The sequence below is a fragment of the Manis pentadactyla genome, chromosome 9 (assembly GCF_030020395.1).
Source record: "Manis pentadactyla isolate mManPen7 chromosome 9, mManPen7.hap1, whole genome shotgun sequence".
Taxonomy (NCBI): Eukaryota; Metazoa; Chordata; class Mammalia; order Pholidota; family Manidae; genus Manis; species Manis pentadactyla.
In genome coordinates this window covers 105,001,805-105,492,537 of record NC_080027.1, presented here as the reverse complement: position 1 = coordinate 105,492,537, position 490,733 = coordinate 105,001,805, and the positions used below count along the sequence as shown (strand labels likewise).

The window sequence follows — 490,733 nt, the reverse complement described above, 5'->3', positions numbered from 1 at the left end:
GGTAGCTGATTTAATTTTGCATTTGGTTAGTAATTAATTGGTCTACTTCCTTTACTGTGATTTTATTTTCTCTGATGACAGCTACTTAGCCTCAGGACCACTTCTATCTAGAGCAGTCCCTTTGAAATACACTGTAGAGACAGTTTGTGGGAGGTAAATTCTTTAAACTTTTGCTTATCTGCAAATTCTTTAATCCGTCCTTCAAATTTAAATGACAGTCTTGCCAGGTAGAGTATTATTGGTTCAAGGCCCTTCTGTTTCTTTGCATTGAATATATAATGCCACTCCCTTCTGGCCTGTAAGGTTTCTGCTGAGAAGTCTGATGATAGCCTGATGGGTTCTCCTTTGTAGGTGATCTTTTATCTCTCTCTGGCTGCTTTTAATACTCTGTCCTTGTCCTTGATCTTTGTCATTTAATTATTATATGTCCTGGTGTTGTCTTCCTTGGGTTCCTTGTGTTGGGAGATATCTGTACTTCCATGACCTGAGGGACTATTTCCTTCCCCATATTGGGGAAGTTTTCAGCAACTATTTCTTCAAAAACACTTTCTATCCCTTTCTCTCTCTTTTTCTGGTACCCCTATAATATGAATATTGTTCCATTTGCATTGGTCACACAGTTCTCTTAATATTCTTTCATTCATAGAGATCCTTTTTTCTCTCTCTGCCTCAGCTTCTTTGTATTCTTGTTCTCTAATTTCTATTTTTCCATTTATTGCCTCCTCACCTCATCTAATCTGCTTTTAAATCCCTTCATTATATGTTTCATTTCAGCTACTATATTTTTTAGGTGTCTGTCTCCTCCCTCCTGAATTCATCCCTTACCTCTTGAATATTTTTCTGTAGCTCCATTAGCATGCTTATAACTTTTATTTTAAATTCTTTTTCAGGAAGATTGGTGATTTTAGTCTCACTGGGCCCTCTTTCTGGTGTTTGAGGGATTTGGCATTGAACAAGGTTCTTTGCCTTTTCATAATACTGGAGCGATGGCAGTGGTCGCAAATGAGTAGTGCCAGTGCCTACCCTAAAGAGTGAGCCCTTTCCTGCTTCCCAGCTGCAGTGCCTGCCTCCACTGTCAGAACCAGTGAGCTGTGCATAGGGAGTAAACTTTGGGTTAATCCCCTAAACTGCCATCAATGGGGCTGCCCTCTGGCTTGCTTGGAGCAGTGGCAGGGGTTGTAGGTGATTGGCGCCAGAGTCTGCCAGGAGGACAAAGCCCTTTCCTGCTTCCTGGCTGCAGTGCCTGCCTCTGCTGTCAGGGCCAGTGAGCCACGTGCAGGGGGCAGCCTCTGTATTAAGTAGTGTAGTTGCTATAAGTGGGGCTGCCCTCCAGCTGGTCTGGAGCAATGGTGGGGGCAGCAGGTTTGCACACAGGTTCTGGCATGGAGGAAGAAGCAGGAGGCTGATTATCACAGTGGGGGGCTTCTGGGCTGTGTTGTCAGCCAGGGAGATGGAGTGACTGAAGCTCCTGGAAGTTTCCCACCCACTGGGCTGGGTGTGCCAGGATGATTTTGTCTACCTCTTCCTACTCCTGAATCCTTGCCCCTTTAGCATCTCTCTCACTGTTGGGAAATCTTTCAAAGTGCCTAACTTTATTTTGTCCCAGGGCAGCCAGTTGTGGGACTTGTTCACAGTCTTAGTCTGTGACTTCAGTTTTGGGCCCCACTAATATCCAGAGCACTATGCAATGTGAGTTTGTGCTTCTGGAGTAGATTTCTAGGGCTGGTGAGCCAGGGTGGGGGTAGTGCTCAGGTCCCACCAGGTCAGTTTTATTATTTTACACTTTTCCGTGAGATGTTCTCTTTTTGTAGATGTAGACTGGCTGGTGCAATCTTGTTTCTGGTCACTCTTTTAGGAATAGTTGTATTTGCTGTATTTTCATTTTAGATGTGGTTTTAGGAGGAGATTTCTGCCTCACTTCTCACACTGCCATCGTTTTTTCCTCCCTAAAAAGGGTTCTTGTTTTTTTATCCATTCTGTAACTCTATGTATTTTGATTAGTGCATTCACTCCATTTACATTTAGGCTGATTATCAATAGATATGTACTTATTGCCATTGAAGGCTTTAGATTCGTGTTTACCAAAGGTTCAAGGGCAGTTTCTTTACTATCTAACAGTCTGACTTAACTCGCTTATTACACTATTTCAAACACAGTCTAATGGTTCTTTTTTGTCTTTTCTCCCTTCTTCTTCTTTCTTCTCACTCTTTTTATATTAGGTGTCCTGTATTCTTTGGTATCTCTTGATTGCCTTTGTGGGTAGTTGATTTAATTTTGCATTTGCTTAGTAATTAATTGGTGTACTTCCTTTACTGTGGTTTTATTTTCTCTAGTGACAGCTGTTTAATCTTAGGAGCACTTCCATCTATAGCAGTCCCTTTGAAGTACACTATAGAGACAGTTAGTGGAGGTAATTTCCTCAATTTTTCCTATGTGGTAATTGTTTAATCCCTGCCTCAACTTTAAATGATAATTTTTCCAGGTAGAGTATCCTTGGTTCAAGGCCCTTCTGTTTCATTGCATTAAATGTATCATGCCACTCCCTTCTGGCCTGTAAGGTTTCTGCTGAGAAGTCTGATGATAGATTGTTGAACTTTCCTTTGTAGGTGATCTTTTTTCTCTCTCTGGCTGCTTTTAATACTCTGTCCTTGTCCTTGATCTCTGCCATTTAATTATTATATGTCTTGGTGTTATCTTCCTTGGGTTCCTTGTGTTGGGAGATCTCTGCACTTCTATGACCTGAGAGACTATTTCCTTCCCCATATTGGGGAATTTTTCAGCAATTATTTTCTCAAGGAGATTTTCTATCCTGTTTTCTCTCTCTTGCTCTTGTGGTACCCCATAATACAAATATTCCATTTGGATTGGTTGTACAGCTCTATTATTATTCTTCCTTTCCTAGAGATCCTTTTTTCTCTGTGCCTCAGCTTCTTGGTTTTCCTAATTTCTATTTTTCCATTTATTGTCTCCTCTACTTCAGCTAATCTGCTTTTAAATCCCTCCATTGTTCATTTCATTTTATATACTGTATTTTTCAAAGTTTCTTTCACTTTCTTGAAGTTGTCCCTGAGATCTTGAATATTTTTCTGTAGCTCTGTGAGCATGTTTATGATTTTTATTTTGAAATCTTTATTAAGAACAGTTTTTTCAGTTTCATTTAGCCCACTTTCTGGTGTTTGTGGGATTTTTGTTTGTACAGAATTCTTTTGCTGTTTCATATTTCTAAATATTACTATGGAATAATAACTTTGTGTAGGTGGCACCCTCTAGTGTCCAGAAGCTCTATTCTCTGGAGCTGCCCAGCACCTGGAGCAATGGCATGGTTCATAGGTGCACAGCATGCATGCCTGCAGAGAAGAAGGTTGTCTTTCCTGCTTCCCGGCTGCAGTGTCTGCCCCCACTGCCAGGTCCAGTGGGCTGAGCATTCAGGGAGGAACCTCTGCATTATGCCCTTGTAGCTGCTGTAGGCAGAGCCACCCTACCCTGGCCTGGTGCAATGGCGGGGGCAGCAGGTGTGCGGACCAGTTCCTGCTGACAGGAAGGAGCAGCAGGCCTTGGCACTGCATTGCCAGGCAGGGAAATGGAGTGTCTGAAGCTCCTGAAAGTTCCCAACCTGCTGGGCTGAATGTGCCGGGATGATTTTGTCCACCTGTCCTTTCTCCTGAGCAGCAAGCTCTGTGTATTCCTTGCCCCATTAGCAACCCTCTCGCTGTTGGGAAGTCTTTCAAAGTGCCCGCCTTTCTTTCATCCCAGAGTGGCCCCATTGTGGATGCCTGTTCTCTGCAAGTGGCTGGAATCTCAGTCTCTTCGAGTATTCTGCCTGTCTTTGCTTTCCAACCCCACATCTCCAGAGCACCATGTGATGTGGGTTCATGCTCCTGGATCAGATCTCTGGGGGATGGGGAGGCGGTATTTAGCAGACATGGGCTTCTGTTCCCTCCCCACTCTGTTTCTCTTCCTTCCACCTGTGAGCTGGGATCGGGGGAGGGCTTGGGTCCTGCCAGATTGCAGCTTTGCTACTTTACCCTTTTCTGTGAGGTCTCCTCTTTTCTCGAGATGTAGGCAGTCTGTTGCAGTCTTTGGGTTGCTCTTTCAGGATTAGGTGTATTTGTGTATTTTTGTGTTATATGTGGTTTTGGAAGGAGGTTCCTGCCTCACTTCTCATGCCACCATCTTTTTCACCCTCAGCCCTATATAACCATTTTTAAACAGGCAACTTCTTTCAGATAGCAGCTAATGGAGAGGAAAGGCAAAATGATGCAACATGATTGGTAGTCATTAAAATCAACACTCTCCCTTTATTATTATAATTTTCTGCATTTGAATAAATGACTTTTATGTGGACAAACATGAAAAAAGAAAGCTTGCCTATATTAAATTATCGTTAGAAGAAAATTTGATTCAAAAAGCATTAGCTGTTTGTAGTTACTTTGGACTTTTAGTGCTTTGAAATGTTTTTGTTATACTGATTTGGAATGTTAACTAGATTTGACTTGCAGATTCTTTTAAGAATGTATTCTGTCATTGTCACACCAATTCTTACTAACACTTGGCAGTGTAACCTGAAGATCTAGTGGCAAGATCAAGGAAGAATAAGGGGAGGGGCTTGTCAGCTAGGAGCTGAATGTAAGCAGCAGTTACCACACACTTCATAGTGCATTGACCACCAGTCTAAATTCTGATTGGAAAACTGGAAAATAGACATTCAAGCCCAGGTAGGCTCAGACTATGGCAGACTTAAAAATAACTATTCTCTAAAATAGTCTTATATTTTTCCAGAGTCCAACACTTGGTACATGCAGTAGGTTTGATGGGTGTGAACCATTATGAAATATATGATTCTCACCACAACCCTCTTTGGAGCAAACCACAGGGCAACCTGGAATGTTAGGGGTCCAGCATCAGTAGTCTTCCTGTGGTGACATAAAAGGATATGACCCAAAGCGAGCTCCAGAGATGCCCTGGAGTTATTTATAAATGGTGAACCTTTCTCTCCATCCTGAGCCCCTCATCTAGTTTGCCTGAATCTAAGTAGTGAGTCTCCCAGCTGATGTGTGACTCATCATGTCATTTACATTTGTCAGTCAATGGAAACCAGAGCCCCAATGTCTCTCTCTCCAGGACTCTCCCTGGGGAAACTATTAGGGAGAAGGCAGCTTTGCCAGCTATGTCAGAGCAGCTGGTCTAACTGGCATGAGCTGGGGTGTCTGCTTATACTCAGGGCCTGGCATGAAGAGAGGGCCCTGGAGAGGTGCTCAAGGTTTGCTCAGTGTTCCTACAATTGGCTACTAAGAAAGCCGCAAGTAAACCAGTGAACACGTTGAAACACAAACAGGTGAAAAGACATGGAACTTTCCCATTTTAATTGGGTCTGGGTTCACCCTTAGCCCATTGGGCTCAACATCATGTAGGGCAAAGCTCATCACATTTAGGGGCAGAAAACTTGGACTCCTATCTCAACCTGATCTGAATTACATAAACTTCAAATTTTCAATACTGTCTCCGACACTATATTTCTTCATCTGTAAAATGGAAACCAACCCATGGGTTCTTGCTTTGCCCAACCCATGGGCAGCAGAAGGCACTTTGTAGACAACAAAGAAAACATCAGGTAATATTCTTTTTACTCTCAAATGTTTGTTTCTAGTCACAGACCTCTTTCCCAAGTTCCAAGCTCACGTGTCCAATTGTCGAGTCCATAGGTTTTACCAAATGGCTCACAGGTGTAGTGTGATAACCACTCAGTCCTCTGGGCAGCCAGGTGGTGCCTGGCATGGCCAGAGATATTGACTAGCTGCACCCAGCAGCAGAAGCCGCCTACAGTGTGCTAAACACTACTTTATATGAAAGTTCCAACTAATTATCTACCTGGCCCTCAAACTGATTTTATCAAGGAGTACTAGATGTTCTTTCTTCAAAAGCTGGTTCCTCCTGGCATCCCTTTTCTGTCAGTGATGATATGGGTATGTAAGCTTAATGCACAGGCACCATCTTACACATTTCTCTTCACCTCTCCCCTTCCCCATTAAACATCCTCTTAACCACCATTGTTCTTTTCCTTTTTGCATCTTGACATCTCATAGAACCAGACTTCAACCTAAGACCACTTATGGGACCTCAAAGAACTTTCTTCACTAGCTTGATGCTTGGTGTCCTATTAAATGAGAATATGGAAGTGGTAGGTCAGTTGTGAGGATTAACTAAGATGGTGTTTGCCAAATGCATGGCACATGCTGAGTTCTACCTTCTAGCTAATCTGGATGCCTCAGTGATGTCTAATACTTCCTAACCTTTTCCCAATCCTACATTTACATTTTCAACTCTGTTCTCCCCTTTGTCTGACTCTCCTCTCCCTCCTTCCCCTACCTGCCTGTCTAGCTCATATGCCTCCTTCACAGACCATCCTTCACATGCTACTTGGCTTTGGCATTCAGGAGTTAGGACTACTTTCTTTGAACTGTAAATGATGCTTGCACTTTTTTTCTACAACCCATGAGGCTTTTCTTTGCAACTACTTTTTATTGCAATTACTGTGCACAATTTTTTCTGCTTATTTCTTCTCATGTACTTCCATGTTTATCTTCCTTACACATACCATTTAATTAATAAAAAGTTTTTAATTAACTGAAAGGAATGACCAATCAAGCAATTAATCAACGACCATGCCTGGACCTGTCAGAAGCCAATGCAAAGTGATTTGGAAGTGATGGAACAATTTAAACAAATGAGACACCAAAGACACTTCACATTTTGTGTGCTGATTTTTTAATGAACATCTTATAACCTTACAAAATAACTGGCTGTAGCTGTTTTACGTTACAATACAGTAGATCAACTCCTTTCACTGTGTTCCTAAGCAAGCCATCCCCTTGGGGCGCTGACTGACGCACTCAATAGTGATCTCACATGATAGAGGGGGGTGAGTGCCAAGCCTATGCCTCGTAACGGATGGAATGGAAGGAGAGAATCAAGAACAGCTTTCTGCTTTCACGTACAACTTCGCCTACTGTCCATGTTCCTCGATCTGTTCTCGTACCTCTTTGGTTGGGGGCTGTCACACTAATCAGATTCAGCTCACCCCGGGCAATTTGAGCACCAGCGCCCCTAGTTACTAGGAAAACAGGAAACAGAGAAGTTATTTTGAACAGACAGACAGAGGGGCCTTTAGGAGAGGCCCTCTGTAACCCCATGTGTAGGTAAGAGCAGCAAAATGCACGTAGAATGAGGGTGAGTTGGTTCCACTGGGGATCCGTGACCATGGTGTCTCAGGCCTTCAGCTTTAATAGTGATCTAGGAGCTTAAGACATTAGGCTCCAGGGGCAAGGGCTGGAAAACCTGCAATCTGGGAATGCTCGGAGCTGACTGCCGCTTGGCAGCCTTCAGCCTGAGGGGCTTTCTACCTGCCACAGGAACTGGTCCCCTTGCCTTCCCAGGGCAGTGGTGGATTACACATGTTGCCAATGGAGAATACAATATTTTTAAATGAAGTTTGGAAAGAGAAATGTTCTGTTACTCCCGTGGAGGAGGTCCCACTGGCCTGAACCACAGCCTGCACATGCTTAACGTGGGGAGCTGTGGTCTTCCTGAGCTGGACGATGCCCAGGATAACTATTCCATTGCCTCAGCCTCAGAAAGTGCAGGAATGCCCTACACAGAACTGACATGCTTCCAAGAATTTGGACACTCTCCCCACAAAATAATTTACAATTTTCTTCAAAAAATGGACAATCTGAATGGTTTCACTATCCCTTCCATATTGAGACCTATCAGAATCCCAGGTAGACATACTCATTCATTTCTTGGGGCCACTCCATGTGAATCCAGACAATGCACAGTATGGCTAGGAATAGAGAGGACAAGTGTTTTGTGGATGAGCAAATTCTCTTTCCTTTCCCCAATGACTTTGCCACCCTCATTTCATATCCCCACAGATTAGCATGTCTGTATCCCCTTCTTTTCATTCTATTCCAGAATATTGTTCTTTCCTACATGAAGTCTGTTTCACAATAATGGTGGGTAGTACTTCCTCTTCCTATTTGCAGAGCCATTGTCTCTGTGTTGATGGGAAGAGTAGAAAACTTGTGGTCAGGGCCAAAGAACACATGACCCAGAGAGACCAAGGCTGCACTCTAACGCCTGCCTGTTTTTTGTTTCCAATGGAGAAGAAGCTTTGAGGTAGGCCAGCCTCCCAGCCCTTCCTGAGATGATCAACCAGGGTGTTGAGCAAGAAATTAGCCACTTTCTCTCTTTCCTCAAGGCCCAATTTTTTAACCAACAAACAGCTGTCATAGACCACGTGCAAAAAGAGCAAGCCTGGGATGTAACGACAGGCAGGTTAATGTGGTCATTTCACACACAGTCCATTTATTGAACAAGAAAGGAAGACAACAAGATGTACTCTAAATTGTTGAAATTCTTCTCTCTCCCCACAGAGTGTCACCCTTGCTCCATGTGTTTCCATAGCTCGCACAAATGGAAATCTCTGGGTCACAGATTTTATACATGACACTCAAATAGAATTTGCTATAGATTCTGCATTGATTCGAAGATGATCCCCTCTGGCCGGCTTGGAACAAGGCTGTCTCCTTGACTCCCTTCATCCTCATCCTTTTGCCCTGGGCTCTGATCGAGCCCTGACCTCTCCCAGCTCTACGTTCTCCCTTGGTCCCTCCATCCCTGCATGTTCTTCCATCTCCTCCCACCTTTCCCCTATGCCATTTTCCTTAACATTTTCCCCCCAGAAAAATCAACAGTTGGTCACATGTCTGTGAATGATGGCCAGGCTATAGAGCTCAGAATGAGTGAGACCACACAGGCCAAGTATGAGGCATGTGTGAGTTCCTACAATCCTGATGATCCGAGAAAGGGCCCTCATACAAACTTGTTGACAGGCTGGTGAGAGCCACACTTGGAAAGGCATATATGGAGGTATGGAAAATCCTGGGTCTCACCAACTCAGCTAAGAGTTCTGACAATTGAAAATGAGTGAATGTATTTTATATATATTTTTGGATGGATACTCAAGAGCCATAGTCTAGAACTCCTGGACCCATCACCAATGGTTCCTTCCACCCAACTTTCCATGCTCCTCATCTCCTTTGCCTGGGTCCAGCTCCCGGCTCATAAAAACACGATTAGCTGACATGTTAGCATCAAGAACTCCATTTAATCTCTCTCTCCTCCGCTTCCCTCCCAACCTGCCGATCCCCATCATTAGAAAGATGGCAGAGCCTATATTTCTGTCCTCAAACTCTCAGCATTCATTTTGGATGTGAACTTCACAGCAGCATGTGTGGAACAATGTATAATTTTTAGCTTAGTAGACAGCAAAAAATATAATATATATAATATATTTATATAATTATGTTTAAATACTTATAAAGAATTAATAACTAACCTCATTATTACGAAGGGAGACTACACAAAAGAGAGGGAAAGAGCCAGTTTGGAGTAGGCGAGCCCTGAAAAATGGCAATCCATTAAAAATGGGTATTAACAAAGTGTCCCTGGCAGCTTCTGCTCTAATATTTTGGTATTGGTTTACAAGTCGGGTGGGGCTGAACGATTGGCAGGATGAAGAGTGGGGAGGCAAGAGTTGAGAATGGGGTTGGACAGGATATAAATGGGGTGAGGGTCCTGGTACAGCTGTCAGATTTCTCCTTCCACTTTTCGTCAACTGCCTCTGAAGAAACTTTTGCCTATGATTCTTCCCTATTTGGGCTGCTTGATGCAATAGTTGGCACCTACAAGATTCTTTGTATTCTTCTTCCTTCCTTCATTATAGGACCTTCCTTCTTCATTCACCTTCTGCTTTTGTGGAGGCTTTTCTTTCTTACTGCCTCCATGGCAGTGGAAGGAGGGGCTTGAACCCACAGTTACTGATTTTCTTCAGCCTTGGGGTCTAGACAGGTGCATTCATCCAGGTCACAGTCAGCAGCAAATGGAATGACCTAGGGGGGAAATAAAAAAGAAGTTGAAATAAACCATTTTTGTGCCAAGGTTCCTATTTTTCAACCAGCTTTTGCTTTTCTCATTTGGTCCCAGAGGAAGTGGGGAATTAAATGTTAATATGGCAGAATTGAAATTAACACTCAGTTCTTTTACTTAAACACCATGTCTCCTTAGACATGGTAATCCTTCCTTGTTTCACTTTCTTTATATATCAAGTGGGAGGACCACAGTAACCACCACAGAGGGTGTTCTGTGGTTTAAATAAGAGAATGGATATAAAACACATTTCCTGGCACCTATAACACCTGTACTACTGCTTCTGATAGTATCACTAATTTCTAAATCTACTGCTAGTAATGTTTCTGTTGCTATTATCATCTTCACAAAATCCCTGTAAAGTAGGTAAGATGAATGTTAGCATTTTCTTCTTACAGGGAAGGCCAGGAGAGATTGGGTGACTTAACTCACGGTCATGACACTGTCTGGGAAACCAAGGATCTAAACCTACCTCTATCATTCCTACTTCTTGGTGTTGGAGCCATAGGAGTATCTTGACATTTTCATAAGCAGGAGGATTTTGGCTTTCTTGAACCCAGGATATACTTTGGTGAAACAGTGTATCCCTCTACTCATTGTCTGTGGCTAGATTGCCTTCCTGCTATGTAATTACCCCTCCTCCATGTCACAATGGTCCCGTAAAAGTTGTTCTTTTCCTGCTCACACTGCTAGCAATGGATGAACATACTTTTTGAGTGTTCATAATCAGCTTCAGAGAGAACTGGACATTTGGGAGACATGATGTAAAAGTGGCAAAGATTCTACCCTTTGGGTATGGACAATCAAGTAAGATAAACATATGTAGGTAGATCATTTAATCGTCCAGGTACACTGAAGGGATGGGCTTGGTGGTTGAGCAAGTGGTCTGTAGAATGGGCAGTGTTTGGCAAAATTTCCCAGCATATTTTCACACATGAAGTAAAATGTGATTTGGGGGGCAACAGGCAAAAAGGTGCCTTTTCAATCCTGATTCTTGTGCATGCTGGCCATGGGTTCTGAACTTCATGAAAGAAAAACCCCAGATTTCTTAAGTGTGAGATGGAGATCGGAGAGAATTGCTTGTTTCCTTCTGAAGTGGTTATACCTTCCTGTGTACAGATAGGATCCTTGATCAGTTACTTTCTGCAGGTGAGAACAGGAAGTAGTTGGCATGGTTTCTGATCTATAATCCCAGCTCTTGATACATTTCTCTTGGATTGGAATTCATTAGTTTTTAGAGCGAGAGAGGGCCAAATTGAACAGTGATCCAAGGAGCCCCTGAGCACTCTGCATTACAAGCGTTAATTCACACAAGTGGTAAGAACAGTGCCTGGAGCGCAGTAAGTGATCAGTAAATATTAGTCGTTAGGAGATGTATTCGTATCTGTGTAGAGATGATCACATAAGTGTGACTTTATTGTACAGACACACACAAGGAAAGAAATACTATCTCTTGCATATTTCTGATCATCAGTTTGGCCCACTAGCACCAAATACCTTTGGTGCGCTTGGTTTTTTATCCGTATTATTGCAAAATTTCAGCTTATTCAATTTTACAGGCTGAGTTTCAGCATATCTGAACATATTTAATAGAGCCTAGAGCAATAGGAATAAAAGACACTGAGCAAAGGACTACCGCTTAGGGTATATGGTCCAGGGGTGATTCAGGTAACTTGTGGTGGCCACTGAATGTACACCTGCAATATGCTTCAATACACTGTACAAGATTATTAATTTAACTATGAAGATTAGTAATCACTGGATATCACCTTATTGTTCATCTTGCCTCCCCAAGGAGTGGAGGCCAGAATTTCCTGCCTACAGAAACGTTTCCTGGTCAGCGACACGCAGGTGTGAATTTCTGAGTAGCAAAAGCCATGGCTTCTCTGAAAGAGTTCCAGGTCTGACTATTAGAGAGCTAGTGTTTTCCTAAGAATCCATCCTAAAATTACTACCCTTAATCTTGGCAGTGCAGAAGCACGTTTGTGCATTATAATTCCCTCTTCTTGACTGTAGAATAAAAGCCAGTTATGATACACATGAAGGAGAGTCAGGCAAAGCACCTGCCTTGATTCCTGGAGCCGCTCCCCGCCAGCTGCTCCCGGGTGCCCCACTTACCTTCTTGGAGGACAGTGTGGAAGAGCAGCAGTCACCCCCATCGTAATGGCAGTAGGCCCGGTTGTTGATAGTATCACACCAACCATCTGCTTGGAAAGGCTGGTAAAGAGTAGGGGGTCAGTGTCCACGTACAGGTTCCCTAGGCTTCAGCCTGATCCCCCCACCCCCAGCATAACCCATGGAATTCAGCAGATATTATGGGGAGTTCCCAGGGACTGGACACAAAACTGACCTAACTCAAGTTAAATGTCTCAAGATAAGACCATCAGACCTAAGAAATCGTCAGATTTCACCCATACCACCTGCTAGTGGCCTTCTCTAGGCTCCAGAATGGTTCATTTAAACTCCTTAATCAACTATTTTGCTTTCTTATAATAATAGGTCTTTATGTCATATAGGTTACAAAAAATTTTCACACATTTACCTCTGATGATCATCAGAAAAAGCCTGTGCATCAGGCAAGAATGGTTTTAAAAGTCCTGTTTTACCAGTGGGGCAATGGAGATGCATGGAGATGACAAAAATTGCCCTGGGTCACACAGCAAAGGTCAAGCAGAACTCGGGATTGGAAGTCATATATCTTGACATTCTGTTGTTTCTCAGATATTAAGGATCGTGAGCTCCACCCCTTCTCCTCATACTTAGAGATGCTTGTAGTCCTGAGGCGCTATGAAGACTGACATAATGTCTGTCCAGAGTGCAGTGGTCCTAGGGTTTGAGACACCAGTGCTGAAACAGAAATAGGCCCACACATATGGCTACTTCATGCCCAGCTGCTAGACACAGGGTTAGAGCAGAGAAAGCCAAACTGTTTCCATTCACTCCTGTTACTTTGCAAGTAATAAGAACCAAAATGGGAAAGGGGCCCAGGCCAAACCAGAGTTAATGGAGTGTTTCACCCCATAAGAGAATGTATGATAAGAACAGCAACAAGCGGTTTAAAAACAGCTCAGCCCAATGAACTGTTCCTTCAGAACTGCTCTGGGAAGGAAACGGTGCTCCACAGCATCCTGGCGGGCACGCCAGCCAGCCCGCCTACTCAGTCGCACTGGCTGCTCCCGGTTCCTATAACTGCAAAGCCTCAGCAACAGTCTTAGGGCCACAAGACAGTAGACTCCTGAGTTTGGAGGCCACCTTCCAGTTTACATGTTCAAATCTCTTTCTCTCTCCACCCACCCTCTTTAAATGTCAAATAGAAGGACTGTTCCCTATTTCATGGTGCTTTGATGAGATAGATCCCTAAACTAAAAAATGGCCATTAAGTCATTTTTAGCAATTAAGTTACATCAGAACGAGCTCATCCAAGTTATTACTTCAATGTTTTGATTTATTCTATGGGGTCCTGAGGTCATTTGAACATCATTCCAGATGTATACCAGTTTGCCAATCACTGAAAAGCTACTACTTGTGGGGTGGAACTCAACAGCTGTTGCACAGCTGCACAGCGATGTCAGTTGAGAGCAGGAAGTGAAAATGAATTGTTTTCAACACGGCCTCACTAGGGTAAAAGACAAAGATTCCGAGATGAGCGTTTGTCTTTAATACTGGAGCCAGTTACTCTGGCTCTGGAAAACTTGGAATAACTATATAATCAGGACTTGGGTCCAACATTGCAGCCCAGCAATAGGAATCAAACTATAACTAGCTGTATCCTAACACCTGTAGATGCTCTTGGGTTCTTCTGGGAGGATTGATACATTTACTGAGATTCCCCGGGAATTTTGTTTCCTATTTGAGTGTTTGAAGTATATTTTCATCATCTAACACCACATCTGCTACTTTTCCTCCAACCCTGACTGACTCATTGGCAAAACTTAATGTGTTCCTTCTTTCTTTTTGATATAACTATCTGTAAAAATTCAAAGAGCACCCAAAATACTTTCCCTACATTTAAAAGTATGGTCTTCAGTATGGAGGATTAAAGGGAGATCTAAATAACTTCCTTTTCATAAGAACAACTTATCCATTTGAATGGATTAATAAGGGATCCTGGGGAACCTTTCTTTTAAAAGTCTTCCCCAAGGATGTCCTCTCATCTCAAGAACATTAGGGAAGAAATGTTGAAAAGAACAGAAATGGCCTAGGTGACCTTCTCTAGGATAGGTCCCATTGGGCTTCTATGACAATAACCCAGACATGATTTCTAGAAGCTGCTTCTTTTCTGTTCTTAAAGGGTCATCTAGGAAGAAAAGAGAACTTATAAAAAAGAAGCAGAAATACAGAGAAAAGGTTGGTTGGAAAGACCCAAGTATTTAATTTACTATATACCTATTAGAATTAATTGCTCCTCCCCCAACCTGCCAAAAACAACTGCTCCACCCTAAACAAACAGAGTCTCCTATGGCAACATGTGCCTGGGAAGCTTGACAGCTTGAGTCCAAAGCTACAATGGAAAAAAAGGAAGGGAAAAATGACTAATTGTCCAAAATTTTTAAAGCATCTAAAGACTGGATGTAGAGTAGAAAATCTAAATCTCAAACATGGAAAGGTGTCAGACTTGGGACATCGCTCCTGCCTGCCAGGAACTCTCCCAAGGGGGGGCGCAAGACTTGGTTTCTCTGCATGACATGTCCGTGGGCGAGCTTTCCACTACCCCTCCGTACACTTCATTTATCCTGTAACATCAGAAAACAAAGTGTTTCACGTAAGTGGATTTCTCAAATACTTCAAGCTTATCTCCTTAAGGACCATTTTCTTCATTTTCATTTTAACCATTTTGACAAAAGAAAAAACTTTAACAAAATTCTTGTTTCTCTGCCACTTAATAACTTTCCTAGAATACAAACTCATCAACGTGAACACTTTTCTTTTCATTTTTGCCTGCAGGGAAGCTCTCTGCATTGGCCTGTTTACCCCTTTGCTAAATGAGCCTCCTACACACACACACACACACACACACACACATGAGCCTGGCTTCTTAGAAATATACCTAAAGAGATTAGGTGAGAGAGAGAGTCTGAGTTGTTCTTTTGATGATGTATGACCTTGATAACACCTGCTTTAGTTACTGTAGGAAGGCTTTTGTTGCTAGCCAGCTGTATTCTAGGCAGATGAGGTGCCCAAATAAATGGCTGGGTGTAAGTGATGAAATACAAAGAGGAAGGGCCATCAGCCTATCCTACATATAAGTCTTGGGGAACTTCTCAAAAGATAGTTTTGAAGATAAATTCTTCAAGATAATTGTAGATAATTTCTTCTTTACATTATATTATGTACATAATTTCTTCTATACATCATATTTTCTGTTCAAGGTTGCTCTGGGGAGTTAAGCATGAGGATGGTGGCTCTTTGTGTTGTCTATTCATTCAACGACCCAACACTCTTCATTCCACATCTGTACCACCAGGTACGGCTATAGGGATGCAGAGATAAATAAAACATGGTTCCAGCCCTCGAGAGAATCCACCATGAGCAATTGTAGGACGAGGACTAGCGCAGAGAGGCGGAAGATCTGCATAGCTTTCAAGGACTGGCTCTGCTACATCTGCCCCTGTGGAAGAGTTGAGGACTGGCTGATGCAGAGGGGGAGAAGAGCCTGAGAAAAGTGCGTAAGGGGAAGAAGAGCGTGAAAATAGACAGGAGGGCTGCCCCAGACTGCCTATCGCAGGGCCCACCCTCAGGGCGAATTCCATAAACTTTGATAGCCTCCTAACACCTCTCTTACTAGAATTAGATGAAGAACAGTTTTCTTCTACAGCTGGCAGCAGAACTCAGGACCACACTTGATGTTTTTGAAAGGTTAGCTGGACTTCAGACCTTCTTCTCTGCTAATCTACAGGTTGGGGTCTCAGCCAAAAGTGACTATATCCCTATTGGTGAGGCATGCGGCAAAATCCTGATTTATGATCTTGAAGAGTGTTTTAAACCAGGAAAAGATACTAATCCCACTTCTGCCTAATGCCTAAATCTGTTTTCTTTCTCCTATCCTATTTCTCATCAAAACCTTCTAGTTATGTGAATGACAAATCAGACCCGCATCTGTTTCTTCATATCTTTTAGGCTGTATCAGGCCTCAGGGCAGCTGCCGCACCATGCCCAGCGGTGTCCTTGTGGCAACGGAAGCTCTGTGTGATGGATACATGTATGTATGTTAATTTTCTCTGGCTCTCCAATGAATGGTGATCTCCAGCCTGTTTCTCATTCTCCTTTCACCCCATGGGCTTCACTGCAAGTGTCTCAGAATCTCAGGGACAAAGCTGGGGAGGCCTTTGAGGCCTCTCAGGGACTCTAGATGATCAGAATGCTACTTGCCTTAAAAAAAAAAAGGATCATAAGTTCGTGAAATTCTAAGGCTGGATGGAGACTTGAAGACAATTTAGTATAAAACTCTCATTTTACAAATGATGAAATGGAGCCTTTACACAGGTGAAATGTTTAGTCCACAAAGCTAGTTAGTGGCAGTCCTGTTAACAGAGCTCACATCTCTTTATTCGAGATCTGATGTTCTTTCTATTACAGCATCTACCACTACTTAATGATTGAATTAATTATTTAATTTACTGGGCAGGCAGACTAACTTCAGTTCCCTTGACACTTCAGTAAAATGGTGCAGGGACATTAAGGATGCAGTGAACCCAGTGGTCCTGTACAGAAAGAGTAAAAGGGTTGTATATACAATCTCAATTCCCCTGAACCCTGACAACCTCACTTTGGTTTTTCTCAGTTGCGGGTGAATGTTTATCCCAAATTAGCTGCTGGCTCTATAGATCCTTCTGGTCTTGGGGTTTGGTTGGCCCACATTTTTCTAGAAGGCTGATCTCCCAAGAGGAAGCAGCACTATGCTTTCAACCCATTGGCAGATGCCTGCAACCCAGAAATACTGATTTCTGGGTCCCTGAACACTCACTGCAGTCATCCAGGGAAAGTAGGAACTGGAGCTGTTCCGCAGCTCCAGTGTTCACCCCTCGAGGTGGGAGGGAGCCAACAATCTCACATTTGTGGGTTGGCAATAATCTTGGAAATGTAAAATTAAAATAGACAGATACCTTGAGATGGACTGTGCAGGAAGAGTTTCTTAGATACAACCTGGAAATGTCATCTGGCTTTCTGGCTCAGGATTCTCCCTGGCTCTGAGTAACTATGGCATATTTTATCATATATGCATTCTAGGACTTAATGCCCTGAAGGAACCTTCAAGAGCTCAGAGTCTAATCATCTTTGTAGTCCCGGCCAAGTTCAGTGCGTGATGCACAGTAGGTTCTCAAGAAATAAATAAATAGATATGATGGTGGCTAACTATTTCCTTAGCACCCTTGGGGATCACCTCATTCTTTTTCATTATCCCTCTCCCATTAGGTGCAGACCACTGGTATACATTTATTGCTGAGTGGGAAGAGATAATAGAATATAGCATCTGAGAATTCTCCTTCTTTAAACAATCTAAGCATGCTGGACAACATTTAATGATATCCTCTCAACTTCATAGCTGGGAGAATAAGACAAGAAGGGAAATTGCCAGGGGGCCAAAAACAAAAAGAAGCTGAGAGTGAGAGCTGAAGGGCAGTGAAACCATGGCTGTCCTAGGAATGTTTACAAACATGTGTAATCAAGTGGCTGAGTTTTAACAGCTGATCAGGAATAAGGGCTTCGGTCAGAGCCTTTGCAAGGTGGGGAACTTTGAAGTGACCGTTTGTATTTTAGTAGGACTATGTGGTGGGGACCGATATAGAATGACATAGCCTGGAGATGCTGCTCAGTAGCCTGGCTCACTTGAAACTACGAGATTTGTTTCTGTCTACCAGCCCTGAAGTCTACATAATTCAAATCTAGGCCTTGGCAAAGTCACTAACCACTAAGATATTAAGGGCCTACTGGGTTATGAGCTAACAACTGAAACTGGGAAGAGGATTTCCTTGAAGGCCAAGGGTCTACCCTGCAAGCAATAGATAAGCCAGATGTGATTGGAAGAAAGGCAATGGATACACATTCTGTTGGAAGGGCAGAGGGAAGCAGCTCCATTTGGCAGCCTTGAACGAGGGATCAGGACATGGGGTCTGGTCTTGTAGTCTGTTGGCTTTCACTGCTCTGTGTCAGGCTGTATAGCTTCTGGGTAGGGCTTCAAGCCTCTGTCTTGCAATATACCAGATCCTCAAAAAAGGCAAAGCAAATATGCATGTTTCTAGGGTCTGAAAAGGAAGCCCCATTGTAACCAGCTCACCTATATCTGACTCTGAAACTAAACCACAGTCTTAGACTAGAAAGAATCAAGTAGTGCAAAAACCCAGTCTCTTCTGAGAGAAAGAGTTGGGATGAATTGACATGGAAAAAGAAAAGCAAATGAGACAAGGTTGAATGAATTATTTCACCTGTAATATATTTTTATCTGCTTCTAGGTCCCCAGGGCTCGATAGCTCCTGCCCAGGAAAATGCTCAAGGCTGTGCAGTAGGGTGATTAGGAGTGTGGACGTGGGGTTTTGTAAAGCTAAGCCCAGGTCCCAGCTCTGCTCCCTACCAACTATTAGAATCTATGCAAGTTACTGGACTTCTTTAAGCTGTAGTATCCTCATTTGAGAACAAGAGCAATGCCCACCTCATAGGGTGATTGTCAGGAATAAATGAGCAAATGGGGGTAAAATATTGGCACAGTACCTGGCCCATAGCTATGAATCTTAGTTTTACGAAGGCAGCAGGAACACTACTGTAGCTTTTCCGCCTGAGGGCTGCTGTCTGAGTTCCCTCCACAGAGACTGGTCAGGAAAACTTCATGATTCTGCCACCCAGAGTTTAGAGCCAAAGCCATAGGTGCTGCCATCCCTGAGAGCCTCCTGCCCCTTCACTTCCACCGCAAGTGCACCGTCTGAGTCGTAGAGTCAGTGACAAGGAAAAGGGTGTAGAACTTAGGAAAACAGAGTATCTGACTTCTGGAAACTAGGATCTCCTCAGAACCAAAGTGGTGACTGGGGTGTCTTAGCCTCAGAAAATCCCCAAACCGTCACAGACGTGTATCACAGGAAAACAGGAAGGTGAGAAGACTCTCTGTGACTTCCTCTGCAGCCAAAAATAACCTCCTTGCAAACCCTGTTCGTTTAGAGGCAAATACAGAGGTGGCGCTGCAGGCTCTCCACCGCCTCACAGATATACGCAGGTGGCTTCCCCACTGGCTCCTCCTCTGGGCCCAACGTGGTGGGGCGCTTCTCACCCACCCCAAGGCAGGGATGGGGGCAGCTGGAGCCCTGAGTGGTGAAGGCAGGGCAGGGGCACATTCGAGTGGAATCTGCGTTTAGAGCCAGAAAACCATGGATGGAGACAGGAGAGAATGTCCCTCTATAGGGCCTCGTCAGCTATCTTAGGCAGCTTAACCATAAAACCCGGCCCCCCACAAGTTCAAGGTCTGCCTCTTTGTTGAGAAATGCCCGTGCAGTAAGTCACTGCCACTGACGGGATGTCGCACCCCTCCTGTGACTCACCTGTGCCCTTGGTCCTCACCTCCCTCCACCTTTCGCCAAACTGCAGGAGGCCATGGTCCACCAGCGCTCCACTCCTGGCCACTTCCTCACACCTGCAGTCACTGGCCCCCGGCAGTGACCACTGACTCTGCGTCCTAAACAAACCCACCAGCCTTTTTTCTCCTCCCCGGTGAGCCCCATCCTGTCCTCCATGCTTTTTCTTTCTTCTGGAACACCTGATCCTGCGCCGTCGGCTCCTCCAGATTTTCTGCCAGCGATTCCCAGTCCTCTGCTGTCAAACTCTGATTTCCTGGCAGTGGCAGTCCCCCCCTTCACATGCCATACAGCCCCGCTTCCCCAGATGCTGTCTGGTGATCACAGCAGCAGCCCTCCGGGTGCCCTGATGGGTGGGCTGGAGTACTGATATTTATGATGTATAAAGTCTGTATTTGGTTCCCGGCAGGAATTAATCAGGACACCCCATCAGGCCTCATTCGCCTCTGCACTGTGAGGCTGGGGGGCCTATTAATTCTCAGGATTTTGGTTTCTTGTTTGCAGGCTGGGAGCAGCTCTCCTGACAGTCATGCTGCATGGCATTTGGCTTCTTTTGAAAGAGAAATGAATTAACAAGTGTTTGTTCAGGGAATTTCCTGCCTCCTCTGCCTCTAATTGGAGCCAGCCTACTTACTGTATTGCAAGGTCAGAGACAGAAACACAAGAGGTTTGAACCCTGCAGGGGCCATGGGGGCAGGGACATGTCCGTTTTGTTCCCTTTTCCATTTCTGTTTCCTTCGATCAGCAATAAGGCTCCCCCATGCCACAGTAGGTACATAAAGAGTGTTTGCGAGTCAGACTCATGGATCCCCTCCACAACTGACTTTATAAATAACAAGGCAGAATATGTTTTGCCTTCCACTCCTCTTGCCTGTCCTCCAAGATAAGGTACCTTTTTCTCTGTCTTGTTCCCTAGCCTCTGTAAGATATCTGTTCTCACTATAAAAATTACTCACTCTATAACATCACCTGGAAGTCACTTAGCATGACCTTCTGGCTATAGGTTCATGAACAGGAGACACTTACAGAACCAGACTTAAGATTCAGAAAAATGACACTGAGAGCAGAATTTCAGGCCACTGCCAGCGCCTTTCTAAGCAGGTGGGACCTTCTACCTGGTCCCCAGTCACATCTGCAGGCGGCCACTCACTTGTCTCCTCTTCTCTGGGCCCTCTGCCCGCTGTTGAGCCAGGACCACACCCCACTTGATTGGCACAGTAAGCCTGCATGCTCTGGTCAAGAGCGCACATAGCACGGGAAGGCGAAGGAGGTGGAAGGATGAGGAAGTGGGTGGAAGTCAGAGGCGGGTAACCTGCAGCTGGGAGAAAGGGATGGAAAAGTGCATGAATCCTAGAAGGCCCAGGGCAGGTTGTCGGAGCCTTGCTCTGACTCTGAGCCTTTACTCCCTCTGTCCCTGTGTCCTAGATCCTTGGCCATCCTGCAGTTCATGGGAGGTTGAAACAGGCCTGTGCAGGCAATGGGAATGTTCCCCCCCATCCCCTACACTGTGTGCTCTCCCCCTGGTGCCCTCACCACACCACATGCAGAATCATGCCAGGCGGCTCGGCATTTCTTGGCCCCCAATCCTGCTCATGGAAGATGACTGGGAATGCAGACTGTGGGAGGAAACGACAATATTCATTGTTTGGATTAAATATTTTTCTTGGCCCTCCTGCTATTTGGTGACTGTCTTATTATTTTCCTCCTTTCCCATTCTCTCCCATTCCTTACCCCCTCTCTCCATCTCTCCCTCCTCCTCTCTTTCTCACCCTTCCTCAGCAATCAAGCACACAGAGAAATTTTGAAGAGAAAGAGAATCCTAGAATGGGAAGCTCTGCTCAAGGAAATTAAAGTAGTTGATGAAGCCTGATACCACACCCAGATCTTCACAAAGATGATTCCCTTTGGGGTAGGTCTAAATCTACATTGCCTTGAATTTTCATAAGTGTTCCTGGGATATAACTCAAGCACTTGTTTCTCTCTCATTCTCTTTCTTTCATATATATGTAATGTGTGTGTGCATAGATATGTATGCAATACATACATGTTATATACATATACACACAAATATGGTACCTATGTGATATACATATATACTTTTTATATATAAGATATATGTATATAATAATCGATGATATATAATATTTATACTATATATAAATATATAACATTAAAACATGTTTTTATTTTACACACACATGTACCTATATAATTTCTCTGGAGCTCCAGGCAAAGGAATGACCCTAAAGGTAAAAATAATTTTACAAAATGTAAACCATCATACAGAGGCAAGATACTATTTTTTTAATATATGTCATTTGCTGTGTGTAAGGCACTGTGCTACATGATCTTATTGAACCTTCACAATAACCCACGAGTTACATACTTATTATTATTAATAGCCTGTTTTGTAGATGAACAAAACAAGGATTAAAGCTGATAAAGAACCTGTCTAAGAAAAGACATAGCATCAGTCTGAAGCCCAGGCCTGTGCTATAACCAGCTTGACGTGTCCATGCTGCCTCCAGCATTATTTCATATCATAAGGATATGCCCTACTTAGTACTTAACACTTGGTCTAATCTCTCACCAATATGGGCATGAAGTGGCTGCTGTCTGTCTGAGGAAAAGTCAGTGCCACAGGAATCCATGAGAAATGTAGCAGCTATACTATTTAACTTCAGAATACATCCCATGAGCCAGGCATTGGGATGACTGCCAGAGTCCTGGGACAGTGAATCAGTATGTAGCACCTCTATGATGCATATATCACCACAGCAGGTCCTATGAATGATATAGTCTTTCCCCTAAAGACACTTTGGTGGCTTCAGCACAGAATAGGGCAGAATCAGAACAGCATCTGAGACAATGGGACAAAATCACAGACCGATGGAGTATTAATTCCCAAACTAATTAATGGCACTGATAAGAGCTCCAGAAGTTCAGAATAAGAAGGGACTGGCATGCGTCAGAAAGGCTTTATGAAGTATATAGGACTAGGCTTAATCTTCGAGAATATATAGGATTTGGGCAGAGAAATGGGGAGAAAGATCCAACAGGAGGACAAATATAAGCCAAGATTTCAGATGGAAAAAGAAAAGACATATCTGTGGTTTTCTATCTCAAGTATTCATGACTCAATATGGAACTAGGTCAGAATATCCATCCAGAGGAACCTTGTTCTTATCCTGAAGACAATGGGAGCAATAGAATGGTGTGGGGGGGTGCGCACGCGCGCAAGCATGTGCATGTGTGCAGAAGAACACAAAAACTACTTCAAATGTTGGATCTGGGGACAGTGTGGGAAATATTCAAGAGCAAGAAGGGCTGCAGAGCAGGCAGAAGCTGATCTCAGGCAGAAGTGAACTGTGAAGGACAGAACTGGCTGGTCATAATATGAAATAGCAAAAGCAACAGGAGGGTGTTGTGAAAGAGACTCATCAGGACTTTGGTGAACGGTCCCATTTAGGTAGAAGTCCCATGGAGATGCAGGTTTGTATATGACATTTTGACAATTCAGATCATGCAAAACTTTTCTCAAAATACTTTCTCATGAAAAAAACAGCCAGAAAGAATTCTTACTAAATCTAAGAACTCAGGATATAGAACTGGATCAGTCAGCAACCCCACTATGCTATCTCATAGTGAGAAGCTCTACTTATTTTCTTTGTCCATGTAAACACCGGCCTAGAGGGTTCCCAGCACATTTTCTCTCCTGCCAGGCTTTTCCCACAATGTAGATATGGCTATTATCACCCCCAGTAATATCCAGGTCCAGCTGACTTGAGGAATGGCAGGAGGGAGGTATCATGTTTATTCTAGAATATTTTCTTGCCAATAGTCTTGTTTCTTTGAGCCCCAGTCTAATTTTTAGTTCCTGGGTCTATGAGCAGCTCAATTTGTGTGGCTGATTATTGTGGTTCTCATCCTCAACCTGTCACGCCATCCTGGGTTGTCAGCCCGGCTGTTCTGTTCTCCGCTAATTGGTCGATCCATCCAGTCTCAGTGTCTTGTTTACATTCCCTTTATCTATGGGATGCTTGTCTGTGTATCTTACTCACTCATCCACTGATCGGCTGCATCTGTTTCACAACATGTTCCCTGGTCTCATTTCCTTGGTCTCTGATCCTTGCTAAGCAGCGTTCATTGGCACACCTCTTCTTCATCCTCTTCCTCTGGCTTAAAGCTTGAAAAGCTCAGGGAGGTGTCCTAACAGGTGGCCAGCACCCTGTGTTCATTTCTTAGTTGGATTTTCTAAAAGCCCTGCATTCCTATTTTATGTGTTGTTTATCTGTTCATTTGTTTTTAATCTTCCTACCAGTCTAAGAACAGGGGCTCTGGAATCAGACTGCCTCGGTTCATCTGCTTGTCCCACAGTGGCAAGCTCTGGGACTTTGGAAAGGTAATTGAATTCTCAGGCCCTCAGTTTCTTCCTCAGTAAAACAGGGATGATAATAATGGTAATAATTCTGCAGAGTATGCACCTGGTATCCAAAAACAATAATGTTCTTAAGTATACATGCAATCAGCTGTTTGTCTGTTTGTTTCCTGAGTGTGGTGGGCCTGGCTCCCCTGACCGGCTGGATCTCTGTCTGTGAAGCTGGAGAGTAGCCATCCAGGGGCGGCTACTGGATGACCTGGGTCATTCTTCCTGTATTCACTATGCCCACTATTCCAGGGAATGTTACCATTTTCCTTGCCCAACTGTAGGGACAGAATGATTATGCATAACAGGCCCTTAAAGAAGGCAAATACATAAGCAAAGTTATCTAAAATACTAATCATCTCCTTTACATTGTATTGTTGATCATTGACTTATAGCAGCCATGTTGCATCCAAGTTTGTGTTTAGTCCCCTTGTCTCCTTTTTATTCCCATCATCCCCACCTGCATGCTGGACTCTGCACCCTCTGACAGCTCATATAACTACTGTTTCCATACCATGGTGCCTGCATATTCTCCACCCTTCAGGAAAGCAGCTGGCATACTAAAGGATCAATGGTGAATATATATCTGCAACTAAATGAAAGATAAAACATTAAGGCAAAAAATGACTTTGTGGAAAGTTTGGGACTTTCCCAAGACAAGTATTTGGGAGAGAAACAGGAGCATGCATAACACCCCCCAAATTGTATAGCGGAGGAAGCCGCTCATTAAGCAAAATTGGGAAACCCAGTGCTATGTGTCAGGATAATTTCCTGCCTAGGTGAGGTGAGCATTATCAAACACTCACTGGTATGGGTCCCCCCAAATGCACATGTTGGAGCCCCAACTCCCAATGTGATGCTATTTAGAGGTGGGACCTGTGGGATGTGATTAAGTTTAGCTGATCTCTCATGAGGGTGGGGGCTTCATGGTGGGATTAGTGCCCTTATAAGAAGATCACTCTTTCCCTGCAATGTGAAGACACAGCAAGGAAGCCATCTTCACACCAGGAAGAGTCCTCACCAGGCACTGTATCAGCCAACACCGTGATCTGGGACGTCCCAGCCTCCAGAACTGTGAGAAATAAATGTCACCCAGTCTGTAGTATTTTGTCACAGCAGCCCGAGCACACTACCACACATGCCTTATTGAGTGAATTTATTAAGTCAGTTATTTTTACTTATTTTTCAAATAAAGAATTCCCAGAAATCCTATGTAGAAAGAGAGAGCATGAAAAAAGAGGTAAGAGAAGGATAGGCAGGAAGCAGCTCTTAGAGCCCAAAGGAGTAAGAAGCAATTAGTAGGCGATTCTGGAAGGGACTGGCCCTCAGGCTGGGCTTGCGGGGCCTGAAACCAGGCCAGGTGAGTGTGGCCACCAAGCTGGGCAGGCTGTAGGCACAACCAACTCAGCTACAGAGCCATCGGGTCAGAGTGGCCCCAAGGCCAGGGACCACGCCCACAAACCCCACAGTGCTGCAGATACACATCATCAGGTTTAGATTTTCTCACATTAAAAAGACTTCAGTTGAATCTAATCTCAGTTTTAATTAGTCTTCACATTGCCTGGTGATGCCATATCCCACTGATGGGGAAAATGAGACAAAGGGCCATGCCCCAAGGTCGCTTGGGAATGAGCAATGGAGGGGAAAATTAAACTTAAGCATTTTAAACTTCCAAACCAGCACACAAGGGAGCAGACGCCGGGGAGTAGATTTTGTCACCATTTGTTCAGGGTCTTTCATATCTAGATAATGCATATTCAATTTACTACTTGGTTTCTCCAATTAAAAAATAAGTTAAGTACTAACTGCAGTTCTGAACCCCAATATTCCATATTCAAGGCATAGAGAATTTGGCAAATAATACATGCCAAGAGTAGCCAAAGAAGAGAATAACATGTGCATCATTTAGTCAAAAGTGAATATTTCTTGATTATGGAATATTTAATATTAAACTAGACTGTAGGGGGTGGGCACAAACACAGAATTAAACATGCTCCCCTCCCCCACCCTCTAGAAGCCAGTCTAACTGGACATTCAAAATAAATACACTACCAAATACCCTTACGAATAGTACACACCTCCAACTGCATAGGCAGGAACCAGGTCTTGCCTTCTTAGTGTATGTTAAAAGCATTATGTGTTGATAACTTGTTGGCTGAACTTATCTCAGAGCAAATTGAGAAAATACTGAGAGGGGCGTCATCATCCACCCTCACTTCCCACCCAGTTAACTTGATCTTCGATTCCTGTCTTGTCCTTACACCCAACATCCTAATGTTCACAGGTTTACTGGAGAAACAGTTTTCTTTTCAGCCTCTCTTCTCTCCTCTCTTTCCACTTCCTCTGTTCAGCGAGGTGGCTGTTACATTAGTTCAGGTAAGAGAAGTCAAGTTTCTGACTTCCATGGTCCAAATCCGGCACCATGATTTTCTTCCTAAAATATACATCCCACCATCGTTTCTCTGTGACAGGGATATTTAATACGCACTTGACATCTGTCTGTTGCCCTGTGTTTCTCTGACCCACTTGCAGTGGGTGTGAGGCCATGTGACCATGTTGTGGTAAACGGAAATGCAAGCAGAAAGGAGGCATTCCTTCTGGTCCAAGGGACTCAAGAGTTACCGGTCTCTGTTTCTATTTCTTCTCTTCCTCTTTAGAGGCAACCATGGAGACCACATTTTGAGAGGACAGAGAAATAGATGGATTCTATGGGTGGGTATTTCAGAGTCATACCAGACTTTATGTGAATAAGAAATAAATCCTTTGTCGGTGTTAAATTGTTGAGATTTCAGGCTTAGCTTGTGGCCACAGCCTTTCCTGATTAATTCATATTCTATTTGCAAGCCTCCAATGGATCAACTGTGGCTACAGAATAAAGTCTAAACTCTTTAGCTTGGCACACAGGAGTCTGATGTATACCTTAGCTCAGCTCTTTAACTTCAAATCATGCTACATTTCACCACATTCCCCAAATCAGCTTCACTGAGCAGACTAATATTTTCTGTGATATGGCCCTGGCATGTTGAGCTTGCTTGTGGTAATATTTGAATAATACACAGATTGATATCAGGATGGGGATGTTGCCATACCAAAATTGTAAAATGCATGTCATTGGTTCTAGAATGGTTCATCAGGAAACAAAGGGACTATTTTAGGAAGCTGGAGAAATGAATTACTTCCATATGTTGTGGCAAGATAACTGATTAAATGTTTCTTATAGTTGTGAGGGTTATAACTTACAGGTGAGAACATTTCCTTAACAGACTATTGGCTTTGAGTGAAGAGGATTTAGAGAAGAACATTACTAGGGTTAGTTAGTGGTTCCTCTCTTCATTTGATAAGGTACTGCAAGAAGAGATGGGCTTAGAAGAGGTGGCTGCTTTGCCTGCAGAACTGATAGGACATAGAGCACTAAAAATTCCAGGACTTTTACTGAAAAACAAGGCTGTTTCTCACCTCCAACCATCAAAAGATAAAAATGAGTGATACTTTGTGATATAAAGGCAGGGGCTATAGAACTGAAGTTAAGACTTAATCTCAGGCAGAGGTCAAATCAAGGGGTGGACCATTACATAGCCTGTTAAACCTTTTAATTGGATTAAAGTGGCACCTAGGAGATCCTTGAAACTCAACAAAATGACTCATAGAGCTAAGAACTTTGTCCCAGAGAAGTGCCATAAGCTTAGAATACCTATAATGAACTCTAGAGAGAGGCATTTCCTGAAAAGATTTGTGAGGATAGTACTTGGAATACAGATTTGGCTGAAATAAAATATATACAAAACCAATAGTTTGTGAGAGTTCAATTGCCAAAAGGACCATCAGCTTGAATTAAGAGATTTATGGTCAAGAGAACATAAAGAGATTTTTGGGTCCCCTATATTCTTCCAGGAAAAATGAGGCTGAGAAAGCTACTTAGTTTCCCATAGGGGGATGTTCTCCAAAGCTTGCTTTCTGTGACCCAAGAGAACAATGAAAGAAAGCAGAGTCAAGATCCACAAAGAACACTGGACTTTGGACCTGTACCCAGGGAGTAATCAAAGCCTCTGAAATAGAAGCACTCCCTATTCTTAGAGGAGGGGTTGCTGCAACTTTTCTCAGAGGGATTTCAGAATTGTTGTGGACCAGTGATTATTATGTGCCTCTCATTATCTTCCTTGAAGGGGGATATTTACTACAGTTGTCTTGTTTCTGCTTCACTTCGTCCATTGGGTGTGTGGAAGCTGGAGAACCTATGATTTTAGAACATAAGATTCCAGATTAAGAGAAGCTACTTTGTAACGTGATGTAAATTATGCTATTCTAGATTTCAAGCCTGATACTGTGACTGGATAAGATTTGTGGAGTGTCTTAGGGTATATGGAGTGAATTTGAATATAATAAATGTTTGTGACTAAAAAGGCTGACTGGCAGGTATTATTATATATCCACAGCTCCTTTACTTCTCTTCCTTTGCCACAACCTCACTTTTGGTAAAATATTATTCCCCCTTTCTATTAATTTGGGACCTACCCACGTGGTTTGCCTTGACCAGTGGAACGTGAGTGTGTATAACAGACACTGCATTTGACCAGAGGATTTGGATGTACTGACGTGCCTCTTGTCGGCCCTTCCATATCCCTGCCATTCACCACAAGAACACAGCCGACACAGCTGCTGATCCCGGATCCCTGAAGCCTGGGTCTTTGAGTGAGCAGTGTGGGGAGTGTACCTGAGCCCAACCGACAACCTAAAGCACAACCACTCTAGTCACCGTGCAGTTAGTTACACGAGTGAGAAAGCATTGTTACTGAAAGACATCAATGTTTGGGGATTATGCAGCATTAGGACAGAAAACCTGATGGCTGCATCACGCCATGTCCTTTTCCATCTTTGCCTTTCAATATGTTCCAATTTATCCTTCAACTTCCACTTCGGATGGTTACCCCTCTGTAAGATCTCTGTGTGATTGGGGAAAGTTATTTCCTTTATTCTCAGCTCCTGTGTGACTTGGTTCATACCTTTGTTTTGTTACTCATTGGGTAGCACTTTGATCTTTTACCTCAAATTTTCCCCAACATTGCATATGCTGTGTTGGGAATGTCTTATTTTTTGTAATCATTTTTGTCATTTTGACACCTAGTAGGCACTCAGAAAATATTACTTCAAGTGAAGAAATAAATAAATGGGCCTGCAGCAGCAGTTATGGGGGTAGTTGGGAAAGGAGGCTGTGGCTCTTCGGGAAATCCTAGCCATCGTGGGGAGCAGCAAGCTTTTAGATTGAGAAATGGTATAAAGCACATACAAAACACCTGGGTGAATTTTGTTTTTTCATGTGTTGGAATTTGGAGCCCTAGATTCTGTAGCTAAGCTTGGAGAGGTGGGAAGATGCTTTCCATGCATGAAGAATTGTACATTCCTGGGTTAGAACATGTTTTCTTTGGGGGTTGCTGTAATTACTTTCTTTTTCTCTTTTCTTTCCTTTTCTTTTTTTCTTCCAGTTTTGGAAGCATCTAACGTTTGCAATAACAATAACAGCAACAAAAATATGAGGCTGGCCCAGTATGAATCAGGAGAGAATTTGTACATGCAGTGGGTGGAAGGGATGGGAAGAGAGGGTAGGAGACAGAGGGAGGGAGAAGAAAGGAAAAACAGAGTTGCCAGGAGCTTAACAGATGAAAATGCCATGCATGACACGTGGCTGGCATAGTGGGCAGTAACATCTGTTCTGGGTGAAGAGCCCCGGTGTGCTGTGTGTGTGCACGTGTGTGTACACGTGCGTGTGCAAGGAAACACCCAGGCTCTGTGCTTCAGGAAGCCTTCTTGTGGCTCCAGCCTCACTACTCTGAAACGCTGCCCTCAGTGGCGGCCTCTTACCATGGGTTAGATCTGCAGCCAACTTATTCTTGCGAAGTATGTTGCAGGCTAGAATGGGCTGTGGGAAACAAGCCCGGGAAAAGCCACAAGGGCCTCCTGACCCATTTGAATCTTTCTCCTGCCAAGTTCTCATTACTGATCTTAAATAGGAAGGAAAACAATGTATAAGGCTGAGGAGGCTATGGAGAATTTGCTGGGATAGGGGAAGGCTTATTTAGGATTACTGGGCTAGGGATTTTGAGACAAGGAAGAGATAATAAGTCTGTTTTCAAATAAATGCGTGGTCTTTTTTTTTTTTGGTTAAGTATTGAAAGGCCCATTTTCTTTCTTTTTCTTGTTGCTCTGCTCAGTGAAATAGAGGAAAAGTAAGGTGGAGGGTTTGTGTCCTCTAAGGACCCTCTTAAGGGGGAGCTTCTCCGGAATGTTGCCCTAGGCAGTCTGGCTGGAGCTGCGATACTGCTGGCAAGCCTCCAGTCTGAGTTGTTAGCCCCTGAAGCAAGGCTCCGATGCCCGCTTTGGGTGCCTACACTTGGACAGGAGGATCCGAGAGTCCCACAGACTAGCTCTGAACTGCAGGCCCCAGGGGAATCAGACTGGGTTGAAAGGAGATAAACAGAGGCTCCTTATGCTCTTTTTGCTCACACCTCCCCGTCTGGGACCCCCAGAGGGCCACAGGAAGGACGTGTCATGAAGGAAGTGCCTCAGCCTGGCCTTGCTCTGGAAGCCTTCTCGCACAGGGATGACGATAATGACGCTATAATCCTGCAAACATGTGCAGCATTTTAGTGTCGACAAACTGCTTTCACAAACATTATCTTGCTTGAGAGCCAGAAGAACTTTATAAGTCAACCAAGGAAGATATTATTTTCCCATAGGAGTTGAATGCCTTCGACTGAGGTCACACAACCAAAGAGAAGAAAGGCAAGATGTGGAACCAAGCTTTCTATCTCCAGCACACAAATAGCCTTCAAAGAGCTGAAGGGCCCTGGGAATCCAAATTTCCTCTATCCCTAAAGTCCCAGGATAGGACCTTGCTAACTGCAGACAACGAGGAAAAAAAAAGTATGCAGGAGAAAAGACTCTTCGAGGAGTCATAAAACTCAGGGTCTCCTGGCAATCTCTTTACTCTTCACAAGTTAGTAAAATTTTCCTTTTCCCCAAAGAAATCAGACAGCTTCTAAAGATCATTACCCTGCTGCCAATCCTCTCTCAAATCTGTGGGAGATTAGCTTCCTGAACGTCCTACCTCATTCTTCACTCGAAAAAATATTTATTGAGCATGTACCAGGTGCCAGTCGCTGCACCACCATACTAAGAAGGAACAGTGAATAAAATAAATAAAGACCTGCCCTGGGGAGCTTGTATCCCAGTGGGGAAAACAGATACTAAATATAACAAATACGTAATTACTTAGTGAATTAGGAAGGAATAGTCCTATAAAAATATAGAGCAGAGTAAGGGAATCAGGAGTGTTATGTGTCAGGGATAGGAAGAAAATGAGGGAGTAAGAATAGCTGTAAATTTCAATCAAATGGTCAGACAGGGAATGTTTGGAGCTGTGTAAGCCCCTGGAAGACTCTGGCTTTTCCTCTGATTGAAATGAGGAACCATTGTAGGGCCTTTGCAGAGCAGTGCTTGGCTTCATTCACATTTTACCAGAACCCTTTGGCTGCTGGGGGGAGGCGGAGCAGCAGTGAGGCCAGGCAGGAGGCCACTGGAGCAATTGGGGTGGCCACCCTTGAGATGTGGAAAAGTGGCTGGATTGTGGGCATATTTTAAGGGTAGCGCTGGAGGATGACCTGATGAATTGTATGTGGAGGGTGAGAGAAAGAGAGGAGTTAAGACGATACCAAGGATTTAGTCCTTAACAACTGGAAGAATGAAGCTGCCATCAAGTGAGATAGATGGGAGAGTAGGCACAGCAAAATGGGAAACCACTGCCTGTGATATCCTTGAATTCTCGAATTCCACCTGCTGCTCTACCAGTTTCGCCTTTAGTCCATTGTTACTTCCTTCCCACCTGACTCAGAGCTACGGTGTGACATCGTCCTCTCCTTACCTTGGGTCTCCAGTCTCCCGAACTGATCATTACCCACAGCCCATCAATATATCCAAGTCTCATCCATATCAAGTCTTTCCATGGACCCTGTGTTCCACTTGTGTATTGCCTATCCATCTCCTTCAACTGGACAACTTTTGAAAATAATATTTTTTGTGTGCTGTATCCACTTTCTCATCTCTTTCTCCACCTATTCATTGCCTTCCTTTCCATTCCCTTGTTACCACCACACCAGGGATTTAAGGGTTTAAATCATAAACCTAACTGTCCTTGTCAATATTCAACCTGTCTCCCCAGTAGCATTTGACACTGCTCCCCATCTGCGTCCCCACACGCCTCCTTTCCGTTTCCCTAAGACCACCCTCTCCTTTATTTCCTTCTACCTTTCTCATCACTCTTTCTCTATTGCCTTGACTAGCTTCACTTCCTCCTGGCCTCCCTCGTGTGACCGCCCCCCTCCCAGGTCTTCTCCCTTCTTCTCTGTCCATCCGCCTCCCCTGCATGATCGCTCCCGCTGGCCTACTGTCAATTCTCATTTGTACGCTCCCCATCTCGCAGCCTAGGTTGCCAACTGAGACTGCGTTCCTGAACTCCAGACCTTTCGTTTCCGATTCCACAATGACATTCACTATTCATCCAAGCACCAGGGAGTTGGATTCAGAGCCTCACCTTCCCCACTGGATGTGATTCTAGAATGAATTTTATACCTTAAAAGAAAAGCCCTCAATGGCTACCTCTTCCTGCCCCTTCGTGCTGGGGCCAAGGCCAGGCTCCTCCCCCCTCTCTCTAACCATTCTACGTATCGCTTGTCTCTCCTCCATGGGTGTCTCCTCTAACAATGATTCACATCTGATCTTGTTGCTTCTGGTAAAAAAAAAACATGGGTGAGGCTCATCAGTGCCTCCAGAATAAAGTTTATTTCCCAAGCACAGCAGCATTTAAGCTTCTTCCTAAGCTAGCAGGAGCCTCTCTAGTCTCACTGTAGCCTCCACATGCCCATACTCTCTGGTTCTCCAAATATCTTATATGTTTTCAAACCCCTGTGCCTGGTGCTCATACTATCCTTCCTGCCCGTAGGCCTTCCACTTCATCTTCGATGAGTGTTCTTATACCCTTCAAGGCTCCACATGAGTGCCACTTTGCTATGAAATCTTCCCCCAATTTGTTGTTCCCTACCTGTCTCCTACACGGCTCCATAAGCAAACACAATCACTTTCTTTTCTCTGCCCCACAGTACTTTGAACATGCCTCTCCCCCAAGCCACAGTAGGCATTCCCAGGAGACTGGAGTCTTGTCTGGCTTCCCTTCACATCCTTACACTCTCATACTATGCATGAACAATGCATATGTATCCTGTGAGTGAGTGCTTCTTTATCTGAAACTTACACTTTCTGGAGTCAACCACCTTGAAGCGATGTCTGCTTGGCTCTAGGCTGAAATAAGTTCAAAGAGACAATAGAGAGAAAAAGTGCCCAAATGGGGAACATGGTTTCTGTGGAATGACTCTTTTTTCCCATGTAGGTATAAGCTCTACTGAAGGAAGTAGTACTACACTGTACAGATCACTGAGCAGCTACTATATCCCAGGCTCACCGCTGGTGAAATGTCAACTGAATTGATTTTCATGTCTTCTGCCTCTAGAAACCCCACTAAAATGATAGGAAAGGAATACAAAAGGTGTGAAATCATGAGAAAAGAAAATTGGACAGACAATGATAGTCAATAGAGAATTCAACAACATTTAGGAAAATAGAAAATGGATAGATGAATAGTAGCTGACACAGCAGATTCAAGAAAACAGAAACTTAATTGCTGGAAATGCCACAGAACACCAGAGAATCTCAGGAATTTAAAATGTTGGTACCTCTAAAGGCAGCAGTACAGGTGCATGTGTGTGAGGGTGTGAGTGCTGGTGTCAGAGGCTAAAACCCCATCTTCTATATTAGCAAGCCAGCAAATACTGTCTTAACAAAAAAATCGAGATTAGCAATAGAAGCATTATTAATTAGATATGTGTGGATACAGATATGCACAGATGTAACTTCCAGAAGAAATAAAAGAAGTGAAATAGCAGGAGCAAAAAAAGACTTAAATGGGTTACCTCTGCCCAGAGAGGCTGAGGTCAGATAACAGAGGGGCAGGCACTTCTGGTTTGGGGAAAGGGTTGCTAACTGGCTTTTAGAACTAGGAACATGTACTACTTCCATAAAATTAAAATTAAGCTAAAAAATATTACACAAAAATAGAGTTAATAAGGGGGGAGCTGAGAATTAGACCCATTAGTCAGGGGGTTGCAATGTGCATCCTTTGTCTTGCACATGCTATTTGCTGCAGTTTCCAAATAAATGTAGTCGCTTTGGGAATGTCATTCTTTTCTTTGTCATTACTTCACTGTTGGGTCAATCTGAGGAAGATACACAAACATGCACACCCACATATACATGTGTATACAGTTACACATATATACTTTGTAGACTAAAAACAAATAAGGTGCAAAAGACTTAATAGAATGCTAGCACCCAGTCACTCTAATAAACAAGTATTTAATGAAATAATTCCACTACAAGGAGTATCTGTTTTAGTAGAATGAATTAGAAATGACTCAAATGACAAGAGAACTTTCTGGAAGAGCTTGTCTGTATAATAATTTTAAAAAGGCATTATGCATTACCATGACGGTGAATTAACCAATGCTTTATAGAATTCATGAAGTGTCTCGGTGAATGTATTTAACTTGTGCTTAAAGCGTATTTAAAACACGTTTTAGAAGTACAGTTAGGAGTCTCAGTGGGGCAAAGTTCCCATGAGAAGGTGAAACAGGTAGAGTTATTTACAAATATAACTGATTGGATTTGCTTCCTGCTAATTCTTATAACCTCAATATAATCATTGGGAAGCATCCGGAAGGTCCGCCAGGTTGAAGAAAAGAAGGTAGCATTTCTGTGATGCCAATTGTGCAGGCAAGTAATATTTAAATTGTCTGCAAGCTTGGGCTAGAAATGAAAAAGAAAAATGAACAGAAAAACAAGGAAAGGCAAAGAGGAAACAGAGAAAGGATGCAGTGGGAGGAGCAAAAAGGACAACCCTTGCCCTACAGGGAATTAACAGAGTGAGAAAGGGGCCACCCAGAAGGCTGAGGACAACAGAAGCAAAATGCAGCCAGTTAGGAAGCCCACCGGGGGGTTATAGCACGGCTCCATGAGTTTCAGACCAGCACACATTCTTAGGAATGCTGGTAATCCAGATGAGGTTTTACAATTTGCATGGTTGTGCTTTTAACATTTCACTTTTTTTAAAAAGCAGGGGAAAAGAAAACAATGGTTTTAGCTTTCAAAATGAAAACTTAGTCCTAATTAGCATTTGGAGTCTGATTTTCAGAGATTCCAGCTGGAGGATCTAAAGTAGAGCCCTGAACCGAATGGGCCTCTGGACAAGCCAAAGACATGCCCGGATTTTCAGCCTGGTGCAGAGACTGCGCAAAACTGGCAGCGAAATTCACAAACAAATCTCCAGGGTATTGGAATTTGGCAGCCAGAGGATCTGGAAGACAGCGCCAACTTAAGCTAATTTTCCATTTTTCTCTGGATTTTAACACATCTAACACATATTCAGATTTAGATTTGCAAGGACCTGAACTATCCCTTCTAGACGTAGGACAGCTGTCTCCATTGTCAGCTTCTAGACCATTATTATTCCCTCCAGAATTAGCATTTTCATAATGCCTTTCCACCCCTAGATCCTAAAGCACTTGGCAAGAACATAAAAGAGAACTAAGCCCCTCAGATCTGTCCTCTCAGAAGCAGGAAAGGAGTGATGATATCTGACTTGCAAACGGCTAAAATGTGGCAAAGAGAAGTTAAATTGTTGGCTGTTATTTAAATGAGAAAATATAAATAAAAAGGAAATGAGATGTTCACGTCACAATCACCTGTGCCCAAGTGATAAAGTTGAACAGACCATAGAAAAGAGAACATTTTTTTCTCTTTTTAATAAGGAATTTATGAAGATATACTCAGGTGAGAGTGTTTTTTGAAAAGGCAGTAGCAGTTCCATCTAGCCTAGATCTTGGGCATTTATTGAAAGTAATTTGTGATGATCTATGATGGAAAAGCTACCATGGAAGCATGGTGAAAGCAGTAAACCTCACAGACAGACATGCAAAGGAATGGCTGCTGAGGTTTCACTATGAAGCAGAGGGAAGAGAAAGGAGAGGCTTGGAATCAGAGGAATCTTCACTCTGGTGTCTTCTTCAGTCACTCACAGTTGTCACTATTCTGCTATTTTCCTCCAACTCTAGACCAACAGGCCTCCCACCTGACAGAACACCAGAAACCTCCAGATGGCCTGGTACAATTGATAGCCAGGTCCCAGCCCCAGAGCTTGAGACTCCGAGAGTGGGATGTGAGATTCTGCATTTGTAGCAAGGGTCACCCAGGTGCATTCCTTCTGGTGCTTGGCTGGCCCAGGTTTCTCTGCTCTCTCTTGACTTGTGAGTCTCAGAGAGCTCTCGGGGTGAAATACAAAACTGTCTGACTCACTTAGGTCTTGAGATATTCCATCTTGGGGGAAAATGCTCCTTCCTGCTTTCCCAAAGGAGGTCGTGCATCCAGTTTAGCTGCCACTGGGAATGTGGGATTTGTGCACTGGAGTCTCCCAGGCACATACATTTCATTTCACATTTTAGAAGAAGGAGCCCTCAACTTGATTATCAGGCTGATGATAGCTTTTGCCATGCTACAGTGGAGCTTCACATGGTCGGTATGAAGAACTCCAATACAGTTACTCAGTTATTATGTATAAAACTTGCCAGCCCTACCCACACCCTCATTCAGATCTGTATGCAGGCATTCTGCACCCCAGAATAAGCACACTCCTTAGAATGGGAATTTTTAGTCTGATTCTAGCTCCTCTAGACCTTTTCTTGGCTCAAACTCTGAGCAAAAAAAAAAAAAGTATAATAAAAACTCTATTTTCATGCCATCATTTCCACCTCATGAATTACATATGAGCCCCTGCATCCCATAGAGGTATGCCAGTAAACCCAGGCAGTGCCCATGAGTGATCAAGAAGCACCTGTCCTAGACCCAGCTAACTAGGCTACCATCTGGAATATAAACAATAGAAGGGAGGAGAGAGAGGTCCAAGACAACATAGAAGAAAGAATCTGAGGAATAGTGCAGCAGATGGAGTGAATTCGTGATGGAAGATTGTTGGTATCAACTATGTAATGTGAAAAAACGATACAACTGCCCACCTACATTTAAGTTGCTTTAAGAGAACACAAATATATTTACATTTAAATTCATGGCATGTTAGATTTACAGGGGAAGAGAATGCCAATGCTCTGTGTTTGAGATGGCAGAAAATGTTTAACCATTTCAAGCAGGATAATCTATATCCCTTTAAAAGGCTCCAAAGACCAACATACCTCCTAAACCCTTCTCTTTATAACCTGTATAAAATCTAACACTTTCAGGTATTTTCCCACAGATTTACTTTAAGTAGTTCATTCAGTCTCTTAAGCCCATTATTTCCTGTTCTGTTCTTATTGGGGGATGATGACTGTTAACTCTTCTCTATGTAAAATATTTACTACACTAACCATTGTCCTTCTCTTAGGCTTAAAAACCCCAGTTCCTTTGATTCTTCCCCAAAGGTATTATTATCAAGCTTTTGATATTATTCTTGTCACCTTCAACATGCTCTGTATTTTCTAGTGGCTATGGAAGCTAGACCTAAAGTAAAAATAGGATCAGATCAATGGTGAGAATAATGACATAATGGAATACTCAAATTTTCTGTTGGTGCCAAGTATACTTATTGTCATTAGCTTGTTTTAAGATCACAGTTATGTTGCCAGGTTGCTGTTTACCCATGATGAGCCATAATTATTTTTGAAATTTAACTACATAATTTTAAAACAATCCAGTCTTTTCTGACTTAGAAGAATTTCAGTTTTACCATGGTATGCTAGATGTTTTTATCTATCTTTGACCTATTTGAACTTTCTTCTATTTCAGGCGATTTCTTCATTTATTCAAGAACTATTGGAAGATGGATCCTTTCCTCCCAACGCGTGAGCGGGATGCTGCTGTATACAATTATGTGTGAGTGTATTAATTCATCCCCGTGCAGTGTTTTTCAAAGTTCAGTTGAGGACCACCTGCATTAGAAGCACCTGGGGTATTTAAAAAAAAATCATATTCTTGGACTTCACACCAGACTTGATATGTAAGAACTGGGAGGGAAGGTCAGAACCTAGGAATCTGCATATTTAAAATAAACACCCCAGGTCATTCCTAAGCACAGAAAGCTACCAGCCGAGGGCTTTGCCTGCATGAAATGAACAAAGATGAGGGGTAGTCAGAACAGGCCGTAAGCGGGCCACTGAATGGGCCACCTCCGTTCAACACGATCTACGGTGAGCTCCATCACGTGGCCAACTCCTTAGCCGCCTTCTTAAGTCAGAAGTATATCATTTGGACCAGAATGACAGCTGCTTAATTTAAGAAGTGATTTCTCCTTTATCTTTTTGACCAACCAATCTGTCACAAAACACGGCAAAGGAAAGCATGTTCCCTATAAATATAGGACTTGAACTTAGAGAAATTTACCCTAGAACTCTTTCTAGTAGAAAAACCAAACTTGCAGGTATGTAACCTTTATTGTTCAAACCCCCTTTCTTTTAAAATGGTATACACCCCATGGTTTTCTTCCGGTCTTCTGATGGCTACTCATTCTTTGAAGAACATCAGTATGATTAGATTGGGGCTCCAAAGAGTCTTAGCAAGCAACCCTTTGCCCAATCTTCCTCCAGATAAGCTTGACCTCTCTCTCAACATATACACACTTGCATATGCATTGCCTGTCATGGTCTTATGAGGATAAATAGTGGGAAAAAGCATTACTTTTGCTTTGAGTAACAGAAATCACTCAGATTTACTGATAAATGAAAATCAGTTAATGTTGATCACACCGTCAGGGAGCATTCATACAAGAGGCACTTGTACATCCTTTACATGTTCTGACTCTTGTATCTAGCCCCTTGTAGTCTGAGTTTTCTCTTGCCAGCTCATAACAGGATGGCAATAGCAAAACCAAAAGCAGGACTGGCCCTGGACTGATGCCAAGAAAGGACAGTGACAACAGATTTGCAAAATGCACCCCATCCAGGTAATAAGAAATCAAAGCTAACCAGGAAGGCCACAAATCTCGACAATGGGCCTCTGAAGAGAAGGACCCATGCGTAGCGTCAAGATCAGGATCTATGTAAAAGGCAAAAGTCCCCAGAAACAAGGGAGGTTGGCAGTTATTCTAGAAAAATGAGCATGATCCACCCTTCATTGGGGTGTGGCCTCTCCAAAGCTCTCAAACAACAGCTCCAGATGTGTGTCTCCATACTTTTCGAACCTGGTATCTGACCAACAAGTTTAAGAGAGAAATTTTATCCATCTCATTTTAAAGCCAAGGAAACTTAAATTCAGAGGAAATGTGTAACAGGGAGGGGACTGAGGTGAGCTTGCCTCCAGACCCCAGACAGCCTCCTCTGCCACTCCACGCTGCCCCCACTGTGTCTGTTGCAAGACCTTCTGATTCTACGTATCACAGGGTTTTTATTCTCCACTAATCCATCTGGTCCTTCACCTTACATCTGCTGCGCCGCTTCTCAGAAGACTGATCCATTCTTTCCAATTTAAGACTCCCTTCATGAAAGTTCTGTCTTCAACTCTCTATCCCTTCCTGCTTTTGCGAGTAGATGCAGGTATAACTAAAGAATTAGACCTGAGCTTTTTAAAAGGAATACAAAGTGGATGAAATGCACATCCTACCACTCTGGAGCTTACAGACTGTTGGAGGCATGAACCTATCAGATGATCTTGAAATACCTTGGTAAGTGGAACAGTAAGCATTTACTAGGGTATGTGTAAGACTTGATGGGAGAAATGGTCACTGATGCCCAGAAAGACTTACTTGAAATTCCAAAAAAGTCTTAAAGACCCTTTTAAGTTTATTAGAAGCCTCAAGACCACAGCGACCTGCAGCATACAATACTTACAAGGAAAAAATCTAGTGTACATGGATTGCTTTTTTGTTCTTAATATATTGTTCATAAGACCTATCCCCACATAGTAATGTGTATCACTTCTTAGGCAATATCACTATGAATATTTATGTATTTGACAAATTATACACCTTAACATCAGTTGTTTCACTTGATCATAAGATCTCGAGAGAAAGCCAGGCAGATACCACACATAGCTAACCAGTGTAGAGTCAGAATTAGAACCTAGGTCTTCATCCTGCCTCTGCCCTCCTTTGCAGCTGCCTCTTTTGAAAAGATAGGGCACAACTCTGCAAGAACCAGCAAAGGGTTGAAGTGAGAATATCAGAAGAAATCTGGGAAGCAAACGATGAACTTCTAAGACATACATGCTTGCAGAAAAATCAGAGGCAAAACAGAGGTCAGTGAGCACTCCATTTTAATCATCCTGAAGGAAGGAAATTAATCATTTTTATCTAAAAGGACTCAGTTAGTGTAGTCTTTTTTTCCCAGCTGCATACCCCAGTGAACAAGATGTTCTTAGTCTGAGTTGAACCTAAGACAGTGGACTTTGGCAGAATTGGTGAATATGCATTTATGGAAGAGGAAGGAAGGAAGGAAGGAAAAAAAGAGAAGAAAATATTCATATGATCTGAGAGTATCATAGTGCTCATAGATGGAGTGAACACTTAACTTCATTTATTACCCCATAAAATGAGGAAAACACACACCCCTTCCCTCTCTCCCTTTCTCTCTCCATGCTGGGAAAAGAGTATACTTTATTGGGCAAGCATTTGGCAGAATAACTATTTGTTTTCTACACAGTTATCATAGACTAACTGCATGCTTTTCTGTAATTTTAATGGGCACAGGTCTGAGTAGGCAGAGCAATTAGAAAACCAGTGCAACAGCCCAGGTGAAAAATGCAGCCCCAAGTGGGGGTGCCGCAGTAGGAAGGAGTAGAGCTCATGTGATGGTCTGGTGACGGACTGACCCGGTGGCCAAGTGCATACAGCAGCTGTCTCCAAGTGACCTGTGAATTATGGATCTCAGTGGGTCTCCACGGGAACAGCCTGTTCTCCTTTCTTCTCTTGCTCTTTCCCTTTTCCCATCCTCAAAGTTCGCACCTAATCATGCTGAGGCTGCTCCAGCAGCTCCCTCTCCTCATTCTGCTTCACGCATTCAGAAAGCATTCACAGAGTGGCTACTGGTTCACAACAGATGCTGCCGCTTCATAAGCATCTGTCAGGGGTCTCTGGCCTGGCCTGAGGCTTAAGCACATTATGTACATGATCACATTAGTCCCTCATCACAACTCATTAAAGAGCTTTGTTGCCCCCACTTCCCAATACAGATTAAGTCACTAAGGTTCATGACACTCAGCTCATCCAGGGTTTGAATCTACACTTGTTTGACTCCAACACCTTCCCACCAACCACGTAGCCATTCCTTGCCCATTTGCAACTTACTAAAAAAAAAAAAATGAAAAATACCAGAAGTGCTCAGGTCAAGAAGACCAAATGCAAGACACAACTAGCAAAATAGAATGTAAGGTGTGAACAAGTGTCGACTGCAGCTATGCAGCATGTGTGTGTTCTTGCTGAGACAAGGGAACATAAATAACAATGAAAAGATGGTACCATTTACACAAGATTTTTCAGAGAAAACATTATAATTGCCTCTTAACATGAGAGGCATAGAAGAGTGCAGAATTGAGGGCTAGATCTCTGTGGCAAAGGGGATATGGCACAAACAGAGGTGCAGAAGGGACATGAATGAACCATGGGCTAGAATCATGAGCTGATGGACTCACTGCCTTGGGCTGAGCAGCAGAAATTGAGAATGAGGACTCCCCTCTGCCAAGGCTGAATGCCTGAAGGAGACATCTTAGAATTATATTCACTGTGGGAAAGCAAAAAGAGAAAATCCTTTTTAGATACTGGGGAACTAAGTGATGAATTTGAAAGTGGTGGTGAATCTGAAGTCAGATTTCTGTGCTGCAGTTTTTAAAAATTTTCCCTCACCCACCTAAGCATTCTTTGGTTTATCTTGCCTTCTTGGTCTGTTTTCCTGCTGTCTGCCTTGGACACCCTTCAGTTCACCCTAATGCATCCAACTGACTCCAGTAGAGAATTGACTGTCTACCACACTGCCCCGAGAACATGTGGGTTCAGCCTTGCCTGCCCTTTCTTTCTCGTCCTCACCCTGCCTGTCTGCATTTCTTATTCTTCATCTCTTTGGAACTCCTCCTCCTCCTCCTCCACATCCAATTCCCTGTCCTTTCCTATGGGCATTGATTCCCCATTTTTCTTTGTCTCTTCCTTCCACTCCCCTAAGTGGTTGTTTTTCTGCTCCTAGCCTCTGTAAGCAGAGCAGAAGCAAAATCTCATCCTTTCAAATACGTCCTACCCAGAGAGTCTCAGGAAGTAGAACAATCAGCATGGAAATAATGCTGGCTACAATTATTCCTGGACAAAGAAATCTTCAAATTAGGGTTCCACAGGCTAGGAACCTTCTTGTCTGCTCCCATAGTGGCCAGGGCAGGGAATCTCAGACTTCAGGGGTCTTCAGATTCCCCCAGAGGCCTTGTTAAAGCACAGATTGTTGGACTCCACACCCAGAGTCCGTGATTCGCAAGATCTGGGATGGGGCCTGAGTATGTGTATTTCTAATAGGGTCCCAGGTGATGCCAATTTTACTGGTCCAGGGGCCACACTTCGAGAACCACTGAAGTGGGGGTACCCACAGCCACCAGGTGGTCAAGGCTAAGCTGTGCATGGCAGAAGGTGGGCAGTGGAGTCATGAGAGAGAATAAGGTTTTGCTCTTTGTCATATCACCAAGGGGATTGATGAAGTCCGGGAAGCTCTGGATAAGGGATCCAGAGGCTGTGCTGGGAACAGTGAGGAGGATAGGATGCTGGAGAAAGCTCTGTGCTGTAAGCTTCTGGGAAACACCAGAGCCAGCTCCAAGCCCCGTCATCCACCCTCCCTCGGGTGATCATGCATAGAGGCAGCAGAAGGGAATTCTCAGGGTCCCTTTGATCTCTTCCCAGTTCCCCAGTCTTCTGTCTGTTTATCTCCCTCCTTCCCTGGCCTCCTCTTCCCCTTTCTTTGCCCCCTGACCGGTGGATGAGTCACTCCTCCCCCCACCACCACTGCCATCTGTTTTTCTAATGATGGCAGAGGGTGAGCTGTTTAGTTGGCCCACGCGTAACAAAGCACACTCCATGCTAGCATTTTCCCGATGCACTCTCAGAAAGCTATTTTATGGTATTGTTTCCCCACCCAGTTTTCCCTGTGTCTCACACCCCACCCATTCCCCCTCTTTGGCCTCACGTGGATCTCAATTTCCCAGAATTAGATCAAGAGAAACAGAGACAGGGAGAATCGAGGGACTAACATGCACGTGGGTTGGGTGTGGGGCGTAGGCGGGCTATTGGGGGAGGGGACGGAGCTCTGTCTCCAGCACACAAGGAGCAGCAGCCAGAATTACCCAAGTACTGCTGCTGAGTGGCCTAATTACTTCTAGTGAGAGAATTGGACGACAAGCGCTACAGTGACTGAGACCAGAGTATTTGCATTTGTCACCGGCTATTCCCAGGGTGAGAGGACTTAAATGGTGTGTGTGTGTGAAGCATCTCCCGCCCCCATGTCAGGATTCCTGGGTGATCTTCCCTCACCATGGCTCTGCCTCATTCTTGACTCTTCCTTACATTAATGCCTGGGAAGCCAGCTAAGGGATTCACAGCACCCTGAGTGCCTCTCTGGTGGGGATATCCTCTCATGAAGAAGTAGGCAGGATTCCTGGAAGCTAGTGAAGGTCTAGTTTGGATTAATCAACAGTGGAATCTACAGGTCTACCTCAGAAGTGGAAAACATAGGCCGCTGTGACCCAGGCAGTTAATGGAGATGAGGGAAGCGTGCTCAGTAAGAAGCCACAGGAGATGCAGGACCAAGATGCCCTTCGGCAGGTGTAGCTGCTACTCAGATCCAGCTTATTGTTACAGCGGATGCCAGAGAGTCCTGTTTTTCAAAAGCAAATTCCTTGCACAAAATTTTTTATATTTAGTTTCATTTGGAGTATGTGTGTCCGTGTGTGTGTGTGCCTGCGGGTGTAATGTTATATATACACCTAAGGATTTTATGTGAAAATCCCAATTTTTGAATATTGGCAACCCAAACGAAATTGTTTTTAGATGCTGTGCTGGCCAGATAAATCTGTCTGGCCACCAGTCTGCAAACCCTGATCTAACTAAGGTCACATAAGGCCCAGTCAGAGAATCCCAAAACCATAAATAATTCTGGTTTGCTTTTCATTTATTTTTCATTATGTCACTTAAAACGGAACCCTGGAGATTTTGCTAACAACAACAAAAAAAGCCAAAATCAGAAATCCTGGTATCTGTAATTTTGGGATTGTGAAGCTGTATTGAAGCGATGAAGCATACGGCGTGGGAGTGGGAATGGGAGTGGGAAAGGGGCAGATCCTGAGTTAGAAGGACGCAGGTCCCTGAGAGTGGAGCGGACCAGAGAGCTCAGGTCTAGGTTGGGGGAAGGACAGGCAGCTTACCTCGCACGACTGGATGCAGTGGACCAGGAAGGGTTCGGGGTTCCAATGACGCCGCCCAGTGCACACGATGCTCTAGAGGGAAGAGGAAAGAACAGAAACAAAAGCAAAGAAGCCTGTCAGTGAGAGAAGGAGTGAATCGTGAGCCTACCCGGCCAGCCCAAGCCCATTCCCTGGGAGTGAGCCCCCGACTCTGCGCCTGGGAGGGCCCCAGCCGGCTGGTCTTTCCTGGGAAGCCAATCCTGCTGGATGGTGTCAAGGTAGAAATTCCCAGTGGAGGAGCTTTTACCTCCTCTTTGTCCTCTTTCACCCTCCTGAAGGTGTCAGATTTTCTAAAATGGTGTAGGCATAGGTGTAGGTGTCAAAAAGTATCATCAATACTATAATGCATTACATTTGGTTCTAGGCATGCTACTGGTCACATTTGTTTTGAAATTTTAAACAACGTTACAAGAAATTGTGAGAGGCTGTGTTGATCAGGAAGCCCTGTGGGTTGCTAAAGGTTGAGAAATATGGCTTTGTAAGAAGAGTTTTGAACTAAAAATGACCTCAGGAATCCTATGTGACCCAGTATGAGTGCCCAAGCAAGGACTGGAGGCTCAATTGCACTCCGTGCAGCTCTTGTGGGTCCCATTTCTCCTTTCCTTGTGGGAAATAAAAGAGGCTCTATGCACTGGACAGACAGGGTGAACGTGAAACCATCAGGGCTCAAAATGGCACTAACAATAAGCAGGTGAGGGCGAAGTCACATCGGTGCTAAAACGTGATCATTGTGTATTTCTAACGGCAGTTTCCAGCTGCGCATTTAAAGAAATAGTCATCTACTCTCTGTTGAATAACTCATTTTCACTGGGCTTTTTCCTTTTAATTTTTGTAATAGGAGGTTTCAAGAAGAAAACAAGAGTCTCTCCATAGCCTAATACCAACCCACCCATTTGCAGACTTTCATATTCACATTTCAATTCAGGGCAATTGGAGGAAAAATAATACTTTGTGAGATACAAGCTTTATACAAGATAGCTTCCCCAGTAATCAGAAAGTATACATTCTAGAATACTAAAACTGTGCAATAAGATTGGATACATTTCCATGTATTAATATGTAGGTAGGTATATTATATGAACATATACATCATAGTCAACTATGAGAATGGGAATCTGCAATATTTTCCTGGAGTTATACTCCTATAAACTAAAATTCGTCCTTCACAACTTCCCTAAGGGGAAAATACGTACCATAAATTCTAATACCTTTTGATGTTCAAAATTCTACTTTGTAATAATGTAGAAGGCGACTTAAATTATCATTGCACTAAAAAAATAAGATTATCACATCTATGTAGGGTTAAGCAAATATGAAAGGTAAACACAATAGGGGTGTTCAGCTCACTGAGAAAGTGAGCATTTTAAAGCCACTTAGCAGATCATTTGCATATGAACAGTGGCTCTGCTACATCAAAACGATTCTTATTTGTTTTAAAGCAAGTGCCAGTGGAACTCTATTTAGCAATGGTCATGACCTCCATGGAAAATATCAATGAGATATTATATTTAGTTGCTGCTACCAGGTAATGGTAATGAGAAAACACAATAGCTTGTACCCTTGAAATGGAAATACACCACAGCTTTATTCCTTTTCAGAGCACTAACCCCACCAATGGCCTTCAGTCCCCACCCAATCAGTTCAGACCAACCTTCTATATACTTCACTCACCATGAGCCAGAGTCCCCAGTGAGCAAGAGGGATCTGAACTTCCTGCCCTCAAAAGGCTCAAGATCTTGAGAGGGAGGTGATTGGAAGAATGTCAATTCCTCTACATAAAGGGATGCTTAGCTTTGGCACCCGCCTATGATGGGCCTGGCAGAACTCTGCAGGACACCCTGAACTGATAGTATCAGCTTCTCTAATGCCCTCTAAGCCTTCTTTTATTTTTTTAATTTTTTTATTTTGGTATCATTAATGTACAATCATAATGATCAACATTATGGTTACTAGACTCCCTCCATTATCAAGTCCCCACCACATACCCCATTACAATCACTATCCATCAGTGTAGTAAGATGCTATAGAATCACTACTTGTCTTCTCTGTGTTGTACTGCCTTCCCCATGCACCCCTCTACATTATGTGTGCTAAACTTAATGCCCCTTTTTCCCTCTTATCCCTCCTTTCCCACCCATCCTCCCCCGTCCCTTTCCCTTTGGTAACTGTTAGTCCATTCTTGGGTTCTGTGAGTCTGCTGCTGTTGTGCCCTTCAGTTTTTGCTTTGTTCTTACACTCCACAGATGAGTGAAATCATTTGATACTTGTCTTTCTCTGCCTGGTTTATTTCATTGAGCATAAAACCCTCTAGCTCCATCCAAGTTGTTGCAAAGGGTAGGATTTGTTTTCTTATGGCTGAATAATATTCCATTGTGTATATGTACCACATCTTCTTTATCCGTTCATCTACTGATGGACACTTAGGTTGCTTCCATATCTTGGCTATTGTAAATAGTGCTGTGATAAACATAGGGGTGCATATGTCTTTTTCAACCTGGGCTCCTGCATCCTTAGGGTAAATTTCTAGGAGTGGAATTCCTGGGTAAAATGGTACTTCTATTTTTATTTTTTGAGGAACCTCCATACTGCTTTCCACAATGGTTGAACCTATTTACATTCCCACCAGCAGTGTAGGAGGGCTCCCCTTTCTCCACAACCTTGCTAATATTTGTTGTCTGTCTTTTGGATGGTGGCTATCCTAACTGGTGTGAGGTGATACCTCATTGTGGTTTTAATTTTCATTTCTCTGATGATTAGCAATGTGGAGCATCATTTCATGTGCCTGTTGGCCATCTGAATTTCTTCTTTGGAGAAGTGTCTGTTCAGATCCTGTGCCCATTTTTTAATTGGATTATTTGCTTTTTGTTTGTTGAGGTGCGTGAGCTCTTTATATATTTTGGATATCAACCCTTTATTGGATCTGTCATTTATGAATATATTCTCCCATACTGTAGGATGCCTTTCTGTTCTATTGATGGTGTGCTTTGCTGTACAGAAGCTTTTTAGCTTGATATAGTCCCACTTGTTCATTTTTGCTTTTGTTTCCCTTGCCCAGGGAGATATGTTCATGAAGAAGTTGCTCAAGTTTATGTCCAAGAGATTTTTGCCTATGTTTTTTTCTAAGAGTTTTATGGTTTCATGACTTACATTCAGGTCTTTGATCCATTTTGAATTTACTTTTGTGTATGGGGTTAGACAATGATCCAGTTTCATTCTCTTACCTGTAGCTGTGCAGTTTTGCCAACACCAGCTGTTGAAGAGGCTGTCATATCCCCATTGTATATCCATGGTTCCTTTATAGTATATTAATTGACCATATATGTTTGGGTTAACATCTGGGCTCTCTATTCTGTTCCACTGGTCTGTGGGTCTGTTCTTGTGCCAGTACCAAATTGTCTTGATTACTGTGGCTTTGTAGTAGAGCTTGAAGTTGGTAAGCAAGATTCCCCCTGCTTTATTCTTCCTTCTCAGGATTGCTTTGGCTATTTGGGGTCTTTTGTGGTTCCATATGAATTTTAGAACTATTTGTTCCAGTTCATTGAAGAATGCTGTAGGTATTTGGATAGGGATTACACTGAATCTGTAGATTGCTTTAGGCAGGATGGCCATTTTGACAGTATTAATTCTTCCTACCCAAGAGTATGGGATGAATTTCCATTTGTTAGTGTCCTCTTTAATTTCTCTTAAGAGTGACTTGTAGTTTTCAGGGTATAGGTCTTTCACTTCCTTGGTTAGGTTTATTCCTAGGTATTTTATTCTTTTTGATGCAATTGTAAATGAAATTATTTTCCTGATTTCTCTTTCTGCTAGTTCATTGTTAGTGTATAAGAATGCAACAGATTTCTGTGTATTAATTTTGTATGCTGCAAGTTTGCTCAATTCAGATATTAGTTCTAGTAATTTTGGAGTGGAGTGTGTATGGTTTTTTATGTACTATATCATGTCATCTGCAAACAGTGACAGTTTGACTTCTTCCTTACCAAACTGGATGCCTTTTATTTCTTTGTTTTGTCTGATTGCCGTGGCTAGGACCTCCAGTACTGTGTTGAATAAAATAGGGAAGAGTGGGCATCTGTCTTGTTCCCAATCTTATGTGCAAAGTTTTCGGCTTCTTGCTGTTAAGTATAATGTTGGCTGTAGGTTTGTCATATATGGCCTTTATTATGTTAAGGTACTTACTCTCTATTACCCATTTTGTTGAGAGATTTTGTCATGAATGGATGTTGAATTTTGTCGAATGCTTTTTCAGCATCTACAGAGATGATCATGTGGTTTTTGTCCTTCTTTTTGTTGCTGTGTTGGATGACATTGATGGATTTTTGAATGTTGTACCATCCTGGCATTCCTGAGATGAATCCCACTTGATCATGGTGTATGATCCTCTTGACGTATTTTTGAATTTGGTTTGCTAATATTTTGTTGAGTATCTTTGCATCTATGTTGATCAGGGATATTGATCTTTAATTTTCTTTTTTTGTGGTGTCTTTGCCTGGTTTTGGTATTAGAGTGATGCTGGCTTCATAGAATGAGTTTGGAAGTATTCCCTCCTCTTCTATTTTTTGGAAAACTTTAAGGAGAATTGATATTATGTCTTCTCTAAATGTCTGATAAAATTCAGCGGTGAACCCATCTGGACTGGGAATTTTGTTCTTGGGTATTTTTTTGATGACCCATTCAATTTCATTGCTGGTACTTGGTCTATTTAGATTTTCTGTTTCTTCCTTGTTCAGTCTTTGAAGGTTGTATTTTTCTAGAAGGTTGTCCATTTCTTCTAAGTTATCCAGTTTGTTAGCATATAGATTTTCATAGTATTTTTCTAATAATTCTTTGTATTTCTGTGGTGTCCATCATGATTTTTCCTTTCTCATTTCTGATTCTGTTTATGTGTATAGATTCTCTTTTTCTGTTAATAAATCTGGATAGGGGTTTATCTATTTTGTTTATTTTCTCAAAGAACAAGTCTTGTTTCATTGAATTTTTCTATTGTTTTACTCTTCTCCATTTTATTTATTTCTTCTCTGATCTTTATTATGTCCTTTCTTCTGCTGACTTTGGGCCTCATTTGTTCTTCTTTTACCAGTTTCAATAATTGTGACTTTAGACTATTCATTTTGTATCGTTCTTCCTTCTTTAAATATGCCTGGATTGCTATATACTTTCCTCTTAGAACTGCCTTCACTGTGTCCCACAGAAGTTGAGGTGTTGTGCTACTGTTTTCATTTGTTTCCATATATCGCTTGATCTCTGTTTCAATTTGGTCATTGATCCATTGATTATTTAGAAGCATGTTGTTAAGCCTCCATGTGTTTGTGAGCCTCTTTGTTTTCTTTGTACAATTTATTTCCGGTTTTATACCTTTGTGATCTGGAAAGTTGGTTGGTAGAATTTTAATCTTTTTGAATTTACTGAGGCTCTTTTTGTGGCCTAGTATGTGGTCTATTCTGGAAAATATTCCATGTACACTTGAGAAGAATGTGTATCCTGCTGCTTTTGGGTGTAGGATTCTGTAGATGTCTGTTAGGCTCATCTGTTCTAGTGTATTGTTTAGTGCCTCTGTGTCCTTACTTATTTCCTGTCTGGTTGATCTGTCCTTTGGAGTGAGTGGTGTGCTGAAGTCTCCTGAAATGAATGCATTGCATTCTATTTCCTCCTTTAATTCTGTTAGTATTTGTTTCACATATGTTGGTGCTCCTGTGTTGGGTGCATAGATATTTATAATGGTTACATCCTCTTGTTGGACTGCCCCTTTATCATTTTGTAATGTCCTTCTTTATCTCTTTACTTTCTTTGTCTGATACAAGTATTGCAACACCTGCTTTTTTCTCCCTATTGTTTGCATGAAATATCTTTTTCCATCCCTTCACTTTTAGTCTCTGTATGTCTTTGGGTTTGAGATGAGTCTCTTGTAAGCAGCATATAGCTAGATCTTGCTTTTTTTATGCATTCCATTACTCTGTGTCTTTTGATTGGTGCATTCACTTTATTTACATTTAGCGTGATTATTGATAGATATGTACTTATTGCCATTGCAGGCTTTGGATTCATGTTTACCAAAGGTTCAAGGGTAGCTCCTTCACTATCTAACCATCTAACTTTAACTCACTTATTATGCTATTATAAACACAGTCTGATTCTTTATTTCTCTCCCTTCTTATTCTTCCTCCTCCACTCTTTATGTGTTAGGTGTTTTATTCTGTACTCTTTTGTGTTTCCTTTGACTGCTTTTGTGGATAACTGATTTTATTTATTGCCTTTAATTAGTATCTGTTTGGCCTGCTTTCTTTGCTGTGATTTTATTTTCTCGGGTGACATCTATTTACCCTTAGGAGTACTTCCATCTTGAGCAGTCCCTTCAAAATATCTTGTAGAGGTGGTTTGTGGGAGGTAAATTCCCTCAAATTTTGCTTATCTGGAAATTGTTTAATCTGTCCTTCAAATTTAAATGATAATCTTGCTGGATACAGTATTCTTGGTTCAAGGCCCTTCTGTTTCACTGCATGAAATATATCATGCCTTCTCTTCTGGGCTGTAAGTTTTCTGTTGAGAAAGTCTGATGATAGCCTGATGGGTTTTTCTTTGTAGGTGATCTTTTCTCTCTCTCTGGCTGCCTTTAATACGCTGTCCTTGTCTTTGATCTTTGCCATTTTAATTATTATATGTCTTGGTGTTGTCCTCCTTGGGTCCCTTGTTTTGGGAGATCTGTGGGAATCCATGTTCTGAGAGATCATTTCCTTCCCCAGCTTGAGGAAGTTTTAAGCAATCATTTTTTCAAAGACACTTTCTATCCCTTTTTCTGTCTCTTCTTCTTCTGGTACCCCTATTATGTGAATACTGTTCCATTTGGATTAGTCACACAGTTCTCTTAATATTCTTTCATTCCTAGAGATCCTTTTATCTGTCTCTGCCTCAGCTTCTCTGATTTCTATTCCATTAACTGTCTCTTGCACCTCATCCAGTCTGCTCTTAAGTCATTCCATTTTTTGTTTCATTGCTGTTATCTCTCTCTGTATTTCATCCCTTAGCTCTTGCGTATTTCTCTGCAGGACCATCAGCACGGTTATGACTTTTATTTTGAATTCTTTTTCAGAAAGATTGGTTATATCGATCTCACCAGGCTCTCTGGTGTTTGAGTGATTTTGGACTCAACCAGGTTCTTTCTGCCTTTTCATAGCTATAGAAGTGATTGCCAGTGAGTGGTGTGTGTGTCAGCTGGGAGAACAAAGTCCCTTCCTGCTTGCTGGTTGCTTAGCCCTTCTCCACTGCCTGTGCCGGTTAACTGCACACAGGGAGAAGTCTCTGGGTTAATCCTGAGCTGCTGTGGGTGGGGCGGCCCTTGGGATAGCCTAGGGCACTGGCAGAGGTCGCAGACGAGCGGCATGTGTTCTCCTGTAGAACAGTGTCCCTTTCTGCCTTCCTGACTTTGCGCTGGCTTCCTGTGCCTGTGCTGGGCAGCTTCTCACAGGGGGAAGCCTCTGGGTCTGCCCCAGTTAGCTGCACACTGGGAGAAGACTCTGTGTCATTGCTGTGGGTGGGGCTGCTCCCCGGCTGGTCGGCAGCAATGGCAGGTCAGTCCGTTTGCTTGCAGTGCTGGTCGGGAAGAGTGAACAGCAGGTTGCTTATTGCTGTGAGGGGCTTCGGATCACCTGAAGTTCCTTAAAATTCCCAGCCTACTGGGCTGAGTGTGCCAGGATGACTTTGTCCACCTGTTAAACCCTTGTCCCTTTAAGACTTTTAAAAAGTGCCCACTTTTCTTTTGTCCGGGGGGTGCCAGTTTTGGGGACCTGTTCAGTCTCAGTCTCGGATTTTACTTTTCCGTTTCTCTAATATCCAGTACACCATGTGATGTGTATCTGTGCTCCTAGTGCAGATTACTAGGGCTGGTTATTTAGCAGTCCTGGGCTTCCACTCCCTCCCTGCTCCGACTCCTCTCCTCCCCCTGGTGAGCTGGGGTGGGGAGAGTGCTTGGGTCCCGCTGGGTCATAGCTTTGTATCTTACACTTTTCGTGGGATGCTGAGATCTCGCAGATGTTGATGTAGCCTGGCTGTTGTACTGTATCTTCTGGTCTCTCTTTTAGGAATAGTTGTATTTGCTGTATTTTCAAAATTTATATGGTTTTGGGAGGAGATTTCCACCACCCTACTCACATTGCCATCTTGAGAAAATCCCCTTCTAAGCCTTATACCCCACTCACCCCGTTTATAAACGCAGGAGTGTTGGTTAGTTAACATGTTAGCAATTCTAAAAATACACCACAAGGGGGGAAAAAAAGAAAGGGGAAAAGAATCTATCTTTACCAATTCTTTTTCTCCATTACTCTTCTATTATTTCCAGTTTATGTTTTGCATCTGCGTATTTTATGTAATTTTATTATCACATTATATCTTCACAGAATAAAATATAAAAGGTATACAAGGGCACACAAACTCCTTCCTACTCCTATTCTCCCTCTACCCAGTTGCCTCCACTCTATTTTTAGGTCTGTTCTGTACCATTTCAGAGATATTCTATGGATAGCCATACATATATGCAAAATATTCTCTATTTCCTCATGCGAATTACAGAATACTATAATTTTATTTTTTACCTCGAGTTACTATTGTTGTTCGTTTGCTTGTCTCACTTTATTTCACTTTACAATGTGTCTTGGGGTTCTGTTCACTTTATGGTACCTGGGACATTGCATTCTACTGATTGCATGGTATTTCATTGCATGGATGACCCTATTTACTTAACCACACCCATATTGATGGATATTTAGGTTATTGACAATATTTTGCTCTAATAGACAAAGCTTATGCATTTAAATCATTTCACACATGGGCAGCTCTATCTGTCGAATGAATTCATGATAGTGGAATTGAGAATACCTATCACAATAATTTCTTAATGTTCTGTAATTCAATCTTGAGACGAATTCAAACTTCATACCTCCTTAATCTCTATAGAAATCACAAAAGTTTGTGGCACCTGTGGCATATGATTTCCTAGATTGCGAAATCCTGAGAATAGGGACTGTCTCCCACTCACATATCTTACCTCTGTGACTTAGAGATGATATTTTACAAGTATTTGTCAACCACTAAGTATGTTGTTGGACCTCTAGTATTCTACTTTATCTTCTGGCCTATGAAAGTCACTCATCCCATAAGAAAATACATGAATATGCCATTAATTGAACAGCTATTTATTGGTCAAAATTAGAGGAAAACTTTAACTAAATGTTTTTCAGGTCCTAAATTGTACGGGCTCATGTGTAGTGAGAGGAAAGAGGGAATTGAAATAGGAAGAAAACTAGAGAGGAGGAGGCAGAGAGGGGCTAGTTCCTGGTAAGATGTATTAAATTAAACACACAAGGAGGCCATTAAACTGAGGGGGCTCTAATAGTGAGGCAGCCTATGTAAACACTCCAAAATCTAAGCCTGTAAATGCCCCCAGGTTATAAAATTGAAAACCTAAGGACAGTCAGAAACAGTCAACCAGTGTTTAAGCTAGAGCCAATCAATAATTTCTTTGTTTGGCTTCTGCTTTTCTCTATAATAAAAGACTCTCCCAAGCGCCTTGGGACACTAATTATTTTCCTGTTTGGTGCTACCCAACTGGAATAGAGATTTTTGCTCAGATAAACTCTTAAATTGTTTAATATGTCTCAGTCTATCTTTTAAAAGTTCAGTATGATCTTATTTTTGGGGATACATTTTACAGATTATAATCGAACAACATTATATCCTGCACCCTACTTTACCAAATCTTCACATTTTGCTGTATCTGCTTCCAGAGTTTAAGATATAGAGATTCAATTACTGTGTGTCTCTTGAACATCATTTTCCTTCCTTCCTCCCGATTAGTAACAACTATTCTACATTTTTAAATGATTATTTCTATATATTTGTATGTGATTACAGCTATTGTCATCACACTGTTAGCAAATCACTTCTCAGATGAAATGACTATGAGCTACTAAATGCCAAGTTTGCTCTGAAGTTTCCAAGAGCAAAAATATTAAGGAGAAAATCACTTTAGAGACTTTTCTCTTGGTTGGGCCACTTTAAAATTTTTAAAAAGCAAAGGAAAAAAGGGAAGAAAGGAAGAACAAAGGAAGGGTAGAAGGGAGAGATAAGAGAGAGGCGGGGAGGCCAGGGAAGAAAGACCAGTGCAGGGTTATTAGGAGGGTCATAGGCTGTACGAAGGCTTTTGCCTGGTTAAATGTCTCGTTAAAGGTCACAAGACACGTGGTTAGCCAATATTAAGATCTAATATAAAATTGCTCAACTATTATTTTATCAGGAATGATTGACAGACTGGGCTGCAAATCACAGCAGATCACAAAGTTTTGCTGCTGCCAGGTTTGTGACAATTTCCTTATTATTATTATATATGCATGCAACCCTAAATAAAATACAGCATGTTTATCTGGACCATAACCCATGACCCTGCAATTTGCATTTTTTTCCTCTTCTCCCATCCTCCAAGACCCTCTTATTCACTCTCCTTTCACAGTGATTGACTTGATGCCTTGAGGCTGATTCACATGTAGAACAAACAATTCCATTCTTAAAACTCATGAAAAAGAAGAGCTTTGCATGACTCATGTCCAAGGGATTTGTTCTCCCGCTGATGCATGGCGAGTGTCACTGGAGCTGTTAACACAGACTTGCACCCATCAAGAGGACACCCCAGGAGGCAAGGGTGAGGATAGAAGCCAGGGAGATGGACAGGAGGGTGAGACCAGTTGGTTGGAAACTTTGGCTTCTGGAAGGCACTATCTCCTGTTTTCCTTCCTGCTTCTCTCTCCCTCTTAAGACATTTTGTTTTTATTTAAGGAATTATTAATCCTTAGGGAACCATTTTGGGAAAACAAAGTCAGAAATTAGAAGATTTGTTTTGATTGAGCAATTCTGTTGAAGAGCTGGCTAGTTGAGAAAGGGATCCCATGCAGGGTTGAGAATCTTTGCAAACCTAATGTGTGTGGGCACAAGAAAATCTCATTGATGTGGACCTCACTCATTCCTAATCATGATATACTAAAACAAGAAAAGAAAAGCATTGTTCCAGCTGTGAAAAATGAATTTACGAAACAAACTAATAGGGGAAACACTTTAGTACTTCAGAAGGAAACATTTTCAAATACAATTTAGAAACACTCATTTCCATGTAAACAATTGCTACGTTATGCATAAAAAAGTAATCTACATGAAGTAAGGTTCCTGAAGGACCACTTCTTCACAACATAAGTCATGCATTAATTTTCCTATTTTAAATAAGAAATTCATGACGTATAATAACATATTCTCTCAACACAATGGTTAAGGATAAGCACAAAATTCGACCTTATGTAGGCTTTTGGGAAAACTTAAAAGGTTTGCCTTGAGAAATGGCTCTGGGGACATGGGAACCATTCTCTTCTCTGGGATTTTTGGCTTCATACAGTGATCTTGGTCTGAGCAGTGGGTGCAAGGACTCATGCACTGAGGAGATTTGCGGATGACAAGTAATTCATTATTCCTACTCTCAAGAATCTTATAGTTCAGTGGTAGAGTGACAGAAAAGAAGAAGAAGAAGAAGAAAAAAAAGAACAAAGGAAGAAAAAGCAAGGATAAGAAGAGCACGTAGTACTTCCAGCAAAGTCTAAGGAGAGGTCCCCCTACACCCTCAGTGCAGGCTCCCTAAATCATCAAGCATCCAGGCACTGTCTGAGGGTGCAGAAGGCAGTCAGCAGAAGGCCCTTGTTTCTGCACAAGAGCAATGGAACTGGCTGGGCATTCGGCTGTCTCCTGCCTGTCCCAACTTCCTGATTGCACTGCTCAGTCACTGGTCATGTTGAATGGCAGGGGTTTATTTGACTGCCAAGAAGCCTTTTTGTTTGATGCCCTCTCTAGAAAGAGAATGGTCCATAGTCCTGTATGTAGCATGGAGGAAGATACCATTACAGCAACAAAGGCCCAGAAAGTCCATTTGGGAATTTCACATTCTTATAGCCAGCATGACCTTGAAACATTAAGAAATAACAGTATATTTTCATCCTTACTCTCTTCTCAATATCACAATCAAAACTATTAAAAATGGCTTCTCTGTCAGAGGTGTTCTAGTGGGAAACACTGAATGGCCGTAAATTCTCTTCCCAGCCCTATTTGTAAATGGGACAAAGAATTGACACATCTCTGTCTACACACCTACACACACACACACACACATACACACACACCAGCAAAGTATAGAAATTTTAGAATGATATTTCTCTTCCTCATAGGGATAGCTGATGATATCATTTCACAGGTGAAGGAAATTTCCAAAGATAAGATCTGCACTAAGTGAGCTGAGATTCCATCTTGACTTAATTGAGAACTATGTGCTAGAAACGATGAAAGACATTTTAAAAGTGTTATTTTGAATTTTTCTAACAACCCTGCAAGATCTATTGCATTATCCTCACCCTTGCTGCAAAGTAGACAGAGGCTCCAAGGGGTGAGTCCCATACAACTCGAACCCAGGAGAGCCTTACTCTTCTTTTATGCCAGTTGCTACTTTAGTTTTTCATCAAAACTCCAGGCTCCCTAAGCCTTCAGAAATTCTTCCTTTAATGAAAAGTATATTGTTCTCAGAGTCAGGTATCATTTGCAGGAATAAAACCCAGTAGAACCTCCAGAGAAAGGCAAATAAACTTTGGAAAACATACTTGCTTGTTCCTTAAAAACGAACTCTTTCAAAACACGGAAAAGCAGTATTATCAGGGAGTATCTCTCAAAATCATTTTTGTTAGACTTCAAGGGGAGCAAGGGAAAGTGTGGGAAGGAGGCGATTCTCATGGTTGAGAGGCATGACTTCTTTACCATTTGATAAACAAACCCAACCATATATTAGGAAGAAAAAAAGACTTCAGGAAACAAGGTGATTCAGGAAAAATCACACTGAACTTGAAGGCAGAAAAGTTGTTTGCACTTTTTTCTCCGTGTCCTATTAACAGGGCAACCTTGGACAGGCTACCTAAGAGCATCCAATTTATTGGATTAAAAAAAAAGGGTAATAAAATCTTCCTTCTCTTGTTTATTGGTTTGTAATCAGATTCAAATAAACTTATAAATACATAAAATGTGTGTGTGTGTGTGTGTGTATCATCCAAATGTAAGATATCATTTTTATTACAAAGAATGAAGTCATTGGCAGCAGACTAGAGAAAATGATGCAATTTAACCCATTTGCTCAGTAGTCTTGCCAGATACAAAGGTATTTGAAGTATGGGAGATAGCAGAAATCTGCATGAAAATAGGTCACACATTACTAAACCTGTTTTGGAGCCAGGCTCCAAATAGGTGTGCTTGCACTTAAAATGTTTACATGGCCAGCATTTTGTTTTGTGGTGACAGTGTTTCTCAACGCATGACAGTGAGATTGTTAAAGATGCACAGCCAAGGCACACCAGCCTGTCTGAAGGGTGGGGCCTGTGTCTGTTCCTCTCACAAGCTGCCCAAGGGATTGTCAAAGACATCAAATTTTAAGATTGAGCGTAATGTGGAACAACCACCCTAAGATAAAACAACATCAACTGTTAAGGATGTTACTTGGTGAAGAGTTTCATTTAATACAACTGCTTTTGTTTATATGGCATCTCTTCTTATTGATGAAGACACTCCCCATTCCCTACTTGTGAATCATATTTGGAGTATTTTTTCTTGATATTCTTGCTTTGACACAAATCCCTGCTGATAATACAACACATTTAGCCTGTTAGGAAAAAGGAGCAAACTGAGAATGATCTTTAAGTGAAACGTGGCACCTATGTAGAGTCTATCTCTTGGTGACTCTATAGGAATAGACTACCAAGGATTGTACCTGCTGGACAGTCTAATAAAGAAACCAAGCTCCCAGGCTTTCTGATATCCCCGCTGTCCCCATTCTAAGAGATAACTAGCCACAAGATCATCTCCAAAGAGACACTAAATAAGGTGAAGAAGCAAAATATATAATATGCCTGGTAATGGTAAGTCCTAAGGAGAAAAAATAAAGCGAGGAAGGGAAACAGGAAGTTTCAGGGGAGTTGAAGTCTTAGATAGAGTGGTCAAACTTGAGCAGTATTGTGAGGGAGCAAAGGAACAAGGCATGTGGACAGCAGGGAGAAGAGCACCGGAGGCAGAGCTGACCAGAGGGCAAGGGCGCGGAGGCGGGAGGGCGCTGGCACACGCCAGAGTCGGCCAAGAGGCCGCTGTGGCCAGATCTGGGTGAGCAAGGAGGGTGGATGGGAGCTGAAGCCATAAAGGTGAAGACCGTCCCTGGAGAAGAGGAGGCCAGGGAACTGAGAGCCCGAGTTTGGGAAGGTTCCAGGATGTGGGTGCTGAGACCAGTGGGTCAGACCAGAGGCTTAGCTGAAGAGACTGCGACCCGGGAGCTGACGTGTGCATGGAAGAAGGGGAGGGGGCTCCCGAGTGAGGTCAGAAGATGGCAGCAGCAATGGTGGTTTATTCTGTTGGCATTATATTCTAATGTGGGGCCTTTAGGGAGGAAGCAGGGAGAAGGGTTGGCAGGGGGACAAGAGGACATCAGGCCCCTCCCAGGCCAGGGTAGGGCGGGGGTGGCAGGAAGCAGAGACCAGGGCACCCTGCAGGGAGACGAAATTCTCAGGGTTTCAAATGAGAATGAAAACAAACCGGAAGCCTAGAGAAGAGGTTGTGGGTGTAGAGGATCTGACTTTAAATACCAGAGACACTGGGAGGAGTTTCAGGGTTCAGAAAGTGGGTGTGTGGGGGGCGTGCAGACAGGATTCTTCCCACTCAGTTCCTCTCATTATTCTCTCCCTGGTGTCAGCTTTACCTTCATCTTTTCTAATTTATCTTTCCCTTCCCATCCTTCTTTCATCTTTATTCATTTATTTGGCTTATCCTACATTTTCCTGTCCTATATTTCATTTGTAGTAACTCTCTCTTTCAATTTCCTTCTTGTATCATTGTTCTTTATGCCTCTGAGTCCTCCTCTATGTTGTCTTTTAAACTTCCCTTTGATGTGGGCCATCTCTTTTCTCAAGTGTTCCTCTTTCTTTGTCTTGACTTTTAATCCTTCTCTCTAGGAATGATCCCTGTGGTTGTTTGCTTTAAGGATGTTTTGCAAACCTCTAAAATCACTCCAGGGAATATGCTGTCAGTTATGAATTGCTCTTCAGTCTTACATCTTTGGCCCAGAAAATCATCCCTTTCCTCACCTGGACTTTGATTGGTTCCATCCAGTGCTCCAAAGCGTCAGTAGTGATGTTCTCAGGCAGAATAACGGGATCACTGGGGGGGATTATACACGATGGGGAGCACACTGCACCTGAAGGAACAGAAATTTACAGCAAAAACTTGACCTTTCCAGATCTCAGTCTTTTTCATCCTGGAATCAATGGCCTTTATTTTTTCAGGAGCCATTGCTTTCTACCTTATGGATCACTGCGTTATCATGGTTATAGGCTGGGCTGATGTTCATCTACTGTGCCCCTGCAGGGTTGTTTCTACAGGAACTGGGAAAGCCCCAGTGCCCCAAGTTAACTAACTCCCCTTATTCAAGCGTCCCCTCCTCTTTCTGGTCCAGTATAGCCCCTTCCCTGGAATCCCTGAATCTCTGCATGATCCAGCAATGAAAAGTGTGTCTCCTGGTCCAACAGACTTTCAGGATTTCACTCCAGGTCAACCAAAGTCTATCCTGATTAGCTGGTGCCTTTTAAGTACATTTAATATCATTCCTCCTTACATGGTCACCTGGAAGCTTATAATTATAGCATCTATTACCTAAGAACTTTACTAGCTGGGGAAAAATGGCCCAGAAATTATAAAGGCAGATTTATAGTATCTGTTATGCCCTGAAGATCATTACACTGGCAACCAAGAAACTTGTCTCATTTAAAGAGGAAGCAACAGAAAATCAGAAGCAAAGATTTTGGTCTCGTGTTGGCCTTTTCAAGGACAATCTTGCTCTATTCCCTTGTATGTGGAGTCCAAGCGTTTTCTAAAATTCTCTTCAAAGAAGGCACCCTCAGGATTCTCTATTTCCTCAGCTACAGATTTGATGATCTCCAAGTTTCTTTTCTCATTGCCTCTATTTCTGTGTTTTTTTGCTAACTTGTATAAAAACTCAAAGAGCTACATGACTCTTAAGGATTCTATACATGTAGTGTGTGATATTTTCACACAGAAATATGAAGGTGAGTAGATGAAAATTGGCTCTGAAATACCACTCAGGAGGCATAGTCTAAACGTGCTGCAATGCCTGCCTTACTACAAGAGATCTCAGTGCAAAGAGCAACTGGAAGATGGTAAAGAACCATCTCAGAAACTAACAAGACTTTCTCTCATGAACTCAAATTACACCCGTTGGTATTGCACAAGTTAAAATGACATAAAATTCCTCCTTGTTTGTGCAGTTCAGAACTTGGGGTTCATCTTACAAAGGTTTTCCCACAGGCAGCATCTCTTTTCTATGATGCTTAGATCCAGCCAGGACAAAGTTGAATCACTATCACTACAAAACAGCTCTGGCCACAGAGACATTAATTGCAATTACTTGATGAAGAAGCTGCCCACAGGCTCTGGAGCCTGGTCCCCTGCAACAAATGGATAAAGAGCAAGGCAAGCAAATGCAGTCTCAAATTGTCCCTTTCTGGAACTCTCTGCTCCAGTAACCACCTCAGAGAGAATGGCAGAGGACCCAGCCTAGGTATGGTGGGTGGCTGCATATTCCCACCTTTCCTCTTAGAACGACAACTCCTGCCACAAAACAACTCACAACTTTCGGCAAAGTGGGTGCCATGACCAGACGCTATGCAAATGGCCCAGCAGCCGCACCAACATTATACACACGTGGAAGAGTAAAAAGAAGTTTGTCATAAATACTAATTTTCTTGAAGCAGCTAAAAGTCAGCTTGCATTTCCATCCACTCTTCAAACAATGGATCTGATGCAAGATCCAGCAAGGCTTGATGAAAGGACTGCTTGGGAGCAGAATTCAGCTTCCCTTCCCAAACTTACCAATCCCGTATCCCTGTTCACACTTGTACTCCACAAAATTCAGCTCCGAGGGGGGTGGTGGGCATTCGCCTTGGAGGTTCTCACACAACTTAAACTCCTCAGTCCACAGCCCCTCCTTAGTGCAAAGGATGGGACGCTAGAATATCAAAGTAAAGAACATTTCCATTTTGTTGACTTGATTAGAATGGGGAAAAACATGGTCTGATTGAATAGTGTTCTCCAATTTTTAGAATGTAGAATAAGAGATGCTATTGAAATAAATAATAAACAAATGCTATTACAGACAAAAAAAAGTCAAGACAATTTTTGTTGTTTTGTTGTGAAGGTGTCATGAACAATTCTGTCCCGAGTGAAATGCATTAACAATATGTTTTCCTTTGGATGCAAGGATGCCATGAGCTACCAACTGTAGCCCATGTGTTCTGAGATATTTTTGGAATTTCTTTTCCACAGATGGTGGTGTTTTGCATTGATTCACCCATCCTATCACACAAATGCTGCTTGGGGCAAGTGTCAGATTTTTTTTCAAGATGAGTTTGATCCAGTGAAACCAATTTATCATTTTTCTGTGGGTGTTTTTAGCCTCTCAGCTTAAACAGACACATCAGAGTTGCTTTTTTTTTTTTTGAATGGAATAAAGTGGATGTGGTAACATACTTGCATTTGATCTGGCCAAAGTTTTGTTCCCTTTTTCCACATTTGTGCTGGTTTGTGTAACTCTTGGCTTCCCACCCCCAATAATATCACTTAGTGTACTGTACGGAGAACACAGGAACGAGCACTCTCTCACAAAACCCCAGAAAGTAAGATTTTTAGAATTAGTGATAACTCGCCCTTCACGTGACCAAGTCCTTGAGACCTTCACCAGTGCACACAGACATGTTTGTTTTCTCAGGGGTCTCATTTCATGGCATATTCCTTTCATGTCTGTCGTGTTGTGCTTACCCTGGATCTCTGGACCCTGAGTTAAAGTCATGTGCCAGGACAGGCCTCGAGGTCATTGATCTTTGCCTAGAAAATCTGCTTAATTTCCCATCTCATGGATGTGTGAGGTTCTTGAAAAGATTCTAAAATAAAACTGATTTTAGTCACATAACCACGATAAGCCTGTGGTTTTTATTTCAGACCTCCTATGCCAACATTCTAGGAAGAATAATAGTCAAACAGAACTTCAAGCTTTGCTGTGCTGAGGAATTCATGTTTCTGTTCAGGACTCTGTTCTATTGAAAAGTACAGGACCAGCATTTCTAGCCAAGTTAGGTCAGTGGCCATAACTTTGAAATCACATCACCAAATCAGAGTCCCAACATTTTTTTAAAAAATGTACCCAGGTATTTTTCAACTCATTTAAGTTTTCTTCTTATTCAAGAGGAAGTTCTGAGCTCAAAAGAGAATATTCCAAATGCATGGCCTCTTCTGACTTCCCTATCAAATAATATCAATACCTCTGGTTAGAATCCCAACTTAGTAAGGCCTGCCAATTGGGATTTATTTAGACCATTTCTACTCAACATTTTGGGATTGGTCATCAAGATTCTAGCACAGCTTGATCCAAAACAAAGTTCAAATCTTCCTTACCCTTTCAGTTTCCTGGTTACATTTGAGCACACACTGGCTGTCGAGCTCAAAGCCATTGGTACATTCATACATGCCTTCAAAGACCGGAGAAGGGGGCTTACACACCACTGGAGCACAGTTGCCTGGCTCCCAGGCTCCACTTTCCAGGCACTGTATCTTCAGGAACTTACTGAGAAGACATAAAACAAGATAGCCTATCAGAGTCACACTTAAGTGCACTGGGAGATGCCAGGTAGGACGAAGGACAGAAAACGTTATCCCACACTCAGGTGGCTACCCAGAAGTTTTTAGTTCACTGTAGTCCCATCTGCTTATTTGTGCTTCTGTTGTCTTTCCTTTTGGAGTCAGATCCAAAAATTCAATGCCAAGACCAATACCAAGGAGCTTACTGCCTGTGTTTTCTTCTATGCATTTTATGGTTTCGGGTCTTATGTTCAAGTCTTTAACCCATTTTGAGTTAATTTTTGTGTATGGTATAAGATGACAGTCTAGTTTCATTCATTTGTGTGTGGCTGGCCAGTTTTCCCATTAATATTTATTGAAGAGGAGGTCCATTCCCCATTGTATATTCTTGGCACCTTTGTCATAAGTTAAGTGACCACTGGCCACAATATGTATGGACTTACTGCTGGGCTTTCTATTCTGTTCCACTGATCTTTGTGTCTATTTTGTGCCAATACCATATTTTTTTTTATTACTGTAGTTTTGTGGTACAGTTAAAAATCGCTAGCTCTTCTTTCTCATGAGTGCTTTGGCTATTTGGGGTCTTTTGTGGTTCCATACAAATTTTAGAATTTTTTGGTTGGAATTTTGATAGAGATTGCATTGAACCTGTAGATTGTTTTGGGTAGTATGGATATTTTAATAATATTAATTCTTCTAATCCATGATCTTGGAATATCCATTTATTTGTTTCTTTTTTAATATCTTTCATCAATGTCTTATAGTTTTCAGTGTACAGGTATTAAAATATAGTTTTCAGTGTAAAGGTAATGAAATTCCTAGGTATTTTATTCTTTTGGATGTAATTGTAAATGGGATTGTTTTCTTCATTTCTCTTTATGATAGTTCATTATGGATGTACAGAAATGCAACAGTTTCTGTATATTGATTTTGTGCTTGCAACATTACAGAATCCATTTATTATTTCTAAAGTTTTTTATGGATTCCTAAGTTTACTTCTTCCTTTGCAATTTGGATGCCTTTTATTTCTTTTTCTTGCCTAATGGCTGTGGCAAGGACTGTCAGTACTATGTTGAATAAAAGTAGTAAGAATGAAGATCCTTGTGTTATTACCAATTTTAGAGGAAAAGCTTTCAACTTTTCACCATAGAGTATGTTAAAGTTATTAAAAGTCATACCTTTGTTTTCAAAAATACTTTAAGGTATAAATCTGATTTATGTCCAGAATTTTTCAGCATCATTGTTTATGAGGACATATATCTACTATCTGTTAGTAATAAATACTATTTTTGAGCCGTATTTTAGGTGTTTGGTGAGACATCTACATTCATTATTTCACTGAATCCCTCCAACTGCAGTTAAAGTAAATATTAGTATCCACATTTCAGAGAAGGAAACGGAACCTGAGAGAGATGTAAAGATAGCTCAAAGAGCTACAGTAGAGGCTGCAGACAGGACTTGGACCTAGGTTAGCCTGCTGCCAGAGCTTTGGTCCCCCACTCCTATGTTCTACCATCTATGTTGAAAATTAATAGTATCTCCATCCTACTGGACATCTGAGACACCCTTTATCCTGATACCACATTTATAATAAGTGGAAAAAAAAAGAAAATTCATTTTAAATTTTGTATTGAGTAAAAAAAAAAATGCATACAAAATCACACAAATCTTAGTTTATAGTTCAGGAAACTTTACATGCAAACACACCTGAGTAATCATCACTCAGATCAAGATACAGAGCATTTTAAGCCCCCATCAATCTCTCTGGTGTTTGTTCCTAGTTAAACCTCCCCACACACCTGCAAACCAACTTTCCAACTTCTATCAGCATAGATTAGTTTTGCCTGTTCTTGAACTTTATAGAAAAGGAATACATTCCTTTTTAAAAAATTTTTATTAAGGTATTATTGATATACACTCTTATAAACAATGTGGTTACTACATTTGCCCATATTATCAAGTCCCACCCATACCCCAATGCAGTCACTGTTCATCAGTATAGAAAGATGCAACAGATTCACTGTTTGCCTTCTCTGTGCTACACTTTTTTCCCAGTGACTCCCCACACCATGTGTACTAAACATAATACCCTTCAATACCCTTCTCCCTCCCTCCCCACCCTCCCTCCTACACTCCTCTCCTTTGGTAACCCCTAGTCACTTCTTGGAGTCTGTGAGTCTGTTGCTGTTTTGTTCCTTCAGTTTTGCTTCATTGTTTTACTCCACAAATGAGGGAAATGATTTGGCACTGTCTTTCTCTGCCTGGCTTATTTCACTGAGCATAATATCCTCCAGCTCCATCTATGTTGTTGCAAATGGTAGGATTTGTTTCTTTCTTATGGCTGAATAGTATTCCATTGTGTATATGTACTACATCTTCTTTATCTGTCCATCTACTGATGGACACTTAGGTTGCTTCCGTATCTTCACTACTGTAAAGAGTGCTGCAGTAAACATAGGAGTGCATATGTCTTCTTGAATCTGAGAAGTTGTATTCTTTGGGTAAATTCCAAGGAGTGGGATTCCCAGGTCAAATGGTATTTCTATTTTTAGTTTTTTGAGGAACTTCCATATTGCTTTCCACAATGGTTGAACTAGCTTACATTCCCACCAGCAGTGTAGGAGGGTTCCCCTCTCTCTGCATCCTCACCAGCATGTGTTGTTCTTAGTCTTTTCGATGCTGGCCATCCTTACTGGTGTGAGGTGATATCTCATTGTGGTTTTAATTTGCATTTCTCTGATGATTAGTGATGTGGAGCATCTTTTCATGTGTCTGTTGGCCATCTGAAATTCTTCTTTGGAGAATTGTTTCTTCATATCCTCTGCCCATTTTGTAATTAGGTTATTTGCTTTTTTGGGTGTTGAGGCATGTAAGTTCTTTATATATTTTGGATGTTAACCCTTGTTGGATGTGTCATTTACAAATATATTCTCCCATACTGTAGGATGCCTTTTTGTTCTGTTGATGGTGTCCTTTGCCATACAGAAGCTTTTTAGTTTGATGTAGTCCCATGTGTTCATTTTTGCTTTTGTTTCCCTTGCTCGAGGAGACACGTTCAGGCAGAAGTTGCTCATGTTTATATTCAGGATATTTTTGCTTATGTTGTTGTCTTCTAAGAATTTTATGGTTTCATGACTTACATTAAGGTCTTTGATCCATTTCAAGTTTACTTTTGTGTATGGGGTTAAACAATAATACAGTTTCATTCTTTTGCATATAGCTGTCCAGTTTTGCCAACACCAGTTGTTGAAGAGGCTGTAAATTCCCCATTGTATGTCCATGGCTCCTTTATCATATAGTTGATTAATTGACTATATATGGTTGGGTTTATATCAGGGCTCTCTAGTCTGTTCCTTTGGTCTATGGGTCTGTTCTTGTGCCAGTACCAAATTGTCTTGATTACTGTGGCTTTGTAGTACAGCTTGAAGTTGAGGAGCATAATTCCCCCAGCTTTATTTTTCCTTCTCAGGATTGCTTTGGCTATTCAGAGTCTTTTGTGGTTCCATATGAATTTTAGAACGATTTGCTCTAGTTCATTGAAGAATGCTGTTGGTATTTTGATGGGAATTGCATTGAATCTATAGATTGCTTTAGGCAGGATGGCCATTTTGACAATATTAATTCTTCCTATCCATGAGCATGGAATTTGTTTCCATTTATTGGTATCTCCTTTAATTTCTCTCATGAGTGTCTTGTAGTTTTCAGGGTATAGGTCTTTCACTTCCTTGATTAGATTTATTCCTAGGTATTTTATTCTTTCTGAAGTAACTGTGAGTGGAATTGTTTTCCTGATTTCTCTTTCTGCTAGTTCATCATTAGTGTATAGGAATGTAACAGATTTCTGTGTGTTAGTTTGGTATCCCACAACTTTGCTGAATTCAGGTATCAGATCTAGTAGTTTTGGAGTGGATTCTTGAGGGTTTTTTATGTACAATATCATGTCATCTGCAAACAGGGACAGTTTAACTTCTTCCTTGCCAAGCTGGATGCCTTTTATTTCTTTGTTTTGTCTGATTGCTGTGGCTAAGACCTCCAGTACTATGTTGAATAGAAGTGGGAAGAGTGGGCATCCTTGTCTTCTTTCCGATCTTAAAGGAAAAGCTTTAATCTTCTTGCTGTTAAGTATAATGTTGGCTGTGGGTTTGTCATATATGGCCTTTATTATGTTGAGATACTTGCACTCTGTACCGATTTTGTTGAGAATTTTTATTATGAAAGGATGTTGAATTTTGTCAAATGCTTTATCAGCATCTATGGAGATGATCATGTGGTTTTTGTCCTTCTTTTTGTTGATGTGGTGGATGATGTTGATGAATTTTTGAATGTCGTACCATCCCTGCATCCCTGGAATAAATCATACTTGATCATCATGGATGATCTTTTTGATGTATTTTTCAATTCAGTTTGCTAATATTTTGTTGAGTCTTTCTGGATCTGTTCGTCAGGGATATTGGCCTTTAATTTTCTTTTTTTGTTGTGTCTTTGCCTGGTTTTGGTATTAGAGTGATGCTGGCCTCATAGAATGATTTTGGAAGTATTTCCTCTTCTTCTACTCTTTGGAAAACTTTAAGGAGGATGGGTCTTAGGTCTTCACTAAATGTTTGATAAAGTTCAGTGGTGAAGCCATCTGGTCCAGGGCTCTTGTTCTTAGGTAGTTTTTTTTTTACTACCAATTCAATTTCATTGCTGGGGACTGGTCTGTTCAGATTTTCTGTTTCTTTCTGGGTCAGCCTTGGAAAGTTGTATTTTTCTAGAAAGTTGTCCATTTCTTCTAGGTTATCCAGTTTGTTAGCATATAATTTTGCATAATATTCTCTAATAATTCTTTGTATTTCTGTGGTGTCCATAGTGATTTTTCCTTTCTGATTTCTGATTCTGTTTATGTGTGTGGATTCTCTTTTTTTCTTGATAAGTCTGGCTAGGGGTTTATCTATTTTGTTCATTTACTCAAAGAACTAGCTCTTGCTTTCATCGATTCTTTTTATTGTTTTATTTTTCTCGATTTTATTGATTTCTGCTCTAATCTTTATTATGTCCCTCATTCTACTGACTTTGGGCCTCATTTTTTCTTCTTTTTCTAGTTTCGTTAATTGTGAGTTTAGACTGTTCATATGGGATTGTTCTTATTTCCTGAGGTAGGCCTGTATTGCAATATACTTTCCTCTTAGCATGGCCTTCGCTGCGTCCCACAGATTTTGCAGTGTTGAATTATTGTTGTCATTTGTCTCCATATATTGCTTGATCTCTGTTTTTATTTGGTCATTGATCCACGCTTACTTAGAAGCATATTGTGAAGCCTCCATGTGTTTGTGGGATTTTTAATTTTCTTTGTGTAATTTATTTCTAGTTTCATACCTTTGTGGTCTGAGAAACTGGTTGGTACAATTTCAATCATTTTTAATTTACAGAGGCTCTTTTTATGGCCTAGTATATGATCTATTCTTGAAAATGTTCCATGTGCTCCTGAGAAGAATGTGTATTCTGCTGCGTTTGCATGTAGAGTTCTGTAGATGCCTGTTAGGTCCATCTGTTCTAATGTGTTGTTCAGTGCCTCTGTCTCCTTACTTATTTTCTGTCTGGTTGATGTGTCCTTCAGAGTGAGTGGACTGTTGAAGTTTCCTGGAATGAATGCATTGCATTCTATTTCCCCTTTTAATTCTGTTAGTATTTGTTTCACATATGTAGGTGCTCCTGTGTTGGGCACATAGATATTTATAATGGTTATATCTTCTTGTTGGATTGACCCCTTAATCATTATGTAATGTCCTTATTTGTCTCTTGTGACTTTCTTTGTTTTGAAGTCCATTTTGTCTGACACAAGTACTGCAACTCCTGCTCTTTTCTCCCTATTAGTTGCATAAAATACCTTTTTCCATCCCTTCACTTCTAGTCTGTGTATATCTTTGGGTCTAAAGTGAGTCTCCTTTAGGCAGCATATAGATGGGTCCATTTTTTTTATCCATTCAATGACTCTCTATCTTTTGATTGGTGCATTCAGTCCATTTACATTTAGGGTGATCATTGATAGGTATGTACTTATTGCCATTGCAGGCTTTAGATTTGTGGTTACCAAAGATTCAAGGTTAATTTCCTCACTTTCTAACAGTCTAACTTAACTCACTTAATATGCTATTAAAAACAGAATATAAAGTTTCTTTTTTTCTCCTCATTTTTCATCCTCTTCCTTTCTTTATATATTAGGTATCATATTCTGTACTCTTTGTCTATCCTTTGATTGACTTTGGGGATAGCTGATTTAATTTTGCATTTGCTTAATAATTAATGGTTCTACTTTCTTTATTGTGGTTTTATTACCTCTAGTGACAGCTATTAAACCTAAGAACACTTCCATCTATAGCAGTCCCTCCAAAATACATTGTAGAGATGGTTTGTGGAGGAAAAATTCTCTCTGCTTTTGCTTATATGGAAATTGTTTAATCCCTCCTTTAAATTTAAATCATAATGTTGCCAGATAAAGTATTCTTGGCTTGAGGCCCTTCTGCTTCATTGCATTAAATACATCATGCCACTCCCTTCTGGACAGTAAGATTTCTGCTGAGAAGTCTGATGATAGCCTGATGGGCTTTCCTTTGTACGTGATCTTATTTCTCTCCTTATCCTTGAGCTTTGCCATTTTAATTATTATATGTCTTGGTGTTGTCTTTCTTGAGTCCCTTGTGTTGGGAGATCTGTGCATCTCCATGGCTTCAGAGACTATCCCCTTCCCCATATTGGGGAAGTTTTCAGCAATTACCTTCTCAAAGACACTTTCTATCCCTTTTTCTCTCTCTTCTTCTTCTGGTACCCCTTTAGTGAAAATTTTGTTCTGTTTGGATTGGTCACACAATTCAATCAATATTCTTTCATTCTTAGAGATCCTTTTTTTCTTTCTTTGCTGCAGCTTCTTTGTATTCCTCTTCTTTAATTTCTATTTCATTTATCGTCTCCCCCACCATATCTAATCTGCTTTTAATACACTCCATTGTGCTCTTCAATGATTGGATCTCTGAACAGAATTCATTCCTGAGTTCTTGAATATTTTCCTGTACCTCCATGGGCATGTTAATGATTTTTATTTTGAAATCCCTTTCAGGAAGATTCACGAGGTTGATGTCATTTGAATCGTTCTCAGGTGTTGTATTCATAATTTTAGTTTGAACCAGGGTTTTTTGGTGTTTCATATTTGTATATGGTGCCCTCTAGTGCCCAGAACCTCTACTCTTTGGAGCTGCTCAGCCCCTGAAGGAATGTTGGGGGTTGCAGAGGAGTGGGATTGCTGCCTGGGGGGAGGAAAGAGCTGTTTCCTGCTTCCCGGCTGCTATGCCTGCCTCCACTGCCAGAACGAGTGGGCTGAACACACAGGTATAAGCCTCTATGCTTTGTGTTTGTAGCTGCTGTAGATGGAGCTTCTTTCTGGCTGGCCTAATGGCAGGGCAGGGTTTGCTAGCCAGGTGGGGCTTGCCGGGAGAAAGGCACTGTAGGCTGCGTATCACGGAGTGTGTCCTTCGAGCTGTATAGCCAGCCAGGGACCTCTAGCACCTGAAGATCGAGAAAGTTCCCAACCTGCTGGGCAGCATGCACCCAGACAATTTTGTCTACCTGTCCTTTCTCCTGAGCAGTAAGCTCTGGGCAATCCTTGCCCATTTAGCAGCCCTCTTGCTGTTAGGAAGTCTCAGACTGCCTGCCTTTCTTTTGTCCCAGAGCAGCCAGATATGGATCCCTGCTTTCTACCAGTAGCTGGAATCTCAGTGTCCCCAGATTTTCTGCCTGTCTTAGCTTTCCAATCCCCTTATCATGAGAGTACCATGAAAGCACCATGAAATGTAGGTTTGTGCTCCCAGAGCAGATCTCAGGAGTTAGGTATTCAGCAGTCCCAGTCCTCTACTCCCTGCCCACTCTGTTTCTCCTCTTCCCGCTGGTGAGCTGGGTTGGGGGTAGGTCTTGGGTCCTGCTGGGTCACGGCTTTGGTACATTACCCTGTTCTATGAGGTTTATTCTTTTCTCTAGGTGTATGCAGTTTGGCACAGCCCTCTTTCCTGTTGCTCTTTCAGGATTAGTCATATTATTTATATTTTCATATTATATGTGGTTTTAGGAGGAAACTTCTATCTCACCTCTCACACTGCCATCTTTAACCCAATCACTGGAATACATTCTTTAGTATATATTCTTTAGTATATGGCTTTCTTCCCTAAAATACGATACCATTTAAAAATGTCTCCCCAAATCTGTTTTCAGTAAAGGGTTTGCAGCTCTTTTTACTATAATGAAGCACATTTTTATCCCTCTTCTACACTGGATATTTCACTTTTATTTTGCACTACAGAGTTTGTATCCTCCCAGGGACTCTCTTCTTTCTCCCTCCCCACACAGATGAAATCCTTCCCCTACCTCTGCTGAACTGACAGCCTCTAGCTGGATAGGGCATGCAATACCACTGACACCAGGGGAGGAGCAAGGCTGTAAAACCTTGCATGTCAGCATGGTTATAAAGGAAAACCCTTGCTTGGCCAAGATGATAATATTTTGACTTCATGTGGTATTTTTCTCTGAATTGGTTGGAACTCTTCAAGCATGGAAATAGTCCTCTCTTTCCTTGCCCAGCATGAAGAGCCATTCAAGAATGCCGATTTCATAGATTTTCTTGCCAGCTTCATAACCCCAGAGATGAGGGTAGACAGATGAAACTTGCACAGGGAAGAGGAGTTGGGGGTTGTGGGTGGTACGTAGATAACATGACAGGCCCTGCTCTGCAAACCATTAGTAATATCACTAAAATGTCAGGAGGGACAATGCTGGAAGGTAGGAGTGGAAGAGCTTTCTGGTTCAGAGTGGTACCCCCAGACTTCACAGGAACACTGCAGGCCAAAGTGAGGAGATGTTGGGAAAAAATCCCCTAGGAAATCCAGTTTCCTTTTGACAGGAGTTCTTATGCCCCCCTGATCCTCATGGATTCTCCTCCTCATATTTTCTTCTCCCTCAAATGGGATGGTCTCTATATCCACGTTCCTGTATGTGTATCACAACTTCAGCACATCACTCCACCAAACGACACACTTCAAGTCCCACCCTTAGATTTTCACAAAGCATTTAATTGGTCAGTTCCCCAAGGCTCAAGAGCAAAGGCTCTCTCACTGGCTCCATGTTGATGCCTGGCCATTGCTATCTGTGACATTCATCTTGAGATCCCAAGGTATGGAGCTTGGCACGTGAGTACCATGGGCTGGTTCCATCTATTCTTCTCCAAAAGGAACTGTGATTGTGGCAGGAATTCAGTCCTCCCAGCTCCAGGAAATTTAGTTTCCATGTGGGGCCCTTGAAGGGGATGGAAGTCTATAGCAATGGCAAGACTCTGATCTCCAATGGTACCATAGCTCCTCCTTCTGCTTTCATGATGCTGAGGAGTGACCTCTGACTCTTTTAAAATCATGCATAAAAAATTGTTTATTCACAATGGTCCAACTCATTCATATAAAGTATATGAATCAAGAACCAAGGGACCCTTGGAAGTCCTGGAGTGAATAAGTTTGTGTTTCAAAGAATAATGACCCTGGATACTAGACCAATGCACAATGGCAGGCTAGAGATTCCAAGACTTCTCTGATAGTCCAGTCCAAGTGCCTTTCACATGAAACATTCCACGAACTGACTATCAGCTTCCTATATTTTCTTTATCCAGTTGAGTAAGGGAAGCTAAACAATCTCATTTTACAGGCAGGAAACTGCACATTCATAGCCATGGACTTCACAGGAAGTCCAATCCCCCAATGCTTCAGAACAAGTAACTCACTGGCCAAAGCAAAAATAGAATTTAGTTTTTAAGTCATAATGTAACATCCCAAGCATTAAAGCAATGGTTTCCAAATGACATTTGTAGACCAATCATGTAGAAGTCATTTAAAAAACCTAGATTGGCAGGCTTACAAAATCAAATCTTCTGGGACTGGCCTAGTATGTCCTATTTTTTAACTTACCAGCAGGTTTTATGTGCAAACAACTACAATCTATGCCACTTTCCTACACTAGTACACAAAAACCACAGGTGTAGAAATCAGAGAGTAAAATCACCTATCTAACAACCCTGGCCAAAAAGGCTAGATTCTTAACAAAGACCAAACAGGGCAGCGATAGCCAGACAACTTACCCTGTAAATGGTTTCATGAGTGATTGGGGGTAGGGGAAGATTTGTATTTATTTTCCTTCTAACTACTCCAGACAAATCACCACAATTTCCAAGTTAAAAGATGCTTTTTCCAATTTCCAGAACTTGTGGTATCCACCTAGTGCTGAAAATCCAGCTGTCCTCTTTCTGCTTCTTACATCATTGCCAGAAATAAAGATCTTGTAATCAAAACTTGGCTGAAAGTTTGATTGATGTTGCTTGAGGCACTCATAAGTCTACCCCATTCTTCTATCACCATTGCAGGGTTTTCAAGAGTAGTATTTATTTTCCACTGGAGCAAATAAAAGTATGATGGTTGAGTCCAAGAGAATTATCATGTCTTTACCGGTCAAGGGCATCTGGTGTCTCCAATGGGTAGTCCCTCATGAATAATAACAATAACAGAAAAACAATAAACTACCAAGCACTAAAGGGCTAGACATTGCACAGAAGAATATATCTACATCATTTAACCTCAGACCCACCCTGTGGGACACAGACTATTGTTATATGAGTTCTTGATTCCCTTATCTCCACAACTGCTCTATCGTCAATCATCCCAGCTCAGTAAATGAGTCCACCTTCCATCGTGCCACTCAAACTTGAAACTTAGGAGACATCCTTGACTCTCTCAATCTTTCCTTTTTTCCCCAGCCCCCACCTGATTTTATCCAATCCAGCAGCAAGTCCTCTCAGTTTTACCTTCCAAGTATTTCTGGAATTTGTCCCCATGCCTCTTGCATCTCTACTGCCACGGACTCTAGCCCACATGCTCACCTCTCACGTCCTAATTGGACACCCCACTTCTCTTCTGGATCCCATCCTACCTAGTCAGCAAACACCAGTCAGAGGAATATTTTACAAAAAACAAATACATAAATTAGATTATGTCATTTTCCTGCTTAGGACATTTCAACGCCTCCTGTTGCACGAAAAGTAAAATCCAAACTTCTCACTGACAAAGTCCTGCATGATCTGGCCCTACTTTCTCTGATCTCATCCTGAGCTCCATTCACCTTCTTTAACACATTTCATCCACACTGGCTTTAGAACCCCCAGGACAACCAAGCTCTTTCCCACCAAAGGATAGTGCTATTCTCTCTGCTTGTCATGTTCTTCTCTTGACTGGCTCTTCTTGCTATCTAAGAATGCTCACCACCACCCCAGAGCATCCTCATTTTACATTTCTAAAATAGTTTTGGTTTTTAATTACAGCACCTTTATATCTTTTATAGAATGCATACTCTGTAAATAATTCATGGTTTGGTTTTAGTCATTTATTGCCTGTCTCCCCAATGGAATGGAAGGTTGTTGAGGGCAAAACCTTATTTACTATTGTATCTTCAGTGCTCAGGACAAAGATGCCCATAAACATTGGTTCTGTGAATGTATAAATAATTATTTTGTAAATGAGGTAAGTTTTAGAGAAGCAAAATAACTTGCCTGGGGTTATCTAACTGGTTAGCAGAGCAGAGACTGGTTTAATGAGCAGTCTGATGCCAATGCTTAGGGCAATATATGGGAACACTAATATTTCTAGAAATGGAGCTGCAGATAAATTACCTCTCTTGACTTAATGCCTTTGCACTGAGTATCGCAAAGCCCTACTACACTGAATATCCCTAGAAAAGATGTAAGGTGAGGAGTAACTGCATTATTCCCATTATATAGATGAGAACACTGAAGCACTAATTGTTTAAGCATTTTGTGTGACACATGGTCAGTGTTTGAATTGAAATTAGAAATCTTTTTCCTTGGAATATAGTTTATCCCTGTCACTGCTTACAGCGTGGTTCCCCTGCGCAGAAGCACTGGAATCACCGGGGATGGGAATCTGTTAGAAATGCGGAATCTCAGACGCCACCCCAGATGGAATGTGCAGGGTCACAAGATCCCCGAGTGATTCCTATACACAGCGAAGCTTGAGAAGTACTGATCTAGACCGTTTCAAAGACGCAGTCCTCTACTACACCCCAGGCAGGGCCATCAGCACTTCCAAACTCCACACCAGTTTTCCTCTTAACAAATTGTAGACCTCGTTTCTCAAGCCAACATCTTAAATGGAGAGCAGGCGGACTTCAGGCCTGGCTAGCCTGATCCTAGTTGTTCTGCACTTTCTACAGCAGGCCTCTTGATGGCCAGCTCCTGTCCACTGTACTGGGCAAGAAAGAGTACCAGCAGGCCCATCCTACCAGACGCACTGCCTTTGGCTTCTCATTCTTCCCTGACAAAAAAAGATGCCCCCTCATGAAGCTCTTCTTCCAGGCACAGTAGAGCCTCCCTGTCATAATGAGCAACCTATGAACTCCTAAAAGTGTGCCAACAGTTCTGTTTCAAAGCCCCGCCCCTCACTTCTATCTTTGGACTTTCTGCTGCTAAATCATAGGTCTCCAAACTGACAGATGCAATAATGGCCTGTCCTTAGGTATGAATACCTAACTCAACTTTGGGCCTCTTCTCCATATCTCACTGCCCCTGCACACCCCTCAGCCTCTCTTACTTCAAGTTCAACGGTCCCCACTTAATCGCTTTACCAAGTCCCTTGGCCCGTCTCAAACATTTTTCATAAAGCTGGCAGGGTTATCTTCCTACTAAATCTGCTCAGGTTACCCACAGGTCTAGAAACATCCTGAGGGTTCTCCAATGTATGCAATTTAAACTCAGACCTACACAATAGCTGCTACCATTCTTTCTTCTACAGAATTCTAATATTAATTCCCTCCAGTGTGGGTTTGAGGACCTCGTGATTACACTGATAGGCAGGGGTAAAGTGGGTCCAAAACATGGAACCATTAAATAGGAATCTCTTGCCTTTGCCATCTTTCATTTATTATAGTAAATACATTCAAAGTTTATCACTGTTTATTCACTGAGCACTGAATATGTGCCCATGCATTATATTAGGTCCTACAGCTGTAGAAATGAATACTAATATTATAATAATTCCAGAATACTAACCTATGGTGCCCAAAGAGGAAGACACAAACACTGCCTGCAGACATGAAAGAAGCGTATGAGGAAAGGAACACACTGAGATGGGTTCTTTAGGTAAAGAAGTAGGGGAAGGGCCTGCCAGGCAGAAGGAACTCAGAGGTGTGAAAGGCATATGTGTTTGAAGCCTTGGCCAAAAGTGCAAATGGAGGAAAGCATGCATGTACATGTGTAAACTGATTTGCATTTGCCCACCCCAGTTTTGAAGTATGTCCAGCTCTATCTTGCCCTACCTTGTGATGGAGAAGAGATGGGGCAGAAGAGCTGGGGGAGAGTCAGGTGGGACGGAGTCTCACCGAAAAGGGCCACAAATTGCATGGATTCAGTTTTAGAGGGTGGGTTCTCTCATCTAGAAATTCTTTAGCCATCTTCACAAAGTTTTCAGTTTAATAATTCTTCCAGGTATTCTTATATTGTTATATTGCTGTTCCTGGTCAGCCCCACTCACAATCAGAAGTGAGAGAAAGTGTCTACACTATACACACATACTGACACCTTTGCCTAACCAGTCACTGCAGGTCATTGTCCCTTTCCCAGAAAGCAAAGCTCTTTACATGGCTTCTTGTCCTGAAGCCACAGCAATGATAAAACCTGAACCCACTAACAAGTTACCAGAACTTCTGGAAAGTTGTAAATCCCTAAGGACTTTGGAATGTACACAGGGGAATCCTACATTTGCAGTCTCCTTGATAGCTCAATGCCTTGATTAGGCTAAAATGAAAAGGTGATTACTATTCCCCTTGCCAAATGCCCCTGACTGAAAATGAAGAGTCGGAGGTCACAGTAGCCTTCAGGAGGCTTTTAGTGGCTCTGTTGGGTGATTCCCCTCAGGAAGACGGTGCAGCAGAATGGTAACAAGTAGATGATTTGAAATTAGGAAGCAAATACTCAAACTCCAGCTGTGGCTCTTAATAAATCTCCAACTTTTAATGAATTACTTAACCTAGATTCTTCTCTCAGTTTTCCTATCTGAAAAAAGGGTATAATAATAGCTTCCTTACAAAGTCATTATAAGATTATATGTTATTGTATACAAAGCATGTAGTACAATGGTTGACATATACAATGCTAGAAAAGCAGCTGATTATTACCTGTTATGACCAAATGATCTGCCCAATCACATTCCATTTTCATTCCCCTCCCCTCTGTGTGTGTGTGTGTGTCATTTGACTGTGGAGTGTTAACATTTTAGTCGGTCTTCCCACCCTATGCCTAATTCTTCAGATTTTTGTCTCACCCAGAATCCTTCAGGAGATAGTTCAAAAATCAGTTTGGCCTGACTTGACCCCTTCACCAGAGAGCAACAGCAAGGTCACCATCCAAAGGTTCACCTACAAGGCAATGAAGGGGTTAGCAGGAGCCTGAGAGAGAAAATGGGGTCGGAAAAAGGAAGCGAAGAAAGGGCATCAAGGAGAGGAGTTAGGGGTTGAAGAAGTCCTACGGGCTTGTATATAACAATCCAGGGCTTATTCATGTGAGATTTTTAAGAATTATATTTTCCAGTTTGTAGAGAAATCAGCCGTCAATATACTAATAAAGGAGGGACAATTTTACAGTAAGATGCTCCCTAGTTTAGCAGGGAAACAGATGAATTCAACAAATGTTGTGTTTGAAGTGAAGGCTTGCGTGCCGTCTCTGCAGCCCTGAGAAGACTTCTGCAGTCGGCTGGCCTGCACCCAGGTGTGTGTTTGAGGGGCCAAGCCTTGGAGCAGAAGTTCAGTTGCTTTGATTTCAAAAGAAGCTGTAACAAATTAGCCTAAAGCTCACATTTTCCTACCATGGCAAGAGAATTGAAAATGCCAAGGATAAACTTTGAATGTATCTACTATAAGTACCAAGTATAGAGTCAATGTCTTACTAGAAAGAAAACAAATTTCTATTTCTCACAGATGCATGAATGTATATAGAGAGTACACTGTGTCTCTTAATCAACAAATTATACACAGTACATGTGTCTCTTCCTCTCTATGTATAGGTTTAGCATTAGTTCATATGTGTGTGTACAATATTAAGACACAGAGCTTAACAGATTATTTTACTGCTTTTTAAAAAAATTACAAATCTAGGATATTTAAGGAGTTTTAGCATTAGCCTTAACTGCACATTTCCATTTCATTAGTGAAGTATTTCTTTCCTTTCCTATGCTGGGATAAAATCAGTTGAACCTTAGAGATTCAAGCTATGGTTCAAAACCATCAAAAGAGCCTAAAAATCTAAGTACTGTCTCCAGGACAGGCCCCGCCCTTCTCCTCCCAGACCAGCCTGACCTTACTTGCTCACCCTGATTTTGAAGTATGTCCAGCTCTTTCTTGCTCTTTCATTCCCATTTCTTTCTCCCCACATCCCTCTTTCTCCTTTTCATGGTCTACTTGAAGCCACTGTAGTGTTTGGACAGCTCACTGAGATGACAGCTGCATGAGATGAAGCATTCAGAGAGATTGGATTGGAACAGGAAAGTGCTTTTTTATTTTTTATTTTAATGTACTTCTTATTTTGATGTGTGCGTGTGTGGGTGTTATAGGCAGGGGAACATATACCCCACTGCCTCTGGTAATCAAAGATCTGCACCTTCCACTTGGAATGGCTACTTTGATCTTCCTGATCTCTGTGTTGTTTTTCTGGAGCATAAGAACCAATCAGGGGTGGGAGACAATAGTCAATGATAAAGATGTAGCTGAGTGGATTCCTCATTAAAGAAGATTACCTGTTAAACATACCAAAAGCAACAGCCATTTTGCAGTGGGTGGGGTATTAACCTGCTGGAAATGATGGTGATGAAGATGATTAAAAAAAAAAAAAAGGAGCTACTGCTGACCTAAAGCTTAATATGACTAAAAACTGTGCTCAGTTCGCCACGTCTATTATCTCATTTAATCCTTGCAAAAACCTGTAACTACTTCTATTTCCATACAGATTAGTAGTTTGCGCAAGGTCATAGAGCTAGTAAATAGCACAGCTAGTAAATTCAGACTTAGATTTCACTAACCACACAACCTATGTAACAACTATGCCAAGACATAAATCTTGGAATAAGGAAAGCCTTCCTAGCAGTTTGACAAAATTGTCTTCTTTAGAAGTTTTAGGGAAGTGCTTAATCTTTAAGCTCAATTCTAGAAATCTTAAAAATGCACCCAATATTCTGTCTTCAAGAAAGACCTAGATCCAGTCCTCTTGGGTGTGAATGTAGAACAATGCACCAAAACTTAGTGAGTGAAAGAAAATAAAATGCTGGCTGATCATTCAGACCAGAGGTTCTCCAAGAATTCCTCACTAAGATTGGATAGTATTTGCATTTGAAGTATGTTGCAGCTTCTCTTTTTTGTCTGGTGTAATAAGTTGCTATATATCACTTCTCTCAGTGGTGCAATGTGTTAGCTTTTCTAATTGATTCTGTTGAGAGAGAAAATAAAATATAGACTTGTAGAGCTGGAAGTCACTCGAGATTTCCCTTATTTTACAGATGTGGGAAAAGAGGCCTAGAGAAATGCAGTAATTTGCTCGAGACTGAAAGTCTTGTTAGCCAAGAGTGCAGATTTCAGCGTTGGAATGGTTTTAATAGGATGTATTAGCTGAGTGATTATGAGGATTCTAATAATACTCTAGTAATAATACTTCTGAGTCTCAGTTTCCTCATATGTAGTAGGGAATAATAATGCACTGAAATATGTAATTATTATAATTATATTGTATCAAGTTACATATCACTATATCATAATATACTGTTACCACATAAAAACATTTATTAGTGTCATAAGAAATAGTGTAACGCATGTAAAATGCTTAGCACACATAGCCCATAGTGATGAGTCATCATCATCACCATCATTGTCATCAACATTAACCCAAAGGAACAGCCTTATGCGTTTTAACTCCCTGCCACACCAAATGATCTTTCCATGTGTGTAGCGATGGGTCAGCTACACATGACCAGCTCCAGGGCCAGCCCAGCCCACCCCCAAGTCAGATCAGACAAACTCCATGGAAGAGGTCTCCCAACCAAACATTTGTTAAACAGTAAAGACTCATAATGTGAGACCTGCTTATTGCAGTCTGGACCTACATTTGTGTTTGTAGAACTTAGATTTATGTTCTTTGGAAAAGCTGATACAATGGGTGACCCTCAGAAAGGATGGGTATTTACAATTACTCTTAAGAAGATCTGACTACTAAAGCACCTTTCACATGGCATTTTGATGAATAACTCGTAGAGGGCGAGGCTGTTTAAGTAAAGTTAGTTGGGATAATTTAGAAGCTAAATTGATTATGGGCCCTAATGAGGTTGACCTAACCTTCACACATAAAGATAACACCCAATGAGAAAAGTTAACCATGGGAGTTGAAGATAAGGGAGAATATAATATGGTCTTTTTGATAAAATGCAAGTCAAACACATTTATTTTAGCTTCCTAGGAAGTCAGGTTAATGAAACAATGAAGGAGTGATTAATGATAATGTGTATGTAGAAGCAAATTGCATGGGAAAAAAAGAAAACGGCTTAAAGGAGAGAGTGTGTATATTATAAAATGTGAATAAGAAGAACTTCTGAAACTACTTAAGTTTTACAGTTTCTTTGGAATAAAAATTGTTTGTATTTTCTCTATTAACTCCAAAAAGAAACATAAGCCTCAAAGAGAATGTAAAATCTGGCATTCAAAAATGTTGTTTTACTAATTTTGAATAAGGAAACATTACTCTGAATATTTTTAGGAAAGGCAAAATCCCATGGCTGGTATTGTTCTTATAGGAACAAAGGTTCCACTAGATTTATGCTTCTGGATTTTGGCTGTGAGTTGGGATGACCTGCGGAGCTTTGGAAATAGTAATGCCAGGTACCACTTTCAGAGATTCTGATATAATTGGACTGGGGCATGAACTGGACATTCAGGTTTTTTAAATCTTCCCAGGTAATGCTAATGTGCAGCCAGGTATGAGAACAATTGTTCTGGTAAGTTTGGTTGAGCGGTCTGATCCTTTTTCTGTTACCTATAACTCGTACAGAGTCATGCTAATCAAGCAAACATCTCTATTGAATAAGAGAAACTAAACTGTCTTTGGAGAAGACCATTCCTTCTATGTTGCTGAGACAACTGCTAGAAAAAAAAATACATGTATATTTTTAAAGTTTTCCTCCACTCTAAAGCACTTGAAATAGAAATCTCCATCCTCTCCTATGGAAAACCCCTTTTCAGTTTTTTTTTTAGCACTCAGCTTTATCGTCAAAATCCAATCATGAGTTTTCTAGAAAATGTAATCTTTACATCCATTTGGATGGTATTTATTGAGTACCTACCAATAAATGTAGAGGCCATTGGGCACATGATGCTAAATATTCATGGTCTATCGGACAATAGAGACAGGTAACCAGACCATTTCTGCTCAGTGAGATAAATGATACTGTCAGAAAGTTCTGTAGGCAGTGGGAACCCATGGAGGGTACAATCTACAGACTAGGGAGATCTGGTGGGCTTCCTAGATAAAATCACACCTATGCTAAAAATAGGAGAGTAGGAGTTAGCCAAGCAAGAGGCTACTGTCAAGAAGAGCTCTGACCAGAAGCAGTAGCATGCTTGAAGGTCCAGAGGCATACGAGATGTGGTGGATATGAAGTAAAAGAAATCCAGTGGCATTAGAACCTAATGCTAAAGAAGGTGTTGTGTGAAAGTGAGGGGAAATGGTCTCCCAAGGACGATAGTGGGTGATGAGGCTGGAGAAGTAAGCAAGACCTCAAAACTATATTGAGTTTAAGTAGTATTATTTTCCTAAATGAAATGGCAGAAAAGCTGACCATTCAGTTTTATGTAGGAGAATCCTATCATTGGATTTGAGCTTTTTGAAGATCATTTTTGCTGCAAAGGGGTCAATGATTGAAGGCAGAAAGACTGAAGTCAGAAAGATCGGTTTGCAAGTGAATGAGGACAGTGACCTGTTACAGAGAAGTGGATAAAGATAGAGTGGAAGGGGATCTGGGATCAAGAAAAGGCTGCAATCAAAGCGAAGTAACCAAGTGAGAGGAAGAAAAGGAGATCTTCAGATATAGGAGAGGAAGGTAAATGGACTGAGAGACATTCCTAAGAAGGAAGATGGGATCCAGAAATGGGGTCCAATATATATGAAATGGATGGCATCCAGTATATATAAAAATATACTTTAAATATGGAAAATACAGATTATGTCATTGATAACACTTTCCTGCTTTAGCCACTAAACATTGTATTGTGAATGTTTCCCCATGTCCTTAATATTCTTCCAAACATGTTTAATGTGGCCAGATATTTCATGATACGGCTGTACCATTGTATGGCTGTACTATACAATGGGCATTTATTTTTGCTCTATTGATTTTTGCCCCCCTACCCCAACATCCATTTACCCTCCTTCTCAATCCCCCCTGAGGAATTCATAGGATTTGGGTGGTGCTGATTCCAGCCTTGACTTTGAGGTCAGATTCCTCCAGCCAGCCCTAAATTGTTGCATTTCCCTGTCCTCAGGGACTAGAGAGAGTGAAATCCCAGGACGAAGGGGAAAGGCATCTAGGGCCCAGGAGAAAGTGCATACCTGTAGTCCATGTCCCCTTCAATGCTACGTGTCACGGAGAGATAATGCCCGTGAAAGAAAGACATAGAGCCTGGGTGCTCCTGGAAGCCAGAGCCGAGCCCTTATTCATGCATGTTTCCTCATTTCTGACTGGAGGCTGGCACAGAGCGTGCCCCTGAGGGGTGTGCCAGCTGCAGCTGTGCCATCATCCCTGTCACCCCCAGGTTGAATGGGACAAAGCTTAAATAGGTTGGATCAAAGAGAAAAGTCAGATCTAGTACTTATCTTTCTTTTCTCTTGAAACAATGTTCAATCAACTTGAGAAAAGCAGGAAGAGAATGTACTTGGCTGTTATTTTGGTGGTTGTCTCCTTTTAAAAAGAAATGAACAAAAGAAATATCTAGCACATGTATCAAACTTCATAATTTAGAAAATGCTTTCAATACAGTACCTACTTTCAGCTTCAAAACAAGAAGACTGTTGGATAGAGATAACTGCCACCCTTCACATTATGGATGCAAAAATTGAGACACCTGGATACTGAATACATTTTTCAGGTTCATACAAACAACAAATTCTGAATCCAACCATTGAGTGGTTTTTTCCACTACTCACAGAAGTGCATAAAATTAGCATGTGCCCACTCTCTCTTCATTGATCTCACTGCCTGCTTTTCTCAGTTTCTTCGTCTCTGCTGGCACGTCCTAGAAAGAACTTTAGGGCCCCATTTGTACACCTCTGGGCTTTTTCCACCAAGCGAGGAACAAGGCTGACATAGTTTGTTGGGTAAACACAGGCAGCAAGGGACTGTGATTTACGCCCGACTTGCAAACGTCTGATTACCAATCGGCTGCCTGCAATGTAAACTAAGATTTAAATCAGTTTACACAGTGTGGTAAATAATTTAATCTCTCCTCAGCATGGTGTTTGTGAATGCAAATGCTTAAGCCTAAACCGATGCCGATGTTGTGATGCAAGCTTCCAGTTTCTCAACCAGAAAACATGTGCCAACAAACGGCCCTTGTGTGTCCCTGCCCGCGGTGGAGAAGCCAGCAGCATCAGAGATGCAGGGTAAGGCAGAAAGTCCGTAGTTCTGGGGAGAAGCCTCATTCCCTAGACAAAGCTCAGCCACAGCTGAAGGAGCTGGAAATAATCCCTGTCTTTAATTCCTCTGGGTCCTGAGACTTTTCTCTTTCTTTCCGTTATTCGTCAGTGTGCTGCTCTGCAGACATGGGTTGGCTACAGGTGTGTGAAATGGGAGGCAAGCAAAGAGAGGGGAATGAGCAAGGAAACAGCAGTCCGCAGGCTAGTTGTAGGACCATTCTCACTGGAAGATGAGCTGGGCGCTCACTACCTGTCTCTGCATGCCTATGCCAATGCCCTAGATGCTGAGAAAATCACATGCAAATGTGTTTCCCATTGTCAAAAACCACTGACTATCCCTGCTAGTGTCCACTGAACCAGAGTGATTCAGAAATTCTTAGGAATTTCTCATCAGCATTGTTCATGTTTTAATCAGCCTGGTTCTTGCCTGGGGCTGAGAAAGTGAGGAGGGGGCTCTCTTCTCCTCCTCCCACGTGTGAGCCTGAGCTTCCTCTGGAGGAGAGGACCCTGGGCAAAGCTAGACTGGGTCTGCCCCAGATTAAGATGACTAGGTGTGTCGACTAGAGTAGGGTCAATGCAAGCCAGAGAGTAAGTTTCTTGATTTTCTTCTGCCCCCTTAGAGAATGCTACCTTACCAGCAAAGTGTGTGTCTCCTAGCATCATGGGCAAAATCATGGCAGGGATTTTGTGAGTTCAGAAAAAAACAAAGAAAAACAAAAACAAAAATCTTCAAAAGGAAGACCTGCTATGGTCAGACTTAATTAATCAAGTCCTTGTTAAGACATGAATTTGATTTTCTCCTACAATGACACAATTTATGGTAGGGAAGGTTAGCTACTATTTCCTAAGTATAAGGAGTTTCTTTTTCTGAAAGATTTTTATTTTGTCTGCTCAGAAAAGATTCCTTTTTCTGAGACCATTTATTGAGTATTTGGTACAACATGAGCACTGGGTTAGATATACGGTATCTTCATCCCCAGCTCAACACTCTAATGTGGGCATTGTCCTTCATTTACAAAGGAGACCAAGACCCAGAAAGTTAAGAAACTTGGCAGAGGTTACTCAGCTGATCTGGGATTTGAACCCCAAAATGACTCTTCAAAGCCCTTCTGCTTAAATTGTGCTGCACAGCCTTTGTTCTTCCTGACAGGCCACACCTTCAGAGGAAATGGCAGCCCCGGCTTCTGGGTGTAGGATTATGTTCCCAGGAAGTCCAGGAAGGAGAAAGCAGAGAGACTATAATCATATTACTAGCTACTATGTATTGGGCTTTATATTTTAAAAATAAATTTATGAATCTTATGTTTCATACATATTAATTTATTTAGTCCCCACATCAGCCTTATCAGGTAGCTATTATTATTATTATTATGCTCATTGTACAGGTGAGAAAGACTGGGGCAGACAAGGAAACCTTCCCCATGTCACACAGCTATTAAGTGTCGGAACTGGGGACCAGCCCAAGCAGTTTCTCCCAGAGCCATGATCATAAGCCCCCAACTGTCCCGAGGAGGATGTTCCTATACACAGTTGGATGTGGGTGGTGTGCACAACACTTGGGAGTCTCTTAACACTTCCTTTCAAGGAAAACATTAATCAGGGCAGAGATTCTTTTAAAACGCACTGAGGTGAAACTGTGGGCTCTCCTATGGGAAAGAATATCTTGACAGAAAGCACACCTGGTCAACCTACTTGTCGTGACCGGGAATACACCTGTGCAGGTGAAGAGAGATTATATAGAAAAACAAAGATACAACAGGCAATGGACAACCCAGATTTTAGTATTATTTCCAAAACAGTGGTCTGGGATTTAAATGAGGGACTAGAAGCAAGGTCTCAGGGTAGAGAGAACTGTGAAGATCCAACTTACTTCCTGACTTTAGTCTCTGCGCTTTCCACGGCGTAGTAGCCAGGTTTGCATTCATATCTGCAGACGGAGCCCACATCATGGTTACCCTGGAGACAGCGAGGCAGAAGCAAGTCGGCATTTGGGATCACAGGGGGAACATCACACTCCAACTTGCAGTAGGCTTCGGGCAGAGACCAGAGCCCATCTTCCAGACAGGTCAGCCACCGGCTCAGTCCTGACTCAAAGAAGGAAGCACAGCATGCTCAGAAGAGAGAGTCCAGAAAGAAAATACTAGCAGCTAGAATGAAAACCTGTCAACATACTGGCATTCTTAGAAAGTCACATTATTCTTTGTTGAGTAGCTAGCTCTAAAACCTCAGGTCTAATGTTTATTCTATATCTTTTTACCCACAGAGCATCTACCTGTATGACCTCATACAGGATAGGTCAGGCAACTATTTCTTGACCTGAATGAGGAAGGACTGCCAACCAAATCATTACCTAATTTGCTAACTCCTAATAATAAAAATAGAGTAGTGACAGTATCATGGAAATCATTATAAAAATAACAGATGGCACTTTTATAGTGTGTATTATATACTAGGTACTGTTCTAAGCATTTTATGTGCATTCACATGTGTAAAACCCAAAACTCAAACAATCCTATGAAATCCCCTCTTTTGCAGATGAGGAAATTGGGTTTAGGAACTTGCCCGAGATAGTAAGGAATAGAGGCAGGGTCTGAATTCCGGCACTTTTGATGCAGAGTTCTGTACTTAAACACCAGCCCCCATGCCTTGGTATAATTCATGCTTTCTCCAGGTGCCATCCATGGACTTCCCACAGTTGCACCACCAATCCACCTCAGACCTACTCAGTCAGTACCTTTCAGTGTGAAGCTCAGGGAGTTGCATTTGTAACAAGCCTCCTGGGTCATTTTTAGGTGCACCAAAGTCTGAGAAGAGGGGAACAGCAAGGTGTGGGGTCAGAGCAGGTTCCACCCTATCTTCATCTCTTACTCAACCAGGGACAACTCATGTAACTCTGTTCTCATCTATAAAATAAAATTAAAAGCACCTACTTCGCAGGATAGTTGTAAATACTAAATTAAAAAACCGTGCATGATAAAGTGTATCTTGACTCTTAATATTATCAGGAAATGGTTAGTTGACATGACTCCAGAGGATGTAATATCAAATAAAAACAGAGGAACGATTAAGTTTCCTAGACCCTGAGCTTGGGCATCCTTCTAAGTCATCAGGGTAAAGAACAGTTGGTGTTACCCTTTGGGGCTTTGCTGGTGTTACTGGAAGAGGCTGATATGGCAGAGCACATGGGAAGGGTATCTGGATGACAGAAAAAGACCCCCAAAGTGCCCCAAAGAGAGAGACTGTAAAGAGAACTTGCATGCCTTTCCTTGCTGGCCAGACAATACCTTGAAGCTTGGCTGGCGCGACACAGGAGATGAAGCAGCGTTTTAGGAAGTCCGTTCCCTCTGAGCAGGAGAAGGTTGCGTAGCTCACCAAAGACCCATCAGGAATGCCACAGTCAAGGGGCATGCAGCTCACAGCCCGGTCCCAGTGCCCCGAGGAACATGTGAGCACAGTTTCCTTCTAGAAACAGAGAATTTTCCTTTGTTAAGGTCATGCTTATCAAAATAGCCTTCAGGCTTTGGAAGAGTCCTAGTGATTATTTGTGCAAATATTTAGATATATTTATATACATGTGTATACATATATATATAATGAATTTGCCCTTCTCCCTCTTTGTACCTTACTGTCTTACTATGCGGTCTCACAAAACCAGGCGTTTGCTTGGGTTCAGCATCCAAGACGCACTGGGAGGAGACTGGAGAGGAAGAGAAGGAAGGGAGGTCGAGGCTAACTCCCTCGCCAATCTCCTGCTAATGTTGCTGCAGGGGCTTCCCCCCTTTGGCAGCCCTCTCCACGAAGCCCCTCTGCTCTCCTCCTGTGGGTTCTGCTAACTGCTCCCTACAGCCAACTCTTCAGGCTTCGTGGTGGTATCGCCCCTTCACTGTGGGATTCTGCACTGTCTCCCTGAAATTTCCCTATATCCTGCCCCCACCTCTATAAGTAGTCCCTCTATTAAATTCTCGCAAATTGCCCACTTTTGAGCACATCATCTGTTTCCTGCTGGGACCTTTTCTGATAATGCTACTGAAAGCAATTACCTCTACCGAGAATACTAGTACATGGTATCTACGAACAGCTGAGAGTGAATGCATACGAGCACTTTGCAAACCTGTGGCTGAATCTGACACATCCCTGCCACTCTGTGGGCCTGTCGTTTCTGTAGAGTAGTTCCAGAGCCCATGCTCCCTAAAGGGGAGGCATTTACTCAGCCCCTGGAAGTCACAGGTTCCTGCTGGGTCTGGATAAGCAAAACCCTCAAGGTGCTACTAATCTACCAGCAGAGAAAATGACAGGTTGAAACAGCAGCTCAGAAAACATCTGGAGGGGGAGGAATTGGAAGAAGGATAAAGAGAGAGAAGAAAGAAGAAAGGAAATAAAGAAGGAAAATACAAAAGACTTTTTTTTTTTTATGTACCCTGCCACCTTCTACAGTGATTTGAGAGAAAACAGTACAAAGACTATGCAAATGGTAAGACAAAAAAAAAGGACAATTCGAGGTCAAAAGGAAAGAAGCTACAGCTATGTAAGAAATACGGCAGGATCATATACGTGTGCTTGTGCGGTGGCAGGACACGCTCTGGGGCTCGGAGGAGTGACTGCCCATCCTTGGGCAGGAGGGACAGTGTTTGGGGGGAGGTTCACAGAGTAGGTGACACAGAACCTGGCCTGTGAAAGACAAGCAGGACTTCCCACCAGCAGGGAAAGGGGGAGAAGTCGGTGGTCAGAGCGAGGGGAACAGAAGGAGCAGTGACTGAATGGCCTGGATGCTGAAGGCTTCTCGGGGAGAAAGCACAGCCTTCCTTCCAGCCAATGGGTGACCAAAGGTCGAAGAGACAGAGGGTGATCCTGTGGCTCAGCTGGCCGTCCACCAGGGGAGCCCAGGGGCACCAAAGCCAAAGGTGAAATGGTTGTGAAAGCACCTGTCCCCCAACACAAGTGCTGGCAAGCCGCTCCTCCTGCTCCCAGTGTTTCCCTGCTGCCTGCCAGAAGGGCCCAGTTCAAAGCCAGACACATTTTTCTGTTTAGTTTCAGTTCTTGTGTAAACAAAAAGCAAATATCCCCACCGTCCTGTGATCATGAGCTGGGGCTGTGTGACTTCCTGAGTGGGACCAGCTTCGGGTGACGGCAGCCGTCAGTCGTCAGCTGGAGAGCTGTGTTTGCTGGCTCCGCTGTATGGCTGGCAAAGGGTGAGCTCCCACCTGCCTCCTCCCAGCCCACACTCTGCCCCTTCCCCTTATCCCAGCCTGGAAGCCTGGCTCACGCCACACTGGTCACTTAAAGGATGTGTCCCAAACTCTGCATAGATTGCCTGATGGCTTTCCCTGGCTTTGTTTTGTCCTTTTGTCTTGAATTTTCTCCTAATTGCAACACATTGCAAACACTGTCTTTTTCTTCTCTCCCTTTCTTTACCTAGCACACAAATATATTCAGTCCCTACATTGTTTTTTCATTCTTTTTCAGTTTTTCAATCTCTTTGCTAGTGTGAGTTAAGCTGGTGTAAGAACAGGTGATAAAGGCGTTGCCTTCTGACCAAACCATCGTATTCCAAGGAGCTGGTGCTTCAACTTTCTCTCTACACAGAACCTGAGCCATCTGCAACCACAGATTGCGTCTTTAAAATCTGACCATCTGTCACAAGTGAAATTCCCCCACAGATGCACAACCTGCTAAGCATTCAAATGGTACAAAACGAAAAAAGTTCCAGTCTTCCAAACCATTGACATCAGTCAATGAATCATTTTTTCTGCTCTTTCCTCATCATACCACATTTTTCTGGTTCCCTTCCATTATCCTTGCCCACTACATCCTTTCTCTATCTCATGTTATGATCAATAGTTGACTTCAAGTCTAAAATTCCCCTGCAGAGTATTGAAAGCTTTCTAAAGGCAAGATGGAAAAACAAAATTCTTAGATAAGAATATATTTTCATGCTCATAATAATGCAACTTACCAGGGTGCTGCGTGCCTATCATTTCATTAAACTATTTTTCCAATCAGTCATCATGATAACTCAAGAATATAAATAGTTCTGTTTTAATTATTTTACAAATGCAGAAACAAACATAAAGGAGTTACTTTCTTTCATTTGTTTTTCCCTAAAATTACACACCTAATAAACAGTAGAGCCAAAATATAATTCTGGGTCTGTCTCCTGAGCCACACTCTTTTAACTAATATATTCTATAAGTTCTAAATCACCTTGAAATCCTGGAAATGGTGCTATAGTAGCTTGTAGAAATTTGGAAAATGCAGTCAAAGATAGAATCACAATATAATCACCACCTCAGTAAAAGAGCAAAAAAAATCACAGTTTCTCTCCCGCCTTTGTAAGGCGGATCTGGGGAGTCAGATAATGAACCATAGACAAACAGATTGCAACCATCTTGCCTGCAAGATGTGGACGCGTCTCAACTGTGGCATTCTCATCTTGAAGGCAAAAGTGGGGACCATAATTTCTGACATGAAAACAAAAACAAGGAAGAAAATTGGAATAAGCATTCCTATCTACTGCTCGCCTGGAGAGAAACTGACACCCTAGTTAATGGGAACTGCATATACTCTGATACACTTTGCACGTCTATGGAGCCAGGCATTTCCATGCTTATTAGAGTCCTCATTTTTCCTTTCAAGTCATTGAGAAGCACCTGTCCTTCCCTGATCCAGCCAGGGTGACGAAGATAAGTGCCTCCCCTCCCCAGGAGCTTGGTCCTAATGACTACAGTTTCCAACTCACCTGCAAGGGCCTGAGGTACTGCCCACTGCTGGCCTGCAGGGCAAAGCCCCTTTGGCAGGTGACAGCACACTTCATGTGACCCGAGCCACCAGAGGTACAGTTCATCTTATCTGCATGGTCCAGCAGCAACGGCGCACAGCTGCCCTGCTCCCCACAGGGCGGGTGGACGCAGCTGGGAATGACACAAACAGAAGCATCTCAGACAGACTCAGAACCAACAGGCAGCAGCAAAGACTTCGCAGCTCTCTCTGGGAAGTGCCTCTAAACCAGAGAACAATTTCTCTCTAAAACCTATATTAAACACATCACCTCCTTCTATATGACCTGGAATATTGAATACAAGATAAACAAGAACAGTATCAGCTAACAAGTAAGGATTAACTGGCTTGCTGATTCTTGCAGGAGTCAAAACACTGATGGGACAAGGTGGGGAGCATGTCCCTGGAGCTCCGGATGGCACCAGAAATGAATAGATGGGAGGACAATCCTTGAAATATGTAATATCTCATGCTGCTGGGTCCCAAACAGTCAGAACAAACTCAAGACAAAGGTCAGAAGTGAATTCTGGGGGTCCCTAATTGTGTCAGACATTAATTGTTCAGTTGTTTGATCACAGATCATTCCCAGGGTGCCCTGAATAAGGATTATCTGTGATGGAAGAAAAGGCAAAACTTACTGGCTGATTAGTATGGAGATATCCTTGACAATTGGCATAGCCATATGCACCCCACTGAATATCAGCACTGGCTAATCAGAAATTGAGCTCATGACAGGAAGAAGAAATTCACACACACTAAGTCCATGCCACATGCCTGACGTTGTGCTAGGTACTTCCAGGACATGGGCTCAGCAGAGGAGGGCTGCTGCCTGGATCCCTAGGGCCAATCACCCAGCAACAGGAGAGAGAGTTAAACTCCCCAAGGTTCAGGGAGACTCAGCCCAGACCATAACAGCAGCATGGATGACAAAGTGAAAAAAGCATCACCCTCTTACCAAGGCAGAACTGCAGAGATGAAAAATTCAGGTGCTGGCCCCACGCTGCCTGAGTCTGAATCCTACTCCAGCATTTACCACCTGTATGATTTGGTCGAGTTATTCGATACCCAGTGTTTCAGCTCCTTCTCCCCTAGGATGGGGATTTAATGGTACATATTCTACAGGGATGTTCTTGTTTCTGGGTTAATTCCCTCTACTGCTCCACTGCAAATGGCCCAAGTCCCACACCTGGGGTCTATTTTCTGCTAGCCACCCATACCTTTTGGTTTTCCCACTTCTGTACCTTTGCTCAGTTTGCTGAGATTTCCAAAAGGCATTCCTTTTCTAAGATACTTTCCTGTCTTGACCCTCCCATGGAAATTGAAAAAAATAACTCCCTTTTAACACTTCTTTTACTTATCTTGTGTTATAGTCATGTACGCATTCACTTGTTCTTCAGTTCATCAATTTCTTCATCCTTCGAACCACATGTTCATTAGGATCTGAGTGTCTCCTAAATGTTGAACTTCTTGAAGACAAATACTGAGTCTTACCCACTTTTACATTCACCATACACTTTGCTGGAGTAGCTATAGAGAAAGTTTGCTGAAAGAAGTTTGTTCATATTATAGACAGCAAAGTAATGGCTATCAGGATGGAAATATGCTTAATTTTATAGTGACTAATAGGGATCTGAAATACAAAAATATCATCATCAAGCCACCTTGCCCTACTCATGCATTCATTAATAAACATTTTCTGAGCACTTACTCTTGGCAAGATATTGGTCTGAGTGCTGAGACATAACAAGCATCATGCCATTAAGGAGCTCATAGTCTAGGGGACATCAACACGATATTGTCTTATGTTTTCTTGCTGATGATGTTGTCAATGGTGCTTAATATTAGCCAGAATGACTACTGTGAATCTCATCAATATTAATTTGCCTATTTGCCCTTGAATTGTGTTAGTGATCAACGACTTTATAAAAAAACTGGGCAACAGTGTAAGCAAGTGGAAAATAAAATGTGATTGACTATGTACATACTGCCTTGAGATAATTGAAAACTGATTTAAAAAGCACTAGCTCAAAAGAGATGGAGTTGATCTGATGATGCTAAGGTTGCCACATCTGATCTTGTACCCATGGGATTTAAATCATATGCCAGTGACATTCTCATTTCTTTCACCTCTGCTTATTAGGTATAGGATGGAGGGATTGGAGTGAATGGTACACAGGGAACTATTTTACTTTTTTAAACTCTGATTATTCCCTGCCATGGTATATCCCCTCTTATTCACTCCATGGAGCCTGGTGGAAAGGGGAATAGATGAGCTGGGCAGGGAGGGATTGTTACTTGTCAACACAAATGCCCCAAATTCAAGGCTGATAACTGAGTATGTAGTACAGGAAATAAATCTTTGCCTCTGAGTCTTTATTCAACCTCTCTGGATAAAATATCTGAAACCTGACCATCCCACATGGGAATGAGATAGGAACACCTCATTAGCAATGCTAAAGAACTCCAAATTCCATTGATGTTACATGCCCTTGATGTCCACAAAATGTAATATTTCTTCTGTGTATTAAGCAGAGGGTTCTGGAAAACAGAGAGTCATTAACAGTTCTGGGTCATGTCAGCCTATTGCCAAGAAGTTAATGTGAAATAGCACAATGATGTTTTCCAGTGACTCCATACAGTTAACCATGTCATCATTGAGGACAAATACATACTGAGATAAAACACAAAGGAAATGCTCAGAAGGAGCCTCCTTCCATCAAGATGGGGTTCCACTAACACTGTTGCTATGACCTCTGGTGTGAGAAGTTGTGGCAGTAGGTAGAGTGAGACAGTGGAGGGGAAAAGAGGGGAAGAGTGGCATGAAATGAAAGCAAGACCAAAAAAAAAAAAGGCACCAAGCCCAGACCTGTTTATGAAGTGAGAAATGGTTTTAGGACAGCTGCTACAAATTCTTTCACTAGCTTATATTTCCACGTGCTTCCTTTTTAAAGAATTTGTTTTACGAGGACGGTGTTTGTCAGGTCGTTAGCTTCTGATGGCATCTGGTACCAATTGTAGACCTCTCTCCCTTGCACCTCAACCCCCCACCCACCCCGGCGTTTCTCTTCCACTGCAAACACTGCTTTTCTGAGGGAAGTTGCGTTCTCCATGTCCCCACCCTCCTGATGCATTCTCGTGTGTGACCTACGGGTGACCTAAGCTCCCATATCAGAATGATAAGGTAATAGAAAAATAATTAGTCTTAAAACTTCTCAAAAATCTTTCCTCTTATGGTCTTTGGACAAATGTTAATGAAAGAGGCAGGAGTGAAGCCTCCTGGTGCCCCAGAGAAGTGGGAAGTTAGGTATTTATCTTGGTTTGACATACAAGGAAACTAAAGCTGTTTGGAGACTGGCTGGAGGCCACACAGCGAGTCAGAGGAAAATCCTCGGGCTGGAGCGCTCGCTTTGGGGGCCAGCCTAGGCCAGGGGGCCATCTCCCTGGGGATGAGGTCGCCCTCTTCTTGCTTTCTTCTCGGTTCAGGAGCTGGCAGCCTAGGTCAGGACAAACCGACAAGCTCACCCAACAAGGTGGTGAAGGGGAAATACAGAATATTTCATCGGCCGTCCTAGTTTCAAGCAGTTTTCTTTTAAATGATCACACATCAAGTTGGCAATATTTATCCAGCTGCCACTGTCTGCAAAATGCCCTGCTAACTGTGTTTCCTCCTTTGGCAAGACCTGTCACTCTTCCACCTTTCTCCACACCCCATCAAAATGTGTTCTCATGTGAGCATATGATGAACCCAGGCAGAAGCAATTCACAGGTGCTCCCATTTTAACAGGAGACGATGTTTCAAGCCAAATGAAGGAGTTTTTCATGATGGAATTTTAAGTCAAATAGGCCCTTAGAAATCACACTCTGTGGATGGCCACCTACTCATAGTTTCAGCTTTGTCCTTTGTCTCCCCACTTCTTGCATAATCCCCTACTGTCTCTCTTCTGGCCCTCACTCCCCGGAGTCATGATGTCTGAGGGTTTTAAAAAATGCTTTCAACTGAGGAATCCCTGTTCGAAGTGTATGTTAACTGAGGGTACCCTTCCCTTGTACCTAGCATGCTCACGGACACCCAGGCACTGTCCTAGCCGTGTCCTGCCATAATGACATGTGCGTTTCCTTTGCTGGGTGGGTCTGTGAGTGATGCCTGTCCTTGGGAACCCTCTGTGGACACAGTTCCATGAAAGAGTGGCCCTCGGATGCTATGAAGCAGGCTTTGTTAACCAGAGTTACGCATTAGGCTCACTTAGGCAGCTTTAAAAATCTATAAATACCTAGGATTTGTCCCTTGGAGATTTAGATTCTATAGGCTTAGGGTGGGATCCTAGCATCAGTGATTTTTTTTTTTAAGTTTCAACATTTTTGATGACCATGAAGAGTGAAACCCATCTCCATACAGATCTGGCTATGTTGTAACCTGAAAGAAATGTCAATAAACACCACAGGCCAAAGCTATAAAATAACAAGGCTGACTCCACAGGGAGACGCTGGTCCCACTGCTTCATTATTATGCTTTAAAGTATTAAGCACAAATTATTACATAGAAGCCATAGGATAGATCAAAAATATAAAACATGTCCCCTGTTTTGAAGAAGGTTTCAATATAGCTGAAGAGAGAAAATAATTATGTGTTACTAATTACAAATTCATGGCTGCTTTAGAGAAACCTTTATCACTGGATATGATTGGACCCCAGGGAATGACCCCTAGGAAAGGCAAAAGAGATATCCTGACTCTTTTAAAGAGATTTAAGACTAAAAATAGAGCTTCAAGATAATTCAACACAAATCCTCCATTTTAGAGGTGAGGAAACTGAGTCCAAAAGAAATGATGGGGTGTTCTGGAACTTCCTGTCACACTGAGGACAATATACTAACAAAGAAACATTTAATTAAGCTTTGGTTCAGACTCAAAGTCAGGTTGACATCACCTTGGGGACTTATTTGGTCAACGTCCCACCCTGCCTCAGGCCGCCAGAAAAAGCTGACCACAGTTTGATGTCTGGATTCTAGGTTAGTTTAGGAGAAATTGTCTGGCATCTGTACCACACTTTATGAGAAAGAGCATGCATGGTGTGATGGAGAAAGAAGTAGGTCAAGGGCAATGTGACCTGGGCTCAGGTCTTGGCTTGACCCTGCTTACCTCTATGACTTCGGGTAAATCTCTTAACCACTCTGGCCTTCTTTCTGAGAATCTGTAAAATAATGGGGTTGAACTAGGTTCTCTCAAAGGTCCCTGCCAGCTGTAACAGGGTATTTAATTTCCTAGATGAGGTGATGGTGGTATCGGGTGGGAGTACAAAAAACCCATGGAGGGCAGGATGTGGGAAAGAGCCTAAGAGAGAATTTCTCACACTCTTTCTTGCTCCGTGTAAGTTTTTGCTTAATGCCCCAACTTTTCAGTTGTTTAATTAAACAAAATATTGTAATTCATTTATCCAAGAAGTACCACCATTGACCACATAGCAACCTGAGTGGTTTCTGCAGAAACAGCTTTTCTAAGGTTAAATAGTAAAAGAGGATCAGATTTCTCCCATTCCCCCACTGTGTTTTATTGATTCCTATTGAAATAAGAGGGTCTGGGCTGAAAAGGAATGTATGCTCTGGATTTGGCAGCAGATGGAAGTAGGATGTACAGATTGTAGAGTGGACCAGAAGAGATGGCGTTCTCATTAATCTTCCCACCACCAACAGCAAAACCAAATAATAATAATAGCGTCCATCCTTAGAGAGCTTTGCTGTTTCTCCAAACCAATATAAAAAAGCCATGGTTCTCCACTGTGGCTCCCAGTTCTTCCTCCTCCTCACTTCTGGCTCCATCTTTGCTTTGCAGGACAGGAACCAGATTAAATGTCAAGTACATTTCCATCAGCCTTCTTAAACAGAACAATGCTGGTACTTGGAGGAGTTTTACTGAAGAAATCACACCAACTGGGAAGGGAAAATTAATTCAAGTTCTTCTCTGAAGAGTTTCATCTGACAGCAATAAAGGAATCTCGTAGTAATTCTGATTCTCCCCCCATGACAGGGAAATGATGAGGAATTCACTAGGCAGAATTCTCTTTCCATTCCTGCATCCTGAGAAAGTGGAGGCTCCTCCTGTCCCTCTGTTGAAGACTTTTCTCTGAAGTTGGCCCCTCAAAATGTTCCTGTTGGGAGATGTCTGTCTCTTCCTAGAATGTGACCTGTTTGTAAGTTCGGGGTCGGACACTGGTGGTCCCAGTAATGGGTGATTCGCTTCACTGATTTCTAGTTCTGGGCATGGATTTCCCACACCTGCCTATAACACTGGAAGTCCCATCCAAGTGTCCCCTGTCCTTCTAAAGAGAAACAGATTCACATCACACAGCCAAAAGGTCTCCCTTCAATAGCCCTGTCTCACCAAGTTTCAGGATCCATGACTTTAATGTAGATTATAAAATAATGGAACTACCAAAGGAAGAGTCAAAACAATTGATGGCTAACCAGTGAAGATGTGCTTCCTCACACTGTGCCAGCGAAGTAGAGTCACCCATCAGAAACAGCAACAAGAAGTGTGTGTGTGTGTATTTATGACATATATACTAAATATATATATATATTACCATATATATATATTTTTCCAATTTGCAAAGGCAGTAACTATCTCCACATGGGACATTTCCTCATGAGGAGTGATTACTGGAGCCCCCAAATGACTACACTGCTGACACCCCCACTACCTACTATTCACCCCTAGGCACCAATTAAACTATTAATACGGGAGCAATACTTCCCAGCCACATTTGTAGGCCAAGACTGGGGAAATGTGAAACGTGGAATTAAGTGAGGCAACAACAGTCCTCTGAATGGAGTTCAATGGACCTGAGCCCCCATCTGTGTCATTTCCTCTTTCTGCCTCTGCGAGGCAGGAAGCAATAGAATGGCTTCTCTGTGGCTATACAGAAGCTATGGGTATATTGAGATCTTGAGGATTTGAAAGCCAGAACCTTGAATGAGTACCAAATTCATACATTGAAGTTAAATTAGTGTTCTGAGACTGATTCCAATGTGTGCGTCTGGGGCACCGGGGAGAGGTTTCCCCCACATACAACCAAGCAATTCTCAGACAGCAGGGTGCCCAAGAATTCAACTCGATTCAATGTAATTCTGATACTATTTACTGGGAGATGGGATCAAATTCCACAGGTTACTGGTTTAGTCCTACAAGACTTCCTCTCCCCCACCAACTTCGGATGCCAGTTGCAAGTCCAAGATCAGCCAGCTATAGACTGGTGGTTCTGATGAACCAGCTATAAACTGGAGGTTCCTACAACCTCCTCTTTGGACTTCAGACACCAGTCACAAGTCCAGGCTTTTAACTATTATTCTCATCAACTAGCTATAAATCAGAGGTTCCCAGGACCTCCTCCTTTTGACTCATTTGCTAGAGCAGCAATCAGAACTCAGAGAAGCATTTTACTTACTAGATTACCAGTTTATTATAAAAGGATATAATTCAGAAACAGCCAGATGGATGAGATGCACAGGCCAAGACATGGAGAGAGGTGGTGGACTTTCCACGCTCTCTCCAAGCACACCCCTCACCCCAGTTTCCATGTATTCACCAACCTGGAAGATCTCTGTACCTCGTCCTTTTGATTTTTTATGGAGACTTCATTGCATAGGCATGACTGATGGATTCAGCCGCCAGCCCCGTCCCCTCCCCAGAGGTTGGGGGATGGGATCAAAAGTTCCAACGCTCTGATCACAGAGTTGACCCCACTGGCAACCAACCCCATTCTTTAGGTGCTTTCTCAAGGTTACCACACTAACATAACAAGACACCTTTATCACTCTCCACACTTAGGAGATTCCAAGTGTTTGAGGAGCAGTGAGGCAGGGACAGCGGGCTAAGATCAAATGTCAAAATACTGCAGAACATAAAACACGTGCTGGGCCTCCTGGGCTTCTCCCTCCGCTTGACTTCCTTTCCCTGTGAGGTTTCTGGATTACCCAACAGTAGCTTCACATTTTCCCCATGATCCTGTCACCCCAGAATCTGTCAGTCCTCAGTTGACATCCCAAGCCTGGCAGCATCAATGGATCATCTGCTTATGGAGAAATGAAAGCCCAAAGAAGGGAAGAGACTGTCCCAAGATCATCTGGTGAGACGAGATGACTCAGTCAAAAGCAGGAGGCAGGGGTCTGGACATCGGCCTTGCAGCCATTCCAATCACCAGACTTCCTCTGCCTCCACAGTGAGGGCTCCACAGAACCAGACATGGCCTGACAGTCATCCAACCAGAACTTATGAGCAAACCCATCAGCAGTGTCTGTCTACCTGGAAGGCTGGAAAAATGACAGAACCCTGGAAATATTAGGGTTGTATTTTTGGTGCTCTCTCCACCAGTTGCCGTGAAGACAGCCCAGAAAGACAGGGCTAGCCCTAAGCAAAATTGGGAAGCAGGTGACATTTTAAACTCATCTCCGTCTTTTCAGCACCATTTATTCTGCTTCTCATACTGACCCAAACTTCCAGATGCTTATACACTAGGTTGCATTTCATCAGGGACCTGGCCTATCTTTGAATTGCCAAGGTCCGTAAGAGAACCTTTCTGCTATAAAGAGTTGATAACAACTTAAAACATTTCTACTTCTAATAAATAGCTATTTACTACTTTAAAGAGACCTCTGGAAATTTTCAAGACTTCCAATCCCATGTCTTCCTAAACTGTTTGTGGTTCTTCCTGGCTTTTGAATGAAAGCTGCCACCCAGCTATTTTCCAGAATGTATCTCACTAAAAAACATCTCAGACAAGGTAATATTTTAATAAAGTATATTTCTAGAAGAGTCTAGCCATGCTCCAATAAACTCCTAAATGAGACCATGCCATGACCTTTTCATTTTTCCTCTATAACCCCATGAGAGCAAACAGTTGAAAAGACTCAAACAGCTCCTTATGCATCCCAAGGAAGACCTGTTGCCCGCCATGCCATCAACCATCAGCCAGGAGAAACAGAATCTTCTCGATTCTCCTCTTTCCCTCTTATTTTAAGGACAAATCATTCTGGGAAAAGGAAGTTGGGCAAGAAAACTAGGCAACAATTAATGAACTGTAATTCTTTCCTTGCTTAAGAAATAAAACCAGACTCAATGTTAATTTGCTGAACTGCTTTGGGGAAGAAGATATTCAAATGAGTAGAATTGCAATATATATTTCATTACTATAGTGCCTTTCCCAGCAGTAAGAGAGAATACTTCCCATTACCTTAGGGCATTAAAAGGAAACCCTCTACTAAAAATAAAGGATGGGGACTCAAAGAATAAACAAATGCTTTGACCCGTAGTCCCCTAGCAAAAGAAAGCAAGGAGCCCTTCACTTTGTGAAGCTAACAAAAATGAGGTGATCTGAGTGATTTACCTAGAATCGAGCAGGGGAAGGGGAGGCCTGGAAGGATATAGGGATCCAATTAAGGCAGAGGAGGAAGAGGAAGGGTTGGCATTTCAAATCTGAACTCCAAGTACCTGGAGCACAATAAGAACTGGTGAAGCAGCAGCAATGACGGTTCCAGGGAATAATGAGGCATGAAGCCGAGTGACGGATAATAGAGATGGAATGATCTTATTACTGAGCCCGGGCTCACAAACTGATTACAGCAGGGACTGAATACAGCAGGCACTGAGCTGTATGCTGGCTCCATGTTCCTGGGCTGAGGCTCAGAGGCCTCATAATCAAGCCCCAGCTCTCCCCGTCATATACAAAGGAAAAACGTTTTCATACCTGAGTCCCAACGTCTCCCAAATGGAAAATATAGCCACTTCCTCCCAGAAATTCTCTGGGGATTATTAAAGTCATAGAAGCGAAGTTCTGTGGAAAAGGTAGGTGCTTTCCTTTCTACCACATCCTTCCACCCCAGTCAAAGTCCCACGTGCATGGTGAATTCTCCACACACCATGGAGGGTGACCCGGAAATCCTCCATACTTGATGTAGGCTCTGTCTTCTCATTGAGTGCATCTGCCTTTTCAAGAATAGCCTTCTAAGGCTAAAGATATCATTACTGTCACAGCACAGGGGTGTCCCTGCAAGGGGGATCTGAGGATGTAAGGCAGCTGGGGTAAGTCAGCCTGAGAGAGCCTTAACACTGCATGGCACCACAATTCACAAATTGCAAACAGAAAATTAGGAGTTATCTGGTGCTAGTTAATTGTTGATTTTTCTCCCTGTGTTATTTATTTTTGCAGTTCCTGCTTCAGGAAGCAACCTGAAGAGCAGAAGCTACACAGAGACAACAGAAGTGACAGACTCAGTGAACATGCACATGAGCATGCAGGTGTCTGTGCATCCTGAGGCATTCCGGACCTAACTGATGTACAGCATTCTCTGGTGACTCATTTTTTAACTTATCCGATTGACTCCTTTACACAAGCATGGCTAACAAATGACAGGTATGTTAATTATGTACATGAGCATTTTATGTTACTTACATAAGAGTAGAGGCTGAACTCCCACTGATGCCCACATGACAGCCTAGTCGTAAATGTTGTTAATGCCAAAGGTAAATTCTGTTTAAGAGTTATTGCCTAGAATAGAGAATCATACCATAGCACAATGCGTGTGTTCATTACTTTTTCTTTACCCAGACTTTATGTGTTCACACTTAGTTTGCTTTAAGTAAATAGGAAAATGCAGATTTATGCAGGAAAAAAAGGGAAAGAGAGAAAAGGGGAAAATCTGGGGCTGACATTGATCTTTACGAAAATATTTGTTTTACTTAAAAAACAAAATCTGTGCCTTTTGAATGGCACAGTCATTTAAAAAATTGAATCATTTAATGCACATTAACCTTTTCCAAAAGGTTGTCTTGCATAAAGTGAAATACATGCATACACATTAAATATTTATCTACACACACACATATACTAAATGTATCTATAAAATCACATTTTACTAGACCAAAATTGCTAAAACATTAACTCTATTACCCAACCGATTTATAAAAAGAATCAGAACAAAAATCTTTAAACAATAACCACAGGTTTTTATTTTTAGATTTTTATGTAATTTCATGATTTTCTAGGAAACAAACTTATATTACTGATTAAATTTCACTTTAATGAATACTATAATAATTCCCGCTGAATCACAGAGAAAGTGGTTCTGAAGGTGGCTCAGGCTTAGGAATAAGGGCAAATGAACTGGAGAATAAAATGTGGATATGGATCATTCATAAATGGATGTGCTATATCCAGACAACGGAGAGTTAAAAGGACATTTCTCTGGTAGAAAGCTGCTTAGATAACCCATCTACCAACAACTGGAGAATTTCTATGGAAAGACCTCATTCTTGGAATCATTGTTCTCCCGTCAGGCTTTTATCTTGCATGCAAATTCCTTGCACATCCCTGTGGTCCAAGCTGGCCAGTAAGTTGAAACTACATGTATGAGGTGTGTGGCTCTGTTAAGATAAGAGGCATGTGTGGTTAGATACTTATATGTCCAAGATCTATGCACATTCAACTAATAGAGGCTAATGTATCATGATGGACATGATCTCTGCCTCTTAGAATTCACACCCCTGTGTAATTCTCTCAAGTAGAGTGTGGGTGGAACCAGTGATTCACATCTAACCAACCAAATGTGGCAAACATGACAAAAAAATGTCCCCTGCTCATGTACCTAAGATTGAAAATTATTCTCACTGAGAGACTCTTTCTTTGGCTAGCTTTAAAGAAACAATCTGCCATGTGTGAACTGCCCAGTGGAGAGGGCTATGTGGCAAGGAACTGAGGGAAGCTTCTATGCAGAATCCAGCAGGAAACAGACCCTCGGTCTGGTAGCCTTTTGGAACCATGTGAACCTTGTGAACTTGGAAAAGGATCTTTTCCCCACTCAAGCCTTCAGATGAGAACCCATTCCTGGCTGACACCTCATTACAGCTTCACAGAGGAACCCAGTTAATCTTGGCCTAGAATCTTGACCTCAGAAACTGTGAGATTATAGATGTGTATTGGTTTAAGTTGCTAAGTATATAGCAATACTGTTACACAGCAACAGAAAACTAAGGCACATAATAAAGTAGGTTTTCAAAATTGTACCTCTTTCTGGTTTACCTGCACTTCTAACTTCCAAGAAAGTGGAATGTTTTTTCTCAGATTTTCTTTCTATGAGGAGCGAGATTCTTTTTGTTTCTGCTAGGACCTCATAGAAGCTGGAGCAAAACATCCTTTCCTAATGAACCCAAATACCCTGGATTCTACCCATATAATTTCCCTAATATTGTAATCCATTTCCTGAACTTGGCCAAAGTTCAAAGTATCATTGCAATCCCACCCTTTATCACCTACTCCATCAAATATCACCAGATGACCCACATTACTTGGAACCTACATCAATATTTCTTGGTTCCATGGTTTCCCCAAAATAAATATGCCATTTAAATAAACATATCTAAAATATAGGTGCTTTTTAGTTAGTCTAGGGTCAATTAAACTCTTATTACCACAATCCAAATACAGTTTGAAGCGGGTGGCAGAATTTCTCAGACAGTAGTAGGTATGGGTATTTTTCTGAAACAGTTTTCCATTCATGTGATAGAAACTTTCTTTATTAAAAACAAATTACTTGGATTCCAGCATTAGTTTTGCTAATCTTGAATAAGGTGAATTTGTACACTCTGAGTCTTGGTTTCCCCAATTGAAAAATAATTCCTAGCATATTGTTGGCACTTAAATATTATTTGAATGATCAGTAATCTATCTCTTTGTATACACACACACACACACACACACATATATACACACACACACCACACAGTTTTACAAATCAATTAACATTGAACATTAAATTTATCAAAAACCTTTCTTCTACTTGAAGTAAAAATACAGCAATGTACATACAATGTGTACCCTCACATACATGCACACACACATACACACACACTGTATGAGACCTAAATTGTTACATAAATCAACTCTTAATTATCCACAATGACTAAAAGGATCAAATCATGACTATATATAGTTAATGAGAAAGAATGACAGAAAGCAAGATAGAGAAGAAAGACAGCAGGTTTCTACATGGGTATTCATTTAAAAATATTAATATCCCATTCATTTTTAGCTTAACATGCTTTGCTTTATAAACTGTAGTTTAAGGTAAACCTCAGAACTTACTATAATTCTGTATTTCTGAGTATCTATTACTTGTTTTCCATCTCAATCACAATGTATATTTATACTGAATAAGATAATGAGGTATTTATAATTTATGCTTGCCTTGGACTTAAAATAAGTTCAAGACATTAAAAAAAGGAACTGCACATTTCCAAATAGGTCAATCTATGTAGCAGTTATAGAGAAAAGTGGTCTTAGTATTATAACCAGGAATTTAAAGGAAATCTTATCTGAAACATAAAAGGCAAAGAAAGAGAAAAGAGGTTTCTTCATGCTTATTTGACAAGACCTTTTCTGCCAGTTACCAACTTACTGTCTGTCAGTTCTAAATCTGTCCTTCATTGCCCTGCTTTGTGGTAGTAGAGATGGACCGTATAAACATTGCTCTTTGGCCAGTTAGCATGATGTCATGTTTTCCTAGTAAGCGCAATTAAGAGAGACGTCACAGGAGGAAGAGGCATCTCCTTTGAGTCTTACATGCTTTCTTCTCCTTGCTTCTGTGGCGCTTGATGCCCCCACCCTCACCAGAGCTTCATCCAGTGGGGCTCACCTTCTAACAAGTTGCAGTGACACCCTGTACATCCCAGCAAGTTCTACCGGCACCCTGGCTGGCTTCCCAGTGTGTCTCATGGGTACCCCTGTGAATGACTTCCCAGAGAGTCTCATTGGCACCTTATGGGTTGCCTCCCATTAAGTTTCATCAGTGCCCAGCAGCCAACCTCCCAAAAACTTCCAGCAATACCCCAAAGGCAGTGACTCAGCAAGTCTCAAGGGTGCCCCAGGCAGCTTTCTAATGGGATTTTGGGGTCAGCACCCTAGGGGCAGTTTCCTGACGGCCAGCTCCAGCATGTGAAACCTCAGCAAACTTCTCACTACCTAGGGTCCTACCGCCCCACCCTCTCCGATGACATCTGCGATAGCGTCCACCTTAGGTAAGGGGCGTTTTCTGTATTTCTTCCTTCAATAGTCTTCCCTCACTCTTAAAAGTAATGATCACTCCCTTTATCCACTATCTTTCCAGTAGGTTTTTCTTTACCCCTTAGTAACCTTCCATTACCAATTACTAGTTATTTACATTAAACTTTCCCTATTCTAATTACTGTATCCTGACTGGACCCCAAATGATAGAGAATGGAACCGGAAATGGTACAAAGAGACAGATTCACAGATAGGATGTAGGGCTCAGTTTGACTGTGCCTTGGGGCTTGGGTGCAGTGCTGATATCCTTGTCAATAGGGAATGGGATGCCAGTAATCCATGACATGCAGAGAGATCCCAGTTAACAAATCCTTTGGCTGATGGTGATGAACAGCCATTGGAAACAAGTACTGTGGGAATTCAAGTGGTCTCTGTACATGAAGGTGTTCTGCACCTTAGTGCTGAGCATGTCGCAGCAGCTGAAGAGACACCCCTCCTCCTAGCAGTGTCCCTCCAGGGTCCTTTACTGACATAACATAACATTGTATCAGCCAGAAAAAGGATAAATAGCAATAAAATCCTGTTGTGGTATTACAAATCATGGTGATGACAGTGGATTTAGAGCTGAAAAGCAGCAAATTGATTGATCACTGGCATACCTTGTAAAAGAATGGTCAAAAATAAGGACAGGCAATGGGGTGGAAACTTCCATGGGCTGGGGTCCCACCTGGTGCTAGAATGTGCTACACACTCCACATCTATCATTCTGTTATTTTCACAAGAAGACTATGAGGTAATTTCTCCCTGTTTCCCACTCAAATACCAACAATACAGAAAAATAAGAAAACTCTTATGAATACCAAAAACTAAGACTGACAGCCTGTGAGGATTTCCTCCTGATTTCAAAATATATTGGAATTGAACTGAAAAACATCATTGAAAGCCAAAGCATGCATTTTTTCTGTTGTTGTTTAAAAAAAAAATCAGCAAATAAGGAATGGAGCCATACCAAAAGAAGAGAAGGAAACAGGTCATACTTTATTCTCTGGCCCCTGTAAAAACCAGAAAACTGGGCACTACTTTTCAGGGGTCAAAGATTTATTCTCTGTGAATCAGTGTGTATCAGCACTACCCGTTCTTTACTCATTTCAGGCCAGGAAGTATAAGGGTCTTGGTGGAGCCGTGGGGGAGTTGGAGAGAGGCATTGGCAAAGGCCACTGGCTCCTGGAAGATAAGTGTCCCAAAGGTAAAAAGATATGCTGCAGAGTCCTACAGGATACTAGAGGCTTGAGAACCATGAAATAAATTTTCAGAATAAAAGCTTGGAGGAGTTTTACACAGAGAAATCCTACTGTCTTTGTAAACAATGCAGTGAAGCAATGTGCCCTGGGCTCATTGGCAGTGAAGACAGACAAAGGTTAAAAATTAAAGAGAGGCGAATATTTATCAAACAAATACAAACAAAAAGAAAGCAAGGCTGGAGATTTTAATTCCAGACAAAGTAGAATACAAAGTAAAAACATTTAAAGGGGCAAAGGGTTGGCAAGGGTTATGATCCTAATAAAGATAAAACAGCTACAATTATATACTTAATTATGTAACATCAAATTAAAAAATCCAGGGAAAACTGAAAGAAACACAATTGTTTGGAGGGATATAGTGCATTCTCAAACTTTTGTAGAGCAGGTAAATAGAAAATCAAAAGGAGAGAAAGTGCAAATGCTGAAAAAAAATGAGTACTCCGAAGTTCCAACTATTGCCATCAGTCCATGCCCTGAAAAAGATAATGTTCTTCATCTTCAGAAGACCCAATACTGAGGGATCTGATGGATACACCATCAGGTAAGGTCAGAGAAATTAAAATCAATGTTTCCATTGTGTTCATGTGGAAGGACAAAATTCTGTGAAGGAGAAACCACATGTCCATCAGCAATTCTTGCCTATTAATAAATTCTTCTAGACATGACTCTGAATTTCCAAAATTGGTAATAAAGGTCCTGTTATCTGCAAGCCAATCTACTTATATAAGCAAATTAACCTATAGGTACCTGAATTACATCTGGGACACACTCTAAACCCCATTGCATTTATCAAAAAGATGGTTCCCACTTCCCAAACCCATCAGCACAATCTTGGGATGACTGGGTTCTGCGTGATACACTAGCTCATGGGATGCTGTTACACAGGACCTTACTCTAAAGTGGCTACAGCTGGAATAGCAAGAGAGTAAGAATTAATTGAGCTTTTATTGAGCACTGGTAGCCAAAACCAGGAACACCGAGCTGGGTTTTCAAAACCAAAGGATTTATTATTAGTAGATAAACTGGGTATCCATCATAGCAGACTGGAAAAAAGGATGAAGAGAGGGCTTAACGCCAAAGGGCCTTAGGTGGGGGTCATGAACATCATTACAGAGCCAGACTTCGGCTTATTGACCTTCAGCTAAGATCCCATGAGCCAGTCAGGCTGGTTTAAAGATGCAGTATTGTAGGAGGGGGAGGCCATTGGTCATTAATGGTTAAATACAAAAATGGATAACACATCTTCTATGGCCAGGCATCTGTCAGCTCTCCCTTGTCCATTTTCATATTAATGGAATTTAGGTCATAAGGGGTAAGAAGGAGGTAGCCAAGAATCCCTCTCACTATGCCCAGAATTTGAGGGTTTCATATTATGGTCTATCTACATCTACAACAATGATTGAAACAAAGACGCTAAAAGACTTCTGTTCTTTGAGAGTACACAGAGATTCAGATTTTAAGTCTGCTCACAAAGAAAGTATATGAGATAAATAGGTTCTGGATATATCAGAATTTACTATATTGCACTGATTTGCTTGCTGAGAAGGAAAAGCCAATTTGCATGGCTCCTGACAGTCACATGTGGTTTGGAAATGCTTCTGCATTCCAGATACACTCTGTGTAAACTGGAGGATCAGATCTTATTTCTACTGCTTTGCATGCATGCATAGAAAACTTGTTTTTCCCACAGTGCCAAATGAAAAGAAGTGAAGAACCAACAGGGGTGATCACAATGAATAAAATTTTTTGTCAGAACGTCACCGCTGTGATCGTGAGAAGAATTCTTGTCCCTCAGGTCTAGACAGGCTGTGACTTCTCCTTTTTTGGTTTGGTTATTCAGTTCTATTCCATGGAGCATTTAGAGATAAAGTCTGTAACTGTCATTCAACACAGAATTTCTGACACCTACTGTGTGTCAGGTCTTCTGAGAGAAGCTGAGCAGAATTCCCACTGTAGGGAGCTCACAATTTGGTGGGAAAGAAAAGCAAGTAAATAAATAGTTACTACCTAATGTGATAGTTGCTTCTGTCAAGGACGGGTTGTATTCAAGGCCTATGGAAACAGGAAAGGAGTTTGCCAAGCCTTCACAGAAGGTGAATCCTGAAGGTGAAATATGAATTGAAGTAAAAAAGGACTGGAAAGCATTCAAGAAAGTAGGAACATAATGTGCAAAGAAGATCATGAAGAACACATGCTTCGGGGACCTGCAAGAAATTCTCTATGGCTTGAGGCCAGAGGTAGAGCCAGCAGAGAAAATAATGTGAAAGTACACAAGAGGCAATAATTCCAGTAAACAATGTTACTTTAGTGATCTACATTCTTGGGTTAAAATGTGAAGATGTTTGCTCACTGAGAAGACTTAAAAGTTGCAGATGAACTTGCTAAGGTTACAGTGTCATTATCCAGGTTCTCTGCCTTGCTTTGTCTTCCTTCCTAGCACTTACGATACTGGACACACAATTAGTACTCAATTAACATGAACTATTACCACATGTGGTAGATGCCCTCTGAGATGGCACCCAGTGATTCATGCCCTGATGCAATCCTATCTCTGTGAGTATGAGTTGGGTTTACTAACTCATTTCTAATGAATAGAAAATACCAGAAATAATGGGTTATCACTTCCAGCATTGTTATAAAAAGACTACGGCTTCCCCTTTGAGTAGCCTCTCATGTACCCCCCTCTCTGGCTTTCTATCTCTCTTGAACCATTAGCTTCCATGTTAGAAGGATACTCAGGAAGCTCATGGAGAAACCCAAGTGGCAAGGAACTGAGCCACACTTGTGTGAGCATGCCTGCTGCCAGCATCTATGTGAGTGAGCTTGGATGCAGACCTTCCGAGGCCTGCCTGTGGCCACATGAGCGAACCTGGAACTGAACTCTTCTTGAGGTTGCTGTGGCCTTGGCCAATGGCTTGATGGCAACCTCATAAGAGGCTTTAAGCCAGAGGCACCCAGCTGAGTTGGTCCGAGTTCCTCATCCACAGAAACTGTGACAAGCCATTAAATATTGGGCCGATTTGTTACACAGCAAATGATAACTAATACATTCCACTTGTACTGTCTGCTCCTATTCCCTAATCAAGGCTGGGTTTCTAGTATACCTGGCTGGGCGTGATGGTATCAGAGCTCCCCTTCAGTCAAGAAGCACTGTCTGGAACCCCAGTTTTGTGGCGAGGATCCCAGCTGCCTGATACCTCCTCCTGGAGGGAGTGAACCCTGTTATCTACAGTTCTACTTAGTTGGTTAGACCATTCGCAGCACGAGCCCAGCCCCAGGGCAGCACAAATTACTGTGCTTGGCATGCTACCTCCCCACCTGGGGCCAGCCTTGGGCACACGAGCACTGTGGAGCAGTCCTTCTGTAAGCTGCAGCTGAGAGTCCAGGGAACCTCTGTCTGGCTGATGACAATCACAGATGTCTACAGAAAGACATGTGTAACTAATATATTTCTGATTTCCATATGCAACTTCAATTGATTATCTGACGTGCCTTAAAAGCTAATTGTTAAACTTGGTATTACGCTGTCCAGGTGGGAACAAGTAGAAAACAGTACATTGCTTAGGGAACATTGAGTTTTTGGCTGAGAATTTTTGGCAGTTTATATAACAATGTTGATTTGAAGGCAGTGGTTTTATATGTAAAAAAGATTTTAAGACCTTGTAAAGATGTTAAACATTTACATAAAAAATTACGCTCACCTAGGGGAAGAAGAGCAAAATATAAAACCCAAGTATGCCTTCTACAAATTGTTAGCTTGCTTCTTATGTCTTTTTAGAAGTACTTCGACCCCTTTTCAGTCAGTGACTAAGCACCCACTGTATACACAATGCGCACATATGGACATGATAGCAGGACACGGCAGCCTCAAGGAAAATAAAGAAGAAAGTAAGAAAGGGTATTTCTTACCTCTGTCCCTGATGATTTTGCCCCTTGTGCTCTGGGATACAGTTACTGGGAGCCGGAGGACTCATGCACGAAGATGTCCTTAGAGCCACTGCCGAGATGCCCACCAGCGCGGATGAGAAATCCAGCAGCACAGAGGTGGTAGGGCAGGAAAGGACATTCGGGTGATGCGTCACATTGATAACCAGTGGATTATGCTGGCACGACAGTTCGTAGGTCCCTGACGAGAAATAAGGAGAGACGAACAAACCTTTAAGACAGTCATGCAGCTTCCACAGCATGTTTCCCTATCAGTGCTAATTCTATCCTCTCGGTAGCTGTGCAGTGTAGGTGAGGTACCACACATTGTAAGACAGAGACCTCAATAGGCCTTCTGGTCCTGTGGGACTGTTCTCTAGTGGCCTGAGAGGGATAACTGTCAGACTCACCAAGAAAGTGGTTGTTTCCACTGACATCGGTCAGATGCACGGTCACCGTTGGCCGCTGATGCTCCCCAGGTGCCAGACCATCAGACATCAAGAAAATGAAAATTGCCACGGCCATTCCTGGTCTATTGAAACATACCTAGACATAAGCACACATATGTATGAGCCATTGTTCCCACTGGGCTACTAAGGTATGTTACACAATTTTTATACTTCTCAGATGGCTCCCCATTTATAATGGAAGAGCCCCCTTCTCCTTCACCCATGAGAAAAAGGACAGACAAAGCACAGGAAGCTATCTAAAGCCACACCAAAAGTCAAAATTAAATAGAAAGATAACTTTCTGCTACTGGGCTTTTCAACACTTCCTGAGACTTTTATTTAAACGGTTTCTGTTTTACTTACCCCTGCCTTTCTTTAGATCTCTCATAAAGATCAGCCAAACAGACCTTTGCTGGAAAAAATAAACTACTGCCTAACCAGCCAGTCCCTCCTTATCTTCAAAGTGGAAGAAATGAACAAGATCTCCGCCAAACTAACATTTTGCTCTGAACTGGCTAGCTGATTCTCCTTGCCCATCTCCCTGTCCTTCCCCTGAAATGTTTATCAGAACCTCCCACTTAGCATGTGAACTCTGACACGGCAGAGGGGCTACTGCAGAGCCTGTCGCTTCTGAGGTTAGAAGCTGCCAAATGGTTTATTCGTAGGCAGGCCCCCTGGTGCTCCATGCATATGCACCCTGTTTGTGGCTGGAAAATAAGCCAACACTGAGGCACAGGAAAATTTAGTTATTTGTAAGGAATATTCCTAGACGGTTAGGCTGATTAATAATAAAACAGTCTTTCAAAGTAAATATTTGGTCCCTGGAAATCCTTTACTATTAAAGAAAGCATCTAAGGGATTGCGGGGTAACCTGGTGAGCTTATTCACCACACTGAAATTATTTGAAGTAGGAATTCTAGTTTTGTTTTGTTTCCTATGGCTCAACCGTACCCTTTACTTCTGTTGAGAAGAAATCCCAACCTCCCCTGATGTTTCAGGAGTGTTACATTATTAGAGTCTGGTACTAGACCTTATGAAGTTTTGTGTGCATTTCTCTAGCTCTTCATCGGGTTCTGAGATTGAGGAAGGCCCAGGAAAATTGTCCTTAATGTAAAAGCAGGGCACAATGTCTAATGGCAGGGACTTCCTCTAAAACTGGGGAGCAGGAGAATTAAACATATTTTGCATTTTCACAATAATTTTTCCTTGTCTGCAGACTGATTTTTCCTCAGTCTTGGTGGTGTGTTTATGGAACATCCATTTGCACTGCTGACTTAATCAGGGTGATTTTATGATTTGCAGTAGTCGGTGCTGCCCAGCTCCCTTCTGCCTCTCCTCCTTTGAGGGAAATACCAGCCACATACTCTTTTTTCAGTGTCTTTTTTTCAACTTTTTATTTCCCCTCTTTGAAGTAATAAATATTCTTTTACAACTTAAAAACCCTCCAGACCATAGGTTATGGCTTGCAATATGGGGTCCTTTGTTCTTGGGGGGATGAGGGCTAGACATGAAACATACCATACGGCCACGGAGAGCCTAGTGCAAAGCCCTCAACTCCAGCGGCAAACAACATCAAAGTCCCCTGGGAACTCCCACAACCTCTTCCTTTTCCTATACCACAAAAGAGACCTGAGTACTGGAAGAAACTTCTGGGCTGTTCCTGAGCCAGGAACAGACAGAGTCCAAACAAGGACCTGGTGTCTTTATACCAGCAGGCCTCAGAATTGAAGAGTGGGGTGGCTTCAGTGAGGAACAGGAGAGCTCAGTCTCCCCACCTCGTGTTGGGTCCCCAAAAAGACACCGCCCACCTGAAACTCATTCATGGGGGTAGGTCTTAGGGTGTGGATCTCTCTATGGGAAGGACCGGTGCCCACAGCCTGCAACTCGTTTTGCATCTCCCAGCAATGGGCCTTCTTGCTTTCAGGGTCTTTGAATACCAAGCCGCTGTGAAGCCTGCTCCTTGCGGCAGGGTCTCAATTTGTGCCTGGGTTTGTGGGAAGCAGCTATGCCAGGATTTCCAGGCCACAACTTTAGGCAAACCAAGTCTCTTTAGATGAGACTTACAGAAGAGATGCAGGCAAGGGTATGCTGAGATACACAAAGCAAAGGGAGACAAGGGTTCACTCAAGGTACAGAATGTGGAGTCTCAGGCACTTCCTTTTACACTGACAGAACAGAAGTAACTGACACTTCATCTCATCTGAGTACTAAATATGCCCCACAACAGCAGCAAGATGCAAGAAAAGTAGAAACTCTCTCGTACAACCATAGGAGCCTCAGAAGCAGAACACTAGTTTAAATCTGTGTATATGTGCAACATCCATCTGAGACTGGGTAAAAGGAACCAAGTGAATTCACTATTCTGGAGAGAGGGTGGGCCAGGCAGAGCCCTGAGTATGAAGTTTAGTTCCATCTTTACTAATTGGGCAAATCTGAATAATCCATCTTTCCTCTCCAAGCCTAGGGTTCTTCCTCTTCCACATCCGAGAAACAGACATGCTCCTTATCTCATGAGGCTACTCCCAGGTTTAAATGAAATCATGTGAAAGCCCATCAGGCAGCATCTGTAGTCTAGTAAGACTCAACATTCAATCACCTTTATTTCCAAAAAGAATCTTTTTCGTTCTCCTTACACTTCAGGAAGACAAAGGTGAAGAACAAAAATTTCAAATGAAACATACACCTGCATATTTTGCTTTATAGAGAATTGTGCTTTTATGAAATTTATGAGCTAAAAGATTTCATATACACTAAGTTCAACTGGCACTTGTAGAAATGTGAATTGCTACTCCAAGTTCTAACTCCACAGCAACTGGCAGTAATTGAGACTCGGAATAGAATGCACCTCCACTTTATAAATGGCATTTATGAAAAATACAACTCTTTGAATAGACTTTGCAGAAAATTCAGTTCAATATATATTTATAAAAATCCTACCTTTGCTATACATATAGATAGAGAAACTTCTAGAATTGATAGTATAATTGGAATACTCGAGGTATATTCCTTATTCAAGCAAAGATGTTTTAGAAAGTTGCTCTTTCCACAGTTGAATCACAGTTATTTTAATGTACATAAAATAGTCAAGACTTTTACTGTATACAAAATAAATAATGATTTTTATGTTCCTTGATGTGAAAGATAGTGGCTAGAGCAGTCAATTTAGCAATACGAATCTCCACTTATTCTACGCCCAGGCCACCTTTGCCGCTAGGCATGCGACAGGTCTCTCATCACCACCCCAAATGCATGATGTAAACAGCTGCCACTTCAGGACAATGTGTACCTCCTGGGGACTACTCATCTGAAATGAACACCAGGCATTCCCCAAGGGAAGAAAATCTAAGATGCTAAGAGATCAAGAGGATTGTCACCTTTATCTGCAGTGTTTTATTATTTAACAAGGAGATTGTATTCATGTACGACATGGGTAATATAAAAGTAATTTCAACATGGCTTTTATGAAGAAGAAAAAACATAACTAGATATCAGAGAAGAGGCAAGATATTTTAAAAATGCAAATGACTCTCAGGATTGAGGAATGGTCTCTGGTTGAGGGGTTGCCAGTGAAATTAGCTCAGTGAATCCATCGCAAAATATTTTGAAACAGAGAAAACATAGATTGGAGAAATAGATGATGATAGACAGACAGACAGATGGATAGGTGCACTGACTGACATATAGAAGCAAAAGCCAGTCCGACTCACTCAGTTGCATTTCCATCCAAATCCTGCACATTAACTATCAGACCGAACTTCTGGCTACTGGCGAGGGGTAAGAGTAAAAGAATGTTTCTGGAGCGCAGGACTGTTTGGATGTAAGCAAACCCTCTTTAATCGGCCTGCTGGGTACAGACACACTTAATATACTCCCAAGACAAGCATTTCAACTTCCAGGTCATCCTTTGTGGTGGTCACTGGATAGTAGATCCTGAAACCTTACCACAAACTTGACAAGAATCTTCTCTGAGGTTTTAAAATGCTTTTGGTTAGTTACTGGGTTGTTATTTTTTTCTGTGCCTTTCTATTTTCACTCATCTATGGCCCTTCCTGACTCCAGAGAGAAAGGGAAGGCCTTGAAGAGGAGAAACATTCTGTTTCTAGAGCACTTTACAGTTTGCTAAGCATGATATGCACAAGCTTGCTGAAGCCTCTACCAAGCTCACAGGGTTCTTATTACCATTTGAGATTTTTGTACTATAATATCCCTAAACACAAAGATTATATGACAGAAGTGGAAAGTAAGATTCAGAGAGCTTAAAAGACTTCCTCTAGTTAAGTGCTGGAGAAGTAGGAATTTGGGTTTTCCAACTTTAAGTTCTACGTTCTTTTGACTGCCCAGTGGTTCTTAATTTGGGGTGAGCAGGAAATCACGATTTCCTTATAAAATTTTTTGATAGTTATGCCCTATTTTCCCTCACCTGCAAAATAAGGCCACATAAACACTTAGACACAAAGGCTTCATATTATTTCAGGGAGTTAAGAAAACCCTTTAAAAATGATTCATAGTCTGATTAGGGGGTCAACAGAAAACAGGTAAAGAATGCTTATACTATTGGCTGAGCCATTTGCCTTTTTAGTAGGTTAAAAATGATCAAATATTGAGAATTTCATAGAGTTCACCTTAATAATAGTGCTGTCTGTGTAGACTTCAAAATTTGACAAGGGAGAGATGACCTCTCAGAGTTTTAGGGGATCTTACCTGAAGTTCAAATCTAACAGATGAAGGGAGGGTATGAGACAACTAGCCTCTTGCTATGGAGATGTCTTGGTGGTCTCCATACTTGAGGATCTAAGTCAAAATAAGGAAAGAATTTTGAACCTGGCTTGACTTCTTTCCTGTGTCCAAGCCCCTGTGTCTTTGGTGTTGTTCAAAACCTAGCTGATTTCTTGTGTTATTCTTTCATAATACAAGTAAGGCTATAAACACTATGAGCCTATGTGGATCTTTCTTTGAAAGAGTAAGGTCAACTTGTCATTTTGTAAAAATGAAGAGAGAACCACCATGACCCCTACAACCCAAGCGGAGACATTTGAAAACCTATGATTTGAAAAGGCAGTAGAAGGACATGGATCAGAATTAGCTCCCTAGTTCCTTCTGAGAACATTTCCTCATCTGTGATTTTAGACACTAGGGCTAAGTCAACAGAGACTTTACATCAGTAGAGCTTGTGGGATGTAGACAGAAGATCAGAAACAGGCAAAACCAGATCTGTAGTGTGCTACCCAGATTTCCTTGTTCACAACTGAGTACACAGCTCACAGCAAAGTCTCTTTCCGAAAATTGGCTTCAGAGGTAGGACACCTCCACAAAGTTATGCCAATTCCTTGAAGTCAGAGAGAAGGGATAAAACCATGTCCAATGGCCTTTTGATAAGACTAAATGGGACAACTCTGAAGGTCCATCCCAGTGTCCTGTGGGATGCTGACACTTTCATGGGGCTGCCTCACAGTTCTCCTCCCTCTGCCCACTCTTTGTTCTTTCACTGACAGGTGTGGATCCCAAGGAAAATTCTCCATAAACTTTCTGCATAAAAATTTTCATCTCAGAGTCTGAATCCTGGGGAAACTCCACTAAAGACAAAGTCTGGGAATGAGAAAATGTACTATGCAATATAGATGGAGAAGATTCTCTTGGGAACAAGAAAGCATAAATGAAGTGATGAAGGAATGCAATGTAGAACCAGGCAGCTTCCCTCCTGGTTGAAAAAAAAATTTCTGTCCCAGTTACTCTGAAACGTAGTCTGCTAAATTGCCATATCTAGTACTTGCAAAAGCTTCCATGTAAAATCAGTACTAAGGGAGAGGATTAAAGACAGTGGCATGAGAGGTGAGACAGAGGCTTCCTCCTAAAACTGCATATAATATGAAAATATGATTAATACAATTAATCCTGAAAGAGCAACAGGAAAGAGGGCTGCACCAGACTGCATACACCTGGAGAAAAGAATAAACCTCATGGAACAGGATAATGTCCCAAAGCCATGGTCCAGTGGGACCCAAGCCCTTCCCCCAACACAGCGCACTGGCAGGAGGAAGGGAAATGGAGCCCGGGGGGAGTGCAAGCCTGGGACTGCTGAACAACCTAGCTCTGGAGATCTGCTCAGGGAGCACAAACCTACATTTCATGGTGCTCTCATGATTAGGATGGTTGGGAAGCTAAGACAGGTGGAATACCTGGAGAGACTGAGATTCCAGCTGCTTGTGGAAAACAGGAATCCACAGGCTGCTCAGGGACAAAAGAAAGGTGGGTAGCCTGAGAGACTTCCAGTGAGAGGGCTGCTAAAGGGGCAAGGATTGCACAGAACTTACTGCTCAGGAAAAAGAACAGGTAGACAAAATTGTCCAGGTGCACTCTTCCCAGCAGGTAGGGAACTTTCACAATCTTCAGGCACTCTAGCCCCCTGGCTGGCTATGCAGCTCCAAGGCCCCCCTCTGTAATACGCAGCCTGCTGTGGCTTCTTCCCAGCCAGCCCCACCTGGCTCACAAACTGGCAAAACCTATCCTAGTGTTAGGCCAGCCAGATGGAGCCTCGGCTAGAGCAGCTACAAACGCAAAGCATAGAGGCTTATACCTATGTGCTCGGCCTACTGGTTCTGGCAGTAGAGACAGGCATAGCAGCTGGGAAGCGGGAAACAGCTCTTTCCTACTCCCAGGCAACAACACTGCTCTCCTGCGACCCCCCGACATTGGTCCAGGGGCTGAGTAGCTCCAGAAAGTAGAGCTTCTGGGAATTAGAGGGCACCACATAAAATATGAAATGTCAAAGGAACCTAGTTCAAAGCAAAATTATGAATACACAAGAGAAAGATTCAAATGAAATCGACCTCATGAATCTTCCTGAAAGAGATTTCAAAATAAAAATCATTAACATGGTCATGGAGGTACAGAAAAGTATTCAAGAACTCAGGAATGAATCCCAGTTGGAGATCCAATCATTACAGAACACAGTGTCAGAAGTGAAACATACAAAGGAAGGTTTTAAAAGTAGATTAGATACAGTGGAGGAAACGAAAACTAAAATAGAAATTAGAGAAGAGGAATACAAAGAAGCTGAGGTACAGAGAGGAAAAGGATCCCTAAGAAATAAAGAATATTGACAACTGTGTGACCAATCCAAACAGAACAATATTCGCATTACAGGGGTACCAGAAGAAGAAGAAGAGAGAAAAAGAGATAGAAAGTGTCTTTGAGGAGACAATTGCTGAAAACTTCCCCAAGCTGGGGAAGGAGATAGTCTCTTAGGCCATGGAGGTACACAGATATCCCAACACAAGGGACCCAAGGAAGACAACACCAAGACATATAATAATTAAAATGGCAAAGATCAAGGATAAGGACAGACTACTAAAAGCAGCCAGAGAGAGAAATAAGATCACATACAAAGGAAAGCCCATCAGGCTAACATCAGACTTCTCAGCAGAAACCTTACAGGCCAGAAGGGAGTGGCATGATGTATTTAACGCAATGAAGCAGAAGGGCCTCAAACCAAGAATACTCTACCTGGCAAGATTATAATTTAAATTTGAAGGAGGGATTAAGCAATTTCCAGATAAGCAAAAGCTGAGAGAATTTACCTCCCACAAAATGTCTCTACAGTGTATTTTGGAGGGACTGTTATAGACAGAAGTGTCCCTAAAGTTTAATAAATGTCACCAGAGGAAAAAAAACCACAGTGAAGAAAGTAGAACAATTAATTACTAAGCAAATGCAAAATTAAATCAACTACCCCAAGTCAATCAAGGAATAGACAAAGAGTACAGAATATGATACCTAATATATATATAAAGAATGGAGGTTGAAGAAAAAGGAGGAGAAAAAAAAACCCTTTAGATTGTGTTTCTAATAGCATACTAAGTGAGTTAAATTAGACTCTTAGATAGTAAGGAAGTTAACCTGGAACCTTTGGTAACCACAAATCTAAAGCCTGCAATGGCAATAAGTACATACCTATCAATAATCATCCTAAATGTAAATGGTCTGAATGCACCAATCAAAAGACATAGAGGCACTGAATGGATAAAAAAACAAGACCCATCTATATGCTTCCTACAAGAGACTCACTTTAAACCCAAAGACATAAACTGACTAAAAGTGAAGGGATGGAAAAAGATATTTCATACAACTAATAGGGTGAAAAAAGCAGGAGTTGCAGTACTTGTATCAGACAAAATAGACTTCAAAACAAAGAAAGTCGCAAGAGACAAATAAGGACATTACATAATGATAAAGCAGTCAATCCAACAAGAAAATATAACCATTATAAATATCTTTGCACCCAACACAGGAGCACCTACATATGTGAAACAAATACTAACAGAATTAAAAGGGGAACTAGAATGCAATGCATTCATACTAAGAGACTTCAAAACTCCACTCACTTCAAAGGACAGATCACCAGACAGAAAATAAGGACACAGAGGCACTGAGCAACACACTAGAACAGATGGACCTAACAGACATCAATAGAACTCTACAACCAAAAGCAGCAGGATACACATTCTTCTCAAGTGCACATGGAACATTTTCAAGAATAGATCATATACTAGGCCACAAAAAGAGCCTCTGTAAATTCAAAAATATTGAAATTGTACCAGCCAGTTTCTCACACAATAAAGGTATGAAACTAGAAATTACACAAAGAAAATGAAAAATCCCACAAACACATGGAGGCTTCAAAACATGCTCCTAAATAACCTATGGAGAAATGACCAAATAAAAACAGAGATCAAGCAATATATGGAGACAAATGGCAACAATAAATCAACACCACAAAACCTGTGGGACCCAGCCAAGGCCATGCTAACAGGAATGTGTATTGCAATACAGGCCTACCTCAGGAAATAAGAACAATCCCATATGAACAGTCTAAACTCACAATTAATGAAACAAGAAAAAGAAGAGCAAATGAGGCCCAAAATCAGTAGAAGGAGGGACATAATAATGATTAGAGCAGAAATAAATAAAATCGAGAAGAATAAAACAATAGAAAGAATCAATGAAAGTAGGAGCTGGTTCTTCGAGAAAATAAAGAAAATAGATAAACCCCTAGCCAGACTTTTCAAGAAAAAAAGAAAGTCTACACACATAAACAGAATTAGAAATCAGAAAGGAAAAATCACTAAGGACACCACAGAAATACAAAGAATTATTAGAGAATACTATGAAAAATTATATGCCAACAAACTGGATAAACTAAAAGAAATGGAAAACTTTCTAGAAAAATACAACCTTCCAAGGCTGACCCAGAAAGAAACATAAAATCTGAACAGACTAATTACCAACAGTGAAATTGAATTGGTAATCAAAAACTACCAAAGAACAAAACCCATGGACCAGATGGTTTCACTCCTGAATTTTATTAAACATTTAGTGAAGACCTAGTACCCATCCTCCTTAAAGTTTTCCAAAAAGTAGAGGAGGGAATACTCCCAAACTCATTCTATGAGGGCAGCATCACTCTAAGACCAAAACTAGCCAAAAACACCACAAAAAAAGAAAATTACAGACCAATATCCCTGATGAACATAGATGCAAAAATACTCAAAAAATATTAGCAAACTGAATTAAAAAATACATCAAAAAGATCATCCATCATGATCACGTAGGATTTATTCCAGGGATGCAAGGATGGTACAACATTCAAAAATCCATCAACATCATCCACCACATCAACATAAAGATGGACAAAAACCACTTGATCATCCCCATAGATGCTGAAAAAGTATTGACAAAATTCAACATCCATTCATAATAAAAACTTTCAACAAAATGGGTATATAGGGAAAGTACCTCAACCTAATAAAGGCCATATATAACAATCCCACAGCCAACATTATACTAAACATTGAGAAGCTGAAAGCTTTTCCTTTAAGATCAGGAACAAGACAGGGATGCCCACTCTCCCCAGTTATTCAACATAGTTCTGGAGGTCCTAGCCACAGCAATCAGACAACACAAAGAAATAAAAGGCATCCAGATTGGCAAGGAAGAAGTTAAACTATCCCTGTTTGCAGATGACATGATATTGTGCATAAAAAAACAATAAAGAATCCACTCTAAAACTATTAATTTAATACCTGAATCCAGCAAAGTTGTGGGATACAAAATTAATACACAGAAATCTGTTGCATTCCTATACACTAATGATGAACTAGCAGAAAGAGAAATCGGGAAAACAATTCCATTCACAATTGCATCAGAGAATAAAATATCTAGGAATAAACCTAACCAAGAAATGAAAGACCTATACCCTGAAAACTACAAGACTACTCTTAAGAGAAATTAAAGAGGACACTAATTAATGGAAATTCATCCCATGATCTTTGGTAGGAAGAATTAATATTGTCAAAATGGCCATCTGCCTAAAGCAATCTACAGATTCAATGTAATCTCTATCAAAATACCAACAGCATTCTTCAACGAACTGGAACAAATAGTTCTAAAATTCATATGGAACCCCAAAAGACCCCGAATAGCCAAAGCCATCCTGAGAAGGAGGAATAAAGCAGGGGGGATCTTGCTTCCCAACTTTGAGCTCTACTACAAAGCCACAGTAATCAAGACAATTTGGTACTGGCACAAGAACAGACCCATAGACCAGTGGAACAGACTAGAGAGCCCAGATATAAACCCTAGCATATATGGTCAATTAATATATGATAAAGGATACATGGACATACAATGGGGAAATGAGAGCCTCTTCATCAATTGCTGTTGGCAAAACTGGACAGTTACATGCAAGAGAATGAAACTGGATTATTGTCTAACCACATACACAAAAGTAAACTCGAAATGGGTCAAAGACCTAAATGTAAGTCATGAAACCATAAAACTCTTAGAAGACAACATAGGCAAAAATCTCCTGAATATAACATGAGCAACTTCTTCCTGAATGTATCTCCTCGAGCAAGGGAAACAAAAGCAAAAATGAACACATGGGACTATGTCAAACTAAAAAGCTTCTGTATGGCAAAGGAGACCATCAACAGAACAAAAAAGTATCCTACAGTATGGGAGAATATATTTGTGAACAACATATCCGAGAAGAGGTTATCATCTAAAATATGTAAAGAACTCATACACTTCAACACCCAAAAAGCAAATAACCCAATCAAAAAGTGGGCAGAGGATATGAAGAGACACTTCTCCAAAGAAGAAATTCAGATGGCCAATGGACAGATGAAAAGGTGCTCCACATCACTAATTATCAGGGAAATGCAAATTAAAACTACAATGAGATGCCACCTCACCCTGGTAAGGAGGGTCAGCTTCAAAAATACTAAGAACAACAAATGCTGGTGAGTATGCAGAGAAAGAGGAACCCTCCTACACTGCTGGTGGGAATGTAAGCTAGTTCAACTATTGTGGAAAGCAGTATGGAGGTTCCTCAAAAAACTAAACTTAGAAATACCTTTTGACCCGGGAATCCCACTTCTTGGAATTTACCCAAAAAATACAAGTTCTCAGATTCAAAAAGACATATGCACCCCTACGTTTATCACAGCACTTTTTACAGTAGCCAAGATATGGAAGCAACCAAGTGTCCATCAGTAGATGAATGGATAAAGAAGATGTGGTACATATACACAATGGAATACTATTCAGCCATAAGAAAGAAACAAATCCTACTATTTCCAACATCATGGATGGAGCTGGAGGATATTATGCTTAGTGAAATACATCAGCAGAGAAAGACAAGTGCCAAATGATTTCCCTCATTTGTGGAGTATAACAATGAAGCAAAACTGAAGGAACAAAATGGCAGCAGACTCACAGACTCCAAGAAGGGACTAGTGGTTACCAAAGGGGAGGGAGTGGGGAGGGTGGGTCAGGAGAGAGGGAGAAGGGGATTGAAGGGTATTATGTTTAGCACACATGGTGTGAGGGGTCATGGGGAAAACAGTGTAGCACAAAGAAGGCAAATAGGGACTCTGTGGCATCTTACTACACTGATGGACAGTAACTGCAATTGGGTATGGGTGGAGACTTGATAATATGGGTAAATGTAGTAACCACATTGTTTTTTCATGTGAAACCTTCATAAGAGTATATATCAAAAAAAACAATAAAAAATAAAAAAAACAATACTATGTCAGATTAGTAGCAAACAGAAAAGAAAGTGGAAAATGAGTGCTTTACCTTCTGGGATAAATTCTTAGGCCCTGGGAGATAGAGTTCCTCTTTCAGTGCACTGGACTAGTTTTTTATGGAAATGGAAATCATATGTATATAGTCACCTTTCCTTTCCCCAGGGAATTCATTTGCAGGATTCCCAGGGAATGCAGGGATCCATACAGGCTGACTGTCCAAACAGAAGATTTTCCTTTAAAAGGCAAGAACTTTTTAGAAATTTACATCATGTATGCAGAAATAATTCCTATATATATTAGATATTTTTCTGCCCTCTTAAACAGAGGACCCAGCACCTAACTTAACTTTTACTTCGATAAATTGGAGGCATCATTTTGGACATTAATTATTTTACTGAACGCTAAGATAATAATCCTCTGAAGCAGCACTACACAAATTGCAATGTACATGCAAATTGCCTGATGATCTTGTAAAATGCAGATTCTGATTTAATAAAGCTGCAGTTTTGCATCTCTACCTAGCTGTCGGGTGACATTAATGTTTTTGGATGCCAACCATATTTTGAGTAGCAAGACGCCAAAGGTATCAGTAGATATGATTATCTTTGCCCATGGTATCCGATAGCTCAAGATACAATTCTTTGACTAACCACATTTGTTTATTATCTCATTCTTTTTTAAATTCACCATCAAGCTTCATATAAAATGCAGAGCTGGAAGAAATCATCTAGTCCAAACACCTCGTTTTACAGCTAAGAAAACTGATGGTTAAATGATTTAAGCCAAGAAGGTTAAATGATTTATATAAGGCCGTTTGACTAGTTAATGGTAAAAACAGGGCCTTCAATACTGTTCCTCTGAATATATATTTTCTCCCAGTTTCTGAATCCCCTACTAATTGTTGGTCATTTTCTACAACAGATAACTAACTTAGTCAGAATTTTATGCAAAGTAAATAGTCTCTAACAAAGTTCTCCTATAAACAAAGTCAAAGTAGTTCTTGGGCTTGGTGCCTTCCACACATGAGCTTGTTCTTTTTCGGTGAATTATGAACTCTGACAGTTTTCTGGATAGCTGAAGCCATCTCTGAATAGAGGCCTAAGCATCTGTCTGGTTAAATAAAAAAAAGTAGAAGGGTTGTCAGAGTTAGCAAAAACAAAAACAAACAGGATGCCCACTTGAATTTGAATATGAGAGAAACAGCAAAATATTTTTTTAGTGTAAGTGTGTCTCAAATGTAGCATAAGACTTATACTAAAAAATTATGCACTGTTTATCTAAAATAGCTTTTTTTTCCTGCCACCCAAAGTTTGAAAGATGAGAATGCACAATAAGAAAAACAAAAAAACGAAGAACTTAAGGAAAGAACAGAGAACACAAATAAAAATAAAAGAAAATAGGAATGGAGGAAAGGATTTTGTAGATGTGTGTGCATATAAATGAAAAGCATGCTAGATACCTTTTGACCAGCTATTGGAGAGTACACATTTGTAATATGGACTGGTCCTTAATTTCTGAATGAAGAAAGGCTCACTATTTAAGTGTTTGCTAACAAAATATAGGGCCAGAAGGAGGAGAGGAAAGAAAAAGAAAGATGTTTAATAGTGACACAATAAAAAGTTGTTATGGGCTGAAAAGCTAGTGCTAGAAACAAACAAAATGTTATTAAAAATTCGTGATTTTGAAAAGAAATTATGAATTGGCACAAAATACTTAGGGCTGATTGACAATGAAAGCACTATATGCCAACATTGAAGGGCTACAATTAAAGTAGTACTTAGAGGGAAAAATTATGGAACAGTGAAAACAAATTATCCAGACATTCAACACAGGAAGTTAAAAAAGAACATCACTGTAAATCCAGAGAAACAGGAAGAGGGGCAGTAATAAAGATAAGGAGAGGAGCCAGTGGATTAGAGAACCAACTAGAACAAAAAGAAATGAACAAAACAAGAAGTTGTTCTTTGAAAAAATCCTGGATGATCAAGAAGAAGAGGAAAACAGGTTCAAAAACATTCAGAATAAAGTTAGTGATAACTATAACTAAAAAAGAAATGAGACACAATAAAAATACATTATGAACTATCAGCACTAAATTTGAATATGTGGAAGAAATTAATAAATTCTTGGAAATATCCACTAGTCCAAAATTGGAAAAGAAAGATTAAACATATTAATAAATATGAAGAAATTTAAATGACTATCATAAATCTTTCTTCAACAACAAGCCCCAGATCCAACTGGTTTTACAGGTGGATTCTGCCAAATTCTGAAGGAACAGATAATCCTTATTTTATAGAAGTGGTTTCAGAAAATAAAAAAGAGGGGAAACTGCCCAAACAATTTCATAAGCTGAATATTCAAAAAAGGAATATGAATATTCAAAAAAGGAATATACAAACTAATTCCGCATATAAATATAAATTTAGAAGTCCAAACTAATAAACAAACCAATAAAATCCAAGAGTATATTTAAAATGTAATATATAATAAACAGAGATTTATACCACAAAGGTAAAATGACATGATATCTAAAAAAAAAATGTCTATCAATGTGATTCAACATAATATTGGATCAAAGAGAAAAACCACATGGTCATGTCAACTGATACAAATCAAATTTTGGTTAAGTTCAGCTCATATACACCAGTATGTTTTTCAAGAGGCAGAAGGAACAATCTAAGGCTTATCCTAAAACTTAGATGGAAAATAGTATTCATGAACAATGAATAGCTAATTCAGTTTTGAAAAAGATGTGCAAAAAAGTGGAGGGAGGGGACATGCTCTGCCAGATATATTTACACAGTAAAAGTTACGGCAATAAAAAAAGTGTATTGCTGGTGTAAGGAACAGGAAGACAGATGAATGGAATACAATAGAGTGTTAAAAAAACAGACTCATGTATATTCCAGAAACTAATATGTAATCAATGTGGCACCACAAATCATCCAGGCAAGCATGTATATTTTAATGGCTGGGCTAGAGAAACTGGCTCATCATAAAAAAAAGAAAAGTGGAGCCCTACCTTATTCTATATACAAAAACAAATTCCAAATATGTTAGAGACTAAGCTTTAAAAGGCAAAAGTATAAAACTAATATAAGAAAATGAAAAAAATATCTGCATTCTAGAAAATAATATTTTTCCACATTGTGACTAAACAGAAAAATACTAAATGCCTGATCACAATTTTTGTAAAGATATGATCTACCTCATTAATAATCAGGAAAAAAGTGCAAAATGGCGGATCCAAGATGGCGGCCTGACTAGAGCAGCGGAAATCTCCTCCCAAAACCACGTATATCTATGAAAATATAACAAAGACAACTCTTCCTAGAATAAAGACCAGAGGACACAGGACAATATCCAGACCACATCCGCACCTGACAGAACCCAGCGCCTCGCGAAGGGGGTAAGATACAAGCCCCGGCCCCGCGGGAGCCGAGCGCCCCTCCCCCCAGCTCCCGGCGGGAGAAGAGCAGGCAGAGCGGGAGGGAGACAGAGCCCAGGGCTGCCGAACACCCAGCCCCAGCCATCCGGGCCAGAGCGAGACACAGTGCATGTATGGGGTGCTGGATCCTAGGGGAACAGGACAGTAAGACCTGTGAGTGGGTCCCCATAGCCGGTGCCCCGGGGACAAAGAAAAGCGAGTGCTTTTTGAAAGTCTTAAAGGGACAGGGACCCCACAGCTTGATGGAAGCGTCCCAGGACACTTAGCGAAACAGCTGGGAATCCCAGGGATTTCCGGGCGCCCTAACCCCCTGGGTGGCAGCGCAGCTCAGAGGCCCCTCACAGAGATAAACAGCCTCCTGGCCGTTTCTCCTCCAACGCGGTTCTGCCATATTGGAGCAGCAGCCTGAGGTCGGCAACACCCACAGCAACCTTGGGGCTTAACTCCATAGCCTCCGGGAAAGAATCAGAAGCCCCATCTGAGCACAGCTGCCCAGCACAAGCCACTAGAGGTCGCTGTTCTCCCAGGAAAGGAAGGCCACAAACCAGCAAGAAGGGACGTTCTCCCAGCCATCACACATGCCAGTTCCGCAAACTATCTTTATTGCCATGAAAAGGCAAAAGAATTTGATACAGATCAAGATGACAGAGTCAACCCCTGAGAAGGAGATAGACCTAACCAGTCTTCCTGAAAAAGAATTCAAAATAAAGGTCATAACCATGCTGACGGAGCTGCAGAGAAATACACAAGTGCTAAGGGATGACGTCCGGAGGGAGATCACAGATGCCAGAAAGGAGATTACAGAAATGAAACAATCTCTGGAAGGATTTATAAGCAGAATGGATAAGATGCAAGAGGCCATTGATGGAATAGAAACAAGAGAACAGGAACGCATAGAAGCTGACGCAGAGAGAGAGATAAAAGTATCTCAAGGAATGAAACAATATTAAGAGAACTGTGTGACCAATCCAAAAGGAACAATATCCGCATTATAGGGATAGCAGAAGAAGAAGAGAGAGAAAAAGGGATAGAAAGGGTCTTTGAAGAAATAATTCCTGAAAACTTCCCCAAACTGGGGAAGGAAATAATTGATCAGACCACGGAAGTACACAGAACTCCCAAAAGAAGGGAACCAAGGAGGACAACACCAAGACACATAATAATTAAAATGGCAAAGTTCAAGGAAAGGACAGAGTTTTAAAGGCAGCCAGAGAGAGGAAAAAGGTCACCTACAAAGGAAAACCCAACAGGCTATCATCAGACTTCTTAACAGAAACCTTGCAGGCCAGAAGAGAATGGCATGATATATTTAATGCAATGAAACAGAAGGGTCTTGAACCAAGAATACTGTATCCAGCATGATTATCATTTAAATATGAAGGAGGGATTAAACAATTCCCAGACAAGCAAAAGTTGAGGGAATTTGCCTCCCACAAACCACCTCTACAGGGTATTTTAGAGGGACTGTTCTAGATGGGAGCACTCCTAAGACTTAATAGATGTCACCAGAGAAAACAAAATCACAGCAAAGAAAGGAGACCAACCAAATACTAACTAAAGGCAAAAAATAAAATCAACTACCCACAAAAGCAGTTAAAGGAAACACAAAAGAGCACAGAATAAAATAACTAACATATAAAGAATGGAGGAGGAGGAATAAGAAGGGAGAGAAATAAAGAAACACCAGACAGTGTCTATAACAGCTCAATAAGTGAGTTGTTATACAGTAAGATACTAAAGAAGCTAACCTTGAACATTTGGTAAACACATATCTAAAGCCTGCAATGGCAATAAGTACATACCTTTCAATAGTCACCCTAAATGTAAATGGACTGAGTGCACCAATCAAAAGACAGAGTGATAGAATGGATAAAAAAGCAAGACCCATCTATATGCTGCTTACAAGAAATTCACCTCAAACCCAAAGACATGCACAGACTAAAAGTCAAGGGATGGAAAAAGATATTTCAGGCAAACAACAGGGAGAAAAAAGCAGGTGTTGCAATACTAGTATCAGACAAAATAGACTTCAAAACAAAGAAAGTAACAAGAGATAAAGAAGGACATTGCATAATGATAAAGGGGTCAGTCCAACAAGACGATATAACCATTATAAATACATATGCACCCGACACAGGAGCACCAGCATATGTGAAACAAATACTAACAGAACAACAGGAGGAAATAGAATGCAATGCATTCATTATAGGAAACTTCAACACGCCACTCACACCGAAGGACAGATCCACCAGACAGAAAATAAGTAAGGACATGAGGCACTGAACAACACACTAGAACAGGTGGACCTAATAGACATCTATAGAACTCTACATCCAAAAGCAACAGGATACACATTCTTCTCAAGTGGACATGGAACATTCTACAGAATAGACCACATACTAGACCACAAAAAGAGCCTCAGTAAATTCCAAAATATTGAAATTCCAACCAACTTTTCAGACCACAAAGGTATAAAACTAGAAATAAATTGTACAAAAAAAACAAAAAGGCTCACAAACACATGGAGGCTTAACAACATGCTCCTAAATAATCAATGGATCAATGAACAAATTAAAATAGAGATCAAGGAATATATGGAAACAAATGACAACAACAACACAAAGCCCCAACTTTGTGTGGGACGCAGCAAAAGCAGTCTTAAGAGGAAAGTATATAGCAATCCAGGCATATTTAAAGAAGGAAGAACAATCCCAAATGAAGTCTAATATCACAATTATCGAAACTGGAAAAAGAAGAACAAATGAGGCCTAAAGTCAGCAGAAGGAGGGACATAATAAAGATCAGAGAAGAAATAAACAAGATTGAGAAGAATAAAACAATAGAAGAAATCAATGAAACCAAGAGCTGGTTCTTTGAGAAAATAAACAAAATAGATAAGCCTCTAGCCAAACTTATTAAGAGAAAAAGAGAATCAACACACATCAACAGAATCAGAAATGAGAATGGAAAAATCATGACAGACTCCACAGAAATACAAAGAATTATTAAAGACTACTATGAAAACCTATATGCTAACAAGCTGGAAAACCTAGAAGAAATGGACAACTCCCTAGAAAAATACAACCTTCTAAGACTGACCAAGGAAGAAACACAAAAGTTAAACAAACCAATTAAGAGCAAAGAAATTGAAGCAGTAATCAAAAAACTACCCAAGAACAAAACCCCTGGGCCAGACGGATTTACCACAGAATTTTATCAGACATACAGAGAAGACATAATACCCATTCTCCTTAAAGTTTTCCAAAAAATAGAAGAGGAGGGAATACTTCCAAATTCATTCTATGAAGCCAACATCACCCTAATGGCTTCATAGGCAAGGACCCCACCAAAAAAGAAAATTGCAGACAAATATCCCTGATGAATGTAGATGCAAAAATACTCAATAAAATATTAGCAAACTAAATTCAAAAATATATCAAAAGGATCATACACCATGACCAAGTGGGATTCATCCCAGGGATGCAAGGATGGTACAACATTCGAAATCCATCAACATCATCCACCACATCAACAAAAAGAAGGACAAAAACCACATGATCATCTCCATAGATGCTGAAAAAGCATTCAACAAAATTCAACATCCATTCATGATAACAACTCTCAACAAAATGGGTATAGAGGGCAAGTACCTCAACATAATAAAGGCCATATATGATAAACACACAGCCAACATCATACTGAACAGCGAAATGCTGAAAGCTTTTCCTCTGAGATCGGGAACAAGACGGGGATGCCCACTCTCCCCACTGTTATTTAACATAGTACTGGAGGTCCTAGCCATGGCAATTAGACAAAACAAAGAAATACAAGGAATCCAGATTGGTAAAGAAGAAGTTAAGCTGTCATTATTTGCAGATGACATGATATTGTAGATAAAAAGCCCTAAAGACTCCACTCCAAAACTGCTAGAACTGATACTGGAATACAGTAAAGTTGCAGGATACAAAATTAACACACAGAAATCTGTGGCTTTCCTATATACTAACAATGAACTAATATAAAGAGAAATCAGGAAAACAGTTCCATTCACAATTGCATCAAAAAGAATAAAATACCTAGGAATAAACCTAACCAAAGAAGTGAAAGACCTATACCCTGAAAACTATAAGACACTCTTAAGAGAAATTAAAGAGGACACTAACAAATGGAAACTCATCCCATGCTCTTGGCTAGGAAGAATTAATATCATCAAAATGGCCATCCTGCCCAAAGCAATATACAGATTTGATGCAATCCCTATCAAATTACCAGCAACATACTTCAATGAGCTGGAACAAATAGTTCAAAAATTTATATGGAAACCCCAAAGACCCCGAATAACCAAAGCAATCTTGAGAAGGAAGAACAAAGTGGGGGGGATCTCACTCCCCAACTTCAAGCTCTACTACAAAGCCATAGTAATCAAGACAATTTGGTACTGGCACAAGAACAGAGCCATAGACCAGTGGAACAGAATAGAGACTCCAGACATTAACCCAAACATATATGGTCAATTAATATTTGATAAAGGAGCCATGGACATACAATGGGGAAATGACAGTCTCTTCAACAGATGGTGCTGGCAAAACTGGACAGCTACCTGTGAGAGAATGAAACTGGATCACTGTCTAACCCCATACACAAAAATAAATTCGAAATGGATCAAAGACCTCAATGTAAGTCAAGAAACCATAAAATTATTAGAAGAAAACATAGGCAAAAATCTCTTGGACATAAACATTAGCGACTTCTTCATGAACATATCTTCCCGGGCAAGGAAAACAAAAGCAAAAATGAACATGTGGGACTACATCAAGCTGAAAAGCTTCTGTACAGCAAAGGACACCATCAATAGAACAAAAAGGTACCCTACAGTATGGGAGAATATATTCATAAATGACAGATCCGATAAAGGCTTGTTATCCAAAATATATAAAGAGCTCACACACCTCAACAAACAAAAAGCAAATAATCCAATTCAAAAATGGGCAGAGGAGCTGAACAGACAGTTCTCCAAAGAAGAAATTCAGATGGCCAACAGACACATGAAAAGATGCTCCACATCACTAGTCATCAGAGAAATGCAAATTAAAATCACAATGAGATATCACCTCACACCAGTAAGGATTGCCACCATCCAAAAGACAAACAACAAATGTTGGCAAGGTTTTGGAGAAAGGGGAACCCTCCTACACTGCTGGTGGGAATGTAAATTAGTTCAACCATTGTAGAAAGCAGTATGGAGGTTCCTCAAAATGCTCAAAATAGAAATACCATTTGACCCAGGAATTGCACTCCTAGGAATTTACCCTAAGAATGCAGGAGCCCAGTTTGAAAAAGACAGATGCACCCCTATGTTTATCGCAGCACTATTTACAATAGCCAAGAAATGGAAGCAACCTAAGTGTCCATCAGTAGGTGAATGGATAAAGAAGATGTGGTACATATACACAATGGAATATTATTCAGCCATAAGAAGAAAACAAATCCTACCATTTGCAACAACATGGATGGTGCTAGAGGGTATTATGCTCAGTGAAATAAGCCAAGTGCAGAAAGACAAATACCAAATGATTTCACTCATATGTGGAGTATAAGAACCAAGAAAAACTGAAGGAACAAAACAGCAGCAGAATCACAGAACCCAAGAATGGACTAATAGTTACCAAAGGGAAAGGGACTGGGGAGAATGGGAGGGTAAGGAGGGATCAGGGCGGGGAAGAAGAAAGGGGGTATAATGGTTAGCATGTATAATGTGGGGGGTGGGGAAAAGGGGAGGGCTGTGCAACACAGAGAAGACAAGTAGTGATTCTACAACATCTTACTATGCTGATGGACAGTGACTATAATGGGGTGTGTGAGGGGGACTTGGCAAAGGGGAGAGCCTAGTAAATATAATGTTCTTCATGTAATTGTAGATTAATGATAACAAAAAAAAGTGCAATTTTGTTCCATCAGACTGATAATATTAGTTCAAGCATGGATATGTGGAAATGCGCACACCATCCTTATTGTCTTGAATTTATGAAGTTTAAGTTCAAGCCATATGTCGACATGTATGTCTGTATCTTTGGGGATACTTGGACCAAGTTGTTGCATTGAACTGCCTGTTGTTTCACCTTCTAGCTTCCTGATATTTTGTCAGATATTGACACAATACAGAGATTTCTTATGATTAGAGTTTATATGGTATACAATTTCCAACTCTTTTATTTCACTCTGTATGTCTATATTTAAAATGTGTCTTTTATAAACAGTATATAATCAGTTCTTTCCATCTTACATAAACTGACAATCTCTGCCTTTTACATGGCATTTTTAGACAATTTGCACTTAATGTGATAAATAATACAAGTGGTTTAAAGTCTTCCATCTTGGTATCTATTTTTCCTTAATTTTTTGTTTCTTAGTTCCTCTTTTCCTGACTCCTTTTGGGTCTGTCAAATTATTTTATTATTTTGTTAATCTTCTCTTTTGACTTTTTACCTATCACTATTTGTGTATACATGTTTTTTTCTGATTGCTCTAGAGATTATAATATGTATATACAACTTATTACAAGCTACATTCAAGTAATATTACTACCTCAGGAAATACTATATTATTATTATTATCATACCACTTAGCACTTGTTGTTTGTGGTGATGTGTATTATTTCTCCATAAGATGGGTCAGCCAAGCATGTCATTGAGGTTGCTGAGCTGCTGTTTTCACCCAATCATGACTTTTCTCCTTTCTTTCTACAGATTTGATCCTAGGCCAGTCCTTAATAAGCATCTACAGACTAAGTTCTGTCTCAGAATCCAGATTCCTAGAGAATCCAACCTGCCACAACCAAAGAAAATGACCAATCCTCCCCTCTCTTTGAAAAACTTCTGATGTGGTTTCCAATCAAACTTCAGTTCATCTTTCAAAAACTTTTGCAAGAAGAGGTGGTTCGCTTCTGTTTCTGGTCTCTGTCACCTCCCCTTTTCAATCTAGCTCAGCCCCAAGTCCTACTTAGTCACCTCTGTTCTGTCATAAGCAGCATTATCAATATGCTCTCAGCTGCCAAGTAAATGGCCTAACATCCCATCATTTATTCACACTGTCACTAAACATTTCAAATTAAAATACACAGGCTCTGTGCTCAATGCTTGACATAAAACCATCACTACATGGGGCCTCTGTCTGCGGGTCCTTACAGTTTGTAGGATGGAGAGACAGACAGAAACAAGAACAGTGAAAATACAAAGGCACTGAGATAGATGTGTCTATTGAGGAGGCATGTGGGAGGAACTGATCAGTTATTACTAGGTGGGATTTGGGAGAGAAGTGCAGACAAGGCCAGGTCTTATAAAGAAATAAACCTTGAGTTAAATCTTAGAAGATGAATGTATGTTTCTTGGGGAGACAAAATGGAGAAAGGATTTACAGAGAAGGAAAACCATGAGTTCCCTACCTGGAAGGTTAGAGAAATAGCTATGAAAACCTTGGAGATTCCCAGAACTGAAAGCAATCAATCTCTTATGACTGAAATGACTTTAGCCTACAATGTGTGTGTATGTGTGTGTGTGTGTGTGTGTGTGTGTGTGTGTGTGTGTGAGTGTAAGGGGTGTGGAAGACAGGATAAATGGGGGAATTCAATCTGAGAGAAGGCTTATGTCTAGATAGAAATACGTCTAATCAATCACCAGGTCTTTCTGAGTCTGCTTTGCACTGTGCTGTATCTGTAGCATATAACTTAGACATTCTGCTTTCTACAATATTTACGTAAACATGCCAACTGTGGTGTATGTACCTGAAAGATGAAGGCAGCGATTCATTAATCTTTTAATCCCTCTACAGTACAATAGATTGCTCACTTTAGGTAATGTCTACCAAGGAGAATTAAAAGTGGATGTCGTCATGGTGTGGAAATATGCCAAATGTCCCTAAATACCTTTAGCATTAACTGGAAACATGGTATAGAGCAGAGGTCAGCACACTAGAGCCCTTGGGCCAAATCTGACCCCTGGCCTGTTTTATAGTTTGTCAGTGAAGAATGGTTTTTGCATTTTCAAATGTTTGAAAAAAATCAAGAGAAAAATGATGTGAATAATGGGAATATTATGAGAAATTGAAATTTCAGTGTTAGTAAATATAATTTTATTAAAACATAGCTACACTCCTTTACATATTATCAGTGTCTGCTGTCATTCTACAACAGTGTTGAATAGTTGTGATAGAGACTGCATGGCCCACAATCCCTAAAATACTTATTATCTGAATCTTTACGGACATTGTTCCCCAATTCCCGGTATGGAAGAAAGACCATGGGTTTTGGAATATGCTGGATTTGAATTTGAATCCTACATATTTCTTTGCTAGCTATGTTACCTAAAATGCTTAGTGTATCTGAGTTTTCAGGTAGTTATTTTTAGAATGAAAGAAATAATATCTCTGATAGTTTCTGTGAAAATAGAGAGTTTGTGTGAGAATTAATAATAAGATTTTTGGAACACAGTAAATCTCAGTAAATATGGTTCTTTCTCTCCCTGGTGTTAGAGACACTTATTTTGAAATCCAATCAATGAAACATGCAATGCATTTGCTGTTGAAGATTCATATGCAGCGTTTGGCGAGTTGAACCCAATCAAGGGAAGGGAGGAAATGATGGTTAACAGGCTTTAGGCTTTATGTAGCAAAGGTTTCCAGGCAGTGGTCTGTAATTTATAACTGATGTGGAGGACCCTGATATTTAAAATACTACGAGCATGTGGTGGTTTCTGTTAGGATTGCTAACCAGTCCAGCCTGAGTGAGGCTGTTCCAAATTGGAGACATTTTAGAACAAGCCATGAAAATAAACATGAACATATGATCTTGCATATGTGGATAGGCTCCCTGCGAAACCAAACAACAAGTTCTTATTGAATGTCTGCTTCTCAAATTCCTTCCTTTGTTGTCTATATTGCTTAGATCCAAAGCACTTTCTGGGAGCCATCATGCCTCTGTTTCTTTCTCTATCCCCCAGTGGCACCTAGAGTTACAATATGCACTTAATAAAAACTGTGAACGAGATCCATAGATACATCGTCTTGGAAGAATTTAGAAGAAATCCAATGAAACAAGACAGAAAGCCTTTCCTTCCAATTTCACATATGTTTTAATTTGTTTTCTTGTTCATGTCATGTTCTCGTGTTTATCCCAGTGCTTAGTTCTGGGTTTGGCAGAGCACAGGTGCATGATGAATACCGATTGAATAAAGCCACATAGTGTGGAGGAATAAACATGGGATTAGAGTCCAGAGGCATGAGTTTGATCTTCAGGTTTACCATTTGATTCCTGAGTGGTGTAGAGAAAGCTCTTTGAGCCTTTGATTCTTATTTTCTTCATCTGTAAAATAGGGAAAACACCTACTTTGCCAAATTCACAGGACTATCAGAGGGATCAGATTTACAAAATGCATGAGAATGCACTTTCTAAACTATACATGACTTTAAATTGTGCTTATTATTGTAAGTAATAAAAAGTATCTACATTTTATGCTATGTAAGAGAAAATTCTTATGTTTTGGTCTATTGGCTCAAGATTAGGAAAAAACAAGGAGAGACAAGTTTACCTCAGTAAATGTGGACTAAAATGATAGAAATTTTGTTGGGCAAATAGCATTTTACTAAACAAAGGATTTTGGAAAGATATTTTCAAGGCTAATGTTTTCCAGTATAGTTGTTTCTCACTTGTGAAATAAATTTGTCTCTGATCCACTGCATACAAGTCATATTTGTGCATCAAATCAAGATTAAAGTGAACTAATAGGAATAATAAAGAGTCAGAAATCCTGCAGTCCTCAGAAAACTTGGGAAAAAATCCAACCAACTTATTTTTAAAAACCACTTCCTCATTTATTCAGTATTATGTGGATTTATGAAAACTAAATTTTCTTAATAGAGTTTACATGTTAACTTTCAATGGTATTACTGGTTTTTTTTTTTCTTTCACAAAGACTCCTCCTCCTAGATCATTTGCAGTACAACAGGATAGAAACCTAAGATATACATGGCAACTAACTAATTAACATATATGAAAAGAATTCCAGTTGGAGATTTCTTATTAGAGCTGTGATGAAATAGTTTACAGTAGAGCAAACACTTTTGACAAGAATAATTATAAAATATGAATAAAGCTAAAAACATTTTTTTGAAAGCATTTGAGAGCAAACAAAGCAATCAGGGCAGAAGAGACTCAAAGAGAAAGAAATCGCATTGGAGAGAACATGATATTCTGTGACACATTTGACATTTAAGGGGCTTTTCAGATTCTGAGCTCTGCAGAACAGGATTATCAGAGGCTAGGCAAAAATTGCCAGGCAAGAGGCCAAAAAGCTAAGCACACCTTTGGCAAACATATACCACTGAGGAAATACAAACTGTACTTTAGAGACTATCAAGGAGGAGGGCCCAATCCACACTTTCAGCTGAAACTCCGAAGGGCTATGCCTTAGGCAAAGGAGAAAAATTAAATTTATCAGAACTCACTAAGATAGAAATACAAGTTTGAGCCTTCTTAATTACTGACTGGATTAAGGTGCTCTTTCCCAAATCTTTTTACATGTTTAAAAACAGTAAATAAATCATCTTGAAAGGAAGATACATTAGCCAGAGCTCTACAATTTATTTAGTACCTGATATTCAGTTAAAACTTTTTTCAGTATGATAGTAGACAAGCCTAAACGAATGCCTGTAAAGACAAAATAGTCAATAGAAACCAGACCTCAGGTTACCAAGATATTGGTATTATCAGTCACAGACTTTAAAATAATTGTGATTAATATATATTTTAAAATAGACTATAGGAGAGAGAATTTTTTTAATGAGGATTTAATTAGACTATAGGATGGAGAATTTAAAAAATAGATATTCTAGAATTAAAAATGCAATAACTGAAATTAATAATTTAATAAACAGTTTAACAGGCAACTATATGTAGTAAAAGTTGGGTAGTGAAACAGAAGATACGTCAGTATGAAATAACCATACTGTGGCATGGAAAAAAATGGGGATAAAAAACAGAAGAGAGAGAAAAGGGACAAAAGATATACAACAAAAAGATATAATGTATATGTACTTGGTGTCCAAGACAAAGAAAAAGTATAAATGAGCAAGTAAAGACATTAAGCCACAGAAGTATTCTTAGAAATAAAGAGAGACATTTCCTAATGTTAATAGAGATAATCCAACAGGAGGATGCACAAATTCCAAAATTATATACTGACAGTCCTCATTTTACATGGTTCCCATACACACAAATACCAATAACGACAATTTAGTTATATAACATGAGTCCCAACAACATGATTCACATTTCAGTTAGCACAATATATTAATTGTAACTGCAGAAAGCACAAACTTCAAGAGTAGTTCTTCAACCCACAAACCACCATGTAAATCACAAATGCAAATCGTAATCAGTGACCAATTGCATCACTTTTTTCAAAGTATTTTTATCACTGTGTATCTGTTACTCAGTTCATGCAGAGACCAGAAGGTGTGTAGTTGTACTGCCTCCTCATCTCTCAGCGATAAACCCACGTGACATTTGACAAAAATGGATAATCAAAAGAGGGAATTGGCCAAAAAGGATGAAAGTGCAGCAAAGAAACAAAACTGATAATGCTGGAGAAGTTTGAATTAAAGGCAAATAGAGTTGCAGGAGAAATATCTGCCTGTTGGGAATGGATGGTGTTGCTATTTGCAAGACTGTAGCTATGAAGCCAGAGGAGCTTAGTGAAAGTGGAATTATCAACAAAAATGAGAGAAGCGGTTGTGACAGAAAGGATGATGTCTCAGAGGAAGTGAGAGCAAGGAAAAATTCATATTAAAAGAAATCTCAGAGATAGTTCATAACTTTCAAAGTACAAGGGATGGAATGTTAGAAGCTGACCTAAACGAGAAAGGAATAGGACAATTCACAGAGGCATAGGAAAACTGGCTGCTTTGTAAATGTAGGTCATATGATGAAAATAAAAAAGGCAAGCACTGTTCAAACCACTCTTGGCAACTTTTTTACAATGAAATGAAACACCTTAATTCTCTATGTTTCTAAGGTTTTATATTACAGTAAACTAAATAAATATCAGTTTTATTACTTTAAAAGTTTCCCTTCACATGTATTGCTAAAAATGGGTTTTTAATATTGTGACAAAAATTTTAACAGGTCAGGCAAAAATTGTAATTTTTCTCATTGGATATTAAGTTTGCTTTGCACAGGTTCAGTCTGCATGAGCATTTTGTGGTTCTACACTATCATACAAAGTGAGAATTGACAGTGTATTTAATAATATAGCTTCAGAATATATAAATAAAAACTGACAAAAACAAAGAAGAAACAGACAAATACAAGATTATAGGGGGAGAGTCTAACACTTACGCTTGATAACTGATGGAACTATTACACAAAATACTGAGAAAAAAATATGTATATATCCAATGTGTATATATGTTATATGGGAAATTTCAACAATAAGATAGATGAACTTGATCTATCTTAAACATATAGAATGTTCTATCCAACAATTTCAGACTACATATTCCTTTCAGAGTACATGTAACATTTACCAATATTGATCATATGCTGGTCCCTAACTCAAGGTCAGCAAGGATTAAAACCAGACAGAATATACTCTTTGATTACAGAAAACTCTAGCTATGAATTAAAAAACAAAAGGTAATCTAGAAAATCCACAAATATTTGGAAATTAAACAGGACACATATATTAATTAGGGGTCAAAAAAATCAAATGAAAACTTAACAAACATACATTTGAACAAATGATGGTAAAACCAAGACATGTGAAACTTGCAGGATGTTTGCTGAAATCATAGTTACAAGGAAACTTATGGCCTTAGTGCATATATTTTAAGAAAAAAGAGAAGCTAAAAATGGTCTTAGTGTCATCTCAAGTTAATAGAAAAAAGAACAAATAAAATGTAAAATAAAATGTGTGTTCTTATTTTCATTATTTCCTTTCTTTTATATGTGTGTGTGTATATATATAATATTATATACTCCTTATAAATATGTACAAATATATATATATGTACACACACACAAATATATGCACATACATTTTTTGGTTGGTTCTACAGAAAGATTAATAAAATTGTTAAGTCTTTAGCAAGTCAGGGCAAAAAAAGTAAAAGAAAAATAACAATATCAAGAATAAAAAAATTCCTAGAGGTCATGGAAATATTACAAAGAAAATAGAACATTATGAAAAACTTTATCCCAATAAATTCAAAATTTTAAGAAAAAAATGTATAAATTGCTTGAAAACCCAAGTTACCAAAATTGATCTAATAAGAAATAGAAAGCCCAAGTTCTTCTTTGTTTTAAAATTTTAACTCAAAGAAACATTTTTTCTCAAAGAAAACATCAGCCTCAGATAGCTTCACTGATGAATAACCCCCAAATTAGCACAACCTTATACAAAATAATTCTGGAGAACTGGGGGAAAATTAAAAAAAACTTATTTTAGGAGTCAAGTTAACCTTCATCATAAAATATGACAAGAGAGTAAAGAAAAGAAAATTAGGAGTCGAGCTTTTATGAACTTAAATGAGAAAACACTTAAAGTATTCACAAACAGGACCTAAAACTATTGATGAAGGATTATATATCACCTCCAAGACATAATTTTTTTTCAGGTATGTAAGGTTGATTTAACATTTAAATGTTTATTAATGTAAGTTAAGACTGAACAAAGGGGAAAATAATATGATCATGTCAATGGATGCTGAGAAAGTGTTTGATTAAAGTGAACTCCTTTTCTCAGAGAACTATAAAATATTGAGAGAAAAGGAAGATACAAGTATCTGAAAGAATATATTAGAAGACTCAGTGTCTTAAAGAGAAAACTCTCCTAAAATTGTCTTATAGATTCATGGAAATCCCAGTCAAAATTGCATCTGGCTGTTTAGTCATTTGTATTTTCCATGTGTGGAAATGGAAGTTGATTCTAAATTTGTATAGAAATTCAAAGGGCCAAGAATAGCTAAAACAATCTGGAAAGGGAGAAACAGAGTTTTAGGACTTACACTATCTGATTTTAAGACTCACCAAAAATGTACAGTAATTAAGAGCATAATATCAATTCAAGAATATACAGAGCAGTAGAACAAACTCAATAAACAGACCTCCACATAGCTTTGCCAGTTGCTTTTTGACAAAGGTGACAGTGCAACACAGAAGGGAAAAGAACATTTTAGTTTGAAGAGGATGGTTCTAGATCTATTCCATATCCATAGGGGAAAACATTATTGATTCGTACCTCACAGAATATACAAAAACTTCAAATGGACTGTAGTCCTACCTATGAAAGGCAAACAATAGCATTTCTAGAAGATCACAGAGGAAAGTGTATCTTTGTAAGAGGCAAAGGTTTCTTAATACAGTACAGGAAAGGCACTAACCACAAAAGATAAACTGGACTTCAGTAAAATTTAGAGCTTCTGTTCATCTAAAGATACTTTTAAGAGCAAAAAAAAAAATGTAAGCCATGTAGCATTGGAAAATATTAAATAATATAGAACTGAAAAAGGATTATATTCAGAAAAATGTAAAGAAATCATATAAATTAAGAAGAAAATGACAAACAATCCAATATAGAACTGGGCAAAAGACTTGAATATGTCCTTCAGAAAAAAAAAAGAAAAAGCATGTACAAATGGCCAATATATCTATAAAAGACTGCCAATTTCATTAGTTAACATGTAAATGCAAATTGAAACTACAGGGGTGATATCGGTACATAATCAACAGAATATCTAAAATAAAGACTTAAAAACACCAAGTGGAGACAAAAATATAAAGCGACTGGAATACTCATAAGCCTCTGGTGGGAGTACAAATTAGTACAACCACTATGGAAATTTTTTTGGGATTGCCTACTAAAGCTGGTTATCTGCCTGCCTATAATCTAGCAATTCCAAATATACCCAACTGCTTACATACATTCGCCAAAAGAAAGGTACAGAAATGTTTATAGCAGAACTATGTGTAATACCATAATAGAGAAAAAACTGGGAATAATCCAAATTCTCATCAATATGAACATTGGATAAATAAATTGGTATATATTCACATACTGGAATGCCACATAGCAATGAAAATGAGCACTGCTCCTAAGTGAAGTAGTGTGGATGAATCCCACAAATAGGATGCTGAGTAAGAACCAGACATGAAAAGTATATGTTGTAAAGTTTTTCACATAAAATTCAAAAACCTGCAAAACTAATCTATGATGATGAAAGTAAAAATAGTAGATACCTCTGTGGCATCCTAACTGAGAAAGGGAATGAGAGAGGCCTTTGGCGGGGTGATGTCAATGCTCTTTCTTGATCTGTGTGGTAGTTAGAGAGGATGTTCACTTTGTGAAAATTCATTAACCTGTGCATTTCTCAGTTTTGCACTTTTCTGTGTGTTTGTTATACTTTGATAAACTGATTACTTCTAAGAATGTCCAAAATTCAAAAAGAGGTGAAAATAAATGCAAAAATACAAAAACTTTGAGATAACTAAAGGAAGTTTCCTGATAAGCCATTCCAAAGCATCATTTTACACACACAGACACACACACACACACAGACACACACACACACACACACACACACACACACACAGACACACACACACTCACACTTTGTCCATGGCCTTTGAAAAAAAAAAACAGCATCTGGACCACTTACTTTGAGCCAAATCTCATCCTCTCTCTGCAGGCTACCTTCTGGCTGCTCACACCCTTCATCCTGAGGTCTCTTTCCACTGGTGACACAGGGAAACCAGCCAGTAAGAGGATGGTGCTCTGGCAAATCCGGATGGTATGATGTGCAAATCTGAAATGGCAATTTCAACCAACAGCTAAATGTGGAGCAAAGACAATGAAACTCCCCAGCTCAAAACCACGTCTCCTTCTTGCTCAGCGCCTAATGATGGAATTACTGGCATAAAACTTTCCTCACTGTGGAGTGTTTTGGTGCTCTCTGCTAGCCTCAAGATAAAACATACATGACGACTCTCTGTCCACTGTAAACCCAGGGATCTTGCCCGGAGAATAGTCCTGACACATTTCAGGCAACTGTTCTCAGGATTAGCCATGGAAGTCTGTCCAGGGTGATAGTGAGATCCTTACTATGCAGGATTCACTGGTCCCAGGGGTGGGACTAGTGAGTCAGGGAACCACTGAGCGTTCGGCTGGGTAAAGGAGCCAGGGAACAGAAACTCCAGGAAATCTCCAGAAACTTCACTTAGGGAAGACAGACAGGCTAGACCAAAAGCTGTTCATAGAGTTGTCACTAAGAATCTCCCAACTTTCCTGGCTTCCTGTCATTGGGCACCAGGACTTTTGCAAAAGATGCCAGACCCAGCTGAAGGAGTGTGGCAGACATAGCTAGTTGCCTATCCATATCCATTTCCTCTTAATTTTTATTAACAAACTCCAATTTTGCTAAAGGTGACAGTGTGCCCAGTTATAAATGCTCATTTCCTCAGGATCCCTTGTAACTAATGATGATGAAATTACCTGGATCTGACCAGTGAGTTGTTGGTACAAGTCTACAGTGTTGAACTTCCAGAAAAACTGATTTTCCCAATAAAAAAGATAAGACTCAGCTAGCGTCTACCTATTTCCCTTTGACCTTCTCCTTTCCTCCTGCTTCAAATACTGACTTCAGTATAGTTGAAGTCAGAGGGGCAGCAGTTACTTTATGAGCACAAGGAAAACTTCAAGCCAAGGACAGAAAGAGCTGGAATCCAGAAGATATCTAGGTTCTTGAGTTCCTTGAGTTGGAGCACCAACCTTGACTGATTTCTCCACTTCTTGGGGATGTTTCCTCAAGACTAAAATTTAATTATTTCATCCTGTCCTAAAACACCTAGAAAGCAAAATCACACTTGTTTTGAAAAGATTATATTGCTTGTTGTTATGACGAATAGAAGAGTTTATCTGCCAATGGAAGCCTCTGGAATACTATCCAAAAACTGAAGTCCTTAATATTCTTTCTGGTATTCAACTATAATTTGTAGACGTCAGTCCTCAGAGTCCTCCGAGGCTCTCCTATTAACTTAGGTAGATATCACAGAAAATTGTATACCTGAGGATTTGTTTTTAGTACAAACTCTAGATTTTGTTGAATAATAATTCTTTAAGTCAGATTATACTTGGATCTTTAATGTGCATTTTAAACTTCATTTAATCCATGTAATAAACCACTGAGTTAAACACAAAAGGTACTGCTATACCCACTTTACATGTGAGAAAATTGGGGTCCCAGAGATGTTAAGTGACTTGTCAAGCGTCACTTAGTCATAATACTAGTAATACTGGTGGATCCAGTAGTGTAATCCAGGCATTCTGACTCCTCACTGCTGTTCCTTCTTCTTTTAAAATAAATTATCCTGAATGTAAAGCCCAAGTATGATTTCTGATATATGTACTTTGAAGATTCACTCCGAGATGCTGTTGTACACCTTAAAATTAGCTATTGCATAGTCAAAGGCTCCTAGCCAAAGCTAGCGAGAGTAACTTGGATGAAAGTAGGGGACAACATTTGGTTTAGAAATTTTTCATTCAATTTTATCTTACGCTGAGTTCAGTAAGGACTAAATTTGATGTCAAAGTCAGGAGAAAAACATAAGCTTCCATTAAGTATCTTGGGGAGTCACTTCAAAATTTTGCTCACACTTTATTCCCCTGGCTTAACTTACCATGGAATGAGGTTCTCCAGTGACCAAGGAAACAGGACACTTCTTCTGGTCTTCGTGAGAGGAGTATGCTTGGGCAGCCCACTGATCCGTGTACCCTTTGGGAGTGTAGAGGCCACAGTCTACAATGCTGGTTTCCTTCTCAAAAGGCTCACACACCCCATCTCCCTCATAGATGTAGCACAGGCTTGGCTCCCCTGCCAAGAAACATATTGTATGACATTTGAAAAAGTGTTTTTATACATGTCATGAAAAATAATCACTTTTTTTTCTCCAGCCTGCTGAAGAGAATCCTGTAATTGCCGGCCAGTCTCATGCCTACCCAAATGTGCAGACCACACACACACACCCCTAAAGAAGGATTCTTTTCATGGGGACAGTGGTAAAATCCATTTATATGATAAAAAGTATAGAAAAGGGTGGGACTGGGGGGAGAAAGAAGAGGGAGAAAAGAAGCAGCTGCAGGCTGGATGCAGAAAGTTTAAGAAATCATTAAGCAAGATACTTAAGAGAAGCTGGGGATGTAAGAGAAGTAGGTAAATGAAAGGAATTTAAATAAATGGTATGATGCATTATATACTTGGATCTCCTTCATCATTTTTGAAATATTAAAGTATTTGAGGGATTTGTTTTCAATTACTTTTTGCTGATGAATTGCATTTCTTCAGCTAACTGCACCACTGCTCTAAATGGACAATATGGGCTCCAGATTTATAAGGGTTAGATACGTACTATTTCTTTTAGTTGTACACCACACGTGAGGTATGTATTTTTCATTTGTTTCGTAAATAGGAAACCTGAGTCTCAGTGATTTTAAGTGACTTGCCAAAGGTCCCTTGATACATAAGCAATAGAGCTTGGATTTGAGCCAAGCTTACAGAAAGCAGGTTTGGTGGCTGTCATTCCACAGTGCCTCAGGCTGAGACAGAGGGACTGTCTTTAACAGCAAACAAATGAGAAATGAATGTGAAAGAAAAACCTGTTGAAGCTGTAAAGCAAGTTCATGTTCTCTGGACCAGTTCCATACTTGCTCATAGGATAACTCCCACTAAATGAATAATGCTAACTAGAAATATGTAAACTAGCTTTCTTCAAATGTGGAAAGCTGAGATACAGTTACAAAGCCATTTCTAAAGTGCTATAGAATGTTCTTCCAAAATGTCAGGAAAATTAATATAAGTAGTACAATTCTAATATTCCACTTCTACTTAAAATAATAAGACTTGTTTTTACACCATATACAAAAACAAACTCAAAATGGGCTTAAGACCTAAATGTAAGACTGGAAACCATAAAAATCCTAGAAGAGAATATAGGCAGTAAGGTTTTAGACATTGGTGTGAACAATGAATTTTTGGATCTGTCTCCTCAGGCAAGGGGAAAAATTAAAAACAAAAGCAAACATAAGTGGGACCACATCAAAGTAAAAAGCTTTCACATAATGAAGGCAACCATCAACAAAAAGGTAGCCTACTGGGAGAAGGTGTTTGCAAATTATATATCTGGCAAGGGGTTAATATCCAAAATATATGAAGGACTCACACAAGTCAATATTAAAAAACAAACAGTCCAATTAAAAAACAGGCGGAGGATCTGAATAGACATTTCTCCAAAGAAAACATACAAATGGCCAAGAGACACATGAAAAGATGCTCATCACTAATCATCAGGAAAATGCAAATCAAAACAACCATGAGGTATCACCTCACACCAGTCAGAATGGGTATTATCAAAAAGACAAGAAACAACAAGTGTTGGTGACGATATTGAGAAAAGGAAAACCTCATGCGTAATTGGTGGTAATGCAATATAGTGCAGCTACTATGGAGGTTCCACAAAAAATTAAAAATAGAACTCGATGTGAACCAGTGGTTCTGCTTCTGCTTATTTATCTGAAGAAAACTAAATCACTAATTTGAAGAGCTGTACATGCCCCTATGCTCGTTGCAGCATTATTTATAATAGCCAAGATATGGAAGCTACCTAAGTATCCACTGATGGATGAAAGGATAAAGAAGCTGTGGCATATAATATAGATTGAAGTATTACTCAGCCATAGAAAAGAAAGAAATCTTGCCATTTGTGACAGCATGAATGGACTTAGAGGATATTATGCTCAGTGACATAAGTCAGGCAGAGACAGACAAATACTATATGATTTTATTTATATGTGGAGTCTAAAAAACAAAAAAAAAGAAAAAACAAAACAAACAGATTCATAAATACCAAGAATAATCTGGTGGTTGCCAAAGGGCAGAAGGTAGGGGATTGGGTAAAGTAGGGGAAGGGGATTAAAAAGTATAAGCTTCCTTATAAGGGGATAAGGGGATGCAAAAAACAGCTTAAATAGCATAATATTATAACAACTTCTTATGGTGATAGATAGTAGCTAAATTTATGGTGATAATCACTTCATAGTGTACATGAAGTTGAAATACCGTATTGTACACCTGAAACTAATATAATATTGTACAACTACATATCAATAAAAAGTAAAAATAGGGCATGAAAATAAGACCAAGACTTCAAAATAATTTAACACATAGGTACACATCCAATAACATCATTACTAAACCTTACTGTTAGTATACCATTCTTTTTATTTTTAATTCTTCACAGCAATACCACTAGCTGTTGCAGTAAATTTTCAGCTGCTTATCAACATGTAGTTACTAATTATTTTCCTTCATAATTTCTGCAAGTCTAAGACCCTTTTGTGGTAAATCTATCTGTGCTTGCCAGGAATGAGCCACTGTTCTTAGGACTGGGTTCTAATCCATTTTTGGGTTTTAAATGTCTGCATTCTATCAAACCCATGGCCTTCCCAAATCAGCTCCCCCAAGCCAATAGATGTATATTTTGAATGACTCTCCCATGATAATTTCCCTCTTTCTGTCTCTCTCTAATATATATGTATATAAATATACATATGTGTTTACATACATAAATATGTATATTTATATGTATATTATATATATTTTTTATAATATGTATTTTATAATGTGTATATTGTTTGTAACATATAAATGCTTTACTTTTCTATTTATAATCCACTGATTGCTTCCTGCTTCATCTCTATTTTTTTGTTTTACCACAGACTTAAAATTTTTACCTGTTTTTTCAACTCCATCTACAAATAATAAACCACTTTTAAAACACATTTCACAATGGCTCCTTCAAACCCAGTCTTTTGAGAAGTAATGAAATTGAACTATATGCTTAGCATACTATGAATTTATTATTCATTGAAACAGATGTGTAACTGTGGAATAGATCATTTTAACTTTACCCTGTAAATTTAAAATAATTTAGATATAGTCTTACTCAGCTGGAGGCTAAGGAAATATAAGCCAAATGTAATGGGATCAAATGGGATAGAAACAAAGCAAAAGCAAGGTTTGCTTTTGTTAAATAAGACTTGAACTCCACTGGAGAAAGCACCATGTTTGGAGAATATTTGTAAGTGTGTGTGTGTGTGTGTGTGTGTGTGTGTGTGTGTGTGTTTTCAGTATGAACTCACTGTGTGCTACTAAAAAGAAATGATGCAAACAGAGGCGGTATTAACAAATACTTGTGTACAGAAGAGGGAAGGTAATTGGTTCAGTGTATTCTGCATGGCCAGACCACAACTAGGGTATTGAATTCCTTTCTGGGCATTGAACACATAAAGCATGCCAGGTTAGGGTAAATAGGAAAGAGTCTGGAAACCTAATCACATGAGGGGATGTTTGGATTGGAAAGGGGAATAATAGGGAGGCATTTCAAATATCTGAATGGTAGTCAAATAAAACAGAAAAAAATCACCTGTAGTTTCATAGCAAGGAAAAAGCACTTGATTAAGTATTAAGAAAGCTCAGTTCCAGTGCTGGCTTTGCAAAGACCTCATTGTATGCCCATGGATGAGTCAGTAAAATCTTCTGAGCCTCAGTTTCCAACAGAAAAGGGGAGAAGAATTTTATAACAGATGAAGTCATTTTTAAACAGAATGGTCTGTTTCAAGGTGCATTCTTCACTGCTAGAACTGTGTAAGCAGAAGCCAGAGGCCTATCTTTCAAGAACTGGTAGAAGAGATTCCTGTAAGAAAGGAACTTGGATTCTAAGTCACTGCTAGACTATATACATGAATAATAGGGTCCCTAATAGACTCATGGTATACGGTGGGCACTGCATAGATTTTGTTAGATGGATGGATGGATGGTTGGAAGACTACTAAGATTCTGTAATTTTGTGATTCTGCTCTAGAGAGCAGGGGCATTTGTGTGTTCTGTACAGTATATAGCACCTTAATAAATTCTATATAATTATAATCATATTCTATTCTACCTTGAAATTTAGACACAATAAAATAATTTTAAATGCACTGCTTTTTAAAATAACTTTGATGAGTGGTTATGTTCCACAGAATCACTGCAATGTATGCAGATGAGAATGTAGAAACAATTTATATCTAAGAAGCCTATTGATAATGCTTTATTAAGAATTGGGAGAAGTGCCCTGGATGGCCTTTTTGTGTGGCAAGAGGTTAGATTTAAAGCCACCTAGTAATAATTTTTTACCAGTGATTCTCTCCAGGATTAAGAAATATATGACCTTCTGTCATCCTTCATGATCTTATCTGTTAAATATCTTGCACTCCTTTTTGCTTAGAATGTTTCCTTCCCTAATATTTTAAGTAGCATCTGTATGATTGTACTACTTAGCTGACAGTTTTATGTTAGACACGAGGTCCCAAGAGTAATCTGCGGTAACATTGATCGAGGAGGCAGTATAATCTAGTGGTTTAACAACTAGATGCTGGAGGCTTACTTCTTAGCTAAAATCCTGACATCACCATCTCTAGCTGTGTAAGAGAAAAACAAGTTATTTAAGTCCTCTGTGCTTCAGTTCAAATACAAGGATTAGTGCCTGGCACATAATAGACACATCAAATGTTACTGTTATTATTATCACTAAGCTATATGTATACAGGATATCAAAACCTCACAAAAACAAGATGCAGAGACACCTTCAAAAATAGGACATAAGCCTAGTTGGTTGCTCCTAAACTCACCTACACAGTTGAAGCCTTCCTCCAGCTCACATGCCCTTGAGCAGCCATCTCCACTCAAAAGGTCTCCATCATCACACTCTTCTCCCAGGCTCCTAGAAGGTAAAAGTACACATACATACATACGTATATACATACATATGGTTTTTCTTGTTGAGTTACTATCATATAAAATTCTTAACACTCCTTATTATATATTGAAAAATGCAGGCTGTAGAAAAGTAGAAGCTAAGTGAATGTTTTAACAGAAAAAGTAGTTTATGGCTCAGAAACATCTAGAAGGGCCCTGAGGACCCTAGCATTGTTTCTGGTAATGGTTTTATGCTAGAAAAGGCCTACTAGCTCTGTAATGAAGAGTCTTAGAAATAGCTGATTTGGTAAGGAGGAAACTTGCCTGTCTGTGTGTTTTTTTTCTATTCATTTTTATCTGATACTGCTTTATATTGTCACTGTTTTGCTCTATGTAAATGCAGTGGTTGTTAAAGTTAGTATTTTTGTGGCACTGAAATCTCCTGCTTATATACCAAGAGACTCAGCAGCAGATTGCTGCCTTCTCTCAGGCCCAGGGGCAACCTAAAGCTCAGGCAGGTCTTTGTCCTTACTCCCTACTACCACCTGGTGGCAGCTAGCACATATTGCAGGAGAGAAATAAACACTGGGAGAAGAAAAACCCCATTTTTGTTTTGAACATCAAATGCTGATTGATGACAACTTGGATTGAGGTGGAGGAATTACTTTAGAGTGAGGAGTACATGAAGCATATGTTATGGGAACAAAATGAATAAACCTGAGTTGAAGCCCCTTTGAAAGAAATACGATTTGGCTATTATAATATAGATTGGGGGTTACCATTTTTTTTCTCCTTGACTTTTTCACCCACGAGGTAGATAAAGGGTTTGGGAATGCTAAAGTGTTATCAGACCCAGGACATCACTAACAGCTCTAACCATTGTTTAAAGTATACCCCAATACAGGGATAGAGTAAAGATTGAATCATTAGATATAAAAATTGTTTTAAGCAGAATTAAAAGTATGCTATAAATGCAATTATATGATAATTATGTTTTAAATGGTAAGCTGTAATTGGGGAAGGGATAAGAGACATGGAAAACAACCTAATTGAAGAAATTAAGGAAACCACAAATTCATTTTCATTTTGAAGATAATCTACAAAATATAAGCTGATTGTGTGTCATCTCATGCATTGCTACCCAGTAGAAATACAATGAAAGTCTTTCATATAATCTTCAATTTTCTAGTAGAGACCACATTTAAAAAGTAAAAAGAAACAGGTGAATTTAGTTTTAATAATATATTTCATCTAACCCAATACATCCAAAATGTTATAATTTCATTAAGTAATCAGTATTAAAGTTATTAGTGAGGTATGCTACATTTTTTCTTTGCATACTTGGGCTTTGAAATCTTATATGTATATGTTCCACTTACACCACATCTCAATTCAAACACTTGATCTGTACTTAGATTTCATAAACTCAAGGGTGAGAAAGTAGATTCACCTACCCAAGTTGTTCCAAATATACTGAAATGTTTTCTGAGAACTGAATCATTTCAGCTTTTAAGTTAAATTTAAATTACTTAAATAAAATTCCATTTCTTAGTTGCACATTTCAAAGGCTCAACTGTCACATGGGGCTGGTGGCTCCCACACTGAACAGCGAAGATTGAGATGATCGACTTCTAAATGAATACTGCTCCTAACTTCAGGGCCTCCGCTGGGCTTGTGCTGATAGTCGTATTGACAAGTTTTGACCAAAGTGATAACTTCAGCTTTTAATAAAAATGTTAAAACTAGAGTCTGAGGATGACTTCTTGGGGATCTGAGATTCCCTTCGAATGAATTTACACATTACTGAAGTGTTAAACAGTGGATTCGATCATTTATATTCTTGTTTCATGTGTAACAGAGTGCCTTGACCTGAGATGAAACAGCATTTCAGAGATATCTTCCCACTGGATGGTAGAACAAAGTATGACTCTTTACAGAGAGGGAATACAGGCAAAAGTTTAAAGGACCATTTTGATAAGAAACCTCATGAGTCCCAGGAACCCAGCAGGTACTGCCTCAGATGGAGCTGCCTCAAGGCAAAACCAAGTTAGGAGGAGGGTCTGTCACCTCCTTCTGCCCCAGACTCCAGGCAGATGTGGCATCCTGCAACCTCAATGGTGGCTATCATCACAGAACTCCTATAGGAGACGCTCTGGCATTTGTTTTGTTCAAGGAGGGCTCTGCCTGGGTAACGGTAGTAACCAAGCTCCTCGAACATCTCATGTGGTGGGCAGCAGACTTCAAAAGAGGCAGCCAGAACAGGAAACACAATGACAGCAGCCATATTTATTCTGTGCACATGTGAGGCATCCCTGGCGGGTGGGGGGAATCTGAGCTGGAGCAGGGGAGGCAGCAAGCTGAGAATGAGTTAGGCAGGTGGCAGAAAACTAGCAAAACTGGGTAAAGTGACCTCAGGTAGCTCCGTGGAGGTTTGGAGACAAGTGTTTATGCTTCCATGTAAAGGCTCACACTGAAGCTGAAGGATCTGGGAAGGTTGAGAGGATAAGCAATGTTTAGTGACTCCTAAATGATGGGATGGGATCCCAAGAAAGGCTATAGAATTACTTTCTATTAAAGCTTCAAGACACAATATATTTTTACCTGCTCTGGGGAATTAAAGATAGGCTGACTTATTAGGATGCAGAATGTAAGACAAATCACAATGCCTTGTCTTTCAGCCCTGTACTCCTGACAGTTTTATGCATGTGACATGTTAGCTTACAGGAGCTTTGAGGATAGGTTAATATAGGGTGACCACTGAGACACAGGAGTTTTCAATGCTAAATTTGGGGAAGTCCCAGACAAACCAAAATGAATGAGTCCTCTAGGCTGATATCACAAAGGGCAACAGAAAAAATGACACAGCATGTTAGGAAACCAAAGGAGTCTAGTTCCATCTTCACCTAAGTGAAAATTACACTAGAGAATAGCTAAAAATTACACTGTAGTCAAGTCTTCCAGGGGTCAAATGCACAACTAAAGCTCAGATAGCTATACTGACTTTCCTCAGGTCACACAGCTAGTTAGTACAGGCCAGGCCACTGATCCAAAAGAAATGCTGACATCCTCTTGTGGCATCATTTCACAAGTAACCTTTGCCCCATGAATTCCCTCCCTGAATCACAGTCCAGCAGTTGTTCTCTGAAACCTTAAGGAAGTGCCCCACACTCAGCTCTGATATCTGAGTATTCTGGGGCGAGCTCTAAATAAAAGCAGGCCCCTCCTTAACAAAGCAAAGATGTGAGTGACCTCTCAAGATCACTGCTGGTCGTAGAGTTTGTTTCAGTACAAGAATCACACAGTGCCCTGCCCCTTCATTTCCAGAACAGATCAGACTGAAACTCTAGGCTGATGCTCCTGGTCATCAGGGCAAGGTGTCCCTATTTGCACATCCCCAAGCACACACCACTCACCTTGCCACCTTCCCATCTCCACAATAAGGAGCTCCGTGGATGTGGCTCAGAGGAGGCGAAGCTTCTCCCAGTTCTGCTCCAGCTCCAGCTCGAACTTGGTACCGATATATCTGCCCAGGTGTGACCTCCCTGTGGAAATCAATGGACTGTGACCACAACATCCAGAAGGTGAGACACGCCCTGGGGCCTTTGCAGATGATTTGCAGAGTTGAAAACAAATATGAGGATGTCAATCTTAAATATATGCTACGTTATTTGACACCAAGGCATATGGTCTTACCCAGCAGCAGAACGTCTGAAATCGTGTTCATTTCTGTATTTCCAGTACTCTGCATAGGGCATGTGCAATAACTGCTTATTCAATCAACCAACAGTCCTATACACTCTAGAAGGAAGGCATTTTAAGTGTATGTTTACCATATTATAAACAAAACAAAAAAATCCCCAACTATTGGAAAACTAGACTTCTGTATGTCAAAGCAATCAAGGAGAGGAAAGCTTCAGGGTTTGAGCTCAACAACGGTCTATGACTGACAGTTTTCTTGTCTCTCAAGAGAATTCTTGTTCTGAGGAGGCTGAATCCTTGGGATGAGAGGCAACTCCCTCCTCCCTCCCTTCATCACCATTTTGGAGATACAAGAAATTCCACAATTAGAAGTGCATTAGATTACTCCCCACCTCCAAACCTGTCAAAATGCACATATACCAGGAATGGACTTTAATAGTCGACACCAGAGATGAAAGGAGTTTATCACTCTCTCCAGGGCCCCAGCGCACTGATGAGGTAGAGAGCATGAGAGACTGAACATTTGGAAGGGGTAAGGGCCTAAGAGCAGAGCTTCTGATTCCAACACAAATCCTGCCCTCGTACTAATTTTGTCCAGCGTCTGTCCTAATTGGGAAACTACCGCCAAAGCCAATCTAGGACAGGAATGCCCTAGAGGACGGATCTCATGGGATTGTCAAGAGTGACCACCATACACCTTCTACCAAGACCCTCTTCAACTCAACCACAAAGCTCTATTCTCTCACTTGATGTTTCAACTAGCAAACAGGAAATATCGTAGGGTTTCAAAATCAACTTTAAAAACCTCTGAACAGGCTTTCAGTTATTTTAATGGGGAAGATACCTAAATATTAAAGCCTTTAAATTTCCAAATTAGCTCTCTTTAAGGAAGCAATCTTCTCATGAACGTGACAGTTATTTTAAAAGCAAAACAACTTTATATCCTCATCCATTCTGATGGCTTTACAGGGTGGTTTCTGTCAGACTTCTCATCCAGCCATGAATAAGTCTTGCTGTTCTGGGGCTGGGTAAGGATGGGCAGAAAGCATCAAAATATGTTTACATTCTGGGGGGGAAAATTCAGCAGCAGGTAGTCCCAACCTTTAATGGGCTGAATCTGTAAAGGCAGTAAGTCACTACAGGTGACTACAGGAAACTAAAGGTGACTCAGTCAGAAAATTCGATTTTAATCTTGAGTCGACTACCTACTAGCTCTGTTCAACCAAATTAGTCAAACCTTAGTTTTCTCATCTATAAAATGGGTTCTGTGTATAAATGTGTGTGTGTGCATGCACATGCGCATGTGTGTGTGCACATCTAGAGAACAATGTCATTTTGACTACCTAGAGAAGCTTGAAAGTGATTTTTTTTTCTTTCTGAATCCACCCCTTGATCTGTCCTCCTATTTACATTAGCATTTTGACCATTTCCCTGACCATTTCCCTGTCTCTAAGTTCTAATTCACAGAGAAAACATGGGAAGAGGAAATGTAAGAAAGCTCAAGGCACACATTTTTCTCCACTTTTTTGTAGCTGCTGTAGACTGCAAAATGGGCAGAAATCCCTCCCACCCCACTGCACACCCCTTGAGATGCGACTTTGCTATTCTTCTCACCAAAAGAGAGAGAGTCTATTTTGCCACCCCCTAAACCTGGAATTGGCCGTGTGAAGTCACACACTCTGGCCAGTGGAATGTTATCATGAGCAATATGAGCAGAGACTTGGAAAGTGGAAATGTCTGGGGGCTTGCCCTCCTGCTACTGGAAACCCACACCATGAGAACAAGCCCAGGTGAAGCCTGCTAGACAAGGACAGCTCATGTGGGAAGAGGATTTCGTCTTGGAGGCCTCGCCAGCCATCTTGGCTGGGCCTCCACAGTGTGCAGGGGTTGTTCCCAGCTGCAGAGCTCACGCCCAGCCAGTCCAGATGAGAACACCCAGCCAACCCACAGGATCATGAGAAACAGTGTTTGTTGTTTTAAAGCACTGTGTTTTATGATGATGTCTAATACAGCAAAAGCTAACCAACATAGCACCTCTGACAAAACATTCATTTCACCCTGAGTTCTGCCCTCCGGGCAATCTCCAAGGAAAATTATGAGGTGGGGAGAATTTTGCTTTGGAGACACCAACCTTCTACTCTGGACACTGCATATGTTTAAGCCAGTGATTTTATCCTAGTCTGTATCCCCCAGCACTGAGCACACAGTTCCTGGACCACAGCAGAGCTCACTAAATGTAGAAAGAACAGAAGAGAGAGAAAGAGGAGAGTTGAAAGAAAAGGAAAGAAAAAGGGAGAGAGGAGAGAAAGAGACAAAGAGGGAACCATGAAACACACACGAGAATGAGTCACAAAACTAACCACAGTGTCGGCAGGACCCTTGGCTTCTTTGCTTAGCTATGGAAGACTTGATTATAACCTTTAAATGTTATGAGCAGGTTATCCAAAAGTCACAGCAAGGAATCAGAAATTAAATTATGTCACCAGATAGGAGCATCTGACTCTGATCAACTTGTCTGTGACAATTACTTTTGGTCCAACTGAAACACCTTCTATACTAACCCCTTGTATCCATAATCATAATGATGGACCATCAGTCAGAACACCTGCTTGCTCCCTTCTGGGAAATATTTTTCGTCAGCTTAGATATGCCATGTTCAAATAAAATCCCCTCTGAGATTCTGGATATCTCTCCAACTAAGGTCATGTCAGAATGTAAAAAAAAAACGTGGAAGAAAGGAAACAAAACCCACGCCCAAAGCCCCAGAAAGCCCCATGGTGTAGAAAGCCCTACTACCCAACTCACACGTCAGTGAACTTCCTGTGAGGATGTGTCACCACCACTGGCAAGCCACTGGCAAATGGGGGCTCCCGGAGCACCTGGTACTGCACAGGTCTGCAGCCGGAGCACAGAGGGCTGTGGGGCTGAGACGTCAGCAGAGCTGCATCAATCTCCATCCGCTCATCCAAGGTGTAGACTTTCACCCCCAGGACCTTCCCATCCACGTGAAGTTTGATCGTGAGTGGGGTGTCACAGAAAGTGTGCAAGGGGCCCAGGTGCACAGACTCCTGGTGTTCCAACAAGATCTCAGTGTCAAAGAGTGCCTGGGAAGAGTCCATGGAGAGGTAGGTGACCCATAGGGTGAGGGTGTCAGCTTGGACCGGGTGCTGGAAGAACAGCTCCAGGCTGCAGCCTTCCACGGGACAGGGGACTGTCATGTTCATGTGGTACAGATGGAGTTCAGGACTCCAGGCCTGTAAGCTCGGCTCACAGGGCTGATCCACATCTGGAGGCCCTGAGGGAGATGAACAGAAAGAAAGATGCATCAGGAACCAACCATTAAAAGTGTGAAAATGAGTAGCCACATGAACAGCCAAAAAAAAGAATGAAGAAGAACTCTGAATTCTCACAGAAGTGGGTCAGGTCTTAAGTCCTACTGAGGACAAAGGTGTAACAATTCCAAAGTCTTATGTCTTGCTCCTTATCACCTCTACATGATGCCCTTGAACAAGAGAAGCCCATCAGGACATTGGACTGGAGCAACCTGATCGTAGGTGGAAACACAGAACTCATGCAGAGAGGGTAAGTCATGTCCTTAAAGAATCCTTGAGCAGAGGGGAATTATTTGTACTTAGTTTATTCATAATTGATGATAAATTAATGCTTCTGAAGTCCTGTATTATTTATTAATAAGGCCAGTGCATGGTTCAGACTGTCACTATATTCTAACTAGGCTCTTCACAAAACTCTTTCATCCCCTAAGATCATAACTCAGCAGTCCTTCCAATTGAAGGTTAGCCACACTTTAAAACGACAAACTGAAATTTCCATGTCAGTTCAGCTCATGTACCTCATACACATGCGGAGGTATATGTCGTCACTGCATGGAGGACACTGCCAGCAGGAAATAGAAGCACATACGCTTCAGTTGGAAAAAGAATGGAGATTCGGTAGCCAAGTAAAAATATAATGGAGAAAATAAATAGCACATATATCTTAAGGCCAGCTCTGTGGAAATAACCTGTGCAAGGTGATTTTCTTTTGTCTCACATGAGGGGGATTGAAGGAAAAGTGTTAAATGAGGAATTAGCAGAGCTAGGCTCTAATCGGCGCGGGGCTATTCGCTGTGACAGCAGCAGGTCTTTCCAAGCCTCAAATTCCTCATTTATAAAGTAAGTACCATTTAACCCCGGCCCTACTAGGTTAGTGAAGGAGATCTCTATGTTCCACAGAAACATCTGGAAAACTACATTTGCAAAAATTGGATATTTAGCCCTTCAGAATTTGGAAAATAAAAAAAAAATCCAAGCCCACAGGAAAGTAGTTTGAATGGACGTGTGTCTTACATCTTACTGTCCTTCCTGTTTTTTGCCTATGTTGCGAATCCATCTATCCATTCATTCATTCAACAAAAACTTGACTATGTACCTCTTTTATACCTCGCACTAGTCTAGGTATTGGAGACAGAGTAGCACACACGTGATAAGGTTTGGTCCTCATATACCTTACAATAGGGTGATAGGTACAATAGTAAATAGATAATGAGATAGATAAACAAAATTCCAAGTGTTAATGGCATCTTTGAAGAAAACGAAGGCAGATTAGAGGTTAGAGAAGGATGAGATGGGACAGGGGACTATTTAAGATTATGGAGCCAGGGAAATTCTCTCCAGGAAGATGATATTTAAATAAAGGATATATCTGGTTCAATTTTCCTGTTTCCCAGGGCAGTTGGTGGTCAATAAGTGTTCATGAAGTGTCATTAAATACACTGACCAGATCTGTAAGTATGTGTGTCTGTTTATGCTTTACCGGGGACCCAATCCCTTTCATTGTGTGGATTTGAACTCTGACTTTTCAAAGCATAGTTCACATGCTTTGAAATTTAGTTTCCACCTTTTTAAAGTAAGCAGAATTTTCCAGCAGTCATCCCCAAATACTAACATGGCGAAGGACCTTGGAAGGCAGCCTAACAGCAGCAATGCCTGTCAGAAAGTTTTAATTATGATCTCATGTTAAAACATGAAGTGGAGACCCTGGCTTGGTTTTGCCTCAAGACACAATACGAGAATTAGAACCCAGAACTTTCAATTTTCCAAAAATCAAAAAGAAAGCGGTGCAGGGTCAGGGAGTCCAATGGGCATTAAAACACGAGTGCAGGACAAAACATTTTGCCACAGAAATGGCCTTTTATGAAATGCCAATTTCTAAATGAGTCCAAAGCAGTGCCAATAGAAATCTTATAGTTACTTCCCATTTTGCCCTGAACACTTTCATTTGCAAAAAGCCCTATAGAATCAAAAGTAAATTGTCTCTTGCCAGATTTCTCCCTGAGGCTCCTGCCATTTCAGTAACTGGGAGACCAAGGGGACATTTAACAGACACTGCAGACGCTTAGACCAATGTTCTCTTTCTTTTCTTGTCAGAGTCGAGGCTGCAAAATAACTCAAATAGAACCATGTCCAACAAATCCTACCGAGTAGTTTTTGGGATCTTAATAAATGTAAGAGAAAGATGATGATTAAGTAAACATTGAAGATGGTGATGATGGGAGAAGTCAAGCCATTCATCAGAAGGTGCTAAAACTCGTGTCAACAGCATCTTCTGGACCCAGATTGGGGTAAATGCTGTAATCTGTTTTACAGGCACTGATATACTTATGTGAGTGAATCTGTAACTAAGACGAGGGGAGAGGAACAAGAAAAAGGACAATGAAAGCATTTACACCCTCCTAGAGCCTTGCTGAGATCATCTCCAAAGCACAACCAGTACCAGTGATTAACAGACTCATAAAAGAGCAGGGACGAACAGCATCGGTTTGGAACACCTAGTCCACCCCACCCCCGCAGACAGGCTCAGCCAGAGGGGGAGTGTTCCCTGCTGTGTGTTCTCCACCGCTCGCACGGGAGGGAGAGGTCAGCTTACACAGTCATGAGGCGAGGCCACGCCGTGGGCCGGTAGCACATGTCCCACAGGCCTGAGCTGCCTCACCCGGACGCCAGCCCCTGAGTGCAGATGACTTCTCCGTCCCTCTGACCCCTGTGCTGACATATGCTTCACCACAGTCATTGGGCCTCCACACTAAGCACTCATGGAGCATTTGGCACACAGACCCCTGGGAAATCACACACACACACACACACAAAATAAATAAATAAAAATAAAAAAGCTTTTTCTCACCGTGTCCGAGTTCCACCCTTTATCTCCACCCCCATTCTCAGCCACCAAGGTACAAATGAGAAAACATGCTCCTTTACCCACAGCCTCCTCTGGAGTCCAGTAACCTGAGGAGTCACACACGCGCCGGGAGGAAGCTGTGTGCACATACTGACGGAACGTCCCATCTTCAGTGCAGGCGCCGCATACACTGCCGGGGGCCCTGGGGACATGGGGAGAAGCCATCAGTTGAGCTGGGGCAGCCACTCAGGAGACCTTTGGGGATGTGGGAGTGAAGATGGGTAGTGAGGCCCGAGGGGGCAACTGGGAGCACAGCTGTTTCTCCACTCATTTCTTTCTCATGTAGACCTCGTCTTTGCAAATTCACAGTGACATGAGCATCTCAAGGCCATGAAGCAGAAGAATGTAACTAAGACACAAAGGAGCCCTGCGGAGATGAAAGTGGGCAACTCCTATCTTAGCACGTTCAACACAAAATAATCATAATCTGAGTCTTTCAATAATAAACTCCTTCCTACGCTGATTCTCACCAAGTCATCTAAACACCACTTGTATTTCTCCACCTAAAACAGACACGCATCATCAGAGTAAACTGATTAGCTGTGTGTGATCTTACATTTTAAACTCCCTACCTTTAATCACATACATAAAATGAAAGTCATATGAAATGTAATGCCCCCTGGCTCTCCATCACCTAAGGGGATACATCTGCACTCCTCCCTCTGGTCCAGGGTCCTTCACCAGGTGGCTCCAGCCTTACCCACCTCCATTCCTGCACGACATGCATGGTCCCGTTACAGTGAACCAATCGCCACTCCACAAATGCATGACACCCTCCACTCAGCTTCATGAACCATGATGTGTCCTCTTGCCAAACAGCTTTTCCACGCCTCTCCATTAGCGAACTCCTACTCACCCTTCAAGACCTATTCAAATGTAACCTTAGCAGTGGCACTTAGCCTGACTCCTCTGAGTGGCTGGCAAATCTCTCCTCTGTACATCCACTGCACCTTCTGGCTCCTGTCTTAGGGCACTGCTCTGTGGCGTTGGGAATTCCCACTCCCCTTCCTTCTTCTTTGCTTGTGAGCAGGTCCAGACTGAACTCTACTCTTTCTAAGCCCAGCAGTTAGCACGGGGGCTCAGCCATCCCTCTGTGAGAGTTCATTTTATAAGCATACCTGAGACTATACATACTGTCTATGAAGAGTTCTTCAAGCACTGTATCTGGGGTGATTGGAAAGGGTAGATAACAGTGACTAGATATCATGGGGAAATCACTTGACGAGTCTCATCTCAGATATTTAGAATCTTTTTTGAAGTCCAATTGTGAATGGACACATCTGAAAATCAAGGTCTGTCAAAAGACAGAGGGAGAAAAGTAGCATACTAGTAAATACACTAGGAAAATACTAGTATATACTATGTATATATATATATATATACTAGAAAAATAATATTGTTAAATAAGAGTAATAATTATGCTATCAGCTCCGGGTTTTTTTCAGCTCCCATTTATTCAGCATCTTTTACACCTGGCACTGTGCCACTAGGTGCTTTTCATAAATTATTTGTAATCCCTGTAAGAATCCTATGTTTACAAATGTGGACACTAAGGCGCAGAAGGACTAAGTACATATCTGAGGTCACAACAAGTTCCTTAATTCCTTTGAGCACGTTCCCAAATACCATCAAGTGTCCAGTACTTTGGCAACAAAAAGAGGTCATTAACTCCAACCTCCGACTCCAGTCAGTGCTCACTTCTGGTGAGGACACAATTCCAAACCACATTTTCCTGATGCACTTGGCCCTCCCGGGGCTGCCGCATAGTGCGCAGTTGGGCTCCTCTCTGACATAAAGATTCCAAAGACCTACTGAGAAGCAGTAAACATAACTCCAAGTGTGACACAAATCGCTGGGTATGTGACGTGAGTCTCCCCCGGCACACGTGCTGGGAGGCCTCAACATTGTGGCCCACCTCGCTGAGGAAAGGAAGCACATTGCAGCAAACCAGTACTGATGTGTGCTTTATCGTAACGTTTGTACCAGAGAGAGAATCGGAAGATTAAATTGTTTACATGTGTTGCACAAACTGATGTAAAACTCCTATGAGGACTTACTGTTCAGCTGGCCCCACCGAAGCTGTGTAAGGTCACCCTTGCAGGAAGAGGATTCTTACACACAGCACGTGGAGAAGGGTTGACCCACAAATGGAGCCCATGAGAGCTTGGGTGCTGGCAGCAATCGACACTGCTTGATAGGAGTGGGGGTCCAAGGGATGTCATGCGTTAAGCATACATCACGGTATTGAGGACAGGTACCAGGAGGCTGGGAACAACACTTTGAAAAATGACTCACCAGCTTCCTCCCATCCCTGTCCCTCTCTGTCCTCTCTTCAAGGCTTTCTATAAAGCTTGGAGTATGTGGAAACAAGCTCCAAGCTCCAGACACAGCCAGCTCCTTAGCTGGGGCTGGACACCCAGAGGGGAAGGATGTCGCACAGAAGAGGGGCTAGCTACCTGCTAGGTGGGAAAACTCTGAATTCAAAGACATAACCTATGTCATGTTCACCATTTCTGAAATCCCAGTGGATGCCCCCAATTTACCTCTATTTGGTTGCTGGGTCTTGGGCTAGCCATTGTATACTTTCCTATGCCTTGGATTTCTCACTTAGATAGTAGGAATTGGGCTTGATACTAGGACTGAATGAGACAATGTGGGTAAAATATGCAGGACAAAGCTTCACACAGAAGCACCCAACAGACAACAACTACTTTTATTCAGAACAACAGGGCAGGTTTTGGAAGGGGGGAGCCTGCACGTGCAGATGGAGTTCTGGTCTCCCTTAGTTAAACCACCCCCACCCCCTAATCCTCCCACCAAGTGTCAGATGTCATCCTTTTTCTACTTTCTCTCCTTACAAAAAAATCCCCTGGTGTTCATTTATATCAGTATGCAAAGGATGAGTAAAAATTAACTTTAGGTATAATGATTCTCTTCAATAAACATGTATTAGATGTCGATTGTGGTAGGCCCAGAGCCAAAGATACAAAAGTAGCCCTGTCCTGAAGGAGTTGCCAAGTGAATAGGGCAGATAGGAAAATGAGCGGATTATGGCAGTTATATTAGGAGTAGCCACAAGTGGGCTGAGCACGGGTCCAACAGGAGGTAGAGGAGACGTTAGAAATGCCCACATGAGCCAGCTAAGCCTCTGATGCACAGCTGGTGTCAGTGGGTAGCCTGCCACCCACCCAGCCCCAGAACTGCCTGGAGGAACAAACACCTCACCTCCCTTGCTCCCAGCACCACTGGGCAAGCAGCAGGCCTCTGCCCCACCCTTGCACCAAGAAGGCGTGGCTGCCCTGGACGGGAGGCAAATACTGTGTGAGTTTTTTCAGTTCATCTTCACCACATTCATCCACCTCTTCAAGGCTCCTGGAAGCCCACCAGAGAGATATTCCACAGAAAACACATGAAGGGCCCCTTGCCGAGGAGTGACCATGTATCATAAGACATTGGCTCACCCAGTAGCCCCATGTGCTCTGCTTAGGAGGAGAGAACAGAGCAGGGAGCAGCCCTGAGCAGTGGCATATGGTTACAGTTTCAAACTGGGGCTCCCCTAACTTCACTTCCTCCTCCCTGTACATGAAAGGTGCCACTGAGAAAACGCACCAGCTCCCCGTGGCAAGCGCCTCTCACCTGTCATACACAACTCCACTAATTGGAGGCAGCCAGTGGATAGTGAGGGACTTGTGGGTCTGCCCGATGACCATGGGTGGGATGGGAATGGGGGTGGGCTTTCGGCTTTGACTCCATTGCTGATACACCAGGTCCAAATAGCAATGCATCCGGGCCACCTGGTTAGGGGTGAAGCTGTCAGTACAGTCATCATCTGTGGAGACAAAAAAGGGACAGGAGAGATGGGAGTCGTAACCTGCTAAGTCCACCCAGGTAGGAATAAGTCTGCCTTGTTCACACCTGAGTCACCAGCACCTCACACAACCCTTCACCTTTATTAGGCTCCATAAACACTTGTCAAATGAATAAATGTGTTTTATTCCAGAATGTGTCTAAGCTGAAGTAGGAACGAGAAGGCAGAGCATAGTCCTTGTTTACGTCTGACACAGGTATCTTGATGTTGGGCTGGGCCAGGGCAAGACACCTGCCCTGGGGCACAGGGCTGCTCTGAGCTCGTAGTGGGTCATTCAGGAGACCACCCCATGGCAGTGTCTCAGCACATGGCCTTTTTATTCACACACACTTGTGGAGCTCCGGCGCCTGCTTTATGCCAGGGGACTTTGGCCAGGGTTAGTGAGTATTCAGTGGGCATGCTCAAGGGCAGAGAGAGCCAGGATGTCAAGGAGGCAGCAGGGCTGGGAAGGGCGGTCCCCACTGTACTTTTGGAGCTGGCAAAATCTCCCTATTACTGACATTTTCCAATGCATGAGAAAGGAAGTTATCTGAGTTGCAGGGCCTTTTTCAACAAAAGTGCACCAGTCAAACATTCCCCACTGTTTCTTGGCTGTTTCCTCTGCCCAAGGCAAAGGTGGTGCCTAAATAACCAGCTCTGCCCTCTGCACCCCATTGTCTGGTCTCTCCACCCTGGCAAAGGCTACTGTGTCCTTGCTGAGGGGAAACAGGGATATGGGTCCCTGGGAATTTGATGCACCTGAATTATACACCAAAATGAAACTTGGGTAGGAATATATTGGTAGGTCACAGAGCATACCAGCTCACTCCTTCTTCCCTTTGAAGGCATGACTAGGGTTTTGTGGTTTATTCATTTTGGATAGTTCTAGAACTTATCAGCAAATAAGCCCCTGGACTTTAGAGAAAACTTACCTCCTTCCTTCCTCATTGGAATAAGTCACTGAATCAAATCAATCCTTCATTTTAGGGATAAATTTCAGGAGACTATGATAGTATTACTTTTTGCTAGAAACAGGAAGGTGTGAGAGGACCAGGGAGAAGCATAATGCGGGACAAGACCAGATACTATAGCTGTTCCCAAGGCCAGGAAAGTACCACGTTTTAAAATGAGACGGTGTTGGGTTTCTTCCTGTTGTTGTTTTGCTTTGTTTTATTTTGGTACGCAAGCTAAGCATCAGCCCTTGGCTAGTGCTGGAAGAAGAAAACTGATACTTAAAAAAATAACATAAAATTGAAAGGAATCCTGAGCTTAAAATTAACGAGGGCCATCCACTTGACCAACTTCAAAAATAGTACCAAGAGCCACTTGACCCAGAAACCTCTTTCCCCATCATTACTGGACTCTCAGAGTAAATGTCTCAAAAGGTGGGCAGGCACAAGAACTACCAAATTCTAGAGGTCAAGGGATATTGAGAGTGTTTGGCTCTGTCCTCTTTTTTAAGTATCCAAGATAGAAGTATGTTTTTCTTTTCATCAAGACCCCTTAATATCTCAGTATTTCTTTAAGTTCTTTGAAGACATTAAAAAAAGAACATGTCATGGTAAATGTACCTCAACCCTCTGGCATGAATGACTGCTTCATAGTCCTCTCTGCCTCCCACACCTCTATCCTCCCAGCCCCCAAAGGCTGCCATATAATCTTAATAGAAAACAAATGCATCAAGACTATTGTGATACCTGTATAGCTCATGTAGTTGTTGAATGGAGCCCCTGGGAAGTGGGTGAAGCCACAGGTGTCGTTGGTAGGCTCTGGGTCCTGGCACAGTTTACTCTTGGGAGTAGGGGCAGTGTCGGCACAGAGGTCTCCCGTATCCATCGATGGCACCGTCTCCCTGCAGGGGTCATCGCAGGATTCTCTTTCACTGACCCCTTTGAAGACATGGTAGAGTCCCAGGACATGCCCCACTTCATGGATCATGATGTTGGTATGGCCAGGCATGCCATAATAGGCTGGGTTGAGAACAACACCACCTGCAAGGGTAAGTTTGGAAAACATTTCTCAGCAGGTAATGAATAGCAGCCCTCTCTGATTCTTAATTATGTCTTCTGATAAACATTAAATGTTCACTTTTAGCTTCTTGAGGAATACTTTATGATTTCTAGTGGCATTTAGTCCCTACCCTTCCCTCTGGTTACAAATACCCTCAAAACTAATCAGTAAGTATGTCTTTAACCCCTATCATGGCTGAGTGCTTTACTAGATGTCAGGGATAATGATACAGACAAGATGACATGGTGGAGGGCCAGGATTCTCAGCCCCGGCTGCACATTTAAATTACCCAGGGGAGTTGAAAATGCAGATGTCCAAATGCCAAGCCAGATGAAGTTAATCCAAGTATCTGAGGATGGACTACATGCTTCTGTATTTTTTAAAGCTTCCCACATTGAGAGCCCCGGGTCCAGGTGAAAGCACATAGGATCTGGAGCTGAAGAAATCTGAGTCTGACTCCCGGCCCCTCCACATGCCAGCTCTGAGGACTTGAACAGCTACCTGACCTTCTGAAATCTAGTTTTTGCTACCTGTAGAGTGGAGATAATAACACCTACTTCTTGGTGGCTTTTTAAAGCATTCGGCACATTAAGAAAGAGTTTAGTAAATGATGTGTGTGCTGCTTCTCATCTCATGACTCCCATTCTCAAGAGATCTAACAGCCAGTGAGACAAAAGACAAGTTCCACTGAACTCTCATGAAATCCAGCATGTCATGAGCACTTCGCTCCCCAGACATCCCCCTGAGAACTCCAAGGGAGTTGTTTCAGGGAAAAGCTCCTTGCACCCAATCTGGGCTTTGATAAAAGACCTCGTGGTTTCATTGTAACCTTACAAAAGAAAAGGCTGAAGAGCCCTGAGTGTCCAAGTTCTACTGTCTAGTTTCCCCACCCTTGCTCCCCATGGCTGGAACTACTTAACTTCCTTCTCCTCCAAAAATTGTCAGAATTAGACCCATCATTATCTGTGGGACCTGAAACTGGGAATGTCAACAGCTCTGGACCAACCCTCTGGGATCCATAGTCCAGTCCCCCTTAGCTGTGTTTGCTCTCTGTCCCAGATCTGATTCCAGGTCCCAGAACTTGTCTCATTCATCCTATCGCAGCCTCCCACCCCCTATATCGATGGTCTACTGACTATAGCAGGCCCTCCAGAAGAATAGCCCTGTCTTTCTTTTTCCAGATCGTATTGCAGGGATTACGTCTCATTCCTGAATTCTATACAGTGCCCCATAGACAACTACATGCATTGTTTTATGGGCAGGACACAATCACAGGGTGTCTTGTGCCATACCCATCCAATGGTTTCTGTAATGTGCAGCTCAATCTACCCTTTTAGTGACTATCTAAGTGCAAATGGCAGTTTCTAAATCTAAGTTGTAGTTGCTCCCAGTCTACTCAAACATGATGACATCAACCAACCTGAGATATATTGTCTACTTTCACATCTAAAACGGACCTCATCTCCCTTGTTTTTCATTTCTATCACTTTCAGTAAAAATTTTTATTCTCCAACGTTAACCTTTTTTCTCTCTATGAGATTATTTTCTATATATTTCATTCATTTGTGTATTTGTGTATCATTATTATGTCAACATAAAGTAATCTGAAAATAGATTAATTTCAGTAACATCCAGAGTACCCAGTATTTGATTAAACCTGGTGAAATGCAGTATTTGTACTTTTAATTCACCTTACATATCCAATTGCAATAGTAACTACCATCAAAGTTCATATGCCATTATGTCCCTAGATCTCCAACAGTAATATCAACCTTCACAACAATGAAGGTACCCTAAAGGCACACTTTCTGTTCTCTTCCAATTGCCTTTTAAATGCTGTCTTTCTCTTCAGCCTTCTTCCTCCACCACAGTCCTTCCCTCTACATATACTCAATCCCTTTCCCTGCTCTTTCTTTTCCTTCACCCCACCTTTAAGTAACCTTGGGATTAAAAAAAAATCTGCAGCAAATAGGTCTTTGAAAGCCTACAATTCACCTGTTAAGTATCTACACTGAGTGGTTTTCCCAAATTCTTCTAAACACTAGTCCTCAGGGACACTTTGAAAAAAAAAAGGGGGAGGGTGTCTCAGTGGTTAAATATGCTTTAAAAAATGCAGCATTCTATACTCTCTTTCTGAAGATTCACTTTGTACATGAGAACTGTGTACTAAAGGCCCTGAGAAGTCCTACAGCAATTCTTCTAACCCCTTGCCTCCCATACTTATTTGAACACAGAGCCCGTTTATGGTGGAATACCTTTTGACATCTGGACAGTTGCATTCCTTGGAGCACACTTCATAAAACACTACCAGAGACAAAGAAAACTCCCAAATCAATAGTTCTTTTCTATCCATATGTCTTACCTCTGAGCAGACATCAAATTCCCCTCATTCTATTGCCAGTCCAGCCTAAGTCCTCTTGGGTTCTCCTCCAGTGGTACAAGAAGGGACTTACAACTGATCAGAGATAGGATTCCAGGATGAAGGAATGGCAAAAATAGCCTGTGTCAAAGGAGGGGGGATGACTGGAAGTGTGGCCCTGCAGACAATCGAGGAGAATATGAGGGTAATCCATCATAATAGTGGGCATCTCATCAACCTCTATAAGTTTCTGCCCCAACCCAAAATGAGATATTTCCAAATCTAAGAATATTCTTCAACAGATTCATAGTCACCTTTCAATAAGCCAGCTTATTTATAAGTGAAGGAAGAAGCATAAAAATGGAAGTCCTGGACACTCCCAGCAGGTCTCCCCCTCAACAATGACAATGGGCAGGGTTCTCCTCCATGGTACTCTCAATGCACATTAAGGAAAATAAATAGGGAAATATAGATTTAACCAGACATCAATTTCAATTAAAAACACAGGTCTTTTAACACAATTACTGACAGTTTAATTTTTTATTCTGGAGAGATAGGACTTCTGCCCCAAATCATCTCTGTGGAACACAAAGTAATGGGCTTAATAAGTATATGTGTGTTAGATTGCATATCATGTGTTCTAATTTAGGGGGAGGTACTGTGTACACTAGTACATGATAAGGAAAAAGCCCAAGGTCTCAGATCTCTTATTGTCATTCTGCCTGCCAGAGCCTAAGGTTATGGAATCACAATGGACTAGAATTTAAGGAACTTGGAATGTGAACCTGGATCCTAACTAGCTGTATGACCTTAGCTCTGCTCGTTAACCTTTCCCTAGGTCTCCTCATCTGTAAAATGAGGGCGCTAGCCAGGCTTCTCACTAAGATTCCTTCCTATTCTCATCCCATGACTCTACGAGCTAACATGCAGGACTGTGCGAGACAATTGTAAATACCACGTGAAGAAATCTGTGTTATCATGGACTGTCACCACTTTGGTGTAAGTCCGGGGAAAGGAAATCCCAGGGCAAAAACACCTCTAAAACTGAAATCAGTCAATGGGAGAAATAAAGTTTAAAATCTATTTATTGCTTACAAACTGCAGTCAGGGCCTTCTCTCTTTCCTGCTCCAGCAGAAGCAAAACCAGCCCTCCCCCTCACCTTACAGTTTCAGATAAGCCCTTGTTTGCTCAGGTAATTACCCATTGATATGGAGATGAACTTCTCCACCCCTGAGGAACACCTATTGATATGCTGATGCACTAAAGCCATACTTCTCTCCACCCCTGAGGATGCAGATGCACTAAAGCCAGGCGAGATATTCTGTAACTATTACAATTTTACCCACACTCAGACTTGTAATTTGTGTTCCAAGCCTCACATGTCTCATAGCCTGAGGGAAAGGGGAAAAGCTGGAGAAGGAGCAGCTACTGACATTCTACTCTCAGACCTGCTACAGATTGTCATGTGATCCAGGCTCACTGCCTACAAACCCTCACAGCCTGTCCACCACTGTGCACACTCCTTTCTTTCTCCCATAATAGGGGTTCCATGCTGGCCTCTCAGTCACTATTCCAACTAAAACCAAACTTGTTAAATTGTTAGGGGCATGAGTTTAATCACTCACAGACACACACATACACAAATGTCCATATGGGTAAAAGAGGAAAGACGTTGATTTATTGCATGGTTTAGTTTATGAAAGTTCTTTCATGTTTTGATAAAAACTATATACACACCACACACACATACACACACACGTACTCATGTCAAAACCTGAGTGAGGTGTAAAGACTTGCTGCCCAAAAGCGAAAAAGAGAAATGCAAGAAGTTGTTTTTGTTAAGAAGGAATGAGATGTGGTAAAAAGTAAATCAAAACCAAATCCCCAAAATGTCAATGCCTTCCTGCCCTCAACACCACTTGGGTCTGACCAGAGAGGGTCTGAGAAGCTGTGAATTCCCACCTTCTTGTGGAAACATGTAGTCCTTTTCTAGGAATAACTCCATAGGAATAATGAAGAAAGAGTACAAAAGACTACTTCCCAGTACTATTTTACATTAATGTTCAAAGCAAGCAGGGACAGCTTCTGATGGTGATACCTACACCCTGCAGTTCCCTCCCTTTTGATCACTAGCAGCAGGGGCCAGACTCTGAGTGGCGGCAGGTGGGTCCCTACACCGCTGTCCCCCACAGGCTCTTCCGCACAAGGACGGCCTTTAGAGCCAGCAGGCCTCCTTCTTTGGCGGCGGACACTCACTGGAGATATATTGATCCTTATCTCTGGGAAGAGTCTTTAAAAGCTCTCAAGGCTATTTCCTGATCTATTCAGTGGTAATAACACGAGTTTCCCTTTCAAAGAGCTGTTACAAAATTGAAGTAGTAATGTAGATAGATAAGCATGTAGCTTATTTTCTAGAACTAACCAAAAATGTGTGTTAGAGCATTTGTCAATAGTACTGCAATCATACAGTGTAGCCTGGCCGCACACGCTCGCCTGCCTTACCCCTTGATGGCTCCCTCCTAACCAGCTTCATTCACCAAGGCAGTAGAAGCTAGGGTCTGACCACAAACAGGGCAGACCTTCCAGAGTGAAACTAGATATTGCCAGGCAAGGGGGACAAATGCCCTCACACGAGGAGCTCTGACTTGCCCCCGAGGTGCCCACACTTTGTTCCCATGTTGTTCTGATCCTAAGACCCATGGGCGCCCGGCAGACAGCCAGGACTGGGACACAGCTGCAGACAGACAAGTGTTCGTTCTCTTCACAGACAAAATACTGGCATTCAAAAATTATTGTCAGTAGCCTAAAATCAGTAATTGGGGGAGAAAAAGACCAGAACTTATGGGATTGGGACTGTTAGCTTAATTCTTCATAGACCCTGCCGGTAGGTCAGTTTTTGGACTGGTACTTTATTTCCTGCAGTGTCAATCATCTTTTTCTTGCTACTTCTCTAGTTGTAGAGAACATAAGTATCATTTCTTATCCTCAAAGTCACTGTTCATTTTTGTTCCTCTTTACCTTGGAGGATAAAATTAAAACAGATGAGGAATGAAATATGGTGGTAAAATGAAGAGGAGGGATTCCCTCCCCTACAATTGAATCCATTCCTTTGTGCTCTCTGCTCTCACCTACTTCCCTGAAACAGGAAGTAGAAAGATGTTTTCGACCAGACCCTGGCCCCTCCATCTTTACTCTGAGATGCTATCTGAGTCTCTACCTTCACTCAGCTCCCTAACACCTGTCCTGAAAGGCTACACAGGGACTGGTGACAAGCCCAGGACTGTCTTCTGCTCAGAGGAAACTTTGAGACAATAGTGTAAAATGGAGGGGCAGCATTTTGGAAACAAAAACTCTTTATTTTTACCCCTGTGGGTCCTTGCTTCCTTCCCCATTTCCACCAACTCAGGAAGACTCAGACTCTCCTGCATTCTTTCATTGCCTCCCTGGGAGGGATATGGTGGAGTGAAGAGCAAGGACAGAAGTCCTTTGCTGACTGTAGGCTTCCAAACCCTAGGCCATTTGGGTCCAGAGAGGACCCCATGGTTTAGCCCGCATGGTGACAAATAGAGGATGGTGCTCTCACCTCTCGTTACCAACACAACCACTCCATCATAGCCTAAAAAAGTTCCATTAGGGAGGAAGAAGTTCCTCCTCTCTTCTGGAGGAAGAAAAAAGAGATAAAGGGATAATGGGAATGTATAGAGAAAAGATGGTGGTAGGTCCAGATAAAGTGGACTGTACTTTTCAAGACCCCGGTCAAAGGATAAAAATTCAAAATAGGTGCATGTGATCTAACAGTAGGGAGATCTTGCCTCATTCCAGTGACAGATTCCTGAGTGAGTGGCCTTGTTCTTGAGAAGAATGACTGACCAGTGAGGCTGAGAGGAAAGGGTGACAGAGAGCCTCCCAGATACTCCCTGAAAGTGGGACCCTGTGATGGGAACAAGGATCATCACAGGTTACCGGCACCGCCTGATGACTGAGGACAAAATGGGTCCTTCCCCTATGGCCTTGGCATTTACAAGCCACTTTCTAGTCAGGAACAGTCCCAGGCAAAAGAAGCTTGACTGACTAAGTAAATTTCTACTACCCAGCAACACAGGGGCTCAAAATAGAAATGAAATTCAATTATAGAAGAATAAATAAAAGTTACATTTCTTGCATACTGGGACTTAAACTCAATACATTCCAGTACCATTAACTTGTACATGGAACATAATATGAATGGGAATCCCTGGATCCAGCACCTGGTGGCCACGTGTGGCACAGCTGTTGCTCAATGGACTGGCAGTGAGAACACAAATGCCTTCTCAGAAGAATTTTTCAGCCTTGATTAAAAGGGACAAGCTAAAACAATAATACAGGGCTGTTGTGTGGTCTAGGGCATGGTGCAGGGGAAGAAAAGAAAGAGAAATTGCAGATTAAAAGATGGAATCTCGGTAGCAGACAGCCAAACTCCCCAAGTGACACTGTATTCCCAAGTTCCAACTGGCTTTTCCCAGCTTTAGTGCAGGACCGCCAGAGTGGCATGTGGTAAAGAGAGTAATTAATTCCCAAAGCCACTTCTCTTGGAAAAAAAAAAACCCACTAAACTCAGGCATTTTGAGAAAAGGACACAAGCTGAAATGACTTTGAAACAGTTCTGTAAACTTTTAGTGCTGAATGTTATATGCCCATAAAACAAGTAGATTGAGGGCTGACCTGCAGGTGCCTGCGTAATCACTTCCAGCTACCAACACACACTCCCCAACGCACACTCTCCACAATGAAGAGGCACAGCGGTTAGAGTGTGCCTGGGCGGTCCAAGCAGGGAGCAGCTGCAGGGCAGGACAAGGGTACAGGAGGCCAAGGTGGACTGACAGACGAGGGGAGAGGAAGAAATGGACAGGTTTTTTAACAAAAGGTCAAAGGAGCTAGAAAGAGGAGCGAATTTTTAACAGAACCAGCCCAGGAACTATTCACCTCCACATCTCCTATTGGCTTTTCAGTTTTACAGCCTGTGGTCTCATTACGAGGTCCTCATTCTGGGCAAGACAAGAATGTGTAAAGGGTGAAGATTTTGGCGAAGTCTGATGTCACTTTTTTTTTTTTTTTTTTTTGCCTCCTTTTATACCCTTTCAGCCACTCCTCCCTCTAGCTGTCAAGCACTTCAGGCTCTCTAGCCACTCCCACACCATGGGGAGAAAAGTAATCTGATTACTAAAAAGCAGAAGATATTATTACTAAGGCATTGAGATTCCCATGTAATTCTCTCCTTGGTTTTGGAATGAGGGCAGTACTTTAAACACACACACACACACGCACACACACACTCTCTCTCTCTCTCTCTCATGCCAAAATTTTAGGCATCACAAAGTATGAATGGGAAAGATATTTCCTATAAGTAATTTATGTGCATCTATTCTGTGTCAGGCACTGTTCTTGGCACCAAGGATTCAATGATTAGCCGGGCATATTTTAAAAGAGAACATCTCTCAAGTCACACATATGAAAGTGATTATTTATTCCTCCTACTTAACAATGCATGAACCTCTCTTGGGAGCACTCCAGTTTCAGGACACACAGTTCATATCCTACGGAAATGTGTTCAGAATTTTCAAGAGAAAGGTGCTATGTTCAAAACTCCAAGGCACCCAGAATAAAGCCATTTGCTGAATGCCATCTTCTGACTAATAGTCTACAATAGCAGCCAGTGGGTAATTGGCAGGAACAGTCCCCGTCTTGTTCATGTCATGTAGCCTGTCTCATTAATGATTCTATAACTCTTCATACTCACATGGTGCGCTCCGGTACTTGTTGATTCCCTATCTCAAGGGAGAATCATCTGCTCAGGCACAGTAAGAGAACAGTGGATAGGAGACAAATCTGTTTTGCTGTACTCCGACCATCTAGTGGCTATTTACACCAGAGCGCCGCTCTTTCCCTCCTGTAGACTCTCGTACCTATCCCACTGCGGCGTCCGCTCTGCACTCCACAGGGACTATCTGGCTGAGACTACCAGAGGATTCCCACACTCATATCATTAAATACAGACTTCCCATTTGGTTTACTAGTCATCAATTAACATTGAAAATACTGTTTTTATCAATTTTGGACAAGCAGTCATTTCAAAAGAGAACTCAATTGATAAGAAAGTTTTAAAGCTTTGTAACTTATGATCAGTATCAATGTTAATATCCTATTTATTACTGTGTTACCAATTTGCAAAGTGTTACCATTGGAGGAAAATGGGCAAAGGGTATGTGGACTATCTCTGTACTGTTTCTTCCAACAAATTTGAATATACAAGAATATACAATTATCTCAAGAGAAAAAATTTAATAAAAAATTATCAAAGAAGAGTTGTTCTATTCAAAATATGTTTTAGCAAATAGGTTAACAATTAAAGACTGAAAAAAAATATGTATATGTTACATTAGCATAAAGTTCTATAGAAATGGAATGGAAACACAAATTCAAAGAGAATAAAAGAGCAATGAATTATTTCCTAATGTAAAAAAATGTTCATGGCCATGCATTTGAAAATGAATCATGGTGATAATCAAATTGTGCTACTAAGGATACATTTAGAAACGCCCATTTAAAATTTACTTTCAAATGTTAATAATTTAAAATAGGATGCCAGGAATTTTACTCTTTGCTATTATTTAAATTTATGATTAAATTTTTAGATATCACTCTTAGAATGTATGAAAGTGCAAAGTTTTTAAAGTCTTTTAGGAGGCACAAGAGAGCAAAAATAAGTTTGAAGAGCATTGCTCTAGCCATTCCAAGTACATTCCACTTCTAAGTATGTCCAGGTTTTTAACAGTCTGAACCTTGGCATCTACTAGTTCTTTCTGGAATGGCCTCTCACTGCCAAACAAAGTCTTGCTTATCGTTCAACTCTCTTCTCAAGCCTCAGCCCCTCTGGGAACTCTTCTCTGATGCTTCCAGAACAATTGGGAAGTTTTTCTTCATGTTTGACCTGACCTCATGCATGTTACCATCACATAGTATTATAAGGATGTATTTGCATGTCTCCCAATTATGCTGTACAAACGTTTAGGGTAAATTCCTTTTGTTATTCCATCTCTGGTATTGCCACAAAACAGATTGAACAGTTTTTCTTTGAATGAATGAATATGAGTATGGTACTAATAGCTTATAAAAGAGTTTATTATTAATTTATCACTAATTTAAGTCTTCTGGCTTTGAAGATATATTTTCAGTTGAAGTGCTGTATATTAAAGCTAAAGATCTTCAAACCACTGAACATTAGAATTCAGGGGGAACTTCATTCATTCATTTACTTATAAAAAGAATCTTTCTGTGTGATCACAGTATTAAAAGTATGGAATCATACTCAAAGTCAGAAGTGGTGTTGATGGCAAAGCAGGACCTCAAATTACCTTGGTCTTTTTATAAAAAGCTGACAAAATACCCTAGTCTTTTCATATAGTGACTTAAGCCATTGGGAGTCAAAAATTGGATTCAATTTTCAAACTTTCAAGCTAGTGTACTCATTTGCTAGGTCACTCAGCTGACCCTCAACATGCAGGGATCTTGAATGTTGCCACAAACAGATAACCCTGAGTCTCAAAAAGACTGTATTTAGAAAATCCTAAATACCTTCCTTTGTCAGGGAATTCCAGCTGTCTGTACTGTGCTACACCTGATTTAGGTCAATACAGTTCCTTTCTTTGATCACAGTTATGACTGAACATGAAAAAAAAGAGAACATGAATAATTTCATAGAGTTAGATTTTTCAGTTGTTCAGTCTAGTCTTCTGCTTCTGAATAGCACATTAAGGAACATGTTGTAGGAGAACACAGTCATTCCTAAAAGATTTAAGAATAAGATACAAATATCCCTAGCTTCTTTTGCAATTCATTATGACTCAATGACTCATGAGATAATTTAAATGTTCCTTGAAACCATTAAATGCAATACCATCACTCATTTATTTATTGATCCCTACATACAGTGAGCATTCATAGAGAACCTGCTGTATGTGAAGAACACACATACACTGTGTGTGTGTGTGTCATTCCATGTGATTTTATCACCTTTGTGTAACTACCACAGTTAAGATACTGAACTGCTCCATCACCATCAAGATCACTCTCCTGCTATTCTTTATGTCACACCCATACTCTGACACCTCTGTCCTCAACCCACACCTAATTCCTAATGCCTCGCAAACATTAGCTTGTTCTTTAGCTCTATCATTTTCTCATTTTGATAATACTACATAGAATTCTGAGAATACTACACAAATCATACAGCATGTAATTTGCAAAATTGTTGCTCTTTTCTTTTTTTTTTCATTCCATATAATGTCCTTGAGATACACCTAAGTTATTTATTTCATGTAATAATAATACCTTGTTCCTTTTTACTGCTGGGTGGTACCTAATTGTGTGGCTATACCACAGTTTGTTTAAACAGTTAGTACTGAAGGACATTGTTGTCATTTCCAGTTTGGGGCTATTACAAATAAAGCCGCTATGAAAGATTGATGTACACATTTTGAGTAGACATATGTTTTCATTTTTCTGGATAAATGTCCAAGAGTCCAATTGCTGAAATTGAATGGTAAGTACAAGTTTAATTTTATAAGAAACTGACAAAAATGTTCCCCAGAGTGGTTGTGCCACTTTAATTGCCCACCAGCAATGTATGAGAGATCCCATGTCTCTGCATCCTCACCAGCTTCTAGTATGGTCACTACATTAAAAAAAACTTAGCTCTCTTAATAAATGTGTAGCAATGCTTTGTTATGGTTTTAATTTGTATTTCCCTAATGGCTAATAATATTGAAAATCTTTTCATTGGCTTATTTTCCATATGTACCTCCTCTTTGGTAAAATATCTGTTCATGTTTTTGCCCATTTTCTAATAGAAATATTTGTTTGTTTGTGTTACTAATGAGTTTTGAAATTTCTTTATATATTCTACTTGAAAATCCTTTGCAAGCTGGGTGGTTTGCAGATATTTCCTCCAGGTCTGCCATTTCCTTGTTCTTCGTAACAGTGTTTCTCAGAGAAAAAGTTCTTGATTAAGTCCAATGTATCCAGTTTTAGTCCAGTTTTTGTTTTTATGTACTATGCTTTGGGTGTCATATATAAGTACTCCTCACCTTGTCCTGTCTTGAAGATTTTCTCTTGTTTTTTCTTTTAAAAGTTCTACAGTTTTACTTTTAATATTTAAATCTTTCATCTATTTTGAGTTAATGCTTGCATAAGGTACGAGATTCATGTCAAGATTCACTTTCTTTTGCCTACAGATATGCAATTGCTACAACACCATTTGCTGAAAATACTTGCATATTAATGGCTGTAGTATACATAAGAATTTACTACTGTTTTTGCTCATAGTGGTAATATATACTTTCTCTCTCATTTTCATTTTTTCTTGATTAGTCTTTTGGAGGGTTTATCAATCATTTGCCCCTCCCCCAAAAAACTTTTGACTCTGTTGTTTTTTCTAGTTAATGTTATTTTATACTTTATGTATTTCTTCTCTTACTTTTATAACTTCCTTCTGGTCTTCACTCTTTTGGTTCAATATGTTGTCCTTTCCTGACTTCTTGAGATGGATACTTAGCTTGGATTTTCTTCTTTTTTAATGTACAAAGCTGTAGGTTTTCCCTTGCTTAAGGCTTCTTGTGTACACCACACGTTTGTTGATATGCCATAATGCCATAATCATTCCATTTAAAATATGTTCCTATGTCCATTGCAATTCCTCCCTTGAGCCAGAATAATTAGAAGTATATTGCTTAATTTCCACATATTTTGGGATTTCCCAGTTTTTTGTTTTTGTCATTACTCATTTCTAGCTTATTTCCAATGAGATGAGAGAATAAAGTCTCTGTGGTTTCAGTCCTCTGAAGTTTACTTTTGGGTCCAGAACTCTTGGTAAATTTTCCATGGCACATGAGAAGAATGTATATTGCTTGCTCTTTAAGTACACTGTTCTACATTTGTGTAGTCAAGTTTATGAATCATGTTTTTCAAATCTTCTATAGCTCCACTAAATATTTGTCATGCTATTATTTTCTGAGAAAACTGTATTTTTAAAGCACTAACTATGATTGTGGATTGGTCTATTTTAATTTTTGTCAAATTCTGCTTTACTTATAAAATATTCTGATTTATCTCTGGTAATATGTACTACCTTAAAATATACTTTATCTGACATAAGATCAACTGACTTTGGATTAGTATTTGCATTATATGTATATATATTCCCCCCATTCTTACACTTTCAATCATTTTATGTGTTCATATCTAAGATGTTTCTTACAAGCTCCATATAGTTGGGGTTTGTTTTCAGCCTGGCAATTTTTGGCTTTAAATTGGTATGTTTAATCCACCTGCATTTAATGTAATCACTAATACATTAGGTCTGAATCAGTATTTTACTTTTTGTTTCTATTTGTTCTGCTACTTATTCCTATTTCCCCTTCCTTTACTGCCTTCTCTAGATCATTTTCATTTCCTGTTCTATTAGCGTGAGAGTTCATTTGTCTTTTAATGATCGCCCTAAAAATTACGATACCCATTTTAAATTTATTACTATCTAAAATTACTAAAATCAGTACTTTTTCTAGATACAGGTAAAGAAAGAGTCTTAAATTCTTTCATTTCTTTTACTTTCTTCCTGTCTTTTGTACTATTATTGTCATATTTTAACTTTAAATTGTAAGTATATTTTAAATGAAAAAGATGCTATTACTTTTAATATTTTTATCCTTTTTTGCATGTCTCTGCTTCCATCTGGAGTTATTTTCTTTTTGCTTGCATAACATTCTTCAGCATTTATTTTATCACTGGTATTCAATGATCTCAGTTTTTATTTGTCTGAAAATATTTTTAATTTGTCTTCATTTAGAAGATATTTTTGCTGAATGTAATATTCCAAGTTGGCAATTCCTTTCTTTTGGCATTTAAAAAATGATGTCAATCTGTTGTCTTATGACTTCCACAGTTTCTGTTGAAAAGTCAGCATGTAAGTCTTACTATTGTTCCCTTTAAAGTAATGTAACTTTTTTCTCTGGCTACTTTTGAGGTTTTTCTCTTTGTCTTTGGTTTTCAATACTTTTTCTACAATGGACCTAGTTATTGATTTTCTTTCTATTTATCATTCTTGGGGTTTATAAAACATATTGAATCTGTGGCTCGATATCTTTCGTCACTTTGAGAAATTTTCAGGCATTATCTCTGATGTTGTTTCTGCTCTGATATCTTTCTCCTCTTCTTCTAGACCTCCAATTTATATTAGGAAATTTTCATCAGGTCTCAAATGTCTTGTATGTTATTTTCTATACCTTCCTATCATTTTTTTCCCTCTAAACTTCAATATGTATGTTTTCTATAATCTTCTAGTTATTTCTCCTACTCAAAAGCCCATCTATTTCCTACTTTGGTATTGGATTTTTTGCTCTAAAGTTTCCATTTGTTTATTTTTATAGATTCTAGTTCTCTGAAGACACTCTCTTTTTATCAATTTTGAACACATTATTCATAATTACCTTAAAGCCAATATCTAATAACTCCCATATCTAGATAATCTGGGGGTCTGTATTTATAGATCAACTACTTGCTTCTTTGTTAAATTTAGTTTACCATCATTTGGTCCTGTCTCTCGGTGTAACTGGTAATTTTTTACTTATTGCTGAAGATAGTGCATGAAAACTTATAGAGGCTCTTGATAATGTTGTCTTCCTCTAGAGCATATTCAATTTTATTTTGTTAGGCAGTTAAATATAGGCAGATGACCTTCCTCTAAACAGGAACTGAAGAGTGTTTGAGGCTGGATTTTAGGCTTTATATAAACTAGGATATTTCTGTTTGCCTTCATATGCAGGGCATCTCAGAACCCCTCCTCTTCAACAGAGCCCCAACTCCAGTTTTTTCTCCCATCTACTATAAGACTTCTGAAATCACTGTTTAGGTTTTTAATCTCTGGAAGTTATTTTATACTTGTTTTCTTGGTCACTGGCCCTGAGAATGCATGGGTTAGTAATTAGCAAACACTCTTAAAAGAAAATTGTAGCAGAATACCAGACTCATTCTTTTGTGTGTGATTTCTATTTCTCTGAGAGCTTGGTCCTTCAAGTCTTGGATGCCTTGGAAGGCCTGACCTCTAATTTTTATCTCCCCAGTGGTGAGACTGAGAAAGATCTAGGCTGCTGCTGTCTGCTCTGCCCCTATTCCTTTCACTGAGAATTTGGCAATTTCCCTGAAACAAAAAAAGACTGAGTTATATATAGAGCTCATTTCAATGCCTTTTTTTTTCACTGGGTTTGGGCCCTTCAAATCCTTGTTATCTTGGCTGCTGTCTGCTATCTTCAAATAGCTACATTTTTTGGTATTTAATCCATTTTTTCAATAGTTAAATGAATTCTGTAGATGGCCCAGCTCCAATAATGTTAGAAAACATTTAGTGGTCTGCTCCCAGCCCAATGATTCATATCAAGAAGCCAATATTTGTCTTCATAATGATCAGAAAGACTTTTTTTTAAAACCTTTTCTTAAGGTTTTTCAAACAAGTAGGTTCAGTTCCCAGTGGAAGACCTTGGACTCATGGAAACCACTGCTGGGTAAATCTTGCTGTCAAGATCCCCTCACACAGACACCAAAATGTTACTATTGTTAAGTCAGGTGTGCACCCCATCTGGAGGTACCTTCTTACAGTGTTATATGTTCCTCTGCCACTGTTATTTTGATGAGAATAACTCAAGACACTCAAATGCACTGTTGAGTAGATTATTGGAGGATGACCTTCTAGCCCACCCACTGTACCATGAAGGCTCAAATGACCCACACTAGCTTTCATCTGGAAAGCACCATAAACCTCACAAATTTCTGACTTCTCATGTACTGAGAATTGGAAGTACCAAGTTTAGTGATAAAAGGACTACAGAGCCCTAAAACTGTGTCAGATACTAAGGAGCCAAAGAAACCCAGCCTACTAGCAAAGCATTCAGTTTGGCTCACCACATGTTTAATTTCTCATTGTCTCCTCCTCTGCTTGAGATATATACCCCTACTGGATATTAACCTGATTCACTCCAGTAATTTCCATGGTCTGGTTTCCTCTTGAACAGCAACGATATTTTTTTTTCTTTTATTGCTAACTTACTACTTATCTTCCTCCTTCCCTAATCCAGAATGCTAGGTGTCCTTTGGACATGTGCTCATATTTTCTTTGATTATTAATTCAATATGTTCTGGACTCTACTTCATAATGACCCCATCACATGTGGGTTTGACATATACAGCATTATGTGATCAATTTATTCCTCTCTACTTCATATTTGATTACTAAGAAATTGGTTTTGCATAACTAATTTTAAATCATTTATGAAATGGTTTCTGGTCTCTATAATCATCCAACACTTAAGAGTCCTCCCAGTTACGATTATTCAGTTTTAAAATAAGTTCTGGTAGAATCCTACCAGTAATAGATACAAATTATATTGAATAATTATTCCTTATCCATATAAGTTGACTTAATGACTCCTATTGATTGGTCAGTAAGATTTCCTTTATAATAATGATAAGACATTGCAAAAGGAATTACCTTTCTTAAGTGTGCAGTAGTTCCACTCATTATTAAGGTGTCCCCCTTCTCCTGGGTAAACAGGCAAGCCCCAGGATTGCCTGAGGATCCTGAACTTCCCAGGATCACCTCAGGAGCCCAATGCAAGAAGCCCACGAGCCTCCTGGCACAGTGATTATTGCAACTCTGGTTTCACAGTCTAGCCACCTTGTGTAGTTTCCTCCTTGAGGCTCTCCAGGACTAAGCAGATCTCATTCCATGCCAGCAATTGATTTACATGTAGAGTACAAATCTGGTCTAAAAACAGCCTGAGTATTGGCCACTGTTTGCTCTAATATGTCGTACGTGTCTACCTAACGACATTTTGGAAAAGTCTCCCAAAAGCCAAAAGCAGCTACTTCATTGAATAAATTTATTTTTCTCTTTCTTCCTCTTTTCCCCAGATTTATTTTCACAGACTCCCTTTGGACCTCCTTGTTTTTTCTACCACATTTGGCCTTCACCTCACTTACCCAGGTGGCTGGTGGCCTCTTTGTCCCAAGGCCAGGTGGCGGCACCTGCGAGGTCTTCCCGCACGGAGCTGGCGAAGTAGACATTGAGGAAGTGGGTGCTGTTGGGCTGCAGGGCCTCCTTCAGCTCCTTCACGCTCAGGTATGCCCTGGAGAGCACGCAGAGATGTCACACCGAAGGGTGGGCACGCAGAACACAGAGAACTCGCCCTACTCAGAGTCTGACGCTCCCAGCCAGCATCATGCTTTGGAGAGGCAGACAGGCAGAGACCAGGCTGCCGTGGAGGTAACAGTAAAAGGCACTATACACATTTGGGATGTTCACGCCAAGATAAATAATATCCTACCTTTTAGCACTGTAATATTTATATGAATACTCAGCATGTGACATCATAGTCAATTCCCCACTCCTCTTCAAAACAAATCCAATGATACTCCTAATTCTTTGCCCTGAGAATTAACCCCAGGCCATGGTGAGGAAGGCTTTCCAACTATCAGTCCCTGCTTCTTTTCATTACACTGCATGATCACTGTTGTGGTAAGAAGGTCAGTTGAACCTCTATGTCAATAATGCTTGCTTCAGGCATTATTTTTACAAAGGGAGGGAGGAATAGTTGCTAAGGAACTAAGTAAAACAAGAAAAGAAGAGACATGTTATATGTAGCTACTGCAAAGAATGTTAATTGCATATACATATTTCTCTTTCTACTCCCTTAATACACAGAAACTCTACCCCCACTCCAACTTCTTTATGATACTTACCAAATACCTTTATTGGTGGTCTTCAAAGCACTAGGCAAGATTACTTTTGCACTTATGCACAGAATTAAAGGTCTCTTAAAAACACATGCCCCGTGGCCCATAAAAAAAGGCAACAAGCATTTGATCTCTTTGCATGTATAGTCAAAGGCCTTCATCTCTCTGGCATCAGGGAAACTTTAAACTTGACCACGAGCAGACAGAGCCTCAGTGTGCTCACTGAAGAGCAATTTTAAGAGGAAACAACTAAACCTGAGCACAGTGGCCCCCTGGATTCACTGGATGGATGCTCCCCATAGTGGCCAGGGTCTACACTCTAAAGAGGAGAATGTTCCTATCACAGCCCCCTCAACATACGTTGGAAATTTCCTTTATAGATCACGCTTCACTGTTGTTGTTCTAGCAGACAAGCAGCAGACTCTGAAATGTCCCAAACCAGAAGCACAAGCCAGGACAGCAGGGCCCCTCTGCTCTTGCTTGCTCGGCCTCCCAGCCACACTGTTGGTGCCATCTATTTAATCCACGTGTAGGATCCACTGGCAAGGAGAACTCGGGAAACAGAGATCCCAAGAAGATTGTTTTTGTGTCCTTTGGTGTGGAACAAAAAGGGGGAATAAAAGTAAAGAAAGAAAAAGATTTTGCTTCAGAACCAAAGACTCTTGGGAGAAAGGATTTCAAAAATACTCTTTCTTATTGACTTATAAAATCTTGGAAAATTAGTTCTCAGCCCCAAGAAATCATCCAAATTCCATGAGGTGATGTCAGATGTGAACAGAGGGATATTCCTTCTGCTCCTTTCCTGGACACACAATGTTTTTTGGACTGTTGCCTGGTTTTCCCTGGATATTAGTCACATTCCCTTTCCCTTTCTCCTTTATTAAAAGTAATTATAATTTCCTGTATTGAAAAATTGGTGGTTTGGAGCTGTGATGACATCAAGTAACTTTAACATGGAGATATTTCAATAGGCCAGAAGGAAGGAGCAGGAGGGGAGAACGGGAGGAAAGAGAAAAGAGGGAAGGGATGGGCAGGAAAACGGAAGAAGGGCAGAGAGAGCCAGAGACTGAGCCTACACGCAGCTCAGGGCGCCAAAGAAGAAAAGTGGCACCCTTTCTCGGTCCCTAGTCTAGCACTCCCAGTAAGACGAGGAGTCGGTAACTCAACACTTTTCTCTCTTTTCTCCTCCCTCACTTTGCCCAAATCCCCCTGTTCCTGGCATGGTGTACTTGCGCTCTCTGAGTGTTACTGGCTTCTCCGGCTGCCATTTACCAGTCGGGGCTGCCATCCCTCTGCCCTCCCTCCCTCCACAGGTCTGCTCATTTCCCCCGGGCACTCTCCAAGACGCTTCCTCCCCGACCATGAGCCTCATTAGCTGCTTCTGCTCATCTCGCTTTTCTTCCTTGCCCAACCCTCTCTCCAGCCATAAATCACCTTCCAGATGAGAGTGTTTATGTCACGCTGGTGGCACACTGGGTGTGGTGGCTCTGATTCTTGTGCTCCACAGAGATACAGATAGAAGTCAACAAGTATAAGGAGAGAATCTGTATTAAAAAGCTAGAGACAGCTGGAAACAGTCACTAAGTGAATTGATAGAGGAAAACCTTATTTTGTTGGAGATGAAGGTTTTTGTCCAGATTGTTCCCTAAATCAAAAAGGGTAAGAGTGTAGATGTCAGTGTGTCTGCCTTGTATGTCCGTTGCCCTGCCTATGGTAACACACGTACACCATTTCAGAAGTTAATCAGAATTAATGAGGATAAATGTCTCATTAATGTGATGAGAGCCTGGCTCAGACCTAGGGGGAAAAATGGATATGATTCTTAAATTCGAGCTTAATATTGTGCTTTGGAAATGATTTATTAAGAGATAGACTTGCCATCCAAAAGAAGTTAATATTCAAAGAAAAGTAAAATGACATACATAAAAGTTGTAGAAAGCGTAAAGGTCATGAACTGACCAGAACAGGGTATAAAAAGGGAGAGGAACTCCATCAGTCTCCTTTCATTTCCAGCGGGCTCTCCCTTTACTAATACTGGCCACCCTCTATAGTGAGGTACTCAATGCGCGTCTCCCTGAGGACTCGGGTGGACCACAGGGAAGTTGCATCTTGATTTGCATAAACAGTCTCAGAAACAAGCTCTCCTGGAGGCTGACACAGAATGCTCTTCTGCCCACTGTCTGAGCCTCTTCCTTCCGACAGAACTGCTGGAAGAATGCACACCTCTCATCATTTTATGACTGTCACCTACTGGTTTGTGGTTAACCATTGCCTGGTGTCCAGCCCACCGTGCTTCGTCCCCCAGACTTCGTGCATTCACTTTGATTTCCGCTATGCTCCCTGACCACCGATCCCCAGCCACCCTCCAGTCTCTGAGGTACATGCAGGTCCCAACTCTTGCTCAGTTTCTAAGTAAAAGTGAAAGGGTATTTTTAAAAATGCCTCTTTGTGTTGTAGTTTAATAGTCAGTTGCATAACTCCTTTGCACACGGATAGAAATAATTCAAGGATGAAACAGAAAGAAGAAAAAGATCCTGAGGTGTCTGAAGAAAGTTGAGCTAGTATCAAAAATTAGTATGTGGCAAAATAAGACATAAAAGATGCATGCATGACCTGAGACTGACCCACAGCTCTGCTTCCCCCAGTCAGAGCAAGCCCCCTCTAGAGGAAGATCGTGACTGCATCCCACAGTGGGGAATTTGCAGGTGGAAAGGCAACCTCCATGAGAATAAAACCAGGTGCCCACAAGGACCTCCAGCCAACTCTCCTCACAGAAACAACTGTGTCAAAATCGGGATTCTTTGATACAGTTAAATCTAAACCTTCCCATCACTACTGTACACCATGGTTCTCTACCCAAAAATAGAGAAGTATTCCCTCTACCACCCCACCACAACCCACTTGGCCAGCTCACCTTCCTCCTCCTGGTGAATATCACTTTTGCCCTGCTCCCCGAACCCTTCTGCTGTGCCCACACCATGGGACTTTGTCAGTCCCCAGAGGACCAACTTATGTCCTTCCAACTGCCCCAGGCAACTCCAGAAACTTAGTTCTTTTCTCCTTCTGTCAAATTCCTCCAGCTCGTAGGCACAGGGCATTCTACTACATCCCACATACTTGATGCTTCTTTTCATCCTCCCATCCCCTGGCTACTCCACATGCATCAAGGCTTCAGTGCCTGGCTCCAGCCCTCTCCTTCCCCAGCTCCTATCATCACTCGAGGAAATTCCAGCATTTATGTGAAATTCCCCCTGAAAACAGTCTGATTTTTGATATCCTTACCTCCCATCACCTTCACACCTCACCCCCATTGTCACCCTTACTTAGAGCCATTTTTTATTTCTGATCTCATGTAGATCTTTAATTCTACTGATCTATATTTTTACTTGTTTATCATCCTCTCCTGTCCTAAAATTATTTGAAATCTTCACCATTCTTCTCTTTCCACTCCTCCCCCCACCACCTTGATCTCTGAATTCTCTGACTCTTGGTAAATGATCGCGCCCCTGTCTTTGATGATGAAACGGAGGCCATTCATCATGAGCTTTATCACTCCCTCCTACACCCACACCCACACATTTACTTCCTTACCTATTTTTATTCCCTTTCCTCCAGTTTCACAAGATGAGTTTTCTAAGCAACTGTAGTTAAAATCCTCTTTTTTTCCTTCTTTCTTTCCAGTTCAGACTTCTTGAAAGAATAATTTCCCCATCTTCTTTATTTATTTTTTCCATGTACCCCTGAATCCCACTCTAACCTAGTTTCCAATAGCACCATTCTATCAAAACTGCTTTTGTTAAAGTTGTCAGTAAAGTTCTCATTTTTCCTCCCCACAAAATGAAAAAAATCCAGTCACCTTCTTACTGAAATCCTTTGCTGCAGTTCCACATTGTTTTGTTACTTCCTGCTTCTTAAAGTTCTCTGCTCCCTTTGCTTTTACTGCAGTGCTCTTTGCTGGTTCTAGGCTTCCTTCGGAGGCCCCTGAATTGCAGTCTCCATTGTGGGTTCCTCGCTCCGTGATTCTCCAGGGTCCGTTCTTTAGTCATTCTCTTGGTTCGCCATTGGGAGCTCTTCTACTCTTAAACTCTGAGACACCATCAATATTCTGATAATTCTCTATCCCCATGTATAAATATATATATATATAATATACATATGTTATATATGTATATTTAGGGATTAGATTCTTGTTTCTCTCTTGCGACTGGACATCTCTACCTAGATCACCCACATACACCATGAAACCAAGATGTCAAAGTGATGGGTAGTTCTGCGTGAGGGCTAAAGAAAGCAGACGCAGTGCATTTCAATACATCTGAAATAGTGGTCCAACGGATGCATCTGTGGATATATTTTCCATAGACAGATTCACAAGAAGGGTTGAGTTCTGGTTAAACAAAAAGGAAGTATGTGCCTGTGTCCGTGGAAAGATAAAAAGGCAAAAGGCAAGAGAAGGACCACAGGGGCATTTTGTCCCCTACCTAGTTTTGCAGACTGGATTTTTGAGCTCCTCAGGAAGAAACAAAATAAACAATTTCCTAAGAAAACTGGTGCAACTCAGGATACACAAGCAATGCTTTAAGGCCTAATAACAAAATGAAGCACCAACTGAGGACAAGGGACACTCTCTCCATTTCTGGAAAGAATTAAGGAATGTCAGCACCATTCTAGCACTTGAGGGTTTTACAGCTTCGGGTTGCATTAGAAGCCAGCTCTCTCAGGAGTCCAGCTGCTCCCCCAGAGGAACAGTGAGGGCAGAGTGTCAGCTGGAAATGCTGAATGTCAGCAGACAAGGTAAATAGCATTGCCAGTGCTCAAAGGCAAACAGCAGAACGACAGAAACCGGTAGGTCTGACTTTTTAAGGCACACCTTTCTCACACACCTCCCAGAAATACTAGAGAAAGGGGATGTGGCATGAAGATAAGATTTCATAGTTATGCATTGAGCTAATGTAATGTGATTGTTAGTGGTAGTAAGACCTCATTCGTGTCCACAGGCCAGGCATTCAGTTTATCTGACACTGACTTAGTCTTCTTCCCCATGCCTACATCCCTCCAGTGTTCTGCTCTGGATGGGGGCCACCCTATTAGTCTCTCCATGCCACAAGCAGAGAACCCAGGATTAATCCTCCCTCTCGTTCTCCTCCACACCACTCCCCTCAAAACCATCAACCACCTGCCAACGACCCCAGGAAGGAAAGACATTGTGGTCAGGATTGTTTCTCTTGCAAGTGTCACAAAAGAGGCTAGATATCATCATCATTAGGAAATCATCAACTGAGAACATATTTTCCCTTAGATTCAAATATGGAGAACCTGACAAGACTTATTACACCCAAAATATGAACTGACTTTTGCTAATTCATATGAGAATGAGTAATACTACTAGAAGTGAAATGGAAGTATTCCCTAGAACGGATTAAGTGTTGTGAGAATGGAGTCTAAAATAAAAGATGTAACTGGAGATTGAAAGAACTTGAAGTCTAATGTCATAATGTCTTTTGTGGTAGGCAGAATAATGTTCCCAAAGATGTTCAGGTCCTAATTCCTGGAACCTGGGAATATGTTATTTTAGATGGCAAAAGGGACTTTGGAGACGTGAGTAAGAGTACAGACCTTGAGATGGGGAGATTTTCTGGATTATGTGAGTGAGCCTAATCTAATAACATAAGCCTTTATAAACAGAGAACCTTTCCACCTGTGATCAGAAAAAGAGATGCAGTAAAGGAAGCAGAGTCAGGGAGATGCCACAGTGCTGGCTTTGAAGAGGAAGGAGGGGGGGCTGCAAGCCAAAGAATCTGGATGGTGTTTAGAAGTTGGAAAAAGCAAAGAAATGGTTTCTCCTCTAGAGCTTCCAGAAAGATATGCAGCCCTAAGGATGCCTTGATATCATCCCAGTAAGATCCATGTCAAACTGTTGACCTACAGACTGACTGTAAGATAATAAATCAATGTTGTTTTTAGCCACTAAGTTTGTGGTAACATCACAGCAGGAATAGAAAGTGAATACACCTTCTTTTGCTTAAATATGATGTCTTTGGAAGAGAAGAGAGCATACAGGGAGTGAACATCTGGCTTTAAAAGATGGTGTCAAAAGAAAGGATTTGTTTTAAAAGACCTGCCCTATGATACCAGAAATATGGACTTGAGTGAGGGAAAGAGTGTAACCCACCATTCAGTTCTCGGCAGTAATCTCCCTACCTTATCAGGGGAGCCACACCCTGAAATTTATTTGGAAGGGGAACATGAAGATACCCAGATAACTTCTTAGGTCCAGGTAAGAAAAGAGAAAAGAAAGTGGAAGGGGTACCTCTGGTAGAACTTACGAGAAAGTGATCAAAGCAAAAGCCAGTGTTAGCCAGTATGTCAAAGTCTTGAGAAGCACAGACTCTCAAGCCAGAATGATTTGCTCTCAAGGACCACCTCTTCCACTCACTGGCCATGTGGCTTTGCTTCACTACTCCTCAGTTTCCTCATCAGTAAATTGGGACTAATGCAATATCTCCTGCATACAAGTATTGGAAGGAAAAGTGAGAAAACATTTATAACAATACCCATGTTATAATATAATATAATATTATAAGACATTGTAATAAAAAATAATCGTTTTGATAACAATACCTATGTTAAAATACAACAGTGTATTATAATAAAAAAATGAGATACCTTTGGTAACAATACCTAGGGCCTCAGATGCCTACCTAGCCAGCAACATAGTTCAAAAACTATAATACAGGAAAGCTAATGTCTTCTCAGACTTGATGGGGAGCTGATCATGGACTGTGTTTAAGGGGGGGTCCTACCTTGCTTAAAAGAAAAAGAGTAAAATGAAATGGGGATAGTACCACAGTGCAAAAGAAAGCAAGCACAACTTAAATCTGAGACATGCAGTAAACCCACAATGGGAACTTTTTGGTGAAAATAAAATAGCAATGAAACTTTTCTAGGCACAAACTACAGTTGGCCTTGTTAGGCAAGGGATAGTTTCAATACCTCCCAAAAAACAGGTTCCAAAAATGACACAGAATAAAAATATAGTGATGATCCAGAACTGGAGATGGGACTATCTCTGCCAGAAGTCTGATTCTGCCAATAGTAATAGCAGCATTTTTGATAAATACTTTTTCTGACTTCTCGATAATATCTCTCAAAAAGTTCAGGAAACAAAGAGATACGATTGTTTCGTTTTAATTCTTACTAATAAGGAAAAGTGGCTGGTGACATGGAGTGGATAAATCACTTTAATGAAAGAAACTTCATTTTAGTTTTTGCAATAGTCAAGGCTGGTATTAGCAAAGACTTGAGCTTTAGTAAAACAGATTTCCAAAAGGGAGGAATGATTCCATGGCCTAGTATTCTCAAGGGGAAAATAGTCCTTTGGAGGTGGAAGGATATAAATCTTAAAATCAATTTAATTCTAGATTGCCCCAATAAAGGAGATAAAGCATCAAAAAGAAGTAGGTTCTGTAAGGGAAATATCCACTGGGTTACAATTTTGAAAGAACTCATGTAGACTTTGGAAAATGCACAGCATAAAACTGTAAAAACTGGGGTCAAAAAAGATACTGCTCATAACCAGCATAAATATGAAAAGAATACGAAGAATGATTAAAGTTGCATTTTTAAAGTTGCATTTTTCAGAATAGTAAGCGAAATAGAATGAGTATAATAATACAGAAGGGGAAAGAAGCTAAACTCCTCAAAGTCTGTCTTGCTGCCAAGGCAAATGATCACTCAAGGGGAAATCTGTTCAGTAACTCATTAACTTGCAATTACTTATTTGCCCCTAGTATTAATAATGATCACAATAAAATGAGGCCCATCTGCATGCCAGATACTTCATATGTATTTTCTCATGTAAAGCTCACAACAATCCTACAGATAAGAAATTAAAGTTTACAGAAATAAAGTCACTTGTGTGGCTTGTTTTGGAGGGGAGTTTAAAACCTGAGTTAGTCTCACTGCGAAGCTATTCTATTCTCACTTTCTTCCATTCCTAAATCTGTTTCCCTAGTATCTGTGAATCATTGTGTTGGGCCTTGGCAATGAAAAATACCTAAGATATGACTCTTGTTTTAAAGAAGCTCAATCTAGTGAGGAAGACAGCCATGGAAACACACAATTATAATGCAAGGTGACAGACACTATAAAGGATTACAGACAGACACAAGGAGGGAGAACAAAAGTGGGAAATCAGCAAAGAGAACCAGATGTTAATAAGGCATCACAGAAGTTTTCAGTCGATATTGTGAATTGGTTGGATACATCTATTCTACCCTGCTAAATGTGTCTTCCTGTTCTGGAGGGGAGAAACGTTAAATTCTACATGTCTCCAACTCCCTTGTACTAGGGTTCTGGAAGTGACTTAGAATTGACCAATCAGTTAGGCTCTAGTTGGAAAGTGACACAAACGAAAACCTCACGCTGACTGATTGTCTGTCTCTTCCTGCAAGCATGGTTGGGCGATGCTGCTGTCGGGCTCAGTCACCCACAGCAAGGGCGTGGAGAGGCAGGCAGCAGGGCAAACGCCCTATGCTGGTGCTGATCTAGCAGGCACAGGGTGACTTAGTGATGGCAGCAGTATGTCATGCTGATTTTTGGACAGCAGCTACACAGTGTGTTCTTGAAACCAATAGCTCGGGGTGGGAGTGGAGGTGGGAGATGGGGGTCGGGAGACCTCGGGAATCCCCACCTTCCTGTCTGCAGTAGGGGCAGCTGCGCCCCTTGCAGGCCGGTTCTCCAATGTTGTTCTAGGACATATTCCTGAGGGCCAACCTAAATCCTACTACAGCCCTTACAAAAACTACCAGCAACTGAATCCCTGTACTTAATTCTTTTTTGGTTAAAACATCTACAATGCTTTCTGTTTCTTGCAACTAAATCTTGACTCATTCAGAGATGATATTCCCGCTGTGTTTGGATTTTAGTTCTCAAAGTAGAAAAGTCAAGGAAGATACATTCAAGGAAAAAAACCCACAACAACAAAAGAAACCAGAGGTCCTAGTTGATGCAAGAAGTACTTCAAGGATTGTTTTTGAATGAATTAGATGCCAGAATGATAATTACACCTAAAGATCCATAAAAGACCTGTTTGGGTGCTTACATAACAATTCACAATTAGCTTTGTAGAGAATGAGGAGATGCAAGAAGGTTAATAACTGAAGGATATTTCAAGTTTCATTAGAGGACCTCGAGGGTATTATGCTCAGTGAAATAAGCCAGGCAGAGAAAGACAAATACCATATGATTTCACTTAAATGCGAAATCTAAAAACAAAACAAAATGACAAAACAGCAGTAGACTGACTCATAGACACTGAGAAGTGACTGGTGGTTACCAATTGGCAGGGGGAGGTGTTGGGGGTGTGGAATACTTGAAGGGGATAAAGAGGCGCAAAATCTCAATCATAATATAAATTAGTCACAGGGATGAAAATACAGCATAGAGAATAAAGTCAATAGTTTGGTAACATCTTTCTATGTTGACAGATATGTAATTACACTAGTTGGAGTGAGGATTCAATAATGTATTAAATTGAATCACTCTATTGTAGACTTGAAACCAATGTAATATTGTATATCAACTATACTTCAATTTTTAAAAAGTTCCATTAGAGGAAAAAATAGAGATTTGGAAGTTATAGATTAGTGAGCACAATGTCAATTTCCAGAAATACTTTCAATTCACTATTAAATAGACAAATTTCTACTACTTAGATAAGAAAGAAATGATAACAAGAACTACCAGGGGCTCAGTTGGAGGAAAAAAATCACACAAAACTATTTGCATTCCTTTTGTTCTTGCTTTGGGTGTTTTGTTGGACTTACTGGTGTAGGACGATTTCTTGGAGAAAATGCATTTTGATTCAACAGGATATTTGATAAATCTTTCATTAGGTCTTTGTAGGGAGGGTGGAGAGGTGTGTACAGTTAATAGTTCCATAACAATTTGCACCAAAATCCTAGGACTGCCGGAAGGAAGGTTTTTAGTATCTTGGCCCAGATTTCTCTGTATTTGCCCCTATTTCATTGAATTGTTTATCAATGTCTTGCAAGAATTCATACAATATACGTTTTTCAAATTTACAAATGTTATAAAATGCAGAGAGATAATATGTTGGACGGCAGAATAAATATTCAAATAAGCCTCAGAAAGCTGTAATTATGTGGGTAAACTCAGCAGTTAAAATTCAAAAGTTTCAAACATAAAATTCAAATTTAAGCCCCAAAAGTAACACAAATGCTAAAATGCAGAAATAAGGGCTTTGGGTTTAGTACCAATTAATAAGCAAAAACTGCTTATGGATTTCAGTTGCAAACAGTTTTCTGTGACTCCCTGGGGGAAAAATTTCTGGACCCCTAGGACTCCATCCTAGGCACAAAGACATTCACTGCTGTGAACAGACCTGTACTTGGGTCGTCCACCTGCTCTAGGGTCACTGAACCTTAGACATGTCCAGAAAAGAAAGACTAAAAGGGAGGGAGGCCTGGCAACAATGCCTTCTGATTTTTCTTCCTCTACTAACATCCACTTTAGTCTTACTGATACAACAGCAAACCTGGTGTTCCCTGTTCACCCTTGGCTCCCTGTGACCTGCACAATAGTCCTTTAGTTTTCCTTTAAACTGCCACTCAAAGCCCTTTAATCTGACCCCCAGCCTCCCTCCAGGCTTAGCTTAGCACCAATGCGCCATCAATGGAACTAAACTGATTTACTCACAGATGTCAAACATGCCTCTGATTTGTTTTGTTTTGTTTTGTTTTGTTTGTACCTCCCTGCTTTGTTCATGCTGTTCTTCCCTTACATATACAGTTGTCAAAGCTGTAACTGATGTTCAAGATCCCTTTTCTATTTCATTGCTTCCAGGAAGCCCAGTCTGATCATCCCAGCCTGAAATGAGCTCCGAACTATGAATCTACATCATTTAGTCTAATCTATAATATACAATAGCAATTTTAGTATGTCAGCCTGCTCTGGCAATATCTGCAAACAGTAGAAATCTTACCTCTAGATATTTAACTTAAGAAGGCATTGTATGAGTTACACATATGCACCAACAAGAATAGTATAATAGCAAAAATATATGGTATAATAACATATAGCATAATAACATAGTATATTATGCTAATAGAATAGTACAGTAGTGAGAAGAGTATAAGAGCAAAATATAGTTAACGTAAATTTCCATTAACATGGACCTGGCAAGCAAGATATATTGAAAGTATATGATAGTCATACCATGAAGCCATTAACAATGATCTAGATCTGTTCTTATTAAAATGAAAATTGCCCCCAACATATTATTAAATGAAAAAGCAGGCTGTGCAAAGGTTAAATGTAATATAATTCTATAATATAATATTGATAGTATATACATTTTCTTTATAATATATAACATATATTCATATAATATATAAAATAATATGTAATATAATATAATAATACTAATATAATTCTCTAATATAATACAAAACTATATATATTGGTCAAACCAACATATATGACGGTATTAAACAGGTTGTGGGATTGGAAGTAATCTAGTCTTTTGTATTAGTCTTTATATATACATATATATATATATATTAAAAAAGAGAGAATTCCTTATTTCAATATATTATACATACATATATATACATAAAAGAAATGGCTATATAACGTGTATATATAGAAATATTAATATTAGTCTGTATTAGCCTATATATATGTATGTGTATATATATATATAGAGAAAAAATGTTCTTTTAATATTTCATATACAATATACATAAAAGAAATTTCTGTATATACAGGGAGAGAGAGAATTCCTTATTTCAAAATTCTAGAGATTTCCTTATTTCATTAGCTGCACAAAGTTCCCAGAAGTCAAGTACCATGCCTTTCTCAGTATGAGAGCAACTTGATATACATCATCTTGCATGTTATCAAGTGCTCATTTGATAACTGACTGTCAATGGGTTGTAATTGGAATATGAGGCAGGAGCTCCCCCCACCCCAAGGTTGCCAATACCACCCTGCAGCTGAAACCCCTTGCATGACAGGGCTCCAGTTTTACATCTGAAAGAGCCCAGCTTCAAGGAGTAGCACTTAGGACCTGCTGCATCTGTTCCTGAGCAAGGGACAAAAACATACCCAAAGACAAAGCCCAAAGCCCAGGGATAAAAACATGCTCTTTAACGAACGACTCTTCGCTGGTGACTAAAGACAGAGCTGGTTCTTGGCAAAAACACTGGATAACAATCAACTCTCTGGGCCTGGGTAGGAATGGCAATGTAATTCCACAGGCATTTCACTGGGTTTAAAAATAGGAGGCTTTTCCCAGGAGGAGTGGTCCTTGTGGGTAACTGGAGTGGACTCAATGTGTTTGAACTAATGGTAAAAACCCGTGAAGTCATCCAGCATTTTAGGCATTCTTTGTGCCTCTTTTCTTGTTTCCTAAAGCTCTTTCTTCCATTGAATTAGAACATTTTAAAAGCTTTTCTTCAAATCCTGTTTTCAAGCAAAGCATTATTTCTGTAATATGCCACATGCACGCACCCGCACACACGCATACACACACACACCGCAAAAGTCAAATCTCTTCGACGATGCATACGCACCAAACTGAACTCTCAATTTTCTATTCTGTTGGCATGGGGAAGATAATGATTCCTAGAAGAACAGTGGAGGTTAAAAATCCTTTGCACTTGAACTTTAGAAGGCAGGATGACACACTCATTAATTCAAAAAGTATTAACTGAGAACCTACTAAATCTCAGGTCCGGAGCTGAGTAACAGGGATGTATGCTGAATGAGCCCAGGTAGCACACCTACCACGTGGAGTTTGTGGCCTCATGGGCAGATGACAAGGAAATGGGCAGTTGCATTGTAACTCAGGAGCTAGTTTTGTAGAGAAGGTAAAGGGTGTAGTGAGAACCCACGGACAGGAGCATCTGACCAGGATTTGAGGAGCTGGGTAAGTCTTCTCAAAATTGACATCTGTACCAAGATGTGGCAGGTGAAGAGGAGTTACCCCAGAGAGGGGCATGGCATGGCAGAAAGAAGCAGCCATTGGTACAAAGGCCCAGAGGCCTGGGTGGGAGGGAAAACGGTTCATGAGAACTGTCAGGAAGTAGAAATAACAGCAGCCAGATGCTGAAAGTTCTTGCAAGCCATGATAAGAGGCTTAGAGTTCTTCAAAACAAGGAAGGATTTGTGTTTTCACAGGACTGGTCTTGAGAAAGTGTGAAGAATGGATGTGCAAAGCTGGAGGCAGAGAAGCCTGGTAGAAGGCAGTGGCTAGATTTGAAAGACATTTAGGAATAGAACCAATATAAATGGGTGATTAGTTGGGTGAAGTGGGGTGAGGAAGAGGAGGAGTCCAAAATGATTCCTAGGATTTTTAACTGAGGAAATGAGTAGCACAATTCACTGAAGAGAACCAGGGAACAGGAAGAGGAACAGATACAGTGGTATTTCAAGTCATCTGTGATAATCAATTTAGAGAAGTTTATGAGACAGGTGTATATGTGGTTCTTTAGATCTGAAGAGTATAGAAATTCAGAAAGCATTAGCATACAGATCATAATGACAACTGTGGAATGAATGAGGTTTATTTTCAAATTTATATATTTATTATATTATATAAATTATATAAACATATATATATTTCAAGTTTATTTTCAAAAATATATCCAATATTATGCAATCTGAAAATCTAGAGAAAGACAGTATTAATTTTGCTTTATTTAAATATATAAATGTTCATTTTTACATATCATGGGACAGTGAAGTGGTGAACTTCTCTGAGGGTCTCAGTAACCTCAGTATGGCCCCAGAAAAGGTGTATGGAGTGAGAAGAGTAGCCTTAGGTCAAATCCTGAGGAAGAGTAACTTTAAGGAATAGGCAGAGGAAAAGAAATTGGGAAAGAAGTCTGAGAAACAGTGATAAAGAAGTAGGGAGAAATCCAGGAGAACCTGCATCTCTAAAGCCAAGGAAGAAGACAACCCAAATGTTTCTGGCAATTGAAGTAAGTGAAGAACAGAAAAATCTCCATCAGATTCATGAACAAACACTGCCATGCTCACCTTCTGCCAGATCCACTTAGTTATAACTCCTACTTAGAACTGACTAAGGAGATGGAAAAAAAGAGTAACTTCAGTTGTTACCAATGATTTCAAAGTAGATGATTCTTTCCTAGATGTGGAATCTATAAATATTATAAATAAATTCTGTTAATTATAAATTGGACTTGAAGATGTCCTGCTTTCATACTCAATGTTCTCTGTAAAACTCTGTAAAATTATCCAGGAGGTCACCAATAATGTCCTGTTGTTCTATCCAGTGGACATCTTTCTGTCCTTACCTTCTTGACCTTCCTGAGACATTGGACATTTTTGCCCTCTTTCTTCTTGCAATCTCCTCCTAACTTGGCTTCAGGGAGTCAGCACTCTCCTAACTGATGTCCTGTCTGTACGGGCAGTCCTTCACATGCTTCCTCTCTCACGAACCCCTCTTCCTCTCCCCCTCTCTGATCACTGCTTTCCCTGGGCCCATCCTCTGCTTCCTTACTTACCATCCTCTATACTCTTCTAGGATGAACACATTCATGCCTGCAGCTTGGTCTGCAAAGATGACTCCAAAATGTGTATCTCTAGCTTAGATTTATTTCCTGGCCTCCAGGGAAATACATCTGTGTAATGAATATCAGTCCTTAGATGTCTCTCAGAGACCTCCAACTCAACCATCTAAAACTCAAGTCCTCCTCCTTTCAATTTCTACTTCTTGCATTTCCTTATTATGGAGACAAGCCTCACCATTGCTCTATATCTAACTCAGAACCCTAGAAGAGACTTATTTTAAACTCCTCTCTCTTTCTCAATTCTATATCCAATCAATCACCAAGTCTAATACTTAAAGTTCTATATTGAATATTGCAGAAATCTTTCCCTTGCACTGTCTCCTCTGCCATTGCTTTAAGCCAAGATACTTCTTCTCTCATGGTTTATGGAGCAAAATTTTTAGTGGCTGGCCTACCTCCAGTTTTCCCTCATCTTGCATCTTCCTTATAGATTCCCCTTCTTTAAATACTCCAACAATGTCAGTGCATTTGGGACAAAATCCAATGTCTTAACAAATTTTCAAAGCTTTTCATGATCTGGCCCCTTGCTACCTGTTGGCTTCATAACTAGCCATTTCTTCTCTTACAGCACTTTTTTAAATCCCTGAAGTCATCATGGACCTGTACCTGTGTTTTGCTTTCTCTTATTTCCATGAAACTGAACAAATATTTCTTCTGCCTAGAATGCTCTTTTTCTGTGCACTTTTCTGCTATTAGCTACCCATTATCAAAAATCTGTGCATTTGGAACAGAATAGAGAGCCTTATATAAACTCGAACATATATAGCCAATTTATATATGATAAAGGAGCCATGGATATACAATGGGGAAATGACAGCCTCTTCAATAACTGGTGTTGGCAAAACTGGACAGCTACATGTAAGAGAATGAAACTGGATTTCTGTCTAACTTGATACACAAAAGTAAATGCAAAATGGATCAAAGACTTGAATATAAGTCATGAAACCATAAAACTCTTAGAAGAAAACATAGGTGAAAATCTCTTGAATATAAATATGAGCAATTTTTTCCTCAACACCTCTCCTAGGGCAAGGGAAACAAAAGCAAAAATGAACGAATGGGACTACATCAAGCTAAAATGCTTCTGTATAGCGAAGGGCAGCATCAGTAGAAAAGGCATCCTACACTATCAGAGAATATATTTATAAATGACAGATCCAATAAGGGGTTAACATTCAAAATACATAAAGAACTCACATGCCTCAACACCCAAAAAGCAAATAACCTGATTAAAAAAATGGGCAGAGGATCTGAACAGAGACTTTTCCAAAGAAGAAATTCAGATGGCCAACAGGCACATGAAAAGATGCTCCATATCACTAATCATCAGGGAAATGCAAATTAAAAGCACAATGAAGTATCACCTCACACCAACATCCAAAAGACAGACAACAACAAATGCTGGCGAGGATGCAGAGAAAGGGGTACGCTCCTACACTATTGGTGGGAATGTAAATTAGTCCAACCATTATGGAAAGCAATATGGAGGTTCCTCAAAAAACTAAAAATAGAAATACCATTTGACCCGGGAATTCCACTCCTAGGAATTTACCCAATGATAACAAGATCCCAGGTTCAAAAAACATATGCACCCCTATGCTTATCGCAGTACTATTTACCATAGCCAAGATATGGAAGCAACCTGAGTGTCCATCAGTAGATGAATGGATAAAGAAGAGATGGTACATGTACACAATGGAATATAATTCAACCGTAGGAAGAAAACAAATCCTACCATTTGCAACAACGTGGATGGAGCTAGAGGGTATTATGCTCAGTGAAATGAGTGAGGAGGAGAAAGACAGGTACCAAATGATTTCCCTCATCTGTGGAGTATAAGAACAAAGCAAAACTGAAGTAACAAAACAGCAGCAGACTCACAGAGTCCAAGAAGGGCTAGTGGTTACCAAAGGGAAGTGGGTGGGGATGGTGGGTGGGGAGGGAGGGAGAAGGGGATGAAGGGGCCTTATGATTAGCACACATAATGTACGGGGGTCATGGGGAAGGCCGTATAGCACAGAGAAGACCAGTAGTGACTCTATAGCATCTTGCTATGTTTATGGACAGTGACTACAGTGGGATGTGTGGGGGAGTGACTTGATAATATGGGTGAATGTAATGACCACAATGTTGATCATGTGAAACCTTTATAAGATTGTATATAAATGATACCTTAATTTAAAAAATTAATTAAAACTAATCTGTGCATTTATTGCCTCTTCCAGGAATGTTTCCCTGCCATCCATCCCCACATCTCAGTCTGGATTTGCTTCCCAGCTGGTGACTGATGAGAAGCTGAAACTGGAACTTGTGATTCCAGAGTCCTAGTTTTGCCCCTAAACATAGACTATTTCTTAATATTGTGTCCATGAACGAAGGAAAATAAATTCCACTGTCGGATACACACATTGTCATGCAGAAAACATTTCTGTACCCACATTTGACTCCTTTTAATGAAACAACTAAGTGCTAGGACAGCTAGGTAATAAAATAGGCATTGAGAAATTATCCTGTCACTCACAGGTTAAGTCTTATTGGTTGTAAAGAGATACAGGATAGAAGATCCAGACCCTCCAAAGCTTTCTGGGCCAGTCTGTTGGTGCTCACAACTTCCCCAGAAATTGCCTGAAGCTGCAGCCAAGGCTCACTTGTTCTGTCACCACAAGAGACAGAGGGCTCCTAATTGCTCCCAGTAAGTTCTCATAAACCCACAGACTCCAGGTGGATATTCATTACCTCTGCCTCCTGATAAAGAGACTTCTGATGTAGAATTTTTCTTTGCTTTTTGCATTATTATTTGTAGACTTTGATTTCAGAAAGTTGGCAGACTATTCCTTTCCACTGGAAGTTGCAAGTATTGTGCTGTCTAAGAAAAGAGAATTCCAGGTACATTCATAGAGGTACCTCCTCACCTTCCCTTCTCTACTCCCACCTCCTGGCTGGTCCCTCCATCTCTCTTCCTTGAGATTTGAAGCCCAGAAAGGCGTACCTTTCCAGCCACTCTATTGTGCTTCCTTTTCCAGGAAGACTGGCCCAGTGCTATTCTCTCCAGAGAACACATTTCCTCTCCTCAGTCTCTCCCTCTCCCGCCCCTGATATTAATGCTTTGAAGCCATCTGAAGATCATTTGTTGGCTGAATGATCACATTCAGACTATGGCCTAGTGATGACTCATATTCTTGTGGTCTCCATGTTTACCATGGATATTCTATTCCAGCTGGATTTCCCTTTCCCCAGCAACCATAGAGCTGAGCAATTTCTCTGTTTTTCTCCTTCCATCCAGCATTCTCCAAAGTACTACAGATGTCCTCTAAGGTGTGTGTGTCACTGTTTTTCCTGTGAAACCTTCATAAGATTGTATATCAATGATACCTTAATAAAATAAAAAAATAAATAAAATAAAGGTGTGTGTGTGTGTGTGTGTGTGTGTGTGTGTGTGTGTGTGTGTGTAGTTTAACCTCAAATATGCAACCAAGGGATGCAGGCCAAATCCAGTCTGTGCCTAGTTTTTGAATGGCCTGTGAACTAAGGATGGTTTTTACATTTTCAAAGACAAGAAGAGAAGGAGGAGGGGAAGGGACAAGGGAAGGAGAAGGAGGAAGAGGAGCAAGAAAGAAAGATCATATGTGGCCTGAAAGTTTAAAATGTGGACTACCTGGTCATTTACAGAAAAAGTTGGCGAACTCCTATTCTCTACTACAGTAAGTTTCTAAAGCATAAATCTGAATTCAGACAGACATGGGCCTACAGTCCAGCTGTGACACTGCCTAGCTATGTGACCCAGACACATTATTTAACCTCTCTGAGGCTTAGTTTTCTCATTATACCATAAAGTAATAATCAGTACTAATGACTGCTGTGAAAATAAAAGGCATGCTACATGAAGCGGCTACTCGTAAGAAGAGCAGAATAAATAATAGCTATTTTTGGTTGCTGTTAGTTTTGGATTCAGTGAGATCTAACACACTTTTTATGCTTACATAGGAAAAACTGACATGCAAGAAAAGGCAGCACATTTCCAGACCATGAACCAGATCTCTTAATTATCATGTGGTCCCTTCACTCTCAGAAAGAAGGGAGGGTCATAGCCATCGGAGGTGGATAAGACAGATGCCTCCATGTATGGCTCCAGAGTGTCCTCATAGGAGATCTCAGAGCACATTTTCTCTTCCTCTTCACCCTGCACAGAAATCTGAGAGTCATCCTTACTCCTCCATATTCATTTCCACTCCTCACATCCTCAGTCCCTAAGACTAGCCTAACTTACTTTCTAATGAATTTCAACCCCATCCCATTCACTCCAACGTTACAGCCATGGGCCTTCATCATCTCTCACCCAAACCACAGCAGCGGTCGCTGTCTCTCTGCGGACAGTACCACTTACCCCTTATGTTATGCACATTGTGGCTGGAGCCATGTGCAAAGCCAGAAATCTGACCAAACCCTGACCCTGCTTAGAGCTGCCTCATCTCTTGTCACTCTCTGGCCCATGCTTCACATTCCAGCAACACAGAACCCCTTACAGTTCCCCACCCATGCCCAGCTCTGTGGTTTAGCATCTCTAACGTTTTGCTTGTGTTATTCCTTCTATCTAACCCCTTCTGGTTTAATTTTACATGCATGTTATTGATAATGTAGGGCACAAAAAAGAATTAAAAGAAAATTATATAGTATCCAAATTCTAATTCCTCAGAGATAACTACTCTTGATGTGTTGCCATATTTGTTTCTATTGTTTTTCTATGTATACACATGCACAGTACTTTATAGAACTGGGGGCATATTGTCTCTTTGAATCTTGAGCTTCTAGTATTTCACCATTATTTTTTTTTATCTAAGTTTGTTTTTAGAGACAAGTTACAATTTGGTTGCAGTGGCAAGTCTGTGGGAAGTGTGGATATTTGAGCTGACTTTGATGCAAAATTGTATAGGCCAACTTAGACCTCCTTGACTTACTGCAGCACTTACACAAACCCTTGCATTAATCTCAGCAACATGCCATCACCAAGAAGCCTTTAAGACCGGTGTGATGATGAGGCTGACTCAGACTAGACTGAGTTTTATGAGAAACAATAATGGCTTCTTAAATACTTTTCACAAAAAGGATTCAGGGCAAAAAAAAAAAAAAAAGGCAGGGATAGGAATCTATTCCTCTCTGTATTCTGAATGCAGATTATTAAATGTTCTGAGACTTCCTGTACTAAATAAACTAAAATCTGTTTAAATTCTTAGGGAATGGCATAAGTAGTAATAAAGATTGTACCTCTGAATTAAGATGACCCAGATTAATTTGGGCTTTGCCATTTTCTTGTTGTATGACTTAAAGTACTATATAATATCTCTAAGCCTCAGTTCCATGATTTGAAAAATTATTATGATAATCTTAAAAATAAATTTAAAAACAATCTAAAAAGTGAGCTTACCATGAGTACTTACCTCCTAACACTGCTATGCAGGTTAAAAGAAATAACATAAGGAAAGTGCATGGCAAACTGAGGAGTATATAGAAGGAAATCGTTATTTAACTCAGCATTCCCAGATGTATTTGGACAAGGCACACTTTTCTTTTTTTTCAAAATAATGCCTATTTGAAAACCAATGGAACATATTATCACAAACTGATCTAAATTTATCAGGCTTGTTTTCAAAAGTTGTGGAAAGACGGGAAGTAGTAAATAGAAAAATGGAACAAAGATAGAGCCTTTAACTGTATCTTTACTGTTTGAAAATATGTAAGGAGAATGTGTTATTTTAGAGAAGAAACTCAATTTTTAAGGAATAAAAAGGGCAGATTAGACCTTGGTTAGAATAGTCAGCCTATACCATGCAGTCTTCCAAGATTACATAACAAAAGCAGCTTCACCATTAAAAGGCCAGTGTATAGACTAATGCATTCAGCCCTGCAAATGGAGGCAGGTGGGGAAATGCTTCCTGAAGTAAGAACTTTCCCAGGTAGAGTACGGGCTACTCAGTCTCTATTATTCGGACTCTACTGCAGTATTTGAAACCAAAGAGGAGTAACCCACAATAACTAACAGGAAATAGAGACGTAACAGAGAGAACCAAGTGAGTTCACCCTGATTTTATTCACCTGGCATTTCTCCCAAAGGCACTCTTGCCAAGCTGAAAAGAATGATGGATGGTTCATCTGTCTCACCTCATCCTTTATTTAAAAAAGAAAAAAAAGTCAGCCTTTCCAACTCCAGGATCTATTAACAACGACGTTCAACATTCAGCAATCGCCTCCCCTACACAACGCATGCGCGGGCACAGGCACAGACACACATGCGCGCGCACACACACACACACAATTTCTTAAAACCCAAGTTTATTTTTAGGTCAGAGAGATTGGATGTTGTTGATCAGGGCCCTCTGCTCTTGAGCAGACATTCTAAAAAGGCTTCATTGCCAGATATAAAAAGGCCGCTGTATAATTTATTAGAGGAACTTTCACAAAGCTCTGATTACTTTTTAACCAAAAAGTGAAAAAATATCCAAGAATCCTGATCAGATCCAGTACTGCACTTGGCACATGAATATTTGTAGGGCCTAGGAATTCTTAGCAATCCCCAGCTCTCAGGTCTGATCGTCCACAGCACGCCATGAAGGAGGGTTCGGGTTAGCTGGCATTCAGTCTTCTCTCTTCCCTGCAAATGTACAATTCCGTTTCCCTAAATAATATGGGTGATTGGGCCAAAGAAAACTCAAAACAATACATTTGTTTAATGGCTCTAATGGCTCTGCTGAGGCCTGCCAATGAAAAGGCCAGCTCAATTGTTCCAGAGAGCCTTCTACCCAAGCTAAATGAAATCTCTACCCCCTACCCTCTCCTTCCTGCCACTCAGTTATTTTTCTTTCTTTCTTTTCTTTTCTTTTTTTTTCATTTTGTCCTGTTCCAAGAGGGGTATGTAAAATACCCAAAGAATGTTCTCTTTTCAATATGTATTATGTTTGGGGTACAGATTCATGTTTACTTTTCAGGGATATGGTGAACATATTTTCAAACCAAAAATCAACATGTGGTTTTAGAGTAAAAGGGTACTTTATAAAACAATAGAATAGAGTATTTGAAATCAAGATCTCCTTGACTACATTGTCATTTATGTGGCACAGAAAAAAACTACGGGGCCATTTTCCATGGTTTCAGTAACACCTTGATCACAAGTATTTAGACAGGAATCTGTCCCATTGACTCTGTGATTCAGAAAGCAGGAAAGAAGCATCTGAAAAACGCTGCCCTGTACATTGTTACAAAGGAGAGACTTAGAGCAAGCAACGGGGAAGTGCCGACCTGAAGCAATGTAGTGAGGCTTGTAACCCATCCATTCACATCAAGGTTGTCTCTCTTCCACTCCTTCCTGCACCTGCTGCAAATTAATCGTCCAAGGAACAGGTACTATTCATGTCAGTCTGGCTCAAAATCAACTGTGGCTCTTCATTGGCTAATAATTAGTTTCAAAATCCTTAATTTGGGGTTGGAGATCTTTTACTCTCTTCCTCTTTGGCCCTTTCCTTTCCTATCCTTCGGTAACAACCCTGATCTAGTTGAACGGCATTGCTTTCTATTCCCTAATGTATACCTAGAAATTTTCTCCAAATTTTCACTCCTGCTCTCCCCATCACCTGAAATCCCAAACCTCCACCTGCCGAGTTTTATCAATCTATCAATGTTTCAGATGAAGTTTTATCTCCTTTACAAGTAGGACGTAACTCCTAACTCCTCACTCTTATAATATACCTACAATGAAATCCCATACATTATTTTAACATGCAGCCACATATTACCTTGTTTCATGTTAATACTTGTATTAACTCCCACATCACAAGTTCATAGAATACATGTCTTCTTTTGTCTCCCATGGAGAACCTAGATTCTTATGGAACACACACAATTCCATAACATTTTATACATGAATGAACCTAGGTTTTTATGTGCCAACAATGTGTCACTTGTTAGACTGAGAATCTCCAAACTTTCTGGGCAGCACAACACCCTCTGAGACTTATTAAAAAGTATTTTTGACTGACTGTAGTCCAGGTATCAGAATTTTTAAAAAGTTGATGTACAACAAAAGTTTTGAAGCCATACTCAACAAAATTTTATTGATGAGAAACATTTTGAGCCAGTGATCCTAAATATTTAAGTTCCACTTAGAAATTGAAATCTGCCCACAGTTCTACCAACCTTCCCATCTGTAAGCCATGTTCAAATCGGTTTGCCCAATGTTCTCCCTCTGACCTTTGATCCAACTGGTTACTCAAGTGACTACCAGGTCTAGTCAGCCTTTCAGAGAAAGCATTTGTTCAGAGAGATTTGCTAGGTATTTAAATGTAGAGTGAACTCAAGTCTCAATACAGAATTCTATTCCTGGCTGTCTAAGTCCCTAGCTGGCAATCTTCCTTTAAGCCACTTCAGCTCCTCAAGCCTCATTCTCCCTGATCAAAATATGGCAACAAAGTAATAGGCAAAGTCAATACTTCTTAGAATTCTATTATTATCTCTGCAGAATGAGGAAGCTCCAAAGAAGTTCTCCATTGATTTATATGACCGTCACTTTACCATTGTGTCTGTTGACAATGTCCCTTTCACATTCTCAGTAGCAGGGCACATTTTATCGGGTGTCACAGAGAGAGGGAGGAGCATTGAGGCAAAGCTGTTTCATGTTATTTACTCTGATTTCCTGGTTTCAGAACTGATGACAAATTTCATTTGGCATCCCTGGATCTGTGGGCTCTGGGTCTCCAAGATTCATTCCTGGTAATGTCAGGTTAACTCAGGGCATCTGGCAGCACTGCGCGAGGTGCTGTGAGTAACATCAGTTTTGCAACCTCATTTGTCACTTAATTAAATTATTACATAATGAAAACTATGTACCACACAATAAAATGTTCATTCTCCTACTGTGGTACAGTATCCTTAAGCATAAAACAGCCACAAGGGAAGATTGGAAATGACATGGAAAGGTCAGCCTTAAAATTATTTTAATTCATTTAGAAAAAAAAAACAATAAAAAGAAGAACAAACCCAGGAAGAATTAATTTCCAAGCCAAAGGGACCAAGGAAAGTTAAGTGGAAAACAGGAAATTAAGGGAGGAGAAAACAAATACTGCAACAAGGGAACAGAGAATGGGCCTTAGAGAAGGAGCTACCGTCACACTTCCTCCTGGTAAATAACAGAAAGCCATCATTGAGTTATTAATATTTGCTATTATTCTAAGATGACTGGCCAAACTTGAGAAAGCATAGTATCAGCAGGTCAGCAGGGCACCCTGACTGTTTGAGAGTAGCTATAGAGCAATGTGTTCAAATACTGGATTGTGACCCATTATTAAGTTAGGAAATAAATTTAGTGGGTTACCAACCAACATGTATTTAAAGAAAGAAAAAAGAATTATATGTATCACACTGTTGACAGTAAGTATTGTATTTGGAAACTTTGGGTTTACACATATACCAGCATATATACATATTCACATTCTGGGTTGCTTTGAAACACATTTTTCTAACTGGGGGGTGAGGGTTAAAAATGTGAAAGCTTCTGCTATAGGAGTTGATTGTTCTGCTCCCTAAATTATATTCTTTCTTTCTAGGGAGCTCCTCTTTTGCCTCCTGTCTTCTGAAATGTGAGGATCCCCCTGAAATTTAGTCCTCAGTCCATTGCTTTGCTCTTTGTGTACATGCTGCTTCTTGGGAACTGTAACTATACCGATCAATGCTGAGAGGATCTAATGAAACTTCTCTCTCTCAAATGTATCTCTTTCCAGACTACCGATATCTAGTTTCAGTTATCTACCTGATAGTGCCTCACGGTAACTCCCAAAATCAGTGTCTCAAAAAGTAAAAAACACCTGGGTCCAAGTCCTATACAATAATCTATGGATTGTATCACTTTGGGCAAATTATCTAATCTCTGAAAGCTTCAATTTCTTCATCTGTCAAATGTGGGTAATAGAGTTTTCTTATATTTAATACAATAATGTATATTAAGTATAGATGTTTTATAATACCTAATATTTCCCTATATCTCAAACCAAATACCTTATCAGGTTTCCAAACTTTTACAAGATGCAACAGCTCCCCAGGACTTGAATTATTGGAATGACCATTGACTCCTTAACCTCCCTTCACCCTGTGTCACTCAGTAAGTCCTGTTGGTCCTGTTAGGTCCAACTTGTTCCCAAATTTCTACATCCCTTTCTCCTCTCCAGAGCTGGTGCCACTTGCTTCCCAGACTGAGCCCTATGTATAGTTCCCACCCTTGTCCCAAAGCAGGAGAATTTACCAGCAAATCGTGCATCTCAGAGATGAGCATGAAGTTCCTCTCATGAAGTTCCCTGGCCGCTGCTCCCCACACCAGCAGGTACCTCAGCAAGCCGTCTACCTCTCTACGTGTCTGTATCTCATAGGTAGAAACAGAGATGACAGCCTTTCTCAACTCATTTAGTGATTGTGAAGATTAGGGAGAAAGCACTAGATCAGAGCCTGGTAAAAAGTACGGGCTCACTGCCCGTTTCTCCTCCTTGACCTTGTCCTTCCCCCCGTCTTTCTCCTCCTCCCCCCTTTTGCCTCATTCCCATCCTCTTCTTGCTGCTGCTTCTTCTGCTCAGGCTTCACCTTGCTCCTGGTTACTGTTGTTATTGTTAATATTATTATTCCCCAATATCTTGTTTTTACTAATCCACTTCATTAAGTCATGTTCTCAGAGCTGTAGGACCCTGGGAGGCCGCTTGGGAAGCAGTAGCAGAGAGGTGTGCCTCCAGCGCTCTAACAGACACACTCTCCTTGTTCCCTTTACGGTCTGTTTATTAAATTGATTTCATTAAGCAAAATAGTCCCATTGCTAAAATAAGGTTTGAACCACCCTTTACCAGACCACTGGACTATCATCAGCACCCTCTGACTTCACACTCTTACCCATCACCCACCCATCATGTAAATCATGTAAGTCAGTCATTCATCTTGGCATTTGACTGTGATTTTCCTTACAATGCAGAGTCCTGCAAAATTCCAAAGTTCAGTCAATCCCAGCATTTGTTCTCCTGCCCAGGTTCCTGAAAACTGATACAAATAAACAGACATGCAACTACCAGACTGGTATCACTACCAATTCTTGGTCTTCAACATCAGTTGAATGCTCATTGCTGCCTGGCAACCCAATGTCTCTCTGGGTAAACTCACTTGGTAAGCTCCTCCCTCCATTTCCTTCACCAGTGGAAACCCTTACTCCTCCCCTAAACCATCTCCCAAGCCAAATCCCACTTAACCTTCGAAGATATACTTCCTAACTTAATGTCATCGGCAGCACCTCATTTCATCTGCGCCTTTCCCAGCCACAGACACTGCCATCATCACCCATCCTTTCTCCTTTTGCTTGTTCCCCATGCCTGTCCTCAACCTGGGAACCTTTCCACCTATTCAGTGTCCTTTGCTAGTCACCCCTCCTCATCCTGTGTCTTGAGCTGTTCATGTTCTCCTGGTTCTACTCCATTTTTAGAGAAACACTGTTTTAGCCCTAGCATTTAGTGTGCTTTCTCAGTCAAGGTTCTTCAGAGTTCATCATTTTCACTTCCTCTTCACTCTTCAACCATTGCCATCTGTATTTCCCTCCCCTACATCCTAAATCTGCTCAGGATCACTCTACATTTTCCATCCAAGTGAGATTTTTCCGTCTTTATTTCACTAGACCTCTATATACTGCACTTGACAATTTTGCTCCATATTGTTTTTCTTTTAAACAGGTTTATTGAGATAGAATTCATATAATATACAATTCACCAATTTAAAGCAACAATTCAGTGTTTTAGTATATTCACAGATATGTGCAACCATCACCAAAGTCAATTATAGAAAATTCTCATCACCACGAAAAGACCCTGTGTCCTTTAGCTGTCATCTCCCTGTGCCCCCATCCTCCGCAGTTCTAAGCAACCACTAATTTGTTTTCTATCCCTATAGACTTACCCAAAGCCTGTATAGTCTTGAATGGCCCTCATACACCCAATTTCTCTCCACTTTAACCGTCCCTGCCCTCTTTTCATTTGAGATTTGTCATTTCTCCTAAGAATTACCAAAATAACCTCTACAATGTCTCCCTCCAAGCCATCCTCTGTATTTCTACAAAGTGCCAATCTTTTCTCATCATCTATTTAAATAAGCTTCAGTGGTTCCCCAAAGCTGAGCACACAAAGTCCTTCATCATCTGCCCTTTGCCTAATTATCTGGCATCAAAAACCTTTCCCCCAATACATTCTTTGCTCCAGCTTCACACTCCTTGATTGCCATCTCACATCTGTGTGCTTTTGTACAAACTTCTTATTTTGCCTTGAATATATTTGTTTATAAAATAAATATTTTATATAAATATATAAAATATATTTAGTTAGGTAAAGGTAGAAATAAATCTATTAATACTTAATAACCTTTACTTAAATAACCTTTACCTAAACAACTCTTCCTTATCGCTAAAGTTCCCCACTTAGGGATGCTTCCTCTAACCTTCCTGGCTGGTCTAGTTGACTCTCATTGGTACTGAGTAAGCACTGATCACGTTATACTGCAAGTTTTTAAAGGTAGTACCTACCTGCCATTTAACTTTCCATTCTGGGAATGCTTAGCATATTGGCTGGCATATACCTGGTCTTTAATAATCTTTTAAGAAACTTACATCTTACATTTTCCAGAAAGTTCTCTCTTCCTCCCCAGCCTTTTCTGGATGATCCAGCCAGTTACTTCTAGAATATAACTCTGTCATAATACTTTTCACATTGCATGATAATTATTGCATTTGCCTGTGTAACCCAATGTCCTCACCAATACCTGGCACATAGTAGATGTTTAATAAACATTTGCTTAATTAAAGAACATGTTAATAAGAACGAATGTAAGTCTTTATCCTAAAATCTAATATCTGTCATATATCCCAGCACTAATCATTGAATTTGTACCTGTATCATTGTCCCCAGGTTCATTTCTTTATTACTGTGCAGATCCTTAAGCCCACACAGAACTGAACCCCGCCTAACTCATATACAGACCCCTTTCCGGATCTGAAATTCTAAATTCCATCTTGGCATCTGAGGCACTGAGTCTCATTTGATAACAGTTGCCTACCTGCCTACCTGCATGTTTATAGTTCCAAGGACCCATACATATATAGTGAATTTTTTCATTGTCCCTGTGATCACCCTCTTAGATACCCATTATTTAATATTTTGATCTATCATTAAATGGTAAATAAGGTTACATTTCCTTGTAACAGGGGACAAATTCTTAGTTGGTTGAAATTATGAAGGTAGTGTTCTGTTTATAGAATTTCAGGCATCATCAGCCAGTGGGCAGAACAGCTTTCTGATGGACTAAGTTCCTCCTAGAGACTAAATTCAAACCACTTGTGTGTCCATCTATATCCACCTACTCAAAAGGAGGCTGGCTTTGATACTGTGTATAACCTTCTGCTGCTATCAGAGGGAGTTATTGAAGTAAATGTCTCTCTGTGGGAATATACTATAAGCCACAACAGATAGGGGTCAGGTTGTTCTGTTTACACCAGTTTTTGGTTGTGTTTCCATTGCTAGTGAAAACCTTAACTTTTATGGGTAGCATAAATTGCAACTACAGCATAGTATTCCATATTCAGCTCTTAACATGAAAGACCTGTCAAATGTAATAGATCTGTGAAGCACAGAACCAGAAAGAAAAACTGGATTTTATCTGTAAGGAAGCTCTTTAAAAATAGGAGACTGCAAATCTTTATTTGACACTCAGAGTTTCAATTTCAGACGATAAGCCAAATGAAAAAGCATATACAAGATTATCATTTTTAAAGAAACTTTAAAAACCAATCCATACAGGCTCACTGTATCTACTCCACTTGTGTTTATCGACCAGAGATCAATTTGTACTTGTACATGTTCAAGAGATAGCATTCATTCAAAGAAAACGTCCAATTGTAATTACATAATGGCATTATGCAACATACAAATACTCACAAAGGGCTTTTGTTCCCTACTTTTTTATATTTTTTACATCATGTTCTATTTATGAATTAGATTATAATGCCCTTTAGGGTGGAAATCATGACACCTCTCTTTATATATCCCCACAGCACCTAACATAGTGGTGCAAACATATGATTAATAATTATTTCATTAATAGAAAGTCATACATTCAAAAATATGCATTGAGAGTTTACTATGCCCCAGTTCTGAATTTGGCAAATGGGTCTATAGGAGACAAAGATTTCTGAGACACAGACATCATAATTTTTCATTAGATTGCTCTCTTGCATACATTCTCAGCTCCTTTGCCTTGACTTTCTCTTACTTCTTTTACTCTCTTGGCAAAACCCCAAACCTAGTTCAATCAACCTTACAGCAGATGCTGTCTGCATCTATATAGCAAGATGACAAAAGAAAAACACACAATATGCTTCTAGACCCAGTTTAAATGCATGGCCTTTAACCTTGATGAGGCCCTGGTGCTGTCCAAGTCTTAATACAGTTCTCTGGTCTGTCCTATTCACCTGATAACTATTTCATAGATCTTTTCTTTCCTCATACCTCCATATCTGCCTCCATACATCTTCACTGTCAGTCAATTAGCTAAATGCCTGTTTCACAAGAAAATAGAACTGAGAAGAACACTCAGCCAGGCTCCCACCATCACATCCAGCCCACCTTCCCACAGGATCCAGTGCTCTGCTTCTCCTGTCAGGTGAGGGAACGGGGCAGCTCAGACCTCACCCCAGCCCTACTGCGCCCTGAATCCTATCCATCCCGCCTGCTTTGGGATCTCTCTCTCAGCAGTTCTCCCCAAGACAGATTCCACTTTAAAATGGCAGGTCTCACCTTCCAAGAGTATCTTCCTTATAAGCTTTACTTATAAGGAAGGATAAATTACATTATGAAAATGGGTATTTAAAATAATGTAGGTAACACCTACGTTTAGATTCGTTCTAAAAGAATAATATGAAAATAAAATTCAGTTTATACATGTGAACTAAATTAAATCAAAACCTGAGAGAGAGGAACACAGGTCTGCATGTACAGGCCTGAGTTATTAAAGAAACAGGAAGAAATAAAGGAAGCTCCTCAGGTACAAGAGGAAAAACAGATGTGATCTGTAGGCTACCCACACATCCAATCTTCTTGCAACAAAGGAAAGTGTCCCCTTCTCTGAGCACCTGCCCCAGAAATGTAGTGAGATTTCTCATCACCCTCTACTGTCTGAATGTGAAGCTTCCAGTGGGCCCCCAAAAATCCTCACTGTAATACACACTCTCTTGTTTTCTCCATCCTTCAAATTTGACCTACATGTGAAATTAATTCAGGTATAAATTCTCTTGATAGGAATTTCCAAAATATTGTCTAAGTTTTACTTTTTTAATCCAATCACTTTTATTTTTTCATTTATTTTCTTTTCTTAATTGGGGTAAAGTTGATACACAATATGATATGGGTTTCAGATGTACAACGTAGAGACCCAATAGTTATATACATTACTATATGCTTGCCACTGTAAGTATAGTTATCCCATTACCATACCAAGATATTACAATGTCATTAGTTATATTCTCTATGTTGTACTTCCATTCTTATAACTAATTTATTTTACAATTTGCAGTATGTACCTCTTTATCCCTTTCGCCTATCTCACCCAACCCCAACCACCCCCTATGGTAACCAACAGTCTATTGTCTATAGTTGTGAGTCTATTTCTTTTTTTGTTTGTTTCATTTATTAGATTCCACATATAAGTGAAATCATATGATATTTGTCTTTCTCTTCTTGGCTTGTTTCACTTAGCATACTACCCTCTAGCTCCATCTGTGTTGTTGCAAGTGGCAAGATTTCCTTCCTTTTTATGGCTGAGTAATATACCATTGTGTATATGTATCACATCTTTATTCATTCATCTATCAATCAGCACTTGGGTTGCCTCCATATCTTTGTTATTGTAAATAATGCTGCAATGACCATAGGTGTGCATATACCTTTTTGAATTAGTGGTTTTGTTTTTTTGTGTAAATTCCCAGAAAAGGAATTACTGGGTCTCACATTAATTCTATTTTTAGTTTTTTGAGGAACCTGTATATTGTTTTCCACAATGACTGAACCAGTTTATATTCATCCCAACAGTGTAGGAGTATTCCCTTTTCTCCATCCTCACCAAGACTTGTTATTTCTTGTCTTTTGGATAGTGGCCATTCTGACTGGTGTGAGGTAATATCTCATTGTGGTTTTGATTTGCATTTCCTTGATGATTAGAGATACTGAACATCTTTTCATGTGTCCATTGCCCACTTGTTTATCTTTGGAAAAATGTCTATTCAGGTCCTCTGCCCATTTTTTAATTGGACTATTTGTATTTTAGGTGTTGAGTTGTGTGAGTTCTTTATATATTTTGAATATTTGCCTCTTATCAACTTTATCATTTGCAAATACATTCTCTCATACAAAACAAACAAAAAAGGTAGGTTGCCTTTTTGTTTTGTTGATAGTTTCCTTTGCCACGCAGAAGCTTTTTAATTTGATGTAGTCCCATTTGCTTATCTTTGCTTTTGTTTCCCTTGCCCAGGGAGACAGATCCAGAAAGAAATTTCTCATGCTGATGTTCATGAGGAGAAAATGGCTTATGGTTTCATGTCTTATATTTAGGTCTTTAATTCATATTGAGTTTATTTTGGCATATGTTGTAAGACAATGATCTAGTTTCATTCTTTTACATATAGCTGTCCAGTTTTCCCAACACAACTTATTGAAAAGACTGTCTTTCCCCTATTGTATATTCATGGCTCCTTTGTCATGTACTAATTGACCATAAATGCATGGGTTTATTTCTAGGCTCTCTATTCTGTTCTGTTGATCTACAGGTCTGTTCTTGTGCCAGTACCATACTGTTTTAATCACTTTGTAGTATAGCTTGAAGTCAGGGAGCATGATACCCCCAGTTTTGTTCTTCTTTTTCAAAATTGCTTTGACTACTTAGGATCTTTTATGGTTCCATATAAATGTTAGGATTCTTTGCTCTAGTTCATTGGTATTTTGATAGGGATTGCATTGCATCTGTAAACTGCTTTGGGCAAGATGTCCATTTTGACAGTATTAATTCTTTCTATCCATGACCATGGAATAGATTTCCATTTATTTATATCTTATTCAATTTCTTTCATCAATGTCTCTATATGGAAAACCCTAAAATTCCCATCAAGAAAACATTAGAACTAATAAATGGATTCAGCAGGATACAAAATCAATATACAGAAATCTGTTGTGTTCCTATATATTAACAACAAACTAGCAGAAAGAGAAATTAAAAAAACAATCCTATACACAATGGCATCAAAAAGAATAAAATACCTATGAATAAACCTAACCAAGGAGATGAAAGACCTGTACTCTGAAAACTATAAGACACTGATGAAAGAAATCCAATAATATTTTATATGGCCACTATCACAGCAAAGGAAACCATCAACAAAATAATAAGGACCCTACTATATGGAAGAATATATTTGTAAATGAGATATCTGATAAGTGGCTAACAACTAAAAATATATAAAGAACTCATACAACTCAACACCAAAAAAACAATCTGATTAAAAATGGGCAAAGGTCCTGAATAGATATTTTTCCAAAGAAGACATACAGATGGCCAACAGGTTAGTGAAAAGATGCTCAACATCATTAATCATCAGGGAAATGCAAATCAAAACCACAAATGAGATACCACCTCACACAAGTCAGAATGGCCACTAACCAAAAGACAAGAAATAACGAGTGCTGGTGAGGATGTGGAGAAAAGGAAACTATTGTATATTGCCTGTGGGATTCCAAATTGGTGCAGCCATTATGGAAAGCAGTACGAAGGTTTCTCAAGAAACTAAAAATAAAAATACCCTATGACACAGCAATTCCACTTCTGGAGTTTACCAGAAAAAACCAAAATCACTAATCCTAAAAGATATATCAACTCCTATATTTATTGCAACATTATTTGCAATAGCCAAAACAGGGAAACAACCTAAATGTTCAATGACAGATGAATGGATAAAAAAGATCTAGTATATATACAATGGAATATTACTCAACCATAAAAATGAACAAAATCTTGCCATTTGCAACAATATCGATGGAACTAGAAGGTATTATGTTAAGTGAAATAGGTCAGACAGAGAAAGACAATTACCACATGATTTCACTTATATGTGAAATCTAAAAAATAAAACAAATGAACAAAAAAACTGAAATAAATGCATAAACACAGAAAACAGACTGGGGAGGGCTGTAGGGAGATGGGTAAAATAGGTAAAGGGTTAAAAATTAGAATGTTTAATATCTTTATCTGGGTGATATTTGCGTGAGTGTATACACATGCTGTAATTCATCAAGTTGTACTCTAAGATCTGTGCATTTTATAGTAGGTATTTCAATATGCATTTTTTAATTAAAAATTAAATTACCACTATGGTAAATCCTTTTGTAAAATAAATAGCCACCCTTAATATTTGTCAGTTTGGTTTTTCTGAAAGTGGGATATGGGTGCACATTATAGCTCATTCAGACATTTCCACCCAAGGTGTAGAAAGCAGGCATGTTTTCCAGTCATTTCAGCAACAGAAATGTTAAGAAATTCTCAAAGTAAATTAACATAATATTACAATACAATGTTCAGCAGAAAAAACAAGTGACACACACATACATATACAAAGATCCTACTTAAAGTTCAAAAATAGACAAACTAAATATATCTTTTAGGAATACATGCAGAGATGATAAAACTATAAAGAAAAATGAAATTACTATCAGAAAAATAAGAAATGCAAGGAAGGGCGGAGTGAAATCAGGGATGGAAGGGTGAGCACAGGACTTTTCTAAGGCACTACTGATGATAAGTGTTAGATGCTAATTTTGTAATTGTTAAAATCATATATGTATGTTTTATATAGTCACTTTCTCTTTGTATAACATTTTTATAATAAAGAATAAATTAATAAAATTAACAACAACTGAATATTTTGAAACAAACTTGATTTTTTATACTTTTCAGTTTTGGAAAACAGTGGGATAACAAGGGAAGGAGACTCCTACTCAAACAATTATGGGTTGTATCATTAATATATTGGTTTAGAATTCATATACAACTGACAGTAGGTCATGTGTATGAGTGTGAATTTTATACAGGTTGGGGACTTTTCATTTGCCCATCATTTCATTGCCTCAATCAACATTTACTGAAAGCCTATTACATGTAGACACAGTATTAAGCATTAGGGATACAAAGATGAACAAGACATGAGCTCTCTTCTGGAAGAGTACACCATCTAGTACTAGAGGAAGAGAACCTTTCCAATTTGTCAAAAGTGATGGTCCTTCTCTGCCTCCCACGCTCCTCCTAGCTGGAGGTTCCGTGCTCTCCTGCTGTTTCCTCACTCTTCTTTCCAAAACAACTATCTGGACAGGAGATCTATCAGCAGACTTAGAACCCATCACTTAGTGCACTACGGAATTCCTTGAGATGTCAGACTCAGTGTCCATCAGGGTTGAGTGAGCCCCGGGCTTTCTTTTTAAGAACAAAAGTGAAGGAAGTAGCACAAGAGAATCTCAGCAAACTATTAGTGAATATATTTAAATTGAATCAAACAAAAACCTGATCCTTTAGAAAATCTCCCAGAGTTCTGTACACTCAGTTCTATTTCTTTGAGTGCCAGGAGAGCTCTCTTTCCTGTCCCTTATAGAAAAGGCAGCTGTTCAAGGAGGGAGGTCTTCAACAGGGACAGTCCCCAGTGAACTGAGGATTGGATGTTTTTTTGGCTGAACCATAATGAAGGTTGGCTCTAAGTCTTCCTGGCATGGCTGCAGTTTACACTATTCATTTCAATGACCTTCAGGCTGCCAGAACCTCTTTCCTGCCCAGTGATCTACACGGCCAATGGTGAATCATCAGAGACACACATAGTAGACCTGTTCACCTCTCTGAATTAGAGCTGTACTGACTCAACTGGCCAAGAGGACTTGGTTCAGAAAATGATGACAAAGGGAAAACATGAGGCCAGAGAGTAGGAATCAAAATGGAAGTTGAGACAGATGTAAAATGGTTATAATGGGAATAAAGGCAACAAAATATCTCAAGCTATTCATTTGGTCAATGACTTTACTTATCATTTTATCCCGTATTTCTCTCAGACTTAGGCAAGCATCACTGGGATTGATGAAACCAGACGATTTTGGAAGTTCCATTAAATATACAGAGCATATCACCATGTTTTACTAACTCTCTGTAGCTCAACTGTGCTCAGTCCTCAACTTCGGAAGAAACTTGGCACTCTTACGGTTTACCATCACCAAGTTTGTTAATAATAGCACTTACTTTAAGACACCTCAATATCAAACAAAAGGAAAACTGGTTAATAAGTGACCTCTGAAGGTTCTTGGCTTAAGTTTATCATCCTAGGGCCCATTAGATCTTCAGAAGTCACCCTTGGCCTCCTTAGATCACAGTTTGTATATTTATATCATTAACAAATTTATTTAACACATTTATTGATCACCTACTATATTCTCTATGCAAGATCATACAAGTCAACATGTGAGGAATTCTGGTTGTTCTGTCAAATGAGGATAATACTCATCTTTCAGAATGCTAATTAAATGATACAATAAATGCTAAACATCTCAGCACCTGACACAAAATCAGGGCTTAATAGCCATTTTTTAAAAACTATGGCAGCACAAAGATAAATCGGCACACTTCTCTTCCCTCAAAGTACTCAACGGTGTAGACTGTGCTTGAAAGCAACCCCCAGAGTCCAGGGTGTACTACACACTGTAATGAACTACAGCTACACAACCCTCCATGGGCTCTGTGAGCAGCCGTGTTGATTCAGGTCTAAGCATCTGGGGCGGAGAACACACGGAGCTTTCTCCTGCATGCATTCTAGATACTAACTCTACCATCCTCTTTAGATGTTAAAAAAAAACTGTGAAATAGTTTAAAATTTAAATATAATTGATTAATGACGTCACCATGAAGGTGCTGTCAAGTGACAATGGACATGAGTAATAGCTCCGGCCCAGGAAAGTTTGTAATTTGGAGAAAGTATCCTTAATTACTATTTTCAAACAGAGAATGAGGGAAAAGCAGAAAGAGTGATGTTTTCTGGCATGAGGTGGTGGTGTGTCCACCAACAGCAGTTACTACAACAGACAGGTCCTTGATCCCAGTACTGCATCCTCACGGAGCGAGCAGGGGCCTCCTGGGAGCTACCTGTGCCGGAGCTAAATTGCTGCCATCAACCGGCCCTTCCTGGAGTTTTTAATAGAATTTTCATCTTTACCCCTAAGAAATTGGTGTTGTCAAAAACAACTGCCAGGGCTTTTTTTCCTCTTTTTTAGTTTTTCAGGTTGTTTTTTAACAGAAGACCTGGTGTGGGAAATTACTTGGAAAAGTAAAGTGTGATGGAAAAGTATAGATTAAAACGAATTAGGGCGTCAGCTATTCCAGGCATTAGGTTAGCAGCCAGGGTGCCAAGGTGATGACTATGACAAGAACCACTTGGCCACCAGGTGGCATGCCTCCACTTAGTCCCTTACTGTACTCAAGACCTCATTTGGGTTTCTAAGTGAACCCACTCTATTCTTCCTAATATTAGGCTTGTCGTCTTCCATTACAATGGATGCCTGTTGAGTTTAAAACCCAAAACAGCTACTCAATCTGGGGGCAACTGTGAAGACCCTAATTGTTTCCATTAGTAACTTAACCATATGTCCTCAACCTCAGAAGAATATGTTGAATTATTATCATATTCCTGAAGCAACTTTTTCCCCTCTTATGGATATATTATGTCTTCTTCTAGGCTTTCAACAACTCCTTCTGGCCTGGAGTTTTCTGTTGCTGTGGTCATCCCTCAAGTAAAAGCCTTTTTGGCCCTCCTACTATTCTCCCTCCTGCTCCCCCTCTATGGAATCTTTTCTCTTTGTTGGTATCTCTAAACCTGAAGGTATAGTGTGCCTATAGCGCAGAGCTTAAGTATATTATTATGCCTTTATTAGGTAAATATGGAAAAGGAGAAATTAAGTAATGTCTATCTTGAGACAATGTACATGAATCTTAAATGCAAATGAAAGTTTATTTTACTTTGTGTATTCAATCATGTGTGAGAGTATTTGCTTATAGAGTAAATTTTTATAAATTGAGTCCCCCTTGCAATGTTTTCCCACTGACTTCCATCATCTAAAGAAATTTAATAGTGTCTGGCAGTAACTTGACATTTTGAGAATTAATTGGGTAAATAGGTTCCCTAGAACCACTTCTTTACCAAAAGAGGTATTAACAGAAATAGGGCAGCAAAAGTCTTCCAGGAATGTATGCTTAGCATGTGCTTTTGCAATACCTGTCAGGAAGCATTTTCATTGAGTCAGTGGGTGCTCAGTATATATTGCTGTATATACAGAGCTCCTTCTTGGAATTACCGTGAAGTCTCAAAGTGCCTACAAGTTAATATCTCTCTCTTCTGAGAGAAGCAATGCCACACCACTTTTTTCATACTTTGCAAAACCATCTGCTTAGCCCCAATTAACTATTTCATTGGCATTACTGACTGGATTGTGGATCAGTGTGTAAATTGAAAGCTACCCAATAAAAATGTTCCATACTGGATTGTGACCCACTGACCCAATTAGCTCTTCTCTGCTTGAGCAAGGTGAATATATGGAGATGAGTACTGGAAAGACTTTCTAGAGGTACACCTTCTAGCAGTAGAGCAACAGTTACATCCTTACACTAAATCCCCATTATTAGAGGTCACCAGGACACCTGATAGAACTCAAATAGACCTTATGATTAATTCATTTTTTCACAAAGTTCTAAAAATTACCCAGTTAGAGTCACTGGAGTATGGCAGACATCATCACTGACTGTTTCCAGTGATCCCTGACTCCTGATATTCACAAACTCTGGTGTAATCCCCTCCTCTTGAGTGTGGACTAGGCTCCTTCATACCTTACTCCTAATGGATAGAATAGAGGCAGTATAGGCTATAGGGCCAAGGCAGGCTATAGAAAGACTGCAGCTTCCCCTTTGGGTTTTCTTACAGCTCACATGCTCTGAGGAAAGCCAAGTGGTGAAGCAGTCATATGGAGAGGCTCCACAAGATGAGGAACTGACATCCTTGCCAACAACCACATGCGTAAATTTGGAAGTAGACTCAGTCAGGCATCAGATGACCGCAGCTCAGCCTGATATCTTGCTTGTAGCCTCCTGAGAGACTCTGAGCAAAAACTACCCACTAAACCACTCCCGGATTCCTGACCTTCAGAAACTGTGAGACAGCAAAGGTTTGTCATTCTAAGCTACTATGCTTTGGAGTAATTTGTTATTCAACAGCAGATATTATCTTAGAGGTATAGATTTATATAGAGGTTGGCAAACTAGAGCCCATAGGCCAGTGCCTGTTATTGTAAATGAAGTTTTATTGGACCACAGTCAAAACCATTCATTTACATATTGACTGTGACTGCTTTCACAATCGTGTTGAGTGGTTGAGACAGAGACTGTATGGTCTGCGAAGACTAAACTATTTACTATCTGTCCTTGATAGAAAAATGTTTGCTAACCCCTGGACTTATAGAATGAATTTTATTTGACATGACACTAATAATACTGATTTGGAAGTGGAATTCCAAATAGTAATCTGATTTCTTCTTTTTGAAGCCTGCATAACTATGGCTGTAAGATATAGGTAGCCTTTCTAGCATCGTATAACAAATAGCAAAGGTGAACAAGAAATCCAAGTCTCCTAGCTCCTACTCTAGTAGTCTGTTCAATACACGATACTACCCTCCCTAAGATTAGCCACCAAAATAACATGTTTTATCACAAATTTCTTGTGTTACTCTAAGTGAGTCACTATAGGTGCATAATTTCCTTTGCCTAATACCCTTTGCATAATTTCCTTTAACAGCACAGTAGGATACATTAATGTGTTTCAAAGTCTTAGCAGATGACCTTGTTGTTTGACACATTCAGGCTAATTCAGAGGTACATGGAAAAGCAAAATTACAAATTATAGAAAGAGCCACAGTAAAGGCCTCCTGGCATGGAGAGCAGTTATAATTTAATGTCATTATTTTTACTGAGGGATTATTTCACTTACATATGTAGGGACTTACATATTTTTAATGTCATTTATTTTATTGAAGGATTGCATGGTTGAAAGTGGTAAGCTGAATGATGTATATGTATTTCCAAAAATTACCTGCTGAATTTATGTATAAATCCTTTCATGAGGGAAAGCCAATGAGCAGTACCAATTTGACTTCCTGTGTCCATATGAGGCACTGATAACCAAATACTGTCCCACTGAACCTTGATGCACTCTCAGAATCCTTCTCAACACCATGCTTCAGAAACCTACTATTGCTCAGTTAAAGCTGCCCCTTGGGTTGAAACTCATGTACCTTCTCTGACATAGACAACCACATAGTCATCTCTATACAGAAAATGTTGATATGTTAGTTTCAGACCACTTTTTAAGACAATTGGCTACTGAAAGAACTTCACTACATCTATTCAACTCCAAGACAGCCATAAAGCACACATTTGAAGGAAAGAGCTAATGGGTATAGCAAATTTGAGAGAAGATTTGAGTTTGTAGTTTAAATATACATCAGGCCCTAGCTTAAATGCAACTTTCTCCATGAATCTTTCCCTGATATGTGGCCATATCCTGGCTTACCTGGGAAATCCCAGGTTGATCTTCTTATCTTGCCATAATTAATAATCATACCCTCTTTCACTCTAAGTGGTGTTATAATCTGTATAGGAATTATACAATTATTCTATTGATGACCCAGTTGGAGAAGGCCCCCCTTCCTCTAAAACTCTGTATTACTTAATAGCTCATATGACAAATTATTTAACTTATATAATAGCTATTTTTAGTTTTAGTTTATGCTTAAACAGTCCACTTCCTAGCTGGATTGCAAACTCTGTGAGAGTGACTGCGTTTCATTACTAAAATAGGCACGCAATGAATAAAATTCCAGTTGTTAATCCCTGGTGCCTCATATGTACTAGATACAAAGAAGATACTTGTGGAATGAATGATTCTTGAGATTGTAAGGCTAAAACTATGCCTTATTCGCTTCAGTAAACCTCACAGAGAAAGAGCACTTTGGACATCATATGGCTTTACAAATGTTATTTGAATAAATAAATGAATGAATGAATGCTCATGGTAAAGTTTCTTGACCTCATTATTCAATTCAATTTTACCCATTATGTTCTTTATAACACTATAGAAAGGGATACTGACCAACGTTCGTTTCTTGAAATATCAATTGATATGTATCAAACAAGAACTGCATATGCAAAAGGGAAGAATTCTTTACTTCCTAATGTAGTTGAGTATTTGACTAAAATATGGTGAAAACTCCTTGTTTAGGTATTTTGGTATGGTTAATAATAAACATTAGTTCAATAGTAGCCCATCTATAAAGATAAGGCATGGATCAGATGACCTCTGAAGGTCCAGGTAATCTATCTGGAAAAGCTGTTTTGATAAAATGAGTCTCAGAATATGAACCATGAACAGTTTACCAAAATTAGTCTATAGAGGCCAAAGAGTCCAAGGTTTAGCTTAATATTAAGATATCTCAAGTTCCAAAATGGAGGAACTGAAGCTAAAAGACTACATAAATCAGTAACTTAATAGGATCAGAAACATCTTGGGGATTGTCTCTCATGACACAACTTAACTACATTTCTTAAATTCAGCTTATGATCAGCCCACTCCAAACATCATTCTCACCACTCCAAAACCATTACGTACAGGGCTCAACCTCCTACCCAAAGGAAGAGCTGTGATAGCACTTTCTGTCGGCTCAAATTTTCAGAGGAGCCATTATGAGCAGTAAGATGTGCTGATTCCCTGAGAAGGAGCGCCTCTCTGATCTCCTGTGGAGTTTACTTTGACTTGGGGGCTTCTCCACTTGCCAAAGTTTACTCAGAAGTGGATCTAATCATTGCCCTAAAACCCCAGTTAGACACAATGTGAGGTTCAAGATAACTGAGGAGGTCATTGCATGAAACTTGACAGGAATGAAATGAAAAAGAAACAGAATCTCAAAAGGTTTATTTAGTTTCTGGCCAACCTTCCAAGTTTTCATATGTAATAACAGAGGTCCTTCAACAGGCTTCAGGCAAGACTGACCTAACACCAGATCCTATACCTAGCCCACTTAATAGGGTTTCCATACCTCTAGGGAAATGGCTAAGGTGGACCCTTCATGTGGCAATGGATGGACTATCAGCTTTCACTTGACTCTTCCTAAAGCACGGCCAATTAATAAGCAAGTTCACAACTGAAGAAAAGAAAGTCAGTGCCCCTCTATACTCCAGGTCTTTCCTTCCTCCATTCATTTCCTTCTTTTCCTTCACTACCTAATGTCTTTATCCCCTCTCTCCCTGCTTCCCACCCTGGGTGGGGTTAATGATTTACTCATTCTTCAAAGCAGAAGAATATAGCCCGCTCTGGAAGAATGAAATGGTTTTCTCAGCCCATTCACCATCAGAATTTTTCTTTATTTCCTAATCTCCTGTGGCAACTGCAATGAAGCATGGGCACATGGCTCTTTGTTCTTTTTAAATTGGAACTTGCATGCTGCTTTCCATGCCAACTGCAGAGAGAGCTGCTTGGTCACTGAGCCAGCAGCCTCCCAGGGTGCCCAGATATTGACACCACAGAGTCAGCCCATTGTAACTATTGGGAGTCACATTACCCATAATGATGGGCAGCTCTGGGCTTTACTCTCATTCTGAACTTTAATACACATCATTTTTTTATCATCTTTATTTTTCTCTCTTCAGCATCATCTACTCGTCAATGATTGTATTATGTGAAATGGGTAGACCAGATGAGCACATGGCCACACAGGCAAGGGATTCTACTAAGGAATCTGTGATTTCAAACTTCTTCTGAGCCTCAAAAGATAGTTTTGAGGCTATGGAGTAAAGCAGAGGCATGGAATGAAATGGAGAGACTGAGGCAGAGAGGCAGAGACTTAGACACAGCATCCCCTGACTCCTGCCTCGCAGCTTGGGGAGTAGGTGCACCTGGAGAAACAACTTGGAGTCAGACAACCTTCCCTTGGCTTGTCCAATCAGACAATCAACTAGCTTTGTAACTTGAGACAAACTTCTTCAACAGTAAAATAAAAAAATAAATAAAATGTTTGAACGAAATGATCATCAAGATCCAGTCATGACATTCCATGACCTGAATCCAAGTAGGTTCATATGTCTTTCAGAATTTTACGGGCTTATACATCCTTAGCAGCAACTGTTTTTAGAATCTCTTCGATTCCTTCCCATTTCAGCACAATGAAAACACTGACTGAAAAGAGGCTATTACGAACAATCTCCACTTTCCTCAAGACCCTATACTGTCAGCAGCCCATTCCCTCTCAAGGAACAACTGCTTCCTACTTCACCAACAAGGTGAAGGCTACCAGAGGAACCTTCTCAAAACCCTGCTTGCATCCAACAATTATCTGAACCCAACCTGGATGTCTTCCCTCCAATCTCAGGGAAGGATGGGTCCTTTCTGCAGTCCACATCCACTACTACTGCCTGGCTTTTGAATCCCTTCCTGCCCTGCCTCCACAGAACTACTGTCTTGATTATTCTTCTTCTTCAAAATTGTTCCAAGGTAAAATTATTCCAACTATTCTTCAAAAGGTGGAAATTGAGGTCATAAAATGACCTTTTGTTTGTGCTTTGAAGCAAACCCAAGACTCACTCTTCAAGAGAGTATTAGGTTTTTGCATAAGGGTATTGTTGAGGACGTTGTTCACTACCGTAGACAGTTTTCTCTGCGTGTTATCCCCAGGAGAAATGCTGCCCGGTATGATTACCTACCTATGCCATTTGCTCTCTTGAGCAGTTTTCATCTTCTAAACAGAGTAAGCCATGTAACTTATCCCGTCTCCCTCTTTTTACTGATTCTGGGAAGTTCAGAGCTATATCTGTGGTCTCACTCCTGAACGCTAATATGTATGTACTCATTCTGCACACTGATTTCACCCCTCACTTAACCTTTTCTTATCTGTCCTCATTTTCCCCTTTTTCCTCTTTCTTATCTGTATGTTTCTTAATTCAAATTGTTGTATCATATGAAAGTATAAATTATACCTGAAGTTCTATCTGCAATAAGGCATGGTACAACTAACCCCTAACAAATGAATAAACATTTCTTCCAGAGATCTCTTATTTAGAAATATGTGTGTAAAATGTACAATGATTTCACTTGCCATAGAAATAAAATCCAAATATACAAGAAAATAAAACTAAGAAAAGCACTGGAATAAACCTTAGAAAAGGATTCCTTATGTTCGAATTTTAGTATTGGCCACAATAAATTCTTGAAAGTAGGTGAGGCACTCCAATTAATTGCATAGAGGTGCTATGACATCTTCCCAAAAACTTTAAAGATGGGACAGACCCTTACTTCCTAGGCCATCTTCACTATGTATCCTTTTGAAAATTACCTGTGATGGATTATACTACTAGGAAAAGAAAAATTGTGATTTTATCTATTTGCTGATCAAGGATCTATTGATCATGCAGGAAGGTCCTAAAATAATAGAATTAGAGATAATGATTTTTTCCATTATATTAAAATCTGTAGAAAAAGGCGTAGACAAAACTATTTAACAGAAGAGTTATATATAATTATAAAATGTATTTTCTGAAAGTATTATGCTCTATATGAAATTAGGGTGAAAAATTGTTCTTCTAATACAAGACTGAATGCCCCATAATGCTGCTCTAATTTTTACAGTTAATGGTCAGATCATTGGCTAAATGGACATTATTACTACAGTTATTATCCTAAATCTTCTTACACTCTACGACAGGTGCCAATTCTCTGTTAGCGTTACTCCATCACCTAATATACTCTCCCTGCTGGTCTCTACTACCCATCTTTCAAGAATACCTTCAAAACCCTACCCCTTGTTCAATTGAGTCCTTGCGTTAGGATGAGCTAAACATATATTCTTAGAAAGATGATTATCTTGATAATAGTGTATAGAATTAATTTTTGGATTAGGGTGGTAAATGACTCAAAGTGGAAAGACAAGTTGGTTAATTACTGTGGAAATTCAGACTTGGGGGATCAAAGATGATGAAAGATAGCCTTCGGCTTTATTCTAATAAGTATTGTAATTATATTCATATGTCTGCCTCTCCCACCTGAACTCTTTGAAGACAAGGATTATTTTCTTGTCTGCTATGTGCCTGCTTACTGTATGTAAATCACAGTAGGTATTTGTTACAAACTAAATGAACTAATGAATGAGAGGATGAATGATTAGAATGAAGGAGATACAAAAGACACCACTGTGACTTTTTGAAAAATCCCTTTACACTGGCTCCTCAGTCAGGCAGGGAGAAGTTAAAAATCCATACTTGAAGGGGAACAGACCATTTTACTGTCTTGCTCATCATCACTCTCCTCCCCAAACTTTGGATGTGCTCCAGGTTGCTGATGATCCTCATAAAACCTGTTGCCCAGAACTGAGCACAGGCTCCAGACAGACCCTGATCAGAACTGTGTCTAGAGGGAGCCTCTCTTCCAGCATCTGAACACTCTATCCCTTTTTAACAGAGCCTAAAATTGTTGGCATATTTTTAATGGCCACATCACACTTTTGCTTCATATGAAGCTTATGCTCATGATTATTTTCACATTGATTGCCACAAACATGAGTATCCACCAGCCTGGTTTACACATTTTTTATATCCTGAAATCCAAGTTCATCCTTGTAAATTTTCATGGTGTTGTATTGAGCCCAGCATTCAACCATTTAAATTTCTACTTGAAATAATTTTCAATCCCTAGGCCCATCAAAGTCCTGGGTGCTATGACTTCCCCACCTCCTGGCAACTTTGCAGCATTTGATGAGCAGACAATTCTAAGTAGCAAATGGGGACTGAATACAGATGGTTGACATAGCCTTCCAGAACAATAAATCTCTTTGAAGGCATTGTAGAGAGGAGATGCTCATTGTACTCGGCTTTGCATTTTTATACTCATGAAAAATGCCTAGGAATGGAGATAGGGCATAGATTCCCTGTGGGTCAGAATGATTAATGTCTCATGCTTTCTTTTTATGTGACTCTTTATTTCTATATAAGTCATGATTTTGCCCCTGTAAACTCCATACTGAGATGAAAAGCTTGTTCACATCTCTTTTTCAACCATCTGCTCAACATCCCCTTGAGGACTTCCACCGTCTCTTCAAACTCACTGCTGACCCCAATGCAGAGCACTTTGAAACATATTATCTCACTTGAACTACACAATATATCCCTTTCAGGTAGACGCTTCTCTATACCTTCTCTGTTAGTATCATTCTCCTGCTTAGTCACTCATCTCTGTTAATATCATTCCACTGCTCAAGGCTTCTGTAGCTTCCCAACTTATCCACAGCAAAAGCTAAAACCACACAATGGCCTGATGGGCTGTGTGATCTGTCCTCACCAACTGCTTCCTCTGCTAGAAATAATCTCACAGATGCCATGGTGCTCCCTCCTGTACTTGCTTCAGGTATCTGCCCAAATGTCATCTTTTCAGTGAGATAGTCCCTGGACACCCTTTATTCTGCTTCCATAGCAAGCATTCTCTGTCTCCCTTATTCAGCTGAATTCCTTTCTACAGCACTTTTTGCCATCTGGCATATCATGAATTCAATTGTTATATGTTGATTATCTCTTTCCTCACACTCAACTATAAACTCCATGAGGGAAGGCATATTTTGTCTTCACTGCAGTATTGGCAGTACCTACAAGAGTGCCTAGAATAGGTGCTCAATAAAGATTCGTTGAATATCGATGAAGATAAATATGAATGAACAAATGATTAACTTTTGTGACTCTATGGGAGCTAGGACTAGAATCCAGTTTTGGGATTACTTTTCTAGGTCTTTCTACTATGCCACAATAATTTCCCTCATCATCTTCCACCTGCTACCCTTTCCTGCCTAGACTACAACAGGAGCTTAGGACATCTTCCTGCCTCCACTCTCCTTGGTTCATGACGTTGATTCTGCAGCCTACTTCCAGATTCGTTTTCTGGAGAATTACTCCCATTTCTGGTGAAAAATCCAGAAGCACTTGTCATCTCTCCACCAAAAAGAACTGAAATCTCTTAATAAAATACGAAACTAAATTTTAAATGAATTACAAAACCAAAAGGAAATTAAAGGGTATCTTTAGAGTCCATATATAAAGCAAAATTAGGAATCTAGAAAAGTAAACGTTCTCTGAAGCCACTGACTTCCCTGAGGGCTTTGTCTGTTCCTAGTGCCCTTGGACTTCAGTTAGGCAGCCTTGTAAGAATCTTGGATAGGAAACAAAATTTGGGGAATAGTCAGGATGGGAATTTATGGGAGAGCCCCACAAAAAGCCAGGACTCTCAAAGACTAGACCAATATAATAAATCAATAGAAACAGAAACCAATACCAAATCAATTAAACAGAACACAAAAATGTTTTAAAGCCCATGTCTTCAAGAGGGCAGTGAGGACACTTACATTCCCCAATCTTGACCCAATATGTATGATAAAAATCTCTCCTGGGAAGTAACCATGTCAGCTTTCACAGGTTTGAACCCCCAATTCATAATATCCTATAGTCTGAAAAAACCTCATGTCAATTATATATATTTAAAGTAATCTCATGTTAGTAGTGCCCCCAGGCAACTGACAGAAGTAAAAGAGTGTATCTTCAGTTTACACTTGAGAGCAATTTGACATTTAAAGTGTCAAGGAATATGGGCTTACAATTAAAATATAAAACACACATGAGGAAACCAGGCACCATGAACAAGAGCCAGCAGAAATAAATAACAGAGTTAGACTGGCTGATATAAAATATAAAAGAAGTATGCTTAATATGCTTTTATTTAAATTTTTTATTTTGAGATAATTGCAATTTCAGATTCACTTACAAGAAATATCACAAAGTAATACTGAATATCCTTTACTTAGTTGCTCCCAATGATAACATCTTGCAAAACTATAATACAATAACACAACCAGGTTCTGAACAAGATTTACCCAGTTTTACTCATACTGATTTATGTGTGTGCTTCGTCCCATGGCAATTTAATCACCTGGGTATAAATTCATGTATCCATAACCTTAATGTGTTTTTTAGATAAGAAAAGAATATCCAAAGTATGAATAAATAACAGAAATTGATTTTTAAAATGAAAAAGAACTAAATAGGACTTCTGGAGATGAAAAGTATACTAATAAAATTTAAAAATTTATTGGTGGGTTGTAAGAGCAAGTTGGCCAAATCTGAACAGTCATCTGGGCAATCAATCCAAAAATAGTTTCTCAAAATCAACACAGAGAGGCAAAGATCGAAAAGTTGATGAGATGTTAAGAGACATGGAGTACAGAGTAAGAAAGTGTAATATATATTTAATAGGAAATCCAGAAAGAGACAATAAAAAAATTCGAAAAGGACATATTTGAAGAGATACAACTGATCATTTCCCATAACTGATGATGGCATCAGTGCTCAAGTTCTGGAATGACAGTAAATCTCAAGTACAATAATAAAGAAAAATGTACATTGCAGAGAAACTGAAGAACACTGAAGACAGAAAATATTTCAAAAACAGCTGAGGAAAAAAGGCAGAGCAAATACAACTGAGTGACAATTAGATAGCTGACAATGCATCAGTATTAATGGTAACCAGGAGACTGTGGTTTATCTTGATAAGAGAAAGCAAACAACCAGTCTAATACAGTATATCTAGCAAAGTTATCTTTTAAGAAGTTTTTTAAAAAAAACATTTTCATAGAAATGGAAATTAAGAAAACATATGAACAGTAGATATTTAGTAAAGGACAGTTTTAAAAAATGTCTTCCAGGGATAAGCAAACTGATCCCAGAAGGAAGATCTAAATTTCAACAGAAAAGGTAGCTATTGAAACAGTTGTCCATCAATCATTCAGTTGATCAATCAATAGGTAGATATGCTTATATTTATACCCCATGGCCCCCAATTTCTTCCTGCTCAAATCCATTAGTCCAGAATCTAAAGCCTTCCCAAAATAACTTTTTGAGTTTTCTCTTTTTCTTAACTCTTCCCTAGGAAATTTCCCCTCCTTTCAAGTTGTTCTTTTTGCACATGACTATCTGTACTTTGGTTCATATCTTTGCCCTTACCTAGTAAACTCTTTCTCCTACTCTTCACTATTCATATTTTAAGGACTCCACCTCTTATATAATGTCATTCCTAAGTACTAAGCCCCTTTCCTTTCCTTTTCCTCATCTCTTCAAGTACATATTCTCTGAAACAATCATTATATAATTAAAATAAACAAATATTTATTATATATACCCACTATAGCAAGATATTTTGCTAAGCAGTCAAGACTTATATGTGACATATAAAGTAGAATGGTGGCTAATAACACAGGCTCTGAAGTCAGAGTTTAATCCCTGTTCCATCACTGAATAACGATAGTTATTTAACTATCTAAGTCTCAGTTTTCTTACATATATACATATATATATATATATATATATATATGTATATATATATATATATATATATAATAGAGATAATCAAAACACCTGCTTCTTGGAGCTCTTGTAATCATTAAATAAGATAGTCCATGCTAAGTGCTTTGTTTCATTGGTAATACAGATGATAGGTAGACAGTCATAGCAAGATACATTATCTCTTACTATGAACTAGGTAACTTACGTAGATTATCCTGATTTATTTGGGTTTTAAATTCTAAATCATGTAATCCTAGGAATAAAACTGGCATTAAGATTCTGTGGAAGTTATATTACTAGGAATACCAAGATCTAAGGTACAAGGAAAAGGACAGTACCAGAAATTATGCCCATCAGGAGTTTCATCTCCAAGAAGTAAACATGAACACCCAGCTCATTCTACCCAGAGTGTTGGCACCAACTGAAAGAAGATTGTTGCCTTGGAACCCCAAGAAGCCCTCCCTGCCATTCTTCTCTTTTGGCCCAGTTGCTTGAACTCAAGGCTAGCCAGAAACCTATGACTTCTGGCCTGACATGCAAAGATGAGTTGGGCTAATTCATATTCACTGTCTCCAGAATTTGAACCACGATACTGCAAGACACTAAGGCAATGGGCAATGGGAATCTGAAAAGACTCAGTGAGATAAATCAGAAACTGCCACCAGCAAGTTTACTTTTAAACTACAACTATAAGAGAATAGGAGCTATGAGTAATCTAGCAAAAACGGTAACGAGATATGAATGGTGGAGATGCACTAAGATGTAGAGAACCTGTGGTCTTTGGGAGACATGGAGTACTCGAACCTGCCTCAGCCCCTGGAGCCTCCTAGCTTCACTTCCATCCCATCTGTAATTGTACAGTAACCCATTTTCTTTAATTACTTTGGGAGAGTCTCTTTTCCTTACAACCACAAAACCCTAACTACAATGTTTCACAAGAATCTTGACACCATTTCAAAGACGCTGTACCTGATTGGATGGCTCTGTATACTTGTCCCCCGTTATCCACAAGGGATACATTCTAAGAGCCCCAGTGATGTCTGGAACCCTACATATGTTGTTTTTTTCTACACATACAAACCTACGATAAAAATTAATTTATAAATTAGACACGGTACCAAATTAACAACAATAACTAATAATAAAATAGAACAGTTGTAACAATATGCTGTAATAAGTCATGTGAATGTGGTATTTATCTCTCTCTGATATCCTACTGTACTGTATTCACCCTTCCTCTTGTGATGACATGGATGATAAAATGACTACAGGATGAGAAGTGAGGTGAATGGCACTGCCATTGCAACATAATGTCAGGCTGCTCTTGGCCTTCTGACAGTATGTCAGAAGGTTCATCTGCTTCCAGAGCATGGTTGACCATGGGTAACTGAAACCCAGGGAAGTGAAACTGCACATAAGGGGGAAATACTGTATCCCTTTTTAGGGTCTGCTCTTTCTCTCAATCACTGTCTTCTGAACTAACAGGGATTCATCTTCCTTCCTGGCTATTGTAGTTGATCTGTTCTCTGATCACCAAAATTTACTCTGTGTTTCATACTTTCAGAGCCATCTGGGAGGTCAGCTACTCAAATACTAAGATAATGAATAAAACAGCTCACAGCCTGTCCTTCCTCAGCTCACACATTCATACTTTCATGGGTATCTCTAGTTATTTTTACTTACTTCTGAATATGACAGTTTTACCACAGCAATGAGACCAGTAGAAGGGATTACTAGAGTGTATATTTGGAAACCCTTCTTTCAGCACAGAGTAGCACACTCTGCCTTACCCAAACCCTTGCCCAACAGAGTCATATCCCTCGTGATTTTTCATTTACATATATGTCAATTCATTAAAAAATGTCAGTTGAGCACTTCCAGTGTTACAAGAACTATGAATAAAGAGCCTAAAGTCTTGTGCAAGAAATAGACAAAAATGGGTAATTACAATATAGTATGATAAATATGTATTTGGGCAGAGGATGGCAGATTTTCCTTGTAAAGGCCCAAGCTATAACTATCTTAGGTTTTGTGGGCCTCATGATCTCTGTTATAACTACGCAACTCCACCACATGAAACACACACATATAAAACAACATGTAATCAAATGAATGTAGATGCATTCCAATAAAATTTTATTTATAAAAACAGATGATAGGCTAAGTTTGGTTCACAGGCCATAGTTTGCCAACCACCATATGAAGGTAAGAACATTCCTTTATTCAACAATTATTTATTGAACATTTCTTAGTCTATTCCTTATGGTGTTCTAAGTGCTAGGGTAAAATAGTAACCCAGACATACAAAAACCCTTCTCTAATGGAACTTACATTCTAGTGGAAAAGATGGACATTGATCAAAACTTTAAAAATCCACAGCATACTAGTGACAAATTCTAAAAAGAGAAATAAAACAGGAAAGAAACCATGAAGAGTCAAAGGACTATGTGAATTTTAGATGAGGTTATCAGGAAAGGCCTCACCTAGAAGGTGACTTTGAAAAAAGACTGGAAAGAAGTAGGAAAACTAGCCATGTAAAAATCTGAAGAACATTCCAGCAGAGTGAAAAGTTCATGTGGTAAGACTATGTCAAGTCAGGGGACAGTGAGCAGGCCAGGTGGCTGGAATGGAAGAGACAAGGGGGAACGTGGTGGGAGATGAGGCCACAGACGTAACTGGCACCAGAGCACCTTGGGTCCCATTAGTCACTGATATTGGCTTTGACTCTGAATGAAATGGGAAGCTGCTAGAGAATTCTGGGCACGGGAATGAGGTGATCATTGGGCCGGAGCAGAGTGGTGGCGATAGGGGGGTGAGAAGTGATAAGAATGATACAGCTAATTCCTATTCAAAGACAAAGGAATGTCCCCAGGAAGGAGGAAATGACATCCTAACTGAGACCTGACAGATAAGTAGGAATCATCCAAATTCCAAACTGGGGGCATCGGGGACACAGTCATAGACAGAGCTCCTGTTGGGAAGTGAGAGACCTGTGGAGGTCCATGTCGAATTATGAGTCAGCAGCTTCCTCCAGGGGGTGACGCTCCGATAAAACAAAATCCTCAGAAATCCCCAGATGCCCAGACTAATCACGTGCTCCACCCACTCTGCAGCCTACTTCTCTTGGTTGGGAGTAGACCCAGACTTAACTTTCATTAAGTCACCAAAGTAACATACAGAGAGGGTTTCTAGAGGAAAAAAAGAAAACATTTGTAAGTATGCAGCTGTCTTTCAGATTCGTAGGTTTAAATTCTAGGAAGGGATCCTTAAGTGAAATCATCTTAGACGGACTGGCATCTAGCCAGGGTACCGGGGCCAGCACTCCAACTCCTAGGAAAAGACCCAGATATCTTGAACAACTGAATGTACTCAGAGACAAGGGTCTCTCTTAAAAATTTTCTAAGAGGAAATATTTGTAACCCAGACATACCATAAATCTATTTGGCTAAGGAATAACTACAAAAAGGAGCAAAACAGCCTCTCCCCACCCACCTAGGGGGAAATGTTCACTGAGCAGGTGAACGGGAAATCTGTGCACTTCACTTATGTGTAATATGGTACCTATGGGGACTGTGGAGAAATTTCCTGTAGGAAAGCAAACTTTTATTTGCACTGCTTGTACATTTCCAAGTGAAGAGATTGAGAGGTTCTCTGGCTATTCAGTTTTGAAGTTTCTCCATTTCTTTTCTTTCGGCCCTGTTCTACCCCTTACACTTATTTTCCCCGCTCATGGCTTTTTTTTTGGCTGCAGGGAACTCTGAATCCCAACTTCAAAAGAAACCTAAAATGAAGCCTGGCTGATGTTGAACAGACCCACCACTGTAGGGGCCCAGCCCAGCCATTCCTTTGGCTCAAGAGCCGCAGAGGGGGTCGGTGAGCAAAACACAGCTAATCCAAGCATCTAGGTCTGATTTCTCTACCTGCTCCCTTTGCTATCACATGCATCTGCCTTCCTATCTGTGGACACACACCACTGCAGTCACCAGTCTCTGCCATGCCCCTGCAGGGACCTCCCAGCCACATTTTGAGGACCCTCTTAGAGGGAAGTGGGCCTCTCCTTTGAATAGCGGTCCTGCTGCTCTCAAACTTCCAGCAGCAAAACTCAGGGAGTGAGGCAGAGAAGAGGCAGTGAGTCACCAACACTAAAAGACCTTAGACCACCACAGGCTTCAGAAAGCGAACACACGCATCCCATTATCTGCGTCACAGTTTGGTCTAACACCAGGTGATTGATGCCTTGCTTAAATGGTGCTCAGATGTCTGTTTTCATTTGGTGATTTTTCTCTGCATGTTAACAATATTATAAGATCTGACACAATGAAACCAGGACAGAGAGGCAGGCACACTGCTCCAGATGTAGTTGGGTATTAAGCTCAACACTGATGTGAGAAGAGAAGGAGCAAGGGATGGAATGTAGGGTCAGCAGCAAAGAACTGTTCATCTTTGAGACATAATTTTAAAGAGAAAAATAATAGAAACGGGGCATGACCAAAAGCTGAAGCCTGCAAAGTTCAGGGAAACTGAGTCTCCCTTAGGACCTAGAGATTCCCTTGGCTTGGCTTCTTATGACCATAGGGAGCAGTCAGTGACCTCCATGATTTAACTGAGATGGACTCTCAACCCCCTTCCTCTCTCAGCTCTTGTAGACCTTCTCTTAGGGCAGCTACTACGTAGAAAGAGACATCTGGCCTATGTAGCCTTCCTTATCCACAAGCCAAGTTCCTCTGTCTTGGTAATTCTGTTCAATTGGCTGGGTAATATATCCATAATTCATATCTCCTCCTGACCAGCCCAAGTCTGATAAATACTCTCCCTTTGATAGGCCCATCTGGGTTACAGATGTTTGATGCTGGATTCTGCATGCACTCCCCTCTTCTCAGAGCCTTTGGGAGAGGAATTCTTTGGGCTAGATTTCTGGTTGCTCTCTGAGGATGGGGAGAGGGGCAATGCTGAGTAGGTTTTGAAAAATACAGAGGATTGCTTATACGTCCAGCATTGTAGTGGCATGTTAGTAATCTATCTACAGGTGTGTCCCTTTTTTCCCAACCACCCACCACTAAACCATGAGCTCCTGAGTAGAAGGGCTCTGTACCTAGCACACTCTGTTTGCTCAAAAAATGTCTGGCAAAACATTTGTTGAAGTTGGATCCCTTCAGAGTCACAGTTTAATGGAATTGTGAGCTTGAGTTCTGTGATTTGATTGTAATAATAGGGACACTATATATGGGTAATTTAGTTCAGAGACAACCACTAACGCCACCAAGTCATAGGCTCTCATAGAAATCCAGAGATCTATGTCTCTAGGAATCCAAAGACCTTTCAAACAAGCTAAAAAACCGTGGCACAGTAAAGCAGTTTAAAGTCCATGTTCTGCTTTTAGTACCTCAGCCTGGATTTAAACAAAGGGCATTTTGAGAAAATTACTATAGCCCTCCACTAAGTTGTTAGCACTTAACTCTTTATGCATTCATTGTATTTGTCCATCTTTTTAACTTACTATGTCTGGCACATCCTAAGAACTTGATTATAATTGTTTTTCAAAATATGGTCCTTGCCAATGAAAGTTAGGAAAAGGCTAAACATTTTTAATAATAGTATAAGGAATACAAGGCCAAGGATGGAGGATGGAAAAAATCCTATATATGAAATAAATATAAGGGAATTGGGAAAGAGAAAACCTCTCCTCTCCACTCTTTCCATTTCAAATATCTTCCTCCAAAAGAAGAAATTCAAATAATTATCCTTCTTTAGATCATGATAAAGATCTAAAATGTAGTTCCCACTGTAAATAGACATGAGGCACTTGAGGAAACCCATTAGCATGAAAGACAGGAATTAAGAAACAAAATGGAAAAATTAAAGATGACTACAGATGAATCAGATATAATACACAGGAAAATAATCAGAATGAATCTTATTTTTAGCCTCAAAAAGGGTTACATCCTTAAAAATAGATTGACATAGAAAGTCAGAGAATATGTGTCTTAAAAATACAATTACTAACTGTTGGTGGGAATGTGAATTGGTTCAACTGTTGTGGAAAGCAATATGGAAATTCCTCAAAAAACTAAAACTAGAAATACCATTTGACCCAGTAATTCCACTCCCAGGAATTTACCCCCAAAAAACCCAAGAACTCTGATTTGAAAAGACATATGCACCCCTATGTTTATTGCTGCACTATTTACAATAGCCAAGATATGGAAACAACCTAGATGCCCATCAATAGATAAATGGATAAAGAAAATGTGGCACATGTATACATTGGAATATTATTCAGCCATAAAAAGAAAATAAATCCTACAATTTGCAACAACTTGGATGGAGCTAGAGGGCATTATGCTTAGTGAAATAAGCCAGGTGGAGAAAGACAAGTGCCAAATGACTTCACTCACTTGTAGAGTATAACAAGAAAGCAAAACTGAAGGAACAAAATAGCAGATTCACAGACACCGAGAAGGGACTAGCAGTTACCAAAGGGAAGGGGATGGGGAGGCTGAGTTGGGAGGGAGAAGAGGATTGAAGGGCACTATAATTCATAACCACTATATAGGTAGGTCACAGGGAAGGCAGTACAGCATGGAGAAGACAAGGAATGACTCTATAACATCTTACTTCGCTGATAGACAGTGACCGCAATAGAGGGGGTGAGGCCTTGATAATACTGGTGAGTGTTGAAACCACAGTATTGTTTATGTGAAACTATCATAAGATTGTATATCAATGATACTTTAATAAAAAATAAATAAATAATTTAAAAAATATGATTACTAAAATAAAAGATTCAATTGAAGAGCTGGAAGTTAAACTCAAGGAAATCTAAAAAAAAAAAGAACAAAATAGCAAAGAGATAGAAAATGTGAGATAAAAAATTGAATATAAAGAAATATCAAACAAATATTTTAAGAAAATATGCCAGGGGAAAAGGAAAGGGAAATAACTATCCAAACTGAAAGGACCACAGAATTCTTCACAAAAGAATAAAAGGCCAACTAAAAAAAAAAGGAAAAACTGTCATAAAATCTCTAAGTTAACAAAGCTAGGGATAAGATTCTACATGATTTTAAAGAGGAAAAAAAAAATCCACCCATAAAAAAGATACATAGTTGCCAGAATAGGAGCTACAGGCAATCAATGTATTTCTTCAAAATTTGAGAGAAAATGTTTTCCAGCCTAAATGTCCCACCAAACAATTAGTTTTCTGTTAAAGGCAAAAATAAAAACATTTTGAGAGATGCTTTTCAGAAAAAAGTTACCTAAAACATCCTTTCTTAGACAAGTGACTTAAGGACGTTTTCCAGTAAAATAAAGTAGTAAATTAAAAGAAAATTGTGAAATTCAGGACCCTGTGGCTCCGCTACAAAAAAAGCAGTGAAAAGAAGTTCCAGGATGAGAACTGTGCAGCAGAACTAAAGATTAACTAGTCAAGATTGAAAGAGGAGAAAAATATAAAATGAACTAGAAGGGAGCGCTCCAGAGGCTTGTGTGTGTGTATATATATATATAAGACACATTGTATAGATTAGCTGATGTGATAAAGCGCTTGAGAACAGTCGAGGATATCCAATGAGAAGGAAGGAGACAAGGAAGGAAGGAGGAAGGGAAGGGGTAAGAAACAGACTCAAGGCAGGGAGGGCATGGGTTGCAGGGGAATTCGTAGGGATGGAGAAGCTATGCCAGAAAGGAAATATGATACAGAGTAATACTTTGCTCTGCAAAAACAACAAAATATCATAGTCACAATGTTGTAAATATATATAACTGACTCAACTGAAAAGAGCAAAATAACTATATTGGAAAAATGGAGGGAAGCAGAAGAAGACAGTGCAAGTGTGAAGGTCTCATCTTTATCGTAAGAGCAAGTCAATACATAATGTTTAAAATTGATGAGTCAAGTAATATGTATATAATATTTGGAGATATGCAGGTAATTACCAGAAGAGACAGGTTAAGATAATTAAAATATGGGAGGAAGGCTAGAGGGTAGAGAAGGAGAGGGCAGAGTTAGACAGGAAACTGCCATTCTTCCTTAAGTCTTTGGTACAGTTTGATATTTTTAACTGTGATCTTTTATTACTTTGACTTAAATATTTTTAACTATCAAAAAAGTATAAATAGCTCCTTTTAGTCCACAAAATGAGTTTTATGTGTAGGGGTAAGAAGGTTTGACATAGGTCTGGTTCTACCCATACAAAGGGATGAGTTGCCATGGTAACTGCAGCCGTCAAGAGAGTAGGTCATAAACACCCACACAGGGTCAGTAGCAGCAGGGATTTAGAGAGATGAGATAAAGGGCCCCTCTAAGGAGAATGATTCTTGAGTACCTTGAAAAATAGCTCTCTCAGCCAGGAGAGTGGGCTGTTGGAATAAGCTAGTAGAAAAATTTGAATGAGCCAGATTTCCCTATTTCTCCAGAGATCCTAAATGTTGGCAACCACTGATGTTAGTGAGGTTTAGCTTCTGCTCAAGGTTATCAAAATCTAAAACCCAAACCCAAACAGAATCTTTCTTATGTGACTATTTCTGGTAATGTGATCAGTTCCCTGCGATTTATTATGTAAACAAAGGCTTCCCATCTGTCAACTTTAATAATGATAATAATAACTAATGTTAGTTTAGAGCTATTTTTGTACATTGAAAATTAGATTTACCAGATGCTTTTCCTGTACCTACTTTCATTTGATTCATAAAACAACCCTAGGATATAAGTGATGCAAATTACTACTATAATTACCCCTATTTTACAAATAAGATATCTGAGTTTCAGAAAATGACTTGCACAGTTTATATAGCTAGTTAGGCAGAAAGAAATCTAGAGTTCAACTGTGTCCTTCGATTTCAAATTTTCTACTCCATCCTTGACATCACATGCTTGAACTACAGGCAAGCCTATTAAATGGTGTTAACACACAGGGATGCCATGAATTACTATACAAATTGTGGCTGACAAACACGTAGGCAGCCATCCACGTATTGTGTGGGTGCTGAGTTCCAGTCTTCCACCTCCCACAAACACTACACCCTAGCTCAGATACAAGCCTTTTTATAATTTTTACAAAGGTACCAATTATATAATGCAGAAGCCTTGCCCACCCACACAAATTATCATTTACCACCCAACTCTCACTTCTCTTACTTCCCTCTAACACTCCCTAACACCTGCATTGACCATCAAATGGAAATCCTTTTACTGACTTCTTTCTTACAAGGGAAGACACATCAGATCCATTCATTCATTAAAATACACATGAGATAAACAGCTATGTGTCAGCACTGGGAATATAGTGGCTAACAAGGGCCCTGATCTCACAGAGCTGATATTCCAGGCAGGGGAAAGAAAAATGAATATGCAAGAAAAACATTAGAAGTGATAAGCATTATACAGAGAATTAAAAAATTAGTTGATGCAATAGTGATGGAGTAACTGATGTAAGTTGGGGAATCAGGAAAGGCCTCTCCAGGAAGTGACATTTAAGTAGATACTGGAATGACAAGAGAAAACCCACCAAGGGAAATTAAAGTAGAAGAGGACTCCAAGAGGATGAAACAGCTAATGCAAGGCCCTGAGGCAAACACACACTTGATCTGCTCAATGGAGCAGAACAGAGTCAAGGAGGCTGCACAGCTGGGGTAGGCACAGTGTATGGTACGTGGAGGGATGGGGTGTAACTGGAGAGTTAGGCAGGGGCCAGGTTACAAACAGAGCCTGTGAGCCAGGCAGAGAGTCTGGATTTTATTTAAGGACAGTGGGGGGAAAATGTAAGAGAAGTAACAGGATCACATTTACCATTTACAAAGGATCCTTCTGCTGTGTGGAGAATGAAATTTAATGGTGCAAAAGAGGAAGACTGCAATTGCCTAAAGGAGATGTGTGGTTAGATGTGGATGCCTTGTGTGCATGAAGCTGCTAGCCTGCTCAAACTGCACCAGAGACTAAGTACACGTGAGGCCTCTTCATGGATTTGTGTTGCTTTGCAGGCAGCCTAAGACCAATGGGAATGCTCATGTATAATTGGTGCTGATTGGTTTCTATCAATGTATACCTCATTTGCTTGCTGGGAAGACACTCTATCTGCCTCTGGTAGAATAATCAGTTCAGCTTTCCCATGCCTCAGGCACCCGGTGCATATGTCTTCAGGTGCACTTCACACCAAGAACACGGTTGTCTGCTCCATAGAGAGTGAGTTCTGTGAGAGCTGTCCCTTGTCTTCGTCATTTCTGAGTCCCTATTACCTAACACAATACCTAGTACTTCACACAAGCTCAATAACATCTGGTAGTGTGTGGCTCCATGACGTGTGGTGGGATGGATGCATGTTTCATTTAGGGGCTGCAGTGAGCCCTCGTTTGTATCCAGAATCACAAAAGAAAAAATGCTGTTAGAAATGCACCCTACAAGCAGGAATCCCCAAGCCCCAGTCCCTTACCTCCTGGGTGAGTCAGGGTCGAAGCAGGTCTTGTGCACATCAGCCACCTCCGGGTCGCAGCAGTCCCCATCATCAAAGTCATTCAGCATGTTGTTGCACTCCACGTGGCAGAGCCCATCCCTGCGGTTCCAGGAGTAGCACCGGCCTTGCAGGCGGCAGTCACCCCCATCATAGCCCGTGAGTGGGTGCTCACACTCAGGGTCACAGTGGTCATTGCCGATCTTGCTGGGCTCACAGTTTACAAGCACAACCCGGTGGCGCAGGGTGGAGTTGTGGACCTCGTGAACACTTAGCTGCCAGCTGATGTTGTAGCGGCTGAAGGCTTTGTTCAGCACCTCGTGCTGCCGATGGATCTGCTCCTCGCTCACGGTGGGGTTCCGGCCCTCATCATCACAGATATTCACCACCTGGTAGCGTATCACCTTCTCTCCCTGAAGGGGCCGGTGCCTGTTGTACTGGGAGATCAGTTCCACATTGTCACAAGCTGTTCGCCCGCAGAGTGGGGGCTGCAGAGGTGACAGAATCTCAGGCTCTCGCTCGAAGCCCTGGAGAACTTCAAGCCGCGGGTACTTCCCATCTCTAAACAGGGACCACTGTTCTTCTAGGGGCTCAAAACTGGCTGTCAGGAGCAGGCTGGTGAACTCCTCCACTCCACTCAGATGCTGAGGACTATGCTGCAGGTGGGTCTGTGAGAGGGCCTTTGACCAGAAGACCAAGGTGCCCACGTGTCCACGAAAATAGTGCCCGTTCTCAGAGCTATCCCCGCCCAGGAGCAAAGAGCGACAGGATGCCATGAAGGGGCTATTCAGGGGACCAGACTGGTCTGGACTACTAGCCACCCGAGTGCCATCTATATACAGGGCCATACGCTGTCCATCATACGTGGCTGCCACGTGTGTCCACATGCCTAGTTGGTAGCGACGACGGCCAGTCACAGTGGTGGCTTTCTTCACACGGTCAGTGCGAAGGGAGAAGAAGAAGCGGGCATCTCGCCTTCCCGTGTCCTTCCCTGAGCGGATACCCAGGGCCCAGCCCTTGTCACTGACAGTGTGGGAGCAGTTATCGAACACACCTGGGAAAGAAGGAGGAATCGGGGGAAAAGTACCAGATACAAAGGGGATGGAGAAAGGGAGAAGAAAACCCATGTAAATAGCAAGAATGTAGGTTCTTAATGGGAAAAAACAAGCGATACAGATTTCCCACCTGAGGTACCTGTCCAGTACCCCATATCAGGCCATTCTGGCAGCATCAGTCCCCAAAAGGAATCTGATGTGGGATACCCTACCATTTAACTCATTCTGGTGTTTCAAATAACCCAAATGGAAGCCAGAAAGGAGATGTCTGGTGCAACTGACAGCCATCCTCTAGCAGTTTGTCACAAACGTTCCTCACGCTCACTCTGGGTCCACACCTTCCCTCCCTTTCTGTTTCCTCAGGAGCCTGAGCACAGTTGCCATTTTTACAAAAGCCAGACATCTCCTATCCCCCTCAAAAGGTCATTTTTCTCCATTGGATATAGAAATGATGATTCTCCTTGAGAAAGCAAGGAAGTAATCAATGAGGGAATCCCTCAGAGAAGACCGTAACCTCCCAGACATCATTCCCAGCCTGCCTCTCCCCCTGGTGCCTAAGGGTGAGGACATGCTTAGCGGACAGTTGCTCCCCAGCGTCAGCCGTATGGCATTGCTTCGGGTTCCTAGTTGAGTCAGTTGTAAGAATGATTGTTCTGTAACCCCTGATGCCCACCACAGTTCAGAAGTGGAACTGTGAAACCCCTCACCCAGCGCTACCTGACCACCTTGCTTATAACAGGCACAGGGCTGTTTAATCTAATTGAGTAAACAAAGGAAGGAAGACCTGTAGACAGCTGGATCATTCATAAGTTGGCAGCAGGAAGAGTAGTCAGACAACAGTAACATGACCACAGATAAAAGGAGAATCCTGAAGGCAGTATGGAGACCTTGGATTTTCCCACAACCCATCTGCAGCTATGGACCCCCCATCACCTCCCAGCACCTCTTCTAGTATATGGGTGGAGTCTTAGGAGCATATTTCACTTATAAGTTGCACAGCAGAGGCAATACCATCACCTGGGAAATGCTTAACAAATACTGCTTTAACTAATGAATGAATGAATGACGGAGAAGTCTGCTCGCCTTCGGATCAGACACCTGAGGCTAACACCAAGAGCTGTTCTCCCCCAGCCTGCTATATAAGAATTTTATTTATTCCCTTGAACTCCTATATAACCAATAACATTAATGCTCTATGAAGTGTCTGGATTCACAAGCCATGAGGCCTCCCATTCTGATTGCAGGCAAGTATTTTAAAAGTAGCTACGTTTCCATAAATGATAGAATACCTTCTCTTCCATCTTTAGCATAAATCAATAACTTGTAATTAAAAAAATAAAATGTGCTTTTTAGCAAATAGAATTTTCTAATTCAGTGACTGTAGACTGAATGGGTCCCCACCCCTAGATTGATATGCTGAACCACTAATCCCTAATGTTATGATATTTGAAGGTGGAGCCTTTAGGAGATAATCAGGTCATGAAGGCCCCCATGATGGGATTAGTGACCTTTTAAAAAGAGAAACAGAGGTAGCCCTCAGTCTGCTCTCCACCAGCTGAGCATACAAGAAGTTGGCCATCTGCAAATCAGGAAGAGGGTTCTTACTACACACAGGATCTGGCAGCACCTTGATCTTGGACTTCCCAGACTCCAGAACTATAAGAAATAAGTTTCTTTTGTTTCAGCCACCCAGTCTATGGTATATCTATTACAGCAGCCCATACTAAGACACCAAAAATCATTGACCATAGCTACAGATCAGAATCACATGTGGAACTTCCACAAACACAGATTCCTGTGAAACCATATTGAGAGGTGCTGACACTCCCTATTTACAAAAGAAATCAAGTTTCTCACTGCTGCTCAGAAGATGGAAATGCAGAAGACAGAAGTTGGGAAGGATTTTCAAACCAGGGAAAGAGAATTAGAAAGATTATTATCAATGGTAAGTTAAATCAGACATGAAAATGGAAAGCTCATCTGAAATTCTTTTAAGCCATTTGTTTAAAAATCACATTGGATGAGGCATTTTAGGTTTATCTTAGATCTCTATGCAACATACTTTCTTGTTAATTCAGCAAATTAATGGAATGAGAGGTAGTTAAAAGAAATAAGAGCTGCTATGAATAAGTACACAGATATGATGTTGTTAGGGAACATGGCTAAATGATTGTCTAGGATTGATAATTAATTGGGACTTTTTATTATCTGTAATAAAACTCATATTTAAGACTACTGAAATGAAAATGAATATCCCCTGTTCCCACTGACATATCTATTATTCCAGGGGAAGAGCTGACAGTGAAACATGGTTTGGCTTATATCTCCCCGAACACTGCCATCAGCCCCAACCTTTTTCATGAAATCACAAGTGTGTCCTTGTAAGCATTTTCAAAATTTCCAAGGACAGAGTACATAAATATTTATACCCTGCCTCTTCTATATTTTGTACTGATAATGGTCCATTGCTCCAAACTGAGGGATGTGAATGGAAAATTATCTGATTCTCTTCTCCCTTGAAATGAAATAAACCAGTCCTCAGGCTGGAATTGCAACCTGTGCTCAAAAAACACAGATTTATCCCCAACATTGAACCTGTAACTGGACACACCACACTTCACCCCTGGCTGGTGGGAAGATCATGCTTGGTCACTTGAAGGGCGGTCACCCTTCTAAACCACAAAAGGTTACTTTTCATTTCACTGTCTTGCTCCTGGAAAAAGGAATTCCACTTAGAATTAGTCATTTCAGTTCATCAGACTTTCTTTACTGAACATCCCGTTCATACCAGACCTAGACAATCTTCAGCTTTGGGAGAAAAGGTAGTCTTTGCCCTTGAGGAGTTACAGTCTGGTGGGCAAGTGAGAAACATAGGAGATGGTTTTAATATAATATCAGAACTAAGATCAAAGAATTGAGTCTAATCTCAATCCAAAATTCAGAGGGGATTTCCTGAAGGGATGAGACCCAAACCTACTCATAAAGAATGTGTAAGAGTTAACAAGGCAAGAGAATTAGAGATCATTCCACTCAATGGGGACAGCAGGATGGAAAGCACCAGGGGTAGAAACAGGTCAAAATAGGTCTTACAAAACAGAGTAGGGGGCTTGGATTGTGTAAGTTAGGGAACAACCTGGAGGTTTTCCACTGCCATCAACCGCCTCTGCTATCCTGAGAGCAACAGAGGATCTCCTGTGTGAAATATTCCGTGGTTGGCCCTGTTCTGCACACTAGGTCCAACTGCAACTAAGGAACTTTCCAAAGCTTGCAGATAAACAAGAAACACATGAATACAAGAGTTCTGTGTAGGTAGTTCACCCATGCACTTGTTCAATAGATATTTAAGAAGCAATACTAGCTGCCAATCTCCGTATTTGGAGCTGGGGATTGGTAGCATGATCAAATGGTTATTTGACATCCTGGAGAGTTCAGTGTAATATGGAAGACAAAGCTTAAATAAATAACTACAATGAAATATGCTGACAGTTGGAAGTATAAATAGCTATACGAACTGCAAAAGGACATTAAAGGACAAAACATGAACATAATATGGCAGAGATTCTCCCTAAAGTTACTGTCAATTTTCCAGCACTGACCCATGTGGTTAATAATTTGTTTTCATCTAAATCTTCTCATGATATTAGGGCTCCCCTGACTCCCTGTCAGCCTCTCTGGGAAGGTTAGGGAGACCCAAAGTCAAAGAATTCTAAGAGACAATTTCAAACATTCCCAGATCAAAAGTCCTGCCAGTTCACCCAGAAACATTCACTCCAAGATTCCTTAGAACCTGCATTTATATCAAATACCCACTTCAGCTGAATTTTCCAAAGTGGAATGTGATGTCCATTTTATGAATATTTTTTCCTTCACTTCTTAGCATGTAATGTTGTCTCCCATTTATATATTACCAGAGCTTTCCAAAGCAACCTTGTATAACTATCATTTAAATTGGAAAGTCATCTGTGAGCTAGGCAGGATTATTATTACCAGCCTCATTATACAGATGAGCACACTAAGGCTCTGAGAAGTTAAATGCAGAGAAGATATAGAATCAGAATGTCATGATTCTGAGCCCAGTACAGTTTTCCTTGCTTGGTAAGACCACAGTACATGGTTGTTATAAGCATAAGTCAGCCAGAAGTTTCAGCCCCTAATCTACTTAAAATGCTTTATAACCTCAGAAAAATTATACCACCTTGCTGAGCATCAGGGTACTCATTTGCAAATTGTATCTATGAAATAAAATCTATCCATCACTGGTATCCCTTCACCCACAATCTGAGATCACAGACCTACCTCATGAGGCTGTTGTAAGAATTAAGTAAAAGAACACATGTGAAAGATCTTAGCACTGTGTCTAACTCAAGGTGATTAATAAACATTAGCTATGATGATGAGAAGTTTGATGATGAGGCAGATAATCCAGCAATAACACTCCTTGATATTTACCCAAAGGAGGTGAAAACTCTGTCCACCCAAAAACCTGCACACAGATGTTTGTAGTAACTTTATTCAAAATCACCAAATCTTAAAAGCAGGCAAGATGTCCTTCAGTAGGCAAATGGATGAATAAATTGTGGTATATCTATATAGACAATGGAATACTATGCAATGCTAAAAAGAAATGAGTACCAGGCCTCATTTTATTCTGCAAATGAAAAGACATGGAGGCAATATAAATGCTTATTACTAAAAAGCCAATCTAAAAAAGCTACATACTATATGATTCCCACTATATGGCATTCTGGAAAGGAACAAAATTATGGAGACAATCAAAAGATCAGCAGTTGTGGATGAGGGGAGACAGAAGAACAGGTAAAGCACAGAGGATTTTTGGCCAGTGAAAATAATCTGTGTGATATTATAATAATGCATATATGTCATTATACTTTTCTCCAAACACACAGAAGTTACACCACCAGGGGTGAATGCTAAGGTAGACTATGGACTTTGAGTGACTCTGATGGTCAATGTACAATCCTCCTTGGCTAAAACAAAACAAAAAACAGTACCATTCTGGTGAGGGATATTGATAATGGCTAGGAAATCTCTATACCTTCCTCTCAATTTTGTTGTAAGACCATAGTGCTTAAAACCTAAAACTGTTCTAAGAAGCAAAGTCTTTTTTAAAAGGGGGTGGTTTGCCTCCTTTCTGGGTTTTGAGCCTTAAGATAGCTGTCTGAGGACCCAGCACCAGCTGTACCTATGGGATAAAATCTGCCCATCCCAGGTCTGCTCTTCAGCACCCTTCAGCCACAAACTGAGGTCACAGAGCATCTTGCTCAGCTCATCCACACACTGTCAGGAGGGACACCCCACTCTGCCCTGCTTCCTTAACTTTATCAAGCAGGAGCAAGATGGACTTTGTTTCTAAAGAAAATTACCAAATCCCCACATTTAGGAGACTTTTCTTTCTTTTCAGTCTAGCCGAGCAAAGGCTAACAAACCCAACGCAATTTAAGCCAATGTACTACACGTGCTCAAACTCTGAGCTTGTGCAACGCTGAGGTCTCACGACTTTGGATGTATATGTGATAGAGACAAACTTGTTATAATTGCTTTTGATTCATCAAAACCACATTCTTGCAAGCAACAGAGGGACCAATCATCAATATGACTTATGAAATCACTCAACACCAGACCAAAACTATGATAGCCCATGGGTTAGAAAAATCAGATTAAATGATATAACTTGAAAAATGGGGGTAGTATGGAAGCCAAACATTTGGGCCACATCATCTTAAAACTTTAAGAACAATCCTTTCGGCTCTTGCTTGGAACTGGCTTCCATTATGTATTAATGTTTACTAAATTTAAAATTGTTCCAACAGTTTACCCTGTATTTAAGTTTTGAGAGAAAGCAAAGTAAAATCGAGGGAGTAAATTGTTCATGGAATTCCTGCTTTCAACTCCAAAACTCATGGGTATATTAACAGAGTGATAAACTCATGTGGGTTCTTCAGGAAGAATCATTTGCATGCAGTTATCTACTCTTATTAGTTTCCAGCATTTGGAATTAAAAGAGTAAATTACTCAGAAAGAAAAGTCTTCTCTCAAACTGGGATACAGTCTCCCTGAGTGATCATGAAAAATTCTAATAACAGCAGACATCATAGCTAGAGTTACAAACAACTGTTTAATAGAAATTTTTCTTTAATGCAGCCCCTATAGAGGAGTAACTCTGCTTCTCCCCATTTCTTGGATTCCTTCTTTGTACTCAGGAGATATTCTGCTAATGCCAAGGGCAAACAAGGAGATTAAACTACCTTTTATTAAATGTGTTCTATGCACTAGACCTGAACATACGCTACCTCCGCTAAACCACACATTTATGATCTGAATCTTATTATCCTCACTTACAGACCAAAAAAACAGAGGATCATAGATTCTGAGCAAGTCATCCACAGTCCTATATATAGGAAGGACCGGAGACAGAGATCAACACCAGGTCTGTCTGATCGAAAATCCCATGCTCTTTCCACCGCACTGAAATATTTCAAATACTGAAAAATAAGTGGCTAGTTGTTATTTTGGAGCAAAAAGAGCAATACAGTCTAGTAAGTCTAGAGAGTTAAAAAATCAACAAATTTGCGTACTGCTTTTTGGAGGTGACTGGGATCTGCCTTTCAAAAAAATGTGCACGCTAACATCCACACCTGGTAATGGTTTGCAGGAGAGAACAGACGGGCTAGCCGAGCAGTTCACGTCTCCATGTGGGCCAGTACCTAAGTGCACAGGCTGCCTTGTGGAACATTTGGTAAAATTTCTGGGTGGCTCTACAGGATTTTATGCAACTCATAAGACTCAGTGATCAATTCTAGAGGAACCTGAGACACAAGGGGAGCTTCTTATCCCAAAGCCAGGACAGCAACCAAAGGTTGGGGAAAGTGAGAGGGAAGCTAGTGTGAAGAGCGCTCACTGAAAACTTCTCCTCCAAGCTGGTGACTTCCACCTTTGTTTCCTCCCTTCTCTTGGCTTGCCCACTATGTTTGTGCTGGTGCAGCAGGACTCTGTATTAGAAGGGAATGTAATAAAAAAGGGCAGTGGATGGTGCAGACAGAAGGTGCTCCCCACTCTCAACCAATCCAGTCAGACGGCTCTGATCACTCACCTTCTCCACTGAAAATCTCCCCTCTTCCCTACCGGTGTCTTCTGTCAGTTGGTTTTGATGGAATGGAGTCCCCTGAGCACAGATCCAGCTAGAGGGAGCTATACTTCAACAGTCCTCCTGGCATCGTAATGAGGAGGAAAGTATCTTCCACCCCAGAAGTTATAAAACTCAATATGAAGTGAGAAAAAAGGAAACTTTTCAGAACTGTCAGGAATCAACCTGTCCTTGGAATTGTTATTTTAAGGTAATGACAAAAGAGGAAAAGGAGACTCTCATACCCCTTTCTTCCACAGTGCAGGGAATACCTGTGTTTCAGGAACATTATGTGAACTTATTTCAGAGTGTTGGAATAAATGAAAAGGCCATAAAATGTCCCTGCCTGAGAGGCTCTGTAGGGCCAAGGCTGAGAAAGATGCACTCAGACATCACTCTCTCATACCTGCCCGGCTAAATCCTGCTCTCCTGTCAACATGCCACGTTGCTAACGCTAACCTTCCAAATGCAGTCTCAGCCCTTTAAATAATGTCATACAGCTCCCTTTGTCTGAAAAGCCTGCTTCAGAAGTCAGCTAAGTTTCCCCTTGTCCATGAAGCCTTCCTGGACTGCCCTAGTCAAAGCAGTTTTCTGCTTGCTGAGCCTCATGGAACCACTGGCTTTTCCTTTGTTCGACCAAGCAATTTGAGATTTCCTAGACAAGAGCCTGGTTTAGACATCTGTGTATTTCCTACAAGGTCAAGGGAGGAAGGTGTTTTAGTTCTTGCATTGCACTGACTCTACTCCAGAAGTCAAACTGAGTCATGAGAGTCTTGACTCAGAGAAGGAACATTCCCCAGCAGTCTAGGCCAGCAGGATTAGGGAGGGGATGCTCAATAATCTTGCAGCTGCATCTGACCTAGAGGAATGATGAAAGGGGGGCCAGCATCCTCTTCGTGCAACTACATGCGCTTAGACTTTCCTATGATGTGCTTTTGCCCAGCCATCCCATAATAAGCTACTTCCTTCTGGGTCCTGCACAGATGGATTACAGCACGTGTGTTATGAGTGCTTTTATTGGGCAAAGCCCCATCCTGGAGGGAACACCTATCCCTGACAGTCTCATAGAGATCATTTAACTACAGGCCAAGGTGGCAGAAGACAAAGATAAGGCCATGGCAGAAATACTGCTCTTGGCACAGAGATGGCCAAGGACCTTCACTTCCAGGAAAGCCCCCTGGCAGAGTTCTTCTCTGCACTTCTGGGAGGAATAAAGTTGGAGCAAGAGCCCTGCTTCTCTAAGAAGGCCCATCAGCTTCCAGGAAGGTGAAGTTCCACTCAACAAAACAGAGCAGTCATGCACAGTGTCATCAGCTCTGGTAACTAAAAAAACATGCGGTATGGTGCAAGTTTGTTTTTATGAGGAAAATGAGCAAAAAGCAGGGCCAGGTTAGGTCATGACCATAAATCAACCTGATACAAGGCAAGGTCCTTTTTCAGGACATTGTGCTGGTGGCCTCCACATCTATCTGCTGCCTTCTGCAAAACTACTTACTAAAACCCTGCGCCCCAGAGAGACCACAAGGGGAACAAAAAGGAACGAGGAGGAGGAGGGGACAGGCCATCCATCAAAGACCATACAACCTGCCAGAGAGCAGGGCTGTGTCAGCAAGAAAAGTGGGAGAAAGTGAAAAAAGAAGCCAGGGAGGTGTTTTTTAGCTGTTCTAGATTATTTTCCTTCAAAGCAGGATTAGGCTCAGCTTTTCATCTATAAGTCTAAGCTTTTATAAAGTAGAGCACAGACTGGGAAAAACCTCCTGGGAATGTTTCACTAGAATCTTCCCAGAAAATTTTCAACCTTTCCTCACAATCTACTTTCCATTTTAGTAATGTTCTCTTCATGCACAAAAATGATAGCAGCCAGGCTGGGGGCTTAATCCAGCTCTGTATCGGCCTCCCACGCCTAGGGCGAGAGCCAATGGCGCAGATTTGCAGGGAGAGGAGAGGGCTTGCTTTGTGATTGCCTGAGAGAGCAGGGAAACAGAATGGTGAAGAGGGGAACAAGGATCCCAAGGCGTGTAAAACTTCAGAAGAGGTGGGTAACGCGTGACAACCACAGGAAGTAGTTAGCGAAGTTCCTGACACAAAGCCTCAAGACATGTTAGCTACCTCAGAGTTAGTATTGTTACTGGTTAGGGCGGGGGGATGTGGGGAGCTACATCAAAAGCACCACCAGCTTCTACCTTTAATCAGTAGCACCTCCATGGAGGTCAGGTTGAATGAACAGACCTCCTGAAAGGCCAACTCTAGATCAGAGCTGCTCAGGTTTTACTGTGTGTATGAATAGCCCAGGGATGTGAATGAATGCAGACTCTGATGCAGAGGGATTCAGGTGGCACCTGAAATTCTGCATTTCTAACAAGTTTCCAGGTGAAGCCAGTGTTGCTGGCCCTCAAACCACCCTGTGAGTAGCAGGCCTCCCAATCAGAACAGATCAAGATCTGCCTTTGTCAGCAGTGGGTGAGGGACAGAGGTTCATCTAGTGACTTAAATATATGTGTCCTTCACTCCCACCATCACTCATGTACTATAGACACACACACATGCTCACACATAGACACAAATATTCACCCTAGACATATTTGGCAGTGACCACTTATGTCACTTATCTCTGCTCACATATCACCTGCACAATAATATAAAGTGACACCAATACAAAATAGGGGCATAGGGAATATATAGACATGAATGGAGAAACTCAAAAAAGAAGAAATAAGAATTTTAGAAATTCGACCTCAAACAAATACAATTTAAGACTAAATAAAAATTCTTGTCTCTCAGGTTGACAAAGATAAAGAACAATAATAGTCTCTAGATTTGGTGACATCGTAGAAAAACAGGCACACTTGTGCACTGCTGGGGAGAGAGGAAATTAGTAAATAATTCCGGAGAACAATTTGGCAACCTTTCACCAGAAACATTCACATCCTGCAACCCTGTAATTTCATTTCTGGGAATCATAATAAGGAAACAATCTAAGAGGTATGTTCCCAGGGATGAATAAGGATGTTCACGGCAGCGTTATTTACAACAGAAAAACAGTGCAGCTCATACAAACAATAGAAAACTACTCAGCCTTTAAAAATCACATTTGGATGGGGAATTGGATGAAGGTAGTAAAAAAGGTAGAAACTTCAAGTTACAAGATAAAATAACTTTTGAGGACATAATGTACAATATGGTGACTATAGTTTACCCTACTGTATGATATATTAGAAAATTGCTAAGAGAGTAGATCCTAAAAGTTCTCATTACAAGGGGAAAAAATGCATTTTTTCCTGTTTTTTATCTATATAAAATGATGAATGTTGACCAAACTTATTATGGTAATCAGTTCTCGCTGTACATAAGTCAACTCATATGTACACCTCAAACTTACACAGTTCTGTATGTCAATTATACCTCAACAGAACTGAAAGATGAATGAATGAATAAATAAAATTTTAGAAAATAAAATAACTAGAGTAAAAATTAGGAAAAACTTGAAAAAAGTTCAAGATAGTGACATAGGAAGATCCTGAATCACCCATTCTCATGGACACACATGGAACAATTTTCCCTTTACAGAATCTGGAGGCTGGCTGAGTGATGACTACATGGCTGGCAAATGGGAAGAAACCACATCGAAGTGAGTAGGAAAAGCTGGGACATAATCCTCCCATAACTCTCACCCCTGGTGCAGCATCCCATAACCAGGAGAAAACACAAAACCAGGAGCTTCTCCCTGGACATGAAAGGTTCCAACTCCAGATGAGGCACCCCACCTTCTAAGACACTTGAGAGATGAACCCTCAAACCATCTAACTGGACACCAACTGGGCTTATATCTGGAGACCCGCAAGCCTCCAGCAATCTGAGAAATTCCCCTTAAAAGGCTCATACATTCAGACTCACATACCTCAGGGCCCAGCTCAGAGGCAGCTGATGGCACCCAGTCTTAAAGTGAAAGAGGCTCACCTGCGTATAATAAAGCCTCACCTGAGGGGCAGGCACCTAATTCAACATAGTCTAGGAGCCTGCTGAAGACTCTCTGGGGATGGAGACTGGTGGGTGCCGTCTTTGTGTTCTCCCTTTGCCATGCTCCAGAGCACCACTATCTCCTGGAAGGGAGCTTTTACACACATGCTGTGTCCTGGTTTTTATGCTTGGTGCCCTCCTTTTTGTGTCTGCTGCCCAGAGGATGTGCCTCAATACCTGGCTCTGGAGTGGCTAGAGAAGCTTGCATACCCTGGGTCTCATGGGACTGTGGCAACTGGAGAAGTGGTTCCTGGAAGGTTACCACCCTCATGACACTGCATGAACAGCAGACTGAGGTGTGCTCCCCAGGCTTTCTGGGAAAGAGGCTACTTTGCTTGTCCTGAAGCTTTGAACTGAGGGGTAGACTTCAGGCTTGACATATATTTAGTCGCCTATATGGATCTGCTCTCAAGGAACATAGGCTGTGGATGTCATCTGGGCACTCTCCCTCTTCCACGTGCCAGCTCATCAATATCACCCAAAAAAGAGCTTATACGCTCATCTGGCATCCTAATTCTATGATTGCCACCCAGTGAACACCTCCGGCCCACCTGGCTCTGGTGGCCAGTGGGCTTATGCTTGTGATCCAATAGGGCTGCATATATTTCCATACTTTTCAAAGCTGATGCCTGAGGGTCAGGTCTAGCTTCCAGTCAGCCCGAATCTAGGTGCTGAAATCCCTTTGAGACATTGACAGGCCTTGGCACATCCTCAATTTTTAGGAGCCATTAAAAAAAAATAGGCCACTTAGACAAGTACGGGGGTTTAAGAGACAATCAAGACCTGAGGCAGTTGGAATAAGGTTCATCTGCTAAATGAGGCTACTCCTTCAAGACTAAGAGAGGTGGTTGTTTCACCTATTATATAGAAACCAACACAGAGAGTCAAGCAACATGAATAAACAGAGGACTATGTACCAAATGAAAGAACAAGATAAAACCTGGAAAGAAAACTAAATGAAATAGAGATAAGTAATTTACCTGATGACTTCAAAGTAATTATCATAAAGATGCACAGTGAACTGGGGAGAAGAGTGAATAAACATAGTGAGAACTTCAACAAAGAAATGCTAAGTATAAGAATGCACCAAACTGAAGTCATGGAGCTGAAGAATACAATAATTGAACTGAAAAATATACTACAGGAATTCAAGAACAAACTAGATGAAGCAGAAGAAAGGATCAATCAACTCAAAGACAAGTGACTTCCTTAAACTGAAAAGAAAGGGTACTAATTAGTAACAAGAACACATATAAAAGAATAAATCTCACCGGAAAGGTAAATATACAACAAAGGTAGTGATTAATCACTCATAAAGCTAGTATGGAGGTTAAAAACATAGAAAGAGTACAAATAACTATGATTATGATGATTAGTTAAGTGATACACAAGATATAAAGATATGAAATATGCCACCAAAAAAATAAAACACTGAGGTGGAGAGAGTAATAATGTCAAACTTTACAATGGGATCAAACTAAAGTTGTTATCAATAACAACAGTCTTAAAATGGACTGTTATAATAAAGTTGAATGAAAACATCTTAAAAAAATAGACTGTTAAAGATGTAAGTTTTTACATGGAAGCCTTATGATAACCACAGAGCCAAAACCTCTGGTAAGTACACAAAAGATAACAAGAAAGGAATATGTATGTACATCAAACCACAAAGGAAGAACTTAAGAGAAGAAGAAAGGAACCAAGAGGAACTACAAAAACAGCCAGAAAACAATTACCAAAATGACAATAAGCACATACCTACCAATAATTACACTAAAGGTAAATGGACTAAATTCTCTAATCAGATAGTGAGTTGTGGAATGGATGGAAAAAAAAGACCCATCTGTATGCTGCCCACTAGAGACTCACCTTAGATGTCAGGACACATACAGATTGAAAATGAAGAGACGGAAAAAGATATTCCAAGCAAATGAAAACCAAAAGAAAGCTGGAGTGGCTAAATTCATATCAGAGAAAATCAACATGCATAGGAATAGACAAGGAAGAGTGTTACAAAATGTTAAAGGGGTCAATCCAACAAGAAGATGTAACATTTGCAAATGTTTATGCATAATGTATTTTATGATCATTTGAAGATCAACTACATTAATATAGGTAAAGCCTGATTATACTAAACACTAAAAAATGTAAGCTGTTATTAATTGCAGCTATTTTTATCTTGTTTGCTGCTACATCTCCAGTGCCTAGAATGGAATCTAGCACATTTTAGACACTCCATAACTATCTGTTGAATAAACTAATTCATTAAGAAGTATACTTAATTGATTTGTTTACTAATTATCTAGGACTGCAGGTAGGGCATTGGTAAAATTAAAATCAGATATGTTGGTTGTAATAGGTCACAAAGGACATTGAATAAGAGTTAACTAGTTTGGATTTCACACTCTGGATGACAAATCAGGAGCCACTGAAGGGTTTTAAGTAGAGAAAGACAGGACAGAGCAGGTGGTGACATACTCAGATTTGTTAGAAAACTATAATGATGCTAGAAAATTTAAATAACAATGATAACATAAGTACAAAAATAAATTAGCTAGGAAATACTAAGTTGATGATTTCCATTTCTATGTGGTCTGAGGTCATCTAAAAGAATTGTGCACTGCTTGGGAAAGTTTAGAAAGCAAAGGGCTTGGGCCACTGTGAAGCCCAGAACTGTGAAGAAATAGGCCCATCATTACCACTGACCTGAAATAAACCCAGGGCAGCAGGAGTTCCTTCCTAAGGAAGCTTCCTTGATCATTGTAGAAAAGAGCAACATGGCTTTAGGCACTTATCACCCACCACCTGGGTTGTTAGCTCTGTTCTTGCTGAAAAAGTAATGCGTAGGGTCCAGAGAAAACTACCTAGAGGGCCAACCTGGAGTTCTAGTGTGCCTTCCAGAGAGTGGCCAATGACTTCAGAGACTCAGGAGGATCTCCAGGACAACCTTGCCTCAGTCTCAACTTCCTCAGCCTCTCCAAGGCTTACGAGTCTGCACAAATGGCCATGGAGAGCCAGTGCAGCAGCCAACGGAGAATCAAAAAGGTAGTTAATACTATTCTGGTTAATAGAGCAGACTGTGGAGTGAGGCACACTACATCAGCCAAACTTAACAACTTCACAAACTTGAGCAACATTGAGCAATTCTCTGTATCTCATTTGCCCACACACAAAATGAAGATAATAATAATAATACCTAATATACAGGGTTTGGGGAAGATTAAACTAACAAGTAAAACAATAGAAACAGTGCTTAGCAGGTACTAAGCACTCAATATTGTTATTCATTGTTAATACTATTAGAATCATTTTAACATATACAGCCTTATCTCTTCAACTAAACACTTTGAGAGCAAGTAATCCTGCCTTACACTTCCCCACACTCTTCATTGCAGCAAAGCCAATGTTTTGCCCATAGTAGGAATGGTAATTTTCTAATGGATTAAATTCACAAGAGCTAGTTAGCAAAACTGCCAAGAGTATCCTCCCAGTTGACAATGACCTTCTAAAAACTCCATTCCTCTAACAAACAAAGAAAAACCCCTTATCTAATAAAGAGCAATTCTTTCCTCCCCATGCTACTCCCCACAATAGGAACAGTTACTGCCCACAATGCCCTTATAGAAATGTGCTGGCTTTTCACCTCTTCCCACATTATCTACTATAGATCCAGAAGCATCTAGAGCAACCATCAGACTCCCCCCGATTCCCAGGCAATTTCCCCTACTTTGTACCAACATCGTCCATTATCTCAGTATATGCAAGCAACTTTAAATTGTTTTCCCCACATAAGGAAATAAATAACTGAAGTTTAATAAGTACTACAATGTTCCTTATGTCTAGTCAATTCCACCAAAAAGAAAGAAACAAAAGAAAGAAGGTAATCTAGCAATTTTAAACACGTGGATTTTTTAAAAATATCATTTCAACCATTGTTAATAACCTTTGAGAACAAGCAGTATGAAATTTCCTGATCATTCAACCCAGTCTGCAGGTCCTGGGAGTGAGCTTAAGCCACCCATCAATGTGCAGGGGACAAAGGACCGTGGTTTACATAACAAGCATCCGAAATGTGAGAGGTGTGGGATGGCTGCTTTCCCTCAGCCCAAGTGGAGAGCTGTGTGCCAGCTTCTCTTTCTATCAATCTGATCTCCCACCTTAACAAAAATGGGAAAGCATGTCCTGGGAATTCTAACAACACAACAGAAAGGAAATAAACCCCCAAATGCAGAAGGTAGGTTGTGCAAAGGTAAGAGAACCATATGACATTCCACCTCTTAGAAAGCCTGGAGTATTTTGAATGAAAGTACTTTGAATCTTGATAAAGATACCTCAGTAGCCAGCACAGGCTAGTCCTGGGAGAGACAAGCCAGGGGTACCCACAGCAAGATGCCTCTGCCCTTCTCCTGCGACCTTACCCCAGCTCCATCCAAGTCCCTGTGAAAAGTCTTTTATAAATCCAGATAAACAGCACCAAGGGCAATTTCCTGTTTTTCCCTTTCCCCCGCCAAATAAATAATTCTGAGATCCCTCTCAGAAATTTGCTTTGGCATTCCTTTTAGTAAGTGCAGTTTATGGAGTCAATGCTGCCCTAAGAAAGTGTTTAAATCGTGCAAAATATATACTTGATGATTCAGAGGCTTTGCAGGAGGCTTTACTTAAAGGCAGCTTGAAGAAGATCCTCTTGCAATGAAAATAACCTCCCATCTTATCAATCAGCTCAGGGCAGATGTTTGCATTTCAGGTTTTCTTAAAGTGAGACTTCATTGTACTTTCACAGCGTTAGTATTTGTCCGATGTGTCTTATATTCACCCAGTGGACATGTACAGCCCATGTTTACTTAATAATATCGAAACCTTTTTACCTCTGCCATGTGGTCACGGATAATCCCAGGGAGACTCTGACTGCTTTCTAGGAAGCAAGTTATACCCAGGAACCACACAAAACCAAATACTGTGCCAGTCAGAACCTAAAGGCTCAGAGGCCTTTTTCCTGCCAGTCTGAAAGCCCAAGAAGAAACCAGAGGATACAGGGTGTGTGTTCTCAAACTGAATTCTGGAGATCTTCAGAACTCAGTGCTCAAAGAGCACACTTAAAGCTGGCCTCTGAGTAAACCCCTGCTATGAAACAGCTTTGGCCCCTTGGTCTCTAAGTGAGACAAAGAAAGTAGAAGAAAACAGGAGATCTAATTAACTGACATTTCAGTTTAATGAGGACTAAACTCATGTTTACCTTTTCTTATTGAAAATCTTTCTAACATGTTTTCTTCTGCTTTCCAGTAAAAAGATTTAAATTAACCTAGAGGTAACCTGGAAGAGTCGAGATAACACCAAATCAAGAACCAAGAAACATGGAATGTGGTCCCAACATGCTGCTCTGTGACGTCTGGAAAAGGCCTTTCCTTCTCTGGGTCTCACAGGACCATCAGTGAAGGAGAGGCTTGGCTGCACTGCTGCTAGGCTGGTGTTATTCTGACAATCTGTGCCTAGGATCTCTGGGCTCATTCTGCAGGCTCCAAGGTCTTCATTCATCTCATCACTTCTCATTGTTTATATATCCTGTGACTGCAGCCACAGAAGGTGAAAAGAATTGAGGTGAACCCATATCTGAATGGGCAGATTTTGTTTCTACTAGATTCATCTTTTGAATTCATCTCGAATCATGTGCCTCTGGCTCCTAAAACATGGAATAATGAATACATTATGGTCGGTTGAGGATACTGGTTATTTGGAATCTATAAATAATTCCGCACTAAATCATGTCACAGATTCACATGCATACCTAGGCTAAGAGCTCAGAAAAAAAGGAGAATTTGCATGGACTGCAATAGATGAGGAGGCCTTGGGGAAGAGGGGCACAAACCAGCCCTGACCTGCTCAGCTGGCAGTGCCTTTGGGTCTTTCTTGTGCCACCACATAACCATGGGAGGATGAAAATAGCTGCTAGCATTCAATAAGCATGTATCACTCACCAGGCACAGCTCTAAGCACGTGCTCTGTGTTAATTTATTCAACCACTGCAGCAATTCCATGAAACATCAATGATCTTTACTCCAGTTTTACAGATGAGGGGACTTCAACTTGCCAAGTTTGCACAGCTAGTACAGGGCTGAGGCCCAGAACTTGTCAGCTCCAGGTCCTGAATTCCTGAACACTACATTAAAAGAATTTAGATGGTTAAAGAGATTGAAGTAGGACATTTAAGGTGAGGAGATAGCTTACACAGAGGCCGGGAGCTGGTAGCAGACGGGTCATGGGGAGAGGACAAAAGACTGCCCTCCCTTGGGAACATGGTCGACTCTGGGCCATCAGGAGACATCAGGTTCTATATGGCAAAAGGGGTCTGATTATTCTCCATCCATTTACTCAACCCAAAGTACCCCCTCCACTCCAGGGCCCACCCTGAGCACTGGGGTGACACATAGATTATGCAGATCCCACAAAGGCCCCAGAGGCCTGCAGGCAATCAGAAGGCTCCAACTGCTGAGCTGAACAGCATGAACTTGAACAGGAAGTGGGCACCATCAAGTTCTGGACTAGAGGAAAGGAAGGCTTCAGTTGCAGGGCCAGGAGAAAAGAGAGCTACAGAAGCCCCAGGAACTGTTGCCGTCCTCTTTCCTGCCCCTCTTTCTGCAGCCCAACATACGGCACATCTCTCCTAAGGCCCCAGACCTGCACCTCCTCCACTGCCGTGGCTGGTCCTGGCGAAGGTCAGGCCAGTGACACCCTGTACTCTGTCCGGGGGCCACACCAAGGGAGGAGAGCCTGCCTGAGCTTACCTCCATCTTCAGGATGCACGCCCCAGGCCAGATTATAAGGATATTCTATTGTGCAATTATTTCAAATTATTAATTTACCTTGAAACAAACAGTGTCTAAAATAGACCTCGGCTACGGTTAGTGTTTATTACTATCCTGCATAAAGTTGCAGTTTATTTCAAAAATAGTTCATATCTACTTTGTGCTCAATAAAAAACTGTTGAATAAATGAATTAGTGAGCACATGGATTAAAAATCAAAGAGGCTAGGTACTGCCTGTGTTTTGTGTTATAGGTGTTCCATTCCCCAAAAAAGAGCTTTGTGATAACTGCAGAATTGTGAGAGGACTGGAGAAGGAGTAAAGGCTGGGAAGGCTCGGGACCCAGAGTAGGTTCCCAGGTCCCCTGATGGCCTCTTCATAGGATCAGTGAGACGAACTTTCTCTAGGTACACTCTCTCCTCCTCTCCATTCCACCCACAGGAAAAATGTGAACACATGGCTGCATGTAAGTACTTGTTAAATAAAACGTCTTCAACATTTTCTTGGAACAATTGAGCTTGTATTTGCATACTGTGCCTTTCTGTCCCTTCGTCTTCCACTCTTCTCCTGTGATGTTTATGCCATCTCCCACTTCAGATGGCCTTGAGACTTGAATCACTCTCCCCTTGGAAGCCAATCTCTCTGAAGCTGCGTGTGCTGCTGGCATCCCTCTCTTCCTTAGAGCCGAGGGTCTGCACAGAGTGACTGCCTCTGCTCCGTCTTCGATCCCACTGCTCATTCATATCTCCGCTTCCTGTCATGTGGCACTCCCTCCCACACCTCCAGCTCTTCCCTCTGAAATCACAAGTGGTTTCCTCATTTCCAGATCCAAGGAGCCCACTTCAAACCCGCGGGCTTGTTGGGTGCCACTGCGGGACACCCTATCCTTTCTGCTTTCCCCAGCCCCGCTGCCTGCCAGGCCTCCTCTGTCTCTCCGGTTACCAGCTCTCCTTCCCTAGCCCACAGGAGTCCTCACCCTCATCTAGGCAGCACTGCTCCCTCCCAGTGGCCAGGCTGCAATAACCTAGTTTCAGGCCTGTTCCCACGAGGCTGTGAGCACCTTCCCAGTTCAGCCCCTGCCTGCTCATTTTTTCTTTTCCCAACAAGTGGTTAAATGCTTGCTATTTCACCTCATAGCAGCTCAACAATGGATGAGTGAATAAATTAATGGATGTATGAACAAACAGAACCATGAGTGAATAAATTAATGGATGTATGAACAAACAGAACCAAACCACTTTACATCTTTCCTAACCTTTCTAGCATGTACGATGATTGGTACAAAAGTTAACAGATACTGAGTCACGGCTTCAAAGATGACTCACTTGCTGATTGATTAATGAGTAAGCTCCAAGACTCCCCCTCTGATCAGTCACTGGACTTCCAATCCAGAAATGAGCTATAATAATTGGTCTTGATAACCCAACAGGTTGCATGGCAACGCTTCAACTTCAAAATGTTCTGAGACTTTGGGTTCCAGTGACCATATTGTGTATGTGGTCACTTTTCTTCACCACGCACTTCTGACTCATAAAGAAAATTGAGATGTTTTTGTTTGACCACTGCCCTTTCTTTCCTGGATGCTCTCTTTTTGAAAAATTCCAAAGAGTAGGATTGTTTCAAGGCAGATAATGAACATGAGAATGCTGTTATTTTTTGGACACAAACTTAACATAGAAATATGCTTTCTGGAAGGTGCTAGGGGCATACTGGCAACAGTGGCTGTATGGCCTGCAAAGCCTAAACCGTCTACCATTATCCCTTTACGGAAAAAGTTTGCAGACCCCTGCTCTAGACTCACAGGTCTGGAGTCTTGCTACTTCAATCCTGGCCCACACGCTAGCTGCAGCACCTCGGAGTCTGTTTAAAATGCAGAATCTCAGGCTGCCCCTGACCTACTGAATCTGAATTTGCATTTGTCTGAGTAGCTATATTAGGGCAAGAAGCAGATGCCAAGATGGGATTAAATATACAAGGATTTTATTAGGGGAGACAGCTATGATGGAAGATAGAAAGGGAGCCTGGAAAGGCTGGGAGAGCCTTCAATCCATGGTGCAAATCTCACCTCAAGGGAAGCAAAGAGGGAAGGAAGGCTAGCGGGAGCTCCATAGATGGCCATGCAGTCTAAGGAAGGTTCTGCAAGGCCTTCAAGGATCCTCAAGCCAGAGTTGGCTAAATCTCTCAGAGACTGGCTTGCCTTTATCCCTGTCACACCAAGGTATATGTGGTCTCAGTGCAGATGCAGTGAGGAATTCAGAGCTCAGCACCTGGGGTCTTTGGTCCATGAAACAGCCTGTAGTTCAAGGTCTCATTGCATCCACTGCTTGTTGTAACCTCATGGTAGCCATGACATTTTAAGAAGAATCCCAGGTGATCTCTGTGTATATTTACATTTAAGAAGCAATGCTCTAGAGCATGAACTGGCAAACGTTTTCTACAAAGGGCCCAACTGCAAATATTTCAGGCTTTGCAGGCCATACAGTCTCTGTTGGCCTTACAGTCTCAACTCTGCCATTCAGCATGGAAGCAGCCATAGAGATCACATGGGTGTGGCAGAATTCCAATAAAATTTTATTTGCGAAAACAGTCTTCAGCTTTGGAATTTGAAAGCCACTGACTGCCCTGGTTCCCAGTAAAGAAACTCCATTTACAGAAAGTTCCTCTTGCCATTTTTTCTCATCCCTAGTAGGCACCCAGAAATCCAAATTTCTGCTTTATCTGTATTACAAACATGACTGAGAGTCTCACACTGCTAGAAATTTACGGATGACAAAAGTGAATCAGACGTGCACTTGGCCACTGAGAAACTTTCTGTGGGTAGAAATGAGACAGGTACAGAACTCATCAGGCAGGAAGCAATGTGCACCCCCGGGAAACCACACATGAAGGGCAGTGGAAGCAGGGAAGTAAAGATCACTTTCACACAGGGAATCAGGAAGGCTCCATGGATGAGGGGCAGGGCAGTGAGCAGAGAAAGAAGCGCCAGAGGGGGCAGGTTTTTTACTCTACAACTACACATTCTTCTGGAGGGTCATATAGTCATATGAGGAAAAACTCTCCTACTGACAGATCTGACTTACAACCATCAAGGCCCATGCCTTGTCCACACAAGCAAACTCATACATCTCAGCCTTGTCACAGTGTGCAAACCCACCCCCAAAGACCTCCAGCAGCCCTCATTCATATCCATGGTTCCTCCACGCCAAGGGCAAGGTTGCTATGACTTCACTGTACATCTGGGCCCCCATCAGGGAGCAGAGCTATAAAAAGGAGGGAAATGGGCAATTCCTTAGGATCCCTTGAGGGCAAACACTGGCTTTGACCATTGCTGCAATTTAGGAAGAGGCAGCTGAGGAGGACAGTCCTGGAATCCTCCTCTTCTGTGGAGCTCTGGGAAAGGCATGGACATGGCCCTTTAGCTATCACTGAGTCCTACTTGGCAAAGGGCAGGAGGCATGCATGGCCCTCCCTTTAAATTCCCTTTATATCAGTGTCGATACTCCATAGATGTAGGTATGACTGTCTCCTACGAAGCTCCTATGCCATGTGAATGAAAGTGAATGAAACACACATACATACATGTGAATGAAAGTACTCACCTGAGCACGCAGCCCCCTGATTGAGAGAAGGGGATGCCACAGCATCCTGTGAAATCTCATTTATCAGATGTCATTCAGGACTAAAAGCCATCACTGTGCACTAACAGGCTTTGAACTTTAGGTCAGAGATGCTGGCTATCAGGTAATCCAGAAAGTTCCAAAGTTATGTAAACCATGTGAACAGGTACATTTTTCTGGGGAGCATGCATAGCTTTCATCAGATTGTCAAAAGAGTTTGTTGATCCAAAAAGGGTTTTAGTGCCATTGTCTAATTCATTTAAAATAGTGCTGCCAAGCTAAAAAGAAAAAATGAATTAAAAAGTAGAGTCCTTTCAGGCCTCTGGTTCTACAGTGTTCTCAAGCATCTCAAAACTATCTTGTGAAAAGTCCTATTTACCCCCATTCCTATTTTTACAGCTTAGCACACTAAGTTCCTAAGAAATTAAAGTTAGTGTTCCACCTAAGAAACAATTAAAGGTTAGTGAGTTAGAACCAAAGATGAGTAGGTCAACACACTGCTCTTAGTAATGATTGCCTTCCTGTTAATATCATGTAATAAATAAACACTGCAGGTCAAGCCCTGTGTTGGACACTTTATATACACGACTTATTTAAACATCACAACAATTCTGCAAGACACTATCTCACTTCTCAATCTGAGGACACCAAGGCTCTGAACAGTTCCACGGATTGCCAAAGATTGCAGAACTGGTAAGTGTCCGGGGAAGGGTCCGATTCCTGGTCTGCCCAGCTCTCAAGTTCTTCACTGGCATGTGCTCTGACACTTGGATCCTCAGAGGAGGAAAACTCATCTTCAAGTCAGGGACAGTTTCTTAGACATCTTTGTATTCCCCGCAGTGCCTCACTTTGCATGGCAAGGCACTCAATAAATATTTGTTGGATGAAGAAATGCAGGCTGAGGCTCCAGTTCTGCCCTGGACTTACTGACTCAGTCCCCTGCAACTTCTGCAGGTGGTTGCTCAGCTGGGCAATTTCAGGGAACATTTGAAATCAATTATGGGTGAGGAGGAACCTATTAAAAGTTTCTCTTCTGTGTATGTTGGGGTTGAAGGAGAGGAAACGAAGACGAAAAGGAGGAGAAGGAACAGGGTGGTTTCAGGCTTGGATGCTAGAGCTTAGAGGTTTCACACCAGGATGGGACAGAATTTGACGGAGGGCCACTGCTCAGTTCCAACAGCCCATCCCAAAGGGCTCCTGACCCCAGTTCCTCCTAGGTGACCACACAGTCCTAAGTTGCCAGGCCCCTGAGTACTTGCTTTTATGGAGGCCCCCACACTGGGACACCTGTACACAGTCCTTTCTTGGGCCTCATTTGCCCTGCCTCAGAGCTACAGGAAACAGGCAACTTCAGAAGGCCCAGTGCTGTCACCTCCTCTAGGATCCAGAGAGACACTCAGCACCTCAAGTTTATGAGGTCTACATTGTCCTTGGCCCTAAATAAAAGTAACCTGGCAATCCATTCTGGAGTCCAACATCCTATTTGGAAGAATGTGGGAATCTGGGGAGGGAGGTAACTGGTTGATTTTGTTTTCTCTGCTAGTTGCTACAAGTGCGAGTTAGTCATAGCCCAAAAAATGCCACTTTAGCCCTTTCACGTGGGCCCTAAAGAAAGACTTGTATGAAGCGAACCCTAAGCGATGCCTACCAACAGCACTCTGGGAGGGGATGATTAAATGCAGCCTTGAGGCCAGGGCAGGGACAGCCCTCCTGGAAACCAGACACATTCCCCACTACAGGGCTTGCAGAGCCGCCTACTGCCCTGTTCACGAGGCAACACTGCCACCTAGTGCCCGGTATAGGAGGCAGTCCCTGAAGCTTCTCACCTCAGAGGCTTTCGCTACAGACTGGTGTGGCCAAGTTGCTTGACATCTGCTGAAGAGAAAATACCCAAGCTTGTTAGACCGAGAAGCGGGGAAATGGGTCTAAGTTAAGTACTGGAAGCTGAGGTTTGGGAACTGTTGGAGTGCCTTGCATTACCCTCAGTGGAGGAGCAGAACATCAACAGTCGAATTGTTTTTAGCTCCCAGGAAAACAATGCAATTGTTATCATTCTGCATAGGTGAGGGCCAGTCATCCTAGGAATAGGCAGTGACCAACTAAAGGATCAGTGCCAGGGTTAAGAGAGGAAGATGGGCTGACCCACTGATAAGAATTAGTAAATTAGTGCAAGCTGGGGACCTTCACTCCTGAGGTACTACCTTTGGCCACCTCATGGTCCTCAGCCATGGGGCCCACAGATGACATGTAAGCAGTTAAGCACAGTGAGTAGACAAGGATGCCTACGCTCCTGGGAACCTGGTTGCTAGAATCCTACAGAATGAAGGCCTTGTCCCCAGCCCCATCTTTCCCAGACTTTTACCCTAAATCCTTCCTGAATATTTTCTGATGTGCACAAATCTGAAGAAAGATACATGGTTGAAGGTGGAGCAGAGGCAGACCTGGGTAATCCCTGCCCTCAACCTTCCCAGTGTGGACTAAAAGGGAAATACCATTACACCACGGGGCCACTTTGATTTCAAGAGAAAGAAACCTCAGAAGCTAGACTGTCTGCAAAAGATTTCCTGCCTAATTTTACATGCTTAGGGAGGTTAAGAGAGTTCAGATGGTCGTTCTGGAGGAGGATCTGAGGGTGTGAGCTGTGGCGAGGTGGGAGGTCCGGGGGGTGGGCTAAGCAGGTAGCAAGGGAGGGAGGTGCCTTAGCTGGAAGCCAGTAGGGAAGCCGCTCTCCTCTCTGCAGAGAGTGAGGCAGAAGGACACAGAAGGGACAGAATGGGGGTCAGGTACCCACTGTTCTGAATTTGTTCCCTCAGGTTTGGGTTTAAAAACTCAAAGCAATCGTCCCTTAGAGCCTCCCTCATATGTTCCTGCTGGATCCCGCTCTCATCCTTCACAGCCAAGGAACTGATCCCACGTCCCTATGTTGCTACTGCAAGGGGAGGGGTGAGCAAAGTTGCGAGTCTCGGTCTAGATTGCAAGCACATCGTTTCCCTGGCAGATGGGTACTAGGAAGTGAGATTAGGCAGCAAGAAGATGTCATCTGGGAAAACTGTGGATTTGCCAGCTCTGATCAGATAATCGTCTCATTATTTCTTCCATTTGGCTGGCCCCAGAATAAGGATTTCCTTCTACTCTTTCTCTGCCCCCACCTATCTTACAGCCCAGCCTCTCCCTCCTCATCTTACCCCCTCTCCCACCCCAAAATAAAATAAAACAAAACCACAAGACTCTCCAGTGCTCAGTGTCTGGGAATCCCAGCTTCCAAAGGAGAAATCACAGCCAAAGAGGGGGAGACAGCATGTCCGGAAGGGATGTTCCAGCAACACCCCACTGAGAGAGGCTCCCTCCTTCCAGATTTCTTTCTCTGATCTGAAACTTATTTGCAGGCGTCCTGCAACCTGAGGAGTTTTTCATCTGGGGAGCTGTTGAGCATGTCAGGGGCTCTGGAGACCTGCAGCAAGCGTGCCTCTGGCATGCACCTCATAGCTTTGGCTTCCCCGTCAATGTAATAGGACTGGCAAATGTCGAAGGGTGTTGTGGGTAATCCAGATCAATAAGATGAGAATCGTTCTCCAGCGTGTGCCTAGCCTTGTGTGGGGTTCTGTCACGGGGGATCCAAAAGGGTAACAAGAGAGTAAATGATGAAACAGCACTTCTAATCCCCCACCTCTTGCTTGAAACCCATCCCCCTTGGGTAAGGCAAGGAGTCAGTTACTCCTAACCCCACTTTTTTCTGTGTCCAAGATCAGGGTATAGTGGAAAATGAATGTGGGTAATACTCCCAGACAAAGCCTCTGACTAAAACCACAGATTTATACAAGGTTCATTTTCAGGTCCCTCTTACAACACCCAGGGCTAGGAGTCCTGGGTCCTAGCTTCTGAGTGCCCACCTTTTCCAGCACAGTCTCCCATTTCTTGGCTGGACACATGATTGTTAGACCAAGTGAAGGGAACCCCAGGACCTGACCCAGGCAACAGCTTTCTGGCAAGTTCCAGGGCTGCTCAAAGACAAGAGAAGCAGTCAGGACCCAGTGGCCATGTACCTGGCAGCCTTGCTGCCCACTGCCTGGCCCAGCCCCGGCATGACTCACGGCCCAGGTCCTTGCACTCCCGTGAAGCATCTCTTCCTGGACTATGAGAAATGGAGTGAGACACCTCTTCCCCATTGACAAGGAAGCCCTTTAAAGAGGGTTAAGTGAGTGAGCTGAAGGTCTCCTAAGAGCAAGCACAATGTACAGAGCCATATGAGATCAATACTCACAGGGACAAATGCTCCTGTAGTCATAGAGGCGTTACTGCAGACAATGACTGGAATCCTGCTCTGCTGATGGATCAAGCCCCTCTCCCCCTCCCTACCCAGCCCTTCCTGGCTCTCACACTCTGGCCCCCTTCCTCTCCTTGCCCCCTATGCTTAACCCAGCCAAAAGTGAAGCCACCCGCACCCCGAGGACCACAGAAAGCCCAGGAGTGGGGTATTACCTGCGATGACGGCTGGGTTGTTCTGTCCTCCCTCCGGCTTCACCCAGGCTTCCACTGTGAACGCCTCCCGGGGAATCTCAGCCAGCACTTCTGGACGCAGCATCAGCCGCTCCCGCCTCCCGGAGAAGTACAGGACAGGCAGTCCTCCGTGGGGGCTCAAGGTCTCGGCCTCCCAGTAGGGGTCCTCCCCGTTCGGGGTGCTGTCCTCCAATGGACTGGTTCTGACCCCGTGCACAAGGGGGTGCTTGGGCCAAGGTTGGAAATGCCGGGGAGAGACATCAGGGTCTCCCCGGATGCCCTCTGCCTGCTTCTTCGCCACCTGGCGCCGCCGCCTGGTCTTCATCCAGCCCTTCCTTCGGGTCACTGGTTTGGGCTCCTTCGGGTATGTGAAGGTGGTAATGGTGGCAGCCGTGGCTGAGTTTTCCTGAGTCCCAGCCTTACCTAGAGGCTCCTTGGATCCTCGTTCACCAAGATAAGTGTCACTGTCTCCCAGAAGCTCAGCTTGCCCAGTAGGACCACCCCCGACCTGCCGGGCGGCCAGCCGTTCAGCCTCACTCCTCACTCCCGCACTTGCATCTGGGTCTGGGGGACGGTGGTGCGCAGCCGTCGCCTCGGCGTCTGACTTACTGCGTCCTGCATGGCGGGTGTCCTGATCCCCCACAGGGTAGGGCCTCAGGTAGCTCCCAGGCCTGCTGGGGTAGACCCCAAAGAGGTGATGCTGGGGAGCAGCTCTGGGTCTTTGAAGTTGGGCCCCCAGCCAGCAGCGTTCTCCTCCCGACAGCACCTGGTTCAGGGGACCGCTCTGAGCCAGTGACTGCTTGCGTGACACGCCAAGCTCAGAGCTGGCAGTACTGAGTGTCCCCCCAGCGAGAATCACCAGGCTTAGTGTCAGGATCTTTAAGCACATCATACCTCCCCCCAGCAATTTATGAAGAACCAGAAGTCAACTTCTGGGTACCACACTGGAATGATGGGGAGAAGAGAAAGAGAAGGCTGGCCGTGAATTTGCAGTCGCCGGGGAAACTGTGTTGTTCACGGACCAAACTTTTCCAAGCAGCCCCAGAAGAGTGTCTTTTGTTCTGCAACCTGCTCTGGGGGTCGTGCCAGTGTGGCCTCTGTGTCTCCCCGTGCGTGTGCTTCCTCGTCCTTCCACCCTTCCTCTCTCTCCTAAACTAAGCTCTAGTTTAGTCTTTGCAGAATGAAGTTCATTTCTCTGGGTTCCCTTGAATTTCTTCCTAGACAGCTCAGGTTTCTCCTTCCTTCCTCCCTCTCTTCCTTCCTTCCTTCCTTTTTCCCTTCCTTCCTTTCTTTCTTGTCCTTTCCTCAATAGCTCCTCCCCCTGCTGATACTAGGAGAGGGACATGGACATGAGCCAAACCCTCCCAAACACGCACTCATTCACAGACACAGCCCTCACCACCTGAAGTCATTCAAAAGAAGGTTATCCTCTCATTTGCATTTCTTTCACCTTTCTCCTTCTTTGGAAAGAGTTACTTTTTCTTTGTAGTTCTTACTCTAAAATGCATTTACCTTCCAACAAATCCCAGGAGAACTTGTAACCAGAGACACAGAATTTGATGCTTACCACCTAAAAATGCAAAAAGAATCTGGGGGCACAAGAAATCCAAACTGGTACTTAACTTTCAGTCTCCAGATATCCTTCTCAGCCAGGTCCCCATCCAGCTCCCAGCCTGACCTGCGCAGGTCAGAACGTCTCCCTCAGCTCCCTTGGGAGGCGGGTGTTGAAGGTTTTTTGTTTCAGTCCCCTTCCAACTTGTTGGTAGGTTGCAAGTCTCCAAAAAGTTCTCCTTTGGGGTGCCCGTCTGATGTCCTGATAACCTTATGAGTCTGAGAGACCTTGACTTCACCTCCTGGGAGTCTTGCAGGTCCCTGGGAAGACGGGAAAGAGAGAGAGAAGAGCATACCCTTCAGAGGACCTGTTCTCTCCAGTCCCTCCTGCTCCCCTTCTCTCCTTTTCTTTCTGTCTGTAATTATCTTCTTGTTTGTTTCATTTAAAGACAATGATGATGTCAAAGCTAGTAAGTTCGGTGCATCACTCCACCTACTCCCTGTCCCCTCCTTCCTCCTGAACACCTCCCCACCTCACTGAGGCGCAGGGGTGGCTGCTACTCTTGGTTCCCCCAGTAAACATCTCAGGCTTTCTCTTTCAGCAGCCGCAGCCTACACAATCAATAGCAATCAGTGCTGTTTGGAGCACTCTTTTCTGTATGTATCCTAGCTCTCAGACACACACACACACACATGCACACGCACACGTGCTGTGAACAGACCTGCTTACTGCCTAATCAATCCATACCAGCCTCTTAGGGACTATTTGCATCTCTTTCTTTTGTTTGGCCACAAACCTCCTGTATTTTTTTCTTATTTCAATCATTTGGGATTTAAAAGAACAATACCCCCCAAATTCACTTTATATTGGACATTGTGGAAAGGGGAAATCAATTATCCTGCCATAAGAAGCATTTAAGTGGAAATGCCATAAATTCGTATACCACATAGATCTTATTTTCTCGGAAGTTTCTCACTCTGAAGTTACTAAAAGTTACCATATGCTGAGTGAGCCAATAAACAAATGAGGTGCTCAAAATAAGTAATTTACAGCAATCAACATCTAGATCCAAGCAACTACCTTTTTTCAATTGATTTGCAATGAATGGATAGAATGGGGAAGCACAAAATGTGATTCTAGTGTCTATAATAATGTTTGCCTAGATGCAGGTTATGTCCAAGAGTCCCACCCCCTAAACACATGTGCATGTACACTCAAACACAGAGCATGGTTCTGAATTCTCAGCACAGAGAAGAATGGTTGTCCACAGGTGGGTACAAAACAGGTAGAGAAATATTTGGGGGTCCTTCATTCGAAAATAAGAAAAATCACTTGTGGTTCTAAAATTACTGCATGTGTTGCCCCCATTTAAAACGTGCAGCCCACATACTCTAGAGTAAGATCACACTGCCTTTTCTCGTGGGTCACCTCATCGTCTTCTAACCCCCTCTACCCCAGCTAATAGCTGACTTACTTGCTTTAAGAATGCTGTGTTTTAAACACCCCATCCCTGGCATGCCCTGTTTCCCTAGCAGCATCCCCTGGAGCTCCAAACAAGTTCCCAAAGAAGATCTCAATTTGGGCACGTGGCTATAACAACACAGAAATCTCTGATCCTGAACTGTCCTTTTCCCTTTTATCACCTCCCTGTCCCCCTTCACTTTTCCAACTTAGTCTATTTATTTTCCCCCCAAGGCAGATAAGAGAGTCTGGGATTTGTAAGGGAGTAGGGGGATATGTAGAGAAAGACAGAAAAGCAGAGGAGAGAGACAGAGACACCAGGAAAGAAAGGAGGGTAAGAAGGAGAGGATCCTTAGCTTAAATGAAGAGAAGACACTCAGGTAAGAAAAAGAGAAGACTTCCCCCTCCCTCATGCCACCCCCACGACCCTCAGAAAAAGGTTCCATACCATGCAGTTCAGCAAGGAGGGATAACACAGCAAGGAGGAATTCCACCGTGCTTTTCTCCCCCTGTTACTGTGCGGATGATCTTGCATCCCCTATAGATCTCTCCTGGCTCCCAGCTGCTAGTAATCCATTCATAAGGTTTCAAGAAGCTACACAAAACTCAAGCTTCCAGTTTAGTTTCTCTCTCTCTCCCCTTCATTCCTTTGCTCACCACTCTCCTTCAGCTCTTGGCAGTCCAAAGTTTAAAAAAAAAATGTTGAACCATTTCTGTGTTTTCCTCCTGTTGTAACTTTTGCTGTGACATCATAACCCTGCCCACCAACACCCCACCTCTCGCTCTCCTTTCCATCCCACCCCTCATCATACCCCCCAAAACACCCACCACGGGGAGGCAGGGCTCCTGTCAGTTCCAACGTGTGAAAACACAAAGCTACTAGAAGGTGCCCCTCTCCCCTAACCCCCTCCCCTCCCCCCCTCCCCGCCTTACCCACCGCTCAGCCACGGCTCTCTCAAGGCTTTTAACAATGATCCCATCTGTTTGACATGTGCGGAAAGGTGGGCTGGATTCAAATAATCTGTCAAGTGGATCAGATCAAAAACACAGCAGCCCCCTCCTCAATGCCACCACGCACGCACACACATCATACCCCAGCAAAAGTGTGAGAGAAGTCAGACTCACACAGCTCCCACCCTGGATGCCAGGGAGAAAGACACCACGCATGCCAAAGGAAACGCACATTTATATATACATAAATTTTGTGGCTTATTTGTTTATGACAAACACCGCACCCCTGTCTCCTTCTGCTCTTCCCCAAGCCCTGCCACTCCGCAAGTGCACAGATTTGAAAGCTGGTAGAATCTGTTTTGAAATCTCCAACGAGAGGGTTTTTCCCCCTTTTTCACTCCAAAGCACTATCTGTGGCGATCAGACTCTAGCAGGGCTGCCAGCAAATGCAGGAGGCCCCTTCTAGGGTACAGGCTTTCAAACCAGTGAAGCTAGAGGGAATGGATTTAAGGACACACAGCAGGAGCTGGCTGAATTTATTTTATTTTGACGGGGGTAGTTGGGGGAGGAATATCATTTCTGAAATGCCCAAGGAATGAAGGGAGAGAATATGGATTTCTTAAACAGTTTTTGCAAGAGGAGCCGGTGTCTTGTTCTGCAGGTAAATCTATAAGGCAAGAAATTGGAGCTGACAGATAAACAAGGAGCGAGAGGGAGAGGGGGGAAGGGGGAGGGGAGAGGGAGAGGGTTTGGGGACATGGGGAAGAGGAGAGGGGAAAAGAAGGGGAGAGGGACTGAGGGGCCGAGGGGCCAAGAGGGAGGAGGGAGAGGCGAAAGGGGGAGGGGGACGAAGGGAAAGGAGAAGAGTCTGGGAGGGGAAGGACTGAGGAAGAAAAGCAGGGGAGAGAGGAGGGAGGACTGGGACAGAGCAAGAGCAAAGGCGAAAGGTGGGGAGACACGGGACATGCGGAGACCAGGAAGGCAGTTGGAGCCATAAAGAAACCACAGAGGCAGGTGAAGAGACACTCTAAAATGGAACAGAGGTGAGGTTTTAGACACAGAAAACAAAGGACACACAGTGAGAGGACTAGCTCTTAGTGATCGGACACATTTTACAAAATCAGATTGCTGGGGTTCAACATTGTTTCTTTAAGTAAACCCCTATTCTGTCTTCCTTCCCTGCCTACATCTGTTCCTCCAGTGCCCACATCCATCCTCCTTCATTCACCTGTTTGTTCCCTGCGTTATCTTCCTCTGGAGAATTCACTAGTCAAATTCAGGTGTACCTCCTCTCCCCCCCAAAAAGATCCTCCACCGGTAGCAACCCTTTCCTTTGCTTCTATCCACAAAGGGCCCTGGATCCTTTTATCTAAAGATTGAGCTGTTTGTAACAATCTGCACTTCACTGCAACCCAGATTATATTATGTTTCCTTTAAGCCCAGGAAGTCAGGGCTGTTTTGCTTGTGTCTGCTGCCATAGTGGGGCTGGTCAGTTTCCATTAGCATTGTCATCATTATTATTAAGAATCTTTGAGCAAAGGGAGGAGCCGGTCCACGTTGGCATCCACCTGCAATATAGAGCATTAGTGGGGAGAGAGAGAGGTGGGTGGAGAGAGACCCCTTAATGTGGTCACTGATCGCCTCTGATCTTCTGATTCCAAAATCGGATCCTTTGAGGGAAAAGCTCAGCTGGGAGCTGGCCAGGGAGCGTAGTAATAAAAGCCTCCAGAATACAACCAAATGCAGTATCTATATATAGGCGCCGGATCTGTTGTAGCTACTTGCAGTCTAAAATGACACCCGGAAACAAACATTTCAGCAATATGTTTACTGGAATCTTATTCTGCTAAGCTGGAAAGAGTGAGCTACTCTGAAAGATTTCACTTGAGGGCTCAGGGTTGGTGCTCGCCTGTCTCCGCACTGCTCCAGTGCTCAGAGCTGAGAGTCAGTTGCTCTGTCATTCATGGGGGTCACTTGAGATTCCTTTGGCGTGACCTCCCACAGCCCCCCTTTTTCTGGGTGAGTTAACGAGGGCGGAGTCACACAGTAAGTGGCAGGGCCAGGTACGGCATCCAGGTCTCCTCTGGTACGCACCTGTCTTGCTGTCTGAGATCCACATGCCAACGGGGTGGGAGGAGGGCATAATCAAACACTGGCCTCTCATGTTCTGCATCCAGGCAAAACGGCCCAGGGAATATGTATTGGTGGTATGTGTCCTCAGAATCATACAGCACTCAGAAGGAAATGCAAATCTGGATTTCATGTTCCTCCCTGTGCATTTGGAGCCAAGAGAGGCCCTATCTTTTTGTCAAACTGTTTGGTACTCCGTATGTTAGATAATCGTATCTTTTTCCACAACGCTGTTACTATTTCAATTATTTTCAGTGTCAGTGGTAGTGTTTTGCAAAGTGCTCTTCATCCAAATAGATCAAAGTATTTTATACACAGGTCAGGCTCCCCAAACTTTCAGACATTGCATAGTGGAGGCAACATGCCAGAGATCTACTTCCCCCCATGACAGCCCCTCTTGGGTATTTCCTGTAACATTTTGAGTCATGGAGCCGGCTTGTAGAGGCCTTTGCTGGGGAGGAGTTTAACAGTGGTGCCGGATCATGCCCTGCTCATCAGAGGAACAGAGGCTCAGCAGGGTTGCTACTTAAATTAGGATCGCATTTACACAGAGAGCCCCTTCAGAAGGCAGCCTCATAACAAGAATAACACGCAGACTTATGTACTTGCTTTTCCTTTGACCTAATGCACATTTATGCACATTCTTTCTTCCTAACCACAATGACACAGATGCAAGGCAAATTGTGTGCCCGTTTTACAGATAAGGATACTGAGGCTCAAAGTTGAGCAGTTTACCCAAGGCCCTGCTGACACTAAGAATACAGCCAGGACAAATCTCAAATGCATTATGCTAAGTGAAAGAAGGCAGATGGAGAGGCCACATGTGTATGATTTCATTTATATGACATTCTGGAAAAGGAAAACTATACAGAAGGAATAGATTCATGGTTGTCAGAAGCTGAGGGTCAGGGAAAAAGCACAAATGGATTCTGGGGTTATAGGACTGTTCTCTATTTTGAGTGTGGTGATGATGGATGACTGCCTGCATTTGTCAAAACTCAAAAAAACTGTGGACTAAAAAGGTTATATATGCAAATTGTACCTCCATAAATCTGGGGTAGGGAATGAGGAGGAAAAGGTGCCAGGGTCTTTTGATTCTGTCTACATCTACATATATTACCAAAGACCATGGCACTACTTGGTCATGGGTTGGGGCTACTCAAGCTAGATTCTCCACTTACCCTCTCACTAATCCTGAGGAGACCCTGTGGAACCAGACTGAAATGAAGCACAGCTGGTTTCTAGCCCCAGCTTCATCAACCCGGAGGACCCGCACAAATCAAATAACCATTCATGAACACTGGTCAATGAGCAGGCCCCTGCTCTGCCATTCAACATCACCTGACCTTGGGCACGTAATGAAATTCTCTGAACAGTTTTCAAAATGAGATTGGAATAGAAGACCTCTCAGTTGCCTTCCAGGTCACACTTTTGAGATTCACTAATTTTTCAACCTACCACTTTTCTAAGATTCTGTTTTCTTATTTATACTTAAAAAAAAGTGCCCACTTGCTATAAATATCACAGAGACTCAAGTGTCACAAGGAATGGAACCCATGACACTTATTTTAGTCCTTAAAGAAAGCCATATATTCAAATGTAACTTCACTGTAACACTGACATACAGAAACAGAGGTAGTATGGGGGGAGATTTCAAGCTCAGTTATACTGAGAAAGATGTCCCAAATGTATGTGCCACTGTCATATATGTAGCAAGTCAAATATCAGGACACATGGTATTGATATGAAAATACATAGGAGCAGTTTTTAAATTCAAAACTCTGCTAGAATCTTAAAATCTGGTAATTCCTCCAAGATGGTGATATTAACAATATTAATAATAATAATAATTAACATGTATTACAACATAGAAGGTACTGTTCTGGTCATGTTATACGTATTGGTTAAATCCCCACAATGGTTCTATGAGGTGGGTACTTTTATTATCTCCATTTTCAAATGAAGAAAAATAGCAGCAGTTAATGTTTACTGAGCATATAGTCTTCCCTGGCTGAGGGGTCAATGACTCCAAGAAATGTGGTGCCAGCTGATAGCAGCAGCTAGGTTCAGACTCCACTTCCACTGGTGTTCAGCGACCATCTGCATATCCCCGAGGATGCCGGGTCTCACACTCCTTGCCCCAGATCCATAACGTTCCCACTGAAGTCTAAGGGACATATAACCAACCAGTTACAAATGGAAAACAAGTCATGTCCCCAACGCAACTCCATCTGGGAGGTATCATGCAAGATGGATGAATGTTGGGATACTTATTATAACTTATACAAGCTTTTAGTACCACTAACAGCTATTCATTGAAGGTCTATGAACCTTCACAAAATACATACTTCCTGTGTTAAGGTCAGCTATGATACAGAATGTGGGTTTTAGTCCACATTCTAAATACTGATCAGGACTCATGTCATTTAATTGCCGAAATGTGGTCCATATGTAAATATTTCAGAGTGGATATGCCTCCCAGATGTCTTAGGAAAGGGAGCAGGCCTGTGAAAATTTTTTTAAAAAGCAGGAAATTTACCCTTTTTAAACCCTAGCCAGCCCAGCCTTTCCATAGATCACAGTCACAGTGAGAGGCAGGTCTTGCCTTGTGCAGACCAAGGTGGTCTGAGCCCCTAAGCTTGTCGGCTATCCTAACTCATTCAATAGAGACCCTGTCCAGTAGGTACCAAGAAAAGTTCAAGTTCTTTTCTGCAGACTACACTCTACCTAGTGTGGTATGGTTAAGAGGATAGAATCTGGGGATGATAATCATGGAATCCAATCCGGAACCCTCCCCAGTGGTCTGTGTGGTCTGGGGCAGGTTTCAGAGACATCATTGAAGATAAGAGCGTGCCAGAGGGGCGAGGCCCTAATGAACATTTCTCAGTAATGTATTGGGACAGAGTAAGTACTTAATAAACATTAGTATGACTGAAGAAGTCAAGTCCTTCAAATTTTCTACCTTACAGTTTTAAACTTCCAGTCACTCCCATGATCCATGTAGATGTCAGTTCTCATTGTACTCACAAGACAAGCCCTCCCTGCGTCCCAATTGTTCTTATTTATCCAAATCTGTCATTCTTAATCCTGTCAGTCCCATGAGTCTCATTTTTATAGCAAACATTTTGTATCAAAAATTCGAACATACTATGACCTACCTTCTGTAATTTCAAAACAAGTTAATGCTCTGTAATATTTAAAAAGAAAATCATCTACAATGAAATAAAATGAATTTCAATACATCAATATTTCTGACACAACTGCATTAAAAGACAAATGAATAATCAAATGCCTGAAACTACTTCTCATGAGTTAAGTTTGGATTTAAGAGAAATAAGAAAATACTCAACAAACATTATACTGACTTCTCTATACTGTTCTTTATACCGACATTCTGAAATCAGGGCTAGTTAGGTACATCAGTGTATACTTGCGGAGTCAGCATGACTCAGTTGTTCCCAATGCAGACAGATCGGTGCTCAGGGAGGACAGGGTTTCCCATTCTGGGCAAGTTCACTAGGAATTCGCCAAGATCAAATAACAACAATGGAAGATTGTGTAAAAAGGGGCTCACACCAAAGTTTATTCTCCTGGTGATCACCTGGCTGTCAGGCCCTGCTCCAGTCTCTGCCCCAGGTGCCACTTCCGCCTGGGGCTCCGTCCCCACTGCCCTAGCACAGGGCTCCACGGCTTCCGTCTGCCAGCCTCCACTCTGCCCTTTCCTCTTGCCTAGACTCTCTTCTTTCTTCTTAGCGTAGGGCTCTCCCAGCTTCTCTCTCTGCTGCTTCCCTTGCCCTACTCTCTAGGCTCTCTCCCTGGACCAGTACTTCCATGAATATCGGTGGTAAACAATTTACCGCCAAGAGGTATGCAAACATGTGCCTCTGCAGTAAATGATTTACTGCCAACTGGTATGCAAACATGCACCTCCACTGTGGGCTAAGCGCTACCTCATCAGCTGTACACAATGGGCATCAGGTGAGGATCCTGGCCATATAATTTCCATTTTCCCTGCACCAATAGAGATGTGCATACGGGTGACTCAAATACTAAAAACAGCACTGTCATCAGTTTTCCGAAATGGGAAACAACCCTTGGTAAAATTTACAAACAAATCAAAAGGCAATCTTCTTTCAATTAACATGATAGTTGCATTCCTGGGAAAGTATATTTAAAGTGCACAAAAAATACTTTTGGAATTAAACATTTGAATTTAAAATAGAGTTAGCTCCTAGATTTGGATCATCTTAAATGGGCTTTTCATCTGCATGAATATCTGGCCAGACATTCAGAAGTCAAGCAGAGTGCAGGAGGATTTATTCTTTGGGACTATCCATGTACTAATGTCCCTTTTACCTGCCATTAAATGCCAGGAGTAACCTCCAATCACTGTGACACCAAACTACCCTCACTGTCTTCCAAAGTGTCTCTAAGCGGCAGCACTTCCCCCATTGAGAACCACCTAACTAAACGAAGGCCAAAATACTACATAGACATCCTGACTGGATCTTATATATGTACTTGCTCTTGACACTGCCGAGATCCATACAGGAGAAAGCCATGTGGAGGCTCCTAACTGCATTTTTTATGGTATTTGGTGATAAATCTGAAGTGCATCCTCCTCAATGGTGGTTTAAACTGTGTGTTCCTTATATACATACAAAGATGTATGGAACCCATTCTATCAAATAATCACCTTTCTAAATATCACCCAGTGAGCTTCTCCCTGGTCAAGTAGCAATTTTTTTCAATCCTATTAAGCTCTCTCTACTTAAAAATAAATAAATAGAAAACAATTCCCAGGATTATGAATCTGAAAACTCAAATCATGGATTCTGGTCCTTGGGCCCAGATGACACATAATGTGCCTCAAATTGTCACTGAAAAAGGTTAGTTACATAGGCTATGAACACCCTGGCTCTGAGCAGTTCTTGGGCTAAAGCAGTGAGATCTCAGAAGCCAAATTAGAGATGCTAGTTGTTTCTGAAGAAGAATTTTCCACCTAAAGCCACACATACATTCTACCAGTGGTGTGTTTTGAGTTCTCATTTTTCTTGGTCTTAATTGAGATATTCAGTGTACCTGGCCATGAGGTTAAGAGCCGCATTTTAACTCAACACGTTGGCCTCATCTCGCCATCTGAACTAGATCTTCAGTGAAGAAGCAGCTAAGTCATAAGGCCTGACCTGATCTCCCAGGAAGCCTTCTGGGAGCACCCATCACACTAGATTCTGGGATACAGTGACTACATAACACAAGCACTGCTTTAGATGGCCTCGCTGACTTGTTAGAGAGAAAGGCCCAAGCATGAGCGAATCGTAACACACGCTCTAAGTGCTATCTCAACTGTTCCTGCAGTAATCAAGGGGATTTCACAGAGGGGGGTTTTTTGAACAGAGTCTTAAAGGAAGACTAGGAGATTTCCAAGGGAAGGGTATTTCTAGAGAGAACGGTATCCTCTCGGCACTTTATTCAAGCCTCCAAGACAGCATTTTTTGCTAAATCCTACAGTTTATCCATGTTTTGTCTTTCCTCCCAATAACCGTGTAAGGCAATCTAGGGTGGTGCCTGTGTCTTATAATCTCTGTACCCCTGGGTCTCTGAAAATAAAGGTTCAACTGAGGAACCATGAGAAATTTTGGTTGCTGGAGAGAAGAAATTCCTAGAGAGAAGTAAAGTGTCCCTCCCTTTCTTCACCTGCCTGTTGAAGTGCCTAGAGTGATTCCTGGTAGGCTAAGACCAGAAAGGACATAGAGAGATTGAAACGGTATCCGCAGCTCTCAAAGATACAATGAAGAAAAAATTCCTATTTGAATAGCAAAAGGTAAACTGTTCTTCATTTCTCCTTCCAGTATCAGGCTTAGCAAAGTTTAGACCTGAAAGAAAAGCATGGCCATATTACAGGAAAGGAAATAATCAACAAAATGAAAAGACAACCTACAGAATGGTAGAAAATATTTGAAAACTTTGTATCTGATTATCTGACAAGGGATTATTATCTAAACTATGTAAGGAACACCTACAACTCAATAGTAAAAAAGAAAAAAAACTCAAAAAAAGAGCAAAGGACCTGAATAGACATGTGTTTTCCATAAACATGATGCTCAACATCACAAATCATCAGGGAAATGCAAATCAAAACCACAATGAGATTCTGTACCTCTCATACCTGTTAGGATCACTATTATCAAAAAAGATGAGAGATAACAAGTGTTGGTAAGGATGTGGAGAAAGGGAACCCTTGTGTACTGTTGGTAGGAGTTTTCTCAAGATATTAAAAACAAAACTGTCATGTGATCCAATCATCCCACTTCTAGGTATATACCCCAAAGAAATGAAAACAGGATCTCAAAGAGGTACCTGCACTCCCATGTTTTTTGCAGCATTATTCACAATAGCCAAGATACCAAAACAACCTCAGAGTCCAGTGATGGATGGATGAAGACAATGTGATGCAATGGAATATTACTCAGCCATGACAAAGAATATTATTTGGCTATTTGTAACAATATGGGTAGACCTGGAGGGCATTATGCTAAGTGAAATAAGCCAAACACAGAAAGACAAATACTGTATGTTCTCAACTTACATGTGATAGTTAAAAAAGTTGAACTCATAGAACCATATAATAGAATGGTTGCCAGGAGCTGGAAGTAGAGAAATGGCAGGTGTTGGGTCAAAGGGTACAAACTTCCACATATAAGATGAATAAGTTCTAGGGATCTGATGTATAGTATGGTGACTATAGCTCATAACACTGTATTGTAGACTTGAAATTTACAAAGAGAGTAGATCATGAGTGTTCTTATCACAGAAAACAAAATGGTACAGATGTGTTACTAAACTTGGTTGTTAATCATTTCACGACATGTGTATGTTGAATCATCACATTGCACACCCTAAATATATACAATTTTTATTTGTCAATTACACTTCACTAAAGCTGGAAAACAGTTTTTAAAGAATGTGCACAACCAAAACGTTTGGTGACTTCCCGCCCTGCAGGAATGCCTCCATTCCTTAGATCTCCTAGGCATGGAGAAGGACCCAAGTGAAATCACAGCAAAGTGAAGAGCAGAAGATCAGGTAGCCAAAGAAATCTCTCCAGACCCACAGGGAAGAGTACATTATTGTAGTTGCAGCACTCACTTCCAAGTGCACAAATCTCCTGACCACATGCCCAGTGTATCCCATAGCTTGTTAGGAAAAACCCACACAATACTTAGCTAGAGTCATACCAGCACACTGGACATTCCTCTCTCTTCCTATATGTCATTTCTCCACCCCAGACTAGGAGCTGTTTAAGCTCTTAGACTTTTCTTATCCAGCCCTGTGTCCCTACAGCCTAGTACAGAGTCTGAACAACAAATTGGAGCCACAGTAAATGTTTGTAGAACTGAAAAGAAATAGAGGCCACGTGTGAAGGATCTGCTGGATGGCAGCACGTGGTCTCTTGCAAGTCAGGCCACCGTGACCTGAATGTGTGCTTCCCTCCACTTGCCTTCCACCTGCCCCTGGTAACCTCCCCCTTGGCTGAGCCCCATGCAGCTCAGCCGATGTCAGCTCATGCCCCGTGCTCCATACCAACTCAGGCAGCCAGATGAAACTGGTGCAGCTCTTGGGCCTGCTAAGCTCTGCTGTCTGAACATCTCTTGTCTGCCTGGTCAAACCAGCACATGGGCATTTAACTGAAGGGGTTGGTGAGGGGCTTAACCAGCAGAGGGCCTTTCCTTAACACTCACTAAATGCAAATCCCAGTTCCCTTCATTACGATGGGAGCCTTAGGACCTGCAAAGATCTTAGGATGTAGGTGACAGGAAAGAGGTTAGGATATGAATGAAATGTCTTCAATAATCTGAGGGATAACCCTTAAAGGTTATATAAACAGCCGTAACTTTAACTAAAAACTTTCTGAACCTGTGAGGCCCAAGCAAGAACAGACTGGAAGACTTATGGAACCAGAATCCTCTTGTCTGCCTTTCAAAGATCGTGAGTGAAGAGCCGGCAGCAGGATCTATAGGGGGCTTGAATTTGTGAAGTGTTGTCAAGGCCAAGGGACTGTGAAAAGAGATTGCTTGAGTGTGATTTCCACTCAGGGAAGGTGGGCCGGTGTGGGCTGGGGAGGGACGGGGAGACGGGTAAGGACTAAAGAAAGTGAGACCCATCCAAAAGGATGTGGGCAAAGGTTGTACGCTTAATTTCTTCCCTCACCTCTGAAAGCAGTCGTGAGCACCTGTGCCCAGGGAAATCCAGCTCAGTTTGGCTTCAGAAAGGAATCTGGATGAGAACATAGTGGATCAAGGTGCAGGCTCTGGAGCCCATCAGATGTGGTTTGGAGCCTGGCATTTCATTCACTGTGTGACCTGGGACAAATGACATCCTCACCTCCCTGTCTTGATTTCCATTTCTATGAAACAGGAGGCATAATGCTACTCACCTCACAGCTGTTGTGAGGATGAAATGAAAGGGCGGCTATTGAGTGCCTGGTTCACTCCACTAGGTAGCACATGTGCAAGGCGAGGGAGGACTGAAGGCCTGGGCTTTGCCCTGGCTCTGACAGGGAGTGAGTGGAAAGGAGAAAGGGGAGATTTGGAAAAGGCAGAGCTGTCACTTGGGCACGTACAGGAGTAGAATGAGACGTTAGGATGGGGAGGTGGGGAGGAAACAATGAGATCAAAACAAGGTCCACAGCACTTTGAGTTACTACATTGAGATAATGAATAAACTGAGGTAAGCAAGAACATCCCCAAAGCATCAGGGTCCCAAAGACAGTAAAGGGATACAGCAGACCTGGGCTCCGTGGTTGGTTCTGGGATATAAAACTCAATTAGGAAGAAGGATGCATGAAACATGAAGTTAAATTATGTAGGTCGGGGGTGGGCAGAGGTGAAAGAATCAGCAGACATTAACCAAGAGGTTAAAAGGCAGGAAGATCAAAGTCACACTATGGGTCTAGGCAGCAGAGCCAGGATCCCAGAGGTCACAGCATTAACAACTGAGGAAGACTGGTCCTAGGACAAGGCTGCATATTCTGGGTTTGTGTGGGCCAGGCTCTCAGATGCATAGGGTGAACCGAGCCAAGAGAAAGCCCCTGGTGAAGGCATCCCAGGAGGTTACTTCCACAGAGAAACTGGAGGGTTGTTCCTTTCACACTTGGAGAAGTGCCAGACAAATTAAGTTTATTCATTGGTTTATCTGTGTCAGGGCAAGAAACTTCATGCATCACATGTGCACATGCACACACATACCCCATACCTCTCTGCCTTTAAATGACCATCTTCTCTCTTTTTTCAGCAAAAAACAGAAAGACTTGGCTCCTTAAGCACTGCACAAAAATGGAACATAAGTCAGAGAACACAGAACTTGGAGCATGGACAAGATGCAAGGTGTGTTCCAGTTGTGTACAACAATACCTGATCCACAAGGCAGACATGTAGGAATTTAAAATAAGTCAGAGAATAGAAATAACTGAGCACCTCCTACATTCAGAGACCTACTTAAAGTATATGTGAGATGAAATGGCATGAAAATAACTCAAGTCCCAAGAGAATAATTACAAAACAGTGAATACAGAGATATAGGATGGTACAACACAGATTATAATATGCAGATCCCTTCCCCTTCTAACACCTGAGCCTTGGCAGAAGGGGGCAGTGGGCACCCACTGAGTCAGCATTTTGGAGCAGAATTGAATCTGAACCAAGTGCACTCAGAGCAAAAGAACAATCAGAGTACAAAACTATTTCTACAACATGCTTTCCCCTCATTATTAATCAGGTCTAGAAGTTTATTAAGAAGGGTTCCTTGAGAAAAATACTCCTAGGAAAGTTAATCTGCTCTACTTCTTGGGGCCATGAATGGAAGCAGGGTGGCATAGAAGCTAAATGCCTGAGCCCTGGAGTTAGGTAAATGAGGTTCAAGCCTAGCTCTACTACATACTACAGATATGCCTTTTCTAATTGTACCTCCTCCTAGGGTTGCAGGGAGATTAAATGATATAATATATGAACAGAGCTTAGCAGGATCAACGCAGACTGTGTATACCAATATCTGTTAGCATCAATACCACTTGTTGTATACTGGTTAATGCCCCCAATTCCTTACTCCTTTTCATATTTGCCTTTGCAAATTCCCTGGAGGGTGAGAAGTATGAAACAGGGATGCGTGGCCCCAGTTGTCCTGGCTGAGGTCATGGTAGATCAGCCAACACTAGCCAACCCTCACGCAGGTAAGCATCTAACCCAGATCAGCAGAGCATTCAGCCAGCCTGCAGCTAACCTCAGAAGCATGAGCTAATCTAGCAGATCAGTCAAGTCACATCAACTAAACCCCACATGCTCATGAGCTTAATAAATTTAAAGTTTTGTTCATTATGAAACTGTTTGTTATATAGCATTATTGTGGTAAGACATAACCAATATGCCATTATTATTAATGTTATTGTCATCATTTTTATAATCATTACTTTTCAGAGCACAAAAAGCTTTCTTCATCTACCTTGCTGTCTCAGACAAAGCATCTTCTCACAACCTGTTAGTCTTTCCAGAGGGAGAGAAGAAAATACTAGACAAAATGAGCAGGTGGCTGCTGCTTCAGAACTTTTTGCCATGTTTTCCTGACAGGTTGTTGCTAATGATTCTATTATTTTTCCTGTGAGCAGAGATACCAGTGACAGTGTAACCTCACAGGCTGCTATGATGAATTGTTAATTAGTTTAATTAGTGAGGAGCCCTTCTTCCATCAGCTGAGATTCTAGCCTTACATATTCCTACAGGGACTTGCCAATATGAGGTCCTAAGAAAGCACTTGTCAGGACCTTCAAAATCAAAGGCACTGGATTAAATGTGTCATTGGAGCTTCCTGCCTTCACTTCACTTTCTGCCACATGCAGCTGTGCTCTGTGCCAGGAACTACCCAGACACACTGTGCTCTTACAGAAGCCCCAACACTAGCCTCTGGATCTCTCATGTGCCTTCAGGCCACTGTGCTTCCTTCCTTCAGTTATTTACATGTTATGCCTCTGTTATCAGTAGAATTAGTTTAACTGCAAAACCAAAGAGTACTAGATTAAGCCAGATGGAAGAATTTTAATTGAGCTCTCATGAAAATGAAATCTGGAGGTCAGCAAAATAGAGTAAGTATGGGCTTCCCAGTCATCAAGAATCTGAGTTCCTTCTCTTCTTGCTCTACAAGATCAACATGTACTTCTGCCTTGTAGTCCAATGTGGCTACTTGAGCTCCAGCTATCACATCTACCTTCCAGCCAGCAGTGCAGAGGAAAGGGAAAGAGGGTATGCTCCTTTCTTCTAAGACCATGTTTTCTCATATTTTATTCTTTCTCCTTTACCTCATTTCCTCATTTTCACTTCTTTCTCCCTATTTTTTCCTGCCCTATGGCAAGCTGGCCCATTCCTCTCCACTCGTCATTTCTTATCACTATCTCCTACAGTGTCATCTAATTTTGAGAATGAAAACAGGATTTTGCTCCAGGAGGTGGGCATTCCCCACTCTGCACAAGTTCACTATGAATTCATGGAGACTGAATAATGACAATGGAACATTGTGGGTAAAAAGGGGCTCATATCAAGCTTTATTCTCAGGGTGGCCACCCATCTGTCAGTCTCTGGCCTGGCTCCAGTCTCTGCCCCAGACACTGCGTCTGCCTGTGGCTCAGTCCCTGCCTCCCCAGCACAGGACTCTGTGGCTCCCCTCTGCCAGCCTCTGTCCCCACCTGCTCTCCTCTTGTCTAGACTCTCTTCTTAGCATGAGGCTCTCCTGGATTTTCTCTCTGCTGCTTCCCTCTGCTCTCTGATGGCTCCCTCCTGACCAATGTTTCTGTGAATACCAGCCATAAACAATTCACTGCCAGCAGGTATGCAAACATGCACTTCCATGGTGGGCTAAACACCACCTCATCGCCTGTATATAACGGGCATCAGGTGAGGATCCTGGCCATATAATTTCCATTTTTCCTAACCAAGAGCATGAGTAACATGGTAAACAGCAATTTGGAATCCTTTTGCACCCCAATAAGCAAGACATTTAGCAATTTGCAAAAGATTTCATTGTAGTGTGAGCAGGATTCCACGAACAAATAATTTCCACTCCAACTATTTGCTAACCCTCTCTTCTCCTTCTTTCTTCTTTCCAAATCCCCAAAAGCCACATCTCTACATGTTTGAAGTTGAATCTCATACAACAGAATTTCAAGAGTCTCAATTTTTCACTTAGAGATGATTACCCATGAGAAATCAGCTCTGAAGCTGGGAGTTTTTGCTACTCCCAGAGATAAGCTACCAGTGTGCAAGTTACCTCTTTTTAGATGGAAGAATCCTAATTAAAATAATCTCCTTCTAAATGTGAATCTATTGTGTCTGTTGAAGTCATCAAATATCTTTAAATGTGTTCATTTCATTTTGTATTTTTCTTACGCGAAGGCAGCCTGATAGCTACAATATGTTCTTCCCCCATTCTAAACAGCCAGAATGGTCCTTCCACTCTGGGCAGGTTTGAGGCACCGTCTCGCAGGGGCTATGGGAAGCTAAGAATCATGAAGATTTGGAGAGAGGTCAGGGCTGGGAGGGAAGTGAATGAGTAGAAATGAGCAGTCAACCCAGACCCTAACACTAGAAGCCAGGCAAAACAGACAGGGAACTCACGGCACTCAAATACCCTGGGACAACAGCGCAGGAATGCAAAGAGGTGCCAGAGCTCAAATCGGCAATTCGTCTCTCCTCGGCTGCTTCGCATGGGCTCAGTCCTCTAGACAAATGCTCTCCAATAGAAATGTAATTCAAGCCTTATGTATAATTTAAGGTTTTCTAGGAACCACATTTTTTTTTAAAAAGCAAATCAATATTTTTCAAAAAAATGACTCATGAGACTTTTTACATTCTCTTTTACATAGTAAGTCTTCAGAATCTGGTGTGTATTTTATACTGATGGCAGGTGTCTATTCGGAGCAGCCACACTACGAGAGCTTGAAAGCCATATATGGCCAATGACTGTTATGATGGCCAATGACTGTTATGAGAGCCAATGCAGGTCTAGACCCTCTCTGCTCAGAATGGGGCCCAGGAACCAGCACCATCAGCATCCCCTGGGAGCTTGTGAGAACTGCTGATTCTTGGGCAAGACACAGGTATCAGAACCTGTGTCTTAACCAGATCTTTGGGTGAAAGGTACATTCAAGTTTGAGAAATTCTTCCATAGACAAAGGCAGAAGTCCTTTATGTATTTTTCTTTTTATCTTAGTCATATAATAATTTCCTTCCTACTTCGTTTCTTTTTACTGAAGTAGAATTGGTATACAATATTATATTGGTTTCAGGTGTGCAACTTAGCTATTCAACAATGGTATACATTGCAGTGGGACTCCTTTAGAAGAAGTTTTTATGTAACAAATGTTTACTAAGGTATTAGCTTCACTAGAGAAGTGGCAGGGAAGGGGTGCAAATTAAACCCAGTGCTCTGGGTGGTGGCTCAGAAAAAAAAAAATAGCATTACAGTTGAATAACAAATAGCTCCACGTGGAGTGGTCTAAAGAAACAAAAGACTCATCTCTTCAGCAGCTGAAGACCTCTTGTGATCTAGTTCCCTGGGCTTGGCGTTAGTAAAATGGCTTAAGGTGACCATGATCTAGAGCTTTCCTAAAGCAGAACCCTTGGACAGAGTCACAGGGAATATTTAAAGCAGAATCACTACCTCCTCTGAAATAACTCCCAGCAGCCTTCTAAGGTGGCTAAAATCTTTACCATTTGATTTAACCTTCTGATGGGCGTGCTCTTTTCCAAAGGCCCTTGGCAACATGCAAAGCTCATGCCTGGAAACGGGTGCCCCACGTAGGCTACATATGTCACACTGTGAATTTATTTGTAGCACGCACACAGGAGGGAAGTAGCAGAAAGCCAATGCTTGGACAGGAATGGGAAGTTCAGAGGCAAGAAGCAAGCAGAAAGTGGCCCCGAGGGAGGACAGAGGGCATATAAGGGGACAGCAGTGAGGAATCAAGTGCAAACTTCACAAGCCTGAGTTTGCCCCATCATGAACCACCCACATGATTGCCATGAACAAATCTGTGTTAATCCCATCAGCACAGAGGACACTGGGGTGAGCAAGGAAGCTTCTAGTCTAGTTGGGGGTGGTCTCAAGGGTGTTTTTAATACACATGTGTGGAATCAAATGATGATGCCAAGGCTGGGCAGCAGAGGTGGAGGCAGAAACAGAGGCTGAAGTGGGTGTAGGGAGCATAGTGCAGGAAGAGTCAGGCAAGGCCACAGAGAAGACATGACAGGGATGTGTGAGTCTCCTGCAGGCACGGCAGCAACCAGAATTACACTCCTGCTGCATCCGGAGTGAGTGGGTAATGCTGTGTTGACCCTCAGCCAGGTGAGCACAGGAGGCCAGGTTGTCCTTCAGGCCCTTGATCATCATTAAAGGTGAGTACGTAGGTAGGGTATGAACGTAAGACTTCCCCTAGTACACAGTCATCACCGGGGCCAGGAGGAGAATCAAACAAACACCACCTCAAGTAAATCAGTCACTGTTTGAGCAGGTGCTCTTTTCCGAGTGAAATTGCATGTGTTATTTTTAATATCTCTTGTCCATCTGCTCTGGTTGTTTCCTCTGGCCCCATTTGGAAGGCTCTGTCGCATTACCTGGACGGAGATTTGGCCATGCAGTCACCTTCGTGGAGCTGCTGGGATGTGCTTGGCTTCCCTAACACACAAACCCCAGGAAATATAAATAGAAATGTTGCTTTTATTTGTAGACTTACTGCTTATGGGGAAACTGGCTCAGAGGCATAAAAGCTTACCTCTTCCAATTCACTGAACTTTGGGCCCATAATTCTTGCAGTTCAGAAAATTAAATAGAGGTCAGCAATTTATGCCTAAGGTACCGGAGGTGGAGAGCCAGAGCAGGGCTATTAAACTGGGCAAATCGCTTATGTTATGTTTTCAGTTTACTCATGTTGTTTCTGCCGGGGTCTTCCACGACCAAATTGCTGATGGTTTATGGATTAAAGAACCTCAGAGGGAGAGGCAGCTTTTCTTCAGCACCTCTGCCAAAATGTCAGGGCGTTTTGAGCTCAGGCAGCCCTTTCTCAGGAGCCCAATTCCCAAGATACAGATGTGCAACCATGAACATAACCTCAGCCCAGACACACCAGAGGGCTGGCTCATGTTCAATATGAGTTCCATAAAATACTGAGAACTACTCACTTGATTTTATATTGTAGATTCTTTCTTTGACAGTTGTATTGTCCTAAGTTCCATTGGACAGGAAGTCCTGGGAATTAGTGTAAAGAGGAACACTGACCCCTAGAATCCCTAATCAAAGACAGATAAAAGTTGGTTGTTGCATAGTGACCTCAGCACATCCCTTTAAGGAGTTCCTGGAATTGCCAGAAAGGAAAGCTCCTCAGTTTATTCTCCTTTATGATGTAGAAGAGTGACCAGTGTGCTTGAGAAAATTAATTGAAAATTTAGACTCTGTGGGAGAACTTGAAAAGGGCACATACCACTTCAAGAAACATCATTAGTGCTATACCCCCAGCACCTAGGATAGGTTCTCAATAAATGTAATAGTAGTTTTATGGCTGCCTGTATACTGTGCTTATAAACACACCCAGACAGAACCTTTTGCAGATTTCATCCTTGCTCAGAAAGTCCTGCACCTGGCACCACTGGCCTTTGACACAATACACTGAAAACCAATGATGGTGAACCCTGAACATTCCAAAGAGTAGAGTTGGACCAACTTATATCAACAGCAATCCAGAGCTACTGGAAGCAGGCAGGCTCCAAGTTGGATTGGATCTGCCTGCCTGCTGCTAAGAACCATGTCACTGTGGACACTCATATTTACATCAAAAGAGCTCCGTATTTGCTTGGCAAATAATTCAATCCAAATGAGAACATTCAGTTCCAGGTTGGCCTGGTAGCCTCATGCAGATGGAGCTACAACTTTGGTAGCCTTTTATGAACTACCAAAGTGGCCTAAGGTATTGGGCTTAATAAGACTTTCATGTGGTCATATAATTGATTCTCATAGTTAGAAGTAAGAAGTAGAAATGTACGAAACTGGAGAGAAAAAGAAAAAGAAAAGAAGTGCACAAAATTCCTTAGCCCTCTAAAATTCTGGATTCCAGTTCTTAGAGCCTGTTCTTCATACCAATCCAACCCCCAAATCTAAGACAACTCCATAAAATATACACCCCAAATGTAGAATCATGCGTTTTGTAACTCTTACAATGTACAAAGAAATCAAGATACAGAGATTTTAAGTGACTTGTCCAAGACCACAGAGCTATTTGGTGGAAGTGTCTGCAGCTGTCTCAGCCTCTTACTATCACGAGATAATTTAAGAGGAAGAGGAGAATTTTTTACAGCTCTTATTAAGATGTTGATGGGTCTTAAGCTTCACAGATTTCACAGCTCCTGAACTGAGATAGAATTTGATACCTGAGAAAGAGTGATGTTTTACTTCTCTTAATTGCTGTGATTCCGAGGTCTGGCCATCCCAAATCACTGGGGCATCTCGTCTCCAGAACTGTGGGCAGCCTACTGATCTACAGTCTAAAAGCAGGTAGCTCTCTGGCCTTTGAGTAGGACTGAATTGTGAGCCACCTCTTATTTTGCAGCCTATGTTACACGCTCACTTGCAAAAACTGAAAGGAAGAAATCTCCAGAATGTGGGTGAAGTAACGTGATTTTTAGCCAGTTCCTGTGCATCAAGCATTGGAATCTCTCCAGTCCATGGGTATTACTTCTCCTGGTGTTAAAGAAAGGATGGGAGAGGGAAAACTCTGAAGAAATATGATAAGGACAGAAAAAATCAGGAAGAAAAGAAAACTTGGCTTTGAGAGAAATTAAGTAGCACAGGGATACAAACATGCAATAAAAAAGACAAGTGGCTATCTTTCAGGTTAAAAAAAAAAAGTATGGTGATGGATCACCAGGCCGGCAAATGTTCCACGGTACTGAAAACAGAGCTAGCCACAAAATTATTTTTCCTCCAGGTTTTCTGTTTGGGTTGGAGAATGCAGCATCAAGGGCACATTCGGAGAAGATGTGTGTGGCGAGGGAAGGCCGAGCACCAGCTCCTACTGCAGTTCTCGCGGGCCAGTAGCTGCTCTCCTTCCCCCCTACTTCTGCCGTTACCCTCTCCTCACCCCGGGAGAGAAGAAAACGCTGTCCAACTTTATGTGACTGACATCCCTACACTTCGAAGTACAGACCTCAGTGGATTCAGCAGCCACGAGATCAGATCCAGAGCGTTCTCTGTTTGCCCCCTCCCGTGGTTAACTGCAGAGCAGGCTGGAGGAAGGGCCTCGGAGTGGGCTTTCCCCCACAGGAAGCGGTGTTCTGACGCTTGGATGGAGGTCGGCGAGATCAGCCGCTGGCTCTTTCTAAGACTTTCAGGGACTCTCTAAAAATGAAACAGGCTGCTGGCCTCACTTTCTCCCTCTTCTATTTCTATCATCAGTTTTTTCCCTACCTGATTTTCCTCAAACACACACCATCACATTAGCTTGTGTCCCAATTCTAATTCATACTCCAGGGAAAGTCTAAAGATTTCCCTGCTTCTTTTAGTCTCTGGAGTGCATTTCAATAATTATGTATAGAGGGTCTACTATATGCAGATTGCTGTGCTAGGTTATCCTGGAGGTCACAAATGCATGGCCCATGTCCTGCCCTCAAGGAACTCTCCAGGAAGCAGAATGCATTATTGTAGCACTGAATGAATACAGAGCATATTTAACTGCAGGATCAGAAAGGAAGGATGAAGAAAGGCTTCATGAAGACTTGTAGGGTGGCAGGGTCCCCCTTAATAAGGGACATTGGAGGAAAGATCATTCCACGGAGAAGACTCAACTGTAGATGCTCAGAGATGGAAAGCACAGAGAAGCCCTGATTGGCTAAAGCATGGGGGATGTGGCAAAAACCGGCAGGAAGCCTAAAAAGATAGATTAGGGCTAAAACCAGGAGACCTGAATGTCAGACTGAGAAACCTGGATCAGAGAGAAAGGATACTGGTGCTGCGAGCTAAATCAAATTAATCAGATGAAAGAAAGAAAGAGACAGTTGTGATCAGAGCATATCTAAAAATCCATTTGAGTGGACAAATTGCTCTTTTCCTCTTTATTCAGTGTTTGGGGTCCCTATGACCCCTACAGTACTGTAGAATAGAAAAAGAACCAACACTTGAGCCACATAGATTTGTATTCAAGTAGCAGTTCCACCATTATTTAACTCTGGGACTTGGGGCAAGTCTTTGTAGCCAATGTGAATTTGCCCATCTCATTAGGCATAAGCAACATCACACTGCCCTCTTTATCCAAGACAAATTAAATCTGCCTCTGGATTTAAAGTATTTAATCAAGCAAGAAGTATCTCTGTGATGACTAGAGGTTCAGGAAGGTCCAGGGCCAAGCTGCTCCTCCATAAGAATGCACATGAATCTTCGAAGACTTGTGCATCTGGAGAATGTGGGGAACGGCCTCTGTCCTTTAGTCCATCTCAGACAACGTGGGTTCTTAATGTCTGAGCCCTCATGTTCCATTCAAAGGTGGAAGTCTCCACTTCCTCCAGTCAAGCTAGGCATGATGATCTTTCACTATAGATCCTCAGACAAGGCAGTAGAGAGTAACCAACTCTCCTGGTTTATGGAGAAATGGATGGGTTTCCAGGATGCAAGACTTTCAGTTTTAAAACCAGAACTGTCCAGGGAAAATTAGTATGAATCTGGCATCCTGCCTGGCCTTCAATGTCCAAACCCATGGTACTCAAATGCCACCCCATCAGAGGCCCTGGTCTACCCAGAGCTCTGTCAGGGAGCATGACAGGACTTGCTACTACTGTACTATCCATCTTGCAAAGTTCTACTTCTGCAAATCAAAGCAGCAAACTGGGGAGGGCTTTCTTCTGAAACCCTGGCATCTTCTTATTTTTTGGCTTTGAAACACACAGTCATCAAACATCTCCAGAGACAAGGGGATCCAGAAGTCTGAACATACAGGCTTGATCATTTTATCTGTAGGTGGGAGGAGGAAGGTGTGGGGGCAAAACCAAAGGAACAATGTGCTCATTTATTCTTCTGAGAGATTAGTCCATCATTCAGCCAAAAAACATGCTGAGCACATAGTCTGTGTCAGGCATTGTGCTAGGTGCTCGGCATGCAGTGGGGAAAGACAGACAGCAGCCCTCTCCTCTTCAGACTTACATTGTGTCCTCATTCTGAAACAGTAGAAAGCAGCAGAAAGAAATGCCTCAAAAAATTATCCAGGGGCAAACTTGAGCTTCAATTTCCTCATCTCCAAAGTGGGGATGCACAGACCTGCAACTCAGAGTCATTGTCAGGTCAAGTGTCATGATGCACGTCAAGTACTCATAAGGGACACTTCTCAGTATAGTCACAGGGGCCCCTGTGGCTCTCTGGACTTGCTAGTTGAAGCTACCAACTCTTCCTCTTTGATACTTCCTTCAGTTTCGGCTACATTCTTGCTGCCTTTCTGAAGTCTTTAGATTTATTTATTAAGTACCATTGCCAGATTCTTCCACATATGATATTGCATGTTATTCCCATTTCATAGGGGAATAATCTCTGGCAGGATGAACAACTGGATTAGGACACACAATTAAGCAAAGAGTTAAGAATTTGAAGCCATTTCTTCCAGCTCCAAACCTGTGCTTTTCCACCATGGCACATCACCCTCCTGGCAACTCCTTGGAAAGACCCCTTCCCGCTGCGCACTCATCTGGAGCTCTCTGGTCAGAGGTGGGTGTGGCAGCCGCAGAAGCTCTGGTCAAAGGCAGGGCGTCTGGATGAGTCAGGGGAGGCTCATGTCTGTAACAAATCACCTGAAAACCTCAGCATCTTAACTCAGTCAAAGTTTATTTCTCCCCACAGGACTGTCTTATGAGAATTCCCACAATCATTTGGGGCTTTTTCTGAATATTCTAGGGCTTTTTAGTCTGCTGCATTCAGCCTGCAGATGCGAAAAGAGAAAAGGCCCATAGGAGTATAGTGGGATTTCGTAGTGGGCTAAGCTCAGAAGTGGAATGACAGGTTTTGCCCATATTCTAATAGCCAGAAATCATTTGCATGGTCATACCTAACTGCAAGGGATTCTGGGAAAGGTAGCTGTTCATCCATGAGGAAAAGTCTGTGGATTTCAGTGAACACAGTCTTTGCCACAGTGGGCAATGACATTGAACAGCAGCAATGGAGATGATCAACTCTTAGAACACTCCATCCACAAAACAGAGGACTGCAGACACTGATTTCTGTGCAGGGTTGTAGCAAGGACTCAGGGATGCATACAGAGCGCCAGGGATGCATACATAGTCACTGAGGAGAGGCAGCAGGCTGTGGTCAAACAAATCGGACCTTGAGTTTTCCTCACCAGCTTCAGGTTACTGAGCAGGTTTTATAAGCTCTGTGAGCATGGAATGGATGTTAGTAGCCCATCTCTACTCATGAGAATAACAGGGAAGATTATTTGAAATGAGAACTCAACATTTATCTCTTAATCCCAAGATAAATGGTACCAAATTGTGTATTGTGACCACACAGTAAATACATGTTGGTGGAAGACCAGGGATGCATGAAGTGGACACCTTCATTAAGAAGTATAATTTTCAGAGAGGTTATGCCTCCCTCCCAAAAGCTGCCTGGGTGGACTCTCAAAGGCCCTCTGCCATGTGATATGTTTCTACAAAATTTTCTGATAGCTAGGATGTTTGAAAACTTAACTTTATCTTAAAGATTAAGTCAGGAGTTCTCAAGCCTGGTTGTGTATCAGACTCATGTGAGGATATTTTCAAAAGACAGATGAAAGGACCAGAAATATGAATTGTTTTAAGTTTCCCAGATAATTCTGAGGTAGTCTAACTGGCACTGTTCCACTAGCCTCATTAAAAACCACTATTCAAATATATTAAAAGAAACCCTGAACATCTTTTTGACATACCCGTTTATCTACTTTATAATGTACTAACACCACCCTAATGTATTGTACCTTTCAGAACTACACAAGCAAATGCACCATTATGTGAATAGAGTCACTTTAACCTTGATGAATAAATGCTTCAATAAAGACATGGGTCTGGTTAGAAACCAGAAGTGTTTTACTAGATTGAGTGATTGATTCATTCACTCATTCAGCCAATCAGGTGACAAATTATTATTGAGCCATTTGCCAGATACTGTGCTAGGCTCTGAGACTATAAAGATGAATGAGAAATAGTTTCTACATTTCAAGAACACAAAGAAAGAACATCTGCAGCCAAGCTTACATCCTGAAGGTACCCACCACAAGCTCCTGAAATTTAAGCCTATAACAATTTATTAGGAGCAAATGCAACTTCATAAGAAGGGATCAGACGTCTACTTTTTTAATCATACTTCATCTACATGGGGGTACCTAGTTTACCTCACAGTGAATAGTCTCCTTATTCATTTCAAAGAAGATAATGCCATTATTAAAGACTACTTCCTCCAGGAAGCCTTTCCTGATCACCAGAGCCAGAATAATAGCTCCCTATAATATGTGTTTTATTTATTTCAGGTCAGTACCCTATCCTTGTGTATTTATTAATTTATTACAACATTATCTCCCTCTCTTCTAGTGTGGAGGTGTTAAAATGCTCCTTTCTTGGAAATACTTTCAGGGAAAAAATGATCCATTAAAATGTCTTAGATAGATTTCTTTACCATGACCTACATGCCAGCCAATGACAGCCAGCATGGCAGCCTGATGCCTGTACTCCTGGCCATCGAGTGTGTTTTGGCACCATACTGCTCACGGGTGCTGCCGTGCTCCCTTGAGGTGAGTGTGTGCCACAGTGGCTTATTCATCCTGTCCTCTACCTCTGTCATTTGCTTTGTGTCTTAGACCAACAGTATGGACTCAAAATGATGAGAAAATGTCTATAAACTATAGTACTGGGGGAAAAAATGCACAAAGAGTAACATGATAGCTGTTAAAAGGTAATTTCTTCAGGGACATTGCCATGGAGAGAAAACAGGATGAAAGTCCGCAGGCAAGTAGACACTAGTAGGAATCCTTTGACATATGGAGCGGCCTAGAATACCACTGCCTCCTGAGAGCACTGCCAGACAGTTCTATGTGTGGGGCTGAAGGAACACTGCAGGTCACACTTCAGAGGATTTGAAGAGAAGAGAAGAACCATTTGCCAATGTACAGAGGAAGGAACACAATTCCCCAGGGACTGTCCCATACATGACCCTTATAACTCTTATTCAGGTAGAACTTACATTTCTTCAAGAGAGCACCAGCCTGCCAACTGGAGAGGTATGATTATTTTATTTCTTCTTCTGAACCATAAGCTCTTTTAACAAGAGAGTTTGTGTCTCATTCATTTTTCAATTCCTTGGGAGTCAACTACAGAGTCCTACCAAAAATTTTAAATGAATGAATCAATTTCCAAATGGAAGACACAACTCACCATCTAAGACAATGTCACTTCAAAAAAATTTTTAAACTCAGAAGTTCTGAGCACAGATCATTTTTTGTCAGAAATGTTCCAGGTGTCAGGGCCTCCCCAAAGGAGACCAGCAAGACAGTTAATGTTGAGCCGGTGGTGAGTCAAGTGGCAGACGGAGGCTCAGGCTTGTTGCCGTCCGCCTTGTCAGGATCAGAGATAATCTGACAGTCTCTTGGTTTCCAGATGGGCCGCATATTCAGTTTAGTTCGAATCAGAGAAGAATTAGGAGAAATGGAGGCCTCATCCAAGGGAGTAGTGCTGTCCAGGCCAGAGAACGGACTTCTCCAGAAGTTCTACAGGGAAAGCGGGGGTGGGGCAAGTGGAAGGCATTGGCATCAGTTAAGAAATAGCAGCAGTTATACCTCAGATGTGTTTAGACTTCACAGAAAGACACTCGGTCTCACCAGACTGCTCTGAAGCTCCCTAAGAATAAAATTGTTTGTATCCAAATTGAATAAGGTGTCCTGGAGAACCAGCTGGAGATTCAGCCCCCCTGCCCTCAGAGAAGTGAGCACACACAGAGACAGGGAGCCCCAAGTTGTGCATCCCAGACATCAGGAGAAACCTTGCCTAACCGATTCAGCACAATGGCAGGGGGATACTTTGTGTCAAGCCAACAAGTTCCTGTATTTACTCTTTAAGGGCTGCCTTCCCACACCCCCAGTTTGCCAAAGCCTGCAGGGCTGCTCTGCCTGCCTGTCCCCAAGTCTAGGGGACAAGGCTGATGTGGGATGGGAGAGATTCCATACCAAGAAATCCAGAGAGGAGATTCAGAAACGCCTCCCTCCTTACCGAGGCGATGTAGAAGTGTTACACAGAAAGCAACATCTTATGTCCACCTCTAAGGGGAAGAAAGAGGCATGAAAATGGGTGGGGTCTGGCCCAGGTTTATTGTGTTTGATTTTCCTCTCACTCAACACTCAGAGAAAGAGGGATGCCAGCACTGCGCACCTTTGCCAAAAACTGTCATGAATGCAGCAGGGCAGAAAGCGAGAGCAGAATGTTATTACCAGAACAACTGACATCCTAACTGTGTCTTGAGGGACAACCACCTTTGCTGAGTGGATCCTCTGATAAGCAGCTGAGGATAGAGAGCGAGGCATCGGGCACAATAGATGGATAGTTGTTCTGTATGAGGAGATGAGAAGAATTTGTTTTGCTACTGGAAGAGGGAAAGGAGAAGGGAACTCTGACATAGAATTACTGCTGGGGCAGGTCATGGAGTGACAGTGTTTGTGAAGCCTCTTCAGTGGCAGGGCTCCCAAAGATGCTTCAAGAATGAGGATGGTCTCAGGTTCAAACTGAAGTTTATATTGCTATAATTTAAAATCCTCTTCTTACACTTTCAAAATTCCTTACTAATTCTACAAATCACAAACATTGGTTTTATGAGTAGAAACTGGAAATTAAGAGAAGGTTTTAGTTTTTGTGTTTAGGTTGATATTAAGTGAATTGAATTTTGTGTTTAATTTGGTATTACATGAAACAGAAACAACACAAAAGAAATGGTGAGACACCCCACAAATGGAGAAAGCAAGAGTTTAGAATCAAGTCTAATAAGGAGGAAATAGTTCCCCTAGAAATTCATAGTAATCCTGGGGAAGGATGTGAAATTGGAGGTTTAACCCAGACTTATCTAGATCTTAAAGAGAAGACCAGCTAATCTCAAGGTCTGCGTAGGTGGGAGTTCTCTGGTTGATGCTCACTCATTATTGTGGAATCTCCAAATCTCACTTTCACTCCCATCAAGTCTCCCCAGTTTTTCAAGGTGATTCTCAGCTGCATTGGCCATGTGTGCCAGAATAAGGACTACCTGTCATCCCTCGGTGGCCATCACTTTCCCTGCTTCCCTGCTGGTCCGGTGGAGTGCCTGATCACTGGCAGCCAGCCGACCTCTCACCCCACGTGTTGGTTTCCACTGTCTGTCTTCTCCTCCCCTGACCAAAGCTGCTCCCCAATTAAGTCAATATTTCCAGAGTGTGCATATTCCACATGTTTTGGTTATCTAAGACTGAATAAACACCCCAAAACTTGGTGGCTTCACACTACAACTTATTATTTCTCATTATCCTATGGATTGACCGAGCGTTTATTCTGCTTCATGCGGTGGCAGGTAGAGCACTAGGATGACTGGAAGATCAGAAAAGGCCTTGTTCAAAGGGCTGGCAGTTAGTGCTGGCTCTAGGCTAGAAGTTCAGTTAGGGCTACTGGCTGGGGGCTTTGGTTTCCCTCCAATGGGGGGCACCATGTGGCTTCTTGGGCTTCCTCACAGCATGGTGGCTAGGATCCAAGGAAGATGGAAGGAAAAGCTGTGGCTCTCCCAAGGCCTGGCCTCAAGCACCACCTCTGCCACATTCTTTTTTTTTTTTAATTTTGGTATCATTAATCTACAATTACATGAAGAACATTATGTTTACTTCTGCCACATCCTTTTGGTAAAATCCAAGAAGAGAGAAAATTTGCTTCACTTTTTTTTGGGAAAAATAGAATGGCAAAAAGAAGGAAAGAAGGAAAGAAGAAAAGGAAGGAAGGGAGGGAGGGAGAAAAGGAGGAAGGAAGGAAGGAGGGAAAGAGAGAAAGAAAATCTGTAGTCATCTCTAATCTACCACACCACCCTACTCTTATATACACAAGTGTGCATGCACACACACACATGCATGCACACGCACACGCACTCCAGTTCTGTGCTTTCTTACATTGATCCCAGGCACCCCTCTACTTCCAACCTCTTGCAGAGAATCTATGCAAGAACCACTTGGTCTCTTTCTATTGGCAGCTGCCTAAGCCTTAGAAACAAGTCCAGATAGTCTGGTAGCAGGACCAGTCAGTCTACTGAGTTAATCTTTCCCTGCCAAGCAGTTTCCTTCAGCCCAAACTCCCTTGCTTTTCAGTCACCCTCACTTCCTCCTGTGATCAACCCATTTATCACAGGGTTCTTGTGTCCTTTTGAAGCTTTTATTTCATTGGCTTACTCTAAAGAGCATGAGTTTATCTTAATTAGAAAGATATGCATGTGCCATCTTTGATAAGGAGCTAACTGTGACATGTCTCTGCTACTTATCCAGTCCTGGCACAGAGATGACAAGATCTTCAAAGTGTCCAAGATAGCCATATATCACTGAAAGTTCCCCAACCTAACTCAGCATAGCAGTTCTGCCTTCTGAAAATGTGGCTCAACAGCCTGAACCTGAACTATTTCAGCAAAATGAGTTCCTAAATTTAACTGAATTGGTGTACTTCCAGAATTTTCCGGTAGTTCTGGGAAGCTAAGAGGGTGAAAAGTTCCCCTTGAGACAAACCACCAACATGGTACAGTCTCTGACCAGCTCTGTGTCTAGATCCAAGATCAACAAGAGGCCTAGGGGAACAATAAAGATAGATAGAATTGGATGAGGAGGAAGGACGGGAGTGTGACATTTCTAATTCCTACCTTATCCCTGGTCTACAGGAAGCTGACACTGCTAATCCTATAAAGGGATGACTTTCTTTCTGTCCCCTCCCCAGGCAACCAAGATTCTGACCTGGGCCAAATGCAGAGATCTTGTCCTAACAACAGTTACTGATTAAACAAATTAAGCCAGAGGTAAGGTCTGTCCCCAGTCCAAGCTTCTCCATTCAACCTGCTGTACTCTTCCCTCATCTTGCAGAAGAAATTCAGCCAAGTTAGGAAGAGAACTTGATACAACCAAAAGGACAATGAGTTTCTTCCCACTGTAGCTTCTAGCCAACTACTCCAGACTTTCAGCTTCACTGCCTGGTTATGAATATTAAAAAGAAAAAGGTGCTATCAGCAGTTGCAGGGACTTTGTGATAATAAATCATTATGTTTTCTCTCTTATTAATTGCAGTTCATTATCCAGACAGGTGATGGACATTCACCTTGTTTCCATTATTACAGTCCATTCCCAGAGATGACCGGCCCACCCAGGGGACAGTCCACCCAGTGGACCTTTCCAACCACCCAGGTGAAAAAACCGGGTCAACTCAGGATAGTGAATAGTAGATTGCTAAATGCTCTTTCTTATAAGTTCTTCTTATCATTATCCCATGGGGAGGGACATTTCTAATTCTGATGAACCTGGGCCTTCATCTGGAGACAGGCACAACAAAATAGGTTTCCCTCTAATGAGAAAAATTGTGCAAAGTGGGAGAAGCACACAGTGTTCCATACTGTGCACCTCTGCTACTGCTATTAGGTCTGAGGGTCATGTCCTTTCCACTACCTGCATCCTGCTCTCCCCCACCATCCTCTTTGCCCATGCAACTCATTCTCAGGCTCCCTGTCTTCTCCAAGGGCCTCCCCTATCCACAGGGGAGGCCAGGCCAGCACTCTTCTGTGCTGTTTACTCGGCACTCCCAGTACCGCACTTACCCCAGTATATTAAAGTTACTTATTCACAGTCCCTTGAGAAGAGTAAACTGATAAAGTACCGTGTCTTACTCTGCTTTGCATCAATAGATCCTAAAGCCCTGTCACATAGAAAGTATTGAGTCCACACTGAACTGAGCTGCAAGGACATCTAATACACAGCTGTGTGACTTCCAGCATCCTCTGCCCTCTCCATAGTGTTAACAAACAAATTATATTAATATGTCTCAGTCATGAAACTAAATTGAGTGCATCTTAAAGAAGTTTTGAGCCTTCTGCTCTCATCTCTCCAGAACAATGCACGTGAGCATGTACATCATGGTGACAGAGCAGGCTGTGCTTTCCCATTACTTTCTTGACTTACCCTTTTAGCTGCTTTCCAATCAGAAATATCCCCTAGTAAGTCATCCACATTCTCTCCTGACTTCTTATTGAGTCAAAGGCAGATGTTTGCTAATGTGTCTGCATTCTGGGAATGCTGTCCCACTGGCTAATGGGACTGACTGGCGACTTGCCCTCACCAGGCCTTTACACTCACCCCCCCCACACACACGTGGGCTTGTGTACAGGAGTGTGTCTGTTTAGACAGTTTCTGCCTTAATCCTGGAAAAGCCCACATAAAACTTTTCAAAATCGTCAAGACCCTTGATTGGATTTCAAATGCATAGAATTTCTTTAAATCGCACTCAAAAGAATTATTTTCTGCTTACCTTCCTATCAAAGTCACCAATGCCAGACTTCAAGGCCCGAGTGTCTTTTGGTTAGCTGCTTTTTTTTAACTCGTCAAGCTTCCCAAATTTCAGGAAACTCCATGAAGGCACTGTGTGGTCTTTCACTTGACAATTCCAGTTAATTGGGGTGGACCTTATAGAGTCTTTGCATTTGGGTTGAATCATTATGGCCATGCAGATGGTTATGCTCAGATTAGTATGTGGTACTCTTAATTTTTTTCACATGTGTTATTTAAAGTTAGGAAGCCAGCAAGAAGTCTTAGAAAATCCTCCAAACTAGGAGTCAGGAGAACTGTGAGAGACTTCAAATATTTTCTAGAAGGAGAGGGCACATGAATAGATAAACAGGCAAGGAGGTAAGTGGGTAGATAGGTACGTAAGTAAATAAACAGGGTTTCCTTATTAACTAGCACTCTGAGATTGGGCCAGGCATTCCTCCCCTCTGGGCCTCAGTTCCTCGTTCTCTAAAATGAGTGGTTGGCCTAATTGCTCACTAAGCTCTGTTCAAGCCCTTTGAGTCTATGAAGTAGTCTGTAGCCAACTTTCCTTCCCATGCTGTTTTCCCATTCTCACCAGAGGGGGCTCCATATTTCCGACTTTATCTTCTCAAGGTGACTTGAGAGCTACTGAAACCCGCTTTCTTTAATTTCATTTCTTTATTGCCCTGGAATTCTAGCACTTCTCAGTTTATGGCCCCGTCAATCTTAAAAATGTTTTCTTCATGTTAACACGTACCAAAGATATGCCCTGACTTCCTCATTTCTTGGGGCAAATGGTTCTGAAGTGACTTGAAAAGTTAATGTTACTTCCTTAAAGACCTCCTTCCTTCACCAACCTACCTAGAAGTTGAGCACCTGTTTTGAATTGCATCCGTCCGGTCCCCATATTAGCCACGGGCTTCACTTCCATAACCTAGGATGAGCCATCCAGGGGGACTGCCTTCCCCGTCTTCCCCAAACACCTCCAGCCTGAAAGGAGCTGTCCTGGATAGCTCCTCACATTGCTAGTTTTTCTTTTAATATTTATCAACAGGAAAGTCTTTTTTTCTCCCCCACTTGAAATGTATATATTCATTCATTAAGAGGCATTGACATTGCTGAGGTAATGGTCTGTCGACAGATTTACGGCAGGAACTATCTCACTGCCTGCAGGCTTGTGCATTTTAATATAATTAAAAGGCTTCTGTTTGGAATCCTAGCTAATTAATATTCATGCTTTCCTCCTTCCACCTGCCATTCCCAATTTGCTGTCTTTTAGGAGATTGATCATGGCCCAATTAAGCCCACCACCAGTCAAAGCAAGACAGGAGGGGAAGGAAGGGGGAAATGCCATTGTAGTGTTGGCTTCTTAATGAGGAAACAGCATTTGAACTAAGTGAAATCTTCTCCTGATGTATAGGAAAGGTGAAGAAGAATCTCTGTAAATATGGGAATTTGGTAGGAATGGAAAAGTTGGCCAGGGATTGTGGATTAATTGCTCACACTGAAATGAATTCACTTCATTAATGTTTAAAAGTTTTCACAAGTTTTCATTCATGCCAGTAATCACAGAACAGAAACTTAAAGAGACAGGAAACAGATTTTTTTTTAATTGTTAAGTAAAATAAATGTGAAATGACAGCAACAGTGTCATTATTCAGTAGCTGAGAAAACTGTGCACACAGATGAAAGTGATTCACCTACCTGGGACCTTTGCAAGCCAGACCCCAGGGATGGTCACATGTTATTTACTTTTCTTTGCTTCTGCCATCCTTCAACACCAAGGCTTACAAATGGAGATGATTTTGCCTTAATAATAATAAAAAAAAGACTTAAGGAGAGAAGTGCTGACGACAAGGGTATTTATAGTTAAGCTTTCCTCAGATATGGGAAAGCCCGCCACAAAGGAGAGAAAGCAGCTTTCTCTACTTGACTTCAAAGAATAGAAATGGGAATCTTGGCAGCATCTGTGATGAGAACTCAATGGCTGTGGACCTGGGCTTGAGCAAAAACATAAGTGAGAGAAGGAAGAAATGGCTTTAGGACTTTGCCTTCCCCACAAAGCTGCTCTTTCCAATCGTGGGTGTCTCGAGAACATGCTGTCTAGTAAAGACAGCAAAAGCCACAAAAGAAAGTCACCAAATAAAGCACCTTATGCTCAGGCTAGCAAACGCTGGCCAAGTTACTTCACCATTTTGAGTCCCATCCATAAAATGGGAAAACAATTCCTTCTCCAGAGGATTGTCATTGATGCCAGGGTTCTTGTTTGCGGAGTTGAAAAATGAACTTCGCATACACTCGAGGTAGGAGAGCAAGTGAGAGGCTTTTATTTAGAGAGAAAGTGAGAGGACAGAGCTCCTGGCTTAGGCCAGGAACAGACAAGAGAGCCAGGTGGTGTGTTGTCTAGGAGATTTATAGGCAGTTGAGAGACAAAGGACTAGGGATGCACACCTGCTAAGTGGTCCCAAAATGTTTATCTTTGAAAAGACATTAAATGTCTTATACTTTCTTATTATTCTTCCGAGTTATTTACAAGAAATTTACTGCTCTGATTTCCTTCCAAGATAGCAGTTTACTGGTCTGCGAGCATATCAAGACTGCCTGATTTGCTCCCAAGGTGGGCTGATTGTCTGTTTGTTAAAGAGTATGTTAAGAAACTTACTTTTTAACTAATTGGGTTTTAAAATACAATCTTATCTTCAAGATGGAATCCTTCCTGTTTTTACTACCTTGTTTGGGGCTTGCTTGCTAAATCAATTGCCCAGATGGCAAGTCACTGATTAGGGCTGGAGGAGGAAAAGCAGCACCAGGGTGAAGTAAAAATAAAAAAAAAGCTGAGCCCCCCCCCAGCAGGCCAAAGAAAATCCCAGAATGGATTATCTCGCTTTGATTTTTTCCAGGGGCCCTCACCCTACTCTGTCTAAGCCCACAGTCCCTGTCTTATCATGAGGACTAAATGAGAAAAGTCTTCTAAGAGCCTAGAGTAGCGCTCAGTAAATATTAATTCCGGTTCACCCTCCGCAAGCACACTATGAAACTAAGTGCAGAAGGAACAGCTACTCTTTGACAGAGGGAAGAACATTTTTCCAGAAGGAAGAAATAAAGATGGGGTGGAGAGGAACACACTCACTCTCTTGGCCCCAAAGATGCATAACAAGTGAAAAAGGCCAAAATGGGCTTCTCGTATTTAAGCCCGTCTCATCCAGCACACTGAGTATTAATAATGGAACAAAGAGGGGCTATAGAAGCAAGATAAAAATAAACTGAAAGCACTGGTTTTATGCAACAGGTACGCATAGTTTGTCCTGTTGATGAGTCACTGGTCTGAGAAATCTGTTTAGGTTTAGCAGGAAGTCCATGACAGGCTGCAGCTTAATTGTCCTTCCACCATGATGGCTCCCATTGTGAGCTTGGGGCTGTTAATTTTTTTTAATCTAAGTAATCACATTCTCCTGGATGAGATCATGTAGGGACTGTATGGCTAATCCATCCAATCAGAATACTCTTTAATGGTTTCCAGCTTTCAAACTCCCACTCATCCTTCAGAGCAGGTCAAGTGTCCCCTCCTCTGGGAAGCCACCCCCATTAACCTGGTCAGAACTAATCACTCCTTCCTCTGGATCCCCAAAGAATACTGCTACTCTATTAACCTTTATGAGTTTCTCTCCCTCAAGAATGATGATGGTGGTATTTGCTAAGAGCTACTGAAGACTTTTCAAGTACCAAATCCTGTGCTTAATGTTTTATGTACACTATCTCAGTTAATCCTAGGAGGTATGTATTTTCATCCTCTCCATTTTATTGATGATGAAGCTAAAGTTTAGTGAATATCATGAATATTTTGCCTGTGGTAACACACATGCACATAAGATTAGGACCAAGGTAGTCAGGTTCCAGAAACACCAGCCCACCCACTGCTGCACCACCATTCTTATTCATTACTGTATCTTCAACAGTACTTAGTCCACATTAAGAACTCAATAAAGATTTATACACTGAATAAGGATCATTATGATGGATGAAGGAACATAGTTGAAGGAACATAGGCCATTCTGGAATAAGGAAACCCTACTACAGCTAGGCATCACAGATACTCTCCACAGTCCATGATCCTTGTTACCAAATTCCCACTGAGCCTCCTTTTTGGTCCTAGTCATGCCCAAGATTTGATGCAAATCCAAAAATTTCCTTGAAGAGATTAAACCCATGAGGAAGGCCATGGAGAAACAAATTTACACCTATTTTTTTAAGTCTATGCTTTGTCAAAATGTTATTAATTGGTGATGAGCTTAGTTGCAGTGAAACAGAGATTAAGTACAAATGATTGGAAGCCTGAGGGGATTTCTCTACTGGGGTTTTGGTTTGTTATGCCAAACCAATATGGTGAAGGGAGAGACTCCAGAGGCTGGGTCTAGGAGATTGAGGCATATCTTGTGGTCTAAGACAGTCATCCATAAAATTGTGGTCATAAACCTTCCCCACCCACTCAGGTTGAGAACATATGTGCATGAGAGTGTGAGTGTGGCTCTTTGGAGAAATCTGTTAGCAGCTGTGCCTCCTCCAAGATGGGCTTGCTTAAGTTGGCCTGTCTTCAAACTGAACCCTAGGAAAACGCTTAAAATTCTCTTCTTTCTCCTGAGCTGCCAGCAAGACAATGGGAACTGCTATCTAGCAGAGTATGCAGTATGTAACTGAGACAGGAGTAATTGTGAGGCTTCCATAGGTCTTTTAGGAGGAGGCAGAAAAGATCAGAGAATTCAGCTCTCTCCTTTTACAGATGGAGAAGTTGAGGCCAGAGTAAGGGAGTTTGTGGAATGAGATACTGGCCAGTTGGACCAACATAACATGGCTGGTTCACAGAAGAACTAGGATGGGAGCTCAGATCTTCCAGTTTCTACTGAAATTCTATTGTACTGTGATTTCTCTTCTCAGAACTTAAAGTTGTGTTTTCCATTTCAATAAATGTTTCTTTAAGTGAGAAGTGGAATGGGAGAACCAGTGGGGGTAAAAGAGAAGAGGTAGATCTTACCTCTAAAACAGGTGGAAAGAGAACCAGGAAAACATTGTTGCTGGTATTAAAAAAAAAAGGAAAAAGACAAAATAAGAAAAATTTTTACTTGAAAACTTAGAAAAATATAAGCAAATAACAAGAGTTGATCCAACAAACTACACAATATGAGTGACAAAAGTAAGTAGGTCATAAACAATCATAGATGGATCAAGTCATCTTAAATTTTGAAATTGTCAAGATTCTTCAGCCTCCTGAAAAACATTTGGTGAGACTGATGTTCAATCTAATACCCAGAAGAACTGTTCTTATGACCCAGGATTTGCACCTCTTAAGTTGCTTTTGTTCATCTGATCAGCAGCTGAAATGTCAAAGTTCCATCATGTTTCATTAAAATTTTGAAGAATTATTTTGATCGACTTTATAGAAGAATAATTTCCGTAAACTAAAATGCCCATTTTAAATATATAGTTTAACGAGTGTTGACAAATACATGTGTGTATGTAAATGTAATCAGTACTATAATAAAATATAGAATATTTCCATCTCCCTAAAAAGCTCCCTCATGTCCCTTTGCAGCCAATTCCTCTACCCCTTGTTCCATACAATCAATGACCTATTTTCTGTTCCTTTAGATTAGTTTTATCTGTTCTTGAACTTTTTGAAGGGCCCCTACCCATAAGATGGCGAAATTCCTGCTTCTCTTCCGGGTCCTTGGTTCCCGCCGGCGCCACCTGAACCCCAATCACCCCTCGTCCCCCTAATTCCAGCACCCAGCCAATAGCCACCAGCCCCGTAGAAGTGACACCACAATCACCCCATGCCCCTTCCTATATAACCCAGCACCTTTCCCTAATAAAGCGGAATTCTCCGGTGAATTGCTGCTGTGTGTCGCTCCTTTCCTTCACTTTTTATGATGGATAGATAGCAGACTTGCTGTTTTTTATCTGGCTTCTTTTCTACCATAATGCTTTTGAGATCCATCCATATTATCTCATGAATTAGTAGTAGTCGATGCCTTTTTATTGTGGAGTGGTGTTCCATTGTATGGACATACCACATTTTGCCACCTAATGATGGATATCTGGATTATTCCTAGTTTGGGACTATTATGATTTAAGTTGCTATGAAAATTTGTGTACCAGACTTCTTGTGGGCATGTTTCCATTTCTCTTGAAATGAGATTATTGAGTCATATGATAAGTATATGTTAAACTTTGTAAGAAACTGCCAAACTGTATCCCAGGTTGGTTGTACCATTTTGCATTCCTACCAATAGTATGAAAGCCCCAGTTGCTCCACACACATTCTCATCAACACTTAATGTGGTCATTTTTAAAAAATCTTAATCCTAGAAGAGATGCAGTGGTATTTCATTGTGATTGTTATTGCTTTTCTTGATTAATAATGATACTGAACACATTTTCACGTGCTCATTGGCCATTTATATACCTTCTTTTGTGAAGTGATATGAAATACTTTGCAATTTTTTACTGGGCCATTTTTTTAATTATTATCAAGTTTTAAGTGTTCTTTGTATATTCTAGATACAGGTCTTTTGTCTGACACAAATATTGTGAGTTATCTTCTCCCCATTGCAGCTTGAATTTTAATGTTCTTAACCTTTTAAATAAAGATTTTAATTTTGATTATAGTGTAATTCATAATTTCTTTTTTATGATTTTTGTCTTAAACATCTTTATCTCAAGGTTACAAAAATTTTTCTTCTGTTTTTCTCTAGAAGAGAAAAATCTCTTCTAAATCTACATTTAGATTTTATGTGAAGTTCTATGATCCATTTCAAGTAAATTAATATTTTTGATATAAAGGGTAAATGCTGATTTTTTTGCCATATGAATATTCATTAGTTTCAACACCATTTGTTTAAAATATAATCCTTTCCTCCACTGAATTTCCCTGGTTCCTTTGTCAAAATTAATTGACCATGTATGTGGGGATCTTTAGTTAGACTCTATTTTGTTTCATGAACTGTAGTTAACACTTTAAATCAGGTAGTAAGTCTTCCTGCTTTTTCAAAATTGTTTTGGCTATTCTGGGCCCTTTACATTTCCATATAAATTTTAGGAGGACTATGTCAATTTATGGAGAAGAACCTCTAGAACCATGATTAGGATTGCATTGAGTGTATAGATGGACTTACGGGAGATTTGATTTACAATATTGGGTCTTTTGATTCGTGAACATGATACATCTCTGTTTACTTAAGCATCCTTTCATTTCTCTCATCAATGCCCTGTAGTTTTCATTGCACAAGTATTGGAAATACCTTGCTAAATTATCCCTAAGTATTTTGTGATTCCACATTTTGGTCGCTGTGATAGTGGTATTGCATTTTGATTTCCCTTTCCCAATTTTTTGTAGCTAGTATGTATAAACATAGCTGATTTTTGTACAATTGTGTTATATCCTGTGACCTTGCTAAATTTACTTATTAGTTCTAACACCTTCATTTTAGTTTTTAAGATTAATTCAGGCTTTCTATAATACCACTGTATTAGTTTGCTGGGTCTCCCATAACAAAAAAAACACCCATGGATTAGGTTGCATACACAACAGAAATTTATTTCTCACTGGTCTGGAGCCTGGAAGTCCAAGATCAAGATGTTAGCAATTTGTTTTCTTCAAACGACTCTCCTTGACTTGCAGAGGGCAGCTTCTTGCTGTGGCCTCACATGGTATCTCTGTGCATCCAAATTGCCTCTTATAAAGACACCAATCCAATTGAATTAGGGACCACCTTAATGGCCTGATTTCAATTTCATTACCTCTTTAAAGGCCTTTTCCCCAAATAGAGTCACATTCTGAGGGTGAGGACTTTGACATATGAATTTGGAGGGACACAATTCAGCCCGTAACAACTGTCATGTTGTCCACAAATAAAAACATTTTCTTCCTCCTCTCCAGCTGTATGCCTTTTATTTCTTTTTCCTGCTTATTGTACCAGCTAGAACCACTAGTTGTTGAATAGAAATGTTGAATAAGAACAAACATACCTGACTTGTTCACAATCTCAGATGGAAACTACCCAGTTGTTCCCCCATTAAGTATGTCCACTCTAGTTTTTATAGACGTCCTATAAGTCCAGTTAGGAAAATCGTAGTTGGATATCTTGTAGGAAAATCTCATAGGACACTTGAGAGTTTTGGTCATGAATAGGGGTTGCGTTTTTTAACTGTTTTTCTGTGTCATATTCCCTGTTAACATACCTTGTTCTGAAATCTTATTTTTCTGATATTAATACAGAAATTCCAGCTTCATTTGGTTAATGTTTTCTGGTATATCTTTTCCTATCCTTTTGTTTACCTATATATTTGTGGCTTGATATTTAATGGAGACTTTTTGTAGACAGCATATGACAGGAACAATTTGCACGTTTTTTATTCATTCTAACAATGCCAGCCCTTTAATTAAAGCGCTTAGTGTTCACATTTAATATGATTACTGATATGGGTAAGCTTGCATTGAATATCCTGGTAGTGTTTTCTAATTGACCTATAGATTCTTTTCTCCCTCTTGTTCTGCCTTATTTTGGATTACATAAATATCTTTTATAATTGTATTTTATCTTTACTATTGGCTTATTAGTTCTTGCTGTTTTTTTTAGTTTTTGGTTTGTGTGTGTGTGTGTGTGTGCGTGCGTGTATGTGCATGTGTGTGTGTGTGTGTGATGCCTTAGGGTTAAAAACATACATTTTTAACTTACCATAGTCTAGCTTCAAAAATTTTGTACCATTTACATCAACATGCTTCCATTTCCTCCTTCCCATCCTTTGAGCTATTAATGTATTTTATTTCTGCATATAAACAGCAAAATGTATTATTATTTTTGTTTCAAACAGTTGATTATCTTTTGAAGAATTTTTAAATGAAAAAAAATCTGTTAAACTTACCCACATTTTTGTAGTTCATAGGTTTTTTCTTTCATTATGTGGCTCTACATTTCTGCCTCAAGAATGTCTTTTAACATTCCTTATAGTTCAGATCTCCTGGATACAAATTCATTCAGCTTTTGTTTATCTGAAGAGTCGATATCTCACCTCCATTTTTGTGAAAGATGCATTCATTTGACGTAGAATCCTACTTTGACAAGACACTTTTCTTTTCTTGTTCTGTTTTTATTTTTCATTTCAGTACTTTAAAGATGCTGTTCCATTATCTTCTGGTGTGCATAGTTTCAGATGAGGAAACTATGGATATTCTTATCTTCATTCCTCTATAACATGTTATTGTCTCCCTTTTGACTGCTTTTTAAGATTTTTCTCTTTATCACTGGTTTTCACCAATTTTGGTTATGTGTTCAAATTCATTGATTTTTTTTCTTCTGAACTGTTGAATCTGCTATGACTTCCACTGAGTGATTTTTCATTTCAGATGCTTTATTTTTCAAAACTAGTTTCTGTTTCTCCCTATATTTCATTTTGCTCAACTTGTGTTTATATTTTTCTTTACATACGCAAATTTATCTATCTATATATATAATATATAGATATTATCTCTATCTATATATATCTGTTTTAAAATTCTTGTTTTTTAATTCTGTCATATCTGTCATTACTGAATGTTTCTTTTGATTTATCTTCCTACTGAATACGGATCATGTTTTCCTGCTTTCACATGATTTGTAGTCTTTTTATTAGATGAACTGTCATTTTTATGTTGTCGAGTGCTAGACGTTGTGGTCCCATTTAGAGTGTTGTTCTTTGTTTTGACAGAGAGTTGCGTTACTTAAAGATCAAACTTGATCTCTTTGAAGATTGTTTTAAGCTTTATAAAGTGGGTCTTGAGTAGCCTTCTCTCTATAGCCAGTATGGCCCCACCATTAAGGCATGGCCTCGCCAAGGCCTCCACCAAAAGCCCTGAGTTCTCAACAAGGACTCTCTACTCTGGCTGCTCAGATCATGAATATTTTCCAGTCCTGTGTAAAGCTACAGCAACTTCTTCATTCTTTACCCAGACTCAGGACATTTCTCTCTATACATGTACATTAAGTATTCAACAACAGATTCGAGGGGATCTCTCTGAAATTTTTGAACCTCTTTTCCTGTGCAGTTCTCTCCTCTCTAGCACTCTATCCTATACTCCAGGCACCCCAGCCTTCCTGAATTCTAATACCTATCTCTGCAACTCAGTAATTTCTGCAATGCTCTGTTTGTGACCCCCCTCTTTGAACCAGGGTGAGGAAAGTACCTCCAGGTATAAAGTTGGTCAACAGATCCACCTCACTTGTTTCTCTACTTTCAGAAGTCAGTCTTGGGCTGCCTGTTTTCCAATATCCAAGACAGTTGCCTCATCTATTTTGCCCACTTTTTTAGTTATTTATGTTAGGAAGGAGAGTCTGGACCCAGTATGGCCAAAAGCATACATTTGTCCCTGATAAGTTTTCACTTGTTTTTAAAGTACAAAAATATTGATTCCTTAGATCTGGGGCAGAAGAGCCTGGGAAAAGCTGAAGTAAAATAAAAATAGAATAAAATGAATAAATAGAATGAAGATGTTAAATGTGTCAATGAGTATTGTGTTGTGCCATTTTTTTGTTGTTATTTGATTTAATGATTTGGGGGACAGAAAAATTAGGGACGACAGGGTCACTGAAAACCCACTGCACAGAGAGATTATTTTATTAAATATTTTTACATTCTTTGACTCTTCCTTAGGTTGCCCCCTATTTCAGGGAGGAAAGTCCAGATCATTCTGTGATTGCAAGTGGCCTCCCAATAGCAGTTATTTAAGATAACAAAGTTTTATTTCTCACTTATGTTATTTATCCATCATGGGTGGGTTATAGATTAAAGCTGTGTTTATTCCATAACCCAGCAGAAGTGGGACTCAATGGGGACGTAAATGGTTCTTATGGCAGAGGAAAAAAAAATATGGCAAACTGTGAGATGCCCCTTATAACTTCTTCCTTGCAAATGACACATTTGCAAAATTTCCTTGGCCAAAGCTAGTCATATGGCCATGTACTACTCAATAAAGGAAGAATATAAAATCCTTCCACAGGGTGAGCATTATAGGAATGAGAGAAAATGTTTTGTGAGTATTAATACAACCTACCATGCCCCTACATAGCATCTTCTGTTCTGTCTTGGATTAGCTCCTAGAAAAAAGCTAGACAGCATCAGGAAATAGAGCCAAGTATTTGAATGTGGCTTCCATCCTGCAACTGCTAGTCTGTGCTTAGATGACTACTATGAGCCATTAAAAGGACAAAAGGAATCTATTTCTGATTCCTGGAGACTTCCAAACATACTAAGTGAACAAAACTAAGACACAGACTAGTGTTTATGATATACTTTCATTTGTGTAAAGAGAAGACTATATTTATATATCTGCATGTGTATGTGTAGAAATATTCCAAAAGAATGCATGGGGAATGGATGCTCCTAAAATAATATTCAGGGAGGTATTTCTCTGAAACAGAATATAGGGGTTTAGACTGGGAGAGAGATTCTTACTGTACATCCTTTTGTACTGTTTAAATTCTTTCAAGGTTATTTATTATTTTCCTAATGACTCCTTAAAAACTATCTCCTTTGTGTACACTGGAGAGTTTGATATTAGTCAACCAATTACCCCAGCAATGTTCCAGAGTATAATAAAAGGTAAAGACATGGTAGCATGCTGCAGAATGACCATAATAGAGATCAGAGAATCGATCCACAATGAACTCTCAGACCCACTTCAGGAAACCTTCACAATTTCCAGGCATCAACCTAATGAAAAAGAGGAAAATATGAAATGAAACTTTCAAGTAATGTCCCTAGGTTCTCACAGTGATGCTGTTTTTCATTCCACAGAGATGAGAGATATTTAGTTCATGATACACATTTCCAGAAGCCAGAATTTGATGTTTACATGTGCAATTCCTTTCCTGCCTTATTTTTTTCGCCTCAAAAATTGCAGTTGATGAACTACTCCAGCTCCTAACCTGAAAAGGCGTTTCGCACCATCTGCCTGCGGTGTGTAGGGGTAGCTTCCAGAATGCCTGTGCCTGACCTTACAAGGAGCAGGCATGATGTTCCCAAGAATTCCTCACTTCACTGTATTGGAGTAGTGGTTCCTTTACTCAAGAATAAGGTCAGTTCTACACTGGAATAATGAACATACTGGCTAGGAAGCTTTTCTTTTTATTGTAAGAGGAAGTTTCACAGTTAACTCCTTTGGCTAAGTTTCAAACTTTTTATGAGACTAAATTTTTTTGTGAACCTAACTAAGCATCTCTTGAAATTCTTCTCTCTATATTCAAGTGAGAGACAGAAGAATGGCCACCCAAAGATGCCTATGTCCTAGTTCTTGGATGTGTGAATATGTTATATTACATGAAAAATCTAGAAACAAATTATATTCAGGTAGCAAATGAATTTAAGGTCATTGATTAGTTGGCCTTAAAATAGGGAGATTATCTTGGATTATTCAGGTGAGCCTAGTGTAACCAGAGATCTCAAAAGTGGAAGTAGAAGGCAGAAGACAAGTTAATGTTGGAGTGACGTGACGCAAGGAAGACCCAAATAGCCACTGTCGGCTATGAAGATGGAGGAGGATCACAAGCCAAGGTTATGTACAACTTCTAGAAGCCAGCAAGACAAGGGAATGGACTCTCTCTGATTCCGTGAGAGCCTCCAGAAAATGTAGCCCATTAACACCCTGATCACTGTAACTCTGTGAGACCTGTGTCAGACTTCTGACCCACTGAACTCTAAGGTAACCAAGTTATGTTGTTTTAAGCCACTAAATTTGTGATAATTTGTTACAGCAGCAATAGTAAACTAATACAATATATTTATTCCCAAATGTTTAACTATATAGAGCTCCAGGGTGTCACATTCAGGACATAAACCAGTTTTATTGATGAGTTGGGAGAGAAACCTGTGACACAGATCATGTGGTTCTGCTTTTCCTTAAAGCAATTGAGTGTTGAAATTCCTCTTGATAATGAAGCCACACAATTAATTTTGGAAGATCCAGGAATGGGTCCTGCTTCATTTGGCTGTGAAATGTCGTTTGGAAGAAAAGCAACTTAGTCAGTCATGCCATGCACAAGACTTCTATAGGACTTGTCTACCCTTTGTTTTGAGACTGCACTGTTTTCCTAGTACCTTACCCACCCCTGCTGAAACATACCTAGGTTTTTTGATTTTTGTTTTTACTTGGGAACTTTCCCAGATGCAATATCTATTTCATTAAGGGTGGAGCAGGGCAGAAGTGAGGATCTTATAGAGAATAATACACACAAGATTATTTAGCGTAAGTTAACAAAAGAATTTTTCCAAGAAAAAATTGATCAAAAATTGATAATATCAGTTGTATGAACCATGTCAGCGAAACAGTAAGTACATAAGTACATAGTATGACTGAGAATACAACCAAATCCAACTCTGTCCTCACAGCTATGTGATACTTGCTCATTCCACGTCAAATGTCAGACATGGACTTTCAGTAAAGTCATTTAAATTGAAAGAAATATGGGCAACCTCGTCTGAGGCATGACCTCTTTGTTCTAATGCTCTCAAACAAATGGTTAGGCTTCTGTAAGAATGGTACAGAGAGATAGCATGTCTTGAATCAGATATTTGGAGAAAAGTGAACAATAAAATGTATGCTTTTTTTGTTGCTTTTGCTTAATTGGTCATTCCTACATTCAACAACAAGGGTTAGTACTACTTGTTTTTAAAAATAGCTACATCCAGACTTAAGAGAGCTTACACAGCAGCTATTCTTTATGCTAGTCTATGTTCATCACTTTTCCACTTATTTATTCCACAAAAGATTGTCTTTTATTAGCAACTGCGATCCTGAACCACACTGCATTAATTTTATAAATGAGACGCTGGCGTCACTATGACAAAAGGTTCAGAGGGAAGCTGTAAAGTGCGGCATCTCCATGGTGACCTGCTGTGGTGGTGAGCTCCTCAGGGGCAACAGACCAGAGAAAAACCATTAGGAAGCTCTCCTCCAGGGACACGTTGTTGTTTTTGACTCGACCACTTAAGGAATTATTAGGGCCACAAAGTCAAGGAAATGATCCGCTCTTTTCGGACTATCACAAAGGATGAAATGGAGTCTCTCGGCTTTTCTAAACCGTTTGTGCAGACAAAACCTTGAGAAAATCTTCGGCATCTCTGACTGGAAAATTACATTTAGCAAGAGAGGAAAGGTTTTACAAATGCCAAGGGGTACAGTCATTCATTCTTAGTTGGTTTGCTCCCATTTTAAGCTTCTGTCATTTTGTGTTTCATCTATTTGGACAGAGGTGAGGACACACTTTGGGGGTTTGGGGAAGAGGTTGTTGATTAGGTGAGGGATGGAGATGAGGATAAAGGGGGCAGGGCAGTTTGACACAGAAGAATTTTGCAGCAATAATAGACTTTCTTGCACAGGCCTGTCATTCCTTGTTTGTTTGTAATTACCATTCAAAATAATAGAAACAGATTGTTAAAGGAGACAACTAAAAAAAGGAAGATATTTATTAGAAACCACATTAAAACTAACTTGTAAGAGGTAATAAAACCGTGAGAAAAGACTTTTCCATTGACCAAGAATTTGCTTTGCTACTACTTCTGTACTTTTAACTTTTAGATTCAATCTATGAGTGGGTAGCTATTTTTGTCTCCTTTATATTTTATAGCATATATATATATATATATGCACATGTATATATGCATATGTGTGTGTTATGAAATATGCCATTTATGATTAACATTTAGAAGTATAAAGTTGACAATAGCCAGTTAATGCTAACCCAGCATCCTTCTAAGTACTAAAATACTATAAAGGAAAACCAATCTGTTCAACCTATTAGCAAAGTAAAGCACATATTAGTCAATATTTTAAGTGAGCTGCCTCAGGACGACTTTTCAAGGACAACAATGTTAGGCATTAGCCAATTAATGCTGCTGACATCAACAGTAACCATGGTTTAAATTTATGCTATCGTATATATAGGCTAGGGGAAATTGGTATTGAGTCATTACCAAAGGTTAATTCCAGTAAGAACTTGTTATATTTGATTTATTGTATGGCTACAGAATGTACCTCTAATCTAAGCTAGAAGTTATCTAAATTCATGTTACTAGTTGAAAGTGATTTGAGATAAATAGGCATAAATCACAATACTATTGTAAGATAGTATAAAGCTCATAAACCAGGTGTGAACTAAGTCAATCAGTTATGTATATATGGACACATATTTAGGGGTATAAATTTTCTTTAAAAATGAACTTATGGTGAAAAAGATTTTGGAAATAAAATATATCAAGAAGTAAAATTATTTTTCTTTTTGTGCCCTTTCAGATCTAAAGTCACTCTTTTCTTTTGTTTAGGAATATGAAAATATGTTATGTTTAATTTGGTTTGTCCCTAAATCATTGTTTTCTTATTTTTGAAATTTAAATACCTGGAAGTGAAAAAATACACAGGAAATGTTTCCAATTTCGGAGAGTTGGAGGAAAAATAAATATGTGGAAAATCATCCTATTTTTACTGAGTTAATGAAAGCTCACAACTTTTTAATTACATATACATATTTCTAAACATGAAAATTTTCAAAGTGTCACCTTTCCCTTGACTTGAGTACATTTATCCATGTGTATCTAAATACACACACTTGTTTTATCTTAGGATTCTTGTTTCTAATTAAATTGCAAAGGGGTGTAAACATTTCAAACCTAGAGCAGGGTGTTCTCATTTATTATTGAAAGAACATGGTGATCTCTAAATACATCCATACATACACACAGAGAGACACATCATGGACTCAGACCCAGGGAAATGTTGCAAGTATTTGTTCAGTTACCATTAGCTGGAGAGTGACAGTACTCACAGACTCAAAAGGTTATTATCCACAAAATAAATTAAAGCATGGGTTGTCCAACTGTCCAGAAAGGATGCATTATGATAAGGTCAACCTTAGGCAATTTCTTCTCTTTGCAGTGGGTCTTTTCAGCCTCTGGACCCCTTCCTGTGAACTACAGAGGGAAGCAGTATGAAAGAGTAGTGGTAGAGGGCGCCGTCCACCATTGTTTCTCCTCCCCAGCTGGAAGCCGGATCTGGGCTAGAAGACAAGTTTGGGGGTTCTCAAATATTCCCCAGAAGTAAAGATCAGAGCAAGCAAACAACTCTTTCCTACACTAAGATCTATTTAAATGTACATCTCCTGGACGAAGGACAAGCTCAACACCACCAACCCAAAATCTGTGTGATAAACTGCCTTGCAAAGTTTTGTAGTCTTAGATTAAGTTTGGGGCAGAATTCTGTATATGCAAAGATTAAGTTATTATCTATTCTGGGGCCCACACGACTAGCCATATACCCTGAAATTTTAAGCAATTAAATTGAGCCGTTACTTATTATTAATTTACATTTATTGAATACAAGGATTTTAAGGCATAGTTGAAATCAATTTAGTACATAATTATTTCCCTAAAAGGCATGGTCCCAAATTGATTGCTGTGAATGAGAAATCACAGGAAATTCGTGGCCTATCCTAGTGAGAAACTAGCTTCTCATTTAGCTAAGTAGTCATTTGTTCTTCCAGGCAGTCACATCACCTGTAAGTCACCCAGTATGTCAGGTAAGGTTTTCCTGGAACCTGGAAGAGACAGGAGTGGCTTGAGAGCACAGCCAACTTCACGGTGAGCCTCCTGAGCAAGCCAAGAGTGAGGCAACCCCAGGGGAACTACGGGAGCAGGAAGAGGAGGAGGAGTTCAGCTCGGGTCCTCTCTCCTCTCAAGCAGGGAGTCAAGAACAACCCCCCACTCCTGTACTCATAAACTCTGCAACAATAAAGGCCTTGACAGGCATTGCAACATTGTGTTGGAGAATGTGAAGGAGGTGGGACCAGGGTTCTCAAGAATGGCAAGCACAGAAGTCTGAGCCAGTGAACAAGGACCACCACACCTCCAAGATGTTCCTGTGTGGGAACTAGTCACCCTAGTCCTGTGGAGCCCACTCATCACCAGCAAGTAGGAGCCTCCCCCCAACCCATAGAAATCACTCCCCTGTCCTGCATTGACCTGTCCTTAGTGATGGGAATGAAGTCCTGTGTTTTCCATACAGGTCTAGAAATACATACATAATACATACTTTTTTTAAAAGAAAAAAAAGGAAGAAAGGATGGATGGAGAGAAGAATGGAAGGGAAGGAGGACAAAGAATACATTGGCTCAGAAAACCAAAATGTGGGAAAGACAGCCATAGGGATGACTGGTACCAGGGACTTCAGTGATGTCACTGGATTTGTTTCCTTGTGGTCTCTCTGCTCTCTGTGCGATGGTTTCTTTCTGACCAGTGTGTCCAGTAGGCCTGTAGGCCAGCCACCTGAAGCTTCACATGAATCTCAGGAATGAGCATTTCAGGCTCCAATTAGAAAATCCCAGAATAAACCTCTTACCTTCCTGGTATGTGATGGGTGCTTATGCTGGGATGAATCTCTGTGGCCAAGGACTTAAAAGTGCTTATCAACTCGCTGAGGACAGCATGGCAAGGGGCAGGTCCCAGAGGAGAGGACAGTGCTCTGCCCAGAAGAAAAGAAAGATGCTGTGCAAATAAAATAGAGGATGTCCACCTTTCCCACTCAACCTAGAATGCCTTCCAGAATCTGAAAAGCCCCTTAATTTTTTTTTTTTGTAGATAATTATTTTTTATTTGAAGGGTAGTTGACACACAGTATTACATTAGTTTCAGGTGTACAACACAGTGATTCAACATCTATATACATGATAATTCTAGGTACCAGCTATCACCATACCAAGTTGTTACAATATTTTGACTATATTCCTTATGCTATACATTACATCCCAGTTACTTATTTATTTTACAATTGGAAGTGTGTACTTTTTTGTGTGTGTGTGAGGGCATCTCTCATATTTATTGATCAAATGGTTGTTAACAACAATAAAATTCTCTATAGGGGAGTCAATGCTCAATGCACAATCATTAATCCACCCCAAGCCTAATTTTTGTCAGTCTCCAATCTTCTGAAGCATAACGAACAAGTTCTTACATGGAGAACAAATTCTTACATAGTTAATAAGTTACATGGTGAACAGTACAAGGGCAGCCATCACAGAAACTTTCGGTTTTGCTCATGCATTATGAACTCTAAACAGTCAGTTCAAATATGAATACTCATTTGATTTTTATACTTGATTTATATGTGGATACCACATTTCTCTCTTTATTATTATTATTTTTAATAAAATGCTGAAGTGGTAGGTAGATACAAGATAAAGGTAGAAAACATAGTTTAGTGTTGTAAGAGAGCAAATGTAGATGATCAGGTGTGTGCTATGTGTTAATCCAAGCTAGACAAGGGCAATAAAACATCCACGTATGCAGAAGATTTCTCTCAGAACAGGGGGGGTGAGGTTCTAAGCCTCACCTCTGTTGATCCCCGATTTCTCACCTGATGGCCCCCCTGCGACTGTGCCTGTCTTAGGTTGTTCCTCCCTTGAGGAATCTTACCCGTCTCTGGCTAACCAGTCATCTTCCGGGGCCATACAGGGAAATGTGAAGTTGGTAAGTGAGAGAGAAGCCTTATTGTTTGAAATGGTTAGCTTTTTACTTCTTTGCAGATTTATGCCCTGTGGCTTCTATGCCCAGCATTTGTCTTGAGGTGTCTTTACCACTTGGAAGAATTATGATACTCGGTAAATTCGATATGAGGCATTAATTCTATTTATGGGTTGTAATTAGGAAGGAAGAAGAAAAGCTATATAAGTAGCAGGCGGAAGAAAACATGGGAAGATTGATTATTTCTTTGACATATCTTCTTGTAGAGTAACTTCAGCATGTATAGGTTTTAAACTACTAATTAAATTGCACACACACATTAACATAATAGGAGTACAGTTACATAACCAAAGCATACCTGTAATTACCAGCCATCTGCAGTGAAACCAAGAAACCAGTTAGGCACCTTAGGCATTTGTGAAAACTTATCTATGATATGGTGGATATTGTCCAACTGAACTTGAACAGTCTGAGAGAAATCAGACAAATTAAAACAACCCATTCCTGGGGAATGTTCACATCCCTTATGTTCTTTTAACAGTAAATAGTCTGTAGTTGTAAGATTTTGGAGCGCTACAATTTGCACTTCTCCTAATTCTTGGTTGAGTTCCAACAGTATAGATCCAGTCAAATTTGTTGTTTTACTGTATGCACAGGCCAGCTTAGATATCTCCTTCTTCATTTCCATGGCAAGTCCAGGAGCTGGTGGGATGAGTGCATCTACACCTGTAGTAGTGCGTGGATCTTTGTTGGGGTTTTTTGATGATCATCTTCTGGCATAAGTCTTCCCAAGAGTGCTGATGTTGGAAGTTCTTTTTCATATCGTATCTTAGTTCATTTTCGGGGTAGCCAAATTAGGCTTTGATCCTCTGTATAAACACAAACAGACCCTTTGCCTACACTTTTATATGCCCTTTATACCATTGTGTAGAACTCATTGGAGGTCACCACACAGGAACTGCTTTTTTTTTTTTTGTTATCATTAATCTACACTTACATGACGAATATTATGTTTACTAGGCTCTCCCCTATACCAGGTCCCCCCTATAAACCCCTTTACAGTCACTGTCCATCAGCGTAGCAAAATGTTGTAGAATCACTACTTGTCTTCTCTGTGTTGTACAGCCCTCCCCTTTCTCCCACCCCCCCATGCATGCTAATCTTAATACCCCTCTTCTTCACCCCCCTTATCCCTCCCTACCCACCCATCCTCCCCAGTCCCTTTCACTTTGGTACCTGTTAGTCCATTCTTGAGTTCTGTGATTCTGCTGCTGTTTTGTTCCTTCAGTTTTTCTTTGTTCTTATACTCCACAGATGAGTGAAATCATTTGGTATTTCTCTTTCTCCGCTTGGCTTGTTTCACTGAGCATAATACCCTCTAGCTCCATCCATGTTGCTGCAAATGGTAGGATTTGCCCTTTTCTTATGGCTGAGTAGTATTCCATTGTGTATATGTACCACATCTTCTTTATCCATTCATCTATCAATGGACATTTAGGTTGCTTCCAATTCTTGGCTATTGTAAATAGTGGAAAAGCCCCTTATTTTAAGAATTGAAAAGGATAATAGAAGTCCATGGTTCCAGGCTTTCCACCACTGTGTTCAGTTCTGGGGACCATGGTTTAAAAGGACCTAGACAAATTAAAAGAGTGCCCAGAGGAGAGATGGTGTTAAAAGCTATACCATACACGCTGTGGTAAAAGGAACCGAAAATTATTACCTTACGAAAAGGAGGGCTGAGCGCATGTAGAGGAATAGGGACATCTCTGTCATGTAGAAGAGGGAGCATCTTTACTCTGTGCTGCCTGATTCTAAGGGTCACAAATATGCCTACAGGATTCAGAAAGGCAACATAAGGAATGAAGCTAACCAGATGTTAGAGAAACAATAGTATATGCTTAATAATTAATGGCAAGTGATGTTGAGCCACAGGATACAGAAATTCACAAGGAGTGGGGAGCTCTTGAGAACTGGAGATTTATGCCCCACTAAAGAAGGCATCCCACTCATGTCCAGATAGTTGTTGCCTTGTAGGAATGTGGGTGCAATAATAATGCAAGGTTTGTCTTTTTTTCAAGAAGAGCCAGAAAGCCTTATTTTTATGTGAAATCTTTCACTTTCTTTAATGTTGACTCATTATTTTCAAAAACACCATGTGGGCCAAACAAAATACAATTTTGAAAGGGATCCCCATGGGGACCCTGGCTTGAAATATCTCCTCTAGAGGGTAAAGTTAGATCTAATGGCTCAAAGTTCTTAAGGGTCAAGTTTTCAGTCTTTAAAATTTATGTATAGTTTAATAACTAGAACTCTTCAATGATGATATAGTACATGATTTTTGAGGTAGTAAGTATCCCTGAATGTAGTAAGTCGAAGCTAATAATGACTATTATTAAGGGATATTGTGGATCTGAATCCTGCATTAGGTGGTCTGATAGCCCAATAATAAAGTCTACAGATTGACTCTGACATTTTTGAAATGAAATCAGAAAACGTTCTCTGAGAGATTTTAAAGAAATAGAAAATAACATTCAAGGGCTATAAAACTTTGGATTTAAACAAGTTGTTGAAAGAGACAATGGATAAAGCCAACATAACACAATATTTCAGAGTGTAGGCAAGACCACAGGATCATGAAGATATATATATATACATATATATATATATATATATATATGTATATATATTACATGTTGTGACAATGGGATAGGATTTTAATAGGCATAAATCCAAATCTCTTTCTGTCTAGGTACAAAAAAAAAGCTTCCTGTCCCTATGACATGTTTTAGGATGTTTGGAATGAGGGGAGTGTGGTTTTGGGGGTTAAGTGTTCTGGATTCTTGCCCCCCAGTCTGTTGCCCATGAGTCATGTGACCATGGACAAGTCACGTTCCTCACTCTCTAACCAGCTGGAATGGGTTACCATGGTACCGAATTCAATGTTGCTAAAATAGTGTGCCCATTTCCCTGTCTTCTTCTCATGCCCCTTTTCTTGATTTTATCATGTCAAAGGAAGCAAAATTTGACCACTTCCTAGACTCCAGTGACCTAGTATTTACCCACTATTATGAAGGGAGATCTCTGAGATGACATTTCCTAAAGAGGAAATTTGGCTTCCTGGTGCAGGGGGACAAAATAAAGAATTTTCACTTGAAACCCAAAGACAAGAAGGTGCCCAGAATAAGAAAGCAGGTCTGCTGCTGAGCCACAGGCCTTGTAAAAGGTATGCTCTAGGTTACGAAAACCAAACCAAAGCTCAGAAATCACCTCTACAGAGGCCTGAGAAGTTCTTAAACTGGGCCAACTTCTTCCCATTTTTGCCTGTGGGATTTGGGGCAAGAGAGAAGCTTCCACCTTCTGATGGCAGCTGGGTCCCTCAAACCTCCATGAAAAGGGAATATTCTATGTCAAATCACATGTAACTATCAAATGCAGTTATAACTTTAGATCTAGTCACACAAGGGAAATATATTAAAAAGCAGTTATTAAATGTTATATTTAATATAAAAAGCAGTTATGAGAATCCTAACATTGTCCATGCATAGCCCAGATACATTTAATTCTTTTTTGAAGTGACTTCAGAAAAATTAGCTGAAGGCAATATTGGTCAAGGCATCCTCAAGATTTGTTTAAATGTGGTGCATATAAAATTTGTCTTCAAAATTCACAGCAAGTCATTTCCCTTTCTACTGAACAGTATCAGAGATGCCGTGAGACAAAATGCTTAGTCTGGGAAGTGACACTATTACTCCTAGTATTCAGAAAAACTGCCTACTTGAAAAAAAAAAAAAGTTTTCCAGACAATCAAGATCACACAAATAATTCGGGGGAAGCTCTTACCAGTAAAATGTTTCTGTCTTTCTCAGTAGGATTGCCCAGTGATCCATAAGCATAATTTGACTAATAACTAATTAATAATAAACAATTCCTGCATTCTAACTGAGAGGTAGTTTCACAGAGTAAATAATAGTCTGACCTGTGGAGCCAGACTGCCAGGGTTGAAATCCCTGCTTCACCACCTACTAGCTGTAAAGTTTCTTAACTGCTATATCATTTTCTCATTTATAAAGGAGTAAACCCACATGATAGGGTGTGGTGAGGATTAAATAACTTACTGTGTATAGAAAAAACAGCCTGACACGGTTAGTGCTGTGTGACGGTGAGCTGTGACTACTGTCTCTCGCCCTACAAAATCCCTTTGCCGCATAGATATTCACTAGGCTGCCTCCTCTGTCAGGCACAGCACCCGGCACGGGGATATTTGCAACGGTTCCTAAACCAGTGGCAGGAATAGGCAGTGCATTCTCGAGTACACAAACTAAATAGTAAGGTGGAAGCTGGTGCAAGCCTCCTCCTCTTGTCTAATTAAATATGCAAATTAGAAACTACACTGAGTCTGCTGCAACGAGAGGTCAGTCCTAATCTGCTCGTGAAATTTGCAGTTGCTAGTTACCCACTCAGGTGGCTTCTGCCACAGCTACATAAATTTGCATCTGGCTTAGATTTCTGTATTAGATGATGCTTCTAATTTGTGTTTTGGGTTACGGCCCAGCTCCTAGTGTGTGGACAGAGAGTTATAAATGAGGAGGCCGCGTTATCAGAAGGCCGGGTGGGACAGTTTTGATGTGAGCACGGTGTGCCAGTTCTCATATGTCTATAGCCCAGGCCAAAATCTGCCCTCAGTTATGCACGCACAGCTCTCATTGACGTCAGTAAGAACTGTGCTCATGTAACAGGAGGCAGAAATTTGGCTCTTTGATTTTAATAGAATTAAATGCCAAAAGTTTTGCTGATGCAGGTTACAAATCTAAACCCCAAAGGGTCAGGAAAATGCAACAGAATATTGTTCTGTTGGCAATATCATCTTTTGCACAGGCCATGTAATTAAGCAAGACCCGAATTTCTCAAGCCTAACTTGGAAGCCCCTAATGCTATTGTGCCTATGACTTGTGTGTGGCCTCCCCTTGCAGTAAGACCTTTAAGTATGATTCCAAGATTTTGTCTGTGGCTTCAGATAAAACCCTAACACATAGCCCTAATTCATTGTCAGTTGCAGGATTTCATTTCTGGTCTGGCCTTTAACGACAATGCTGAAATCTGTTGGTGGTGCCGAATGGACTCCACTCCCCACCTTAGATGACTGGGGAATTATGTAATGGAATTTAGGGCCTTAGCATTCTTCTAGTATTCAGTTTAAGTTTCAGGCCAATGCATGTTCAGACATATCCATAGCTTTGTCTTAATATTTGTGTGGTTTTTAAATTTTAATTCAATTTTATACAATGATGTTAACAATTGGATCTCCCAGACCTGAGCATCTGGTAGTAAGTTTCTGAGTGGTAAAACACAATTCAACAGAAATATTAAGCTAGGCTAATGACCAAAAAATTCCTCAACTAAATGTAGAGATGTTTCTCATTCCTTTAGCCAGCTATTCAGAGTTCTGTTTCCTGCTTTGGGTACAGAGAAGTAGGCCTTCTATTGAATGGTTATTTAGAACTTAGATGGATGTATGCCTAAGTGTGTCTCCTGTGCTGTGACTTTCCTTGTGGATGACATGACCGAGTGGAGCTCTCTTGGCCACTTGTCACTTCTCATTCCCTCCTCTTCAGGGGAAGAATAGATAATTTGGATGATAAATTTGGGAGGGAGAACAGAACATATCTAAGTTATGTGGGTCTTCCTGCCTGCAGAGATTATGTGTCCTGCTCTGCACCCCCTGCTGTAGGTTTTTGCCCCTGAGAAGGGAGGCCCCTACCGCCTATGACTGAGGATGAAGTCTGTATTATTGAGGAGCTCGCTATTCCCAAACCCACATACCTAACTCACCTCACATCCTCTGACAGTTTCAGGAGCAATAGGGCTGCCATCTTGGTATCAAGAAGAAACCAAGCAGAAAATCAAGAGGTCCAAGTGCATTGAGTGAAAATTTGGGAATATTTGCATTTCCCCAAACAGAGTGATGTTCTTGGGAATAAAACTCATAACCACCACATATTATATTTTAGAAATGTTCTTAAGTAAATTAAAATAATACCATTCTTTTCTATGTTGATCTTTACTATTTATACAAAGAGTAACATCCTTGATTTTTCAAGTATACCTCTTACCCATTCAAATACCTTCCTTTGACATCTGTCACCTATCACAATCTGGTTCTACTTACATTTTTTACTTCATTTTTGGCTATTCCCCCTACTCTGCTCATCCTAAGCGGGACCATACAGAGCCTCGATATTTCCCAAGCAAGTCAGGTGTGTTCATAACTCATACGTTTGTCTGTGCAAATGCCTTCCTTCCTCCCCTAACTCCACACTTGCATTCCAGCCCCATCTGTGAGGGTATCTCCCTACTCATCCCCAAGAAAAACTAATTTCTTCCCCTTCAGGACTCGCACAGCACCTAATCCACATGATCATTTGGGCATACCACGGGGCATCTTTACAATTCTGTCTTTCCCTGCTAAGTTGCCAGCCTGTTCAGAGTGGGGGCCACCCCTCCAGGTTCAAATCTCCAGCCTTTCCACAGCGCCCGCTCCTTCGCCAACAGGCAGTAAATGTCTGATCCAAAAACAAAGTTATCTCAACTTCTCAAGACTTACAGCCTTTGACATAGTTATAGAATACATTCTCATTCTTGCTCCTTCAGGCAGCAAGGCCAGTTAGGGGCCCAACCCTTGAGAGTTACAGGCAGAGCCCGCACTTGTGATCACATTGTGAATCAAGTTTCAGGGTAGGGAGTCCAGTACGTGGTCACCAGACATTTTGTGTTAAGTAGGATAGTCTGTAGTTTGGACTAAGATGCATGTAGGTAACTTGGAAAAAAAAAGAACCCCTATTTTGGAGATGTTGGGAATCTCGGGGCCCACACAGATTGTGGAGCTCTTGCCATAGCCATAGAGTGGCTGTAAGGAGGGCAGTTACCTGGCCTGGGTCCTGGGAACCTTCCCACCCTCCGTCACATGCAGCGTCCTCACTGTGGAGTACCGAGCCATGAAGGAGCCAGCTGACTCCTCCTGCCTGTACTGGCCCTTTGAGCTCTGGTCACTTCAAACAAACATGAAGCTGGAGCAATCCACACAGACTGAGGGAGGCTTTCTGGATCCCTGCAGGGAGAAAATGAACACACATGAAATACTTGTAAGAAAATGCATAGCAATATATAACCCAGGACCAAAGTATGCCAAACAGACAATAGGTCTACTGGCTTATGACTCTATATCTGTATCACACAAATATAACCTGAGATACTTTGACAGGCTAGTAGAAATGATGACCACTTTTGTAATAGAGTTTGAGCACGAGAGACCCTTTCCACTACCCCAGCCTGTCCCCAAATGCCTCCCTTATCAGGCTGCCTGATAACTGAAGATCCAGAATAAAAGTCTACCCTTCCTTTGAATTGTCACTTCTTGCCCTTTTTTATTTAATGCCCCTGGAAAGCATAATAGGGTGAATTATCTTGTCAAATCCCTTGAGATGCAGAAAACAGACTGGAGGAGGCTTGAGGTCTCAGTAGAAGATAGGCTTATCATTAATGGAAGAAGAAACTCAAAGAAAAAGGACACATAGAAGAAAGTTGGCCTCTTTCCCAAACTCCCCCAGGACTTACCCTGAATACAGCTCAAGGCATACTTGTTCTGCTGTTGGGAACCTTCTTTTCCTGGAGTCTGTCTTGCTGGCATAGAAGAATGTCAATAAGAAGGTGCTCCTGTCTGAAATAGTTACACAAATTCAGTTAAGCCAGTTTGTCAAATATTTATTGAATAGCTATTATACGCTAAGCCTTTCAATAGGATTTGGAGATAAATAAATAAAAATTAGTCCCAGCTTTTAAAGAATGAATAGTTTTGTAGGGGACAAATATATAAACTACTAAGTGTTTTTTAGTGTCATTACAATCAGTAAATTTAAAGTTCAAATTATAGCGGAGGCCCAAATGGGCCTGAGGCTTGGCCAATTTTTCAAACTTTTAACTTTTTAGCACTAAAAATCATCATTGAAAGAAGACCCAGAATACCTAGACTACAAAGGAAATGAGACAGACATGATCCTGGCCTTCTATAGGGAAAAGTACACACAAAGGATTATGGGGTCAGAGAGCTCTCCCAAATCTATATTGTAGCTTCCGTGGGATCCCTAAAGATGTACAACCGCCGCGGGTGTTAAGAATTTATCTGCCAGCTACAACATGTCACCAGCTTCTCCAGAAAGCTGCAAGAACCAGTATATGATAATGGCTCAACCATGTTAATTCTGGACAAAAGCTACTTCCTATAAAATATTCAGAAAGGAACTCTGACTCAAGGCCCTGGAGACTGCAACCCTTGGGGAAGTATCTATATGCACTAGAATCCCATATGTCAGAGAGAGGAGGGTGCTCAGACCAATGTTACACAAACTCCAATCCCAACCACTGTCTTGACATCAATTCGCTTGCAATTAGCGATGTTGAATAGAACTGAACTGAATAGAATAGAAAATACTGAGTATATCACACACAATAATAGTAACTCTTGTTTTACAAAACCAGTATGTTTCGGTTACATTCATGTGTGTGGAGATTTGTGTTTGTACACATGCGTGTGTACACATGTGGACACATACTGTGCCACTGTGTAAAATGTGGGTGGTGATCCATAGTGAGAATCACTGCCTTAGACAACATGTGGCCTGACATCATTATACAGGTGAGGGCTCTGAGACCCAGAGAAGTTATAATACCTGCCCCGAGTCTCACACGTTGTTACTGACAGTGTGAAAACTAGAACCCCATGTCCTGATTCCTACCTCCTATCACAAAGCACATGTGATCTTCATGGGGAGGGCAGGGGTGGTAGAAACAGGGGAAGGACAGGGAGGCAGAATGAGGATGGAGGAGCTAAGCCTTTGAGCTGCACTGGACTTCCTTCCCACCGTGTAAAGTAGAGGTAATTGGTAGTATTTCCTAAGTCCTCACTATGGGCCTTGCGCCATGCTAGGTATTTTGCATCTCAACCATATATAAAGAATGTAGGATTATTGTCCAAGTTATTCACGTGAGGAGACTGGGTCTCAAATAATTAGGTTCTGGTGAGGTGGCACAGCTACTTAGTGGCAGAGCCAAGACTCAAACCCAAATCTCATTTCAAAGTCACTGCTTTAAACCCGCTATACCACAACCCTGTTTCCAGGTATTTTAACCCTATGTCCGTATATGAACCACCTTTTTCCTTAATATGTACTCCTAAGTTAATTTTACGTATATAAACAAATATATATCTATGTGCATATCTATATTTATCCATATAAGTATAACCACAAATCTGTAATATCTATATCCACATATAGATATGTGGATATAAAATCCACAGCCCTCATTGTATCCTCATTTCAATTCATATTTTATAGGATAAAGCTAACACATCCCCAAGCAGCAACAGCCTGTGACCCAACTAATCCTATCTGCTTGCAGGTAAGATGCTTACAGCAGTTTAGTTACTCTGGGAAAGGAGGATGACTTGGGCCTCTTTTCTATCCACACAGGTTATCTGGAGAAGGAACAGTATCATACAGAATAGAAGAGTACTGAGAGTTTCATAACTCCACAGCTAACTTTTGCTGCTCACCCTTCAAACAGGATTTAAAAACAGCCTCTCCATTTTTCCTGTTCACCTGCCCAAAATCCCAGATAGGATTCCTCCAACAGCCTCATTGCTTGAGTTGTCTTTAAAAGTGGCCTCTTAACATCAGTATTTCAGTTTGGCATTTGGAGCCTAGATACCACCACTCTTGATCCAACTTTTTTTTTTTACCCCCTTCTGTCCCCTTTATTGTCTCTCTTATGTAATTTACACACATATCTGACCCCTACTTGACTCTGAACCTCTTTGGGAACAGGAAGTACATATTACTTACCTGTGGCCCCACCAGATCCCCACACAGGCCTTTGTACATGCTCACACGCTATAAATGCTTATTAGACTCAGAGCAATGAGCTCCCGGGGAACCGCCCCAGCCTGACTGCCTGACTGGCAGTGTGTGTGGAGCAGGCCAAGTTTCTTCTGTGAATACTGGCCCAGCCCTGACTCCACAGTAATGACATAACCTCAGGGGCAGGTATGGAGATTCAGAAGCTGCAGCTTTCTGAATGCTGCTGGAGCTGGAGCATGTTTTCTAAGGAATGCATGCTAGATCATGGGTGGCCAAAGAGTGGACTTCAGTCAAGACGGCCTTGACCAGAAACCCAGCCACTGTTAACATCATGGGCCATGTTTTTAGAATTGCTCGTTTTGGTGATTCTTCATGATTACCTACATTCACATTTCCTGAGGCATGTTTTAAATGGTTGATATCAAATTATCTGGGGGAGGAGGTGTTGATTTATCAGATCTCTTCTTAGGATCTCTGGAGGCTCTTCCGGCCATTTCCTCCTGGTCTTCGATCTCATCCCCTCACTTTCTCCAGACTTGGTTCTACTTCAAGTATTTCTTCCTTTTCTATCTCCCATCCTCTCCCAGTTGCCCCTTTCCCTCTACCCATAAACATGATCGAACAGTCCAGAGCTGTTTCTTCAAAACTCTTCAACGGCTCTCCAGATACATTTTCCTTATGCTGACACACAGGTCCAAGTATGATCCCATCCCAGTGTGCTTTCCCTACCTACAGAGATACCCAAAACGCATTGTCCCCTGGGGTCAAAACATACTCTGTGCCCTCCCACTTCTAGGCCTTTGCTTGTGATGGTCCTTCCATTTGAGAGCCTTTCATTTGCTTTCATCTAGGAGAATTAAGATCCTGCTCAAATGCCACTTCTTTGTAGAGTGTTTACTGATTCTCTAAATTCAATATGATCAAAGTTCCAAATCCTTATTGCACCTGATGTAAGAAATTCTCTTATAGTATATGTCACAGTATACTTTGTACTGTGGATATGTTTGTACCTGCCTAAGTATCCCTACTAGGACATATATTCCTTGAAAGCAAGGTTTATATGTTATTATATCTCTGTGATATTCCAGGCCCAAGTACAGGCTCTCACACATATAACCAGAGTACACATACATTTTTTCATTGTAAACAAGTATTTCTTGAATGTTTACTATGTGCCAGGTATTAAGATTACATCGATGAGCAAGCTAGACAAAAATCTCTGCTGTCGTGGAGCTTGTATTTATGTATTACAATGGGGAGAGACAGACAATAAAACATATCTATAGTTATCTAACTGTCAGGGGCAGTATTATGAAAAAAAATGAAGTATGAAATTATGGTAAGTATACACAATAGAATATTATCCAGCCATAAAAAGAAAAGAAATCCTGCCATTTACGACAACATGGATGGATCTAGAGGGTATTTCACTCAGTGAAATAAGCCAGGTGAAGGAAGACAAATACCATATGATTTTACTTATTTGTGGAATATAAAAACAAGGAAAAACACAAGGAAGAAAACAGCATTAGACTCATAGGCACGGAGAAGTGACTAGTGGTTACCAAGGGGGAGGGGAGTGAGTGGGGAGGGGGAGAGGGGAGGGAGACTGTTGAACCACTGTGATGTGCATTTGATAATAAAAACCATAATAAGAATAATATTGAAAACTTCGTGGTCATGCAGCAGGCTCACTACGATACTGTGATATAATAAATACATATCTGGTCTTCAAAGAAAATTATTTTAAAATAGTTCAAATAGATTTATAAGAAAATACTTCCCTGAGAAGGTGACCTATAAGCAAGAACTGAAGGAGGTAGGAGAGTGGCTTCCTGTACAAGGAAGAGGTGCAAAGATCTGAAAAATATGTGCCTGGAGAGTTTGAGGAAAAGCAAGGAGGCCAGCATGGCTGGAATGCAAAGAGAGGAGGTCAGCAAGGTAATGGGGAGACACATCATTCAGAGCCCTTTAAGCCAATCTGGGGCTTTGGGCTTTTACCCTGTGTGCGACGAAAGCCATGGAAGGGTTGTAAGCAGAGGACTGATGTACTCTATCTCACATTCTTACAAGGTCCTTCTAGCTGCTCTGCTGAACTGAGATTGTAGGGGCAAAAGGCCCAAGTGAGGAATCAGTTAGGAGGTAATGCAATTGTCCAGCTGAGACAACAGTGATGTCGACCAGGAGTCAGCAGTGAAAATGGTCCAGTTCTAGATTCATGCTGAATGTAGAACCAGTAGGACTTGCCAAGACATTAAACACATGTGCAAAAGAAAGAGAAGTTAATCCCCATGTTTTAGCCGGAGCCACTGCAAGGCTGGAGCTGTCACATGCCAAGAGTTGGTTTGGATTCTGTGCCGTTACCAAGCACTGCGCTGGGAGGTCAAAGCCCTTGCCTCAGCAGTGCTCATGGACCAGCCGCAGCCACCAGCCTCAGGCTTCTGCCCGTGCCCTATGGCAAGGGTCTTCACCGCTGCCAGGCTTGTGTGCCCCTAGCAACCACAGTTTCTGATGCTATTTGGGTGTGGTTTCTGCATTTGTGAGTTCTTTGTCCCTAGAGTCCACTTTCAATCCTTCTCTACTCACCTTTTACTAGTGTATACAACACAGTAGACTAAAACAATCCTTTGCAAGATATTTTTTCTGTTCAAACAGAAAACTGCTATGGTTTCTGCTTGGGTCGTGACTGACACGGTGAGAGAGAGAAAAAAGGGCCAGCCAAGGAGCAGTCAGTGAAGGACACAGACAGGTGGAGGTGTGCAGGGCCTGGAATCCAAGGAAAAACACTGCAAGAAATCAGGAGTGGACAGTGTGTCAAACAGTGCTGAGTATCATGTATGAGGAGGGCGGAGAACTGACAATGGGGTTCAGCAATGTGCAGGACACTTGGTAACCTTGAAAAGAGCATTTATCAGTTTAACCTTCCCAGCATCTTCACCTTCCCCACCAATTCATGGTACCAGTGTCCTGAATTTCCTTGGGAAGCCATCCTTCCTTGCCTCTCATTACATATGGTTTGAGTAGGCTTCACCCCAAAGCTGGGCATGTGACGGAGGCCTAGCCAGAGTCACCAGGTCCGGTCGCCTGGCTGCACCTCACTCTCTTGGTTACTGTGATTGGTTCAGGGATGAGCAGATATCCCAAGGTGGTCCAAGAGATTCACTCCCAAAACACACCAAGATCTGAGCATCCAGGAAATAGAAATCCTTTTCCCACTAGACATAAAGCTTGAGAAAGTAGGTGATAAGCCCAGAGATGCTGTAGTTATCTTGCCACCCAAAACAGAGAGCCAGCCTGGAAATGGAGCCAACACAGAGAAAGCAGAGCCAAGAAAAAGCAAATGCCAAAGAGTGTTATGTGACCCCTTGGAGCTAGTTAGACTGAAGCCACCTCTGGACTTTTTAGTTGCATGTGACAATAAACTTTCCTTCTGGCTGTGACAATTGGATTTTAATTTTCTTCACTTACAACCAAAAGGGTCATGAGCAAAATAATATTTCATTAGTGATTGTAGAATGGAAAACAATTGATGAGTTAGGTGATTTGTCTAAAGTCGCTGTGGCCAAGTTGAATCTGGATATCAGGTCTTCTAAGCTCTAAATAACAGTTTTTTCCACTCTACCAAACTCTCCCCTGATGAGTGTGGCAGCATGCATTATGACTGCCATTATCTGGGTTAGGGAAGAAAAGGATTTGGACTGATAAATTTCAGTATGATTGAAAATTTTTTTCTGTATTGGCGTGAATGGCTGTTCTCTTTCCCCTATGGCATCAGAATTTGTTATAATGGAGAAAAAAGAATTTTAAAGTATCAGAGTGGTGAGGCATTGTGACCAAGAGAACAAGTAAAAAACTCTTCATTTGTAAATTAATCGGAAGTATGTAGAGATTTACCTTTAAAGGACACCCATTCTTGTCCAGGGTTAGAACGATGTAAACCACAGCCTCAAGTTTTCATTTACCCTCAAATGCTATAATTAAAACTGATTTTCCCCTTCACTAACTCAGATGCAGACAATAAGCTAATTTGACAACTGGTCCCCTCAGCAACGGGTGGCGGGGAAAGCCGGCTTCCTCAGTGAGTCACAAATGTGTGTTAAACCACTGTCATCTTCTGGAAAACTTGTCCTGGCCACACTAGGAGTCCTTAGTTAGATATAGATGTAGATAGATCCCTGTGAGGTTACCAGCCGACACTCTCAAAGTCGCCACATGGCATTAGCCCAGAGCTGTCTGAGCCCCAGACACAGGAAGAGGGCGCGATGGCTCTACTGCCGAGAAGGTGCTTTGTGTCTGTGTCTGGGTGTTTTAAAATCTCAGTGCTTAAATCAACCAATGAAATATTCATGGGGATCTAAAGTAGTGGGCAAGCTAAAGGCTTTCTTACGGGAATATCAATATTCTTGGAGCCAGTCTTAATCCAATATTCAGAAAGCTGCTCTTCCCCCTTCGTCACTTTGGTTCAGACTTATTTCCAGAAACCCTGTACCCTTTCACAATTCTGCTGCATTGACAGGATGGATGTGACAGGTGGGCCAAGAGCAGAGCAAGATGACAAGGAGCGGGCACTGTGGGGCATGGGTGTGGGGCGGGCTGGGCGGGGTGCTCTCCCACACGAGGTCGCAGGTACATCCAGGAGAGACATTTGGAGCAGCTGCTCTGGGAAGCTGGAGAATGTGTGCAGTCGGGTAACTGGCTTTAGTGTTTTTGTCTGGTCTGTGATTCCAGGTGTATACGTAGGATTTTCCTTCCTGGCAAGAGCCAGAGGGAAGGGTGGAGGCAGGGAGAGGGGGAGGTCCTAACCAGTGTCATGGAAGGAAATTACTGCCAGAGAAAGAAAATATTTTCCTTCATCTGTTCTATTGCATGTGGGTGTCCCTCGTGAGTGTTGAAAGAAGTACAAAGTGCGTGTGCAAAGACAGACGTTCCTTGCAGACAGCTCGCGTGCTACACAACGAGCCTTGCTTGTCCCCTTCCCCACCTGGCCCTCAGGTCCGCCCATGCCCCTCCCCGCCAGCCGCGTGCCTGCCTGTAAGGTGGGCTGGAATGCTGCGCTCTCCTTCTCCCTTCTCAGCCTCTCAGTTCACACTGCCAAAACAGGGGCCGGTTAGGGCGGTGGTTTCCTGATGTGGGTACCTGTCCCTCAGGACTGGAATAAGGCCTGCCAGCTCATGCCAGGTCTGCCTGCCCAAAAGGCAGGGAGCAGCCTTCTCCCAGGGCTGGTCTGTGTTACTGAGCCTTACCCAGCACTGCCCTTTCGGCGCCCCAGGAGCTGGGGCGGCAGAGACTTCGTGGAGACTGATGTCCAGAGGAGTCCTGCCAAGCCAAGCTGGGAACTGAGGAGGCCCAGTTACAGGCGTGGCTGGGAGAGGTAGGTGTGGGCAGCAGGGATGGGTGGGGGAGAAGGCCGCCCCCCCCCACACCCTGACTCCCACCAGCTGGCTCCTCTCCAGCAAGAATCAGTGAGCTACAGTGTTCAACGCTAGGCCTCAGCGGTTGTCAGTCAGCTGGAAACCCTAGCCTGTGGCCAGGAAGAGGGGGACAGGGCCCCTAGTCATGGGCACTTCCCTGTGTATTTCTCTTCCAGGCTAAATCTTCAAATCTAAGCTTGAGAAAATAATTTTTTTTTTAACTTTCTGTGCTTTAAGTTTGATGTGCTATAAAGTTTGGAGAAAAAGCAATGGCAGTCCATTTCACAAACCAAGTCACCGTATTTTTTTCTTGCATGCTGAGGCTTCCTGATTGCAGCACTTAGAAAAGAGAAGCTCCTAGATTCAGGGTAGGGAGCAAGGTGTTTGGAGTCTCTCTAGAGAAGCTTAAGCCTTATTAGGTTCTGAATAACACAAGTTGGCCAACAATCAAAAGAAAAGGGCAAGAATAAAGAGGCCAAATAATGAGAGAGGTTTCCTCATTCATGATGTTTCTCTGAGTCGGCCTACTCCACAAACACTCAGCAAACATCTACAGGAATCCCCAAGGTGCCTCACAGCCTGCTGACCTTGGACTACATCATGTCCTCTCTAACACTTTCCCCTCTCTGGCAATATCTAAGTCAGGGGGTGCTATTTCTTAGAGACACCTGCTTGTTAGTCTGGTGTGCAGAGAATCAGGTTTACAATTGTCTCTCATTGCAAAGGTAAAGAGTCACCACTTCCTTTCTTCAGTATGACTCCACTAAGTACTTTAGAGATATTATTCCCCACCATGTACTCACCATAACCTTTACAAAAAAACAAAACAAAAAGTGCAAACCAGCTGGGTCCAAAAAGGATGGATCTGATGCTCCTGCCTTAAGCTCTCATAGAATCTGGCTCTGTGCTTCATGTGCTGTGTGACCTTGGAAGAATTACTTCACCTCTCTTGCCTTAGTTTCCTCCTCTTGAAAAGGAGAACATAATGGGTTACTGTGATAATTAAATGACATAATATATTTAATGATTCCTAGAACACATAGTAAGTGCTATAGATGTGTTAGCTAATATTATTACTATAATTATTATTGGTGGCCCCCATGTATTTACTGAATAGAATTCTTGTCAAGTTCCCATGGAGAAAACGTCCTCTTAGGTTGATAAAAGTGAATACATTGAAGCAGCAAGTCTGCCCTCAAGGCCCTATATTTTAGATCTCATCTCAATCCACCTTGATTCAGCTCCACTAGACAGCGAAGTCTAACTCCTCTGATAGAACGAGGTGATCGTGATATACATAAGAGAGGGGGGAGAGATTTCATCAGGGACTCAGCAAGACTGCCCTGTCTTTGAACTCAGGACCGGCAGACTGAGCATGGAGAAGCCTGGCCGGTTTTGCTGTCCATTTTCTGTTCTGCCTAACCAACTGCTCAAGAATATTCCAGCAGAATACTGATAGCTTAGGTGAGATCTCTGTCAACACACTCTCCGACTGAGGTCCACACGTTCAGACTGAGGTAAAAACAAATCCACCGTCTGAACCCACCTCTGGCATGGATGTAATGCAGATAACAACCACTGGGCGGTGACCATTGGTACACAAAGCACCCTGCCTGAAGTTTTATGTTCTTTTATTTGCTCCTCACAATGCCCTTGTTAGTAGGTAGATTCTACTTTTCTCCCCATTTTAGTGATGAGGCAACTGAAACTCAGAGAGGTTAAAGGTTAAGTAGCTTGCCCAAGTTTATGCAGCAAGTGTAAGTGGCAGAGCCAGGAAACAAATTCCTGAGACCTGATCGGAGTCATTAGATTTTACTCCCAGTTATATTCAAACCATTTTTAGAAGGAATCTACAATGTCAGAATATAGCCCATTGGGATGGCTTTTGAAATCAATATAGATTTTTAATGAAGATTCTCAGTTTCTTCTTGTTGAAAATGAAAGGCCTTTGATGGCCTGTTTCCCACAATCAGGCATGTGTTTAATCTATAGACTTTTCAGTAGCAGGACTCCGAATATTCAGCTAAAGATCCTAGCCAAGGCTATCACTCCAGCAGTTTCCAGATATGTTGCCTTAGGCCTTGGCTATCTACTGTAACAACTACATATTGAATTAGCATAATTGTCCCATGTCTTTAAGAGAAGATAACTAGGCTGACAATCTGTTAATAGCTTGAATTCTCTGTTATTCATTCTCTCCACGCACATATTTGAGACACAGGTCAGTCTGGGAATGTTATAGCAGTGTCTTTCAAATATGTGTTGAGCCTCCTTAGTGGAACATAAAAATAATTTTGCAGATCTAAGTGAAACAGAATAGTATAGATTAGAGAATCGAGTGTATCACATGTAGCAAGAGTTACGTGTAACTTTTTTTTAGGTATGTCTGTTTGTAATGAATCACAATATAAAATGCATTTTTTATTGTGGATCACAAATAAAAATGCTTGAAAACCATGATTTAAAAATTTTAGACTCATATTCCTGAACTCTTTGCCCCTCTGTGGGAAGTACTAGTATGCACCAAGGTCATGGGAAGGAAGTGCTATGGAGCCATGATCCTCAAAGGAAGTGGTGGGAAGGGAGGTAGATTTTGATGGTAGAAATAATGGAATCAAAAACTGTCTTTCATGTATAGAACTTATTTCTCTTCTTGAAAGCAGTTAGATGGGATTGAGAGGGCTTCTCCTGAGAGCTGCCCTTGAAAGGCTAAACAGAATAAAGTGTCCAGGGGAAAGGAAACACAAAGATTGCTTAAGAATGACTATGGCTCATGAAAAAGTTCTTGTCAAGCCATTTGGATGCTTTTGAGGACTCTGGTGCCTAACCAACATGGTGACAGGGCTGAGAGCACATGACTTCAGCTTTCCCCAGTCAAATATCCAAATGCCAATGGAGGGACAATAGATGGTTGGCTCCAGACTGGTTTTATATAAAAATTTTCCTAAAAATACAAATTCCAGGACATTCACCTACATACAGAATTATAACCTCCAAGAAAGGACCCAGGAATCTGTAATTGTTAAAATCTTCCCAGATGGTACTGATGCAGTCAGCCAGCCATGGTTCCCAAAGTGACAACTAGGCCAAGAGACCAACTAAAATAAAAAGTCCCCTTGAAATGAGGGTTCAGGCCCTTGTTGGCTTTGCAGTGTACCCATAGGGACAAATCTCAAACAGTCATACTGGTGGATGGGAGTTCTTCAGTCTAGGTAGGAGTCAGGGACAGGTCAGTCTTCACGTGGGGCCATGCATGTGGGAGCACTAGCCTACTAGCTTTGGGGATCTAAGAGTAGCAGCCTCCCAATAGCACTGTTTCCAGGGGTTAGTAGTACCTAACATTCCAGGCACCTGTTTTGACCACTCCAGAGCCCCTGATTCCCACATATTAGTGTTGGCAAACTTTAAGGATGCTTTGATTTCTAGGAGTTATTTGTGCCAGACACCATATCTAACAAGAGTTACTGAAAGAAGTCAGTGCAAGAATGCAGCTAAGGATTAAGCCTTCATGGCAGGGGAACACTTCTCTGTCTTTCTTCTAAACAAGATCTCTAAAGGTCCTTGTTACCAAACTCAGATTAGGGCCAACTCCTTCCAAAGGCTAGTGTTGAGGTACCTCTGAAATACCTTCAGCTCAGGCTTGGATGAGGAGTAGAATTTCCTAATGGGAATGTGTTCTTCCCAAGACAGAGAAATATTCCTTTTCCCATGTGTTAAGTGCTATCTGCCTGGAAAGTCTGAAAATGGAGGGAGCAGGAAATAGACCTCCTTCCTAAATAGTAACACAGATGCGCATTCTAGTCCTCCTGGGTACCAAAGCAACATGGTGCCAACAAAGTATCCCCAGATTGGCATCTGGAACACACAGGGCTATTCCATTAAAAATAATTATTGAAATTCATCTGAATCACCATACTTCTGGTTTCAAGTTTTCATCTTCCATACCTGACTGGCTGCTCTCATTTCTAACTTGTTACCTTTGGAATGAGAATGCCTGAGACTTCCCTTCCACAGATATAAGTGATTACCCATGACCACCCTGATATCTACCCCAAATGCCACGTTTTGGACCCCCTCAGACAACTCCAGTGGCATCTACACTCTTTGCTACTGACCTGGCCCACCTAGATCCATCTCTGCCATGTCCCATCACAATAAAGCATGTCACCTGGAGTCAAGGCCACAGACTTTAGGAGACAATGACAGTCACCATCTGTTTTCCTTTTCATGGTAGAGACTTGAGCTTCAGCTCTTGGATTCTCAGAACAACAGGTATGGCAGAGAACAAATGATATTCAGTCAACAAATAAACATTGGGACTCCTCTATGTTCTGGGTACTGTTCTAGGTGCTCTGACATAGAGATTAAGACAGGCAAGGTCCTTGCTCTCAAGGAACATACAACTTAGACATGAAACACAAGTGCTTGTGAATATTTTCTGAACCACATTTTATATCCGTAGAGGACTTAGATGCTGGCAAGACTGAGATGGAAGCCTTGTTCAGAATTTCTTGTCAATATTTTCCCTTTAACTCTTTACAAGGATGCTGGCCTGGTTATCAGAAAAGATATTGTGGGCAATGGGAAATGATCAAAGCTTTATAAAATAATCTTTGCTCTAAAACTTACAAAAGACTTAAAGTCACAGCACCAAATAACTATAGTAACTCAGAAAATCCAATACCCTACTACTATTGAACAATTATACTCTCTGCAAGCCCAGTAATTGCTCTTGGTTTCTTTTTCCCATTTCCATTAAAGGTACCAGTTAGATGTCTCAACAGAGATATTCAACTGCTTCTCTTTTAACATTTTACCACCTCAATTTTTCAGACTTTCCAAATTAAATACAAATAGCCATGACTCTTTCCCTTCACCTTAAACCACTTCCCTCTGATATCCTCCAAAAAACAAAGTGAAGAGCACACTAAAATTGCTAATCTCCATGAAAAAGAATATAAGATGTTGGGTTATTTTCTTGGCCCAGCCAAAATATTGTTGGATGACCTTTTTCAATCATTTAATTTGTCTGGTGAAATTTTTAGAAAGTAAATATGTCTGGCAATTGTTTCCCCAGTTCCCATTCTGGAGGGTCCATAATGGCCAGAACTTCTCTAGCCAGGGCTATTTCTAGGTATCAGGAGGACAAAATGACAGCACACAGGGCTCTTGCTGCTTTCTAAAAGAGGTAACCATCACTCCCCTCTGCAGACCTTTCTCCTATAAGGATGCACTGAGGCCAGTAACAACTGATGATGGGCCAAGAGCAGAGAATCTGGACTTTTCATTCTCAGTAACACTCCACTAAAAACTACTCACCTATACTAAGCTTTTGGTTATTTTTCAGCCAAATCATACCCCCTGACAACACACACACACACACATGTAATCATTCCTTTAGTCAACAAATATTTATTGAGCACCTACTCTGTGCCAGCCCGGAGTTAATGACAGTGTGGTTTTATCAGCATGGGAAGCCTATTGCACACATCTTAGATGAGCCACATGCCCCAGAAACAGCTTTAGGGCATAGCATCCATGTAATGTGTTTACTGTGTAAATTCATTCTGTTTTAATTTTCAATATAGAAAATGTGGAAAGTGCTGAAAAGCAGGAGGAAAAGATATTTCTCTTAAGACCATCAACTGAACATGAATGCCACATTTACATTTATTTTCTTCCCATTTCTTCTGTATTTAGTTTGTGCTGTAGTTGTTTTATGTGTTCATATATATTAGATGTGTTCATAGGGCACATTTAATTTTCTGTCTTCTCATTTTTCCACTTACCAATACAATATATGATTTTTTCCAAATGCAAAAACTTGGGGCTTAGAAGAAAATTCTGAGAAGATGGTGGAGTAGGAAGCAGCAGGAATCTGTTTCATGACCTAGACAATAATTGCACTGGCAGAATCTGTCTGACATAACTATTTGGAACTTTGGAATATATTCGAGGCTTGCAGCTTCCAGGGGAAGGCATGGCCAGTGTACTGTGGTTATTTTGGTCAACTTCATTTCTTAGCACAGTTGCAGCTATCCATTTCTCACTCTTAACTCCTTGCCAGGCAACTGTGTGTGTGTTCTTGAAGCAATCTGCATACAGCTTGCAGAAGCCAGGGTGGACAATAACTGTCTTCCACATATCGGAGGTCTGTGTTCTAATCACTGATTTCTATTTAGTGAGATACAGATGAAGAGGCAGGTAGCCATTGTCACCGCACTTCCCTCTATGGTGGCAAGCCGAACCCCACTGGCTCAAGTGACTACCAAGGGATTTAAAGAGCTGTTGTTCTCCACCCACCCACATTTATTTCTCTCTTCTTCCCCTTTTGGAAAGCAGATATTAAAGACTAGGGTATTTAAAAATAATTGCACATATGGGGAAAATTAGCAAGTGACCATGCACACCCAGGGAAAGCTACAGGCTCAGAAAAAAACTGAGAAGATCCTAAGTTTACCCAGCAAGATTACTCTTGACACAGAGACAGTGTACAACACTTTAAAAAACAAAAACAACAAATAAAAACAATAGCAAAAAACAACAAACCCTAAGGAAGGAGGAGAATCTGATCTCCAGAGTTACCACGTTATTAGATTCAAATGTCCAGTTTTCAACAACTATAACAAAAATTGCCAGGCATACAAAGAAATAGGAAAGTATGACCCATTCAAAGAAAAAAATAAATCAACAGAAATTGTCCCTAAAAAAGTCTTGATCTAAATCTACTAGACAAAGACTTTAGGAAGCCCAAATGAACTAAAGAAGCTCAATGAAATAAAGGAAGATGTGTAGGAACTCAAAAAATTATGTATGAACAAAATAGAAATACCAATAAAGAGATAGAAAACTTAAAAAGAAACCAAAAAGTAATTCTGGAGCTAAATATTCCAACAACTAAAATGAAAAATTCACTAGAGAGAGTTTAAGGCAGATTTGAGCATGTAGAAAAAAGAATCATCAAACTAGAAGATAGAACAATGGAAATTATTTAGTGAAGAACAGAAAGAAAAAATACCAAATGAAGATGAGCAGAGCCTAAGGAGCCTGTGGGACACAATCAAGTGGATCAACATATGTATTTAGGAGACCCAGAAAGGAGAAGAGAAAAAGAAAGAGACAGAGAGAATGTTTGAAGAAATAATGCTGAAAATTTAGCAAATATGATGAAAAACATGAATGTAAACATCCAAGAAGTTTAACCAACTCCAAAAAAGATGAACTCAATGAGACCCAAACAAAGACACTTTATAATAAAACTTTCAAAAGATGAAGAGAGAATCTTGAAATCAGCAAAACAGAAGTGACATATCACATACTCAATAAGATTATCAGCAGATTTCTCAGAAATTTTAGATGTCAGAAGGCTCCAAAAAGTTTTTCTAAAAAAACCTGCCAGTCAAGAATCTTATGTCCAGCAAAACTATCCTTCAAAAGTGAAGGAGAAAGCAATACATTCCCAGATAAACAAAGGTTTGTAACTACTAAACTTGCCCTATGAGAAATGCTCAAGGGGCACTGTAGGGTGAAATGAAAGAACACTAGACAATCACTCAAATTCCAATGAAGAAATAAAGATCTTAATAAAGGTAAACACATGAGCAAGTATGAAACTATTATTATAACAATCATTTGTGACTTTTTGTTTTATACATGATTTAAGGCACTAATACATTTAGAAAAAAATTGTTAGTCTAAATACTAGTATTACTGTAAACATTGATTTGTAATTCCACATTTCTTTTCTACATATTCTAAGAGTCCAGTGTGTTTAAAAGAATTATTAGTTTATATTTTGGAGAAATAAATGAAGGTGTAATTTTGTGACTTCAACAACTGAAAGAGATAGGAACAGATTTTAAAGGAGCAGAGTTTGTGTTAAGCTAGTATGAATTTAACTTAGAGTGTTATCATTTTAGGATATTAAGTGTGATCCCCATAATAATCAAAAAGAAAATAGCTATAGTATAGGCACAAAATGAAATGAGGAAGGAGTATAAATGTTCCACTATAAAAAAATATCAGCTAAGCATAAAAGAAGATAGTAATGCAGGAAATGAGGGACAAAAAAGCTATAGCATATATAAAACAAATACCAAAATGACAGAACTAAGTTCTGCCTTATGAATAATTATTTTTAATATAAATAGATTAAACTCTCCAAACAAGATAGAGATTGTAGAATGGATTAAAAAACATGATCCAACTAAATGCTGTCTAAAAGAGATTCATTTTAGATCCAAAGACACAAAGAGATTGAGAGTAAAAGGATGGAAAAAGATATTTCATGCAAATAGTAACCGAAGAGAGCAGGGGTGGCTATACTAATATCAGACAAAGTAGACTTTAAATCAATTAAAGTTACTAGAGACAGACTACCATATTGTATATTAACAAAAGGTTCAACATAGCAAGAAGATAAAACAACTATAAACACTTATGTACTTAATGATAGACCATAAAAACATGGAAAGCAAAAACTGATAGAATTGAAGGGAGAAATAAACAGTCTACAATAGTAGTTGGAAAATTCAATATTCCACCCTCAGTAATGGATAAAACAACCAGATAAAAGGTAAATAAGAAAATAGAGGACTTTAACCAACACAATAAACCAGCTAGATCTAACTGTTATATACAGAAATAGCATACACATTCTTTTCAAATGCTCATGGGGCATTTTCCAGGATATACCATATGTTGGGCCACAAATGAAGTCTCAATAGATTTTTAAAAGATAGATATCATATAAAGTATCTTCTCTGATCACAAAAGGATAAAGTTAGAAATCAATAACAGAAGTAAAACTGGAAAACTCATAAATAGGTGGGAATTAAGCAGCACATTCTAAAACAACCAATGAATCAAAGAAAAATATCACAATGGAAATTACAAAATACTGAGAGATGAATGAAAATTAAAATACAACATACCAAAACTTATGTGACACAGGAAAAGTTTTACTAAGGAGGAAATTTATAGCTATAAATGCTTACATTAAAGAAATAGCAAACACCTTGGATCAACAACTGAATTTATAACTTAGGGGGGAAAAAACATCTCATGATCATCTCAATTGATAAAGAAAAAGGATTTGACAAAATTCAACACCCTTTCATGAAAAAAAGAAAACCTCAACAAAATAGGAAGAGAAGGAAACTACTCAACATAATTAAAGCCATATATGAAATATCTACAGCAAATGTCATACTCAATCATGAAACACTGAAAGCATTCCCTCTAAGATTAAGACAAGGCAAAGATGCCCACTTTTGCCACTTCTATTCAAGCTAGTACTGGAAGTTCTAGCCATAGCATTAGGCAATATAAAGAAATAAAAGACATCCAAATCAGAAAGGAAGAAGTAAAATTGTTTTGCAGACAACATGATCTTATATTTAGAAAACTAAAGGTCCCACACAAAAATACCCCTGCTAAAACTAATTAATGAATTCTGTAAAGTAGCAAGAACAAAGTCTACACACAAAAATCAGTTGAATTTCTATGCATGAAGAATAAACAATTTGAAAAGGAAATTACAAAAACAATCCCATTCACAATAACATCAAAAAGAATAAAATGCTTAGGAATTGCTTTAACCAAGAAGGTAAATATTTGTGCAATAAAAACTACAAAATATTACTGAAAGAATTAAAGAAGACAGAAACATCACATGTTCATGGATTAGAGGACTTACTATGTTCAAGTGCCGACACTAACCAAGCAATCTACAGATTCAATGCAATCCTTCTCAACATCCCAATGACATTTTTTGTAAAAATAGAAACAGTCATCCTAAAATTCATATGGGAGCTCAAAGAACCCTAAATAGCTAAAACAATATTGAAGAAGAAAAGAGCTGGAGAATTTATACTTCCTGATTTCAAAAATTACTACAAAGCTACAGTAATTAAAACAGTGTAGTACTGGCATAGAAACAGACACTTAGACCAATGGATGGAAGAGAGAGCCCAGAAATAAACCCATGAATATAAGGTCAAATGATTTTTGACAAGGGTACTAACACCATTCAATGGGGAAAGGACAGTCTTTTCAACAAATGGTGCTGGGAAGATTAGATATCCACATGTAAAAGAATGAAATTAGACCCTTACATAATACCATATACAAAAACTAACTCAAAATAGATCAAAAACAAATGTAAGAGCCAGAACTATAAAACTCTTAGGAGAAAACATAGGGCAACAACTTTACAATGCTAGATTTGACAATGATTTCTTGTCTATGACACAAAAGGCACAAGCAACAAAGGAAAAAATAGACAAATTAGACTTCATGAAATATTAAAATTTGTGTGCCTCAGTAGACATTATCAACAGAGTAAAAAGGCAACTCATTAAATGAGAGAAAACATTTACACATCATATATTTGATAAGGGGTTGATATTCAGAATACAGAGAGAATTCCAAAAATTAACGTCATAAAAACAAATCTGTTTTTAAAAGAAGCAAAGGACTTGAATAGGCATTTCTCCAGAGAAAATAAAGAAATGGCCAATAACCATATGAAAAGATGTTCAACATCACTAAGCTTTAGAGGAATACAAGTCAAAACTGCAATGAGATCCCACCTCACATCCATTAGGATGCCTACTACTCAAAACACATAGAAAACAACAAGTGTGGACAAGGATGCGAAGCAGTTGGAAAACTCTTGTGCCCTATTGGTAGGAAGGTGAAATGGTACATCCTCTGTGGGAAACAGGATGGTAGTTGCTTAAAAAGTTAAAAATAGAATTACTATATGATCCAGCAACTTCATTTCTGGGTATATACCCAAAAGTATTGAAAACAGGGTCTCAAAAAGATATGTGAAAACCCATACTCATAATAGTATTATTCACAGTAGCTAAAACGTGGAAGCAACCCAAGTGCCCCTTGATAGATGGACAGGGAAGCAAAATGTGGTATATGCATGTAACAAAATATTGTTCAGCCTTAAAAAGAAAGGAAATTCTAGTGTATGCTACAGCATGGATCAATCTTGAAGATATTTTGCTAAGTGAAGTAAGCCAGTAACAAAAAAAGACAAATACTGTATGATTCCATTTATCTGAGGTATTTAACATGGTCAAAAACAGAAACCAGGAAGTAAAATAGTGATGATCAGGGACTTGGTGGGAGAGAGGAAGGAAAAGGCATCGTTAATGGATGTAGAGTTTCAATTTTACAAGATGAGTTACAGAGGTAGATGGTGGTTATAGTTGCACAACATTATGAATGTATTTAATGCCACTTAATTATACACCTAAAAATAGTTGAGATAAATTTTATGTTATGTTTATTTTACCACAATTTTAAAAAATGGGAAAAATTCCTGGTGCTTGAAAACACAGGTACTTCCAGAAACAGTGGGTCACGGAGTAGTTCCTATTCCTATGGCTTCTTCTTTCACAGCTCAGGTTTGGAAATGATCACATTTTCTGGTAGCAGCCCTCTCCCATTTTTATACTATACAAATTTAAAAGATTGGCAATTTTAGCTTTTATGTGAAGGAACACAACAATTATGGAGCTTCTAATAAGTATGTGAGCCTCAGATAGGAACTAGAGGTCCTCATTTCCCTCCATTCCCTAAAGTCTGCTGCTGGGCATCCCTTATAATTCCCCAGAGTACCACCATTTCCTCCCCGACTCTACTCTCCAAGGGGCACTGCCATCACCACCGCTGAGCCCTCATTGAGAGTATGACAGAGACAGAGGTATTCACCAAACATTCCAGTTTATTTCCCACATTTTCCAGCTCCTTTACAGTTAGGCAGCTATATGACCACTTGTGGGTAAAATCGTAACATTTCCAGAGTATCTCGCCTGGCTTTGGTGCATTTGCGTATCCGCAGGGGTTGAGGGAAGTTCATCTCCATGTCAGTGGGTAATTACCTGGGCAACCAAGGGCATATCTGAACCTGACAGGTTAAGGGGAGTGGCTTGCTTGCTTGCTTGCTTGCTTGCTTCTTCAGGAGCAGAGGAGAGAGATGGCCCTGGTCTTCAGTTTGTAAGCAATAAACGGGTTTTAAACTTTATTTCTCCCTTTGACTGATCTCAGTTTTTAGAGGTATTTGGCTCCGGGATTTCCTCTCCCCGGACTTATACCACTGCTGGTTAATCAGCTGAGGATAGAAAGGACTTCTAGGTCAGAAGATAGAAAAGCCATGGAACCCTCCATGAGCCTCTTCTTCAGTCAAGAAATTTATGTTCTAGAAAGTACAACTACAAAATGGTAGCATTTTCTTCAGGCTGCGTTCCCAATGACTGAGGTCATTAAGTCCCCTCTGATCTGCATTGAACATGTAAGATGAGCAAGAAATAAACTACTGTGTTATCAAGCCACTAGGATTCCATTATTACTGCATCATATCCTGGCCTATGCTACTGGACACAGTTTTTAGTGAAATCTTTATTTTAGTTCCTAATCTATAGCCAACCACTTCTATAGAAATCAGACATGCACTAAATAGATGTAATATACATATTACTGTTTTCAGAATTGTCCCCAATGGATTCACCTCCAGGAAACACTGCATGAAAGCAACCTTTTAGCTATCTGTTCTACCAATTCATCAAACATCAGAAGGCCACTATGCATACAGTATAGGCTCATGTTGAATGATTCACCTGCCTATCACCCTAATCCTAAGCATGGCACACATTCAGAAGTGGGTAAAAGTACAATGGGATTAGAAAATGGGACAAAGACCTGAACAAACACTTCACTAAGGGACAATATGTAAGTAGTAAATAAACATATGAAGAGATGCTCAACATCATTTGTCATAGGGAACTGCAAATTAAAACATCGGTGAGACACTGTTACACACTTATTAGAATGGCCAAAATCCAAAACAGTAACATTATCAAATGCTGACAAGGATGTGGAGCAACAAGAACTCTTATTCATTGCTAAGAAGAATGCAAAATGGTACAGCCACTTTGGAAGTCAGTTTGAGAGTTCCTTACAAAACTAAACATACTCTTAGCATATGATCCAGCAATCATATTCCTTGGTATTTATGAAAAGGAGTTCAAAACATGTTCATGCAAAAACCTGCACACAGATGTTCAAAGCAGCTTTATTCATATTTGCCAACACTTGGAAGTAAATAAGATGTCCTTCAGTAAATGAATGGATAAATAAACTGTGGTACATCCAAACAATAGAACATTATTCAGTGCTATAAAGAAATGAGCTATCAATCCATGAAAAGCCACGAAGGAATGGTAAATGCACATTACTAAGTGAAAGAAGCCAATCTGAAAAGCCTACATACTATATGATTCCAACTACATAAATTCTAGAAAAGACAAAACTACGGAGGTCATAAAGAGATTGTGGAGTAGGCATGAGGGAACAATGATGACTAGGCAGAACACAGAAGATATTTAGGGCAACGAAACTGTTCTGTATGATATTATAATGATGGTTCCATCTTATTATGCATTTGTCAACACCCATACACTATATAACCATAATGTTAACCATGGACTTTGAGTGATAATGATGTGTCAATGTAGGTTCATCAGTTGTAACAAATGCACCACTCTGGCAGGTATTGTTGGTAGTGGGAAAGGCTGTGCATGTGTGGAGACAGGGGATCTATGGAAAATCTCTGTACTGTCTGCTCAATTTTGCTGTGAACCTAAAACTGCTCTAGAAAATAAAGTATGTTTAAAAATTAAAAACACACAAAATATAGAGGCAGATGCAGAGAACAAATGAAAAAAATGTAACTTTTATTAATACATTGGTGTTAGCAGTGCTAGTATTACTGTTCTGAGCCTGTGGTGTTTGTAACAAGCTTACAGGACCAAATTTGAATCAGAAGTATCACAATGAACTCGTGAGGTATTTTTTTCTTTAAAAATGCTTGCATTTTCCTAGTTCTGTGCTCAGAAAAGGCTTAGAAACAGTGACCAACACAGTAGTAATAACATTCTTTATGCCTAGATGGTGATTTTGAAATACCATTTCCTTCTAAGAGAAACCAGGGATTCTTGAAGAAATAGCAGATTCCAGGTCTGGGACAGGATATGTACAAAATGAGCCTGGAATATCTTGTGATATCAGCAAGGAAGCCATCAAAGATCACCAGGGTCATGTCAAATGATTCAAGTGCCTGCCATTGGAAGAGGGTCTCTCTAGCAGAAGATGGGATGAATCGAGGTGCAACAAAGATAATTATTACAATTGCTTGAAACCCTCCTAGTATGGTGAATACACATATGGATACATGGATACATGAGTTCATGACAATTAAAATAAAAAGACATCTTTGGAGGATAAGAACCATTCATTATCTTGGCAACTGGTACATAAAAGGAAGGAATGAAGCATTTGCTTTACCTTTCCTATCTGCACTGTACCATTGATTAAATAAATAATAGATGAGGAAAAGTGTCTTTTTATAGAAATATTTTAACTAACAAATGAAAAAATATTCTACAGCTAACAATAAATTGATGGATCTAGGCATTGAGCATCAATATCTGCGAAAGGCACAAAGATGTTATATACTTCCCAATTCATCATCTATTATCTTTCTCAAGGGATTGAAACTGAGTTTCAGGCCTTCAAATCCAGCGTCCATTTTTCAGGGAATATGGAGAACAGAGGACCTTGTTGAACTGCATCAGGACTTATGCCACCTGCAACAGCCTGACTGCAGGAAACCCTACGGATCAAATGTCCTTGGTTCTGCAACAGTAAATTGTATGTAAGAGAGAAGTTTGGAGGGGAAAGCCATAGATTTAAAAAGATTTAAAAGACCTTCTCAAAGTTTTAAAAAAACGGACAAAACTGAACTATAGTGTTCAGGGAGGCCACTTTGATAGTAAATCCCCCACCCCAAAATAAAATAAAGTGATCTCTGTGGAAGTCAGTACAGTGGTCACTTTCACAGGCAGGGAAGCAGTTGTGTTCAAGACAATGTTCTCTTTCTTTATCAGGCTGATAGTTGAATGAGTGCTTGCTTTGTAACAATCCATTAAGCTCTCCTTTGGTTTGGTTTGATTTTCTGTATTTGTGTTTATTTTATAATCTTTAAATGGGTACAATTTTCTTTGTTTAAACCAAATGAGCTTAGGTGTATGGAGAAGGCTTTCTAGAGGCAGGATATCTTGAACTGGGTCTTAAAAGGCAGAGCAACAGAAAGTTGGAGTGAAAATCGAATTGGCTTGGAGGTACATAAATCTTTCAGAAACTGTTTGAGCTCCTCAGTTTTGGAGTAACACCTCAAATCCCTTAGGCCCAATTAAGGAAGCTCAGAACTATCCATAAATCTCCTCTCCTAAGCTTTGCCCACTTTTCACTGTACCGCACAAGGTTCTTTTTGAGCCAAGTAAGAAACACTTCCTTTCCCATTGTCTTGGCTTAAGCGTGAATCTCACTCAAAGAGGTGCATTCACCAGCTATCTGTAAAACCTAAAGAAGACAAACTTGAGATCCTAGATTCAATCATTCCCTCACATTCTGAGGGTGTGCTTTTGACCCAAGAAGCCACTGGGAACATAGAGCTGAACCATGGAGCCAGCTCATGCTCTCTTTCAACCCGAAATTAAAAAAAGAAAAAAAAAGTCACCCAAAGAAGTGGTCTCCAGATTAGAAACTAGATACAGCCTCGATAAGAGGAGACGCCACTGGAGGAAGGCTAGGGCAAAACTGATAAGCACAAAGTATTCTTGGAATTGTTTTCTTGTTTTAAAAATGATTGTGTTTTTATTTCACATTTTTTGTTGCTTCTGGTCCATTTTCACTGGGTGTTGAATACTTCTCTAGATTTTCAGGGACGTGAGGTTTTTCTTTAGGAAAGCATTCTTTTCTCCATTCAGTTCCATTTTTCTTCTCTTGGAGTGTCCCATGGAGCCTCAGTTCTCTTGACTGGTATCTCCTGGCCTGATGAGATACATCTGATCCAGATGTATTTGGATCAGAACATCCCTAGCCTGGATTCAGAACATCCCTTTGGTTTGCCTTCCCAGATTTCGGGTCTAGGAAGGCCAGGTAAAAGCACGATGGATGTTGAGACATCTTCATTAGGAAACCAAAGAAAGGACATTGTTTTACATAGCTGTCCAATGAAGAGAGGACAGACATAACAATTCTTATCCTTTATTCAGAGGGGCCTCTGCAAAGCAGAGAAAATAGAGGGAAACAGATGAGCACGTGGAGCAAAATGAGAAGTCAGCAAAAGTTGTTAATTCTCAGTGGCCCGGGTCTTACCCTCAATGCAGTGGTGGGATGAGCCCCATACAGCGTCCTCCCTCACCTCCCCCTCAGAAATCCAGAAACTTCCTGCTTGGTGGTTCACACTTATGTGAATTTCAGTTATCATTTGCATTTTAGGATTTAACTAAATGTGTTTCCTGTGAGAGAAAGTCCATCATGTTTTCTGGACAGTATTTTGGAGGGCAAAGTCCCTTCCTCAAGCCCATGAAAAACTCTCAGTAGCTGGCAGCTTCCCCTGCAGTAGGATGCAAAGAGCATCAGCGCCGACCGGCATTCAGAGCCCCAGCAGCCGGCGCATGCGCGTGCGCGTTGGGTCCAGGGCCGCGCGCAGAGGCTGGTGACGCAGCCGCGAATACGCTCGGGGACGTCTGGCGATGCGTGCGGTGTCTGGGGCCTCCCGCGCCTGGGACGTACGAGCAGAGTCTCGCCTAGGAACAGCCCGCGACCTCTGGCCCAATGGATGTTCCCAGCCGTAGTCAGACTCCGGCCGGCTCCCAGGAAATACCACAGCCCGCCTTCCTTCCCCCTTTAGTGGGAGCTGTTCTGCTGGGCTGGGCCAAAAGTACGCAACTGCTAACGTAATCCTTCAAGACGGCGCTCCCCCAGGTGCCGCCCACAGCAACGGCCTAGGCAAAAGCTGCTGCCCCGAGGCCTCCCCTCGTGCAATTAGTCCTGGACCATCCAACATTTAGCTTCACCAGTGCGGTCTTGCGGTGTCAGATGGATGTGAGGCAGAGCCTGGGGCCTCGCAGAAATAAAAGACAAGGAGAGGGAGGGAGAGGAGAAGGGAGGTCACAAAAGACATTTCCTGATAGAAAAGTACGTCTTCAACGAATTGGCTTTTAAAAAGCCACCTGGAGTTGAGCAAAAAGAAGTGCTTGCTGGTCCAAAAGACCCGGGCAGGCTTATTAAGGAAACTGCAGCAGAAACACTCGCCTTTGAGACCAACACTACCCCTTCCATGTTGGGCTGCCCAGCAAGCTGCTGAGTGTATATAATCTTTGAAAGTATTTGGACTGGGATGATAGAGTGGTTAGAAACAGAATTTAAAGGTAGAAAGCTGGACGTGAATCTTGATTGTTAACATCTACCAGCTACTATACATTAGTAACTTCTCTTGACATCACTTTCCTCTTCCCTGATACGGCATAATAACTGTTCCTGCCTTTTGGGACTGGTGTGACTGTTTCATGAGATAATGCATTTAGACTGCCAAGCAAAGTACCTAATAGTTAGCATATGTTTCGTAAATAGAGTATCGTTATTATTATTAAGGTAAAGTTTTTTAAAGGATGTATTCCCATGGTACCCATGAGGGACAGAGACATGCCAGCAGGGGGACAGCATTCTTCGTATATCCCTCCGTCAGGGAAATTTTCATACTCAGAAGCAGGAGAGAAGGAAGCACCTAAGTAGCCATCTCAATCCTTGTGATCAGCGCTCTAACAATTTAAAATCACTTTGCCCTTTCATGTGAAAAATGAAGGATGGAAAAGAGCAGCAGAACACAGGAAGGGCCCCATGCAGAAGACTTTGCTTCTAGAACTCCTAATTTTTCCTAAGCCCGGTTACCTGCAAGAGGGCTGAAGCTGAACTAAGTGAGTAAAGCTGTGTGACTGCACTCCCCAGGCTCAGCTAGGAGGGCGGAAGATGAGATGGATCATACACCTGCAAGGGTGCCGCTGTAAGTTCGCAGTGAGACTTTGCTCAGCTGATTGGAGTGGTTCTCTTCCAAACTGACGCCCTCTCTAGGTGTGGGTAGCACCTAAAAGCCACAGGGGCTCACAAGCAGATTTGATTTTCCTGGTGCTGGTCAAACACCCAACTGCTTTTCCCACATCAGCGAAGGCCCTGAGTGCAATGGAATATTTCAGCCTGAAGCTCTCCTTTGCGAATTTTGAGAGAGGAATGTGATAGCCCAGAGATATGCAGGATGAGAGAATCCCAGAGACTTGTGTTAAACATCCCTCCCTTCCTGGTGCTTCCTCAGATATTCCAAAACTGAACTCAGCAAAACTAATTTGGAAACTACCTGAAGCTACAGACTTTGAGACAAATGGAGTTTTTAGTGACCTTTTGGATTGTCCCGTCTGTGGCATTTTGTCCATGTTTTCATGGTCAGCCGTGATCTCATGCCCTTGCTGCCGCTTATCCAACCCAGCACAGCCCCTCTTGGGTCTTTGCATAATGCTGACTTTCACATGTTTATCAAGTCCACTGGACAGAGTGTCTTCACTAAATTTGTATTTTCAGCACTAGTGTAGTTCCTGGTACACTGTAGTGCTTCATGAATATTCATCAAGTGGGTTCATGGTATACCAGCTATGTGTCTGGCACCTCAGTGGCAAGGCACAAATGAAAAGGCAGTTTGTGCTGAAGCACCTACCCTTTCCACCCATCCCCCCTATGCTAGTGACTTTGCAAACTGACAGATCAGATTAGGGAGTGTAACGTAGGACCATTTGTAGGACAGTAGTTATGCTCAACTGAGAACTGAACCCAGCACCTTAGCCTCACCAGCACCTTGCTCCATTAACTAAGTAAACAAGGTGCAGGCTGCCCCTGACTCACCAGGCAGCCCAGGGGCCGAGGCTTCCTCCCTTGCAACAGAATGTATCTTTGCGACAAAGAGGGGGCTTCCCAACTGTGAAGGCAGCTTCTCAAAGTTCAGAGGGAGACGTTGGCGTTCACCTTCTGCAAAGCAGAGGCTACTCTGTTTGCAACTAACCAGACCTGTCAACACTTTGAACGGTGTGAACAAAAGCTCAAGAGAAAACAGCTGAGAAAGGAAAGGAAGAGAAAAACCCTCAGCTCTTGGATTTATTCCAGAATGACTAGGCCTCCAACAAGGTCTCAGAGATAAAAAATATATATATAATCTAGGATTTCCAAACAAAACAGATGAGCCTAATACCAGAACTTCACTGTGGAGTCCCCAGTTGAAGCTGCCCTTGGCTCTGGAAACAACCTTTCCCATTTTGTGTTGCAAAGAATTTTTGGCTTCCCAAGATAATCAATCCCCTTTTGCCCTGCTTGGACCAGTGACAAACATACAGGGCCACCCCTAGGCTGGGTTCATAGCCCAGGACAAGTCACATTGTTGTTTTCTATCCCTGGAGAGCCTTAACACTCCTCTCTGCTGCACACACACTGATTCATCCAAGGCTGGCTTCCTCCACAAAGACTTCCCTCATTTCTACGGCCTTTAAAAGAGTCCTTCTTTTAGACCCCCTGTAATACTCCAGCATGGTCCTCTTGATCGTATCATTTGGGAAATAACCTCATTTTACCTCGGATAATATACTGTTATTTAAGGGGATAACTGACCCAGGAAGGCCTGAACATACCTGGAGGTAACTACTAAAGATTAGAATTGGGAGGGCCTTAGCCAGACAGACAATGGTACTTAAAATTTGACCATTAAAATTAGAGAGAGTCAGAAATGACTGATCATCGCCCAACCTCTGGCCTCCTGCAAGAATCTTCTCCTCTTCGCTCTTGGCGGCTGGCGGATGTTCATTCAGCCCTTGCGGGAATTCTGACAATTACAGGAATTTCACTTACTTTGCAGTAACTCATTCCCATATTGAACACTAAAAAAGTTTTGATACAGAAAATAATCCTTCGAGTTTAAGGCATTATGAAAGTAATCTTCATCAGAGATAACATGTCAATATACATTTGTTATTAACCACTCATACCTAATTCTGCATGTTCCCTAGTACATTATTTAAAAATGAGGTAATTAATAGATAACTTATAAATACCAAGGAAGTGGAATACTCTGATAGGACAATGGATAAAAGGTGTGATTAGATAATTTATAAAAGTGGCAATATTGTGCCCAATACATATATGAAAAATATATTCAATCTAATAAATAATCAAAGAAATGCTATTACCTGCCCATTTGGACAACCATTTTAGAAAATAAGTAGCCACTATTGGAGATTTGTGAACTAAGTCCTCTTTTTCACCTACTGGTGAGAGAAAAAATTGTCTGAAAGATAATTTACATATGTGTGATGACTCTCCATACCTTTTAACCAGTAATTTTGCTTTTTGAAATTTATCCCAAGAAAATAACCAAAGAAGCAAACATTTATTTATATACAAGGATATTCATGCAAGTGACTTTTATTTCAGCAAAAAATTAGAAACAACCAAGATGTCCCCCAAAAAGAAGAAAATATCTCATGGCACATCCACATGATAGAATGCTACCAGCAAAAAACACCATGTTTTGGAAATTATTTAATGACATGGGAAATGGCAAAAACACAATTTTAAATGAAAAAGCAGGATTATAAAATTGCAAGCCCAGTAGGATCTTACTTTTGTTTAAATATATAAATAGAAATAATTAAAACTGAAATCCTTTAATATCCTACCACCCAGGAAACTACCACATATGGGTGATGAGATCATGGATCACTTTATATTTTCTTCCTTATATCTTTCTTCACAGACCTAATTTTCTACCACTTTTGACCACTTTCATGACAAGAAAAATATTCATGGTATTTGTAATGTTTTCTAGTGAGTTCATGAAGAGGGAACTGTACAAACTCCCAGTTAGCTAAGATGGTATTGGGCAGATGACTGTGGAAAGCCAGGTCCCGCACCTGGGGTATTGCCTGGGCGGCAAGCTGGTGGCAGCAAGGAAGACATTTCTTTCATCTTTGTACCCTCAACACCTAATATGGTACTTACATCACAGCTATGTAATTTAAGGGGCCCTGTGCAATATGAAAATTTGGGGTTGTTTGCTCAAGAAATATTACAAATTTCAAGACAACAGCAGTAGTACATATAACGAAGCCCAGAGCCTTCTTCAGCACAGGGTCCTGTGCAGCTGCACGGAAGCTGCTGCGGCCCCACACACTGAGGGTGCTCGCTGGGAGGGATAGGTCCTCCTAACCAGAATTCCCCGTGGTGCCTCCTAGCAAAACTATACTCAACAAGGTTTGAAATGATGGGAGGGGAAAGGTCATACACAGAAGAGCGTACTGTTGCAGAATTTTCTCCAGTAGTCTATATTTGAACTACACTGTTGTCATCATAAATATACCTGTTTGATCACAATTTACAGTCACAATTTTTGATCTGGACAACATGATCACTGTATTTATAGAAGAAATAAATATTACCTCTTCTGTCTCTTCCAATAAAGCATTTGGCTCTATTACATCCTCCCTCTCTGCTTTCCCCCTCAACCCACTTCTCCTCTTCTAACCCTCTAAGCTTGGCAACAGAACTCTCCCTACCCACCTTTTCCTTCCTGCTCCCCCTACACCCCCCTCCTCAGTGCTGCCTCCGCCTTTAATGCCAGCCAAGCAGACACTGAGCATGAGGAGGTGTCTGCACAGGGTGTGAATAACCCTCATCCTAATCTCCTCCGTGGTCTTCCTGTGCAGGCCTGGCTGAAGCCCAGGGGAACTGGGAAGTGCCAGCTCATATGAGTCTGGTTGCAGCCTAAAAAGAGACAGAGTAGCCAGGGGTTGTCACTTATCAAGGAAAAATGAGACAATTTATTATAACGCATTAGACTAGGGAAGCTGAGCCTTTAAGTGGGACCCTGAACCTTGGACGGGATGCTTGCCCTCAGTTGCCAGGGCCACAGCCCAGCCCACTGACACTGGAGAAAGGTGAAAAGTCTCATATGCCTTTGCACACATCAGAACCCAAGCCAAGTGAGCAAATGTATAGCATCTTCCTCAATTAGCAGGCATGCTCTAGAAAGAGCAATGACTCCCCCTAAGAAGTTTGTACTGAGTGTTTTGCTCTTTCTTAATCTCTACCGCACATTGTATCCCATTTTGATTCTCAAAAGGACTCATAGGACCAGGTAGGACAGGTATTATGACCCCATTTATAATTTAAGAAACTGAGATACCAAGAAATAAGTAATCTAGCTAAGATCGAAATTTTAGCTTACTGTGGGCCCAAGATGCAAACCCAGGTTTCCCAGTTTTGCTCTCCTGGCCCCTGCTACACTGCTATGGTTGAGGCTGAGTAGAAGTACTTTGTAGTTAAGAACAGTCTAATAGAGGTAGGGTAGGTTTACAGGAAGGATGAGGGGGGATGCAGCAGACTCTCACAGAAATTTCTGAACATTTTACATTAATAAATAAGATATAAATAATTTGCCATTTCTCTTCCAGTTTAGCTGCTACTCCATTTTTAATTAATTACACAAAAGCAAGAAAACTAACCAAAAGTGGAACAACAAATTTCTATTTCAGTTTGGAATGAGAAGAGATTTTCTTGCTTAATTTAAATGTGGGATTTCTGATGGCCTAGTGACCCTTTCAAACCAGACAGTGAGGCCAGACCTTGAGCCGGCTCAACTCAATCCAACAAGCGTTGTTGAGTACACTTCTCTGTGCGCTGCTACCAGGAGGTTGCTGAGTCTTGTGTCTGAGCCTTGTTCTTTCTCTTGTTTCCCTGAGTTCTTCAGGCAGGCCTGACTCCACTTGGCAAGCCCAGGGTCCAGGAATGATCAGATTAGAATGTGTTTCTGTGGCTCTTTTCCCATTAGACTGTGATCTCATACCTTAATGATCTTCACAACTCAAAAGCCTAGAGGATGATCTGAAACATAGCAGATCTTCAGTAAATCTATTTGCCAGATGAGCAAATGAATACATAAAACAGTTCACCTGCAACAGGTCACTAGATCCTGTGGAGGGCTTGGGTCTCCCGTCCATGGAATGGGTATAGATAGTTGAGTCACGGTGTTGTAAAAACATTCAATGTTTATTGGCTTATTGTCAGGCCGTATCACATGCACATCCAAACACACTGAAACACAGAAAACCTGAAGACAGGAGCCTAGTAAGTAAGTGCTCAGTTAATGTTGGTAGAAGGGAGAGGGTGGGGCAGAAAGGTCCAGAATACTTTATAAACACTGTGGCCTCTATTTGAAAAGTTATGCTTTTCTCCCCAGAGTATGTAAGTCCTGACCATCAGAAAGCGTGTGCTGCTGAGCTACTGTCCCCTTTCCAGTTCAGCCCACTTCACCAACCAGGCTCCTCTCCTCTGTTCACCCGCTACGAGATGAGGAACACACACCCCCTCCTCTTTCTCAGAAGAGGGTTATTTCGTCTTTTTCAAACTTTCTGTGATGTAGGAGGGTGGTGAGGCCAGCACCGAGTCATACATCAACAAAGTCAGTATCTAAGAAGAATGTCTACCATTGGTCCCTGAACTAATCGAGAACCCTTATTGCGATCAGGGAGTCATAACCCAGGCTTGCATGGACAAGGTGGTGCAAAGAGCCCAGATGGGGGCTGAGAGCAGGCCAGCCAGGCCTCTGCTGCCACCTGGGAGCTGGAATAAGTACACGAGTGCTTCTGTGGTCTACCTAAGCCATACACCCACCTCAACACAGGCGCTTCCTGGGGATTAATGAGGCACAGAAAGGAATAACACCTCCAACCATTAACCTCAACCAGCCATAAATCCTCAGGAACTGCAAAGTGGAGTTGCTGTTCCTGCTATATTAAGGTGAAAATGCATTTTTTAAAAGCCTATGGATTTTTTTTTTTTTTGGACAACAAAATCGTGGGTACACAACAGGCCTTTCCACAGACAATACCTCAGCCTGGAGGCCTGGTTCTTTATTCAGTTTGGAATGTTCTTGCTTCCTCGTCCTGCTACCTGCTTTTTCTTATGTCCTTTGCTCCTGGAATATTGAAAAACACTACAGAAACTGAAAACACTGGGATGAGAGAGAAGCCAAACCAGCTTGCAGAAGTTGCAACCTGAGAACAGGTACTAGCTCTGAAGTTAGGCTCAGGAGGCAGCCAGAGGGGAGAAAAATCAAGAGTGAAGACTGCCAAAATGCAGGAATCCAAAATCAACTTTAACATTGAAATCCCCAATGAATATGTAAATGTTATCAGGTAAACGAAGGCTCTGTGTCATTTTTAGGCCATAACAGCTTTAGTTCAAATAAATGGTCTAAAATAGCCAATTACCTATCAGAGCCCTGGGCAGTGAAACTCTATGCAGGTATTACCAGAGAGGTAAGGGTGGTCAGGAATGATGGGGGCAGGAAGGTGCTGGAAGTGGAGGAAGATGAGAGAACTGGGTTTAATGGCGGCACCAGGTCTTCGCTGAATGAATACGAAGGGCACTCGTTGGAAAGTAAATACTGGATCAGCAGACTAATTTTTTCTAGAAGAGGCTCAGCTAGGGGATACTAAAGGTTAACACTAGCCAAAAGAGAAGGCTAAGCAGAGAGAAAATGAATGAAGACCAAGGTGGCTTAGCAAGAGGAACAGAAGCATTCCTTTAGGCAGTCATGTAGCTGAAGGTCCTGGGAGCTTCACCAACTATTAGGTTACCCTTTGGAAAAGTTTGTATCTCCTCCATGACTCAATTTCCCAATTAAAAGCATCTCTTTCGAGTAATTTCCCTCTAAAAGTCACTGGGGGATAAAGAGTTAATATTTGAAAATCTCAAGGAGACTTTGTAGGACAAGGTTCTATTTTAAGTGTGAGGGATTCCTATTATAAGAAATTCTGTAGATTGACAAAACTAAATGGCCTCTACATCATAGAACCATAATCCTCCTCTGTGCATAAAAGTCCAAAAATAAAGACCAGATGTCTTCAAATTGCTGACGTTGGTTGAGCTGGTTCCACTCGCTAACAGTGATTGCTAAACCAAGCCTTCCCTGGACGCAAAGCTGAGGATTTCCATCGTTGTATTATTGGCTTTTCTTGCCACAATTTTCCCGTTCACGTATATGAGCACCCTTCCGGCCTCCTCGGGTCTGGAATGGAGATTTCCGTTCCTTAGAGATGCGTCTGCAGAAGCTAAGTAGAAACCGTTAAGTACTTGTGCCCTCTCCGCAGCCTCTTCTGGCATCACAGAACCAGTTTCTCATTAGCAGCTGGTTAGAACAGCGAGGCCTCCACCAGCGCCTTGCTCAAATTCTGTTCCCCAAGAAAACCTCTGTGAAGATTCTGCCCCAGGCCAGCTCTCCCAACAGCCCTCTCCACCCCCCTGTAGCCCCAAACTGTGCTGGGGGGCTGTGCTTTGTGTAGGCCAGTTGGGGGGGGTGGTAGTTGTCCCATTTCCTAGCCATGCACTTACTCTGTCTCTTTCTCATAAATTTCTGAACAGTCTTCTGTAGTGCTAAAAAGCCTCCTGGCTCTTACTCTCACGCCTTTCTCACATATATTTGCTCTTTTAGATCATAAGCTTCTCAGCCAGAAGAACTGTGTTTTATAATTCCTCCCTATTTACCCCTTCAACTCTCACAAATGTCTGCACATCAAGAGGTTTTAGTGAAGAGTGTGTTGACTGAGTAATTCGATAAAAGAAGACACAAAAGGGAAGCAGAGGTGAATTGTGACAACTGGCTGCAGACCAAAGACAAATAGATATGTGCTCATGTGTTTGCGTGTGTGTTCATTTGTATATTCACTTATTCCATAAATATGCATTGAGCACCTACTGTGTTGCAGGTATTATGGTAGGCAGAGGGATACAGCAAAGAACAAGAAAAACAAGGCCCTGGTGCTCCCAAAACAAGACTTCCTCCGGACTGATTTTCAAACAGTTTTCTAGATGCTTGAGCTTCACCTTGATTGTGTTTTTGTCTGTAGAGTTTATCTCATGGCTGAAAAACAATGCATTTGGATATGTCTCATGTAAAGAGACATGTTTCATTTAGCTTCAGAGTATGAAAACTGGTAAGTGTGTTATATATAATTTAGAGTTCATTTAGGTTCAGAGTATGAAAACTGATAAGTGTGTTAGATATAATTTAGAACCCAATAGTTTTCTTTGCAATGTGTGACTCTTATCTCAAACCTGGAGGAAAACACAGTATAATTTACATATACTAATAAGGACAGCCAAAACTTGCACATCACTGAATATTTTTGCAGACCCCACACTGCAGGTTACCACTGAGTCAGAAACATGAATTTCAGGCCAAAGATTTTAGACAATAAACACACTGATTTCCAACAAGTTGTTTGCTTTTTTAAGACTAGAAATTGCTCCCTATCTAATGTTAGTAGAAAAAATCCTAACTTCGAATTGCTTTACTTTTCAAAGCATCGAAAATGACTACTGCTCCAGGAGGAGGGTGTTCTCTGCTCTAGGCATGTTCACTGTGAATTGGGTGAGACCAAATTAAGACAAGGGCAAGTTGGGGGTGTCATTCCACGACTATCCTCACAGTGGTCACCCAGTTGTGTACAAGCAGCGAGGACAGCCCAGTCTCTCCTGGCTCCTGGGCTGCTCCCCGGCACAGGCTTAATCCTCTCCTAGCACTGGGGCTCCACAGCTTCCCTCCACCAGCCTCCTTCTCTCCTAGATCTCCCTCTAGGCTTCCCCGCTCTGCTCTTTCCCATTCTCCCCATTCTCTCCCATGGTGCCAGCTTCTCTGCCCCTCACAATGGGAGGAACTCTGCAGGCAGGTCTTTATGGTGACTGGCAGAAGCCCTGCCATTCACATACCAGGAACTGAGAGGGGAGAATGGGTGTTTCCTCTCCACCCCTCTCCTGGGCTGGCACTCGGGTTACTGACCAGCTGTTCTGTCCCTGGTAAACATCCCATAGATATGAAAACAGGCTCTTTCAGGTCTACAGTGGGTGATATTAAAACCAGGCAAGTATTCTGGTCAGAAATTTCCATTTTCTCTACAGTGATTTATAGATAGGATCTAATTTCACTCTCACTGCAACAGAGAGGTAGTTGGGACAATGCAATATCTTCTTCATGTCACCTTAAGGACAGTTAAGATCACATGCTACTCCCAGGTAGGGTGAGATTAGTGCTCACAGGAAATATTCCTGACCCCTTCCTCTCATAAGGCACTTTAAAAATTTTAGTTTTAATTGTAATTTTATTTTGATCATGAAGTACTTAAGGAGTTGAGCTGATTATACTCTTAAATTCACAGCACCAAATGATCAGCACAGGCGGGGCTGTTCTCATTTTAGTTTCTCATTCTCCTTTTCTAGCTGATCTCATTTGCTTTGCTTTCATGTTCTCTCCCTTTATATCTCCTCCCCACCCTACAGGTACCCACATTAATGTGTTTGATATAGATAGGTAGATATACAAATATATGTGTATATTATATATGCATAGGTGCTTTTATATGTATGTATTTTGCATGTATGGGGGTGTGGAGGGGTTATTTTTGAAAAATATGTAGTGTGTAGTGTATGTATGTGTTTCTAATTTAGATGGCATTATGCTGGAAATTCCATTCTGTTCCTTACGTCCATCCATTCTCTACTTTCATGCCTCTAGACATCTTCCTCCACAAATACTCGAATGAATATCCCTGTATAAGCCCCCTTCTGGGGTTCCTGGGTCATAAGGTACACCTGGAAACATAACTGTAGCTAAGTACTGCTAGATTTCTCTCCACAGTGACTGCACCAATGCACACTTCACCAGCAGGGAATAGTTCTAGTGTCCCCAGGTTTTCACCAATATTTCTGATTTTTGCCATTCTATTGAGTATAAAAAAGCATTTCATTATTTCAATTTGCATGTCAATCATTTCTGAGTTTGAATAAATTTTCACATACTTGTTGACCATTCAGATCTCCCCTTGGGTGAATTGCCTATTACTGTTTTTGAACATTTTCCCTTGAATTCCCCATTCTGTCTTGTTGAATTGTAAGAATTCCTTTTCTAATCTAGAGAGCAATCCCTTATTGTTATTTTGGTTAATGCAGGTATCTTCTCCCAGTCTATCACCGGTCTGTCAATCTGATCTACAGTGATTTCCTTGATGAGAAATCTTCTAATTTGGTTGTCGTCAAATATATGAACTGTTTGCCTTCTGAACTGTGCTTTGGTGGTCTTGTTTAAAAAGGTGCCTGTCACTCCAAATTCACAAAGATATTCTTTTCCAATAGTTTTATAGTTCCATTCACATGTAGGTCTTTAATCCTTCTGGAAGATTAATTTTTTAGTGTCATGTAGGAATCTGTGTTAATTTTTCTCCATAAAGTGGGCTTATTTCCTTAACACCATATGTTAAACAATCCAATGACATACATTTGTGGTACCACATTTATCATATGCCAGGTTTCCATATAAACGTGGGTCTACCTTTAACTCTTTGTTCTATCACAGGGATTTATTTTCCTATTCTTTTCTCATACATGTTTTTACTACTATGACTTAATAGGCTTCCATATCTGGTAGAGTGGACCCTCCTCTCTTTGCTCTTTTTTTTCAAATTTGAATTAGCAGTTTATGCACATATGTCTATCCATACAAATTATAGAATAAGATCAAAATCATTTCTGTTATCTTGAAGCACCACATGATCTCTTACTCTCCTTCCTCCTCTGGGCCCCTGTCTCTGCCTTGGCCCTGTAGCCATATCGCTTTATTAAAATTAATGAAAACCCAACTGAAAGCAATTTAAGTCAAACGGTAATGTAGCAAGTGCTCAAACAACATCGTCAGGACTTTTGAATGATACCTACATTTCTTGACTCTGCTTTCCTCTGATTTGGCTTCCATCTCAGACAAAATTTTTCTGCATCTTACAATCCCGGCATCCCACGCTGAAAGAAGATGCTTCTTCCCTGAGAGTTCTGAGTGGGGCTCTCCTGCCCCATCCTGCCCTGTCCTGACGCATGCCTCATCCTCAAGCAACTGATATGACCAGAGCTTACAAAGTTCTGCTTGGCTAGCCCACCTCTGGATAAGCCCCATCTGCTACACATGGATGAATGGGGATGGAGTAGTTCTGTAAAGAAAAACTGAAATACTCTCACCAGAAGGGAGAACAGATGCAGGATGCTAAAACCTACAAAATTTAACTATCCGTTGGTGACGATCCATTGCAATTATGTTTTTCTACCTGACTCCTCCAGAACGTAAGCTTAAGGGCAGGTCTTGCGGCTCTTCATCCTTGGATCCTGGTACCTAGTAAGGTGCCTTGACATGGTGGGCGCCCAGCCCTATGCACTCAAACCTACTGAATTCGAGTCTTTATTGAGGAGGTCTTGGTTCCCCCACCACACTTTCTTCTCTGACTTGTCTTCCTGTACTCTTCCTCTGGTCACTTCACTCCAACCAAATTGACCTCCTTGCTGTTCTATTAGTTATCTATCACTGTGAAACAAATTATCCCAAAAATTAGTGTCAAAACTAAAAAATGTTATTATTTCACAGTTTCTGTGAGTCAGGGACCCAGGTACAGTTTATATAGTTTGTATAGCATCCGACACATGATAAGAACTTAATAATCATTTGTTGAATAGAATGATTTGTGGCACTATCAGAATTTTTGTGTGTGAAATCTTGAGCTCATTTGGGAACTGCTTTATAAAAAAACAAGCAATCATTCCCAGTTATATATACCTCTCCATCTTTCAGCCATGTCTGTTCTCATTCCAAGTACAGCTACTGTGCAGGGAAACTTTTACTTTAGTTTGCATGTGACAATAAAGACCATTTTAGGTCAGGCTCTCAGAAACAGATCCTTAAATGATGATTCATATGTAAGTAATTTATTAAAGAAGAGATCCCAAGAGAAACTGGTAAGGATGTGGGATAAGTCATTTATAAGACAGTAAGTCAGTAGTAATCAAGCAAGGGTGTGACCATGAAAAACCCCACCTTCAAAATAAGCCCATGGGGAGATCAGGAGCATAATTTACAACCTCAGAGTTTATCCCTCCTCCAGACCAGAAATCTAGGTTCTCATACTCCACAGAGTCAGCCATCGGCTCGGTGATATATAGGCTAAAGCAGATCTAGAAAGCCAAGGACAGTCATCAGGAAGAGGTGGAGGTGTGAGTCTTTAGAAGCACAGCACATAGACCACAAAGAACCAGTAGGAGGGACCTGAGATCTTGAAGGAAAGCTGTCTGTGTTTGTATACACACTGTAACAAAGAGCCCCTGGTTCCTTCAGACTCAGCTATGAGTCTATAAGAAAAGATGGCACTGTCATCTAATCGCATTTAATCCTTACCAAAAACTATGAAAGGTAGTTACAACTATTATTTCTGTCCTACCAAAACTTAAAGAAATTAAGGAACTTACCCAAGATCATATTAAATGTCTGAGTCAAGATTCAGACTCTGGTTTATCAGTCTCAGAGTCCATGCTTCTAACTGCTTTTTTATAATAAAAAATTTATTTATTCTTCTATTTCACTAAAATGGTGGAGATACAAAGCTAAATAGGTATCTATTGATAGAAAAGGGAATGGTTGCCTAAATGTGTTGATGGGCTGTGTGCTGGCAGCATTGTAGATACTCAGTAAATATCCATTTAGTAAATGTAGAACTACAACGAGGGACCTGTTCCATACAGCTATCTAATTATAGTTTGGGCACACACAAATCTAAGCCCTGTTGGAAAGGTAGATATAATAATAGAGACTTTATGTGCTCTGGATGTTTGACGTGTTGGAAGAACTCCTTGTTCAGTGAGAGCATAGTTAAACCAACACCAAAAGCTTTTAGTCTTACTTCTCCTTTCAGGTGAATTCTAGTGTGTTTGCAGTAGCAGTTCCATGGAAATTATTTTGGGTTTCAAGAGAGGATGAATTTGGTTTTACCAGGGGTGATGATAGAGATGATATATGGAGATCACCAAATTAAGCCAAAAAGCCTCTTGCTGCAAAGCACAGATGCTCTCATCTTTTTTCATTGATGTACTTGTGATGCCATGTTGAGCAAACACTTGCCTTTGACACATGGCCTTGCCTGTTGGGTCACTAGGTCACTGGAGCACACATAGAACCCTATGGTTACACATAGATAAAAGATCTGGAGACCAGGTGGGTGGGGTGACATGGTGATACCAGTAGGGATTTTAAAACATTTAGTTTTTGGTTGGTTTGTTTTGAATTGTGCTGATAGGTTTGCTGTGAGCTAGGTGCCCAATGCCATTCTTTCTTGTAACCAGCAACATTACCTTTCCTAGGTGACTTTTAAGGCTGGAGTTTATGTGATCACATAACAGAATGAAACTAACCAGCCCCGTTATTCTTTTTACCTTATATCAAATTGTAATACATATGCAGAAAAGTGTACAGCTCAGTGAATTTTCACTAACTGAACACATTGTTTAGTCACAAACCCAGAAAGCCCTCTTATGTTCCTTTCTGGCCACTGCACATCCCCCAAGAGTAAAAATTGTCCCAACTTCTAACCATAGATTAGTTTAGCATGTTTTTTACTTTATATAACTGGAATCATACAGTATATATTCTTTTCTGTTTGGCTTCTTTTACTCAACATTATTTTGTTGAGATTCACCCATGGTATTACATTTAGTTGTAGCTCATTTATTCTAATTGCTGTATATAATTCCATTGTGTAAAAATGCCATAATTCTTTTATCCTTTCTACTGTCAATGGGCATTTGTGTAGCTTCCAGGATATAGATATTATGAATAATGTTGTTATGAACATTCTTGTACAGGTCTCTCAGTGTATTTCTGTTGGATACACAGCTAGATGTGTGACTGTTTGGTCATAGTGTAGACATGTATTCAGCTTCAGTAGAATACTACCAGACACTTCTCCAAGAATGTATAATCACCTGTGATTTTCTTCTCTGTATTTTTCACCTGTGATTTTCAACCTTTAATTTTGGCCACATTAACCAGAACTTGAATAGAACTAACCAGTGGGAACTACACAACAGCAGCCCCCATTCTCCTGAGGACTCAAGGACATGAAGGGCATGAATTCCCTGACATTCTCAAAAGTACTTTAACCCTGTAGATGCTCTGAACATGTGATCTTCCCCTAGCAATTTGGAAAAAGGTAATTTTGGGGCAATTCCCTGCTGTTGGTGATACAGAATCCCATGATAGAAGAGTTGCAGCCCTTGAAACTCATTTGTTTTTATTGGGAGGAGAGCGTCATTAAAGTCCAAAGCAATTATAAAGAAGCCTTTACAAAAGAGATGGAGGTTGTATCAGAGCGTTTCTGCTTTCCACACACACCACAGCAAAAGTCCCAGGAGGTCCATTGGAACAGAGATTGGTTGCAACTCTTTACAATCCCAATGAGAAGCCATCCTAATGATTTCCAAAATGGAGTGTAAATCACAGCTGTGTGGAGCTTTGACTATCTTTTGTTGCTGATCTCTCTGTTCTGAAAGGGTGGGTGGGGAATGTATTGAAGGCCTGCAACACCCTACTAATGGACAAACAAGTTCCAGACAATGGTTCCTGCCCTTGCCAAAATTGTGGTTCAGTTTTTAATAAGCTCATTCAGATTTATTCTTGTTACTGTACTTTACTTATTAGCTCCTTGAAGTTACTGTTGGGTATCTCAGGGTGGAGGCCCCAAACCTCATTTGTCTAAAGGTCTCACCACTGCAGGAGGGAGGAGCAGGGATGAAGGGGGCCTGCTCATGAACTCAGCAAGATGCTCCCTGCCTGGATCCCCTTCCCAGGAAGGAGAAGCAAAGCACTGAGGTGGGTGCCTGCTTGTACACACAAGACCTAACAAGAAAGGCTTCTGCAGGAGTCTACACAGGACTTCCTCAATACAGGGAGTTCTGGTGCTGCAGGAAGTCCTAAGCTATGGATCAATCCCCTCCCAAACATCCATTACAGTTTTGGTTGGTTTTCCTATGGACCAAGGAAAAAGAGCATTGGGAAAAAATACCCTTTGACTGATGAAAGTTGCAAAGTTTTAAGGATATCATTGTTGTCTTTGACATTAATTTGATGAAAAGCCCACCTACTACACGACTTAAAATCTAGTTCAAAGTTTCCAGTTTTTCTAAGGTCTATCACCGTGATATATTTGTGAGTCTTGTTCTTCAGGAAGGTTTATTCAAAGAGAGAAGGAAGAAGAGGAAGAACAAGTTCTTTATAAAACAATGACACCAAACTGAAGCTTTATAAGAATATGCTACACAAACACTTGCTGTTCCCCACCCTTTACCATAGGGACATTTTATTATGCTTATTATTATATTATGTTAATTGAATCAGCCCCTTCCCTGGCTGCTCAGTTTCTGGCTGCATTTTCTCTCTTGTGCTAACATCGTCTCCTATATCATTTCTACACTTGAACTAAGTATATTTTTGCTCTGCCTCTTCTGCTTTATTCATTGTATTCTACCATCTGGCCTGTAGGAAGACCAAATTGTTCTCTAGCAGCAACCTCCCTATGTCCACGTACTTTCCATCCCTCCTTATGACTCTTATCTTCCAGAATATCTAACCTATTTCCCTTCCTGGTCCCCAGAAGAAATGGGACTGAACTCATTGCCCCTCATCATGGAAAGAAAACTCTGATGTTGCAGAAAAATATGTTGTATACACTAAAAAGAACCTGGGAAGATTAGACATAATTCTATAGCACCATCTTCCTCAAAGCCTTTCCAACTTGTTTTCCCGTTTGTCCAAACACTGCCTGAGAGTTATGGGGATCATTTATTATTAACCATGTGTGTGAACAGAGAGATAACAGTTTAAGCAATTTGACCAGCTAGCCAACAGGGAAATTAGAGACTATGCATTTGATATTTCTGAATTGAACTCTTTATTTTCAAAGTATGTTCTTTAAGTAAGTTGACACATTTTTATGCATATTTACATTGAGAAAGCTATAAGGTATGGTATCATACATTATAATATACGGTTTACAAAGTACTTTCAAAAAAAATGTTGTGTAAGCCCCTGATCTCCACAACAACCCTGTGATGAGATGGAACAACAGCAGGTCTATTTTATGGAGGAAGAGACTGAATCCAAGTTAAATGGATTGCCCTGGGTTTCTGGCTCCTAGTTGAGAGTTTTCAATTATCTTAAACTCTCAAAAAATTTGAGGAACATGAAAATGCCATCTTACACAAGTATGTTTCTTTAATAAGTCTACAATAATACCTAAAATTATGCCTTTGTAGATCTAAATGTTATATCTTCAAATATAAAACCAAAAGTCATAATCATGCAAAATTAGTTCAAGCATAGCTGGCTGTCATCTTTGATAGATTCAAACAAGGAAACTAAAGGATTCAAGTATACGTGCCTGAGGTCCCAAACTAGATGTTTGTTGAAACTCTAGTGGGAAAAAAATGTCCTGGAAGTAAAAGGTGTTTTTCTGTCTTTATGATGCACCTGCATGTGATTTGGGGCAGATTACCTTTGAACATCAGTTCCCCCATTAGTACAAGAGAGCTGGAAATGATAACAAAATAATTAAGCGCCGAAACTAAGCTGGTGTACTGAACACTGCTACTCCAAAATGCTCCCGCCGCCATAATGAGTAAAACTATCCTGGTCTCCTCGAAAGACTTTATAATCTAAGAGGGGATTAAAAAGTTCACCCTTAAATGAAATTTAGAAGTTACAAGGCATCAGTTACTGTGGCAAACTATTTTTTCTCTATCACATTCAATCCCTAAACCACTATGTTTTTTGCTATCCTGTGATTGGACATCTGCACACATAGTTTGTTCCAAGGACTCAGGTCAGGATGGAGACAGACCTGGGAAATTCAAAGCTGCCCTATGAGATTTAGAACCAAGAACAGCAGAGCAGGGGTACTTACAGAGCTTCTAACGGTCTCCAAGCAACCCTGGGGAATAGCAAAGCAAATCCAGCCACAGGCACAACCAAGATAAGTATTAAGATAATCATTCATCCTCTTATTAATTCATTTGTACATTTAACAAATATCTGTTGAAAGCCAGCTATGAGCAAGGTATTTTGTAAGTCTGGGGGCTTCATGAGTGGGCAAAAGACCTGGTTCTTCCCTCAGAGAGTTTACTGTCTGGTTTCCATGAATATGGGAAATACCTACCCAATCACACAGTCCCCAGAGTACTTCCTCAGGGCTTCCCCAAACACTGTCCTGATAGCTTTAAACAATGAAAATGCTCATTGAAATCTTCCTACTACATGATTCCATTCCTCTCCATCAGTTGCCCCTGTCCTGCCCACCCTGCTCATGACTCCCTTGACCTTGCTCTGAGGTATAAGATTCCTTTCTTGTCACATTTGAGAACAATTTTTTAGTTGGTCTTCCTCCATCTTCATTCCTCTCCATCTTCAAAGGAATATTCTCCATCATTCAACCTATCTATCCTCACATCCTGGGCTCCAGCTAGACTAGACTTTTTAATTCCTTGAATATGCCCATCCCATTCTTGCTTCAAGTCATTTGCACTCTAAACCTACTGCCGAAAAAGCCCTTTCCAGGACCACTCCCCCCCTGTATTACCACACACACACACACACACACACACACACACACACACACACACACTGCCCCCAAGCATTGGCTAAGTCCTGCTCACCCATCAGGCTTCTGTTTAAATATCACTTCACCAAAGGTCATCCTGATCCCATGGCTGAGGTGAGCTCTTCCTGTTCTATGGTCATATATCTCCCACGTGCTCCCTGTGTATCATGGACCATGTACCTCTTTACACTCTGTCTTTTGTTCAATATTTTTCTTAGGCTCCATAAGGGCATAGAATTTATTCCCCAGCACCTAGCACTGTGCCCAAAAAGGTAAACAGTTAATAGATATTTTTGGCATGGTTAAATGAATCTCAAGTACCCAGGCCCCACACTAAGGTGAATTTTGAATATATCATCTCACTCTTCTAAACTGATCTCAGATTTTTTTCCTGCTTGAGAGAGTTTATCCTCTCATGCTATAGTCACCTAAGAGCATAACCTTTTTTTCTTCTCATGTGATTTCTCCATCATGTACATCTCCATCATGTACATGCACCATATAAATATTAAAAGCATAATCACACATTGCACAGTTACAATATGATGAGTGAATAACTCAATAAGAAGTATCTTTCTATTGTGTGATTAAACAAGACAGAATATTACATGTTGTCAGAACAGGATGAAGTCAATGTAATCTAGGTTAATGTAGATATTACTGCCTTATCTGTGTCCAGAATGAATGGGAATCTGGCATTGTCCCTGGCTGATGAAATAAAAAATTATACATGTTCTGAAGTTAATGTTTTTTTATCTTTCCATACCCTCAGCAGCATTTCTTCACTACTGTGGACTGGGAGAAGATAGAATTATTCAGAACACATGGAACATTTGAGGAAAGAGAACACAAAACACTAAAACTCAACTCTCATACACATAAAACCTATGTCCTGCCAACATCAAATGCAGTTTTTCCAAGATACAAATTTCATGGACAAGTTCAGGGAACCAAAGGACATTTGATCAGTTGGCAGCTGAGCTAAAGCTGATTCTAGATCCAAGTTCTTTCCTCAGTTCTTCACATCCAACCCTTCCCCAACCCACTACCACATGGGTAGCCCATGGTGTCAGATTCAGCCTTCAGACTCTTGCACACAGGGTGTCTTTGAAGGCCTTAATGAGAAAAGAAAAAAATAATAGAAATCAAAGAAACATGTCAGCTCTTCTCTTACCTCTATGCCACCTGATTGGATCCAGTGTCCTTCTTCTTTTTAAAATTGTGCCCCAAAATAGTGCTGCATCAAACATATGCAAGCATAAAGAAGCATGGCAGGGAGATAGGGAGGGAAGTTGGAGGGGGTGGCTCGGGTCCTGGGGACAATGGGTTCTTTCAAAAGAGAAAAAGATGCCCTTAAAAAATAAGCCAGATCTGAGAGTCTGAAATGACATTCAACTGGAGTCCCTTTGTTTCAACATAAACAGATGTATGATGTTCACCAGTCTTCCAATGGAACAATGCTAAGTACCAAAAGGCAGAACGTGGCTGGAAATCCGGTGAGAAATTATGACTTTAAAAAATCATATAGACTAAAGAGCTATAGTTAAGATAATCAAAATCATTCTTTCATTCAATAATATGCATTGAATGGCTACTCTATGCCCAGAGACTATGCTAAGTGCCAGGGTATTCACACAGGTAAGAGGCCTGGGCCCTGGAAGAGCTTTATGAAAGAAACAAGATAACAAATAATTGTAATAACACTGTCAGGAAAGAAGGAAGGAGGGGATGAAGGGAGAGGAAGGTATAATGAGATGGTGGTCTGGAAGAGAAAGTGCCTAAATCTACCTGGGGAATTCTTGAATGACTTTAGTGGATGAAACTAACATGAATAATTAAGAGTGGCATTAGCAATAACCATTATTGTTATTTTTATTGTTATCCCCTGGTGACTCTGGGGTGACACATAATGCTATGAATACTATGGATCAAGTACACTGAAATAATCCCTTTTGAGGTTAGAAAATCCCTTTCATTATGTGAAGTGCCTAAAACAGGCAGTGAAGAATTGTAGAAGATGATTTTCAGTGTTGAACAAGAAGGTTGCTAGACAAAAGAACCCTGACAAAATTACAAGGAAGTAAAATTATGCCAATAATTGTTAATAATTAACTCTTCCGGGGAGTATGTGGTGTTTTGTGAGATGTTTAAAATAATAAAATATTAGAATTTGAAGGGACCTAGACAGACATCTAGCTTAATGCTAGCATTCACTTATTACATGTATTTGTCTACCCTCTCTCTGCACTATTGGTCTGTAATCTCTTTGAGGATTACAGTCTCTTGTAATCTCTCTGTGTCTTATTTATTTTGTATCAAAGTTTCAAGCAAGAATCAGGAACGCACTAATATTTTCTGGAGGAAGAAACTAAGAGGCTATTTATCCAACCCCTTTAACTTTAAAGGTACAGAAACAGAGCACCAGAATTATGAAGGACTAGAAGACAAAATAAAATTTGTAGTGACATGTACCCACCTATGATCAATTCCTAGTCAAAAGAATGTGTAAAAAAGGATATTTTGATCACAGGGTTTCTAAGACCTATTATCTTCTCATAGACGTCCCCTGTACACCTTCACCTCTTCCATGTAGATGTCAAAAATACACAGAGGAGAAATTTGGAACCCCATTCTCAAAAGGTTGCTAATCACTGAAACCCTAAGTCTCACCTCTGACATTGTCCCCAGATTCCATAGACCCCTGAATCTGTTGGAAGTCTGCCAGAGTATGTGAAACTAGCCCAATTTTCCATGTTTTTCTTTTCCCACTTCCTACAGAAGGACATTAGAAAGATTCTACTTTAGAACAGAAATCATAGCAAAGGGGCTACTTTCCTACTGAATCGATTCTGCATAACGAAAAGCACCCCTGGTTTATTTGTTCTGTCAAGCAGTAGAGAGTCTTCCTCTTGGTGTGATCTTGTTTTTATCTCTGTTTGCTTTGTACAATGATGAGGCTAGTGATGATGGTGATGGTGATGATTTTTATTTTCCATTTGTCTTTGGTTACCATTGATTGAATTTTACCTTAAGGATTACAGGTAAAAAGAAGACAATAGAGGAACTAAGTTTCCAAAAGTTTTCATTTTTAAAGAAATAAAGCAAAAATGTAGGTAATGATAATAGTGTTCTCAAAACATCTTGACATACAGTCTTTCTTCTAATCACCCAGAGCAGATGTTTTTATTCTTATTTTATAAGGAAGAAAATTAAGCCTCTGGCAATTACCCACACTCACATAGCTAATGAATGGTGGAACTGAGACTCCAATCAAAGACTTTAGATTCCAAACCCACTTGGAATTTTGCCTTAGACAGACAGGGCAAAGGGCAATCAGCAAAATCCAGCAGGTGAAAATAAGATTTCCTTTATGGTTAACTAAACAGCTAGAATCAAGTAGACTAAATTAAGCCATTTTGGTGTGACGCTCATAGAACTAAAACTGAATTCTTAACCTCAAACTTACCCTCCATTTGGGGCCACCATCTTGACCCTAGAAAGCTGTAGAGTTGGATAATTGTTACTGCTTAGCAGTAAAATTTTGCTTAGCAGCAAAAACGATGAGGAGGGCCAAGCAAGCAGAAGGACGTTTTGACATCAGTTGGTGTAGAAATACAGGTCCAGAAAAAAAAAAAAAAGAAAATGTGAGCCATCCCTTGTGAGGCTCCAGTATTCATTTCTCAGGGTTACATTTGATATTGAGTCACACTGCATATTACATAAGATGCTGTTAACTTATTTCCCATATTGCTGTACCTTCTAGAGTATTCTCCAGCTGCAGAGCTACACAGTTCTGAAGGCAGAAATATACTTTATCAAGAAAGCAGGAACTGATTTGCCATATTGAATTTCTGAACTTTTACTGTTTTGAATCCTCAGTTCTTCTTTAGTTATAAGACATTGAGTTGTATTTGAATCTTAAACTTATGTCATTGGTGTCCGCTGTTGATCCATTTATGAACAATCTGATATTCTCACTCAGTAGGCAGGCACTCTGACAGGCATCTTGTCCTGAGAAAATTTACTTTTTCTTTGACTTATTAGAGATCCCAACGCATCTCCTCAGAGCATTACTTATTTTCCAGGATCACTCAGACCTCAAATATTCAATTACCCAGAACAGTGACTGGCATTTTAAAATGACTGAATCTACAGATGGCTTAAATGAACATTCTGGGAGTCACTAGAACCAACTCAGTCTCCAGGGAGTATTAAAAACATAACCCCTAACTGTGGTAATTTAATTCATTATATATTACTGAGCACCAGATATATGTAAACCATTACAGTAAGTGTAATAGAGTCTGAGGATAGAAAACCATGGTTCCTGCTCTCAAGGGGTACATTGTGTAACAGCAGACATTAGATATGCTTATAAGAGACTAAAAAACAACTAAAAGGACCGTATGAAATCTCACAGTACTCCAGGAGTCAATATCTGCTCCTATTTGCTACCCTCACATTGCTTCCAGACAAGTGCAAATACCATCCTATAGATCTAGACTGAGTAAGTGCTGATGTTATGATCTGCTATAGCAAAGATCATCAAGAATCTTCCAGATTCCATATTCTAACTTGGAATCAAAGTACTCTTCTATGATGGTCTCCCTTCTGCTGAGTCCTGCCTTTTTGACCCTGACCCTTTCCCAGATCCTCCCCTTTCTCTACCTGCCAAGCCTTTAGGCTATCAGTCTTGCCTTGCCCCACCTTCGGGTATCTGTTCTCGTTTGATCTCTGACCCCGTCTACAGTGATCCCCTGCCAGGTTGTGACATACAACGTACATGTCCAAGACACTGCCAGGCTATTCATCTCTTAGATCTGGTTCCCTCTTGGGATTAGCTCTGCCTAAATCTTCTTAACCCACACCTAATCCCTGTTCTGTATCAAACACTACAGGTATATCGGTAGGATCTTAGAGATGCAGAATGAAATCACTGAGTAATAAATCTCATCCAGTTGTTTGAACAGAGGTTATGGAACTTATTTCTGTCAGTACACTAATTGAATTAGAGGAACCTTTTGAAAATAGGATTCATGCTCTAAATTAAACCATGCAAAAGATTAAAATCACCAGATTTAATACCCAAACAAGAAAAATATGTGTAATTATATAGAAAAAGCTACTTCTGAGAATTTTGTCTCAAGGTCCTAATATATCATAAAACCACGTATCTATGAGCTAGGGAAGACTTTAGAGGTTGTCTAGTTAAACCTCATGCTCAGTAAATAAATCTGTATTTCACACTTATTAGGGAGTTCTGCAACCTTGTTTGTCCAACCCACACTTATTGACCATTTCCTATGGGCCTTTCAGTGCTAGAGCAGGAAATATAAGAAAATGCAAGAAAGATCTAGGCCTCAAGAAGCTTCCAACCAGGGACAGACATGAAGCAAGTAATTGTAGTATAGTGTGAAGACTATTGTAATAGAAACAAGTACAGGATATTAGGGGCATTCACAGGAGTGAAGGATGAAACCTCACTGAGATCAGGATGATTAAGGAGGAAGGAGGATTAGATCTCCTGTCCAATACAGAGACCCTTGGGATAAGCAGTAATGAGCCATATCACATGAGATCAGCAGGTATCTGGTGCTGAAATGATAGCATGAACAAAGGCAAGAAGGTAGTCTTTGAAGAAAAAGCAGGAGAGGTAAGCAAGATCTGGATAATAAAAGCTCTTGACTATTCCAAGAAGGAAATTTGATGGTGCCCTGAGGGCAATGGGGAGCCACTGAAGGATACTGAGTGGGGAAGTATGTTATACTATTTGCATTTTTGAAAAAAATCACGTCAGCAGAAATGGAAAAGGGACTAAAGGAGCATGAGACTGTAATAGAAAAACTAAACTAATGCATCTGACGTAGAGGCCTGCAGGACTGTGGGAGCTCAGTTCCAGGGCCGAGGCACAATACTGAGAAATAGGAAAAGGAAGCCATAGCACCTGGCTAGGGCAGGAGCAAACAGGATGATCACAGCCTCTAATCAGACCCCAGTTAACTTCACACCCTCCTTTCAAGTCTATAGAAGTTCCCAGGAATAGAGGAAATATACTATGCATGTTACCAAGGTATCTCCAAGTCTTTGGTAGTCATGCCCAACATTGTATGACTCTTCCCTTCCCTCTCCAGTTCCCCTAATATGCCTGTCAGACCGTTGCTATTCAATTTTACTTCCCATGCTTGCAAGAGAATGAGAAATTTTGCAGTGTGCTGGTGGACCTGGGACTATTGGATCTTGTGCTGGGTCCCATTTTTGTCCTTGCACCATTGAACTGGAGTTTACTGAATGAAGAGACAGTCACAGTAACCCAGATGAGAAATGATGAGGGCCCAAAGCAAAGAAGAGGCAAGTGTGGCAAGAACAGGGAACAAATTACAGTGACATTCTAAAGAAGAATCAGCAAGACCCATGGATAACAGAGACTGAATTAAGAAGGCTGCCTCCCCTGAATACAGACAGTGGTGACAGGATGTCTTTCCAGGCAATGAGTTATTATAAAGAAAAGAAAGTCCTTCGTCTAAGGGTTATAGATTCTATTGGTTTTTAAAAAGGTGATGTTGACCATCTTCTACTTGAGATCGTTTAATTAAGGTTTATTTACCCTTAAGAAAAAGAAACATAGATATCTTTACAGAGTTCTTTCTAGGCTTGTGATCCTGTTTTTGAGCTCTACAACTACATTAAAACACTCATTTTCCGTACAGACAGCGTCTGATCCTATAAAACCAGTTTATAGGCATTCTAATTATTGAATTTCTTGTTATATGAGTATATAATCCACTCATTATTACTGTTTTATGTTGTATGCTGAATTCAGGGATTAAGTATTAGGGAAGTAAGTGCATAAAAAAAAAATCTTGGACCAACTGATCTCCTTCTGGCCTTCAGTATCATCTGGGCATGAGGTGAACCTAGTGATTTCTGCCCAAGAATCTGTTACAAAGGAGCTATTCTGGGTGGGTCTCTCCTGAAGTACTTGATCTATCTCAGGCAGACTGTGATGGAAAATGCTGTGGGTTCCAGAGGTCACCCAAAGAAATGCATATGTGTCAACCCTGGAGAAGTGTCATCTACATTCCAGCAGCAAACTGTTTTGGAAATGTCATCCCTCAGAGGACTTCATGCCAGACCCAATTAAAGTCAGGGTAATAAAAACTGGGAAGATGACACAAATAGCTAGGAAGAATCATAAAGTGTTAGAGCTTAAAGAGCTATTAGACATGATCTAGTCTAACTCCTTCATTTGTAACTGAGGAAACTGAGGTTCAAAGAGTTAAAGCAACAGATTAGTGGCATTAACAGGACTCTCCCTAGAGCTTCCCATTCCAGGTTCAGTTCTCTTCCTGTCACACATTCTCACTTCATGGAATCCCGAAGTTGTGTATAGAAATGCATCCTGGCTGAGGTTCAGATATGATAGCATGTAGAACAAGGCGCCCTCCTGTCCAGAGGTCATCTATGTGCACCAGGCTATTAAGGGTAACTGTCATGGAATGTTTGTGGACACTTAGATAAGAATCTAGCTCCATCCTTTTACTGGTATGGGACCCAGGAGCCCCATGGGAAAGAAGTTGAACTGTGTCCATAATTGAGATCTAGACAAATACAGACATTTCTGATAGATTGGGGAGGTCCCGAGGGAAGCCCAGCTCCAAAGAATGACAACCAAGGAGCAACCCTGAAGGAAAAGTTACCACAGTGGGGAGGAGTCTGGGGAGCGATAGACTTAGTATCAGGGCCTGAGTGCAGAAAAGGGAGCAGTTATTCTGGGTATAATATTAGACGGTCCTTAAAACATTCCATCTAGCCCCCACCAGCCCCCTGGGATGTCTATATAGCCAAGGCAGAGGGAACTACATGAAAATAGTTTATGAAAGAAATCAATCACTCAAAGGCATCCACATTTCTGACAAGAAAACGACCTCCATGGAGGCTGGATGATGGAAATGGAAGATTTTACCCCCAAGGAGCCAAGCAGCTGTGTCAAGGGACTCCTAGAAAGAAGCTAAACACAAGAAGGGGAAGAGTTTCCTCACCAGCAAAAGACTCAGAAAATAAAGATGGGCGGAGATGGAGGGGGGCTCCAATCAGATAGCAGCCGAAAGAAGAGATATAGCAAGGGAAGTAGGGATTGAGAACAAGTCATTCACTGTGCCAGGGCATCAGGTCTAGCCTAGCTGCGTGACAGAACAGTGCCAACAGCACCAAGGGAACCAGTGGTGCAGCCACAGGCAGAAATGAGATACCCTCAGAATACAGGGGGTAAGAGGAGTATGGCACCAGCACCAGTTAGGCAGATCTATGAAGTCAGCAACACAGTTTAACCAAGTTGTAGCCAAGAGCAGAGCAGGAGGACAGTAGTTGGGACAGGCACACTACAGAACTGTAGGCTCTTCTCACTGCTGTATTCCATGCACTTAGCACTTGCTTGATACCTAAAATAAGACAGCAAGTATTTATGTTGCAGGTTGGGTTCCCTAAGAGAAAGACTTCCGAGACAGCAATTTGTATGCAGGAAGTTTGTTGCAGAGTCCTCTTGGGATCATACCTACGGGAATGGAGAAGGCAACATGGAACAGAGGGAAACTGATCTGTGATAAGTCACAACAAACCCCTCAGCTGATCCCATGGGGAGTTGGGGAGCTGGAATGGCCCTACAGAGGTGTCCCAAACTGGAGCCTGAGGGTGGGCCTTTATTCTCTTGTGCCAACAATATGGGTTGTCACAAGTGGGGGAAGTGTCACCTTGAGTGAGGTGACATTCAGCAGAGGGCAGTCTCTGGTTAAAGATGCCACTGCAGGCCATCAGTTGCCAACTCCCAACAACCTGGGGAGTGAGTGTTTTGGTCCCCGAGGAAGGATCTAGACAGCATACCACAGAATGTACCACAGTTTGTTACATAAACAAAGGGCACACACTAAATTATATGGGAGGTACCACCATTTTTTGGAGGCTCCCTAAAACCATAGGAAATAAGGTAAATTTGAGAGCTAGCCATTTAACCAGATGGATATTATTAGTCAGTGGATTTAAAGACAAATTGTTCAAGTAATATCCAGTGTCTACAATCAAATGGGGCATTGGAGCATGAAGCCCCATTAAGACTCTGAAGGGTTAACAGAGTCATTTAGCCCAAATTCTACCTCTAGAGACTAGTTTTCTTGAGTGCCAGCAGAGCATGCGTACTAGTTTCCTCACACCACTGAATTTTTAAAAAATGTGTTATGGATTCATGGGTCTCTGAGTCACCTGTTCTTGACCTCAGAACTTTACTCAAGAATGGAACATCTAACCAATAGAGATCCAAATATCCAACTTCTTCACGGCCCGGAAAGCACTCAAGGATCCTCCAAGCAGGGATCACAATAAATGTGCTGGAGAATAAGCTTATACCTGATGCAAGCTGGGGTCCCCATCTTTCACCTTTAATATGTACTTTGGAACTTACACACTCAGATGTGCTATGGGGTCCTGCAGAGCAGACCTTGGGGACACAGATGCATCTGAATGAAGGGCCTGAATGTCTGACTCATACAGGAATAACCAGACTGATAGAGGAAGAGCTTTACATGATGGCCTGCTACTAGGGAAATATGGCCTAAAAAATGGCTCAGATTCTAATAGATCAAACTGGTTTCTCCCATAAGGAGGAGTGAGCAGGTCTAGAGAAGAAGGTGGGCAGAGTGTTGGTAAAAATGTCCCTCTTTGTGCTAAGGTGGGTCATAGGATAAGAAGCATAGTGTTCCCCAAACCACATGACAGTAGTTTATCAAGTCTCTTTTTGATCATATCCAAGATGAGAGGTGCACTGTTCAGTAGGAAACCTATTCCACTTTGACACCCCTCATTGTTAAAAAGTTCTTTGTTATTCTGAGCTGAAAACTGATCGCATTTAATTTCCACTCACTGGTTCTATTTCTGCCTCTAGGAAACCCCGGATTCTTTGTGTTCCCCATACTACATGGCAGATTCTATCGACCAGACTTGAACTCTCAATCCCATCTGCTACCTAGGCACATGGGACAGATCCCCATGACAGTACTTACCAATCGTGTTGCTAATATGCATGGTCCTAAAAATGCAGTTTTCTAGACCTCACCCCATGGGCTGATGTAGTAGATCCATGGAAGAACCTAGTACTCCACACTGCTTAGCAGGTACTCAGGTTGTCCAAAGATCCTACTTTTAGAAACACAGTATTAAACTATGAGGTTCTTAAGAGACAAGATCAATCATATTTACCTCTGAATCCTTGGCATTTGGTAGAGAGTTCTAAATAAAACTTTCTTGAATGAATTTTTTAAGATGAACGTGAAATAAGTGAAGAATTTTAAAGATAGCTATCATTAATAAATTATCTAGAAGTCTTTTCAGAAAAAATCTATCTAGTTTTCTTCACATCAGACCCTTCATAATCCTGTCACTCTCCTCTGACTCACGACAGTTGTCAATGTTCTTGTTAAAATGTGGTTTCTAAAGCACAGTTCATCCTCCACAGGCAGTTGGTACAGGGAACAATTACTTCCCTTGATCAAAACACAAGACTGCTTCTAGGACCGGGAGAGAATGCCATTATTCCTTTTGACAGTCAAATGATAACTATTGGCTGACCTTGCACTTACATTCAACTGAAACTTCCACAAACTACCCCATCTTGAAGAGAAGCAGTTGGTTTTTAAAAATTAATTGTAGTACTCTTCTCCTACCCCTATTAAATTTCTTCTTATTCCTTTCAGCACATTGTTCCAGTCTATCAAAAGCCTTCTGAATTTTGATTCTATCATATGATGTATTAGTGTTCCTCCCAGTATTGGGTGAAAATTTAGTAAGATGTTTTCTGTGTCTTCTTTTCCAATTTTATAATTAAAATATTAAACATGACAGTGGCAGGGCCAGAGCCAAAGACCTGAAGTATACCATTATAGATCTCTGTTCAAATGGCCCAAACCTCTTAAACATTTTTGGAGTTAGGCTATTGCACCAACTATAAATCCACCCAACTGGGCTTCATTCAGTCCGTACTTGCTCTTGTCAGCAAAGATATCAGGAGAAGAATCTGATGTGCTAGAAAGAACTCAGACTAGGAGGCCTGGTTTTATTCCAAGCTCTACCTGTCATAAATGTACTGTGTGACATTAAGCAATGTAGTCAATCTTTCTGGTCTTCTCTTTTCACTTAAACGGAGGAATTTGAACTAGATGATCTCTAAGGCCCTTACTTGCTCTACAATTCCACAATTTCTGGTATTTTAGTCAAATACAATCCTTTTAATACTAGTAAACCCTTCAAAGAGTGAAAAAAGTTTCTTTGGCATTACTTGATCCCAGGGAACTTCTACTGGTTCCCACTGAGAATGGCATACTTTTCTAAGTTTCTAAAGCTTTTTGTGTACTAATCCACTCTGAAATGTTGCAGGGCTATCTCCCCTCACAGGCAAATGGAAATCAAGAAACTCTGATATTAGACTAAAGTACAGAATTCTGGGAGGCAGCATGGAGTTAAGGCACCACTTACCTGCTGACCTTGAATCTGCACATGGACAGATCCAGCCTGGACAGTTGTATGAATCAACATCAAAATCTCTCAACTATAATTTCTGAAATCTTTATTTCCCATTATAAAAGTTCAGATGCTTGCCTCCCTCAGGATTTTGGTAAGCCTGTGCTTTGCCATTATTTCTCAAGATCATTAGTAGCAGTTAAAAGAACGCATTTCCAAGTTCATGGCTTACTTCCTCTTGAATATATTTGACCTGAGTATATTTAAAACAGCTGGATGTCCTCTTGTTTCACTCAGTCATCTCATCTTTAATTCTTTATTCCATATTTCAGCTTTTTAATTCCTTTATCTTCAGTAGATGTGAATGAGGAAAATATAGTTAGGTAGACCTGTATTATCCTCAACATGCTTAATACTGCCTCAGTTCCCTTTAAAGAACGGAACAATCTTTTAGTGTTTTTCTTGCTCCCAAATTCCATTTTTTCAGTCCTCATTTTACCCTTTTTTATTCTTTCATTATATGATAATCTTTTGTTTGGTGACTTTAAAATGTGCATAAGAAAAAAGACTGCACTTTTGTAAAAGCCAAGTTGAAAAGCAGAAAAGCCATTAGGTAGAAAGGAGGAATTTTGAGTTAATAAGTTAGGATCAAGCAGCCGTTTGAGAAGGCCATTTCCAAGTCCTCAGAGAAGCACTCAGGAGATTAAACAACAGAGGTTCTGAGCTTCAGAGGGCAGACCAATAAAGAAATGTGGCTCCCAGAAATAAATTCATTTAGTGTTCAGAGAATAATAGGCATTTAAAAAGCAATTAAGGCCTTTCTTCTGAAAAACAACCAGTTTTTTATTTCATTTTATTTTCACTGAGTTTTTCTTTATTTGTGGGGACAAAATACAGTAATCAAATTATGGGTTGTTTTCCAATAAAGATACCTTAATATAAAATAAGAACCACAGGATATTATATCCCTAACTCTCTCTTACTCATATTTAAAGAAGGCCTACACACTGAGTCTAGCCTACTTTCAACAAGTTCCATTAATGATCTATTGTAACTGCTAAAAACAAGCATAATTTCTAGGACAAGCTCATTTTCTAAAGAGTTATTCCAGACCCCCTTTAAGTTATTCTAGCAGTGAAACTATCACAAAGTAAACTATATACATTATATGATTCAAATGTGGTAACCAAAATATTAAATAGCAATGAAACTAAAAGAAGACACCAAAACTTAGATTTTGGGTTTTTTTTTCTTCCTTTCTTCTTCTTCTTGAAGTACCATGATTGCAGTCTTCTTTTTTTTTTATTGCAGTCTTCTACGGGAAATTCTAGGTCATGTATTTTCCCATTCCAATCTTAGACACCAAAAATTAGAGAGCTTCAGCATGACACCAGATTTTTTAACTTTTAAAGTGACTCCAAATTATTTTTCAGGAGGACATAGCTGTACAGAAAGCAGAGAGATATATTTTATTCTAAAACCTCCAGATGTCAAATCTTTCCCCCTCCAATCCAAGAGGAACAGTGTTAAGGACAGCTTGAGAAATGCCTTAGGGACTAGCTAGTTTACACTGACTCTTCTTCATTTTTTTCTTAAAGTATAGCTGAGAGTTTATATTGGTTTCAGGTGTATACCACAATGATTCAACAATTATTTACATTACAAAATGTTCATCAAAATAAGTATAATTAACATCTGTCACCACACAAAGTTGTTACAATATTATTGACTATATTCTCTATGCTGTACTTTTGTCCCCGTGATAATTATAATTGAAAGTTTGTACCTCTATAACCCTTCATTTATTTTAGCCATCTTCCAACCCCCTCCTCCTATGGCAACTGATGGCAACCTCCCCTATGGCAAAAATTATAAACACAGAGAACAGGCTAGTATAGAATGTTTTCTTTTACACTTTTTATTTAGTGATTCTTTCAATTAATTTTTAGATGTAATTGATTTTACTACTTTTGTCTTTTAATCTTTCGTACTTGTTTTTAAGTATTTGAGCTATTTCCTTTGCCGTATTTTTGCTTTTACCACTGAAATTTGTCTGTTCATTATTTTCTTCCTTCTAGTTACGGCCTTTTCTTTTCCTCTTAAAGAAGTCCCTTAAGGTTTCTTATAGGCTGATTTAGTGGTGGTGAATTCCTTTAACATGTTTATCTGAGAAATTATCTCTCCTTCAATTGTGAATACTCTACCTTGCCAGGTAGAGTATTCTTGGTTGTAGGTTTTCCCTTTCAGCACTTTGAATATATCATGCCAGTCCCTTCTGGCCTGTAGAGTTACTGCTGAAAAATCAGCTTATATCTTTATGAGGTTTCCCCTGTGTGTAACTCATTGCTCTTTTCTTGCTACTTTTAAGATTTTCTCTTTATCTTTAATCTTTGACCTTTCAATTATTATGTGTCTTAGTGTGGACTTCCTTGGGTTCATCTTGTTTGGGGTTCTCTGTGCTTCCTGTACCTGGATGTCTCTTTCCTTCTCAGATTAGGGAAGTTTTCAGCTAATATATCTTCAAATAAATGACCCTCTCCTCTCTCTCTTCTCCTTCTGGGACTTCTATAATTTGAATGTTAGGATGTCTGATGTTGTCTGAGAGGTCCCTTAACATACCCTCATTTCTTTTTATTCTTTTTTTCTTTCTGCTGCTTGGGTGCATTCCATTACTCCATCTTCCAAATCACTGATTCATTCTTCTGCATCTTTTATTCTGCTGTTGATTCCTGTTAGTGTATTTTTAATTTAATGTATTCTCCATCTCTCATTTATTAAAATATTTTCTGTCTCTTTGCTGAAGTCCTCTCTGAGTTTATCCATTCTTCTCTTAAATCCAGTGGACATCTTTTTAACAACTACTTTGAACTCTTTATCAGGAAGATTGCTTAACTCTGTTTCATTTAGTTCTTTTTCTGAAGTTTTGTCTTGTTCTTTCATTGGGAGCATATACCTTTGTTTCATCATTTTGTTTGACTTTCTATGTTTGTTTTTATGAATAAGGCAAAAGTACTACCTCTTCCAGTCTTGAAGAAGTGGCTAAATGTAGGAATGTCCCTTGGGTAGACAGCATGTACCTGGTGATTTTGACTGGCTGGCTGGAGGCCAGGGTGAGCATGGGCTGGAGGTGTCCCAGTGGCAGGTCCCCTGGAGCACAGTCTGTGGGACTCCAAGTTGAATGTCAGACCAGATGCCAGGGGATGTGGTGATCCAGGGATCTCCCAGGTGGGTGCCAGTCAGAGAAAAATCAAGCAAACTGACCCAGCAATAATATAGATTGAATTAACACATAAAGATATGAGAAGACTATACCAGCTCAGGAGAGCCAATTTTCAATTATTCTCAATTACTGGTAATTTTATAAACTAATCATTTAACATAGTTATCATTTAAAATTAAATTATATAGACTTACAATTAAATAATTTATATTTAAAGCAAAGGTAACAAGTAATAAAGCTTATCACTTACTATTACTTTACTAAAGCTTAGTATAATCTATATTTCTGAGGTTATTTAAAGTTATTCTATTTGTACAATAAAGATACTATAAAATAGTGCTACTATTGTGCATCTCTTCCCAATTCTACATTCAGTGATGACATGTTGGTAGCCTGAAATCATCCATAGTGGAATCATTTAAAGCACAGTAATTTACAAATGTGGCAAATCAGGACTGTGTTATTTTCTTTTTCCAAAGAACCAATTGTAAAATATTTGCCATAACACCGTAAATTATAGTTGTATTCCTTATATTCAAGTAACTAGAGGAAATATGGAACATGTTGAGTAGAGACATAGACAATATTTTTAAAAAATATATAACTTCTAGAGATGAAAATACTAGGTGAATATAAAAAGAAGATTAGACTTTGAGAAAGAAAAAATTAGTAACCTGGAAAACAAAACAATAGAAACTACCCAAAATAAGACACATAGAGAATAGATTTTTGAAATAAAAAAAAATCAGTGAGGTCTAGAACAATTTTAAGTGACCTAATTCAAGTCCCAAAATAACATAAAGGGAACAAACAAACATTTTTTTTGAAGAAATAGTGGCCAAAATTTTTACCTTATTTGCTAAAACCTGAAACTCATAGATCAGAGACACTCAAAGAACCCCAAGTATGTGAAACATTAAGAACACTACAGCAAGGGACATATGATCATTTGCTTGAATCTGGTGATAAAGATAAATCTTAAAAATGGTCAAATAAAAATTGTACCTTATATACAGAGGAACAAAGTCTCACCAGAAATACTGCAAGTCAGATGACAATGGAGCAATACCTTTAAAGAACTGAGAGAAGACATCATTCAACCTAGAATTCTATACTCAGTAAAAATATCTTTCAAAAAATAAAAAGTGAGACATTGGGATGGACATCAGTTAAATGGCAACACAAGAATTTCTTGTACTACCTCCCCCCAAAACACACACACACACACACACAATTTAAACAACTACCCATACATGAAAACACCCTCACAAGAGCTAAAGATTTTCCAGTTGAGGGATGATTTCTGGTGAAGGACTACAACACCAGGGTAAAGCACAAAAATGAGAAAAGATGCACTGAGGAGCATAGGAAAGATAGATTCCCATCACCCATCCCCTAAATGCAGGCATCCCAGTGCAAAGAGACATCCTCCTTGTTCCTACAAGGGAGAAAAAGAGTGAAGTGAGGACACAACTTCACTATGGATGCTGGAGGCACTCCTCTCCAGTGCCAGACTTACTCCTGCAGCCTTAGGTGGCTTCCAATAGATTCCCATGAACAGGCCCACAGTCCACCCTTGTGCCAGACCAGCCTGTGCAGACTGAACCTCTAGGCTGACACCCTCCATCTCTAGGACCCAGGTTACCGGCTGACTCCAAGGGCCCAGGATCTGGGCTTGCTCTAACGCCAGGCTTAGCCCCTGTTGCCCCAGCCTCCTGGTCAGCTCATATGAAACCAGGCTCCCAGACTGTCCCAGTACAAGACAAACTTGTGGATCAAGATACTGAACCCATCCTAGTGGTTACCAGTACCTGGTTGCCCCCTGTGGAATCAAGGCCCAGATGCAGCCCAGCAGACGAAGGTCCCAGACCCATAATCTCAGATTCAAGTGCCAGGCCAACTCTAGTGAACCCAGTCTCCAGGTCTACCCTTGTGGACCCTGAGCACCAGGCCTCCTCACCTTCTGACCCAGGCACCAGACCTGCTCTTCCAAAGACTCCAGCAGCTTGAGACACCACCAGAGGCCCACCCAGAATTTCTGGAGGGACTGACTGGGGAAGGACTTTTACTGGAAAAGCCAGTCCGAAAAACTGGAATAGGTACCTACTTCCTCAGATGCACAGATACCAATGGAAGTCCATAACAATCATGAAAAATCAAGAAAATATGAACCACCAAAGGAAATTAATGAAACCCAATGACTGACTCTGATGAAATGGAGATTTATGAACTATTGTAAGGTTTTTATAGTCTATTTAAAGTATGTAAAATCACTGAAGGTAAACAGTTATACTTTAAAGATGTATACTACAAACTCTAAATCAATCTCCAAAGTAAAAAGAACAAAAAGAAATGAAGAATTATGGATAAGAAAGCAACAAAGAAGATTACATAGAATTATTTTTTTACATCAATCCAAAAGATGGCAGAAAAAGAGAACAAAAACAAGATTGTACAGATTGAAAATAAGTAGCAAGATGGTAGATTAAACAAGGGCACTGCAATTATCACAATAATTGTAAATGGTAAAAACACCCCAATGTAAAGGCAGATATTATCAAATAAGATAAAAAAGCATGACCCAAATATTTTCTATCTACAAGAAATCTATTTTAAATATAAAAATATCAACAAGTTAAATTGAAAAGGATGAGAAGGAAAGACAATGTAGCATGCTAATACTAATCAAAAGAAAGTTGGAGTGGCTACATCAATATCAAAGTTGATTTCAGAGCAGTAAATATTATAGTAAAAAAAAAGATAATTTCATTAAAACAAGAGATCTATTATTGATCAAGGGTCCATAAAAATACTAAAAATGTGTATGTATAATAACAGTTTCAAAATAAATGTAGTGAAACCAATGGAAATATAAGGAAAAAGATAATTATACTTAGCGATTTCAAACCTCTCTTAATAATTAGCCAGACAAGTAGACATAAAATCATATATATATAACTTAGATGACATTTAAACCAAGCTGATCTAATTGACATTTAGAAAATACTACGTCCAACAACAGAATACACAATCTGTTTTTCACATGAAACATTTACCTATATAAAACAGTTTGAGTTATATAGCTAGTCTAAATAAATTTTAAATGTTTCAAAATAACTTTTCAAACAACAATAGAACTAAATTAGAAATAAAACACAGAAACTATATTACAAAAGCTATCTAAATAACCTGTAGATAAAAGAAGAAATCAAAAGGCGAGTTAAATATTTTAAACTGTATGACAATGAGAAAACATCTCAAAATTTATTAGTTGCAGCTAACCAGGGCTTAGAGGGAAATTTATAGCAATATATTCCTTTATTAGAGAGTAATAAAGGTTTCAAATAAATGACAGCTTGCAACTCAAGGAACTGGAAAAAGGAGAGTAAGTTAAACCCATTGTTTAATTAATTAAATGAAAAACAGGTTTTTTAAAAAAATTAATAAATTGAGCTTCTACCCAGAATGATTTTTTTTTAAATAGAGAAGGAAAAAAAAATCTCAATATCAGGAATGAGAGAGGTGACATCATTACAAAATCATTATAGACATTAAAAGAATAATAAGGAAATATTACAAACAACTTTATGCCAATAAACTTGACAAATTATATGAAACAGTCTAATTTCTTGAAAGACACAAACCCAAATCTCATTAGAGAAGATAAACTGAATAGTCTTTTAGCTATTTTAAAAATTAAACTTATAATTTAAAACCTTTCCAGAAAGAAACCACAACACACATGGCTCCACTGGTGAATTCTGCCAAACATTTAAGGAAGAAATAATACCAGCTTTATATAAACTCTTTCAGAAAATTGAAGAGGAGAGAATACTTTCCGACTTATTCTATAAGACCCAAATTAACCTGATTGCAAACCTAGACAGAGATTTTACCAAAAAACATAAATTGTAGGCAAATATCTACCATGGTCAAAGATGCACCAATTCTAAACAAAATCTTAGGAAATTGAATTTTACAGTATGTAAAAAGGATATTATAGCATGACCCAGAATGTAAGGTTTATTTAACATGTGAAAATCAATCAAGATAACTTACATTAACACTTTAAAATAGAAAAATCTTATGTTGTCTTAGAAGCACAAAAACTAACAAAAACCAAAGCCAATCCCAATAAAACTTTTAGCAAACTGGGAATCAAAGGGAATTTCCTCAATATGATAAAGAGCATTTGTGAAAAACCTAAAGCTAACATAATAATAATGAAAAACTAAATGGGCTCTCCTATATATATGGTCTTTTAGAAAACATCTTAAGAAAGATGTTTTCTGAAAGACCACTTAGTAAAAAACTATTTATATAAAAGATTTGTAGAACAAACAGAAAATGGGAAAGATACATCATAATTTTTAAAAACAGACAGCTACCTATAAGTAAAGAATATTGTGCAGTGGACAGGGAAGTTCAGGATTTCTTTGAGTATATCTTTATATATTTAACTTTGGACTCATATACATATTTTACATGACTTTAAACAATTAGATTTAAAAAGTCATTCCAAAATAAAATAAAATGGAACTAGAGAATGTAAATGTGTATCCAACTAATCACATAACCACATAGAGAGGAAGACCAAAGGAACTTTAAAAATAGACTCCAAATCATATTGTTGGCAGTAAAACTGGTATTATTCTGAGACTACTGTGTATCTATTGGGGGATAAAGAAAATGAGTAACTATGTGATATTCTATCATTCCTGTTACAAACCAAGAATTCTCAGAATACTTAGAGAACTGGACTTACTATAGCCACACAACTTGGACTATCCAGTTATTGTCATTTTATGTCAAAAGAAATCCAAAGATTGGAAAGTCTATAAAATGAGAACATTAAGTTACATTTGGCCTCTAGGTAAATGTGAATATACTATCTTTGGAAGTTTTCTAAGATAGACTAATAGTAGAAATAAGGAGATGACATAAAATGTTCATTGAAAAGTTAAGATCCATTTCACTTGGCTTTTTAAAACATGTTTAACAATAAGAGTCTTAATCAAGTTACAAATAGCATTATAAAGGGAAAGAATCAAGAACCCTGGGTTCAAGCCTTGGATCATTTAAGGCTGACTCTGAACTGCATTGTGAACTGAATAATCTCCATGGTGTCAATGTTTTCAGACTCTATCACGGTCCCCATAAGTATGTGAAATGCCATTCAGCAGCCTACTTTTTAAATTTGATAGTTTCATTAGTAAATAGGCTGTTTCATCAGCAAATGTCCAATCTCACTTGAAAGGTGTATAGTACATACATATAAAAAATTAATGATATCCCAGCCTCCACAACTGGACCACAGCAGAACATGGGCACCAACATGTTTATCTGGAAGAAAAAGTAACAGACACTGTGTCATTAGAGAGGATAACTACAGTAGAAATCTAAGGATTGGAAAGCCTGAGCAATACCAATCTACCACAGGAGCCCACAAATTGAAGGCCACACTTGCCAGACATGGAATTCCTGAAAGGATTATCTCTGATGAAGAGCCACAGTTGTCCTCAAAGGAATTTCCACATTTTGCCAAAACATGAGATTTTGAACACTTCACAGGCAGTCTATATTGCCACAGAGCCAAGCCCTTTGCAAGGGGTTAGTGGTGAAAGGTTGAAAGCATGAAACTTTAAAATACATTGGACCAGGCTGAGACTAATAATAAAAGCCCCTGCCTCAGATTATTTGGAGAAAGAAATGCATTGTGGGCAACTTTCAGTTCCTTTCCTTGTTATTACAGTTTCTGCATCCCTCCTCCACACTTGTCTATGCACAGAATGTGAGAGCCCATGGCAGTGAATTTACTCCTCACACAAATATTGTAAAATTGAATAAAAACAGATACAATAAATAACTCATAGCACCAGACCCTGGTCTAACTCCTTAGTCTATGTGAAATCCTATCCCTTGGAAGACATGGTTGGCACCAGACATATGAAATAGGAGGTATTCTTGCTAGTAATGTTTTTCTTAAGATGACACCATAGTTCCACAGGAAACATTCTAGAAAAGATCAATATTTTGTTTAATTAGCTCAACAAGTATGGTTTGAGAATCTACTATGGATCTGGACCTGGGATGATAAATACAACCCTGTCTTAGTCAAGGTCTTTTCAGGAGCAAGTCACAGAAGTCACTCGAGCTATCTTAAAAAATATCATAACATATTTCATAGATTATAGGGGTATATCATAGATGCTAAGAGCAAGTTATGCAGTTGGTCCTCATGAGAGCTACAGTTAGAAAATGGAAATTAGGAGTCAAGGCAGAATGTGGTCCTCATCTCTACCTTTCTTCTACATCTTGCTTCTTCTCCTTGCTTATAGCATAAGATAGCTTCCTGTGGAAGGTAGCCTCAAAAATGACCCTCAATGACCCCACATCTTCATATTTACACCCTGGTATAATCCCCTATACCTGTGAGGTAGGAGTGTAGACTGGACTCCATAATTCTCTTTTGATATAAAATACAAGAGAAATAATGGTATGTCACTTCCAAGATTATGTTAAAAAGAATGTGGCTTCTACCCTGCACTCTTTCACTTTTTGTTCATGATGACTGGAGCCAGATGCTCTGTTATTATCTCATCTATGAAGATATCCAGATATAAGGGAACCGAGGGAAGCCTCCAAACAATGGCCAGTGAGAAACTGAGACCCTCTATCCAACATCCCATGAGGAAATGCATCCTGCAAACAACCACATAAATGACAGTGAGCTTGGAAATGGGTTCTACGTCAGGTGAGCTTTCAAATGGGATTGCAGCCCCAAGCAAAACCCTGATGAACCTCTTGTGAGAGATCTTGAGGCAGAGGCATCTGGCAAACCCACACCCAGATTCCTGACCCACAATAATTGAGGCAATTAATGTTTATTGTTAAAAAGTCATAAAATTATATGTAGATAACTAATACAGATTTTGATACTATAGCCAATACCCAAAAATATGAGTAGCTTTAGAACCAGGCAGTAGATGGAGTGCTTCACACTGAACCTTGGCTGAAATTGATGAAGGGCAATATATGGAAGCTACTTATAGACCTGTCATCTAAGAGACTGTGATGCATAACTTAACCTCTTTAAAAGGACTTCTGTGTGACTGAATAGTACTTTTAGTCACCACCTTTGTTTTCTCTGAGATCTGAACAAACAGTTTTACAGTCACTCTCAGCTCATGTATTATGTATACTGCATATTGAGAGAAACTGTGCTTAAGGAGCTATACTTAAAAAGTTATTCATAAAGCGCCTCATCCAAATCTGGATCTGATTTAGAGAATGTTATTCTAGACTTTGAACTGATGCTGTAATGTCATACTCCTCGATAGGGCTAAGAGTATTTTCCATGTAGGAGGGACATGAACAACTGGGGGTCAGAGGCAGACTTCATTAGGCAACCTTGAAGATAACCTGTAATATCTGCCTCCCAGTGTCTGATTTCCAAATTCCCAAGAGAAAGATTTTGATTGGCCCAGATTGGCGTGAATGTCTACCGCTGTTCCAAACAACTGTGGCCACTGAGGGAACAAAGTTGGTTAGTACAATTATAGCCTCGGGGTTCCAGTTCCTATAAGTAGAGATCAGTTCTTAGAGAAAAGGAAGTAGGCCAGAAAAATGTCTCTATTAAAAGGAGATCCACATCTAGTTGGAAAGGTGAAAAATCTGGAGTAAACAAAGCCTATACAGGGCGATAAATAATTAATTATGAGTCCCATGTTCCTATCACCCCAAATACAAAGTCTAGGGCTACGTCTGCTGTGACTAAGACAACAAGGAAATTCTGTTTTTAGAATTACCCTGTATGCTAGTTTCTCTTTTTTTAATCCATTAAGCTATTTGTCCAGAAAAGTGCTGAGAAAACAATTGATTGTTTATACAAGAAAAGGAGGTAAGCAGGTGTCACACTAGCAAACAAATGCTCCTCTTTGATGGAAGAGAAAATCTCTAAAATGTTAGTCCTCTACACAGCATGACTGCTCCAATGAATCCTCTTAAAAACAAGCATCTTGTTATGACTGAGCAAAGGAAAGAATGTTGGAGGGAGATTATCAAGGATTTAAGATCACTCTCTGAGACCAGGAACATCACAGTTGCATGGTGCCAGATCTTCTCATTCCTTTCCCTTGTAGTACATTTTCTGACTACTAAAGGGTACATATTACTAGATTGCTGGTCCCAGAGAGTAAAAAGATAAGAAGGGAAATAGAAAAGGTAAGGAATGACAGTACAAAGAGGTAGGAGAAGAAAACCTAGAAAGAGATCAGCAATGGGCTTTTTGAGTCTGGAAACATTAGAGGATATAATCTGATGATTTACAGCACTAATTTATACCTAGGGTTTTGAAAGTGAAATTTAATAATTAGAAATTAAAAGTTCAAAAAGGCATGCTTCTAATCTGTCACCAAGGTAAACTGGGAATCCACTGGAGATTCCTTGGCTTTGTAACACCAGTACATACCAAAGTTGTCAGACAAAAACTACAATAATTAGCTGCATATTTGCACCCCATCTTCCCTGACAACTACCATAATTTTTTTCTCTCCAAGTCTTTGCTGCAACCCTGTTCTGTCAAATCACTAGGCAAGTCACAGTGATAATACCACCATTACTCTTAGTATCAACAATTGCTACTGTTAAGTCTTTGTCAATTCAGAAAACCGAAGTAAGCACCTCTATGAAGGTACATAACATCACTTAATTCTCACAACAAACCTATAATGTGAGAATTGTTAAACTCTCCATTCAGTAGATGAGGAAACTCATCTAAGACTGAGAGAGATTTACAAAATTTGCCCAATGATGCACAGCCAGAAAATGAAGAGGCTGGAAATGGAACTAACTTCAAAGTTCATGGTCTCTGTGTTAGATAACCTCACATGAAATTTCATTTGTGAAACACTTAATATCACTATGCTAAGAGTTTGCTTAAATTATCTCATCAGATTATCACAACAGCCTATAAAGTAGGCTTGAGTATTCTATTCTATAAAACAATCTGTGTAAATGTCCTAATCACCAGGCTATTGTCAATTGACCCTCCAGCTAAAATCAACCACGGTTTAAGTCACTAATATGGGTAAAGTGAGTACTCAATAAGAACAAACTTTGTAGACAATGTCTTTTATGATGACCAAAACTGGTATACAATGTACAAATAATCACACACAGGACCCCTAAATTCATGGGATACTCAACTCATGGTAAACTATTTCTCTTTTCCTCATTTTAGAGGTCAAAGAGGGCCCCTTCCCGCTGTGTACCCACTTACGTAGCCCCGACACAGAAGTCAATGGGTATTTCAGGCATAAGACAAATGTGACTGCTGAGGGGGGTGGGCGGGTGGAAGACTAGCGTACAGATCACTGTGCTTCTGTTGTTTTGTGTTGACATCTGATATGGCTATTCTTGTCTGTGTTTACAAGTCCCATTCATCTGGTTCAACCAGACAGAGTTTTATTAATATTATTAATGGTTGCCATAACAACAAGCATGTGAATATACTTTAGCTATGAAATTGTGACAAGTATTTGGTTGATCACAGTCCGTAAATCACAACAGGGGGATGATCTCCAGGGGTGAAGGGAGATGGAACAGGACATCACTGGATGGATACTTGCTTTGATCTGTTTGGGGAAATTTACATAGTGATTTCTCCTGAAGAAGTTCCTTTCCAGGGGCTTCCTCTGGAAATTTGGAGTTGTTTGACCCTTGGAGGAAAGCCAGTAACTCAACCGAAAACTCTTCCTAGACCATAAATGGCATTCTGAGTTTGCATCTTCCATTTCTATTGCTTCCCCTCTCCTAACCTTCTCAGTCACTTCAGTATTCAGGAAATTAATAGAGCAAAGTCAAATAGTGGAAATTGTGTGATCTTTCTTTGTTTCTTTTAGGTCTACTTTCTTAGATGATATTCCTTTGGAATTCAGATACTTGCTAAAATGTGTCCTGAATAATGTGATAGGGGAGAAGAAGTGGCAAAATGGTAGATATGGAAGATATGCAATACAGTCTCTGCCATTGAGGATTTTGTGGTCTTCTTTAAGGAGTAGAGTGACTAAAGGGGTTCCCAAGGTGTGAGACTTTTAGTTTTATAACCAGGAAAGTCCAAAGCAAACCAGGACAAGTTAGCCATTCTATGAAGTTAGCAAGGGAAATTCACTTTACCTACATAAACATCATTTCTCCCAACTCTAAAAATGAGTTAAAAATTTTAAATCCTTTGCTTTAATTCACAGTCATCCAGGTTCAACAGAAGAAAAAATCATGAAAAAGGAATACAGAGATGCCACTCATATCTGATCCTAGACCACGGGATCCAGAGAAACAAGGAACTGGGTCCACCTGGTGAAATACTCCATGTCCATGACCTCAAAAGCTTAGCTTCTCCCAGTGGTGCATCTGGTATCTTTGAGACAATGGGGTGCCATTTAACAAAGTTAAACAAACTGACTCCCTGGAGGTGTCTAAGTGATTCCCGGGATATAGCTTACACCTTGGTTCAACCAATATTGAAAAATATGTCAAAACTCCCAATACATGGCTACATGTTTAGGATAAATGAGACATGATCAGTAAAATATTGTGATTACAAGGGGTTACAACTTAAAGACAGCAAAGAAGACATTAGATTGAGATGATCCATTTAATGTGTTGGTTGAAGGGGATAAGAGAGGGTAAGAGGACAGATAGTAAAGTCATCCCGTGGTGATTTCATATCACCATCTCTCTTGCAGTGAGAGAAGAGCAATCACTGGGCTTAGGATTATCCTATGAGAATTACAGGTTGTGCAGGGCAAGGGTATATACCCAAGGAAGGAGCAGAGTCTTCTTCTCCAGGATAGTAGCAAGAACAACACCATTCACCCAACTTGGCTCAGATCAGCCAATAAAGGAAAAGATACTCCACCCAAAAGTGCTGCCAGAACACATGAGCATTGTGTGAATGAGGCTGAGGAGAGTTATGACACTGTGAGGCTATACAGATGACTCATCACTTTCTTTTGTATGTCTGAGAAGTCTTGGGGTATGTTATGCCATGTTGGGGCATGTTGAATTGTGTCCCCCCAAAAAAGACATGTTTAAGTCTAAACCCTTGGTACCTGTGAATTTGATCTTATTGGGAAATAAGGTTTTTTTCAGATATAATCAAGTTAAAATGAGATCATATTGAAATAGGGCGGGCCCTAATTTAATGACTGGTGTCCTTATAAGAAGATGAAATTTGGACACAGAGACACACAAGAACAGCATGCGATGACAAACACAGAGATGAGAGTGATGCATCTGCAAATGGAAGAGTGCCAAGAATTACTGGAAACCACCAGAAATTAAGTGAAAGGTGTGGAACAGACTCCTTCAGACAGAACATCTCTAACACCTTGATTTTGGAATTTTGGCATCCAAAAAATTTCAGTCATATTAAGACACCCAGTTTGTGGCACTTTGTTACTGCAACCCTATAATACTAATATAAAGGTTAAGAGTCTATCCTAGGAAAATAGTGAAATAGGTACCTTTGGAAAATGAAATTCTTGCCTTATTTACTGCACTCATCTCATCCCATTTTGCTTCCCTTCACTCCACCCTCCATATCTATGCTAGAGATGTAATACTAAAATTCAAATCCTCAGTGGCTCCCCACAGTTTGCACAAGATAAAAGCAGACCTACAAAGCACTGCTAGATGTCCATCTTTATAGCCCTCTCTTTTGCCTCACTCACTGTACTTACAGTCCCTTAAAACTACCCTTCTTTTTCATGCCTTGGTGATTTCACACAGATGTATTTTTGCCCATATGAAGGCTCAACTCAAATATCACCTCCCTCCCTCAAAAGCCTCCCTTCATTTCTGTAGATGAAGAATTTGTCTGATCTTTGTACTCTGGCACAGAGTTTCAAAAACCCTTAAAAAATCCAGTAATAGAAGTGTCTTTGTTCTCTTAGTGCTGTAACTCATAGTAAGCCCCTAGATAGCTTTAGGATGAGGGCAGGACCAGAATAGGGTTGTCACCTTCAGTTGCCAGACCTCCAGAGAGGGGAGCAGACTGGAAATTGAGTTCAATCATGTGTCCAATGATTTAATCCATCATGCCTATGCAATGAAACCCAATAAAAACTCTGGACACTCAAGCTCATGGGATTTCCTTGGTGAACACATTGAGGTCCTGGGAGAGTGATGCACCCTGACTTCACCAGAATAGGGTGTGGAGGCTCTGTGCTCCCTTCCCGAACTCATCTAATGAGTACCCTTTATAACAAAACTGTAATCATAAGTACATACTTCCATGAGCTCCGTAAGTTATTCTAACAAATTAACAAGGCTGAGCGGGTTGTGGAAACCCCAAAATTTCTAGCCAGTCAGTCAGAAGAGTAGATGACCTAGGAACCTCCAAAAGGCAGCTAGCATCTTAAGAAAGGGTAGTCTTGTGGCAGACTGACCCTTTAACTTACAGTTTCTCGCTAATTCCAAGTGTTTAGCATCAGAATTGTATTGTAGTACACCCAATCAGGTTTTGAAACAGAACACCCCTTATTCCTCCCTTCCACCTTTCTCCAGCTGGTGTTAAAGTCTATGTTATTTTCACATGTCCCCAAAGAATCTTCCTCCACAATAAATCCAAATTGTTGAGTGTGGCTAATCTCATTTCTGCAACTCCAGAGCAAGCATTTGACCAAGACCTGGCCAATAGCTGATTCCATTTTCCCTGGTTGCTTTAGAGTGGACAAGTCAGCATGATGAGATTGCCTCAACAGAAAAGCACCATGTTTCCTTTAGGGTTACTAAGTAAATAATATGCAAGACCACATAAAGCAAAATTAATGCCTGATCCATTGTTAGAGACATTTGAGGAGCATTTGCCTGAGAATGATGTCAACACAAAGAGCTGGAAGACATTGTCCTGAAAGAGTTTTCGAGACCCTGAATGTAGTTGTGTCTGAAACCAGAAATACCTCCTGAATCTCCTAGTAATGTTAATCAGTGACTTCTCTCCTTAATTCAAGCAGGTTTGAGCAATGTTTTCTGTCACTTGCAACCAAAAGAAACCTGACAACAGACCATCCTACCTCTACGCTGCACTCATCTCATCCCATTATGAGAACAGTGACTGAACTCAGAAGAACAGTGACTGTGTCTTATTTTTCTTTAATGTCTGCAATCCCTACCTCAGTGCTTAGAACAGTAGTGTTCAATATGTTCAATACATGTTTTTTGAAAAAATGTTGAGTAACTAACCACTTCTTCTACAGAGTTTATTTCCTCACTCCTGGCATCTCTTTCTTCCTCTTACCTTCACCTCCAGCACTGCCTCATTCACAGGGTAACAGAGGGTAAAGAGGTATCAGCCTAGAAATTGAAAAACTGAATTGTACCCCTGGTTCTGCTTTTTTCCAGATGTGTAACCTTAGATGATTTTCTTACCTTTCTCTGGCCTCAGTTTCCTTTTACTCACTCCCTTTGTAAAGCAAATAATACCTGAAGATTCTCTGAGGGAAAATCTTCTATGACTCTAATACTTGCTAAATTTTTAATTAAAAACTAAGGCAGTGCCTGTTAAGGGCTGAGCTATGAGTTTTTCCTGGATAGCTGCATTTAGTTGGTTCCTGAAGACTGAAAAATATTACAGGATTAAACAGCTGAAACTACAAAGATGGAATGATAAGTTATAAGGAGAAATGCATGGTAAGTGTGCATTTTCTTTCATCACATCTTTTCTTTGGAATTTGCTATTGAAACCACTGTTCGAAATATTGAGGATAAGATTAACTGCCGAAGACAGAATCTGATCAAGTGCCTTCAATATTGTGCACTATTCCACTCCCAACTCAAATCACCAGAACTCAACCATAAACCAGAAACTGCCTAAAACCCATGGTTGGATAAGTAGCTGATTCCACGGCATTGACACCGTGGCCCCAAGTCCTAAAGGAAAGCATCAGTTACAAGAAAAAGATGGAGGAACCCAATAAAGATACAGGATGAGCTATGTCTCTCAACTGTTACTAAACAGGAATAAATCTTAGACCTACCATCCACTGGGAGACTGTCATAGTCCTCTTGTTTCTTATGGACAATGCCTCTTTTTCCTGAGAGTATGAACAGGCCAAATTTCCATCAAGGGTAAAGCTATAGAATTTTAAAAGAATGACTGAAAAGGACAAATGTAATGACTCTGTTGTCCCCCAGCCCCACTGCCTGACCAGAGTCCTGACAGGGCACCAAGAAAGTGAACTTTCACTGGATGGAGTCAAACCCAGAGGCCATGCCTAGAAGAACAGAAGCAGCCATGGAAGAGAGCACCATCTCAATTATTCAGGCCCTGGAATACTCCTGCTACCCTGCTGGGGGTTGAGAGAGGGTAGTTATTGAAAAGGGAAGGGGAAAATAAAGAGGAAGGGAGGTGTTTTTCGAATTATCAGATCATATTATTATACAATTTTCATGGTTCCCTTTGGAACAACAAATAACAACACTAAGAGATTCCAGGGAAAGCTATAAAGTGTAGGCCAATACAGAACTCCTCATGAGAAAATGGCTTCCTAAAACTCCAGAGAGAAACTCCTGTCCTCCCCACTAGCCAGAAAATATCTCCCCCACCCAGACTCACTGGATACGATCCATGTATCTTTAAAATTTCAATTACTTATTGTAAAATCTTTATTTCTGTTGCAATGCATGTACGCCTAGGAGGTAGCATTCAAAGAGAGTATCAACTACTGGAAGGTGAATGAGTTCCTATTTTTAACTAAAGTAGCTTGGATGAGTAGGGAAGCCAGGAATGAAAAAACCAGGAGGGAAAGAAGTGAAAGAGAAAGTGATTGTGAATGAGAGAAAGGAAAGGCTGAGATTACTGCCTCCTAACTGGAAAGAAAAGTTGTCCTGTTAAGGCCAAATCAGAGTTCTTAATCAGTATGACCCTTGAGTGGATTGACAATGAGCACCTATGAATTAACTAAGAATCATCCCTGGGGAGAAACCTAGGATCCTGGGGAGAAATCCTGCATCAGAATAGCAAGAAGTACTCCTTATCTTCAAATATCCCCAGATAACTGCATTTCTGAACTGTCTGCCCCTCGCTTCTACTCAGGCATACCCTGGGATTATTTCAGAGAGAATTAAGCATCTTTCTATAAATCGTGCCTCTCTGACACAAGACAAGGAAGCCTCCAGGTCATCACTCCATGCTTTGTAGCTCTTGCGTTACTCCCAGCAGGTTCCTGTACTGCCTTCCTAAAGAAAGAGCCCCAGAAAAACCCATTAGCCGAATGCTTCGCTGCCAACTGTCTCTTGGGTAAGAGCACCCTCTGGTGGCAAATGCTTATTTTCTGGCCTCATAGCTCCATCTCTGGAGGTATGCTGCCTCCTCACTGGGTTCAACCACAAATCCTTCCAGATGGAAACATATTGCAGGATCTTTCTTGGTAGTATAACCATCCACCAAGACTGAAATGATAAGATCTTGGTTCAAGACCTTGCTCTGTTATTCCCTGTTTGTGAGTTTGGCCTAATCACTTCTCTCAGTCTTACTTTCACTATTAAAAGTAGGAAAACAATGCTGACATTAGAATCAAATGAAAATACCTGCAACTCAGTGAAGTGCTATATTCATTCAAATAAGAGATAGCATCATAGTTTGCAAGAAATATACAGATCTCAAATCCAAATAGAAAGGTTTTAGCATTATATTCTTATCCTCATGATCCCTTCATGCTTTGTACATGCTACCCCTTACCAATCACTTACACCAATACTTTCTTCCAGATGCCTGCCTTTGACCCTCATCTAGTCCCTTGTTACTTCATACCTGTGTTGCTATTAGAGCCTGATGTTCCTGCCTCCCTTTTCTCCTCCAAACCACTCTGCCAAGTGCTGCTCTATCAAAACTAACAGCTATAGTTGTTAGGCAGGAAAATAGATAAGAGCAGAGTGGAGAGGGGATTCAGGCCAGTAAAGCCCACTACAAGGGACTCAAAGAGTTAACCAGTTAAAACTAGAAAGCCAGAAAAGACTCACAGAGTTAATGAGTTAGTCAGTTAAAGCTCAAAAAAGGCCAGGAACAACCTGGCCTGGAATATTTGAATATTCCCCAGATAAAGGAGGGTATCTCAGCACAGCCCATGTCTTTATTGTGTCAATTAGATCATGCCATTGTAAGATTTACTCTAGCCTGCTAAAAGGCCCAGCTTATTCTTTAACTTATGTGCTGTTTTTTCCTCCCCCAGCCCCTAATCAAGTAATTTCCAACCTGGGCAAGCAATAAGCATCATGATTAATTTAGCAAACAAGCCCAGCTGTAAACAGCATAGTAAAAACAGAAAGGATTCCATCTTAAAGCTAATATTGCATTTTAAAAACCAGGAAGATAAGAAGTAAGATTTCTAACTTACTCTTTAGCAAACAGACAACAACTCAGCCCACCTTGGGGGCCTGGCAGGAGGTTTTGATTGATATGCTCCTGGACCAAGATGCCGGTATCTCAGGGGGAAACCAGAGCAGTAAATTTCTTGTGTTAAGTTAATTTTAAATATTCAGAGACCACTTAACAAGTCTGTTCCCCCAGCCCTTTGTCACATCCTTAAAAGGGGGTACCCTCAACCTTTCAGGGTGCACATCTCTCTGAGGTCACCTGCATTTTCTAAGTGCATAGACTTGCTCTCTTTCAATAAAACTTAAACCTTTCAGGGCGTTCCTCTTTCTGAGGTCATCCATACTTCCTAAGGGCATAGCTTTAACTTTTTCCCAGTCTTTTAGGGGCACCTCTTCTCTGGGGCAGCCCACACTCCCCCTTTCTCCAAGTGTGCTCCTTTTTGCCTTAAATAAACTTCTCACTGTTCAATTTAAACGTTTTGTTTCTGCACTTTTCCAGTGGTAAGTGTCCTTGTTAATTTGCTTTTTTGTTCTAATCCTCCAGATTTCAGCTCAAACCTTCACTCTCTCTGTCCTATCTCAGACAAGTAGGGAGGGGCCGCTGAGAGCTCCAATGTGGGCTTGCAAATCACCATCACCTAGGTGACCGGGAACTGCCGCTTACAGTCATGCTCCTTAGTAGCCTTCCTGAAAGTCTTCTTTCTTTACTGTCTTGCCAATGGGTTTCAGCTCCGGGCAAGTTCGCTATGGATTCAGTATGACCAAAGGAATTGACAGCAAAATATTCTTGGGGTATAAGGGTTATACCCAACTTTATTTCCAGGTGGCAGGTCAGTCACTAAAATCCCATTTACTCAGAGCAGGTCTGCATGCAGCAAGCTGGTCTCTGCCTCTGGGCCCCTCTGTCCACACAGCCATCCTCTGGGCCTCTCTGCTTGCACAACCATCACACACAGCTGTCCTCTGGGCCTCTCTGCTTGCACAACCATCCCACACAGCTGTCCTCTGGGCCTCTCTGCACAGTTGTCCCACACAGATGTCCTCTGGGCCTCTCTGCGCAGTCAGCCCACACAGCCATCCTCTGGGCCTCTCTGCACAGTCGTCCCACACAGTAGTCCTCCAGGCCTCTGTCCTCGGCGCTGCCACAACTCCAGCCTCTGCTCTGCTCTCCTGCAGTCTTGCAGCCCTGCCACGATGTCGTGCCCAGAGCACTGGGTGGAGCTCTTTATATAGAGTCAACAGCCATTGCCCACAGGTGTGCAGTGAGCTAGTCAACCAGGGCCAGGTGAGAATCCTGGCCACAGGAACTCTCATTTTATCCACATTTACCTATGGGAAGTTTGCAGAACTTAATCTCACTCCATCCAGTGCTCTGTGGCTCCCCCAAATTCTGGGGTGGTAGGGACTCAGTTCCCACGCCGTGCAGATCCAAGTGGACACTGGACGCCAGGTGCCACTGGCTTACAGAGTTAGCAGGGGTAGTGCCTCATGCTGAGAAGCAGTTCAGTGAACTTCCTTTATTATTCTATTCTGTTATTCCTTAACACTCGCTTTAATGAATTCCTTTTTCAACTTGTATTCTAACTTCCCTGCATCTCTGAACCGACCTTCCCTCAACATGGTCATCGAGCCACTTCCCAGCTTTGGAACCATGGACAACTGGCTGTGGCCTTAAGCAGGGATCTGCAAAGTCCAAAGCAGGCATGGACAAGCAGACCTTGCACAGCATGGCCAGAGTCAGGCTGGTGTCCCTCCACATTCTTCCACACTGGCACACTTGACATGATTGGCATTGGGTCATCTCCTCCTCCATAGACTAGCGGGTAAGCCCTGGTAAGGGGCACAGAGCTTTCATCATTTGGTCCCTGGTACCTCTACTTCCTCACTCTACTTTGCTTATTCACAGATATACACTGCAGTCCACGCAAACCAATCTATGCATAGTTCTCCAAACACAGTGCTTTATCATACCTCCATGACTCTGTTTGTGGGTCTCCACTGCCTGAAGCAAATTCACCACACTTCTGGTAAATCCTTACTCACCCTTCAGCCCTCAATGCCAGCATGAACTCTGGAGTCCTCCACTCACTCATCTGCAAAGCCGGGTTAGTCATATCTCCCCTGTGCTTGCCACCATCATAGCACTCTTCACACTCTACTCCAGTTGTCTTTTATTTGTCTCTCTTCCCTATTGCCTAGCATAAAGCTTGGTATTCAATAGGCACTCAGTGTAGTTTGGTGAATAGTGTAGTCTGTGTTACCAAATTCAAAGGCCACTTTTTTGTAATAATCTTACTTGATCTCTCAACAGCACTGGCTGACTGCACTTTCATCCCTTGGTTTTCATGGCATCAAACCTCCTGGTTTTCTCCCAGCTCAGGTTCCTTTGCTGGAATCCTACATATTGGAGTGCCCAGGGCTCTGACTTGAGTCCCCATTTTTCTCTGGGTTCATGCTCTTCCTAGGTGACCTCTTCTAGTCTTATGGACTTAAAAGTCACTGCATGTTGATGACCACTAGCCTGTGTGTCTCTAGCTCTTACGCTTCCCAGAAACTCTAGAATCATATATTCAACTGCCTGTTAGACAGCTTTGATAAATCCATTTTACATATACATCTTAAAGTCAACATAGTCAAAAGAGAACTCTCAATTCCCAGTCCCCCACTCCCACTTTACTCTTATTTTAGATGTCACAGCTCCAGCATCCACCCAGATGTTCAAGTCAAAACTCAAAAAATTCTTTTTAGTCCTCTTCCCAATCCATCACCAAACCCTGTCAACTCTACCTCCAGAAGTCCCAAATCCTGTCACTCTTCTCTAACTCCACTACTTTGGTCTCCTGCTAAACCACTACCGTCTCTGTTATGGCCGTTTGACTGGCCTCCTTGAATCCATTCTGTCCCACCTCCCATCATCTTCCTGTATCACACTCAGTAGTAGATTTCAGAAGGCTGGTTAGAAGCTACCACAGAGATGGTGCTAATTTTGATCACCTAAGATGGTGGCTTCCAGATTTCTCTATAGTGAAGTTACTTATCTTTGAAATGTGAGTAGTAAATTGAGACTATATAAATTCCCATTTCTCATCCCACTTTTACCCACTAGTTTCAGCATTCATTAATGCCTCATTTAAATTAATTATTCTGTGATGGTTGCCATTGTAACTGTCTAATACCATCATTCCTTCTACATTTATTAGTTGACTTTCTACTATAAGGAAGAGCTTTCTCTTCTCTTCACCCATTTATTTATTTATTCACTCATTCATGTACAGTTGACATTTGAGCATCACAGATTTGAACTGAACAGGTACACTTACGTGGAGATTTTCTTTTTTCAATAGGTTAGAAAAGATTTGTGACAACTTGAAAAAACATTTTCCTTTCTCTAGTTTACTTTATTGTCATAATACAGTATATAATACAGATAACATAACAAATATGTATTAATCAACTGTATATGTTATTAGTAAGGCTTTCAGTCAACAGTAGGTTATTAGTAGTTAAGTATTTGAGAAGTCAAAGTTATACATGGATTTTCAATAGCATGAGGAGTTGGTGCCCCTAAGACCCACATTCTAGGGTCAACTGTATGTCATGAGTTCCTGTTTGATTCAGTAGGTTATAATCTGTAACTATCATAGTTTATTTTGATGCTTAACTTGGTTCTAGATTTGGCCCATAGGAATCCTGCAAACTGGTTTCTGAGGCTTTGCTATGCCCTCATCATTTTTCCAGCATTTGTTTTCTTTGTAACATAGTAAGATAATCTAGGCTCATCTTATACTTTGCCCCAACCCCAAATCCACCATTTCCTCAAGCAGAGAGTGGCATTTGGAAACAAAGATCTGGGCTATAGGTATATTCAGTACTACAGAAGTATTGCTGTTCCCAGTTCCTTTCAGTGGACAAGACTAGAAAATACATACACATGTATATACCCAAATACATGTATGTGTATACATACACAGGTCTGTATCTGGGTATATGTATACAAACATATATATGTACACACAAATGTATACACAGACATACACACACATTAAGACTTACTTTATATGTATCCATAAGTTCACACCAATACCTTCAACTTTAACCCAATACCACATTTCATTCTAGCTTTGCCCCTATACATATTTGTTTCTTCCTTCTCTGACAGTGAGAAATCCATTTTCTCCAACTGTCACTTTGTAGCATATATCCTGACACTGGTTCGGCTCTGACCCCTAGTTGTGCCTTCCTGTCAGCCCTGTTTTGTGCTGTCCTCACACATATTACCACATTTTAGTTCTCTGAAAATGGCTATTTTTTGTCTACCCTTACTAGAGTGGAAAATATAATCAGCACCTAATACAATGTTTGGTGCATGGTGTGTCCTCAGTAAATATTTATTGAGTGAATGAATGAACTCATGTCTGCATGCATGTTTGATATGCACAATGCTAAATAAAATAAATATTACTTGCAGACTCATGGGTTTAAAAAAAGCTGGAGAAATAAAAAAATAAGGAAAAAAAATGAGAGTAAAATGAAGAAGAACAGATACAAAACTCCTGAAAATGGAGTTAGTACAAACTACTGACATCTCTCAGCCACCTCAGTAGATACGAGCACAAGTGGATCCGATCACAGAAAGCAGAGAAACATTCATGGACAGAGGTGAAGTTAAAACTTCCTGAGTAAACAAAACCATAACGTATTGATGACAGGAATTTGGTTACCAGGCAAATCTCCTTTTATCTTCTTACCAAAAAGGAATGTGGAGTCATTCTTGAGGATTATGCAAATTACAGAAAATCTCAAGGAAATATAGACAGTAAAGAGTATGTTGTTAGTGAAATTAGGGCATGTATAAATGCATACTCAATATGATGTTGACGCTTAGCCACTCTGAGACCACAGAATATTCTGGAATCCTTGCAGATCACTGTGATACACCCACATTCCAGGTTCATGGAACACTGCATCTACTGAGATTATTTATATGCATCCAAACAGTATTGGCCTCTGCACCTGGGGATCAAAGGAACTTTGCTTTAATAGTAAACTACCAACACAATTTCCAAAGTACCTGGCAGAGAGTTCTGAAACTTGCCACAGTGACAGCAGTTATAAGGTACCATCATAATGTGATCTATTGATACTCGCTTACATTTGGATCTCAGTGGTATGCTAGAAAATGTTCAACAACCAGCTGGGTCTTTTTTTGGCTGGGGTTGTTGGGGGTGGGGGAGTAGGAAGGAGTACTGATTTGTAGCACTTGCCAATTTGGAGGGTATTAATACTCCCACTATAATCAGTTTCTGATATAATGTCAATGTCACTGAACCAGAAGTTGGGAGGAGATGTGTAGAGTCAGCTCTCATGCGTTGGTGCAAGCCTGCCCCAGCCACCTCCAGCCCACCGGTGCCTATAAATGTATTTCCGTTCTTGGTCCTTCTTTTGTACAAACTGTACTTCAAAAATCATTAACGTATATATAACAGGAGTGATACCTAAGCTTGTTTTCTGTTTGGTTTTAAACATAAAATAGAGGGAGTACAGTTCCTTTTCTCATTTCCTAATTGCTACCCATGTATGAAATGATGAGCAAAGAGGGCTTTATTATCTAGTTGACAAAGTTGCTCTTGAAATGCTTGAGGGTCTATCCCTTATACACTAAGCATTTTATTAAATGTTTCAATGCTTGTGACAAAATATTCTGATTCCTTGTGCCTAAGGCTCTATTCAATATATATAACTGAAAACATCCATTTGTGCTCATCTTTTAGTGCTTCTTAAAGCAAATGGCCCTTCTTTTGTAAGTAATGTAGATTGCCAAGGTATTGAATATAATGGTTTATGTCATGTTTTTTTTATTAAAGTATTATTGATATACACTCTTATGAAGGTTTCACATGAAAAAACAATGTGGTTACTACATTCACCCATATTCTTGAGTTCCCCCACCCATATCCCATTGATATCACTGTCCATCAGTGTAGGAAGATGCCACAGATTCACTATTTGCCTTCTCTGTGCTACACTGACTTCCCTATTACCCCCCACAAGATGTGTACTAAATATAATACCCCTCAGTCCTCTTCTCCCTCCCTCCTGATCCGCCCTCCCACACTCCTCCCCTTTGGTAACTGCTAGTCCCTTCTTGGAGTCTGTGAGTCTGTTGCTGTTTTGTTCCTTCAGTTTTGCTTTGTTCTTATACTCCACAAATGAGGGAAATCATTTGGCACTTGTCTTTCTCCACCTGGCTTATTTCACTGAGCATAATATCCTCCAGCTCCAACCATGTTGTTGCAAATGGTAGGATTTGTTTCTTTCTTATGGCTGAATAATATTCCATTGTGTATATGTACCACATCTTCTTTACCCATTCATCTACTGATGGACACTTAGGTTGCTTCCACTTCTTGGCTATTGTAAATAGTGCAGCGATAAACATAGGGGTGCATATGTCTTTTTGAATCTGAGAACTTATATTCTTCGGAAAAACTCTTAGGAGTGGAGTTTGCAGGTCAAATGGTATTTCTGTTAGTTTTTTGAGGAACCTCCATATTGCTTTCCACAATGGGTGAATGAGCTCACATTCCCACCAGCAGTGTAGGAGGGTTCCCCTTTCTCCGCATCCTCGCCAGCATTTATTGTTCTTAGTCTTTTTGACGCTGGCCATCTTAACTGGTGTGAGGTGATATCTCATTGTGGTTTTAATTTGCATTTCCATGATAATTACTGATGTGGAGCATCTTTTCATGTGCCTGTTGGCCATCTGAATTTCTTCTTTGGAGGATTGTCTTTTCATATCCTCCACCCATTTTTCAATTGGATTATTTGCTTTTTGAGTGTTGAGGCGTGTGAGTTCTTTATATATTTTGGATGTGAACCCCTTGTTGGATGTGGCATTTACAAATATATTCTCCCATGCTGTAGGATGCCTTTTTGTTCTGTTGATGGTGTCCTTTGCCATACAGAAGCTTTTTAGTTTGATGTAGTCCCATGTGTTCATTTTTGCTTTTGTTTCCCTTGCTCGAGGAGACACGTTCAGGCAGAAGTTGCTCATGTTTATATTCAGGATATTTTTGCTTATGTTGTTGTCTTCTAAGAGTTTTATGGTTTCATGACTTACATTAAGGTCTTTGATCCATTTCAAGTTTACTTTTGTGTATGGGGTTAAACAATAATACAGTTTCATTCTTTTGCATATAGCTGTCCAGTTTTGCCAACACCAGTTGTTGAAGAGGCTGTAAATTCCCCATTGTATGTCCATGGCTCCTTTATCATATAGTTGATTAATTGACTATATATGGTTGGGTTTATATCAGGGCTCTCTAGTCTGTTCCATTGGTCTATGGGTCTGTTCTTGTGCCACTATCAAATTGTCTTGATTACTGTAGCTTTGTAGTAGAGCTTGAAGTTGGGGAGTGTAATCCCCCCAGCTTTATTCCTTCTCAGGATTGCTTTGGATATTCAGGGTCTTTTGTGGTTCCATATAAATTTTAGAATGATTTGCTCTAGTTCATTGAAGAATGCTTTTGGTATTTTGATAGGAATTGCATTGAATCTGTAGATTGCTTTAGGCAGGATGGCCATTTTGACAATATTAATTCTTCCTATCCATGAGCACAGAATGTGTTTCCATTTATTGGTGTCTTCTTTAATTTCTCTCATGAGTGTCTTGTAGTTTTCTGAGTATAGGTCTTTCACTTCCTTGGTTAGGTTTATTCCTAGGTATTTTATTCTTTTTGATGCAATTGTGAATGGAATTGTTTTCCTGATTTCTCTTTCTGCTAGTTCATCATTAGTGTATAGGAATGCAACAGGTTTTTGTGTATTAATTTTGTATCCTGTAACTTTGCTGAATTCAGATATTAGATCTAATAGTTTTGGAGTGGATTCATTCGAGTTTTTTATGTACAATATCATGTCATCTGCAAACAGTGATAGTTTAACTTCTTCTTTTCAATCTGGATGCCTATTATTTCTTTGTGTTGTCTGATTGGCATGGCTAGGACCTCCAGTACTATGTTGAAGAAAAGTGGAGAGAGTGGGCATCCCTGTCTTGTTCCTGATCTTAAGTGAAAGGCTTTCAACTTCTCACTGTTAAGTATGATGTTGGCTGTGGGTTTATCATAGATGGCCTTTATTATGTTGAGGTACTTGCCCTCTATATCCATTTTTTTGAGAGTTTTTATCATGAATGGATGTTGAATTTTGTCAAATGCTTTTCAGCACATATGGAGATGATCATGTGGTTTTTGTCTTTCTTTTTGTTGATGTAGTGGATGATGTTGACGGATTTTCTAATATTGTACCAGCTTTGCATCCCTGGAATCTTGACCTATTTGATCATGGTGGATGATCTTTTTGACATATTTTTTAATTCAGTTTGCTAATATTTTGTTGAGTATTTTTCCATCTATGTTCATCAGGGATATTGGTCAATAATTTTCTTTTTTTGTGGTGTCTTTATCTGGTTTTGGTATTAGAGTGATGCTGGCCTCATAGAATGAGTTTGGAACTATTCCCCCTTCTTCTACTTTTTGGAAAACTTTAAGAAAGATGGGATTTAGGTCTTCACTAAATGTTTGATAAAATTCAGTGGTGAAGCCATTTGATCCAGGAGTTTTGTTCTTAGGTAGTATTTGATTACCAATTCAATTTCAGTGATGGTAATTGGTCTGTTCAGATTTTCTGTTTCTTTCTGGGTCAGCCTTGGAAGATTGTATTTTTCTAGAAAGTTGTCTATTTCTTCTAGGTTATGCAGTTTGTTAGCATAAAATTTTTCATAGTATTCTCTAATAATCATTAGTATTTCTGTTTGGTCCATTGCAATATTTCCTTTCTCATATTTGATTCTGTTTATGTTTACAAACTCTATGTTTTTCTTGATAAGTCTGGCTAGGGGTTTATCTATTTTGTTTATTTTCTCAAAGAACCAGCTCCTGCTTTCACTGATTTTTTCTGTTGTTTTATTCTTCTCAATTTTATTTATTTATGCTCTAATCTTTATTATGTCCCTCCTTCTGCTGACTTTGGGCCTCATTTGTTCTTCTTTTTCTAGTTTTGTTTATTGTGAATTTAGACTGCTCATATGGGGTTGTTCTTTCCTTAGGTAGGCCTGTGTTGCAATATACTTCCCTCTTAGCACGGCCTTTGCTGCGTCCCACAGATCTTGCAGTGTTGAATTATTGTTGTCATTTTTCTCCATATATTGCTTGATCTCTGTTTTTATTTGGTCATTGATCCATGGTTATTTAGGAGCACGCTGTGAAGCCTCCATGTGTTTGTGGGATTTTTCATTTTCTTTGTGTAATTTATTTCTAGTTTCATACCTTTGTGATTGGAGAAGCTGGTTGGTACAATTTTTGAATTTACTGAGGCTCTTCTTGTGGCCTAGTATATGATCTATTCTTGAAAATGTTCCATATGCAATTGAGAAGAATGTGTATCCTGCTGCTTTTGGGTGTAGAGTTCTGTAGGTGTCTGTTAGGTCCATCTGTTCTAATCTGTTATTCAGTGCCTCTGACTCCTTACTTATTTTCTGTCTGGATGATCTGTCCTTTGGAGTGAGTGGAGTGTTGAAGTCTCCTAGAATGAATGCATTGCATTCTATTTCCCCTTTTAATTCTGTTAGTATTTATTTCACATATGTAGGTGATCCTGTATTGGGTGCATAGATATTTATAATGGTTATATATTCTTGTTGGATTAACCCCTTTATCATTATGTAATGTTCTTCTTTGTCTCTTGTAATTTTTTTGGTTTTGAAGTGTATTTTGTCTGATTCAAGTACTGCAACTCCTACTTTTTTCTCCCTATTAGTTGCATGAAATATCTTTTTCCATCCCTTCACTTTTAGTCTGTGTATGTCTGTGGGTTTGAGGTGAGTCTCTTGTAGGCAGCATATAGATGGGTCTTGTTTTTTTATCCATTCAGTGACTCTATGTCTTTCAATTGGTGCAGTCAGATCATTTACATTTAGGGTAAATATCGATAGCCATTGCAGGCTTTAAATTCATGATTACCAAAGGTTCAAGGTTAACTTCTTTACTATCTAAGAGTCTAACTTAACTCACTTAGTATGCTATCACAACACACAATCTGAAGGTTCTTTTTTATTTTCTTCTCTTTTTTCTTCCTCCTCCTTTCTCTGTATGTTAGGAATCATATTCTGTACTCTTTGTCTATCCTTTGACTGACTTTGGAGCTAGTTGATTTAATTTTGCATTTGCTTAGTAATTAATTATTCTACTTTCTTTACCATGGTTTTATTACCCCTGGTGACAGCTGTTTAGCATTGGAATACTCTTTCTACAGCAGTCCCTCCAAATTACACTGTTTGTGTAGGTAAATACAGTTTGTGGTAGGTAAATTCTCTCTAATTTTGCTTATCTGGTAATTGTTTAATCCCCCCTTCAAATTTAAATGCTAATCTTGCCAGATTGAGTATTCTTTGTTCAAGGCCCTTCTGCTTCAATGCATTAAATACATCATCCCACTTCCTTCTGGCCTGTAAAGTTTCTGCTGAGAGGTCTGATGATAGCCTGATGGGTTTTCCTTTGCATGTGATCTTGCTTCTTTCTTTGGCTGCTTTTAATAGCCTGTCCTTATCCTCGATCTTTGCCATTTTAATTACTATATGTCTTGGTGTTGTCTTCCTTGGGTCCCTTGTGCTGTGAGATCTGTGCACTTCCACGGCCTGAGAGACTATCTCCTTCCCCAGATTGGGTAAGTTTTCAGCAATTACCTCCTCAAAGACACTTTCTATCCCCTTTTCTCTCTTCTTCTTCTTCTGCTGCCCCTATAATACAACTATTTTTCCATTTGGATTGGTCACACAGTTCTCTGCTTCTTTGTATTCCTCTTCTCTAGTTTCTATTTCATTTATCATCTCCTTCACCATATCTAACCTGCTTTTAAAACCCTCCATTGTATTCCTTAATGATTGAATCTCCAACTTAAATTCATTCCTGAGTTCTTAAATATTTTTCTGTACCTCCATGGGCATTTTTATGATTTTTATTTTGAAATCTCTTTCAGGAAGATTGATGTGACTGGTTACATTTGACTCTTTTTCTGGTGTTTGTATGATTTTGGTTTGAACCAGGTTCTTTTGACATTTCATATTTGTATGTGGAGCCCTCTAGTGCCAAGAAGCTCTACTCTCTGGAGCTGCTCAGCCCCTGGAGCATTGCCAGGGGTTCCAGGGGAGCTCTGTTGGTGCCTGGAGGGAGGAAAGAGCTGTTTTCTGCTCCCAGTGGTTATGCCTGTCTCCACTGCCAGAACCAGTGGGCTGAACACACAGGTATAAGCCTCTATGCTTTGTAATTATAGTTGCTGTAGGCAGGGCTTCCCTCTGGGTGGCCTGATGCCAGGGCAGAGTTTACAATCCAGTGCAGGCTGGCCAGGCAGAAAGCACAAGAGGCTTCATATCATGGTGGGGATCTTTGAAGCTGCATATCCAGCCAGGGGGATGGAGTGCCTGAAGCTCCTGAAAGTTCCCAACCTGCTGGGCAGAGAGCACCCAGACAATTTTGTCTACCTATCCTTTTTCCTGAGCAGTAAGCTCTGTGCAATCCTTGCCCCTTTAGCAGCCCTCTTGCTGTTAGGAAGTCTCTCAGACTGCCCACCTTTCTTTTGTCCTGGAGCAGTTGGATGTGGATCCCTGTTTTCCACAAGTGGCTGGAATCTCAGTCTCTCCAGGTATTCTGCCTGTCTTAGCTTTCTAACCCCACTAATCACAGAGCACCATGCAATGTAGGTTTGTGCTCCCAGACCAGATCTCCAGAGCTAGGTGTTCAGCAGTCCCAGGCCTCTACTCCCTCCCTGCTCCATTTTCCTTCCTCCTGCTGATGAGCTGGGAAGGGGGAAGTGCTTGGTTCCCACTGGATCATGGCTTTGGTACATTACCATATTCCGTGAAGTCTGTTCTTTTCTCCAGGTATATGCAGTCTGGCGCAGCCTTCTTCTCTATTGCTCTTTCAGGATTAGTTGTATTAATTATATTTGCACACTAAATGTGGTTTTAGGACAAAGCCTCTGTCTCCTCTCACACCACCATCTTTAATCCTCCAAAATCTTATGTCATGGTTTTTTATGTAATGTAGCAATATGTAATTAGTAGTCTGTTTAAGTAGCAATTTTCAGAGATTCAATGTATTTCCTTAAATCGTACATAGTGGTGTGTGTGTATGGGGGGGGGGTATTCTCTTCTTTGTGGAATCAGGAAAGAAATCAGACCTAAATGTGCAATAAACCCACCTCCACATTGGCATGCTGGGATGCTGTCACCAAACCTGAAGAAATACAACCCCTCAAGTAGCTAAAAGATTCAACAAACCTTCTAATTATACTATAACTCTCACTTTCACAGTGCTTTACAGTTTTCAAAGGGCTTTAAAATGCATTATGTCTTTTGGTGGGCCTTGGCCAGAGAACACTCTTGAATCTAAGGTGTAACATCCTTTACTTGTGTGGCCCAGAATCTTGGCAGAAAAGCTTCCAAAAGAATACTAAAAGTCCAAAACTGGAGGAAAAAATAAAACACATAATTGCTCACTTCAGCTGTGGCTTTAATGCAGTGAGTAGCATTATATTTGGGGAGTAAAGCCCCCAAATAATCATCATTTACATTACTCTAAAGCAGCAGGAGTCATCACCCATCGCCTCATCACACACAGGAAGGGTGACCTCACTGAATAGTGCACAACAGCTGATCTTTATTTAAAAAAAGAAAAAGGCCAAGAGAAAGCAATTTTTGGAAGTTGACATGGACTCCTAGAATATGACCAGATTCTGGTATGACTAATGAAATCTCATACGCAATAGAGCTTAAATTTCCATGCCAATGTCCAAGGCAAAGTTGTGGCACAAGAGATTATGTGACAACCTCAAACTGCAAAGGCAGTGAGAACAAGTACCTAGGATTCCCTGCAGTGGAACTATGGCTTACAGAAACCCCTCTGAGGTTTTTGGAGCTTGGCTCACTATATGGCATATAAACCAACCAATGGTAATTCCTCATCTGCTCCTGAGAATTCCCTGATTTGAACTGTGCTCTTTGGACTGTTACTCATAGAGAATCTGGTATGTGCGAGAGGAGTTAGAGAAATACACAGATTTCCCATGACTTAAATGAAAATATGGTCATGTTGAGGAGATGAAGCATTCACACATTTAAGGGTAACAAGCCAAAAAAGGACCTTAAAAATTTCAGGAAAGGGGAGTCAACTCAGATAGAAAGTTCAAGAAAAGTTCCTGGGACAACATGGGACTTGATCCGGGTCTTGAAGAGCAGCTGGAGTTATATGGACAAAGAAGAGGGGTGGACGAATCTTAAGGTAAATCTGGGGCAAAAGTGTGAATGTGGAACCATGCAGCAGGCATATGGGGGACATTCGGTAAACCTCAGAGTGGATAAGCAGGTTTATTTTTCAACTAAGAGTAAAAATATAAAGAACAGATGCCTATTCTTCTGCCTGCTATAGCATGAAAATCTGAAAATCAAAGGCCCAAAAGCTTAAAACATCCTGTTTCATTCATGGAACTTTGAGCAGAAGCTAGCAAAATATAAACAAACTATTGAAAATATCAGTAAGTTCTGAGATCTTTCTAATAAACAATACAGAAGGGAGAGAATATTGTAACTGCATCCCGTTCTATAGTCCACTTAAGAAGAGAGCCTAAGAAGAAGCATGAGTGATGGTTGCCAAGGACAACATTGTAATGGTGAGGGTGATGATGACAACGACAGCCAGCACTTATGGTTTATAATATCCCCAGGAGCTGTGCTTTACCTACATTATTTCATTTTATTCTCACAGAAACTTCATGACATTTATTACTAGACAGGACTTTTGGTCACAAATAATGTAAAACAGACTCAAAATAGGTTAGCATCACAGGGAATTAATTGTCTGGCATAACTGGACCTCTCTAGGGGGAGATATTCCTGGTTTCAGAAATGGCTGCATCCAGGGGACCAAATGATGCTATCAGGATTCTGCCACTATATTCATGTCTCAGCTCTGTTTTACTCTGACTGTTGGCTTCACTTGCAGCAAGTCACTCTTGGCATATCTGGAGAAATTGCTGGAAGCTCCAAGCCTACATGTTTATCCTTAGAGGTCCAAAGGGAAAGAAATTTTCTCTCTTTTCACTCTCTCTCTCTTGCTTTCCCTGCCCTCTCCCTGTCTTTCTCTCCTTCATGGAAGGCTTTTGGATGGCTCTGCTCAGTCACGTGGACAACACTCAGACCAAAAGTTCCAAGAGCCAGGCTTGAGTCCTGTGGCCACCCCTGTCCCCCAGAGAAAGGCAGGTCCTGGGACTGGCAGACCCCTGCATCATGAGACAGGAAGGCAGCTCCCAATGGAAAGTAAGCTGCCAGGCAAATGTCCACAACAGGTAAATAAACACTAGCATTATCCCTATTTGACAATGACAAAATTGAGATCTTGGATGGTAGAGTTTGAAACAAGTCTTTGGAATAAGACTGCAGATTGTTAAGCCAATGGCTGTTAGGCTGAGAGGCTTTTGAAGAGGGCTTGGCTTGAGCCCCACCCAAATACCAAATGACCCAGAACCTAGGCGGTAAGAGCTGGGGAGTATATATATTTTTTAACTCCTCGTTTAATATGATTCCAATATGCAGCCAGCACTGAGAAACCCCATCTTAAGCCCAAGGCCCTGTTTTTCAATAATAATAGTGTTATCACTATTAATAAGTCTCAGGCTGCACACAGTGCTCTCTTCGGCTGCCTTCATCATCCAACTCATAAGATGGAACTGACCGCTTTACCTGCCTGCCTTCCTCACCTGCCTATCATCCTATCTTTACAGCTGCAGTCCCTGGTTCCTCACGTGACATAGCAGACATTCAATAAATATTTGTTAAACTGAATTGATGTAGTCCCCTGGATTTTCATACAAACACTCTCGCTGGAATAAAGCCTTCAGAGGGGAAAAACAATAAAATGATCGTCACGATGTAGCAGTGATAACAAGGACAGGAAGAAGGAAAAAGATAGAATAATAATAATCCATTGTCCATATTTTGAGCCAACAAACACACAGAAGAATATAAGGAGCTCTGGTAGGTAAGATTATCGTGTGGCATAAATTATTTTTCAAATTAACATAACCCTTCAAGCCAGCTAGCTCCTCAGCTCTCATTCTAGCAGCTTCTTAATTTTAGCATCCTTATTCCCCACTTAAAAGCTAATTAAGCTTGTCAGCACCTTTCTAGAATATTAATTATTTTCTTCCTTAAAGAGTTAGGTTTTATTAAATCTAAATCCTTTATGGAAAAGCATTATTTTCTAGTGGCTTCTTGAACTCTTTTCATTCGACTACACCATACTAAACAATAGCTTTAATTTGGTCAAAAGTTTAAGATTTATTTTACTTAATTCAAGAAACTGTACTTTGGTTAAAAGTTTCTATTAGAAATATAGTTTGTATATGTTTCAGCCCTGGGCAATTTCACTATGGATTCAGTGAGACCAAGAAATGACAATGGAATGTTCTTGGGATAAAAGGGTTTATACCTGTATTTATTCTTATGGTGGTAGGTTGAGCACTAGAAAACATCTGCATCCAGCAGTGTACTGGTCCATAATCCACCTCCATCTCTGCCTCTGCCTAGAGCACTGGGCAGAGCTCTTTATATAGTGACTCAGTCAATAATAGTTTATTACCAATGGGTGTGGGAATATTAGCCTAGCAGTAGGCCAATCATGTCATCAAGTAGTTTAGGGTCAGATGAAGATCCTGGCCGTAGGAACTTCCATTTTCTCCACAATATATAATATTGTATTGGCTTCAGATGAACAACTAGTGATTCATTTGTTATATACATTAGTAAATGCTCACCATGGTAAGTGTAGTTAGCATCTGTCACCATACAAAGGTATTATAATATTATGAACTAGATTCCCTATACTATGTCTCTAGCCCTGTGACTAAATTATTTCATAATTTGAAGTTTGTATATCTTTATCTTCTTCACGCATTTCACCCATGCCTCCCACCATGGTAACCAACAGTCTGTTTCTGTGTTCATGAGTCTATTTCTGTTTTGTTTGTTCCTTTTGTCTTTCAGATTCCACATGTGAGGGAAACTGTATGGTATTCATCTTTCACCGGCTGACTTATTTCACTTAGCGTAGCACCCTCTAAATCCATCCATGTTGTCACAAATGATAAGATTTCTCTTTTTTATGGCTGAATAATACACATAGGAAAAAAAGCTCCCATTAGAACTCCACTAATACAACAGCTATGTGTTAGTTTTGATAATTTATTTCTTTTCCACAAAATAACTTGGTGCTCAGGCTTCTTTTCCCCTATACTCTTCCTAAATCCATGTGTTTCATCTCTGGGTGTGGAGGTGGGTGTGGGGTAACTTTAATTTTCCCTCCTTGGCTTTTTCCTAGTATCTCTCCATTTTCATCTGCTCAGGGATTTCCCTTTCCTCTGCACCTGCCCTGGCTCTGGGATATTAGCCAGTGTGGGCCAACCTCATAAATGTCTACAGGACTGTCTATAGCAGACCCCTGGCACCAGCCACACCTGTTGCTTCCTCGCCCTTCACCTGCCCTTCAGTGCTGAATCCTTCCTGGGCTCAGCCATTCCTTCTACTCAAAGGATTTCAGGTTTGCATATCTACATAATCATCTAAGTGTCAATCTGTCAGTGAGTTTGTTTCCAGGAAAAAGACTGGGCACTATAGTGTGTTTCAGGCAATGCAGCTGGGCCCTTTGGCTAAAGAAGCGTTTGCCTAAAGGGCCCTGTCTGTGAAATCCAAAGCCTTGTTGGCAATCATATTCCCTTTGGTCATATTTCTTCCAAGGCACTTGTTCTTCCATTTTTTATTGTCAGTAACCAGTAAAGAAGAAGCAAAATCTAATTAGAATCCAGGGGAAGAATGGCACTGTTCTTCAGAGGAAGAATCTAGAATATCCTTTAGGAACTTAAAGTTCATGGACTCATTGCTACCACCCAGACTTTAGACTTGATTGTTTAGGTATCTCTATATCTCTTTGCTGAATTCCTTCTGGACTCAAGAATTTCTTCAATCAGACAGTTTTTATGTTAGCAACATGTTAGTTCAATATGTTTTGATGGGCCAGCATGGGAACCAATCACTACTGCAATACTGCCCCTATGGGAAAATGTGTTACACATACACAGAAATAAATATGCAGCAATAGCCATGTGCCTCCTTACCTCACCTCCACACCAGGCCTCACATGTCATCTACGGAAGGCGCTGGACATTGGCGACAGTAAGAGGAAACAGCAACTCAGCTGCTCTTTGATCCTTACACTTTCCTTTTTCAATTTTCGTCTTCCTGAAATGCATCCTTCAATAGTTCCTTCATGAGGCTTTTATGCTAAATTCTTCAGTCTTAATTTGCCTAAATTTCTTGCCTGAGGGTATCAGCCTCTGGCAAATTCACCCTTGATTCGATGAGACCGAAAAATGACAATGGAATGTTTTTGGGTGAAAAGGTTTATACCCAACTTTATTCCGATGGTGGCAGGTCAATCATTAATATCCTGTGCACTCAGAGCAAATCTGCACGCAGCAAGTTGGTCTCTGCCTCTGGGCCTCTCTGCCCCCGCAGCCGTCTCAGTCTCTGTCCTCGGCACTGCCGCCACTCCAGCCTCTGCTCTCCTGCAGCCGTACAACCCCAAGCACTGGGTGGAGCTCTTTATATAGTCAGTAAGAACATATTGCACACACGTGTGCAGTGAGCAAGCCAACCAGGGCCAGGTGAGAATCCTGTTCACAGGAACTTCCATGTTCTCTACACTGAAAAATGATGTTGGAGGGGAGAAGACACTTTATTGTTAAAGTTTAGCTAATTATAGAGTTTAAAGTTAATATTTATTTTCTCAACAACTTGAAAATATTTCCCACCTTTCTTCTGACATATTATTGGCTGTTAAGAAGACCTCAGTGGACTGTGGGTATAGTCAGAGTAGGGTGAGGGCCTCTGGAAAAAGCAAGGCAGGATATTTGCAGTCAGAGCAATGTAACTACATGCAAGGAAACCCCCTTCTAAAACTCTGTGTTAAACATTCAGCTCTAGAGTCATTCTTCAGTGTAATCAGTTAATATACCCCAGATAAAGAAGAGTAGCACATGTTTATTTTATGCTAATCATTTATAATCATGTGTAAGATTCACTTTAACATGCTAAAAAGCCCAGGTCTATGTGCTGTCTTTCCTCCTTCAGATCTGATGAAGTGATTTTGCAAACTGGGCAAACTAATTTAGCATGCAAGCCCAGCCATAACACAGTAAAAGACAAGATCATGCCATTGTAAGATTTACTCTGGCTCTCTCAGTCTCTCCATTCTGTCATCTTCATTATGTGACCTGTGTCTGGTTTACTCCCTTCATGCTTGCTTGATGTTTTCAAGTGTCACATCACAGCCTCACACCAGAGCATCCAGAGGCAGGAAAAGTGAAAAATGTCCTTTTAAGAACAAGGAGAAGCTTGCCAGAAGCCCCATAGTGGATTTCCTGTCATGTCTCAGTGGCCAAATCGTGTGACATTCTCATGCCTGAACTGATTACTTGGCAAAGAGAAGGACATCACTATGATAGAATTAGAACAACTAAAAATCACCCGTTGGGCTGAAGAGGGACCCTGTCCTCTCAATGGTGAAAAATATTGGGCTTCTCTTTGCAAAATAAAGGAGGAAATAGCTGTTGGGCAGGTGACCAATAGTATCAACCCTTTAGGCAGGAAAATAGATATGAGCAGGGTGGAGAAAGAATTAAGGCCAGTAAAGCCCACTACAAGGGATTAAAAAAGTTAACCAGTTAAAACTAGAGACCAGAAAAGACCCAGAATTAATAAATTAATCAGTTAAAGCTCAAAAGGCCAGGAGCAACTTGGCCTAGAAATGTTTGAATACTCCCCAAATAACGGAGGGTATCTCAGCACAGTCCATGTCTTTATTGTGTTAATCATACAGGCCCAGCTTATTATTTTTAACTTTACCTATATGCTGTTTTTCCTCCTTCAGCCCTAATCAAGTAATTTTCAACCTGGGCAACCAATTTAGCAAGCAGGCCCAGAGGTAAACAATATAGTAAAAGTCAGGAAGGATTCCATCTTAAAGATAAGATAGCATTATAAAATCCAGGAAGTTAAGAAGTAAGATTCTTAACTTACTTTTTAGCAAACAGACAATAAATAACTCAGCCCACCTTGGGGGCCAGGCAGGCAGTCTTGTTTGATATGTTCCCAGACCAAGAAGCCAGTATCTCAGGGAGAAACCAGAGCACCAAATTTCTTGTGTTAATTCTAAATATTCAGGGACCACTTAACAAGTCTGCACCCCAGCCCTTTGTCACAGTCCTGAAAAATCCTTAAAGGGGGAAATCCTCAACTTTTAGGATGTACCTCTCTCTGGGGTCACCTGCACTTTATAAGTGCATAGACTTTCTCTCCAGCCTTCAGGGCACCTTTTCTCCCTGAGGTCACCTGTACTTTTTCTCTCTTTAAGTAACTTTAAATAAAATGTTTACTTTGCTTCACTACTGTGTCTCTGCCCTTCAATTCTTCGTTGCAGTGGGGACAAGAACTGAAGAAAATACACAACACCCTGCCAACATTCCCATCTTCTTTCTAGCTGTGTTATCATGGAGTGGTTACTAAACATCTCAGTCTGAGTTTCCTTATCTACTAAATGCCAGTACTAATAGTGCCTACTATCTAGGATTTTATGAAGATTAAATAGGATTTTTCATGAACAGCATTTAACACAGTGCCTGATACATAGTAACTATCCAGTGACTGTTAGGTATTTTAATTTGTCATTTAATAATTCTCAATGAATCTTTAAGTGTTCTTTCTGATATTTCACCTGACTGTCCCTTCTCTTGCAGCTAATAACATCTTTTACAATAATTTGAAACATGATTGAAAAGTTTTCTTCTTTATGTTTTCATCACTGAGCTTATTCTTTTCTATTGTCCATTTGCCATTTATCTAATTTACTTGAAGAGAAGAACAAAAGCAGACTCAGTGTTAAATCAAAGGACTGACAAACACTGAGTATAATAGGAAAATTACTATAATTCTGGCTGTAATACAGTTTAACGCCATTTGAAATGTTCAAGTATAATATTAGCTTTTACAATCACCTATTATAGGTTCATATTTGGCTAATAGTCTTACTCTCAGTTCTTACTTTGTCTAAGCATGCCATTCCTCTTGCAACTGTTTTTTTGCCACTATGTATTTCCTCCTGGTTACATATTTACATTACATGCCACACAAAATGAAAGACTTCTTTCTGAGAACTGCCTCAGATGCTTATGGAACAGAACATCAAAAAAAGAAATCTTTCAAATATAGTTTCATCAGTTTGATGTGGCAATATTATCCTTGCAGTTATATATAGCTCTCAGAATTGAGTCAGGAATACTACTGAATTATGTATGCATGTTATATGTTGGGTAAAAAAAGGTATTGCTAAAATACCTGCATGTCTTGTATGAGATGAGTGAAATACACATAAATCCTGTGAGTATTTCAGAGATTTTGTGTTCTTTAGGTGTTTTGTGATCATTTCTTTGAGCAATTCTTCAGAATAATTTTAATAATGTCATCTCTGTAAATAAGACTCCATGGGACAAGAAAAAGAGGCCTGGCCTGGGAGGTAGGTGTACCCAGTCGAGCCCTGCTTAGCGCTAATTATCTGTTCTGCCTCAACCTAGCTCTGTGTCCTTTCTGAACCTCAGTTTCCCCATTCCCCACATGGAACTTTGTAGCTCAGGCATCCTAAGCAGGGCTGGTACTGCTAATCTTAGTTGCATCCTGGGGTTTGGAATGGACACTGTGCTCATGCTGTGTCCACTCCAGTGAGGTACCTGGGCTGCTCTCCAAACAAGCACACAAACCCCCCTTCTTGGCAGACAGCAGGTGAACTGTGTCTCTGTGATGCTCTTTAGATCCATGGCTGTGCAATCTGCTTTTGTGTGTCAAAAGGCAGTTTCTGCTGTTCTTAGAAGATGTGCTTCAGCTATGTGGAAGAGCAATCTGTTAATAAATACCTGAAGAAAATAACTCGGTGTTTTTGGTGATCCAACGGCACAGGGTTCCAGATATCATTTGGAAACCCTCCCTGCACACGTTCCTCACCTTTCCTTTAAGAAAACATCACTGCAGCAGGCTGACGATAGGGTAAGACTGAAACCCAGATCATTTATCTTAGAGACAGTGGAATTTTCACTAAAGCATGCTGCTTCTTCCAAATATACCACAGTGTCAATATCAGGAATTAGGCCCCAATATAAATATAAAATACAAGAATTATGTTCATCAAACTTTACAACCTATAAGCAACTTACAACTTCTATTATTTCATTTGAGCCTCACTGCTTAGAAAGCTGACAATTGGGAGGCTTAAGTGACTTGCCCAGTGTCACTCAGCCAAGTGGTGAAAGAGCCAGCCCTGGAGGTCAGCTCTTCTGATCCTGGTCTTGTCTGTTTCCTGGACTTAGCTCTGCCTTCCATCAAACCGCTGATTACCAAAGAGTGAGGTAGATCTTTCCACTGCCTCTGTCTTCTGAATGATCAACCTGGAGAGGGTTGGTCCAATGGTCAATGTACTCCAAGCCATTCATATGTTCTAATCTACTAATATTAACACTATAATTAAGTTTACCTTTCGAAAACTCCTGAGCAGGAAACCAACCAGAAGCCAGATGTTCTGGCTGATTCTTGTGTGTGTGTGTGTGTGTGTGTGTGTGTTCTGAAGTGGCTCATTGCTACACATTTAATCATGTTAATACACAACTATATGAATGGGTGGTTCACACAGACAAAATCACTAGATAACTATTTATAACTATTTTTTGATCCAAAGTTTTTCATCACTTAATATTATTTCTTACATTTATAATAAGGCACTACGGCATAGTGGTCAAGCAGGAGGGCTCTGGTGGTCATATCAGGATCCAAATCATGGCTCTTTTACTAGCTGTTAACCTTGTCAATGGTCCTCATTCATATACAGAGACAAAATTATAGCCCACACATCATGAAATTGTGCTAATTCCTAGTAAGGGCTTAAAATTGTACCAAGCACGCAGTAAGTACACAATAAATGCTAGGTATTATTGTTATTTATATAATGAGATGTCACACTATCCTAATTTTACAAAAAAGGAAACAGACTCAGAGAGGTTAGTGATTTTCCTAAGCCCACAGTGTTAAGTGGCGTTATGGGAGTTTATTTGCTAAAACCTCATTCAAGATTAATTGGTGTTGGGCTGAGAGCAAAAACAAGAACAGGAGAGAGAAGAGGAGCAATATCAGGCTGGCTGTGTGGGAGGGGGGTCTCTGAAGGACCACGTGAGATGCACCAAGCCAAATGCGGCCAGCATCACACTTCTATCCTATTTCATAAGTGACTGACTGGTGTGTGCCACCCTGCTCTCCTCGAGTGGTTTGGCTTTTCCCGTAAAACCACAGAATTGGATCAAATAGAAAGATGCATTTTAAGTAGCTTAGTAAGACAGCCTCTAAGCAGAAGGCCTGTTGTATCTAGGGCTCTGCCATGTGACATAATAAATCTGTTTATATTTGGCTGCATGTCAGTCATGTGGATACAAACTTCTTTTCTTTAGAGGTCTATGTTAGGAATACTCAGGTAGTAGTAAGAAAAAATCAACTATGTTACTGACTAACTCATCTATGGCAATGCTGTTGTTTTTTAATTTCCAGTCCCTCTTGGACTGGTCAATGTCTTGTTCAGTGAGACAAGTCTACTGTCACTGGTTTACAAACCGTGTCAAAGTACTATAGAATTATTCAAATTCTTATTCTCGATTTCCATTCTTATCTCTTCGCAGAGCAACAGCAATCTGTGGACTGGCACATACTTCTCACCTCTGGAGCGGTGTTGGCACAAATACAAGGGCATTTGTTATCCACTTCATGAGGAATTCAGAAGGGATGCAGAATTAATTTGGAGGCTCTGTATCATTGAAATAACCCAGACCTTTATTATTGTTGTTATTGTTATTATTATTATTATTATCCCATTTTGCCATCCACAGGATACTGGTTTCTGTCCTCAAGCCAGTAATCTCATGGTCACAAGTTCCTAGAGCCCCAGATGTCACCTCCTCATGCAACATTATCCAAAGCAGGAAGGGAAAAATGAGGCCAAAAACGCTTTCTGCCCATGTGGTTCTATCGTCACTCAGAAAGGAATGTTTTATCTAGAAGCTCCCCAAAGATTCCCCTGAGTCATCCAAAATGGCCTCTATGGCAAACATGCAAAGGAGGGTGAAACCAACGTGGATTTGGTCCCTTGGGGCTGAATAGTACAGTGCCACCTGAACAAAGTCAGGGACTTTGGCTAGGAAGAACAAGAAATGGTTACCAGGTGAGACCGGAAGTGTCTGCCACAGAAGTCTTAGCCCTGCCCAGACCACAAGAGGCTTAAAGAAGTCTGCTCTCAGGGAAAATGTAGCATTCTACGAGGAGGATAATGACTGCGCTCAAATTTTAGAATGTGATACAGACTGCTTATCTACTAGAAACTTCCAAAATTCAGAAAGAATCATAAGGCTATCTCCCATTCATTACTTCCTGAGCAGTTTTTTATTTAACTTTGTGAGCCTCTACTCCTTGTTTGTAAAAGGAGCTCATAACAGGACTTTCCTCAGGGGTCTGTTATGAGGACTTTAAAAGCTACTGGAAATCATTTAGAACAGGTCTTGGCATGTAGCAAGCCCTAAATAAATCTTACGTTACCATTATTATTGCTAAGTGGTTACAGGGACTGATTTTGAGTCTCCACATAGCCCAGGGTCAATGCTAGAAAATCAGGAAAGCTTGAGAATTTGGGCAGTGTCTGGAGCTCATTTCACATAAAGGTGCAATAGGGAAAGAGTGAGCCTGTAGAGAGAAAGTTTATGAGCTACACATGCGACTTCTGAGAGACTGTCAGGACATTCACACTGAACCAATCGTGATTCACTGGACTCATATCTGTCTCGGAGTCCACAAACGCCAAGAAGATAGCAGTGTGAGTTTAAGGGCCTTTACACAGTCTTGCTTCCCTTCAGTTACGCTGGGAGACAATTTGAAGATGTTCTGGTAAGAGCTGTGGAGCACCAGAGCTGTCATCTGCCCTTAGAGGTGGTGTGGGGGGCATGGTGCCACCTGCCCGCCTCCCGAGGAGCTAGTGCAGGGAGCTAGAGGCTCTGCGATGACCCAGAGAACCTTCCAAAAGGAGCAACTGAGGTTACCACGGCCAGCAGAAAATGCTGCTGGGAGTCACTGCATGTGACAAGGTCGAGAAGAATGGTCACCCTAGGTGGGGCTGCTGGCATCCCTCACTGAGGGCCAAGATCCTCAAAAGCTGGTACCAATAATAGGAACTTTAAAAAGACAGTGCTGGAAGCTGCTGGCGGAACTGAAGCTCCCTGCTCAAAGCAGCAGACCCTAGGTCGGGACTGGGAGATCTCGCTACTCAGTCCCAGCGCCAGTTCAGGGATCAAAGCCTGGCCTTCAAACAGCAAAGTATAGAGGGAACAGCATGGGCTTGGGGTTAAAAGACCTGGACTTTAGCTCTGGTTTTCCATTCTGTGACCCTGAATAAGTCCTTTAATCCTCTGACCTTCAGAGGATTTAATGAACTAATATACACAAAAATGCTTTACAACACCTAAAGTACCAGGAAAGTGGAAAACACTGTCATCATTATTTTTTCAGTATATTCCTCAATGATGAGTAAACTTAACAATTTTGCGCAAGGGAACCTATAGGGAATATAGCCCCAGAAAATCTGATGGGGCCAAGCCAGTTTTAAGAAACCCTTAAAAGGAACCGAGCTGAAAGGATGGGGTTCAGAGAGACTCTCGCTGATGAATCGGATCAGACTCGAATTGATGCTTGCAAGTCCTTGGGCCCAAGGTAGACAGGCTGCCAGTTTTCAGCTGGTTACTATGCTTGAAATCCCATTTTATATCCAATGAAAAACCAACTGAAGAGTTTCCTAAAGAGGGCTTTTTTAGGGAAATTTTAAGCATAACGTATCTGTGGTTGACCTTCTGTCTGTATAGTCCCTTCCAAAGTTCTTTGAGAAAAGCAGAAGGCAGCAAAATTTTAGCAGCTGGGAGAGAGGAACGCGTTACAAGATGCAATGACAGCAGCTCTGTTGTTAAGACCCCTTTACTACACGCGCGCTGGTGCTCTGCGAGGGCGGCCACACGCTCTGCCCTCCGCCAGCCGTCTGGAGGATTTCCTGCGCACGTCAGAGCAGTGGCACCCCCTCCTGCCTCCCTTACCGTGGGCACCGTCTTCTGTTTTGGCAACGAGCGGGGCTTCTGACAGACTCCATCTGCCTATCCACTTTGAGTTTCCACTGCACTGACATCTGGGATTCAAAACTACTCAATCTACTGTCAACAGAGACTTCCTTTAAAAATAGAGAGGAAGACAGTCAAGAAGTGGAGGAATCCAAACAGTCCAGCCCCTCTAAAATGAACCAGGCACGACATTCTCTTTGTCTTGTTTTTAAATAGAGCTTTTCCATCCCCCACATGTTTATACTATAATTAGAAAGTATGTTGTAGAAAGGGTGTTATGATCACCCTCTGAAATCTTGTTTTTGTAATACTGAATTTACCATATGATATTAATTTGGGGAAATGAAAAACAGGAAAGCAGCTACAGCACAAAGAGTCCTGCAAGGCTGCCCTATGGGGTTTCAGAGGCAAGAGGAATCCCTGAAAAAAATTAATAATGGCTATTGATGCTTTCAGGCTGGAAAGGGATGAAATTGTTTAGGTTGAGATCACATGGACTCTTGCCTAGACTATTCCAATAGATGAAATTGATGAAATGGCTTCCCAGGTGTACCCTCCTCTGATTCAATCTCCAGGAACCACAGTATGGAATCCCAGGACTGACTATGCCTTGGCTCTGGTCACACCCATTGGGTGACCCTCATCGCCCACCGGACTAAGAACTGCCCCAAACTTGGTAACCAAGATTCCCTCCTTCCCTGCCTCCCCTGGGGGATGTTTGAAATGGTTGGGGGATCCTGTCCAGTGTTTGGAGGTTGATGCTGGGAATACATACCCCATGAGAAGACAAGGAACCATCCACCCCAAAACACCGAAAGCAGGTCCACTAGGAAAATCTGAGCCTAACTTTATTGTTCACTCTTCTGTCATATCCCATACTTCAGCCACCTTGACTAGTTCCATTTCTAGTCTCAGTGGCTATGCTCATACTACTCTCTAGTCTGAAAGTCCTTCCCAAATCACTAATCTTTGTCACCCTTCAAAACTCATAATAAGTATTCCTATCCCTCAATCAACATTAATTTCTCCCACTTCTGGCATCCCCACATCACTTTGCTGAAACCTCTACTCCAATACTTTTACATTCTGTCTTATATTATTGCCATTGTTATTACTCTTACCTCCACTACCCAATAATACATTCCTGGAGGAGAGGAACTGCCTTATTCAGTTTTATACACCTCAAACACTAAGCACTTACTTAGTGCCCATACTTAGTAGATTTGTCAAATTTAATTGAATAAGACTCACTATTTAAAAATATTTTTCGAATTATATCTGAGGATATTCTATAATTCTTTTTTAAACTACTAATGGATTTAATATGTAAAGTCTTATTTCATTAGTTCTTCATGGGCAAAAATCTGTTTGAGCAAATTGAAAAAATGGTTGGTTTTCTGCCCTTATAACTTAGGGTTAAATCCTTTCAAAAGAAACAGCCGAGAGGAGTCAGTCTTCCAAAAGTCACAAGGAAAAGGAAAATGTAATTTTTTGGTGTTACCCAGCAAGATCTTTGTGTACACATAGCTCCCCAAATGACTAAACTTTACAAATTTCACTTGACTTTAATTCAATTTTCCAAAAAAAAAGATCTAAGTCACCTTTGGACTGGGATAAAACGTGGAAAATTTCAACTCAAAGTAAGACTTTTTTTTCTAGGAAGCCGTGAGCAAATGAAAACAAGGTTTGCAGGAGCATTTTACTGCCTCCACCATAGGACAGGTCACAGCTATTGCCATACTTGTTGATGAGACTTTTGGCAAAAGGCCCACTGTGACTTTATTTTGCTGGAGATTTCATCCATGAAGATTTTTTTTTCCAGTTTCAAAGTTCTCCCAAGGGGGACATAGCTGCTTTTTGGAAACCTGTGAAGTGTTGGCAAGTCTTGCTCTGTTTACCATGGAAACTTGGACAGAACCTCAGCATATGACCTGGTACAAGCATAGATGGATGTTTGATGCCTGCTATTTTCTCTTCATGTTAATTTGGAAATTATAAATCATGGAACCAGATCAAATAACTTTGATCTTTCCAGTTCATTCGTTCATTATGGCATACGGTCATATGAACCTGCATGGGCTTGAAAACACGTTGGCAGATGACAGAACATATGTTATGATTAAAATTCATGAGTGTGGTTCTGATTAATCTGCATAGGGTTGCCTGAAAAAGGAGTAGACTATTTGTAAGCAGGTATGATTTAAAGTCTGCTTATCTGTTGTTTTTCTCAAGGAGTTCTAAAATATCATACGGCATTGACATTGCATTGATGGATTATTTTTTTTTAATGAGAAACAAAGAAATTAACTAGCCCTGTGTGCAAGCAGATATTGTCTGCTTTCCTCTGAAAAACTATTTAAAGCATCTGGCCCCGGATTGTTTAAGAGATTTGTTTTTATGTCTTTGGGAAATAGTTAACTGTCTAGTTCAGGACCTCATCAATTCTTGTTTGGATTACTGGAATAGTTTCTAACTGGATCCCAGAACACAGTTCTCACACCCCACCCTCAAGGCGTTTGCCACAGTCCTACTGGCACTGTCATTCAAAAACCCAGGTCTGATCACACCAATCCGATGGTTAAAATCCTTCAAAGGCTTTAGGGAGAGCTTTTAGAAGAAAGTGGCAAATTAGCAGCGCGTGCAAAATTCTAGCCTAAACCTCCCTCTTGCCTCAGTCTACTGTCACGCTATATTTCACTGTGCCAAGTATCACTAAGTTATCATTCAATTCTGCCTCTCTGTCTCTCAAACAGCTACTCTCACGCATATAATGTCACGTCTGGAACTCCCTTCCCTTTCCATGGCTGGTTCCTATTCCTCTTTCAGCTTATGTGCCACTTTCTCCAGCAAGCAACCCAAATGTCTCATCTAAGAAAGGTGACACTCACAGGTGTTCCAGTAACACGTGCATATCTCTAGGATGGCAGCTATCACACAACACTGCATTTTAATAGCATGGAAATTTAAGAGACCACATTTTTTCCAGAGCCTAACAAATATCCTGGCATGTAGAAAGTCCTGGAGAAAAGTTGGTCAAGTTATGAATGAACAAAAGGATAAATGAAGGAATAACATTTTTGCATTTCCATTATACTTGTTTTTCTGGGTATGATTTTAGACACTGATATTCTTGAATTTGCCCTTTTTAAAGGATATCAATCATCAGGAATTCTTTCTTTCCTTTTTTACCATTTTGACAAAACAAAGTAGACTTAAGAACCAAGCTGAATGCAAGCAAAATTTAGGCAAGCTGAAAGGAACTGTTGAATGCTCTTTCTGTGGTTGGCACAGCCATGGCTCGTGGTCCCTAGCAGGATGGGAAGCAGGCAGCTGCTCCAGAGGACAGATGTGATGCCGATAAACTGGCCAGGTGTTTGCTACCATCTGCCAGTCCCCACAAGCCAAGAGAGTATCTCCCCCTCATCGTGTTCAAGGAACAAAGTTAAGTATGCTCTGACGGGAGATGAAGGAAAGATGATCTGCATGAGCAGCTCATTAATATTGATGACAAGGTATGAACGGATATAACCTACCCTGCTGGTTTAACAGATGTCATCCATATTGACAAGAACAGGGAGAATTTCCACCTCACCTATGACTCCAAGACTCGGTTTGCTGCTCATCATAGTGCACCTGAGGAAGCTAGGTACAAGTCGTGCAAAGTGAGAAAGACCTCGGAGGGTACAAGAGGAACCCCTCACCTGGTGGCCCATGATGCTCACACCAAGTACTACGCGGATCCCTTCACCAAGGAGAATGGCACCATTCAGACTGGTCTGGAGACTAGCAAGATGACCAGTGTCATCAAGTTTGACACTGGTAACCAGAGGTGTTAACTTGGGAAGAACTGGTGTGATCACCAGCCGAGAGATACGTCCTAGTTTTTTTTTGATGTGGTTCATGTGGAAATTACAAATACAACAGCTTTGCCACACAGCTTTCTAGCATATTCATCATAAACACAGGCAACAAACCATGGATTTCTCTTCCCCAAGGAAAAGGAATCTACCTCACCCCCTCACCACTGCTGAAGAGAGAAATAAGAGACTGACCGCTGAATAGAGCACTAGGTGAAATGAACTCTAGGGGGCGTGACTGGGGAAAGGTCTTTGTATTTAATCAAATATAGTATGGCATGATTTTTTTTAAAATTGAACAATAGCACAAACTATTTAAGACTAAATATTATTTATGCAGTCATCATTCAAATGATTTTGTGACCCTTTGCACTGTGTACATTACATTAACCATCTAAAATAAGAATACCAACTTTATTTTGTGACCAATAAGCCACCTCCAGTTATCCCATAGGTACTGGTAATTTCAGGATAAAATCACTCTAAATTCACTTGAATACATAAGAATTACATAAGTGATCTTCTTTAGCACTTTTGGTAAAAAAAATATGTTCTTAACTTGAGCCAGCAATGGGGTTTACAAATCACCCTCAGATTTGAAACAATCTGTTTGCAGGATCTGTGGCTTTTCCACTTGTTTTCTTTTAATCCTGCATATGCCATTGACAGCTCAAAGAGCCCAATCTTTAATTCTCATGGAAATAAACCCAGCCCCAGTCCAGAACTTGTACTTTCCAACACCTTCCATCCGGGCTCCAGGGCATAGAAACAACGTTTAAAATCAGCCTTCTATACAGGTAAAAAGCCAACAGTGTGTGATACAGCAGACATTCTAGCCCCCAAAATACATCCCTCTCCATCTTCTGCCCTTACTGGCCCATATCTGAAAATGCTTAACAAACAAAATCACACAGTAAGAGAAAATGAAGCTTAAGATGTTGAAGAGATTACCACTGACTTAAATTCACACTGCTTATTATGTTTCCCTTTTGCCTTCTTTGCCAGGGAACTCTGAGGCCAGTTTATTGTTCAGCTGTAGTAAAACTTCTTTATTTTCTTCATCAGTTAGAAGCCCCATCCCCTTTTCTATACTTTATAGACCAAATGTTTGTGCCTCTCCCCCAAATTCATTTGTTGAAGCCGTAACCACCAGGGTAGCTGTATTTGGAGATGGGGACCTCTAAAGAAGTAATTAAGGTAAAATGAGGTAATCAGGGTAGAGCCCTGATCTAATAAGATTAGTGTCCTTACAAGAACAGACACCAGAGAAATGGCAGGCTCTCTTCTTCTCACTTTCCTTCGCACCCTCCTTCCTGCACCAAGGGCGGGCTATGTGAGGACAGAGCAGGAAGGCAGCCAGGAAGACGGTTCTCAGCAGAAACCAAACAAGCTAGAACCTTGATCTTAGTCTAGACTTCTAGCCTCCAGAAAACTGTGAAAAAAGTAATTTCTGTTGCTTAAGCCACCAAGCCTGTAGCATTTTGTTGTGGCGGCCCAAGTTGACTACTACACATACAATTCCTATCTTCCCTTTTTATCTGACTCTTTACTGCTTACCTGGCAACCAGCCCCTAAGTCCTGGTCACCATAAATGCTGCTGTGCTACATCTCCCACCATCCAGCAACCAGTCACAAAAATCTTGAAAAAACATTCTGTAAATTAAATTAAATTAAGAAGGATAATAACTCAGCACAATAATTTGGGGGCTAGGCTCAATCTGTGCTTGCAACCTTAAAATTAACCTAACCTATTGCTTTTTAAGAGTGTCCTATATAATTTTATGAAAGACAATGATAACTTTTTTCTTTCTTATACTTTAATGTCCAGTTTAATAAGCGATTTTCTGTAAAACTAGCAAAATTAACATATGTGCCACTGAGGCTTGATTTCATTAATGGAGTGCCCTGTTTGACACTGAAACAAGCCCGTCCCATCCCATTGCCCTTATCTTCATGTCTTCCCCTTTTTCCTAATCCTTAATATGATCCACAACCATTCCCACATTCCATTCTCAGGCTTTTGGTTCCTAACACATTGTCAGCAAATGATTTAGAAATCACCTATTTCTGTGCTGTCAATCAGCTTAGTTTGTGAAAATTATTTTCTTCTCCTAGTCATATTCCTGATAATTATCTTATAAACCATATGAACTGTATGATCTTCTAAGGAAAGTTCAGATGTTTAAAGGTATAACAAGGCTAATAATGTTCAATTAATACTGCTTGCATGAAGAAAAAATAATCATTGATTAAGGTAACAAGTTCCCACCACAGCTCACATGCCAAAACTATCTCTAAAAATTCTCCTTGCAGTGACATCACCAAGATGGTGACATCACCAAAGACTGATCCTGACTTCACTCCTCCTCACAAAAGGAACAATAATAATTCAAGAACATGACATCGCTGAGAAGGTCCTTGAACGTGGGTGAGACACCGCAGAGACCAAGACAGACTGCACTGGAAGGGCGAAAGCGCGGCTGCAGGTGGTTGCATTGGCCTCCCCAGGCCCGTGCAGCAGCACTGAGGTCTCCCCTGAGTCTCCAGCTCCTCCAGAGGGAAAGGGGGCGAGCAGCTTCCCCTCACCACTGTGGTCTGCTTTGTGGGACCTCCTACTCTGGTCTCCCACCATGAGCATCTCAGGGAAACCTGCGGGGCTCAAGCCCCGGGAATCTGACTGTGATGGAGAAGGGGGGGCACTGCAGCACCCAGCATGTGGATCTTGTTAAAATGAGTTCAGACCTGCTGTGCCCAAGCAGTAATCCCAACTGAGCAGCTTTGATCATCTGCAAAACCAAGTCAGGGGCACATTCTGACCAGGGAACTTGCTGGGGTGCACAATGGCCTAATTTGGAGCCTCAAATGAATTATGCCAGCCTTCAAGCCCAGGTTGCCCACAACCGGGTGAGGAGCTGAATCATAACCCCACCCTCTGGGAAGTGTCTTCTGGCCCATCTAACCAGAAGGGCTGGCAGCAACTCCTAGAAGCAGTGAGGTCCAGTGGCACCTAAGCCAAGAGGCAGGCAGGCAGAGCCAGTCACCCCCAGGGCAGAGTCAATCCCAGGCATGAAGCATTCCCATGTTACACACACACAGGGGGATTAATGCATGCTGAGGCAGAGGGTAGCTCCTGGCCCCTGCCAACCTAAAAGCCTGTTTGGGAAACTGAGAATAGCCTGGAGTGATGCCTCCCCCTCTGCCTAGGCCAGGAGCTGAATCACAGCCCCACCCACTGTGGAGAGTATCTTCTGGCCTCATCTGACCAGAAGGGCTGGCAGTGACTGCTGGAGGTTATGTGGCTCAGCAGTACTCCAGCCAAGAGGCACGGGCAGGCCAATAGTTAGCGGAGCGACACCAGAGGCCCCATTCAGTCAGGGGATGTGGGGTGCAGTCAGTCTGAGCTAAGCCAGCAAACCAAGATGTATTGGCTTTAGAGCTGCTTCTCCCACTTTTCCCAGGCAGGGAATCTAGTTTTAGGCCCACTTATCATTGAATAAAGTTTTGGCCTGTATGTCCAGGCCGAATTCAGTGCACACCCTGGCCTGATTTATATCTCCAGACAATGAGCTGAACAGGCTTGGATCCCATCCTGCTGCCCTGCCAGGGCAGGGGAGATAATTCATAGCCCCACTGATTACTTAATGTTGTATCCAGTCCTGAGCATCTAGTAAGCCTGACCAGAAAATCTGGCCATGTGTGTGGAACCCATCCTACAACCTCACGTGGGTAGGGCACCAAGCCAGCAGTCCTGGCCAGCTGTTCTCAGCCAGCAGCACACCCCCCAACCGCCATCCTCAGAGCTTGAACAGTTAGTTGCCTTACCCAAAATTAGACCATAGGAGTAGGCCCCATTGGTCCAGCAGACACACCCAGAAGTCCAAACTAAGTTGACTGGTTAAAAACTGTCTCTGCCAAGCAAACCTGAAAAATCTGGAAGAGGAGCCAGATTCTCAAATGTGTCAGATACCAACATGAGGAAGTAAGAATCAGGAAAAATCAGGTAACTACGACAGCACCAAAGGAAACCAATGAAGGTCCAAAACCAGCCCTATAGAAATGGAGATCTGTGAACTGTCAGATGAAGAATTCAGGAAAATCCTCTTAAGGAAAATGAGTGAACTACAAGAAAACACAGATCTCCTATATGGAATCTGGAAAAAGAAAAAAGTAAAACATTTTAAATTCATAGAAAAAGAGATCAGACTTGTGGTTACCAGAGGCAGAAGGTGGGCGGAGGGGAAATTGGAGGAAGGTGATCAAAAGGTAACAAGTTTCCTGTTATAAAAAGTACCAGTGGTATAAGGTACAACATGATGACTACAGCTAAGAAAGCATTTTGGTATATATGAAAGTGTTAAAAGTAAATCCTAGGAGTTCTCATCACAAGAAGAAATTTTCCTTTTTTCTTCTTTTCTTTCTTTTTATTGTATCTATATGAGAAGTTGAATGTTAGCTGAACCTGTTGCACTTATCATTTCACAATACATGTAAATCAAACCATCATGCTGTGTGTCTTAAGCATATACAGTGATTTCTCAATAAAACTGGAAAAAAATTCTCCTTTGAACTAAAATATTCTGTATTTGCATTGAAGGAAAAATCATATACTGGAATGTGTGAGATGAATCCGTTTTGACGGAGCTTTTTTTTTTAGGTATAGAAATAAAGAAATGACACATTTATTTTTCAATATTGTATTTGGTCTTTTTTACAAAAACAACCAAAGAGTGGTTGAACCTTGTAGATTTCTGTGTAGATAGACTTACATGAGAGGTAATTTTGATGAAACACAGGAAAACAATAAGCTGAAGTTAAATGCGATTTTAAAATATGAGCTCAGAAAAATTCTTAAAGATCCCTGGATGAGCTTGTCAACATTAGCCTCTTGGGCATTTAGAAATTGAATAAAGTTAAACAGTTAAATAACTCAAGCTGTAACAGTGCTCAAATATAGAATGACTATTTCCACTTAGCTGTAAAGCATTGCTATAAGTGTGCCTCTATTCGTGGTTCTGGAAACAACCATTGGTCAGGAAAATGAGCACCAGATCTCACTTCCTTGAGAATTAAAGTAGTTAGCGTTTCTACAAACACCCAGAGCTCACCTGGCCTGACATTCAAAGTGTTTCATGGATTCCCCAATACAGACCTTCTAATTTTCTATTCCACAGTCCCACCACAAGCTCTACTCTCCAATAAAACTGAACTCCTCCTTGACTACACAATCTAATGTTTTCTACTGCACTCATGCTCTCTATTGCTTTGCTTTGTTCTCTTCATATTTACCACTACCTGAAAGCACCTAATTGATTTGTTTACTGTCTGTCCCTTGCCCCAGAATGTTAAGTGTCATAAGGGCATGGATATTTCCTTTTTAGTGCCGAATCTCCAAGGGTCTATGAAAGTGTTTTTTACATAGTGGTACTTTGTAAATATTTGTGGAATGAATAAATGAGTGAAATATTTCCAATAAACATCCAAACTTCATTGCCTCTACACCTTGGCATATACTTTCCTTGATCTAGACCACCTTAAGTCTCCTTCCACTATACATCTTCATGGCCCAGTTAAGATTTTATAGCATCTAGGCCTGTGTTAGAGAGACAAGGTGCAAGGCTCAGCAACCTTGATAGAGTGTAAAATATTTACGGGATCAGCTTCTTATGGTTTCTTTTCACATACACAAAGACAAAAGCAGACACACACATGCAAGAGCACAGTATCACTCAGTAAACACTTATTAATTATAAGTGAGACTGATTTCAACTTAGCTAGAAATTTAAGAAAAGTAGACCTATTATTTGCTTAATGCAGTGGAATGACGGGAGAAATATATCAATTATATGTGCTCAATCCACACAAGAACAGCCAGAGTGGCAAAATTCTGATGTGAATTCTGATCATTAGTTAATAAAACTGGACTTGACTTTGTCATATTAAGCTCAGAAGTTCCCTGCCTCACTCCTGGGACAGACCCAGAAATCCCTATGGCATTCAAATGAAAGTTTGGAGAAAAAGAAGGAAAGATAGAAAAAACAGAGTATTCCCAAACCTACATAAATCTGCAGGGGCCTCCTGTCTGTGGGTTTATGTCAGGCTGACCTCTGCTCTGCCCTAGTTAGAGAATCTGGCTTGAAGAGGTCAGGCACGATTTATGAAGGCAGAAAGAAAATACTGTTGTTTACCTTTGAACTGAAGGGCCTTAGTACCAGGTCAGTCATTCTAGTCCCACTGATTTTTCCAGCGACCAAATTCTCTTTTGTCCTCCTTCTCCCTCCATGTTATCAGTCTCAGCCTATTCAGGAAATGTTCTTTTAACTACAGTCTGAACAAGCATTTTTGTGACTTGTAATGACAACGAGTCTTGACTATGGAAAGTATCAGTGTTTAATCTCATGCTTTTTCTCTGAATTACTTCTGTGCTGATTCTTTGCCTTACAACAACAAAAAAAGTCTTTTTGTATTTCAAGTTGCTGTTTTATATCTCTGGCTGAATCTAGAGATGAATGAAATCTATGGATGATAGCATAGTTGATGCATTTATTTCAGTTTTTGACAACAAGTGTGAATGGTGAGCAATAAACTGGTTAGTGATTCCCAAGGTTCATTTTGATACATAGGTTGTGAACCCCAAGAGTTACCATAGAATTCTTGAAACTAAATTAATTTGGATTTATCACTAAATTTCTGAAATAAATATACAGCAATAGCATTCCATGACATAAAAATATAACAAAAGTTGTATCTCAAAACAGATTAGAAACTTTTGTTCCCAGAAATAGACCTAGATCATTTCATGAATATTGTTTGGTTACTACAAAGTTAAAATGTTTTGTGATGATGATAAATAAATTCATAGTTGCTGCATTCAACATCTTAATATTTTAAAATATTCACTCTTCTTTAAGCCCTTGGAATTGGAAACCTGATTTATGTGAGAGGGTTACACAGACAACTATTAGGAGTTGCACCAAGCATTATTTCCAGGCTTTAGGTTGGCTTGCTAACATTAGAAGATAGTACAAGACTTACCCTCTGGTCAAGATAAAGAGATGGATCAAAATGTAAGTTGGTCATGGGGAATATAGTCAATGATTCTGTAACATCTTACTATGATGACAGGTATTAACCACACTAGAGGGGGTGAGGATTTAATAATATGGGTCACTGTTGAACCACTGTGTTGTATAGCTGAAACCAACATAAGAAAACTTATGTACTGTATATCAATGATACTTTAATAAAATAAAAGATAGAGAGATGGAGATGCATATTCATTGACATGAATCCATTCCAGTAATGCTGGTGAGTCAGATATGAGTATGGCATACTCACAAGACTGCCTTTAAACAAGGTTTAAAACCCCCTATGCAAATTGGGACATGAATTAGAAACTAGAGGAAGAGATAGGGAAAGATTAATTGCGCAGCTTCTATGCCAACGTCATGAGCACAGATCTAGAAAGCATTTTGTTTGGTACCAGTGCACTCAACACAAATAACATTCAGTATTTACTGACTTTATACTATTTAGAACTTATTGTAGTATATAACATATAGTATAAAATAATACAGTTAGTATTTATTTAGTAGTTACTCTGTGCCAGGAATTGTTCAAAATCCTTTAATACATGAGTAATTTAAACCTCATAGCAGGTGGTAGGGTACTATTACTGTTTTCAATGTTTTACAAGTAAAGAAACTGAGACCCAAAGAGAATATACAACTTGCCCCAAATCAGTTGTTAAGTGGTTAAGTGGTGGAGCTAGGGTTCAAAGCCAGGGACTTATGACTCCAGAGTCCTTACTATTAACTACTATGATACCTGCCTAAGGGGTACAAGCCATTTCTATACAACTCTAGTGCAAGATATCTTGAAGTCACAGAATATTCAAGAAGCATTGCACAAGAATGAGGAAAACAATGCCAGTCCAAGGTGTTGCATTGCCCCCAAACAACCCCGAGGAGGCAGTAGACTAATGTGATCAGTACAGACTGGTTACCAAGAAGGGTTCAGTACCTGCGTCATCACTAGAGGAAGACACTCCTATTTTATTCCACAAAATAGGAAGCCATTAAAAACCAACCAGAAAAAGATCGTGTATTTTTTGCAGAAAAATCAAATGCCTAAGAAACATGGCAAATACTGTAATGATGGAATTTCTTCAGTTATATTTAAGGAGGAGTTAGATGTACTCTTCTTATCAGAGATTTGCAAGAAAGATGAACAAGTATCAAGTATCGTAGTGAGGCATCATTGAACTAAATTACACTGATCATGTAGGCAACTGGAGGTATTTTGAAGAAACATCATCACTCCTTCAAAGTCACTCATCACTTAAGAATAATTGTCTACACTGACGGATAGTGACTTCAGTGGGGTATGGTGGGGGGAACTTGATAATATGGGTGAATGTAGTAACCACAATGTTTTTCATGTGAAACCTTCATAAGAGTGTATATCAATGATAACTTAATAAAAAAAAAAAGAAGGATTGCCTATATTCATGGCCAGCACAAAGACTCATCAGTGTAAGGAGCTATAATCAGTGAAAATCAGACAAGAGAGCCATTACTAATAAATTATTTTCTTTGTTTTTTGACTTGTGTTATCATGTCCTATTTGTTCATTTTCCCTTCTTTCTTCTCCTGGCATCAACATATGTGGTAATAACACACAGTTTTATGAAAGAGGCATCCTATCTAACCCAGTCATGCCCAGATGGAGTACCCGGACATGCCTAGCTTGTGAATCCTACCATGTATTGGTACCAACTTGGTAGAAACAACCAAAACTGTGGAGATTACTTCAAGGAGCCAGCTCTAGGGAATCATGACCTAAAAATGAATGCTTTGAGCCTAAATTACTCAAGATTGTGGATATTATTAGATAAATTAAATACAACTATTTCAGCAACAGGAAATGTCACAGCTATCATTACAGATCTCACTGAGAATAATGTCCAAATGCCCGTGTCAGCAACCAAGACGATGGAGAAACTGCTTCCCTTATGAGATAGAGGTTTGATATTACAATGAGATGCTCACATGAAATGCATTATTTCTAATTTATTTAACTATGAGTAGGTCACTTGGACAATTACATAGCCAGTTTTGCATATAAGAACTACCTATATTTCATTAATGCTGATTCATTTTTGTAAAAGAAAACACAAAATTAAAAATTGAATTAAACCTGCATGTGGTAAATAAATGATATAAACACATTTAATCATCTAGGAGCAATATTAAGACACCTGTAGATATGCAGAACATTGAACCCTATCTTCAAATAATACTTTGTAAATGACTCATGAGTTGCTAATAAAATTACGTTTTTTTAAGTCTTTCTTACTTTTAATAAATTCTTAGACCAAGCTTCGGCAACACAGTGTTTTAGCATTTACTCTCTTGCTCATGCCAGTGATTATGTAAACTAATAAAATAGTAAAAACAGCAAATGTTTTATAAATAAAATCCACTAAGACAATACAGCATCACTCTGAGATACAGTCTTTATGAAAATAATTTAAAAGTAATAATAAGGCTGAATTATGTGATATTACAATTAGAACATCAGGGACATTGCACTCACATTAAATTGCTTTAGCTAAAAGTATTACAGTATAAAATCTTTCTGAGGAAAGAAATGTATTTAATTTGTCCATTCATTCATTCAACACTATAATGTAAGTTGTACTACCAAGTTTTGATAAATATTAATATATTAATATATTGTATTTGTTATTCACATAGTCCCTTGTAAGTACAGAACATTGTTCTTTTTAGATACCTTTAATGAATTCAGAGATGAAACTTGTGAGAAAAATCCCATATAGTCTTCTCAAAATGTTGTCCCTGGGACCAATTTTTATTTGTGGAAAATACACATTAAAAGACGGGAGACCACGTCAACAATTCACTTATTCCCAAATATTTCAAAGGGAAATAAACTTCTGTACTGTATTTGAACCTTTTCGGTGTGAAATTTCTTTTTCAAAATAGATTTTCTTAATATTGAAAAAGGCTAAAACGACAGGATAGAAGTGGCATCTTTTGAGACTTGTGAGCAGTTCCGCTGTAGAATTAAGCCTTAAGGCTGTAAGCCTTCTTGCTTTGTCTTCCACTCGATACATGCGTTCCCACTTTAGGGCCTTTGCACTCAAATTCCCTCTGCCAGAAGTGCCTGACTGAGTATGCCCGCGGCTTAGCCCCTCGCCGCAGGCAGGTCTCCGCCCACGTGCCGTCTCTTCCGGCAGTATTCTCGCTCCTTCAGCGCGCTCTGTCCTTTTCCCGGCTGCGGTAGACCGTTATGTGAATCTGCTGTGGACCCTTGTGCTTGAAATGACAAAAAGAAGTTTGTGTGCAGTAGACTCAGCGTAAAGATGGCTCCATGGTATGGATCCTGAGGCAAAGAGTAGCATTATTCATCTTACACATCAGTAAAGATTCTATTTCCAGACCTAATGATATTTACTGGTTTGGAAACTATTTTCATCTTAATATTAAAGAATATTACTTTTATCAGAAATCTCTTGGAGGTCTGATGACATTTGCTGATGGATTTTGAAAGTCTATGCAATGAGATGTTCCCTCTCAGACACTGTATATGTGGGTTTTAAAGTTAGAAAAACCTGGCTTCAAATCTCAGGTCTGCACTAGCTCTGCGAGCATACCCCTGAAACTACTCTCATTAAAGCACCAAAAACCTCCTTTTGTTTTAATTTAATGGACATTTTCCAGTTCTTAGTTATCAGACTACCCAGAATCATTTGTTGCAGATCACAGTTTATTTTTTCCCAGAAATTTTGTTCCCTTTGTACGTTTTTGGCTGCTCCTTATCAGGGGATCCTCATTTGTGGATTCTACCTTTTGTGTTTCCAATGTTGACGTTCCTAGAGTTCTGAGCTGGGCATCTTTTCTCCTCACTGTATATTCTTCTGGGTGCTGTCAACCCTCTCAGGCTCAGACTTGCAACGCAGCGTCAGTGTCTCTTCAGGTCCAGGTCCAGGTACACAACTATCTACTCAATAGCACCATATAAATTCCCCAGAGACACTTCAAATGCATCACGTCTGGGCAGGAACTTGGCTGGCACTTCCTTTGCATCCTCCTGACATCCTCTTGTTTCCTGCACTAATGAAGGCACCAGAGTCCACTCAGTCTCCCATTTCATAAACCTGCGTCATCCTTTACTCCACTCGCAACTGCACTTTCCCTTCTCTGATCATCACCAAATCTTGGCACAGTGGTTGTGTCTCTCCCATCTGTCCCTGGCCCTTCCACTCCACTGTCATTACCTTAGTTCAGGGGAAAAGATCAACTCTGTCCTGGATCAGTTCTAGAGAAGGGAAGCATAAAGCTGTAGCACTGCTGTGCGAAATGGTTAATGAGCAACTTCAAGTAGGTGGAGTAAATTAATGTTTTACTCTATTGATTTCTGACTCTCAAGGAATGTGAAGGTCATACCTAAAGGCCTTTCTTGGGAGCCAGAGGCTACAGGCCTTGACTGATAAGGAGGTTTCATTAATTAATGCTAAAGCAGAAAATAAAGACTTTTAACATTTAGGAGCACTGACTGTGACAGCCGAGTGACCCTCTACATGACCAGAAAACATCTAGCCAGTCTGATTCTACTTGGTCTAAAGTTGGTCAAACTATGTTAGCAGTTAAGATTCAGTAAGAGATTTAGGACTGAACATATTTATAATGAAATGTTAATCCTAGTTGATGTGCCTTGGTTGGACCATGATGGAAAGAAGTCATCCCTCCTTTCTGCTTTCCTGGCCCCCTTCTCAGCCACTGGAATGGCTGTCTTGCCATTGCAGCCACCTTCTGGATGCTTCGCTTTCTCGTCTCCAAAAATTCCCAGATGGTTTGAAAGTATGTTGACTAAAGATAAAACACAAACAAAACAATATCCTGACCACATACAAAATGCATTCTGATTTTATAAGGAGGAAGGAAACTTGATTTCTCATTCCTTAATCTGCTTGCTTTGCACCCTCCAACCTCTCCCTGCTACTCGCACACACATGGGTACATATACACAGACGTGCCCAAAATCCCTTTTATTTTTCTCTGTAGAGAGTCATCTTCAGTTTCTCTTAAGGCTGCTCTCTTTGCCTGCCCCTCTGGTGGTTTTCTCCTGCAACCTTCCAATATTCTAGGTCTTTTGCTTATAGAAAAAGCAAACTGTGCTGGGATCATAGGCTATTTTCAGTTACACAGGTAGCAAGGTCTCTCAGAAACCATTCTGTTCCAGACCTTCCTGTGGGCCTGACAGCTTCCGCCACCCCATTTGGAAATTTACCTTTCATTGAGGAAATTTCCTGTACCATACACCGTGATAAATGCTCAGGACACCTTATCATTTGCTCACATTATCCTTTGAAGTTATATGCTAGACCTCAAATAATTAAGTAACTTTCCCAAACTCACACTAGTTAGTTGCAGATCTGAGATTTGAAGCCAGGTCTGCCTAACTTTAAAACCTGCAGACATAGTGCCTGAGGGAGTATCTCACTGTATTTGACTCTCAGCAATCAGTGAATGTCATCAGATCTCCAAGAGATTTTTAATAAAAGTAGTATTCTTTAATATTAAGATCAAAATATTTTCCAAACTAGCAAATGTCATTAGGTCTGGAAATAGAATCTTTACTGATGTATAAGAATGAATAATGCTACCATTTGCCTCAGGATCCATATCATGGAACCACCTTAATGCTGAGTCTACCACACATGAATTTCTTTTTGTTATTTCAAATACAAGGGCCCAAAGCAGATTCACATAAAAATTTCTTTCCTAAAAATGAAATCTCAAATGTATTTACAACATAGTTTTCAATAAAAATTATCCATTTGATCATTTGAGTAAGTGTATAATAATTTCCCCAATTGTTTAATTTTTTAAACCTACTCTATTTCTAAATATAAATTCACTGAATTTCCATAACCCTTAAATTATAGTGATTTCAAGCAGACGTATTTGAAGGTTATATAGCCTGCCTTGCCAGATCTATTTATTTTTTAAAAATCATTCAATGGCTAGAGATTTAGGTAGATAACATATTCTATAATTCACAAAGCACAATGCTATTGACTCCTTTATTCACTAAGATAGACAAGTGTACAGCTTATTTATTCTTAGAACAAAGCCTGTCTTTGCCATCTCTTATTATGTCACATTTCATTATATTATAGGAACCAACTCAAAGATAGAAAAGTAAAACAATTCCAAGACTTCCTAATAACCTTAAAAAAAGAAAGCATGGCTAAGTCAGTATTTGGGAACTTGAGATGCTCTTTTACAAGACAATTTGATCCTAACAAGAGAGGCCAGGTCAGCCTACACATGGCATCTAAGATGCATAACATTACTGAAGCCAAGACCAAATGCTTCTAGTTATCTAGTGTCTATATACTATAATGTTTTAACAGTAAAATACATTCAGAGTGATCATTTAAGACCACATTTAGGATATTAAGGTCATATGTTTGTTCGTTATACCTCTCAAATAAGATCTGTGTCACTCTTTCAATGCACTTTACTTCAACTAATATTTCTTGACCATCTGTACACCTGTACCCCCTTTCTTCACCTACTAACTAATGAACAAAGACAGAGAGAAGTCCCTTAACACCAAACCACAGCTTAAGGCTGAAATTTTGCAGTTTAATGTTAAAAGCACAAGAGAGCATATTCTTGAGAGAGTATTAGTCGTTTCTTTTCATTGCAAATGTCAGACAACCAACTCAAATTAATCAAAATGGATAAAAAAATTTTTTTAATCTATTGGCTTGTTTATCAGAATGTCAGTCACCCAACTCACACCAACTTAAAATAAAATATTTAAAAAGAACCTATTGGCTTGTATATCAGAGGAGAGTCTAGAAATAGAACCAATTTTAGGCATGATTTAACCTGGAGGTCAATTGGATTTTTTTCCCTTTCATCTTTCAACTCTACTTTCCTCCCTGAATTGGTCTTCTCTTCTAACCACAGATAGTCTTTCTCCCTGTGATTGGGAAAATGGCCACTGGCAGCCCCAAACACAGTATCATAGCACCATTACAGTAAAGAAAGAAACAGTCTTCCCCCACTTGTTCTAGGAGAAAAATCTCAAGGTGGTATGTCAGTTTAGGTAATATACCAACAACTCTAAGTAGATTGGTGTATAAAATGGAGTGATTGACAGTTCTTACAGGACCACATAGAATAATAAAGAATGGCTCCCCCCCAAAAGTAGATGGTATTTGAAACAAATACAATTCATTCATTACAGAGAGCAAGAATGAAAGCAGAGCTCTATTTAAGAAATCAAATAAATAATTTAAAACTGTCCCACACACACTCATAAAAAAACCACTCCAGATTCAGATGGCTTCACTGAAGAATTCTACCAAATATTCAAGGAAGAAAGAATGCCAGTCTTACACAAACCCTTTCATAAAGAGGTGGTAAAACTTAACAGTTTGTTTAATGAAGCCAGCGTAACTGATACCAAACCCTGAGAGCACATTTAAAAAAAGGAAAACTCCAGACCAATGTTTATCATGAACAGATTTAAAACTCCTCACAAAATATTAGCCAATAGAATCCAACAACATAGAACAAGGATAGCATGGCATAAACAAGTAGGGTTTGTCTTAGGAATGCAAAGTTGGGTCAACATGAGAAAAATCAATCAATGTAATTCATCACATTTACAGAATAAGAGAGGAAAAAGCATAATTATCTCAACAGATTGCAGAAAAATCATTTGACAAAATTCAGTACTCATTCCTGCTAAATACTGTAGAAACTAAGAACAAAAAGTAATTGCCTCAATTTGATAAAGGACAATGGCTAAAATCCAAGAAGGAAATATCAAATGCTTTCCTCATTGTACTGGAAGTCCTAGATGGTGTAATAAAATGTCCTCATTTTAAGAAAAGAGTTGTGGGTTTTGTGCTGATGTGCTGTTTCCCTGTTTTTTGATATTATACAGTCTTAAATCTGTCAACTTGTCCATCTGACCACAAAATTATGGATTAAGAAAGGTATTTCATTAAAACAGCTGTCAGTGACATGAGATGGGATTAGTTTGTAAGCACATATGATCCTGTATGTTTATTAGTAGGAGGGGGAAAAATAATGGCTCCAAGAATAGCTGACTTGATTGCACTGGTGTAATTTGCTTGCAGTTATCCCTTTGTCACCAAGCACATTCACATCTTCACCTTCTGTGACCAGGGATAAATAATGACTGTATTGACTCTCCTTCCATCTCTCCTTCTCCACTTTTTTCAAGCTTCAAATTTCCACCTTACTTGAAAAACATCTCATTATCAAAAACTGTATTGTTCTTTACTGTAAAATATTGTCTGCCCTTTATAATAAATTTATTTGTTGCTGTGTGCTATTTGTTGCATATAAAGTTTATGGTACAGCATGTAAACTTTATGTTACTGCATTGAAAGCCATTGTTTGATAATAGGTATTTGGTGATCAGGAAGGTATTTTAAGTATTTTTTATATCCTAATATAATGTAACAAAGTATCATGTTACTTTGTGTGAACAATGGCCCAAAATATGGCACACACACATGGATGGATGGATGGATGGATGGAGAGACAGAGACAGAGACATCCTGGCCACATGGTGAGTACCACTGCTGGACTGGTGAGCCCTCGAACCTTGAGCAAACCCTCAGGGACTCCTGCCAGTACTAAGGTGAATTTCAAGAGCCTTTGCACCAACTTCTCATGCACCCAAAAAGGAACTCTCTGTTTTGCTGAAATTATATTGTGCCTGGGGATTCTCATCCACTTCAGTGCTCTGGCACAGCAGCAAGGGCACTCCTCCCTGTTGGTGATGGAATGGTCCTTGCTGCTTCCTTCTTTTGTCATCTACATGTGTGACCTGCACACCAAGATGCAGTTCATCAGCTAGCCCTGGAATTCATTCTCCTGAATCCTTACAGTTGTCAACCTCTACCTGATCATATCTATTGTTGTCCTTGGTAAAAAAGGAAACCTGTCCAAAATGGGAACCTAATAGCAGTGAGCTTCTGTAGCCATGATGCCTACTCCACATTTGCCTTGTGGCAGCAAAGACGTACATACAGTGGCCACCACTGACTGCACAGACAGAGAGCAGGCTAGTGTCCCTCATCGCTCTGCAACTGCAAATAACTCTTCCATCTGCAGGAATTCCTCCCTGCCCCCAAATCTCCCTGAACAACTGTCGGCCCCCTAGGAGGTAAAAGTGCCTTAGTTAGGATGATTTGGCTTCTTGTCTGCTGATCAACCCTACCTTCCTAGGTTCACACCTCGGTCACCCACCTTTAGGCCACCTTCTGCAGAACCCAAAGGGAGATATTGGTTCTACCTGCCTCGTGCCCCACGTAAGCCACAAAGTGAAAGAAAAGGTTGCTTTGGATTTTAGACTCTGAATCCCAGGCTGCATTCCCACTCTACCCTCCCCTGTGTAGGGAGTGGATAATAAAGGATAAGTAAAGAATAATCAGTTAGGAAACAAGTTAATGAATAAACTAATCATTTGATGTAAAGAAGAGAAAAAGGGAAGGAAGGAAGGAAGGAAGGAAGGAAGGAAGGAAGGAAGGGAGGGAGGAAGGAAGGAAGGAAGGAAGGAAGGAAGGAAGGGAGGGACGGAGGGACGGAGGGAAGAGGCATCTACTAGAAGAAAACTTAACCAGGAAGATATCCATTTGGAGTGCCGGTACTGCTTGCACTTGGGCGAAGATTAGGGAGAAAAAAGAAGCAAAAATAATGCATAATCTAAACTGACAGATAACTGGTCTTTGTTTCATATGCCTATGTAAAAAAAAAAGGTTTCAATGTCAAAGTCCTTGCCTACCAAAAAACTGGTTTAAAATACATTCCATTTTTTAGAAGCTGAATTCAGTCAAAGCCAATTGTTTCTCTTCCCTTTCCAGCCTTTGTTTCTCACTGAAAGAGACGTTATTTCACTGAGCACACATATCCCTACAAGGACACACATTGCCGCCCCCATCATCACAATTTCAACTTTAATTTCAAGTCTCGCCAAGCCCTAAGCCAGTAGCTCTGCAAGCAGCCTTGTTTTTGACTTTGCAGAATTCCATAAAAATAATTTCATTTTTTCTGTTTATCAAAACATGATGAAGGTTGGGAAGCTTAGTGCTTGTTACTATAGGGTTAAGTGGTATCTTCATTAAAGTCTGTCTAGGTTCAAATCCAGGTTCCTTCATTACTGCTTGTGTGACCTTGAGTGAGTTACTGATTTACCTTGTTTAAAACGGAATTACAACAATTTGCTAATATTATTGTTTGTTTGTGTTTTCTTGGGCATGGATGTTGAATTTTATGAAATGTATTTTCAGTATCTATGAAGATCCCCTGTTTTTCACTCCCTTGAATAAAGGAAATCAAGCAAAACTCTAGGATTTTCCATGTATCCCCTTTTATTATTCAGGGTTTGATATTTTTCTTAATCAAACAAATTAATTGAGTATCTACCAAATATTATTGCAGGCAGTAATAATAAAGAAGAGAATGTGGTTTAAATACCCAAATATAATGGGAATTTTGCCCATAGCACTCTAATAATTGGATTCATATGTATCAGTTTACTGAGAGATATTCAAATTCAAAGTTTTAAAATAGGGCAAACAAAGATGTTCAAGAACTGGATTTAGCTTGGTGCAGACACCTTCCTGTCCCTTCTTTCCACAAAAGCATACTACTGGCAGAGACTCCAATATCAGCAACTTACTTATGGCAAGATGTAAAATCTAAAGACCTACTTACCGACTTTCTCAAACACTCACTCTTTCTCCTTCCTTGCACATAAAGTAGAACAAGAACTTTTCTTAAATAACATGTTCAATTGCATAGAATTCTTCTATATATGAAAAATTAAATTCATAGAATACACATGTAAATAATGTATAACTTGGAGATGCCCTTGAATGCCTGTTCCTGTAGAGTTCATAGTCTGGGCATCCCCAGATATCATCTGTTCCATTTATGGCCACTTCTCAGTGACACCAACGGTAAATACATTGGACCTCTTCTGCCCATTGTGCCAGATATTAATTCATTGCCTTTCCTCTCCAAATCCACCCTTCACTGCTTGTTGTGTTATAATCAAGATGGACCCTATAAATATTTCAACTCCACAATGTTAGAAGAAGGCATTGGAGGAACGCCAGAGGAGAAGAGGTTTCTCTGCCTGGTTCCAGCGTGCTTTGCTAGGCTGGCCCCCGCACCACCCGCAGCTTTGCCAGCCCTGACCCAGCAGCACGCATGGGTTCTGCAGTACCAACAGCTATCAGTGACTGAAAGCACATGGCATCTGCCCCTGGGAATCCTCCCCTAGAATGCTCTCTGACAGCCCAACACCTGACAAAGAGCTTCACAGCCTCCGTGAATGCCGTCCGTGAGCCACAGCTCAGCCTCACCTCAAGACCTGAATCTCAGACCTGCAGGGACAGGAAGGAGCTCTTCCAGAGCTTGGGTGACCTATCATCCTTGACTAATAGACCTCATTTCTAAGGGTAGAAGCTGCTAACTTATATCCACTATTTATGTGTTTAGAGTTCTTTTGACCCCTTACTAGCTGCTGTGGGCTTAATTGCAACTCCAAAATTCATATTTGGAAGTCTTAACTCCCAGTACCTCAGAATTTGATTATGTTCAAAGATGGGATCTTTAGAAAGGTAAGCAAGTAAAATAAGGTCATTAGGGTGAGCCCTGATTGAATGTGAGGAGGAAGTTTGGACCTAGGCACAGAGGGAAGACCATGTGAAGACAGAGGGAGAAGATGGCATCTACAGACCAAGGACTTCATCTCAGAAGAAAGCAACCCTGACACCATCTTGATTTCTGACTTCTAGTCTCCAGAACTGTGAGAAAATAAATTTCTGTCATGTAAGCCACCCAGTTTTACTTGTTATGGTGGTATTTATTATGTGGTGGCCCCAGCAAACTAATACTCTAGCCAATCTACCATTACTCCAACCTCCTGTTACGGTAATAATTCACTATATTATACTCTCCCAATTCCTATTCCTGCCTAGTTTTTGCCTGAGAGTAGACCCTGTCTCCCATACATACTGTTCTCTTAAACATTTTAGCTCTTTATTTTTTTATTAACTTTTTATCTATGTTTTATTTTGCAAAATTTTCTTAAACCTGTCTCACACACCCAATTGTTTTTCCTGCTTTTAATGCTGCTTTAATTCCTGGAATATGGTTTCTTTTCACCCTTTCATTTCTTTCTTGCATACTTCCAGATCACCTTTCATCTCTTTAGGTTGTCTAACTAATTATTTATTTGACACTAGTATTCCTTCCTGTGCTCTTCTTTCAAAAGCACCATTTAAAAAATTTCTTGGATATCACTGACAATCTTTACTTGAAATGTTCAGCTACTGCTTAACGTTACCCTCTTTTGATACATATTCATCATCTACATTTTCAGTATTTGGTTTCCTTCCTCCTTTCCTTATGGTACTTCAGTTTGTTCATTTCTGAGCCGTTCTTTCTAGGCCTGTCACTTGGTGAAGCAAAAGCCTAGGAGGTGGGTTGGTACACAAGGCAATTTCAGTTACTACATGTTTCTCCCAGATATTTTTCCCACAATGCTGTGTGCTCCACAGTGTATCTCCACGTCCGCAGGGTGCCTCCTTCCATCTAGATGAGAAGAGTTTTATGAGATAACATCATTTACTAATTCATCTCAGTGATCAACAGATACAACACTGTCCCTTTCAGTCCTTCACCATGTCATAGCAACATTCTTCTCTCATTGCTTCTCGTGCAATGATGGTTTTGCTTTCAAGTTCCTTAATTCTGCCTCTCCTGGCCCTCAGTGAAGGTAGAATAAAGTTCAGGGTTTCTTCCCAACATGTCTACCCCCAAGACTTTGCCATTTCAATTAATAGATTATTATTTGTGCTCTTCAAGTCTGAGCCATTTGGGGGACTCTATTTTGGAAAATCCTCAACACTGTTCAAAAAACAACAAACAAACAAATAACAACAACATATATATATATATATATATATATATATATATATATATATATATCCCTTTTATATTTTCCCTGTTGTGATTTTACTAATTTGTCAGTCATCCTTTATCATTAGGGTGTGAGTGATTGCTATTTCCATCAAAGATGTAGAATTACATTTACTCTTCCATCTTTTAACCACAAGCCCCTCACACTTTACAGTTTGAACTGTCATGGACACTTGAAACATCCTAAGCGTAACTGAGCATCATAGGAAGGCGAGTGCACTGTCTCCCCGGTGTTGTGTGCTTCCTCTCATCAGACACACGGCACTGGAACTGGAGTTAGTCTCAAAACCCTTCTCAGCCTAGCTTTCCAGGCAACACTACCAACTGATGAAAGTTGACACCTGCCAAGAAAATCATTTGCCATCCTGTATCTAAATTTCTGATTCTTGCATAAATAAGTAATTTACTTATGAAATCCCTCCTCTGTAACTTCATACCCTGCCATTCGTCCAATTGATTTTAGGGAAATTTTTTTCCCAATAACATCACTAGTGGATCATCTTTGCTGATGTTTGGACTCCCAAAAGTCCAACTGGATTCCTAGTCTTGATTTCCAACACAATACATAGTCAGGACAAGTTTTAAAACTTCTGACTTAAAGGCAAAGACACATATCAGAAAAATTTAAGAGAGGAGCATTTCCAGATGTGAACTCTAAAGATCTCCATTTGTGGCCAGTATCTACTAAGTTCCACTTTTGCACACTCTTCACAGACTCTCAGGGTTTAGCTGGAATTTATCATCTGCAAATGAATGGAACAAATTATTAAAATAAATCAAATTTCCCATTTATTATGGACTGCCTAAGATGAGTTAAATTCTAGTTTTGAGTTTACAGACTTGGCTTTCTAAAAATACCTATATTTTTGACATCACCATTGGATGATAATCCAAAACTTTGTATTTATTTTCTTTTTAACAATTTTAAAATGTGACAAGTTCACTAGGATATTAAATTAGACATTTCTTTTTGTTTGGTTTTTCTTTTTTTTAAATACAACTGATACCATCATAAAACAAAATACTTGACTACTTTCTCATTTATTTGCTCATTCACATGTACAACATACATTTATTGAGTGCCTATTATGAGTCAGGTACTCTTCTAAAACCTAAAGATACAGCAATAAATAAAACAGACAAAAATCCCTGCCTTATTACTACTTATATTCCAGGGGACAACAAAAACATTTTGAAACTAGCTCTTCAATCACTAATCTCTTGATTGTCTAAGAGATGGCTAAGAATCCATTGGGAGGGTGAAGAGGCTGCTAATGAGGCCATTTTTCTTTTTGAAGACCGTTAAGAGTGTTGTAAGTTTCCTCTTTCTTTCCTCTCCATGTTAAGCTAGTTGAAGGTTCAAAAGAACCATTTGAATAGCTAATATGCATCCTGAAATTTGAGGGACATAGAGGCAAGTTACCTATAGCAAAGTGAGTGTTGCTAGAACTTCCTATGAAGAAAGTTTGCATCAATAGTAAGCTACACATCCATTGAGAATAGGGCAGAGAGGTCTTTTTCCCACAGATCAGATAAAGACCCTGTGGAATGGGTTAATAGTTAAGTAGATTAGCTGGCATGAGTTCCACTAAAACCTTCTGCCAACAGTGAGGCAGCCTAACAAGAGGATGAACCATGGATGCTGAAGTGGAGTGAAGGGATGAAGTTGACCACATGGAAGCAGCAATCATGCATGCCAGGAGTTGCAGGTGTCCAGAGAGAGAATCACTAAATTGAAAGAAGTACCCCAGGAAAAAAGTGTTAGCCTTCGATTTCATCAAGTTTAGTTGGCATCATCATCACATTATAACCTTACCAGCCCAGAAGGACTTCTCTGCCCCATAATTCTTCCTCCCCTATTTTAATAGTAAAGGGTCCTGAAACAGCAACTATTAAGTGGAGAATACAGCAGAACAAGTAAAGGAAACATTCTACTCAAAGCCCTTCCCTACCCCATCTCTAAATCCTCTAAGCCTCAGGCAGCCTTAAACTGGGGAAGAAGAAACTTTAAACTGAATGAGATTTGGATTTTAGATATTCATTCGTATTGCACTTTTAATTACTTAGTGAGACAGAAAAGGCCTTGGGACCTGACAGAGATTCTATCCCAAGGGCTAGAAATAATCAAAGAACAAGTGAAAAAGAATAAAAGTTTCTGCTTCACTCTCCTGAGTGCAGTTCATTCAATAAACCAATTAAATAAGTTTAGCTTACAAGTCGGAAGAAAGCCAGTTAAGAAAACTTCTGGGTTAGGCTTCCTGGGAAAACAGAATGATGTTAACTGTGGACTTTTGATATGAAAAGGGAGTTAAACCAAGTCTCCTTGACCAATTTCTAAATGCTCTATGGCAATAGATTACAGATTCATAGAAATATAATAATATATACTCCACTATTGATATCTTTTCTGAGTTTTCCCACATAACTTCACTATTTCTATAATCCCAGGGTAGGGAGATTGTGATCTGTGAACTACAGAACTCCCAGGTGAGTAATTGTTTTCCTTTTTTTCGAAGCTGAATTTAAGTATGAAGCCTATAAAAAAAAGGCTCAGCTGTGATCAAATGAAGTTTATACCACCTTTGCAATAGGATACAAAGTTCATCCAGAACAAAAGATAAGTGAGCCAGAAATTACATACAGTGGATCTTTTCAGATCAGCTTGCCCTGGAAGCATGAATCCAAGAATATTTAAGACATGTCCTAAACTTATCATAGAAACAAACTTTCTGAACACATGGTGGACAACTATGAAGCCTAATAGCAGAGAAAGAACACATGTAAGGCCTACCTCTGAAGAAGAAAATAGTAATTACCCTAAAAACTATAGCCCTCTCACCTTAACTTTGATAATTGAAAAGATCAAATTCATCAATCTTTCACTTATAAAACACGAAAAGATCGCATGGGGCCAGTGAATAGCAAGCAAGACTTTGGAAGAATAAATCAGACAGACCTATGTAATATCATTCCATGACAGACTGCCAGGCATTATTGATAGAAAAGGAAGACGGAAGACTTTAATCCTCGTCTTAAAGTATATCTTCATAAATGAAGCTGGGAAATTATTTTCAAAGTTCATCTCACTGAATTCTCAACTTATCAGAAAGCAAAACAGATGAAATTTATTGTCCCCTTTTCTTTCCTAGAGAGAGGACAAGAGGGATGGTTAAATCTTAACTAAATATATGAAACAACAGCAAAAAATCCACACTAAATTTTTGTAAATTGGGAAGGTGTCATTCATTCTGCAAGTGGATAAAATGCATTTTCCCCACTTTGAAGATTGCAGATTTACAATAAATTTACATTTACATTAAAACTTAAATATAAATGTGAATGTTAATATTTAAATATTAAATTTTAATGTTTACAATATTCAAAGTCTGTAATATCCATCTATAAATGGCTTTGTAGATGGATTTATTATATGCTACAGTAATCTAAAAAGAATAAAAAATAAATTAGAGGATGTTGCTCCCAAGAGAAAATGAGAGAGGTACAAGGGATTTAGAAAAAGTAAGCTACCTGAGGAAAACCAGGACAGGCTGAATAAAAATAGAGGAATCCATGGGATCTGAGTAAGTTTTTTTCATACTGATGAAATGGACACAGCTAATTTATGCAGACAGAATCACAAGAGGACAGGACTTGAGTGCAGAATTCCATTGACTTTGAGAGAGTTTTGACCTGAAGCCAAGGGGATATGCTGTGAGAGGGAATAAAGAGGCCTCAAGGGGATTATTCAAATTGTGAGAGGCTATTCTTTAAAGTCTAAGAACTTTCCACAAATATTGCCTTAACTGAAATATGGTTTTGCTGTGATAATGCAACTACTTCATGAATCTTTTCCACCAATTGAAGCTGCTCTTTTTCCCAGTCCCTCTCATTAGTTAGGCAAAAGGAGATACAGCGCTCAATGTTCATTGCTCCAAACTTATTCATCAACAGTAATGACAGCTTTTTTGCCTCTTATTACCAGTAATTACAGGTCACACCACCATTCCTGATGACGTTGATCAATGGACTAGTCCTTCTATTCATTTGATCCCATCTCCAATCCCATTCCCATTCTTAATGATAACACCTAGCGCTCTGGCTATGGAATTTTTCATTTTGAATGACATCTACTAACACTTCACTTCAGTTACAAGTTGACACAGCTGCACTTTGAATTTTATTGTATAACATTGCTTCACATCCAAATTAATAAAATCGGGGTTTCTTCTATGTAACACTTTCATTCCCTCACTTGTATTGAACTTTCTTAAACTTCATTATGATTCCTGAACCTTAGATGCTAGAGTAAACAAAACTAATTTAAATATAAACATTCACATTTACAGCTTATATGACTTTCTAAGAGTTACTTCAGAAACCTCAGGCTGTTTCTTGGTATAGCAACATACCAGCATTGCCTGATTTAACTCAACTCATACCCAATTCACCATTAAAAATCCATTGCAATACATAAAATTACAAGAACTGGCCACAACATTGTAAGCTAAAAATGAGAAGACCATATAACATGTCTGAAAGGAATTTCTGTTAGACACATTGTCAATCAAAATGAATTATGAAACATTCTTTGAGTATAAGTCACATTTTCCACAGTCAAAGTATATCATAGAAAACCCCAAAAATGTAAGAGAAGGCTTTGCCTCTCCCTCACTATGTGTCTCCAACTCTGAGATACAAGGAATATAATAACCAGTAAAATAAATGACTCCCTCAAGAATCAGCCAAAGGCAGAAAAATAAATAACTATGCTCTTTGATTCTTCTACTTTATTATTTCCTCTCTTCCTATATCTACTCAAAGATTATAATCTCTAGTGCTCAATGTGGCAGAAAGAAGACAGGGTATCTGGAGGTATATTACATCCAATAATTCTTAGTTGCCTAAGTATGTCAATAAAAACATTATTGGGGATACAAATTTTCATATCACACTGCATTAAAAAAATCACCTCTTATGTTCTAGTAGGTCAAAGAATCTAATTGTTAAGCCTAGAAAAGAACTAGTGCCAGTCTAGCAGGTCCACATAAGATAAATGTCTCCTAGTCACTGTATGTACCAACCTACTCATGATAAAAAAAAGTTTGCATTTAAAAAAGGAATTAAGGTGGTATCTCCCAAGAAAAGCTAGAAGATATGGCCTTTCTAAAGCAGGAGTAGAAGCCATAAAAAGAAAATGAATTGAAATAAAGGAAGAATAAAAGGAGATGACTGAAGTAAGAGCAATGCAAGGATATCTGAAATACAATGCCAAATTAAATCCACATTTGAAATGGTAAAGAAAAGAACAATTACTACATAAACTTGAATCAGCAAATTTAATCCAGCATTAATAATAAGGATAATACTTCCTAACCAAATGGGGTCTATCCTAGGAATTCAAGGCTATTCCAGTACTCAAATAATAATCAATGTAATCATCATATTAACAGACTAAAGAAAAATCATGTTATCATCTCATTAGATATAGAAAATGTATTGAACAAAATTCATCATCCATTCATAATTAAGAACTCTCAACAGAAGAACATCCTTAGCCTAATAAAAGGCATCTAAAAAACACCTACCACTTTCTCAAGCCTTTTATTCAATATCATGTTGAATGAAGAGAGACTGAATGTTTTCTCTGAAGATTCAGAAAAAGTAAGATGTCAAACCTCACCATGCCTATATATCTTCATATTGGGATCCTGACCAGTGCAATATGACAGGAAAAATAACAAAAAGACATAAAGATTGAAAAAAAGAAATAAAACTGTCTCTATTGTCACTTGCTATGTAGATGATTGTGTAGAAAATCCCAAATAATCTACAAAATGCCTCTTAGAACTAAAAATGTAAATTTAGCAAGGATGCAGAGTTCAAGGTGCATATACAAAAGATATCCATATTCCTGCATATCTGTAGTGAACACATGGAAATTCAGTTTAAAAATACCAGTTATCAGGTGGCATAGTTTTCTTTGCAATAATTCTACTATATGAGGCTTACTGAGGTCTTCTTTTGTGAGTCAATGTATCATTGGCCTTTTTTCCAAAAATTCATTTTTGCCTGAGAAAAAAATGCATGCTCTATTTTCAGGATGTAAATTTTTATACACAGAGGTAAGTAGACAGATGCACATGTATATATTAGTTATGTTGTTTAAGAATTTTATTTTTTGTTCATTTAATCAGTCTTATCCTGAGATTCATGTTTTAAGTCTTTAGTTATTTGCAGGAAAAAAACACTAATAACCATCTACCAAAAAATGGAAAACTTAGGAATAAATATACCAAAAAATGAACAGTTTCTGTATACCAAAAACTACAAATCATCAGTAAAAGAAATCAAAGACCTAAATAAATGGAAAGATATACATTCATTAACTGAAAGACTCAATATTGTTAAGATACCAATTCTCCCTAATTTGATCTATAGGTATGTAGAATCTCAATAGCCCCCCAAGAAGCTTTTCTGTAGTTACTAAAAAGCTTATTCTAAAATTTGTATGGAAAAGCAAAAGAACTAGAATTTCCAAAACAATTTGGAAAAGAAGACCAAAGTTGGAGGGGTCCATTGACAAGTAAAAGGTAACATTATATACAACAAATATATTTAGCTTTTGAAGGGAAGGAAATTCTGACATAAGCTACAACATGGGAAAACCTGGAGTACATGATGGTAAGTGAAATAAGCCAGTCACAAGAAAGACAAATACTGTATGATTCACTTATAAGAAATATCTAGAGTAGACAAATTCATATCAACACAGAGAATAATGGTGATTGCCGGCAGCTGGGAGAAGGGTAAAATGGGGAGCTTTCATTTCATAAATATAAAGAGTTTCAGTTTTGCAAGATAAAAAATGAGTTCTTGGAATAGGTTGCCCAATAATGCTTATATACTTAATATTACTGAACTATTCAATCAAAAAATTTAAGATGGGAAATTTTATGTTATCTGTATTTTACAACAATTTAAAACTTTAAACATACAAACACAAGTTTCAACATATCGTAGATACCATATGATGGATTAAAGACTTAAATATAAAAGCTTAAACTATGAAATTCTTAAAAAAAAGCAAATACTAGAAGAAAGAAAAATACTAGGAGAAAATAAAAGCAATAAGTTTGTAGACATTGGTATGAGCAATATTTTTTTTGGACCTGTCTCCTTAGACAAGGGTAATAAATGCAAATGGTACTATATCAAAGTAAAAAGCTTTGGCACAATGAAGGAAACCATCAACAAAATGAAAAGCCAACCTACTGAATGGGAGAAAAAAATTACAAATTATATAATCATCAATAAAGGGTTAATATCCAAAATACATGGAGAACTCACACAACTCAATATTAAAAAACCAAACTATCCAATTAAAATATGGGCAGAGGACATGAATAGACATTTCTCCAAAGACAACATACAGATGGCCACTAAACACATGAAAAGGTGCTCAATGTCACTAGTCATTAGGGAAATGCAAATGAAACCACAGTGAGATATCTCCTCACACCAGTCAGAATGGGTCATGTCAAAATGATAAGATACAAGTGTTGGTGAGAATGTGGAGAAAAGGGAACTTTCATGTACTTTTGGTGGGAATGCAAGATAGTGCAACCCCTATGGAAAATAGTATGTAGTTTCCTGAAAAATATTAAAAATAGAAGTACCATATGAAGCATCATTTCTACTTCCAGTTATTTATCTGAATACAATGAAAACAGTAACTCAAAAAGATACACGCCCTCCTTTGTTCATTGAACTATTATTTACAATAGCCAAGAAATGGAAGCAACCTAAGTGCCCATCATAGATGAATGGATAAAGAATATGTTGTACATACACACACATATACACATACACACACACACAAATGGAATATTACTCAACCATAAAAAAGAATTGATTTTGACATTTGTGACAAAGTGGGTAGACCTAGAGGTTACTATGCTGAGTGAGATAAATCAGAGAAAGACAAACACTGTATGGTTTAACTTATATGTGGAATCTAGAAAACAAAACAAACAGGAAAAACAAAACACTGATTCATACAGAGAATAATCTGGTGATTGCCAGAGGGGAGGGAGTGGGAGAATGGGAAAAATAGAGGAAGGAGACTAAAAAGTACAGACTTTCAGTTATAAAATCAAGAAGACATGGGGATATAATATACAGCATTGGTAATACAGTTGCTAATAACTTTGTATGGCAACAGATAGTACCTAGACTTATCATGGTGATCACTTCATAATGTGTATAGATGTTGATCCCTATACTATATACCTGAAATTAATATAATATTGTATGTCAACAACACTTTAATTAAAAAAAAACTCTAGCCAGGCTAACCAAGGAAAACAAAGAAATACAAATTGTCAATATCAGACATCAAAGAAAGATCTCCATTATTGATCTTACAGATATTAAAGAGATTAATGAAACACTATGAACAACTTGTAATTTAGAGGAAATAGACCGATTATTTCAAAGACACAAACTACTGAAACTTATACAAGAAAAAATAAATAATCTGAATAGGTCTATATTCATTAAATATACTGAATCAGTAAATAATAACCTTCCAAATAAGAAAGCATCAGAGCACAGATGGTTTCACTGGAGAATTCTATCAAACATTTAAGAAAAGAAGAAATTATACCAATTCTCTCCAATCTCTCCCAGAATGAAGGAAAAAAATCTCAAAATACATCATGAACCTAAGTGTAAAACACAAAACTGGAAAACTCCTAAAAGATAACATAGGAGAAAATATAGGTGATCTTGGCCTTGACAATGAATTTTTAGGTGCAACACAAGAGCATCATACATTTAAAAAATTGATAAGTTGGACTTTATTAAAATAAAAAAACAATTATCTTTAAGAACAACTATGTTATATGAACCAAAATCTACACATGAACAAACTTGGATGATGGAGCTATGAAAGGACCAGTAAAACAAACAAACATTTGGAAAATTTGACCATAAACAAAAGGAAACAAGCATATAAACAAAAAAACATTAAACAGGAGAAAGTGGATGTAATCACAGGTAAACATTTTTAGAAATTTAAGATATCACCAATGCAATTTTATATCAGTTTGAAAATTAAAATTAAATGGATATTTATCTTTAAAGAAAGAGAAACTTGTCAAACTTAAGTGAGGAAGAGAGATCATTAAAGAGATCGCCATAAAAAAACAGATAAGTTAAAAGATTTATATGCCATCCCTAAAAGGATCCAGGCCTAGACGGTTTTATGGACAACTTATTCAAATACAAAGACATGATTACACCTGCATCATTTAATCTTCTCCAGGGAATAAAGGAAGGTGAATCACTTCTGTTTAATCCAAAGAGTTTATTATAATCATGATACAAAAAGATGACAAGAATACACAAAACAGGAAAGAAGACCAACCTTATTTATGGCTATAAATATAAAAGTCTTAAAGAAATACAAGTAAATTGAATCTAACAATGTATTAAAAAGATAATGCTTCATAACCAAATAAGATTTATTCCAGGAATACAAGGATGTGCCCACATTAAGAAATCCATGAATGTGACTTACTACTACACTAATAAAGAGAAAAATCAAGTTTATTTTGATAGATGCCAAAAAGACATTTGATATAAACATAATGCCCATTCTTATGGATATTAATGAATATTACCATAACATACACAGGCTAGGAAGAAGCACAAAATGTGTAATATCTATATGAGAGAGCTTATAAAACACTATGAAACTCCACTAATTTCTGGCTAATTGCCCTATTTTTTTTTCATCAGTGTCCTGGGACATAAATTGCTGTACAAACTAATCCAATACAATTGTGCTTCCTTTAAAGGAATAGTTGCTGGAGTTAGTATTTGATATTTTTTCTGACTTCAGCTGTCCTCCTAGATATCCTATTCCTCATTCCTCTCTCATAACCTAAGCAGCCCACAGGCTAGTCTGTATCTTCACTAATCCACTTCATTATATCCTACTTCCAATTGTCCTTCACTTCAACCTCCATGGTTCAGGTTCTTAGGCTTGAACTTCTCCAAGTTTGAACTTCTCCAACTTACTAAAGCCAGTTCCTTTGGGAAGATATTAGAAACCATCTGTTCATGGCCTGCTTTTCTCCTGAGGCAAAATCTCTGAGCCAGAGCTCTGGAGCTGGGGCTGGCAGCAAGAGCAAACTTCTTTCTGAGTGAAATCCCTGCTATAGGAACCAAGAAATCAGTGAATGGGGCGAGGCAGCAGCCTGAGATCCTCTTGGCTTGCCTCTCCTGGCATGGAACTATTGCTCCCAAGCTGTGGCAAAGACTACTGGGCCCCAGTCTTCTCCTCATGTTGTGATCAAGGCCCTGGATTGCTCTTAACTCACACAATAGCTTCTGCTTCCTAAGTTAGCAGTCATTTCAGTCATTAATACACTGGGACAACAGTACCATGGACACTCACACATTTATTTGATATTAAAAGAACATCTCTGTTCATTCTCTTACATTTATAAATTATTCCCTTCCAACAACCAAAAATTCATCAGTTAACTTATGTAAACTGGGGAAAGCTGGCCTTCCTGCTTTTTTCTTGGAATAATCACAACTTTACTGACATGCAAGGCTTTTTCCTACCAGAATGAAGGGTCACCTCCTTCCCAATCTTTATTATACTTATCCATTCCTAAATATAGGAATTTATGAGATCTGTTGTAATAAAAACAATTTGACATTGTGAAAAGTAACAGAAGATGCCACCGAAAAATATGCCTTTTTGGCATAAGGATCATTTTGTATTGTTGATTTTTAAGAAACTGTAGACATAGGAGAAGCTCTGAAAACAGTAGAAATTACCTTTTTGTAAGAGAAATATACATTATAAAGAAAATTTATATTAGAAAAGGAGCCTGTAGCAGGAACAGAACTATTACTGGATGTAACTTTTTCACCTGAGAGACTTACCTGCATAGCAGGGCAACCTTTGTTTACCAAACATTTCCTCTTCTTAACTTCCCATGACTGGTCTTCCCCTCTTTGCAGCCCATGATCCCTAAACCTTTCCTTAGTTCATGAAGGTATATTCTATCCTCTGGCTGCTTTCAAGTCTCCTATCTTTGAAGGGCTTTGTGAGTAAAATTGCAATATTTCCAGAATCTCTTACCTAGCCTTGGTGTATCTCCATAGCAATAGGTGGTTCCAAGGGGAGAAGAGAATTAGTCCATCTCCATATCAATAGGTGATTACAAAGCTGGTGGGAGCAAGCATGCACCAGGACCAGAGAGGTGCTCTGGGGTCCTTTGCAGTTGGGTTGTGAGAGACATGGCAAGCAGAAGTAGATGACTGCTTGTAAGCAATAAATGGTTTCTCCCACTTTATTTCCCCCTTTGACTGATTGCAGCTTCAGAGGTTATTTGCTCTGGGCTGGGAACATATTTTGCCCCCCTGGAGTTACAGGCTCCCCTAAGTACATAATTAAAATTGGGCTTTTCTTTCTCCTGTTACTTGTCTCCTTACTCCAATCTCCTGATCCAGTATACATCTCCTCTTGAGAGTGAACTTGCCTCAGGGTAAAATAAAATATTCTCTCATCTACTACCTGAATGAGTTACCCATTCATCCCATTTCCCTAGCTTTGTTTATTCTTCTATTTTTGCCTAACTCTGAGGCACTTACAGACCTTGTGGCTGAATCATTATTCCTATTGCAATAATCTCCCTCTCCCATTTGCAACAGCCCCTTTTCCTCTTTTGCAATAATTCTTTTGAATACAGTCTCTCCTTCATTAAAATCTAAATTTGATTTTTATTCTAGTCTCATCTGTAATTTCTCTTGGTATTGCCTACCCTGTGGCATTTGAACATAAGGGTTTTATGTTCTGTTATTAACCTTGTGTGGGTAAAATTGTAATATTGCCAGAATACCTCGCCTGGCTTTAAAGCATCCTCAGGGGTGGAGAGAAGTATGGCTTTAGTGCTTCTGCAAAGCAATAGGTGGTCCTGAGGGATGGGGAAAAGTTCATCTCCATATCAATGGGTAATTACCTGGGCAACCAAGGGCTTATCTAAACCTGAGAGGTTAAGGGGAAGGCTGGTTGGTTTCTGCTGGAGTAGGAGAGAGAAGTGGCCCCGGACTACAGTTTGTAAGCAATAAATGTTGATTTTTAAGAAACTGTAGACATATTTCTCCCTTTGACTGATTTCAGTTTTAGAGGTATTTTGCCCCAGGATTTCCTCTCCCTGGACTTGAACCTTGATTTATGCTTAGGATAAAATAATAAGACACCACAGAGAGCAGATTACTGCTGTCTCACCTGAGGTCCTCACAGGCCAGCTAGCCTCCAGACAATCCAGCAGACACATACCAGAGTCCAAGTGAGACAGGAAGAACTTCCCAGTGGAGCCCAGTAGAAATTGCCAAAAACCTGGAGAGTCATGAACTCAATAAAAGGTGTTGTTTTAAGCCTTCAAGTTTATGGGCATTTGTTATGCAGCAGTAGACTAATGATACATTGGCTGAACACATGAATGAAAGAATGAACAAATGAATGAAAGGACAAATGAATAATGCCAATCTGAAGATTGTGCTCCTTTCCAAGTAGGAAGAAGATAAACAATGACTTCCAAAGAAGATTGTTACAGGAGCTTCTGATCTGAGATGATATATCATATGTGAGCCAACAAGGATGAAAATATGACTCTGAGTATATTTTTGAAACTTCAGTTGCTATGGGGGTGTTTGGAGTATAACAAATGTATCACCCACTGAAATATGGAGTCATGATACTACAAAGAATTCAGAGTTCTCTGTGAGTCATGCATTCACCCTAGACTAGACAATATATTCATGATATTGTGAAAAGTCAAAATCACATAGGAAGTTGGATTAGTCTTTAAGGCATCTTTAAAATATGAGAGGATCTTAGTTCAACATCCATTTAGTAAAAGTATAAGAACCTTGCCCTCTATATACCAGGCATTTTGCCAGATATTGGGAATAAACCAGAAGAAAAGAAAAAGATTCTTATTATAATCAAGAATCTGACAGTCTAGTTGAAGGATACTGACAATTACAATGCTAAGTGCAGTGACAGCAGTAAGAAATGTATTGCCTGTGTAATTAATATTTTGGACTAGTGTTGATATCAAGTATGGCTGGAATCAGGCTGAAATGGGGTGGCCACAGTTTAATTTCTTTCCATTTATTAATCCTGTTTTCCTCTGTGTTGGTCTCATTCTTCAGTTCTACATGCAGCAAGATGGTAGTAACATGGTGGCAACAGTTTCAGTGTCTGTAACCTCTTTGCCTTCAGATTCAAAGAGAAAAAAAAACCAAGCTCTATTTCCTAGATGTCCCAGCAAAAGCTCCTTTTTTTTTTTTTTTAGTATTTTGTCCATTTCTGCACCTATCACTCTGGTTGGAAGGATGGGGAAGGCACTGAAAATGTGATTCACTGATTGGTTTAATGTTTGGATTATAAGTCAAACTTGCTGGAGGTTGGGAGGTTTGCAACCTCTCCAGAACTACATGGATGGAAAATGAGAAAGGGCCCAGATCCCCACATGTCAGCAGAATTAGGGCAAATGGATGTTGGTATTCAAAACACAATTACTGTGGGTTATAGAGGATTTGTCATTCTTATTTACTACAAAAATTTGCCCATGGTTTACAGTTTGCCTTTCAGTGTTAACCTTTGCATTTTCGTTTGTGGGAGTTAAATTTTTATTGTTCTTATTAAATATGTCCATCTTTCAGTGATTATTTCACGACCTTAACCAAATTCCCCATAATTCTCACCAAACAATAGATTATGCTTTTTCTCATGGGATAAAATGGAAATAAACTATGAGTCTTAATATTATTCTTAAGAAAATCCCACCAAGTACACCATTAAAACAAATGGAACATACAATTTTATAGTTACTATGAATAAAATCCCCATTCAAATTTTAATAGATGACTGTTAAAAATGGCCTGTGATTAACTGTATTAGTTTGCTAGGGCTGCTATAACAAAATACCACGGGCTGGGTGACTTAAACAACAGCAATTAATTTTCTCACAGTTCTGCAGGCTAGATGTCTGAAATCAAGGTTTCCACATGGTTGGTTTCGCCTCAGGCCTCTCTCTTTGGCCATCTCCTTGGGTCTTCACATGATCTTTCCTCTGTGCACGCCCCTGGTGTCTCTCTGTGTGTCCAACTTTCCTCTGCTTGTAAAGACACCAGTCAGATTGGATTAGAGCCCACCCTAAAGGGTTAATTTAACTGAATCACCTCTTTAAAGATATTGTCTTTATATGTAATCATATACTGGGGGACTAGGGTTTAGGGCTTCAACATATGAATTTGGTGGAAGGGATAGAATTTAATCCATAACATTTCCTTTCTGACCTCATTTCCTCTTTCTTTCTCTCTTTTCCCCCCATGACATGCTGCTCTAGAACACTTGCTTTCAAGCTTCAAATACTAAGCAATCCCCTTGATCAGTGCCTTTGCATATGCTGTGATAATCCCTGCCTGGATGACCTTCCCTTGCTGTTCCGCTGGCCCACTTCCCCTCTGCATTCAGGTCTCTCCTCAAACACTATTCTCAGAGATGGTTTTAACCAAATTAATTAAAATAGCATTTCCATCAGTCAACTGTTTCATAGAACTTATCTTTTGACTTAAATAAGCACTTATTTTTTAGCTAATAGAGCCCATAAGGAAGGAAGCTTGTGTAACTACTGTATTGCCAGAACTTTACATGGCAGTTGATAAATGACAAGTGTCCAATAAATGTTTGCTGAATGAATGAATATTATTCCAGAACAGAGACTGACCCACTGAACCTTCTACAAATCAGAAATTAGTTTATGATTGGATATTATCTGCTAATCATATTTGTCTCAGGAACCAAAAATTATAAAAAAGAACCAAGTGGAAATATTTGGTAGGAAAAGTATAACTGATAGGATAATAGTAGATGTTCAAAATAGCAGGGGTAAAATATTAGGGGTAAAAGAGTTTATACCAAGTTAGTGATAAAAAATAGAGGAGTTTTACCAGAAAGTAAAAAATGAAGGAGAATAAATATAAAATATATTTATAATAATATAAATATGGAATTTATAAGTACAAAATTGTATAATATAATAAATAATAAATATAAAATGTATGTTTTATATATCATATATAATATACATTATACACACAATATGTATACTCTATATAAATATAAAAGTTAAATAATACAGAAGAAAAGCTAAGAGGAAGAAAGGATGTGTCTTTCCTGAGGGGGATTCCTCCCAAACAAGTTTACTCTGGATTCAGTGAGACCAGATAACAACAATGGGATATTAGGGGTAAAAGGATTTATACCAAGCTTTCTTCTCACAGCGGCAGGTCGAGTGCTGGAATCACATCTGCCTCTGGAGCAGTCTGCATGTGGCAAGCCTGTCTCCCTCTCTGCTCCAGGCAGAGCACTGGACAGAGCTCTTTATATAGTAACACCAACAATAATAGCTCATTGCCAACAGGTGTGTAAGCATCCGCTTATGCATCAGGCCAATTACATCATCAAGTAGTTTAGGGTCAGGTGGGGATCCTGGCCATAGGCTCTTTCATTTTCGCATGCTCCACCCATCCAGGATTCTCACCTCACAATCCACACACCCTCAGTCTTCCATGATGAACCATGTGTAAGAAAGCTGGAGAATTGTAACCAGATTCCACAACAGCAACAGAGGAAAACAGCATACAGATAACAACAATTATAATAATCCTCAAACCTGAGGAGATTGATGGCCACCAAGTGGTCATACCAGCTGTATTCAAACCAGTCCCAGTTCATATTCACATTTTCCACAGGAGGCCAGTAGTAGGATAGGGATCTCCGTGCACACCCAGAGTAGCAGTTTTTGCTAGGGTGTGCCCAATCCACAAAGATGTTGGAGGACATTAACTTTAAGGGCAATAAGACACATGTTAAAATGACTCTAATTTAATGATGTCTATCAGGTAGGATGCATGCAAGAAAGTGGTCCTGTGACAGGACCATGGCAGGAAGAGTATCCCATCTAGGTCTAGTATATCATACCATTACCCCTCTCCCTGTGGGGTTTACTGAGGAATCTATAGTGTTACTGCAGGAGTATGCACTGGCTATAATAATAAAACAAAACTCCCTGGTAAGATGCTCTTACCTTCCAGCCACTTAGGGTACACTACCATGATCTTTGGGGGACACTCTGCCATTACTCTAGGTATACACAGGAGGCCAGCCTCCAGGCCTTGTCCCAAGTGTGACAGAAGGGTCAGCCATCACTGGTCCATGTGTCCAAATGTCCAAGGCTATATCCACTGAAAGGAGTCTCCATGGTTTATTGCAGTTGGTGCAGGTAGCAAGATATTATTCTGGTGGCCAAACCCCAGCTTCAATGATTTGTCCTTGGTTTATACTTGCAGTTGTCTAGGGGAGGCAGCAATATGCATTAGCATGTCTACAGGGCTCAATGCTGCCTTCTGGAACTTCTCATTCAAACACTGTTGCACTGTCCATAGCAGACTGACCATGCTCATAGACTCCTGGTGTCTGACTTCAGGCCAGATTTTAACAAATTGTTGTACTTCTCTATCATGCCTGCCCTGGTAGGGTTATATGGTACATGAAACTTCTGCTTTATCCCTAATTGTTGCACCCATCCTTCTAGTTCATGTCCATCAAAGTGGGTGTCTTGATCACCCTCAATTACTTGCAGTCAGTCATAAGCTGAGATGAGATGCTCTAGGTCTCTTTTGGTCATTTGATTTTCTGTGCAACATATAGGAAAAGTAACCAGAAGTCCACTCACTGTGTCCCTACAAGACATGACATATCAATACCCTTCTGATGTGGGCAGAGGCCCAGTATAGTCTATCTGCCACCTGACGAGGGGTATCTACCCCTTAGCTATTGTTCCAGAGTGATGTGGTACTCAGTATAAGTCACTTTTACAGCATACAATGCCCACCTTCCAGACTCTGCTGACTTCTTCAAAGGTCAAAGGCAGGCCCCATCAACAGGCTATATCCCATATTATCTTCTGCCCATTGTGCAACAAACATTGTTGTAGCCATTGGACCACATCAGATACAGACTTTCTTTCTAGCCAGTGAACCCGGGCCAATTCATCTGCTTCATTATTTCCTGGGAGTGCTAGTAGTAAATGGCCTGTCACATGATATACTGTAACTGTTTTGGTCTAACCAGAGACCCGTAAATTGTGACATAACTCTTGTCCCCAAAGGTGTCAGTGACCAACCAACCAGTTGACATGACCCCATGTTGGTAACCACAGGGTAAAGCCTCAGTACACCGCCCAGCTGTCAGTGCAGACAACTATTGGGGAGGGTTCCTGGGTTATCACAAGCTATACTGCCTGCAACTCTGCCCATTGACTGCTTTTCCCCTCACCATCTTCCATACATATTGTCTCAGTCTCAGGATGGAAAGCTACTGCCCTCCATTTCAGAGGCTGCCAACAACTGGAGCCATCTGTGTAGTGTGCATCTTTGGGTACAGGGGCTCTTCCCTCCTGATAAGGGCTCTCTGCTACTAATGGCTCTAAAGCAAATTCTTCCTGCCCTTCACTGATATATGTCAGTACCCCCTTAAGCACTGGAGTTCTTCACTCAAGGGGTAGTAGAGCAGGCACTATGCTGCTGTAGGTACAGGCCCCACCTGGCCTTTGTAGGCATCTGTGCCACACCACTCCTTGGCTTTTGGGTCTAGTCTCTAACCCCATCCCCATGATGGGACAGGTCATTATAACCTTTATTGGGGCCATTCTGGTGATGGGCTCTATAGCCAGCAAGGCATGGTACACAGCAGCCAACTGTTTCTCTGTTAAGGTGAACCATACCTCCACTGCTTTCCAGAGTTGCAACGAGAATCCAATGGGTTGGCGAGTTCATTTAAGCCGCTACCAGAGACCCCAGCCATAATCGTCTTTGGTTACATGAACATGCAGCTCACAGGGCCTTGATGGGTCTATCACACTCAAAGCCTGCATGGCCTTGGCTGCCCATTTTGCAGCAGTAAAAGCAGATGCACATGTCTTACCCCAGTCCCACCTGACACCCTTTTGTAACAAATGGTATAAGGGCTTCAGAATTTGTGCCAAGTATGGGGTGAACACTCTCCATTAGTCTAAAAGACCCAAACCTCCTGTAAGAATGCCACAGTTGTAGGGTTAGGGAAAGCCTGGACCTTGTCTGTTACTGCTTCTGGGATAGCTTTAGTCTTACCTGACCAGACAACCCAAGAATTTGAGTGACAAACCAGGTTCCTGAACCTTGGTGCTGTTCACAGCCCATCCTTTCTCCTGTAGATGTTGCAGCAGCTAGGTTCTACACCTTCTAGATCTGAAAGAGAATCAGATGTGAGCATGACATCATCAATATAATGGTACAGCCACAGAGTTGGCAATTTCTCCCATGGTATAGGGGCTACAAGTCCATGACAGATGGTGGGACTGTGGAGGTATCCCTGTGGAAGGACAGTGAAAGTCCATTGCCGTCCTTCCCATGTGAAGGCAAATTGTTCCTGACTTTCCTGCTCTATATCAATGAAAAAGTAGGCATTAGCAAGATCTACAACATAATGATGTTCCTAGTTCGTGACTGAGAGTATCCGTAAGGTCTGCAATAGAGGGGATGGCAGCGTGTAGAGGGGATATGACTTTATTCAGTTTTCTGTAATCCAAAGTCATACACCAGGAGCCATACAGCTTTTTTACTGGCCACACTGGGGAATTAAAAGGGCTATGGGTGGGCTTTATAACACCCATCTTCTCCAGTTCCTGGAGGGTTTTGCCAATTTTTTATGCCCTCCAGGCATTTTGTATTGTTTGGTATTAGTTACCTGCCGAGGCACAGGCAAAGCCATGGGTGGGTGCTTAGCATTTCCCTTCAGAACCACCCTCACCACTGCCCTCATCCTCAGTCTGAATTCACCTGCTATGGTCTGTAACCATAGGTCCTGCAGGATATCTATCCCCCAAATATATCTGGGAATGGGAGAGATATACACAGTATACTCCTTTGGGGGTAGAAACTCTACTCCCAATGGGATTTTGGTTTGTTTCATTCTGATAGCCTTATCCCTGTACACATCTATAACAGCAGGGGTCCCAGGAAACTGTTTAGGACTGCCATAAGTCAGTGAACTCTCAGATTCTGTGTCTGCCAGAGCTAGAACATGTTGTATGTTCACTGGGGACCAGTGAATTAATACTTCAACATGTGGCCTTCAGTTCTCCCCTGGTCCTTCAGAACAGGTACCTCGACCCTCTCCTTAGTCAAACTGTGTCCCCCAATCATCTTCCTGTGTGGGTTCATGCAGGGTCAGCTCACTTTCCAGAAGGAAGTCTTGCAGACACACAGGCTGGACTTGTGGCTCTGTCTCTGGCTGCTTCTTCTTGGTTCTTAGTTGCCAGAACCACAGCTCTGGTTTTAATTCTTTCCACAGCTTCAGTAAGATTCTATTTGATTTCCCATCCAGTTTCTCTCTCTCTGCTCATGACCTTTTTAAATCAACCACATCTGTGTCCCTGTGACCTTCACAGGGCCCCTTGAACTCTTCTGCTGAGTAGTGGACCATATTTCCTTCAGTGCTCTCATTGTTTCAGTCTCTTCCAAGTCTGCTACCATATGGGTAACCTCACTTATGGGCTGCTCTAAGTGAGGGGCAAGAGTGGGCACCAGGGTCCCGAAGAAGGACAGGTTAGCCATTTGAAGCACTACATTTCTCACACCTGCAGTAAAATGCTCTTCATCTGGGACATTATTCTCTGGACTATAAATGGCATTTTTCATGCCTAACTCCCCTAACACCTTTTGGAGCTTGGCATACATTTCCCATCTAGTAGGGAAAGATGATAAATCATCCTGATTGGACCATACAGAACAATGTGTGGCCATAAGCCAATAAAGAAGGAAGTAGTTCCCTTGGGTCTTCTGTGCATTTTGTAATTGCTGCCTCAAGGCAGGATGAACTGTCAGGAAAGCCATATTTCCCATCTTTGTTCCAGAGAAAACAATTCCATCCCCCACTACATCCCAAAGATGCAGTAGCCAAGCTGATATCAACCCCAAGGGCTTCTGCCAAACCTGGGAGCCCAAATCTGCCATCTCAGCCTGAGTATAGGGGTGGAGCATAGAGTGCTCCACAACCTGGGGAGGGGTCTGCACCTCTCATGGAGGAACCTGCAGTTGCTGTAACTTTATTTTCTTTACTACAACCAGGTAGGTTTTCAATACAGGAAGGGTGAGTGCTTTTGGTACTACCGCTTCATCCTTCCCCAGCTTCTCCTCCATTTCCAGGACTGATGGCACCTTTCTTGCCACTCCCCCAAGTGCTTCCTGTGCTACACACTTTGCCTTTTCTACAGTGCCTCACAGAGTTTCTGAGTCTTCCACAGCTCTCTTACCTTCACCTCAGTACCCTGCATGTGGTGTACTTGTGATGCTTCATTTTGTGCTTTTCACAGGAGGACGGGCTTCTCCTTCATGGCCTTTGCCTCTTCCACAGCACCTTGCAGCACAGCTGTCTCATTCTGCAAAGAATCTTTTACCTCCTCACAGCACCTCGCAGCTCAAGTTCTCATGCTGCCTCTTCTTATGCTTCTCACAGGTGTACATCCTTCTTCTTCATGGTCTTTACCTCTTCCACAGTGTCTCAAAGCAATGCCATTTCATTTTTCAACAAATCTTTTACTTCTTCCATAGCACCTCACAGCTCACAATCTTGTGCTGCCATTTCTTGTCTCTCTCAAGTACATTTCTCTCATCTGTATCCTTTGTTAATACTGTGAGAAATAGTTAACCCACAGTTCCCACTGCCTTGCAGGCACTCTCTTTCTTAAAGGACCTCCTTGCTGAGGGCCAATTCCACTGCCTCAGGCATCATCTCCACCTCCCCCCAGTTCTGGGGAGTTGCCCAGTTCTCTAGTATGCAAGCCTACTAGGGACACTCAAATGTCTCCTTATCCATAGGGGCAGCCTCCTGAGGCACCCCTCCCATGAGGGCAGCCAGTTGCATTCTTCAGTCTGCAGTGAATCGTGCTGACTACACCAATTGTTGTGCCTGAGGGTTTCAGCCACAGGCAAATTCACTATGGATTTGGTGAGACTGAGAAATGACAATAGAATGTTCTCAGGATAAAAGGGTTTATACCCAGCTTTATTCTCATGGTGGTAGGTCAAGCACTAGAAAATGTCTGTATCCAGCAGTCTGCAGGTCTATAATCAACCTCTGTCTCTGCCTCCTCCTAGAGCACTGGGCAAAGCTCTTTATATAGTGACTCAGTCAATAATATCTCATTGCCAATGGCTATGGGAGCATTAGTCTAGCAGTAGGCCAATTACATCATCAAGTAAGTTAGGGTCAGGTGAGGATTCTGGCCACAGGATCTTTCATTTTCTCTACAGGATGAAAAAGTGCCAAACCCGGTTAACTGGAATCTCAGATGGAAAGAATAAGGAGGAAATATATGATGAAATATGGGATGATTAATTTCCCAGAATTAGAGAAAGATATAACCACTCAGATTGAAAAGGTCCATAGAGTGGAAAGAAAAGAGATTTGACAAAAGGGTCTGATCTCAGGTTTAAGTACTATATAAGAGTGAGGGAAAGAATTGGGGAATGACTTAAATACAGGCAGTTTATTCCAAAGCTTTCAACCCTATCCACTATGACCGAAATGTTATTGTGTACTTATTTCATAAGGTTGTGGAAAAGATTACATTAGGCTTCTTATGAAAACTTGAAAATATTAGTTATTATTTGGTACATATCATTTTATATTTAAAACTTTATCTGGAATATGTTTGGATGGTGTAAAGTAGGGATTTAATTTATAATCTTTCTAAATGGACAATTCTTTCAGCACTATATATTGAACAGTGATAGTACTATCTCCTTTAATTTTTGTATTCTCAGTGCTTGTTAGGAATTTGAAGAGCATGTTGAAATTATTGTGAATTAGCTAGAGAAACTTGAACAACTTGCTGCCACAAACCAATCCTGAAATATCAATGACTCTTCCTAGCTAAGTGTGAGCCTTGGAAGTGAATCCTTCTTCTCCTTCAGATGGTTCTTTCCCCAGACCTAGTCAGTTTCCTCACATGCAGGCACTAATCAATATTCAGTTGAAAACTTGAGGAAGATGCTCTGTAGATCTCTAGATGTCTCTGTATAGATCCTTCCTCTCTGCCATTCTGCCCTGAAAACTCTAGCCCCTAGATTCTCAGCCACTCTCAGACTCCCACTTCTGTTTCAAGTGAGGGAGAGAGATCATCTGGCACTGCCAGGACCCCTCTCACTGGAGATGTTCTTCAGGCAGAAAGCTAGGGCAGTTGTAGGGCTCACCTCATTTCCCTTCCCTTCGAAGATATCACTGTTCTGTGCTACCTGATGTCCAATATCTAAAAGCATGGTTTCATATAGTATGTTCATATTTTTAGTTGTTTCATGAAGGAGGGTAAATTTGGTCCATGTTGCTCTGTATTGGTCAGAAGCAGAAGTCCCCTGGGTTCTGTAATTGTGTAAATTGGTCTTCATTCTTAAGCAAACTTTCTTTTTTTCCAGAGTGAGTAAAGCAATGGACTGTTTTCCCTAGAAGCAAAGCCTCAGATGGGAATTCTTATGAAAGTGGCTTAATGAGGGGTTGCTCTCAGGAGAAGGGGAGTGAGGGAAGCAGGATAGGGCAAGGGAGGAAAACTGTGCAAGGATGAGGTCCTAACTGGAGACTAATTTCAGTTCAGTTTTCTGGAGAGCATGGAAGCATCAACTACAATGCAAAGTTGGTCCCGAGGAGGCTGAATTTTTGTTTACTCTTGTGTTAGTCATTGGCAATGGCTACCTGGTGGGAGGAGGGGGGATGAAGGGACAGGAGAAGTCTAGGAAGGTGGTCCCAGCTCCAGTACACACAAGGGCAGTCTTCTAGAGAAGAAGGCAGTGAGAGCCATTAGCAGCTAACACTCAGTAGCTGGGTGTCTGGCCAGGCAAAAGGAATTTGGTTGGGCCCTATCAGTATCTACTACAAGTGGTTAGAATTTCTAGCACTTCCACATAGGAAAATATCTTTATTTTGGCCTCACATTTGACTGATAATTTGACTGGTTTTAAATTTTTAAGCTCAAAATAGTTCTCCCAGAGAACTTTGAAGGCACTTGTCTCACCTGAGGCATTTGCACCCAACAAGTTCGTTCTGATTCAGTGAGACTGAGTAGCAACAGTGGAATGTTGGGAGTAAAAGAGTTTATACCAAGGTTTATTCTCACAGTGGCAGGTCGAGTGCTGGAATCACATCTGCCTCTGGAAGTTCACAGTCTGTCTCCATCTCTGCCTCTCTGCAAAGCACTGGGTGGAGCTCTTTATATAGCAACACCAACAATAATGGCTCATTGCTGATCGGTGTGCAAGCGTTAGCCTAGCAATAGGCCAAGTACATCTTCCAGTAGTTTAGGGTCAGCTGAGGATCCTGGCCATAGGAATTTCCATTTTCCCTACAGCACTTTTTCTTTTGTCTTTAGTGTTGCTTATAATACATCTGTCTTGGACTGCTGGGGCAGGCATAACATATTTCCATAGATTGGGTTGTTTAAACACAAACATTTATTTATCATAGTTCTGGTGGCTGGGAAGTCCAAGATCAAGGTGCTGACAGATTTGGTCTCTGGTGAGAGCCTGCTTCCTGGTTTGTATATGGCTGTATTCTCTTTGTATCATGCAAAGAGCAGCAAGAGTAACAACAAGCTTTTGTGTCTCTTCTTATAAAGACACTAATACCACTAATGAAGGTTCTACCTTCATGACCTAACCACTTCCCAAATATTCACCTCCTTTTACACTGGGATTAGGATTTGAACATGTGAATTTGGGAGAGGGGGCAGGTATACAGCATTCAACTATAGCAACATCCAATGTCAATCTGATTCTCATTATTTTTAAGTAATATTTATCTTTCTCTAAATTGAGAATAATTTAATATTTTCTTTTTATCTTTGATGATTTGAAATTTCAATGGCAAATTGTTTTTCAAAGTTTTGCTTGGCACTTGTACAGTGGTCTGATTTTACTGTCAAGTTTTATTTTAGTCCAGAAATTTTTCTTCTAATGTTCCTTTGTCTGTTTTTTCCTTTCAATTAACTATTCCTCAAACGTCTAAAGGTTGATTTCATTTTTTTCATTTCCATGTATTTCTCAAAATTAATTGACTTCATTATTAGAGTAGTTTTAGGTTTACAGAAATATTGAACAGAAAGTACATAAGGCTTCCATATTCCTACCAACAGTTTCCTCTATCATTAACATAATCATTATATTTGTTGTAATTGATGAATATAATATTGATATATTATTATTAACTAAAGCCTATAGTTTACATTAGGGCTCAATTTTAGTTTTGCACAGTTCTATGGATTTTGATATAGGTCTAACATCATGTATCTACCACTACAGTATCTATCATTCAGAATAGTTTCACTGACTTAAAATTTCCCTGTGGTCTACCTATTTATCTTCCCTTCTCTTTTCCCTGGATCCCTGGCAATCATGATACGTTTACTGGAGGGCAACTGGTTCACCTTGATGTTAGAGAATGAGATGATCCATATGTTCTTTGGAAGAAGTAAATTTTTATCTGTGTGGATAAGCTAGGAAGTACTTCATATCACCTAATCAAGCAACCAGTAGTCTCTGAGCAATATGGACACTCTACTGCATATGGCAGAATATTTTGAAGCCCTGCCAAAGATGTCCAGACCCTAATTCCTGGAACCTGTCAGGATGTTAATACTACAAGGCCAAAAAGAGATTTTACAGATGGAATTTGCTGACTTTAAGATGGGGAGATTATCCTGGATTATTCAGATCGGTTCAATGCAATCATAGAGGCCCTCAAAAAGAAGAGGAGGAAGGCAGAAGAGTCAGTCAGAGAGATAAAGTATGGGACGGACTTGACCCACTGCTGTTGGGGATGGAGAGAGGGGGCCATGAGCCACAGAATGAGAAGAGCCCTGAGCTGGCAACCAATAAAAATATAAGAACACCAGTCCTATGAGGACATGGAATTCAATTCTACCAACAACCTGAATGAGCGTGGAGGCCGATTACAGCTCTGCTGACATCTTCATTTCAGTCTTTTGAAACTCAGGCAGGGAAACTAGTGAGCCTAAATTCTGTTGTTTTAAGAAAATTTGTTGTAATTTATTATGGCAACAATAGAAGAATAATACACTGATACTGGCACTTCAGTGGATAACAACACTGAGAGGTACCCAGTATAGGATTCAGTTTATATTCAGTTATTATCAATGTTGGTTACATCTTGGTACAAACTAAGTGTCTGAGAGTGATGTAGTATAATACAGCGAAGAAAGGAAGAATGAAAGATGATGTTCAATCATCAATTTTTACTTGTGACTTTGGGCTTAACTGACTCAAAACCAATATATGCTCTTGTATCAGTTAAACCATTGTTAAACAGACATTACCCAGATTTAGCAACCCTCAGTTGTTAAACAAAGGTGGAGTGCCAGGATTTTGACTGGCAGCTTTAATGCATTGACCTACTTTTTCCAAACTGAAGATAATACCAGTTTACTATTTTGCAATGAATTGGCAAGTGCAAATGCAGCTGATGAACTGGTTTAATGGTAGATACCCAGATCTCCATGTGGGAGGACTCAGTGGGGTAAAAAAAGAAATACTGGCTGAATCCAAGTAAAGCAAATTAAGAAGATAGGAATTACCATATGAATTCAGAATAAAAGGAAACATATTGTCAGAAGGAACACTTGTTTTATTTGACATCAACTTTAAAGGTTAAAAATATTTTCCCAAGCTAACTTCTCTTACAACCTGATATAAATTTAATTATAATTAGTGCATCCAAATACTATTTAGCCTTATTCCAGCTTGTTCTCACAAGTTCGCAATTTAGTGCTGCTTTAGCATTCTCAGTTTCTTATAGAATTCAATGATTGATATGAGTGAGTATTGGAAGAGATATCATAGTATGTTTTGCCAGCAATTGTATATGATTACCCAGGATACTAGGCAGAATCAAATATGACTCATAATCTAGAAAGGAGTCTTGATGTAAATTACAATGGACAATGTACTGTTTAAACCATTTTTTGATTCTAGTTATACACACTACCCCATATGACTTAGTTATGCCTCAAAAAATGAAAGGATGGTTAAATCCATGAAACAGAAAACTTGCCATGTAATATGTTTCCATTTCAACGTGAGACATTTTTTATTTCTTCTGCCTTTTAATATTACCTGGTGTCCTGCCAATGGGTTTCAGACCCAGGCAAGTTCGCTATGGATTCAATGTGACCAAAGAAATGGACAGCAGAATGTTCTTTGGGGTGAAAGGGTCTTTTACCTGGCTTGTTCTCTGGCGGTAGGTTGAGCACTAATGTCTCTGCCTCCACCCAGAGCACTGGGCTGAACTCTCTATATAGCACAATAATGGCTTATTCCCTAAAGGTGTGGAAGCAGAAGCCTAGCAACAGGCCAGTTACACCATCAGGTGGTTTAAGTTCAGTGAGGATCCTGGCCATAGGAATCCCAACTTCACCACACTCCACCCCTCCAGGATTCTTGCCTTACAATCTACATGCTTTCAATCTTCTGCAATGGTCCCTGTGCGAGAAAGCTAGAGCACTGTAAATAGATTCCACAATAGCAAGAGAAGATAACAACTTAGAGATAATAACAAAAATTATAATAATCCTCAAGCCAAGAGATTCCTAATAAAAATAATTATAATAATCCTCAAGCCAGAGGAAGTTCCCAATCCACAGAGATTTTAGGGGCTATAAGACACATGATTTAATGCCACCAACAAAGGCAAATCTTGTAGATCAGATAGGATGCATGCATGACAGTGGTCCTGTGATAGGACTATAGCAAGAAGGGTGTCACTTCCAGTTACAGTATCCCATACTTTTACTCCTTTTCTCATGGGAGTTACTGGAGGGTCCATATATAGTGCTACTAGAGTTGCTTACACTGGCCATAATGATAAAACAAAACTCCCCGGAGATGCTCCTAATTTATGGCCATACAGGATATACTACTGTGATCTTTGGAGGGCACTCTGCTATTCCAGGAATACACAGGAGGCCAGCTTCCAGGCCTTGTCCCCAAGGTGCCAGGAGAGCAAGCCATCGTTGGTCCATGTGTCAAAAGTTCCAAGGCCACGTACACTCAATGGAGTGTCCGGGGTTCATTGCAGTTGGTGCTGGCAGCAAAATGTTATTCTGGTGGTGAACATCGGCTTCAGTGATTCTTCCTTGGTTTGTACTTGCAGTTGTGTATGGGAGGCAGCCATATGTGCTAACATGTCTATGGGGCTCAGAGCACCGTTTTGGGGTCTCTCATTCAAATGCAGTAGCACAGTCCACAGGGAGAGTGAACATCCCTGCAGACTAACCATCCCCACAGACTATTGGTATCTGACTTTAATACGGACTTTACCAAGCCATTATGTCCCTCTATCACGCCTGCTAAGGAAGGATTGTATGACACATGAAACTATCATTTGATTCCCAACTGTCACACCCATTCTTTCATTGTATGTCCAATAAAATGGGTGCTGTGATCACTTTCAATTACCTGCGGTTGGCCATGAGCAGCAAAGGGATGCTCCCAGCCTCTTTTGGTTGTCTGATGGTATGCCCAACATGGAGGAAAAGCAACCAGAAGTCCAGTAGGAGTGTCCACACAAGTCATGGCATACCAACATCATTCTGACACAGGTAGAGGCTCAACATAGTCTATCTGCCACCTGAGGAGAGCTATAGACACCCTAGCTATTGTCCCATGTTGCTGTGGAACTTGGTGTAAGTCCTTTTTGGAGCACATGACAAACTCCCGGTGGGCTCTACTAACTTCTTCAAAGGTAAAAAGTAAGCCAAACCAACAGGCAACAGCCCACATAGTCTTTAGCGCTGCATGCAACAAATGCTAATGTAACCATTGGGTTACATCAGAGGCATGCTTTCATTCTAACCAATGTATCTGGGCCAATTTATCTGCTTCATCATGTCTTGCCAATGAGTTTCAGACCCTGGCAAGTTGGCTACGGATTCAATGTGACCAAAGATATTGATAGAAGAACATTCTTTGGGATGAAAGGGTTTATTACCTGGTATGTTCTCCGGTGGTAGTTCAAGCACTAGTGGGTCTGCCTCTGCTCAGAGCACTGGGCTGAGCTCTCCACATAGCACAATAATGGTTTATTGCCTAAAGGTGTGGAAGCCATAGCCTAGCAACAGGCTAGTTACATCATCAGGTGGTTTAAATTCAGTGAATATCCTGGCCACATGAACCACAACTTCGCCACACTCCCCCATCCAGGATTCTCGCCTTACAATCTACATGCTTTCAATCTTCCACAACGGTCCCTGTGCGAGAAAGCTGGAGAACTGTAACTGGAATCCACAGTATCAACAGAGGATAACCACAACTTAGAGATAACAAAAATAATAATCATCTTCAAGCCAGAAGAGATTCCTAATAACAAAAATTATAATAATCCTCAAGCCAGAAGAAGTTCCCAATCCACAAAGACTTTTGGGGCAATAACACACATTTTAATGCCACCTACATAGGCAAATCTTGTCCATCAGGTAGGATGAACAAAAGACAGTAGTGCTGTGATAGGACTGTAGCAGGAAGGGGTCCCTTCCAGTTCTAGTATCCCATACTTGTACTCCTTTCCCCATGGGGGTTACTGAAGTTTCTATATGTAGCGCTACTGGAGGTGAATACAGTGGCCATAATGGTAAAAGAAAACTCCCTGGTAAGATGCTCCTACCTTCTGGCCTTTCAGGATATACTACTGTGATTTTTGGTGGGCACTCTGCTGTTAACCCAGAAATACACAGGGGGCCAAAATCCAGGCCTTGTCCCCAAGGTGCCAGAAAAACCAGCCATCGTTGCTCCACGTGTCAAATGGTCCAAGGCCACGTTCACTCAGTGGGGTGTCCAGGTTCAGTGCAGTTGGTGTTGGCACCAAGGATGTTATTCTGGTCACCAAACTGAGGCTTCAGTGACTTGTCCTTGGTTTGTACTTGCACTTGTGTAGGGGAGGCAGCCATATGTGTTAACATGTCTACCTGGCTCAGGGCTCCCTTTTGGGGTCTCTCTTTCAAATGCTGAAACACAGTCCATAAGAGGACTGACCATCCACACAGACTATTGGTATCTGAGTTTAGTATGGACTTGAACAACCATTGTGCACCTCTGTCATGCCTGCTGTGGTAGAATTGCATGGCACATGAAATATCCATGGGATTCCCAGCAGTCGCACCCATTATTGCAGTGTATGTCTGGTAAAATGAGTGCCCTGATCACTCTCAATTACCCATAGACAGGAAAGAGACACTCCAGCCCTCTTTCAGTTGTCTGCTGGTCTACCCAACATGTAGGAAAAGCAACCAGAAGTCCAGTAGCTGTGTCCACACAAGTCATGGCATAACAACATCCTTCTGAGGCAGGTAGAGGCCCAATATAGTCTATCTGCCAACAGATGAGGGGGATGGAACCCATAGATATTGTCCCATGTTGCTGTGGAATTTGATGTAAGTCCCTTTTGGAGCACATGACAAATTCCTGGTGGGCTCTACTAACTTCTTCAAAGGTGAAAGGTAAGCCCAACCAACAGGCAACAACCCACATAGACTTTAGCTTGGCATGAACCAAATGCTGACGTAACTTTTGGGTTACATCCGAGGCAGGCTTTCCTTCTCACAAACATATCTGGGCCAATTTATCTGTTTCATCATGTCTTGCCAATGGGGTTCAAAGATGGGTAAGTTGGTTTCAGATTCAATGTGACCGAAGAAATTGACAGCAGAATGTTCTTTGGGGTGAAAGGGTTTATTACCTGGCTTGTTCTCAGGCAGTAGGTCAAGCACTAGCATGTCTGCCTCCACATAGAGCACTGGGCTGAGCTCTATATAGCACAATAATGGCTTATTGCCTAAAGGTGGGGAAGTGGTAGCTTAGCAACAGGAGAGTTACATCATCAGGTGGTTTAAGTTCAGTGAGGATCCTGGACATAGGAGCCCCAACTTCCCCACACTCCACCCTTCCAGGATTCTCAACTTACAATCTACACACTTTCAATCTTCTGCAATGGTCCCTGTGCAAGAGAGCTAGAGCACTGTAATTGGATTCCACAATACCAACAGAGGATAACAACAACTTAGAGATAATAACAAGAATTACAATAATCCTCAAACCAGAAGAGATTCCTAATAACAAAAATTATAATAAATTTGAAGCCAGAAGAAGTTCCCAATCCACAGATGCTTTAGGAGTGATAACACACATGTTTTAATGCCCCCAAAGTAGGCAAATCTTGTCCATCAGGTAGGATGCATGCAAGAGAGTGGTCCTGTGATAGGACTGTAGCAGGCAGGGAGTCCCTTCACAGTCTAGTATCCCATACTTTTTCTCCTTTCCCCATGGTGGTTGCTGAAGGGTCTATATATAGTGCTAAAGGACTTGCATGCACTGGCCATAATGATAAAACAAAACTCCCCAGAAGGATGCTCCTACCTTCTGGCTGTTCAGGATATACTACTGTGATGTTTGGCAGGCACTCTGCTGTTATTCCAGGAATACACAGGAGGCCAGCCTCCAGGCCTTGTCACCAGGTTGCCAGGAGAACCAGCCATTGTTGGTCCAGGAGTCAAAAGGTCCAAGGCCATGTCCACTGAATGGTGTCTCCGGGGTTCAGTGCAGTTGGTGCTGGCAGTAAAATGCTATTCTTGTGGCCAAAACTTGGCTACAGTGATTCTTCTTTGCTTTGTACTTGCACTTGTATAGGGGAGTCAGCCACATGTGTTAACATGTCTACGGAGCTCAGTGCTGTCTTTCAGGGACTCTCGTTCAAACGCCATAGCACAGTCCATAAGTGAAGTGACCATCCCCACATACTATTAGTATTTGACATTAGTCCAGACTTAAGCAAGCCTTTGTGCCCCTCTATCATGCTGTCTGTGGTCAGTTTGCATGGCACATGAAACTTCCATTTGATTCCCAGCCATGTCACCAATTCTTGCAGTGTATGTCCAGTAAAATGGGTACACTGATCACTTTCAAATACCTCTCGTCAGCCATAGGTGGCAAAGAGATGCTCCAGGCCTCTTTTGGTTGTCTGCTGGTCTACCCAACATGTAAGAAAAGCAACCAGAAGTCCAGTAACTGTGTCCAGACAAGTCATGGCATAAGAACATTCTTCTGACACAGGTACAGGCCAAATAGAGTCTATTTGCCACAAGACGAGGGGTATAGACCCCTAGCTACTGTCCCATGTTGCTGTGGAACTTGGTGTAAGTCTGTTTTGGAGCACACGACAAACTCATGGTGCACTCTACTAACTTCTTCAAAGGTGAAAGTTAAGCCCAACCAACAGGCAACAGCCCACACAGTCTTTAGCACCACATGCAACAAATGCTGACGTAAACATTGGGCTACATCAGAGGCAGGCTTTCCTTCTAACCAACTTATCTAGGCCAATTTATCTGCTTCATCATGTCTTGCCAATGGGTTTCAGACCCAGGCAATTTGGCTCTGGATTCAGTGTGACTAAAGAAATTGACAGCAGAACGTTCTTTGGGTAGATAGAGTTTATTACATGGCTTGTTCTCCAGGGGTATGTCAAGCACTGGCTGGTCTGCCTCCACTCAGCGCACAGACTGAGCTCTCCATATAGCACAATAATGGCTTATTGCCTAAATGTGTGGAAGCAGTAGCCTAGTAGCAGGCCAGTTTTATCATCAGGTGGTTAAAGGTCAGTGAGGATCCTGGATATAGGAACCTCAGCTCCCCAACTCTCCACCCATCCAGTATTTTCACCTTACAATCTACACTTTTTCAATCTTCCACAATGTTCCCTGTGCGAGAAAGCTAGAGCACTGTAATTGGATTCCACAATACCAACAGAGGATAAGAACAATTTAGGGATAATAAAAAATATTATACTAGTCCTCAAGCCAGAAGAGATGGCTAATAAAAAATTTATGATAATGCTCAAGTCAGAGGAAGGTCCCAATCCACAAAGGTTTTAGTAGCGATAACACACGTTTTAATGCCATCAACAAAGGCAAATCTTGTCCATTATGTAGGATGCATGCAAGAGAGTTGTCCTGGGATAGGAATGTAGTAGGAAGGGATCCCTTCCAGGTCCAGTATCCCATGCTTTTTCTCCTTTCCCCATGGGGGTTACTCAAGGTTGTATATATAGTAGTAATGGACTTGCATGCACTGGCCATAATGATAAAGCAAAACTCCCCTGTAAGATGTTCCTACCTCCTGGCCATTCAGGATATACTACTGTGATACTTGGCGGTCACTCTGCGGTTATCCCAGTACTACACAGGAGGCCAGCTTCCAGTCCTCATCCCCAGGTTGCTAGGAGACCAGCCTTCATTGGTCCAGGTGTTGAAAGATCCTAGGACACATCTACTCAACAGTGTCTCCGGGGTACTCTGCAGTTGGTGCTGGCAACAAGATATTTTTCTGGTGGATGAACCACGGTGACAGTGATTCTTCCTTGCTTTGCACTGTCACTTCTATAGGGGAGGCAGCCATATGTGTTAACATGTCTACGGGGCTCATGGCTCCCTTTCGGGGTCTCTCATTCACACGCTGAAGCACAGTTCATAAGCGGACTGACCATCATAGCAGAATATTGGTATCTGATATTAGTCCAGACTTAAGAAAGCTATTGTGCCCCTCTATCATGCCTGCTGCATGACACATGAAACTTCCATTTGATTCTCAGCCATGTCACCAATTCTTGTAGTGTATATCCAGTAAAATAGCTACCCTGATCACTTTCAATTACCTCTGGTCGGCCATAGGTGGCAAAGAGACACTCCAGACCTCTTTTGGTTGTCTGCGGGTCTACCCAACATGTACAAAAACCAACCAGAAGTCCAGTAGCTGTGTCTACACAAGTCATGGTATAACAACATCCTTCTAACACAGGTAGTGGCCCAGTATAGTCTATCTGCCACCTGAGAGGGGTATAGGCCCCTAGCTATTGTCCCATGTTGCTGTGGAACTTGGTGTAAGTCCTTTTGGAGCACACATCTCCTGCTGGGAACAACTAACTTTTTCAAAGGTGAAAGGTAAACCCTACCAACAGGCAACAGCCCATATCGTCTTTTGCGGCATATGCAACAAATGCTGATGTAACCATTGGGCTACATCAGGGGCAGGGTTTCCTCCTAACCAACGTATATGGGCCAATTTATCTGCTTCATCATGTCTTGCCAATGGGTTTCAGACCCGGGCAAGTTGGTTACAGATTCAATGTGACTAAAGAAATTGACAGCTGAACATTCTTTGGGTTGAAAGGGGTTATTACCTGGCTTGTACTATGGTGGAAAGTCAAGCACTAGTGTGTCTCTCTCTGCTCAGACCATGGGGCTGAGCTCTGTATAGCACAATAATAGCTTATTGCCTAAAGGTGTGGAAGCAGTAGTCTAGCAACAGGCCAGTTATATCATTAGGTAGTTTAAATTCAGTGAGATTCCTGGCCATAGGAACCCCAACTTCCCCACTGTCCAGCCCTCCAGGATTCTCGGCTTACAATCTACACACTTAGGTCTACAAGGTCCCTGTGTGAGAAAGCTGGAGCACTGTAACAGGATTCCACAATACCAACAGAGGATAACAGCAACTTAGAGATAATAACAACAATTATAATAATCCTCAAGCCAGAAGAGATTCCTAATAACAAAAATTATAATAATCCTCAAGCCAGAGGAGGTCCCAATCCACAAAGATTTTAGAGGTGATAACACACGTTTTAATGCCACCAACATAGGCAAATCTTGTCCATCAGGTAGGATGCATGCAAGAGAGTGGTCCTGTGATAGGACTTTAGCAGGAAGGGGTCCCTTCCAGGTATAGTATCACATACTTTTACTCCTTTCCCCATGGGCATTACTGAGGGGTGTATGCATGCACTAGAGGTGCATGCACTGGCAATATGATAAAACAAAACTCCCCAGTAAGATGCTCCTACATTCTGGCTGTTCAGGATATTCTACTGTGATCTTTGGCGGGCACTCTGTTGTTATTCCAGGAATACACAGGAGGCCATCTTCCAGGCCTTATCCCCAAAGTGCCAGGGAGCCAGCCATCATTGGCCCAGGTGTTGAATGGTCCTAGGCCACGTCCACTCAATGGAGTCTCCAGGGTTCAGTGCAGTTGGTGATGGCAGTAAGATGTTATTCTGGTGGCTGAGCCTCAGCTTCAGTGATTCTTCCTTGCTTTGTTCTTGCACTTGTATAGGGGAGGCAGCCATATGTGTTAACATGTCTACGGGGCTCATGGCTCTGTTTCAGCATCTCTTGTTCAAACGCCACAGCACAGTCCATAAGCGCACTGACCATCCCCACAGACTATTGGTATATGATTTTAGTAAGGACTTTAACAAGCCAATGTGCCCCTCTATCATGCCTGCTGTGGTACGATTGCATGGCACACGAAACTTCCATGTCATTCCCAGCTGTCACACCCATTCTTGCCATGTACATCCAGTAAAATGGGTGCTCTTATTAGTCTCAATTACCTGTGGTCAGGCACTGGCATCAAAGAGATGCTCTAGACCTCTTTTGGTTGTCTGCTGGTCTGTCCCACATGTAGGAAAAGCAACCAGAAGTCCAGTAGCTGGGTCCACACAAGTCACGGCATAACAACATCCTTCTGACACAGGTAGAGGTCCATTATAGTCTATCTGCCACCTGACGAGGGGTATAGATCCCGTAGCTATTGTCACATGTTACTGTGGAACTTGGTGTAAGTAAGTCCCTTTTGGAGCACACAACAAACTCCTGCTGGCAACTACTACCTTTTTCAATGGTGAAAGATAAACCCCACCAACAGGCAACAGCCCACATTGTCTTTTGTGGCAAATGCAACAAATGTTGATGTAACCATTGGGCTACATCAGAGGCAGGCTTTTCTGCTAATTAACATATCTGGGCCAATTTCTCTGCTTCATCATGTCTTGCCAATGTGTTTCAGACTGGGCAAGTTGGCTACGGATTCAATGTGATGTAAGTAATTGATAGAACATTCTTTGGGGTGAAAGGGTTACTACCTGCCTTGTTCTCAGGCAGTATGTCAAGCACTAGCGTGTCAGCCTCCACTCACAACACTGGGCTGAGCTCTCCATATAGCACAATAATGGCTTTTTGCCCAAGGTGTGGAAGTGGTACCCTAGTAACTGGCCAGTGACTACATCAGTTGGTTTAAGCTCAGTGCAGATCCTGGTCATAGGAACCCCACCTTCCCCACTTTCCCCCACTCCAGTATTCTCATCTTACAATATACATGCTTTCAATCTTCCACAAATGGTCCCAGTGCGAGAAAGCTGAAGTACTGTAATGGGCTTCCACAGTAACAACAGAGGATGACAACAACTTAAGAAATAATAACAAGAATTATAATAATCCTCAAGCCAGAAGAGATTCCTAATAACAAAAGTAATAATAATCCTTAAGCCAGAGGATAGTCCCAATCTGCAAAGACTTTAGGGGTGATAACACACATGTTTTAATGTCACCAACGAAGGCAAATCATGTCCATCATATAGGATCAGAGTGGTCCTGTGATAGGACTGCAGCAGGAAGGGGTCCCTTCCAGGTCTAGTCTCCTATACTTTTTTTCCTTTCCCCATGGGGGTTACTGAAGGGTCTATATATACAGTTAATGGACTTGCATGCACTGGCCATAATGATAAAACAAAACTCACCAGAAAGATGCTCCTACCTCCTGGCCATTCAGGATACACTATGGTGATCTTTGGCGGGCACTCTGCTGTTATTCCAGGAACACACAGGAGGCCAGCCTCCAGGCCTTGTCCCCAAGTTGCCAGGAGAACCAGCCATTGCTGGTCCAGGTGTCCAAAGGTTCAAGGCCACATCCATTCTATGGTGTCACTGGGGTTCAGTGCAATTGGTGCTGGCAGCAAGATGCTATTCTGGTGGCCAAAACTTGGCTTCAGTGATTCTTCCTTGCTTTGTACTTGCACTTGCATAGGGGAAGCAGCCATATGTGTTAACATGTCTACGGGGCTCAGGGCTCAATTTTGGGGTCTCTCGTTCAAACGCCATAGCACATTCCATAAGCGGACTGACCATCACCTCAGACTATTGTTATCTGACATTAGTCAGGACTTAAGCAAGACGTTGAGCTTATCAAGCCTGCTGCAGTAGGATTGCATGGCACATGAAACTTCCATTTGATTCACACCATGTCCCCCATTCTTGCAGTGTATGTCTAGTAAAATGGGTACCCTGATCACTTTCAAGTACCTCTCATTGGCCATAGGTGGCAAGAGACGCTCCAGGCCTCTTTTGGTTGTCTGCTGGTCTACCCAACATGTAGGAAAAGCAAACAGAGTCCAGTAGCTAGGTCCACACAAGTCAAGGCATAACAGCACACTACCGACACAGGTCCAGAGCCAATATAGTCAATCTGACACCAGACGAGGGTAACAGGCCCCAAGCTATTGTTCCATGTTGCTGTGGAACGTGGTGTAAGTCCCTTTTGGAACACATGACAAACTCCTGATGGGCTCTACTAACTTGTTCAAAGGTGAAAGGTAAGCCCAACCAACGGTCAACAGCCCACATAGTCTTTAGCTTGGTATGAACCAAATGCTGATGTAACACCAACTACCCCACACTCCATCTCTCCATGATTCTTGCCTTACAATCTACACGTTTTCAATCTTCGTCAATGGTCCATGTGAGAGAAAGGTGAAGCAATATAACTGGATTCCACAACACCAAGATAGGATAACAACTTACAGATAAAAACAAAATTTATAATAATCCTCAAGCCAGAGGAAGTTCCCACTCCACAGAGACTTTCGGGGAAATAAAGTACATATTTTAGTGCCACCAACATAAGCAAATTTCTCCATCAGGTAGGATTCAAGCAAGAGAGTGGTCCTGTGATAGGACAGGAGCAGGCAGGCTGTCTCTTCCATGTTTGGATTCCATACTTTTACTTTTTTCCTTGTGGGAAAGGGACTATATATAGTGCTACTGCAGGTCTATGCACTGGGCAGTATGATAAAACAAAAGTCAACGGTAAAGAGCTCTGACATTCTGGCTGTTAAGGATACACTACTGTGGCCAATAGCAGACATTCTGTGGTTAATCCAGGAATACACAGGATGCCAGCTTCCAGGACTTATTCCCATGTTGCCAAGAGAGCCAGCCGTCGTTGTTCCCTGTGTTGAAAGGTCCAAGGCCATGTCCATTTAATGGAATCTCCAGGGTTCAATGTAGATGGTGATGGCAGCAAGATGTTACTCTGGTGGCCAAACCTTGGCTTCAGTGATTCTTCCTTGGTTTGCACTTGCAGTTGTATAGGGGAGGCAGGCATATATGTTAACATGTCCTCTGGGCTCAGGGCTTCCACTCCGGGTGTCTGTGTTGAAGCCGAAGCCGAGCAACAGGCCAATTACATCATGAAGTGGTTGAAGTTCCGTGAGGACCCTGGCCCTAGGAACCCCATCCTCCCCACACTCCCCGGCACCAGTATTCTCGCCTTACAATCTACAGGCTTTCAATCTTCCGCAATGGTCCCTGGGCGAGAAATATGGAGCAGTGTAACAAGATTCCACAATAGCAAGAGAAGATCACAACAACTTAGAGACAATAAAAATTTAAATACAGTAAGATTTTGAAACAGGGAACAAAAATTATAATAATCCTTAAGCCACAGGAGGTTCCTAATAACAAAAGTTCTAATAGTCTTCAAGCCATAGGAACTTCCCAAAGCACAAAGGCTTTAGGAGTGATAAGACACGTTTTAACGCCATCAACATAGGAAAATCCTGTCCATCAGGTAGGATTCATGCAAGAGAGTGGTCCTGTGTTAGGACGGGAGCAGGCAGGCTGTCTCTTCCATGCCTAGGACACCATCCTTTTACTTCAGTCCTTGTGGGGTTTCCTGAAGGGTCTCTATATAGTGCTGTAGGAGGTGGATGTACTGGCCATTAGGATAAAACAAAAGTCCCCGGGAAGGTGCTCCTACATTCTGGCCATTCAGGATACACTACTGTGGTCTTTGGCGGACATCCCGCTGTGATTCCAGGAATACACAGGAGGCCAGCTTCCAGGTCTTGTACCCTAGGTGCCAGGAGAGCCAGCTGTCATTGGTCACTGTGATGAAATTTCCAATGCCATGTCGATTCAATGGAGTCTCCAGGGTTCATTGGAGTTGATCATGGGAGCAAGATGTTATTCTGGTGACCAAACTTTGGGCTTCAGTGATCCTTCCTTGGTTTGTTCTTGCAGTAGTACAGGGGAGGCAGTCATATGTGCTAACATGTCCTCCAGGCTCAGGGCCTCTTTTCGTGGTCTCTCTGCTGAAGCTGAAGGAAGGCAACAGGGCAGTTACATCAGAAAGTGGTTGAAGTTCAGGGAACATCCTGGTCATAGGAAAGCCACATTCCCCACATTCCCCCACTCCAGTATTCTCGCCTTACAAACTACATGGTTTCAATCTTCCGCAATGGGCCCTGTGCGAGAAAACAGGAGCACTGTAAAAAGATGCCACAACAGCAAGACAAGATATCATCAAATTAGAGACAATAAAAATTAAGATACACTAAGATTTTGATAAAGGTACAAAAATTATAATAATCCTCAAGCCAGAGGAGGTTCCTAATATCAAAAGTTACAATACTCCTGAAGACATAGGCAGTCCCGCATGCACAATGAAATGGGGGGCTGAGGACATATGTTTTAGTGCCATTAACGTAGGCAAATATTGTCCATCATGTAAGATTTATGCAAGAGAGTGGTCCTGTGATAGGACTGCAGCAGGCAGGCAGTCCCTTCCATGTCCACTATACCATACTTTTACTTACTTCCTTGTGTATGTTACTGCAGGGTCTCTATACAGTGCTACTGGAGGTGCATGCACTGGCCATAATGATAAAACAAAAGACCCGGTAAGGTGCTCCTACCTTGTCGCCGTTCAGGTTACACTACTGTGGACTTTGGCGGCCACCCAGCGGCTACTCAACGAATACACAGGAAGACGGCTTCCAGGCCTTTTCCCCACGGCACGAGGAGAGCCAGTCGACGTTGGTCCATGTTTCCGAAGGTCCTAGGCAATGTTCACTCAATGGAGTCTCCAGGGTTCAGTGCAGTTGGTGATGGCAGCAAGATGTTACTCTGGTGGCCAATCCTTGGCTTCAGTGATTCTTCCTCGGGTTCTACTAGCAGCTGTAAGGAGTTGCAGCCATATGTGCTAACATGTCCACCGGACTCAGGGCTAACTTTCAGGTCCCTCTGTTGAAGCTGTAGCCTGGTAGCAGGGCACTTACATCAAAATGTGGTTGAAGTTCGTTGAAGATCCTGGTTGTAGGAAACCCACCTTCCCCGCTTTCCCCTCGCCTGTATTCCCGCCTTACGATCAACGCGCTTCCAATCTTCTGCTATGGTCCCTGTGTGAGAAAACTGGAGCACTGTAACAAAATTCCACAATAGCAAGAGAAGACAAAAACAATTTAGAGACATTGAAAATTAAGATACAGCAAGATTTTGACAAAGTCACAAAAATTATAATA

The 490,733-nt window shown here is 40.8% G+C and overlaps 1 protein-coding gene, 1 long non-coding RNA gene and 1 pseudogene across 3 annotated transcripts; 2 read left to right on the top strand and 1 right to left on the bottom strand.

The window, feature by feature from the left end:
• Nucleotides 1-6,748: 6,748 nt before the first annotated feature.
• PAPPA2 (pappalysin 2) lies at nt 6,749-271,379 on the bottom strand. Of its 2 annotated transcripts, XM_057507904.1 has the most exons (23): nt 271,158-271,379; nt 267,679-269,568; nt 240,551-241,622; nt 181,171-181,316; nt 164,434-164,727; nt 162,526-162,718; nt 158,910-159,031; nt 155,458-155,947; nt 152,367-152,495; nt 148,887-148,978; nt 143,840-144,033; nt 141,823-141,969; nt 110,536-110,671; nt 110,111-110,327; nt 90,813-90,984; nt 87,361-87,538; nt 85,947-86,160; nt 63,103-63,271; nt 61,525-61,660; nt 59,724-59,833; nt 44,497-44,568; nt 12,106-12,204; nt 6,749-9,950 (listed from the first exon to the last, which is right to left on the bottom strand). In XM_057507904.1, exons 2-23 carry the CDS (start codon nt 268,586-268,588, stop codon nt 9,876-9,878), a joined length of 5,367 nt encoding a protein of 1,788 aa, XP_057363887.1. In that variant the 5' UTR covers nt 268,589-269,568; nt 271,158-271,379; the 3' UTR covers nt 6,749-9,875. The 2 variants fall into 2 exon arrangements, with proteins under 2 accessions (XP_057363887.1, XP_036772641.2); XM_036916746.2 differs by lacking the exon at nt 271,158-271,379 and having other exon boundaries at nt 267,679-269,670.
• Nucleotides 221,555-260,451, top strand: LOC130684949 (uncharacterized). The gene is made up of 3 exons (XR_008999362.1): nt 221,555-224,247; nt 256,772-257,018; nt 258,065-260,451. It is a non-coding gene; the product is annotated as an uncharacterized LOC130684949 (long non-coding RNA).
• Nucleotides 271,380-425,759: 154,380 nt separating the features above from the next.
• On the top strand, nt 425,760-431,208 carry LOC118928021 (40S ribosomal protein S4-like; annotated as a pseudogene).
• Nucleotides 431,209-490,733: the final 59,525 nt, after the last annotated feature.

Bases quoted from the DNA above. Each gene is read 5' to 3' on its own strand.
- PAPPA2 (XM_057507904.1), bottom strand. From the start codon at position 268,588: ATGATGTGCTTAAAGATCCTGACACTAAGCCTGGTGATTCTCGCTGGG. The intron at 164,728-181,170 runs GTAAGTGAGGTG...TTACCCTTGCAG, and splicing joins AGAGGCCACCAGCCACCTGG to GTGGTGTTGTTCTCAACCCA. The intron at 110,328-110,535 runs GTGAGTCTGACA...ATTTCTCGTCAG, and splicing joins TGGAAACAACCACTTTCTTG to GGACCTACGAACTGTCGTGC.